This window comes from Python bivittatus, unplaced genomic scaffold (assembly GCF_059951505.1).
Source record: "Python bivittatus isolate LINGU-HERP-01145 unplaced genomic scaffold, Pbiv_v1 ctg000850_np1212, whole genome shotgun sequence".
Lineage (NCBI taxonomy): Eukaryota > Metazoa > Chordata > Lepidosauria > Squamata > Pythonidae > Python > Python bivittatus.
Window position 1 is genome coordinate 40,583,800 of NW_028277112.1, and position 519,256 is coordinate 41,103,055.

The 519,256-nt window shown below is 37.6% G+C and overlaps 7 protein-coding genes and 2 long non-coding RNA genes across 18 annotated transcripts; 6 read left to right on the forward strand and 3 right to left on the reverse strand.

Annotated features, from left to right (window-relative positions):
* The first annotated feature begins 10,007 nt into the window (after positions 1 to 10,007).
* On the forward strand, positions 10,008 to 88,412 carry LOC103054598 (transient receptor potential cation channel subfamily M member 3). The gene is made up of 16 exons (XM_088130197.1): positions 10,008 to 10,064; positions 12,627 to 12,699; positions 20,539 to 20,639; positions 22,288 to 22,422; positions 23,974 to 24,024; positions 29,121 to 29,261; positions 30,766 to 30,795; positions 32,248 to 32,537; positions 33,735 to 33,963; positions 34,344 to 34,511; positions 35,979 to 36,104; positions 50,983 to 51,126; positions 53,169 to 53,420; positions 60,198 to 60,408; positions 85,191 to 85,323; positions 86,966 to 88,412. The coding sequence occupies exons 1-16, from the start codon at positions 10,008 to 10,010 to the stop codon at positions 88,410 to 88,412; spliced, it is 3,588 nt and encodes a 1,195-aa protein (XP_087986323.1).
* Positions 88,413 to 141,461: 53,049 nt separating this feature from the next.
* On the forward strand, positions 141,462 to 176,881 carry KLF9 (KLF transcription factor 9). Of its 2 annotated transcripts, XM_088130534.1 has the most exons (3): positions 141,462 to 149,596; positions 149,977 to 150,466; positions 172,081 to 176,881. In XM_088130534.1, the coding sequence occupies exons 1-3, from the start codon at positions 149,210 to 149,212 to the stop codon at positions 172,308 to 172,310; spliced, it is 1,107 nt and encodes a 368-aa protein (XP_087986660.1). In that variant the 5' UTR covers positions 141,462 to 149,209; the 3' UTR covers positions 172,311 to 176,881. The 2 variants fall into 2 exon arrangements, with proteins under 2 accessions (XP_087986660.1, XP_087986661.1); XM_088130535.1 differs by having other exon boundaries at positions 149,456 to 150,466.
* A 5,834-nt stretch (positions 176,882 to 182,715) lies between these two features.
* SMC5 (structural maintenance of chromosomes 5) lies at positions 182,716 to 234,974 on the reverse strand. Of its 2 annotated transcripts, XM_088130477.1 has the most exons (24): positions 234,799 to 234,974; positions 232,890 to 233,031; positions 231,148 to 231,200; positions 230,823 to 230,985; positions 229,705 to 229,839; positions 226,502 to 226,642; positions 224,409 to 224,570; positions 223,290 to 223,361; positions 221,554 to 221,809; positions 220,726 to 220,880; positions 219,721 to 219,834; positions 217,847 to 217,941; positions 217,248 to 217,380; positions 216,822 to 216,995; positions 212,733 to 212,902; positions 209,902 to 210,025; positions 207,639 to 207,761; positions 198,445 to 198,570; positions 196,623 to 196,718; positions 195,789 to 195,893; positions 193,856 to 193,975; positions 185,887 to 186,066; positions 185,708 to 185,803; positions 182,716 to 183,680 (listed from the first exon to the last, which is right to left on the reverse strand). In XM_088130477.1, exons 1-24 carry the CDS (start codon positions 234,972 to 234,974, stop codon positions 183,552 to 183,554), a joined length of 3,240 nt encoding a protein of 1,079 aa, XP_087986603.1. In that variant the 3' UTR covers positions 182,716 to 183,551. The 2 variants fall into 2 exon arrangements, with proteins under 2 accessions (XP_087986603.1, XP_087986604.1); XM_088130478.1 differs by lacking the exon at positions 234,799 to 234,974 and having other exon boundaries at positions 182,717 to 183,680; positions 231,150 to 231,200; positions 232,890 to 232,975.
* LOC148213821 (uncharacterized) lies at positions 234,874 to 287,263 on the forward strand. Of its 2 annotated transcripts, none has more exons than XR_015793894.1 (3): positions 234,874 to 235,012; positions 285,808 to 285,861; positions 287,137 to 287,263. It is a non-coding gene; the product is annotated as an uncharacterized LOC148213821 (long non-coding RNA). The 2 variants fall into 2 exon arrangements; XR_015793893.1 differs by having other exon boundaries at positions 234,977 to 235,112.
* MAMDC2 (MAM domain containing 2) lies at positions 240,087 to 318,624 on the reverse strand. 4 transcript variants are annotated; one of them, XR_015793892.1, is made up of 15 exons: positions 318,492 to 318,624; positions 317,434 to 317,550; positions 290,193 to 290,464; positions 288,532 to 288,616; positions 287,120 to 287,257; positions 280,308 to 280,564; positions 279,359 to 279,452; positions 275,428 to 275,574; positions 273,990 to 274,255; positions 261,540 to 261,633; positions 260,072 to 260,224; positions 250,093 to 250,352; positions 248,045 to 248,129; positions 245,752 to 245,915; positions 240,087 to 240,744 (listed from the first exon to the last, which is right to left on the reverse strand). XR_015793892.1 is itself a non-coding variant. In XM_088130480.1 (14 exons), exons 1-14 carry the CDS (start codon positions 318,520 to 318,522, stop codon positions 245,908 to 245,910), a joined length of 2,007 nt encoding a protein of 668 aa, XP_087986606.1. In that variant the 5' UTR covers positions 318,523 to 318,624; the 3' UTR covers positions 244,056 to 245,907. The 4 variants fall into 4 exon arrangements, 3 of the variants coding, with proteins under 3 accessions (XP_087986606.1, XP_087986605.1, XP_087986607.1); XM_088130480.1 differs by lacking the exon at positions 240,087 to 240,744 and having other exon boundaries at positions 244,056 to 245,915; XM_088130479.1 differs by lacking the exons at positions 240,087 to 240,744; positions 245,752 to 245,915 and adding an exon at positions 245,925 to 247,678.
* Positions 318,625 to 318,731: 107 nt separating this feature from the next.
* On the forward strand, positions 318,732 to 361,069 carry LOC112543021 (uncharacterized). The gene is made up of 3 exons (XR_015793895.1): positions 318,732 to 318,832; positions 325,547 to 325,604; positions 358,673 to 361,069. It is a non-coding gene; the product is annotated as an uncharacterized LOC112543021 (long non-coding RNA).
* Positions 355,745 to 371,276, reverse strand: CFAP95 (cilia and flagella associated protein 95). Of its 2 annotated transcripts, none has more exons than XM_025171209.2 (6): positions 370,792 to 371,276; positions 368,219 to 368,327; positions 367,482 to 367,603; positions 366,834 to 366,902; positions 363,477 to 363,534; positions 355,745 to 356,209 (listed from the first exon to the last, which is right to left on the reverse strand). In XM_025171209.2, the coding sequence occupies exons 1-6, from the start codon at positions 370,848 to 370,850 to the stop codon at positions 356,012 to 356,014; spliced, it is 615 nt and encodes a 204-aa protein (XP_025026977.1). In that variant the 5' UTR covers positions 370,851 to 371,276; the 3' UTR covers positions 355,745 to 356,011. The 2 variants fall into 2 exon arrangements, with proteins under 2 accessions (XP_025026977.1, XP_087986608.1); XM_088130482.1 differs by lacking the exon at positions 370,792 to 371,276 and adding an exon at positions 368,717 to 368,904.
* A 58-nt stretch (positions 371,277 to 371,334) lies between these two features.
* Positions 371,335 to 408,222, forward strand: PTAR1 (protein prenyltransferase alpha subunit repeat containing 1). 2 transcript variants are annotated; one of them, XM_007435220.3, is made up of 7 exons: positions 371,335 to 371,499; positions 379,968 to 380,137; positions 386,271 to 386,337; positions 392,496 to 392,600; positions 393,658 to 393,871; positions 399,416 to 399,732; positions 400,161 to 408,222. In XM_007435220.3, the coding sequence occupies exons 1-7, from the start codon at positions 371,414 to 371,416 to the stop codon at positions 400,504 to 400,506; spliced, it is 1,305 nt and encodes a 434-aa protein (XP_007435282.1). In that variant the 5' UTR covers positions 371,335 to 371,413; the 3' UTR covers positions 400,507 to 408,222. The 2 variants fall into 2 exon arrangements, with proteins under 2 accessions (XP_007435282.1, XP_087986051.1); XM_088129925.1 differs by lacking the exon at positions 392,496 to 392,600.
* A 22,012-nt stretch (positions 408,223 to 430,234) lies between these two features.
* Positions 430,235 to 515,759, forward strand: APBA1 (amyloid beta precursor protein binding family A member 1). 2 transcript variants are annotated; one of them, XM_088129984.1, is made up of 13 exons: positions 430,235 to 430,475; positions 478,103 to 479,307; positions 488,679 to 488,780; positions 493,948 to 493,987; positions 498,468 to 498,613; positions 502,806 to 502,838; positions 504,343 to 504,429; positions 504,989 to 505,174; positions 506,083 to 506,262; positions 506,895 to 507,107; positions 509,535 to 509,654; positions 510,100 to 510,240; positions 512,359 to 515,759. In XM_088129984.1, the coding sequence occupies exons 2-13, from the start codon at positions 478,156 to 478,158 to the stop codon at positions 512,428 to 512,430; spliced, it is 2,472 nt and encodes an 823-aa protein (XP_087986110.1). In that variant the 5' UTR covers positions 430,235 to 430,475; positions 478,103 to 478,155; the 3' UTR covers positions 512,431 to 515,759. The 2 variants fall into 2 exon arrangements, with proteins under 2 accessions (XP_087986110.1, XP_087986111.1); XM_088129985.1 differs by lacking the exon at positions 502,806 to 502,838.
* Positions 515,760 to 519,256: the final 3,497 nt, after the last annotated feature.

The following is a 519,256-nucleotide window of genomic DNA, read 5'->3' on the forward strand; positions in this document are numbered from 1 at the left end:
CCACAACAGAGAAGGTAAGCTTCCTTGGTCCCATAATGTTTAATAGTGAGAACCTGGAGTGCACCCACTATGCCAGAATGTACTGGGTGGGCAGAAACTATTGAAGACAAGCAGTCCCTCAGATATCCAGGCCATGTGACATACAGGGATTTATAGGTAATAACCAACACCTTGAATTGCACTTAGAAGCTGACTGGCAGCCAGTACAACTCATGTAGCAGTGGCGACACATGGGCATATCAAAAGGCACCTGTTAGCTCATGCCACTGCATTTTGAACCAGCTGTAGCTTCCGAGTGGTCTTCAAGGGCAGCCTCATGTAGAACATATTGCAATAATCCAATCATGAGGTGACCAGGGCATGAGTAACTGTCTGAAGGGCCTCCCAATTGAGGAAAAGGCACAACTGGCATTCAAAATGAACCTGTACAAAGGCCCTCCTGGCCACAGATGCTACCCGCTCTTTGAGCAGTAGCTGCAAGTCCAGAAGGGCCCCCAAGTTGCACAACAATCTTGAATGGGGAAGTACATCCCCATCCAAGATCAATGAAGGTAACATCTCTGACCCTGGGTGTCCAAACAGCCACAGCCACTGAGTTTTGTCAAGATTGAGCCGAAGTCTATTCCACCCCATCCAGACCTGAACAGCTTCTAGACACTGGGTCAATACATCGACAGCCTCACCTGTGCAGCTCAGGGTTGAGATGTAGAGCCAAACCAGTGGATGACTTTGCCCAGTGGTTTCATGTAGATGTTGAACAGGAGAGGGGAGAACATCGAGCCTTGAGCAACCCCATGTAAGGGCCCATGGATGTGATCTCTCCCAACTGGAACTGAATGCTGATGGAGGTGAACCACTGGAGCATAGTGCTTTCCATTCCTAACCCCAGTCCAGAAGGATACAGTGGTCCACAGTTTCAAAAGCTGCTGAGAGATCAAGGAGCACTAGGATGGATGCGCCACCCCCATCCCAACTCCACCAAAGGTCATCAGCAAGTCTCTGTACTGTGCCTCAGACTGAAACCAGACTCAAATGGGTCCAGATAATCTGATTCCTCCAGGATCCTAAGTAACTGTCATCTAACCCCCATTTCCACAACCTTCCCTAAAAAGGGAAGATTGGAAACTGGCCAATAATCATCCAACAGGGAAGGATCCAGCAATGACTTCTTGAGGAGGGGGCACATCACCCCCTCTCTCAAAGAGGCTGACACCACTGCATGAACCCACCCTGTGGGCACCTCCCACCTGCCAGGATGTAACAAATAGATGGTTGAACTAACAGACAGAAGGACCTTGTCTACTTCCTCAGGTGTAACAGAATCAAAAAGTCCAGATAACACAAGACTTCTTATATTGATGACTCACTAGGACTTGCCCAGTCAGAATCCAACTCTGAGCGAATCTGAGCAATTTTGTCTGTCAGATAGCATGAATATTCTTCACCATGGCCCTGCAGATGATTCTATGGCCCAGCCCCCCAACCCTACCCTCAATAGGGAGCGGGTCACCCTAAATAGGGCCTCTGGATGGCTATTTACAGATGCAATAAGGGTGGAGAAATAACAAGGTTTTGCTTATCACCACAACGTAGGTCCAAATATGGGCTCTTACTCATGTTCAGTCAGATTTGCTTTGTCTTTCTCCAATGGCACTCCAGGAGTCGTTTCTAGCATTTCATCTCCCGGAACTCATCCAAAAACCAAGAGGGGATCCCTGGATCAGCACACAGAGAGGGGCTGCATAGGAGCAATCCAGTTCACAGCCTCAGTCACAGGCCTATTCCAGACTGCAGCCAAGGCCTCAGCAGAACTGCCTAACAGGTCTTCAGGAAAAGCCCCAAGCTCCCTCTGGAACTCAACAGGGTTCATCAGTCTTCTGGGGTGGGCCAAGCTAACAGGCCCTTCATACATATCATAAAATTTCATTCAGTGATTTTGTGAATCAAACAATTATCAGTTTTTCAAAACAGGCAGTCTTTCATTCAAGATGCAAAAAGTTCAGCAGAGGAACAAGGTCTTATGTTACACTTGGGCAAAATGCACTTGGGTACTTTCTGAACTTGCTAGTACAAAAACGCTATTTATCAGCAATCAGCCTCTGGTTCTTTCCATATCTTCATTTTCTCCTGTAACAGAACATTGTGAATCTCTCTTTGACTCATGTTTTTCTTTTATCACCCTCTGCTCTTTCTTCCTGTCCTTCACAATGACTCTATCAAGAAAGCTTATCTTGTTCAGATGTTTCCAGCGGATCAATAGATCAGATCTTATCATATGACAAGTACATTTTTGGTGAATAACTTTAATTCCTTGGCAAGTGAAATGTCATGCATAAATTAAATGGCAGGTCCTTGCTATAGGAAAGTGAATGTGTGCTCCAGGGTGTTTTTGCTTCAGTCTGATAAAACTATTTTGATTACTTCTTTTCTTTGGTAGGCAGGATGATAATGCTTTAATCTTCCAGATATTTTAAATATCAGTGTTAAAAGATTTGCAACGCGACTGTTTATTATCTATTTATTTATTATTGTTGAATTTATACCTGACCTTTCTCATTATTCCAACACTCAGAGCAGCTTGACTATTTTTATCAAGTTCAAGATACATTTTGAATTCAGGACAGGTTTTTGTCAAAATTGCACCCAAGTACTAAGGGAGATCCTTGCATTATAATGTCACCACATGTGTTTCATCATTTTGACCCTGTGGCTAGCTGTGGGTGTCGCTGTAAGCATGGGCACTGCAGAAGCTTGGTGCTTTCATCAAAATGACAAAAACAGCTTCATGGCACAAGCTCCACCCCTTTCATGATGTTGCATGATGTACCTGCAACATCATGACGTATGCACGGAAGGGGTGGGGCTTGCATTGCAATGGCATAACGCTGCCTTCCTTATTCTGACTCCCCTTCTTCCTCACAATGCAAACACCACTGTGAGCTGACTTTTAACACTATTGGAATGAGTCTGGATGGATTTGATGTTTCCATACTTGGAAAAGGACAAACTTCCCTTTTCACCTATCTATGGGTGTCTGTGTGTTTAAGCCAATATATTATAGTTAACTGGCTTAAGGAAACAAAGTAGCTTCAACCTGTGATTAAGTATCTCTAAAACATATTTAACACTAACACATCTAATTAATCAATGATTAATTAGTATGATATAAATCTAATACATGAATATTTATTTATTGTATTTTTAAAGCTACTAACTCCATAATGACTCTGGGTGGCTTACAAGAATAAAAACATTTTGAAAACAATGAAACAATGAAAGAGAAAGAGCAGTGCAGTGCTCTGAGAGAACAACAAAACATGCAGTCTAACATGCATAGTCCCATAAGAGGCCCACTATCCACTGAGCCCAAGGCTGGGGGAAAAGCCATATTTTTAAGGACTGTTTGAATAAGAGCAGGATAGGGGCCATACAAATCTTAGGGGTAGATGCTTTTCCAGAGGGCAGATGTTGCAACAGAGAAGCCCATTCCCTTGGTTTCATCAGATAGGATTGTTTAATTGATGGGACCTAGAGCATACCAACTCAATCCAATTGTACAGGAGGGGCAGAAGCTACTGGAGACAGGCTGTCCCTTAGATACCTAGGTCTTAGGTCATGAAAGGCTTTGTAGATGGTAAACCAGTATCTTGAATTGCATTCTGGATGCTAACTAGCAACCAGTGCAGCTCAGGAAGCAGAAATGTTACATGGGAATACCATTTAGCAAGTCCATAACAGCCCAGGCCACCTTATTCTGGACTAGCTGCAGCTTCTGAGTGGTCTTCAAGGGCATCCCCATGTTGATCAGATTGCAGTAGTCCACACACAATGCGACCAAAGCATGAATGACTGTCTGCATGGCCACCCAGTCCAGGAATGGATGCAACTGCTCATGAAATGAATTTGTGCAAAGGCTTTCCTGGCCATAGCTGCTACCTACAATTTGAGCAGGAGCTGTTGGTCCAGGAAAACCACCAATCCCAAGCAAGGCAGTACAACCCCATCCAGAACTAAAGCTTGAATTTATCTGGAATTGGGTGGTCCAAATGCCCACAATCAGTCTTCCTCCCCACCTAGATTCTCCCAGCCTCCTGACACTGGGATAAGACCATGACAGCATCACCTAGCATGGGGTCAAGACTGGGTATTTATTAGCATACTGATGATATCTGACCCCAGCCAATGGATGACCTCACCCAGTGGCTTCATGTAGATGTTAAACAGGAGGAGTGAGAGTATTGAACCCTATGGCACCCCACATGTGAGGGGCTTTGGGCTTGATCTCTCCCCTCCTGCCAACACCATTTAGAGCCAATTGCACAGAAAGGAGAACCACCACAACATCATGCTCCCCACTCTCAAACACTGTAGCCAGTCCTGAAAGATATCACGATCAATTATATTGAAAGCCACAGAGAGAACAAGGAGAATCAGGACCATTGCTCCACCCCTGTCCCAGTTCTGCCAGAAGCTATCAACAAGTGCAGTCAATATTGTATCAGTATTATGCCCCAGTGTGAAGCCCATATGAAAAGGGGCTAGAGCATAATCTGTTTCCTCCAGGGCCCTCTCCAACGAAAAGTGATTAGCATAATATCAATCTAGTTATAGAAATGAAGAAAGGTAAAACATTGTTTTTGGTTCCATTGTAATGGATAATTATGATTAGTTGAAAAAAGAAATTGCTTACGAATTCATCCTCACAACCATACTCAAGGAGGGAGTTAAGAAGAAAAGCATATGAACCAGAGATGCATGTAAACAATAAACCATAGGTATGATCCAGGCAATTGAATGAATATTATAATATTGCTTAACACTTGTTAACCTTGACTGTCAGTTACTTTTGCAAGCCTTGCATGTGTTTGCTTTCAGGTCAGTTTTTGATTCCTGTTGACTGCCTGGACAAGTTCCTGCAATTTCCTTGGCAAGGTTTTTTGGAAGTGGTTTGCCAATACCTGCTTCCTAGGGCTGAAAGGGAGTGACTGGCCCAAGGTCACCCAGCTGGCTTTGTGCCTAAGGGGCAACTAGAACTCACAGTCTCCCAGTTTCTAGCCTTGGTAGTCCTTGTTTAGCAACCACAATTGGGACCAGCAACTCTGTCATTAAGCAAAGCAGTCACTAAGTGAAACCATAACTGTGCTTATGATCTTCAGCTTTCCTTTGCTTTACAGACCTGCAAAGGCTGTAAGTGCAAGGACTGGTCACAAAGTTACTTTTTCACCACTGTTGTAACTGCAAACAGTTGCTAAATGAAGCAGTCGTTAAACAAGGACTACAGTTGGAAGCATAGAAATGTGTCCTGGAAAGAGGCACCTTTTCAATTCTGTCCCTTTCTCTTTCTCACACACACATAGAGGGATAGCTCAAGAAATCAATGTACAATTTCAACTTCACTGTGTGTTCATTTACGTTAAAGAAATCCTATATTATTCCACTGCTATTTTTCTGTTCCCTTGTAGAATTATATGAGAAAAATAATTCTCTTATTCTACTTTACTGCAAACTGTGATTCATCAATGTGTAGACAAATTAGAAGTTGGCTTGAAGTGAAATGGCTGTTTTCCTAGTATAACTAATGGTTTAAATAATCCCCACCTAATCAAATTTTGAGAAAGCTGAACACATATCAAAAAAGATAAATGAAAACCTAATTCAGGAGAGTTTATTTAAAATGTGCATCCCTTCATATAAAGTGGAATTTACATATATACAATTGATTTCTTGACTCAGTGCCAGAGTAGAGAATTTCTCCAGCCATTATTCATAAAAGCATGTTTAATATATTGGCCGCTCCTGAATTCAAAATTTCATTTATAGTTAATAATAGAGTGCTGTATAAATAAGAGTTTTATAACAAGGGAAAAGACTGTTACTCAGTGGTAGAGAAAATGTTTTCCATACAAAAGTTCTAGCAACTCTAGGGGGAGATGAGAAAGACATCTGTATAAAGCAGTTGTATACTGAAGAATATAAAGAAAATTATGTAAATTGAACTTTGTTTATTTTGTTAGATTTATAAGGCTTCTAAATGTATAGCAATTCTAGGCAATACAGTACAATAAAATAATTACTAAAATACAAATAAAAAACTTGTTTAGTGACCATTCAAAGTTACAATGGCACTGAATGAACAGTAGTTATGGGTGATCCTCAAAGTGAAGGACATTGCAGCCCCACCCTGCAGCCACATGACCAAAATTTGGGCACTTGGCAACCCACCCACATTTATGACCACAGCATGCACTTCAATTCCCCCACCCACCTATCTCCCCTTCCTTCTCTGCCCTTTTGGCTGCCCTGTACTCTGCCACCACTGCCTGCCGCTGCCACCCACCATTCCCCTCACGAAGGCCTTGCAAAGGGCCAGCAGCTGCCTTGGTCGGGAGCACCTCATCAGCAGCAGGAGGAAGAAGATGGTGAAGGTCAGCAGGGGTGGCAGGGGCAGTGGAGTGCAGGGTGGCCAAAAGAGCAGACATGGGGGGGGGAGATAGGCAGATGGGGGAGTTGGAGCAGAGGCAAGTGCAGCACGGCAGGAGAAGCGTGAGGTCCTCACCAAACGTCCAACAGGGACTACCAAAGCTGCCGTTGCTAAGCGGTACAGTCACATGATGTTTCACCTAACAGCCACTTTGCTTAGCGATGGAAATTCCGGTCCCAATTAGAGTCATTAAGCGAGGACTACCTGTAAGATACACAATAAATTATGCAGTACCTGCCATTCACCCTAAGCCAGAGCCTGAGAGAACAGCCAAGTGTTTAGCACTCTTTTAAACACAGGCAGCATTAGGGACAGGCACCTTTGGGAGTGGGGGTTACTGATGATACTGCTTAATGGAGGGGACCTGGAGCATGCCAACCCTGAAATGAAGTGATGAGAGATGCCAGCTACCTGAAAATAGAATTCCATATAATGTTTCCAGTCAAGCCATTCCATCCATATATCAGCTATAATGTCTATATGGAGCTTCTGCTTATACTTTCAGTGGGCAAACACAGAATTTTTTGTGGAACAGAAAGTTACAAAGCATAAAGTTAAAATTAGGAACACTGTCAAACAGTGTGACTGACGTAGGCATTCAAAACTAAAGGAGCTCTTTCACAAGAAAGTCAGAATCATGTAGTGGAATCCTCACTGTACTGTATTCCAAGAAAGCTTATTTCAGAAACCTAACAGGAGTTTCTCAACAAAAGGATTAGTAATTATAGACAAGTTTTCCCTGGCAGGCAGTTTGCTAAATACTTTATATTTGGGTTTAATACACATATAGCATTGATTAGTACAGTTGATTACAGTCAGCAGTTGCTGGGTCCAGTATAGCTGACTTACCACTTTAGCATGACATTTCTTAATGCTTGCGAAAGTGGGAAACAGCCCCGTAACTTCTGTATGTCTGTTATCAAAATGGCTTCGTATTACATTTTTCTTCTAAACAGCTCATTCATCCTCATTTAATTCTCTCTCCCAAGAGACAATTGTACCAAAATATTCAGGCAGGCATTTCCAACTCAATCATGATTGCTACTACATGCTAGAATAGAATTGCCATTCTAGTCTGAGAAACTTAAATGTATGAATAACTTTGGCTGCAAACAGAAGAGGCTATCCTAGTAGCATTTTCTATTGTTAAGCAAAGTAGTTCTGCATTTATAATTTACATCTGCAGCAGTTAAATAAACATGAATAATTATACTTTTAGGCCAAATATTTGTTTAGATTCCTGTTGCCTCCAAAGTGAAAAACTGAAACAGCAGCAAAATGCAGAGTGCTGATGCATTATCATTCTTTGTGCTTCCAATAAGACATTAGAATATAACTCAGCTTTTTCCTTTTATGTTCAGTAAGGCGGACATTATAACAAATTATTCTACTAAGCCACCCATGAGTCTTGGACACAAGCAGCATGCCCATATTGTAGCAACACCTGTGCTACAATATTAGAAGTCTTGGAATTTCATCTAAGGTAGAACATCTGGACAAAAGAAAAGATCTGGAACGTTTTAGTTTGTATGTACCTTTTGTGGGCATTACTGATAAATACAACACATTAAAAATGTGTTGCAGATGGCTTTTGTGAAGGGGGAATATTTATTGCCTGATCATAGATGTATAGCTTACCTTTTTCTTAAGCATGCTCATTTCTGACTAGGCTTAAACACTTCCCTCTATTCTGGATCCAATTATAATCCTCTACTCAAAGGAGAAAATAACGCTGGATTCATAGGCAACTTTCTTGCTTTCTGTCCATGAATTATTCATTAAAACTTAACAGGCAATGAATCCATTGTTCTATCTATATGGCCTTCAGTGAAATGGGAGACCATTGATAGGAGTCAAGTAACAAGAAGGAGAAGGCACATCTTAAACCATTTCCCCAACTTATGATGATGAATTCTTTTGACTGTGTTTTTTCATACATTCTTTGTTTGAATTCTATGGAAGCAAAAACTTATACTTCAGAGGAATATTCACAAACAAAGGCACAATTTGAAAATGATGTGAAACAAGGAGGTGTAGGAGGGAGTAAGAATGAATTTGACATAGAATTATGCAAAGATGACAAACACGTAATTGCAAGAATTTATAAATTGCTGTGATACAGATGTTGAACAAGTTAAAGAATGTAATATTAGATGGATGCTAAATTTTGGGCACAGTATTGACATGGATTTTTAGATAAAAATGTGGACTAAAAATACTAAATTTACTCTGTGCAATAATATAAGAAAAAAAATTATAAAATGATGTATAGATGGTATTTGACACCTGTGAAACTATCAAAAATATATAAGAATGTTTCGAGTAAATGTTGGAAAAGTAGAAAAGAGGATGGATCCTATTATTGTATGTGGTGGACTTGTGAAGTGGTCAAAAAAATTTGGTTGGTAATCCATAGGACACTGGTGAAAATAATAATCCCTTTTCAGATAAAACCAGTACTGTACTTACTAGGACTTATGGAAGAAGAACTGAGTAAAAAGCACAATATCTTATTGTTATATATAATTACAGTGGTAAGATTATTATACACACAGAAATGGAAAAATAAAGAAGCTCCAAACATTGAAGATTAGATATTTAAAATTATAGATTTGGTGGAGTTTGCAAAACTGTCATGTCTAATGAGAGAGAAATCTACAGAGGCTTTTATTAAAGACTAGAGTCCATTTATGGATTATATTACAAAATTAGAGACAAATAGCTTGATGATAAAGGGTTTTATAGATCAAATAAATGGAGATAACAGAAAATTTAAATAGTGACTACAGTGGTATACAAGAATAAGAAATGGTCAATGGATCCATGAGGAAAGTGAAGGGCAGAAGTGGATAACATGTTTTTTAAGTTAGACATTTAGTTTTGTATTTATAGGTTTATGTTTTAGTATATGCTTATGTATTGTGTTTTTTCTATGTTTATTTTATGTGTAGAATTTTAATAAAGTTTATATTTAAAAAAATAAAAATGTGGAATACTGGCCCCAAGACAGTTCCCTGCAGGACCCCTCTGATTAAGCTCCCCAACTCAATATAGGAGCATTAATACCGAATCTGTGAGTACGGTTAGCTAGGCAGTTAGTTATGGACTCGCCTTACTGTAGTGCCATCCAAACCACACTTAACAGCTTGTCATAAGAATGTCATTAACTTTTTAAAAAACATTCCCCTTGTCCACTAAAGTAGTTACCTTGTCAAAGAAGGAGACAAGATTTGTCTCACGTGATCTATTTTTGAGAATTTCTTTAACCTATTGTTGGCTCTTAGCAATCATAGCAATCATCTTCAAGATGCTTACAAAGGGACTACTTTTATTCTCTGCTCTAACTTTTTTCCAGGAATGCATGACAGGCTCACCAGTTGATAATTACTGGTATCCCCCTTTTTCCCATTTTTTGAAAAGAGAGACAACATTGCTCTTCTCCAGTTTTCAGCATCTCCCCAGTTCTCCAGGATTCCTCATATTTAATTAACAGAAGTTGCATTAGAGGTGGGAAGAGAAAAACACAATGCCTGCTGGAAACCTAAAAGGCCCAAACTATGTGGAGCGGGTCATCCAGGAGTGGGTATATCCTCCCATTCTTTTGAGAAGAAGAGCCTGACTCCAGTTCCACACCTACTGTATCTTGCTCCACATGCTGCAGAGAGACCTATGGCTGAGCTCCATTGTCTTATTTTATTTTTATTTTAGTTCTGTCCTCCTATAGGTTTATTTTAGTTCTGTCCTCCTCTATAGTTATTTTAGTTCTGTCCTCCTCCCGTAACTGGTAATTACATGGACAGCCTAACACTGTCCCTCAACAGATCAGAGAAACTATCTGACTGCTGGAGCCATGAGAGTCAGGGTTTCTGGACACTGTCCCCAGTGCCCAATCTGGTCAGCAGGAAACTATGGTCAAACTGTGCTTCATGTTTCCAGTTTCCTTCATGGATTATCCATAAGACAAAACTAAAGCAGTCTCAATTCTGAATTATAGCCCAAAACCCAAATGAAATGTGCCTTGTTTGTTTGTTTATAATCTAGATTTACCCTCAGAAGTGTCTAGAGTTGGCAGGTTAGCATCACCTCAGTCCCTTTCACCAGAAATTGTGCATTTAATAGCTATAATTACTGAGCTGTCCTGGGTTAAGAGGAAGTTTCTTTATATTTACTTTCTTTAAACAAGAGGGAACATGTCATACCTGAAAGATATTGATCATCTTAATCATGGCTAGTCCCACCAATGGGAGATATACCAGCTACAAAGGGCAAGGGTCGAGTTTCTTGCCTCTCTGGACACCATGTCCACGTCTTCAAAATCTGCAAGATGAAAGGATTCCAAGCTAACCAGACTAGCAATTGCTGACTGTGATGTCTCCTCAACCTGGAGTCAAAATTGAAGTGTATCCAACTGACTTTGTCAGTAAACTCTCCAGGGACTGTCTATCATCTTGAAAAAAGAGGTGAGGAAAAATATCAGTAGCCTCTTCATGGGTACTATGGTGTTAAATCATATTTAATTACATGCACAAAAATGAAGACTTGGAGGACCTCATCTAAGATATTTAGAAGTTTAACATGATGAAAACTCTCATTTTGTAAGTGAAAAACTATAGTTGTGCAGAATACTTAGTATTGTTATTTTTGGCCAAAAGTATTTTGTGAGGAGGGTCTGAAGGGGAATGGAAGATTTGAGAAAGAGAAAAGTTTGAGAACCAAAGCATATATGAAGCTATACATAAAATAAGCATGCCAGTTCATTTTTTAAAAAATAAAAGGTATTATTTTTAAAAATACATTAAAGAGTAAGCATAGAATCTTAGTAAGAGATTATACATTATTTCCACTGAGAATACACATAGCTTGGTTTCAGCCCTCCCAGCTATTTTCAAAGTTGCTGTATTGAATATGTGTAGAAAAAATTGGTATTCATTCCAGTCCCACTCAATTCTTTATCTGGCCCTGTTCACTTTATAGAATGCAGCCCCCAGCATATTACTCAAAGACCAAGTGCACCTCTAAGCCATAAAAGGTTATGTACTGCTGGTGTACATGATGCAGTTATTTGCATTGACTTTTCTATTCCCAGTTGCAGGCATTTACAAGCCTCATCTGAAAGTATCATTATTGGCAAGTGAATGTTGGCTTTCTTATTCTCCCCTCCCCTTTTTGCTACCTATTGATTCATTTGAGACTATATCATACTTCTTTTTTTAAGAGTTCCCTGCGTATTTGTTGATTGTTGCTCAGTCGTTCCTTAATGAAATCCTGTTGTCATTGTCCCTAGCACAAATACAGGCATCAGTGAAGAATGTGGTTTTGGAGGGCATACATTTGTGTATTTAGCACATCCCTTTGTAACTGTTGATTGCTACATTTCTGTTGTTTGCATACAAGAAAAAATACCCTCCTGGTTGCCATGGGAACCCCACTGATCCTATGTTAACAGGCTTGATACTAGGCGAATGTTACTATCCACAACAAAAGTTGATACTGGCGTATAATCTCTATATTTCACTTTTCTGGTTATTAGATTAGGTTTATCTACTTGCAGAGTTCTCTGATTCATCGTTAATGAGGATGCTGTGATTTACTTGTACAGGTATGGCATGGTTAGGGGACATTCTATCTGATTTCATTTGTGCTGCATGGATAGAAGAAACATCTGACAATTTTTCCATATGCACCACAGACTCAGATTTTAAAAGATGCTTGTACTGAATAAATCTGTATTACAGCATATCAGTGCTTTGAAATGGATGGACAGTGGTGACACGGTGCTACAGTGCCCTCAACCAATATAAATCGTGATGGTATCTTTGCTACGAAGTTTGACAACTGCTCTATTAATGGTTTTCTGCAACTTATGTGTTCTAATTACTTACCCTCAATAGTTGCCAAGGAGAAGGAATTATTATGACTTGTGCATAATATTTAATTCATATAGCAATTCTGAACACACAAGATGACTCTGGTTCTATTAAATCTTTAATATTTGCTATGTATTATGAATCTGTCTTCCTGTATTAATAGAAACCAGTTTTGTTTGCTCACAATATCTCTGAACAGACTCTCTGCAAATATTACATATTGTTTTAATAGCTTTCTGTTTATATTAGTGCCACATTTGCTTATTTTTGCATTTCAGATTACAGTATTTCGCATGGGATCAGAAGGACACCAGGATATTGATCTGGCTATCTTGACAGCTTTGTTAAAAGGTAATGGAATTTTTACCCCAACAAGTCTATAACAAATCTAGACAGTACACTCTTACGAATATGGTGTTACCCTCCAGCATAAACAATAGAATTTAGAATAGACTAAAACTCGTTTAATAGCAAAGCACCTATTTTGCAGGAGCTACTTTGATCGCCAGTAGGCTTCTGGGACTGATTCAAGGCGATGGTGATTACCTGTAAAGCTCTATAGGGCTTGGGCTCTGATTACCTTTAGGCCCATCTGCTGCAGATGGAATCTGCCCATTCAGTGCAGAGGGGCCTATTAGGACATCCTTCTCAGTAGCAGCCCCCTCACTTTGGAATACTCTGTCCCCCAAGATCAGAAAGGCTCCCATCTTTTTGTTATTCAGAAAACAAGTCCAAACTCAGGAGTGCATAGTAGTGCATATCAGCGTAGTCTGTTTTCTATTGATTTGAGTAGATGTATTCTGGTTTTACAGTTTCTAATTTTTTTACTATTTTCCGCCTGGAATCTAATATATAAATGCAACATTATAAAGAATCTAGGAATCCACATTTTGCTTTAAAAAAAAAATCACAGTCTTTTTAACTGTGTTAAACTTTTAAACACTCCTTTTTTACAAGTATACTATTCTTCAAAGAGAATGTTAATGGGAATAGGTTAAGGGCTGGATATCTTTGTTTGAAATCCAGTGAATGTTCGATAATGGACATGTTTGTTTATGGGAAATTTCTACAACATTCTGAATGAGTGTAATCCAGGAGAAATATATCCTTCTAGATGACATGAATAGATGATTTTGAACAAGATGAGAGTACAGAAAAAGTGACTGAGCCATTCAGACACCCAAGATGAGTGAGAATTATCATGGTTTGATATGTATCTGTTTGGAAAATATTCTGTTTATTTTCAGTAGTGCTTTAACCATAAGTATATTCATGCATACACATGGCAAAGGAGTGAATATAAATCTAAAATGATGATTTACTTGATGGCTTATGATAAATTGAAGAATTAGAAGAAAAGAGAATGTGGAAGCATCGAATAAAGTGAATTGTGTTACAGAATGCCACAGAAGTATGTAGAGTTATGTTAATGGGCTGCATGGAAAAGGATGCTTGGTGGAATGATGAAGTAAAACAGGCTTTGTATGAAAAAAAACACATATAAGAAAATGATTGCTGTAAAAATTCAGAATGTAAAAAAGATATCTAATGCATAAGGAGAAACAAGACACAGTTACAAAAAATGCAGTCAAGGGGACCAAGAAATAGTGAAGATGAGAAGAGGGAGAGAAAGTACATCACAATTTTGATAGAAATAAACAATTGTTTCAGTGGTGCGTAAGGGAGGCTAAACAAGGAGCCTTTACCCAAGTGAATAGAATTAAAATAAAATAATAAAATGATTTCATGCAAAGCTGAAGTAAGGAAGTGATGGAAGGAATCTTTAAAAATGTTATGGTAATGATAGTATAGGCAGTCCCTGGGTTAAGAACAAGCTCCGTTCCTTTAATTTGAATGTGTATGTAAGTCAGAACTTGTACAAATGAACAGGGTGCCTATTACTAAAAATGGTGGACAGCGTTCTCCTTCTTTGAGCTGACAAACTGCTGAAGCTGCGCAATGTTTTCATGAACCGCTGAGGCTGTGCATTTTTAATATACAGCCTGTTTTCAGTCATTTTCAACAGTTCATGAAAACATTGTGTGGCTTCAGGGGTTTGTCGGCTCGAGGAAGGAGAACACTGTATGCCATTTTTAGTAATAGGCAGCCCGTTCGTAAGTACAAGTTGTCTATAAATTGGATGTTCTTAATCCGGGGACTGCCTGTAATGTTTTGAAGAAAGGAACTGAAATGAATACTCTAAATATTAATGACCCAAAACTTTTTTTATTTTAATTTTAAAATACTGAAATACAAAAGAAAAAAATTATATCACCAATGGGGGGGGGGGAAGAAATACGGTGGTTATACAGTGAAAAAAGGAAACCTAGATATATTATTATGTGTAAAATAAACATGACAAAAGAAAAACATTAAACAGAAAAAAACATTCCTATAATAACTATACGTAACTATATAAAATTAATTAAATCCTTAAGCTTATCATTAAATCTGGATCATATATCAACTTATTGCATCATCTCATTTTTAGAACACAAAGACTTTTCAAAAATAAATAATGAACTCACATCCTGGATCTATTCCTGAAAATCAGGAGAGTAAGTTTCTTTCCAGTTACGTAGAATTAGCCTCTTCACTCTGCTCCTGGCTTGAAAGAGCCAAAGCTCTTGATGAGATGACGGACTCAGTATTTTAGGAATATAATTCAACATCATACTGAGATCCTTAACTAAAATATTTCTTCCCAAATTGTATTGTCATATGGACTGGTTTGAAACCAAAACAAGGCTACAGCTGGACAAGACCAAATCATATGAGGTAAAGAACCTACAAATTTCTTACAATGCCAACATAAAAAGCCCAGTTATAATCCCTTTTTAAATATTATTTCAATAAACATGAAACAATATTTGTTGATGAATTAATTTCATTTTAAATCATCACAAATATATTTCACACAAATATATTTCACACTTCATAACACCTGGACCTACTGATTCTCCAAAATTGGATATTCCAATTCTTCATCCTGCAACTGAGATATATAATTAATACTAACATTCATTTTACTTTTTAACGTATCATAAAATGTAATTATTGGTTTCTGTTCTATTGCTGCATTTCTTAAGGGACCTAAATTGCAGATACCTTGGGGGGCACATTATTTAGTTAGTACATGTTTCAATTATATTTATTGCCAAGCAAGTACTGTAAGTAAATCATAGTCAATATGCAATCTCTCAAAACATTTAAAACAACCATTAGAGATCAATTTAAAGTGTTAATCCCTTGTTCTGCCCAAGTATTCAATAAAACATCTTCCCCACTATTTTCACATTTAAATTGTTCTACAACTTCAATTTCTCATGTTATTCAGGATCAAAATGTAACTGCTTCCCTATTAATACTTAAAAGTGTCTGGCAACTTTCAAGTCAGGAAACAAAGATTCCTGTTTAGTATACCTGGACACTAAAACTTGCTAAGATTTCAAACTTATACACTTGCTCTCCAAATGGCCCCACAGAGGAGAAACATCATAAAATGTCCCATTCCCCAAAAATATAGATATTAAAATAAGTAGGTAGGTAGGTAGGTAGGTAGGTAGGTAGGTAGGTAGATAGATAGATAGATAGATAGATAGATAGATAGATAGATAGATAGATAGATAGATAGATAGATAGATAGATGAAAATGTCATAGGTTAAAACTGCCATATCATAATGGAGCTTCAGTTTAGTCAAGAATATCCTGGGGGCTTCAGCCTGTCATAAAAACTTTCTCATTAATTTATAATGTAAAACATATAGTAAGAATTGTAAAATATGCATTCGTTTTGATGTAATATTTATTTTGATAACATTAATATTGCCCTGAAGACTTAATGGAAGTTTTAACCATTGAATGCTATCTTCTGAAATTGCATCTATACATTTAGGCATACTGAATTCAACTTATTGATATATTTTGAGAAAGATATAAACCCAAATGTTTAATAGAGTCTGTATATCATTCCCAAGATAATTTTTAAAAACACAAAGATGTATATAAAGTTAGGGACTAAGTGATTTTAAGCTGGAAATGATCACATGTTGAGTCATACAGTTTATATCCACTGTTTTTCTGTTTGCAGTTGCAACTTGTTAAAACCTATTTTACCTTTAGAAACAACATAATTCCATTTATGGTGTAATTTGAGATTTTTTGATAATTTCAGAACCTCTGGGATTTCTGGAAAGAATGCAGAACACAGCTGTTTCACACGAAGTTTGTTGTTTTAGTTGCTGCTTTGTTTTTTGTTTTTTGTTTTTCCAATCTCCTCTTCAGTATGATTTGTAGGGCAGTCCAAATTCTTCTACTGTATGAAATGTTGGAAGAAGCGCATTGGATGATGTATGCTCATTTCCATAAGTGCTACCTCATCCATGTTGTGTTCATTGAAGCATATTGCTATGCTTACCTGACCCTGATGTCTCTGGTTTCTTCTAGCTTGTTAATGTATCATGACTCATGCTCACAAAGCATTTGTCCTGCGGCTCTGGAGCAACATTGCTTCTATTATCTAACCTGACGCATAGGGCAATGCATGTCAACCATGAAATGGTTATAATTTCATTTCATTTGATTTGAAACAAAAATGCAGGAGTAAGCTTAGTAACTTCTTGTATTGAGAGATGTGCAGTTTGTGAATGCCGTTTCTGTGCAAGATGTTTGGAGCAGCAAATGGGACATTCCCTGCCTCCCACATCTGAAAGAGACCAACCAGTAAACAGATTTGTTTAGGGACTCTTGAATATTTGCTTGCTTTGTTTTGAATTTAATTGACTTATTTTATCCATAGAATTTGGATTTCCAGAGGATAATGTGGGAGTCACTTTGTGTGAAATGGGCAGCTATATACATGTGACATATAAATAAATAAACCCACATGCATACTCATGCTACATACACGTCTGCTGCATATGCAAAGGCAAAGGCATTCATATGATCTAGCACTTTTAACATAATAATGAAAACCATTGTTGTACTGTAGTGATGCAAGCTCCTCCCTGTCATGATGCAGGCTCCAGCCCAATACAAATACAAAAGTGTTGAGGTTGTGTAACATTAACACAATGCTGCTTCCATCATTTGGCTTCTCTTGAAGGATGCTTCTGTGCACAGAAATAAATATATATTTTTGCTACGTATAGAATAGATTCTAGAGAAAAGTCCCTAAGCGTTTGCTATAATTGAGAAATTGTAAGTTTTATGATGATGTTTTCAAGTTTTTATCTGAACCAAAATAAATTTGAACCCAATGAATCTAAATAACAAGAATGTCCAGAATACTTTTCCCTTTTACTTTTGCAAAAAGCAGGCGTTTTTTATTATCATTTGTAGTCTTCCATCTAGTTAGAATGTCAGGACATTGTGGAATAAAGTAGAGATCAGTTTAACTATATCTATACAGTCTGGATATTTAATGGGAACATGCAGCAACAGAGATTTTGCTGTGCTCTGATATAACAGTAGCATGATGCAAATCCACAGGAGAATCACAAGACAGCTTTCTAACTCAGATAGACAAGAAGGGAGTATCCTAGCAACAACACAGAAACCACGTGATGAATCTCAGAACCATTTTTCTGCCTTGATCAGGTTTTATTCCCCTTGAAATCTAAGGGGACGTAAAACAGAGAATTCACCTCCTTCTCAACAGAGTTTGCAATGGATTGATTAATATACAGAGGAAAGTAATGTAGAAATGATATGGATAAAATCATGCTGCATCAACTATAACCCAGAAATCTTAAATCAGAGTGGTATATTCAAATTATATCAAGAAAAAAACCTGCTCCCTTCATTTTATTAATAAAAAGGTTCCAAGACTTCTTTTCAGAATTTAAACACCTAGGCAAGGGAGGAAAATAAGAAAAGAGAGGCTGATACTGCTACTTGATCCAGAGCTGTAGAAAATTGCTTCCAAGAATATAACTTGCGTATATTTGTATTCACACATTAAGCTAACCATTTGTTGTTGTTTTTTTGTTTTGGCTTGGCTTGATATACAAATCCAGCCATGAATTAATTAACTATGCTTTATGCTTTTCCAAAAAGCCATTACAGTATTTAAAAAACAGTGGTTTAGTACTATGTATGAAACCAGCAATAGTTTAGTGGTTTAATTCAGCTGATATTTTTCATTACACTTTCCTCTTTATATTAAAAATGATCAGATTCATTTTAGCATAAACTTCCATAGACAACATTAGATGCACCCAATATTATCCTCAGCAGGTTCGCATGCAAATACACACCGATACAGAGTTGATAAAATGATGGCAAATAGCCCAAAAATTTCACATAAAACATAAACATACATGACTGCTAATTTGTACAAGATAAGGTTTTTCAAGGTTAAAATTTATGTAGAATTGCCACATATTATACTATACTATTTTCTCCTTTCCTAATTATTTAGCTGCCTCAGACAAATCAGGCTACCACTTAAGATGTTTTCTTCCTCGTTTCAAGATCTGTTGATCTAATTTTTAAAAACGTGCTGTATATATTAAATGCAGTGTATTCATTCATTCACATGTTTTGTGGTGCAGCAATCTAATCTAAGCCTTTGATAAAGGCCATTGAAGAACTACAGTGGCATTGGAAATCTCATTGCAGTTCAGTGACTGATATCGTATCTGCATCAATACTCATGCCACTTTTCATTTCATTTTATTTTTGAATCTTTCACTGACCTGAAATAATATCATACATACAGGCTTCTCCTTCGTGAATTACAGAACAGCAGTTTGTTTTATTTTTTATGCAGACAGTGTCCAGTTACTCCTTTGTATGCATACACGTTAAGCTTCAAATACATATAGTACAGTGTATTAAATTAAAATAAATGAACATTGCCAGTTTTTCTGAGATAAATTCTGTAAGACAAGTTTTTTGCTTTGTTAACAAAATCCCAGTGAAGTGTCTTCCTAAAAAAATAATACAGGTAGTCCTCGTTTAGCGACTTCCTCATTTAGCAACCATTAGCAGTTCTGACAGTGATAAAAAAGTAAGTTTATTAACAATCCTCACATTTATGACCTTCACAGGTCTGTAAAGCAAAGGTAAGCTGAAGTAAGATTGTAAGCACAGTTGCAGTTTCACTTAGTGACCGCTTTGCTTAACGACTGAGTTCTTGGTCTCAGTTGTGGTCACTAAACAAGGACCACCTGTAATTGCATTCATTAAAAAAACAGATCTCTCATAGTGAAAGAAAAAAGGTTTTATAATGTCCAGAAAATGGTCCAGTCTCCACTGATTGCATATATCTTGGCTTTTAATTTTTAAAACAGAAGAAACTGTTTCCTTTAGCTATTTCTGGTTAGTTTTCTGTATTGTGCTTTAAAAAAGAATGGAATTGCTAGGAAAGTAGTTGGCAACATAGGAACCAGCAGTTCCAGGCTTGAGAGGACTGCCATGTCAGCATACTTAGCTGCCCCCGGTGGCCTTGAAGAGAGCAGTAAAAATGGCCATTGACTTGGAAGGGCAGAAGAAAATAGCCTAGAATTTAAACCTTTATGTAGGCTTTGATCTCTGTATACACAGTAGGCAATTTTTCTGTTGTATAAAATAACTAAACTAGCTAAGTTATGTCTGTGAGCCTCCCGCTGAGTAAGCAAACTCCTGAGTTCAGTGTCTGACAGCAATATACAAAAGGAGACCTTTGAGAGATTGTCTTTTAACTTTAGATTAATCTAGCAGGCAGAATTAATTATTATTAAAGCTTCTAGGCTATCTCTCCACAGTTCTGCTTCTGTTATCTTTCTTTGTGAGAAGGGATTCCAGATTTTTTCACAAATCTGCATATATAAACCCTAGCTTATCAAAGTTAGAAAGAAAATGGGGTTTGTTAGTCACTATTACTTTATTGCAGTGGGGCTTGTAATTCGTAATCTTAGTTTTCCAAAATATTTAGGCAAATGTTAGGCATCCTGATTTATTTAAATTTAAATATATATATTTTAATATATATTTTATATATATTAAATATATTATTTATATATTAAATATTATATATTTAAATTTCTTGAATTAGATTGCTAACTTCAGCAAGAAAATCATATAAAGATTATTGTAATACCAATCATTTGGACTACGTGTCTACTTTCTTCCCATTTCTCATGAGAATCTGTTTTACCACTGACTGTGTTGAATTAATTAAGTGTTCTTATTCTCAATTTCTACAGGAGCGAATGCCTCTGCTCCAGATCAACTGAGTCTAGCATTAGCTTGGAACAGGGTAGACATTGCTCGCAGCCAGATTTTTATTTATGGGCAACAGTGGCCGGTACAGTATCTATACACTATTAAATACCTTTTCAGTTGAGTGTGATTATTCTGATGATGGATGGATGGATGGATGGATGGATGGATAGATAGATAGACAGACAGACAGACAGACAGACAGACAGACAGACAGTCAGTCAGTCAGTCAGTCAGTCAGTCAGTCAGTTCTGGAACATAAACAGATTGTCACGTAATCATGAAAAAGATGTCTGTAATTTTTCTTGTAGGAAATGGTGTCACCTAGTGGAGCTGTATAACATAACCAATTGTTTTATCTTTTGTGAGAAAAAAAAATCTATTTAAGGACAAATACATTTATTGTAGCTTAAGCTTTCATACACCATAGTCTGCCTCCTGAGATGCCTGGAATATCATATTATGAACTTTTGCTCTCCCTCAAAATATATAGGTGGCCCTCATTGTTCATAGAGGCTCTGTTCCAGTTCAGCAACTGCAGATAACAAAACTTCCAATACTGAAGTTGAAAAAAACTATTTTGCACACCTGCCATTTTGCACATGTATAAAGATGCCATAGATATACAAAACTACAAGTAATGTAACTGCAGTTAATGAGGGCCACTGCCATAGAGATATGATTTAGATATAGACACAGAATCTTCAGTTATTCAGAGAATTCAACAATTTTCAGCTCAGCTTCTGTGTAAGAGAGATAAAGTTGAAATTTGGGAGGGACAAGTATAATTTCTGAGTGTTATGCAAAGGGAAATAAAATGATTCCGGAATAGGGAAATTGGCGGAAAGTTGTTGAATGGGTTGAGATAGATGAACCTGGAGGAGGATTAGTAGGGGGAAGAGAGCAATTGCCTTCAGTAGGAAGCCTAGCTCGACATGTGATCATTTCCACACAAGATGGAATTCAGATAATAATTCAGAGTTGCCCAAGTAGAAGCATTGTTCTTGCATATGAAGGCTCCCGGTCACAGACAATCATATTGTAACGTGGAGACCATAATTTCACTTATGTCACCAACACAACTAGGAAAGGGGAAGTGCTCTTAACTGCTTCTTCCATGTTTGATTGAACATGCTATGGTGAATCCTGAACAGGGTCACAGACAAACAAGTATTGTAGATAACAGCATGACTTCCAGAATGAAATGTTCTAACTCTTGAGAAGTTTTGATAACGTCCATGGTAAATCTTACATACTTGAATTTCAAAAAGCCTTCCACACAGTCTAACCAAAAGAATGATTCCTCTCACAACTGATAAAATTGAAGAACAATAAATGGAGGGCATTGAACAATTCTTTCAGTGGAGAAACGCAAGTTTCAGGAGTCCATCAATATTTTGTACTGGGATCAGTGATGTTTAATTTATATTTATAAGGATTATTATAAGGTAGGAATAAGCATAAAATAGTGAAATATGTGGGTGACACCATTTATTCAGACTGGTAAAAACTAAAGCTGACACTGAGGCTCTCCAGGAGATCTCTGCACCAAGAGGATAGAAGTAAAAAAACAGCTTACATCATCCCAAAATTGTATTGAAAAGTAATGCTATGCTGGAACCCACTTTTAAAATGCTAGGAAAAAATGTGAAATGTTTCCACAATCCTTTTCATTTGTATGATTTTTCCCCACTGATCACAAGGTCTCCCTGACTAGATTATTTCCTTTTTAGGTGGGTTCCCTTGAACAAGCAATGTTGGATGCCCTGGTATTAGACAGAGTGGATTTTGTGAAGTTACTCATAGAGAATGGAGTAAGCATGCATCGTTTTCTCACCATCTCCAGACTAGAGGAGCTGTACAATACGGTAGGGCCCCTATTTGTTCATTTAATTCCCTTCAAGCCTTAGCATGGTGCCCAGAAATTCATCCAATCTCTCCATTCATGAAATAATGCTTGCCTTAAAGTGTTCTTGTAATAAAATCTCATATGCTTTACCTGCTTAGTCTTCTATTATATGCTATTAAAACTATATAACATGCTTTAAAAAACAACAACACTGCATCTGTACCCTATTCTGTTAAAAATAATTTGCTCCAAAGATGAATTGCTTTTTTTAAAAAAAATGCCATTTTCAAACCACCACTGAATTGGCTAGGCTAAAGCAGACCATTTCAAAGTTAAAGTGTTCTATTTAGTTCCTGTTATTTCTCAGGGAACACCAGCTGCTTTGTCAAAATAATCAATCTTCCACGTACCGCCAGGTTGTAACTCATGTGTTTCACTACAAAGATGAGCAAAAATTAAATAGACAGCCCTTTTTCTCTTACAGTGAAAAAGGTAATGCTGCTTATTGAATTTCTGCCTACTTTTCATTTGATAATAGCAAAGAATAATAATGGTAATCTTAAGTCTATCTCAGGCTGCCTGGGTGGTGTAATATCAAGAACTGTTTTATCACACACATAAGGTGATTATGCAAACTCTCTACAGAGGTCACTTTACTTGTTTCCTGCCTCTGATCTCTTACCAATCTCCAACATTGAACTCCTTTTAAAAGATCAATAATTGCATGATTTGGTGATCTCTATATAAGGCATTACATAAGATATGATACTTGTGTGTCATGATATAGGGAAGGACTACCAGTACTATTTCTCCATGACTCGAAACTTTTCATCTAGTAGTAAATGCTTGAAGAACTACAGCTTAGTCCCTTTTGATCTACATTAACTCTATTTCTATCCCCACCCAAAAAGACCATTATTCATGGAGCATCTTTCAAAAATTAGTTGTGGAACATCTTCCAGCAGTATACTGCAAACATGTCTTTTTATATGGAAGGAGATAGTCATCACCATCATGGGGACCTATACTGAAAAAGAGTCTGGTTTCTTAATGCTTCACTTCAAGTCACAATGGCATGGTGTTTTCTGGACAAGGGCATTTTATTGCAAATGTTTAGTTCTGAATTTTGGAGTTAAAAGTTTAGGTACCTATTCAATTCCTGGTTAAGCTATCTGTATACAAAATGATACACTTGGAAAGATATGTTTGCATGAGCAATCTCTAGTACTTTGAATGAAATCAAATACTAAATGCCACAAAAATGCACAATTAGTTTAGTTGTAGAACTTTTTCAAAAAAAAAGTTTAAATGGTAGCTTCCTTGAATCTTGATCTCGGAAGGTAGAGTGCAGTGTTCATACTGATTTCATTACTCCAAATTAAACATGGAATTCTAAGACAAATTAAAGAATATTCAAGTTTTTTGTTAGATATTAAAAAAAACTATACAGTTGTCGCATTCAGTAATTTGAGTTTTATGAGTTAGACTCTTTGACACATCTGTCCTTTGATCCAAACAGCGTCTTCAGACACGTCAGAACTATTAAACTGTTTGTTGTGATCATTTTCAGAGACATGGGCCCTCCAACACTTTGTATCATCTTGTCAGAGATGTCAAAAAGGTAAGAGTCCACAGGTGGACAGTAGCGTGAAGGTAATGTTGTGGCTGCTTCTTGTCATTAGAGACAGCCTCTGTTTTGCATGGGCTACCAACAAAAGCTTTCTTCCACCTTCTGCCATTTCAGTTTGTTCAGTGTGTGTTTGTAATAATTCTCAGCCTTTGTGTACAATACAGTTAACTATTTAGTGGCTGCTAGTTATTTTAGATGCTTTAGGTATAGTGCTTCTGCTAGTGGACTGTAGGTGTTTTTCATGTGATGTGGATTTATGCAATAGATGTATTTTAATAGCCACCACTGTTTTGAATGCTGATTTCCATATTGTGGGCCAGTGTTGGACATTGCAATATATATTATTGTTGTGCTGGATCTTGAATCATTGCATTATTTTCAGCTTCATTAAGTGCTATTTTTTATAAAAACCCCTTATGTCCTTTTTTAAGTAGAAAGTTTTAAAAAATCAGTTTAGATATAACTCAGTTTGTGTGACTGAAGTTATCTTAAAGTAACTGGTGGAAACAGGCTATGCTTTTTCTAAAAACAATGTTTATCAGTAATGTATGTCTTGGACCCTTTTCAGTCACATCCGTTCTCTTGCACAATTAGCATCAAATGAAGAGGGGAGTGAGAATGAACTTGTTGGCCCTACACGTTTTGTTGCAATTCTTACAGCTTCTTCATGCTTGTATGTTGGGTGCTGATCTCCTGCACTGGAGATACAATTATATAGTTTAAACCCCAACAGAGGAGCTGTAAGAAAGTCTTATCTCTGTTTGCCCCCATCTCCCCATAATGGTAATTGTTGGAAGAACCAGAGCATAACGCTAGCTAAATAAAAACTCACCCCCCCCCCAAGTTTCTTTTCCCTGACAAAGCTATAAACTGATTATTTAGAAATTGGGGGGGGGGGAAGAGCTGCTAAAACAGGGGAACTTGATATCTAATGCCTACCTATGTACTTTATCACTGTCTTGTAATCATCTGGAACTTGAAATACATACATAAAATCCAGAGACCATCAGCCATAAATTCACATATTTCTAGATTTCAGTTTTAAGGTACTTTTGCCTTAAAACATAAAACTGAACAACAGAATGAGGAAAATATAGATTTAAAATGGGCTGCCCTTCAACTTTTGTAAAAAAAAAAATAAAAATCCACAGACACAGAGTTTCCAGCAAAATATCTAAAGAATTTAAAAACAGAAGTAACTCAGAGGTTTGGGAAAAAATGGAAATGTTTGAATATAGTTGGAGGGAAAAAACTTTTGAGAACTTATTTTACATTTATTACTTCATCTGTGAGGTAATGACTCATTTTGGAGAACCAGACCAAAATGTGTAACAGTTTTTCTATAATAGAGTTGTTCACAACAACAAAAAAATCCCATGAATATTCAGTACAATACTGGCTAAATCAAAATCAGGGATCAGTTTGCGCTTTCTGGTTCCCTGTTCTTTCTTTATTAGTTACTAGAAGTAGTTTTTGTATGAATAGTCATTTTTGTGCCATTGGCTATTTTGGAAATGTCACTTTCTGTATCACCCTCTTTTTTTAAGAACACCCCTTCCCCATTTTTTAATATCTACTCCTTAATTACGCTGTTGGCTAATAAATCAACTGCAGTGAAATTAAATTATAGTGCATTTTTTTATCAAATAGAATGGAAGAACATTTAAAAATATGCCAGGAGATAGATTTTTTTTAAAAAAAATATGTGTTTTATATGTATATTAAAATGGTAGAATAAACCCTGACAAAGATTACAGAACTATATTCATTTTCTTAATGAATTAATACAGTCCACTCTGTTGACCTCAACATGAAATCTGTTGCATTATAGAGCGATTTTTTCCCTCACTTTATAAATAATGAAGAAGTAAAATGTTATGCTACAAGGTATTAGATGGTTACTGCAGACTCATACCTGGGCAATAACATTCTCTTCAGTCAGTTTCTGAATCTATCAACAAATCTGACATCTATTTAAATGAAATGGCATTCTAGAAAATAACCTCTTAATGCAACATGTTATTTTGACAGTCCAATGGTTCCCGGTGCATGACAGAGACAGATGACTGTCTAAAGCAACTTATCTCATTCTGATGAATTTTGAATTCTGGTAGCTAAACCCCTTGGGATCAAATATATATTTGTTAAAATGAATCACCTTGAAACATTACTTACAGAAATAAATTATATTCACTTTATTCTGCTGAAGAGCAGTTAAATGTTAAGACTGAAAAATAATTTCAGTATGTAGATTCCTGGCATCTTGTGATAACTGAAAATTAAACAGCTAAATATAAAGCAAAATGTGACCCCATATAAACTTGCATTAAAAAAACTCCAAATATGTGTGTGTGTGTGTGTGTGTATATTTGTGGGTATTTAACAATCATAATGGATTTTTTTAAATAACAAAACCCAGTTTTTCTCAACACTATAAAAGTGCAGTGTGAGCAGAACCTAATATTGGGGATAGTCTTTGTCCCAATTATTTTAAGGAAAATCACTGCTCTCTAATTATAGAGGGTGAAGAGAGAATACCATTCAAGTAACCATAAAAATAACCTAAAGTCACTTGCATACAAGGAAAGGGAAGATTAGCCCTGGCAAAATTTCACACTTCTTCTTACATTAAAGGACTTTAAAAATGATAAAATGAAATGAACGATCCTGGATAACTCTTGAATTCCAGTTCTAAATGATGCATTCTATACTGAGTTTATGAGAAAGAATAACAATATAGCCTTTTGACCTCTTATTTAGTTAATAAAGGCCATTTTTCTTCTGTTTGAATATCAGTGCCCTCAAGTCATTAGTAAGGAAAGTGTCTGACCTACAATGACTATTTTTTGCCAAATTTGATGTTTAATGATTACTCAAATAAGAAAAGGAAACTATGTTGGGAGCTTTGATGGCTAAAGAGTGCCCTCTAATGTTCATATGGTAAACATTTCTACCCTTTTTTTCCTCTCTCTCTCTCTCTTACTATGTACGTGTTTAGGAAGATACCTTTCTGATTAATTCATGACAAGTAGGCTGTATCTATGCATTATGATTATGCTTAAAATTTAGCATCTGTAGAACAGGTGTCATTTTCTTCATTTCTAACAATTTATTCCTGAGTCCTAAGCATTTCAATTTAGAAAGAGAGTGATTTCAGTAGAAATTGCTTTTTAAATAAGTGTTCTTAGCTAATGAAATCTTATTAGAATCAGCATAATCAAGCAGTACTTTAAAAGGTTTTACAAGAAGGAACTATTCTTGGGTTTTTTAAAAAAATAAAAATAGAGTTTAACAAGCCTTACAGTCTCAGTCAAAATGTCATTACTGGCTGTCAGTGCAATAGAAACATTTCACTTTTATTGGATATTCAGACATTATTAGAATTGGTTTGGATACCTTCTAACCTAGAAAATATCTGAAGGATGGTTCTCAGTTTGTACCTTGTGCTAGCATATTAGTACCTGAATAGAATAAAGTTTAGTAAAAATACCAATAGTCTGTGTAACCATTTAAAATATTTGGAATCAAGAACTTTGTTTTATGTTCATTTTAATTGGTGATACACCAGATTTTATTAATCTGAATCATGCACACTTCCTTAGAACCACTAGGTAACTGATATAAAATTTAATGTGAGATACAGTCCTGAGAGTTGCCTAAAATTAATATTACCTCATTATGTAAATCCAAGACAGGTAATATATGCATGATTACAGCAATAGTCTCAAAATGATATTTTGTCTTTATTTATTAGGCATATAAAGCCTGGGGTACATCAGCTATAGTATCCCTCTTAAGGCAATATATTTATTTTAGAGAGGACAAATAAGCAAGTGCGAGATTTTGTATATACAGCAATGGGCCTATACTTTCTATACATTGGGCGGGGGGAGTTGTAAACTGTTTTTGCATTACAGTAATAACATAGAAACATGTCCTTTTTGATATTAGGAGAGTTGAAAGTCAGTGGAGCGAGATCTCAGAAATGGCTTATGAGGTAAATTCATTATTTGGCCCACTCAGTGCTATGTGATGAGGTAACAGATGGATTTTGGCACTAAGATAGATGGTGTATGAAAATAATTAAATATAATTTAAATCAACTGCTATTTAAATGAGAACACGTTTTAATCTCCAATAAGAGTCTGGGGAGAAATTCACTGTCATATAGATTTGTCTCTAAAAAGTGAAAATAAATCCCCCCCCCCTTTCCTAAATGTCAGATATTATTCCATTGTCATTACAGCCTTCTGAATATACTTCCTCCTTGGCAGATGAATGACCACATAGCAAAGAAAATCAATAACCAAAACTTCAAGTGAAAGGATTTTAATTCCTAGAGAGTTAGCATCTTTAGAAAAATATAAGCATTTTTTACTTTTTCATTGCCAGCCATGTGTATGAAGGTGTTTTTGGTTTTTTAGGAAACAAAAGTGAAAGTTTTAATTAGAGAACCGTAGGACGAAAATTTGTGGGACTTGGTTATGTAATCTGCTAAGTACACTATTCAGTAAAAGAGAAAAACTTGTGTTTAAAGCATTCAGCATCTGTTTATGCTAAAGTTGCCTTCCTGTTCCAGGATTAAGTTTGGAAAAGACATTCTTAGTGGCATGATAGAAGCAGGGAGACACACAACCCCAAGAAGTTTGCCAGGGCATACACATATTCCTCAGGAGATAAGACTGTTGTGTGACTGATTCAGGACATCCCCAGCATCCAGCAAATACATAGAGTTTTCTATAAAATGCTTTGCCTTCATGCTTTCCTTGTTCTGCAGTAGTGTATCCTGTTTTTCTTCTCAGAATAGCCTAAATCCTGTGTCCTGAAACTTATTATCTTCTGTTACTGCTATCTTTTAACACATTTTCTTACTTAATTTATGTCTTTTTTCCAAGCGTGAATATCCAGGTTTCGGTTGGATCTATTTTAAGGTGAATTAATTAATAAGCATCATAATATGTTTTCTTATTGTTTCATTTAAAACTCTCATAGTTACAGAAAAATGCACACAATAGACATAATAATCAGTTGTATCTTTCCCCCCTTCCCTTGTTTTGTGTGTCTTTTATTCTATTGGGAAAAAATAGGGAAACCTACCACCAGATTATAGGATAAGTCTAATTGATATTGGCCTGGTGATTGAGTACCTGATGGGAGGAGCTTACCGCTGTAATTATACTCGAAAACGCTTCCGAACACTCTACCACAACTTATTTGGCCCCAAGAGAGTAAGGATTGTTATTACTGAGTTTTTGAAAACTATTTCATAAAAAAGTAGATTTAAGGAGGTGGTTTGAGAGGTGATCAGGTCAAAAGTGAGTTGGTTAGATGGTTTAAAGGAGCCTCTGACATTATTGGGCTTTGGATATATCTGGAATGTTGAAAAAATGTTATGGCCACTGTCACAGAATGCTTCTGGGCTAACCCAGTTACTTCAGTACAAGAAAAAGGTGTGTTCTGAGCTCATTCCATGAACAAATCCATTCCTTTGAATACACTTACTCAAAGCTCATTCCTTTTCTAATTTAAAGTCATCTCCTACACTCCCTGCCTCAATCACATACACACTTAGATTATTTATTTCTGTTACACACCCTGTTTCACTCTGAACCTATAGTACATACCAAAAACACACGGCCTGTAACAAAAATACATCTCTTTCCTAACCATTCCTTTGCTTGATTGATTTATGTCCTTCCTTTCATTCAGGAACTCAAGGCAGCATACATATCACTTCCTTATGTGTTTTTCCCCACAACAACAACCCTGTGAAGTAGGTTGATCTGACATTCCAGTTCAGCTCCTCCCTCCTTCTTGTGTCATGTCAAGAAACCCCTCAACTTGTTCCTTGTCCCTGCTTCCTCTACTCTTTTCATTAAATAGCCGGTAGAGGAGTATGGAAACAGCCTTGAAGAAAATATGTAGCAGCTATTGTGAAAACATCAGCTTAGGCCTGGGAGGAATAAACTCTCAGGAATGGGAGGAGGGAGTGAGAAATAAACCCAAGGTTGGTCCACCTTGATTCTCTTGGGTGTAAGAGGGAGGGAAAGGAAAGGCTTTCAAGATTCTGCTATTATGCCCTGTAACAATAAAGAGAGTTATAGTCGTTCCTGTGGTGTCTGTTTCCTGCCCTGGGCTATCTGAAAGGGCTGACACAGCTTCATCCTTTACATTAGATGTATTACATGTGCATCCAACAACTTTAACATTGTTATAACATTGTTATAACATTGTTATAGCTCCACAATGCTGAAGAGATGCAAGAGGTTAAGCATTAGATGCAAGATACTGCTCTGTCTGAATCAAAGTGAAAAAGGATGCTGCTGACATCTCATTCAGTTCCTAACATGTAGGAAACTTAGAATATCCTTTCAGGCCTTTCTGGGGGTTGAGGGGGCAATGTCTGCAGTTCTTGCATAAAAGTTTAAAATGCTGGAATAAAGCTGGATGCCAGAAAAAATGTAGCAAAGTAGTCAAACATAAGAGTCCACATGCTTCTCAGTTGTTAAAGGAAAGTTTACTTTTCTTTAACTAACTTTGGAATCTTTGTGCATTTTTCCAAAGCAGTTATGGAAAAATGTGAAAACAGTTACACTAATAATATCAAGAGAATTGTAAAATGTGCATGTGGAATCAGAAAAATAACTGATGAATAGGGTAGGTTTTTAGTTAGTCCCTGCGCTTTATTGAAAAGTTATGTATAGCATTATTCTTTTCTCTTTTTACCAACAGCCCAAAGCCCTAAAACTTCTGGGAATGGAGGTAAGTGGCAGGTCACCCATTTTAATGACATTATATAAACCTTTACATCAGAACAAAATATACAGTGGTACCTCGGGTTACGAACGCCTCTGTTAACGAACTTTTCGGGTTACGACCAGCTCTGGCCGCAAAAATTTACCTCGGTTTGCGAACTCCGCCTCGGGGTATGAACAGGATACGCGGCCATTTTCCCTCTCATGACACGGTCCGCGGCCATTTTTCCGCCCCTGACACGTGGTCCGCGGCCATTTTCCACCCCTGACACATGGTCCACAGCCATTTTTCCGTCCCTTACACGTGGTCCGCAGCCATTTTTTTGCCCCTGACACGTGGTCCGCAGCCATTTTCTGCCCCTGACACGTGGTCGTAGGGAGGGGGACTCTCCCTCCAAGCAATAGCCGCCTCCCTGTCCTCCACACCAGAATGGATTAACGGTAATTACATTGAACCTTATGGAGAAATTTCCTTCGGGGTGCGACCAATTCGGGGTGCGACCAGAGTCACGGAACAAATTAAGTTCGTAAACCGAGGTTCCACTGTATTCAGGACGATGATTCACACATCACTTACATGAATCAAAAGAACCAGTAACTAGTTCTATGTACTCAAAGAGGCTTGTGATTTAAGATTTTGAGCAGAACTTCTTTCCCCACCATAGAGGAGGGAAGGAGGAGGAGAAAGACAAGGAAGGATGGAAATGAAATCAGATATCCCACTGGACATGCCTAGAATATCAGGCATACCTAAAATATCTCTAAATCCTGGCAGCAAAATAATACATGTTTACAAGATAGATCATAAAGAAAGTCAATTTTCATCTATGACACTGTGTATATTCGTATGTGTAATTATGGGAAAGCGGCAAAAAAGTTTATTTAAAGACTTCTTGTAAAATTTCATAGTTTTAGTGAATAATGCACTAATTATCTGTATTTGGAAACAACTATGGACATTAGAAGTATTAGATAAGAGTCAGCATAGAAAAATATAATGTTATTGCAAGCTTTCTTTAAAAAAAAACTCGTTGAAAAATTCTCAGAGAAGTAATTGTTAAATCAATATTATTAAAATTTCTATATTTAGATGAGAATGCACCAGGATCTTGAAAGTGATTTTCCCAGTGATATTAAATCAGCACTGGGCATACTAGACCAGTATTTTTGGTGTGCTTAATTGCTGTTTTGAAGTATATCTCTAAATTATTGCTGTGAAATAAATTAAAGGTAATTTATACAATTTCAAAAGCCATTAGGCATGATCATTGCAAGGAAATTTAGAGAGAGAGTGAGAGTGATTGATTGATCTGTATGAATGAGTAATTAGATCCCGGTAAACTAAAGGTTATAGGAAACATGTGCAGCTATAGCAAAGAATCAAGTTTAATGTCTTTTAAGAATGGCATTATATTGCTAAAGCTACTTTAGCCTAACAACATTTTTCTATGCTCATCAGGATGATGTTCCACTACGGAGGGGAAGAAAGACCACTAAGAAACGAGAAGAGGAAGTGGATATAGACCTAGATGATCCTGAGATTAACCATTTCCCTTTCCCATTTCATGAGCTGATGGTGTGGGCTGTGCTGATGAAACGCCAGAAGATGGCTCTTTTCTTTTGGCAACATGGAGAGGAAGCCATGGCTAAGGCTTTGGTAGCCTGTAAACTTTGCAAAGCAATGGCCCATGAAGCATCTGAAAATGATATGGTGGATGACATATCTCAGGAACTAAATCACAACTCCAGGTTGAGCCATTCATGAATGTTACTTTTATGTCATTTATTTTGTATTGCCCAGAATCTCGATAAAATAGCCTTACTTCTTTTTATTATTGGGCTGATTAAACCAGAAGTCTTATAATGCTTTTCAAATCCTAGGAGAAAACACTGGGCAGTGTGAACAGTGTTGGTATGAGGGCTCCCACTTGGAATGTCTGCAGACACTCTCATAGATGAGGGAAAGGCTTGCAAGAGAAATAAATATTTCACTTGAAGCCCAGTGCTCAGTGGGCTGGCCTTGTAGACCAGAATAATACTTCTAAGCCAAGCCATTTCAAATAGTCATTGAGAATATCTGCTTATAGGACTTTACTGCTAGAATTTGGTGCCTAGCCATGCAAAAGGGAAAACAATCATAACAAAGATTGTTGTTATGAACATGAGAAATCAATCTTCCAGTTATCCATAAAGAGTCAGGTTTTATTGGTCAAAAAATAATGCAAAGCTGATGCAAAGATGCTGGAACCCTGGTCTAAAGCCCAAATAGCCCTATCAGGGAGTTTCTATTACATGTTGGTCCATTGAAAAGCTGCCCTATATAGAGCATAGTTTAACCTTGATATTATAAAGTTATAAGTGGCAGCTGATGCCATTTATGGACTGATAAACCAAGGCATGCTGAATGGCTGTTATGAGTATTCTTACTACAGGCATGCACATATCTAAGTAATAAGTTCTGCCAAGACAAGCATATTTTATCATTATTGGAATCTTGTTTCATATGAAACTCAGTCTGTTCAGCCACATCCAATCCCTCATTATGTCCACAAATACCAGAGCATCAGACAGGAATTGGATTTTAAAAAAAGATGCAAAACTGAATTCCAGACATCCCTATAATCAGAAAGCTTGGTTAAATTACACTATACTTTCATTATTGGAAATGTGATTCTCTCACAGATATCTAATACAAACTAGATCAGAAGTAAGCAGATTAGTAACATGGAGAGGATAGTAGGCAACTGGAAGCTGCGGCTTCCTAACAAAATTGAAATCAAGAGATTTAACTATTGTAACTGAAGTACAGTGCCTGCAAGTGCTCTCAGGATCTTAGCCAAGTGTGCCAGTGTGCGATGCAATCTTTGCAGAAGTAGCTGTTAACAATTGTTTAGATTCCATGTACAGTAACAGATTCACAAGCCAATAAAAGGGCCTTTCTTGCAGGGATTTTGGCCAGCTGGCAGTGGAGCTGCTGGACCAATCCTACAAGCAGGATGAGCAGCTGGCTATGAAACTCCTAACATATGAGTTGAAGAACTGGAGCAATGCCACATGCCTGCAACTCGCAGTGGCAGCCAAGCATCGGGATTTCATTGCACACACGTGTAGCCAAATGCTACTCACAGACATGTGGATGGGGAGGCTCCGGATGCGTAAAAACTCAAGTCTAAAGGTCAGGATTGTTTTAAGTGTAAAACTTAAGGGGAAGTTTGTATGTTAAATTAGCATGTAAATATAATATAAAGTATTTACTGGGCTCTGTTCTGTTCCTAAAAATAGAGAACAGCTATATATCTTTGCACTTTAAAAAGGTGGGTGGCCAACTCATTTTAAAGCTTGAAGGACCTTGCTTTACAGGGTACTAAGCGGTCAGTTATTGATTTTATTCTTGCCATTGCCCACAAAATACCTACACTCTTTTGAAACTTACATGCCCAAATGTCTGATTCTTAGATGCCTAAAGAGCATGTGTAATAAGAAACAAAAAGAGCAACTGGCATAACCATAATCTGTTAATTGTGATGATCATTGTTATCGTTATTATTGATTTAGGTAATTCTAGGAATTCTACTTCCTCCTTCAATTCTCAGCTTGGAGTTCAAAAACAAAGATGATATGCCTTACATGTCTCAGGCTCAAGAGATCCATTTGCAAGAAAAAGAACCAGAAGAAGCAGAGAAAACAGTAAAAGAAAAAGAAGAGGAAGATATGGAACTCACAGTAAGGGGAAAACATTGCTGGAAGTGGTCTGCATAATTATTATTTTCTGGATATTGTCATCTGTGTTAAGGAGCACAATGCCATTAAGGAGTGTAACTTATTATACATTCATTTTGGTATCCATTTTTAAATAAACTTTAAAACTTTACCCAAGCTTTAACAGTAACCAGGGATAATTCCTAATTTGAATGTGTTATAGTATATCCATTATCTTATGAGAAGCCATGTTAAGATGAATAGCCAGGCTTCCCAAATTGTACGACTGGTTACATATTTTATACATTTCATTACTATCTTACAGTTGTTTATTGTACTTTTGTGAAGAACATTACTTAAGTGATTAGGTATAAAACTATAGGAGGTCCCCAATTATCCAAATGGAATAACAATTTTTGGCTATTACTACAAAACTTAAGTGAATTAACAAACTCAGAAAAATGTTGTTATTTAATCTTAGGTTTACATTCCAATAATATTTTAATGAAGAAAACTCATTCTAAACAAATGTCTATTAAACCTACTAGAATATAACAACAGCATCAACAATAACAATCCCTCTGCAAATAATTTAAACACATAAGTAAAAACATTTCTACTGATAGCTATGATGCTTATCATACAATTCCATATTCATTTATGTTATTATATTTTGTATCTATTTTCCATTTATGACTAGGAAAATAAACTCCAGAAATGTGTCTAAAATAAGATATTCAACATTTAACTCTGCCCATCAATCAGAATCCCCCTCCCCCAAAAAATCTTAAAATGTAAGAATCTTGAAATACTTTGAGAACATGCTTGTGCATGATTCAAGGAAGTTTTCTCAAATACTGTGTGGGTAGCTGCAAGATATCAAGGCAAAACACATCACTTTAGAATGATTCCAATTATAAAGGAATTGATAAAAATATTGAAAATATGCATAGCAAAGACAGTGGCTTCACAAACAGGTGAAGGGATCATTTGTTATAGAAAAGCTTTGGGTTTTGGTTAAAAACTGTAAAATAAGACCCTTGGAAACCATTTCATATTTGAGACTCTATGGAAAGTAATTTTCTTTTAAAAATCTCCATCTCTAAAGATTAATTCAAAAAATTATAGGTTGGCTTTTTCTTGATGCCACTGGTATCAATATTTTCCCTATGTTTTCATTCATTTTATTTTTCTGTTATTTTATTTACTTTTCTTTAAAGCATTATAAGCATACATTATACAGCACATTTATTATGACAAACACAGCCATGCCAATTTGAAGTGCTAATTCATATTAATATATTGTACATAAAACAGAGAATCAAAGCCTTTAGTATCAATTCATATATTCATAAGTTCACTGCTGGCATAAGATTTTATAAGCATTTATTTGTATTTTCACAGCTACTGACTTTCTTTCAGTGCCCTATTCAGTTTAGAGAAGCCATTAAAAACTGGATTACTTGTTAAAAATGAGGCTATTTTCTTCAGGCCATCAGCAAGCGCTGCCCCCAGGATCTTATATGCGGGCAAGCAGAAGGCATTGCCTACAAGAGCCACAATTCAGGGAAGGAGAAGAACGTAGGCACAAGATCAACCTACAGGACCCCTATGCAGGCAAGACCCCGGAACCTGGAAAAAGAGGAAAAGATCATAAGCCAGCATAAGATTGACAGGTTGCTTTCCTCTGATATGAGCTTATTCTGCTTTAATAGTAGTTAATTCTGCTGGCTTCTGATCAATAAATGAAGTGCTTATTCACATCCAATAAGCACAGATTGTTTCATGGGGCTACAATATAGTGAATAGTAATTGCTCTCTGTGACACTCCAGTCCTATGATTTCCTTCCACTACCATGTTTTCCTCTAGCAAATTCCTTGCATGCAAATACCAAAACAGATATAGCATGGTTTTCCATATTACCTCTCCCTCCTCTAATAGTGACTTTTATCCTTTACCTGTATTTTCCCCATGCCTATTATTAAACCAGTGAACCTATAGTATAATGTATATGGAATGATCATGAGCGTGATCAGATTTTCTGCAATCAACAGCAGCGTGGTTGATCTGAAGAAGTCTGATATTGTGCCTTCAAATGTGTAATTGTTAAAATGAACAACAAGTTCACATTGTTGGGCTGAACATTGTTAACAGGAAAAAAAGGAGAGATAGAAAGACTGCTGGATTGAGCAGTCATGAATATTAAACAAGTATGCCTAGAAAGGAAGCAGGACACAATAGTTTGAAAAATGGAAATGTATTAGCTTGGGCAGCAATGTTAGTAAGACATGGAGAATATCAAACATTATATTACATTATATCCAACTAACACTGATTAGAAGCACTATACCACATATTTTAAGAAACGCATGCTATCATTAGACCAGATAGTTAGATCCTTCCCTTGTTAAAGGACCGTAATATTTTCCTTATTGAAACTAAAGGGTAAGGGAATATTCTAAAAAACCTAATAGCCATAACAAACCATGATGACATCATCATGACTTAATGATATCATTTCACCAACACTGTAGTTATGAACTTGTCACGCATGCATCATTTGTCCCATATGCTTCCCCATAGTTGCTCATGTACCTCAACAGAATAGAAAATAAGCATGTACCTATCAGCTGGAAAACTGTCAGGAACCTTCTCCACTTTCATAGTAGTCACAATTTTCTGAGGACAAAGAATCAAAATGAGATTACTAATCAGGTCCTATGAGAACTGTGGTAGTCTCATTTTCAAAGAAAGGGGAAGGAAAGGGAAGGTCATACGATTTGTTCATGAGAGATAGGAACTATACAGTTCAGAGTATTTTTTTAAAAAAACAAGACCTAAATGCATGCATGCGTGTGTGTGTGTGTGTGTGTGTGTGTGTAAAAATTTAATGCATATACCAAGGTCTAGCCTTTAGCAATTGCAGATAACCAGTCCAGAGAGAATGAGAGCTACCAATATATATCTTCCTATGTCTATAATAATAAAATAGGCAATGTCATATTAACTTATTTAAGCTGAAAACCACTAACTTACTAGACTTCTTTTCCATTAGCATTGTCTGGTATAATATAATAAACATTTTGATTTAGTGACATGCAACTTACTAAATTCATTTTTAGCAGAGACCAGATTATTTCTCACTCAACAGGGATTGCCAGATTACTACTTCAATCCCAGGGGCTCTTTGGTTTTCTGAGGAGCTCTGGGGGATGAAATTTCAGTGGAGATGCCTAGAGCACTGTAGGAAGAAGATGAAGAATTAACCCAATTGAGTACATGTAGAAGCCAATATTAGGCATTACATTGTAGTGACAAGAACAGCAAAACATAATTATTTCCCTGCTCTTACTGTGTCTACTGAAAGCTGACCAGCAGCCCTTTTTCAGGTGACTCATTCCTTGGTCAGGCCTCAGGACCATCTTCTGAGTTGCTGTGAAGGATATTCTAAGCATTTAGTGAATAAAACCACTCAGAATTGGACTTTGACCAGACGTCTGGTTGAGGTGTCAAAGGCACAGTCTTGTTTGTTGGGACTAATTTGATCCATATAACCCCTGAGGAAGTGAACAGGATCCTGGCATGGTTAACCCAGCCACCTGTTTGTTAAATCATTGTCCTGCCTGGCTGGTGAAGGCTGCTTTGTCTTGAAGAAGGCAGTGAGGTGCCTTCTCCTCAAGTGGCCATCACTGGACCCAATTGTCCTGATGATGATGGTGATGATGATGATAGTGGTGGTGGTGGTGATGATGATGATGATGATGATTCATCCACTCTTCAATCTCTGGAGAAGGTTACTAGATTACAGTTGCAGAGGGCCCTGGAAGAAGCTCTATCTGGACCATTTTGTCAGGTGTGAGGCTTCCACATAGTACAGACATAGTACTGATTGCTTTTCAATGAGTTGTGGTGGATGGTAGTGATACATCAGTCCTGGCTATTCTTAATGCCTCAGTGGCCTTTGATATCATCGATCATGATATCCTTTTGGATAAGCTGTGGGGAGGGGAGGGGAGGGGAGGGGATAACATGATGTTACAATGGTTCTCCTCCTTTCTTTGCTGGTTTGCTTCCAGTCAGTGCTTGGAGGGGAGGTTTAGGTTGAGTCTGAAGACCTTAATTTGTGGGGTATCACAAAGCTTGACATGCCTTATTTAATATCTACATGGGAGAGATCATCTATTGGCTCAGTATCCAGATAATACTAAGTTGTTTGTTTGTTTGTTTGTTTGTTAAATTTATATCTCAATGCTTGGTTGACCAACTCATGCTGTCAAGGTCTTATCACAGCACTTGGAGGCTGTTGAAGTTTGGATGGGCTCAAGTTTAACTGTAGCAAGACCAAGTGGCTGTGGGTACTTTAACCTCCTGATTCTGGGGGTTTTCCAGCTTTGGTCCCCAATGGAGCATACTCCCCAATTCTGGGTTGGGGTGTAATCTGGGTGTATTCCTGCACAATGAGCAGGTAACAGCTATGGCCAGGAAGGCCTCTGCACAGGTTTGACTTGTCTGCCAGTCACACTCGTTCTTGGATGGAGAGGCTCTCCTTAGAGTCATTCATTGCTTGGCTATCTTGTGGGTAGACTATTGCAATATGCTCTACATGGGGCTGCCCTTGAAGACCAACTTGGAAGCTTCAGTTGGCCCATAATGTGGTGGCATGAGTAGTGATGGGCAGGCCTTGCTATGCCCACATAACACTTCGGCATCATGAGCTGCACTATTTACCAGTAAGCTTCTTAGTGCAATACAAGGTGCTGGTTATTATCTGTAAAGCCCTACATGACCTAGGTATCTTTCTGAAGGGCCATCTGCCTCTTGTAGGGTCAGAGGGAAAGTCAGCTTGTTTGGGTCCCATCAATTAAGCAATGTCATCTAGCAGGACTTAAGATAGTCAGATTTTTTTTTTCAGCTGTTGGAAATTATTTTATGTAAGGATTCCTGGACTTTCCCCAAATATTTGGAACAAATATATCTGGATTCCTCCTATTGGGCTATAAAATTTTGGGTGCAAAAATCTGGATGACCAGGAGATAGCAACCAAATTAAAGTTTTCTGTATCTCTTTCCTCTCATCTAGAGGTGATCTAGATTTTTGCAGCCCAGATCTGGTCATCCTACCTAATAAAATGTTGAAACTCACAAGTCAAAATTTTGTTGTAATAAAATACTTTCTACTTTGTTGGAACTCCTTAGTATAACATGGGAATAACTTAATCGGGGAGTTATTTCTTCATTCAATGATACCAATAGATCAGCTTTTTTCAGATATCATCCATCACGGCAGATCTGAGAAACTCTGCAATAAATGGCCAAAGTTTATCACTTGAGTGAAAGGAGAAGCAGAAATGCAATGGACTCTGAATATTTAGCTCCTAATCTCTTGGCAGAGCTAATACTTCACATAATTAGGTGGGAGGCGAAACCCTTTGACTGTGGTCACTCATTAACTGAAACAAAGACATCAGTAGATGATTGATAAAGGATTCTATTGCTATATACATACTGCCAAGGGGATTTACACTTCCCCCTTGACCATATGTAGCAGTTTTAAATTCAGAATTTTAGTGTCACTATTGTAACATGCTTTCCCATATTTCAATGTTTAACTTTTGATTAGGGACATACTTTTAGTTTTAAATTGTATTAGGATTTTAGCTTTTGGTGTATAACGTTAGTAGTAATATTGTTTTGTTAAACTATTACATATACATATCTAGGATGTCACCTGTGATGATGTTCTTTATTCATTGTTTATCTGACTGCCTCTGTTTTATGCTGGACATTGATCAAAATAAAGATTGACTGGTTGACTGATAATACTTCACATATTAACACTTTCATAAAGACAACCGATTTTGTTCTGGAATTCCTACCATACATAAACTGAACCAACAGGATGGAGATTTGAAGTCCATTATTTAGTCTTATGAGACTTTATTGAATCAGCTATAGATATATCAACAATCTTCCAGTGATGATGATGAGGATTAGATTTTTATCCCACCTTTTTTATATATTTTGGCCAACTCAAGGCAGTAAGCATATCTAATACTCTTGCCTCCTATTTTCCCCACAACAACAATCCTGTGAGATGAGAGAGAGTGACTGACCCAAAGTCACCCAGCCAGCTTTCATGCCTAAGACAGGACTAGACCTCAGAGTCTTCTGGTTTCTAGGCCAGCACAAACACTACCGTACAACAAATATTCTGTTGTCAGCTGAATCCAGTTTGATATTTAAAGTAATTTTAATATCTTTTATAACCTTTTTCATCTTTATATGGAAGGAGACCACATTTTTCTGTCTCTGTAGCTGTAGCCTTATGGGTAAGGAAGACGGTTGTGATACTTCCTTGGGGGGGCCATACAAACAATCAGCAAATAATCCCTCTCTGATAGCAAAACAAGATAATCACCTGTTGCTTCTTTCATTAATACTGTAATGATTAAACTGTTATCATACATTAAAACTCCAGGGACTTTGCTGATTCCCATCCAATAACAATACCATTTTGACTGAAAATCCAATTCTAAAAAAATACACAATCAAATTTAAGTTGCAGCAATTGCATCATAATATTTTATTATCGAGAAGAATATAATTACTGGTATACTATTTTGAAATGAAAAGAAAAAGAAATGTTATTGCCAAACAATATTAAATCTTCAGATTGAATCCTTGCTTTTTTCATCAGAATGTTCTTATCTTCTGCCCCAGATATTTTAAAATATAAAATATTTGGAAATTTGCTTCCATCTAGAGTTGTTCAATACAACTTTAGATGTATACTTCCTTACTTATAAGTAAATCCCTCAATGCAAGACTCATTTCTAGTTTAGAATGTAAAGAGCTGGTTGGATTTCTGGATCACTCTGGCCTAAGAGAAGGTAAAAATGCCACATAATCTGTACAGTTTCAGGCTAGTGATATAAACAGATGGATAGTAAACAGAATTTATTTTTCTTTGTACAAAGCTGCTTTTTTTCTTTTGGGCTTCATATTGACTTGGAAATATGTAAAACTGAAGTGTTTAAAAAAGCATGTTTTTTAAAGCAATGGTGTCCAAAGAAAGTAGCAAATGTTGTAGCCTTCATGACGCTTCCAGTTAATTAAGCAAATAAAGTTATTTGGCTGCCCCAGTATCACTGGCATCTGTAACACACTGTAATGGCATCAAAAACATGTGTATCTTGATGTCATCACACAAAGGATGCAACTTAGTACTTTCATGACCATATTTGTTGCATGTACATTAAGTCACAGTTGCATCCTGAAGTCATGACGCACATGTGGTTATTGTCTTCTTCTCTGTTAATTTTAGGCTTTCTTCACAGTAAACACTTTACATAAATATTAAAATTTAGGATTAGACAGAAAGAGAGTGAAACTTTATAGTACATAGCAAAATAAAATAGGACACTGATGGGACAATGTTTTTTGCAGCTACAGCTTTCCCTTTTGAATTTACATTGTTCAGTGGATACAGATAAAGGATCCATACAACTATTAGGACCCATGCAACTATTAGTACAGTAAATGATATATAACAGAGTTATAAGCATTAAATCTATAAAACTAATCTGAATAACTAAACCTAAAAGGGGTCTAGTTTCCTTAAATGCTATAACTGATGCTTATATTATACTATAAATGCTATAATGCTATAAATGATGCTTCATTAATCATGGCATGAGTGTGTAAAAGGGATATATATATATATATATATATATATATATATATATATATCCATATCTCCTGTAAAAGAATAAGATAATATTTTTCACTTAATTTAAAAAGGCTCAGTCATCTAACTTGGCAGACCACCCAGCAACATTCCATGATATAATCAAGAGAGATTGAAGGATGCCAAAAGTCAATCAGATTGTAAAGGGAGGGGGGTATTCATTATCTGACACTCTTCCTGGGCTCCTTCAACAGTCCCTAGACTAAGATTTATCAGAGGTCTAAGTGCAATGATAACTTATCAGAACTGTAAGACTTAAAACAACTTGAAATACAATCACTAAAGACAGAGATGGGCAGCACATCTCCCTTATTTGATATTTCAGCCCTTGGGACAGTAATAATTTGTACTTGGGCCTTGGTCAGAATGCTTAATAAGTTGAAAAATATCAGTTCTGAATTGAGAGGGTTATCATTTCCTTCCTGTATTTCAAATTTTAATACAAATCCAGTATAGACATTAGAAATATGTGCAGTATGATCAACTCCAATTGCTAAAGGCTGGTCATCTTTAGAACTTGGATCTAACTGAGCTTTCTTTTTTGTTTTCCATTCTGCTGTGTAATCCCAAATGTAATAGAGGAGGGTTTGATATATTACAATTGTTGCATCCAAGTAGGGAGGTGGAAGAGACTAAATCAGTGGTGCAAACCTCACAGAATTTGCAGTGTATTCTGATTTTGTCTAATCTCTTTATTATACTGTCCTGTTCTCCTCCTGGCAGAATTCCAAAGGAGTCAATTACAGTAGATGTACTTCCAGAGGTTCTTCAATAATCTTACCACCAGTCATTATCTGAGGCTGAGGGTTCACAGAGCTCACTCTCAAAAACATTGCTGGGACAATGTTTTTTGCAGCTACAGCTTTCCTTTTTGAATTTACTTTGTTCAATGGATACAGATTTGATTAATATTGAACTCCTTAGTAGTTAGGTCAATACCGTTCCTTTTGCATCAAGTAATTAATATAAGTTCTCACAATTTACTTAAGAAGTTTGAGAAAAGTTGAAATAATTTTCAACCCCTCATCACTGTTGTCCCATTTCTCAGTCATTTTTTAATCACAAGAATACGTTTATTTAATGCAAGAACTGGAACATACAAAACAGCGTTAGAAATCTGGTTAATGGTTGAAAACCTGTTACTAATGAAAATATTTTGCAAAAAGATTGGTCAGAAATTCCATCTTGGTTACCAAAAAAACCAATGCATTGGCTATCCATCAGCCAAACAAGTACCCTCAAAATATTCTCCAACTACCATCAACCAGTTTTTAAACCAGATAGTCCTGATTTCTTTATTTCAAGCAAGACATTATATTAAAAAAGCAAGGACTCAGTTATGCTAAGAATCACTATTGAAGAAAGGCTCACAATTATCTTTACTTATATAAATGTAATTCTGAGTAGAAATATTGAATATGAATCTTTAAAATGTATTTCTCCTCAAGATCACAGACACAGACTTTGATGGGGGAGAGTGTTACTCACGTTACTTACGTTTTTCTTTTTTATAATTTCATTTTTAAATTTTTTTATTTTGATGTTTTCTTAAAATAAAAAGTAATCAAAAATCCAAATATGATGCTGCAAAACCCTACAATGAATGATTTTTATAAATACTAATAGTTAAAGATAGAAATCAAATATAATTATACATTATAATACTTTGTTCAAATTTCTTAACTTAGGATAATGTACATTATTTAATGATACTTGCATTTTGTTTACTGTGGACAATTTGATCAGATATAAACAGTTTATTGATTTCCATCAGTTCTTTCATGTAATGTACAAAAGGAAAATTTCACTGCAGAAGTTTTTTCATTGAAGTTTTTTTTTTTCCTTATTTTTTGTATGTAAAATAATGGGGAAAAAACTTGAAATTTTAAGTATGAGGGAATGTCAAGAACATCCCTTTAAATATGAGATGAGGTGACCTCACATGGTTTGCAATCTTGAATTTATAACAAAAATACACAGGTATTCATTGCTTCTATTTTTAATTATTTAACCTAAGTAATATATTAATCAACTTACACATTACTATGCTGCCTTTCAAGTTCATACAAAACAAATCAAAACAATAATACCATTTAAAATACTAATTCCATAATTAGACACTAAAAGCAATTTACAACACTTTTTTTGTTGTTGTTTTTTACAACAAACACAAACAAACAAGAGCATAAAAAACATAAAAACCATCTTCCATTTTAAACCGTGTGTCAGCCAGTTACCAATCATTTGTGCCATCCTTTCATGGTCTTCACTCACCATTTATATAGAGTCTCATATTATCTATCCAACATATATTTATATATTTATCAGTTATCAATTATTATTCATTTGTTACTAGTCTATCTATAACACAAGCTTTCATTATAAGATTTGTATCATTTTTATCCATTGATTATATATATATATATATATATATATATATATATATATAGTAATTTATATCAATTTATCGAGTTTCTATTATATAATTTCCTAATCTATTTAATTACTATATCTTTTCGTCCAACCATTGATAAAACAAATCCCATATCATATAAAATTGTTTGTCTTCTTGCTCTCTAATTTCAAATGTCAATTTACTCATCTCAGCACATTCCATAATTTTCTTAATAACTTCCTCCTGCATAGGTACTTTTTCATTCTTCCAATTCTTAGCAAATACAATTCTAGCCGCTGTCAAAACATTTACAATCAGATATTTCAGTTCTTTACTATGTTTCCAGTATAATTCCCAGTAAAAATGTCTCTGGTTTAAAGTCTATATGTTGTTTTGTCATTTTTTCCAACCATGTGTGGATTTTAATCCAATATCTTTTGGCTTCTGGGCATGTCCACCACATATGGTAATATGAACCAGGTATCTGATGACACTTCCAACATTTATCGGACTTGTTCTTATACATTCTCACAATCCTCGCTGGGGGTAAATGGCACCTGTAAAACATCTTATACAAGTTTTCTTTATATGCAGTTGACATTGTCATTTTATAGTTTTGAGACCATAGTTTTTGCCACTTCTCTAAATCAATTCCATGTCCAAAATTTTTCCCCCATGCAATCATTGTTTCTTTGACCTGTTCTTCCTCCATTTTAAATTCTAGTAAATGTCCATAAAGTTTTTTAATCACCTTTTCATCAGTACCCATCAAAATTTTATCTAGAACAGTCAGCTCATCATAGATACCTTCTGCTTTAAAATCTTTATCAAATCTAGATTGTATTTGCAAATATGAAAACCAATTCATTTTTATACCTTGTTCTTCCAACGCTTGCATAGTTTTAAGTTCACCCTTTTCATTCAATATCTCAGTATATCTAACTGTTTGTTCCTTTTTATATGTTATTGGATAAGAGAAGGCTTCGATAGTGGATATCCATCGTGGAACTTTTAAATAATATTGTCTTCTTGTCTTCTCCCAGTTTAAAAACAATGCCTCTCGAATATAATGCCTTCTAAAATAGCCCTGTGTTTTCATTCCCTTATACCATAGGAAAGCATGCCAGCCCAACAACAGGTCATGTCCCTCTAAGGTCAGTAATCTGTTGTTTCTTAAAGTTATCCAATCCTTTACCCACATCAAATTTGTCGCCTGATAATATAATTCCCAGTTAGGCAAGGCAAACCCACCTCTTACTCTTGCGTCTTGTAGTAGTTTAAGCTTTATTCTTGCTTTTTTACCCTGCCAGATGTATTTCAATACGATTTTATTTAAATCATCAAAGAACTCTTTCCCTAGACGAATTGGAATTGTCTGGAATAAATATAATATCCTAGGCAATATATTCATCTTAATGGTGGATATTCTCCCAATCATTGATAATTGTAAGTTCTCCCATTTTGTCAAATCTGTTGCAATCTGTCGTTTAAGTTTAACATAATTATCCTCCTTCAATGTACTACATCTTGGTGTAATATATATCCCTAGGTATTTAACCCTGTTTGTGACCTGTATTTCTAAAACTTCTTCCAATTCTTTCTTTCGCCTTGCTAGCATATTCTTTGTTAATATCTTTGTTTTATCTTTATTTATTTTTAAACCTGCTACTTTTCCATATTCTTCTATCTTTTCAATTAATTTAGATGCTGTTTCCAATGGGTCCTCTAGTATAAATACTAGGTCATCTGCAAAGGCTTGCAGTTTGTACTCTTCCTTTTTGATCTTCATTCCTTTTATTTCTTTCTCTTCTCTTATATTCCTATTCAACACTTCTAATGTTAAAACAAACAACAGGGACGATAGTGGACAGCCTTGTCTCGTCCCTTTTGTTATGTCTATCTGTTCTGTTAAATCTCCGTTTATCATGATCTTTGCAGTCTGCTTATGATATATTGTTTCAATGGCTTGAGTAAATTTTTTGCCAAAGCCCATTTGTACCAATTGCAGTAACATAAATCGCCAATTCACGTTGTCAAAGGCTTTTTGTGCGTCTAAAAATATCAAGGCCATTTGCTTTTCAGGATGTGCCTCATAGTATTCCAGAGTGTCCAGAATTACTCTCATGTTGTCTTTAATTTGTCTCTTTGGCAGAAATCCGTTTTAATCAGCATGAATAAAATTATTTAAATATCTTTTCAGTCTCTCTGCCAAAATTGAAGCAAAAATTTTATAATCTGAATTTAGTAGAGATATAGGTCTATAATTTTTAACCTGTTACGGGTCAGTGTCCTCCTTCGGTATAAGTGTAATATATGCTTCAGTCCATGTTTTAGGTATCCTCTTCTTTGTCATAACTTCATTCATAACTTCCAATAGTTGGAGGCTCAATATGTCCTGGAAGGTTTTGTAGAATTCCACTGGCAGCCCATCTGGACCTGGAGCTTTCCCAACATTCTGCTTTTTTAAAGCTTCTGTTAGTTCCATCATAGTTATATTCCCCTCTAACATTATTTCAATGTCTTTAGGTATCTGAGGTAATTTCGCTTTCTGTAAATATTGTCTTACTTCTTCTTGTTGTACATTCTCTTGGTAATACAATTTTCCATAGTAATCTTGTATAATATTTTTCTTGTCCTCATTACCAAAGCAGATCTGTCCTTCTTCATTTATCAATTTATTAATCCTTTTTGATTCTCTCTCCTTTCTCAGTTTATAAACTAGCCATCTACCTGGTTTATTTGCATCTTCAAAGTAGTTCTGTTTAGCACTTCTGATTTTTTGTGCTAGTTCCTCCTTTTCCATTAATCCCATTTTATGTTTAATTAAATCCATTTTAGCTTTAATGTCTTTTTTTTGCGGAGATTTCTGTAACTCTTCTTCCAGTTTTTTATGGTCATCCTCCAATAATTTAAAGGTCTTTTTCTGCATTATGTTTCTTTTCCTTGTATAATCTATTATTAAACCTCTTGTATAAGCCTTCACTGTGTCCCAAAGATTCTGTAATGATGTATCCTCTTTTTTATTTTCATTGAAAAAGAAGGTAAGTTCTTTCTCTATTTTCTCTTTAAAATCTTTTTCTTTTAATATCCTATTATTTAAAGTCCATCTAGATCTCTCCCGTTGTCCTTTCCAAATAACTACCATTGCGTTGTGGTCGGCCCAAGTACTTGTTTGTATTTCAATTTCTCGAATGTTGGCAAATAAGTCCGCTGACATCCATACCATATCAATTCTAGACCAAGATGCATGTCTGTTTGAATAAAAAGTGTATTGTTTATTTGCTGGATTTCTTTCTCTCCATGCATCTTTCAAATCTATTTCTTCTATCATTCGAAGGAAGGATTTTGGCAGTGTCTTCCTAGTTCTCTTTTTCAATTTCTGTGTTTTGTAGTCCAATTGATCATTAATTATTCCATTGAAATCTCCCATCATACAGATATTAACATAGTCCAATTCAACTATTTTCATATGTAATTTCCTATAAAATTCTTCTTGGTTGTCATTGGGAGCATAAATTGCAATTAAAAGAGTTTTAACATTATTATCTATTATTTCAACCATCAGAATCCTTCCATCATCATCTGCATAAATTTGTTCTGCCAGCATTGTATCTCTAATATATAAGACCACACCTCTTTTTTTACGTTGTGTCAAAGAAGTGAATAATTTACCCATTTTTTTTTGCTGCAGCAAATATTCATGTTGTTTTTTGATGTGTACTTCTTGCAGACAAATTATATCAAACTTTAACTTCTCTAATTTATGAAATACTTTCCTTCTTTTAGTAGCTAAATTAAGTCCATTATTGATCGTAATCAATTTTCTTTCCTCCATGTTAGGCTTTGTACGAGGGTTTAATTGCTCTAGTAGATCTTACTTCTCGTTGCTCTCTGGGAACACCATCTCCCCCACTTTCTTCTTTTTCTTTTTCAACACATTCTTCTTGAAACTCAATTAACGATTCTTCCTTTTGTATGTCTTCTTCTTTTCCTCTGAAAAATTCTAAATAAAATAGCTCTGCTTTTTGGACTGTATCAACTCTTTGTCTTTGTTCTTGCCAGGTAAACTGGAGACCTTCTGGAATCAGCCATCTGTAGTTTACTCCTCTTTTGAGTAGCTCTTTAGTCAGGAATGCATATTGCCTTCTTATGTCTCTTACTCTTCTTGGCACCTGCTTCAGGACTACAATTTCTTTGTCTTTGTACTTTAGTGTTTTCTCTCTTGCCACCTGAAGTATCTGTGCCTTAATAGTTTTTTTGGTAAATCTTATATGTACTTCTCTTGGTAGTTTATTTCTCATTGCATATCTTGTATAAACACGAAAGATTTCATCCATCCCATCCGTCATCTTCTCTTTAGTTATCTCCAATGCTTCTGCCAATATTTCTGTCATTGTTTCCGCAAGATTTTCACCTTTTTCTTCCTCTATATTTTGAAATCTCAAATAGTATTCTGATTTATCAATTTCCCATCCTAGCAGTTCACTCCTGCCTTTTTCGACTTCACTCAGTCAGTTATCGATATCTCCAATTTTCTTATCTCTTTGTATGTCTTCATCTTCGATTTTCTTGAATCTCTCCTCATATTTTGTCATCATCTGTTGTATACTTTCATCTGTCTTTTCAATTCTATGCTCAATATTCTCCATCCTCTTTCCAATCTTCTGAATTTCTTGCATAATTGCCTGCAATGTCACTTCCTTCTCTTTTTCATATTGTATCATTGTCTGGATTGAGTGTTGTCTCCCAGGTGGTGAGGATACAACACTGTTTTAAAGAGATGTTCTGCCAACATTCATGAAAGCAGAGAGTTGGATACAATCTTAACTTCACCCCATTTCCATGTTGGTAAGTGAGGTTCTCTACAAACTGTCACGTCCTTTAAAAAGCCTCTTGCATCTTTACAGGAGAAAGTCAGCTCAAAAGAAGCTTAAAAAATGAATTGGCAGAATGATCTCTATTAAATGAATATGTAAAGAGTAAGACTGGAAAACTCTAAGCTTTCCTTTTAGGAAATATATTTAGCTGCAACCCAATCCATAACTGAGCATCTCCTCCCTCCTACAGATCAAACATTATCTTCCTGAACTGCCTCTATCCAGTTTGATAAATCATTCATTAACATTTATTATTAATCATATATATTATAATGATTATTCATGATTAAACAAATAATTTTAAAAGAACTTAATTTCATTTTACTTACTAAGGATCTAAATCAATGAAGGTAGCCAATAATATTATTTAGTGTTCTCTCTATTCTCTTGGTTTCTTTTGTTTCCTCATAGGTTACTCTCTTCACAGACTTTGAAGTCCCCTGTGAAATGTTAATGAATGTCACTCCATTATGCTTTTTATCAGAAAGTTAGGACTATATCCAATGTCATCTAATTAATTTAGGGCTACCATACCTGGTATATAAAAATAAGGATCACCACTAGACAATAGGAAATTGAGCTAGACTAAACTAACTAAATTTTCTTCATTCAAGTCTCTCTTCTATCCCTTTGAACATGCCCTAAATCTGTTTCAGGATATTCTCCCATCCATGGACTATTGTATCTGGATTGCAAAAATACAGGTGGACACTAGGTGGCAATAAAGAGATATTGAAAACTCTTAATTCCTTGCTGTCACCAAAAGGTCATCCAGATTTTTGCAGACCAGATATGATAGTCTTACACCATAACTTTTGAGCACATGTGAAACGGAGAGGTAGGATTGGTTCTTCTGGAACATGCTGTTCTTTCAGTTAACATCATTGGATCCAAACCTGAAGTAGGAAATAAGTATCTTTCACAACCACTCAGATCATGTTTTATGTTTTGTTGCTATTCTAACTTACAATTGTCAGTCCTGTGGTCCTTCCACTTACTGTTGTATGTTTTCATTCTACCTGATTCAAACACATTATTCAGGAAAATGACAAATCAACAAGCAAATAGAAGCAATCTTTCTGTGTATTCCAAGAATATACAGAAATGGAAGAAATTTGTGAATTACAGTTAGATTTTGTTTGTTGATAGGGTATTGGTTTACCATTTGAAAATGCAGTCGATATTTCAATACAGATTTTTTGCTCAGCTTTCTTATCGTAATATTGAATATCAAATTATATTTAAGGTTAAGGCTCCAGGCTAGAAACCAGGAAACTGTGAGTTCTAGTCCTGCTTTAGGCATGAAAACCAGCTGCATGACTTTGTGCAAGTCACTGTCCCTCAGCCCCCTGATGTCAACATTTGGTTGATCCAAAAAAAGCAGAACCTGCACATGCGGGAAAAACACTAACAAAAAAAATTATTCCCATTGAGCCTTTCTCTTATCCATTCATCCAATGTTTTCTTACTTTATAGGCGATGTTGGGGCGAAGCAATGGAGAGTCATCAGCACGGAAGAAGGAGGAGGATGAAGTTCAGAACAGACATAGATTGATCCCCTTTGGACGCAAAATCTATGAGTTCTACAATGCACCAATTGTTAAATTTTGGTTCTATACTGTAAGGAGCAACTATCATTTTATCATCTACCTCTAGTGACACTAATTTGTAAAGGCCTCATTCTTTAGTATGTTTACATTGTATAAGTAAAGTACTCTTCATAGATTTAGAGTGATGCAACTGGTAGTCTTTATGCCCTTATACTAAGTTTATAAAAATTCACTGAATTGGGTTTAAATAGTGACAAATTAAACTAATTTCAGTGTCAGAACCCCAGATGCATTGACAATGTTTTGGCATGAACTGATTTGCTTCTTACAATCATTTAAAGAGACTAGGCAATTATGTATTTGCTTCTGTTGCAAACAAGGAATTATACACTCTTTTTAAGTAAATTCATAAAGTCTAGCAATAGGTGTAGGATTCCATAGTATGCAGTGAAACTCTTTATTCATAAAGAATTCTTTAACTAAAAATTAGTCTTCTTGCAGGAGAGCAATTTTTTATTTCTAGAAATAATGTGATTTCAATAACAGATCAGCTGAACATTTATCCCATATATGCAGGTAAACTGACTTTCTCTCTTTACAGATGTCATACATTGGGTACCTGATGCTATTTAATTATATTGTTTTGGTGAAGATGGATCGTTGGCCTTCCATGCAAGAATGGATAGTTATCTCATACATATTTACAATGGGAATAGAAAAGATGAGAGAGGTAACATTATTCTAAAGACAACTGTTTCCTGTAGTTTTTACTATAGATCAATTTGTTGTTGTAAATTTATCACCAAAGTCTTGAATGCTAAGTTCTCTTCCATCACTCATAAGATACAGTCATCAACAGAAAAAGTAGGTTTTTTGCTGGCTTTTCTGTAGGTGCTCTAAAGGACTGAGATACTTAAAAATAATGGAAGTTACAGAGGGAAGGGGAAACAGGAAAAATGCATTCTTTCTATTTGCAAGAACCTCCAATGGAATAAAAGCCCGTGGAACTGACATTTGGAGTCCATCTTTCTTCCTCATTCTCTTTAGCAAACTATGCCCTTTAAGAATTTTCTGATATTCATGGGCAGCTATAGTTATTGTGATTGAATTGTATATGAAAAATGCTTTTATTTAACTGATTACTGATTGCTATTTTAGTTTCTACTTTCGTAAAACCAACACAAGTCATAAGATTTGGCAGTAGATCAATGAGTAAAATTTAATGGTAAACTTTCATGTGCTTATTCATAAAGCAGTAATTCTTTCCCCTGCATACCATCTGGATGTTTCCCAACAGGTAAAATTTGACATGCATATTTACTCAGGAAAATGCCTCAGGGTGGCACTTATTACATCCAGCCCCAGCACATTCAGAAGACACCAGATTGGGAGAAGCTGTAATAAAAGTAACGTTAGTGCATGTTGAGGAACTTACCAACTTTTGTATCTTTCAGTCAACAGAACTGCTAAACTATCCACACTTTTTAATTATGGCACTCACCTTGTACTACAAAGAGGAAATAGGACACTATAACTCCAGACACATTATCTGCTAAAGCTAGCTTGCAGGGACATAAATAGACAATTCTTGTCTTCATGCAATGGCCATTGCATGCTATGATTGATATTATGAAGTATTCAGTAGCCTTGGTTCTAGCTGCAAATTGTCTGGATTGCAAGGAGGTCTGGATACATCCAGGTTGCAAAGAAGGTCCTGAAACATTTTGTTTGCAATGGTGGCATCCAGGACACACAATATCAAAGTCAATACTAATGGTAGCGATAGACTTCAGGTTCAAATCATGTAAGTTGAATGATAAGGGGCAGGGAGATGGAGTCACAAGAATCCTGTGGCTTTCTATATCCTAAAACTCTGTTACTAAACCAAGGAGGCTATTACACATTGCCTTACTTAGCTTGCTCTGTTATGCCTATACTCCATAAGGCTTGATGTAGGCCTCTGCAATAGATTATAATTTGTGAAATTATAGACCAGGACGTAGCTGTCTATTTCTGTTTTTCAGCCTATATATACTGGATCATATTTAATATGTTATCAAATCATTCATCAGACTGTTTTTGACCCAAAAGTTATTCCTTTTCCACCCCTAGATATTAATGTCAGAACCTGGGAAGCTACTGCAGAAGGTGAAGGTGTGGCTCCAAGAGTACTGGAACGTTACCGATCTTATTGCCATCCTCTTATTCTCGGTGGGCATGGTACTTCGCCTCCAGGATCTGCCACTCAGGAGTGATGGTCGTGTCATATACTGTGTCAACATTATTTACTGGTATATCCGATTGTTAGACATCTTCGGGGTGAACAAATATTTGGGGCCATATGTAATGATGATTGGGAAAATGGTAAGAAAAAGTTACCCATCCTTCCTTTTTGTTCTGCATGTTATAAGTGAAAACAGTAAAAGGTGATACAGTACTAGTTTCATACAATCTTTGGGATGAATTCTGAGTGCATCTCTAAGTATTTCTCTGTGCTATGCATCTTACTTTTGTTATAGCATAGTGTTCAGTTTGGGAAAAGATATATTTTGATGGCAAGGCTTTTGCATTTTTTTCTTTTCCTTGTCAAAGTTGTTTATTTAAAGTTAGATTATTGATTCAAACAGAATTCTGTTAAAACAAAGGGCAGCATAGACAATAAATTTGGACTACAGTCTAAAATTCTTAGCAGCATTATACTCATATTTTTCTAGAAAACCCATACAGATACATAAAAAAGTCACCCAAACCATGAATATCTGGGAATCGGATAGAAATAGCCCTAATCTATTTTGCATACAGACAAGGAGGAAATACTCTCAAGGATTGTGGAGTAGTCGCAGTCCATAATGAAGTTACAGGGGAAGCTTAGGAAGAATTGCTTAGCTATGTGATACAGGTTTCACATTTTACTAGAATGATATGAATCTCAGAGATGGAGTGGGATAAAAATTAATTAAGATCATTCAAATCTGCCTTTGCTATTTAAGAGTGAAAGTTATGGAGTAGCTTAAATGGCAGGAAATGCCTTAACATCCTTATTCATTAGTTTGGAATCTCTTTATTTACCACAGAGTAAATCACAGTAAAAGGTGATACAGTACTAGTTTCATACAATCTTTGGGATGAATTCTGAGTGCATCTCTAAGTATTTCTCTGTGCTATGCATCTTACTTTTGTTATAGCATAGTGTTCAGTTTGGGAAAAGATATATTTTGATGGCAAGGCTTTTGCCTTCATTGCATGCCTAATACTGAATTATGTAGGAATAATACATTTCAGTAGGGTCTGTAACCTAGAGTAAGGCATTGAAATGTGAGGAAAAGCAAGAAATATAAAACTGGGCTATTTAAAGTGGTGGATTAGCGATGAAACCAGAGTCATGGATATAATAGTAAAAATAATAACAACAACAACAACACCCAGTGAGGCACTACCTTGACATGGTTATGGGGCTTGCATGCTCCGAGGAGGATGAGAGCTATGCCAGAGGTTCAACCATACTTGACAGGTTTATCAGAAGAGCCAAACGAAGAGTGCCTCTCCCATAAACAATATGGTGAGACATAATTTACAGAAAACTATACTGGATCGGTCATCACCCAAGTCAACAAGGACTGCGCTAGTTATTCTAGTTTCTGGACATCTGGTAACAGGTGGGCTACAGGACTCAGGACTGTTGGCTGAGCATCCACGACCAGCAGCTGCAGGACTACTGGAAGAAAAGTTGTTTACCTGTCGCAATTATACAAAGACTGAAACCAAAGAAATAATTATCTGCTATTACAAATCAAGTCCAACGAGAAGAGGATATCTGAAAAGAATGCACCTGTTCTGGAAAGAACAACATCCAGAATCAGAACTAACAGAACAGAGCCTAGGAGATCAACATCAATTTATAATACGAAATAAAGTATTCACAGAAGTAGAATTGGAAGAACTGCAAAGGTCTACCCAAGGGAAAGAAATCGAAGCCTTGCCATAAGTAGCTCAAACTGTAGAGGCAAACCAGGGGGAGTCAGCAGTAGAGGAAGCAAGCATAGCTATTGAATCATTTTCATTCCCAAACCAGGCATCCTCTCCTCTGCCTTCTCAGAAAGAACAAAGCCCTCTAACTAAAAAACTGAACAGGAACTGGAACAAAGAATAACTGAGCATCTAGAACAGCACAAAAAGAACAGAATAAGGTTGCCTGCATTGAAGCTTGTTACAAAGAAACAGCTACCACTAGTATTAAAAGATGCCAATATTGTAATATCAAATATAAGCACCAGCTTACTGCAAGAAACAAACCAACTAATGTACAGCATGGCTGCAGTTATAACTGAATACCTTGGATGCAAAATCAACAAACAAGAAAAATAAGCCAAACAGTGCACCAACAAAATGGAAGATCAGGCTGGAAAATAAGATCAGCATGCTAAGATCAGATGCAAGCAAGCTAGAACAGATGAAAGAAAAGAAACTGAAGAGCAAGACCAAAGAATATCTGATCATGAAATATCATCTAGAAACAAGGAAGATCAAAGAAGCACTGGAAATAATAAAGCAGCACATAACAGCCATAGCCAAAAAGATCAGCAGATATGAAGCTTGAATTGCACACTATAAGCAGAATCTCCAGTTTCAGTCAAATCAGAAACATTTCTACCAATCCATCAATGGAGAGACTGCAATGAACCAGTCAACACTTGACAAAGAAGAAACAATGCAGTTCTGGGCACAGCTATGGGACAACCCAAAGAACTACAACAAGAATGCAGCTTAGATAAAGGAGGTGGATAAGAATAAAAAAGAAGCTGAAATGACAGAACTTGTAATAACAGCAGAAATGATGGAGAAAAGGGCAAGGAAGATCAAGAATTGGTCAGCACCAGGTAAAGATGAACTGCATGGTTTTTGGTTGAAACATCTGACTGATCTGCACCCACTCATTGCTAAGCAGTTAACAGCATACTGCAAGGAGGTGAAATTGAAGATTGGTTAACATCTGGCAAAACCTACCTGATAATGAAAGATCCAACAAAAGCAGCAGCACCAGGCAACCTCAGGCCAATTATCTGCTTACCAACAACTTTCAAATTGCTAACTAGTGTGGTAGCTGATGCAGTCCAACAGCATCTAGTTGAAAACAAGCTCTTTCCATCTGAGCAGAAAGAAAACTGCCCAAACGGCAGAGGGACAAAAGATCAGCTCCTAATTGACAAGATGATTTTGGAAAACTGCAAGAGAAGGAAGACCAACTTGAATATAGCTTGGATTGATTACAAGAAGGCATTCAACTCCCTGCCACATGATTGAATAATCAAGTTTCTAAAAATAACTGGAGTCAGAAGAAACATCAGAAGCTTTGTGCAAAAATCAGTGGTTGACAGTTGCTGGTCAATGGTGATAGACTGGGAAAGGTTAATATCAAGAGAGGAATCTTTAAAGGAGACTCACTATTACCACTACTGTTTGTCATTGCATTGATTCCTCTGTCAACAATACTGAACAAGTCAGGCCATGGCTATCAAACCTCAAAAACATCTGCCAGGCTATCCCATCTCCTTTACATAGATGATCGGAAGCTGTATGGAAAAACACCATCTGAATAGAACACTGTCTGAATATACAGCCAAGATATTGCAATGGAGTTTGGACTGGACAAATGTGCCACCCTTACCATCAACAGGGAAAAAATAGTGAAAACTGAAGGAATCAAAATGCCCTATGGAAATAACATCAAGAGTCTGGATGAAGAAGATCACTATAAGTACTGGGCATCCTTCAAGCTGACAGCATCAAGCACACTGAAGTCAAGAAGGTTAGGAGTGAATACATCATGAGAGTGAAGACCTTAAAGTCCAAACTCAGTGGTGGAAATAACATCAAGACGATTAACACCTGGGCAATTCCAGTCATTAGATACACAGCTGGAATAGTGGACTGGTCTCAAGCAGAACTAGAAACCCTGGATAGGAAGACCAGAAGAATAATGACAATGAATCATACCCTTCATCCGTGCAGCAATGTTGAAAGTCTCTGCTTACCAAGGAGCATAGTTGGGCATGGAATGTTGCAAGTACACCACAAAACAGACAAAGTAATTGAAAATGAAGACGCTAAAGTGCTCTGGGACCTTAGAATTCAAACAGACAAAACATCTGCTACATAACACCCCAGACTTAACAATTGTTGATAAGAAAGACAAAAAAGTCTGGATAATGGACATTGCAATACCTGGAGACAGCAGAAGAGAAGAGAAAGAACTGGAGAAAATCACAAGATACAAAGACCTGCAAATAGAAATAGAACGACAACGGCAAAAGAAAGCACAGATAGTACCAATAGTTATAGGCACCTTAGCTACAATCCCAAAACATCTGAAGCACCACTTGAACACCATCAGCATTGACAAAATCACCATCAGTCAATTGCAAAAGGCATCTTTACTTGAAACAGCTTACATCCAATGACAATACCTTTAACACCATCAAACAACAACATCTGCCTATCCCAGGTCCTTGGGAAGGACTCAATAGGTGGATAAAAATGCTAAATCCAGTCTAAACTTGTAGGCAACAAACCATAATAATAATTTCTAGCTTGTTACAAATATACCATAGAGACTTTATAGATGTAGATAGCATTCAGATTGGCATAAATTGTAGGATACCCTGCCCGCTCTCAATATTCCAAAGTCAGCAGGAGTGAGGACAGTCTGATTTCAAAATGTTTCGGAGGGGTTGAGGGAGGAAAAATCATACTGTGTGGAAGTACCCTAAACATCAAGGTTGCCAAAATCTTCCCTTGATTAATCAATTCATTTGTTTCATTTATTTAGGACAGAAAAATCAAGCAAAGGCTACAAGAAAGATATTACATATTTTTTTGTTGTTGTTTTGCCCAAACATCTTGATATTCTGACTTTCCCTTTAAACATGCTAATGTTGACTTATTCCAACATCTACCAAAGCAACTTAACTAATTGACTCGTTTGATATAGTGTTTTTTTATAATATAGGCAATAGCCAAAATACAAATGTTTGAAAGTTAATCTGATAAAAAGAAAAGCACGTACAATTCAACTGCCCTGCCATACTGGCATGTTCAGTAAAATAGATGTAATAAATTTAGAATGATATCCCTGTAAAAGAAACAACATAAAAGAATCGATCCCATTCTGATATGGAGTCTGAAATCTAGTGATACCTTGTTAGATCCTTTTACATCCAAACTTTTGTTGGTGGTTGAAGTGTATGTGTATGTATTCTGTAAGTGCATGTAAGCATTCCTAATAGCAGGAAGCTGACTTGAGCAATGATTAGTGAAGCAGGCTTTGATGAGTATAATAGAAAGGAGATTTGTTTATAGGTAAGTATAGGCAAAGCCTAGCACCTGGCTTACTGCAACCTAGAAGAAGGAGAATCAAAGAGCATGTTTGACTATGTATGTGTGTAGTGGTGAGGGGCCAGGAAGAGAAAGACAACAGGAAGTGGCCTGAGATTAGCAGTCTCTTTAACTCTATCTACATCCCACTGCCCCTTTGTGGCCAATAGATTTTGGTTCTGAAGAGCTAGCATCACTGAACAATTTTTGAGTATAAAATAATAAAATCGGATTTGGATGGGAAAGAAAAACTAGAGGGAGGGGAGATGATGGTGGGGAAAGCTGAATGTGGAAAATGAACTTGTTGGAAGAGATAGAATAAAATGCAGGGTAACATAAGATGGACATTTACAGAAATGGATTCCTTTTTAAGAAATTGGTGAAGGGAAGGTGGGTTCCCCTAAGAAAAGTAGGGGAGGGACATCTGGAGTTTTACTAAGCTTGCCATGGATGAGGGGACTATAGAGTACAGAATCCAAAGGAGGTCCATGTACAAACTCTGGGTAAGTCACTACTATGTGACTGTGTTGTGCACCACTGTCACAGCTTTGGTGTAGAGCTTTCTCAGAATGGTTAGTTATAAGTGACCGGGTAAGAGACTAGTCAGGAGGAAGATTTCTACATATTCCAGAAATCCCACACCCATTGTACAGAAAGAAAAAAAATCTCCTTTTGTATGCATATCAAAAAAGGACAATCCATATGCATCTATTTTATTGTCATATATACCCAATCTTTTATTTAGTTTGCAAATAAAGCATTAAAACATTAAAGTATACTTGAAATGGAGTGAGATGAGTTCCTCAACAATACTTGGAAGTTATATCACACCACATTCTCATAGAAATCCATGGAATTTTACCAGAACTACTTACTTAAGTGATAGAAATATAAGGTTTGCAGGCTAGAGCATACCAGAGTGGACCTGTTCCAGTGATGAGACTTTAAAGTAAAATTTAGGGCTGATTTACATGTTCATGTGCATCAAGTAATTCCCCACAAAATAGGTGATGATTCATAATGGAATGTATGACCAGCCTCCACCCAAACACATTATGGATGAGGTGATGCAGTAAGAAAGTTCTAAAAGGCATTACCTGATTTGGCACTTGTTGAAAGTAAGGAGTACCTCAGTAATGATATGAGTGAAGTTTTAGACTGCATATATCTCTAATCCTAGAACAAAGAAACAAAAAGTTGTTATGCCTTTGGGGTAGTTTCCTCAATACTAAAACTGAAAGTCACATCATGTTTACACGTATATTCTGTATGTGTGTGTGCATGGATGGATGGATGGATAGATAGAGATAATAGATAGATGATAGATTGATTGATTGACTGACTGACTGACTGACTTCATTGATTCACTGGGAAATAAAGAGAAGCAGAAACAAACAATAATATGCCCAAGGTATCCACAGCATCTGTATTTATTTTGCAACTTGTATTGCTGCCTTTGGGTGACATATGGAAAGAAAACTTCTATACAATTTTAAAAGGTAATAATTTCTACATGAAAACCCTGGGTTGCAAGATTAAAAGATCTCCAACACCAACAGAACATAATATCCTAACAGCCAAAGATCCAGCACAAATACTTGAACAAGATTGCCATGGCAAGCCAAGCCATTGCAGCAAAAATAGAACGTTAGTACGAGGATGCTTAAATCATTTGACCATTATGCTTTACAAACAATTTGATCAATCCTCCAGGATAAAGTGGCTTTATTTCTCTCTCTGTCTCTTTTTTTCTCTTTTCTTTTCTTTCAGATGATAGACATGATGTATTTTGTCATTATTATGTTGGTGGTTCTGATGAGCTTTGGTGTTGCAAGGCAGGCAATTCTCTTCCCCAATGAAGAGCCTTCATGGAAACTGGCAAAAAATATTTTTTATATGCCATATTGGATGATCTATGGGGAAGTTTTTGCAGACCAGATAGACCGTAAGCAAGTTTATGATTCTCATACTCCAAAGTCAGGTATCAAATTTTGATCAGGTGATATCTTACAAGATTATTGTTACCACTCTCAATAAATGGCTCAAGATAGAGGATTCAAACATTACAGGAAAGTATGATATAATTAAAACTGTTAATTTCAGAAGGTAAAATCAACATTCTTATACTACCCAGGCTGCTCTTTTCACTTTTAATACTTATATATCATACTAAAACACACAATTTTATTATTTTAATTATTCGGGTTATCGGGAAAGGAATCCACATATTAAATGGAATATCGAAGACATAAGGTGTACCTATAAAAGAAACGTGCGCTTTGGTGTTCTACCATTTTAATTAATCATTGCCTTCCCCTAAGAATCACTGGTAGGGCTGAGAGGTCCCAAGTACTCCTCAAAGAGGTACATATTTGAGGAGTGATTGTTAACCAGTTTAAGTTTGTAGTGTAGATTATATCAGTTGCCATCCATTAGTTTAATGGTGGAATGTACAAACGCTGTTTGCTCATCGACTGTTCAATTCTAGAAGTTACTGCACAAGTAACTTCTAGTTTTTTACCCAGCACTGAAGTTACAGTGGCATTACACTGATTTATGCCATATTCTTTTGACCTGTTTCTGCCACTCTGTTCTGGTATATTAGTAAAATAATAGTTATTTTAAAGTATATGATACTTGTTGTCTATGTATTGAATAAGGAAAGTATGCCATTTGTACTTTATTTAGAATTGGTGGGGTATAGATGCTAAGGGATTAGGCTACAGTCTGTGAATTCCCTGGACCAAATTGCATTCCTTGCCATGAAATCTCTAGGTATCCTTAAGAAGCCACTCTCTCATTCTTAGTTTCCCTAACTACAATTTAGGGATAGTAATCCTGATTTACATTACAGGGCTGTTCCAAGAATTTCAGCTACATAATATCTGAAACATGCCTGAGAGCATTATACAAATGTTAAATTTCATTTTTGTGTTCCAAACCTGGAGTCTATTTCTATTTATGTTGTTATAAGAATTCATTTGCCTGGCCCTCTGCAAACATCAGTGTTCATTTTTAAGGTATCTTCCTGATGGCTATCCATGCAATGTGTCAGAACAGATCACTGTTCATATGAAATGTTGGAGCTGTAGGAATGAGCAAGAAGACCTTGTGGACATCCTTAACACAGGCAGGCATGTAGGAAGAATATAGTCAGCTCACCTCTGCTTGAATGCACAAGGATGGCGTTTAAAAGTTCAAATTCACTCTGAGGGTAGTTAAAAACTTTTTCAGCTATTCCACAGATCTATCATAATTATCAGATGCTTCTTTCAGGAATGAGCGTGCTTCTATATTGTAGCTCAAACTCATGCAGAATTCAGTTACGTGGAATATAAAAAAAAACGAAGCAGGTTGGTTTTCCCAGTTATTCAGATTTGGGTTAAAAAGAAATTGCTGCATTTTTACTTAACCTCTTCTTTATTTTATTTGCCCACCAGAAGGAAACATTTGCTGAAATACCTTTATGTATGCTCTTTACTTCCTACTATTTATAAAAGAAACCAATATCATTCTCAAAAGAGACAGAAAGGGCAATTATTTTTTCCTCTTGCAAATTATCCATCCTTTTTGTTCTCAGGTATAACATGGAATTCAAGTGAACAAAAAAACCTGCCATCCATAGTGTCCTTAATGACTTTAACTTTCTGCTTGACTCTGTATTTATTTTTTGTTCTGAATTTGGGGCTTAGGAAGGCCAAGAAATGGGAGAGAAATAGAATCCCAGACTGTGGGATTTCTTTTCATAAATGTCTGTTCCTCTACAAGTGGCCATTTATTGATGTCGTACTAAAAATCTTCTGGCATAGTGCAACATGTTCCACAGCAATTTGGCTGAGGAAAACATGCTTTTTCTTGTCGTGCGCTGATTCTAGTTTAGAACCCTGGAAATGGAGAATGGAAAGGACAGCAGAGCATGCCTGTGGTTCTCTTTGAACAGAGGAGCATATGCTTAGACCCCACATAGAGAACTATATACATCTGTTTTAAATATACACTGGTGACTGAACTTCTAATGAAGCTGCAGAAGTGATTATTTCAGCATGAAGTGCTTCATACTATCAAAAGTCAGATTGTGAAAGGCCATGCCTCACCCTCCTCTTGAAGACTTGATGATAGTTTATTGAGAATTAATGAATCCCGAGGCTGTTTTAACCTCAGCATCCAAATGGAGAAGGCAGAATTTGCCAGCGCTTGGGTAATGCAGTACTTGAAAAGACCTATTAAATCACTATGATTTTGGCTAATTGCTTGGCAAAATAGCCAGATGATAATGTTTGTTTCTAAGATAGATATCTACACAGAACACAAATCCAAAATGCATAAAGAGCAAATATTGTCTGACTGCATTTAAAGGATAATTTTGTTCAGTCAAGGTATGTAAAAGTTGGAATATGTCCCAAGATAGGAGAAACTGAGATCTGAGAGAAATTGAGATCTGAATAGATGCTATCTGCTAATCTAGGACTTAAAGTCCTTCTTTCTACTTCAGTATATTTTATTTTCAACCTATTTAATGTTTGTTAGATGTGTCATGGAAAAATATTTATCTGTGTATACAAAAAAGAGAGGGTAGTAAACCACATACTGTACTGTTATTTATAAATTTGGGGTACTATTTTCTCAATTTTTTGGAAAAGAAAATATATGACTACTTGTCTCCACACTGGCCTAAGCTAAATCAGCCACAATTTACTATGCAAATTACTATCTTTCTGAATTATCAGTCCATCTATCTTAGAGTTCAGTACCACTTATTTAAAAGTATGTGCTATATATGCATAGATTCAGGTTTTTCCTTTCCTTTTCTTGCATTGGTATTACTTCTTACTAATCACAAATTCTGGGTTCCTTTTAAAAACCCACATATCTCTCAGTATTTATATGAACTTAATTTTATAAAATATTTCACTGAATTTGAGAAACATACCAAGTATTATATAAGACTCTAAGATAGTTTTGGCTTTTTGTTTCATTCTTTTGTACTGGTACGTGAAGCATGAAATCTGGCTGACCAGGTTAACAATCAATGTCTCATCAACTGGCAGCCTCTCCATTCAATGAATGTGTTCTGTATTTGTCTTAACTTTTTTTAAAAAAACAAAGCATTTAATGGTTTCTGGGCTAATGCATGTTCCCTGTAATTGGGTTCTGCTGATGGGGTATCAATAAATGCCTGAATTCTTTTGGAATGGGAAAAACAGTATGTATGGGCATGCTGGATTGCACTGTTAAATTTTGAGCTTCATTTATAGAAATGGTGAATTCATAATTACTTAAAGTAAGAAGAATTTTATTAATTGAGACTCATGGAATCAGCTTTTTAGACTTCTCACTATGGATTTGGAAGAGAGCAAAGCTTAGTAATCACTTCATGTCTATAATTAAAAGGTTTTTAATACCGAAGTTAAGTTGGGGGGGAAATCCTGAATGACATTTTGAAGAACTGCTGTCTCTCAAGGTATAGTAGGTAATAGAGATACCCTATCATCTTGCCCAGACCATTTAACAGATGCATAGGATGAGAAAACTACCTATACAAATACCATAGGATGAGAAATCATGATGAGCTGCTGTTCTGTATTATTCCAATTGCTTGTTATTCCATCCAAAGGTGATTGATTGATTGACTGATTGATTGATTGATTGACTGATTGAGCTTTCGAGTCATGTTTGACATATAGCAACTGCCTGGACAAGTCCCTGTACTTTTCTTGGCAACATTTTTGGAAGTGGTTTGCCATCGCCTTCTTCCTAGGGCTGAGAAAGTGACAGGCCCAAAGTAACCCAGCAGGCTTCATGCCTAAGGCAGAACTAGAATTCTAGTCTTCTGGTCTCTAACGCACTGCCTTTAACCTCTACACCAAAGTGGCTGTCATCTAGAGACAGATAAACTAAAATCCATTCACATTTGCTTAGCATCTGCTCTACTAAAATTCAGCAATTAATTAGAAAGGCAGCAGGTCCTCAATAAATGTCCATCTTATCACTATGTTTTTTTCTGGGGCTTTCCTGATGTATATCTCTGTCCTGGCAGTTCTATTAGTCTTTATTAGTTACATTTATATGTTTGCTACAGCTGTGATACTTTTAAAATTTGATCATAGCATGGGAGAAAACTTTTGGCCTGAACTCTTTCTTATGTCTGAGAAGATCTGTTAGTACCACATGCAAGTGGTGTGAAAACAACAGCAAATTGTTTTATTCTCATCAACTTGGTGGAAAACCTTACAGAAGTGGAGCCATATTTATGAATACGTTTACATAAATATACCACAACACGTTTAATCTACAGATTCATACTCTATTTTTTTTCCCTCATGAATGCACTAGAATGAGAAACAGGAGAACAGGAAGACAAAGCAACTGGAATACACAGGACCTTTTTCCATTCATATCTTTATGAATGAATTTAAATCTCCTCTTCCCCACCATCTACTATACTTCTTAGCTGAGTAGAAGAAGAGGCTGTTCCTTTGGCAATCACCACTTAACAACACTCCAAGCATTGTTTCCTAGATGAAACACTTTTGCTCACCACTTAGCTTTCTTATTAGGTGAGCAATAATAAAGCAAAAGATCCATTATTTAATTTAAGATAGTGATGATGCTATTCTCCTGAAGCTATAGTTAGTGCTGGATTTCAACTGCAGAAGGTAGTAGAATGTTCAGGTCTAAGTCTAAAGGAACCTCTTTCCTTTGGCCATAATAGATTCTAGATCTTCAAGCAGAAATTCTGATAGAACGAGATCCTGTCACTTTAGAAATCTTGATAGATATCAGAAGCTATTATACAGTGGACCAAGCCTATAATGCAATGTACATGCAAGGGCATGAAGAAATCCATTTATATATAAGGAAAGTTATGCTCTTTTCCATACTATTAGCTCCATACTGTTTGCTGATTCTGCAAGATTGTCACATCTCATTTTCTCAAGCATCCATTCATTATACCTACCCCTGTTCCTAGACCCATTTCTCAGGGTTCCAGCTTTACAGTGCTAAGTTGCTGCTGAAGTGAAAGAACCAAAGATACTCATTAGATGTCAAGACTTTTGTTTTCAACAAAAAGGAGGTGGATCAGGTTTCATCACATAGATCCTACATTGAATTAACCTCTGGCTGTTACATATCCTCTGAGCACCTACATTCACTCTCTGAGCTGAATTAGAAACTAGTTGAAAATTCCCAGATGAAAGCCTATAAGGGGTGGGCGTTCTTACATTTTCTGTAAGAAAATTCTTACAAATTCTCCAGCTGCAGCTTCAAGATTGCAGGGCCTGGGGGAGAGTCAGGAAATTTGGGCTCTTCAGATTTCCTACAACACTTACACCACTCATTAGTATAGACAAAACTCTCTCCTTAGATTGTACAATCATTGGATTAGACAAGGAGACAAATATTCTTTAGTCTGTATAAACTGGTGGTAATCTATTTGGATGATATCTCATCCTTATGCTCAACCTGTCAGTGAGAGCATAAGACACCAGTGAAGTCATGTTGCAACGGCTATAAAAACAGACTTTGTATGCAGAACAGGAGAGATGTACTTTTGATCTAACTTCCATAGAATTTTGAACACATTATATTTATATTTCCCCAGACAGTACTAAAATGGACCTGACTCTCTCACAGGAACCTTTTTGGGGAAACAGCTCCAAAAGTACAATTACAATTCCTTAGTTTTATTGATTATAAGAGGCAGTACATCCAGTGTTTACATACATTGTACTGTATCTTCTCTTGAATCTCTTTTAAATCAGGACCCTGTTCCATTGGATTAACACAAGACAAGTTTCTACCACCTTGACCAATTTATTTACATCTAGTCCCAGCTTGCAATGCCCTGACCTCACATTTTTTTGAGATAGATACCCCCAACATAGATATAGGAGAGTTTCTTTTACAAATTTCTGGGAAGCAGGAGGTCTTACCCCACTGACTTTACCATTCCTATAAACTGAGTCCTACCAAAAAAAAAAATTATACCATATGAGAAAAAGAGCTGCTGGGAATTAAAGAAGTCTTTGAGACTTTAAGGAACCTCCTTGAAGGGGCTAAAAGAGCATGTGGAAGACTTTTATACATGGTGCAGTAAGGAAGAGCAAATGGCAGGGTTGAAAGATATGTCCACTGTAGTTATTACTGGGCGGACTTTTAAAGTTCTTGATACCCACACATTAGTGTTAGTGACAATATTCAGTACAGGAGCCAAGGGTAAGGAGCAGTATCTAATCACATACATATGTGGGTAGCTTAATATTCTTCACCTGAATCTGTGTAATACTGAATGGTGTTTCTTCAGCTAGCAGGTTGCCTGGTGGCAGAACAGTCAGAAGTCAAGAAACTAGTTCGGACACTGAAGTCAGGCCATGGGCATTGAGGAGGAGGAGGATGAACTACTACTACTACTACTACTACTACTACTACTATGAGCGAATTGGCTAGCAAGATTGGCTTGCAGTGAGCGATCTGGAAGAAGAAGCACAGAGTTTGGTGGAAGGATAGAAAGCAAATGGGAGTGGCACTGGTACTTATGATGTGGCTGGATTAAAGCCCAGAGGACATGCAACTACTGATAGGCTCAGAGGCAAAAAGGAAATTTCAGTGCTGCATATATATGTATACCATTGGTACATGGAATGTCAAACCCACGAACTTGATGTTGTCAGAGCAAAAATGTCAAGACTGACATTCTGGGAATCAACAAACTGAAATGGATTGGAATGAGTCTCTTCACATTGTTGGAGCATCAGACCTTTTACTTCGGGCAAGAAAACCATAGAAATGGATTAGCTGCCATTATTAACTAAGAAGTGGCAAAGTGAGTGCTCAGATACAACTTCCAAAATTAAAGAATAATCTCAATTTGTGGCCAAGATAAGCCTATCAATAAGTTTGTGCTCCAGCTATAGACCGAAGGAAGTAGACAGTGAATTGTTCTATGATTACTTGCAAAGTTTATTGACCCTACACCAAAAAAGACATCATACTAATTACAGGAGACTGGAATGTTAAAGCTAAAATAGCATCTGGAAAACAGGAATATTTGACCTCAATGTATGAAATGTAGCAGGAGACAAACTAATTGTCATGGCCAGCTAGGAGGAGGAGGAGACTTCAGATGACCCTGTAGAACAGCAGCCTGCCTCAGAGAGCACCTGGAGCTGATTTGGCGTCAGAGCCTGTGGAGCAGCCAGAAGCACCAGATGAGGGGTCTGATCCAGGACCTCCTCACACTCCTAAGGCGTGCAGGGCTGAGTGGAAGGCAGGAAAGAGGAGGTCTCAGTGGCATTCCCACTGGTGATTGCTTGCATCTGGTGGAGCTCTATTTTAGAGCCACTGCCAGCAAGCAATCCTTCATTGGAAAGAACCGCTCTGGTTATTAGAATCTCTGTTGTGCCCTGAACTCTTGCCTGTGAAAACTCTCTGCTTTTGAACCCAGACCAGCTGATGACCTGTGATGACTCGACAACTTCTGGATTGTGCCCAGATGATGCTTCTGCCTGCTGCTTGGAACTTTTGCTTACTGAGATCTTGCTTATTTCCAAGGAATTTGGAACTGTCTGAAATTGTGCATGCATCTGCATACATGCCCTGCCTGCCGCTTCTGTAATTACCCATTATAGCCTTTGAACTGTACTCCTTTGTGCGTGTATCTCTGTGTGTGTGAGGCCTGGGAAAGGACACTAAGATTCTACCAATAAAATTCAAAGTTTATAGCAAATATGTTTTTACAAAAACCTAAAAGATTATACTAAACATCATCAAAATCAAATTGACTACATACTGGATGGAAAAGCTCTGTTTAGTAAGCAGTCAGCAGACTATGAAGTCTGCTACATTGCCATCTTTTAAGTATTTAAGATCTAGATCCTTGGGCTCATCCGGAATAAGCCGTGCTGCTGCTGAGCAAATGGCAGCAGTCTGAGGGGAGGGGGTATCCTCTTGTAGAAATGAGGACAGATCTAGAAGCTGTTGGTTTTCCATCTCTCCCTGGAGATGCCATTCTAAAATGAGTGCTGCCTTTTCTTCCTCTTCCCCATGTTGACAGCACTCTTCTTCAGTCTAGTTTTTCTATGCATCAAATGGTTCAGGCAAGTAGTGGGAATTTTGAAAAATTAAGCTAAAAAGAACAATATAGCAATAGAGTAAAAACAAAAATAAAGCAAGATACTGGGGGTAAAGGGTGATAGGAGCCTCTCTGAGAGAGTTCATTACAGGAAGTGTTTTTTTTTTATCACCATCTTTCTTTCCCTTTGTTTAGTAAGCAAAAACAAGTCCTGGTGATGACTGCAGCTGAGGACATGAAATCCTCCTTCTAAAAGTAGAGTGACAAATAAAATCATCAGATCAACAAGGTACAAATTCAGCAATATTCCATATGGTTATGCAGGGAAGGTAAATAATTTTAATTAATTAGATTTTATGAATATCTAAAGGATTCTGGACTAAAAATGGTCATATCATTAAAGATGAAGCAAACAAAAATAACCCTGAAATGCAAAAAGCAAAAGAAGGCAAAATGGCTGTCATATGAAAATAGCTGAAGAAAGTGGGAAAGCAAAAGGCAACAAAGACAGGAGACAATTTATCTGAGTTCCAGAAAAGAGCAAGAAGAGACAAGTAGTTATGTCTGAATAAACCACGCAAAGAAATCAACCTGACAGTTGTATGGGAATGACAGGTTCTTTAGGAACATTAAAGAAATCAAGGGAAAATTTTATGCAAACATGAGCACAAGAGAAGACAAGGAAAAGATGTGTTGGAGAAAAAGATGTAAAAGATAGTGTGAGTGTACAGAACAGTACAAAACAGCTCCCCAAATTGACAGTACACATGTAGATTTGTTCACTTAACTACAGCCAAACATTCTGGAAAATGAAGTTAAAAGGCCCTAGAAAACATTGCTAACAACCAAGCTGCAGACATTACTGAAATAACTGCTTAAATTTTTATAAGATGATGCTTTGAAGTTCTACCTGCAAGAAGGTATGGAAAATACAGCAATGGCCAAGGAACTTTTATTTAATTAATTTATATACAGAATATATTATGAGAAATGCTGGACTAGACTTCTGGAAAAGGTATGGCAAACTGAAGACAGCTCTGTGAAACCGGAGCCAATGACTGCAGCAAAGACCAAGGAACCAGTGAGTAGACCAGTTCCTCAGAACCTCTCCAGATAAGGAGAGGACAGAAGATTGCTCACAAATGCTCTGAAAAGCTGTTCCTGGTGAGAAGACCATGGACAGCAATTTTCAATGGGTTTGAGCCAGGAGATTAAGGGATCAGCCATCTTGCTCACAAATACAGCAGAGCCTTTTAAAGGACACTAAGTTTGCAAACCTCAATTTCTAACACTTTTAGAAATTGACAATTTTCAAAAAAAGAACTTTATTAAATTTCAATAAAGAATAAAATATAGAAAAATCAAGGGAAAAAAAGGAAGATAGCAAAAGGAAGAAAACGCAGAAGAAAAGTAACTTCTGACTTTCTTTGGTACAGGTGTAGATATAAAATACATTCACCTCTTACTCTAATATTTAAAAAGCTACAGAATAAGTCTATATCAGCAAAAAAATATTTTAAAAGGTTAATACAAGGTATTTCTATAGTTATATAATAAATCAGTCATCAAATTCCAAAATCAAAATTTCATTCTTTTGAGTCTCAAGTAAAAAGTCCAAGAGTGGCTTCCAAATACAAAGCTAGACAATGTCTTTTCTTTAATCAAAGTAATCAATTTTGCCATCTCCACCAATTCCATTAGTTTCACTAACAATTCTTCAGCTGTAGATCTTTGTAAATCTTTCCATTTTTGTGCATATAACAGTCTCACTGCTGTTATATAAAGAAATAAATTCCCATGTTTTCTTTCCATCTGTTTGTCCATCATACCTAAAAGGAAAATCTCTGGTTTCAATTGCACATCCGTTTTTAAATTTTTTTGAATCAAAATACATATCATATCGCAGTATTTCTTTGCTTTCTCACAAGTCCACCAAAGATGATAAAAAGTACCTTCACATTGATTACATTTCTAACATTTGAAATTCCTTTGTACATCTTAGATAATTTATCCAGTGTCAAATACCAACCAGATGTTAATGAAGGAGTTACAGATGTGGAAAAAAAATTATCTGACGAGACAGAGAAACTACAGAATATAGAACTACAAATGACAGGCCAAGAGAATGATTTGGAAAAGGACACTTTGCTGGATATACAAAAGAAACTGGCTGAAGTTTTAAAAATTAAAAGGGAAATACAAATGATAAACCAAGAGAATGCCCTGAAAAATGTTCTCTTATTGGATCTACAAAAGAGGCTTGTTAAAGCCTTGAAGAAATCTGTGTGATGCAATGAAGAAGAATTTAAGAGAAATCAAACCCAATGACAATATTTGATTGAATTAAAGATTAAGACTGTTAAAAGTAAAAGAAGGGAATATAAAGTTGGTTTATTTGATCAAGGTTAAAATAAGACTTTTTGTGTGTGTGTGTGTGTGTGTGTAATGTTCTGGCAACCCTGTATGGACTTTTTGCTGACACCAGGACTGAAAAGTTGATGTTTTATGGATTTGCTTGTAGATAAGGGATGGGATATGGGACGAAGAGGTATCTGTTTAACCTTATAGTGGGTAAGAGTTACTAAATATGTTTATACTTGTCATGAAGGTTGGAAATCACTTCTTTGTATATTTTTTCTTTTTCTTTATTATATTCTTTCTTTTTCTTTTTTCTTTTTCTTTTTTCCTGCACTTTTTATTTTTTTCTCTTCTCTTTCTCTAAGTTCAGTTTATATTAGTTTTTCCTATTATAATTAAAATTCTTAATAAAAATTATATTTAAAAAAGAAATGCTGGACTAAAACAAATGGAAATTGGAATTAAAATCTCGGAGAGAAACTTCAACAATCAGATGTGCCGATGGCACCGTCTTCATGGCTGGAAATAAAAAGACTTCAGAATCTCTGGTTGAAGGTGAAAGAAAAGAATGCTGCCAATAAAAATGTGGTACCATCAACAGGTGAAGCCAACCCAATTAAAGTAGGCAGAGAAAAGGTGAAGTAATTACATACTGTATTTTCACAAAGGTACAAAAATTCATAGGAATGGTGATTGTAGCCGTGAAGTAAAAATACATTTGCCACGTAGGAGAAAGACTATGACAGGTTTAGATAAGTGCAGAGATATCACACTGACAACAAAGTATGCATTATCAAGGCTCTGTTTTTCCTAGTTGTAACATATGGCTGTGAACGCTGGATCACCAGAAAGGGTGGGCAAGAAAAAAATATGCCTTTGAACAAACCACTCAAAACTAAAGGAAGTAAAACCATTTTACTCTACGGAAGCCCGAATAGTGATGCTAAAGCTTAAATATTTCGGTCACATAATGCAAAGATAAGAATGACTGGAAAATACCCTGATGCTTGTGTCTGGTTTTATTCTATTTTTACTGTATTTTATATTGTTTTTATTGTATTTTAATATTTTTTGTTGTTTTATTGTGAACCGCCCAGAGTCACTTTTTTGTGAGATGAGCGGTACCTAAATTTGATTTTTATATATATATATATATATATATATATATATATATATATATGTATGAATGTATGTATGTATGTATGTATATAAATATTGAAGGCAATCAAAAAGGAGGAAGCAAAAGAAAGGTGATTGGATACTATCTACACTGAAGAGACACGCATGAGCTTACAAGTACTCAGTTACTGACAGACAGTCCTGGCAAAATTATATCTGCTGAGTCATGAAGAGTTAGAAGTGACTCAAAAACAACGTCATTGAGGAGAACATCAGAGTTCAATGCATTATCCTTAAATCTGAAGAAAAAAGTGTTGAAGCTGTTGCTTCAGTCAACACTGAACAGAGTTTTACTGTGCCCCAAGAGTGGGCTGATTCTACCTCTAATTCAGAACATTATTGTGCATAAGGTTATTTTATTTCCCCAGCCAACTATTCATACCAAGATTGACTTTCCTTTCTTCTTCTCTAAGCCAACTCATGTTCAGGAAAATATTTGACATTGAATAGCCTAGACATTGAAAATATTTGACATGAATAGCCTAATTGTTCAAGGTATTCCTGGCAAAGGATATTCTAGGAAATGTGAAAACTGCTTTTCTTTTTCAGGAAAGGAGAAGGATTCTAAGAATACTTTCTCTAAATGGCTCTGGGAGGCTTCAGGTCTTTGGGCAAGTTGCTTCCAGAAAGAGTTACACTTAAGCTCTGAGTTTCAACTGTGTTTGGGAGACGGCTGCCCTCAGTGACATTTGTCTTGGCATTTGTTCATTTATTAACACCAATAGTAATAATAGTAGTAGCTTTATTATTTGCTTATAATTTGCCATTGTAACATTTATGTCCCAGCATTGGAGTGATTCGTTCATAAAAAAATCTGTCATCCAGAATCCTCCCTTCCCTTAAGTGAAGAACCTTCAGATAACCTCTTTGCCATGGTGGGATGGGGAGAGAGGGACATTTCCTATCTTAAATCTTCCATTCCCAAGAGAGAAGGGAGGGCACGTGATTCATCCCAAACTTTTCTTACTTGAGATTCTCTCATATTACTAATTTGGGAGTGTTATTTACGATTCCTTGGGGTCTTCTCCTTTAGTGTTAAATTACTTTGGTTACAGAAAGGTTATCTGAAGATGTCCAAGTTGAATAAAGTTCTGTATAGCCTTGGGGGGCAAATTCCTGATTTACCACTTCTATCCAAGGAAATTGGAAATTGGATCCCAACAGAGGAATGAAATTTGCAAGATACCTATGCCTCCTGCTGAAGGGAAGCCTATTCTAAAAAATATTTAATTGATCTCCCTGGTTTCTCAAAATAGAAACATATTAATAATATTCTTGTTGATCTGCACTGGATATTATGTGGTATTTTAGAGACACAGAATAGAATTAAGCATATCATAGATTTTCTAATGTGTAATCTCAGAGGCTGGATTGCTCCAAGGGTCAATGAGGTTGATGGTTACAGAGTTAGATTAGGCCAAAAAGCCTTAGATTTAATTGCCTATAACTTAGCAGCTCATTTTTTAAAGCTTGGGTTAGTCACTCTAAAGACTCACAGAACTGTTTTAAGAATAAAAGTAGGAAAGTGGGGTGAAGGAGAGAAGAATCATACCATAATGCATATGAGATGTATAATAAATATCCAAAGCTTCCTTACTTCCGTATATTAGTCTGTCTTTGTTAATGGATGGATAAAAATCAGGGACTCTTTTTACTATAAGGGCTCAGTAATTAGAATGAGTAGTATAGGCCAATAACAAAAACATGATTTCAAAATCAGGATTATTTTTCACATAGTGCATTCAGAATGCTTTATTCTAACAGAGGTGCATCTTGAAAGGGACTACCTATTCTCAAATATTGTTAATGTTGTGAGTAGATGATAATAATGCCTCTGTTGCAGTCTTAACAAAAGAAAAACATAAACATTAATGACAGGTATTGTAATTTATCAATATAAAATAAAATCTTCCTTATAATCAATTTGTACTATCTGTTATTCATGATACTTCAGCGGACAGGTCACATCAATAGTTTCATAGTTTATTTAATTTATAATGAAACTAATCTTTACAACTCAGGAAAGCTAAAATAGGCTGCTAATTTAACAGCATGTAAATCAAATATTCTTGAAGAATTATCTTTTTTATTGGTACTCCACAGTGGAAATAATTCAGTCTTTTTGCAGTGCAGATTTCTATGCCTATTGCAGGAGGAAATTCATTTACTGATATCAGATGCCATTTTTAGAGAGATGGTTTATAAATAAATGTATCCATAATTAAGCACTGGTTGCATGTAGTCATGCGTTTGTTCATAAAGAAGATTCAATATCCACTCAGTTTGAGGATATTTGTTTCACACATTAACAAAATATCATATTTTATGAGTGCTGAAATGCAAGCAAATTGCTGATTAGAATATATGTTAGTGCCATACCCAATCCAAATGTGGCTAAAGCAAAACCCTTTATTAGGGAACATCATATTCTCATGGACATGTAAAATATCCAAGTTTTATAGTTCTGACTCCTGTGCCTGCATTTAAAAAACAACTATACAATGAGACAGGGCAAATAAATATTTGTACAAACCTTCATTTGGTTTCTGCAAATACAAAACTCCAAGTAATGTCTAACATTTTGATATTTATATTCCAGTGCAAAAGCGCTAAAAGTGCACAATTAATTGCAATTGGAGCATACTAAGTATTTGCCTCATGAGAAAGTAGCTTATTTAATCTTCCAATTCATTTCCGTATTTAATTATATTGTACGCAAGAAACACTTGTGATTCTATTCAATTATATCAATTCACATTTGGGAGTACATATTTTCAACTCTAATTTTGAACTCCTGATAAGCAGCTGTCCAAATCTGAAACAGATTTTTAGGGGGAAAAAACATATGGCAGCCTATGAACAACTGTCTGGTGCCAAGAATTCAGATTAGATGGTAGCAAGAACCACAGCTGACACCCATTCTTTTCTTTTTCTTTCTTTTTTATTTATTTAGTTAAAATAAGAGGAAAAGGAAGAGGAAAAATAGATTGCATTAAAGATCTACAAAAATATAAAAATTATAAAAAGAATTTACAAAATATTAAAAGAAAGAAACATTCCATTATTATTTTTACAAATCGTATTAGAGTGGAACAACTAGAAAAATAATCATATGGCAGTTTAGCACTTTAAGAACTAATCTTAAAATCAGATCAGAGGTTGACAAAAACAGCCAAAAATACTGAGAATTAACAAGAGTTTTTAAGTAACTTGAAGCAGTCCATCCTTAATTTATGGCCAGAAAAAATCTAGTATTGGAGAAAACCTGAATTTCAGATATAGCAGAATGCTATGTGGAAAATTATGCTTCATAAACACTTTCCAAATTAAAGTTAGCACCAGACTTGTTTTTTAGATATGAAGTTATTTTTGACATTGATGCATACTCCCAAAATTTAATCTGCCAATCCTTTAGTGAGAAGATGTACACTGGAGTGAGAAGCACAGAGCTTCTTAGCAGCAGTTATCATATATAAAACTAACTTGGTATACTTTGTAGGGATATAAAACTCAGTTAGTCTTAACAGAAAAATAACTGGTAGAAAAGTCAATATTTAACATTTATATCATTCTAAAGTGAATTATCTTCCAAAATAGCTTTGTGACATTACCATATGAAAGAACAATCCAACCTGATTATTGCAGGTTTTTGAATATGTATTATCTGTTTTGGTAATCAACACTGGAGTAATACACCAATAAAAACAACTTTTATTCCAGTTGTCTTTGAGTGTAATATTCACAATCTTGTCTTCCACTGCTGCATATCAATTGTCCTGCTTAAATTCAGTATCCATTTAATCATGCAATCTTTGACTTGTTCAGTTTTTTAATCATATTTCAGCAGCAAGCTCTAACAGATGTTCTGTGTTATAAGCATTTCAGATTCAGTCATATGTCTAAGTATGTCACTTTGTTTTAGTAGCATCTTTTGAACTAAACTTTTTATTTGAAGATATTTAAACCAATGAGGTATTTCTGACCATTCCAGGAGAGAGTCTTGAAAGATTTCATCTTTATTAAAGTTAAATATTGTCACCTGTATGGATTAACTAACCATTGATCAAATATTTTTAGGATATTTGCCTTCATAAAAATAAATATTTAATATTGAAGCAAGAAGGGATAGACCTGGGCTTATTCTACTTTATATTTGTCATATATTTTAAAAAGCTGTTTATAATTGAATCATCTCTTAGACACTTAACATTTCTATTTGTATCAGATATTCATACAGGCCTTCTGGAAGTCCTGCTCCTTCTAGAGAAATAATCCATCCATATGGAGCTATAATTTAATGTGTGATCCAAGTCAAACAACTAGCTTGATAATATACTGTAGGTTGATACAGTACAGCCAGTTCACCTCATTCTTTTGCTGACACCCATTCTAGAGGTCACTCATTACCCATAGAAACGATCTAATTAACATGACACAAAAAGACAAAGGATATGGGGGAAAAAAGAGGAATTGTCTAGAAACAAAATAAGTAAATAACCTTTTATTAACTTTTCAGAAACCAGGTTTCATGAACAAGCATCATGATACAAAGCTGACTACCAATATTCTGATGAAAACTATACAACAATTTGAATTTTACTTCTCTTCCTCTACACCTATTGGAACAATTCCTTTTTTTAAAAAAATTTTTATTAGGAGTCTAACAATACTAAAAGATAATACAAACTAATATCAAAAAGAAAATAGCAAATAGCAAATAGAAAGAAAAGAAATACAAAGTGCAAAAAGAAAAAGAAAATAGAGAAAGAAATAAAAAGAAGAAATAGAAAAAAGAATAAAGTGGTACCTCGGGTTACGAACGCTTCTGTTAACGAACTTTTTGGGTTACGATCAGCTCCGGCTGCAAAAAATTGCCTCGATGTGCAAACTTCGCCTTGGGGTACGGACAGGATACGCGGCCATTTTCCCTCCCGTGACACGTGGTCCGCGGCCATTTTCCGCCCTGACACGTGGTCCGTGGCCATTTTCCCTCCCGCGACACGTGGTCCGCGGCCATTTTTCCGCCCTGATACGTGGTCCATGGCCATTTTTACGCCTGTGACACGTGGTCTGCGGCCATTTTTATGCCCGTGACACCTGGTCCGTGGCCATTTTTACGCCCATGACACCTGGTCCGCAGCCATTTTTCCGCCCATGACACGTGGTCCGCGGCCATTTTCCGCCTCTGACACGTGGTCCGTGGCCATTTTTCCGCCCGTGACACGTGGTCGTAGGGAAGGGGACTCTCCCTCCAAGCAGTAGCCACCTCCCTGTCCTCCACGCCAGAACGGATTAACGGTAATTACATTGAACCTTATGGGAAAATTTGATTCGGGTTGCGACCAATTCGGGTTGCAACCAGAGTCATGGAATGAATTAAATTCGTAACCCGAGGTACCACTGTATTTAAGGAAGTGACTCCCAATCTTCTTTACAACAAGTACAAGCAAATTTAATATTTCCCTACCCCTTATAAAATTATAAACATCATCAACTTCTTCCCATAATCCCCCCCCTTTCCATTTACAAATCCAAAAATCATTGTCATTTCTGTCTAGGAATTGGCAAAAAGTCCATAAAGGGTTCCAGCATTTTATGGCAGTATTTTTTATTTTACCCTTGATCAAACAAGGCAACTTTATGTTCCTTTTTCTTTTTTCTTTTTTGGTTCTAACAGTCTTGATCTTTACTTTACTCAAGTTGCTGTTGTGGACTTGAATCTCCATTCAAACTTGCTTCTTCCCATCTCAAAAATTTCTTCAAAACTTTGGAAACCCTCTTTTGTAAATCCATTAATAAGATTTGTCCAGGTCATTTTTCATCTCTTGGCTTATCATATGTATTTCCACTTTAACTGTCATCTCTGTCTTATAATCCATGATTTATTTATTTTCCAATGTTTCTATATCATTTGGAATTTGTTTCACTTCTTCATTCTATTGTTCTGTAAATTCTTCCACATTACTCTTTTTTTCATCTTTTGTTTCCTTTTTAGGATCTTCTTCAAGGAATGCATTAGCAGGTGCTGTTATTATTGCTGCCAGTTTAACTATAAGTTTCTCTCCCAATTCTTCAAAGATTCTTTGAAATATCAAGTGTTATTCCTTTATCTGTAATTTTGTGAGCTTCACTACTTTTCTTTCAAATCCAAAATTAAAATAAAAAACAGGTTTCTCTCTTTCTCTCCTTCCTTCCTTCCTTCCTTCCTTCCTTCCTTCCTTCCTTCCTTCCTTCCTTCCTTCCTTCCTTCCTTTCTTCCTTCCTTCTTTTTTCCTGCCTGGAACTTTAGTCCCCTCTAGTGTCCAATTTCTATAGAATCTCAGCAATCATCTTTTTCCTGGTAGACAAAACAATTTAGGTTCCCATGAAAATATTGTTTTATTTATCTTATTATTTCAAAAACCTTAGCAAAAGTTATTTCAAAAATCTTAGCAAAAGTTCCAATAGTCCAAATTCTTCTGGTCCCTTAATCCATTTAAAACTTTCTTGAATTAAATTCTTATTTAGCTTTTTGCCCTTTATTTTATATTCTTTAAGTTCTTTAAACTGCTGTTTAATTTTTCTTCTATTTGGGGATGAAATTTTACTCACAAGGTAGTTTTTTTTTAATTTGTTGCTTGGAAGACCTCTTTTAACTTTGAAATAATTGTAAATCCAAAAGTGAGGTTGAAGAACCCAGTGTCCTTAAAAGCTTCACTGCAGTTGAGAAATGGATGGCTTTCTTTGTCTCCTGGCACTCAGGACCATGGGTTGACTACTGTGCTGCAATCTTCTTGTGAGAAGCAGCTATCTGGAGCACAAGTGGGTGATCTGTGATCCTCTCCTTATCCAGAGAGGTTTTGTTAGACCAGGCTTATCACTGGCCCTTTGGTCTTTACCAATGGCATCATCTCCGCTCCTCCGGAGACGTCTTCCTTTGCCACTGCCTCACTCAGAAGTCTTAGAACCTCTTAGAGCATTTCCATTGCATGAAATCTCTGTTGCTGGCTAGGCCCCAGTGGAGCTGCCTTCTCCCTTTCCTCTGCTTGCACCAGGCAGATTTTCCATCTGGGATCAAAAGTAATCTGACCTTCAGTATCTTTAATAATTTTGAGGAAAAATTTATTCTGTGAGCCTCCATTTATCTCACCCATTCTGTTATATGAAGTGAGTCTGCACCTGCCAACATTCTTTTACTTCTTCAACAGCTAAGAATTTACAATACTTTTCCTTGTACAAATTCTCATTATTCACTGCTACATTGGGAATGCATGACAAAATAATCAGGGGTAGGAGAGGAATAGCATTTCTAGCATCAGTGATACTGCCTAAAAGTAGCAAACTATTCTAGAATATTAGTGAGGAAATGTAGTTGATGTTTGGGTGACCAAAAATAACCAAAGTCATCCCAGATTAAAGCTTCAGTTAATTAACAAGAATATTAGACTATTGTGACAGATTTTCAGAGTACATGATCATGGGTATCTTTTGCAAAGTGTGGATGTCCAGAGATTTCTAAGCTTTTGAAATACAGTATGTTCTAAAATCATTCCTTGTTAAGATTCATTTTCACTCACTTCCTCTCCTGTTTCTTCCCAGCTCCTTGTGGTCAAAATGAAACAAGAGAGGATGGTAAAATAATTCAACTTCCTCCCTGCAAAACAGGAGCATGGATCGTTCCTGCCATAATGGCTTGCTATCTTTTGGTTGCAAACATCCTTCTGGTGAACTTGCTGATTGCAGTTTTTAAGTGAGTTGATAATATATTTTATATCTCTTTAGATATTAAGTTGATATTCAATGACTACAGGTAGTCCTCAGTTAACAACGATAATTGCCACCAGAATTTCTGTTGCTAAGCAATGCAGCCATAAAGCGTGATGTCATGTGACCACATCACTTAGCACCGTCAATCCTGGCAGTCCCCACTGCTGTCATTAAGTGAGGTTTGCAGGTTGTTAAGCAAGGACCTCCTTGCAACTTCCTCCCAGCTTCCAACAACCAAAGTCAGTGGGAAAGCTGGCAGGAAGTTACAAATCCCAGGCAGCTTGCAGGCAGGCTGGCAGGCAGGTAAGTGGCTGGTGTTGGGTGGGGGAGGGCGTGTGGGGGTGCACAGGTGGCCAGTGCTGCACGGCTTGAGCGCAGCAAGGCTTGGGGTGGCTGCTGCCGGGTGGGGGAGACTTGTGACCTTCCCTGCCAGTTTCCCCATTGACTTTGGGAAGCTGGCAAGGAAGGTCACAATGGCAATCACATGATTGTGGGATGCTGCAACTGTTGTAAGTGTGAGCCAATTGCCAAGCACCCAGATTGTGATCACATGACCATAGGGGTGCTGGGACAGTCAGAACTTTGAGGACCAGTTGTAAGTACCACTCATTCAGCACCATCATAACTTTGAATGGTCACTGAATGAGTGGTCGTTAACTGAGGAATACCTGTATTAGGGCTATGCAGTGCTTTGTCTCTGTTCCCAGGAAGGGTGTTTCAGACCACACAGATATAACCCATGTCTGCTATTTTTACATCAGCTGCATCTTTTCCTGAGATTCCGTAGCTACTTTCTATAGCCACCATGTAAGCCTAGACAAAGATATAGCCATTTTAAAGAGTTGCAGACGGGGCTACATTTGTGCAATCTAAAGAAAATTTGCCCAGTTCTACTACAAGAGAATGCCCAGTTATGGAAATAAACAAATGGTATAAAAGTTGTGATTGTGCTGGGGGCAAATTCATAGTAATTAAAAACTCAAATGTGTTACATGTTCAATCAAGTTGTAAATTTATAAACTGATAAAAATAGATGGAACCGTATTTTGCTTTAGAATAAGAAGAGTTTATACTTCTGGATAAAACCTAATTTCTTCCAGACTAGATATGATGTGGAAAGCAAATGAAGACTCCCAATTTATATTATTTTTAAATATATGCCTGAAGATAGCTTTAAATTTGATCAAAGCCGAAAAGTACTCAAAGGAAGTAATTAACCCTTGTTCCACAGTCATTTTTTTTCTAGTTTTTCTGGCTATTTCCAGCTGTGGAGAGAAGGTTGGAGTTCATTTGAAAAAAAATTACCTCTGTAGAATATTTCTTCCAACACCTCTGCACTGATCTACTAATATCAGAAAGTGTTACCTGCACTATTTCCCATCTTAGACTATTTTCTACCTGCAGAAGGAGTAGATATGGATTCATCAAGGAAATCTACTTCGTCTCTATCTGCTGTTTAACTAGAGGTGGACATTACAGGCTGATACACAGTTGAGCAATTTTGAGGCAGAGGTGCAGGGCAATATTACCATCCAGAATAGTTTGGTAGTTACCAGAACTGGCAGGGTCCACTAGTACTGCCAAGAGTTTCAATAACCCTGCAGAAGACGCATGATTTATCTGATCGAGACATGAAGCTACGTTAAAATACTGAATTGTATTCTCCAGTTATCTCAGTGGTAAGGAACAACATTCTTCCAGGTGCATCAAACAAGATAATCCCCCACAATTTTTTCCCCCAATCCAAATTTAACTCAGCATTTCAGTGCTTCTGGATGCACTTAGGGTGCTCTGGTTGTCTTAGTGAAGTGGGAAAGAATGGTGGTTGTGGTGGTGTTGCACCCATGCTACTGAGATAACCTAAGGGGATGGCCAGAGTTAATCAAAGGAACATCTTGGGAACTGGTTCTATAGCAGTTACATTTAAATAGCCATATGAATAGATAACTTCTTTTAGAGGTATATCCTAATATTTTCATGCAGAAATCAAATTTGTTGTATATGATTAAAATAAACAATATAACAATATAAACATAACAAATACTGTTATGAATAGTTCATCCATCAGAGTGCCAGAATTGATTGCAGATGCTAATTGCACATACAATCTAAAATTTGTTGTTTTTCAGTGTGTGGAATAGGTCTCAATGTTACATATACAAACTTAGAATTCACTGTTAATCAAAAGCCAATTTATTTTCTATTTCTATTTCAGCAACACATTTTTTGAAGTTAAGTCTATATCAAACCAGGTATGGAAGTTTCAGAGATATCAACTTATTATGACTTTCCATGAAAAACCAGTCTTACCTCCACCACTAATCATCTTCAGTCACATGACCATGATATTTCAACACATATGCTGTAGATGGCGGAAACATGACAGCGATCCAGATGAAGCAGATTATGGGCTGAGTAAGTGTCATAGGATTTGTGCAGAATTATTTGGACAGAGCTGTTATGCTTCATGGGGGCCCTGGCATCACTTAGATGCATTACCACCCATGAGCAGACAATAGTTTCAGCTGGGGAGATCTCAACCAGGAGATGCCTGTGTAGGTTTATAGTACGGTAGCCTACGGGGTATATTTGGAGCCATTCCTTAGTCATAGCATGCAGAGTAAGTCTTGGAAATCTAAGGCTGAAAAGCACTATAAAGTTATATAATAATTTTTACAGTATATACTCTACCTTTATATTTATCAGGATCCATAGGAAATTGCATACATGCATACCCATTATGCATACATATAAATCCATCATACTGTTATCTTTTGAGGTAAGCAACATTCTTCAAAGGATAGATAAAGAGTAAGATGTAGAAATTAAAAGCAAGATATAAGAGAAAGAAGGAATCTAATTAAATCTAGTTTACTCCATTGTTCACTATACTTTTCCATATCTTTATATCTTTGCAAACTATCCTTGCTTTCACCACATCCATTCACAAATTAATACACTGCCTTTTGTTATTTAAAATTCTCACCTTTGTCTTTTTGAGGATTCATCAACTCCATCCAGTCTCCTCATTTTTCCCTTCCTCTCAATACTTCTGGTTTTTTTAATATCATCATTTTGCAATTATTTACTTATTCATTCTTTCTGTGTGACCAAATCATTTGGATTCTTGACTAACAATATAGCATCATTTGCATATAAAAGTACACAAACACTCATGTCCCCAGCCAATACATTTCTAACATCACTACAACCTGTCCTTATATATTTATCCACAAATACATTAAACAACCAGGGAGCATCATGTATACTTATTTTGTCTCTGATCAGGCCTATTCACTTTATCATAAGCTTTCTCTATGAACAAATATACAATAAACTTTCTCACTTTCCTACATTTCTCAATGACTTGCTAAAGGGCAAATATCTGCTCTCTATACTTCTTGACCAATAGAAAACCACACTGCGCTTACCCAATTTTGCTCATTGCCCCCTTATGGCATCTCAGTCAGATTCTGCCACTTTTTCAAATATCCTTAACAAACTAATTCTTGTAGTTTTTGCATTCACTTTTGCCTCATTTCCCTATGTACAGGAGAACCATAAAAACATTCTTTCAGATATCAGACACAGAAGCATTTTTCACACATACACATTTAACAAACCACACAGTTACTCGATAAGCAAATTGCATCCCTATTTTAACATCTCTGCTGTTATATATATTCAGTGTTATCATTTTTCACAGCATTTATGATTTCCTTTTCATCAGTTGTTTCTTGGATACTAATATTAAAACAGTCATTTTAACACCACTCTATTGCCATACAGATCTCTCAAAGAGTCCATTCAGCATTCCCTCACTTCAGTTTTAGCCCAAATCATTTCATTACTTTTGATTATATTTAATTGCATATTTTGATAGACAAAATATGTAGCAAGACCCGACTCACTCATTATCAGCTTTGTGATCTTTTGCACTGAAGAGGACTGGGATTGAAGTTCATATCTTCTGTATGTAAAGCATGTGCATAGGTGGCTAAAGTAAATCAGGTTGCAAATCCTAGTCCTGATATAATTTCCAAATATTTTTCAAGGCAGCTACACATAGAATGGATGACATTTCCTTGACATCCCATGAGCACCTAAATGGTCTCTAGTTATCATGAAGAAGATGGTCTTCTTTAGGTTCATGCTCATACTTTGAAATTTCTTGTTTTCCTAATTTGGTCCACCTTCAGGTTTTTTTGGGGGGGTTGCCTTTTGTCATTATGCAGTCATTTCTATTTTGGCACATGTTTTCTAATTCAATTGAAATGTTACTTTAAAAAAAATATCCCAGACATTGTATCTTCAGATTTGCTTATTTCTTTTCTTTGCTATTTTTTATTTCATTGTATATTACTGTTTCATTACATTGCTACCAACACTGGTGTAGTAGTTAAGGAATTGGTATAGACTCACGAAGATCCAGGTTCCACCCTCAACTGTGCAAGCTCACTGGGTATCAAGGGAAGGACAGGAGGAAGAGCTGTTACCAAGACATCAGTCAGATAAGTGGGCTTTGAGCCCAGACCAAGAAACTAACTTGAGTAAATGTCTTAGACAAGCTCCTCCCTAGTTTACACAAAGATAAACAGAGGGAGGAGAAAGCACATTCAGACTTGCAAGATTCTGTTACTATAGCTGTTACAATAAAGATAGTCCTGACCTATATGGCATTGGTTTCTTAGTCTGGTCTACCTCGTAGGGCTGGCACTAGGTGACCTTGGGCCAGCCATTGTCTCTCAACCCATCTTACCTCACAAAATAGTTGAAGTGGGGAAAAATTGGAGGAGGGAATGCACTGTATGCTGCTTTGAGCACTTGGAGAAAAGATAGAATAGAAATTCAACCAATCCAAACATATACATCTAACTCTTATAATGAAAAACAGTGACAAACGGGGCTCTACAAAGATAAGAATGGCAATGAACACCAAGAAGTCCAGCCTACAGGCACTTTTGCTTGTCTAATAACTATCAGCCTGAAGCTCTGCCAGTACCTACAGATACATACTGCTCCCAGTGTCCTTAGTGATGGGACAACGTAGACATCTTCCTCTTTCAGTACCCCTGTCTGAGATCGTAGAGGGTCAAAAGGGGAAAAAGTAATAGGGTCAAATGTCACAGCTAGTGTTATCTGGATCTGAATAAGTCTGACATAAATTGAAAAAGTCACATCTGTCAGGTGAGATACCCTGGGCCATTCTGGGAGCTGCAGGTACCTTAAAGCACAGCTTTGGGAAAGCAGGGGTAGAACTACAAATCTGAGACTGATCAAAATGATCTGTGTATGAAGTTATGTATGGAAGGGGAAGATTCAGTTGTAAAAATTATAAAATAGGCAGCTCTATACTTACAACTAATTAGCTATTAACTGTTGTTTGTTGCCTTATATGTCTTCTACAGAACTTTTTATAACAGATGATGAATTGAAGAAGGTTCATGATTTTGAAGAACAATGCATAGAAGAATATTTCAGAGAGAAAGATGATAGATTTAACTCTTCCAATGATGAGAGAATCCGTGTAACTTCTGAAAGGTGCACAATTTTGGGTTTGGTTTTGTACATATTGTTCATTTTGAAAATTGTAATCTTAGAATCTCTCATTTTGTTGTTTTGAAATAAACAGTTTTTTAAATGTTCCTTAATGTTTTATTGGCTACAAATTAGCAGTAGTAAAAAGATGGTAAACCTATTTTGGAATTTTAAAAAAAATGATATTATATTGAAAAAAAAATATGAAACAAAGTATTTTCCAAGTAAAAATCCTTTAGTGCAATCCAGATTGGTTAATTTAGGCTAATATAGAGACCTCAATCATCAGAAGTATATAACATCTAAAAAATAAATGGAATACAATAGTAGAGATTCAGTTGCTATGTGTCAAGACTTTCTTTATCCAATTATAGTCAAATGGGCAGTGAGGATAAGGCATGAAGTACATGGGAGGAAAGGGCTGATTCTTTCTGACCCCAGTGCAATTGACACCCAAATCTCCTCCCCATATGCACAGCAGAATACTTCAGAAAAAAGTCTCTGTAGCGCAAAACTTGGTTCATTAGTGTTACAAGCTATGTATCAAGGAAGCATCTGATTGGACCTTTGGTTATCGAACTCTGACATGTCCTGTGCATATCCCACTTTTTCCCCCTTCCTCCTCTTCTTGCTGAACTGGAAATCATCCCTGAATCTTAGAGTAATTTTTTTTGGTCGGGGGGTAGAACATTGGGTTGTGTGGAGTCTGCTTTTATAAATGGAGCCTTAGAAACCATATTGCAAATCGAGGTCTTATTTCATAGTCCTTTAGATCAGGCAAGAGACTTACTGATGTAAACCTAGAGAAAAAATTGTGGAAGAGTTAATAAAGCATACACTAACTGTATGTAAAATAATTACATTTGAATATATTTCTAATATAACTGAGAGTTTAGGATGCCATGCCACCTCTAGAATTTATTTCTCCAGGGAACACTTGTTACTATCAAATTCATTTGACATGAATTAAGCACTTTTCCAAGTTCCTGGTAGCTTTCCAAAACCTGTTTAATTGTTAAGCACTTTGATAAATCAATTACTACCTTCCATAAATTTGGGAATTACTAAGGAATTTGTCACATATATCCCATAAAATGGGTATATTTATGTACCAGAAACCAGAATTTGTGTGTTTGTGTATGTGAGTTTGCACAGACGACACACACACACATCTGTAAATCTCATGTTTAAAAATGTAAAATCTATACATTTACAACAACATTCATAATGTATTGCATTTTATCAGTCATGTGTTATATTTTACATTTTTACAGAACTATAAAAGAATGTGATATTTTAAGATGTGTCATTTTTATTTTTTTAAACAGGACATTGATGCATCTCACATCTTTAATCAGGAGCAAAATGAAAATTCTTGTTTAAAGATGTGTTGATAAAATCATTTGGGGGGCAAGCAGTGAGTGGATTTATCATTCCAGTTATCCAGTAACCTCTTTTAATTGTTTATTTAAAAAAAAGAGAGAGGATGAATTTTCTTAGCATGCTTATCAGTATATTAATGGAATAATGTTTACATTATCATCAATTTTCCTGATCGAGTAAATCTATTTATAAATAATGAAGCTAACCTGCTTGCCCCATTGGATGTTAGCAAAACATTTTTTTCTCTCTATTTTTCCTGCAGGGTAGAGAATATGGCAATGCGATTAGAGGAAGTGAATGAACGAGAGCACTGCATGAAGGCCTCACTTCAGACTGTAGATATACGGCTTGCTCAGCTGGAAGATATGATTGGGCGAATGGCCACAGCATTAGACAAAATTACTGGCCTAGACAGAGGAGAGGCCAGTAAGATACGGTCTCGAACATCTTCTGACTGTACTGACACAGCTTACATTGTGAGGCAAAGTAGTTTCAACAGCCAGGAAGGGAACACTTACAAACTTCAAGAGAGTATTGATCCCACAGGGGAAGAATCAATGTCCCCCACCTCTCCAACATTAACACCTCGACTACGAAGTCACTCTTTCTATGCGGTGAATATGAAGGACAAGGGTGGGCTTGAGAAATTTGAAAGTATTTTGAAAGAGCGGTCTCTGAGCCTTCATCGTGCCACTAGCTCTCACTCAATCTCAAAAGAACCAAAAGTCTCTTTGGTGCCTGTAAGCACTTTGTCTATTGCCCCAGATTCTCGGAGGCCTTCCTCTTGCATTGATATTTATGTCTCTGCCATGGACGAGCTGCAGTCTGGAATAGAACCTCTGGACAGTTCAATGAACATCCTTGGGACTGGAGACCCCACACTTCAAGCTCAGATAGCTTCCAGTGTTCTCTCAAGTAGTGCTTATGTCAGTGGTACCTCTGGTGATAGGATATCAGGCAGAAGTATTGAGTATGAAGACCCCTCTTCAATGGAAACAAGGGTGTTTTCTTCAGATTATTCACAAATCACAGACAGCCAAAACCCCTGGGAACTGGATCCTCCCCTGTATCATACCTTAGAGCGTTCTAAAAGTAGTCGATACCTGGCTACAACCCCCTTTATTTTGGAAGAGGCACCTATAGTAAAATCTCACAGTTTTATGTTCTCTCCTTCCCGGAGCTATTTCAGCAGCCTTGGAGTACCAGTCAAAACAGCAGAGTACACTAGCATTACTGACTGCATAGACACAAGGTGTGTCAGTGCTCCTCAAACCATTGCAGAAAGGTCCAGTTTTCCTGGAATTCATGGAGATAAGATGGATGACTTGGGATGCTGCCATCCAGAGAGGGAAGCAGAACTAAGTCACCCAAGTTCTGACAATGAGGATACTGAAGCCAAAGACAAAAAAACAGTTTCCTTGTCACCTCAAGACAGCAATACATCTAGAACATTGTCTAACAATATTCCACTTCCTAAAATAGAGCGGGCCAATAGCTATTCTGCAGATGAATCCAACTTACTCTATGTTCACACACGGAAAAGCTACTCCATCAGTGACAAACTTGATAGGCAGCGCAATGCAGCTAGCCTTCGAAATACATTTCAGAGGAGCAAGTCATCCAAACCGGAAAGTAGGGGAGACACCTTGTCAATGAGAAGACTCTCTAGAACAGGTGCATTCCGTAGCTTTGAGAGCAAGTATTGCTAGAGATAGCATGCACAGAGAATTGTCTGCTCTGTGGTCTTTCTCTTGAGCAGAATGAAGTAACCTCAGATCATGATATGTCAGCAAACAGCTGGCTCCTGCCACCAGTCGAGTTAGCCCTCTTGTAATCTCAGTGTCAGGCACCGAGATTCTGCCTCTTGACCCAGTTGGCATTTGCACTTATAGGGGGTGGGAAGGGTGGGAGGGAAAATTTTAGAGACATTATTTTTAAAAAGCTTTATGACATCATGCATAAATGGGTAAATAGTTTGAGAAATCTGCCTTTCAAAATAGAAATAGATAGATTTTTTAAAAGACGCAAACTAACATGCATCTAAAGTGGGTATTTTAATTATGATTCTGTTGTTGTTTACATCAGTACATTTGTGATAACTTATGAAGAGGTATCTTGGAATTACACTGTAGAAGACAAACCTATCAATTCCCACTTTTTCACTCTCATGGTCCACATCTCTTTTTTTGTACTGACAACTTGTAGTGCCACAAATGTTAAATTTTCAAGAAGGGAAGAAAAGAGATGCCTTTTATACAGCAGCATGAGGGAAAGGGGAAAATTTATGTAATACATTACCATGTGGTTCTTGTATTAAACAGGCTTTTTAGCACAGTTGACCAAGCTCAGGAAGATTGTAATAAGTGGGATAGTAAATACTTATTTTTTTAATTACACCTATTAGTTTAGAAAGAATTTCATGGAGCCTCCTTAAAATGTTACATGAGAGGATGAAAAATAAGTCCAGAGGCAACATCATATTCTCACTGTTCTGTACAACATTTCTATCTGTTTTTTCAAGTATTTGCATTTCACTGGGTATATTTGCATTTTTTTTTTCACTGCATTGCTCTTCTAACTGTTCCACCATTTATTACTGGAGATATTGAACGATGTTCTTCTCTTACAAAATAATGAATTGAGAGGTTAGTTAAAAGGGCCTAATTAAGACTTCTGATCGTTTCAAAAGCTAGTCCTTTAAGTATGCTTCCATTGTCTAGAATGGCAAAGAGAAGGGATTTTATACCATGCAAGAGCAGAATGCGAGTGTCTCATTGTCCTCAGGTCTATTACTCAATAATGTTTGCAATAACCCTCCTGGATGGAAGAATTAAGTGTGGCTCCTATGAAAAAGAGGGTGATAAGCAGATGACACAGTTATAGAGATTCAATCTATGTATCACTCACTTTTTTGATAACATCTAAGTGAAATTGTAGAACAGGTTCTAAAATTTATTTTGAGCCGGCTGCCTAAATTCCTTTTTGCCATTTGAACCATTCAGACTAAATCTGTAAGTGGAAAGCAGTCTTCCAAAGCACCATAGACCAAGGATGGCCTCCAATGTTTTGAGATACAGCTCCTATTAACCCCCCAAAGCTTGACCAGAATCAAGGACTGTGGCTGTTCTCCAAAACTTTTGGAAGGTACCAGAATAAACACAGAACTCTGAAAGTTTCCATAGTCCTAATTCATCTGATAGTACCTGGAGCAACACAGAGCCACAGATCTCTTTGAATACAGCTGTCTGTTGATTTCAATTATAAAATGTAATGCAAGTTCCCTCACTCATCTGACCTTCATGCTACTCTCCATCTCCCTTATTATCCCAGCTATTATTCTATAGTTTGCCAAGTTGTTTGTAGTATGTGCTTTTCTGTGAGAATAATTTGTCAAAGATCAAGAAATATGCCAAGTTATCTGGATACATGGCAAGCAGGATACACTGATTATTAGGTTTTATTTTCTAGACTGCTTCTAAGATCCAACTTTAATTCAATTGTAAATAACTGCACAACACACAAACACTTTTATTAGAACTTTGATGTGTGTGTGTGTGTGTGTGTGTGTGTTAGAAAAACAACTTTTTTTACAGCAGAGAAATGTGGTATGGACGTAGACGTTTTAGTCATTATCCATTCTTTTTCAAATGTGTCTTCTGTCCCATAGAGGATTTCAGATATATCTCTACTGAAGCCAAATTTTCCATGTTGAAAAAGTACACAAAATGGTATCTAAGAAGGGTTGTTTTTTTCCCTGAATTCACTGCCTTTCTTCATACTACCACAATCATTCCAGATTAAGCATTGTAAGATATGAAATACCCTTGCATAGTTTTGAATACAGCCTCCAAAGATCATTCATCCAGAAGATATTTCAATGACCTCAGATGAATTGGGCCTGTTTTAAGTAAGTCAGAATATATTGCCATTCTTGCTCATTTCTGCTTTGGACAGAAGCCCAGACTGGATCAAAGTTATTCTCTTAAACTACAGAATTATTCAGTTTCATTTGAGCTGACTGTGTGAAAGAACTCTTAAAATGAATTCATAAAAATAATTCAAATCTTCTTTTGAATTTTCCTGTTTGCCTTCAGGGACAGCATTCTGACCTACATTAAGCGTATCTAAATAATGATAACAATACGGGCCCCTAATTTCTCAACAGATTAACAAATAGTACTCCTGGTACCCCTAATCCTAGTATGAGAAAAGTGATATTCTGGCAGGAGGGCCAGTGCTTATACTTATAACGCAAAAAATAGCCGTTTCTGTTAAAGCACAATCTTAAGGTTCACTTCTACTGCTTCCTGGGAACGGAATCTATTTTGAAATACTTGTAAACTGTACCGTCACTTGTGAACAAAATGTAGAGGCATATATTGTGGCTTTTGTTTAAAAAAAAGCATTTGATTGTGTATTTTTCATAAACTACCATGGGTGTTCTGCTGAAATCACAGAAGAAGAAACGTTGTTTAGTATTACAATTTTTTTTAGTTACTATAAAAATATTCTTTGCACACAGAAACAAGAAGGCAGGAATCCATGAGATCATTTGAATTAAAAAGAATAATTCTTAGGAATTATTCCTATTTTAAAATCACATTTTCCCATTTTACTTACAGTTATGATATATATAAAGATACAATGGACAAAAATTGAAATCTTTATATAATTTATAAAGCACACTTTAGCATTCCAAGTTAACATATATAAACACTTTAATCATCAGGATTGACAATGGATATTATAACATTTGACCTCCCATCTTCTTTATTAAAAAAGTGTATTCAGGACCAGTTAATAGCTGAGAGCTAGTTTTCTATAAGATATTCCAAATTGGGATGCTGAATAGAGCTTAGAATACAGCATTATTAAGCTAGAAGTTGTACTTTCAACATGCAAAGTTGGAAATCTTTCCATAAGCTATCAAACAGCAATAACTGAGCAGTAAAATGCTCACTTCTGCATAGTTCATGCTGCTAACTCAAGAATAAGTAAGCAAATGAAGCATTTTCCTGCTAAAATAAGCAACTTTTCTAGAACGTGGAAACAGATGTACCCTTATTTTCATTTTTGATAAAGATTGTACATATGTCAAGATAAATGCATTGCATTGAACAATGAAACCAGTTATGTGAATGAACAACAGTATTCTAGAAAATGTTCCCATTGTCTCTAAGCCATGATGCCTCTTTTGATACTCACTTGAATACTTCCTGTGTTTCAGGTTTTGTGTGCTCTGAATATCTATTTTTTTTTAGTATCCTGTATGGTCCACTGTATTAGCCCCTAAAGAAGAAGCAAGAAACCATGCAGTGTTTTAATTTATAATCTGAATGTTGTATTGTGTATAAAATACAAAGTTACTAATCCAAATAGCTATGGAATAGGAAAGACATACAATTTCAAGATGAATTCAACCCAGACTTAGTGCATTTACCTCTATATCATCATAACATCTGGATAAATGCTAATCAAACATTCAGAGTAACAGGAGGGCTACATTTACATGAAGTTGAACAAGAGACATCAGGATAATCCAATGTGTTTCTTTACATAATGGGGTACTGTAATGTGATTGTATTAGATCAACTTTTGGATTTAGCACTGTATCAGGGAGGATAACCTTTAGCAAGTCAAAGGCTACTCTCAACATTGGGAAAGTGGAGTTTGAGGGCCACAACATAAACAGGGCCAGATCTGGGTTTAGGCCTTGCACAACAGTATAGGTGCTTATTTTAGGCCTTGCACAACAGTTTTCATGTGTTTCCTACCTGAAGCTCTGCTGTCCATTTGCAGCAGTCATGTGCAAAAAGGGAAAACAGGCTATGTTAGGCTCTGGAGCCAAAGATTTTCCACCATTGCAGTGTATAGTTATATCTTTATACAACACATACAGTACAGTGTTCAATAATACAAGATAAATTCCACTGAACAATAGGGTCTTCTAGCTAACGTTCCAATATATCAGCAGTTCTTGGGCAAGGAATCAGAGGCTGTAGTTGTTGCTGTTAGGCTTCCATTTTTTTTCTGCAGAGCTCCACTATCAATTCTGCACAGCTTTTCTAGCCTGGACCTTACAAATGTGTTGGGACTTCTGACTGGGGTTCTTAGGAGTTAGAATCTCAAAACTTCTGAAGGGTGTCAGGTTGGAAAAGGCTGGTCTGTGAGCTGGCACATAGCCCTAATAAGCCACTATGAGCTGTGATAGGTGCATTATGACAATGTGAAAGAATAAACCTGGCGTGTTATGCAAAAGGTAAAAAAATAACCTCTTTAAAGTAATATTTTAAAACTCTGTTGAGTTAGCTGTTTGTTTACATATGCTGTGCAATCGAGGAAGCAGTGTACAGTATTTTTAAAATACTTTCTTATAGTAATCCATTCTGTTGTTTCCAGTTCAAGTGATGCTGTTCTATAGTTGGATATATCACCTGTCCTAGGTAGTGAATTATAGCACACCATTCTTTCACAATAATAATGTGATAATGATTGAAATAATTTCTTCTTCCTTAAATTACAGTCTTATTTTGTGCCTATGAAAATGCATGCATTGTTCCATTAATTCCTTTGGACTATTATGGGGTTTAACATTTCAATATTGCCTGCCTGTAACAATGAATCCAGTTAGAATGAGTTAACAGTTTTGGACTTTTACATTCTTTCCCAGTATGTTCATTTTAATGAAACTGATTTTAATAGCACTTTAATATTATATAAAATGACTTATAGACTAGTAGGGTCTTAAACCTACAGCATTTATGATTGAAATAATTATATATTTTGGAAACAAGGTACTTCATTGTTTGTTTTAGCATATGCCTGTTATAAAGTAGCAACAAACAGCAAATTACTGAAATTGTAATAATTGCCAGTAAGAAAATAAAACCCATAAATCCATAATGCAAAATCACTGAAGACTCTGAAAAGTAATCTTTCATATAACTTTTAATTTTTGAGGAAGATGAATGTTTGCATATAAAATAGGTCCCTTCTCAGGGTTTAGGTGGCTTAAGAGACATATAGGACAAGAGGCAGATAAGTATTTTAGGTCTTGAAACCTATGTGCAGGTCTTGAAAAATGTAGAAACGAAATACGTGCCACTTCGTAAGGCAGTGCTTATGTTGCAAAATGAGTATTTGCATTGCACAGAGCTTTACGGACCAATCCTAAAATATATGCTCCATCAGAAAAACCCAACTTTGTACTAAGATTGCAGGAAGAGGGGATTGGCTGCACAGGGAGGTTTGCCAATGCAAATGTTTAAAATAATGGCAAGAATGGAATCTTCAAGTCAGCTGCTTTAGAGAGGCCTCATTAAATGTCAGGGACATTTTCCAGAGGAAGGTGGACTCAAGATAAAATCCAAGCCCCTTCTCTCTCTCCAATTTAAATATTAGTAGTTTAGCATTGTGACAGAAGGAAGGATGGATAAAACATTTATTAGGAATTAACCCAAACTGTTAAGCAAAAATAGTTTTGTTGCTATTGTCAAGTGTTAAATTTCAAATATACAAATAAGAAAATTTTAGATGTGTTCTTGGATTCCGACAGTCAAGATATTACTGGTTGTATAGGAATAAGAATGCATGAATCTGTGGTTCACCCAATATTTAAAAACAAATGTAAACAGCAGAATATTTGCACAGGCATTCCCATTCCAGAAAGAATTACATATTTTCTGATGGTTACTTATATAAATATTAATTTACTCTACATGGAGATATAAAACACTTTTCTGATCTAGATTTTAATTGAAAGGACTGAAAGTTCCAAAGCATTACAGCCTATTAGGCTATTCCAAGAAATAATGCAAAGTTTCAAACTCAGTTTGTACTAATTTTATAATGTATTTTTTCCTGACAATCCTAATCCTACATTTCAGATGGAGCATGCACAGGACAATATGTTGTGTAGGTGAGTGTTAACTTATCCCGACACTGTCCTCTGCCTTAGGAATTAGGATGCCAAATGATTTGTACCTAAAATACATAATGTGTTTGGGTTCTAGTATTGTGACATTGTTTTATCTTATTAGCATTCTGAAAATCAATCTGTGCCCATCATTAGACTTACTTTTCATGTTATGAAAACAAAGATGCAGACTGCCCTTCTTTCATAAAAAAGGCACGCTTCCAATTTTCTACATAGAAAAGGGAGGAGAGTTTTGCTTCCATAAATTGCCCACATATAGGTATTGCAAATGAAGGTAGGGAACTTGCAGGAACTGTGTTTGACCCTTAACCTTCCTTCTAACACATACTATTAATCAGAGCTCTTACATTCTTGTTCCTTACCCTAACTGCTTCTAGTCCAGACTGCAAGGAGGGAAACCTGGTTGGAAGAGCTGCTTGTCATTTCTCTGAGTACAGGAGTCTTTTTAAGGTGTGAACCTGAAGCAAGACCATTGCCTTTAATGCTCTGATCTACAACTCCATGTTCATGTCTTAGTTGCCTCCATGCACATAAAAGGAAACTGTTGTCAGTGCAGAAGTTCTGTAAGTTCATCCAGAGCTCCTGCATTCAGAGCAGATTGTTTCTTTATGGGCAGTCATGTGGATGTGCCTCAGTAGAGCTGCAGATTCCTTCTGGATTTGACTGGCCTTTGTGTTGCCTTATCCATTTTTAAATTATGGGTAAAAGCTAGGTAACTTGAGATTTCAATCCATCCTGCACCCACATGAGTGCAAATTCCACTCAAAATGTCAGTAGGATTTCTCAGGAAATAAGCATAGAATCCCACTGCAAATCAGCACAAGTGACAAATGGAATAATTTATTATAGTGTTTCTCAACCTCAGCAACTTTAAGATGTTGAAATTGAACTCCCAGAATTTCCCAGAATGCAGGCTGGGGAGTTCTGGGAGTTCAACTCCACGCATCTTAAAGTTGCTGAGGTTAAGAAACACTGATCTATTAGATTGGACTATCCCAGACTTGGATATCCCGTACCTATTAAATAGAAAGCCCTTTCTTTCTGTGGGGTATCAGGTAGGAAAGAATTCTTATTCCTTTAGCAGTGCATCTTTCATATATTTCTACTCAGAAACAAACCCTAGGGAACTCAATGGTACTCACTACCAGGCAAGCATGCCTAGGATTACACCCTGCCTATCTGTGCAAAAGATGGAAACTAGTTGCAAAATGAGTACATACTATTTTATTTTGAACATAAACGATAATAGTGAAAGAATGAGGAGTGAGAGAGAGAGGAAGAATGACGATGAGATATTTAAAGGGAAGTGTCTTTTTGACAACTACAGCTGTCTAGAATGAAGCAAGTTTCTCTGCTAACTTGAAGGGTTTTGCAATTTACCCTAAAAGTTATAGAAGAACTATTAGCAGGATTTTCATTTGCAGCTATTACATATATTTAAATAAAAACAATTAAAATGTAATTTTTAAATCACTTCCTAGAAAAATTTGTTTAACTGAAAACATATATATCTAGGAGAATTGTCCTTTTAAAGTTCTACTGGATTCACAATGCACTTTTAGGTTGTATATTAGATATATAATAAAAAGAAGAACTTGACAGTTGCTACAGTAGAACTTTTGAAATTTCTGTAACAAATGTTTTGCAATAAAAATGGATGTAGTTGAAAATATTTCTGCAGTTCCCTGGTACTTCTGTTTATGGTCAATTCTTTTCCCTCAGTCCAACACTTAGCTAATTGCTGTGACTAACCAATTCCATGCATATATATGATTTACATTTACAATGTGTTGTAACTGATACTTTCTTTTTGATTCTCAGAGTTCCAAAAATGGTTGCTTCAAATTCTAATCACGAAGCAGTTTTGAGCCTTGATATAAACTGAATACCTGCCTGACAGGATGTTTTAAACAATACTCTTAAAATGGCTAAGTGAGAGTGTGATATTAAACTTCACTTGCCTTTAATCTCATGATATTACTACCTATTAAGAGCCGTTCAAAATACGAAAGCTGTGCTTTCTTTCAAGGCATATAATTCCACTTCACAGTGTGGGTTCAGTTGCAGACAAGGAAGATTATCCTATGGACAACAGTCAGTTCACACAATTCTATCAAAACACAATAAACAGACAAGTGGAAAACTTAAGGAATATCTTGCCAGTAGTTCACTTAGAAAAAGGAAATCGTCTAAGATTAAATGTCTGTTTAAAAACCACAGAAAAGGCTGCCAGGTCTAGGCTGCAAAAATCAAGGTTACTAACAGATGGCAGCAAAGAGATACAGATACTCTATCTCTCCTAGTGCCATGTGCTATATTTATTTATTTTATTTATTATTAAATTTGTATGCTGCCCATCTCCCCCCAACGGGTGACAAGGGAGCAACTGCTGTATGAAACCCTCCCATGATAGGGTTAAAAAAAAAATGGGCCAATTATATGAATTAAACTACAAGCAACAGTGGCAGATCTACATCTTTACACTTTGCTTTGCTCTACTTAGTGGGAGCTAGAAATGTAATTTAAGAGAAGGAAGGCTAAGCTAAATCTGCCATACATAGCAACGCCACAGTTGATTTACTCAGTTGAGATATATAAATGTGGAGAAAAGCAGTAGTGTCAATTATGAGCCCTTCCCTATAATACTTGAAATGCATATAGCTAAAAGTTCTGAGTTACCATGAGAGCGATTCATGGGTAATCCATTATGAATTATCAGCAGGAGTATCTACAGCATCTGATGCTTTCATCAAAATGAAAAAAAAAAAAGTATTGTGTCATCACAGCTCAAGCGCCATTACTTTTGAACATGCCTACAATGTCAATGCATGTACAAAGGGGGCAAAACCTGTATCGTGATGCTGTTTTCATCGTTGTCCTGTCCCTTGACCCTTCCTGCAGAGGCCTTAGATTATCAGGATGGTCTCTGAGTTAGTCTTCATAAAAGACGCCCCCAAAGATTAAAATACTTCTATTATTTATGTTATTGTTGCATTCAAATGTTAATCCAGAATTTTAAACATTGCTTGTTAAACAAGCCATAATGACCTTGTTCACAAATAATGTGAAGTCACAATGGGTGTGTTTGCACATGGCACAAATCCAAAAACAGACAAGTCACTTTATGACAGCATTCTGCACAAATCAAACCTGTAAAAAGTAAGAGATGATCTCAACCATCAATTTCACTATGGTGATAGTTTTGCTCATTTTCCTCCTTGTCTAGGCTGTACTTCATTCATTCATTCATTCATTTTATTTAAAGAACTAATTTGGCTGCCTATCTCATGAAGTGATCCCAGGAGGCTCACCACAGCCAATGAAAACAACAACCTAAAAACACAATGTACTCTTCTCACTAAGATACCAGAATCACCCATACTCTGACTCAACCCACCTTATTCCAATGCCTGAGGAAAGAGACAGGTCTTGTTGATCTTCTGGGAGACTGAAAGAGTAGGGGTGTCCCAAATCTCTGGTGAGAATCTATTCCAAAGGGCTGGGGTGGCAACAGATAAGGTGTACATCCAAGGTCCCACTTGACAACGTTTGAGGGAAAGGACTTGGAGTGGTCCCACCCCATCTAACTTAGTTGAATGGGTAGATACCCTCAGGGAGAGGTGGTCCTGCAAATAACCTGGCCCTGTGCCATGTAGGGCTTTAAAGGTGATAGCCAGCACCTGGAATTGCACACAGAAAGCAAATGGAACCCAATGCAGCTCATGCAACAGTGGCATAACACAGGCAAATTGCAGAGTACCCAGAATTGTGCACATCACCGCATTTGGGACCAGTTGCAACTTCCAGATGGTCTTCAAAGGCATCCCCATATAAAGTGTGTTGCAGTAATCCAAAACAATCATTTCTATTCTACCTATGTTTTCCTACTATATTACTCATTTCTTGTTTGTTACCTCCTCGCTATCCATCCATTAAGAGCGAGGCGTTTTACCTGGCCAGCAAGTAACATGTATTAGCATGCCCCTTCGGTGCAACAAAAAAAATTAATGATTTGATGCCTAGGGCAACAGACAGAGGACCACTGGTTCTAACTCTATGACAACTTGCACGTAAATAATTTGTAATTCAGAAAGAAAAACGAAATAAGTAACATCTTAAGAAAGCGATCTATTTAAAAGTTGCTTCTTTTAAAAATTAGAAGGCAAGTTAGCCTGTTTCCAAAATTCAAGGCGATAATGCAGCGCAACAAGAAAGGAAGCAACACGCCCAGCACGTTTAAGGCCTAGACCGAATGGCCAGCTTATTCAGTTTGTACGATACCAGAGAGAAACTACCGCACCACAGTCTATACATGCTAAGACACTTGTCAGCCTCTCCTCAACAATACACAGTTAATTTTATTGTTAAGTTTATTCGTGCATTGTCCGTAGGAAGATGAGCAATATAGTGAAAAAGAACTTTTGTTCAATTTTATGAGACTGTATAACAATAAATTCCAGTGTAATGGATTCAGTGCAATAGTTTATTCCTTTTTTCTTCTGTTGGCAGAACAAAAGCACTGGATTTCATGTTGATGCCATACAATCATGGTTTGTGAAAAAAGAAGAAGTATAAATTTTCTCAGTTTTCATGTAAAAAAAATATATGTTTTTCCTATAGAAAACAGTAACTATACCCACCCACAGTAAATATTTAAGTAATGTTATTGATTGAGGATCAATGTTATCTTTTCAAAATGAAAGCAGTCATATCAGCAAACCTGGGAAATCCAAAGTTGCTTTCTTGCTGTTGGTCTCAAATTAAAGTAACGTGGCTATGCTCGAATGTATTTCAGAACAGTGCATTTCAACCCCAAAACCTTAGTAAAGTCTTCAATATATGACATTTTAGTACATCCGAAGCTCCCCAAAGGCCCTATAATCTTAATAAGACACTACTGCCAATCAGGTTTCAAATGAGTACCATCAAAGGCCACTAAAAACAACTCAATTGATTCCAAGGTCAAAACCAAACATTGCTTGATACGTTTTGTGTAATTTAGGAAAATACAAAAGTAATTGAAACCAACCCTTGCAGTGGTTCTAACACAACAACAATTTATTAAATTTCTTTGCTGCCCGACTCTCAATGACATGTAAGGCTTGTGGCACAAGTTAGACAACTTTTGGCCTTGCAAATATGTTAAATCACAGTTTACCATGAGCCAGTAAATATGATCATTGGCTAGATATCATGCAAGGAATCATCCAAACCATACAGAGGGAGCATCAGGTCTCCTACCCTGCATCAATGTATTTTAATGCTGGAAAACTTTGCTTACTAGAAGTCATCCTAACAAGGATGTGGAGCGTTTTCTAGGACCAAAGCAACACTTTCAGTGGCCCAGCTGGGGACCATGCTTATCTATGGATTGATTGATTATGTGCCCAGGATAAAAACTATGTTTGATTTCATTTACATTTAATTAAAATTAAAAACAGAATATGATTTCTGCCCAATTGTGTCTTTCAAAGTTTTCCCCCATGTTAAAAAATGACAATTTAGTCATGAGTGTTGAAGTCCCTGGAGTCTGAATCCTGAAGGCTTTAGGGAGTACACAGGGTCTTGGGGCCTCAGGGCAGCCTCTTTGCCTCACAAATTGCCTCCCTAGATCTGTCTGCAAGTGGTAAATACAACTTACTATGAACTCACTTTGCTTAGATTCCTCTCAAATTACTTTTAAAACCTTTTCTATGTGTCTAAGTGTTATTATATAATTTTGACCACAGGATGTCACTATTTCCTCTGTGAAACTCAGCAGCAGGCAGATCTGTTCACCTGAGTCCCTTCCAAATAGGAGGTCATCTGACACATGCATGCATATATACACATCCACCTTTGCATAAAACAGGATTGCGTAATTCTTTCCAACTCTCAAATGTGGGGCAGACAATACAGTCCCATCTTCTAATTTCTCTGAATGCATTCCATGCAGTGGGAAATGAGATATGCAACTGACATCAATGAGCAGCCTTTCACATTTAAATGTGAAAATGGCTATGGGAAAATGGTTATTTCCCCACGTACATGCTTTAAAATAGAACCAAGTGAATCTTTGTACAAAAGGTAAACGAAAGAAACCTTTTAGGCTGGATCTCCAGTTACAGCATTTTTGCACTTATTGTTTACTCATTCCTTTTTCCATATACTTTTCTGCCAAGGAAGGTGCTGCTTTCCAGAAGCTTGCTTTCAGCTGCCTTAGCTGGTCTCTAATGCTAAATTCTTTCCTTTATTAATACTTTGGACTAAACATCTCTCTCCCACCTAGACAGCCACAACTTATCAGTTTCAGCTTATCAAGTAGGTCTCAGGCCAAGTTGCTGCAGGTGCTCTCTTGAGATACAGTCCTTTGGCCCAGCCAGGCTGGAACCCCTCTGCAGCCCTTTGAGAACCTGCACTGTGCTCCCCAGCCCAGCCCACTTAGAAAGCTAGCCTGTTCATGCTTCTGAGACATTCCTGGGAGGAAAAGTACTACTGTATTTGCTTGATGGTACTGGTATGCTGCTGTTTTTCTCCCACTCCCCTGCAGCACACAAGGTTTCTGAACAAACCATCTCCATTCAGGTAAGACCTAGACATGCAACTGCTTGGCTACAGTCAGGTGCTCCTTGTTCATCCCTTGAGTCTCATTTATCCATGGAAACTAGAACCATCCTAGTTACTTCTCAGTCTGTGCCTCTACACAACTAATGCAATTTTTCTCCCTGGGAGGGTAAACCTATGATCCCAAGACTGCCCATGCCCCCACCCCCCGATTCTTCTTTAGGCCCTTCTGACCCACTGTTGCTGGAAATCTTTTTTTAAAGAATGAAGAATGAAGGAAAATGCCAAAAACCTAGGGGAGGAGACAAAATTCCTCCTCCTCCCCATTATGTAACAAAGCCCTGCCCCTTGGTTTCACTGCCACCACTTCAAACCCAATGATATAGCTCCTGACCATTAGATGCCAGGCAAAAGGCAAAAACAGCACAACTTGGCACTAATGCACAAGCAAATAAAATTCCTTTGTAAACGGCTGTCTACAAAGCAATGATATGAAACGGAGGATGGGAAAATTCAAATAGGAACTGATCCAAGTAGGACCACAGGCATCACCAATTCACAACTCCACTGGGTGGACCAACTGGAATTTTGCTCCTTCTGTTCTGCCCAGCATATCCTCACCAGCTGGGAGAATCGGCTGCTTCCTTCCCTGTCACTGTGTCATTGCAGGAGGCTTCTTCCAGGACATAGGAAACCAAGTTCCAGCTATGAATACCAATAGTAGACCCTCCATTTCTGAGACTGGCACAAGGGAAATGTGTTTTAGAATATCCTCTCTTCTCCACCACTGCAATCTGAAAGGGGAAGGGAGGACTGCAATTACCTTTAACTGACAGACATATCGTGGGGGCCCAGACACAGCCCAGTGATGTCAATGGAGTGGCTGCAACTCTGTGGGTAAGTGCATTCTTTGCACACAAATGATCCCAAATTCAATCCACAGCATCATTAGGTAGAATTCGGGTCTGCCCATTGCATTAATCCATTGTTTGGTTCACCCATTGCACTTGACATGGTTTGCTTGAACAATGGTTTTCCGGGAAAAGGTCTTGGCGGTCTGAATTACACACAAAAACATAAACTATGATTTACAAACACAATGGCATGGTTTATACCTTACACAAATCCAGAAGTAAATAAAGTACTTTATGACAATGCAATGTGTAAACTGAGCAATATGGAACAATGATCCACTTTAGTAAAAAAAAATAACATGCTCCAAACATTAGGGGCAAATCAGTGAATGCCCATGTTACAATTTCCAGGTGATTGTTGGCCTGAAAGTGGAAGAAAAAGAATTCTATACTGCTGATGGGCTCAATGATGTTTATAAATAAAGAATAGCCACTCCTGCCTCCCAGCGCATTGCTACCTCAGATGACATCACAAAGTCCACCAGCAGAGATCAGGAAAACACACACACACACACACACATGCAGTCCATGTCTGCTAATAAATTGCCAGCTGAAATTTGGAAAAAGCCACTGAATTAGTAGGGATTCAGAAAGCAATCATGAAACTCATGTGGGAGAGAGCTTACCTGTGCCCCACTTACTGTCTTCCCAATAAAAAAGCTGTTTTGCCGCCAGTAGTAAATCATCAGTGGGTATAAACATTGGCTGCCTTTATGGACGACCCACTTGCTTTCAGCTTTCTTGTACTGCTGCCCCACCATCCACACCAACACATGGCAGTTCCTAATGGATGGACTGAAACTGAATTGTAACTAGGAAAGATGCATAAGCTGGGCAAAGTGGGGGGCGGGGGGAGAGAAAATTCTTTTTTTAAATATAGTCTAGGGAAAAATGCTTCTTAATTTCCATATGGAGACATAGTCCATCTAACCTCTGAGCTTTTTTCGATGAAATAAAAAAGTAGAAATCAGCTTAAAATAAACATGGAGATGGGATAAACGCATGCTTGTTTACCAGCCATGGTATGTTAACTTATTGATAAACAACACTCAGAAAAAACAGAGGACAGATTCTAGGCTGTTACTCAAATATGCATGAATTATATCCCTAGATCATAGAGATATCTGCATTAATTCTGTGTATGAAAAGCCTGCTCCTGTGCCCAAATGTGTAGAACCTGTAAAAAGTGAATGATGGAAAGCAATAATGCTTAGCTGTCAGAGGTGGTGGTGGTGGTGGTGGTGGTGGTGGTGGAGGAGGAGGAGGAGGAGGAGGAGGAGGAGGAGGAGGAGGAGGAGGAGGAGGAGGAGGAGTTGCTGTTGTTATTGTTGTTGTTTTATTATAGCTGTCCCATTCCAAAAGACTCTGCCAGTGATACCCCAAGAAGAAATTTGGTATCCTTGGACTTGCTGTCATGACTTTCTCTATTCCTGTATTCTATTAGAACCCTACATGGAAAAGAAGATGCCCAGATGTTCAAGCTGGCTTTAGAAAAGACCAGGAAACACTAAATATTATTCCTGATGCACACTGGATAATTGAGAAGGCAAAACAAAAAAACAAACCAAAAAAAACACCAAAAAGAAGTCACTATGTGCTTCATTGATTGTGTCAAAAGGCTTTTGATTGTGTCAATCATGTCAAGCTGTGGAATGTGCCCAGAAAAATGGGAATTCCAGAACATCTCATTGTCCTCATGAGAAATTTATATACAGGTCAGGAAGCCATGGTACAGACAGAACACGGTAAAACAGACTGGCTCCAGGTTGAAAAGGAGTGCAACAAGGGTGTATATTCTCCCCTTATTTATTCAACTGATATACAGAATATATATTGAGGGAAGCTGGATGGGAAGAAGATGAGGATGGTTTTCAAATTGGAGGAAGAAACATCTATAACCTGTGCTATGCTGATGACAGTATCCTGATAGCTGAAGATGCAAAGGATCTGCAAACTCTAGTAATAAAAGTTAAGGAGCAAAGTTAAAAAATGGGACTAATATTAAATATAAAGAAGACCAAACTAATGACAGCAGGTAGAACAACCAGCCTTAGAATTGGCAATGAAGATATAGAAGTGGTGGACAGCTTCTGCTTTTTAGGATCAACCATCAACAGTAAACAAGCAGTCAAGAAATACACAGACCAGCACTTGGTAGAGCAGCCATCAAGATCTTGGAAAAGATATTCAAATGCCATGATGTCTCTATACCTACAAAGATCAGACCTATTCAAGCCATGGTATTCCTTGTGACACTCTATAGAAGTGAAAGCAGGATAGGAAGAGTATTGATGGTTTTGAACTTTGGTGTTGGAGAAGACTCCTGAGAATATTGTGGACAGCCAAAAGATAAACCAGTAGTTCATTAAATAAATCAACCCAGGGTTCTCACTCAAGGCACAAATGACCAGGCTCAAATTATCCCACTTCGGACACATTATGTGAAGACCTAGCTCTCTCGAAAAGGCTCTAATGCTGGGAAAGATGGAAGGAAAGAGAAGAGGATTACCAGCATGAAGGTGGATGGACTCAGTTACAGTGGCATTGTGCATCATTGGAAGACCTGAAAGACCAGGTTAGGGATAAATCATCATGGGGATAAATCATAGGGATAAATCATCATTTTTCATATCCCTGATAAATCAGGAATAAATCATCATCATCTGTCTATGTGGTCGCTAGGAGCCGAAAGCAACTTAATGACACAGAATCAATCAATCAACCTCTGATTTCTGAAAATATTTTAAAAGCATAAGCCTTCATGAGCTCACTTCATCAATGCATAGAGAGGCTAGACTGATGTATGATTTAATTTGGGGTAAGGTGGGAGGAAAAGAAAGGAAGGAAAGGAAGGAAAGATAAATTGGTTATGCAGATGCAGGTTACATCTGAGACTGATTACAAGTGCTGTATCTTATCAATTAACAATTGTAATGTGTTAAGAACCCATTGTGTTTATTGAGACTTTCTGAGATTGTCTGAAACCTTTTGATGTATGTCAGTTTAATAATTTCTTGATGTTGGTGCTGTTGGTTCCGCTTTTCTGAAACAGTCACTTTGAGGTCTGCTATGGCATATCCTGGAAGGATCAAGTGCTCTGATACTACTTTGTCCTTGCTTTGAGTCCTAATATCAAAGTTTTGTCCACTAATTTTTTGTGCAAAGTTTGTCCTATGTAGAATGCAGAGGGGCATTGCTGGCAGATGGTGGCATCTATCATATGGGAGGAAGAACATGTGAGGACACCTCTAATCTTGTGTGTACTTGCTGTGACCTTTGGTGCTACTGTTGGTATAGATGTGGGGGAAAGCAGACATCGTGACATAATTTGCATAATTGTCCTGTTGTTGCTTGTTGCTTGTGAGAAACTGCTTCAGGTTGAGTGGTTGTCTGTATGCAAGTATGGGCCTACCAGTCAGTGCCTGAGAAAGTCAAGTGTCATTTTCCAGTACTGGCTGTAGCTTAATAATAATGCAGTTGAGTGGCTTAAGCTATGTGTTGTAGCTACTCACACATTATGAATAAGTTACTGCTAATTGGAGGTTGGAGGCATACTAATGCCATTTCCCTCAGTTTATATCAGCAAAAAACTTTGCCATCATGAATCTAGTTTCTGGATTGTCAACTTCTTCTTGGTTTTGTAGTGTCTGTAGTGGCTCAGTGTAAAATAGTAATGCTCCTCACTGACAAATCTGCGAATGCACCCAGCCTCCTTACCTCATCCCCCCTTTAGTGTTGTCACACTTCTCCTTTGTCAGCCTCATTTTCTGGCAGAAAAGATGCACAAATAAGAGGGCTGTCTCAAGGAAGAACAGGGTTTGTGACACAATGCAGCAGCTGAACACTTGCTGCTGTCCTGTCACGTCATCCTCCAAACATATGCTCTCTTCTGATATTCTGATAAAGTAGCTGGGAAAAAGAGGAGAATTTTTACACTTTCACACAGCAATTCTCATGAAGAGGGGACAGGAAGCTAAAATAGGCTCAGCTGGCTGGCAAATGGTGCCTGCAAACCATATTGGTCTAGGCAGGTTTGAAGCAGCTATAAGCTTGCTTGTTCCAGAGCAGACCTGAGACTGCTGAAGACCACAAAGAGATGGAGAGATAATCCACTGTGGGACCCTGTTCCAATGGAGATTGAAGAAGACAATGGCTTGCCGGCCTGAGGAATTGCCATTCATGCATAATTGACCCCCTTGCTTAATCCTAAATGGGGAGGGATTGTAGACAAAGTTGTATACACAGTTTGCTACATTCTTAAGCTAAACTCATGACAATCAGAGAAGGGTTAATCTAGAAATACTGACCCAGGGAACAATAAATCACTGCTACAGTCCCATCTCTTTAAAGCCAAAGAAGCAAGATAAGGGAGGAGGGGGAAATGCTTGTTTAATTACTTTAATTGGATACTCATAATTATCCTTACATGTCTGAAAACCCTTCAGCACCACACAAAAGCATCTCTTCTAGGGACAGGTGGCCCTGAGATACTGGGCTGTGGGTGAATGGCTGGAAGTTCAAGGGAAAGCAAAGGGGATGGGGGGAGGCAACAAGGCCTGTGTACAGTTAGAGCCTAACAGTTTGATTGTAAAAGGGGGGAAGACTAGGGAATATAACAAAGAGGGCAAAAGGCTAAAGAAAAAATGATACTGCAGGTGCTGGCAGAGGGAAAGTGGCATGGCCACTCCTCTGGATACAACCTTACCTGTGGAAATAGCCAATAATAGGTCACTTGACCGAGATGCCCTGAAAAAAAGCTGAGAAGCTGTGTAGAGGCAGAACTCTAAATGTTCTATTAATCTGTGACTGGAGCAGGGACAGTCAAGGCAGTGGCTGCAACCACACATAAAAAAAGACCAGGCCTTCAATCACATGATCGTGGCTGCCATTTTGACTTTGTTGCTACACCACCACCGCCCTGCTGTGGACACCCTTGCCTTGGACACAACAGGCTGGAAAACCCTGCCTAAGATAAAGCAGTAGTAAAGGACAGGAGGAAAAGGGTTGACCTGAGGCCCAAAGAAGTTTACATTTTTTTGTTTTGGAATTTGCTACTCAGTTAACTTTTACAGTGAATCACATTAACAAGAATATCAGCTATTAACAATTATAGAGATACCAGCTTATTATTGCCATAGCAACAATCAAAATGTAAGTACATTTTGATATAACTTACCTTGTAACGAGGAACAAGATCCAGCAAAGCAAAAACACTTGCATTTCCTTTCCAATGGCTTAAGTTGATGTGAAAGTGACAGAGTGCCCTGAATGGTGAAATGAGAGTGCAACATTTCCAGCTCCATTGACAGCATCCGTTATTTTCTCTTGTTTGGTGACATCAGTGGGAAATTGCATCGTGGGTAAAAATTAGGGAAACAAAACCAATAAAAGGCAGTGAAGTTTTTTTCTTCAATATAAAGCAGCCCTAGATGTTTCATAATTCAATCATTTGAAAGTGCATGTAATCGCTTGGCAAATTATAAGGCAATTTTTTAATATATACAGATGCTAAAAATCTATTCAGCTTCCTTTCAAAATGTGGTTCAGAACATTTTTAATTTAAGTAATAAACCTGATCAGATAGCATATAATCCCCAAAAGTTATTTCAGAATTTTGTGTCATATCCATTTGCATTTATTGGGCTAGTGACTTCCAGGGGCAATTTTTTTTTAAAAAAAGGTTATATTGACCAAAGATGCCGGTAAGGAGAAAATATGCTCTCAAATGAACATTCTGTTCATGGGTTTCTCAGCACCTTGAAAACAACTAGAGAAGAATGTTGCTTTAGAAGTGTTTTGTTTCACTGAAATCAAACAGAGTAATATATTCACACACAAACACACACACGATAAAAGGAAGCCATTTCAACATCTCAATGAACTTGACAATTTAAAAAAAAATAGTCAAAAGAATATCAATGGCCTAAAAACGAATATCAGGAAAACAGCTGCCGGATCTGGCCTGCAAAATTGCAGCCAAAAGGTACAGAAATGTCACCCTTTACAGCCATCTAGTGGTCATCTGGACTTTTGCAGCTGCAACTACGAAGGAGCTGACTGGTTATACTGAAATAAATGAAATTGACAAGGTAAATAGGATGTTCCACAAAAAGGAAGGAAGGAAGGAAGGAAGGAAGGAAGGAAGGAAGGAAGGAAGGAAGGAAGGAAGGAAGGAAGGAAGGAAGGAAGGAAGGAAGGAAGGAAGGAAGGAAGGAAGGAAGGAAGGAAGGAAGGAAGGAAGGAAGGATAGATATACAAGTGCCCTGAGGTAATGCTACATGTTTCTCCAAAAATACAGGGTTAAGCCCATTGCAAGGCACAGGCCTTCTTAGGCCTCCTAGTAAGTTCTCTTGAATTGCATGGGATTTGCCCCCCAGGTGAGTGTGTCTACAATGGCAGCCAAAGATGAACTTAGACCTATTCAAAACAATTGGGCCAGTTCAGTCTCCCTTTGTTTTAAGGGAATGGACTATGCAGTCCTACAAGACTTACTTAGAAGGGCATCCTATTCATTTCAGTGACTATTATTCCCAGTAAATAGGTCTAAGATTGCTGCCTGTACAACTAATTTAGTCTTGTGCCAACTCACTGGATTTTATGCCCATCACAACTTCTGTCAAATTATTTGTTTCCTGAATCAACCATGCATAAAATTAAATTTCATTTTAATTTATATATTCTCAATTCCTGGCCCTATATTCCAGGAGCAGATATGGTTGCTATAGTACTACACTTAAGCAGAGAAACTAGGGATCAAACTCTTGCTTGCCAGGAAGTGCCATAAGATGACCATTGAGTGTCGCCCTGACATCCCCCAGAGAGCAGCTGAGAGATCGATATGCTAGTCTCCAATCTTTGGAGCAATTGAAAATACTAATGCAATACATAATAAGAATTACACAATTTCTATCCTGTCCTTTTTCAGGTTTGCTTAAAGTTTCTCTATTGCTTCTTTCAGGTAAGATTTATATCAGCCATCCAGAAGAACGAAGATGTGTTTTTTGTAATTGTGAGTAAATTATTAGTGAGTTTGTGATTTTCATATGGGTCTATTGTGAGTAAATAGTATAAGTAGTGCGGATAATTTTTCAGATGTGTAAACCATACAGATTTACAGGTGAGTTATCAATGTGAATTATTTAGATATTTATGTGTACAGATATTTATGTTGGCAATGCAGCAATCTCAGGCACCATGTCACCTGCAGAACTTCCATGTGGCATCCTCAGAACCCCAAATGGCTGAAATCTCATGAAATTTGGCAGTCTCACTTGATTTAAGGTGACAAGGTTAAAATCCCATAAGATTTCAGACAGGAAGAAAAACATCTCACAAAATGTTAGGGGGAATAATTGAATCTTACAAGACCTAATGATCTCACAAGGTTTTGGCCATTTTAAAAATTGGGTACCCACACTTTCATGCTAAATAATGTGATGGCATCTGGTTCCTGAAAAAGGGACATGTGGCATTTCGGATCCAAAGCCAGAAGGGTTATTCAGAGCAAACAAGAACACAGTGTGGGGGCCTCCTTAACTCAAACCCGTATCTTCTTGGGATTGCATAGCTGCTACGCAGCTTCTTTAAGGAGATGCTGACAGGTACAATGTACTCTCCTATTCTTACTCTGAAGCACCTTTTTGGCTCTGTATCTGAAATATAGCACATGCCTGTTGGAAAGGTTGTTAAACTCTGGTGAACAGATTGCCAGGGAAATAATGTGTAACTAGAAAAATAAATAGAGATTCTATTTTCTAGCAGATTATGGATCAGTGTGCAATCATTCTGAAATGGGACGATACTGAATGGGGCAGCAGTAGGTTAGGCCAGGCGTACACATATACTCTGTCTCTCTTTCATTCATTCACACACAAGTTAGCATTTATTCTTATTATTGCAAAGTGGGTTTTATTGTTTACTTGTTTGCAGTAATGCTTTGCTACAGGATTCCCAGGAATGATTGAATATAGCGATGATAATTCAAGACTTCAGTTGGAGTCTTGAGTCTTCCAAGCAGCCGGTGTCAATGCTACTGATCATTGTGCAATTATTCAATTTTTTCCTCCTTAGTAGATTTTCTCTGGTTAAAAAAAAAAACTGTGGGGATGGTAGAAAACACAAGAGAGGTCAAAATGAAAGCCCATAATGACCTCTGGACTCCCTCTCACTTGATTAAGTGCTGTCAAGTTGGTGTCAACCCTTAGTGACCACATGATAGACTTTCTCCAATATGATTTGTTGTCAATCTGGCCTTTTACGTTTCTCAATGGTGCATTCATTGCTGTTATAATTGAGTCTGTATACCTTGCTGCTGGTTGTCATTTTCTTCTCTTTCTTTCCACTTTTCTCAGCATTATGGACTTCTCAAGGGATCTGGGTCTTCGTATAATGTGTTCAAATTAAGATAGTTTGACTTTGATATTTCTGCTTGGAGTAAGAACTCTGGAGTGATTTGTTCTATGATGCATTTGTTGGCTTTCCAGTCTATCCTTGGTATTCTGAAAATTCTTTTCCAGGACCATTGTTCAAATGTGCCAATACTCTTTCTATCTTGCTTCTTCAAAGTCCAGTTTCTGCATTCATAGTGTCACAGGGAAAATAATTGCATGGTTTTATATTCTTTATAGGTAGAGACACATCACAGCATCTGAATAACTTTTTCAAGGCCTTCATTGCTACCGTACTAAGTGCTAATTTATGGTGTATTTCTTGACTGCTGGCCCCTTTAATTGAACCCAATAAGCAGAAGCTATCCAACACTTCAGTGTCTTCACTGTCAGTTCTAATGCTGGTTATTGTACCTATAGTCATTAGTTTGATCTTCTTTATTTTTAATCATAGTCCTGTTTTTTCACTGTGCTCCTTGACTTTCCTTACTAGCACTTGCAGATCATCTGCATTCTCAGCCATCAGAGTAGTATCATCATCATAGCACAGGTTATTGTTTTTTATTCCTCTAGTTTAAAACCACACCCATCTTTTTCCAATCCAGCTTCCCTCAATACATATTCTACATAAATAAGGAGAAAGTTTATAGTCTTGTCTCACTCCTTTGCCAACCTTGAGCCAATCTTTTTCATCTGAACCATGGCTTCCTGCCCTCTGTATAGATTTTGCATGAGGACAATGAGATGTTCTGGGATTCCCATTTTCCTACAGCTTGATATGCTTGACACAATCAAAGGCCTTTTTATAGTCAATGAAACACATATTGACCTATTTTTGGTATTCTTTGGCTTTCTAAGTTATCTAGCATGCATCAGCAAAAATGTTTTGTATTCCTTGGCCTTTTATAAAAGCAGTTTGAACATCTGACATTTCCCCTTCCATGTAGGGGAATACAATAATCTGTATTGTATGGTTCTGAGCATTATTTTGCTAGCATGTGCAATTAAGGATATTGTATAATAGTTTGCACAATCTGCTAAGTCTCCTTTCTTTTGTACTGGTATATAGACAGACCTCTTCCAAACTGCTGGTCACTGTCATTCTCCAGATTCGTTGACACTGTTTGGTTAGAAGCTTTAATGATTCTTATTCTGTAGCTTGCAATATTTCTGCAGATATCCCACCAGTTCCTGTAATCTTCCAACTTGATGATGAAGTTCTGACCTAACTCTCTGCTAGTATTAGAGGTTTATATAAATAAGGGACATTCCTCCTGTACAGAATTTCATTATATTCCTTTCATCTTTGTTTGATTTTCTTTGAATTAGTTACTGTGTAACTGGCATCCTTTGGTATACTAATTTGAGATTGGAACCTCCTTTTGTCTGCAGATCTTTTAGAATATTTTCCTTATTTTTCTGTGTCTGTTTCCATCTTAAGTCTTTACAGATGTTGTTGTAATACTGCTCCTTGTCTCTTGTATCAGCTTCCTGAAATTCTTTAACTTCCTTCAATCTTTATCTTTCTTCGCTTTGGCTCCTCTTCTCTTCCTGGCAATTTCCACCATCTGTTCTTACATCCAGCTTGGTTTCTTCGTCTTTGGCAGTTTGTTTTCACATTCATCTTAACAACTTCTTTGATTTAATTCCACAATTCCTCTAATTCCCTATGAGTGAGATTCAGGACTTCATAGCAATTCCTGATGTTCTTGAAAATTGTTGGTATATGTTCAAGCTCACACCATGGAAAATGTTTTGTTTTGTTCTTCCACTTCAGCTTGACTTGGAATTTGCACATGAGCAGTTCATGATATATCCCACAATCAGCCCTTGGCTATGTCTTTGCCATTATAACTTAACTGTCCCATCTCCTTGTATCAATAGGATAGTCAATTTGATTTCCTTGTGCTTCATCTGGTGATTTCCATATATATAGGTATTGTTTTGGTTGTTTGAATAATGTGTTAGTAGTTAGTAGGAGAAATAATTGTATTGGCAGAAACTGATAATTTATTCTTCTGCTTCATTTCTCTTTCCTAGGCTATACAGTCCAACTATATTTTCCTCCTTACTATTTCCAACTTTGGCCTACCAATTTCCAACCATAGGCAACATGCCTTGCTTCATGTTCTGTTGATTTCAAATTGAACTTGACAATAAAACTCGACTTCCTCTTCTTCTGTATCAATGACTGGGACATAAACTTGAATAACTATTATTTTAAAGGGTTGTCTGCAGAATCTAATTCATATTACTCCATTATTGACTGCACTGTACCTAAGAACTGTTTTTACTTATACTTTCTGATTATGGAAACAACACCTCCTTTCTTTGTTTTCCATACCCTGAGTAGTAAACAGTGTGCTCTTCTGATTGAAAGTGTCCAATCTTAGTCCTTTTCAATTTGCTAATACCTAAGATGTCAGTGTGTAACTGATTCACATGCAATCTCTCACTATGTTGAGCTTTCCTATATTCAAGCTTCTAAGTTCCACGGTCCCACTATCTTTTTGTCTTTGCAGCTTTGGATTCTCTTTTCCTGTATGGTAACATCAGCAACAAGACATCCTGAAGGCTTTAAATTAGCTGTATCATAAACACCATTAGTACTCTGAAAGATTCTCAGTTTTTGCTCAGTAGCATGTTGAGTACCATCTGACCTGAGGGGTCCATCATATGGTACTACATTAAAAATCACTTTATCTTCTCCATCCGTGGTTTTCTCCATGCAATATGAAAGGCCTTTGTTGTTACTAAAATGATGATCCACCTCCAACATTTTCCTGCATTACTGCTGCCCAGTATAGGTACCTGCTTGCTTTAGCTGGGCAGGTGGGATGATTTTCATACATTGGGTGACCCTATTTGGAGTATATGCTCTAGGTGTTCATTCCTGGTATGCTTCATTCATCCCTCCCAGGATCACCTCCCCACCACAAAGAGGGAGCATAGGAAGATTAGGAGGGTGCCCTCCCACTTTCTACCCCTAAAATTCCATGGATGAATTAGAATAATTTCACCGTGAAAGATTTGTCTGATGAGCTCTCTACACAGTCACAGTTCTATGTCAGGGTTCTATCTAAGTCATCGTAAAAAAATGCAATATTGAGAGGCCTAGATGTACTTCCTAACATATGAACTGGCTGAATTGGTCAAAAATCTTACCCTAAAGGACTCTCAAGATGCAGCCATGTTAATTTGGGGGGATTATCTTTGTTGGTATTTTAGATAATAAATTTTATTTACAGCTTATATTATAAGATATTACTTCCTAAAATGCATGATTGGTTGCTCTCTGATAGATATACACATGTAAAGGTCAGTGGGAAATGAAATGCAAAGCAATGGTGACTGTAACAGATACATGAAAACCTAAATGTATGGGGAAAATACAGCAACAATAAAATGGTACTGATAATAGAAATATTCTTGGTAACTTAATGATGATCCTAAGGCATGGCAAATGCTTGTCAGGCAACTTATATGTCTTAAGAACATTTTCCCGAGTCATTCTAGAATTCTAGGTCAGCCTTCCCATTTAATGGTTGTGCTAGCTGTGGGCAATGGAGACTGTAATCCATACATCTTTATGCACTGTGGGGATAAATCATGTCCTAATGTTCAAATAATCTGCTAGTACAAAGATATGTTTGTTGAATTCATGTGTCAATAGATGCCAATATATGAGACAATACAGAAGTCAACAAACAGCAGAAAGAACAGACATATGGCAAAAAAGGGATGACAAAAATTGTGGGTGTCACATAAAAGTAAGCATTCTAGAAATCATAAGACTTTGATGGATAATCGCCCATCATCTGTTTTTTTAAGCATAAAGCATGCTTTGCTATTCCTTTCAGACTGATGTTACCCATTCTCAACCCGGCCTCTTCAGATGTGTTATAACTGCAATTTCCAGGAAGCCAAAAGCCAAAGAGAACACCAGGGTGGGACAAATCTAAACAGATCCAAAGATGGATGGTTAGATAGATCTTTACAGAGATTAGCATCTTCCATGCAAGTAACTATAACTTCAGTATAACAATAAGGAAAGCCAATAATGAAAAAACATTTATCAACACATTACAAAGAAGTACAATCAGAAGTATTAGACATAAGACTGGGAAGCCAAGTCCTTTATGTTAGTGCTCTGGTTAAATCACATTCATATACATTTTAACATACTTGAAGGTCACCAAGTTGGGAAAAGTGACTCTAATGCACAAATTTGGTAACCATGGAAATAAATGGCTGAAAGGCTTAATATCCGAGCATGTTGCAGAACTGAGTGTTTGAAAATCACAGCCTATGTGTTTAAATTAAAATGATAAATGACTGCTAAAAGGAAATACTAAAGATGTATTTAGGAAATACTCTTTATACCTTACATACCTACAAATATATATTCATGCAGTGAATATGGCACCTTAAATGTGATGCAGTTACTGAACCTTGAAATAGCAAAAAAGGGGCCAGAGAATAACATTTCCTATGATTCTTTAAAAAAAACAGGTAATGGCATCCAAGGGGGAGGGGTAATTCAAATTAGGAATACGGGCGTCATTCTTCCTCCCCATTCAAATGTCATGATTCAGCTGGCATGGAACTGATACTTTTTCCATGAGCAAAATCGTATACTGTAGTCATGTCAAATAATTTTAATGAAGAAGAAGGGCATGGGAGGGAAAGGGTTATGATGCCTTGCCATAGGCCTGATCTCACTCTGGCCTTCCTAGCATTCAACTATTTTTAGAGCGATGGGAGCTGGTGCAGCACCACCAAGGCTGGACCTACTTTCAGGCAAACATCAATCCCACAAGTGACTCTAGGTGGTTTACAGATGGAATTCTTTTTGCTGCTGTGCAGGTCAAGATGCCTCAGACAGGTTAATGTCCCCTCTTCCCATGTATGACTCATGAATGGAAGTTCATGTTGCGATCCCAGTTTTGACAAGGAGGTAAATGACGTGGGAGGAGAATGTGGCAGAGTAAAAGAAGTGACCATCTGATACTGGGAAAAGAAGTAAGGAGAACCACTCCTGGGCAGCAAGTAGATTATATTTACCATTTGCCCCTTAAAGCATATTTGCTTAGATTTCAAATGTGTGTTTTTATTGTAATGTAAATGAGAAAGGGATGGAAAGGTTCAAATGAATCCCCTTTTAAAAGGGATTGGTTTCATCTGAACCTAAAAGGTTCAGATGAAATCAATCCCCCTTTTTAAAAAAAATCCATCTCTTTCTTTTCCCCCTGTAACTGTGTGATTTCTGAGACCAAGTGGGCTGGAGAAGTTCAACCTCAGTTCACTGAAGAGAACATTCTGTTCCCTGAACAACAGGCAAAGCTGCTGTAAAACAAGATCAACAACGTGAGCTCAGTGGCAGCAGCCGCAACAACTCCACAATAGAGAAACTCTCAATCTGAATGAGTCAAAAGGTTGCTCCATCTACATCAGAAAAATACACACATGGGTGTGCATAGATGTAGGATCAAGGTTGGTGAATGAGCTGACTTTCTGCCTTGGGAGCTCATCTGTTATTCTCCACTTGAAAGGGTTTCCCCTCCACTTCTCCATTAATGTAAGTATAGTTAAGGCAACCCAGGGCAACAACACCCCTCCAATCACAACATATGTCCGTTTGGCAGAGGTACGTTGCTACGTTTGTCTTGCTGATCCCTGGTTTTCAAAAATCCGTTAGCTATCCTTTTCCCATTGATTTGCATCAGGCTGCAGTTCAACCCTGTGCTTTATTCAGCTCCTGTTTTGGATTAAAAATTGCAAGACCCTGCCATCTTTCATAACTGAGATGAGCTTATACATTTAAACCTGTGAGCTTCAACATTTTTACTTTTGTTATGTGGCATGATCAGTGATGAACTGCTCATGCATATTTGACTTTGCCAAAGGTAAGCAGCAGCATTAACCTCCTTAACATGCATCTTAAATTTGGTGGCCTTGGACACATTCACTGCAAGGATTGCATGACTGTTTATCCCACACTGTTACTCCAGATTCTGCACAACTCTGCTTGATCCTTCAGCATGAAAAAGGCATTATGGTAAACCCTTCTATGGGGAAAGGCTTAAAGATGCTACAGATCTCAAGGCACCACAAACCAGTTACCTCTAAGTGCGGTCTATGCAGGAGGCATCTTCAGGGGCAGTGAATAATGTCAAAATGGTGGGTGTGACCAAGTGATTGAAGCCCTGCTTCATCACATGGATTAAAATCTGGATGGCAAAAAGGAGTGGGGCTTTGATTGCTCAGTAGCACCTGTCATTTTAACATCATTGACCTCCCCTGCAGATGCCCCTGGGTCCAAGACAGAAAGTTTTTGCTATGCTTCTACAATACTTTGCAGCAACTGGCCACACTTTTAACAATGGGTATATCATGCATCCAGACAGCAAACAGCATGAGTATGTGGTCACTTTTTTATGTATAGAGATGGAGCTCCCTTTACTTATGTCTGGTAGTTGCTGGGAGGCACCAAGTGATTGGATTGGACTGGAGCTTTCATAACTGGATGGGACCTTTTTTGGAGGGGCTACCAAAAAGGAAAAAGATGCGGCTGTGGAGGAATATGTTTAGAAAAAGGAGCAGAAAAAGAACTGACAGCCTGGAGTGAAACCTGCCAGTGTAGGAACTAATGTATCTAAAATGCTCTATGTTCTGAGGAAAAATGGATTCATGAAGAAATGGTGCCCTCTGTTCAGTGACCTATTATTACAAGAAAAATATATTTCTTTAAATAAATTAAAATATATATATCCTGGCTTTAATTTACAACTTGGCATCCCGAACAGGATAAAATGGAAGAACTACAAAGAAGGTTGAGGAGCCTAGAAGAACACTGTTAGAACAAGAAGTCAAATATGGAGAACATAACACAATCTTGAACAATCAAATACAAAAATCAAGGCAAATGGCTAAAGCCATTGAGGCTCAAAGTTCCCTACCAACTGTACCAACATACATAATGAAAAAAGGAACATTCAGCAAGTTTTCAGGGTACTCGTTTAAGGAAGGAGAACCAGAAGTGGAAGGTTGATAGTATTAGCCAAGACAATGCTGTGAATATTACAATTCCCTGAGAATCAGGTGGGTATACTAAAAGAAAGTATCACTGGACAAGTCAAAACAAAATCAGATTTCACTTACCTGAGGAGACAAAGACACCCATGGGCATCTACAACATTTTATTGAAATCAGTGGCACAAAGTGCCAAGAGGGATCCAGTTACAGGAATTGTGTAAATGAAGGAAAGAGTCTGGGGAATCCTTGTAAAGTTTTGCCTGTGATCTTAAAAAGAAGATTCACCACAAAAAATTCTGTACATGGAACAACTACTTAAAGAACAACTAGTAGTGTGGAAAACATAGCCATTCACTGCAGGAAGGCCCAAAGGTAAGAGAGGGTTGCTGGGAAACAGCAGATGATTGGAACTTTCATGACTGGTGGAATCTTATTTTTAATGTAAAAAAAATGAGATGGGAGAATGGAAGTGATGTGAATGCAAGGTTAGCAATTCACATTTCCAGAAAGATTGGCATCAGCTAGGCAGGGAAGGGTAACGGTAGAGTGGGAGGCTGCTGTGGACCCCTCCCTGCAGAAGCTGTTTTGCCTTCTTTTTTTCTGCCAGCTCTGAGGGCACAACAACCATTGGGGCCAACTACTTGCTGTGCAGACCTCCATCTTCTGCTAATGAAGATAGTTTGATTCCCAACAGGAACTTTTCCATTGAGGCACTGATTCCCTTCCCTTGGTGAGAGCTGGTGAGGGGATTGCGGGGTTGGATGGGAATTGACAAAGAGCCCTGCCCTCCCTGGTGAGAGTGGCTGGCGATGGTGGTTGTGTTGCTGAGTGAGGGGGGAGGTGGTTGTTGGATTCCCTGATGGTGCTGAGAGTTAGGGCTGACGTGCCTCAGGGGATTCACCTTCCCCTCCCTGGGATGAATAGTATGGAGGATGGGACGAAATCCCCGCCCTTGGGGATCAGGAGGACTGCACTGGGGGCTATAGTTGCCTTGGGGGGTTCAGGGCAGGTCAGAACACTATGATGGTGACAGGCATGGGAAAGTATGATGGAAGACTGGGAGCAAGCTGCTCTTGGGGAACTCGAGACTGATGTCTTATACCGGTTTTGCATTCCAGCTCCTTGTACTCAACCGCAGTGCCCAGTCAGCAGACCTACAAAGGCCCTGGCTTTCAGCTGCTGCTATTGAATCCCAGGTCAGCCTGCAATAAGGCCTCCCTCATCTGTGATTTGATCACAGATGAGAGGGTCAACCTGGCATACATTACCAGATTGGGAATTGTCATCTGGGAGTCTCTTAAGGGTTTCAGAGGTGCTGCTTCTCAGGTTGCCGGACGTGAGCCTGTTCATCAAGCTGGGCTGTAGGAATCAGTAGGGACTGCTGCTACTGTACCAGCCTCCCTGCTGCATAGCAGCCTCCCTGTCTGAACTGCTTGACTCCATTTCTGGGTTGGCAGTAGAGTTCTCCAGACTTATGATCTTGGGGGACTTCAATTTGCCTTCTTTAGGAGTGGAGTCTGAGGTGGCTCAGGAGTTCATGGCTACCATGACAGCCATGGACTTATCCCAGGTCATCCAAGGCCCAACATGGGACACTGGTCACACACCTGATCTGGTTTTCCTGTTGGAGCAGTAGCAATGTGATCTGGATTTGGGGGAACTGTTGGTATCCCCCTTGTCATGGTCAGACCATGCCCTAATTATCATGGGGTTCTCTGGTGCCACTATCTGCTGCATGGAGGTGGGACCTATTAGATTGGTTAACCCTCAGTGATTTATAGACCCAGATGGGTTTCAGAGGGAGATGGAGGTTGTGCCTGCTGGTCTGCTGCATGGTCCATGTGAGGTCTTGGATACCACCTGGAATAGGAGGGCTGCTGAGGCCTTGGATCAGATTGCACCTATGCAACCTCTCCCTGCTCGTGGATCCTGTCATTCTCCATGGTTCATAGAAGAACTGAGGGAGATGAAACAGGAGAAGAGATGTCTAGAGCACTGCTGGGCTCAACGAGGACAAACTTGACTGAACACAGGTTACAGCTGCTATTAAGGCCTACCTCATGGCAGTAAGGGTGGCGAAGTGACAATACTTTGCCTTTTTTGCGTCCACAGATAGCCATCCTACAGTGCTGTTTCAGGTGTCACGTGCCCTCTTGGGTAGAAGGGGTGCAGAGATTCCCCTGCAGGGTAGTGCAGAAGAATTTGCTCAGCACCTATCAGATAAAGTCACTCAAATTCATTCTCAGCTGGATGCTGGCCTTGCTGCAGGTCCCAGGGAGGTATCCAGGGCAGAGCCTTGCTCTGTTATCTGGGAACAGTTTGAACCTCTTGGGCCTGAGGAAGTGGACAGGGTCATTATGGTGTGAGCTCAGCCACCTGCGCTTTAGATCCATGCCCCACCTGGCTAATTAAAGCTGCTTGTGAGAGTGTCATGTGAGTGGGTTCTGGTGGTGGTGAATTCCTCCTTAGGTGAGGGGTTGTTCCTCTGCCTTTTAAGGAGGATGGTCCCTTCCTCAAGAAACCATCGCTGGACCCCACAATACTGGACAATTTTCGTCCATTAACTAACCTCCTCTTTTTGGGGTAGGTGGTGGAGAAGGTGGTCACCCAGCAGCTTCAGAGGATCCTGGATTATCTGGATCCCTTTCAGTCAGGATTTAGGCCTCAGTATGGGATAGAAATAGCATTGGTCACACTTTTGGATGGTCTCTGGCGAGAGTGGGATGGGGGTTGTGCCTCCATCTTCACTCTGCTTGACCTCTCAGTGGTCTTCGATACCATCTACCATGGTATTCTTCTGGACCAGCTCCAGGGATAGTGTGGGTGGCACAGCATCGTGCTGGTTCTCCTCCTTTCTCTGGGGTTGATACCAGTTGGTGGTGACTGGGGGGAGAGATCCCGTCCTCGGCCCCTACTATGAGGGGTGCCACAGGATTCAGTGCTCTCTCTGGTCCTATTTAACATCTGCATGAAGCCATTGGATGAGCTCATCCATCACCATCACCAATTATATATCTCTGTCCCTGGCGAATTAAATGATCTCTATTGATGTCCTATCCTGGTACCTGGAGGCTATGGGGATCTGGATAGGGAATAATAGGCTTCAATTGAACCCTGGTAAGACTGAGTGGCTCTGGGTTCTGGGGCTTTCCGGTTCTGGCACTATACCATTTCTGGTACTAAATAGGGTTGCACTACCCCAGACAAACCTGGCATGCAACTTGGGGGTCCTCCTGGACTTACGACTCCTTATGACTCAAAGAGCAGGTGGCACTTGTGGCTAGGAGGGCCTTTGCACAGCTTCGTGTTGTGCACCAGTTGCACTCATTCCTGGATTGGGAGGCTCTATTCATGGTCACTCATGCCCCAGTCACCTCCTGGGTGGACTACCGTAATGCACTCTACATGGGGTTGCCCTTGAAGAGTATCCAGAAGCTTCAGTGATGCAAAATGCAGTGGCATAGACAGTTATGTGTGCCCCTAGAATGACACATGTTACACCTCTGCTCTGTGAGCTACATTAATTGCTAATTTGCTTCCAGGTCCAATTCAAGATGCTGGTTTTGACCTTTAAAGCCCTTCATAGCATGGGGCTGGGGTATCTGAGGGACCACCTCTTCCCAATTACTTCTGCCTGTCCCATCTGATCCGGCAGAAATAGTATACTCCAGGGCCCATCTGATAAGGAACTGTGCCTAGTGGGACCAAGGAGATGGGCCTTTTCTGCCATAGCACCCACCAAGTGGAACATCATCCCCCCAAGGTAAGACTAGCTCCATCCTTGATATCCTTTCGGAAGTCCCTTAAAACTTGATTATGTCAGCAGACTTGAGGGTCTCATGGAAATAGGGATTTAATGAGGTAGCTACATTGCATGTAACATCTAATACTCTCCCTAGCCCTTCTGTTTTTTTTTTATAATAATAATATTAATGTTTTAATTGCAGAGTGTTCTTGTAATTACTGTTTTCTATGGTTTTATTGTACTCTGCCCAGAGTCACATTTTTGTGAGATGGGGAGCATATAAATATGAGATAGATAGATAGATAGATAGATAGATAGATAGATAGATAGATAGATAGATAGATAGATAGATAGATAGGCAGGCAGGCAGGCAGGCAGGCAGGCAGGCAGGCAGGCAGACAGACAGACAGACAGACAGACAGACAGACAATAGATGAGAGAGAGAGAGAGACCTCAGCCCCTCCCAGTGAAGATCCAGAGGGCTTCTAGGAGGAGAGGTTTGAGATCTTCAGTTTCCCATCCTATGGACTCAGCTGTTCTGCTACAGAACAGTATGACTAGGAAGAAAAACAGAAAAAGTGCTGACTGCCTGGAACAAAGGTTGACAATGCGGGAACTGTAATGTATGCAAATTCCCCTAAGTGATATGTTTTGAGAAAAAGCAGGTCTGTTAGGCTACAGTTCAGACCAGACAATGTCTCTACTACTATTGGTCACTATATGGAGCAGCTAGAATGCCCCCTCTTTGCTGGTCACTAGTTGCTTCTCTCCACAACCATATTTGGGATGTCTGTGTCCATGGAGAACATGCCCACATAAAACCTGAACTCTGCTGTGCATTGTGAGGGAGGTACAGAGGCCATTTTTTGTTTGTTTGTTTGTTTGTATTTAGCACATATATATTTTATTATTGTATTTTCTTTTACCTGTTTATCCTTGTATTTTACCTTTATTTTATTTGATTTGATATAATCGTAAGACGAGTCAATCAATGAACTACTACTATTACTACTACAACTCAAATAAGTGGCACACTGAAGCACCAGTTCACCAGTCGCTATCCACATGAGCAATTGGTGTACCAATGGTTATGGCAAGCAATAGTCAGTCAGAGGGACTAAGTAAATACTAGAGTCTTCTCCCCTCACTCTCACCAATGAACTGGTGAAACGCTGGACTTTTTTTTAATAGGTTTATTGATGGACCAGTGAAACTATGGACCTACCTGCCTGCCAGTTTCCCCTTCTAGACCAAGTGACAGGAAGAATGGCAAAACTGTAAGGTATTTTTTTTTCTCACCAGTCCACGGATATAAGTATTGGGGCGTAGGAGTCCATGGTGAGGGAGGGCTCATACAAATGGTCCATCAATATAACTATATATCCTCAAAGACCCACTTTTGGAAAGAAAGTGACTGGCACATGCTGTCCCAGAATAGATGGGGGGAATAAAAAAGCAAAGGAATCCTTCAGTCAGGGCCCATAGCAACCACTGTCCAGACAGAACAACTGTCCAGCATTGTTACTAAAGCTGAAGAATGAACTGAAATCTGGATAGCAATTTCTTAAACTTACTTCATTTCCAGCCAATTTCACCTGGTTGGACAAGCACCTAAAAGCTACCATGTGGATGAACCCAATATCACCAGGAATGACACCCAAACCTGCAGGAAAGACTGAAAGGTTTAGCATATTGTCTTGCTTATTTCTATCTATCTTTCCTTTTCAAACTACGTGACAGGCACAGAACACATGTCATTCCTGCATGACATGACAGGACATTTTCTTGAACACCTCCATTAACTCCTCAAGGATTTCTCAGCAATATTTAATACTTCCCCACCCCATGTCCCCCCTCCCTCCCTGTTAGCTGACTCAGGCTCTTTCCATAAATCATATGGGCATTCTTCTTTCCTTCACTGACTTTATGGCACTTCCTAGTAACTTGTCTCCTGCCCCATTATTTTCTTTTTTAGACATACCAGTCTGCTTCAAGAGACACTACAATGACTAGACCACAAGAAGTAAGAAGCAGGCTAGATTAATAAAAGGTATTCTTGCCATCTCACTTAGCTCTAAGCAGGATCCCTTCAGCCTTTTGCTTATTCTTGATTCATATATGTTAAATACGATGAACTACTCTGGTAGATCAGGCCAAGATCCACCTTAGTCCAGCATTTTGTTTCTCACAATGCCCAACCAAATGCCTTCAGGCAGGTGATTTAATTGATTGATTAATCAATTCAATTTAAACTTTGCCTAAGCCAACTTCTAACAAACAGATTGCTGCTTCAATCCCACAGAAGGGAGTCTTCTATCACCACCACCCCTCATTTCTTCCTCTTCAGGGTGAAGGCAGGAATCTTTCCCTTTGCAGAGCCTATACAGTCTTCTTCCTCCAACTCTATGGCTTGTGGCAGCTGCTGTTCATCTAGTGCTCCAGAACCATCAGCAGTAGGGAAGTTCTGGAATCTCTTCTGAAACTCCAGAATATAAGAGCTCTTCTTGGCAAGCATGGGCCTTTGTGTGACATTCTTCCATGTAGCTGTACCCTTGGCTTTTCTTCTATCTTTTCTTTTTTCCACTGGGAGAGGCATGGGGGACAGAGCCATGAAGAAGCCCTGCTTCAAGTTCTTCCAACATTTGAAAGAAGCAACTCCAACAGGCATAGAAAAAGGAAAAAGAAGACATAGATTGGCAGTGCCCTGAGAGGGACTGTTTGTCAGAAGAACCATTGTCTGCAAAGGGAAAGGTGAGAAGGGGGCATTCCCCTCACACATCATTTTGCCTGATGAAAAGGGAAATGAGAAAATTACAGGGTGAGGCTGCAGTGAGGCAGAGCTTCAAGGAAGGACTGGGCCATCCATTAAAATTCTACAGACAGGAAGGAGAGGCTTGAGGATGACATTTGGCCATGAAGCACAAATTCCTCATTCCCAAAATTAAAAAAAAAATTAAGGACATGTGTCAAAGACAAAGGGACACATGGCTTTCATTACTTTAGTTGTGTGTGGACATTTACATGAGGGCTATGTGGATCTTCTAACCAATAAAGGCCCAAGGGAAGTACCTCCTTGAAGATGCTTTCTTAAGAAATGGGGTGTCTTAGTGCCTAATAGCACAGTGAAGAGCCCATGTTGTTCTGCTTTGCATCTCTACAAAGGCCTCCATATTTCCAATATTCAGAAGTTCCAATACTACACATGTGGGTGGGTGGGTGGGTTTGGCAACTGTAGCTATTCTCAAGACTTGGAAGCAATATGAACCGCCTAGTGAAAGAGAATCATGTTGTCGCTTTGCCTCAACAATAATAACTGTGTTGCCTCCACAGCATGAAACCTCATCACGGTAAAGGCAAATCAGCTTGTACTGTCTTAAATGAGTATTTTTGCCAACATTTGTCAGCTACTGCTGTTGCTGCTACTGTCACTTAGGAGAAAGACATTTTGTAATTTAAAAACAGGGATAATACACACCAAAGTAAAGAATACTTAATCCTTCCCCACCTTTCCTCCCTCAACAAGAATTAGAATTACTGAAAAAGGAGAGCAAACATACCAAAAATAGGCCAACGGTGCTGTAGAAAAAAAAGACAAGCCATTTCCCCCAAAATTGGATTCTTTTGAGGCTGTTAAGAATGGGATAAAATGGGTACTCGATGCTGTGAAAGCTGTTACGACTATATAGAGAAACTGAATGGTACCAAAAAAAAAAGGATGCTTCCAATTGCTTGGGATGATTGTTTAAAAATATATGTATTGGATTGCCTTAAATATGACCTCATAAAGCTGTGAAAGTTCAACAGAAAAAGATGCTGGAGTGGGAAGACAGTAATAAGTATCTATGGCTGAAAAACCTGAAAAATCACAGAAGGCAGAAAATCAGGATGTGTTAAGTTAAACATAAAAGCTAAATTTCTTTAAATTATACACAGTTTAAAATATATTTCTTATAGCAGTGTTTCTCAGCCTCAGCAACTTTAAGATGTGTGGACTTCAACTCCCAGAATTCCTCAACCAGCATGGGAATTGCAGTTTTACAAACACATTTCTTTTCATAGTTAAATCAGCCCTTTTAAACTCAGCCCCTGCCCAATGAAAATTCTTTTAAAAAGCACTGCAACAGATAACATGAGGCTACCCAGTCTGGGATACCCTTGGCAATGTCTCCCAACTCCAGGTTTCTATGTGGATACACATAATGACATTTATACACGCTGGAGAATTTGTGACTTCCAACATCAGAGAAAGTTTGATAAAATAGTGGACAAGAACTTTAGGAAATCCTGTTGAAATAACAGCACCTGATATAATTAAGGAGGATGAAACATATAGTAATTTATTTGTTCTGTCACTGGATCATCAATACAGTCCCCATAGCAGTGGCTTACACAAGCAGCCATTTTTATATATGACATGTCCTCATGATGTAGCTTTCACATCATTCCTAGCCCGTAGCTTAAGCAGTTTTTATCTATTACTCTTCTGGTTTTAAAATATTGTTGTCCCTCTTCTCCCACCAGTGTTGCCATGGGCATGGTCTAGCACCCTTAATCAATGATGTAATTGATTATGCATTTGGGCTGGGTTGCCCAGCTCCAGAGGCTACCTTTGGTGGCTGTTGGTATGCCTTTCCTCTCCAGTCACTAGATACTGACCTTCGTGGCAACATTCCCTTGGCCAGAGGAGAAACTGGGCATGGAGCTTCACCAAAGGCATCTGCTTTCCAGAGTACTTATCAAGTCTTAGGCACTCTTCTTATACACATAGGTTTAGCGCTCTTTTGAAAGAGCGCTAGCCTGTTTTTTAAATTCGCTTTTAAGAAAGCAGTAGTCCTGTACCATACAGAAGGTTTGTTTGAATTGGGTTTGCCAGATCTGTTGTTGGTTCTGTCACAGATGAATACATTACATTATTTTCTTCTGCAAATAAGGGATTTCATACCTTTTACTATTTTTATTACGTTGGTGAGTGGAGGCAGTACCATTTCCCTATTCCATAGGCTACTTCTGGCTGCTGCTGGCCATGGCTACTCACTGCTAGTGCTGTTGTTCCCTTGCAACCCTAGTCAAGAATAAAGCTTGCTCATTGCCAGTTGCTCCCTCCTGTTTCACCCAGTCCCCCCTCTACACTGGCTTGGCTGATACCTATTCCTGTTAATAGGTTTCTTTCTTTCTTTTTTATTGTGAGCCGCCCAGAGTCACCCGTGGGGGAGATGGGCGGCATACAAGCTGAATAAATAAATAAATAAATAAATAAATAAATAAATAAATAAATAAATAAATAGTTGGGCTATTTTCTTTCAAAAGAACATTCACACTTTGTTCCAAAATACAGTAGCCCAACGGGTCACAGGTCCAGAGCACTTCCATACCTCCTCCCTGTTAGTCAGGCAACTTGCCAGATGGCTAAGCCAGCCATTCAAAGTACCCAGATCCCCTGATCACCAGGAGAACAGCTGGTGTTTGTTTTTCCCATTGGCAGGCGATGCTTAGTGGGGGGGTGGGGATGAAACGAAGGGAATCCACTAGTTGCTCTCCTTAACTTCTCCCCGCATTCAAACCATAAGCACAGCATGCCCCACTGAGGCAGGATAGGGCTCAGCCATCAGGGCACCAAAGCGTATGCCACCATGCTTTTCTTTGGCTCAAGACTGGTGGAGTGTACTCTAAGGAAGGCATCTAGCTCTCCTTTCTATGGTATAGCCAGGAGGATACCATGGACAAAAGCAAGACTTGCTGAAATAATAGGAATAGAGTTGCAACTAAAGTTGCTAACATAGAGCTTTCTCAGACTAAAATTATAGTCTGAGAAGTAGATAATAACTAGCTGGTGAATCACACAATTGCAACCAACCCTACCCTTTACAGAATATAACAGTTCCCAACTGTTCTAGTTTCTTCCATATAGTCCGACCACTGAGATACCATCATACTGGCATTTGCTTCCCACTAATCTCTCCACATACCCACATGCACAAGTGCTGCTCTTCCCACAAAACATTAAAAATGGTTAAAAACGCCGGCGAGAGGAGTTAAGCTGTTCCCCAAAGAAACCAGCCAGTGCCTCATAATCTCCTGATCAAAACTTTCAGAAATAAGAAACTGCTCCTGAGCCACTTATAATGAAGCAGGAGATAGAGCTAAATTCCATTTTTCATGTAAGATAAGCACCCAGCAGAGGTAGACTTTTTGATATACCTTTTTAGCCTCATCATGACCAGTCCTCTTGCATTTTAGGGCTCTGACATATTTTGGTGCTAGTACAGCTAAATACAACAAAGCATTAGCTTTTGACACCACTCTCTCATACCCTTGATTTCTTACTGGAAAACAGAGGTTCAACAAATGACTTTTCAAGGAACCATTTCTATGATATTTCATTTTCTGGTGGCAACACATCCAGTGAGAATTGTCAAGAAGGCTTGCTGTTTGCCTGCCTGCCTGCCTTCTTAAATATGACTCCAATCCAAAAGGACTCTGACCAGGTTACATTCTCCTTTCAATTACAAGATTAAAAGAAAAAGAAAAAAATCGTATAACAAAAAGTTTTGGGGTTTGAATAACACTCCAACATCAAAACGTAATCCATAAAGGGTGGGGGGGAGCTTGCTGCTCAAATCATTTCCATTCCCAGGATTCTCTTTAAAAGCCATGTCTGAATAGCTTTCCTGAAACTCAAGAGGATGAAGCTAGTCCAACGTCAAGAAGTAAGCTATTCCAAAAGCTGCTACAACACTGGTGGAGGGTGTTACATGGGAGAATTTCACAGCCACTCATCAAGTACCTTTTCTATTAAGTAATGGGTGATCATAGGTCCCACTGGAAGGGTGTCTAAATAAAAAAGGACTCCTCGCATATTTAAGAGATGTCTAGCTCAGATGAGTTACAGGAATCAGCAATGGTACATTCTACCTGTTGTGTACACTTCTAACCAGAAACTTAACCCCCCAAAAGTCATTAAAATAATTTAGTTATTTACACATAAACCTGCTTCAAATCTCTGTAGCTTATTTAGTATAAATTCTTCCTTATTTTTATTTATTCATTGTAATTTTCATTTCTATTTACTATATTTTATAAAAAATGTCATCCTGAGTGTCATCTGCCTTCATTGGTTTTTGTACATTTGATCACTGGAAGATTGGAGGAGGAATTCTTCTCAGTCACATTCTATGGTCTCTTCTATTATAATGATATTAACTTTTTTGTTGTACTTTTTCACTTTTACATTAAAGCACTTCTATGTATTTTTTTCCTTTTTTTAATAAAAAAATTAATATAAAAAAATCTATGCTTTCTTCTTCAGGTGAATTCTTCAGGTGAATTCACTTTTGTAAGCATTCATAACCAACTATCCATAATTAAATTCTTTATATCCCATACCTAAGTACTTCAAAGAAAATCACTCAGAAGTGTATACCTCTCCAATTTTTATCATATACTCATAATACATAGCCCTCCTCCCAGTTTTAAAAATGCTTTCAGAAGCACAGGTTTTTCTCCTATGGTTGGTATGCTAGCAACAAACACATAACGTGATCCAGCCAACCTTAAGCATTAAATTCCACTTGTTTTGATAGGAGATGCTTAATCAATGGTAGTTATAACTGCTTAACCTAACTGGGCTATTTTCCACAATGAATATACAAAGACAATATTCTTTCTAAGACCACCCTGGATTGTCTAATTTTTTCCACACATAGACTTAAACAGGCCAATATTTACCCAGGCTTAATATAGATTTCTTTGTATCCTTTGTGAGTGTGAAGCAAAAGGAATTTGTCAGGAGCTTGACAAGATTTCAGAATTAACAGACACAGCCTAGACTGCAAGTTTCCAAAGATTGGCAAGTTATGTTGTAGGGGAAAATCAATTTGTATTTCCTCTGTTTTCCACACTCTTAATTCCAGCAATGCTGGAACAATTTATTCTGGTTACAAAAGGTAACATATTCTAAATATTGTTATGCCATTACTTAAAACTTAGACATCAATATTGTTCCATTAGAAACTGAAAGCTTTGAGATGAGTCACAAAAGGAAAAACGTAGAGTGTGGAGGGGTAAAAGAAAAAAGTTTCAAAACAGTCTGAAGGAAGTAACTAGGAAAAGATTAAAGATGCAACTGTATACAATGAAAGGCCTGAATATGCACAAATACGTAAGTGCTTGGAGCTGGTTTGTACAACAAATTAGACGGAGGAGGAGGAGGAGGCGGAGGAGGAGGAGAAAATATCACATATATCACTTAAATTCTGTTGGTAAACCATGCCCTCTTAATGGCTTACCTGCTATGTCACATTCACAATATCACATTCCAGCAGGTGTCTGCACATACAGTGCAGATATCTATAGTGAAGAGGCCTTCATGGCATTTGCACACACAGATATCTTGCACTACCAGGGTTCCTCCCATTGTGCAATTCAATGTGTTTACGCACAAAGTCCTCCTCAAGAAAAACATTGCACTGCAGTTGTTGTACCTGCATCAGCATTAGCAGAAATGCCTAATTCTGCCAAACTACATTCTTACTTGATATATGAAAGTGATTTTTTTATTAAAAGGGGGGGGGGAAAACCCATGAGCTAATATTAAAATACAGTATTGCTTACTTTGGCATAGGAGCACTTGCCATTTTTCTTGATTGACATAGATGTACTCCATGAAGAAACATAGTAATATTGAATCACAGATGCAAACAATAAGATTGCTCAAACCCTGAACCTTCCAACTTCCTGAGCATTGTTCCTAGCTGTTGACATAGGAACAGTCTTTGAGTTTGGTGGATTATCCTAGATAATCTAAAGAACAAGAACAATGATTTTTAGCATATTTGCTGTAAGGACTAGATGGAGTTTTCCACGTATAAATTGAATTTGAGCAAGTAGTATTTTTGTTATTTTTCCCAAGCAGGAAATTTTATTGTTTATGGAACCCAAAAATAAAATGATGCCATATGACTACTGCACACTGTTGGAAAATAGACTGATAATGGAAAATGGAATTCCTGGTATGTAAAACAATCTCTGCTGTACCTCCCTCCCTTAAAGCTATAAATCCCAACAGACAGCACTAAAAGGATCAAATCACAATCCAAACTTACCCTATCATCAGTTGACCATAGGCTGCACAATTCAAAGTTAAAATGCTCTTGAAAGATTCATTTTGAGTTTATTTTTATCCTAAGGGCTTTAGCAGAATTATTGTTTTGAATGTTTCACACAGACAAAAGGAGTTTGGAGGGGATTTTTTGCAGTAATAACACAGTCAAATGTTTCTAAAATTACTATTGCCTTTCTTCAACCTATTTTCCCACCCGCCCCAACCCAGAAATTGTTTTTCAAAAATGACGGAATTTAAAAACTATTCCCATATTCCTACTTCATGCCAGTTGCTCATTTGACTTAGAGGTTATTGGGTAAAACGTGTTGCAGCTATTATTCATCTCTTGCTATTAAAAACTAGCAGGACTTGAACTGTGTCGGTAAAAGGGTCAGAACAAGAGGCATACTAGGTAAAATTTCTGTGATGAATTAGGGAATTCTAATACTCTGACATGGCAGGAGTAGAAAAGAAATATTAGAGCCAAGTTAGATTTAAGATCATGATGTCATAAATATTTCCAAACCACAAGCATGTTATCTTGCAATTTTTTATTAGAAGTTTGTGTTAATTGTTCTTATTTGTTTCTTGGATATTGGAGACCAATCTGTTGGTTTGGAAATGTGGTTATTATTTTGTTATGGTTGTTTTATTATACTAGTTGCAAGCTGCTTAGTCTTAGACTGAAGTAACATATACATTGTGTAAATATATTTTAAAAAATACAGGCTCCATTGCCCAACTCTTTTTTTTTTTTTTTTTTTGCAACTCCAATGAAAAAGTATTTGGATTATGGCCATGGTGCACAACTGAGCTTAACTCCTTCCCATGACCGGCACTCCAAACTACTCCAAACTTTTTTCACTAACCAGAAATTTCTTGGGGCATATGCACTGAGGTGTGTGTGCTACTCCTGGATCAGTTCCACACCCTTACAATTTCACTTCCAGTGTAGCTATAGTGTAGGGGAGCTGCTGTGAATCTGGTTTTTAGCTGGAAATGGTAGCCCTCTTGCCTTGCTTTGAACTTTAGCTGTCCTAGGAGATCTTGCTACCTCGACAGCTTGCATCCCCATCTTTAGCTGTACAGCAATCCCTTAAGGGTGGATTATTATAGTTATCAACATTAACTGGGAAAAAAATTGAACAATATTTAATTTTTCTTCAGACAAAAGTAAAAAAAACTTTGGTGTTGGACAGAATACCATGGACAGCCAAGAAAACAAACAAATGAATCATCAAACAAATCAACCCAGAGTTCTCACTCAAGGCATAAATGACCAGACTTAAATTATCTTACGTTGGACACATTATGTGGAGATCTGGGGCCGGGATGAAGTGCCTAGCTCCAGGCAAGATCTATAATGCCACCATGTTCCTTCCCCACTAAACAGGTCAACATATTACATTTTAGCTATATTCCACATACACCTGACTTAAATCTTTTGTCAATATCACAAAGATGTTTATGTTGTTTACAGTGTATTTATAACTAGCGTTATATCCATTCAGGATTTATGCACTAGATAGACATCATGACAAGTTCCTCAAAGTCTTTAGCAAATCTTTTTGTGGAGTCAGATAGGCTTTCTCCTTTCCTACCCCCAGTCATAATTCTTTGCATTGCTTTTGAAGATTTCCCAAGCCAAAATTGGAAGTAGACTGTAGAATTTAGGGATTATTAGGCTGTGAAACAGAATCCACTGGGTACATTAGTAGTTTCCTGTATGGTTCTAATTGTAATCTGTATCCAAATAAATCTGGTTCTTCAGAGCTTTTTTGGCTGTGTACATGCACTGCATCCCATTCATCTTATGGGTGGCCAGCTCATATTATGCTGTAATAAGCTTTTTATGGAGAATTGTGCAAATTCATCATTCTTGGCTATTCCATATACATCAACGACATCTATGAAGGACCAATGTATGTGTGTATGTTATGTATTGCACATATGTATACACACACACACAGACACATACACACCTTCCTACCTACCTAACCTTTAAAATAGCAACATTCTATGAACATTCTATGAAAAGCAGCTATGTAAGAAGTACAGGTAGTCCTCTCTTAATGACCACAATTGGGACTGGCAACTCCATCACTAAGTGGTGTAGTCAATAATTGAAACATCACACGACCTTGCCAGACTTACAACATCAGTTCTGCTGCAGTCCTTAAGAGAACCACCCATGGTTGTTAAGTGTAACATCATGTGACTGTGACTTGCAACTTACTGTCAGCTTCTTCATTGACTTTGCTTGTTGGAAGCTGGCTGTGAAACTTGCAAATTAATACATATTTTTTCCTGTGGCAGCACTTACCCGCTCCCAGGTGTTTGCCCTAATGCAGATGGGACATCACTAATGCACACTGGTCTCGTAGCTGTAAAACCTAAATCAATTTGAATGAAGCTGAGTATTTTATTCTGTAACAAACCTGAATCCTGATTTCTTTTATTGGACAATTATTTATTTAACATAAACATTCAAAGATCTTGAAAGTAAAGACTATGAGTAGTATGCATCTAGCCAATCTTTGGATCTAATTCAGCATATTTGTGGAACAAAGCTCATGATGAAAAATTGAAATGCAGGTTCCAAACTTAGCTAAATGCCCTGTGGCTTTCTCACCAGAAACACATCCCTAAATAGTCAGGCTTTGCTAGGTTGAAGACAGCCTAGGACAGTACCCATTCTGAAATTCAGCTTTCCACAACTCCAGTTATTATCTTGAAACATATTGTTCATACTTGGCAGAACCTTTATTTTTAAAACTTACTCCAAGTTTTCTCAAACGATAAGGGAAATGAAAGATCAAATCAAATGTTAACTCTAAAAGTGTAGAAACCATATCATTCTTGTATGTCTGTATAAAGGACATATGAGAGGAGCTTGGCCTTCAAGGCTCCATTTATGGTCTTCCTAGGGCTCACCCCATCCACCCAGCTGTTTTGCTATACTTTCTTCCCATCCCAGAGCTGGGAAGAAATTGTGTTGGCACAAATCGCACTGCTCCCACAGTGGGTGCTTAAAGTGCACATGGGGACATCCTGTGCTGCTGTCCATGCAGCTCCACCATGTGACAATGTAAGAACAGCAATTGAAGTCCAATAATTTACCACAGGACTATTGACTTAATATGAGTTCACTATTCCAATCACAGCAAGAAATACATGAATGAAGCCATGTGCAATAGTCCTATGAAACATTTATATAGATGCCGCTATCTAGTGGTCATCCAGATTATTGCAGGGTGAAATTAGAAATCAGAATACAAAATTGTACTAATCTGGGTAACCTCTAAATGGCAGCATCTATTAAATTGTTTCATAGGAGTATCAGAATAGTCCTGTCAGAGAAAGAGGAAATCAATCTATGACAAATAACATACCCCCACATGCAAAAAAGAAGAGTCTGAGTGACCAGGTTGGACACTAGTAGAGGCAAAAATGAGTTGGTCTAGTCCATCAAGGCTTCTATGTTCTTATTACAGGCTTTACATTTTTGCTGTGGAATATTCAGAACAGAGGAACATAAGAGGTATTGCCACTGTCATTAAAAATAGCTAATGCAAAATTTACAGAGGGGAAAAGTCACTGTGTAAGCCACTAATAATAGTTGCACAAGGAGGAATTCTAGAACTTAAATTTTTTTATCTGCAATTATCTGCCAAATTCATGATGTCTTTTCTCAAATACTGAGAATTTTTAGTTCAATTTTATTTATTGTATTTCATGATATTTGCTACAAAACAAAAAGCCAATGCTAGAGATTTGGCTGTATTTCTTAGTATTTTTAAAAAGGGTGCTCAATGTTGAATTAATTAAGACTGTTCCACAATAGTGAGGTTTTAAATTCAAGTAAACATAGGAGGGCAAATGACATTTTGCCATTTCACTGTTGATTACTTAAGAGGGCACGATAGATTGCCTGTCTCATTGGATTTTGTTCCAGTTCTCCAAAAAGTAGAGCTAATTAATAACAATGTTCTAAGAGAAGAAGATGCTACAAAGTTGTCAAGTGAACAATACAGTATAAAATCCAGATGTGTCAAGTACAATACTTTGCTTCATTTTATGAGAAGCATGTCTTCCTGATGGCTGTCTGTAACCCAGATATGAATGGCATGTAGCCCCTTCACTTTCTTTGTGTGAACTATGATTAGAGCAAAAAAATCTCTAATTATCCATAGTTTCCCATTTTGTCCAAATGGGGAAATTTTGTTTGTAAGATGCATAACAAGACAGGATCTTCAACTATGAATGAAGGAATGAGGGATTTATGTATATGGACAAAATGTCAGTTCATAGCTTTGTTAAGACAAGATGTTCACTTGCCAGCTTTTTCACCCTTAACTTCTCAATCTTATCTGTTATCAAACAGTTTAGTGAGCCACATAGAATACTGATTAAAGGGCCATGCAGCAATAAAGGGTGCTAGCTTTCATTTGCCATCACTAGTCAGAAGTTCTGCTTTCCATTTCAGTGCAAGGAATTTAGGCCTATATTTGCACTAAAGCAACTTCATGAATGTACTCAGAGATGTCCACAATAGGGAGGGGATCCAAGATGGTTGAACTGACCCTGCATCAAAACCCCACCCATTTCTACATGTACATGTTGATGTATGTTCAAAGGGGGTAGGGATTTGATCATGCAGTTGCACCCATCATCTTGGTTGTCCTGAGCCTCCCCCCACCCCAACTCCTCATTGGATCCCTCTGAATGCAATGAAAATTCCTTTTATCATTCTTCCCCAACCTGGAACTCCTCTAGATTTGGGGACTCAATTCCCAGAATTCTCAGCAAAACTCACACTAGCTGGGGAATTTGGGGATTTGCCCACACACCTGGAGGGCATCTAAGGAAAACATCCTAAGACATAGGATGAATAATGGATTTGTGTATGTGACCCCACTGCAAAATCTCTTCTAAAATTAATGAGGGTAGTATGATTCCTAGATGAGTCTTTCTGGTCCCCTCCAGATGTACTAGGACCAGAACTCCCAGATTTCTCAGGTAGCTTCAGCTGGGAATTCTGGGAATTGCAGCCTCAATATACCTGGAGGGCACTGGTTTGATGAATTCTATTCTAGAGTATCCTGTAATTGATACCATTTATTTTTTGGCACATGTGTTTCTTTTATTTCTTCAAAAGATATCATGGGACCATATGCAGGAAGTCTATTTATCGCTTTAACCACTACAATGGAACTTATAACATTTTTTAGCATTCCCCATCTCTGACGTTATATAGAGCCTGTCCTCACATCCTCTAATATTGGGCCAATGAAGGCTGCATGACTTTAGAAGATGCTATGTTACTAGTGTAGATTGGGCCTACATATGAACAGACCTACATTAAGTAATAGTAATTTGCCAAAAACAACTCCATGAGCTCCAAAGCAGAGCTGGGATTTAAATCTGAGTTTTCTGCACCTAAGCCGAATAACGTATGTGAAGCAAGTACAGGTAGCCCTCGTTTAGTGACCACAAGTGGGACCAGCAACTCAGTCATTAAGCGAAGTGTATGCTAAATGAAAATCACATGACCACAACTGTGTTTATGACTTTACTTCATTTTTCCTTTGCTTCTTGCTACTTCTTTCAGATGAACTTGGATTCTTTCTCTTTGAGGACATCTTGGTATGGGGTAAATAAGCAAGTGAAAATAAGAGCAAAGAGATGCTACAAAGGTCATAAATGTGAAGACTGGTCATTAAGTTGTTTTTTAGCACTGTTATAACTTCAAATGGCCACTAAACAAGGCAGTCACTAAGTGAGGATTACCTGTAAAGCCATTGTGGTGTTGTGGTTAAGGGGTTGGATTAGAAGCTGAGAGAGACCAGCTCAAGACCCATCCTCAGCCATGGAAGCTCAGTCCCTGGGTAACTTTGGGCAAATCACTCTCGGTCCAATCTATTTTTATTATGGTGGAAACTGAAAATGGAAGTGCTCTGTATATGCTAGGAAATTTGAACAAATTATGAAAATGTTGCAAACCTTCTTTCAATTAGCATCTAAAGCTGACTACAATTAAGAAAGAATTAGAATATTTTGTTTGCAATGTTCTCCTTTTTACAAAAAAGTTGTTTTAGGTCTGAAGTAATCCTATCTCTGATCTCTCAGACTGTGGCTGGTGAAACTAAAAGGAAACAAACAAGACTGCTCCGAATGAAGAGGGATCACTGCATGCTAGCATACATCATCAGCACGCTGTTTTTAAAAAAATGAAGCAAAAATAACAGCAACAAAATAATAGCTTCACTTAAGCTTGAATTCCCGCCAGTCCTTTGAGTCGGTAAACAACCAAGGTAACCGAGGTATTTTTGCTGGAAGGTTATCTTGGCCAACGGCTCAGGATCGCCTCAGGATCGCCCCCTAGAAGACCAGCCGCTGTTGATGCACCCGCGGGGCGGCTGGCGGTAGCCGAGCGCTCGGCTGAATCTTTTTCGGAAATGTCAAAGATAAGGGACACTGGTGCTGAACAGCCTGTTCTGCGGAATGCTCGCTACGTGGCCGAGGTAGATTCCTTATGTTCTATGCAGCTTTGATGTGCTGGAACGAGGAACATTCCTTCCAGAGAAGGGGCGCCTGGCAGCCGCAAAGTGGGGCTCACTGCCCATCCCTTCTGGGGAGGGTCCCCAGCCGATAAGCTTAGGGGGGTTGTTTTCATTGGGCGCCTTCACTGCCTCGCGCGCGAGCGAGAGAGAAGCTGAGCAAAACAGCAGGAGCTGCGCGTGCGACTGAAGAAATTCCCACAAAAGCGGGCCCGTGTAATCTGAAACCACCACCCCCTCCGGATTTCACCCAGCTCTGGCGTAACCCTTCCCACGTAAAAAGTCCAACCGCGGCGACACCCTTTCCAGGGAAATCTCATGACTGCCGGCTGCGCATGTTTGGCGCTTGGGGCTGCCCAGCGAGGGAAGAGCGAAAGTAAACAGCAGAGTGACTGCAATGCCAGCCCAGCTTCGTGGAGGGAAGCAACAGCTCCCGCTCCCCTCCCTCTTGTCGCTCTGCTTTCGGAACAGGGTTGCTCCTGGTTGTATAGCGAGGGACAGAAAAACACGAGCGCGGAGACAGCCCCTTCGCCCGAACTGCCCTTGCGGCTGAGGGCTGAGCGTGGCGCCCCCGCCAGTGCCAAGTGCACGATTCCTTCGGCGGGGCGGCGGCCGGGGAGAAACGCCGCGCAGCGTGGGCTGACAAATGGGGGGCGGGCAGCGGAGGAGGAGGATGAGGAGGAGGTCCTGGCTTCAATAAGCCCTCGGCGTTCCCTCTCCTGACAAGCCCCCCCATCCCGCAGGGGCCGTCGACTTCGAGGGGTGCGGCAGGCTGCGGGCAAAGTCGAGCCGGCGAGCGCGCTCTTTCCGTGTGTACAACATGGAGGCATGCGGGAGCCTGCGAGGCGGAGGGAGGGAGGACGGCGAAGAGGGAACGGGGGGTTATTTGAGGTGAAATGGGGAGGAGACGGAGAGCGGCAGCGGGAGGGGCGAGAGCCGAGGAGAGGAAGGAGGTGACTGCCGCCGCCGCCGCGGCTGCTAGGCGGGAGCGGAGGGAACGGAGGGGGTGTGTGACAGGCGGCAAGGGATGTGGTGGGCGGCCGGGGAGGAAGCGAAACGGCGGGGGAGGAAGCGCGGGCAAGAGGGGGAGGAATGGAGGAGACAAATAGAGAAAGTGGAGGAACGGGGCGGCGGGGAAAGAGCGTTGATGTCACGCCGCGCAGGGGGAGATCTAAAATAATGTGAGGAGGGGGCGTGTGCCTCAAGTGTTGAGGCGAAGACTATCATTTGCCAGAACAGCCTGTTTCCTTCCAGAATCCGGTTTTCTCTACAGATATTTTCATTCTTGTCGCCGCTCCACAGATCTCCTTTCATCAAAGTCACCCCACCCACCGAGCCCCCAAACGCTCTTGCTTGAGCAAGGATCCCCGGGCGCGCCCGGACTCAGTTCCTGAAGGTCCCCTTTGGAAAGGGGCCAGTGGGCGTGGGTTGGTGTGTGCGCGAGCAGGTTGGATCGGACACGTTTTCGGTCACCTCCAGAAAGAAAAAGGGGCAACTAACAGAGGGCAACCACCCTGGATATTGCCGGACGGGAAATGGACGGAGCAGCTTTTATATATTTGAGCGAGAAGGGGAGGAGGAGGAAAGGCGAGAAAAGGAGGGAGGGATCGGGGCGGGGGAGGAGGGTGGAACACACTGTTAAAACACACACATACACAGCTTCAGGAAATGCATCAATCTGAGTCACAGGGAAAAGCTACGGGGGGGGGGGAAGCTCCACAGTATACAGATAGTTGCAAATGTGTCATTTGCGTACATGCATGGCACAATAGAAGGCGATGCAGGGGGCGGGTTTAAAAAAAAACAGAAGAACCCCTGGGGTTAAATACCTCTGTGTCTAATCGTTCTATTTATAAATATACACCAGTTTAGGTTCATTTACTTATTTTATTGAGCCGGCGTGCTTGGTGTGACAAAAAGTCTTCCACCACCACAAGGGTGTGCTTGCATGCATGTGCGTGCGTGTAAAAGGGTGGAGTTCGCTACCTCAAAATACCTTGTTGCACCAGAGGCTTTCCAAACATTTGCATTTCATATAAACTGCTATTACACTGAGAACGGGAAGGGCGCGGTGTAGGTGGCACTCTATTTACCTCACGCGAATATTACAGGCTGTCAACTCATATTTGCCACTGAAAAGAACAAGCACCAGTGCCAGTATCTATGAAGGGTCAGAGAGGATGTCTGAAAGGAGCCTCCTTCAGCCCCGAAGCGGAAAAGGGGAGAACATAATCCAGCATTTACACTGGATGACACCAGCATGGCTCCTGGCCAGAAGTCACGCAACTACCTTAGCTGTTACTTAGTTGCTCTTCTCTTTCCTCCCCATCCAAATCTCTCTTTTTTCTATCTGTTTCTGTCTGTCTTGGAGGTGTAGGTGCTAATTTCAGTGCAGCTCACGTGGGTCTGGACGCCCTGAGCTTCATGCACAAGCTGGGGGCGGGCTCACCAGCCCCCAATCTAGGGCAGTTTGTTCAACTGCAGTAAAGGGAGCTCGATGTTCCAGCAGCGAAGGGATTTCTGAGAACTGGGACTGTGTCCTCAGATGAACTCAACTCCTTCTCCTTCTCCTCCTCCCTCCTGCCGCCTGCAGAACAGCTTTAAAAGGGCAATGTCTGTACTTTTGCCTGAACAGCATGTGGCTCGGATGCACGTACATCTGCAGCCTGCAGTGCAGTCTATTGGTGCGGCCCCACCAGCGTTCGCTCTGCATTGAATAGTCGGAATTTGCTGCTGAACTTCTGTAAACAAAGTTATGTTCGGGGACACACCAGGAACTTCTGTGTGTTAGCTAGGAAGGTTATAAATGCAGCCATTTTCCTATCATGCAAGCAACAAAGCTTGCTTCCTTGCTTCTGTTCCAAAGGAGAATTGTTCTAACTGCATGACAGAGGACAACTTCAACTCTGCCCCATCATTACAGGATGTTCTGTTGTTTTGCAAATTTCCTGTGCAGGTACCTTTCTTGAAACATCTGCCTTTACAGGCACCCTACTAAATCCTGATGAAATAGCTTTCTTATCTGCTTTGCCTCACCAGTGACATTAGTATCAGTTCTCCCTAAGTCTCCCTCTCAAGGTATTCTTTTCTTCCCCACCCAATTGTTTTGGAATATTCTTCTGATAATTATGCGCCAGATCTTATCTATTTTCCCCCCTCATAACCTTTGTACATGAGGCCTTCCTCATATAGGAAGCAGTAACTCAGCAAACAAAAAGTAGAGAAGGGTTTGTCTTGCATTTCCAGATGCAGCTTTCGATCCTGTAAATAGATCAGATTAGTCTTTTTTTAAAGAAACAGTCTATCCCAGGGATGTCTTGGATACTAGTTTAGGACATTCTGGATGCACGTATTATTAAACAGCACAAACAAATAGCCTGTATATGCACTTTATATAATTATGAAATACATAGTTACAACTTTTAGCATCCTAGTTTTATCTTGTAATAAAATAGATAATTATGTGTGCAAATCACGCATCTACCTCAGTCTTCCCCAACCCCTAAACTTTCCAGTTATACTGTACTATAGTCAAACATCAGCCTGCATCTGGAGGGATGAATGAACAGACTACATAGGTAACAGGAAAATGAAATTAAAATTGGAACAGGAGTAACAAGCACACTTGTGTTGTTATTTTTTACCTCATTTGGGCCATTTCCTCCCTTATGCTTTATAGTATCTTGTAATATCTCATAGGTGTTTTAAAGCTGTCCTCATTTTTGTTATATAGGCACAGCAATGGTTGGATAATGCCATAAATTGCCAGTCAGGAAATGGCCTTGGTTAAGAGCTAGGCCAGAAAACTGTCTGCTCATGTGGCTAAGTACTGTTTCATTCACTTCCCTAATAGCATCTTGCCTACAAAACAACAGGCCAGCTTTATCAGCTTCACAAAATTATTCTAAATATGACCAAGATAACCACTGCAAAGCATTTTGCATATTAGCATCATTAAAAATATAATATAGGAACATTCGTAAGGCACATGCAAATGTGTGAAATACATACATAAGCAGATTGTAAAACTGCTTATAAATTTGTTTTGGTAAGTCACAATAGATTCTAAAAGACTCTGAAAGAAAGATAATTAACAGTGCATGTCAACTTGGAAGTAAAGCTTATTGATTTCAATTGAACTTACAGATAAGTGGTTATCAGGCCACAGTCTTCCAGAATAGATTTATCTACTCAGAAATGGCCCAGAGAATTCAATAGACCTCACTCCCACATAAGTGTGTACAGAATTATAATATACACACCTAGGGAGGAAGTAAGAAAGACTTGTTTTAAAATAAACATGTGCATATTAATCAATAAAGGCTTCAATTCTACAGTATTTTTTAAAGGTCTTTGTGCTCTAAAAATGTTACTGTATGGTCCAGATTTAATGATAAACTCAGTGACCAACTTAATTTTATATAGATAATTGTATTTATCATATGGATCTTCCCTTTTTGTTAATTGGTTTGGGGGGAGGGGGTTATCTTTCATTTAACCACTATAATATTTGGGGGGGGGGTGTTCTTCACTATATTATCATATTTAATGTAGACTTTTCTTTTGCGTGTCACCATTTTAACAATAAAAAAATATTTTTAAAAAACCCTAAGTCTTCAGTCCCAATAATTTGAATTATACAGTTAAGGAGGATTAAGTCAAACATGCCATAAACTAACTACACATGCTAAGCTTGCACAATGCCCTAGGATAAAATGTGGTTAGATAAATTATGATTGTTTCACGCATTATTCATAAGGCAAACAATTGTGGTTTAGTGTACTGTTACATTAAGGATATAAATATGCAATTAATTAACATGAGGATGTGAAAAATAATAAGAAGGAGATTTAACCTTTCTCTTCCCAACTGTAATGTTAATAAAAATATTTTTTTCCAATCTAATTGCTAGTTGCAATAGATGGAGAGAGCAGTGTTAATCAGAACCATGGCTGGACATAGAAAGGTTAAACCTGCCATCCCTCCACATTACAATCACAATAATAATGGAAACTCAGATTATTATTTTTAATTCACCTGATATGACTGCAAACACTATTAATATAATATGTATCCATACTTTAAAACAAGAGATCCATCTTCAAATTACCCCTTGGCCATGAAGCTTATTTGATGGATCAGTCACTATCTTTCAGCCTAATTTGTGGGACTGCAAGGCTAAGTGAAAGAAGAGTTCCCTGAGTTGGGTAGAACAGCTATGAGATTGACATGCTGTGTAAGCTGCTATAACAGAGGCAGGTGAATGAAGTGCTATTATAAATTTAGATTTAATATTTGATGCAATGTGGCCTAGCAGTCTCTGAATCATAAACATTCTGCCTACCAAGACCCATGGTTCCTTGTCTTACTTTCATTTAAATTATACCACAATATATCTGTTTGTGTGTGAGTGTGTGTCAGGGAGCATGAAGACAGGCATGAAACTTCTATAAGTTCCTATTAAGGGCACAGAGGCATTTTAAGTTACTGAGGGATCTTGATAGGCCATCAAGTTTTGGGATGTTTTGAAGGAAGTACATACTTCCTGTTCAAAATTTTCTTGTCATATATCTAGCAATAACATAGCTCTAACAACCCATGGAGTGCTTGAATGTTCAAACCATAGGTTCTTCTCCCTCTGTCAGTCCCTCTAAGATGTCTGAGGCTCCACCATTATCAATTTTCTTAAATAAATTTTGAAGAGTTTATAGTTTGTTAATGATTACCTATATATTCCTAATCCATGTTGGTGTTTGTACATAAATATTAAGAAATAGATGGTGATAGATAGATGTGTATTATTGTATTATTCACATTTTACTGTTTGCACATCAGCTTGTGACAATTTTAGGACTTGGACTTGAAATCAAGTTTAGGAATTTTCTAATAAATTATACAAGTTTACAATTATTTATTTGTCCACATTTGTATGCCACCTACTCATGTAATTCCAAGTGCTACACACGTGAAAAGATGGAATTTAAGACATGTCTGTGGGAAGGTAAAGCACAGGCAAAACCTTGAATATGGGACATTCCAATGGGGTTATTGTGGGAAGATTTCAAATAATTATTAACTCTCATCTTTAAAAACAAAAAGAAAGATATATAATGGTTATTGAGGAACACAGAATGATACATGAACCTCAACAGCAATCTCTTATCTATATTATCTGTGAATAAAGGAATGGGTACATAAAGATCTCAGATAGTGTAGTGTTGAGGGATTGGATGTTGTCAAGGATAACATGTAAGTCTTTTGACTGCTTCTGGGATGCTGATTTGCAAAATTGATTGTCATATAAGGATCTTTTTGTCACTCACACTATCCTAAAACCTTTCCATGAATGTCCAGACAGTAGCCCATCTTTTTGTGTACCTTGCTAATCCTACTGTGACTAGTTTAACAAATATTTGTAGATCATGGTTTCATGACTCACACAGAATTTCAAAAGACATCATTTGGGACCACCTCTAGAAGAAACTTAATTGCTAAATCTGTAGTCAGGCAGAGGTCTATATATATGATAAAAACTAAAAAATCTAAACAGTATCTAAAGAACAAAAGAATGGGACAGAGGAGGAACAATTAGGGGAAAAAAGTGCCAGTAGTCTAGGAAACATTAACTATGAATAAAAAAGACTTCCTGAGCTGCTATATAGTTCTTAAAAGTATGTTATTCTGGTTCCTAGGTTAGCATATTTAACATAACCCTGCTGGAATCATTAAACATGTTGTAAATTAGAATCACATGTGTCTAAAGTGCTATTTATATCTGAAGCTATCTTTATTTAAAGAAAAACATCCCAAGTTTTTATGGCTATGAAATCACTATTCCAATTCAGGGAAAATCCTTATCTCATAAAAATATAATGAAGTCTAAAGTACAAAAGGAATTGCCCACTGCCAGCTTATATTTACTTGCATGGCTAGACTGAGCTCAAGCAACCAGCAGCCAATGAAGACCGAGATGCACTTTCTCTAATAGGCAAAATATGTACATACAAGTACACTGCTTTTCACTCATTTGCTCACTTAGGAACAAACTGTAATCAGAATTGAATCATGTATAGTCTTATTTGTTTTCCTTTTCATATAATGCAGCTGTAGAGCAGAACTAGTCCACAGTATAGCATAAGATGCCTTTGGCCGAGTTAGCCAGGCAGGTTGCTTCAGATCTGCGCTGAAGAATCTTGGACAGTTCAAAGCAGAGATTTTTTTTTTTTGGTTTATTATGAGTCAAACTACAACTTGGAGATTCTATCCTTCCTTATTTATTTATTATTTAATTTCTTGTCCTGTCCAAGGTGGCTAATAACACTCAAAATTTAAAAACACACATCTAAATAACACGTAAAACGAACTAGTAAAAACAACACAGATCCTTTCAAATGGCAAGAGCAGCAGCTGAGAAAACATATCCACTTGACAGGTGAAAGGTCTCTCTCTCTCTCCCTCCCTCCCTCTCTTTTTCTCTCTGTAAAAAAGATTATTCCTGAGGGTAGAAGAACACCAGAAGGGAGGCTAAACAGATCTCTCTAGGCTTTTGGAAGAGCCTTCAAGGGGTATGCCGTTGTCATGAAACTGAACATCCATCACCTCCCAGTCAACTTTGGCTTTTTGCACTGTCTGCACTGGAAAGTCTGAGGCTATTGGAGACATCTGTCTTAGACATGTAATCTCCGGAGTGCCAAAGTTATGGGACTCTGGGTCAGTCAGATAGCTGGCTGTGCTAAGTGGGAACGATGGGTGTTGTAATTCAAAACACCAAGTGTTATCATAGGCAGTGTTTATGTCTCTTGGAAAGTATCAATGGGACGTGATGCACCTATCCTGTCCAATGACTTTTTAAAATAAACATGTAATAATGTAATATCTTGCATTAAAGTACATTATTACATTACTCATTTAAATATACTTGACATGAATTGACTAAACTTTTAGCTCCATGAGTCAATACTTTCAAAAAGATGTGTTTTCTTGTATTTATTTGGAGGAAAATCTTAACAATAAGTCCAACTGTAACAGAATTCACAAAAAGTAATTAGTGTGTAGACAAGGAATGGACTTATAAAATAGATCAAATCAATTTCTTTTGCATTATACTAGCCAGTTCGTTTCCCTCCCTTTGGCACTAGGTATAAAATAAAATTTTGTCAGAACATCTTAACCATCCCAGTACCATCTTGAAGAATTCTCTTATTTATATATTCTATATATCCTTTTTCTAAGTATCACCAAATTTAATTATTTTAAAGTAATGGAAGAAAACTTTGGGCAAGTTAAGCATCACTGCCTCTTAAGTGGAAGGCAATGTTGCAGAAGCTTTCTCTTGTCTCAAGCAATCTCTTCTTTGAATGAAACTACACAATGCCATATTTTCATAATGGTGAATGAAAGAAAGAAAAATACTTCCAGACAAAACTAGAGAGGTTAGATTACTTTGCTCAACTTATTTTCATTTATTGTTGTTCAAAATGTTTGCTATAAAGTCTACTATTTGATCAAGTATAGCAGCCATATATAGCTGTTATACCTGCTTAACCATTCAACAGTAGTGAATGTATAACTACTCCTTCCTAAATAAGAATACTTAATAAAAATACACACAAAAAGCAATTTTTGTCCCACATGCTCATCTACAAACATTATTTCAACCATGAAGAAGAATTGTATTCTAATTAAGAATTTGTTTTATTTTAAGAATTGCATTAATGCCTTTGAGTCAGTGTTGACTCCTAGTGACAATGTGGACTAGTCCCTGCAGTTTTCTTGGCAAGATTTAAGAAGGGGTTTGCTATTGCTTTCTTCCTAGGGCTGAGAGAGAGTGACTGGCCAAAGATCATCCAGCTGGCTTCATGCCTAAGGAAGGAAAAGAACTCGATCTCCCAGTTTCTAGCCTGGTGCCTTAACCACTACACCAAACTGTCATGTTTTTATTATTACAAATATTTATATCAGGAGGTACATACAATGAAGCTCCAGAGCCCTTGAAAGCTTTGACCAGACCTCAATGTTCCTTCAGAATTGGTGCTAAATTATTGTTTTTAATGTGAATGGAGGGAAACGTATTAAATAGTGGGGAGTAATCATACAGATACAAACTGGAGCTCTGGCAAGAAAATCCAATGTTTATAGCAAAAACTTTCTTCCAACAACCTAAAAAACAAGTCTACAATTTTGACATCACCAGATGTACAACCCTGAAATAAATAGACTATATATTCTCTAAGTAAAGATAGAGAAGTTCTATTCAATAAGCAAAAACAAGAACTGGGGTTGACTGCAGCTCAGACCACAAACTTCTTGCAAAATTACAACTAAAGGAAACAAAGCAAATCAGACCAACAAGACAAACCTCAGCAATATTCCACATGACTATGTGATAAAGGTAAATAACAGATTAAATGGGTTAGATTTTATAAATAGACTACCGGAAAAACTATGAACTGAAATTCATGACCTAATAAAAATAAAGCAGACAATACCGCACAATATAAAATGGAAAAGAAGGCTCTCTGCTGATAGGTTGAAAATAGCTGAAGAAACATGGAAAGCAGGGAGCAATAGAAACAGAAAAATCTGCCCAATTTATACACTGAGTTCCAGAGTACAGCAAGAAGAATCAAACATATCTAAGTAAGCAATGTAAAGAAACTGAAGGTAAGAACTGAATGGAAAGGATAAGAGATTTATTTAAGAAAATAATAAAACCAAAGAGTTCCTTTTATACATAAATGGCTACGATAAAAAACAAAGTAAAAGGCAAAAGGCAAAGATCTAAGAGTGAAAGAAGATATAAAGAAGAGATGGTGCAAATAGAAAGTGAAACCGCCCCTTCCCTAAGTCAAAAATCTATGACACATACAATCAGGACAGTCATTCTAGAAAGTGAAGTTAAATGGACCCTAAACAAGTTATGAGGAATAAAACTGCAGAAATTGATGATATATCAGTTGAACTGTTTAAAACATTGTAAGATAATGCAATAAAAGAAAGTGTGGAACACACAGCAATGGCCGAGGGCCTGGAAGAATCCATTTATATTCTAGTACCAAAAAGGCAGTGCTGAAGATTGCTTGCATTACCAAACAATTAAATCAGTCTCACATTTTGATAAGATAGTGGTCAAGATTTTGCAATCCAGGCAGATATATGAAACAAAAGCTTCTAGATGAATGAGCTGGATATAGAAAAGCAGAGGCACTCAAGTTCACATTGCTAATCAGCAGTGGATAATGGAAAAGGAAAGGAAGTTCCAAAAAGATATCAATTGTTACTTCGCTGATTATACGAAGGCTTTTGATTGTGTAGGCCACAACAAACAATGGATAGCCTTTAAAAACAGGGGTATATTCTTGGCCACCTTATTTGCATATTGAAGAATTTGTAAGATAACTAGGAAGCAACAGTTAAATTATATAGCAACTGAATGGTCCAGAAGAAAGAAAGATTGGCTCTCAGTTCAACACTCAGTTAAAACAGTCTCCTCCTGAAAGCACTGAAAGCTAAACTTAAACACTTTAGACATATAATGCAAGGGCCAGAGTAATTGGAGAAGACTCTGAAGCTTGTAAAAATCAAAGGCAACTGAAACAAGATGGTTAAATGTAGCCACTGAGTTGATGAGAAATCAAAGAAGCATTTACTAACAGATAATCCCAGAAATGTATGATGGCTGTTGGGTCACAGAGTCAGAAGTGACTCAATGAATAACAACAATCATATTAACTTAATTAATGGGCTTTTTTTCCAGTGAATTCCATCCTATATTTTTTGGTGTGTTGTTTGTTGATTGAAAGGGCAAAGGATAAAATTTCCCTTTTTAACTCTTTATGCTCACCTTACTTTTGATGCCACGGACTGTGACTAGTAGATATTTGCTATAATATGTGTAACGTTAAATGAGAGTGAACTTTTATTGCAATTGGATTTATTGTATAAGATTCGTAGCCAAATTATTCTTTATATTCTTACTCTTGCTGCAAAGTGTATGGGGGTACCTTTTACCTCCCTTTTTCTTTTTTGCAAAAATCCAGATGACCACTAGTTGACAAGGAAGCATTAAGAATGTTCTGTATCAAATTTTATAGCGCAAATTTCTCTGAGGCCTGAACTGTTCACTTATTCACAATAACAAGAGAAACAGCCATTAAGTTTCTCTTTCTTTGCTAAGCTTTTTTCCTCCCAGCTTCTAAATTTTTGCCCTACTTGTTGCATTAATATTAATATGTTTTTTCTTGGCAGCTTTCTCAAGGCAAGGGGTGTATATCTATTTATTGCCACACTGGTCATTCCATAGCACACAAAATATGCCATCTTGGAATCTTTTTGTTTTGAATCAGTGATTTGAAGATTCACACCCTATATTCAATTGTAAAATGTGTGTGTGAACTAAATATAGGGATATTACTGCGATTACACAATCTCTTTTCCCCGACCCCCTCTTCCTCTCCATCCCAAAGAATACTAAAGTTTTTATTTTACTTTCAAAACACTTTTTTCTAACTACAGTAGTGCTCAGACCTAAGTTTACAAGTGAAGCCTGCTTGGAATGTATTTTTCATTGGTGGAGCCAATGTTAGTGACATCAGCCAAAGCACTTTTGATTGGTCAGCTGGTTGCTGGGACTATAAGGGCTTTCAGTGAGCCAGTTAACCCGATTTCTGCCGGGAGCGCAAACTTGGAGTCCTGGCTAGCTGAGCGTGCGGCAGTTATCCCTGGAGAGAAAAGACGCGAGCGGGAGCGGGATCTGATGGGTCCTCGCACCCGGGATGGCCGACGCCCCGCCCAACGGGCCATTCAGAGGCAAAATGCACGCTGCTCCGTGCTTCCAAACCTCGGTGCCGCTGGAATAAACTCTCCCGCCTTTCCCTTAGTTGCCCTTTTAAGTGGGGGCTGCAAGGCGTCGGGAGTAGCACGAGGCACCGGGAGGAAACCTTAGGATTGGCCGAGGTCCCCGTCTGTAGACACACCTCTCATGCAAAAAGGGTCCTTCTGAGTGGAAGGAGGAGAAGGTAAACAGAGTTGAATCACTCTCCCGGCTGACCAATTGGGGGTGGAAGGGCGGAGGGGGGCTCGCTGGAAGAACCTTTTGCGTGATGGGCTTCTGCGAAATTGGTCCTGAGCAGGGCTGTGCTGGAACATTGAGGAGCCGTAGGCGAGGGGGGAGTGAGTCAGGCAGTGGGCAGATCCAGCCTCAGTCTGTGCTGCTGCTGCTGCTGCTGCGTAGAGTCCTCACGCTTGGGCTGATGTTTCAGCACCGCGCCTTCTGAGGACTGTGTGAATGCGCTGGAAAGCCTCGCGAAGCGGGGGCGGAGAAGCAAACGCGGCGGCGGCGGCGGCGGCGGCGGCGGCTTGGGTGCGCGGATTGCTGAGCTCTTCCCGTGCTCCTTTCGATTTTCTTCTTCTTTCCGTCCCCTCGCGGGGTGGGGAGGAGGAGGAGGAGGCGGAGGAGGCGGCGGCGAACAGGGAAAACTCCCTGCTGGTGCTACTTGGATTACTTGAAACCACCACTCGTGACCCTGTTTTCGGAAGAAGGGAGCCTCATCCTAGTCCAGCCTCAGAAGCGTGTCCGGGAGTGCATGACCCACGCGCAAAGCCTCACCGATTTGGAGTTCTCCGGCGTCCGTGGAGCGGGGGCGCGGGAAACGACGGCGACCGAGGTCAAAAGGTAGGCTAGCGGTGGTTCTCCTGGCTGGGAATTCCGGATGATCGTGGTTATGTAAACGCCGAGCCACGGCAGTGGATCCCTCCTGGCTGCAGCGGCATCCCACCCCACCCCACCTCCACCCGCGATCCGCAGCCTGAAGGCAAGGCGACAAGCCGCCTGGCGCTTGTAACACCGTCACCCCACCTACCCACCCTGCCCTTGGAGGGGGAGAGGGCGGCGGCGACAGGCAGGCAGCGCGGAAGAAGTTTTGCCCCGGGGCCCTCTTCCTTCTCCCCCGTCCTGCCCCTCCCCCTCTTAAATCTTTACCCCGGGCGGAAGGGGGGCTGACGGTCGCCTGCAAGATGTCAGCGGTGGCTTACATGGACTTCGTGGCTGCCCAGTGCTTGGTGTCCATTTCCAACCGCTCCGTGGCACAGTCAGACGTGACCCGAGAAGCCGAGGTCCTGAAGATGCCCGGGGAGGAAGCCGCCGCCGCCGCCGCCGCCGCCGTCGTGACCAAGGAAATGAACGACCCCCGGGACGCCTGGAAGGATTATTGCACGTTGGTGACCATCGCCAAAAGCTTGCTGGACTTGAACAAATACAGACCCCTCCCCGCCCCTTCCATCTGCAGTGACAGCGTGGAGAGCCCCGATGAGGATGTCGGGTCCGACAGCGACGTGACCACCGAGTCGGGGTCGAGCCCTTCCCACAGCCCGGCGGAGGGCCAGGAGGCTGGCCGCGGGCCGGGCGCCCTCGCGCTCCTGCACGGCGGAGGGCCGGCGAAAGGGAAGCTGGCCGCGGAAAAGAGACACAAGTGCCCCTACAGTGGCTGTGGCAAAGTGTACGGCAAGTCATCACACCTCAAAGCCCATTACCGAGTGCACACAGGTGAGCGGCACTTTCGCCCGGGGAGGGGGGTGCGGGCGGAGGGGAGGGTACGGCCGTGGCGAGGATCGCGGGGAGCCCAGGCGCCCGCGGCAGTCGGACCTGTTTGCGGAAAGATAAGGGCTCAGTTCTAGAAAGGGAAGCCGAGCTCCTCTCCCGCGGCGGCGGCTGCAACGACAGGCACTCGCTTTTCCTCCCCCTCCTTCAAGTATGTCGGTTGTCCTCATTTGAACCCTCTTTAAAATGCCGCGGTTGCCTTAGCTCTGCTCTTCTTGCCTGCCCATCTTCTCCCCTTCTAAGCCTTCTCTGAGTGCAGGCTGAATACATTTGGGTGCAGGAAGTTACTGCAAAGGACAAGTCCAAATGCTGTGGGTGGATGGAGGAGCTAAGGGTGTTTGAGTGGATGACACCCTACCGAATCTTTCATGCCCTCCCCTGTTCTGTAGATCGCTTACACTGAGCTGATCACACCAGTAGAGGAGCTGTTCAGTTCAGAAGCCTTCACTTGAGTCTGTAAAGGATGCTGGGGGAGGGGGCTGCGTGGGTCAAGTTTATAGGATTTTCTCCTGTTTTATAATTGCATGGTGGTCCTCCCCTTAACATTTCTCTTATCCATCGAAAGCTTCTCAGTACAGTGTTTGCATTTTTAGGAAATTCTAGACTGGGAGCCAACTTCATGTTTTCTTTGGCTGCCTCCTAAAGTAGCCTTTTTGATGCTATGCCTGGCTCAGCTCCTTTGGCACCTCTTGGTTCCATAAACTCTAACTGGGCGTGGCTGGGTTTGGTGGCTGTCGTGGACTGATGACGTATTTTTCAAATTCTCATGATTTATCGCACGTGGGCACTCGCTGGCTTTCAGTGCCTTGGGATGTAAGCGCAGGGGGTGGGGGGAAATAATGGCAGGAAAAGCAGAAGGCCCTGACACCCCAGTTTTTGGATAGTTTTGTTTAATGATGTCCAAATGCATGTAGTATGACACCATTTATCCTTTAAGAGAAACTCATTATTTTCATTCAGTCTTCAGTAACATGGCAGCTGTCTTCATTTGAGCCACTTGCATCATGTGCTGCCTAATTGCCTTCTTTTGTAGGCTTAGAAACTTGTTGAGTGCATCATCAGTAAGTTGCTTCTTCTAAGGGTATGTTTGCTTATTCTTGGTTTAAACCCCAGCAAGAAGTTATAATGGGTTATAATTCTGTGATTCTTAGTACATCTGGTACTGTCTTGCAGGCACAAGAAAGTGCATTCCTAGCACTTGGCGAATATGTTTAAAGATAAAAGCTGATTAGTATATTTAAAGAGAGCTTCTATGAAAGACCAAATGATTGGGGGAAATGAATGCCATCTTTTCCACCAAAGCACATTGTACCCAGTTGTTGTATGTGGGTGTGTTGGCAGCATCTGTGATCAAACATGAGGTGGTTAGTAAGCTTTGAAGATGACACATATGGCTACATATATTTATGGTACCTCATTGGCAAAACACACATCGGAACTTTAGCCTGATGCTTTGTTGGTTATGTGATTATAAAGTGGTAGACAAGGAGCTTGGTCTTGGGATGGTCGTATCTTCTGTTATCTGGTGCTTCCTTTGGTGGGGAAGAAAAAGAACCTAGGGGATAGTTGTAGTGTTCTGATAAATGGCCTGTTGAAGCAATGTGATGAGGAATTTCAATACCATCTTGGGAAATAAGTGACTTTCACTTGCTTTGTGAATATGTATTTTTCTGTGTGATATGTTCCCATTACTTGAAAACCAGACAAGAGTAGCAAGACTCAATGTTGCAAGTTGTTCCACAACCCAGATTATCTGTGAAACAGGCTATTTTATGTGCTAGTCTAGGTCATGTGAGTTAGGAGATGATGGAGAAGGTTAGTGTGATAGTATAGGAATGGGTCTGACTCCTTTCTTGTGATGAATATGTGATGCATATAATCTTAAAGTGCCTTGCATGGAGATGGGATAGTTGCTGCAGGGGCAAAACAGAAGCTCATAATCGTTAGCATTTTTCTAATAGATTACTTTCCTCAACATATATTAAAAGAAGTTGACTTGAAGAGAAGTAAATCTTCATTGTAGGAACCTAGTCATGATGCTACTGCTGTACACATTGGGTGCATTTTACTTTTGCCCAGGAGAGAGTGGCAAACTGGATTTTGGCTGAATTTCTATTATAGAGTCTTCCTGAATAATGTGTCACTTCTCTGGGAGAGAGTCTCAATGCTGTTTTCCTGTTCACGCAACTGGCATCATAAACTGTGCGGAATGGAAAATATACAGGAAAAGGAGTGTCGTGTGTCATTCAGCAGTGATTCCTGTGGTTAAAACCCATAACACAGGAAGGAAAGAGAATACGAGCATCAGCCTTTTTCTGTAGCATGGCAGAAATACCAAATAATTTGTAAAGACAGAGGTCAATTGTTGAGAATGCCCCACTAGTATCCTGAACTTAGGAAATACCAGTCCAGCACTAATCATTCTAATGAAGCAAGTCATTAAATTTTGTTATTTTCCAGCAACAGGAATTCAGAAAAGGAAAAGAAAGCAATATGGTGCAGTTCCCAGCTAACCTGAAGAACTGCACTATCAGAAATGCATTAAAAGTTCCCTTTTCCTACCTGGTTTATAGTCTCCTGATATCAACATCTGTACAGTGTTCTGAGAACTGTTGACTGACAATTACTATCTGCAAATTAGTAGTATTTGCATTATTTATTGACCTTCCACATTTTCTTATATTCACTTACAGTCGTGTGAAAAAGAAAGTACACCCTCTTTCAGTTCTATGGTTTTACGTATCAGGACATAATAAAAATCATCTGGTTCTTAGCAGTTCTCAAAAGTAGGTAAATAGAACCTCAGATGAACAACAACACATGACATATTGCACCATGCCATCATTTATTTTACAAAAATAAAGCCAAAATGGAGAAGCCATGTGTGAAAAACTAAGTACACCTTATGATTCAATAGCTTGTAGAACCACCTTTAGCAGCAATAACTTGAAGTAATTGTTTTTTGTATGACTTTATCAGGAGGAATTTTGGCCCACTGTTCTTTACAACATTGCTTCAGTTCATTGAGGTTTGCGGGCATTTCTTTATGCTCAGTTCTCTTGAGGTCCCGACACAGCATTTCAATCGGGTTGAGGTCTGGACTTTGACTGGGCCATTGCAACACCTTGATTCTTTTCTTTTTCAGCCATTCTGTTGTAGATTTGCTGGTGTGCTTGGGATCATTGTCCTGTTACATGACCCAGTGTCGGCCAAGCTTTAGCTGTCAGACAGATGGCCTCACATTTGACTCTAGAATACTTTGGTATACAGAGGAGTTCATGGTCAACTCAATGACTACAAGGTGCCCAGGTCCTGTGGCTGCAAAACAAGCTCAAATCATCACCCATCCACCACCGTGCTTGACGGTTGGTATGAGATGTTTGTGCTGATATGCTGTGTTTGGTTTTCGCCAAACGTGGCGCTATGCATTATGGCCAAACATCTCCCCATTGGTCTCATCTGTCCAAAGGACAGTGTTCCAGAAGTCTTGTGATTTGTTCAGATACAGCTTTGCAAACCTAAGCCGTGCTGCCATGTTCTTTTTATAGAGAAGAGGCTTTCTCCTGGCAACCCTTCCAAACAAACCATACTTGTTCAGTCTTTTTCTAATTGTACTGTCATGAACTTTAACATTTCACATGCTAACTGAGGCCTGTAGAGTCTGAGATGTAACTCTTGGATTTTTTGCAATTTCTGTGAGCATTGCACAGTCTGACCTTGGGGTGAATTTGCTGGGACGTCCACTCCTGGGAAGATTGGCAACTGTCTTGAATGTTTTCCACTTATGAATAATCTTCCTCACTGTAGAATGATGGACTTTAAATTGTTTGGAAATGGCCTTATAATCCTTCCCAGATTGATGAGCAGCAACAATTGCTTCTCTAAGATAATTGCTGTCTTTACTCTTTGGCATTGTGTTAACACATAGCTCAATGCTCGACCAGCAAACTCCTAAAACTTCGGCTGTTATAGAGGTAGTCACACTTGCTGATGATCAATTGATCAAGGACATTTGATTAGCAGTACCTGTCTGCTACTTAGCCGCTTCATACCTATGGAAGCAGTAAGGGTGTACTTAGTTTTTCACACATGGCTTCTCCATTTTGGCTTTCTTTTTGTAAAATAAATGATGACATCGTGTAATATGTCATGTGTTGTTGTTCATCTGAGGTTGTATTTACCTACTTTTGAGAACTGCTAAGGACCAGATGATTTTTATTATGTCCTGATACGTAAAACCATAGAACTGAAAGAGGGTGTACTTTCTTTTTCACACGACTGTATATTCTCCTTTAAATGTTGTGAATTCAAGGCTTTTCATCAAGAAGCTAGTTCAGAGAACAGCAAACAATCTACTATCAACTGGGCGGGGGGGGCTTGGGATGGAAATTAATAAATAGTATTCTCTATTTTGCTTTGAGGATGTGTTGTATCATTGAGTTATTTGCAGCAAATAGGTTTATAATTTGATTAGAAACTGCAGTGTTTAATATCTGAAATACTAATTTCCTTGGCTATCAAATTCCAATAGTCGCATGTAGGAATCAGAATTAATGTTACTTTTGGGAAAATATAACTCAGAGATATGCAGGTAGTCCTTGTTTAGCGACCACAATTGGGACTGGCAACTCGGTCATTAAGAGAAACCATGCCTGTGCTTATGATCTTACTTTAGCTTTCCTTTGCTTTCCAGACCTGTGAAGGTCGTAAATGTGAGGACTGGTCACAAAATTACTTTTTCATCATCATCATAACTGAATGGTCACTAAACGAGGCAGTTGCTAAACAAGAACTACCTGTAAATAGATAGATCACGGTGGTTGATCTCAACTAGTTGCTAACTTAAAATTCCCAGCATCCCTTACCATTGGCCCTGCTGACTGGAACTATAATAACCACATCTGAAGTGCCAGAGATTTCTCACTGCTCTTTTAGATCAAGATGTAGGATGACTATGGCCTAAGCAAATAAAACACTTGAATACAGCAAGCAGACTGAGAACCCACTTTTCACTTGTGCATTCCACATCTCCCTGGAGGCATTTCCTGACTGTTCTCTTCTGTCTTAGACTTTGTAACTGCTTTTAGTGTTTTCTTCATTTATATTATTAAACCCATATTTTCCCCAGTAAGGCTATAAGTAAGGCTATAGGTATATGTTGTACACTTTGATCCTGGGCATGGAAACACATTAACAAAATGGCCTTCACCAACCTGGCATGCTTCAGAGAAAGAAGGTGCCAGGTTGGGGATGGCTTAACTAAGTAATACGGAGATTATCGTGAAGTTTTGGCACTATCCATATGGACTCCAGAAGTGTGAAGGCTCTGAAATCATATTGCACCAATAATGCATGTGAGTTGTGCTGAATGTTTTCATGTAGGTTGTGGAAAATTTGGGTGAGGATGGGATGTGAAACTGAGAACAGACAGATGCTTTAGTTTCTAAGCCTGATCATGAAGAATTAAACATACTCTCAAGCTCTATTCTTCTTGCAGGGTTTTTATGGGCACATGTAGAAGGTATGCTTTTTAGAGGCCCATGGGGCCATTACAAGAAATAAAGGATGGTTTATCTTATGTGTATGGGAGTTTCCATATGGGGATTAAGTATTTAACAGTAATTTATTTACTTTAATTGCATCCTAGTCCTAACGCCATGATATTGTATTGTCCATATCACTGGTCCCAACTTTTTTACTCACACGGAGATATACATTATATTAATAGATGGATCATCAATATAATCTGGTAAACACAATGACTACATGAGATGACTAGCGTGTCAGTAAGCATTTCCTTTTGAAAAAAAATCTATTGCTAATGCAGGTATTATTAATCTGTGTGCCCTATTTCACTCTAGCTTTAATAGTGCATATATAAGTCCTGATTACAATTTACTATTTATGTAATCAATTTTTGTATTGCTTACTGCACTCAAAGTTTCCATAAAATGGACTGATATTTATTCACAACTAATGTTTTGAAGAGACAAATGTTCCTTCACATGAAATAGAGAACTAACACAGTCCAACCTAAGAAGGAAAATGTACATTGTGAAAGGAAGCAGTGAATGATAAGACCCATGCTTACCATCAGCTTCATCCTTTGACACCAAGGCTGGTAACTTTAATTGCTAGTCATGGACATTCTCCAGCTGCCAGAACTGTTGACATCTACCACATATGAGGAAAATCCTGCTTCTGCCATTGGGGCTTCTCCAGCTATGACAGCACATTGCAGGCAGCCAAATAATCAGCAACTCAGAAATCTCCTGGATTACAACATTAAGATTCTTATTATCTGACATTTCCATCTTGCCACCTACATGAAAATAGACACTTTGATCATATTTGGAAATATGAGGCTGCAAGAATGTTTGGAGCCAACCGATGTAACTTTTTTCCTGATGCAGGACATCAATCTTCAGCACACGTATTCTGTCCAATAAAAAAATTCTGGACCTGTTTCGTTCCTAGTCTGAAAACGAAATGAACAACTGGATCCGATTTCTCAATTCTAAAATCAGGAAAGCAAACAAAAGCAATATTCAGTATTTGAATAAATGTTTCCTGTATGGACAGATAAATATGTAGATGTTATCCAAACTGAGATAATCTTCAGATCTTATCTTCTATTCTTGCTGCTTAAATAGCCAACTTGTCCACAGAGAACTATGAAAAATGGAAAGCAACTTTGTTCTTTCTAAGTGAGATCTTTCCTGTTTGTTGCCTATGCTGACTGTATTTGCAAAAACTATATATCTAATATTTTTTTTATCATAGTGCTGTCCAAAAGAATATCAGCCATTGCTTCCATGCAGTGGTCATAGTCTGGTATATAGCAAATATTTTTCCTATGGAAATGGAAATTCACGCATCTTGGGTCTGAACCCATTTTTTTCCTTGACAGCATTGGTTCCTTTATGCTTTCCTGACTCTATATGTTTGTAGCAGACTGATTTTTTTTTAATCACTTACATGAAGGAAAAGGATGCCTTGCAGGTTGCTGCCAGCTGAGCATGGAGTATCCAGATGTTTGTGAATAGTGGTATTCCTAATTCTAAGATTAGGTCTTTGGAGTTAAGTGTTTGGGACAATTGATGCCAGAAGACAAATGTAAAAGTAGAATTGCTGTGAAAAACATGAATATAATGGTGGTTTTTCTGAAACATGAAAAAAAAAAAAGTCTGACAGAACATTGTTGATATTTTGCTCTAGTCCATAGAGACTTAATAGCTTCTGGATGATTCTGGGACATCCATGGCTTGAGAGGGGATGATGAAAAGTCAACAGCCAAATGCTAATACAAGACAGTGGATGAATGCCTGGACAATGCAGGATTTGCGGGGGAAATCATGAGTGACACCAGTTCTTTGGGAAATAAAGAAGATTGCAGTATATTTAGATAATAGTTAAAATGGTTTATGAGGGTTGAATTGTTAAGATTGTGGGGACAATCTTTATTACTCCATCTCAACCCCTGTATCTATTTATGGAGTCAATACTAGCTTAATAAAAGTCCATCTTTACAGTCTTGTTTTTTCAACTAGTTCCCACATTATCTGTTGAAAAAAGCTGCTACAATTTATAATCCCAAAATAAACAGCAACATAAAAATACCTCTGCAGAATCACACCACAGGTCCATTTAACTTACAATTCTGTTCCCAAACACAGAGATGCCCCAAGGGAATCCATAATAAGAGAGTGCCCCCATCACTTAAGGATTAGATGGTCTCAGAATGTGGATCTCTGTTGTGAATAATTGTTAAAGACACAAGATTTATCTTCTTCAAGTGGATCTCACCTTTTCTGAGCCTTTCAACTTAGTAGTATTCACTGCTTCCTGTTATCTAGTGGTGCCATAGGTTGAGTGTATGTTTTCTTTTTTTGTGTACTGTGAGAGATTGTGGGTAGGCTGAGAAAGGAATGGAAGGCAGAGTAGACAACAATCAATCAACAGACAAAGAGTGTTAGCAACTTATCTCATAAGTGGCAACTCAGCCCAGGTAATGAGAAAGTTGGGAAGAAGCTTTTCAAATAATTCAGAGATTCTCCCTTAGTGAAGTCAGTATAAATGAGGGTGGGAAATTCCTCTTAAAGTTTCCTAGATTTTGTGTTCATTCCAAGACTAGCATTAAAGATACCTTTCTGAAATATGTTTAGTTCTTGCTACCTTGACTGTGCCAGCAGCGTGGAGCTTGGCAAGAACATGTTGCCAGTTGTTGCCAGATGACAAGTTTGACTTCTAATTCAGTGAAGAAGGAGGATGGGATGGGGGTGGGGGTCTATATTTTCTTCATATCACTGACCAGGTCACCCTGATTAATTTTACATGACTTCTTACTGGCAGACAGAGTCTCTAAAGAGATATATGATGTTGCAAAATTCTGCCATTTGACAATGAAACATTGTTTCCTTAGGACCCAAATGAGCCATACATATCAGTGGGCTTAAGCCTTAACCATTATTGTTTTATTGTCTGTATCTCTGGCTGTGTTCTGGCCTAAGGCCAAATAAAGTATATTTGAATGTATTTGATTACCTTTAATATTTAAAATCACATACTCTTATTTTCATTTTCTTAACTAAAAATATCCAAGGCTTTAGCCTTCACTTGTTGAGCAACCAGATACAATCTAGATTCCAAACATAATTGTATTATAAGTTAGGGCTGTGCAAATCTTCGAAGGTAGCCTTTGATCTGACCAAGCTTTGATCAAATCACTCTATCAAAGCAGATTTGCAAAGTGAAACAGAGGCCCATTTTGATGCAGCAAAACAAATTAGGCAGCTGCAAAGCAGTTTGCAGCCTTGTGAATGTTTTGCAGATTCACCAGCTTTTTTTGCTGCTTCTGAAGTTGTTACAGATAATATTCAATGCTGCAATTTCACTGCCGTACATGGAAAATGTTGAGAAGGGGTTGAGTGGCATGATGGGCTCTCTGACACTGACATGTAGCTGACCAATGAGATTCATCCATTCATTGAATTCTCTACCACAGTACTTTTGGAATGGCAAAGCTAATTTTGCTTTGGTCATTATTCACTTTCTCAGCTCTCAACCTCTTGAATGTGGCCAGCCTTAAGTCTTAACTTTGTTCTTCCTTGCAGTAGTGGAATGTCACACTTCGGTGCTGATCTTGTCAACCCAGCTGGGGAGTTTAACTCAGCTCTCAGCAATCTGAACATTGGCTCAAAGCCCAGCATGCATTCTTGGGTCAAACCTTCCTTTTAAATTCTGTCTGATTGGAGTAGGTTTAAGTCTGCTCAGAGATGCATTACTTTTAAGAAGGGGGATCAAGACTCTAAATGATAGTTTCACTGTGCCCTTTCCCTTCTCTGTGATTTGCTTATTTCTGTGGCATTGTATGTTACCGTAGCAGCCTGCTGTAGCTCTGCTGAGTAATTAATATGCCATGTTGTTAGCAAACCAGGATGACACAAGTAAGTCAATGAGCATTTCTCCAAGACCTTCCCAGAAGAGGCTGGGTTTTACCAGGATGCTCTGCCCAGACAGATACCCTCTGATTCTGGTGGTGAGGAGTCCTTCACAGGAGGAGCCAAATGTGCCAATCACCTCTGCCACCCCTCCTGACATAAAACTCAGTGGAAGCAGGTCTACAGAACTGCCCAAAGCCAAGTCAGTTAGTGTTCTTCAGTGTCATTAAATTAGCAAGCAAAATAAGTCAGCAAATTAAAAATATTTGTTTTGTTGTATTTTATGTTATTTCCAATTCTTTTCCTTAACAACTCCTAACATGTATTTCATATCTCTATTTTTTCCCCCAGTGAGGGTAGAGTCATCCTGAGTCCTTGCGCCATAAGTCCAGACTTCAAAAAAGGAAGTTGTGTGTGTGTCCTTTTACTTGGGAAAGTATAAAAGAATTTAAAGATTTGAAACAGAAACTCTAGACCAGGGTTTTTAATTTTTTTTTAGGCTGCAGAACCTGTTTGTTAAAAAAGAATAGTTCCTGGAACTCCTGATCAAGAGAGTTGGGCTTGTGATAAACTCCACTTGTGAAAGTTGGTGACATAGCAAGTCTGAGGGGAAGAGCAGTATTGAAGCGAGATTGGATGACTGAGTCCATTCAAGGTGTCCCCCCCCCCCATTAGTTCCTTACAAAGAGTTCCCCCCCTTAATTCTGTGGAACCGAGATTAGAAAAAAAAACACTCTAAAATTTCTGAACTTAATAGCTTTCAAATGTGTTGGGAACAAAGCTCACAGAATTCCTAGCCATCATGGCCAATGCTCTACATTTTCCTTTTCAAAGTTTTTCTCTTGAGGGAAGTTCTCTTACAGTTTTTCAAATTCAAAGCTAGTCAGCAATCTGAGAATTGTAGTCTCAATACATCTGTTGAGGAAGATTGCTCTAGTTAGAGAAGTATAAGAACTTTTCTGAACCAAAACAAAGGCCTTCTGAATCCAGCATTCCCTTTTTCCAGAGGTGAGGGCGCAAAGCCTTTGTATTAGTATTGTTTCCCAGCAATTGGTGTCTGTGCTTCTGATTACTAGCAAGAGTAGTATATAGCTAAATCTAAGAGCCTTTGAGTAGGGCTACCAGGTCTAGGTTAGATAAATCTAGATGACAGCCATGTGCCCAAATATTCTGTATCTGCTGCATTTAGTGGCTGTTTGGACTTTTGCAGCCCAAATCTAGTAGCCCAGCGTGACATTGTAAATCCCTGGATTTGTCCTTGACTTAGGGTCTCTTGATATGGATATGGATCTGTGTTTTGTTTCAAGTGCTTAAGAATAAGCAAGGATGCTTCTTCATGCTTCAGGCCAGCCATTACCCAGCTCCACCCATTGCTACTGCCTTAATCACCTCTAGTAGTTTTCTGTCAATAATTGGGACTGAGAGAAGGTATGCTAGGCCATTTTTAGAAGTTGCTCTGGACCTACAGAATCTTTTCTCCTGCAGAAAACCAACTGCTAACGGTTAAAGTTTGGAAATTGATTATAATTAAAATTTCAGTGGTCGGTAAATAGGTTGATATTTCATTAATTTAGGTGGTTTAAAACTGGAGTTTATATTCCCTGTAATGTGTGAGGGTTACTGAGAAACAAAGGAAGTTCCGGCATGGTTTTGAATGCTGAGGAATGCTGAAGTACAAAATATGCTGTCTGTAAAAAAAACAGTCAAAGCACACCCATACAAAAGGTTCTGTTTTAAAAAATACGTGGAGGTGTGGAATGATTCATGGTTGTCAGCACTGAATAGGAATTCTGCAAAAGTGGGAATACCCTGTAACTTTCTATATATAACTTTGTTAAATATTTTTTAAAAGAATATAAAAATGAACACAAACTAATATAAAATAAGAAAAAGAAAAGAAAGAGAAAGAAATGAAAGAGAAGTGCAAGAAAGGAAAAAAAGAAAAAAATAGAAAAAGAAAAAGATGAAAAGAAGTAGCTTCTGATTTTCTTTATAGCAGTTATAAGTACATTTATAAGTATACCTCTTATTCTATGGTTACAGTATGCCTCTCTTCTTTCTATAATCTATTCTGTTTAATCATCAAAACTGTAAATCATAAGTTCATTTTTTCTGTTTCATGCAAAAAGTCCATAACGGATTTCCAGTCAGCAATAAATGTAGATATTGTCTTTTCTCTGATCAAAGAACTATCTCAGCATGTTCCATCGTCTTCACCAACCATTCCTTCATTGTGGATACTGCAGAATCTTTCCATCTTTGTGCATAGAATAATCTCACTTTGTACAAAAACAAAGTTCCATGACTTTTTTTCCAACTGTTTGTCCACCAGTCCCAAAAATCTCTCTGGTTTCAGCTGTATATTAATCTTTAAAATCCTCTGAATCTCTGTATGCATTTGAATCCAGATTTTTTTGGCTTTTTTACATGTCCACCAAACATGATAAAATGTCCCTTCTTGTTGTTCACATTTCCAACATAAATTTGAAGTGCCTTTATACATTCTAGACAATTTCTCTGGTGACAAATACCAACAGTACATCATTTTATAAAAATTCTCTTTAAGATTATAACATAATGTAAATTTCAATCCTTTCAGCCACGTATTTTCCCATTGTTCCATTTGTGTATTATAACCAAACTTTTTAGCCTACTTTATGATACAATATTTCATGTGTTCTTCTATTTCAAATTTCAATAAAAGTTTAAACGTTTTAGCAATTATATTTTCATCATTTGTACATAATCTATTTCCAACTCAGTCTTAGAATATTCAAAATCATAACTTTTTTGTCTACTTTAAATATTTCTAATAATTGTAAATAAGAGAACCATTGACAACTATATCCCTCTGCCACCAGTTCTTCTCTTGATTTTATTTTACATTCCCCTTGACAAAATTCTAATATCTCATGATAAGTTAGCCATTTGTGTTTGCCTATTATTTCTCATTTATAAAATGCTTCTTGTGCTGGGAGTCACAGAGGTATTTTTGGGCACAACCTGGGTTTGTATCTATTCCATATTCTCAATATGGCACGTCTAACATAAAGGTTTTTAAAATCTACATTGACCTTGATTTTGTCATACCACAAATACCCATGCCTCCCAAATCTCAGTTCATGTCCTTCTAACTCCAAAAGCCTTCTGTTTCTCAGCAGCACCCAGTCTTTCATCCAACCCAAACACCAAGCCGTAAAATACAATTTCAAATCAGGTAAATCCAGTCCTCCTCTTTCCTTTGCATCTTGTAGCACCTTATGTTTAACTTGTGTTTTTTCACCTGCCACGCAAATTTAGATATATCCTTTTGCCACTATTTAAATGGTGCATCAGTTGTTAAAACAGGTATTGTCTGAAATAAAAACATCATTCTAGGTAAGACATTCATTTTTATCACAGAAATTCTCCCTAACAACGACAATCGTAATTTCTCCCATCTTAACATAACTTTTTAAACTTCATTCCATATATTAATTATTTTGAAATAATGCACAGTTCATATTTGATACCAAAATGTTACCTTCTTCTCAATCTTAAAACCTGTTTTATTCATCAGTTCTGCTTGATCTTCTGTTTTCATATTTTTTGTTAACATCTTCGTCTTCTATTTATTAATCTTAAAACCTGCTAATGCACCAAATTCTTTTAATTTGCCCATTATATTTCAATTCCTTTTAAAAGATCTTCCAGAACCAACATCAAGTCATCTGCAAAAGCCCTTAATTTATAAGTTTCTTTTTTAATCTTTACTCCCACAACCCTCTCATCTTGTCTTGTATCTCTATTCAGTGTTTCCAAAGATAAAATAAGAGAGGGGACAGTGGACATCCCTGTCTTGTTCCTTTTTGTATCTTACAGGGTTTTGTTAAATCTCCATTAACAATTATTCATGCTTTCTGTGAAGTGTAGGTCGATCTTATCCATTTTATGAAGTTCTCTCAAATTCATATCTACCAGAACCTTAAACAAGAAAGCCCAGTTCAAATTGTCAAAGGCCTTTTCTGAATTTAAGAAGATCAATGCAGCTTGTTTTTCATTATGTTGCTCTAAGTATTCCAAAATGTCCAACACATTTCTGACATTGTCCTTTAACCATCTTTTAGGTAAAAACTTACATTGATCCTCATGAATAAATTCTTGTAAAATTATTTTTCAGTCTATCAGCTAGGATTGTTGTGAACAACTTGTAGTCATTCAATAATGATATTGGCCTATAATTTTTTGTTAAATTCAAATCTTGTCCCTCTTTGGGTATTAATGCCATATTGGCCTCTTTCCAACTCTCTGGCATCTTTCTTCCCTGTGGGATAGAGTTTATCATGTTTTGTAAGGATTGTGAAGGTTTATCCTCAAAACATTTACTGTATAATAAGAACCTAATCATCCATTTGGTCCAGGAACCTTTCCTAGTTTAATCTTTTTTATAACTTCAGAAATTTATTTTATTGTTATAGGGCCATACATAATCTGTCCCTGTACCTCTGTAATCCTTGGTAAATTTTGTTTCTTTAGATATTCATCCAATTTTTTCTACAGAGATGTCACTTCCTTTATACAAATTAGAATAATATTGATGAAATGCTTTTTGTATGGCCACATCGTCCATTAATACAGTATCTCCCTCTTGTAATTTTATTATCATTATCATTTTCTTTTCTTTTTCTTTTCGTAATTTATATGCTAGCCACTTCCCTGATTTATTTGGAAACTCAATTTTTTGTTGTTTTGCATAATTCATTTTTATTTCCATTTCTCTTACTGTTAACATAGATAATTGCCATTACAGAAGCTTACTGTGTTGAGAAATACTTATCTTCTCTGGAAAATTGTTTTAATTCTTCTTTTTTTCTCTTTATTTCATCCAAAATAGCTTGCGTTTTCTCTTGACTCTTCAAGTTCACTGTTATGTTGTATAAAATGACCTCTAATAATAGCTTTATTTGCATCCCAAACCATTCTTAAATCAGTGCCTTTACCTAAATTATTTTCAAAAAATTATTTTAGTTTCTTTTTACAATCCTCCAATCTTGCTTCTTTCCATAGCAACATTTCATTCAGTCTCCATCTAAAAGAATTAGATTTTCTTTTGTAAATCAAAATCACAGGATTATGATCCAAAAAAGTCCAAAAAGCTTCGCCTCCCACTTTTTCTTTATGCTCCTGTGCCTTCAATACTTTCGTCTCTAATGGCACTCCGTAGTTCCAATCAACATCACAATCCATATCTCCATAGCTACATCTCCGTAGCTACAGTCAGCATCACAGTCTTGCTTAAATTATCTTTATCTTTTGTTTTGCAAAATCTGCCAATTGTCTGCACTCTTTAATAGTAAACAGAAAACATTCCCATGAAGATTTGGTTCATTTGTCTAACTTAATTCCAATTTATTCAAAAGCACTTTCACCAAAAAAAATCTTTCAAAATAACTGTCCCCTTTATCTATTTTAAACTTTCTTAGATCAGCTCCTTGTTAAGCTTTTTGCCATAATTTTTAAGTCCTTAAAACCCCTTTCTTTCTTTATTCCTTTGTAATCCAGAAAGAATTATAACTCACCAAGTGGAGTCTTATCTTACTGCTTAGAAAAATCTCTCTTTAGCTTTAAATTAATTGCATCCAAAAGTGATTAAGAAATGAGGCAGCTGAACTTTGTGTCCATATAATAGGCTGCAATTATGGCTGTGAGCTTGATTGAATTCCCTCGACTCCCAGCTGCTCAACTCACGAGCCGACTGCAAAAACCTCAGATCCTGCATCTACTCACGAGTAGTGGCTGCCTGGAGTGCAAATGGGTGACCTCACGACTCTCCTTTATCTGGAAAGGCTTGTGCCAGCTGATCTCTGTTGATCTGGCTGCTATTCGGGGATGTCTAGTTCACCATGATCCTCACCAGAAGCTCTCGGCAATACCCTGTAACTTTCTATGATAAGTCTGCCAGTCTGCCTAGTAGAGCTCCTCTCAGTCAAGGTACAAATGACCAGGCTCAAATTAATCTGTTTTGGACACATTACACAAAAACCTAACTCTCTAGAAAAGGCTTTAATCCTGGGAAAGGGGGAAGGAAAGAGAAGCGGACAACCAGCACCAAAGTAGATGGACTCAGTTACAGTGGCAATTAGTGCATTATTGGAACACCTGAAACACCAGGTTAGGGATAGATCATCATGAAGAAAATCTATGTGATTGCTAGGAGTTGAAAATGACTTGATGGCACATAATAATTTCCCACCTTGAATTGATATTACATTACTACAAATGGATACCCAATATGTTTGTAAAAAGACTTTTGTGTGGAGAGAGAGTAAAAGCTTAAAATCTCCTTTTCAGTCTGATCTTCTCGGGAGCCCTCTCATTAAGCTTGTGTAACAAAACGCCTGCTATATAGGATGTTCCTGCTATTTGTTCACAGCTACATTTCATTTCTCCTCTTTACTTTGATTTTAGAGGCCTCCAGGATAAGTGTCACTAATCTATGAAGATCATTGCCAAGAGGATAGATTCAAAGCCAAACAGCAAGTGCAAGATAGTCAGTTTAAAGAAGCAATTGCTCTCTTTGGTCAGTGATTTTACCCACTCCCTGGAGTAATGTGGACATGACTAGTAATGGCAGCACTCAGCTATCACAGTTTGACTAATGCCCGTTTTTGCCTTGACCCTAAGAAATAAATATATTTTGGGCTTGGGCTTGGATGTGTTTCAGTCTTATTCAGAATCAAAATATGTACCTGTATTTTTTATTACCTTTTCTAGAGCCCTTAGTCAGAAGTTTCAATTTCCAGGGAAACACAATATATGTTTTTTCTATTTTTTTTTTCCTCATTAGATTTATTTTCTCTCAGTAGAAGCTGAACTACCAATGCAGCTAGAACTTTGTCCATCAGGCTGCTTGGGACATAAAGTAAAATAAAGTGAACTTGGGTTGATACGTTTTATTGAATTCCACGATACATCAAAAGTGTAACTGATAATCCCATTATCTGCATCTTGGGCATCTCTGGGAGATTGTGGGTGGGCATGGCTTCCATCTTACATTTTTTTACACACACCCAGGGGATGCCCCTAATAACATATATTTCTCCTGGGATACCTGGGGTAACAGTGATATTAGCATTGGTATCAGTCACAATGCAAAGTGGAAGTTAGATTTTAATGGACAGATACTTGGGAAGCTCAGGAGGAGGACTTTTTTTTTAATCTTCAGAGAACGTTACAAAGAACAGTTTGACATTATATTATATTCATGAACTTATCTAGGTAATTTTCATTTTTAATATTTGCTTGAAAGTAGAGTCAGGTGGTCTAGGCCTTGTTTTTATGGACTTGCAAATGCAATAATTATATGGATAGCCAGGTTAGGGTTAGGTTTCCCTCTACTTCCACACTGTCTGAATGCATATCAAGCCAATACGGATTAATTAATTCATTACTGTGTCCCTTTCTCCCATCAGAATGTTCTGTTGTTTCACTGGAATCATCATCCAGCAGAAAACTTACCACAAATCTCAAAAAGTAAACCAATCACTAATTGTCTCCAAGTTTTATAAGTTAATTGTACTTAGTTTGAGATCAAGCATCATGGTTGTTTCCTTGCAGCAGCTAATGAAAACTTAGTCTGCAGACAAGTGAAGTGCTGCAGAAGTGTTGATAACACTATCATAATAACACCATTGATAACACATGAAACCTCAGGGAAGGAACTGTTGAAGGATTTGGAGTTACAGCCTCTCTCTTGTTTTGGAACAGGTGATCCAAGACTTGGCTGAGCTTGTTCATGTTTTATCCAAAATTGACCTAGCAGGATTCTCTTCTCTCCCCAATTGTCTCAAACAATGCTGTGGACTCAGTTCCCGTTTTTGCTTCCCCCCCCCTTTTTTTTTTTTAGTTTAGCTCCCAAGTCCAGAACAAACATGGTCATTTTTCATCTCATTATGTTACTGTGGTTAAATCTGGGAGGAGAGAGCTTCAGCAACTTGACATTTTATGAGACATTCCTCTGTTTTGGAAGACTTCATTATTATGCTATTTGAGGACACGCACTCTTTCAGCTGGAACACTTCCTTCAGCCGCTTTATGGGATACTTCAGTTTTGCCAAATACTGAAGCTCCTTGGTGGTTTACAATAGTTTTGGTGGTTTAAATGGCACTATTAAATAATAGATAATTGGTGATAGCTATAGATTTATGAAAACCCCGCCACCCCTGCAAATAAGCTGCATATCCCACCAAGGCCCTAAATGTAGAGTTATGCATCTCCTTGCTCACTTTTTCAATTGAGTTAGGTTCTAGTCACCCAACCTGGCTTTGCATTCTTTATATGTAAGAGTGCTTGAGATCTTTCCCCAAGTTTAAAATTATTCATAATAATATACAAATACCAAACAGTTGTTTATCACAAAAGCTTCCTCATGACACAGCAGTTTCAGAAGTTTTAAATTTTCATTTAAGGATTGGATTGAAATAGTAAGATGTTATAGATTTATTAAAATGAGAGGGCTTTCCTGACTCCTTTGGGGAGAAAGTCCTCACATTTGGGAGCTGTTCACTACGGTTCACTCCCTTAAACTTACAGATAATAAGTTTATATCTCACCTGCTGCATTAGCTTATATGGCAAAATGGCTATTGCTTTGTGACTAGTTTAGTTTATGTATAAATGGTACGATATTCTTTTCTAGGTTCCATGCTCAAGCTTAATAAAACAACCTCTATTTTTCCCCCCAGTGAGTTTAAATGAGAACATTATTGGGATACTAGTGAGTCATTCTCAAGATTGAATAATTAGTATCTATATTTCCATTCACTACTTCATTCAAGAGTAAAAGCATCAATATCTATTTATAGTGACATGGTTGGCAACATTCTCCAATCAAGGACTGTACTTCCAGCTTGAAGACTGGTGCAATACTTAGATTTCTAATAGCCCCCTTTTGGCTTTTTTTTTTTTTTTTTTAAGGAAAATGAAGCTTCTAGGCCAAAGAATTTGAGAATATATGATCATCTGGATCCAGTGACATCTTAGGCTGCAGGGACTCTGAGCCACAAATGAAGCCCCTTCTACATCCCTAAGCTCATAAGAAGATGCAGCCATATTCAGAATTCCTTTTAAATAGATGCAGATCTGCCTTTCCATTACAGGTAATCCTCACTTACTGACCACTTTTGGGACCAACAACTCCATTGCTAAGCGACCCAGTCATAAAGTGAAATGGCATGTGACCACACTGATTTACAACTTCAGTTCCAGCTGCAGTCGTTAAGTGAATCACCATGGGTTGTTAAATGCAATGTCACATGACCGCAACTTGCAACTTCCTGCTGGCTTTCCCAATGACTTTGCTTGTCAGAAGCCAGCTGTGAAGGTTGTAGATGGCGATCACATGACCAGCATACATGTGCGCCAGTTGCCAAGTGCCTGAATTGCGATCATATGACTGCGGGGATGCTGCGACGGCTGCAACTTTGAGCACTGGTCATAAGTCTCCTATTTCAACACCGCTGTAACTTCAAATGTTCACTGAACGAACGGTTGGTAAGCGAGGACTACCTGTAATTAAATTAGAACACCAATACATGTTGAGGTTCAGTCTGTTTGCTGTTATAGCAGAGGGACTCTGGCAAAGCACAAACAGCTGCAGGCAGTTCTGCAGTTTCCTTATAAGCAACAATCCTGTAAATCCTCTTATGAAAGTCCTACATATGTCTGAATATTAGTTTCAGAGCACAAATACATTCATACATAGTTTAATTCATATCGCTCATATATACCTTGCTACAAATAAATCAACACCCTGCCTTGCTATCCAGATCAGACATTCCAGGCACAAAGCATCTGTGTCTTCTTTGTGTACATTCTGCTTGCTGCTTACTTTAGGACTTCCACTGAAATATTGTCCTCACAACCGGATTTGAAAAACTTGGAGAAAGCAAGTGTGTATGAATATCTGGGAGGTTATGTCATCTTTACAGATCCGTATCACAGATATTAGCATCTCTCTGAGAGAATCTGTAGGAGTAGAGAAGCTATGGTTGTTTGCTCAAGGTAAATGACTTTCTTAGCACATATAATTAGTTATATACATTGTTTGAGAATGTTGAGGATGGATTTTCAGTCACATTGGTCTCTTTTGATACATCGAAGGCGATTGGTGAGGAAGTAGAGTTGTGTGCTTTCTTCATCAAATCAGCTAGAGAAAAAGAGAGTAAATTTATTTTTCTCTATTTTGGGCTTTGGGCCCTTTTAAGAAAAAACAACTTTCTTCACAGTTACACTTTATTAAGATTGTCAAGCAAGAGATTTAGCACACATACAAAAATAATCACATCATACAAGCTGCTTTTGCACATGGAAAAGAAGAGGGGAAGAAAATTGGCATACACTTGTAGAGATGATTCATAGAAAACTAAGCTCTCCTTGTTTGCATTCCTGGATTCCTACCCACTTGCAAATGTTCAGATGAAATATTCTGAAAGTTTTACAATAAATAATGTTCTGACCCACATTCCATTCCTCTTCTAACAACAAAAACCATTCATCTTTGGCAGGGATTGGGGAAAATACATATCTGTTTGTATGAGCACTGAAATAATAAAAATCAGTAGTACGTGGAAGGATATGCATGGTAGATTTTGCTAGTAGCAATCACATCTGTGGGAATCAGATAACTATCACAATGGCCCATGCAAGCAGTGTTACAATAGGAGAGTTTCTGTTGGTCACCTTTAGGATGTCTACTAATAGGTTTACTTGTGAAAGCAATACTATCGTGCGTACTTCTGAACAGCAAATCCACTGTTAAATGAGGCTTGTTTAGCAGAGGGGTGTGTATAGAGTTATATGTATTTCCTTACATCAGCCACATACCAATGCATAATGATTCACATTTAATTTTTATTCAGTCAGTTTTCCTTTAGGAGATTGTAAATGGTCCAGACCTCTGTGCTAGATAGACCCATAAGTTGACTTCAGCAGCATTTCCTGAAACAGGTTATAAAGTTATAGCACACAGTCAACTGTATCATTTGGCTGGTCTTGAAGCAAGAATTCTCAAGTTTGCAAGCTGACCAGATTTTAATAGAATGTACAGTTTGTTAGAATATTGAAATATTTCTTATTCAGTCAGATGGAAGACATAGTTGTTTGGTAGTGCTTATAATCTTATGCAAAATCAGACAACTTATTTCTTTAGTGGACATTCTAGCAATACTTCATGTCAATAGGAGGTGTATCTCATCTCTGGAGAGTCCCAATACGCTGTTTAGTCATACTTCTTCTGAAGAACTGTTTCCGTATTTTGTGCTGCTGTCAGCCTGCTTTCATTTTCAAAAATAAGAATTTGAGGGGAGAAATTGCCTTTAGAACCAACTAAACAGTAAAAGAAAAACTTGGTAAGGGCAAGTTGTTTTACAGAAAACTATTACTCTCATACTCTAGAGCTCAGAACTATTGTGAAGATGCTATGGCTTACTATGATAATTTTCGGGCTTTCATCTCCTTGGATAATAAAATAATGAAATACCATAAATAGTATGGTTTAACAAAGTTCTTGACATCGTGTTCTTTCTCCTCTGCCAACTTAGTGCTGCTGCACATTTTTTTGGGGGGGGTTAGTTAAAAGGTGGCACCTGTATTCAAAGACATCACTTTTGGTATCACTTAATATCAGAAATGTATGTGTCACTTGACCATTGTTAAGGCTAAGGGCATGAATGATTGTGTTCTGTATCAATTAAAAGCAAGGGTCTAAATAGGGATGAGAAGGCAGTGCCTCGGTGATATAATTCATTCTTTTAATAACTGATAGAAATGCAGCTGTTCAGAATCTCTGACCGATGGTGCGGACAACTTTTCTGCATGAGGCTTCTAGATAACTGTGCTTGGAATGTATGATTAGAATTCGGGTATCAGGTATGTTGGATTCATGTCTCTAAACTGAGTTTTTATTGGTAGTAGTGGAATTGATTTTAGCATTGTGCAGACACTGAGCAATAATTTATGGGACACTGTTCTTTCTTTCATAGTATACCTTCCTTGAAATTCTGCCTGTGCTGAACTAGTTCCGTGTGTTTATTGGCCTTTGAATAAATCGCATCTCACTCATCTCACTTTTTGTTCCTTCAGGTGAACGACCATTTCCTTGTACTTGGCCAGAGTGCCTTAAAAAGTTTTCCCGCTCGGATGAGCTAACAAGGCACTATCGAACCCACACTGGGGAGAAGCAGTTTCGATGCCCACTTTGTGAGAAGCGGTTTATGAGGAGTGACCATCTGACAAAGCATGCCCGTCGCCATACTGAGTTCCACCCTAGCATGATCAAGCGATCTAAAAAGACCACCTCTGCCTCCTTTTGAACAAAAGACTACAACTGGGGTTAGGGTGGGAGATGGCCATCAATGAAAAAGGCAGAATTGGATCAGCACAAATATGTCCACCACTGTACAGTAAAATCCCCCTACTTGCATTTTTAAAGCACATGTAGCTGGAAATTAAAAGATTAACATTTTGTTCTGTCCACCCTGCTGTGCTACCAACCACAGTCTTAAACCAGTGGCTGCTGGGTGGGTGTGGGGAGTGGGGGGCCGTATGGGGATCAGCCGAAATAATGCAACTTTTTATAGTTTAAAGAATCAACACTGGTGTGTGGGTGCATGTGTGTGAACACAAACACACACACACACATATGTATATAAATATATGTGACTGGGTGATTTGACCTGTGACACCACAGTAGTGATTCCAAGCTCTTTGTGATTGCTGTGTCATGGACATGTTTTGTTGACTAATGTAATGCTGCTTGTATTTTAAAACAACAACAAAAACAAAAACAAACAGTTTAGTGAAACCACTTTCCAACTCACTTAAGTATTTTTCAAGTAAAACAAAACAAAAACATTGTAGCACATGATAGATGGAATTTCACTTTTATTTCTCAATGGTCCACCCTGTTCAAGACTGTTAAGGAAAAAAATGCATTGTTCACAGTGCCAGATTGGTGGAAGGAAACTGTACTTTTTACCAAGTTATCCTTTTTTGAGCTGCTCTTTTTTCCCAGTGGAAACATGCACAGAAACCAATTATGAAACCAAAAGGAAAACAAGAAATCAGCTGGCATCACACATCCGAGGCTATTCTTTGCCATGTAGCAAAGACACAATGCAGCCTAAATCGTACTAAAGAAATGTGGCAGAAGTTTGAGACTGAGTATTTTTCCTCCTTTAGCCGTTCCTAGACTTTCATCCGAAAAGCAACCATATACTGTACTGTACTATATAAATACCACTACCAGTGCTTTATTCTGCTGGGTTTTGTTGGAATGAATGCGTAACAGCAGCAACCATCTTGATAAGCTACCACTTTTGTAAAAGTTTTTTTCTCTTACGACTCTTTCTCAGTGGTGCATTTTCTTCACCTCTCGCCAGAACTGTGTGTCAGCCAACGGAACTATGCGCATTTAGGGTCATAGAGAACCTTTTCTTGTTTTGTTTTCTCCTACAGATCGTTCTCTATGTGGATGAAAACGACTAACACTAATTTTTTTAAACTACTTTTTAACAGTCTTCTTTTTCATAATTTGCAGCTGTTATACAGAGTCTGGGGAAACCAATAACAAGCAAACTAACTGCAAACTAACAACTGCAACTAATTCAGACTCCAATGCAGGAGGTGTGTCAAAATACCTTTCGTGACATAGCCTCGCCACTATGTACCTTGCAATCTTAATCCTCCGTATCAGGCTTGATACAGTTAATGATAATGGCAATATTTCATCTGTTTAAAATGCTACAGTTTGCTCTTCAGAACAGAGGCAACAACATCATTGGAGGAAAGCTCTTGCATCTAACCAAGCTGTCATCTTCGTTAATGTTGAAAGCATGAACCTGATGAAGGTTGTAATCCATGGACGTTCCCTCCCCCATCTCTCATAATGGTGGAGAATCATGTTTACAGACTTCCCCAGCCCTTGACTCTTCTTTCTCATGAAGGAAGGAGTGGTGCAACTGTCCTCCGTAGGGCTAAATTTGTTGGCGAGGAAATCACATTGTAGCCAGAGGGATTATACCAGGATCAGTTTGCCCAACTTTGTAAAGAATCTGTACATACAACTCTTGTAAAGTATACCTGCTATGACAGTATCTTGTTCTTGTTTCATCTGATAGAAAGCTAGCTTCCTAGAAAAAATAAAATAAAACATCTCAGAGAGTAGAGTATTCTACAATTGTCTGTGGCTTCCAGCACTAGAACTCAATATGCATCAAGCATTTTTACCTATGTGGTTCATTATAAAACCTGTCTATGCGAAGAGAACAGCTTTTAAATAAAGGTGTTGGGGCAATGAACAACTTACGGCATTTTAGAAGCAAAAAGGGATGAGTGTTCTTCAGTGAAGACATGTCAGGAAACCAAGCACACTTTCTACCTCCGTTTCAACTTCTTGAAACGTTTGTTTTATGATAAACCAAAATTAATTTCTGGTGTCCAAAATAAATTGTAGGGATGTTTGTTCTTCCTTATAAAAATAGGTAGCCTGGCTCTTTCTACTGCTCTAGTGTTAAAAAAAAAAAGTATTCTGCTTTATCAGTACTGTTAATGCTGCCTTGTTTAATAAGGGTGAGGACTGTGTGGTAGGTCAGCAGCTCACAATGTGATAGTATTCCAGTCGTCCTCCCTTTCTATATGAAACCAATCCTCCAGAGCCTAAGCTCTAGTCTGAGTCCTACTAAACAGTTTGCCAGATCTTTACTGTTGCTTTGGTGTAGGACAAGTGCAGTTTTAGCAAAAGAGAGCCCAAAAGCTGAATGCTGTTATTTCACCTTTTGTACAAAGCAAGCCACAGGTACTTAAGTGGCACCTCCTTATCAGGTCACAAAGGCACATGAGAATAATCAGGTTTGGTGAGATTGTGGCTAGGGCACTTGCCTATTTCCTGACAGCTGTGGGCTTGTTTCTTGATCTCATACTATGTGACCACCTCCAGTCCACCTGAAGGTTCTAAGTTGGTCCCTTGGGCTGGAAAGTCCTAGACGGCCAAATGGTGCTAATCCATGTTGCTCCCTTGTGGACTTCAGGTCAGGGTATAGAAATGGCTTTGCCTTCATCACACCAGCCAAACAATTTGGCATAATAGTTTGCCGTGACCTAATTGGCAGCATATATTATTTGAAAACAAATCATAGGAACTGCTCCTCTCATTCCTAAAAGGATTCTTATGGGCAAATCCAACCATAGGATATATAAAACAATGACTAGGTTGATTTTCTTAACAGCTCTTCCAGCTATAAAAAATAGTGATTCCCAAACACATTTGGGATTCACATTTGTGATATTCTGGTCATTATAATGAGGTGTGCACGATCCTGCTTTCATAGATAATTGGCAGTGTGTTATTTCTAGTATTGGAGTGGCCACTGGTTTGTGGCGAGTAGGTTGTCTGACATGTAGGTAAACCCGTTATATGCTACTGCAGATGTCTCCACTAATGTGTACTGAGAGATGATAAACGTTCTAGATTGGTAACCATTAAACATGTCAGATCACCGACTTTTGGCAAATAGCCACAAAGTTCTCCAGCTATGGTGCAGGGAAAGCAGCTGCCATGATAAGCTTTTAATTGGGGCCATCATGCATACCAAGTTAGGCTACCAAATGACATTGGCCTGCTTCCTATATGTTTTAGACAATGTGTGCATAACCAGGTCTTAAAAGGGCTGGTCTGGCATTTGAAAGCAAACAGCGTTGAGAATCTTGGACACAATTTGTCTGCTGCATAAGTCATGTAAGACAGTTGATTTGCAGGGGAGAAAGGAAAAATGAGGTGCTTAATTCTTTCTTACTCACAACTTTCTTCTCAAACAGATCTCTTCCTCAGGCTAAATCAGTTGGCAATTTGAGGGGAAATTGGGCAGGATTAAGCATGTATAGTACCAATGCTTGTGCCAGCAAACTGTTTTCACTTTGCAGCAGAAGCAAGGATTTCTTCAACCATGCTTGCTGACAAGCCCACCCAGGTCCACTATATTTGTTAAAATGTTTTATGTGGGAAATGTAACTCTCATGCCTGTGCCCTAGAAAAGAGATACATGGTTCAAGCATCCAGGATTTCCATGAGGTTACTCTCAGAAGCAGAAGACTGTTTCTTTGGTTGTTAATCTCAGCATGCTTTCTTGAAAGTAACGTTCCTTCAAATTAATGAAACTCGCTTTCAAATAAATCTGGTAAGCAATGGGATGTAAAATATGCTTTTTAGGAGTCTTCCAAAAGTAACATCAGAAATTACCCAAAGTTTATTAACCACTAACAAAACAATAAAATAGGACAAGTTTGTCACCTTTGGTGTAAGAGTAAGCAGTGAATTTCACTTGCAAATTTGACAGTGCAGTGAAGTAAGTTGCAATCTTTTAACAAATAGGAATTTGAGAAGAGGCTACAGCAGGTGTTGACAAGAATGAAAAATCAAGTTCTCGGTGAACATATTTGCCATGCCACTCTGGAAATTCTTGAAGAGTGCTGACGTGAAAGCGGCTCCTCTCCTCTGTTCAGAAAGACCTTCCTAGAGAAGCCATGGCTTTAAACTATAGCTATACAACATCTTTTGTGAACAATTTTGATGACTTCTATACAGGTCTCTCCTCTGTTTGTTGACGGACTTAGCCCAGTATGCACCAGACATACTTTTCAAATGCTGTTTTATTGCAGGTTAACAAATCTGTAACACTGTAAAATACCAATCTTTACAACTTTAATCCATTTTATTTTTGTACAGTATTCGTATCCTTTCTAAGTTATTTTGCTGTCCTGTTTTGTAAATCATATGAAATTGTAAAAAAAGAAAAAGAAAAAGAAAAAGTAGGAGTAGGTGTTTTTGTACATATGTATATAAAATGTCCAAATACTTAAAAAAAATAAAATGAAACAAAATGGAAAAGTTGTTTGGGATGATTTGTATCAGAGTGTGATTACTCAAAATTGGATAGTAATTTAGCTACTACAGAAAACTATGAGAGGAAATATCTCTCTGTTATCAATGGAGATGAATCACTTTCCCCATTTTGATTCTTCCAGATCAGCAAGACAACTCCTTAATCTTCCAGTCACTTAGGCCTTTGGAATTGAAATTCAATATATAGCGAGGTCATTAGGTTGGACAAGGCTGATTTAGATAGATAAAAGTAAAACAAGCAATTAAAATGGCAGAACTATAAGATGGATAACTTTTTTAAAAGGTAAAAAAAAGCAGGAGAAAAACAAAAATCAGAGAAGCTAGCAGTTAAAACCAACCAGTGTTTTAAAAGGTCAGAACAAAAGAAAAAAAGATATGTTCTAGCCAGGGTTTGGGAAAGTAAGGACCCTCTAGATGTTTGGAGTATAATTCTTACCATCCTTGAGGAATTTATAGGTTTGGAAATCAACATCTGGAAGGCCCAAGGTTCTCCATCCTTGCTCTTAGTCCCTAGCTCTTGCTAAGAAGCCTGCAAGAGAAGACTTTGATAAATCTATCCCACAATCTGGGCAGTGCCAGTAAAAAGGCTCTTTCTGCAATTGCCCCATCTCAACTATGGATGTGTAGGACACTTAGGGAAGAGCCCTTGATACAGCTCTTAATTCTCAAAGAGATTCCATAGCCCTCTGAATGATACTGGGCTTTCAAGATTAGTATTTTGAATTGCACTAAAAAAACAATGGTGCCTGGAAGGCAGCAGCCTTGTTTTGACTCTGATAGAATGTGGTTCTGGTAGTTTCACCCAATAGCCCAAGGAACAGTATTCACATATTTTGAAGACTTTGCATAAGCTTTAAAGGCCCTTCCACATGCCACACATACCTTATCCAAGACCCTCAGTTGGTCAAAATATCTTACTGATAAAGCAGCATCTGTTACCAAAGTCAAGGTAGGTACAAGGGCAACACCTTGACACAACCCTCCACTCCCCAGCATCTGCTCCCACATAACCGATCCTTAAGGTAGAGCAACTAATCCAGAATCAACCCTCACTTCAGAGTTGTATTTGTAAAATTCAGCATGCACTTTGTGTTAAATATGAAATGGTGTTGGTTTGTTCCTTCCCATCTTCTCTGATGTGCTGGCTGTTCTGTCTGACACAAAAAAAGGAATGTGTGCCAAGATGAGTCATTTATTTTTTAGTCTTGATTCAGGAGTTCTTATTTTTCAGGGGTTCCTCATGCAAGTTGCAACAACAGGAGGCGGTTTCAATAGGACAGATATTGCCACAGTTGCACTTCGAATGTCAAGGCCAGATTTAAGAACAATCCTCTCCCCACAACCACAACCTGATCTTTAATAAAAGGTACAACATTTGTCTCCTGTATCATCATCCTGTGCTATTTTATTTTCAACCTGTTGTCCACTTTGAGTTTCCTATGGGTACAAAGGCAAGGTATATATTGGAGAAATAACCAAGTTAAGCAATAATTCTTTATTCCACGTATGTAAAGAGCTATTGTGACACACCGTGATTTGATTATATTACTTTCCATCTGCATGTGCCAAGAGAAATTGCAAAGTCAACGCTCCAAGTCTACGCCTTCCAGAAGAGTTAGCCCAACTCCCACAGTTCCCTAGTTAAGCAAGCAGCATGACCTTTGGGAGATACCAGACATGGCCATGGTGGGTGGCAGAGAGGAGGAGGGAAGAGCAGGAGCTTTCGGGTGATCCTGTATTATTATTAAACTAGGGACACTTTTTTTTTGCCCCTGTTTTGGCATTTATTTTGGGTTAGAATTAAGGACAAGAATATGTTTTGCCTTAGGCTAAGAGCACCCATTCTCTTCTTATTTATGCTAAACATCACAGCATTCAAATTGGTCCTATGTGGTTACAGATTATGGGAAGTGAAATCTAACGTATCCGGCAAATGCTAGGTTGGGAAAGATAGTTGCAAAGCAATGAAAAACTTCATTTGGAGAACTGTCTGAAGACTGGGGCTTTGCTTTACAAGCACAGCTAGAGGAAGACAGCCACATTACAGAAGAATGATTCAAACTGGACATGATAGGCTCTTTTGTTTAAGTTCTGTTTTACTATACCCTTAGCCTTCTCAAAATGTTGGGTAAGAATTCTGTATATTTTTAAAGTACACATACTTATGATCAAAGCTCAAACACAAAAGAGCAAAGTCATAGCAAATTCATCCAATCTACCTGGGCACTTAACTCAAACCTTAATATTCTGTGGTACCCGATTCATTCTGGTATTCGGTATCTTTAACTCTTTGCAAGGGAATCTGATTAGCCTGGTCATATCCTAGAGAGGTAAAGAACTCTGAATAGCCCATAAGATAACAACTTCTTATCAACTGCCACTTTCCACTTCGATAAGTCACTTTGATAAGTGTTTGTCTACCAAAACGAACGAGATTAAGCCTCAAGGAAAAAAGTGGATATTAAGCCAATAGACTTTTAAAGTCAATATTATATTACTTAACTTTGTAGAATCTGTTTTCAGTACTAGCAACACCTGAACATTCATCCTAGTTTAATATTTTAAACATCGCTATAATGTTCTCTTCGTATTTTTGATAAAGTATATTTTCTACACAACAGCATCGCAAATTTTTTATCAGTCTTTTTCCAACATTTCCCTACAGATCTCAGATCGTACCTTCAAATGCATATTCATTTTTTAATTTGTTTCTAAGCCTTCTAGCTTTACTTGCAAGACAGCTTGTAAGTCAGAGAACATTAAGTCCATGAAGATTGCCATAAAAACGTAACATTAAAAATAATCCTAGCCACAAATAAAAGAAGAGCAAGAATCTTAACACTTTAGCAGCTAGAAAGTCAACAGGAAAATATGCAAAAGACAGCACCCTTCTGAGCCTTACAGTAATCCTGTGGATATTTACTCAGAAGTAAGCTCTATTGAATTAAATGAATCTACTCACATGTAACTCTTTATAATATCCTCAATTATATTTATTTAAAGAATTTCTATGGCCTCCCAACTTGAACACTGCAACTTCAGACAATGTACAAAGGTTCTAGATGAGACCAATTTGCCCACCCCTAAAATCTAGCTTATTTAATTCATATATATGTATTCCATATATATGTTTATTAATATATTAGTATAATTTGAAATGTAAACTTGTGTGTATTAAGACTGTAACAAGAACTCCTTGATTTTTGGGTACAGGTGCATTGAGCCAGAATAACTTTTTGTTTACAATTGCAAGACAACAGGGATGCAAAGGTTTGCTGGGGAAAACACAGAAAATGATTGTACAAGAGGATGTAACTTTATGGCAATCTTTCATAACTTCAGCTCCTCCAAATATGTTCGACTTGTTAGCTGATAATTATTGTTGCATATGAAGTTGGGAATGACTCTATGTACTAAATAGACCATCACAGGAAATCATAAGCTTGGGCCATGCAAACTTTGGTACTGTCTGGATGGTGCTAAACTCCAACTCCCTGCAATTCCAGCCAGCATGCTCAATGGTAAAGGATTATAGGAATTATACTTCAACAACAACTGGATGGCAAAATGTTGCCCAACATTGCAAAGGCTAATAGGGTTATTTTTATAGATATCCTGAATCCCTGTTACCTGCAATCCTATCTGCAACTCCCCCCATCCAAACGGCCAAAACTCCATTCTTTCTTTAAGTTCAGTCCAGTCATTATTTAGCTATTTCAAGCAGAAAGATAACTCTGTCTTTCCAATAGGTTCAAAGTGTTGACGGAAGCCAGCTTCTCTCTTATCTGCAATTTAGCAATCCCTCATGACATTACTATCTCCACAGGACCAGTGTTTGCTTCCTTTTTTTTTCTTTTTCTTTCCTGGCTCAGATTTCCAGAGGTGACCACCATCAGTGTAACTTTTCTACATTCACCACAGTTGACAGAAACTTGCTGTAGAGAAGAGCAGTCCAAAATAGTTTTCAGTTGGAAAAGAGACCTTCCTTTCATTCTGAAAGTCGAGGGTATTGATCCCCTCTTCCTTCTAGCTTCCAAGCCCACATGGCAAAACAGGTATCTGGCAGTTGGTATTAGAGTGACCTCTGGTGGTCATCTAGAGTCAGTTTGATATTAAAGAAAACCCATGCATTTAGAATTCAAAAATTCTGAGTGTAGCAGTTTGTTTTGAGTAACAGAACTGAAATGAACCTAATTCAAATTCCCCCCTGCCCACCAAAAAACTACTCTTGGTTGCTCTAAGCATTCTTAATTTTTGCAATATACATTAAAATGAACATGAGGTTCCTTATTGCAGTTATAAACAAATGGTTCAGTACTCCTTGTTGATCTAACTATCCTGACTTGCACTCTTACAGTTAACACTACCTTCTATCCACTCGTTAGGTAACATGGCTGGAGTTTCATTCTCCTTCTTAACTCCTCCCAACAGATACCTTATTTAGCTGCATGATGAAAGAACAATGTAGCTAATCCATGTTGCAATGGCACACATTGTGTTACACAAAGAGACATTGTGTCTCTGTATAAAGATGGGAGTAATAATCTCTAGAGTTCCAGGAAAAGGAAGTGATGAAAGCAAACAGAAAAGTTCTCAGCGTCAGAAGACAATGGAGAAAAGAATGAGCTCTACATCTGCCCAAAATTAAGCTGTTTGATTGCTATAATGAAAATCAACTGACTAGAAAGGGCTATATTTGTTATTTAACTCTTCAGGAGAGAAGGGATAGTTTTCCCCCTTCATTTCCAATAAAGAGTTAGTTATCTTATTTTTGTCTCTATATCTACTTGTATAATACCTTTAACAGTTGCATAAAACCACAGTTAAATAAATGAGGAACATTAACAGTCCCTGTGCTCCTAGCACTGCAGCATGGAATTACTGCACTAATCATAGAGGTATAATAAAAAGGGCTTCTTTTACTATTCACATCATTATTTTTTTCTTCTTAATAGGAGAGAACTGTTTAAGACTTCTCAGCCCATACTTAATGGCCACAATCAGAACTAAAGCCCTGCACGCTGATGCCAGCCTACAAGAAAAATAAAAGATAAAAATCACAGAAGAGCAGCTAAGGTTCATGCTTAACAAATTTTGTGGTGTAGTTGCAAACTTCATGGCTTAAAATGTAAGCTTTTAAGGAGGAATCACATGTACCGTGGTGTGCTGGAGCCAGCTTGCAAGAGCTGACTGTTAAATTTTCTGGAAGCTGGGTAGCCGGTTGAGAGCAGAGCTGAGCCAATACACTTATTAGCGTGCCAATCAGCTGTTCTGCAGCTAGTGGCATAGCACAGCAGTGGCAACAGGGCAGGCAGAGCCAGCTCTTAATCATTTGCCTGCACACCACTGCATATATATAAAAGTAAGGAAGTCACTTGAGAAATAACTAACTAAACCCAATAAAGCAGGGTTCCTTAACCTTGGCAACTTGAAGATGTGCGGACTTCAATTCCCAGAATTCCTATTGAGGAACCCTGAAATAAAGTATTTACTTCTGAATACTCCCATCCTCTGCACTTATTGCATTCTTGCATTAAACATTCAAATTACAACAAACATTGTATGTACTGTACTCAGAATTAAATAATCGTGGTGTCCTATGGGACCTAGTCTCTCATACTTTTTTTCAAATGCAGTTTAAACAATTATTATGGAAATTACCAATTTCTTCCATTCCTCCATAATATTCTCTACTATAGACAAGTTTTGCTCCTTAAGTTCACGAAGATAAATTTAATGTCTCATGTTAACCAAAACAATCCCAAAGCCTTTATGCTGGAAATGTTCTTTGTTTCATAAATGATTTGAAGTCTGAGATACTTAGTGGATTTTTTAATTATTATTATTGGAAGTATCTAAAAACTGAGTCAGTTTCTATTGCCATCATTAATAGGGGTTAAAGAACTGAAAAATAAAATGTTATTTCCAATATACATTTATTATATAAAAAGAGATTTGGCATTTTCCCTTATAAAAAAGACAAAAATATGGAAATATGGAGTAAGTCTCATGTTGTAAGAATGGTACCTTGTATAAAATTACCAGTCAAGCAAATGGTTGCATCTTAAGATTAAGATAAAAAGACACTGCATATTTTATATATTTCAGAAATGCCTGAAATTATTTTAGTCTTCTGGAACACAATTAAGATTATAATTTAGCAGCATTTGGGAAGACTACTTTTCATAGTCCAGTATCCCATAGTTATGCAGAACACATTTAAACAGCTGAGTTCACAACTGGGAACAGTGACAACTGTTAAACTTCCTTGCTGAACTGGTAAAACCTTTACCAGTTTACCAGTTAATCCAAAAGCTATATTATAACATTTATAAGACATATTAAAACAAATGTAATTATATCAAAGCTTCCAAGTTGTGAACAACTGGAAGAACATTTCTTTCTCAAATTCACTTAAAACAACTGATCACTGATAAGAAAATATATTCTTTCAATTTATCCAAACTGATATCTACAGTTCTTCAGAGAAAAATGAGCATAAAAGAAAAAGTTAATATTTTAATCTTATAAAACACTGGCTATCAATCACTTTTACAAGAGAGTAATTGTGCTTTTAAGAAATAAATTCATTCTTGACTTTTCTCCAATTACATTTCTTTTCAATTTCAAAAAGGAAAACATATTTGCTGCTGAGTCATGGTTGAAATCTCTGTCTCCTTCTACAGAAAGCTTTTAAGTCCCACTTGCTTGATTCTAGCATAGATGATCCATTGTAAACCAATAATATGGTCATTTTTTCTCCATAACTGAGGTTCTGCAACAACTGTTAGGAGCAAAGGGAAAGTATCTTATTAAACAGTCTTATTATTTATTCTTTACCAAGCACATTTGGTTATTAGTTGATATACACTGAATGCTTCCCACAGCAGCTACATTCTATTTTTTTTTTTTTTTTTGTATTGCTATTCTATTTGGTTCAACAATATCGACAATTTTGCTAGCTAGGTAAGACAATATATGCAGAATAAATTGTGAACAGATTGTCTATTGTTACTATTAATCTCTTTCAATTCCAGGGCTGGATCAATTACCTAAACACTACTTTATTAAGGATATTAACAGCTACAGTCAAGAGATTTTTGCTGTTGGCAGAATATATAAAATGAGAAAGAAAGAAAAAAAGCATATATGCACAAGCAAAGATTAATAAAGTAAAAGCAAAGCTAGGAAGAGGTAGATACTATTAGATTTTTTAAAAAGAAATTGGAGTAATACCAGTAAATACGTTTCCTAAAATTCTTGCTAGAAAACAAAGAAGCTTCAAAATAGTTTGAAATCAATATTACTGTAAGGAAACATTCATAAGACTATCAGTAGAATGAGCACTAGATTTGGCCAGATGTTGATGGAGAGTGTGGATTCCCCCAAGATAATTTGTTTCTGTTTATATATCTCCTCCCCACAATATGTTATGAATTAATATGTTCATGGGGCAGAACTGCAAGGGTATACAAGTAGTCCTCACTTAACGATCACAATTGGGAACAGCAACATGTGACTGCAACTGCAGTTTTACTGCTGGCTTCTCCATTGACTCTGTTTGTTGGAAGCCAGCTGTGAAACGTGCAAATGGCAATCACGTGGCCATGGGATGCTGCGACAGTCATAAATAGCTGCCAGTTGTGAAGTACTTGAATCTTGATCATGTGGGAATGCTGCAACAGTTGTAAGTGAAAGGACTGCTCATAAAGTTACTTTTTCAGTGCTGTCATAACTTTAAATGGTTGCTAAACAGGGCAGTTGTTAAGTGAGGACTACCTGTACATAGTTACCTGGGAGCTAATTTTGTTGCATTCAGTGATGGTTACTTCTGATTGCTTATATTTAGTTTGTAAAATACCTGGAGCTTTAACAAACATTTTCAGTGAGCAGCCCATGGGCATCTCTTGGGTGGGTGGGTGGGTGGGGGGAATGATGTAAAGTGCATGGTGATACCATCACATAAATGTTGTAACTTATCCATTTGGGTCAGAAAGGTTTTGCATTTACAGGATGTCACTCCTGTGAATGCCACTGAAGCTCCCAAGCTACCTTTAGGTTTTAAAAATGTAAATAATTCTGCAAAGAAGTGTTGCCCCAAACAGGTAGCATGAAATAGAATGTCATCAAAGAAAAGGAAAGAATGGTTCAGACTATGCTTGCCAATTTCTCATTCTCTGACTTCCTTTCTTCTAATCTGCCACTAAGGATAAATTCTGGAAGCCTCATTATTATTTGCCAAAGCAATAAGAGACCATCAAGTATCCTGCCAATCTGGCAGATAACATTATTCCTTGTGCTATGAAAGCAAATTTCAGACCCGTGCTCCCTCCATCATTGCCATGACTATTTAAAACTAAGTTTTATATGTTTTTGGCAAAGTAAATTAGATTGTTATCAATATTACTTATTTTCTAATAAGGAATCCAAATTTAGAATCAGGAATGGGGATAATTTTCACTGGTCTGTAGTTTTTAACAAAGTGATCTAATTGATTACTGGACTAATACATAGTATTATGTATTAATATTAATATTAAGGTGGGATAAAATAATAATAATAAACATATGCATTTCTACAAATTAAAGTGGCTCAGTTCCAGCTTAAAAATTGCATACAAAAATATTTAAAGGAAAGATTAAACATAAAAAATTAGGTTAAAGGTGAGTATGAATGTTCATACTTTTTAAGCAGCTACAGATAGAATAAAACAGAGTTATAATTTGATACATGCAAAATTGACAAAGATAAGCTATAGACTGGTTTGTCTGTATAACATCTACATAAGATACACAGTTTTCAGCCACAAACCTTTGGTGTAATAAAGAAGTATTGGGAGGTGCTCTTTTGGCAGGCAGTTTCTACTACCACATCAAAGACTCTCCTTTCATTAACTGGATCCATTCCCTATAAAAGAAATAAACAGCAATATTTCTTCTGCTACTGAATACAGTGAAGGAAGCTCTTGTTTCCAATACCAGCATATATACCTGATTTATTTCATCTACTACTCTGAAAGGGCATCTGTTGAGTTCTTGCAAAGCCATTAAATATAACATTGTTGAAACACTTCTCTCCCCTCCGCTCTGATGGTACTGAGTCAGTTCATGAAGTTGGGTGCTGCTACGGAATTTGACTCTAATCCGAATCCCATACTTGTCATATTCTTCCTGTCAAAATAGGACAACTATGTTTAGAGATCTGCAAATTTACACAATCCATGACAATAAGTTAAAAAGTTTTTTTTTACATAAACCTTTGGTCACATAAAACCAAGGTTTGCACTAACCCTACTTTAGAAGCCAGATCAAGCATTAAGCTTCCAAATATACAGCAAGCAAGCCGTGATATGAACCTCTACTTTGATTCCATTTTAATTCCTGATACTGAGCTTCCTGATGAATCTGCCTCTGCAGGCACAGAAAGAAACATAACTATGGTTCACTATTCAGACCCTGCTGACATGATTTCAAAATCTTGTTACTGGTAGCAAATCATGGTTTATCAGTTCTGATATCACAGTTAAGCCATAGTTAAGCTTCCACTAAATTCCAGTTCAGGCATTCAACCTGGGCAGGGTATTGAAATGTGTAAACAGCACTGAGCCACACACAACATCATTGTCTTTCCCCGTGCCATTCCCTAGTCTCTATGCTGCGCTAAGCGGCAATCCTAAAGGAAAATTTCATTCATGTGAATGTGAATTAAGAACCAGATTGGGGAATCGGGTGATAAAGCCAATGTACCCTTTACACCCATTACTGAGTAGGGCTTATATCAATGGAATGGAATGACTGGAGATCCATATTGAAGTTGCTTTAAATTCCTATGGGAAAAAAAGGATATAAACGCAATTAAGATATAATTGATAATGCAATATTATCAACACGTAAAATAAACATGTATTTTACATATTGTTCAAATGTTTCATCAAACCAATCTTTAAAATCTTTCTGAACAATAAAATGATTTCCGTAACTATTTTGCGTATTTTTCAGAATAAGTACTCCCTTTATTTTTCTCTAAGTTGGTGCCTTAAGTTGTTGCTGGGGCAACAGAACAGGGGAAGTGCTGGCACTGTTGCTAGTGTTTTCTTCACCTGCTGGAGAAGAAAATCCAGCATGGAAAAATAATTCACCTTGCTTGTTATCAAAGCCAGATATCTCACTGGGTATTTTCAAACAAGCCTTACGTCAGATGGTTTGTAAATTTCCTCCAGTAAAATAAATGAAAATTATGTCAAAATACGTTATTTTTCTTTAGAAGAACAGATTGCTTATTTCCAACTGTGGTTTTCTGAATTATCATCTGTGCATTCACACATATGGATTTTTCCTTGTGTGTAACCCTACATAGGCATCTATTATAGCTGAAGTGAACTTTTTAACTGGAGGCAGGTTCTTGCTACATATGTATGGAGTGCTGTTCTTGCCTCAGTCCCCTTAAGGCAGTGTTATCCAGACTTGGCCACTTTAAGATGAGTGGACTTCAACTCCCAGAACCATGGCTGGCTGGGGAATTCTGGGAGTTGAAGTCCGCTCATCTTAAAGTGGCCAAGTTTGGACAACACTGCCTTAAGGCCACTGCAAAGGCAACTGTAGGGTAATAGCATGCTCCCATAGTACTTGAGTGGGGAAGGAAGATGGTTTTATCAATGCACAGATTATTACTTGAAGAGCCAGTAGTCTGTACATTTTCATGGTCTGTGTACATCATATGTATGTATGGATAGAAAGTTTATCTAGTGACTAAGGGCAAGAAACAATTAGTTTAATACTGTTCCTTTGACCAATAAGCTTCTCACTCCTTCAGGGTAGGCCAGGTCAGAAAACAGTCACAAGAACTACTGAAACTCTATAAAATAACAGCAAAATCTTGAAAGCCTCACAGAGTTTTTCTTTGCTTCTCTTATAACAAAGAGAACCAAGGTAAAGTTATCTTGAGTTTCTTTCTCACCCCTTTCTCTTTCTCAAGGCTAAGCAGATGTTTACTTAATCACCCTTGCATTCCTTCTTCAAGGCCATCTCCATACTCCTCTACACAGCCATAGGAAATATCCCAATCACGTGGTCACTAGTACTTAATAAAGTTGGTACGTTGAGACCATGAACAAAAGCTGGTTGTCTCAGAAGCATGTCATAATTTGAATGAGTTCTGATGCCTACAAGTGGCAATTCCTTCAACAATTGATAAGCTAGGCAGATGGTTTTGACTATTCAACCGACAAATTACCATGATGATACCTCTTCAACTTATACTCTTCCTAAGAAGCAGAGGTGCTGTAATAGAAAGAACTGGGCCATGTAATGTACCCCAGTACACCAGTTACATTGGACATCTAAAGATTGCAAAATTCTTTCCAGTAGTATAGTTGGTGACAGGAAGAATGTTACCAAGAAGATTAAGTCAGAAAGAATTCAGCATCATAGGTAAAAGACAGTCAGATATCTGGATTATTCAGGTATAGGGATGAGCATGAAAAGTTCAGCATTCCCAACAATAGCGACTTCATGGTGGGTTTCTGATGGTGAAAATATACTGTGGCAGTTTCAAAAAAATATGTGACAGAGTTGTAAGAATAAGAGACAGACTTTAGGGTGATGCCAATGGAGGTTAAAGTGGGTTGAGGTTGGAAAAATCCTTGATAAAACATTTTGTGTCAGATATGAAAACACCAACAAATTCTGCATGGAGAAATGGCTGGAGTAAATGGCCATGAGATAAACTTTCACACACAACAGGACCAAGTTTCAGTACTTTTAGGAGAGCAGAAAACAGAAAATTAAGTCAAGCTGACAGAACTTTGGCTGTCTGTCACTGATCATGGCAAAAGAGACTCATTCTAAGACCAGTGTGATGTCTGCAGCAAAACAAGAACAGAGGAATCACGTTGTGTGATAGAGGGATCGGAGATTGGGTGATAAGAACTTCCTTTTGTTCTGAAGCACAAAATCTGGCCTATTGGGTAAATGGGTGAATGTTCTAAAAGACAGATGGAGCAGGACTGATAATCTCAATCATCATAATGTTATCAGGATATTAGCAAAGCCACCTGGTGGAGATAGTGGCAAGGGGGACTGGTAGAAAAGCACTGAAGGTGGAAAGGCAAGGAGGAATTATGGAAAATCTTACATACAGAAAGATGTCCTAGTCTTTATGTCAGAGACAAGCATCTTGTAGAGATAAAGGACCACACCCTGCTAGCAATGATGACAGCTGAGTCAGTTCTGTTTCAAAGCATGGAACACCTCAGGCATAACATCATTTAAGATGCACTAAGGCTAAAAGAGAACAGTAGGTAGAGGAAGGCATGAGATAAACAGTAGGTAGAGAAGGGGTGGCTGAAGTAGTGATGGTCCTGATATCTTGGGGAAAGTCATGTGTTAATGCTTTTGTGATATTTGTGATATCCAGGTGAGGAGGAATTGAGAAGGTGGATATAAAAGAGATATAAATTATTTCTTTCCCTTTTTTAAGGCAGATTTAGACATCCAACAGGAGCCCCTTAATCTTGTGTTTCTTTGGTCCTCACAGTGCTTCAATCAATCAACCCAATGAATGGAAGTGCAATGGTTAGGCCAACACAATGGATGATATCAAAGCTACGTGCCACGCAGATAATGACTGCTTTAGACCAAAAACACTGCGCCCAGAGGATCTGAAGAAACAGGCATTACAGCTAAGAAGGCTTTTTTCCCAGAGAAGCACCATGATCACAGAAGGGTGATTGTGGTGCACCTGCTTAGTACATTTTTGCCACTGATGGCCATAGAATGGCACATGAGGCAAAGAGACTGGCTGTCTACTAGTTAGGAGCTGACCTTTGCAAGCTAGGCATAAGTGGAATGCAGCCCACAAGGCCACAAGATTTCATTCAGCTTGAATGAACAACTGAAGCAGCTTGAGAAGATCCAAAATTAGAGTCCATATGATGATAAATGCCATAAGAAAAAAGTGAATGAAACACCCAGTTTTGTACAAAGTATACAGAAGAACCCTTCTGATATTGCTACTGTAGTGCTCCAATAGACACTATAGAGCAGGCAACTTCTAGTATATGCTTTCTTCCAAGACTTCATCTCAACTATAGTAGATTAAGATTCCGTGCTGGCGCATGTCCCATATATGTGATATGGAGAGAGTATGAACATTTCCAGATTTTTTTGGAGTCTCCAGGCTTTGATCAACACCACAGTCTGCACTACATTTTATTTTCAAGTAATTCAGAAAATTTGCTATGACAAATGAACAACTTTATTTTGCTCCCAAAATGAAATGCTTGTTAATATGACAGGTAGAAGATAGCAAATGGCAGTAAGCAATCCTTCATATGTATACTCAAAGTATTTCTGTGAGTAGTTATGGATTCTCCCAAGGGCTTCTTATTGCTGGAACTGGGGCTGGGGCTAAGAAATGTTCCTGGTGGAACACAGGTTTTGACTTGATAGGCATGTCAAAGCATCTCACTTACACCTGTTTATTTATTCATTGTATTCTAACATTTCTCTGTCACTCAGGGTGGCATACAGTGGGGCAAAAAAGTATTTAGTCAGCCACCAATTGTGCAAGTTCTCCCACTTAAAAAGATGAGAGAGGCCTGTAATTTTCATCATAGGTATACCTCAACTATGAGAGACAAAATGGGGGGAAAAATCCAGAAAATCACATTCTCTGATTTTTAAAGAATTTATTTGCAAATCATGGTGGAAAATAAGTATTTGGTCAATATCAAAAGTTCATCTCAATGTTGTTGTTGTTTAGTCGTTAAGTCGTGTCCGACTCTTCGTGACCCCATGAACCATATTTCGCCAGGCCTTCCTGTCCTTCACTGCCTCCCTGAGTTTGGTCAGTTTCATGCTCATTGCTTCAGTGATGCTATCTAACCATCTCATCCTCTGCCGTCCTCTTCTCCTTTTGCCTTCAATCTTTCCCATCATCAGGGTCTTCTCCAAAGAGATCTCTCTTCGCATTAGGTGGCCAAAATATCTGAGCTTGAGCTTCATTATCGATCCTTCCAATGAGCAATCAGGGTTGATTTCCTTTAAGATTGACTGGTTTGACCTCCTAGCAGTCCAGGGAACTCTTAAGAGTCTTCTCCAGCACCACAGTTCAAAGGCATCAATTCTTCGGCGCTCGGCCTTTTTTATGGTCCAGCTCTCACAGCCATACATTACTACTGGAAAAACCATAGCTTTGACTATGCGGATCTTTGTCGGCAAGGTGACGTCTCTGCTTTTTAATATGCTATCTAGGTTTGCCATAGCTTTCCTCCCAAGGAGCAAGCGTCTTTTAATTTCATGGCTGCAGTCTCCGTCTGCGGTGATCTTGGAGCCCAAATAAATGAAGTCTGTTACTGCTTCCATTTCTACCCCTTCTATTTGCCAGGAATTGATGGGTCCAGATGCCATGATCTTAGTTTTTTTAATGTTGAGTTTCAAGCCAGCTTTTGCACTCTCCTCTTTCACCCTCATCAAGAGGCTCTTTAGTTCTTCTTCACTTTCTGCCATTAGGGTGGTATCGTCCGCATATCTGAGGTTGTTGATGATTCTCCCTGCAATCTTAATTCCGGCTTGTGATTCTTCCAGCCTGGCATTTCTCATGATGTACTCTGCATATAGGTTAAATAAGCAGGGTGACAGTATACAGCCTTGTCGTACACCTTTCCCTATTTTGAACCAATCGGTTGTTCCATGACCGGTTCTAACTGTTGCTTCTTGGCCCGCATACAGATTTCTCAGGAGACAGGTAAGGTGGTCTGGTATTCCCATCTCTTTAAGAATTTGCCACAGTTTGTTGTGATCCACACAATCAAAGGCTTTTGCATAGTCAATGACTATATATGACTATAGTCATAGTCATCTCAATACTTTGTTATATATCCTTTGTTGGCAATGACAGAGGTCAAACGTTTTCTGTAAGTCTTCACAAGGTTTTCACACACTGTTGCTGGTATTTTGGCCCATTCCTCCATGCAGATCTCCTCTAGAGCAGTGATGTTTTGGGGCTGTGGCTGGGCAACACAGACTTTCAACTCCCTCCAAAGGTTTTCCATGGGGTTGAGATCTGGAGACTGGCTAGGCCACTCCAGGACCTTGAAATGCTTCTTATGAAGCCACTCCTTCGTTGCCCGGGCAGTGTGTTTGGGATCATTGTCATGCTGAAAGACCCAGCCATGTTTCATCTTCAATGCCCTTGCTGATGGAAGGAGGTGTTCACTCAAAATCTCACGATACATGGCGCCATTCATTCTTTCCTTTACACCGATCAGTCATCCTGGTCCCTTTGCAGAAAAACAGCCCCAAAGCATGATGTTTCCACCCCCATGCTTCACAGTAGGTATGGTGTTCTTTGGATGCAACTCAGCATTCTCTCTCCTCCAAACACGACAAGTTGAGTTTAGACCAAAACATTCTACTTTGGTCTCATCTGACCATATGACATTCTCCCAATCCTCTTCTGGATCATCCAAATGCTCTCTAGCAAACTTCAGACGGGCCCAGACATGTACTGGCTTAAGCAGGGGGACACATCTGGCATTGCAGGATTTGAGTCCCTGGCAGCGTAGTGGGTTACTGATGGTAGCCTTTGTTACTTTGGTCCCAGCTCTCTGCAGGTCAACCCCGTGTAGTTCTGGGATTTTTGCTCACCATTTCTGTGATTATTTTGACCCCACGGGGTGAGATCTTGCGTAGAGCCCCAGATCGAGGGAGATTATCAGTGGTCTTGTATGTCTTCCATTTTCTAATTATTGCTTCCACAGTTGATTTCTTCACACCAAGCTGCTTGCCTATTGCAGATTCAGTCTTCCCAGCCTGGTGCAGGTCTACAATTTTGTTTCTGGTGTCCTTTGACAGCTCTTTGGTCTTGGCCATAGTGGAGTTTGGAGTGTGACTGTTTGAGGTTGTGGACAGGTGTCTTTTATACTGATAACAAGGTCAAACAGGTGCCATTACTACAGGTAACGAGTGGAAGACAGAGGAGCCTCTTCAAGAAGTAGTTACAGGTCTGTGAGAGCCAGACATCTTGCTTGTTTGTAGGTGACCAAATACTTATTTTCCACCATGTTTTGCAAATAAATTCTTTAAAAATCAGAGAATGTGATTTTCTGGATTTTTTTCCCATTTTGTCTCTCATAGTTGAGGTATACCTATGATGGAAATTACAGGCCTCTCCCATCTTTTTAAGTGGGAGAACTTGCACAATTGGTGGCTGACTAAATACTTTTTTGCCCCACTGTATATGAACAATTCTCTAATTTATCACAACCACAGTAATACAACAACTCTGTAAGAGAAGTTGGGTTGACTCAGAGTCATGCAGTAAGCATTGCAATCCAGCCCTCTAGTGGCTAAAAGCATATGTGACAGCCATTCATTAATAGAGAAGAAGGGAGGTACAATCAGGGACACCACTGAGGATAAACCTGCCCTCTTTGACTCCTATATTTGGGTTGACAGTGAGAGTTTTCTCTTAGCTATATTCTAGACATACAAGACTATGTATGCTTCCTCAGAAGTAAGCTTCATTGTGCTTTGGGTACTAAACCCAGGTACATGTGTACATAGGATTATAGCTGCATCTATTTTGCTCAACAGCTCAATCAGAGAAAGTGGGCCAGACTATATTTGGATTACCCTACTCCTTTCAGTTTCATAAGTATGCTCTATGTACCATTACTTACAGTAAAAGCAGCTCACTGATGCTCCACAGATGTTTTGGAATACAATTTGCATCAATCCTGCCAATATGGCTAGTGGGAAAGGATTGTGGAAAATATAGCCCAAAACATCTGTCCCTGACTTAATGTGCTACTAGATAGGGCTCTGTCAGTTTTTAATGTAGAGTATTTAGTGCTACACTTGAACCACTGTTAAAATTGCATTAATTGAAAAGCCATAATTTATGCATTTGGAAGGGATTTTCTCTCTATAAAGGAATACATCACTTTTATAATCATACCTCATTTTCTGTATGAAGATCTACCTCTCCTGCACATTGCATAGAGCTAAAAAAGCTGCTGAACTTTTCGTTTATTTGGTCAACCATCTGCTTCAAAGGGTTTAGCCATCTTTCCTTAACCTTAAAAAAAAGATTGATCATAAGAGGAGTGACAATAAAGATTCCATCTCTAGTACTACAGAAAATGTCACAATGAAGTATTCAATATATTACTAATTAATAGTGGTCTTAATTACCTACCTGCCTGCATACTGGTCAAAAACTACAGATGTATCCAGGCTCTGAATTACTTCCAATTTGGGGAAGAAAGCAAACTAATTCATGCATTAACATTGCTCCATGGAAAACAGACATAGGCTGTGTTGCACCATGTTGATACTACACCTTCACATCGCATTTTGGCAATCTTCATGGGCATACCATCATCAGGTTAAGTTGGTTATCAGTGGCTACTATGTAGGTGAAACTCCCATCCCATCTTTGCTTAGGTTATTGATGTACACAAAGCCATACTGCTCAAGTTTGCTGTTCAAATGGCTGCCATAATTTCCAATCCTCAGGCTACCTAGTATGCATGAATGCTAGGGTTGCGACATTGTGGCTGGAGTGGGCTGCAGTCCCACACAAATCTGGATCCTGTTTTATAGTTGATTATCCTAGCCTATGAATGTATATATAGTCCTTGTTATTGCTGCTGAATTGGTTTCTGGGCTGTATTTATTTATTTATTTATTTATTTATGACATTTATATACCACCTCAATCCGGTCAGTTTATAGGTGACTTACAAGGATATATAATAAAATATAATAAGACAAAACAATATAATAGAAAATATAATATCATATAACAATACAATCAAACTAATTTTGGACTCAATGGCTTTGCAATCAATCCCTAAAAGCCCTCCAGAAGAGTCAGGTCTTAGCAGCTTTCCAAAAGGCACTAAAAATGGAAGCCATCCTTGCTTCAGGAGGCAAGCTGTTCTAAAAAAAGGAGGCCCTACAGAGAATGCTTGCCATCAAGCCTACTCTCACTGCACTTCCTGGTAAATGAGGACACTTGTAGGTGCTCTTTGGCCAACCAAATCCATAGGCAGCATTTATTTATGAAAGGCAATCTCTTAGACACCCAGGCCTTGAGCCATATAGGGCTTTAAAGTTAGTGACCAGTTCCTTCACTTGAACTTGGAGACACACTGGTAACTAATGCAGCTTCTGTAGCAGCAACCTAACATGGCATTATTGAGACTGACCAGTAAGGATGCCAACTGCTGCATTTTGGACCAGATGAGGTTTCCAGGTGATCTTCAAGGTCAACCCCAAGTAGAACAAATTATAATAATGTAGGTGAGAGATGACAAAGCATGAGTGACTATCTTCAGTTCATCCTGTTTCAAATAAGGCCACAACTGGCACCAGTCAAAGCAGGACAAAAAGGCCTTCCCAGATGTTCCTCTAGCAGAAACCATGAGTCCAGGATCATCCCCAGACTTCAAGCCTGCTGAGTCTTGGGGAACACAACCTCACAGAGAGACAAAGACGGTATAGTTCTGGAATCAGTAAGCTTCTGAATTAGCACCATTCCATCTTTGGTTGAATTTGAGCCTGTTTTTCTTCATTTAGATCCTGACAGCCTCCAGGTATCATGTCAGGACTTCTACTACATCTCCCATAAGTCCTGGGGTGCAGATGTACAACTGGGATTCTATTCATCCAGCTTCCAACTTGGAGTGAATACAAGAGATTTTATCCATGAAATGCTTGGCTAAACAATTGCAACTTACACTACTTGATTCTTTTGGCCCATTTTTTCCTATTTTTTTTATTCTACAGTCAATAATCATTTATGCTGCATCTTACAGTATAACTCCTTAATGGATATTTATTTCAGGACAAAATACTAGTGAAAGTAATAGCAGTAATAATCAGTACCTGTGAAATATTTTGCCTATAGCTGTCCAGCTCCTTTTTCTTTTCCTCCAGTTCTATTGTCACCTGTGCTATTTCTTTTACTCTTTTATTATATTCTTCAACAACCTGGGAGGAAAAAACTTGTCTGGTTAAAAGGCATTATCTTTTGAACTGACGATGCAAAAATTTTACTATCCAAATCTGAAGTAAGAATACAAAAATACTGATTGCTTCCTCACACACAAAAATTATACTGAACTTGGTAGCTTGCTTGGCTATTATCTCAAGCAAGAATCATCCAAGGCTGTTTTATGAGAGTCTACAACTATACATAATATTGACATGTATGTTCTCCACATGATTTGATCTGATCAAATACAACATGGTTGCAGCAACAGATTATGATTTTTTGAGCAAAAAGGAATGTATGGTTCAAAAACTAACCCTACCCCCATCTCTTTAGTTCTCTACAGTATCTCATAATCAAGTACTGTTTGTTTTCTTCAATAATGGAAAGATGTCTGTCACTCAAATATGATTGGGGAAGGCACTATGAAGAGGTAACTTGCTTTAAAGTAAAACTGGTATCAAATAAATATATTGCTGCCATCACTCTAAAGTAAACTAGAGCTCTTTTTCCCCACTTTCTCTCCTGTTTTCTTTTTCATTTTTAAAGGAAAAGCAGCATAGAACATATTGGACCTTGGGAAAAAAAAACTATTTAGAATTCTAATGGCATTTACAACACACTGTTCCTCCTGCTTAGCTGATGATGATGATGACGACAAAAACAATGATTATTAATTTCTACATAATATACATAATGTAGTATAATGTAATACTGGGTGTACATACTGAAGCAGTGAGACCTGTGAAACATGAAGCTCTTGTTCTCTCCTCATTCAGTAGAGCATCAATTTCATCCACTGTATTTGGAAGGTCCCGGAATGCCTAAAAATATTGCATTACATTTGTGTAAAATAAGATAATTGCTTTGCAAAAGCATCTATTGATGTTTGCCTGGACATAGTATGTTCCTTCGTACATGCGTGGGCTTTTTGTTAGCAAGGTCTAGCTGCTTACTTCTAGTTTGTGTTTCCCAAGCTCCCTCCCTTGATATAGATAACCTTTCATAAACATGAGGTGGCAGAAGGGAACAACTGTAACAGATTTTCACTACCCACTTCAAGCAAGAAAAGGGAGCAGATTATTTATTGTAGCATTCCATTACCAAAATAGTAACTTCAAACTTCAAGCTTCCTCTATTGCTTGAAGTGGAAAGATGGAGCTTTCCCATAATTGTGTTGTGTTTCCATCCAATACAACTTTAGCAACATGCCATTATCCAGTTGCAAGCTGGAGAAGAAAGTTGTGATGCTTCTTATCAAGCTCTTTAGAGAATAACGGAACATACTAGTGAGCATGGAAAGTGACATTGCGGATTTCTGATAAGCTATTGATTATATACCTTTTTGCACAAGTTATGCTGCCAGCTAAATGTTTTTGGACTCCAGCTACATATACAAAAATACAATTACCCCATAGGATCATGATTAACAGAAAAATAAATAGGCATTTATGCAAAGTTCAAGAGAAAATAGAAAAATAAAAGGGCATTTGTGCAAGATGCAAAGGAAAATACAATTTTAGGACACAATAGCTCTTCTGTAATAATGCCTAATGTTTCAAGGAAATCTTCAGTAGTAGACAAGGAATAAAATGTATTAAACCAAGATGAAATTTTGTCCAAAAACTAAATTTGTGGTTCCAGTGACAAATTCCATTTAATAAGGACAAGGACAGAGAAAGGTTTATGCATCGTAAGTTGGGTTTTTCACTTCATTCTTAAGAAGGACATACTACCTTATTAAAATCTACTCATCCACTGGAGGCTCTATGGGCAACAAGTGCAAGGATTTGAGTGCAATTTGAAGAAATAATAACGGAGAACAATTTTTAGAAACTTTTAAAATCTGATGGCATCAAGTTCTATTTCTCTTTGACTTCTCAGTCAGATAAAGTTGTAAAAGTATTGAATTGATAACTGGAAACATTAATGATTTGAAAAACAGTCTCAAGTAGCCTTTGTGATCCAGAGAGCATTATGGCAGCTACAGCTAGTCTACAAGCTGTAGCATTCCTTTGGATTATTCATGTTCTTCAATAAGAAAAGGGTCTTTGGAAACTGTGCACAAATGACAATTCAAAATATTATATTGTGACTAGGAGCCAGATGTTGAAGACACACCTACTGGGTATTTCTGGGGCTTCATGGGTTTTAATCTATATCTGAGCACTATCCAAATGGCTAAGTCTTAACGTTTAAAATCCTATACAGCCTGTTCTCTGAACCTGTCTATGCAAGAATATAATCTTTTGAGGTTTCCCCCTCATATTCTTGTCATCTGAAGTAACACAGATTAGGAAAAAAGGCATTCTTGAGTGTAAGCCTTCTAGTGCCTATTTTATTTAATTTTTAGGCTTTTACATTCAATTGTTTCTAATAGTTTTTGTTTTGTTTTAATTGGTTTATTCTGGATGTTTCATTGATTTCAGGGCAATTTTGTATTTTGAGCTTATTTTATTACTTATGTAGGTTTCTCTGGAAACAAGGTTGAAGAGTATTGTGCATATGTGTGTTTGCCTATATACATCATCTCTTTACTATTATATTTACCTCGCAGACATCTTCTGGAAGGTTTTGATCAAGACCAATGTTACAAACTTGTTTAGCTGTTCTCAGTAAACCTTTACACTTTTCCAAAAGCAAATGCTTCTTTCCTTCCAGTGCTGAAACTTGTTGCTGGAATAAACAGAAGATATTAAAACAAAAGGCTGGACTGTTTTTATGAAAGCTTTACTGGCTTCAAGAAAACTCAGTCAAACATTTATCAGAGCTAAGCCTTCAGAATGTGCAATACACCCACTAATAGAGTCCAGCAGTCAAATCTGATGGCTATCCAAGTCAGTTTGCTGTCTATCTGAGACTCCAGCAGTCATGGATGACAAGCACTTGACAAGCTACAATACCCATGATACAAGAGAAGCATTTGATAAAATGGCTTATACATATTTCATTCAGGCTATTCCTTAAGGTTAGCATTTAGAGATGAAGTTGTCTCAAGCCAGGGCAGGCTATTTGTTCACCTAGCCCAATATTTATCTATTGGCAGTGGTTCTCTGGGGTTATCTTGTTGCCTCTGTAGATAACAAGCCAGTGGTACTTTTTAAGATGTCCCATTCTCTGCTAGGAAAAGATGGACCACAAAAACATCTAAAGGCTGTTGTGAAGAATTTTCTTGGCATCTGACAGATAGTCACTTGAATCTATTAGGAGCTGGACTCTAATTGGGCATGCCTAGTTAACATGAATGAATCACAGTACTCTCAGTTATTTGGGAAGAGTTAGATCCTGTAACTCCTGAGGAAGTAGACAGGATCCTTGGGTCTGTTAACCTGGTCACCTGATTGTTAGATCCATGTCACCTCCTGGTTGGTAAAGGCTTCCCAGGTTCATATGATGCTGGCTTCCTCTCTGAGGAAAGGGTTGGCTTCATCTGTCTTAAAGGAGATGGTGATAGGCCGCTTTTCAAGAAACCATTCCTAGACCAAACAGCCCTGGACAACTTTTGTCCAGTCTCCAAGCTATGCTTTCTAGGGAAAGTAGATGAGCAGACGGTCAGGCTGCAGCTTCAAAGGGCCCTGAAAGAGATGGATTACCTGGATCTTTTCAGTCAGGTTTCAGGACAGGGCATAGCACTGAGATGACACTGATCACATTTCCATCTAGCATAGCTGGGATGGAAGTGGTGCAAGTATCCTGGCTCTCCTTGATCTCTCAGTGGCCTTGGATACCATCAATTATGGTGTGCTTCTAGACTGACTATAGGGATTGGGAATAGAAGGTACAGTGTTGTGGTGGTTCTTCTTCTTTCTCCATGGCTGATTTCAATTGATGCTGACAGGAAGAGAAAGATCAAGTCTGAAAACTCTGACCTGTGAAGTACCTCAGGGCTTGATGCTCTCCTCCATCTTAACATCTACATAAATCCACACGGTCAGGTATCATCAGCATGCTCTATGAATTTCAACTCCTGGCCAACCAAATGGTGTGTCACAGTCTTGTCCCAGTGCCTGGAGCTATGGGATTCTGGATAGGGAGGGGCAGACTTAGGCTCAACCCTAGCATGATTGAGTGGCTGTGGGTACATGAATCCAGATCTGAGGGCTTTCCACTTCTAGTCCTGAATGGGTTTGCACTGGCTCAGATGGAACCAATGCACAAGCTGGGGGGTCTTCCTGGATCCTCAGCTCCTACTCAAGAGACAGGTGGCAACTGTAGCCAGGAGGGCCTTTGCACAAATTCATCTTGTACGCCAATTGCACCCATTCTTGGACTAAGAGATCTTTCTCACATGCCTTGGGTGCCTTGTGTGTGGACTATTGCAATGCACTGTAGGTGGAGTTGCCCTCAAAGACCACTCGGCTGGTCCAGAATATGATGATGTGTGAGCAGTTATGAGCATGCCACAGTATGTCCATGTCAGCTCTGCTTCATGAATTACATTAGTTACCAATAGGCTTCCAGATGCAATTCAAAGTGCCGGTTTTCACCTACAAAGCCCTTCATAGCATAGGGCCTAGTCATTTAAGGGATCATCTCTCTCCTGTTCTTTTTGTTCTCTCTCCTGTAAAATGAGACAGAGTAGAATGCTCTGGCTCCCATCCATTGAACAATGTCATTTGAAGTATGGTTCTCTTACATGGTTCTGCCCTCTGGAGATTTGAACTGCCACAAACCTGCTCTCTTTCAAATGAGTCTTAAAGACCTAGCTCTTTCCTCATGCTTTGGGCTAAGGTGGATTATGGGCTCTTTTTGGGAGGTATTCTCATATCTGTTCCAATGGGATGACGATCTTCCTTTTCTGTTGACTGATATTGTTCTATTTCTTGGGTTTTCAATCTGTACACCACCCAGAGTTGTTGAGCAAGTGGACAGCTTTAGAAATATGAAATATAAACAATATTCCAAGAAATAGGTTCTGTGGAATTATATGGCATTACCAACTAAATTCTGAATACCAGTGCCAAAGCTAAGTCTCTTCTTGTGAATGTAAAATATCCACCAATTCAAGTCAATCTGTTGAAATCAGAGAGAACTCAATTTAACAAGTCTGGTCAGATAAAATTACTTATAGGACTAGTTGTGTGTGTGTATGTGTGTATCTGTAGCCTAAAAGCTACAGATGCATTCATTAAAAGTAGAAGCACAATCTAAATTTTCTGCCTTTCCTTACTTTAGCTCTTATTTGTATGGGCTAGCTCATACCCAGCTTTCATACAAAATAGACAATCCATTAAAGTTTTTTTGGCTGGGATGAGTTTTATGAAAAACCAATATGGGAAACTATAGGCCATTCAATATTTTAAAAATAGATTATACTGTAGCATATGATTTTTTCAGGCTTCAAGGAGATAAAGATGATGATTAACTGATTATTAAATCAATTTTTAGGCAACTTTCAAGACCACAGTCTTCCTCAAATACATAACAGGAAATACACATTAATTTCATTTATTATACTTTATCCTACCCGCTGTACAAGAAACTCAGGACAGCATGTATGGCGCCTTCCTACCTGTTCCCCTGTATCTTTACCTCCTGACAACAAAGCAAAGATGCTGGGCCACGAAAGTTCTTAGTATAATGTCACCTAGTGGTATTAATTTAACTTTTATTCTACAATTCTAACATTTACACTGGCACTATCCCCCCTCTGAGTAACCAACAGCACTCAGAAGCACTCTCTCTTTCCTTTGTGTATGTTAGATATATGATGACTGTCTCTCATACAAATACACACACACACGCACAGGAGATCTGGTATTTGACCTGTAGTACACTCCCAGCTACCAACTCCACTCTAATTATAGGCACGGAAGCTCTTAGATAAAAAATCTAGGAGACAGGCTAAATAAACTGGAGCTGCAGGTAGCAAATTGTCAGGAGAATTTAGTCTATCAGGAAGTATGGAAGCTATGGCAGAAATGGAATAGAGGGTCAGAGCTTAAGTTTCCTAAGATTCCACAAGAGCATCCAAACCTGAATTAAATATAAATGATAAGCACTTGGAATCACATTATTATTATTATTATTATTATTATTATTATCATTATCATTATCATTATCATTATCATTTATTATTTATTTAAATTTATTGGCCGCCCAACTCCAGTAGATTCTGTGTGTCATACAAAACTAGAGAAAATATAAAAACAGCTAAAATCATCTGGAGGATATACCACAACACTGCAGGTGATCTATAAATCTGCAGACTGCTCAATCAGATTTTGATTCCAGAGACAATCTTAGAATAGATTATGAAAGAAATTGCCATGGAAGCATTTTCATAACAAGGCACTGAGTAGTATAATAAAGCAATTATTTGTCAAGAATAAATCCTGTCAGACTAGCTCTATTTCTTGCCTTCGCTGGGCTATTCAGACAGTTCCTCATGGGGCTTCTGATGAGGATTCATGGTGGACTAGACATCCCTGAAGCAGCAGGGATCGCATTGCGGCAGAGATTGATGGCCAGACGGTGAATTCTGACCAACACAGTCTCTCCGGATAAAGGAGAGATTGTGAGATTGCTCACTTGCATTCCAGACAGCTGCTCCTCATGAGTAGACTGCAGGAACTGAAGTTTTTGCAGTCCACTCATAAATTGAACGGCTAGGAGTTGAAGGATTTCAACCAAGCTCACAGCCATAATGCAACCTATATGGACACAAAGTTCATGTGAGCCTCATTTCTTAAATACTTTTGGATGTAACTAATTTACAGCTAAAGATAGATTTTCTGAGCAGCAGGATAAGAAAATTCCACTTGGTGAGTCAACATTCTTTCTGGATTACAAAGGAAAAAAAGGTTTTAAAGATTTAAAAACTTTTGGCAGAAAGCTTAATAAGGAGTGGATGTAAGAAAGTTTAAAAATGGATAAAGGGGATAGTTATTTTGAAAGATTATTTTTGGTGAAAGTGCTTTTGAACAAACTGGAATTAAAACAAGAAAAAGAACTGGACTTTTGTGGGAATGTTTTTTGTTTATTATTATTAATGTTTTGGATTTTACAAAACAAAAGATAAAGGTAACATGAACTAGACTGTGATGCTGACTATAACTATGGAGATGCTGACTGTGATACTAACTGTAACTGTGGAGTGCCATTTGAGATTAAAGTATTAAGGGCACAAGAAGACAACATAGAAAAAGAAAGGGAAGCTTGCCTTTTCTCTTTTCCTTGTGATAAGATACAAAGGAAAAGGAGGATTAGGTCTACCTGATTTGAAATTGTATTTTGCAGCTTGCTGTTTGGTTTGGATGAAAGAATGGGTGCTGCTGAGAAAAAGAAGGCTCTTGGAGACAGAAGGACACAACCTGAGATTTGGCTGGCATGGATATTTGTGGTACAACAAAGTCAAGGTTAATGTGGATTTTAAAAATCATTATGTTAGACATGCCATATTAAGAATATGGAATAGATACAAACCCAGATTGTGCCCAAAAACACCTTTGTGGCTCCCAGCACAAGAAGCATTTTATAAATGAGAAATAATAGGCAAACACAAATGGCTAACTTATTGTGAGATATTAGAATTCTGTCAAGGGGAATGTTAAATAAAATCAAGAGATGAACTGGTGACAGAGGGATATAGTTGTCAATGTTTTTCTTATTTACAGTTATTAGAAAGATTTAAAGTAGACAAAAGAATTTATGGTTTTGAACATGCTAAGACTGAGTTGGAAATAGAATTGTGTACAAATGATGAACATGTAATTGCTAAAATGTATAAACTTTTATTGAAATTTGAAACAGAAGAACAAGTGAAAGAAGATATGATAAAGTGGGCTAAAATTTTTGGTTATAGTGTACAGATGGAACAATGGAAAAATATGCGGCTGAAAGGATTGAAATTATCACTATGTTATAATCTTAAAAAGAATTTTTACAAAATGATGTACCATTGGTATATGTCACCAGAGAAATTGTCTAGAATGTATAAAGGCACTTCAAATTTATGCTGGAAATGTGAACAAGAAGAAGGGACATGTTATCATGTTTAGTGGACATGTAAAAAACCAAAAATTCTGGATTCAAATGCATACAGTGATTCAGAGGATTTTAAAGATTAATATACAGTTGAAAGAAAACAGAGTTTTCTTTTGGGACTGGTGGAAAAACAATTGGAAAAAGTCATGGAACTTTGTTTTTCTATATGTTAACTGCAGCAAGATTATTGTATGCACAAAGATGGAAAGATTCTGCACTACCCACAATGGAGGAATGATGGGTGAAAATGAGGAAACATGTTGAGATGGCTACATTGACTTCTTTGATCAGAGAAAAGACAATATCTATGTTTATTGCTGACTGGAAAGCCCTTATGGACTTTTTGGGTAAAACAGCAAAAAATGAACTTATAAACTGTGGTTTTGTCAACTAGACAGAATAGATTATAGAAAGAAGAGAGTTACGTTGTAACCATAGAGTAAGAGGTAAATTTATAATTGTACTTATAACTGCTGTAAAGAAGATTGGAAGCCACTTCTTTGTATCTTTTTTCTTTCTTTTCTATTTTTCTTTTACTTTTTTCCCTTTCTTGCAATTTTAGCTTTCTCTTTGCTTTCCTTCTTTTTCTTTTCTTTTTCTTACTTTATATTAGTTTGTAATAGTTTTTATCTTCCTTTTAAATTTTTTTAATAAAACTATATTAAAAAAAAGACAGTTCCTCATAATATTTTAGCTGGGATATTGATTAATTGTGAACAAGATGACAATACCATCAGAACGAACATCTATATAGATGTTCCTCAATGAACTAGAGAGAAATTTCAAATGAGTTGCCAGACTTGTTTTTCCCTGCTCAGTAGTCCTCAACATTTACCAGTGACTTAGATGAAATGGGAAAGGTATCAGATTTGCAGATGATACAAAACTAGATAAAAATAAATTTCAAACAACTGTGATAAATAGAAAACTATACTATCTAACTTAAAACAAACTAATTAATGCAAGATTATTTTTTAATTTGGGGGTTAGCAAATTCTAATTCACACATAAAAGAATACTTGCCTGGCAGCAGTGCATGTGAAAAAGATACTGAGATTTTAAAAGTGCAAGCCAGCAAAGCAATGCAATTGCAAACTGCTAATGCAATTTTAGAACAAATCAATTCTGAGGTCTCACTTGAGGCACAAGTGACCAGACTCAAATTATCATATTTTGGACACATTATGTGAAGACCTAACTCTTGAGAAGTCTATAATGCTGCCAAGGTGAAAGGAAAGAAAAGAAGAGGACAACCAGCAACAAGGTGGATGGAATCGATTACAGCAGTAATGGATGAACCACTGGAAGACCTGAAGGGTCAGGTTGGGGACAAATCATCCTGGAGAAGGTCTATGTAGTTGCTAAAAGCTGACACTGACTTGACAACACACAATCAAAATCAAATCCACAGAAAGTCACCGGAACAAACAATTTTGTTTTTGCCATACTAATCAGATATTCCCCTGAGCATCTTGTCCAATTCTGGGTACCATATTTTAAGAAGGGTGTGTGAATAAACTGGTATAGATTAAGAGGATAACAATAAAGACAGTCTACTCAACAGAAAAATAAAGTCATGAAACAAAGTGTAGCTTGGCAATGATGTGACTAAGGGGAAACACTAGTACACTTCAAATACCAAGCAGCTGTCTCACAGATGTGTTCTTCGCCAGCACAGAGCAAAAGGCTTGATTTAAGAGCTTATATTACAAGCAGTCAGACTTTGGATGAACATTAGTTCTTAACAGAACAAACAGTCTGACATTGGAACTAATACTCTGAAAGAATTTTGAGCTCTAGTGCTAATAGTCTTCATACGGCTGATACGTTCTAGCTCTGGATTTCATGAATCAAGTAAATTCTGACAAACTTTCATTGCCTAGTACAAATAGGAGCCCTCTAGTGGCAAAAGGCTTGTTTGGTTATCTATTACCAATAGATAAACCAATAAACCAAAAGTATGATTTATCTATTACCAGGCCAATCTATCTGAATCTATTACAAAGAGCTGCCAATAATAACAATTTTAAAATTTTAAATGCCTCTATAGATGAGGATGCCAAATAATTTATTTTCAGCTCAGTTTAGGTTAGTATAGATGTAGCAAAACATTATTTAACACTACATTAATATATTGTAACAAGACTCTTTTTCTATGTGTAAGGAGAAAAACCTGAAGTACAGGTCTTGAATTTTAATCGAGTAGCTGTATCCCCAAATAGATGGGTACCTGTGCTTTGCTCAAATCACAGTATGGTCTTGGATTGTTCTCATTTATTAAACTTTAAATATACTATTCCTGAGTACGGAAGTCACAGAGAATTTTAACTTACTTAAAACTGGAAGCAAAAGTTTCCATTTGCCTCCTCAGGGATACCAAAGATAGGGTAGTTGGAAATTGAAGCAAGTAAGCCTTAGATAAATTGTAACTTTTCTGTACAGCAGAAAATCATGTTTTTACATGATTTCTGAATAGTAACATAGAAAATTTAAAAATTATCCTAATCTACAAAGGCCCAATGCTCTTATACCAACACTCATGATAGCAAAGTAATATATACATACTCTGTATGTGTATTCAGTTTATAAATGAGATTCATTAATCTAAAGAAGAGAATGAGCCTGATTTTTCTGTATCTGACACAAGCAAAGATAACATAAAGAACATATGGGAATCCCATAAACTATAACGTTTTTGGATAATCCTGAAATATTTTGAAATGCTATTCAACCCACATTTCACTCTCCAGTAATAGTTGTGTTACTCAGACCATAAACATAATTCTGATATTGACATTTTCTTCCACAGTAAGAACATGGTGCCATTTACCCTGGGAGCATGTACTGAAAAGAAAAACTGTGGTTCCCCATGAGAATGATATGAACAATGTATAGAGAAGAAAATAGTACTGACATGTTCTTAAAATAAATACTGTGATATCTATTCCAAATAATATTTGGTAGAATTTATGTCCCAAACATGCATCAATAACATCAGTAAGATTAAATCCATGGAAGCAAGAGAATTAAAAAGTTACTCTCAAAACAACTGTCATACCCAAAGGTGATGGTGCCAATTCTCTGATGAGCATATGGGGAAACAATTCTTATTATTCTGTATGAGGTAGAAGCATGCATTTGCTGCACAGATTCATTAAGATAATAGGTAAAAATCAAATGAGAATTTATGACTTAAAGTGCCACATTGAACAAACCAGAGATAGGAGGGCTGCTAATGCTCATGTGATATTTTTACATCGTGTGTATATGTTAGCATGCACTTCTATGCATAATTCATGCTAAAGTCAATACATTTCTTGGCTGACCAGCTTGCAGAAGGCATGCAAGAAGGCATTTGACCCCCACAGACAGACTCACTGAATTTTGCCAAAATCTGTAGACAGCATTTTTCAGCATAGAACATTAATAAAAATACTATCATAATATGAGTCATATTAAAAGCTGTGGAATTTCAGTTGATACTGAGCCTTCTGATGAACCTAAAATTAACTGCTGCTATTCAGATTACCTGAATCCATAGTTCTTGGGGTGCAAAGATGGGATTCCTTAAGCAAGCAAAGGAAACCATTATAGAAATTGTTTTTATTTTCATATTTTTGTCCATTAAAAGGAAATGAAATGCTAACCTAGTCTTATCTACAGCTGTAATCTATGTCAGCACCTTTCCTATAAATAACTCTGTGTATATTAGGTGTATTTTCAGGTTCATTTGTCAAGTAGCAAAATGGAAGCCTGACCTCTATAGTTCGTAGTTGTACAGTTGCAGCTTTATATTCAGCATCAAGCCTGTTCTTGTGAAAAGCAGCTGTTGTGTTCTGTAGGACCAAATTTGTTTTGTCTTCATTAAGGGTCATACAATTCTGTAGAAAATAAATGTATATTGTTTAGAAGAGTTTGCAAATGTTTCAAGCTTTGGAAAATTAGATATTCCTGTTATGTTACTCTATTTCATATGAAATTTGATCTAATGTAGGCTTATCTGTATTAGGTATTCATGATTGTCTATCAACTAGAACCTACCATATCACTGAAACAAACATAACTTTTGCTTTTTTTCTTCTCTCATCGGAAAATGCCCGACCCACTTAATACTTCTTTAAAAGTAAAGCATTCTCCCCCTCATGAATGCATCTGAATACTCATTTTTTTCCTCCAAAATCAATGACCTACAAATCAAAGAATCTTTTTCATTTCCCAATCCCATCTCACAGCTCTTTAGAAATTACACTTCTCAAGAGTACAGATAACAGAAAGAAGAGAATCAGGTCCAGGAAGAAAACATCCAGGAAGAATACTCATGGGAGTATGAGTTTTTTGGGTTTTTTGTTTTGTGCCTTGGAGTCAGTGTCAACTCTTGGCAACTGCCTGGACTAGTCCCTGCAGTTTTCTTGGCAAGGTTTTTTGGAAGTGGTTTGCCATTGCCTCCTTCCTAGGGCTGAGAGAGAATGACTGACTCAAGGTCACCCAGCTGACTTTGTGCCTAAGGTGAGACTCACAGTCTCCCGGTTTCTAGCCTGATGCCTTAACCACTACACCAAACTCTCAGTTTGTATGTAGTATGAGTTACAGCAGATCCAATGTGCATTCTCTGGCAAATCTAGAAAGCTAAGGCCTCTCTTTCTACTGAATTTGGACTAGTGTACCTTTTGGACACATTTCTAAAAGAACAAATTACATTTATCAGGAAATGGAGGTCTAAAAATTTCCTACAAATTTAGGAACCCTTCCCTCCTCTTTATAAATCATAAGAAGAAACCATTCTTTTTATTTATCATGCTAATAGTACACTGTTCTTACATTGTCTTCACCTGGCATACCTGAGCCCATTTTGTTTTCCTTTTTCCCCTTGCCATCCAATGAAACATGTTACATTAGGGAAAGGAGAGAGCAGCTGAGGTTATAAAGTCTGTGGTTCATTAAAAAAAAAATCAATAAACTTTTAAGAGGTTTGAAAAAGAGGCAGGAAGGCTCATTCTCTCTACAACAATATTCGACACTGCAAGTTGTAAGAGAGAGCCACAGTACTAGAGTACACTGAGCTTGGTTGTTTTCTTGCAAACGTTTCATTACCCAGCTAGGTAACATCTTCAGTGCTAGAATGGAATGGGGTTTGCTCTCTGTTTATATACAGTGGCGTGCCCTGCCAGTGTTGGTGGGGGTGTGGGTTTTATTTTTTCCCCCTCTGGTGGTTCCTTGATTAAAGCAGTAAACAATACCCTAATCAAGGAACTACCAGAGCCAAAATAAATAAACCAAAATAAATTTACCAAAATAAAACAAAACAACCCCCCCCACCCCCACCAACTATAAAAACTATAGCCTGCAATCAGGGAGAATGGCTGTTAGAAAGTAGAGCCGATATTGGGCTAAATGGATTAAATGGTCTGGCTCATTATAAGGCAGCTTCCTATAATTTTATCACAGCACTTGTGCTGGGCTGAAATCAGTGTTAAGAACAGAACATTATTTTATTTGTCGAAGATATTCAGTTTGACAGCTACTTAGACTTTTGGCCAGGCAAAGTAATTCTCTCTTTCCAATTTGCAAAACCATTCAAACATTACCTTGTGATATAGGTCTCAATGGGCAAATTAATTAAATTTTGGGAATATCTCAACTGTTGTAATCCAAATACTGGAGTTCAGATCAACAACAGGACTTATTAATTTGAAGTTAATTCACCTAATGCTTATCACATGGCAACTAATATCATGATGAACCACATGTTGAAAGTCCATTATTAATCAAAAGCATTTGAGTGCCACTCTATGTAATACTTCTAAAGGGAAAGCAGTAAGTGGCAAGAAATTAAGAGATGAAATAATAACTGTTAATATTAACAGTTAAATATTACACATGATCAATGCTTGTGCCAATTACCACATAAAATAGCAAATTTTGTGGCAGAGGAATGAAAAAGAGTAATTCATAATTTGAATGTTTTTATAATATATAATTGCATTAACAGTAGTCTCTTCTTTTAAAAAAAACAGTATTTACCTTTATTAGTTGCATAAAATCGGTTACAAGTTTTACTTTCTGGGTGTTAAGTTTTATTATTTTAGCATTTGCTTGCTCAGATTCTTCTTCCAGATTGATGGCATCTTGTTCCATCTGTTTTAAACTGTATAAAAAAGATTTATGAGCAATGCTTTGAGAATAAGTATTACATTCTCAGTTCAATACTGCAGAAGTATGTTTCAGGGATAGTTTGGAAAACTAGAAAGGAGGATTTCTACTTTGAAAGTAGAAAATCATCATCAGAATATGCTGTACAGGTGATCCTAGAAACCCACAAAGATTAGTTTAACACAATCTAGAGATTGCACTACACTAATCTAAATCTCAATAGTGCCTTTAACAGATCTATTTTATCACTGTTCCATCAACAGCTCTATCCTATCACTGTTCTATCATGTGAGACTTGTTTAAAACTAATAGCACAGGTTTTTCCACCTAGACAACACAATAGCGTAAAACATCCTTGTCTCAATTCCTCAAATTGTATTCAGTGAACTTTTATACATGTTTCAGCTCAGGATAACTATCACAGCAAAGACATTTCTAAAAAATAAAATTACATACTATATTAGCTACCAAGAAGGTTAATTATCCTGTCAGTTAAAATCCCAAGGATCCTTGCTATAAAGCAGTGGTTCTTAGACCCAAATACCCCTTTTCCTTGTCTCAAATATTACCATTACCCCCACAAAAAAAACCCCAGATCCTGTTGTTTGACACAAGTGTCTTGGCAGCAGCAGCTCCTTAATTCACAAACAAGCAGTTACAAAGTACTCTGTCACCCCTAGGATATGCCCAAATTATTCACTTGGGGTAATTACTGCCCGTTTAAGAATCACTGTCTTTATAGTATAAAGATATACAAGTGGAATACTTTCTCCCCATTTGAGAAGGACTTTTGGAGAATAAGAAAAATCCCACTAAGAGCACAAAGTTATAGAAGGGGCTATGGAGAAAATTTGATGGAAACTAAAGACATTTATCATGTATAAACAGAATATCTTACTTAAGTGGGAATGATTGAAGCAACTACCTACGTATAACAACTTTAAAATAACTGAAAATATGGAAGTACTTAAATTTAGCTGATTTCTGTCCATGTATTTTTTTCCCAACATATTTTAAAACCAATAGACATATAAGTTGATAAATACCAGGGTTGTGGAGGAGCTGTTACAGAGAAACAAAATGCTGAAATGGATTTTTAACACAACCATTTTATTACCATCTACTAATCCCGTCTTTAGGCTTCCCTCCCTTATCAGATTAGCTGCAATATAAGAAGCTGGTGCAGGAAAGAGTGGGAGGCTGGATTTTCCCTGGAATAATGCATTTTCCCAAGCTATCTCTCTTATGGGCAGTTGTTGGGCTTCAGGGTTTAGTGTCCATGGTCCAGACAACAGAACTCCTGACATTTCTCCAACTGTGACTAGCACCTTCTAAACCCTAAAACCCAACACTGCCCAAAAGATACCAGCTGTGAAAGCCTACACCAGTATGTCTCTGTTACCGTGCAAAGCATTTTGAGGTGGCTTACTCCCTTAACAAGGATTGAGAACCATAAGACCTGCCATTTACAGACATGGAAATGGCTGTACTATGTTCTTTTCTTTTTTATATGATCTTCCTGACCAATGCAAAAGAACAGCTGGCTCATATACTCCCTTATATATACTCCCTTCTCGTAGCCTACTGGGCTATCTTCTCATTATTTCTTTTCTACCATGTGAGAAATTGTATGTTTTATTTGACTGCTGTTTTAGTGTAAAGAATAAAGAAGACACTACGTTTCTGTTTGAGTTTTCTATCAAGAATTTATTACATGTTATATTCACTTATCTAGTCTTGCAATTTCTGTGATGCTGTCTTAAATTATCTGAAAATTATCTTACTTCCACAATCCACAACTACTTCACAATCCATTATAAACAGTTCAAAGTGAACAATTACTGGCCCAAGGTCACCCAGCAGCTATGCTTCAAGACATATACCTCAGAGCAAAACTGGCAGTAACCTCTGAAACCAGTATTATTTGCCTACTACAAATTCAGCGATCACTGGCAGTGTCCTGTACCATCTTTTTGCCAGTTGGGACTCTTGTCCAACTAGACCAGATTCATAAGTCACATACTGTATCTGGATCAATGGACCAGGGATGTGAAGCAATACATTAACCACTATACTGACTTTTTCCATTTTTATTCTATCACAGCCAGCTGATGATAATAAATTATTATGCTATGTGCATTGTTCTTTGGGGCTGAGATGTATAGATGTATATAGAATGTTACAAATAAATATTTGTGGTGTATACATTTGCTGATTAAATTTATAACCTCCATTTCCTCCTGGATGACAAACAGCCTTCACTTTATCCCCACAATAAACACCTTGTGGGGAAGGTTGGGCAAAGAGAGAAAGACAGACCCAAAGCTACCCACTGTTCCCATGGAAGAAAGTGCTTTAGCAAAAACAAGAGCCAAACAGTGTGAATGCTGCTGAAGGGAAGAAGCAATCAAGGAAAAATAATTGAAGGGAATCAAGAAATTAAAGGGAAAATGTAAATATAACCTAACTTAGTAATATTTGTATTTCAATTTTAAGTCTTCTTGTAAGATTTTGTTTTCCAATAAAGGAAACAGAACTACTGTTCTATCAATTCATTATCATAAAGTTGTGTCAGTCAACTCTTTTCCTGGAAGGCATTTTGTATGGGGATAAGAACTGGATGATGTTTTGGTTTGGTTTTCTAAATTCTACTTTTTTACCTAGATTTTTAAATAAATTTATATAATATTTAAAATGCATACCTATCATGTTTCATACTAATTTTTGATTCTAATTGTCTCCTTTTGTTTTTTCGTTCCAAAAGTTCCTTTTTCTGTTGACGGAGTTGGTTATCTCTGCATCCCAGGCATTTCTGCTTTTCAGAGAGTAATGCCATTTGAGAATCCAATGATTGCAACTGCCTGTTAATTTCCTGAAATAAATGGCATAAAAGAAAAATTCCATTTTACAGTGCAATCTTACTAAGGATGTTTCCACTGACTGTTTTAAATTATAAATATTCTACTCTCATGTTCAATAAAGTAACAATTTACCATTTGGTTCAAGTCAATCTGTTCTTTACATTAACAATTAGGTATATATATATTGGACAGAGGCTTTTCTTTTCTAACAATACAACTGTGTAGTTAATCAAAATTAAATCCCACTCAGTTCAATACTCTGTAGGACTTGCTCCTAAGTAAGATATATAGAAGCACAACCTTAGTCTATTAACTTATTGACCTACTGCATTACGTACCTGCATCAATCACCTTTTGGGACATACGTGTTACTTAAAAGTCAGCTGCCCACCAAAAAAAGTTATCCTACATATTATCTTACTATCAATAAGATAGATCATTCTTCAATTATTACTTATTCTTGGTAATCTAAGATTTTTAGCAAGCTATTTAGTTGTGAGCCTTGGTGCTCTCTGAGCTTGGTTTGCTTGCAGGCATTTCATTAACCAATTAGGTAACATCATCAACCCTGAGATACATATCTCTTCTACTGGAATCTATTTAGTTATTTTACTATCAGACTACCCTCATGTGTTGTTTTTAAAAAGTAGCACTAACTTTATAATGGATATACACATAGTATCTCCTCTATCTCTAGGCTCCAAGATACTTCCAGAAGTGAAGTTCTACCCTGGCTACCATAAATAATCTCTTAGAAATGTACAAATTGCTATACAATAATGAGTTACAACGAGGATCAACAAAATGGATTTAAAATCTAAAATTTATAACCCAGACAAAATTGATAGTATATTTTCAAAACAATAGTGACTACTAGAAGCCATTAGGTTTTAATTATTTTTATTCATAGTAAGGAGAAAGAGGTATTGCTAGTAACTGAATGAAAGAAGAGTCAAGTATGACAGCACTTTTCCAAAGCTAAGTGTGAAAACAGAGAGAAGGGAAATAGATTAGCACATTTATTTATTTATGAAGGAGTGATATTTGAACCTGGACAGTTTGTCAGGTCTCTCATTGCTATTTACAAGACAAAGGCATGACTGAAAAGGCATGAAAAATAAGCTAGTTTAAAGTTACCCTATTGTTGAAAATATTCTGCCCTATTAGAATAGAATTTGTATGTTGTATCTGTCTTATTGTTCTTCATTGTAACACATGATTATATCATCATTAGTACTAATTATAATAGATTTTTTACATCTCTCCTGTGGTTTGTCATTCTGTGTCATTATATATTGAATATGTGCTTTTTCTTGCTGTGTCTATTCTGGATATGCCACCATTTTCAGAAGCAAGGTATGCATGGCTTTTTCCATAGTGGCACATTTTCTGGAACTCTGCTTAGAGAAACTGTAGGCTCAGCTAATGTATGAAAAGATTAAACATTTTCCATTCAGGAAGAAAATTAACTAATACTGTGCTATTATTTATTTTTGCTATTTTTATCAGTGATTTTCACATGAATACTGAAACTGTGAGCTGCCCTGAAAGGAGTAAAAAAATAAATGAATATGACTCACTCAACCACATAAGTTCCTAATATATTAATGTAATATTTTAGGGAATTACATCTGGGAACCTATGAATCTCAAATTCTTTCCATAAGCAAACAAAAGTATTTATATGCTGAGAGTTTTCCACAATCATTTTTTTTAAAGGTAGGAAAATAATTTAAGACAGCGTTTGTTTAAAACAGTGCATAGCACCTTAACATCTAATGTAAACATTCTTACATCTGGATTCTAAATATATTTATTGGGCAATATAAATATATTTAGAGAGAAATTTTTGCTGCCTTGGATCCTGCTTCAGATCCTGAGAATTGGTTGGATCACCTCTCTGAGGTCAGAGTTCCAAACTTGAGAGGGGAAGTCCAATACTGGATTCCAATTCAGATCTCTCCTGCCATTTTTACAACTGGCTTTTTCCAAGCTCATGAAATCTCTGCAATGAAATGGCTAAAAAGGGGCATGATGTATGTTGGACAGGGGATTGAGTAGGGCTCATAGACACCCTCATCAATGTGAAAAACATCGGTAATTTCTAAATCCATCTATTAATATTCCTCCCATTACTTGAAAAATACAAAAAACGAGCAGCAGTGGAAGGAATGGCAGTGAATGTTGTGGCTTCCTAGATTTCTGTCCTGTTGCTGGCAATCCGTGGAAACTTCAGAGTGCTCCAAAAGAGGCTTAGGCTTGCTATGCCTAAACTATAGTCTTATTATGGGAAATGCTGCATAATGACTTGAGGGAAGAAATGGCAAACTGAAGACGGCTCTGCTAAAAGCAGAGCTGACGACCATGGCGGAATGAAGAGCCGCGAGTAGACCAGATCTTCATAATTCCTCTGGACAAGGAGAGGACTTGAGGTCATCCACAAGTGCTCCAGACAGATGCTCCTTGTGAGGAGACTGCAAGAGAGCAGTCTCCAGTGGGTTTTGAACTCTGGGAGATGAGGAATAGCCATCTTGCTCAAACCACAGTCAGAGCCTTCAAAAGGACACTGGGTTCGCATACTTCTTTTTCTAATCACGTTTGGAAATTGCTTGTTAACTGCTTTTCAGCTATTAGGAACCTTTGGATTGACAGGTTTTACAGCAGCGGGTGAGTTTCCTTCAATCCTTAGCGAAAGTTTTAAATACAAGTTTAAGGACTTTTTTTTTTTTTTTTTGGAATAACAGCAAAAGGGTGATTAATACTTTGATTTTAGAAAGTTACAAACAGACTAAGGGCCCAGATAAATTTGAAATAAGATTTTGGAATTAATTATAAGAATCCTTACCATGGGAAAATGCTTTTTTTTTAATTCTTTTAAAAAAAAAACATGATAGGACTTTGAAGGTTGGATTCTAGAAGGAACTAAAGATTACAATTAAAGGACAAGAACTCTTAAATTTGATTTACTAATACAGAATGAAGCAAAATATTTTAATATTGGACATACTGAAGGATCTTTTTGAACAATGGACCCAGAAGTTAATTTTAAGAGCGTCTGTCTCTATAGATAGACTGTGTTTAAAAGATGTTATGAAAGAGGAACAAGTTTTCCCTGACAAGATTGAGACTGATCTGAATGTGGATTTGAAAATGACTGGCTACAAGAATGATATGGAAAAAGATGCTACACTGGACATACAAAAGAAACTGGATGATGTCTTAATAATTAAAAGGGCTATACAAATAACAATATAGGAAAACTATCCAGAGTGTGACCTGGATAGTTTTCCTATATTGGATTTACAAAAAAGGCTTGTTAAAGCCTTGAAGAATTTTCTAGAAGGGACAAAGAAAAAATGAAAAGAAATCAAGTTTTAGGACATTATTTGAAGGGACTAAAGATCAAGATTGTTAAAAGTAAAAGGAAGGAATGTAAAGTTGGTTTATTTGACCAAGGTTAAAATAGATATGTTGTTATCTCTGGTACCCATTAATGAACTTTTGCTGATTAGGACTGAAATGATGAGGTTTTAAGAGACGGGATAGGGGAAGAAGGGATCATTCGTAATATTTCAAGAGAAGGTGATAAATTACTAAAATTGTTTATACTTGTGATGAAGGGGGAAGCCATTTCTTTATATATTTCTTTTCTTTTTCTTTACTATATTCTTATTTTTGCTTTCTTTTCTATTTTTTTCTATTTCTTTTCTGCATCTTCTATTTTTTCTTTCTTTTTTTAGTTTGTATTAATTTTTTATCATTGTAGTTGTAATTTTTAATAAAATTACTATTAAAAAAAGGAAATGCTGCATAACATAGATATTAAAAAACAAGGAATTGTTAGTCAAAGATATTTTAGAATTAAAAACTTCCAAAATTTCAAATAAAAATAGAATCTTGCTTTTCTGAAGCATCACATAAATTAACTCACACTTTTTTTATCTTCTAACTGTCTTCTTTTATCAGCATCCACTGTAACAGTAAGAAACTGTGCTGGCCTTAGTGATGTGTTGGTGGAAACAGTTTGATTTGTGTAACTGGATATTTTTACTACGTACTTTTCTTCTGCTGTGTAGATTTGTCTAAGTTTTGTTTCCTTTATCACCTGTACATGAAAAAAAGTAAAAAAGTGAACACTACAGGAAGTAGAAAAGTCATTTGCAGCTCCAGGGAGTCTATCTGCAGCAACCTGAAAGGTGGTGGATGATATATCTTTCTTTCTTTGTTACTCTATTAATATTTAGTCAATAAAATCTTTTTTGGCATTTAGGCCCATGGTTTGAGCCTATTGTTTTTTAATCCTAAAGAACCCATTGTCTCCCAGATGGCCACACATTTATTCAGGAACACGTCTCACCCTTTCAATCATATTCCTAGTCTTCTCTGTTCCTACAGGGACCTCATGAATATGATACTGATGACACAGGTAACTCATCACAGGGTAGGGAGCATCAAATAACTCTCGTAAGTAAGAGAAAAATCCATACCGGCTGAAAAAAGAAAGAGAAGCAGCTAAATAGCTTTTTTGTCACCATGAATACACACATTCTCTAAGCAATGAGGCTGAGATGGAAATGTGGACAGGAGGTATATTATATTTACTGAAATAAAAAAAATAAGTTTATACAGTGCAAAAACAAAGTGGTGTAAAGTTTATCAGAATTATAATTATACCATAGCCAATTGTGTTGATTTGCTAATCAAATAAGTTGATTTTATTTACAAGTTAGAAAGTATGTTATCAAGTAAAAAAACATCCTTTAATTTCAAAAGAGAACAACAGTAGAAAGGAAGGTGTAGTGCCATCTTGGAATATTTACAGTGAATAAGCAAGTAGAAATAATAAAAGCTATAAAAAAGAAAACCATCAAGTTAAACACCATATGATTGCTTTTACATAGTAACTTGTGTTAATTTATACAATGTGTGATTTTAACATAGGGCTATAATACTTACTGCAGTTCTTCAATTGATTTTGAAGGTCTTTTTTCAGCACATGATTCACTAGGTGCACATACAGCATTCACTCTTAGTTTGCGATTATCACGCATCTAAATTAGGTTGCACCAATAAAGAAGACATGAATTAATTTATCTTAAAATAATAAACATTTGATTATTACAGTGTACTGTATGATATTATTGCCTTCTGAATCTAAAAATATATTCTTTCCACATTGCCACTGTATACAGGTAGTCCTCGCTTACCTACTTCTGTTTAGCGACTGTTTGAAGTTACAATGTTGTAAAAAAACCAGCTTTGTGACTGATCCTTGCATTTACGACTGTCACTGCATCCCATAGTCATGTGATCACCATTTGGGCATTTCACAACCGGGGTACATTTACAACCGTCACTGCATCCCGTAGTCACATGATTGCCATTCGCGTGCTTCACAACTGGCTTCCGACAAGCAGAGTTAATGGAGAACATGGAAGTAAAATTTCAAGTCGTGGTCATGTGATGGCTCACTTAACAACCATGGGGATCCACTTAAGGACGGAAGCAGAAGTGAGGTCATAAGCATGTTGTGGTCACGTTTCGTTTAGCGACCGCGGCAGTGATAGAGTTGCCAGTCCCAATTGCGGTCGTTAAGCGAGGACTACCTGTATAAAATAATTAAGTTGCTAAATTCTATGCATCTTTTTGCTTTCTTTTCAACAGGTAGGATTATTAACCCAAAACATGGTTCACAAATATTTGAGAATGACTATTAACTGTACATCAGAAAGAGCATTTTTATATCTATTAAGGAGAGAGTTCTATTAAGAATGGAGACCTACCTTAGAACAATATTCATAAAATGGCCTATATCCATTTAAATATCCATTTTAAAAAGCTACTGCAATCTTAAAATTAGTAAAAGCATAGCCCATCAGAATATAGGAAATAGGTTCTACTTTATTCTGTGTTAAATGAGACATATGTCAAAAAATGCATCCAGTTCTGAATGCAAACATTTTAAGAACAGTATCCTCTTGTGTGACAAAGCTGGAAACAAGCAATGTAAAAAGTAGTTGAGAAGAGCTGAAAGACTGAAATGCAGAAGGTGGAGGAGAGTTATTCTATGCTGTTGCAGAAGGCAAGACCAGAACTCAAGAGCTGGAATTGCAAAACAAAGTTTGAGTAAACATTAGAAGAAACGTCCTGACAGTAAGAGTTGTAGAGCAATGAAATAGGTTACCTCTGGAGACAGTGGACTCTGCTATGTAACAGTATTAAAGGAGAGGCTACATCTTGTACTGAGCAAGAATTTGTATTAGAATAAAATTGGTGAATGGCTGCCTTCTATATATTGCTGAACTTCAACTCCAAGTGTCTCTCATTACTGGCCACCTGGCTGGAGATTCTGGTAAGGTCTAACTTATATTCTTTGAAATATTTATGGGCCACTCCAAGCAAGATGATTATTCTAAACAAGAAATTGGTATATTAACCAACTAACTCAGTATGAGAGTAAGGAAATTGAGAATGAAACTCTATCTTTTATTTGTGTGTGTGTACGTGTGTGTGTGTGTGTGTGTATCCTTAGAAGCAAGACTCACTGTATTCAGTGATATAATTAGGAATAAAGCCTGAAGCCTCAAATATTCATCTTTATTGCTAAACAGAATAGATATCCTCCATCCTACTTGTTCAACAAGGTAATTTCTAAAAAATATTATTATATCATGCACCTCTCTTGGCTGATAGGTGGATATGCTATTTAATTAGGCATTCTTAGTGCTATTATAATGACAGTAATAACATACAGTGCTGGCTGCTGTACAGCCTACTTCTTATTAAGTCTGCTACACCACCAGTTTTTAATCATATGACTAGGTCTTTACCTCTTTTAAAAACATTTCCATATCTTCCTTCATTTCAAAGACAAAGGCCCTCATATCTTTAGCAGAAATGTGATTTTCTATGTATTTAGCATGTTTATTATCTTTCATATTGATCTGCATAAGAAGAAACTACAATTACAAAAGGAAATGCATTTAAAAAATCCAAAACCCCTAGAGTTTTGAATAATGTACACCATTCCCTCCACATAAGATGTTCGTGCAGAACAATAATTAGTTATCGTACAGGACTACATGAATACCAACACAGCTTTGCCTGTACAGAGCAGAAAGTCAACTTGGAGGGCCCTCCTAAAACAGTGGAACCTCTTCTCCAACAATAGTACCCATTAAGGAAAATTGTTATATTTCATATACATCACAACCATGAATGCAATGAATTCACCCCTGAAGCACTCAAAAGGTGAAGATATGTGAGCATATTATTATTACCTTGACTTAATAAGCATTATATAACCTCAACAATAAATAATTAAAAATGTTAATATATCACACTTTTGACATTCTGAAAAAGAGAAACCCCCACTTAAAATAACTGATTAATTTCATCTCTGACCCAGAATTAGCTGTAGAAACAAAGGTACTTAAGAGGTCACAAATTGTGTTTACATTTTTGAAACAGCTTTCATTTCAGCCCAAGAGGCAATACTTTTCTGGAAGGCCCTTAAACCTCAGTGATGGGCACAAACAAATGAAAAATAATTCTGCAACTGGAGGAGCCCACAAAAGAGAATTTTTGTGTATATCTCTTATTCACAGGCATATAATAAAGCATCAGAATAAAAATCTTTGGTATTAAATATTCTATATTTCTTGTACTTAAGTTCCATGAGACAAATTATATCCACACAGCTAACCTAAGATGCCAAAATATATGTATCCCAGTTCACATTAAAATAATGGATTCTTTAGAAAAGGTTTAAAAATAAGATTACAATAGAAGTAACTATTAAATTTTAATAATAATACTGAAGTGAGTCAGCTTACTGAAAGCAACATAGGGTCACAGACACTTCTTGTAAATCGGTCTCTGTTCTGTCTTAACCACATAAGAGCATCGTGTGTGTCTTGGAATCTCCCTTTAAGCTTCTCTTCCTTCATATTCATCAGATTTTCAAATTGAGCAATGCGGTCTGCTGTGCCTGCAATTTTAATAATCCCTGAACTATTTACTGTAATTTATGATCACAAATATAGGCAGCAATTTTACTAACAGTCTGAAAAGATGGATACTTAATTAGATACTTTTCTTCTCTTCCAACAGAGGCTAATATTTTTGCAAGAACTTAATGGAGACTTATGAACAGTTCCTGTGAGATGATCCACAAGAGTTCCTGAATCTCCACCAGAAAACAAACCAAATGTATAATGACTGCTATTCACAAGATGTCTAAGAAGCTAGCTCTCATCGCAATAACCACCCTTTTAATAACCAATAACCAATCTTTCTGGTAGTATAAATTATAACTAGAGAATTAGACAAAATTCAAAGATGCGTTTACATGCTTAGAAGGGCTTTAAAACCCCTTCCCCAAAGCTATTCCCCAACACCTGGAAAGTCTTAGAATAGGAATATACTATAAAGAGCTATAATGTGAAAAATTAAATGTTAAAGTAATTCTGGTAGAAATGCTTGGTTGATGCCAGGATCCAAAGTTTAGCAATGAAACTGCTTGCATCTTGCCATGGAACAAATAAGAGGAACATCACATCTTCCATCTGAACAGAGTAGGCAAGTAGTTAGTTATTAGTATCAGTTTATTTCTTTGGAACTCAGGTTGCATAAACAGCAAAAATAAACTTTAGCATGTTTACCTTTCCTTTCTTTTAGCAAGTTCTCCCTTTCTCTTTGCAGATCATTTAATTCACCATCAATATTTGCCTTCTTTTCCTCCAACTGTCTAAGGTCAGCAATAACAGAATCCATTAGAGGCTGAATGTTTTCAACATTCTCTGTGTTTTTAAGCTCATTGGTCCAGTCTTCTATCATCTTACGAGTGTTATGTATTCTCTTCTGCCGATCCATTTCTGCCTCCCTTTTCATCCTTAAAGCTAGTTTAATATCTTCAATCTAAGAAAATGCATAGAAACATTCTCAAGATATGCCAATAAAAAAAGTAAGTTCTCATCATAAAATAGCAAGGAAAAAAGGCAAAGACTTGTTAATATTTTAGTTAATCATGTAACACAAATGAAAGTTGTTGCATGTCAAATAAATCACAATTCCAAAATATCTAATATGGATGATCCCAAACCTATTATTTTGCAAAACAGAAGAACACCAAATGAAATTGGCTAGCATATATGATTATGGGAAACAATATAGCCAAGCATTCAAAGGAAATATATGTGTTTTATAATTCCAAGGTGCCTACCTCATCTAAAATGTATTTTTTAAAGAAGTCAATACACAATAGATACTGTGTGTATAATTAAAATGATTGTTAAAAATCACCTAATTTGAAGATTCTCAGATTGTGAGCTGTGATCACCCAAGGGGTCACAAACAACTGGGGGGTCAGTCTTTTTTAGACTGATCAAGCTTAAATTGGCAAAGGAGAAGTACTGTCAAAACTCACTCCAACTTTGCCTGGTTCAGCCACATTGGGCTTACCCAGGGAAGCAGGAACTCAAAGTGTTGTCAGAACTGTGCCTGGACAAGCCCACAGTAAGCTTGCCCAGACAAGGGGAAATAAACCCTAGAGGAAGTTTCGACAGAATTAGAAAGCACTTTGCCTGGGTGTTATACATAAACTCATCTATCATTTTAGGGGGCTGTTGTATTACAAAGTTTGAGGACCCCTGAAGTAAGTAATTGTCAAAGTAAAATTTGCCAGGGCCTATTATCACACTATAATACAACATTTATACCCCTGAATGCTGTGACAAAACCGAATGACTATCACAAAGTTAATACTGCAGACTGTCATTCATATAATGAGACTCCTCTTTTTCCCACCCCACTGCCCATACCCCAAATGTGCTTTGGAGGGTTCCCTAAACCTCAGGTTCAAGTTTGGGTGGTAGATGAGATGGAACAAGAACCTATTTTGTCAGGTCTGTCAGGAGAACTATGCTACTACAGGTAATCCTCATCTAAGGACTACTTGTTCAGCGATTGTTCGAAGTTACAACAGCACTGAATGAGGGGGCCTTATGACCGTTCCTCATAGTTGCAGCTGTCACAGCGTCCCTGCAGTCATGTGATTGTAGTTCAGGTACTTGGCAACCAACTCACAATTATGACGGCTGAAGCATCCCGCAGTCACATGATCGCCATTTGCAACCTTCAATGCCAGCTTCTGACAAGCAAAGTCAATGGGGGAGCCAACAGGTCACAAATGGTGATCATATGACCACAGGAAACTGCGACCGTGCAGATTCATCCAATGATGGCTACTGGGATGGCCATGGTAAACCAGCATGGTCACATGACATTACGCTTTACAATTTCATTGCTTAGCGACAGAGTTGCCAGTCCCAATTACCACTGTTAAGCAAGGACTACCTGTAAATACAAGTGAAAGATTTTAAGGGAGAAAAAAACTTACTTGCTTGTCTTTTTTCTCCAAAGCATCCTGTTGCAGTTTACATTTCTGAGATGCTGCTTTGATAGCTGTATTCTATATAAGGGAATTTTTAAAGTTAGCAGTCTGTTCTAGTTAACGAATTTACCAACTAATATAGCATCAGAGAGCATGAGCATGCAACTTTTCTACTGTGAATAGACTGAACTGCATATAGTTTGTTTTTTATAACTATTTATGGAGAACAATTGCGACTTGATATAAAAGTATAAACTATTATTGTAGAGTTTATCGTCTGCAATTTGAACAGCTGAAGTCTTGTAGAATCATTTTAAGGATTCAACATAAACTGGATATATTTATTAAGAAGAGGGTTTCTATTTTGGTAACAGTTATGGCCACCAGACTGACACCAAATTTTTGTTTTCTTCACATTCAATACTGCACTGAAATATCATAACTTCCACAAGTAGAAAAAGAACACTGAATGCCTTAAAAATAATAGTTGGCAGAAGTTTACATGTACTGGCTCAAGGTTCTAGGGTTTCAACTAACACTCTAATACTAAAAATTGGACTCAGTGAACTGACCTAGGTTATATTTGCTTCAGATATAGAATGGAACAAGGACACTGGTAAGGAACAGGAAATTTATGCCCTGGGATAAGGCTTCTGCCTTGCCTATTTTTAAGAGCAGAACTTTCAGTTTGCTAAACTAGAGATTAGTTTTCTACTCAATCCTATGACGTCAGAGTCCCAGGGCTGTAGAACACATCTGGTGATTTAAATTCTGATAAAGCTAGTTATGGCTTTATCCTAGCAATTTCCAACTACTGTAAATAATTAGGGATTGTAAATTGTCATTCAGTGGAGGTGAGATTAATCTCTGATCCAGGAACCCTTCCAAAAGGGCATTAGTCTTGAACTGGAGGCTGGTTAAAAAGCTAAACTGCATGGAACTTTTTATTCTATGATTTTAATCCAAAGACTTCTGAAAGTTTTAATAAACAGTTTCAATGTTACATTTCATGACTACAGACTACATTCCTATAACTTTTGTATATACATTAATTATTTTGACTTCTATAAGGAAGTCTTATACTTTACTATGAGGAAAGTGATACAATGAATCTAAAACACATGCCTTTTCCTCAATTTTGGCTTCCAGGCTTGCACATTCCTTCTCAACTTCTCTGATCTGATGAGTCATGGGAGCCTGTGCCTGTTTCAGTGCTCTTAATTCTTCTTTCTGCCTATTTCGGCTTTTTTTTACCTCTTCATGCTGCTCACGTACTTCTTCATATATCTAAAAAGCAATGCATGCAAAGTAATTAACCATAGGATGACGCTATCTGACACTGCTACACTTTGTTCACTTTTCAACTCCTCTGGACACTGAAAAAGGTCATATTTACATAATTACTGTACATTAGTTGGAAGCAGAATAGCCTAGCTAGATATTACTTAGCAAAGGGAAAACTACACAACCAACATACTAGGGGGTTACCAGGTTGAGGAATGCTGCTTTACACTGCACTGTTAATTAAGTTTATACCTGACATCAAATTACAACATACAATATGTTTATACCTTAAGTATTAAGTTTTAGATGCCTGAACAATTTTACAGTGAGATTGCTGTTTGGAATACTACCATAATTGTTTTCTTTTTAACAAATATGACCCATTTGTTGCTCTTTATACTCCTCAACAATTATGGGTTCCATTATCCTGTAAAGTTTCCCTTTTTCCATGTTTTTAAAAAACCAGTTTATTCCTGTCAAGATGAACAATGCATTATATATCAAGGAACTTCTCAAACAGGATAAAGAAAACAATGTAGCATTTTGAAAGATCATGCATTTAATTTGGGGTTATCATTTCAAAGATATTTTTCCTACTTTTTAAAAGAACAGCAGATTAAAATCATATTCAAGGGTTAAATTTTGTGTAGCTAATCACAGGTTCTAGGCTCTCTTTCAGACTCACATGTATGTGTACTATTCAACAGTGTTTTCTTAAATAAGCATATCTCAATTTGTGAATCATAGAAGCAGTCAAGTTTTAAACTATTAAAACAAAGTCAAAAACTCTGTGGATTTAAAATCATATTCAGAATATTTAAAGTGGGATCAGTGTAATGTTTTTCTTGAATTCAAAAAACAACCTAATACAATCAGAATTCAAGCAGATGGTGATTTAATCTGTTTTGGCTTGCCACAATAGAGAATCATCTCACTTTTGCAACATATGACTCTATAGAAGACAACTGAGAATCAGCATTAGCAACCCTGAAAGAACATTGTGAATCTAAATCAACAGATTTCACAAAAAAGGGAACTCTCCCTGTCTGTGTTCAGCGAGGAACATAGACTGTTTATCTCTACTCTTACAATTCACTATCATGAAATAGACTGAAAAAAGATCCTTATATGAGAGTAGATGAGTTTCCAAAACAATTAACCCCACTATCCTGAATGTGGTCCTGGGTTATTGTTCCCCCTCCCCCCATAACTGTTATTTTTATAGTTCTTAACTGACCTTGCCTGCACTTGGAAGCTAAGTAAAATAAGGCCTGGTTTATACTTGGATGGGAATCCCCAAAGATTATCAGGGCTATAGGCTAGACTATGCAGCCAAAAATCATCGGAGAAGGCAGTAGCCAAACACTTCCATAAATTACCATTATAGAATTACATGGTTGTGTCCGTGAAGTTATTAAAAGTTGAGCTTAACTTTATCTTTGTATGATTTATTAAACAATTTGAATTTTTTTCCTACTTTGTCCTAAAATGCTCAAATCAAGTTGCAGGTTGAAAACAAAATCTAAACTAAATTCCAAGAAAATAAGAATTTTAAGAACTGCATATGAGATAGAAATTAGGGGGAAAAAAGAAAAAAGTGAGTTTTTCATAATTTCATTTTGAAAATATTACTATATTTATAATTCATTCTGGATTTGATAGTCATGGAGATCAGCAAAGTACATTTAAAATTCTTACCAACAGCTAGCAATCTCCCTACCTTGTTACTTTAGGCAGTACTGCCTAAATATAAGCAATATATGTAATTTGTTAGACCAAATACAGATTGCATCATACTGACATTTGATCAGCTTCCCCACTTCACTCCAATACTTTCTTCTTATATTAGCCTTGCTTTTGTGCATGTGTATGTCTCTGAGTATATGTGTTTAAAGGTACATTTTCAAATCAGCTTTTAAAAATTAAGAACTTACCACCCATGGCCTTTTTTTCTCAAGTATTGCAATTGAATCTAGATGGTGCTGACGTTCATGATATCGCTCCATATCTTGCTTATATCTTTCATTCTTTTTCTTCATTTTTTCTAAGTTGCTATTTTTTTCCATGCATGAATTCTGTCAGCACATATGTTTTAAATTATTTACATGATTAAATTAACAAAATGTTGTTGTTCATGTTATTGTTGTTCTACCAAGTACTTCATTCAATTAAGTATATCAGAAAAATAGAATATTAATGCAAATAGAAATTGTATCTCTGAAAATAGATCTGATTCTGCTGTGAAACAGAAAAGGAAATGGAATCGTAGTCACAGAAATTATCACTAGAGTGTAGTCAATTATCTGCTCTCAATTTTGTAGAAAGTTCTTTGACCTATCTGATGCTTCCACCTGCCGAACGGGAGAGGCAATTTTTGCCAGTTTTCCCTTCATCTGGACTCTTTGGCGTCCTCCATTTCCTACTGCCATTGATGGAAACCTTTGTGGATCAATGAACATTCAGCAGAGGGACCCACTAGATACAACTCACTTGAAACAACTAATTTAATACATACAAATTCTTCATAATTAGAATTTCTGTTCTTTGCTTTTAATCAGTTCAGATCCTTGTAAATGAGTTAACAGAAGGGACACATTTATTGAATGAAAACATTCAACCAACAATATTATATATCTTTTTTACTTATTAATGGACATTCACATCTCCTATTTTATTTTCCCATTACAGGTAGTCCTCACTTCATTTAGTGACTGTTCGAAGTTACACTGGTGCTGAACAAAGGGACTTACAACCAGTCCTCACACTTACAACTGTCGCAGCATCCCCATAGTCATGTGATTGCAATCCAGGCACTTGGCAACCAGCTCGCACTTACAATGGTTGCAGCATCCTGGGGTCATGTAATCACCATTTGCGACCTTCTCAACCAGCTTCCAGCAAGCAAAATCAATGGGGAACCATGTGATTCATTTAACAACCACCATGATTAATAGCCATGGTGATTTGCTTAGTGACTGTTGCAAAAACAGTCGTAAAATCAGATGTGACTTGCTTAACAATTTTCCAGTCCCTAATGTGGTTGTTAAGTGAGGACTACCTATATGGAAATTATCATAATTCTTAATTCTGTAGCTTAATCATTCATAACTGTATTAACAAGATATCCCTCCCCAAACCAAATCCTCATTCCCTACTTTAACTGTGTTTAAACACTGTATCAACAGTTATGTTAACATAATTGAGCTTCTACTTGGCCAGGATTGCTAATCAGAATTGTGATTGATTTTTTAAAAAATGGTATATTTTATCTCATTTCAGCTTTATTTTTTCCTTAAGAAATGGGTAAAATGACTAACCTTTTTTTAATCTACTAAATAAATAAACAAAATGGCTTCTGTAAGGCTCCCAGAATCTGTTAGAGTGGGCAGCTATAACAAATTTAAATAAATACAATTTCTATATGGGTAATAAAATATTTGTTTAAAATATATCAAGCAATTTAATACATTATCAAAATAATATTTCAATAAAATAAATAAAATAAAATAGTGGTAACTAATATCATAGTTTAACCATATAAAAGAATAAAAGAATAAAAGGACACAGAAAGTTCAAAATAAGCCTGCTTAAATACACCATACGCTCCTTTGCTGTGATGGAACGGAATTATGAAGGCCAAGCTCAGGGAGATAAGCATTTTCTTGACTGATGTCAGGCCTAGCCCAAGGAACTCCAAGAGACCATGCAAATTCAGTCCAGCTATTAGCTACAACCTCTAGCAAGAATCTTCCCAGACTAAAACCCCAGTTCCCAAAGTCCTCCAGCCACAACAGTATGAATTCCTCAGGGAGGTGTCAGTCTCATCCATTTGTTCCTCCCACGCGGTTCCGGTGAGCTAAGAAAATGCTTACCTCCCTGAGCTTGGCCTTTATAATTCCATTCCATCACATTTACAAAGTTTATGCACTCCCTTCATCAAACTTCAATTAGTCATAATCATTAGTAGTAAACCAGCTTCCCAAACAATTGATGCAAGCCATATAATAGACTGATCCATATACAGGTAGTCCTCACTTAACTACCACAATAGGGACCAGAAAATTTGTCGTTAAGTGGGGTAGTCGTTAAGCTAAGCATCACGTGACTGCACCCAATTTTACAACCTTTTTTGCAGCAGTCTTTAAGCGAATCATGCTGTTCCCCATTGATTTTGCTTGCTGGAAGCTAACTGGGAAGGTAGCAAACGGCAATCACATGACCCTGGGACACTGCAACCACTGTAAGTACAAGGTGGTTGCCAAGCGCCCAGATTGCAATCATGTGACCTTGGAGGCGCTACGATGTCATACCTTTGGGCATCGGTTGTAAGTAGCTTTTTCAGCACCACCTTAACTTTGGACAGTTGCTAAATGAATGGTCGTTAAGCAAGGACTACTTGTATATTGACAGTTGAAACGAATTTCATAGCTTTGCTGTACTGCAAACCATTTTGAAAGCATTGATTTTAAATACTGTAAGACAAAGCAAAAACATTTTTTTTCTCTATTTGATAATAATACAGATTACAAGCTATTTTTTCTAAACTAGTTATTTCTACTCATTATATCATTAGATGTTTGGTATTGAGTTTTTTGGAGGGGTTACATTCTTTGTCTTGTTTAGTTATTGTCTTTAGTATTTCAGTTCTTTTGTATTTTTATTTTTTGTAATTTTATTATAAAACACAATAAAGGGAAAAAAAGAGAGTTAAACCTATTTTTCCATTCTAGCTACATGCATTTCTGGTTGCAATAGGAGGGTTTAACATAGCCAATTCTAAAGATAACTAGAGTTCCTTGTTAGTGATTCCATTGTTCTGAGGAGCAAGGACAGAACCAGAAAGCATTAAAGCAATTTCAGTTGTTCTGATTCTTTTATCTAAGATAGTTAAAAAGAAAACTTATAGGAGCCAGAAAGAAGATCCACAATAAGCCAAGAATAAATGAAAGCTACAAGAAACAAAGCCAATAAGCCAAGATAACACCATGCCTGCTCTTCTGAGTAAAGTCATAAAATATTCTGTTTCTCTCTCTAATGAAGGAAATTTCTCTTGTACATGATGCTTTTAGAACTGAAAAAAACCCTGATATTTATTTTTAAAATTATAAAGCTAACACAATATACATCAGACTCTTACTTCAAGTTCTCGCTCCCTCTGCCTGAAATTTTTGAGATCACAGTGAAATCTGTACATCTCTGGTGGACCAATTGATTTCTCTGTAGCTTCAAGCAACTCAGTTTTGGACAATTTTGCAAATTCTCCAACTTTATCCTGCAAAGCAGATGACAAAATACATGCAGTATTTTATGCATGTAAATGCATTTAATTATATAACAAAAGACATGAGGTTTGAACTAATGTAAATATCCAGCAGACAATTTTTAACCTTTCCCAAGTGGTAGCCATCACAGAGCATCTATATGTTAACACACTACAACCAAGCAAGGCTTTTGAACAACAAACGAGCTGCTTCTCCATGTTATCAGCAGAATGTACTCTATTGCCAGCTCCTTCCCATACAGCTTTGGAATGCTGGAAGCAGAGAAAAACCAGCAAAAGGGTATGGCCAGAACAGTTTCAGCTGCTACAGATTGTCCTATGGTTTTCAGTGCGAGACAGCAGCAGTGTATTTCACATAGATGCAAGTCACTCAACTGAGTTAAATAGCAGTATGCACTGTGAATAATTTCACATTTCTAACAGAGCACCAGATTGTACCCAAGAAATAACTACTGCAGAATTTCATTATGAAAGAAATGTTCTATGTGCGGTAGTACCAGTCAGAGAAAGTACTCTAATGATGCTAATATAAATGAGAAAAATCTAATAAATCAAAGAACCATAAAGCTGAAAGGGGCCATTTAGGCTATTAAGTCCAATCCCCTACTGATGCAAGGATCCAAATTAAAGCAATTAAAAAAGATGGCTATCCAATTTCAGCTCATCCAGTGAAGGGAGGTAACTGGTTTCACTGTCAAATTGCTCTTACATTAGGATTTTTTTCCCTAATAGTTAGTCAGAACCCACTTTCCTGTAATTTAAACCCATTATTCTGTGTCATACACACTGGAATGATAGAGGTGGTACTATTAAGTTGATTGTTTTCATAACTTCTCCTATTGTATCTAATACCTAATTTCAAGTCATAAGCATTTCTCTTACACTGGATTTCTCATATCATTACATCCCTTTAGCATTTCCTTTATTGAAACTGCTAATATTTATATTTTCTTAAAAATGAAAATTATTCATACCTGTGGAAGAAACTGGCACAGATTACCCACTTGAATATTTAAGGCCAAGACTTGTTCCTCTACCATTTTGAGAGTGCAGGGGGTATCATTAAGAAACCAAGTTGATTGGTTGTTTGTTACAAAAATTTCTCGTTTGATAATAACATTGTTCGGCTTCTTATGCCTAATAAACAGAAAATAATTGTTATATTTTACCTTAGGCTATAACGTATGTACTATTAAAATAAAACATGTTCATCTCAACATATTTTCTCAACATATTTTCAATAAATTATTCAAGTACACTTGTAAAAAACAGACATATGAACAAGTCTCATTTACTCACACCTCAATTTCAACTGTTCCTTTGCTGCAACCCCGCTTCACATAATGACCAACCTGAGCAAAAGGAAAAGATATAGATATAGATATACATACAATCTTAATTTATAAGTATTGCATATCACTTATGAAGTGTATGAACTGTAAAGCTGTTTAATACAAGTTGGGGCAGAATGCCAGTGAAACAAAAATGGAATGCAGAGGAGAGTAAGCATAATGAAGTACCATTTTTTGGTTACCTAAACTCAACACACAACCTAGCAGCAGCACTTAGCTCTCTAACTCATGACAGAAAGCACAACTGTCAGTACAACTTCTATGTACAGCAAAATATGCATTTTAGTAAGGAGCACGAAGCAAATGGCATAAAAGTAAAAACAGCATAATGTGACATTTAGTCGCCTTTGAAACCATTACAGTTAAAACAATCCAGCAGATTAAGGAGTAGCACCAATAGAACAAATTATACTGAAGGACAACAAAACATTCCAGAGGTAGTTGGGATTTTAAAGACTTCATCTCTTAATGTAGATTCAGATGTCCAGATTCTCTGATACAGTCTTCATAGAATGCAACCTCAGACTACAATTTAAATTAACTTCTCTTTTTTATTACTTTTTTAGGTATACATTACTTTTTTAGGTATACATAATTTGTGATCCAGTTTTTTCCCAATAAATAAGTCTTATTTATTCAGTTCTTTCAAAAGTTGTCACTCCAATCAAAAAATGAATCAAAGCATCTTACAAAAATCGATATACTATACAATAAATTATTCTCTCTCTCTCTATATATATATATATATACACACACACACACACGCACACACACATAAAGTAGACAGATATCAGCAATAAAATAAAATCACAATAACTATAACATTATTAGCTGTGCCCAGTTACATACATCTTAGGAACATTCATCATCTATATCAAGACATTAAAAACAATAGCATGCGCCCTTAACTATTTTTCTAAACTATGTAATGTCTTATGTCATGTTGTAAATTATAGCATCTTTTCTAATTCAGTAGTTATTTCTTTTTATTTGCTAGTGTTAGATTAACTCAACTGCAGTCTTTTGAAAAAGTCATCTGAAAATCACCAGCAGCTTTTCTTCTGAGCTCTAGCCAGATATTCCCTATGTCCTTTAAGTTTTACACCGGATTATACATAACATTAACAAGTAATTTTGTACATTTTCTAGGGTGCTTAGCCACTGGTATATAGCTTTGGGGTGAAAGTTATTTAGAAAAAGAAGTACACAAATAATTAAATCAGGCTCGCTCCTGGTTCTGTTAATCAAGTAATATCTTCTAGCAGGAACTAGAAAGCAGACCTTCTCCGTCATGGCAACTGCCTCTGGAATAGCCTCCCCTTGGAGATTTACATGACTCCCACTTTACTGAGCTGTAAAAGAGCATTAAAAACATGGCTCTTCCACCAGACCTTGGGTTAGAGTGATTGGGAACCCTTTTTGTCTGTTTTTATTTCTGCTGGTGGCAGAGAGAGTTGGTTGCTTTACACTTCAATGATGCTATATTTTGGGTTAGAAATCTGATTAATAAATGAAGATGAAAATCAACTATGAAACATAGTGCATTAAGCTTATTTTACAAAAGATCAGCATTTATTTGCAATTTATTATATGGAAATGATTTTATACAATTTAAGCATATGTACCCTAACAGATATCACTGGAATCCAGTATCATATAATTCCAAACAGAACCAGACCAAATCCTCACCTTGTCAGCTCGTCCTATAAAGGAAGGTTTTCCTGCCAATCCAAGGCATATTGCGCATACAATGCTTGATTTACCTGTCCCATTAGCTCCCACTATCATGTTTAGATGAGGACCTGGAAACACCACACAGTTATCATAGGTTCTGAAAAGCAATTAAAAAAAAAAGTTTATAAGCAGGTTATTTGTGAAGATAAATAAAGCAGAATTTATGCCATCAATAAATCAGATTTTTTGCAATTTTTGCCCTAATGTTTTGAGTGCTCACCAAAGTAGAAAGGCAGGATATAAAGCAAGAAAGAAGCTAACAAGTAGATAATATATTTAAGATAATCTGACTTTAAATTTTGATTCAGAAACAGAGAAAAATAAAATCCTATGCCACAAAGTTTATTAAACAACAAAGAAATTAACATATCCTAACAGAAACAAGAATCCTATCTAAAGCTAATCTTTCAATGCCAGATCTGTTAACCATCAAAAGTTTGCAGCAACTCCCTACAAGGAATAGATATATCTGGGTCTCTTAGGAAAAAAGGCAAATGTAGGGGGATATAATACTTATGGTGTAGAGAAAGTGAATGAGAAGTTTTTCACTGCCAGTCATAATAGCATTAAAAATCAAGTTAATCTAATAGAACCAAACTGTGAGACATTCAGACAAAAGCATACAGTTAATTTGTCAATTCATTCTCACACAATATAACATTGGGCACACACTTGGACAGCTTTAAGAAAGGTTGTCAGTCAATCATTATGGCTAAATTATCAGCTCCAGTACCAAAGGCAATATGCCTCTCACTACCAGTTACAGAAGTAGAAAAATGTTGTTATATTCAGGCTTTTGAATACAGACTGCCAGTGCATACTTGGTTGGCCAGTCTTGGATGAAAATGTTTAACTAAGTGGACCTTTGACCTGATCCAGCAGTGCTCTTACCTTTCATGAATATTTGCAAATTGAGGCATTAGTGACCAAGTGATAAACATCACTATAGCAACAGTCCAGCTTTATTTAATATAGTAACTGTGCAACTGCCCCAATGTATTCAATAGGATTTACCACCAAACACACGGCATTGGATTTCAGCTTTCCAGCTGATTGTGTACATGTTTATTTAGAGACCCCACCAAAGCTAACAGACCATATGTCTATGTAAATTTGCACAGGAATATCAATCCTGTGCTCACTTACATGAAAGCCCATCTTTTTGAACTTTGAAGTCTGCATTCCCCAATCTTCTCCCTTTTGGATATAATGGATTAAAACTGCTTTCACCTCCATCCCATACAACTGACCATACTGCTTCCGTGTGAAAGAAATTATAATCAGCAATCATCAGATAGATGTTCGACTGGAAAAGGCTGTTTTAAGTAAAGGGTCAGAGAGACCCGTTCCTCCATTCCTCAGGAAGTTGAGAGTCCCCAACTGTACAGATGGCCAGTAGGGCATTACTGTACAGAGGGCAAGGAGAAATCAGAAACAGTGGGATACACACTACTCTACAGACCTCTATTCGACTTGAAGCAATTACTCCCTTCCCTTTTAGGTGCAACAGAAGGTCTAGAATTCTCTATCTTAGGATCTGAGGCAACATGTGTGAAGACGAAAGCCTGGTTTTATGGTGGGGCAACTAGTGCTGGTGATAAAAGACGACATTAAGGCTGCCTTGGATTTAGGGTAATCAAGCTTGAAAGTGCCTGTGCAAAACACTACCCGGAGCTACCCCTGAAGAACGCTGCGAACCCACGACCACTACGAGCTCTCTGACAGCGGGAAGAACGTTTCCTGAGGAAACAGGAAACCCCGCCTCTCGGCCTTGCGAGAGGCCACGCCCACTGCGCCTCATTTTTCTCCCCCCGCAGTTATTGGGCAGCTGTACAGCGCCTTCCCGTGTGCCTCGCGTACTCACAGGAAGTTCTCCATGGAGATCCTCCTGATAGCGCCCTCAACGAAGGGTGAATTTGCCTCTTGTCGGTCACCCGCTCGCGGCTGGGTTTCCTCCAAGGTCCGTTTATTGCGGCGATTGTTGCCACCGCTCCTCCCCGCCTCAGTTTCCTCAGATTTACGCTTGGCAGGGGCCGCCATCTTTGCCGCTTCCCGCAACGACTAGTACGAGTTCTAAGGTGGGTTAGGAAACCGGCAGTGCGCGCTCGTCTCCCATTGGTTGCCTTGATATCGTCAGGCTGCGGGCGTATGTCATTGGTTACAACAATCCTCAGTCTCGTGAGTATTTCCGTTGGAAGAAAACAGCACCATTTCCTCTTGTTCGGTCGCATAATCAGCCAGGGAGGGAGCTCAGTAGATCTCAATGCCTATTGGCTGTGGAGAAAAAAAAGGCGGGAACGAGCATTTTCACTGGGCGCGAAAGTCAATGGGGTGGTGTGTTTCCTTGCGAAATCGTGAGCTGTTTTGGAAGCTGCTGCATAAATCTATCTTTACTCTTTAATAATTTGCAGTAGACTTTTTAAATACATTATAAATTAGGACTAGTAGATTTGGGCTGCAGAAATGTGGACTACCACTAGATGGCAGTAGACAGCTCTCCTGCTACCTAGTGGTCGCCCCAATTTATGCAGTGGAGAACTTGTGGCCCTCTTAGAGAAGGTCTCTCTGATGCAACTATGGGTGGTTGCTGGTGATTAGGAAAGGAGGTAGGGTGTATAGTTAAGGGTAGAAAAATGAGTATTCTGTGCAAAACTGGCCAAGAATAGTGTTGATTGCTTCCCTATCAACAGAAAATGCTTTCCTGCCTCCTCACTCCCAGTGTCAGTGTAGGATGGGATTACAAATCCCAGTTATCAATGAGTGTTACCGAAGTGACTGTGGCAGCGATTTTGGTTGAACATGAGCATCACATTATATATATGTGATCCTTACTCATCTAAGGACTTCATTGCTTTTTTTATTCTCTCAGGCTAGAATAAGTTAAGGCATCTCAGCTTTCCATGGGATAGTCTTTTGTGTCCAATGTTTTTTCCCAGCTTCATGTTCTCCAGATCTGTAGCTATTCTGGCCCTGGTTAATTGGGCTCATATTCTAAAATATCTAGATAATACCAGTTTGTAGAAAGCACATAATAAGCATTGGTAAAAGCAGAACTGCTAGTCTGTTGCATTAAAACTGGCTATGAGGTGTTATTTGCAATGTAAAAACTCTAAGATTTCTTTTAATGGGAAACAGTATAAAAATGTTTCTTTTTCAATAAGTTGTGCTACAAAGCTGCTTCTTTTAGGCACTCTTTATTATGTTGTGCCCAGCCACTAGTACTTATTGATATGTTCTATTGGATTATTTCACTCCACTATAGTACTTAATATTATTGTATAAACAAGCAGCATGAAATATTTAAAACACATAGTTTTGTTTTACAATTGTCCTCATCCTATTAAGATTTGTAGTGAATAATCCTATGTACACAAGTAGGTGCATGTCACTGGACTTAATAAAATTTCCATTTACATTCTTATTCTGCTGTTCCTCAAAGAAGTCCAAGGCTGCCCTCAACTTCCATTCTGTCCTCATTACACTGTGTAATGTGTGTGAGGGATTGGCAATTACATAATGAACTTGTTATCTGTTGAGGATTTGAACTTGGCTTTCCCGAATCCTATGACTGCAATATAACTTGTCACATAATTGTTTAAGAATAAGTCTTGCCAAAATACTTTCATTTTTCAATCAAGTAACATCTGTAGAAAAGGAAGCTTCTTTCTTTTTCATGTACCTGAGGGGGTATCACAGAAAAGGTTGACATCTGTTTGTCATCCACATGCAGGATGTGGAATAATAGGTTTAAATTACAGAAAGGCAGTTTTTGATTGAACGTTAGAAAAAAAATCCTAAGGAAGCAGTTCAACAGAAGAACCATTATCCAGGAGATCTTATTTATTTACAGTCTTTGTATGCAGTTGCTGAACTCCCTTCACAGGATGGGTTCAGGTGGAAACTATACAGTCACTTGGCAGGGAAGTTTTCATTTGGTTTCCTGTAGTAGGTGGGTCAGACTCATTGGCTCAACTAGGTCTTTCCAATTTTAGTATTCTAATCTGTAAGTTAGTATTATCCTTATAGGCCAAAGTTGGGGAATTTCTGACACATCTGACTTTTATACAGTGCATTCAGAAAGTATTCAGACCCCCTTCACTTTTTTCAAGTTTGTTATGTTGCAGCCTGATACTACAGTTGTTCAAATTCATTTTTTTTCATTAACCTACACTCAGTACCCCATAATGACAAAGTGAAAACAGAATTTTAGAAATGTCTAAATTTATTAAAAAGAAAAAAATTAAATATCACATGTACTTAAGTATGCAGACCCTTTACTCAATACTTTGTTGAAGCACCTTTGGCAGCAATTACAGTCTTTTTTGGTATGACGCGACAAGTTTTGCACACCTGGATTAGGGGATTTTCTGCCATTCTTTTTTGCAAATCCTCTCAAGCTCAATCAGGTTGGATGGGGACTGTCGGTGGACAGCCATTTTCAGGTCTCTCCAGAGATACTCAATAGGGTTCAAGTCAGGGCTCTGGCTGGGCCACTCTAGGACATTCACAGAGTTGTCCCTAAGCCATTCCTGTGTTGTCTTGGCTGCATGCTTAGGATTGTTGTCATGTTGGAAGGTGACCATTTCGCCCAGTCTGAGGTCCTGAGCGCTGTGGAACAGGTTTTCATTGAGGATATCTCTGTCCTTTGCTCCATTCAGCTTTCCCTCAACCCTGACCAGTCTCCCAGTCCCTGCTGCTGAAAAACACCCCCACAGCATGATGCTGCCACCACCATGCTTCACTGTTGGGATGGTATTGGGCAGATGATGAGTGGTGCCTGGTTTCTTCCAGACATAATGTTTAGAATTGAGACCAAACAGTTCAATCTTGGTTTCATCAGACCAAAGAATCTTGTTCCTCACAGTCTGAGAGTCCTTCAGGTGCTTTTTTGCAAACTTCAAGTGAGCTTTCATGTGTTTTGCACTGAGGAGAGGCTTTCGTCTAGCCACTCTGCCATAAAGCCCAGATCGGTGGAGGGCTGCAGTGATGGTTGTCCTTCTGGAACTTTGTCCCATCTCCACACGGGATCTCTGGAGCTCAGTCAGAGTGATCATCGGGTTCTTGGTCACCTCTTTCACTAAGGCTCTTCTCCCCCGATTGCTCAATTTGGCCGAGCGACCAGCTCTTGGAAGAGTCCTGGTTGTACCAGACTTCTTCCATTTGAGAATTATGGAGGCCACTGTGCTCTTGGGAACCTTCAGTGCAGCAGAAATTTTTTTGTAGCCTTCCCCAGATCTGTGCCTTGCAATAATCCTGTCTCTGAGCTCTGCAGGCAGTTCCTTTGACCTCATGGCTTTTGCTCTGATACAGTATGCATTGTCAGCTGTGAGGCCTTCTATAGAGAGGTGTGTCCCTTTCCAAATCATGTCCAATCAATTTAATTTACCACAGGTGGACTCTAATCAAGGTGTAGAAACAGCTCAGCAACAATCAAGAGAAATGGGAGGCACCTGATCTAAATTTCAAGTGTTGTTGCAAAGGGTCTGAATACTTATGCCAATGTGATATTTCAGTTTTTCCTTTTTAATAAATTTACAGACATTTCTAAAGTTCTGTTTTCACTTTGTCATTATGGGGTACTGAGTGTAGATTAATGAGAAAAAAAATGAATTTGAACGATTGTATCAGGCTGCAACATAACAAAATTGAAAAAAGTGAAGGTCCTGTCACTGAATATTTTCTGACTGTACTGTATGTATAAATGCTTTCTCTTCGTTTTAACTCTTTTATTATAAAAATAAATTTAAGACTCAAAATAATGGAAAAAAGTCAATAGAAAAAGGACTAATAAATAGCTTCCATAAAGACCCTCTTTCATATACTGCCCCAATACAGTTTTTAGAAAACGTTTATGTAACATGTTCTCCATAACAGCAGGTAAGCAAAAAGCCATTTTTTCTACCATCTTTTTTTATCCCCTCTCCTTTTTTTCCCCATCAAAAGGTTCCTTTTGACCTCCCTTATCTTCTTACATGTGATCTTATCTAATTCTGAAATGGAGGTTGCATTTTGTGATTAAAACAGTTTTTCAAGTGCTGTCATGCTTAGATTCTAATGAGCATAATAACAAGGCCTTGATGTAGCTAGACTTTTAGCCTCATAAGCGTGTTAAAGGAAAAGGGGATGAAAAGTATTAGTATAATCCCATGTTCATAATGGAGTTTATTTCACTTCCATCTCTGCCCGTTTCTGTTTGAGGCAATGAGGTTATCTCTACCTGGATTTAATGGGTTCCACAGTAAGATACTGGAAATCTCCAATGATTAATGATAAAAGTGAATTATTATTTTTTTTGGCATATATCTTATATACCTTGTTTATAAATCACCTAATTCTACCCATCACTGCTTTCCATTATTTCAGCACTGTACCCACCTTTATTGGTGTGCCGCAAGAGGAAAGCACCACTGAGAAAAAGGCAGAGAAAATCTAGCTCTTATAAATTCATTTAATTAGTTGAATTTTGAGTCCACCTGATTCCAGACAACTCTAGATGTATTACATAATAAAAGGAGTAAGAACAAAAAGAATTTTATAAGAATTCCTCAATATCTGAAAGGAGGAAACAACACCCAAAAAACACCCCAAAGAAGAAACAGGGGCTCAACAGCCATCCTACCTCCAGACCTGGGAGCAAAGCCAAATTTTCAATGACTTTCAGAACACCATCATGATAAGTTATATAGATCTCTGTTCTAAATGGCAGATTCTACAACAGAGGTGAGTTTCTAGGTCTTGATAGATAGATCACATTGATTAATTGAAGGGACCCAGAGCACATCCACTCTGCCCAATCTAGGATCAGGCAGAATGGGCATGATCTAGGTCACTTCAGTTAAATGTGTCATCTAATGTGTCCTAAGAAGTGTGCTTTTTCTGTTACAGTGCCTCAGGATAAATATAGATTCTCAAACACCCATATGTAGCATTGAGCATGTGGAATTTTAGAACAGGAAATTCACTGAGACCAATGGTACAGCAGAGGTGTCAAAATGGGCAAGATGGCAGATATAGCACTGTGATGCAAACTCTGCCTTTTTAAATGTGTGTTAATGTCAAAAGGGGTGAGGCTTGTGTTGGCCACAAAAGAGTGGCAGGTTTGTCTACGCGGCACACAAGGTCCAATCAACACACCAAGCCAGGGAATCCTTTTATTCTTTTTATTGAAGCACTTCAGCAAAAAGAGTCCTGTCTCTCCAAGGAGAGGAACCTTGAGTAAAGTTTTACATCAAACTTTATACTATTCAAAAATAGGGAAGTAGGTATGGAAAAACATGATTGGTTACATTGTTGCACAGACACACTTGATTCCATGTTACATACTAACATCACATAATAAGCTTAACATGTTCTATGTTTTCTAAAATTTCTACCTTAGGGGTGTGTTTTGCTATGTTAATTAGCTTTAGATTACACTAGGGTAGCAGGTGGTCTCATAACAAGGTCACTCAGTGGTTTCTGGATATCTCAAAACCCAGTCCTTTTCCCCTTCTCAAAGTACAACTTTCCATCTACTGTCAGACACCTGTCGCACAACCCACTTCCTCTTGAAACTTAACTGCAAGCTGTTTATTAGTATGCTCTAGTAAATAAGCACTAAACAATATTCTGCCATGTGGCCCTCAGTTGTATGGCACTGATCCATATATATAAGTATACTTTATCTGCCCTGCACTCTAACCTGATAACAACAGGCATTGCACACTTGATATTCTTTTGAAAACTCAGAAAATACAGGATTTTTGCAATTTCCAAGTTATAAAACTGGAGCGTGTTATTCTTGAAGTCTCCATTAGATGACAGGAGAATACTACAAGCAAGAAAGAAATATATCAACCATTAAGCCATTTACTTCTCATTTTTGACAAAAAAAGCATAGACACAATGAATGATGTAGAAAATGTAATTCTATTTAAATATGTTCAATAAATAAAATAATTAGAAACACCAATTACTGAAAGGTAGTAGCAAAACTACTAACAATATTTTATGGAACAAAATAATAATTAATGAGTAAATGGATACAGTGGGGCAAAAAAGTATTTAGTCAGCCACCAATTGTGCAAGTTCTCCCACTTAAAAAGATGAGAGAGGCCTGTAATTTTCATCATAGGTATACCTCAACTATGAGAGACAAAATGGGGAAAAAAATCCAGAAAATCACATTCTCTGATTTTTAAAGAATTTATTTGCAAATCATGGTGGAAAATAAGTATTTGGTCAATATCAAAAGTTCATCTCAATACTTTGTTATATATCCTTTGTTGGCAATGACAGAGGTCAAACGTTTTCTGTAAGTCTTCACAAGGTTTTCACACACTGTTGCTGGTATTTTGGCCCATTCCTCCATGCAGATCTCCTCTAGAGCAGTGATGTTTTGGGGCTGTGGCTGGGCAACACGGACTTTCAACTCCCTCCAAAGGTTTTCCATGGGGTTGAGATCTGAAGACTGGCTAGGCCACTCCAGGACCTTGAAATGCTTCTTACGAAGCCACTCCTTCGTTGCCCGGGCAGTGTGTTTGGGATCATTGTCATGCTGAAAGACCCAGCCATGTTTCATCTTCAATGCCCTTGCTGATAGAAGGAGGTGTTCACTCAAAATCTCACCATACATGGCCCCATTCATTCTTTCCTTTACACGGATCAGTCATCTTGGTCCCTTTGCAGAAAGACAGCCCCAAAGCATGATGTTTCCACCCCCATGCTTCACAGTAGGTATGGTGTTCTTTGGATGCAACTCAGCATTCTCTCTCCTCCAAACACGACGAGTTGAGTTTAGACCAAAACATTCTACTTTGGTTTCATCTGACCATATGACATTCTCCCAATCCTCTTCTGGATCATCCAAATGCTCTCTAGCAAACTTCAGACGGGCCCAGACATGTACTGGCTTAAGCAGGGGGACACATCTGGCACTGTAGGATTTGAGTCCCTGGCAGTGTAGTGTGTTATTGATGGTAGCCTTTGTTACTTTGGTCCCAGCTCTCTGCAGGTCATTCACTAGGTCCCCCCGTGTGGTTCTGGGATTTTTGCTCACCATTCTTGTGATCATTTTGACCCCACGGGGTGAGATCTTGCATGGAGCCCCAGATCAAGGGAGATTATCAGTGGTCTTGTATTTCTTCCATTTTCTAATTATTGCTCCCACAGTTGATTTCTTCACACCAAGCTGCTTGCCTATTGCAGATTCAGTCTTCCCAGCCTGGTGCAGGTCTACAATTTTGTTTCTGGTGTCCTTTGACAGCTCTTTCATCTTGGCCATAGTGGACTTTGGAGTGTGACTGTTTGAGGTTGTGGACAGGTGTCGTTTATACTGATAACAAGGTCAAACAGGTGCCGTTACTACAGGTAATGAGTGGAGGACAGAGGAGCCTCTTAAAGAAGTAGTTACAGGTCTGTGAGAGCCAGACATCTTGCTTGTTTGTAGGTGACCAAATACTTATTTTCCACCATGATTTGCAAATAAATTCTTTAAAAATCAGACAATGTGATTTTCTGGATTTTTTTTCTCATTTTGTCTCTCATAGTTGAGGTATACCTATGATGAAAATTACAGGCCTTTCTCATCTTTTTAAGTGGGAGAACTTGCACAATTGGTGGCTGACTAAATACTTTTTTGCCCCACTGTATCTATCAAACTGGATATAAAATACCTAGATTTTCCATCCAGTAATGTTAATTCACTGCTTGGTTGCATGGTACAGGCAAACTGTATTCTTTCCTGTGCAGTCTCCAAATCTGCTCCAGAGAATTGTGGGAGATTCTAGAACACATTTTGGAAATGCTGGGAAAATGTTAAATGTTAGTGTAATCCCAGTACTTGACATGAAGCTTGTCCGATGGCACAACTGAGCACATAGTTCAAGCAGGCTTACTTTCCTAGCAAGCTGTTATATAGATAACATACATAAAATATAAAAATATTTACAAGTTTCTCACTCTCCTCTGCTTTAAATTAAAATACCATAACCTTAATTCACAAGTAGCAAAAATTTGATCTGCAGGAGGATGTTATTAAATTATAAACTGATTTCATGCATATTGTTGTAAGTTACCATTTGGTGCTTGGTTCTCTGAATTCTTCTAGACTCTTTGGTTTAGAGAGTAAAAGAGAAATCATATCTTCAACTGTTGCTGAAATGTGATCCAAGTTGCCATCTGGAACCAGTGGCTTTATGAATGAAGAGCAGCTTATGCCAGGGGACAAATGCCTTAATTTCCTAAACAGAAAACTAACAGCCCAAATTGAAGTCTGCTGGTGTATTATGAGGAAATGGATCGTGTTGTTTTAATGTTTTAAGCTATAAACTGCTTTGCATGCCTTGGTAGAATGGCAGTGTACAAATGTTTCACAACCTTTCAATACATCTGACAGCAAGGCGAGTGGCAAATGAAGCAACAACAGGGCCAAAGACAGTAAAGGGCTGCTGAGGCATCAACTTCATGAGGTGCTCAAGAATGCTACCCCACTATGGATGAATGTTTGTCAGAAATAAGAATTCATCAACATAGGGTTAGCATTCAGTGGATGGCAGGGAAAGTAAATATTTGGAATCTAGCGGCATATTCTGAGGTTTGTTTTAAAAAAAGAGTTACATGTTTTGCAAATTCTGTTTGGGGCAGGAGAAGATACAGCCAAGCACACCCCTTCCTGTATCAATTATCCAAATTCATATATAGTACTGGTTCCCAGACTAATAAAGGTTATGAAGACCATTATGCAGCCAGTGCTAGATGACCAGAAGGCTGTAGGAAGATAAGAAAATCTCTGCCCTAATGTACAAAATGATATATTGGGTCTAAACTGAAAAAAGTTCAGTCACTGGGATTTTTGTAACCCTACCTGTTCAATCTCAGTAAATCTTGCTAAACAAGAACCTTATGAAAATCTTGCTTGGATCTGCCCCAAAGCCTGACATCTTTATTGCCATAGCTATACATGCAGCTTCCTTCCTTCCTTATTTCCTTATCATTCTCTTAAGTTTATATAGGGTCTTTGATAGTAATACTTTATATACATACTACTGTAAGTAACCATGAAAAGTAAGACAATATGAATTTATTATTTCCTAACAATCATCATCTCCATGCCCATTTGTACAGGAGTAGAAAATGGGGTGGGAAATAAGGCTACCAACTACACAGCTAAAATAATTTTAATAACTTATATTTTTGCTGTAAATCAGTTTCTCAACCTTGGCAATTTTAGATGTGTGGACTACAAGTCCAAGAATTCCCCAGAGAAACACTGCTCTAGATTAAAAGAAATACCTCCTTGATAGTCTCAGAAAATATTGTGTGCGCTCTCAGAAAATAGTTGCTACAGCAAACTAGTGAGACTAGAAGAACCTAAATTCAAGATTCTGAGTCTCATTTGCTTTTTTAAACCCATCGTTCTCTGTCTCTTTCAAGATTATCTCACATTCTACAGATCTAAGATGAGGAAAAAATAAAGGGTATGAAAATGTAATGAGTATCAGAAAATAAAAAAGGACACATATATGTAGTGGAAACTGGACTGGTAACAAGGAAAAGTATACAAAAATAGCCGAGAACTAGAAAAAAAGTATCAGGAAAGCAAAAGCTCAGAATGAGCTGAAGTGAGCAAAGGAAGGTAAGAACAATAAAAAAAGGTTTCTTTAGATAGGCCTGAAAATAAAACAAAACAAAGCAGCTGTTCCCTAAGGATAGCAAAATGCTAATAGGTAAAAAGAAAAAGCAATGATACCCAGTTTTTTATTTTGGCTCAAACTTTAACTGAAGGGTATGTATTCCACCAAGCGCTTCTGAAGTGCATTATTAAGAGACAGGAATGATGCTTGAGATTGATGGAAAAATAATAAGGGAATACTTGTTTACTCAGAGTAAGTTGTTCTTCATCAAACTGCAATGAGGCATCAAGAGGAATACCAGAGATTCAGCCCTGGGTACTGTACTCTTTTTATGAATGATGATAAAGGGATGGTGGCAGTACTTGTTAGATTTGCAGGTGAAACAAGATTAATTGGGATAGCTAACACTGTAGCTTGGAAGACAAAAATGAGCAAAATTGATTTTTACAGCGATAAATACAAAGTTCTTCATATAGAAAAGAGAAATCAAATGTAAAGTTATATAATATATGATAAATGGCTTGATAACAGTTGTTGTGAAAAAGATCTTGGAATTGACTGCAAACCGAGCATAAGTCAGCTGTTACATTGGATACAAACAAAAAATGCAATTTTAAGCTATGTCAACAGAAGTATAGTGAAAGTAATAGTTCCCCTCATGTGCATCAGATTTCACATTATGTCTTCTTCCAAAAACGAATCTTTAGCAAGGATTTAGACAACCTGACACAGGTACAGAGAATGGCCAGAAGGATAATAAGGGGATTAGAAACTAGGTCCCACAACGAGAGATTGAAAGAACTGGGAATATTTAGCCTCAAGAACAGAAGATTGAGGATAAATGTATTCTTTTAGTACCTAAAAAAAATTAGAAGGCAGCAAAGACCTGCTCTCTGTCACTGAAGCATCCAGGATCTGGAATAATGAATTCAAATTGCAAGAAGGCAGATTCTAACTGAATGTTAGAAAAATCTTCTTAACACTAAGAGCAGTTTGGCAGTGGAGCTAATTATCCAGAGAGTTGATGATGTTCTCTTCCCTGGATATGTTCAGATATTAGATGTACACTTGTTGGAAATTTGGATTTCTGCACTGAACAGGTTGTTAGACTTGTTTACCTAAATGGATTTTTCCAACTCTGATTCTGTAACATCTATTTATCCTAGTCACTTATTTATCTCATACACACTCATTTACTCACTCACATATGCAGCATTGGCTTTCTCATTTTCTAGGTCACTCCTGCTGCCATTCCAAGAGGTTTGGGCAGGTGGCTGATTGCCCAATTATTAATCTCTAACTGCTCCAACATCTTTTCTTCACTGAAGAATCCTTTTCTATCTGTGTAGATCCTAAAGGCTTTATGTGACTAAATAGAAATAAATAAAATGTGGAAAGGAAAAGGAAACAGTAAGGCAGCTAAAGCCAGCGCTCTGCTCTCTACTCAGTAAAAACAAACCATTGGGGAAGCAAATAATGTCAGTGGGCACCAAGGGAGAGTAGGGGTACCATGTTGTTTGTTAAGGATTTTTTTCTGGAAAAAGAAATGTTTCTCTTTTAACATTTAAAATATTTGCAACCCATATATTTACCAAAAAGTGTATATCCTTTCAAAATCTCTTTCCAATAATAAAAAATATTAAATAGCTAGGTATTTATTAAATGTGCAGAATGCCAATGACTTTCTATAGCCATATATTCTCTTTTTTGAAAGGTATTTTTAAACAAAATTGTTTTTATTTACCAGCAATGAAAATCTCAGATGGGAATAATATGATGGTAATTTCTTTAGATGTACTGTTCCCAGTTCTTTTAAGTGTTAATAGTCTGAATTTCATACTCATGGCAATTGAAAGCCGGGTACATATTATTAACAGAATTGTTCGTTACAGCAATTGGCAATTTATGTTACATTACAGACCATCTGCTTTTTCTAAATATATTTACATAGTTAGCTAATTGAAGCAGCCTGGTCTGGCAGTTTCCACTGTATGGATGACTGTGGAAAAAACATCAATTTTACTGAAAATAATTGGTACATTTCTGGCCACAGGTGGAGTTAAAGTGAATTAAAATCATATTTTATTAGATCAGTTAAAATTACAGAAAAAGCATTTGTACACACATAAACATATATGAAATGCACATCTCTTTATCACATACTCAGCACTCAAATGTGTATCATTTGTTTCAAACAGGAATATTTTGTGGTTAACTGTAATTTAAAAGTCATTCTGGACAAGTCTCTCAAACCACTAATATATTAAAAAATAAAACTGCATTCCAAACAGTTTCCTCTAATGTATGCTGCTCAGTATTGATGTATTGCATTATATTTTATAGAACACTTACAGAGGTTTATTTGTTGGTTGTAGCCTGGATAAATGGATTCATTACAATAATCATTAGCAAAGAACAGTAAAATAATAATTAAAACATCTTATTGGTGAGACCCTTATATTGCAAACCTATGCACATCACCTGGGAGTTGCTGTCATTGAGATCAATGTCATGCATTTCTGAGTAGACATGCATAGGATTCCATAATTAATTTGGCACAACCAAAGGGTTCCAACAGATACTGGTTTTCCTGAACAATATCAGAAACGTTTTCAAAAAATGTATAAAATGTTAATAGTGTTTGTAATATTTCTTTGCTATTTCAGAATTCTTAAACCAAATCCATTATTTGCCAACAAGACATTCACTGAATGCAGATTTTATTAACACAATGACAGATTGTGTCCATTTTATTTTCTATAATTGTATGCCTGAAAATTTTTCTAAAAAAAATAATCTATATTACTGCACATTTGATGCAAATTCAAAAGCTCTTTAGAATAACTGATGTCACATATGCAAAGTAAAATGCATAAAAACAAAGTGAGGGAAACCCTGAGTCAGCAACTTCATAAGCAAGGCACTAAATCTTTCCTCAGTTATTCCTATGCCTTTGTGTCCTTAATAAAATAATCCAGTAGTTATTTTTAAATTTGATAGTACAGACAAGTTTGTGCAGTTTCTACTGTATAGAAGGCATTGGGTGTTCCATCTGCTTCTGCAGAGTTCAGTACTCTATTTCATTAAAATCAGCAGAATATCCAGATGACTGTAGTGTAGTTTCTTCCATTTCTAAGATGACAGAAAAAAATATTGGAAACATCTGCATATTACTTTACAGTTAAAAGTCATTTTGAGCTGTGCTAAGTAGAGGTCTGAAGTAGATGGTCTGAAGCCTAGTTGTCTTTTCTTTCTTGAGTATGACAATAGAAATGATGAAACTGCTTTATAGCTCAAGAATGGCTTTGTGGGATTTCCAATAAGGGTAACAATATCTCTTTAGATCTACGTAGAAACAGTTGCCACTAACAGCTGTCTTTTATTGTTTTAAAAATTTATACTGTATTTATATAATATATATATATTTATATTACAAGAGGCTTTCAAGAAGCAAATGTTATTCAAATTCTAGGGCAAATTCAATCAAATTAAATTTACCTTTACAGGGTCCTCTCTGAAATGAAATGTCATCTATAGCAATGTCACTTCTTATTGATATTCCACGCATTGCTTCAAATATAATCTGCATTTTTAAAAAAACATAATTTATTAATACACTTTGAATGTACAGTATAGAATATAAAACAGCTTTTTTATGAGCACTGTGCATGCAAGATGGTAATTTCCATACATTCTTGCTATCTCTGTAGAAATAATAGCAAACTATCATGGCTTGATTATAACTAATTGAAGCCGTAGAAAGCTCTATTAAATGAATATCTCCCCTAGCCCTCTCTACAGCCATTCTGGAGAGTTTGAGGATCCTTAGGAATAGAAAGAGATGAGACATAAAAGTGTGGAATTGTTCAAAATTGGCCAGAAGCATTACAACACTAAATTTGCTCCATTAATATTCGTATTATTTTGGCCTGTTTCCTCCTCTCTCAAGATCCCCTGAGAAGTCATACTTTTCAAGAAGGCTAACCAATCTTTCAGATAAACTTTGGGGCCAAGAAAATCCTACTGAATAAGTTTCCTTCCAGTTTTACTATTTAGATTCTGCCATCCCCCCGCCCCAAGGAACTATTATCCATCTTTCTTCTCAATGAGAGGGCCTTTAAAAAAAATCAATGTAATGTTTCTTCTCATATATTTTGATTTTTTTTAATTAGAAGAAAAAGGGAAAGGGAAAATCGTTCCTTTTTATCCTCTCTGGCAGGCCAGGTGATAGCAGAGGCAAGGGTTTCAGGGCAGAAGCACCATCTTAGACACCAAAGCAATAGTCTTCCACATTCTTTGTACTCTCTGCCATATTCAGCAAAGAGTAATTTTACTGGAAGAGCCTCTACCTTTGCCTTCATTAGCTGGATGTAGAAGCTCCACCAGCCTCATCTAAGCTAAGGTCAGAAGTCTGCTACTCCAAACTCAAAGCAATCCTGTACATATTTTTTTAGAAGAACTTACTTTTAGAAGCCAGAATTTTGATTGCATCAAAATGAATTCTTCCCCTAGCAGAAAAACTTGCCTTTCCTCCTTTGTGTCCTTAAAATCTATTCTGGAGATTTGAAGGACAGTTCATGAGCACAGATCTGTGCACACCTTGGACTGAACCATGTTCAGCTGTTTTCTCACATAAATGTACACAAGAACTGACACTTTGACATTTATATGCTGTATCTCTTTTTACTATTGTATATAGCTGAAATCCAAACTGTACAACATTAGATCTACACATTTAAATTATCTAAAACTGGATAGACAGAAGTATAGTTAGTATACTATACTAACAATATACTATATATTATATATAGTTAGTATACTAGAAACATTTGCCATTTGAAATTGTCCACTAAATTTGTGAAGAGGAAAGGATAGATGATTTATCTAATTTCTCCAGAATGAGAAATCCTTTAACAGTTACTCAAGAGCAGGGCTGTCCCTTAGTCACTGCCCCCTTATGTAGTACTGGGAAAAAACCCAAATCCAAAAGTTCCTTCATTATGCTTTTTCTTATAATTTAATTAAAGTTTTGAAAGCTAGGGAGTTTGTAAACTGCTGGAAAAATGGTTATACAATGAAAGATGGAGCATTCACAAACCTCCCCTTGACTACCTCCTTCCTAAGGGCAAAAACATCACACAGTACCCATGAGAATATTTTCAAAATTCTCTTTAAAATAATTTCTAAAGCAAATTCTCCATCAAATTAAATAAGAACCTTTAGGAAAAAATGCAGGAGAATTTCTGTGCATCACATCTGATACAGTAATCATCTTTAATGGCAGAAAGGCTTATTTGGGTTGCTTATACAATCAGTTTAGACAGATTCAAGATTATCCAATGCTATTTTGAATTGGCATGGCTCAATCACGTTTTTTTCCATACAGTTCTTGAGTAATTTGTACCTGTTACTGGCATTTAACAAACTTGTCAACAGGAAAATTCACCCCCCCCAAATGTTTATTTCACTGTCTGGGCCATAAGGCATTAGATATTAATTATATATCTGTTCCTATAAAGGGATTGATTGTTACATTGTTAACTTACCTGGTGAGATTTATCACATGTATATTCTATTAGGCCCCTTAACCATGAGATGCTTTGTTCACCACGTCTTCTCCAGATGAGGGTCTCCTTTTTTGCACCATGTTTTTTCAAATAAACATTTAACAGTCCTGTCCCACTTCCATACATATGATAAAAAAATATAAGGCACTGATGTCCAAATGTCTTTCGTAATAACCTTGAAATAAGTTGTGCTTTCTGTCCATAGATCATATTAGAAGCCTCTATGTACATGTAATATCCTTCAAAAAGAAAATATGTGAAAGTATATCTTACAAGATTTTAAAATTCATATAGAGTGATTAAATGTCTGAGTTTTACCAGAAACATCAAGGGCACACACAGTCCAAACCAGGAAAATGTCTCAGTTTCTAGCAGATGTCCCAGTGGGCTAGCAATAGCATTGTGAGCAACAGGAGGCTCACACAATAGCAGTGGGACAAACAGCTTCTTCATTTGCCACTCATAGTATCTGCACAAGTTCTTGAGGTAGGACTACATATTTGTAAAAATCCAGACAACCACTAGATTATTTTATTTAATTAATATCACCACCCACCTCATATATATGATTTTGGGCAACTAAAAATTAAAACACAATCAAAACAATCAAAGTTTGATACAACATAAATAGCATAAAATAGCAGCCAAGAACACTTATACCACTCAAAATAACAATGAAACAGGCTCACCCATACTATCAAGGTCCCAGGCTTGATGGCAAAATGAGGTTATTAGTACCTTGCGAAAGGCCAGCAGGGTCAGGGAAAATCTGATCTCTGGGGGGATGATGTTCCAGAGGGCAGGCAGAGATACAAAAAAACTTTGCTAGATTTCTAGTGGTTGTCTGGCTTTTTGCAAATATGGTTCTAGCAAAGAGTTAGTTTTCACTATCTCTCTGCTATAATCTGGTGGTTGTCTGAATTTTTGCAGCCAAGATGTGCTAGCCCTAAGTAGAACAGGCAGTAGCAGTGCAGAAAGCAATAGTCATAAAAATGAATCCAGTAACAGACTCTTAAAATTACTGAGTTTGCTTTCATTCATCAAGTTTGGGGATACCTCCTGGTGGAATAGGATATGGTGGTAGAAAATTTCTACTCTGTTCTCCATTTCCCAACATACAGAAATGTATTGCTTCTTAGTCATACATTAACTTACATTAGTCATACATTAAGTTAGTCATACATTAACATTTTACCTGAAAATCATTTCCACACAACATAATAATACAATAGAGACAAGAAATGTTTGGAATAATTGAACGTGGTTTTGTTATAGAGAAGCCCTTTCAAATACTAGCTTCCAGACTTTTTATTTTTTTATTTTTATCTGCAACTCTTGGGAAATTGAGTTATCAAATAAACTTTAATAAATATGTAAATTTAATCATTAAGGACTTGCTGTTTTCACTTTTGTAAATCTGGTCATCCTTATCAGAAGTACTGCCAAAGGACCTGGTAACTGTTCAGTAAAAACAAAATGGTAACTTCCACATGAAAGCTTTTAAAGGTTTGCAGCACTATTCTGTAATTAGGTAGAAGCAAGTCAAAACAACACAGCAATGACGTGATCTCTTTATTAAAAAGCATTCCAAGATCCTTCAGAAAGAGAGCTCTAACATTTTTTACCATTGGGCATATGTGGAATTCTGAGAGCATGAGTCCCATGGGGGGATAGTATGCCAGTTCACAAAATGGCTGCCATAATGGCATAATCACTCACAAACCAATAAAATCAGGTGGAGCATGAAATACAGAGGGTGCCAAGATAAAGGACTGTAAACATATTGGTGTTCACAGATACCACATTGAGGGACATTCTACAACGTTTACCCATCAGTAAGCCATATTCATCAAAGGTTTCCTTGCAAATTAATTCTGTAAAACATGGCTGGATGAGTATCCCTAACAGGTTGAAGCTGCAGGCAGAAAGCTTTTGATTAAACACAAATTACAGCACTCAAATTCCGATAATTCTGAGTGGCTTGCAGTATTAATATAACATGAAACAAATCAATCAATATAATAAATCTGATGTGACATCATGATATTACTTATTTCCAATGCTTTTCTGAAGACCCAAGTTTTTATAGCTCTCCAAAAATTCAGCAAGGAGGGAATGATCTGGGTATCTGAGGGTAAGCAGTTCCAAAGGAGAGGAGATATCGCTGAAAGGCTCAAGCCTAAGGTCTCCAAATATGGTATTCCTTCAGTAGTGGGATCCTCAGCAATCCCACCGTCCATCATTTTACTGGATTGCCAGATTCAACTCTGAGAAAGCGGTCACTGAGATATCCAGGCCTTATGTCATGTACACTGCGTGCACAATTATTAGGCAAGTTGTATTTTTGAGGATGAATTTCATTATTGAACAACTACAGTGCTCTCGGTCAATCCAAAATGTTAATAAACCTCAAACCTGAATATTTAAGAAAGTTAAAGTGAGGTTTTGGCTTTCTTAGGAGCATATCTATCTGTGCACAACTGGGCAACTATTAGTGTGCAGAATTATTATGCAACTAAATGAAAAACGAAAATTCCCCCATCTCACTCATTTATTTTCATCTGTTAAAGTGAGAATAATAAACAACTCAAAATTTACAAATAAACATTTCTGACATTTCAAACAAAAAATCAGTGACCAATATAGCCACCCTTCTTTGCAATAACAGTCATAAGCCTTCCATTCATGGAGTCTGTCAGTTTCTTGATCTGTTGATGATCAACTCTTTATGCAGCAGCAACCACAGCCTCCCAGACACTGTTCAGAGAGGTGTACTGTTTTCCTTCACCATAAATCTCCTGTTTGAGAAGGGCCCACAAGTTCTCAGTAGGGTTTAGGTCAGGTGAGGAAGGGGGCCATGTCATTATTCTTTCATCTTTGAGGCCTTTACTGGCTAGCCACGCAGTGGAGTACTTCAATGCATGTGATGGAGCATTGTCCTGCATAAACATCATGGTCTTCTTGAAAGATAGAGACTTTTTCCTGTACCACTCCTTGAAGAAAGTGTCCTCTAAAAACTGGCAGTAGGTTTGGGAGTTGATTTTGAGTCCATCTTCAACCCAAAAAGGTCCAACTAGCTCATCTGTAATAATACCAGCCCATACCAGTACTCCACCTCCACCTTGCTGGCGTCTGAGTCGAAGTGGAGCTCTCTGCCTGTTACTGATCCAGCCACGGGCCCATCCATCTGGTCCATCAAGAGTCACTCTCTCATCAGTCCATAAAACCTTTGAAAAATCTGTCTTCAGATATTTCTTGGCCCAGTCTTGCCGTTTCAACTTATGTGTCTTGGTGGTTGAGTTTCAGCCTTCCTTACCTTGGCCATGTCTCTCAGGACTGAACACCTTGTACTTCTGGGCACTCCAGGTAGGTTGCAGTTCTGGAATATGACGGCACTGGAGGATAATGGGTTCCTGGTAGCTTCACATTTGATTCTTCTCAAATCTTTGGAGTTAATTTGCATCTTTTTTTCTCAACACGTTTCTTGCGACCCTGTTGACTATTTGCAACAAAACGTTTCATGGTTCTGTGGTCACACCCCAATTTCAAGAGTGCTGCATCCCTCTGAAAGACTTTTTACAAGTTTTGACTTTTCAGAGCCAGTTAAATCTCTTTTTTGCCCCATTTTGCCTGAGGAAAAGAAGCTGCCTAATAATTATGCATACCTTGCTATAGGGTGTTGATCTCCTTAGGCCACACCCTCCCTCATTACACAAATGCACATCACCTGATATGCTCATATCCAATAAGCATTCAGGTTTATACAGTTTGGAGATGGAAAATATGCATAAAAATGATATGGTCAAAATACTCACTTGCCTAATAATTGTGCACACAATGTAGGCCTTTAAAGGCAACAACCAGCACTTTGAATTGCACCTGGAAACTTATTGGCAACAAATGCATCTCCTGTAGTAGTGGTGTTTCATGGGTAAACCACAAAGAGCCCATAACTAGCTGGACGGTCTTCAAGGATAGCTTCATGGACACAACTGATTGTGAGTAAAGCCTTTTGATCCAGGAAAGGCTACAAAGTTACAAGATGTAATTGTGGAAAGGCCCTGACTCTCACCTGTCATTCAGAAGCTGTGAGTTCAGGACAACCCCTGGGGAACCGCTACTCCTTATAAACTCATATGTGACAGCGTTAAATCTCTCCCAGCAGTTTAATGTAATTGTTAAACATTGGGGGGGGGGGTGTTGAGGCCTGAGGCCTGCAGCAGTATATAATGAGGAGCCAAGGGCTCAACCTGTCCCTACTAACCACCACTGACTAGAACTGGCCAGAACCACTGAAGAACAGTACCCTCCACTCCCAACTATTGCAGCCAGTCTAGCAGAATATACCAGCCGCAGTCAATGGTACTGAAGTCCTCTTGGGAGGTCCAGGAGGACCAGCATAGTTACATTCCCTCTACCACATTCTTAAATGCACGAATTGTGATTCAAAGGATACAAATAAAGGTAGTCCTCGACTTACGACCAAAATTGGGACTGGAATTTCTATCGCTGAGCGATACAGTCATAAAGCAAGATGTCACGTGACCACATCGCTTAGTGACCACAGTACCCACCTCAATCCAATCCATTCTTCTCTTGATCCCTCCCAGCCCCAAGCCTCAGTAAGGTAAGGGACTACCTCCAAATCCCCCCACCTGCCTATCTCCCTCCTATCTCTGTCCTTCTGGCTGCCCTGCATCCTGCCTTGCAGGGCAGCAAGCAGCCCCAGAACGGCATAGTTCTTCCGTTTGCCAAGCCTCAGGGAACCACAGGCACGCCAGCCACAGTTGCCCTTGCCACCGTGTACTCAGACTTCTGCCGCCCTGCACTCTGCCATCCCAGCTGACCGCCGTCTTCTTGCTCCAAAAAGCTCCTTTGCAAAAAGCTCCTAGAGCATGGCGCACCAAAACACCCCTTTGCAAAAACTCCTGGGCAGTGCTGGGCTGGGCTGGGCTTTTGCTTCATACCACAAGGGGAAAAAAAGCCAAAAGCCCAACCCAGCCTCACCCAGGAGCTTTTTGCAAAGGGGCATTTTGGCACACTGCTGCTTTTGGCTTTTGTGTTTTTGGCAATGCGCCAAAAATCTTTAGCTCGAGGGCTAATGCTGACCCAGTCTACCCAGTGGCCAGAAGCAGGACCAGTCCACCCACCTTCCCAAGAAGGAGGACTGATCTATGTGGAGTAAATGGAAGGGAGAGAGTCAAAGGGAGCTGCAACATCCTGGTCTATCCACCTATCACAGCCAGAAGACCAAAGTTCCTTGGGGCAGGCTGATCTACCCTTGGGGGATGAAAAAAAAAAAAAAAAGGAAAGAATGGGGCATTGCTTTTAGTTTTGCTTCGTGCTGTGAAAAAAAAAAGCACCCCTTCTTCCAAACTTTTTTTTTTTTTTTTGCAGCACAGAGCAAAAGCCCTGCCCCGCCCCGCAGCTTTTTGTAAAGGGGTCTTTTGGCACATCGTGCTCCAGGAGCTTTTTCCAAAGGGTCCTTTTGCAAAGAGGCTTTTTGGAGCAAGATGTGATAGAATGTGTCTACAAAGGGGAAGGTGATGTGATGGACTACAATAACGCAGCAGGCTCTCTGGAAGGAGGGAGCACATTCCAAGAAGGCGGCCAGATAAGAGACAACACAGTCCAGAGCTGGATCGTAGGAAGAGGAAGAGATTAAGGATAGCCACTCCCTAGAATCTCCCAGAGTACATCCACTAGGTTAGAGTAATACAGATTTAGTCTGGCAAGATTCTGTCTATATAGTATAAGCAATAAAAGAACTGAACTTGATTGGACTGGACTGTTTCTGTCATTCTTGGGCCTGACACAAGAAGACAGCGAAGGTCAGCTGGGGTGGCAGAGCACAAGGCAGTAGGGGGAGATAGGCGGAGGGAGTTGAAGTGCTCCTGCGGTCGTAAGTGCAGGCAAGCTGCCAAGTGCCCAAATTTTGATCATGTGACTGTGGGGGCACTGCAACAGCTGTAGCTTCAGGCATTGGTTGTAAGTCACTTTTTTCAGCATGTTCGTAACTTCAAATGGTCACTGAACGAATGGTCTTAAGTTGAGGACTACTTGTAATCTGTTTTTTTTACATTCACTTTTCAGTAGAGCCTCCTGTGCTGAAGAATCAGCTAGGCCATTTCAATTATATGCATGCCACTGAATTCTCCCACAGTGGAGGATTTAATTATTTATCAAAATTAGATATCTGTCATGACCAGCTCAGACTCGGACAAGGAAACCAACAATAAGCAGCCAGTTCCCGAGCTCCCAGACAAGCTACTGCCTGCGGAGATGCAGGCAGAGGAGGCTGCACCACCTGGTAATCCGGGGACACAGCTGCTGCCGGTTTCGGAAGATGAGAAGTCTGAGCTGCCACCCCCTCCCAGTGCAAAGGCTCATTGTGTGGAGAGGAGAGCAGAGCAGAGCAAAGGCGCTCTGCAAGGCTCCTTGCAAGAAATGAACCTCGCCTTCCAAATGAGCAACATTGGGGTTGCTTCTATTTAAGAAGAGCAGTTAGCTCAAGCCTCTGTTGGCAACAGCTGTTTGTTGACCTAGATTCCATGTCCCTTGACTCCTGACTTGAATTCTTGTGTTTGTGTCTCTGGACCTGGACTGGCTGATGACCCTGGTATGACGTTTGGACCCTTGGACTTTGCCTGACCACTCTTGTGCCTGCTGTTTTGGATTTGGACTCTCTCTCAAGGCAAGCTCGCTGAACTTGATTTCTCGTGTGGGTGTGCATGTTTGCACACACATTTCCTTTGTGGTTTGTTTATTTACTTGAAAACTTTCTAGCAAAGTTTGCAAACCTCTCTGCATGTTTGTGAGTGTGTGGTCTGAGACAGGACAGTATCATTAAAATCTCAACAGTACTACTTGTCCTTATTGGAGACACTATTACTATAACTTATTTCTTTATTAGACAGTTAATCAGCTTTCTGTCAGGAACTTAAGATGTTATATATAGTATTCTCTCCTCCCACTTTTTTCCCCCAGCAACATTCCTGTGAGGTAGATTGGGCTGAACGATATAAGAGAAAAACCTGAGATGCTGAAATCTGTCAGTGTTATTGTCCATATATTTTGTTTCATGGTTTTATGGAAATCCCACCGAAACAAGTTAGGGTGGATAGGTATACAACATACAATCATTCCTACTGTGGCTTCTTTTAGAAGACTTAACTAAGAGTATTCAACTTCTGTTGTCACACAAAGCTAGTTTATAAACCAAGTAATAAGTTATTTGATTCTCCGGGTTTTGTTATATATCTTTGAACAGATTTTGCACTGTTGCTCAAGATAAGTTTCAACTTACTTCCATTTCATGATTTTTCAGCTAAAACTTCTAAAAAGCTTTGGTTTAGATGTTAGGTCTGATTATTAGCTTGTATTCAAAACTAATTAAATCATGTAGCTAAAAGAACAAGTTTATGCTGGGAAAGTGCTGGCATCAACTCATCTTGGCTGCTACTAGATGAACTTAAGTAAAGTCAGGTTTAGCTCCAATAAGTCAACTAACAAACACTAAAGGGAAAACGTTCTTTCAAATAGTTTCAAATCCTAAAAAACCTCCCTGACTAAATAAATATTGTGTAGCATTTGTTGTTTTAATATTTTCCCCTTTTTAATTGATAGAATCTGACATAATCTATTCTGAGACTACCGCAGATAGTTTTAACAGTAGATGGAATGGATTCAGAAAAAAAAAAGTCATCAGGAAAAAATATTAATCAATAGTAGCTATTACCCATGAAAGGTGGTTCAGATATATTAATATTTTTATCAGTACCTTTAAAAAAAATATTTATTAATCTTTTAAGAGTGATTGAGCAAGCAAAAGGAGAAAAGAAAAAAAGTTGATACAAAAATATAACATCAGTAAGTGGACAAAGAAATTATTGAGATTGTACAGTTAGTGCTCAGTATATCGCTGAGAAATTAACCATAAAAAAACAAAATACATTAAATTATTTTAACAATGTGAAGGAGTATTTGAATCTCTGAGCTAAGTCCAAAATCTCCACTATTTGTTATATAAAAAAGAAGAAAAACTATTAAAAACATTATAGATAATACTAGTTTCTAACTTTGTTGTATTCCAACTAATGTACAGATAGTCCCCACTTACCAACCACTCATTCAGCGACTGTTGGAAGTTATCACAGTGCTGAAAAATGAGACTTACAACTGGTCCTTGAAGTTACAGCTGTCACAGCATCCCCGCGGTCACATGATAACCATTTGTGACCTTCACAGCCAGCTTTCAACAAGCAAAGTAAATGGGGAAGCCAGCAGGAAGTCGCAAGTCAGAGTCACATGACATGAGTCATACTTAACAACCCACAGTGATTCACTTAACAACTGCAGCTGGAACTGACAGAACTGACGTCATAAGTCAGTGTGGTCATGTGACATCTTGCTTAACAACCATGCCGCTTAGTGCAGAGTTGCTGGCCTCTATTGTGGTTAGTGAGTGAGGATTACAGCACTACGGCACATAGGCAGGTTGGCTAATGGAAGCTATGGAGCATGGGCAGGTGGATGCCATGGGCAGGCATGACAGAGTGGGGTGGACAGGTATGTGCTACAGAGCACAGGTAGGCAGGGGAAAAAGCAGCAAGGGCGACTTGCAGGAACAACCTGCAACCTCCTGCTGGCTTCCGCAATGACTTTGCTTGTGGGAAGCCAGCAGGGAAGGTCACGAATGGTGATCACATGACTGTGGGACACTGCAACCATTGTAATTGCGAGCTGGTTGCCAAGCGCCCAAATCGCAATCACGCAACGATGGGGACACTGCGACAACCACAAATTCAAGGACCAGTCGTAAGTCCCCTTTGTTCAGCACCTTCATAACTTTGAACAGATGCTGAACAAGTGGTCGTAACCCAAGGACTACCTGTAGTATGTATGGAAGCTATTCTTGCTTAAATTTGATTAAGTTTCTGTTGTGAATATATGCTGTTAATTTTGCCATTACTACGTATTCTCCGAGTTTAAGCTCCCAGTCTGATATCTTCAGTAACATATCTCCTTTATAACATTGTGCTAAATTTATACTTGCAGTCATAAATATGTATCTTAGTAAATTGTGATTTTTTTTTTGTTAGTATGTTTTGGAATTATGTCTAGTAAAAATAATTGTGCTTTCATTTCAAATTTAATTTCTAAAATTCTCTGAGTAGTGCTGTGTATTTCTTTCCACTGCTTTTGAGTTTTTTTACATGTCCATCACATATGCTAAAATGTTCCTTCTGTCTCATGGCATTTCCAGCATTTATTACTATATAATTTGTTTAACTTGGCAATCATTGATGGAGTTGTATACCATCTATAAAACATTTTATACCAGTTTTCCCTTAAGTTATAACTTGGGGTAGATTTCATAGATTTGTTCTGTAATTCTTCCAATTGCTGTGTTACGACTGTTTATATAAGTATTTAATTAACTCTCAAACTGTATTTTCAGAGAACATACACAATTCAGTGTCAACAATGCAAGATTTATTAACTCATCTTTTATAGCTAACATCTATATATTTTCTTCTCTCTTTGCTCATGAGCTTTTTATTGTCAGTTAAGAAACCTACAAAATGTTAAAATGTATTCTTCTTTCAATGCCATATTTTCCTGTACTAATAATCTTTTCTAATATGAATTAACTTTTCTCAAATCTCACCCAAACCTATTGGAGAGGCCTGGAAATAGAACTATAACAATTGTCTTATTTATTGAAGAAATGTCTAGGATAAGATTTTGTTATTAGCATAATTTTTTTAAAAAATGAGGGAATAGTTTTGTCAATTTTTAAGCATGGAAGTCCTGATTTGTATGTTTAATAGAAAAGAATAAGCATCAAGTGTCCTCCTTTAGGTTACAAATCTATCTTGGAATAAAAACTATTCTTATTATTTGATATTTCATATTATTGTCAGGGTTGTCTATCACCATTTAAACTATAACTTACCTACCCCAGTAGTGTGGTCTCCTCTTGGACCAGTGTAAGATGTAGGGGTTGAACTTCTTCTCCTATGCCAGCCATGCCGATTTCTTGTTTGCTGAGTAAATGCACACTCATTTTTTTCAAAGGTACATTCTCCAGGAAAATCAGGCGGTATATCTATCAAACACACATAGTAAAATGCAGTTATGTTTTAAGTATATTTTAATATGTCTAATTGGCCTGTGTAAAAATCATGGTATGGATGAGGCTATCATTTTTACTTGTTAACTGCACATATAGAAACTGCTTATCTATCTGAATTTGTTGATTTGATGTTCCTCTACTCCTCATTACTTAAAAAAAACCTGTTATATCATTACATTTCTGCTCTCTAAAAATTTCAAGCAGATATGATTTTTCATTCTTTTTTCATTCATTCATAGACTTTATAGGTAAATGTAACACTTAGATGTACATTTTACAATTACATTATAATTTGCCTTGATATTGCTAAGAATTAGTAACTAATAAAAAACCATATAATGATGCATAATATTAACAGTGTAGTTAGTTCAGATTTCACTCCAATCCCTTAACCTTTACTCATGATTTATTACATTTATATCTTGCCACAATCAAATGTGACTCTTAGCAATTTACAAGGTATATAGAAAATAACTGAACCATCCATTGTAAGCCTAATTTAAAATGTCTTAAACCAATTAAACCACATAACAACGAAACATAATGGAACAAAAACATGGGCCATCATGTTGAATCAATATATGCATCAATGGCTAATTCTAGATTATACAGCTCAGTTTTCAGCATTTTTCTAAAGCAAGTCAGAGAGGGGGCTAGTCTGATTTCCACTGGAAGGCTGTTCTAAAGGGCTAGCACTACTATGAAGAACACCTTCTGGACCCTGTTACTTACAGAAATGGGGAACATTTAATTGTTTCTCCCAAAATGTCTTATCATTCAGGCCAATTCCTAGAGTGGGCAGGGTTTTTATTTTATATATATGGAAAGAGACAGACAGACATAATGGACATTTGTGCTAATGAAAGGTACCAATTTCCCCCATATCTGAAGCCCAGTTTAAATACAGATCAGCCCAGTTTTTGTTTTTGTTTTCTAAGAACAAGTAGGAGTGTTTTGGAATTTGGTGGAAAAAACCATCTGCAGGAATATCTTTGGCATACTGAACACTCTATCTGTACTCTTATTAATTCCAATGCATGTGTCTCTACTCACGCATGATAGTAAACTTGTATAAAATCTGCCTCCACACACCATTAAAATGAAGAAAGACATAGTTTTTAAACTTAAATCTGTATCTCCATACAATATGGAATGTTGTATGATATCCTGAGACAAAAATATGGTTATATTAGGGAAATGTTATACAGAACAGATAATTAATATCAGGAAGTATACATCAATAGCAATAAACATATATACTACAAACTTGAAATATAATTAATCTTACCAGCACTATGACAGCTTCCTAAATTCACTGATACATCATCTAGTGCCACTATTCCACAATCCCAAAAGTTTCTACACCAGCTTATAAACACAACCTGAAATTTGCACAAAAAATAGTCAATCGTCTTACTTTTTCAAGCCTTTATTTTCAAAATACTGTTCTAATCAGTTAAACAGTGCAAAGCATTTGAAAGAGATGCTTCAGAAAGCATATTAAATATATACACACATCCCTTGACATGCTAAAGCATCCTTTAAAAGACTTGCACAGTTGCTTCAAAGGATGTCAGTACATATGGGCATGCACTCACTTTACTCATGATCCCAATGTCAATTCATGTACATATCACAGACAGCCAGGGACAACTTTGAAGCAAATGTGTAAGTCTTCCAACATTCCTGAGAGAAGCATTTTGCTTGCTATAACACAGTTTGTGAATAATCTTTCTAATGCTTTGAATACACCTAGCAATCAACTTATTTTTCTTGCATTTTGTCAGTTATCTATAATGAAAATATAGTATAAAAAGAATGCTAATTCACTGTATTTCTAGTACACTCCCATCTCAGCACAAATCTGAATTAAACAGCAATTTGGCTTATCCAGATTTCTAATTAATGAAACAGCTAGCAATTCCTAGCTAGTTCTATTATAAGAAGTTGAAACAGATATATATTAGTAAATATTCATCAGATCACCTGAATGAAAATAAATAGTACCTTACAAAAGCATATAATTCAGCAGTGAATATTTATATTTGAGGTTATTGTTTTAAATTATTTTTGTTCTGCACTTCAAATAAGTATACAAACAATTGAAGCAGAAATACTATTCAGACATTTGATGCTTTCTTCAAACGAAGAGAGCAATGAGCTTCATTTATTCATACAAGATATAGCCTTGTAATATGGAAAGAGATTGGTGAAATTGAGCAAACCCGCTAGGAAAAATAAAAAAGATTCTTAAAATCGTTGATAAAGTGAATGCATAAAAAACTCATGCAAATCTACTATGTTCATAGAACAGGGTTGTGAAATACAGAAAAATATGGCTGCTATGGATACCTAAAAATAAGGGTACAGGTTGTTCAATGTCTTTGTTAATGAGTGAGTTTGATATTTTCCAAGATGGTGGTCATTTGTTTTTTTAATAGAGACCCCTCCATGCAGTGAACCATTCTGCTCTGTAGCATTAATACAAGGTTCGTTTTTTAGTTCTTGTAAATTGGTTGTCATCTGGAATGAGCCACTGTACACATATGGCTTGTGATATGGAGCATCAGAAATAATTTAGAGTAACCTTCACCCAGTAGGAGTTCTTGAATACTATAGCTTCTAAGATAAGTTAATGTATTTGAAAATATGTTTATATTTGAAAAGAGGTTCCCCTATACTGAGGGAAGCATGTATTACATTATACCACATTAACAAAAGACCATTTGATGGCCTCTTTTACATAAGAATGTATTATCCTTCTCTTCTAAAAAAATAATTAAGAGCAGAATCAGTGCATAAAGGCCAAAACTCTGTTAGGTCTCTTGCAATTCACTAAGATTCCATTGTGGGGTACAATTTTTTCCACTGCTGCTTGGGTTATGTTTAAAACTAGAAGTTCTTTTCTTTTCTTTTTTCCAAATGGCAGCCAACGCAATTTATGTAGGTAGTTTTCTGGGTACTGCCAGAAAGATCTTTTCAGTTACTTTTTCAGTTTGGCTATGAGGAGATGGAATTTAGAACCCTATACAGTACACACTTTGTCAAAGCCTGGATGAAAACTGTTCAAAATATGCTTTTCACATTTTCCACTTTGCAATTTCACTTGACTAATAACATGCAGATAACCTGTTAGCATGAGTTGTACCAGAAGGTTTTTTCCGTTATTTTTCACATTTAAGATTGGCATCCAACTATTTCTTAGAAACCTCACAAAAATTACAGAATGTTGCTAAATGTTAACTTGGGGATTGACAAGGTGATTCTTCCAATAATACTTGCAAAAAAAGGTCCCCAGTAAACAACTGAATTAGATTACAAATTCTCCAAAGGTCTGAATCTCAATATTCTCCTGTTAATCTACATGACAGCTATCAATATATCACATTCTCAGATCAAATACATTGTCACTTTGCTTTTTACAATATCTTTAATATTATATCAAAAGCAATTACAACCAACGTTATTGAAGTTAAGAAGTTTTCCACTATCTGCTGCTTTGGAACTAATATCTTGGTTATTAGTTAACTCTGTTTTTAAATTTTTGTTTTAGTATCTGAAATGTATAATGTAGGTTTTTTCTGAGCTGACTTAAAAAAAAATCAATGCAGTTATTACAAATTTCTCATAATAACCAATAACTTATACTGTTTCCTGGTTATATGCATTCCTGAGCATGAGAGCATATTATGTATAGTTTTCAACAAAGCATATTTGCATATCCTATCCAATTCTTTCAAAAAACAAATTTAGCAGCAGTGTTTCAACATCTGTCATGTTCTTACCACCTAACACAGAGGATATATTAAATTATTTGTGCTGACTGTATACGTTTGCAGTTTCCCAGGATAAGACAGAGAGTAATTGGATGTATTCTGAAGTTTTCTGCAAAAGAAGAGTGTAGGAAAATTGAACTTTGATCTTTCAAAAAAAAAAACGCTCAAAGGATTTTGAAGGTGAATCTTGAAACACTGGGAGTTCTGATTCAAATAAGGAAATGAGAAAATTCATCTGGATCTCAGTGTGTTCAAATATCCAGAAAGATTCATTTACATTCAGAATAAGTTTGGGTTTCTTTCCTTTTGATTTTGAAACAATCATGACAGCAGTGAAGGATATTTTCACAATCTTTATCTGCAAAGTTTGGATTCAGTTTAAAGCCTAAATGATACTACATTTATTGATTAGATTCAAACCAAGATTTGCTCTTAAGTGTTAAGAAAAAGCAGGAAAATGAGACAAATTTGAGGAGACGGGGATAGTTTTCAGATTATAGCAACTATTCCACATTTTCTGACTTCATATCCAGCCTCAAAGGCTAACACAATTCCATTCAAAATGACTGAGGGGAAATTTTCATTTGTATAATTTAATACTGTATGTAAACCAATATACAGAGCTCCCATTTTTATTTTTATTCAAACTAATATATAATTATAAGTAAATAAAATGAGATATTTTAAAACAGAATAACTGTATAATCCTAAGCATGTTTCCTTCAGAAGATAATCTTACTAAATTCAGGAAGATTCCCTTCAACCAGAATGGATGTATTTTTATATAATTTGTTATGTTTACAATCCATCCTTCCTTCCAGCAAATCAGTTTGCTGTACATAGTTCTTGCTACTCTTTAATTTTCACAGTGAAACAAACTGAGGTAGGCTAGATACAAAATCTGGTTTGTCCCCTCACCCAATTAATTTCATGCTGGACAAGGAGTTGAACCTGGTCTTAGTATAAGATTAACTAGTTCATGTATCTGAAAAGCACCCCAACCTGTAAAATTATTCAAGATTTTGAACCCAATTTTTAGTTTTTATTACAGAAAAACAGAAAATCAATATTGCTTAATAATGAGGCAGTTTATTTTTTATTTTAAATGTTAACATAGATATTACTTTGAATGTAACTTAAGCATGATATAGTGGGAAGTGCTACACAACTATAATTCTATGATGTTACCCTGGTGTAAAAAACAATAATCTGGAAATGGAAAAAGCTGTGCAGAATTTCTTTTACATCCCTAGAGAGGGTGGCTACTAATGCTTTGACAAACACTTTCATGTGAAGAAACATGTTTTTAAAAAATAGTATTATAGCAATGAAGAGTGAAGGGGGGGAAACCGGGAGAGAATACAGACAAATCTTACCCCTTCTGTCTTCAATCAGTTACACAGTGCAGCAAAGAGGTTGTCTGAACAGGAAAGTAAACAGGGCTAATAAGTCCATAGTATATGATTACACTTTTGATATTTATATTGCAATCCTATTTCTCCAGCCCTCTGATTTTGTTTTATAATAAAGACACTTTTTGTCCTCAAGTAAAAGTTTGTTTATTTACTTTACAATATTTGTAAACTGTCCCAATTAATTAGGACTATGGAAGGAAGATTGCATATAAAGATATGGAAGATGCAATATAAAGTTATGGAAGATTACTTTCCATTTATGTCTGTTGGAGAATATGGCTGTGAAAGGTTGGAAAAGAGCACCCTTTCTCTCCCCCTTTTGTTTTTGTTTGTAAGTCAGTGAAAAGATTCTGGACTACAGAAGTCCTTTCTCCTGCAGTAAGCTACACATATACCTATTTATTCATTAAGTGTATGTGGCCACCCATCTCAAATACTTGACTCTGGTCAGCTAAAATGAATAAAATCAGGATATAAACATCAGAGCAAAATAATAATATGTATACTAGAAGCATCATGAATTTCTGTCTTTTCTCCACCTCGCCCAGCCAGCTAAGTGATAAAAGGAGCTCCAAAAGAAGCTGAGGTCAGGGAGCTGCTGCTGCTGTGTGTATGTGTGTGTGTGTTTGGATGCTACGGTTTAGGGTTTGGGTAGAAAGAATCAAGTCTGCTGGACCAGGCAGAAGAATACATGTGGCAGCTACAAGCAGCCTTATAGTTGTAAAGCAAAGAGAAAAGCAACAGATTTGCAGTTTGCAACCAAGCACATCATTAGCAGACATACCCAGAAAAGCAATTTGTTGGGACAGAAGCAGATGGACAGTAACACCCTGATAGGGAGAAGAATCTGTGGAAAAAGGAGTAAGTTGAAAGTGAAAGTTAATAGACTGGCAGTATAGTGAATTCAGCAACATTAAAAAGTGACCAATTTTGCATGTTGTATAACAGCTTATTTCAAAGGCTGATTATTATGTTCTCTTAACTGCAAGCTGGGAAAGGGAGGAGAAGTAAGAGACTCAGCAGAGAATGTTAAAGAAAATATATTTGAGCCTATGTGAATAAATGAGTAATATATTTAGAATTAAGCCTGGGGCTACAAAGTATTGGAGTAGGATAAAGATAGGTGAAGATTTTATTTTTGTAAGAACAAAGCTTTACTTGTGTTACTGTTCAGCAATAAAAATATGCTTGTGTGGGTAAAAAACTATCTTGCTTGCCTTCCTACTTCTGACCACCAACAAAGCTGTGATGAAGACCCTGGGCGATGAACAAAGCAAAAATTTTAAAAAGCAGAATATCAAAGTGATCAAAAATAAAATACAATGTGAATTACACAGATGCTTACGATCAATTAAAGCCAAAGGCACATGGAAAAATATGATTTTAATAACCCTGTGAAATACTAGAAGGGAAAAGGATCCAAAGATATCTCTAGGAGAGCATGGGGGATATCACTGAGAAGGTCTGTCATCCAGCCCATATCACAGGCACTTCTCATGGAGAGGGGGATTCTCAACAGGTCCCCTTTAATTGTTTAGACCAAGCAAATTATTTTGGCTTTATAAATAATATGTACCCCTTTGAATTGGGCCTGGATCCCTGCTGACAAGCAGTGCAGCAACCTTAAAATTGCTGTTTTTCTTCACCATCAGGCTTATCCCATCAGCAGCCTGGCCACAACTCCAAAGACAGCACCATGTAAAGTATGTTATAGTAGTCCATCCACATAGTGATCAAGGCATGAGTTATTGTCACTAGTGTTTCCTGATCTAGGAACAATAGTAACTGGCACACCACCAGCTGAACTTCTACAGAGATCCTCCTGGCCATAACTTCCACCTACTGTTTAAGCCGGAATTTCAAATTCACAAGGATCACCAAATCATGAACCATTAGCATAACCCCATCCAGTGTAACTACCAATACGGATGTTACCAAATTGCCCAGATGTTTATTGATGAACAGCAACTCCGTCTCAGTAGGGTATAATCTGAGCTTGTTTCACCCATCCAGTTCCTAACAGCCTGTTTATGTTTTCCACAGCATCTTTGGCTCAGCCTGGGGTGCCAAATGCATAACAGGGTGTCATCAGCATAATGATGACAACCTAATCCCAAATCAATGGATGACCTCTCTCATAGGCTTCATATCAATCTTAAATAATATAGAAGAAAGCACCAAGCCCTGTGGAACCCCACAACAGAATACTTAAGAATTCAAGTGCTGCCCCCTGCATAACTAATGGAAGGAGTAGAATCAATTTAAACAGTGCCTCAATTTTCACCTCTTGTGGGCAGTACAGAACGACTTAACAGTTAATAGTATTGAATTCTATAATTAGGACCAAGAAAGGTTTATTCCCCACCATATAGGTCCCAATAAAGACCTTCAACCAGAGTAACCAATGCCATTTCCATCCCATGACCAGGTCAGAATCCTTACTGGTGGGGGTCTAGATAATCTACTTCCTCTAAGGAAGGGCTTATTCAGGAAATGATTGCACTCAGAGCAGATGACACTTAGATTTACCTCTTCTCTGTCTATCTCTCTCAAACCCAAACTTACAAAGAAATGTCTAAATAACTTGCCATGAAAACACGACTGAAAGCAATTACAATAACAAATTTATCCCATTAAAAGCATTATGGAAACAAATTGGTTTCCAGTCAGAACTGCATATAAAAAGGATATTAAAGCCCCCAAAATTTGTAAAATTATTTCACTATTTCATTGGGATTATATTATTGTTTCTGCAAAAAGCAACACTGTCCGCACACAGCTGAAATTACATAGGAAACACATAGTATGAAAACCTCCAGTATTTCAGTGATTTAATGTCCCTTTTTATGCTTGGTTTCTAGAAAAAGCACATAATAGCAAGCAGCATGTTCTTTTACACTAAGCATTAAGATCTTGTTACAGACAACATGAGAAATCTAATAAAAATAATATAAAAATTAATAATAATATAAATAATATAAATTCTCTTTTTAAGTTGTTTTAATTTGATTTAAATGTTAAGTTTTAACATTTGATTTAATCATACAAAGCAAATGTTCTGAAATGGTATTTGTCAAGTAGCTCATTAATATTAGTGACCAGTTTCCTCTATATAAAATAGTCCAGTGCCAGTAATTGGTTTAGAGAGCTAAATTCAAATAGATACTACAAAAATGTATTCATTCTGGGAAATCAAGTCTTCCATTATTCTGCTTTACAACTTTTCCAGCTGAAAGAACAAAGACTCAACTAATTTTTTTTTAAATATTCACTATTTTTTATTTGAATAAAAATGCAGAATAAAATACATTATCAAAAACCATGTTAGAGTTTCCAATGGCTGAGATTTTTTAAGTGGAAAAGCTCTACAAGGAAGCAATAGAAAGATCTGATTCTCTTATGCTGTTTGACACTCAAGGTTGGCCAAGACAGCTTGGCTGCTGAGGGTGTTTACTGTTTCCATAGACACTTGGGGAGGAAAAATCAAAGTTGCATAAAATCAGCTGCAGGACAGATGAAGTAAGTGCTAGTCATGGTCTACTAACACTATGCTGTTCAGTGACTGAAATAAAGATTCTACACTTCGAATCTTTTGATCCACAGTATATACTCCTATACGGTATAAGATAAATACTCCAATATAACATAACAAATGAACAAATGTTACATTGGCAGCTAGGACAATAGCCATTCATTTTTACTGTCTATGCGTAGACAGCACATTTTTAATAATAATGTCAGGATTGGCATTCATATTTTAAACCTGCTTTTTATTTGAGTCAAAATTATTAAAACAAGCTGAAAAAACTTCATACTGATACAATTTAAAAGTTTCATAAACCTACTAATGTCTTCAGTATGAATGGCATACTTGCACATAAACTGAACTTCAGGTGCAGTAAGTGTGATACGGGGCTATATGAGGTTACCTTTGGATTTTCCAGCTGGTGTACAAATACCCGGACCCAATTAGTTACAGCCTTGTTAGTCAACAATTGTTTGAAATATACTTGGTTATGAATAGGTAGGCAATGCATATCACAGAAAATAATCATAATGTGACTGTTTTGTTGTTGTTCAGTCGTCCGACTCTTTGTGACCCCATGAACCATATCGCGCCAGGCCTTCCTGTCCTTCACTGCCTCCCTGAGTTTGCTCAGTTTCATGCTCATTGCTTCAGTGATGCTATCTAACCATCTCATCCTCTGCTGTCCTCTTCTCCTTTTGCCTTCAATCTTTCTCAGCATCAGGATCTTTTCCAAACAGTCCTCTCTTCGCATTAGGTGACCAAAGTATCTGAGCTTCAGCTTCATTATCAATCCTTCCAATGAGCAATCAGGGTTGATTTCCTTTAAGATTGACTGGTTTGACCTCCTAGCAGTCTAGGGGACTCTTAAGAGTCTTCTCCAGCACCACAGTTCAAAGGCATCAATTCTTCAGCGCTCAGCCTTCTTTATGGTCCAGCTCTCACAGTCATACATTACTACTGGAAAAACCATAGCTTTGACTATGCGGATCTTTGTCGGCAAGGTGACGTCTCTGCTTTTTGATATGCTATCTAGGTTTGCCATAGCTTTCCTCCCAAGGAGCAAGTGTCTTTTAATTTCATGGCTGCAGTCTCCGTCTGCAGTGATCTTGGAGCCCAAATAAATGAAGTCTGTTACTGCTTCCATTTCTACCCCTTCTATTTGGCAGGAATTGATGGGTCCAGATGCCATGATCTTAGTTTTTTTAATGTTGAGTTTCAAGCCAGCTTTCGCACTCTCCTCTTTCACCCTCATCAAGAGGCTCTTTAGTTCTTCACTTTCTGCCATTAGGGTGCTATCATCTGCATATCTGAGGTTGTTGATGTTTCTCTCTGCAATCCTAATTCCGGCTTGTGATTCTTCCAGCCTGGCATTTCTCATGATGTACTCTGCATATAGGGTAAAAAAGCAGGGTGACAGTATACAGCCTTGTCGTACTCCTTTCCCTACTTTGAACCAATCGGTTGTTCCATGACTGGTTCTAACTGTTGCTTCTTGGCCCACATACAGATTTCTCAGGAGACAGGTAAGATGGTCTGGTACCCCCATCTCTTTAAGAATTTGCCACAGTTTGTTGTGATCCACACAATCAAAGGCTTTTGCATAGTCAATGAAGCAGAAGTAGATGTTTTTCTGGAACTCTCGTGCTTTCTCCATGATCCAGCAAATGTTGGCAATTTGATCTCTAGTTCCTCTGCCTCTTCGAAACCCAGCTTGAACATCTGGTAGTTCTCGGTTCACATACTGGTGAAGCCCAGCTTGTAGGATTTTGAGCATAACCTTGCTAACATGTGAAATGAGTGCAATTGTGCAATAGTTTGAGCATTCTTTGGCATTGCCCTTCTTTGGAATTGGAACGTAAACTGACCTTTTCCAATCCTGTGGCCACTATTGCGTTTTCCAAACTTGCTGGCATATTGAGTGCAGCACTTTAACAGCATCATCTTTTAATATTTTAAATAACTCAGCTGGAATACTGTCATCTCCACTAGCTTTGTTGTTAGTAATGCTTCCTAAGGCCCACTTGACTTCACTCTCTAGGATGTCTGGCTCAAGGTCAGTGACCACACCAGCATGGACCTCAGGGACATTAAGATCTTTCTTGTATAGTTCTTCTGTGTATTCTTGCCATCTCTTCTTAATCTCTTCTGCTTCTGTTAGGTCCCTGCCTTTTTTGTCCTTTATCATGCCCATCTTTGCACTAAACGTTCCTTTGATATCTCCAATTTTCTTGAAGAAATCTCTAGTCTTCCCCATTCTATTGTTTTCCTCGATTTCTTTGCATTGTTCATTTAAGAAGGCCTTCTTATATCTCCTTGCTATTCTCTGGAAATCTGCATTCAGTTGCTTATCTCTTTCCCTTTCACCCTTGCTTTTCGCATTCCTTCTTTCCACAGCTATTTGTAAAGCCTCATCAAACAGCCATTTTGCTTTCTTGCATTTCTTTTTCTTTGGGATGGTTTTAGTTGCTGCCTCCTGTACAATGTTACGGACCTCCGTCCATAGTTCTTCAGGCACTCTGTCTACCAAATCTAATCCTCTAAATCTATTCATCACCTTCACTGTGTACTCACAAGGAATATGATCTAAGTCATACCTGAGTGGTCTAGTGGTTTTCCCTACGTTCTTCAATTTAAGCCTAAATTTTGCAATAAGAAGCTCATGATCTGAGCCACAGTCAACTCCTGGTCTTGTTTCTGCTGTCTGTATAGAGCTTCTCCATCTTTGGCTGCAAAGTATATAATCAATCTGGTTTCGGTATTGACCATCTGGTGATGTCCATGTGTAGAGTTGTCTCTTGTGTTGTTGGAAAAGAGTGTTTGCTATGACTAGCTTGTTCTCTTGACAGAACTCTATTAGCCTTTGCCCTGCTTCATTTTTTACTTCAAGGCCAAACTTGCCTGTTATTCCGGTTACTCCTTGACTTCCTACTTTAGCATTCCAATCCCCTATGATGAAAAGGACATCTTTTTTTGGAGCTAGTTCTAGAAGGTATTCTAGGTCTTCATAGAACCGGTCAACTTCAGCTTCTTCGGCATCAGTGGTTGGGGCGTAGACTTGGATTACTGAGATGTTGAATGGTTGGCCTTGGATACGCACTGAGATCATTCTGTCGTTTTTGAGGTTGTACCCCATTACTGCCTTTCCCACTCTCTTATTGACTATGAGTGCAACTCCATTTCTTCTAAGGGTTTCTTGCCCACAGTAGTAGATATAATGGTCACCCGAATTAAATTCACCCATTCCCGTCCATTTCAGTTTGCTGATTCCCAAGATGTCGATGTTCAATCTTGTCATCTCATGTTTGACCACATCCAGCTTGCCTTGGTTCATAGATCTTACATTCCAGGTACCTATACAATATTGTTCTTTACAGCATCGGACCTTCTTTTCGCTTCCAGATACATCCGCAGCTGAACATCCTTTCGGCTCTGGCCCAGCCGCTTCACTCTTTCTGGAGCTACTTGGAATTGCCCTCTGCTCTTCCCCAGTAGCATATTGGACACCTTCCAACCTAAGGGGCTCATCTTCCGGCGTCATATCTTTTAGCCTTTTAACATTGTCCATGGGGTTTTCTTGGCAAGGATACTGGAGTGGGTTGCCATTTCCTTCTCCAGTGGACCACATTTTGTCAGAACTCTCTGTCATGACCTGTCCGTCTTGGGTGGCCCTGCACGGTATAGCCTCATGGCTTCACTGAGTTATGCAAGCCCCTTCGCCACGACAAGGCAGTGATCCATGAAGGGGAATGTGACTTTAGTATTACATATTATTCAGTAATTGAATGCAGCATTTCCATTTATATTTTTGTCATACAAACTGCAGGAATCAATGTGATGATCTTGCAGTAATGTATTCTTTTTGAAAAAGCCGGCTGAAATATGCAAAAGGAGAAGGAAAGGACATGGAGAGTAATGCTGAACCATATAATGTCTGTCTCATATGGTTTTCATAATTAGAAGCCAGCACATATGCAGAGGGGAAACAGTCATAGTTATTATTGCTGTGTAGCACTTTGGATTTGAAGGCAAAAAGGTGCGGGGGGGGGGGCGATTGAATGTGATAACTATCTGCAACTCCTTAAAGCAGCTATGCCTTTTTCCAGGATTGTCCATCTACCCTCTGCAGCTGCCATATGAGCGTTGCAAAAGACATTTGGTTTTAAAAGTTGAAGAAAGGTTCTACATTCACAATCTTTCACATTTTTTCCATCTGAATCCAAAGCTTACAGCCTGAATAATTACATAGAGATAAAATATTTCTTGTCTCGTATATGCAGTATACTTGTACCACAATAAATAACAATCATTATTCTTCTAATCAGTGGTTGTGGTTACCACTGCTTGTCATAAAACATGCTTCTGCAACTATGAATCCTTTCAGTTGTCTTTCAGGGAAAAAAATCCTCAATGCTGGGTTGTTTACAACTATGGGTATTGCTATTACAGTCCTTTAAACTCTTCCATGAAAAAGCCAGCTTGCAGCTAATTGCAGGTGTATCCTCACTCTATCATGGAGATTCATTTTGGTGGGAATCCTGCAAAGCCAAGAAATTCCACAAATATTTAATTTCAGTGCTCTTTCTTAGTCTTGTGAGGTACCAAATACAGGCTGTTGTATGAGTGGCCTAAAGTATCTTATCCATTATGAATTTTTGCTTTTTTGTTCTCATCTGTAATGTTAGTAGGATTCAAGCTCTAATTTAACTAAATGAATCTAAGCAAATAATGGCTAGAACCCTTCTTTCCAGAACAGATGAGTATAATACCATCCAAATAAAAACTTGCATTTTTATTTGATTAACTGCTTTTTTTTTTTCCTGTACAACCTCCTGCCACGCAAACCATATAGTGACTGCACTTCTGTTTGTGGTCACATTCCCATCCGTCATGATAATTTTACTGGAAAATACAGAAGATGAACAAATCCCTTTGCCTTTTTTTTCATAGAGGAGTCATTATGACTCATTTAAGAGAAACTGAAAATAACAATATCTGAGACAGAAAACATTGGTTGTTACCTTGCAAGGCATGGGCTTTCTGAAGGTGATTTCAGCTTGAATCCAGATTCCTCTGGAGGTTTCTGAGACAGACCAGATTTTTTCTTGAACGATATGGTTCTCTTCAAATATATAAACAGCCAGAGAATCTCTCATTTTGAAAAAGCCATACAGAGCATAATAAAATCTCAGACAATATTGTAAGTTTTCTGGCAGAGTGGGACTGTATAAGCGGCCAATATATCCAGGTTGTGATGTAAACTTTGTATTTGCCAGCAAATAGAAACCTGTAATGCAATACAATGTTTAAATCATTCCAAGCAATTTGCTTCTCTTAGGATGTTTCTAGGCATTTTATTGGAATTTCCACTGGCAAGTCTGCAAGCTAGGGCTGCTATATAAGACCATGTCTCTAAAGATCTATTTCATATAAAAATATTTTAAATAATACAAATTTATTATTTGTATTATTTTAGTTGCACTTTGCCAATTTCTAGTTGTTACTAGAGATTAATACATGTTATCTTTACAGTGAAAATACTTTTTTTCCAGCCTGAAAGACTGATTTTGTTCCGAAGCCATCTTTCCCTAACTACAGGAATGATGCTAGGTCACATAATTTAATTTTCCTCCCCCAGTTTTTCAGTGGGCAGACCATTAAAAGCAAACAAACAAAAGTCTCTTGTCTGAAACACACTCTTAGATCTTCAGACATACACAGCAATTTTGCTCAGAACATATTATAACATACAATTAGACATCAATATATGTATATGGGTCTGCCTGAACTTGTTTCATATAATGTTGCTATGTTATTTATCATATTAATTATTAATTATTAATGACTTAGATTGGAAATGAGCAATTTGCCACAATTGTATTTTTAATAGAAAAGCTATTTTGGAGATGAACCAGAACCTCAAACGTTGAAGCTTGGCTAGCAGCTGTTCTCTCATATAGCAGGCTCAAATCATTTTTGCCTCCTCCCTATTTTGTCAGCATCTGATCACTGCTAATGGGGGTGGGGGGGAGACCCTATGTGTGAAAACTTTTTAAAATGAGATCTTATTTTTGACATTTCTGAAATAATACTTCATCTAAATTTATGTGAAGCTGGGAATAGGTGATCCAGGTTTCTTAATGTAAGCACAGTTACATGTATCACTGCAGTTCTTTGTATAATCTGAAGTCACCTGTAATTCTTTCTCATAACAAAGCAGAACAACTGGATGAATCCAAGATTCCTGCTTCACTTAAGTATTTTGTTTAAGGCTCTTTCTTTAAGACTCTCATAACAAGATTTTTTTTCACAGCTGCAGTGGCTTGAGCCTGTCAAAAAAACCACTGGAACTTCCAGATTTCCCCAAAACTTTGTGGGATTAGGGTTGAATTCAGCAACATTGAAAACGTTAATTTGCCCATTCTACACATCTTCCAATAAAAAAGAATTTTAACTTACCCATGCCAGTAGTGTGATCACCCAGTCTATATGCATTAGGCTTCACTTTTACCCTGCTCCAGCCAGGGCCATCCTTGTGATCTTGATAAAAATGGCAAAAATCCTCTTCAAAAGTACAAGTTGCCTGTATGGAACTGAAGGAAATGCCTGAGGAATACAGATCAATAGAAGAAAAATGAATCTGCATACTTGCAAGAGAAGGCTGATAAATATTAGCAAAACCAGTAGGATGGAATCAAACTGTTTGTCCATTAATAGCAGTTATGGGTAGTAACACTGAATAAGACATATCAAAAAAAGGATTAAAGATTCCCACAGAGCCAAAAGATTTCCTTCCCACCTACATGTTCACACATAAATACAAGGCCAGGAAAGGAAATATCTCTGATAATCCTATTTTCAGTGAAAATAACTTGCATTCTTGAGTGGAAGTAATTTGTATCAAATAAAAAAGAAGGTTGGATAATATAACCATGGAGAATGTATAATCAGTCTTTATTCAGTATCTGTTATTATCTCAGGTTTCCACCAGTAATGTTCAGTTGTTTAAAAAAGCAGTACAATATCAAATTGTTTTCAAATGCATCTTTCCTTTACATATGCATTTGGTGCACAACTTGTTCATTTATTTTTGTACTCAACATTCATAATTTGTGAGGTGAAAAATAGTTTGTTCATAATTTCTGAGCTGAAAACACTTTATGAATTATATATCTGTTTATCCTGTGACGGGTTCTACTTTGTGAATTGCATCATTTTGCTTTAAAAGATACCCGTGACAGATTTCTTCAACATCTTAGCTCAATTACAGTAAGAAGATGGGGCAGAGCAGAGCTCCCTTAAACCTATGACAATCTACATATACAATGGTACCTCTAGTTATGAACGCCCCTCCTTACGAATTTTTCGAGATACAACCAGCTCCGGCCCCAAAATTTACCTCAACTTGCGAACTCGCCTCGACTTACGAACCGGATCCGCGGCCATTTTCCGCCCGTTCCACGTGGTCTGCGGCCATTTTTCCGCCCGTGCCACGTGGTCCGCGGCCATTTTCCGCCCGTGACACGTGGTCCGCAGCCATTTTCCCGCCCGTGACACGTGGTCCGCAGCCATTTTTCCGCCCCTGACACGTGGTCCGCGGCCAATTTTCCACCCTGCCGCATGGTCTGCGGCCGTTTTTCCGCCCCTGACATGTGGTCCGAGGATGCCAGAATGGATTAACGGTAATTACAGTGAACCTTATGGGAAAATTTGCCTCATGTTGCAACCAATTCGAGTTGCAACCAGAGTCATGGAACGGATTAAATTCGTAACTCGAGGTTCCACTGTATATGCCAAAACAGAATTGTAGACTGGGAAGAAGACTGTAACATACAAATGGCTAGAGATGCAGTTATGAATGGCCACATCCATTCAAAAAGTTCACTGAGAATTTGTCAGATAAAGTGTGTATTGTGTAATTGTCCTTCATTATTCATAGGATCTTGTTTTCTTATGGATCCCTCCTGTGTTTTTCTACCAGTAATGGGAGAAATATGAAATGTGTGCAGAATATCTTTTTATTAATATAGCTCCTATATGCAGGCAGAACTCTTTTTACTCAATAATAATTGGTGTCCTAATATTATAACATATGAGACAGATTACCAATGTTTGTTAATGCCGAAGAAATGTTGGGTTGTCTTTATTTATTTATTTATATTTAAACTTTAGCCATCCCCCATCTCACTCAAAGAGCGACCCTGGGCGATTTACAATAAAACGAATGAGTATTAATTAAAATACAATAAAACAGTGTTCTTAAATAATATATTCCATGGAATAGATGGTAAATGAAAAATTATTAGTCTACGGGAGCCTCTTCAGGGTGCTAACCACCCACAGGGTTGGTTACCCCTCCTCCTGCCCCACGCGAGTTGGCAGAGCCAGGTCTTTGCCCCTTTCCAGAAGGCCAGGAGAGTGGGGACCTACCTCACTTCTGGGGGGAGAGTGTTCCATAGGGCAGGGGCAATGGCAGAGAAGGCTCCCTTCCTGGGCCCCACCAGTCGACATTCTTTTGTGGATGGGGTTCGCAACATACCTTTCTCTGCCTGACCAGGTGGGAAGGGTCAATATAATAGGGATGAGACGGTCCCTCAGGTAACCTGGTTCCATGTCATGTAGGGCTTTAAAGGTAATGACCAACACCTTGAATTGGACCTGGAGGCAAACTGGCACCCAATGCAGCTCCCGCAGCAAACGTGTTATATGTGCCATCCTTGGGGCACCCAAAATTGCCCACACATTCTGAACCAGCTGTAGCTTCTGGATACTCTTCAAGGGTAGCCCCATGTAAAGCGCATTGCAATAGTCTATACGGGAGATGTCTACGGCACAAGTGATTGACTGGAGGGCTTCCCGATCCAGAAAGGGGCGTAACTGGCACACAACATGGAAGTTGAACAAAGGGCCTCCTGGCCATGACTGCCACCTGCTCCTTAAGCAGGAGTCATGAGTCCAGGAGGACCCCCAGATTACGCACCAAGTCTGTCTGGGGTAGTATGACCCCATCCAGAACCAAAGATGGTAAACTCCCAGGTACAGAGGAGCCCACAGTCACTCTGTCTTACCAGGGTTCAGCTGCAGCCTGTTGTTCCCCATCCAGACCCCCACAACCTCCAGGCACCGTGAAAGGGTGGTCACATCATCACTTAAATCATCCAGGATGGAGATGTATAACTGAGTATCAACTGCATATTGATGATACCTCATCCCATGGTGGCAGATGATCTCACCCAGTGGTTTCATATAAATGTTAAAAAGGAGCAGAGAGAGTACCGAACTCTGTGGCACCCCACAAAGGAGGGACCACAGGCTGGAACTCTTGCTCCCTATCAACACTGATTGAGACCAGCCTTGGATGAAGGAGGTGAACCAGCACAAAACTGTGCCGCCCACCTCCAACTCCCAAGCTGACCCAAAAGGATAATGTCAGAATCCTCGCAATCAATTAACCACATTATTTGTCAACTTGCTTGCTTGCTTTGGCTCTGCCATTAAGAGACATGGGGGGTTGCTGGAAGGATCTGGAAAGATGGATGGAAGAAATGACCGTTAGAGGCAGATGGGCTGTTATCAAAGACTGAGGAATGCTCAAGGTTGTACCAATGAGCGGGTGTGAGAAGACGGGGAGGTTAGGGGGGTGCAGGGGGGAAAGGGAAAAAAGGTAAAAGCAAATTTTGGCGCACACAGGCTCAGTCTTAGCAATGCCTTGGAACTGACCATTTGTTCTCAATAAATGAACTTTCTTTTGAACCATTACTGGTTGCAAGGAGAGTTACTGAAGCTGGGAGTTGTGAGTGGCAGATTGTTATAGTTACCATGGTCAATGGTATCGAAAGCCACCGAGAGATCAAGAAGAGTAAGGATGGATGCACTACCCCCATCCCGCTCCCGCCAGAGATCATCTAAAAGTGTGACCAATGCTGTTTCTGTCCCATATCTGGGCCTGAAACCCAACTGAAAAAGGTCCAGATAATCCATTTCATCCAGGATCCTCTGGAGCTGCAACGCCACCCCTTTCTCAACCATCTTCCCAGAAAGAGGAGGTGGGAGACTGGACTAAAATATGGTAGGATCCAACAATGGTTTCTTGAGGACCATTTCTTTGAAGGCGGCCAGAAACACTCCCTCCCTCAAGGATGAATTCACCATCTCCTGGACCCACCCATACATCACCTCCTGAGCTGCTCAACCAGCCAGGACAGACATGGATCTAACTGACAAGTTGTGACATTTACAGTCCAGAGGACCCTGTCCACTTCCTCAGACCCAACAGGATCAAACTGTTCCTAGATAATACCAATTAAATTACTATTTGACAAAGGAAAATGTATATTGCGCAACATATTCAAGTTCATTTAAAATATAAATTAAGGTGAGAAACCTGCACCTGTTTGATTGCTGCAGAAAACTGGGGAGAAAGAAATGTCATCAAGAGCCAAATATCCTCCTTTGGCACTGTTGAAAGCAACTTCAAAAATAACCTGCAAAAATACCCAAGCATAGTTAGGTTATAGCTATACCAACAGTTTATTTCAGTGGTCAGATGTTTGGAAGAAACAAACTCAACCATTCACAGCTAACCCTTATTTATATACTGTACATTGGAAGAAAAAATTGAAATATTTTCCTCAAATCATTTACTGTTTATGACTCAAATAAATCATAATAATTTGGTTAAAATTAAAATATGACCAAAATATGGGGGGGGGGAAGAATCAAAATATTATATATAAGATTAAAATTGCAAGCATACACTCACTTACCTGGGAGGATCATACCAAGGGTCTTAAAGAGGAAACTTTATAACATCTCCACTGTTACTTGTTCTTATTTTCCCAGAAACTTGGGACACGCAGAAACAAAATTACAACCCTTATTGTTCACTTTCTGAACTAAAAGCTTCATTCACACACACAAACATACACATTCATATTTTCATACCAAACTCAAAGTCTACCTGGCCAGGCTAGGTTTGAGTTCCAAAAGAACCATATATCTATTTTCCACTATCTAGAAAGAGGAAGCAGTGATTGGCCACACATATTTGTATTTGTCAAAGAAATATGCACCTGCCTCACATGCCATTTTCCTACATCTGATTTGTTTTAAAGGAATGGCATCTTATAAGAATCATCAAGGGAGTTTAATTTAAGGAATTAACACTTCATAAGGAGAAAAATCATTATTTCATGCCCATTCTTAAAATGAAAATTTAAAATTAAGCCTCTATGGTTTTAAAATATAGTTACACTATACTGAAGAGAAAGCATTAGTATAACAACATTACAAATTCTATAATATGCAAAGATACAGGTCAGTTATTTTCATACCCTTACCTCCATTGGATATGGAGCACTGAAGTCAACTTCACCTAACAGCCAATCATTGCTCATTGGGCTATCTGCTTTCCAAAGCTCCTCATAAAAGCCATTTACTTCTCTTGTATAGATAGTAAAAACAATGCCATTTTCCTGCTGTATTTGATAATAAAAGGATAAACAGCCTGACATTGGAGTTAGTGTCTTAGGTGAGACCAGTTGAGCTACTTCCTGAAAGTGCTTGACGTAGAGAGAATCCACATACATGTAATGACCTACAAGAGAAATCTGCCTGTGAAAATGGCATAGTTGTGCATTGTTTCATCAAATTTCATACAAAGACATGACACAGTGAACACCTCAGAAGCAATATTCTCAGAATATTTGCTAACCTGATTTAATACTTCAGAATTAGTTTTTCTGCAACCCTCACCACTTTGACCATCAGCTTTGCCAGTATTGCTTGATATGAACATATCACAGTATATTAAAAGTAGTCCCTCTCTAACTTATATCCTTAGGACTAGCTTACTCAAAGAAAGGAAAATGGAAGATAAATGTCCCTCCATTTAACACCTGGAAATCTAGCTAGGCAGTTTATCAATTCTCTAGGCACCATCAAGAATCCTATTCTAAGATATAAGAGGAACTTTAGAACTTTTTTCTAAAATTTTTAATAAATAAATGTAAAGTTTTGAAATTACAGTATCTAAAAAATGTTTTAGCCAAAGTTACGCAATATGTTCCAGATAAAAGGGGTCGCAAAAAATATGTTTACTGTATATTCAATTTACCATTAAAGGGTATATCAGTCAGTTATATAGGACTTAATCCCAAATAAATGAATATAATATTGAAAACTAAATTTATAATTACATGAAACATATGCAGAGCTAGGTACAAATGTTAATTCTAATTCACATTTAATGTTTTATTATAGCCAACTCAATACTGAGACTACATGTCAGATATCTTGCAGATTGCAGTGTATGTAAGGAGGACTCTATATTTTGCAACTCAAGCAGAATAAAATACTAAACAATCTTGAGTCAGTCTGACATAAGTACAGATGAAGAGGAAAAAAAGGTCAAAATACATATTAAAAAAGTGTATGACAGAATACTAAGCAAGATAATGCTTCTTTGTTTTTGTGTTGGTTTGTAATGTTTGATCCCAAGCAGAAGTTCCATAATAGTAACAAGAAGTAAGTGGCTGATGTTTTTCAAACCGTTAACTTCACTTATTGGTCTTTTCCCATTTGGATTATGAAAAAGAATTGGCTTGACATCTGATGCCTCTTTCATGGTTCTGGCAAATTTCTGATTTTCTATGAACTTCCAGCACAGATTTTATGTTCACTGTAATTTATTCAGTGCATTTTTGTTTTCTTCTTTTAGAACTAGCAATTAGTAAAACCCAAGTGAAATTATATGGGACAACATATATGCTAACCCTCATCTGAGGTTAGCCAAAAGAATATTTAGAAATTTCTAGATTCTGAATATGCAGAACTAAAAAAGTATACTAAAGGTCATAAAAGCTGAAAGCAATTTATGCAAGTTATATAAATTTTTTAAAACAATGAGTTTGCTTGTTTTATTGCTGAATTTCATTTCAATAAGTTGCTAGTTGGGTGAACCTGTGTTATGTGGACTGATCATCTCATTAAAGGACTGATTGTCTCATTAAACCCAAATAAAAATTGGGAACGTGTTCTTATATATTCTGGAAACAGCATAAAATTACCAATATAATTATAGACTACTAAAACTCTCATGTCTGTAACATTCAACTGGGTGAAACGGTGCATCATAGGGCAACAATTTTTTAACCAAGGTACTTCAAATGGGCTAACTTACAGAATGTGTCCAAAAGCCAGGGCCCAGTGAAATTTGGGAAATTTGTGGCTGCTTGAGCACTGCTGTGCTGTTGCACCACCATGGTCAGCCCAGGTCATGTGATCATCACAGGCACATCCCCAACCTCTTTCCCACCTCCCTCTGTCCCCTGCACCCAGTCAGCTGGCAGCAAAGCCCAAAAGGCAAATAGCAATTGGCTGCTTTGGAAACAAGGCAGACATCTGAAATCTCTTAATGACTGTGAGCTTTGGATGGCTGCTGGCAAGGTACGACTGTCTGGGGGGTGCTGGTGGTTGATGGGTGAGCCCTCTTCCTCCCTTGAGGGACACACCAGAATGGGGAGTGGAGGTTCAGTTTTCCTCATGGTCTGCAGCTCCCTTTGTTTCACCTCCCCCCAGCAAAGTGGCAGGCAGTTCTGCTGGTCAGCTGAGGAGGAGGCGGCAGCTTCACCAGGGCTTTCCTGAGGGTTGTGAGGAGAGGCAAATGGTGCAAGCCTATATGTATGAAGGGAGGGAGGGAGATTTCTGATGTTCCCTGCCAGCTTCCCACAAGCAAAGTCAATGGGAAGCCGGGAGCAAGTCATTTACACTCCCACTGCTTTTTTGTCCTTAGTAATTCTGTTTCTCTGTTTAGGTAAGGAAATATCTCTGAAACATTGACCCAATGGGTTACAGGTTGTCTAGTATAACATAAAAAACTGAGAAAATGAAGTTCGGGCATGGACAGTACCATGAATTAATTGGTGTAGCAACTGAAATTTACTGAAATACTGTATACTGCTGATGAGAATTACTCTTTATTGCAAAACTATGCAGCAAAAATCAGTAAGAAACTAAGACTTGCTTTGCATAAAATATGATTATGGTCCTTTCTTTTACATTGCCAAATACAAATCATCATCATACTGAACCAGCTTGTAGAAGTGGTTACTTCTACTCTTACTCTTTCAACTCCATCTTATCTTTAAAAGACACATCAGAAAGAGCAACCTTTTGAGCAGGATATGGAGGAAAGCACCCCAGTTCAAACCATTCTTCCTTTATAACTGATGCAGTATATAGGTATTTTATACTTAGCTCTTTCAACATGAGGACAAAATCTAAAAAATCTATCAATTCTGGGATTGTTCTAGTTATTTTTGAGCTGAATGCTGAAAAAGGATGCCCTCCACAGCTAATGCTCTGTATAGAAAAAATAGCAGATGTTATTAATTGGAGAGGTACTGTTATAGATCAGTAAATCAGCACTCACCCTGCTATGGTCATTAAAAAATACATGAAGAATAGATTCATAATTTTAAATGGTTTTCCAATTTGTAGCATATCATTAATTTTACACTGTTTCATAGCAGAATACTTTTTTTTGGTTTGACAAAGATATAGCTACATCACATGATAATTATGTTGTAATATTTTAATTTTTTTCTCTGCCTGTTTTATGTCTTGTTCATCTGATAATGTTCCTGCAGTTGAATATTTCATCTGTTTTGTAGGTGCCCCCACTAGTTCTTCCAGTATCACAAAACAAGCTTCCTTTAAATCTCAGTTATTTCATATACTTCCGGTTTTAAGGGGTACATTACAATACCACTTTGTGTCCCCTTTCATCTGTTATAACTGTAAAAAGGCCACACCTGTCATTTTTTCACAATGAGTACACGCAGTAATACATTTCAGTGTGCTGTAGTGTACATAAGCTGAAAAACACATTCATGCACCAGCATCTGTAGAGAGGTGCTAGGGAGCTCCGACTGATGCCGGGAGCATTGTGATGCAAGCCTTCTCCTTTTCCAGATGAATCACAGTATCACATGCACACCCAAAGGAGAGAACTTGCAACGCAACAGTGTAACTTTGCTTTTGTCAATTCATTCATATCAAAAGTTATGTTTGCTTGTAGAACTGGAACTAGGCTTCAGTTCTGGAAGTAAAGCATACTTTTCTCTTTGTTTCAGAGATCAAACTCCACTGTACTAGTGTGAATAGCTATGAGACTTAAGAGGTAAATGAGTATGATTCCCAGAGTAAGAGGAAATGGTTTTAATATCAAGGTTCCAAAGCCATAATAGGTTCAGATACCAAGTAACACGGTACAATATATTACTAATTGGAATCTACTCAAATTAGGAATAGAAGTTATTAAACCTTTATTTCCAATGGATAACTGGAAAAAGTTCAGGGAAATGGACCTTGTTTTAATGATATATAATTATACATGTTATAATCTATCAGTTGTGTTTGTCTATTTGATCCTTTGAAAGTATTTCAGAAGCTGTGAATATTTCCATATCAGACTTTTCCATGTTATTTTGTGAGCTATTCTCAGTAAATTAATTCCAGTAATGCAGAAGTAAATGTGATGGAATGGTTTGATGAAGGCTGTGCTCGGGGAGATAAGCATTTCCTTAGCCCCCAACAGGAGCGTGGGAAGGTTAAGAAGATGAGACTGGCACCACCCTAAGGAATTCCAGTGTTTTGGCTTGCTAGTTTCGGAAGTTTAGATTCAGTCTGGAGAGTTTGATGTCAGGTTCAGCCCAAAGAACTCCACGAGACAGTAGAAATACAGTTCTGTTGCGTTTATTAGCTTCCAGATCTCTCCAGACTGAATCTAAACTTCCCAAACCAGCAAGCCAAAACACTGTGAATTCCTTAGGGTGGTGCCAGTCTCATCTTCTTAACCTTCCCACGCTCCTGTTGGGGGCTAAGGAAATGCTTATCTCCCTGAGCGCGGCCTTCATCAAAGCATTCCATCACAGTAAATAAATGCATTTGTAGAGCTTTTTATTGACCTCTTCTTCCTCACTCCCTTGGCTCTTACCAGTTCTTATTAATATAGTTATTCTAAGATGGTACAGAGTTTTTGCTTGTTTTAAAAATGTTCCCAAAACCTACGGTACACACACTGGGTCTTGACGTCTCCAATTTTTCAGAAAAAAAAAGTAATCTGAAACATGGCTGGTGTGGGTCTTCCGGCCGTGAAAGCCTTCGACAATACATTAATCTGAAACAATTTAATATAAGGTGGAACTGCCTTTTTCATCAAACTCAAAAGACCACATGGAATGAGCAATATCTGCTGAATAAGCAAAATTAATCCTTGCATTGCACATCTGCTCTATTTTTAGAGGCAAATGCATCTGTTGCACTCAACTTTTCCAGTGCACAAATATAACACTTTGTGGTTTAATATCTTCCAAAAGGTCTCTAATTTAAAAGTTAAGAACTCAACTCATCCAGTTTGCAAAAAAACAAAAAACAAAACAAAAACTAAGCTGAGTTTTTACCAGCAACATAATTTCTTTGTCGTTCAAAAGCTTTCTTTCATTCCTTTCCTGAGCATTTGTTTCTAGTTTGGGACATTCTTACATCAGAACATCTCCATGTTTCATACAATTCTAAGATAGCTTTTCCAACTTATTTGTAGTCTAATATCCTCGGATATTACCAGATTGGGGAACGTTTTATGCACGTTGTATCAGTGTATTTCAATCACTATTGTGATCTTTGTTTAGTACCCCAAAACTCTATGATGAAAACATGTATTGTTTTAGTACTTCTAGGAAGAAACTAAATGAGTTAGATTTATTTTTACTTCACTGAAACAATTAATTCTATCATTTCTTTCTTTTATTACATGTTTTATCACATATCTGGATCTAGATGTATCCTTCATGGAAAGAACTCACATCCTCTGAAAGCTCATTAAAAAAAAAGGTAAGGGAATATGCTTTTTAACTATTTTTCTCCTGCAGCCACCTCTGCTCTCTCAATCTTCTCCAGAAGGTATTCTAATGCTCCAAAATGGTGTCTGAACGTAGTTCTGGGAAATGAATGAATTCATGAATAACGTTTTTCCCTTTCAGCATTGGAAAGTTATTCAAAGAAAGTTTGGGTCAAGACCTCAGAGCTATTTATTTATCTCATATCTCACCAAATAAGGAACAACTCCTGGCAGATGACAATTTTATTTTAAAGTTTTTTATCAGTTAAATTGAAGATTTGCCAGGGCCACTCAAAAAAATTCATAATCAAACTTGGCTTTGGAAAAACTCACATCTCTGACATTTAGACTGGATGAAGAGAATTGTATGTTAAAAAAGAAGAAAAAACGTATTTCTGATTTCCACAGGACTCAAAAAGATCATTCAAATGTATTTATTAAGCCAATTACCAGATATGAAACTTCTCTAACAATCCTACTTATTAAGAATATAGTATTTCAACAAATGCCAGAACAGATGTGATTCAGCTCATTTGAACTATTTTATAAAACATTTTTTCTATAAAAATAGTGGATTTGAAAGAATAATTTAATGTTCTGAGTAATGTGCTTAGAGAATGTAGTTACTTTAAGATAACAAGGTAAAATTGTTTACTAGTTCAATAATTAGGATGTTGAAGAACTAGTATGAAGTCAGTTTTATTAATTTCTTTCTCTGGATTTTCTATGTGTGCGTAGCTGAGAAAATTACACAGAAATTATTCTTGGAACAATGCCTGGATAATTCACACCATATAAATGTATTCAAAACTGAATACTATGAATGAAATATAAAAGCAGACCTGAAAACACTTAGTGCAAAAATATAGGTCATAATTTGTTTTGACCAAAACATGGTTGTGCTTTAGATGGGAAAAGAGTTATGGAATGCTAAACTTCTGTGTTTTCAGACTCCCCCCCCCCCACACACACACACACAAAGAATGCTACATTTATGTCAAAACTTCTATTTATGTCAAAACCAAATTCAGTTTGCAGTTTTCCCTCCCATCTATTTTTAAAACATGCATTTTTCAAAACTCTGTATTACACAATTTTAAAACATTCATTAATGGTACTCTTGTATTCTAATGAGAATTTGGAGCACGGGCAAATGAATGAATGAATGAATAATTATTTATTTGTAATTAAAAGTTACAGATATCTTCTCTCCCTGCTCTCTTTCAAAATAAATGATCCTTTCTTGCTTACCAAATTCATTCCTAAAGGTATGATCTCTTGGAAGAACTGACTGTGAATTTCCTATGTTTCCTCCACCAACAAACCAATTAACATTTGGATTCCAGCGGTTCATAAAACCACACAGATGATTTTCTTCAAAATCACATTCTGCAGTTGAAAAGAATATCAAAGCACATAAATATTCATGGTTTTGCACCCATGACTCTCTATGTCTCAATTATAATCAGTTCAGTGTCCTATTTAAAATGTACTGTGCATGTTAATAAATCTTCAGAATAATATAAGCTTCAGTCCTATCCTATGTGTTACCATCATCAGTGAGCCAGCCATTAGCAGAACAGGGAAGGGAAGGTCACACTTTCATGATAGTTAAGTTGCAAGCTTTTATTAATGCAAATGTTACTCTGTTTCTTTCCTACAAACTCTGTGCCTATCAAGCCAGCCGTTAGGCTTATTTACAAGTATATGATCTGATGATAGAATGCATACATCTTGCAGATAGAACTAGTAATTAAAATACACATAACCTTCAATGATTACATCCAGTTAAAATAGTACTCATCCACATAAGCAAAGATCAGTAAATTCTTCTGTAGATATTAAAGTACACCTCCTGGTGCACAAATCAATCATCTCACAGATCATATCAGCAAGTGCATCATATTTAGAGATTCAGCTTCTCTTTCGGCTCTTCTGCAACTAATATAATGCTTTTAGACCTTCATTAATTCCCAGGCTCTATGCTAGCTTTCTCAAAATTGGTGCCCTGCAGAAGAACTATGGCTTCTAGAAATTGGTATTAAAATCCAACACAAGTGGAATGTCCTTGGCTGGAATGTCATCACTCTAAATCTGTAAGTCAAGCAGAAGTGGTTGCAGGATGATAGTCTTGCTTTCTATGATTATCCCAAGTACATTCTTCAACACCTGACTTCATATCTGATTTCTGAACCCCAAGCATGTAGCTTTGTCTTTGGACCTTTCTGAGGACCAATAATGTCCTGCAAACTCTGGGCTTTTCTTGGCTAAATCCTCACGGTCTTAAATTTAGAAGATATTAACAGCTGTACAAGTGATGTTACAGAACCTAAAAGCTCATTTCCAATGTTAATTCATTTTAATCTGTGAATTGCTGCAAGCCAGTGCTGAGGCAACATGTTCTTCAAACTGTTGTAGTATGGCTGCTTTTTGTCTTAAGTTCTGACTCAGCAATGAAGATTTCCAAAGATCTGGAAACTGGGCAGCATATTATATAATTAGTTTATTATAGTTATTCACAAATACACCACTTAAGTTAATAAAATATAGTATTTCAGTGTTATATTGAACTGCTCTGAACTAATATTCTTATGACAATAGGTTCCCAATTAAATACCACATTTTCATGCTACCTATAGGCAGTTATTACAATAGCTACTTACCTATGCAGTAACCAGTTGAAATTTTGATTTCAAAAATTGCTATACTGGCAACTGTTTCTGTTCCTAATATACCTTCCAGTATAATCTGTAAAATAAGCATAAAAGTAGAATAAAATTAAGCACTGTGATTTTAATAACTTTTTTTAGAAAATGAAAAGCTTAAATAATTGGGATATGAATCACTAGATTTGGGTTAACTTCCTATTATCCTTCATATAGTATTCTCTTGAACAACAGTCTTCCAGAGCAGTGCTTAATGTCTGTGTTAGTAGAAAAAGTCCCTAAATATATGTTCAGTTTGAGAGAGAAAAAGTACCTGCTCACTGCATAATTCTGTGCACTAAATGTGTCAAGCATTTCACACCATAGTGTACCATATCTTCAACCAGAAGCTGGCTTTATTGTTTGTTGATTTATTCACATAAGAAAGTGAACAGGGTTGAATTATGGAAGATTTTGAGTGAATAAGGAGTTGAAGGTTGATTTCTGAATACAATATATGAGTAGTATATGGAAGTAATGTATGCATGAGAATAAATGGGATGCTTTGTACATGAATCATCACTGAGCTAGGAGTAAAAACTGCAAAACTTTAAAATTCTGGTAGAAAAGTAGTGGATAATACATGGTCTGTTGCAAAGACTGAATGTTTGTCAAAATAAGCAAAAAACTCAGTGTAAAATTTTGCTTCTGCCTACTTTGTTATACAGAAGTAAGGATATGTAATACAGAAGTAAGGATCATGAATGTATGGCTGTGAATGAATGTGGACTGAGTACAAAAGTGACCAATAGAAAAGAAGTTAATTGACATGATTTGGTCATATAGAGAGAATGAATGCAGATCAAATCACAAAACAAATATATGAAGGCAGCATGAATGAATTGAGAGGAAGGAGAAAATTAAGAAAGTAATGACTGGACAAAATTAATGAGATACTCAAAAAAAGACATGAGAAGTTTAAATATTTTTAAAAACTGTATTTGTATTACTGAAGTGTTATATGGATACATTGGAAGCAAGGATGATTTGCATTAAAAGGTATAAATATGTGGATTTGGTGCAAACTTGAATCAGCTATATTTGCTTTTCCCTTATCTTAATTTTTCATTACTTTTGTCTTTTTCTTTTTTCCACTTTCAATAACATTGCTGTTTTCAAAAGGGAATAGGGTGATGGATATGTATACATATCAGTTTACAAAACTATATGGAGAAAGATCAAAGTGGAAATGAACATTGTATTCTAGAGAATAAACTATTTTCCATTATTTTTTTCTTTAAAGACTTCTGCAATTTCCTGTTTCTGCTAAGAAAAGCCTAAAATACAGAGCAGTGATCTTTTCTGTTTTGTGGTAGAATTAACCCATAAGAAGAACAGGTTCCACCCTAATTTACATATTAATTAGAACATCTGGATATAATGTACAAGTGAATGTGTGGATGTTCAATATCCCCTCACAAATACTAAAAAGGCTATAGTCATTCCAAATATTTATGTTTCATGATAAAAGAGATAAACATAAATGAAAAGTTCTACAGTTCTTTGTACTCATCTACAGTTGTACATGTAACTAGACCAAAAATATTGCTAGACCAAAAAAGTTTGAATACAGTCTGCATGACTGGGAATGAATGCAATGACTTGTTTCAAATGCTTACCTTGAATCTGTCTGTCCTGTTTCTTACATCTAGACTGGCTATGAGCCAGCTCTCTGAGTGTTCTGTGCTTGTCCAAAGCAAATGATCAAAGCTTTCACCTTCCACTCTTATATATAGGTTTAGGGCAATAGAACCTAGTGGCAATTCTGAAGCTGTTGCAATCTGATATATAAGTCGAATACAGCTCCACTCTCCTGTATACAGTTCAGGGCTGAGCAGTATAGCTGTGTCACCACTTGTTCCTTGTGAGGTATCCACAGAAATGTAATGACCTGAAAACATACAATGAAGATTGGATTTGAATAAAGAAACATATCTTCCTGAAGCTTAGGACTCTAAGTGCAATCAACCTCACCCAACATGGTCAATAGTTGAGGTTATAGAAATTGCTTCTTGGGCTTTTCGTTCAGATCAAGTGTGTGTAGAAATCCAAAATATCTGGAAATTACACATTACAGAAAAGTGGATGATTGAAATATAGGCTGCAATACCTCCCTCTTTTCTATATAACTCAACAGATTTATAAGCTGCTTTTTAAGGATAATTTATTTTAAATAATTAAATATGATTTAAAGAAACAACAATGGTATTTTGTATTTAATAAACAAACCTGTAGTATTAAAATTGCTTATATGGGTAGTCCCCAGTTTAAGAACAAGTTCCATTCCCAAGATCTGTCCTTAAGTAGAATTTGCATGTAAGCTGGAACATATTATTGTATAATGTTGTATAAGTAGTATTGTGTAATTAATTGAACCATTGTGCATTCAACTCAAATCATTGTGTACTTAACTCGAATTTTGTTATAATAGGCTCCGTTCTTAACTATGGGTCATCCTTAAACCAGGCATTCTTAACTCAGGGACTACCTGTACATTTATCATGTATCATAAATTTAATTAACGTTTATAAATTTTAAAGTAAATTATTTTACAGCTTTTGGATATATGAGTAATATTTAGGGTTTATTTCATAGAACTAGGTACTGAGGATCTGTTTGTATAATACTGAAGTTTTTTTTTATTCTGGAGTACAATTTGGATTTTGATAATATCATCTTTTTTTGTTATTAACATCAGTGTATGCACGACATGAAAGTATCTCATGACTGCTATGATTTAATTATAATGGCAAACAGGAAGTTCTTAGTCTCCAGACCAAACCTTTCCAAAGCAGTACCCAATAAACCTAAAACCACAAACGATGAGAACAATGACACAAAAGAACAGTGACACAAATGCATGCTTTCCTCTCGAATAGCATTGCTCAGCACAATATAACTATCTACAACATCCCAGCAATTTTTCCTGCTTCTACAAAACGTAGGTAGAACACAGAAATGCGTGCACATATCTTTATTTCATGATGTTAGTATCTTAAGATGTGCTTGTGACATTAGAGGTGTGCTGGTTGAGGATGTGAACATGCCTGTACTTTTGTATTAAGACAATGCTATGTTCTTGGTGGAGAACCTAAATGATTGCAGCAAGTATCAAATAGAATGTATGATGCAATAAGGGAACAAGGAATATGGATCTAAAAGTTAATGTATCAAGACCAAAGTAGTTCCAGTTGACTAGAAAAATTGCGTGAATGACTGAAAATTATGTATAAATGGCAAAAAAAAAAAAAAAAGGAGAGAGAACACATATTTTCCAAAGAGGGAAAAATAGATGGATAAATTTTAAAATGTGCAAAGACTGGTAGAAAGGTATCGGATAGAATGTGCAAAGACTAAATGTTGAATCAAAAGAAGCAGAAATGGCAATGTAAGATTGTGCTTCTTATTTTGTTATATGAAAGTGAGAGTTAAGAGAAACAAATGTTAAGTTGAATGCAGTGGGAATAAGTTATTTGAGAAGTGCAGTGAAACAAAACAAGATAGGATCATGAATGAACGGGTACTAAATGAATGTGAACTAAATACAAAAGTGAGAGACCAGGGCAAAACAAGAATGTTGAGGTGATTTGGTCATACAAAGAGAATGAATGAGGATCGTCTCATGAAACAAATATATGAAGGGTGCATAGATTGAGAGGAAGAAGGAGACAGTCACAGTTAAATGGAATTGATCAGGCCCTAAAACAAAGAGAGTTAAGATATTTAAAGGATAAAGGCAATATATGAAGCAGTATATGAACATATTTCAAGGAAATCTGTAAGGATAGAAAAATATGGAGAATAAATGGTTGGGTAAAGTATATTTCCTTTTCTTTTTATTATTTCATGCCTTAATTTCTTTGGCTTACTGTTTCTTATTCTCCAAAACGGAAGTTTGATTGATCTTTATATATGCATTTTTTAAAATTGTGATAACAGCGGTTATCCAATTCAACAAACTGTCAAATATATTAATTCCAAAGAGTAACTAGAAATAGATTCTGAAAATGCAATTTTTACAAGCTCTTAAAACATAATTAAATTACAGCTTATTCTCAATTGCCAGTGATTGTGTGGTTTTTCAAATGGGAAAAAAAAACCCCCAGTGTATTGCAGTCTATTTCTGGGAAAGCTACTGAGGGCAAAAATTCTGGTTGTCTTCAAAATAAATCACTGTGATAATATAAATTTGCAGGAGTAAATCAAGATCTAGCCTTGTATCTGACCTGAAACAAATGATATAAACTGAAACAAACATCTTACATAATATGGGAGTGAAAGGGAGAGTTTGCACTTTATACAAAAAGTACATACTCACAACTTGTGTTTTCCCATGCATTTTTTGCCCACCTGTTTTTAAATATTCTTTAAATTAATACAATTAAATAGAGGGAACACTTGACTGAAGAAGTGGAAATAGGAACATTAGTGGAGAAGTGATGATGTTGGAGAACCAGATTTTAAGAAAAAGAGTCTAGTCAAACTTCAAAGAAGGCGATTATAATAAACCTAAAGTAATGATAAGTAGGGTGCCATAGCAGACGCACCTAATCAGAAAAGCAGCTCAGGACTGGTATGAGTTCCTACAGGAAATACCAAAAATGAAATTCCAAACAATTCCAGTGAGGAAAAAAATGGAGAAGAAAAAAAGACACCAGCATGGCCACACAAAAGGCTTAGGGAAGAGATGAAAATCAAAAAAAGGACGCATACAGAAAATGAAAAGAGGACCAAGTTACAAAGGAAGAGTACAGACAGATGGCCCAGAATTGTAGAGATGATGACTGGAAACAAAATCTCAGACTGAAGTTAGCAAAGGATGATAAGGGCTTCTTTAGATAAGTTCAGTCCAGAAGAAAAAGAAGCAGTATACCAGCTGCTCAATGAAGATGGCGAAGAGCTAACAGGAAACAAAAGGGAAAGCTATTCAACTCCTCCTGTGGTTTAGTTTCTTCTAGCAAAAACTGTGAAGAGCAGGATGAAGGAGCCAGATTGAAGCTTAAGACCTCTTTACTCTGAATGTGTTTAAATCTCCAGAGCTAGGTTAAATATATTCTACTAGCTAATAGTCTGGCTCCATCCTTATGTATCGTCTTTGAGAAATCCTAGAAAAGTCCCTGATAACTTCAGTTTCTGGATGGAATTCAAATGCTGGTCATCATATACAACCCATCATGGCACAGGGCTTGGTTATGTGCAGGACCATCCCTCTCTTGTTATGTTTCACCATTTAGTGAAATGGGCATGCTCCAGATCCCATCATTAAAATTTGTGGGACCTTGATACATGCTTTTTCTGCGGCCGCAGCTGCCTTGTGAAACAGCATTCCCTCCCCCAAATTCCACATGGTGCTGACCCCCCTAGTTGTTTAAGAAACCCCTTTAAATGTTGCTTTTTCAACAGATCCTGGTGCATGGTGCTTTGTGGCCTTACACCAGGGATGTCCACAGGATATGGTAAAAAAAAAAGTCAAGATGGTGACCACAATGGTGTGCTCAAAGTTCCATCTGTTTTTTGTATGTGGCACACATAAAAAACATGCAGTTTCAATCATAGAATCATGGCTGTTATCCTGACTTTTTTTTTATAATACTCTACAGAAACTCCCACACCAGTGTCTCTCAACTTTAGCAACTTTAAGACATGAGGACTTCAACTCCCAGAATTCCCCAGCCAGCATGTTAAATTTGTTGAGGTTGGAAAACACTGCCCTACGCTGATGATATTGAGCTTTTATACCTTGGTGTTTCATTCTGGTGTTTCATTCATTTTTTATTAACACACACACACAAATAGAAATGTAAACACACACACACACACAGAATTTATTACTGTTTTCTATTTGTATTTTTATTTCTATTTCTAAATGGGCCAGTTTGGTGTAATGGTTAAGGCACCAGGCTGGAAACCGGGAGACCGTGAGTTCTAGTCTTGCCTTAGGCACAAAATCACTGGGGGACCTTGGGCCAGTCCCTCTCTCTCAGCCCTAGGAAGGAGGCAATGGCAAACCACTTCTGAAATCCTGCCAAGAAAACTGCAGAGACTTGTCCAGGGAATTGCCAGGAGTCAACACTGACTCAAAGGCAGAAAAATAAATGAATAAATAAATGTGCGTTATTGTTTTAATACATTCTACACTGCCTGGAGTCATTTGGATAATTGAGGTGGCTTATAAATTGACCAAATAAAAATGGAGGAAAGCATACATTTCTGTCTTCAAAAAGGGGCAAATTACAGACCAGGCAGTTTGACACAATACTTGGAAAAAATTGCAGATTATAAAGACACCAATCTTGAAAACAATGTACTAATTATCACAAACTCAGCAATGATTTGTCAAAAACAAGTATTGCCAGACTAACCTTATCTCATTTTATGACTTTCTTCTTAGACTGTATTAAGATTTCAACAACACATTTAACACAGTACTCCATGCCATGTTAATTAGCAACCTAGTTAAGTGGATGCTGGATGGCATGACAATTAAATGGATTCAAAACTGGCTGAAAAATCACATTCTAAGAATGCCTATCAGTGGTTCCTCATCAGACTGAAGAGAGATACCAAGTTGGACAGCACAAGGATCAGGTCCTGGTTCTGTACTCTTCAATAATTTTATTAATGGCTTGGAGGAAAAGGAGGAGAAAATGTTTGTGTCTTTGCAGCAATACTTTTGGGGTCCACTAAGATGATAAATGGGTTTTGTTATTTGCCATGCCACTATGACAGTCATGTTGTGAATAGACAAGGCTCCAGTCATACTCATTTTGTGAATTCATTCACCACATACTCTCAAAATTCCAACTGTTCTCCCAACTCCTAAAGGTTACCTATCACTTTACTTATAATCTACTATCAAAAACTATTCATTTAAATATCATTAAACTTGTTTTCTGTTAATGGCTGGCTTTCTACTATCTATCTCAGAGGCTCTGAATCACAGTATCTTGTGCTCCTACTATAATTTTATTAAGCAGGTTCCTGCAAATGGTGGAAGATATTTCTAATAAACATACTGGTAGATACAGTCAGAAGAGAACATGAGTACAAGAAGAACTATGAAAGACTAAGCTGAAGACCTGTTTAGTTCAGCAGTTTTTTCCCACAGTGGCCACAAACAGAATGCCCAGAGACAGGATAAGAGAGTAAATCATGCTGCCCACTCATGTTCTCCAGTAACTGGCATTCACTTCTGCTAGAAGAGGAAATTTATACCCAACAATCTATCTAATGCTGTTTTAAAATAACAAGTTGGTGGCCATAATTATATTTTGTGGTAACAAATTCTACAGTTTTAACTTTACATTGTGTAATATTTGTCTTGAATCTCCACCATTCAACTTAATTGGATGGTGCTGGACTGTAGTATTTAGCAAAATCAACAAATTTCTCTATCCAATTGCTCCACCTGCATAATTATTTCCCCTTACTTGCCTTTTTACCAAACTAAATGGAAGCACTGGTATCTTTTCCTCATAGGAGAGGCTATGCACCCAACTAATCACATTGGCTGCTCTTTTTTGCATCTGTTCCAGTTATGCAATATCCTTTTTGAGGTTCAATTAACTGTACACAACATTATAAGCATGGTCATACCATAAAGTTGTGTAATAGCATTATAGAATTGACAGTTTTACTTTCAATGCTTTCATAATTCCTATGGAATTAGCCATTTTTACAGTAGTCATACACTAGATTGATCTCTTTCTTGGTCAAGAAATGCTATTAGAGTATTATGTATGTCCTAAGTTGTATCTTTACTCTTGAACATATCCATGTCTTTTCCCTTCTTGTTTGAAGAAATCCATTACTCCACTGTCTGAACAGTCCATGTCAGATTTCATGTAGGCTCATTTTGATTCATGACTGTTCAGCTACTCTTCCAACCTCACACTAGCTAAGAGCAGAACCTTCAAGAGCTCAGCGCAAGTAGATTAAAGTTTCACTGCAAATTAGAATAAGGCAGAAGTTGAACTACTACAGAATTAGGAATCCAACCATATAAAGATGCCTGTGTGTCAGATTCAAGGTTTAATCTTAGATCTCTTTCTCCCACCATTTTTGGATAATGGATTTTTTGCTGCTTTCTTTCTACATTGGAATTCAGAGGGCATCTGTACCATGTTTATATAAGAGGCTTATTTGGTCTGAGGTTCTTTATTCTCATCTTGCCCCTTCAGCCTTCACAGCTCAACAGGAATCAGAGATCTTGAAAAACAAGATACTAACAGCACAGTTACAAACAAACTTCATGAGAAGAAAAAAATAGGAAAAATTAGAAAACTTCTAAGAGGCTTCTATGGACACACAACAAGCTTGCTGAATAACAGAATGGAGATGTCTAGGATGTAGAAGCAATGGCCAAAGAGGTAATGTACTGGGATGGAAGGAAGGCCTAATAATTAAGGAGGAGTACAGACTGTAGCTTGAGCCTATAGGAATAGAGTCAGGAAGGCAAAACTCAGAATGAATGGAGGCTGGCGAGGAATGCAAAATTAAATGAGAAAGAGGTTTTGCAGTATGCCCAAAAAGTAGAAGATGGAGAAATACGATAATAGGGAGAAGGCTTAACACCTTTGTGACTGTGTTCCCTCAGAAGAAGAGAAAGCTCTTAGCATGAATCAGAAAAGGAGAAAATGCACCTGAGGATTGATAAAGATATAGAAGCCATCTTGCTATCTTGAATTAATTTACAGGCAGTCTCTGAGTTAAGAATGAGTTCCATTCCTAAGTCTGTCTTTAACTTGAATTTGTATGTAAGTCAGAACTCATACTTACAAACAGGCTACCTATTACTAAAAATGGCAGATGGTATTCTCCTTCCTTGAGCCAACGAAGTGCTGAAGCTGCGTAATATTTTCATGAACTGCTGAAGCCGCACATTTTTAATATACAGCCTGTTTTCAGTGGTTCATGAAAATTTTGCATAGCTTCAGCAGTTTGTTGGCTTGAGAAAGGAAAATGCCATCTGTAATTTTTAGTAACAGGCAGACCATCTGTAAGTATGAGTTGTCTGTAAGTCAGAAGTTCTTAACCGAGGACTGCCTGTAAGTCTTCATTGCCAGATGAACTCCATCCAAAAATGTTCAAGGATGTGGTAGAATTGATCTTGGCACCATTGGCAGTAATTACAAAAAAGAACTTCCTATAGAACTGGTGAGCTGCCTGAGACTGTAGAAGAACAAAAATACTCCCAATATTCAAAAATGAGGAGGCGGCCCCGAGAATCTATCAACCAGTTAGTTCACTGTCTATTCAGTGAAGTATTATAATTAATCCATTTATTAATCTAATAGTATGTATTAATAGAATAATCTTATCTTTTTATGACAGAGTGACTATTTTAGTCACTTTCCAAGATTGGGAAAAAAGCTTTTGACCAATACTTTCACAATATCCTTGGGTGGACAAGGTGGATAAATATGGACTAGAATGTACCACTGTTGGGTGAATTTGCACATAAATTATTCTGCTATATTGCTCATAAACTATTCTGTATCAACCTGGAGGGAAGTATCAAATGAATTACTGTAAGATCTGTTTTTGGCTCTGCACTATTCAACATCTTTATAGAAAACCTTGAGAATGGAATGGAAAACTGGTGTTTCTTAATTTTCCAGATGAGACCAAGCTAGGACGATAAGCTTAATATTTAGAGGACACAATCACAATTTGAAATGATCTTCTACAACTTTGAACATTGTATCAAATCCAGCACGATAATATTTTGGGGTAAAATTGTACAAAAATATCAAATGTACAGGCTTGGGGAAACCTGGCATGTGTGGTTCTTGGGGTCCTCCATCATTACAGGGTAGCAAGTATTCATACACTGTATTGCATTTAGAGGACAGTAGGCTCATTCTCCTAAACAATCCCTAAAATTCTGTCTTAAGGTCCTTCTTTTAAATGCACTAGTACAGTGGTACCTCTAGTTACGAACTTAATCTGTTCCATGACTCTGGTTGCAACTCGAGTTGGTCTCAAGTCGAGGTAAAGTTTCTCATAAGGTTCAATGTAAATACGGTTAATCCGTTCCGGCCTCCGAATTTGGTCACACCACGAGGCAAATTTCCCCATAAGGTTCAATGTAAATACAGCTAATCCGCCCTCCGAATTTGGTCACACCCCGAGGTAAATTTCCCCCATAAGATTCAATGTAAATACGGCTAAACAGTTCTGAAACATATGCATTTTATTTTTAAACCTCAAAAACCTTCCAAACGCCACAAAAACCTTCCAAACACCACAAAACACACCACAACCCTCACCGAATGTCTCCTTGCTACCGCGATCTCGCCCACAGGAAGCCGCGACCGCATGGCAGCAGGGAAAATGGCCACGGATCCGGTTCGTAAGTAGAGGCAGAGTTCGTAAGTAGAGGTAAATTTTGGGGGCCGGAGCTGGTCGTATCTTGAAAAATTTGTAAGGAGGGGCGTTCGTAACTAGAGGTACCACTGTATTGGCAAATTTGAAATTCTTGCTATTTTGTGATATTTTAGTTGGTCCTAATAACAGTATAAGCGATCAGAGCAATTTCCCCTGTGGTCGGAGGAGAGCTCCCACACATTTTCATATAGCGACAGAAGTCTTGTATCCAAGAAAGTGCCTTAAAGAACTCTTCTGAATGTTCTGCAAAATATTAAAAACTTCAGAAATGATTGTCTCCATATACTTGCTGTAATGTTTTCATCAATCCTAAACAGACTATGGTAATTACATAATTCTTACTTCTTATAAACTGCTTGATTTGCATTGAATCCTAATTCTGGAGGGTCCTAATCATTTCATAGCAGTAGAGTTTCAAACTCTCCTCTTGTTCTTTGGCATATGTTTACTGGCTCTGCCATGATTTTTCACACACAATTTCACATTAGAACAATTACATTATTTTTAGCTACAGATGGAATGGATAAAATCAACTTTCTAAAACACTTTGCTTACTTAAAGTGATGAGTTCATGATAAAATAGTGAAAATGTTTTTGTAATTGTATGAAAATTATGATTAAATGAATTTTCCATTTAAACCACCATAGCTTTGTATAAACCAGCTTAAACTCAATTATTTAAATCCAGTTAAATCAACTGATGGATGGCACTGTAAAATAAGGGATTTAAAATAATAGCTGTTGTTCCACCATTATTTTAATGGGAATGCTGGAATTTATCTCTGCATATATTAGGCAGGGTCAGAATTTATCTTAAGTAAAGTGTATATGCTTCCTAAGTGGAAACATAAGAGTGCTTGAAGAAAATAAAAGTTACAGATTGTTACTTAATATAGTTACTTTAGCGTTTACTTTATATACCAAGTGTTAAGTCAGAATTGTTATGATAGCAACTTCCATTTTAAAAAGGACTTTTTATTACAATTGTCTTATATGGTCATGATGAGAAGAGTAGCATTACTGTATGGTTGGAAATTATATAAAAATAGTCTGTTTTCAAAGTTTTTTCTTACTAACAGCTTATTTATAATTTTGCATGTGTTCATATATAGGTGGCAGAATGTCTAATGCAGTGTTCCTCAACCTTAACAACTTTAAGATGTCTGGACTTCAACTCCCAGAATTCCCTAGCTAGTAGAGGCTGGCTGGGGAATTCTGGGAGTTGAAGTCCAGACATCTTAAAGTTGCTAAGGTTGAGAAACGCTGGTATAATGTTAGAGTTTTCAGCTTTTCTTTCCTAATAACCGTCTGCCATGAAAGAAGCTCCTGCGCTTTTGCTAAGAAGCCATGTACCCTACAGCATAATTTTTAAAAAATGCTGAGAAGAAAAAGGGTTAGTTACAGGATTCAGGGGAAAAACATAGACACACAGATTAATAAAATATCTGAGGTGTTATCTTTCTAATGCTGCTTTCTAAGTGCTCTTTTTCACTTGTCACTAACCATGGCATGAACATGCCAGGATAACCAAGGTGGTAGAGTTGTCAAGGTATTACACTGGGACTAGTAATACCCAGGTTCTAGTCCACAGATAGTCACTGGAAAGCTTTGGGCCAGTCACTCTCTCTCACCCCAACCCACCTCATAGGGCAGTTGTGGGGCAAAAAAAGGAGAGAGCACAATGTGTTCTTGTATGAAAGGTAGGATGTAAATCTAAATAAATAAAGACCTTTCTTCCCCGCCACTATGTTCTTATTTTATTCCCAGCCTATATCTCAGGTACTTCAAGTCATCCTTAACTATGCTGGTTGCCCTCTACTTGTGACACAGTGTTTGCTATGAATATGTTAACACTCCATTGACCACCTGGTGCTAACACAGTGAGGAGTTGGATCTGCCTACCTCCTATTGGTCACTTTAGGCTTCTGTGGGCATGCTCCTTGCTTCTGGTCACAGAGCACCACCCTCCATGGCCACTTTGGCTTGAAAGATCTGCCCTACTCATAACAAAAGTCTTACAGGTTCAAAGTACATAGGTTTACTTCGGTGAACAAGTGGTTAGGCTATATAATCTTGGAAACTGGCTATGTGTGCCTTGGCCCTCATTGTTGTGCATGTTAAGGCAGGACCTCCCTACTACCTTTGATGTATTTTCTTACCAAGTCTTGGTTTAAGGGAAGAATACGATTTATTTGATACAGTGGTACCTCTACTTACGAACGCCCCTACTTACGAATTTTTCGAGATACGACCAGCTCCGGCCCCAAAAATTTACCTCTACTTACGAACTCGCCTCGACTTACGAACCGGATCCGTGGCCATTTTCCACCTGTGCCACGTGGTCCGCGGCCATTTTCCCGCCCGTTCCACGTGGTCCGCGGCCGTTTTTCTGCCGTCCGCGTGGTCTGCGGCCATTTTCCGACCGTTCCACATGGTCTGCAGTCATTTTTCCGCCCCTGCCACGTGGTCCGTGGCCGTTTTTATGCCGTCCGCGTGGTCTGCGGCCATTTTCCGACCGTTCCACATGGTCCGCAGTCATTTTTCCGCCCCTGCCACGTGGTCCGCGGCCATTTTTCCACCCTGCCACGTGGTCCGTGGCCGTTTTTCCGCCCCTGACGCATGTTCTGCGGACGCTGGAACGGATTAACGGTAATTACATTGAACCTTATGGGAAAATTTACCTCAACTTGTGACCAACTCGACTTGCGATCAGAGTCACAGAACGGATTAAGTTCGTAAGTAGAGGTACCACTGTACCACAAAAATGTCTATCTTTCCTTGATCTGCAATTTTTTGGAAACACCCAAATTTCATTCCCAGACTCAGAGACCAGCCCAAGTGGGTAGACCAGCCCAAGAAATCAATTCCACCAGATGGCTAAAACAACTTTTATTGATACTGGTTGAAATAAAGGAATCTTGCAAGTCTGATTTGTCCTATACCTCCTCCCCCTTCTTATACTTCAGTGAATTAGGAAGATGTCTGACCACTTACAAATACTATCTGTCTCTGGAGGACTTAAAATATTTTTCACCCCTCATTGCCCTTGTAACAGATCTTGCATATCTCCATCAATGTCATTTTCCTTACTCTCTACAGAGAATTCCATCATAAGGCTGGGACACTCGGCTTCTGCAGAGGCATCTGCCTGCACACTGTCTAAATAGCCCTTCCCAAGTGCTTCTCATGTCTTATGCAGGCTCCCTGGTAGACACAAGGTTGTACCTGTTTTTGAAACACAGATTTAGTATTCTATCAAAAGACCCTTAGATGCATGTTCAGAAATTGCCCAACTGATGTATTACAGGTGTGGAGGAGCAGCACAGGTTAAAGTGGGAAGGACCACCCAAATACTTATGCCACACACATCCCTTCCTTGCAGTCTGTCAGCTGACCTATCTTTGGCCATGGATTTCACATTCTTTCAGAAGAGCACTAGACCCATGTTCAGAAATAGCCAAATTGACAGGTTACGCAAAGAAGGGGTTGCAGGGAATATCATGAGTGCTCCCTCCTGCTTCACCCTATGGACCCCTCCATACTGGCAACTTATTAGTCAGGCAAGTCAGGGGTAACTAAGCCCGCTACTCTAACTATCTGCCTATACTCACCCACCCCACCCCAAGTTTGATTGATAGTCCACCAGCAGGAAAAGCTTAGTTGGAATGGTAATAAAGCCAGGGGATTCCACCAATCCCTTTCCTTAATTTGGCCCACAATGGATAAGTAAGGACAGCATCTTTTGATAACCTTATTACAGTTGCAGAACATGAATCAGCAATGGGGGCAGCACAATTTATGCCACCACATATTTCTGCTCATTGAAGAACTGGTAAACAGCACTTTAACACAGCAGTGAGGAAGAACTCTAAGAAAACACTGTCTGTAACTATGTTGAACGACTTTTTATAGTAGCTTTGCTTAAAAGAGAACAAACTACCTTGGAAACAATGAGATTTACTTTAATTAAATATGCCTAAGAAAAAAGTTCAAATTTTGCATTTTTTTTTTAAAAAGGATGCACATAGTTTTTCTAGTAACATATATTGTTACTTCTACATTATAGTGCTTTTAGCATAACTGCAACATTGGAATTAGCTGGTAATGAATTGCAATGAAGGCATCACATAGCACACAAATCAGGTTTTGTAAATAGCTAGGTAGGGTAACAGAAACAATGGATTTCAGTGAATTGACAATGTTGTCATCTTAATAGTTTGTAAAAAATGAAGGAACAAATGTACATTTTCTAAAGAAAAGGAGTTGTGTGAGAACATCTACGAGTCACTGAAGTTGCACGTTAATGCAGAGCAGCAAATCTGTACACACTTGCTTAGGAGTAATCCCCAGTGAAGTCCATCAGATTTATTTCTAAGTAAACATACACAGAATTTAATTTATGAACTCCATAGATATAGTTATGAATTCATAGGTAAGTGTTTATGTATCTTATGCATATAGAACTCTGGGAACAGTTTACACGTTGCTGCTGGCACTCCAGGTAGAAGTTCTGAGCACTGCTGATACTACAGATACACTGTAGCATATTGCACTAAGCTATATTCTGTTTAGTTTCAGCTTAGAGTATGGTATAAGCCTACTATTGTGGCTTGTAACCTATGAGTCCTAATTTAACCTGATATATGAGTAGAGCCACTTGTGTATAGGTTTAGGATCCAGATCTGACACATCTTACTGAGGCAAAATATAATATGGCATTCCCCTCCAATCATTTACAGAAGCCAATGGGACTGGTAATTATATCTCACTTCAACAGTGGTCAAAGAATGGAACATTCCATTGCATCTGCAGGCAGAGCATTGGTGGAAAATACAGGCCAGGCTACATTATACATATTGCACAGCTCTTTCCTCCAGAAAAGGAGAATGGCTGTATAGAGACTTGGGAGAAATGATTAGGGAGCTACCTCCAACATCTGCTATTTGAGGCAGTTGTTTCACTCTGCCTAATGATATTTATTTTATTAGAATTATAATGGCACCCTTCTGTTTGGAAACAACATTAAAGTCAGCTTACATTAACAACTGCACCCAGAGACACAATGTAAAAGTGTATACAAAATAAAGAATACATGAACAGGCAAATTAAATCATAAATACAATTATAGCACTTTAAAGGCCCACTTAAATATATACTGTGGCTGCTTTTCAAAGGCAAAGAGAGGGGGTGCAAGCAGAACTCCCAAGGGAGACATTCCATAGCCTGGAAGCCACACACGAGAAGAGTTTCTCCTCCCACCTCCTCAGACAAACGAGCCTATTACAGGGGGAGCATCTTCAGAAGAGCCCTCCTAAGATCTTAATGCCAACAGAGGTTCATTATTGGGGGAGGTCCCCCAAATAGTCCTAGGGTCAGCCTCAGTTAAATTTGTCTCTTAAGTACATTTTATTTAACTCCAGTATTAAAGATTTGAGAGAGGATGGTAAGTTTTGTAACAGAATTCAAAATACACAAATAGAGATATTTTTGTGATTCTTTAACCTTCACAAATTGTATTGCTTGTGGAAGCAGGGAGGAGAAAACCACATTTGAAATTTATCTTCCATTCTGGAAAACTCTCATAGTGCTGCCAAACAGAATGAAGGACAGAAGGCAGCTGGAGATTCGTAAACTCTATTCTTATCCTGGAGTATTAAAAGTGTAGAGGAAAAAAGAAGAGAAAGAATCTTTTTGAATATTGATGAGGAAAACTATTCAGTTAGAATAATTATAGTGATTAATTTTTTGTTAACACTTCCAGATCTAGGAATTATGTCCAGCAATAATGACAGGGATTAAGGCAACTTTTAATGTGCAGATATTCCAACCATTAAAAGATCGTATATCTAACTGAATTCTTTTTTCAGAGTACACACAGAAATATCTGGTGTTATGCAAATATATTCAATAGGTAATTGTTAAATTACTTGCTTCCAAATGGCTCAGTCAAGGAGAATATACTTTATCATCCTACCAGCTTTGTCTCTTGAAATAAAACCTTGGAGTAATCTATTTAAACACTGAAGTTTGGGAAGAAAAGTATTTCCATCATAATTTAATATTCGTAAATATTTTCTTGTTCCTAAGCATCTGGCAAGGAAAGCAAGAACATTCTCAATGTGCTTATCAAGCCTATCACGCACTGGCCTCAAAGAATATACATAACATTTCTTCTGGAATTGTTTTGTTTTTCTGGTTTTATTATAAAATGTTTCCCAACATCTAACTTCTATTGCACTCCTTCCAATTCTGGGATCCTTTCAATTAGTGATCTTGTCTACTGGAACTAATTTTGATGCTAGTAAGGATCTTTTAATTTTCATATACAGAAATAAATATCCCCTGATAAGTACTCTTATATGCTGATTTGGCCATTTGGCTATAAATACTTAGATTAAAATAGATACATTAGAAGAAAGAAGGCGATATTGTTTTCTACTTGCATTTGCATATATTAGAATGTTCTACAATGAATCAATATAAATTCTTAAATTAATAAGAACAGTATTCCATGACTAATTTGATTATTTTAAGAAAGCTATGACACAATTACCGCCATATCAGGAATAACAAACATCCTAAAAAGTTCACATGGCAAGGAAAATCATCCTCTGCATCTGTGTGATAATAGCCAAGCAAAAAGAAAAATTCTTCTATGAAAGTATGTAAACACTAATACCACAACTGAATAGTCCAGGTTTTATTTCCATCTGAAGATGAGAGGATTTCCCTTTTGCTGGAAAACAAATTTTAGCGAAATATTGTTTTTTACTAGTTGGTAGTCCTGTCAGCATTTACTGCACTAGCTTAAAGTCAAAACTGAATTGTACCTTTTCCTTGTTTTGATCTGTATTTCTGTTTGCAGTTGCCATGTCTGGTTTGCCATTATAGTGACCTGGTTTAGCGTTTGCGCCAAGACTATTATCTAGCCAATTTAGTCTGGTTCATATGAACTGGTTGTCAATTTTTTCCTACAGAACTTGCCAAAACTGGATCAGGGACAGCAGTTGGGAAATTCCTTTCCAAGTTTTTTTCTCCTCTTATCTTCATCTGCCAGGAGGGTAGACTTAGCATAAAATGACAGGTTCAAAGTCTTGGCAATGTGAGCTACATTATTTTTATTATATAGGTAGTCCCTAGTTTAAGAGGAGTTCTCCCAAGGTCTGTCCTTAAGTCAAATTTGTATGTAAGCCAGAACAGTATTATTATATAATACAGTGGTACCTCGGTTCACGAACGGTTCTGTTCACGAACAATTTGGTTCGCGACCAGCACCGTTCGCAAAATTTTGCTTCCGTTCACGAACTCCACATTGGGTGACGAACATGACCTGTGGCCATTTTCCCTGCTGTGGTCGTGGCTTCCTGTAGGCGAGATCGCAGTCGCAGACAGACACTGGCTGTGAAGCTTTTTGGTGTGCTTTTTAGCATGGCTCCAAAGAAAGTGTAGAGCAAGCATGGTGGTAAAAAGAAAGTACAGAGCAAGAATGGTAAGAATAAGGTTTTGAAGAAAATAACCATTGAACTGAAGAAGGAAATTGTAGAAAAGCATGAGCGTGGTATTCGTGTGACTGATCTGGGCTCAGAGTACAAGATGGCGAAGTCGACAATCTCGACTATTTTGAAGAATAAAGATGCCATCAAAGGAGCTGATATGGCAAAAGAGTAACGATGTTAACCAAGCAGAGGACACAAGTGCTGGAAGAGGTGGAAAAACTTTTGTTAGTGTGGTTCAATGAGAAACAGCTGGCAGGTGATAGCGTTAGGGAAGCTATGATCTGTGAAAAAGCCAGGAAATTGCACAGTGATTTACTGCAAAAAAAAAACCCTCTACAAGCACAACAAGTGAAGAATTTAAAGCCAGCAGAGGCTGGTTTGGTAAATTCTGCAAGAGAAGTGGCATCCACAGTGTGACAAGACATGGTGAGGCTTCCAGTTCTGACAAGGCTGCTGCAGAAACCTACAAGAAAGAATTCACGAAATTCATGAAGGCGGAAGGATACGTTGCTCAACAACTGTGATGAAACAGGGCTCTTCTGGAGGGTTATGCAGCGCAGGAAAAAACAAGTGACATTAGACAGATTTTTCGCCAAAACTCAGCCTGCAGCTAAGAGACAAAAAAGAGAGGAAACCCCTGAAGGAGACTTCCCCAATGTCCTTTTGGAGGGGGACTCTCCCTCCAAACAATAACCGCCTCCCCACCCGCCTTCCTGTCCTCCATGCCAGAAGTCGCCTCAAGCAAGGTTAGTGTTCTCTCTCTTCATACTGTACTTTGTTTCATATTTTTGTGGTTTAAAAAAAAATACATATGGTTCAGAACGGATTAACCGTATTTACATTGAACCTTATGGAAAAATTTGATTCGGTTCACGACCAATTCGGTTCGCGACCAGAGTCATGGAATGAATTAGGTTTGTGAACTGAGGTACCACTGTACTGTATAAGTAGTGTAACAATTATTTTTATGACTATTATTTATTTATTTATATATCAAATTTATATCACCGCCCAACTCCCCCACAAGGAGGGACTCTGGGCAGTTCACAACAAAAAAATTTAAAATCAATAAAAACAAATAATACAGTATAAAATACAATTATTAAATATAACAAAATCCAAGCGATGGTGATATTATTTCAGCCTGTGACCAGATAATATCAGTCAAAGGTAAGACTAGGGAACCAGCCACCCCCAAAACTATTCCCATCCCTACCCCATGCATGATGACAAAAGCAGGTCTTTCAGCAAGTCTAAAAGGGAGGGGGCCAACCTCACTTCTGGGGGAAGAGTGTTCCAAAGGCTGCTGCAGAGAAGGCTCACCTCCTGGACCCCATCAGATGAAAATTCTCTTGCAGACGGGGTCCGTAGCATGCCCTCTCTGCATAACCGGGTGGGATGGGTTGATGGAACAGGGATGAGATGGTCCTTCAGGTACCCTGGACCCATGCCATATAGGGCTTTAAAGGTGATAACCAACACCTTGAATTGGACCTGGAAGCAAACTGGCATCCAATCCAGCTCATGGAGCAAAGGTGTTATATGTGATCTTGATGCACCTAACATCGTCCGTGTGGCCTCATTCTGGACCAGTTGAAGCTTCGAGATACTCTTCAAGGATAGCCCCATGTAGAGCACATTACAATGGTCTATATGGGAGATGACTAGGGCATGAGTGACTGTTCGAAGGGCCTCTCGGTCCAGGAAAGAGCATAACTAGCAGACAACACGAAGTTGCACAAAGGCCCTCCTGGCCACAACTGCTACCTGCTCTTCGAGCAGGAGTCGTGAGTCCAAGAGGACCCCCAAGTTACGCACTGGGTCTGTCTGGGGCAGAGCCACCCCATCCAGAACGAAAGATGGCAAATTCCTAGGGACCAAGGGGCCATTAACCCACAGCCACTCCGTCTTGCCAGGGTTCAGCTGAAGCCTGTTGTTTCCCATCCAGACCCCCACAGCCTCCATTATGTAAGTAAAATACAGTGGTACCTCGGGATACGAACTTAATGCATTCCGTGACTCTGGGCGTATCCCGAGTTGGTTGTAACCCGACGCAAATTTCCCCATAGGGTTCGATGTAAATCCGGTTAATCCGTTCTGCCCTCCGAATTTGGTCGCACCCCGAAGCAAATTTTCCCATAAGGTTCAATGTAATTACCGTTAATCCGTTCTGGCGTCCACGGACCATGTGTCAGGGGCGGAAGAACGGCTGGGCACCGCACGGCGCGGTGGGAAAAAGGCTGGGTGCCGTGCAGCAGGAGAAAGGCTGGGTGCCGTGCGGCGGGAGAAAGGCCGGGTGCGGCGCGGCGGGATAACGGCCGGGCGCGGCGCAGCAGGAGAACGGTCGCAGACATGTCAGGGGCAGAAAAATGGCCGCAGACCACGTGTCAGGGAGGAAAAATGACCGTACCCCGAGGCAGAGTTCGCATATCAAGGTAAATTTTTGCGGCCGGAGCTGGTCGTAACCCAAAAAGTTCATTAGTAGAAGCGTTCGTATCCCGAGGTACCACTGTAGTTCATTGTGTAATGAACTCAAATCACTGTGTATTTAACTCGAATTTTGCTACAATAGGCTCTGTTCTTAACTATGGGTTGTCCATAAACTAGACATTCTTAAACCAGGGACGACCTGTATTGCCTTCCCAATCTAATTCTATTGCCTGGATTCAATTTAAAAATACGAAAAGTTGCTAGTCAGGTAGTTCCTTTGGTAGGAGCCCTAAAACTGAGGAGATGCTTTCTTCTGAAATAGGCTGAAATCAATTCTGCTTCTTGGAACAAAGTAAAATAAAGCCATTATTCTCCCTTCAAATGCTCCATCAGCAGGGTCATGCTGTTTTCCTGTTCTCATCATACATTCATAAATTTCTAAAGCAAGAATCCCAGCTAAACATTGCCCTTCCAGCAGAATTATAACCAGACATAATAATGTAATGGTTTTCTGTTCACTGAAAATATCACAGCTAAAATATCACAACTAAAAACCAGCTGTATAATGCAGTGTCCTCATCTTTTCTACCATAGTTAACACCTTATGGAAATTGTGTGATGCACAAATATGGATTTTTTTTGCCCCAGTTTTTTCTTTCAGTACTTTAGAATATTTTTATTAAAAAGAAAACAGTATATTCCAAAATATTCCTAAAGAAACTAAAGGGAACACTCAAGTTGCCTTTATTTTAACAATACAGTAACTATAAATGTTAAAGAACCATTAGTTTTTACTAAACTGTTACAAATGGAAATCAAAACTTTATGATTTATGGATTTTCTGATATTCCAAATCACAAGTTTCTCAATACTGACAGAAGATCAAAGGTTATATTTTATATAAATATTTGTCAGCATAAGGCAACAAGTGAGGTGAAACAAGGCAGTTGCTTTGCCTCCAAAGCAATCCATCTGTGCCACTCTAGTCTACATTTGCCAAATTAAACATGTCAAAAAATAGTTGCACACTCCTGAAGAAAAACATTTTTAAAACACTGACAGTATGCATACATGGTAAGAGAGGCAAATAGTGAAGGGTTCCAGAGGCAAAGTTATAATACATGAGAATTTCCCTTTTCAACTAGGTCATATTGCTTTCTACAAAGGTTGGCCTAAAGTATGTGTTAAGATTTCCGAACAGATATTTAATCTTGCACTGAGCTCATGAAAATAGGCTGACTCCAAAGTAAGATTACAAATGTAGGGCCAATTTTGTTAGACTGTCTGGGCAATTTCCTTTGACTCAACACAAATCTGACACAGCTCTCAACACCAAACATGTTAAAAGAAGCACAACACAGCAAAAAGGACTACTCTGATAGCTTGACTTAGGAACCTGTCATACAACTCTAAAGTTGAGACATTTTGGCCCTCCCATTCCCTCTCTCCACATGCCTTCCCCCTCAACTGAACAGGGGTGCTGTAGCCTATTCCCTTCAACCATCAGGGGCATTTCTTTCCATCAGCCATTTATGGAGTATCTGTTCCATTAACTTACAGGTAAGCAATCTGGTGTCTTTCAGATGTCTTGAAATACAACTTCCACAATCCTTTGCCACTGGCTAGGGTTTCAAAGTTGTTCCATGCTTGTTTTCCTGGCTTCTAAGTCCTTCTCCCCCCATTAATACAAGCTATGTAGATTCCAGTTCAATAATCTACATAGTTTACTTCTTATTTACGTAGTTAAATAAGAAGTAAAGAGTATAAAGTAAATATACCTCCTGCTAGACTCGCATTATTCATTTGGTTTATGTTTTAATTTTACCTGTTTAATCAAGGAATGGAATATAAATCATTTAAAATGTATTATTTAAACCGTAATTAAAAATAACCTTATCAAATAATTTAAAATTATTTTCAAAAGAGAGAAAACATTATTCCACCTTAAAACCTTTCAGGACCAAGACCGGCCCAGCAAATACAAGGATTCTAAGCATTAGTGCACTTATTTATCACTGGAAAAATATTTGCCTAGGAGCATCTATATTCTATAAATTAACTTCAAACTAACTGAAAAACCACATGTTCATTTTAAAAAGCTGATCAAAATAATTCTGTGTATGCAAACATGATACTAATATTTCTCCCCAAATAACGAATTAAGTCTCTTTTTTAGAAATATTTCAAAGGCATAATTTTAATATATATTGCAGCACTATTTTTATCTTATTAAATTGTTTATCCTGTATTTGTTTGTTTTGCACACTGCCTAAAGTATATTGCCAAATAGAACTATAAATTAATGGCAGAAGAGGTGGCATAATAACTTCCTAAAGCATTTCACTACTTCCTAAACTTTTAAGAAATAAATATGGCCACAAAGTCCATTCTGCAGCAGTTACTTAGCATCTTATTGCTAGATCAGATTGGCATCTCCCAAATTAAACTTCTACCTAAAAAGGAAAACAGAACAAAGCTGTATAAACTGAGCCAAACTGCACTCTGACCTAATGCAGTGCAGGTTTAAACAATACTAGAAGAGATAATTCCGTTCAGTATAGGAACACATTGTGAAGGAAAAAGGCTTTCAAATATATTGTACATGTTTACTGGCTAAATATGACACAGGTAAATTACTGATCAATCAAAAAACTGCCTGTAATTGATTTAGGATTGAATCCAACTTCCTCTGGTGCAATGGCCAGTATTCTGCACACGAATTAGAGGCAATTTAGATACTGTATTATTTGGCATAGTGCCCTATTATTGAAAAATTAAAATAGAAAGGAAATTGCTACCCTTGTTACAGGCTTTGATTGCTTCTTTGAAAGACAAAAGGCTGTATTACAAGATTTTAGAAATGCTTCAGAATCTTATGAAAGCGGCATTCCTACTGTGCAACTCCTAAGTGTTTTTATTGTATTTATGAACTCCAGTAGATGTCCAGGGTGACACAAGATTCTTTCATTGACCTGAAAAATAAGTTTTCCATGTATTCAGCTCAGAAGATAAACATCCTCCTCAAAATGATTTTGCATCTAAAGACAATCTGGTTCAAATGTTTTCAAGAATTCTTGAGCAAATAGTTAGCAAGGAACAATTTATGGCAGTTCCGACTATGAAAAACAATGGTTATAATAGGAAATACTGACAGTTCTTACTTATTAAATGAATTAGTAAGCTAACTGTCCTATCAAAGTCTGGCTAATAAGCCAATTCTAAGAGTTTCCCAAGAAAATTCTGAATGACAGAAGCTTAACTGTACCAAGTCAAAACAGCAACCTATGTTAATACAAAAAATACTGCAACACAAAATAATATTCAAAAGAACAGAACACTTTTATTTTCTCAAAACAAAAATATACTTAGTGCTCTGTCATGTTGATGTAACCAGATTATTGTATCCTTCACCACATACTATACAGCTACTCTATGATTCATTGATGGTATTCAGGCACAGAGCTTCAGGTCAATCACTAGAATAGCAGCAATAAATCAAACCGTGTAACCAAAGATATTACTAAACTGGCGGTATCATATAGTTTCTAGAAAAATAAACAAGTTTTTCATTCCCTTGCTTCATGTCCAGAAATTTGTTTTTAAATGAGTGAACTCAAAGTTGAAATGAGTAGCTACTCATATTTCTAGAAAAACATATCTCTAAATTACCTTACACATAAAATATCACTACATTCCAATGGATACATGTTAAGTTTTGGGCCATCTGCACACAGGCACATATCAGTAATGGTGAGAGACTCACTTCAGCTATATGAACTGCAAACCTCATTGGATTGCTGCTAACAATACTACCAAAATTATCTTTTCTCCATCACCCAGCTGAAGCTGATCTTCTGAGTGACTGGGGAAAAGGAGCAGGCCTTCTTGCATTCAGTAAGCTCCACGGAGAACAGATGAACACAACTTTCAGCACGTTGCTCACACGTGCTACACGTTATAGAGCAATTATAGACACTATGTAGCCAGAAGTATTATTTTATGGCATAGTATAATATAGACATATAGCAGCCATCCCCAACAGATATGTGGACCAATGCCTGGAATTCCACAGCCAGTATGATTATTGCTGTGAATTCAAAGAGTTGAAGTCCACACAGTCTGGGGAGTTCCCTGGCAGAGAATCAGATTATACAATTCTGAAGCACATTGAAGTCATCAAGAGCCAATTCTTCAAGCACATTAAAAACACCCCCATCTTAATCAGTTTAAATTAAAACTCCGTCAAATATAGAATCCTGTTTCCAACAGTGGCCCATGAGATGCTCCCAGATAACAAGGAGTTACCCTACACTGTTTAAAAGACAAAACATTTTAGCCTGTCATTAAATGGGGGAATATGCGACCCATACTTTATAGTTTTATGACTTTTAAAACATCCAATTTTTAATAAATTAAGTGTTGAGAGATTGAGTTGTGTGTATAAATTACCAGATTTACAGCAGGGGCAATTACCTTCTTCAATACTCTATGGCCCTCTAAATTCAAAAGATCAGATTCTCTAAACATTTGTTTCTGCCAACTTTTCTGAACTTGCCTCTAAGTATAATTAAAGAAAATGCTCATACAACTAATTTATTTGCAAGGCAACTTGCATTTCTGGAAAGGAAAGTAGCAGCTCCTTAATATATAGATTAAAATTTAATATTATCCCATTTTCAAATGTGAACAGTAAAATAATATCTTACTTTCAAATATTAGGTATGTTCTTTTATGTATTTCTTTATCCGAGATTTGAATCCTTTTTGGAATCTAGATTATCATCTATTTGGAGTGAGGCTTTTCTCAGGAGCCCTGGTATTTTAGAATACCATTCCACGGAATGCCAAGTAATGTTCTTAGAAAGCTTTCAGAAACAAGCAAAAAGCTTTCCTACTCCATCCAGCCTTTTCCAGATTAATCCTCTTCTGCAAATGTTTCGCCACTTTTATCTGACTTTAGTTTTTCCATTTATTTTGTAGAATATTTCAACCGACTTTAATTTATATAATTATAAATCATCCTTAATTTTATAAACCAGAATAAAAACATGCACATTAGCTGCATCCTTAGTGATCTGTAACTGATATCAAATAAGCTTCCACATAATATGCATGTAGGGCTCCTTTCATGTGCATGAGAACAATAAATTATATTAGCCTTCGAATCTCATCCCTATGGAAGGAGCCATATGTACTCATTCCATGTGAGCACTGGGCCCTGTTCACACTAACTGCACATTAGCCAGGGGCATGGGCTGTAAAATATCAGAACATCCAAAAAGGCTTTTTACAGTTTAGGAAAGGAAGTATATGAATATTGTAAATCAAATAAATAAGGAATGTGCAATACTAGTAGCTGGCTTCTAAATACAGACACACTGGAGGCTGCCAGTAATAAGACAACTTCCTGTTGAATATTAAGTGATTTTAACCATAAGATCAATTCAATAGTAGAACTGATTACCAAAGGAGCAGTGAACTAGATGTGTGTAAGCAGAGGGGGCTGGACATCATCTGTCATGGATGCTTTGGATTGCTGCATAAATCACAGGATTGAATTCAATGGTCTAACGCCCCTGCCAACCAGTGGCTTCCACAGGGGGATGGTCAAAATCAGAAGGATGGACAGAGCATCACAATACAAGACCCATCATTTTTTTTAAAATTATTTAATCAGTTTGTATAGCTGACCAAGAGATCATGGCCACCATGACAACCAATTTATTACAAAACTGACATGTTGGGGTGGGGGGAGTCACACACTGGTTGTTGTCTTAGAGTGGTAATGATGTGGAGTTGGGGATATTACTATCAGTCCCTTTTCATGGACAGATCACTGTTGACCCTAGTTTACCACACCACCCCCCTCTACAGGGAGGCCAGATCTATTCAATGGTCCCTCTGCGCCCCCAGGCACCTCTTGGACCCAACTGGGTTTTGAAAGAAACAGGGATTGTCCCTGAGGCTGATGCCTTGGTTGCTGCTTGGAACAAGGCAGTGATGGAGGCTTTAGATTGGATTACACCTATCCAGAATCTTGCTGCATGCAGACCCCAGTGCGCCCTTGGTTTACTGAGGCACTCTGCAGGATAAAGTGGCAGAAGAGATGCCTAGAAAGCCACTTGAGGAAAACTAGGAGCAAGTCAGAGCATAAACAGGTAAAGGCCTTCATTAAAGCCTACTTTGTGGCAATAAGAGTGGTAAAATATGTCTGTTTCTCTGATGTGGCCACCTTTGCTTTTGATCCATGCTTCTCCTGGTTTGTCAAGCCTCCAGGTCTGTGTCTGAGTTTCCGGTGGCAATCTATGAAAGAGGTGGTGGTCTGTCCCCTCCTCAAGAAACCATATTTGGATCATGCAGATCTGGACTATTTTCATCTAGTCTCCAACCTTCCTTCCTTGGGGAATTTTTTTTTTGAGAAGGTGGTTGGCCTACAGCTCCGAAGAGTCCTGGAGGAAGCAGATTATTTGGACCCCTTCCAGTCAGGTTTCAGACCAGGATATGGTACCAAGGCAGCTTTGACTGTGCTTGACTACCTCTGGCAGGCTCGGGATGGAGGAAGTGCATCCATCCCGGCCTTCCTTGACCTCTCAGCAATATTTAATAACATTGACTATAGTATCCTTCTGGACTGGCTGAGGGGCTTGGGGAGCTCTTTTGCAGTGGTTGTTCTCCTTCCTCCAGGGCTGATTCCAGCTGCTGATGGTGGGAAGGGGAAGGGTCTACTCCTAGACCCCTACTTTGTGGGATGCCTCAGGCCTCTCCCCTCTCCTTTTTAACATACATGGCTGGGAGAAGTCATCTGTCAGCATGGGATACAGCAATTGTATTACACTAACTGGATAAATAGACTAACCTAGCAAATAAAAACCTGTGCTTTAAAAAAGGATTCAAACCATGTCAACATGCAGGGTGAATAGATAGTATTGAAATAGATGGATAAATGGTAGTCCTACATTGGGCGATTTAGACTCAACTTGCTGAAGAACTTTGAAATATGATTCCCTTAACCAAAACAGAGAGGCAACACAATGTTCCTCAATGACTTTATGTCTTCTTTAAGCTTCCCAGTGTCTCCTACCTTGACAAAGGTATATTGCTTGTACAGAAGCATCTTCTGGCTTTGGTAAATACTAGAGAACACCAAAAGGAGAGTGTGGCTTTTTCCAGTAGCATTTGCAAAAACTAGAAGAGATTTCTATGGAGTGCTGCACACGGAGAAAAACCTTCAGCTTTTGCAAGTATAGGTGATGTTGAGGAGGGCCTCTGAAAAGGAAAGCAATGTGGTTGCTCTCGGGCCCTGCATCCACTCCACTAAAAAAAAAAAGTAACCTTCCCTTTACATTTTGATTCTGCCAGTTCCCCTGAACTTATTTAAAACATTTAGATGGCCACCCAACTCTTAACAATCTGACTCTGGGTGGCATACAAAATCATTAAATAATGTGTAAAAAAAATCACTAAAGCAAATTAAAATAAGGGGATCAGGACTAAAATATATTATATCTCACCAATGGAAACTCTATTCATCTTGACCTCTGTGCCCAGGGAACAAACCAGGTCTTAACTGTCTTCCTAAAGGCTTGCAAGGTCAGGGCCAACCTTATACTGGAGGTGGAGGAGATTGTTCCAAAGAATAGAGGTCACCATTGAGAAGATATATATGGGACTTATAAGGTTTCAGAGAAGGGATCTAAAATGTGCCCTCCCTGTCAGAATGCGTGGGAAACGCAGATATCTTTGAGAGAAGGTGGTTCCACAGTAACCTGGTCCTATGCCATGTAGGGCTTTATAGATGATAACCAGGACCTTGAATTGCACTGGAGGCCTATAAGGAGCAGGTCTAGCTTGCTGAGTAAAAGTATCACATAGGTGTAACAAGGAGCACCCATAACTACTCATGCCATTGAATTCTGGACCAGTTGAAGCTTCTGGATGGTAGTCAAGGGCAGCCCCATGTAGAGTAAGTTGCAGTAATCCAATTAGGAGGTGATTAAGATGTGAGTGACCATGAGCAGGTCCCCTGATCCAGGAACTGATATAACTGGCACATGAGATAAAGTCATGCAAAGGCTGGTCTTTTCAAGCAGGAGCAGTGAGTCAAGGAGCACCTCCAAGTTACAAGCACCTCCAAGTAGTGTTTCTAGGACCGGTAGGGAACATTCTACATTCACAGATATTCTTTATCAGAGAGCTATAAAACATCCTCTCTATTAAATACACATCAGCTTCTCTGCTTGAGACACTGGTAAAATACTTATGTACTTATGGACAGACCCCACAGAATTTCTGGAATATTTTAAATCCAAGCAAGTCAATAAGTAAGTATACGCATGTTTGTGTGTGGCAAAATGCTACTGAGACATATTTTTAATTTGGCTTGCAACTAACTTTGTAGATGGAAATTCAGCCTTTTAAACATCTAAAAACTGAGCAAAAGATAACAGTGTTAATATGCTACTACTATGAAAACATGTGGTTTTAAGAAAACAAGCTTAGAGTGACCTTAGAAAAAACTCTGAACCTCAACTGAAGAGCTTTCTTACCTTCCTCGTTCAAAATCCATGGCAGGGCTGAGCTGTCTGTTTCATAGCCGCAAGTGCTGCCTTCAAAGGCACAAGAGCCAGCAGAGAGTGGGTCTAGCGTTCTGGCTAACTGCAAAACTAAAGAGGACAAAGCTGGCTTAGTTTGCAACATACAGAGAGTGGACCAGCTATGAAAGAGAGTCTGTGAGAAATACGCTTTTCAGGAAAGCAAGTACAGGGCAGCCTTTGGCTTAACTGAATGGAAATCAACTGTGCACTTCTGCAGCAGAAGCAATAAAAGCACTGCAGTAGCAGTCTAACAATTACCAAAAGACTGCCTCCTGCTGATACAGATTCAATATGTAACCCATCCCTACAGCAGACTCCAATACTAATTCTATCCAATTTTTCACTCTAAAAGTCTATTACATGACTTAGTAACAGCATGGTTTATACACCTGCTCTTCTGCCAATGTCTTATATGCCTTTATCAGCCATGCCCCACTGCATGTTCTATTGGAAAAACTATCCCATCCCAAAGAAAACAGAAGATGAACACAAATTTTATCTCAGAAATGCAATATCCAAAAATAAGTTCAACTTCCTAGTGCATCGCTCAGAGACCTCTCAAGATGCTTATCCTTGAACAAAGAAATCACGAATAGAGACTTCATTACAGAATTAATTAGGAAACGTAACACTATTTCTCATGGATTCAACAGAGACCAGGTTATCAGACACTTGAGACGTATGCGGACACTGTATTTCTATGACACACCCAACTTTTTGAGAATGGTCCCTATCTATATATAATTATCACTTTCTCCACCGCACATATCTCTCTAGACCTTTCCTTCTAGTAATCCCCTCCCAAACAATGAATGCGTTCATACTATTCCCTCAGAATAATTTTCTGTGCATCTCTCGGACTGCAGTTCATAAAGCTTATGCTTTACTACATTTGCCCCCAGGGCTCTTTATCGTTTTCGCTGCAAAAACAATACTCCACCGGAAGCTGTTCCATCTGCACGAGGTGCAAGAACTGAGTTGCCTCCTCATCTTTTCCCACCACGCCTTACCTTGCACGGTGAGAAGGCACCGCAAGATCATAGTAGCACGGGGACTGAGGAGAACAAAGCAGCTCCGTGCCGGGGTGATCGTGAACCCAATCTGCCGCCTCGAGGAACTGAAGGTGCTTGCAACGAAGCGCGTGCAACGCCAATTAAAGACTTAGAAGTCCAGACCAGCGAAGGAGAAGCGCAGCAGCAGCACGGGGCGGGGGGGGAAGGGGCTGAGCTTGGACTGCCTAGAGGCAGCCCGCCAGCCAGCTGGTCCCAGGCTCTAGGGGAAGGAGGGAGGGGCTGCTCAAAACAACAGAAGGATAAGATCCGTGAGGGAAGCCCCGCAGTCTCCAAACAGAGTAAGTCTTCTCCTCCTCCCTCAGCCATTGGCAACAGCTCCCAGGGAAGCGCGGGCGGGAATCCACTCGGCTCGAAGAATATGCGACCCGCCAAACTCCCCAGTTGCTAAGGCAATCTCCAGGCGGCAGCAGCTGGTAGCATTTTCCATCTGCGGAGCTACGTTGTGTCGCCGCCTTCCGCGTTCTGCACCAGGGGGGCGGAGCGGACAGGGGTATTTCTTATCAAATCCGAAGAAGCGGTGTTGCTACTGGGTGTAAAGTACGGAGGCTAGTTTCCTCGAACATTACAAGCCACAGTGTGCTGATAGCAGACGAAGGAACCAAGCCTTGCGTGAGACCCGGATGCCAACTCAACCGCCCCCCACACCCTGGAACTCTGGCAGTACCATTGGCAAGGCTTGGTGTGTCCCTTCCTCTTATCAGGACACGCAGTTTGACAACTGGCCTATGCAAAAAAAGAAAAAAGGGGAGGAGGGTGTAAATCTAGAGTCTGAAGTGGCAATGTCCAAAATCCAAGATGGGGCATTTCAACCTTCCCAGGACACTGTATCTCAGGGTCGCAATTACTGAGAAAAGGAATTTAGACCGTTTAAACTGTAAAACAGCTGAGCTAAATTCCTTCCGTTTAATACAATCTCTCAGGAATTTATTTTTCTTAAAGTACGGACTTATAACCATACCAGCAAGTACGTTAATGAGCAATATAGGTGATACTTTTATGGTTCCTGTCAATTTTCAGCTTTCCATTCCTCCCTCCTCCAAACAGATAAAAATTTGTGCGTGTGCATAGAATACTTCTCCATACATACCATGAGTGATGAACCAGACTGTGTCTCACAAAAACTTATTACTACAATGACACATGCCCTCACTGCCATCTACCTGGACTACTGCAACTTGCTCTACATGGGACTGTCCTTAAAGATTGGAAACTTCAGGTGGGCCAAAGTGTGGTGGCCCATGTTGCTATCCAACACTTGCCAGCAGGAGCGCATTACACCAGCATGGCGGGCCCTATGCTGGCTTCTGGGTGCAATGTAAAAAGCTAGTCTTCAACTATAGTTGGCTTGGCAACAACTTACTTTCAGGACCACATTTGTCCACTAGAATTGGTTGGCCCAACCAATTCAGTCTTGCTGGAGTAAAGCAGCTCCTAGTTTCCCATGGAGGGGGGAGATGGGACAAGGCTCAGAGACGCTGTGTCTCAGTAGCAGCGCCAGCCCCTCTGGAATGGCCTCCCGTTAGAGATAAGGTTATCTCCCACTTTAACTGCCTTCTGGAAGCAGCTGAAAGTAAAAATGTTTTTGTTGTTGTATTCCTGTAAATTGCTGAGGGTCCTGCAGGATTATGGCATGGTATAAATATAAATAAATATATTTGTTATTGGTAATCCCCATACTCTGAGATACACATGTATGCAGTACTATCTGGTGCTTTGATTTGTTTCTATATTCAATTTTTTTTCCCTCAAGGTTGCACTTAACAAATGCAGTAGTACAGCACTCATGTATTAGTTTAATCCTATTATTTAATGTTTTCCCTCTCTTAAAGTTGTTTTCTTCAGGGTGGACCATACATGCCTCCCCTCTTTATTTTAAGTAATAAACAGGATTAAGAAACGTTCCCTCCCAGCCCCATCCACACAAAAGTATATTTGCTTCCAGCAAGTCTATACCCATCCATTATGTGGAATGGCATAGAACAGGATAAATATTGGATTACTAAATAAAACCCAACCCAAAATACTTTAAGAATAGTGGTTATTTAAAAAAAAAAAAAAAAAAGTGGTTTGCCATGTGCTTTCTCCCAATCTCCACTGAGAAACAAAGTACACTCCACTACAACAACCCCTTTATGGAGGGTGAAATTATAATCTAGGGTTTGCAATGTTTTCTTACTTTGTTTTGTTTTCAGATTTTATTTTATTTTAAAACCCAATTGCAGCAATGTGCTATTAAACATTTTCAAGGCTCTTAATGCCTTTTAATTAAGATATTTTGATGTTATTAATTTATTGTTTCCTGTTGATCTGAAAAAGTAGTCAAGCATAGCATGTGAACTGGCATTTCTGATTTGCTGCGTCATCATTTTCTGTTTTCACATGAGGAGAGGAAGGTTTAAATACTGATTTCCTCAGAGTTCATCAGAATCCATTCTCCTGAACAGATTTCTTCTGTTTAAAAAAGAGAGAGAGAGAGAGAGAGAGAGAGAGAGAAATCAATAAAATAACTCTCCAGTAGATGACAACTGCATTAAAACAATTTAAAGAACTATTCAAGAAGAATTACAATTCTCCCTATTGCTAATTGCCTAGCCTGGAATTAAAAAGTTGTAATAAAGCAGTTAAAAGCTGCAAACAATAAATTTTTAATTGTGAATAAACAATGAGTCAAGTAAATATTATAGGAAGTCCTTAACTATGGGGAGCTAACTTTGGGAAATCATATAACACTATACTATAGTGTGATATGGAATTTCTGTTTGAATTCTGTTTTCAGATGCTTTGATGAAAGCAACTATAGCGCTATCCAGACAACAACAGTCTAAGCAAATGCCATAGTGTAAAGGATCTACTCCCAATATGGTTCCCCCACCAGATGTTTCAGATCTTACTGCAAGAAAAAAAAACAAATATACCTCAAGTTCTTATTCTCCAAGATGCCCTAATAGAAAAGAATGAAATCAATTGTGCAGAATGCATTCTGTAACCACAATTGTCTTAATTACTTTTGGAGAACCATTGTGTGTGCTGTGATGATTGGAAGTACTGTTTTCCAGAAGTAAAGGCATACTAAAGATCAGTTCATCAAAATAACTGGCAATTTTGAAATTCCTAAGTTACATCCCAATTTCTATCTATAGCTAGAAAGTCTCAGATTTTTTACTTAATTAGAGCTAGAAGTTTGTTATCTTGCAGCTGGCAAGAGTAAATAGGAAGAACTAGCTTGTCTAAGCAGCCTCTCTTCCAGGTGTTAATTGAAAACTGCAGGTCAATCACAGGACGAGAGTGTTAAGCTAGAACAAAAGGGGGATGGTGCAAAACCCAGAAGCAAATACAGGTGAAATTTGAAAAATTAGAATATCGTGCAAATGTTCATTTATGTCAGTAAGGCAACTCAAAAGGTGAAACCAATATATGAGATAGACGCATTACATGCAAAGCGAGATATGTCAAGCCTTACTTTGGTATAATTGTGATGATTATGGCGTACAGCTTATGAAAACCCCAAATTCACAATCTCAGAAAATTAGAATATTACATGACGTCAATAACACAAGGATTGGAAATAGAACAATATCGGACCTCTGCAAAGTATAATCATGCATATGTACTCAGTACTTGGTTTGGGCCCCTTTTGCAGCAATGACTGCCGCAATGCGGCATGGCATGGATGCTATCAGCCTGTGGCACTGCTGAGGTGTTATGGAAGACCAGGATGCTTCAATAGCGGCCTTCAGCTCCGCTGCATTGTTCGGTCTCATGTCCCTCATCTTTCTCTTGGCAATGCCCCATAGATTCAGGTCAGGCGAGTTTGCTGGCCAATCAAGCACAGTAATCCCATGGTCATTGAACCAGGTTTTGGTACTTTTGGCAGTGTGGGCAGGTGCCAAGTCCTGCTGGAAAATGAAGTCAGCATCCCCATAAAGCTCATCTGCAGAAGGAAGCATGAACTGCTCCAAAATCTCCTGTTAGACGGCTGCATTGACCGTGGACTTAATGAAGCACAGTGGACCAACACCAGCAGATGACATGGCTCCCCAAATTAACACAGACTGTGGAAACTTCACACTGGACTTCAAGCATTGTGCATTGTGTGCCTCTCCATTCTTCCTCCAGACTCTGGGTCCTTGGTTCCCAAATGAGATGCAAAAGTTGCTCTCATCAGAAAAGAGGACTTTGGACCACTGGGCAACAGACTAGTTCTTTTTTTCTGTAGCCCAGGTAAGACGCTTCTGACGTTGTTTGTTGTTCAGGAGCGGCTTGACAAGAGGAATACGACATTTGAAGCCCATGTCCAGGATCCGTCTGTGTGTGGTGGCTCTTGATGCACTAATTCCAGCCTCAGTCCATTCCTTGTGAAAGTCCCCAACACTTTTGAATGGCCTTTTCCTGACAATCCTCTCCAGACTGCGGTCATCCCTGCTGCTTGTGCACCTTTTTCTACCACACTTTTCCCTTCCACATAACCTTCTATTGATGTGCTTTGATACAGCACTTTGGGAACATCCAACTTCTTTTGCAATTACCTTTTGGGGGTTTCCCTCCTTATGGAGGGTGTCAATGATGGTTTTCTCCACAACTGTCAGGTCAGCAGTCTTCCCATGCTTGTGATTCCTACTGAACCAGCCTGAGAGACCATTTAAAGGCTCAGGAACCCTTTGCAGGTGTTATGGATTCATTAGCTGATTAGAGTGGGACACTTTGAGCCTAGAATATTGAACCTTTTCACACTATTCTAATTTTCTGAGATTGTGAATTTGGGGTTTTCATAAGCTGTACGCCATAATCATCACAATTATACCAAAGTAAGGCTTGACATATCTCGCTTTGCATGTAATGCGTCTATCTCATATATTGGTTTCACCTTTTGAGTTGCCTTACTGACATAAATGAACATTTGCACGATATTCTAATTTTTCGAGTTTCACCTGTATGTAGCCAAGGAATGAGGCCAAGAAAGCAGAATACGGAAGGAGAGGCAGAAGAACAGGATAGGGATTCAGAGTTTCTCAGGACACAACAACAGAGGCACAGGTAGATGGTATTCAAAACCTCAAATTTATAAGCAGTCTATTAAAACATTGCTTTCTATACCAATGCACAGAATATGGGAATTATACAGATCCTAATTCAGGAACACAAATATGATATGGTAAGCATCACTGAAACTTGGTGGGATGCTGTTCTTGATTGGTAGACATCACTGGAAGGCTTCAGTTTATTCAAAAGGAACAGATTCAAGACAAGGGATAGGGTGTTGCGATGTTTATAATGAAACACATACTTACACAGAAATTCAGGTATGAGTGCATGTAAATCCTTTTGAAAATATTTGGTTAAGAATCTGATTCACCTTTCTGCATCATATGACTACTCTTTCAAAGAAGCATGAAAAAGTGATAATGGGTGATTTCAGTTATCCTGACATCTGCTGGGACTGTAACTCTGCCAAGAGTCAAGAGTCCCAACAAATTCCCTTGTCCTCACTTGCTGACAACTTCATTTGTCAGCAAGTGGAAGAAAGAACAAGGGATCTGCTAATCTGGACTTAGTTCTCACCATCAGAGAATAAACAGTTGAAGAAGTGAAGCTGATTGGCACTTTGGGGAAAGTGACTGTGTTACCCTTCAAATTGTGATATTCAGAGCAGAAAGAATGGAGAAGAGTCCTGGATCCTGGATTTCAGAAAAATGGATTCTGATGAACTCTAATGGAAGGTAGACCAAATCCAGTGGCTTGAAATCTTGAAGAAGAAAAGTATCTAGGAATTATGGGCATTTTATGAAATGAGACACTGAAGGCACAATTGCAAAAGGGAAAAAAGGGAGAAATCTAAAGAAGCCAGCGTGGATATATGCTGAGTTCTTTAAAATGCTGAAGAAAAAAAAGGACACTGTTTGGAAATGGACAATGGGAACACAGATCAGGAAGAATACAAAGTCATCTCCTGATACTATAGGAACTCTTTATTATTTTATTATTAAAATTATTATTAGAAATAATTTTGCACCTGTCTTCTCTCAGAAGAGAAATAGTTATGGCACTAGGGGAAGGAAGGAACTGCAACTTAAGATAGACAAAGAGAGGGTAAGAGAGAACTTAGCAATTTTGCTGGAAAAGACAGTACAGAGAAGAATTATCCTGTTGTGCTTGGCACAGTCATGCTTCCAAGAGCTGCCAAACTGCTGTTTTTGGTCTCTTAGGCATGTAGTTTAAATAGAAGGCAGTGTGTGGGAAAATGCATCCTTGTGCACTGTCTTCCCCATTTAAATTATACTGTACATCTCTCCCTCTGCTAATAGAGAGATAAGCAAGCTTAGCTTGCAAAGAGAAGAGATTTAAACTGTCTGTTCATAGACATGGAGACGATGGTGGGAGTATATGTACATGTATGATATATTCCTCCTCCTCCTCCTCCTCCTCCTGGAGTCCAGAGTACAAATAAAATAAAAACAATCTTTATAAAAATAATTTGATAAGAGCAATCAGCAATATAGCAATCAGCAATATAACCAATCTCCATAAAATGGGGCAAAGTATACAGTATGAATACATTTCTGAGTCACAAAAGGTTCATGGGACAGCTGTGTGTATTTATGTGTACATTTGTCTGTATGTGATATATGTGCAGATACAGCCTTCAAACCATTTTTCATTGTTGTATATGTCTTGAGAGAGCCAGTTTGGTGTAGTGGTTAAGGCATCAAGTTAGAAACCAGGAGACTGAGTTCTGGTGCTGCCTTATCCACAAAGCCAGCTGGGTATTTCAGGCCAGTCACTCTCTCTCACCCCTAGAAGGAGGTAGTGGCAAACCGTTCTCCCAAAATGTAGCCAATAAAAGTACATGGACCATCTATGTAGTTGCCATGAAGCAAGACCAACTCAAAGGCACACCAAAAAAAGTGTCCTAAAGAGATTGTCTACTCCTGCAGTAGACTGCATGGCCTCATATTACAGGCAGCTGCATAGAAAATAATATTCTTTTATTCTAGGAAAACTTCCTCCTTCTGCCTTGCTTGATGGAATGGATGACACAGCCTTGGCATTATGGTATCACAAAGTGGATAAGGTTAAAATGTTTGGATTGTTTTGTATTTGGTCATTTATGGAGACTCAAATGTCTAAATAGATGCATTCAGCCTTGCAGAAGCAAAAGACATACCCATTTTCACTCCTAAGCTACTCCATGGGAAAAAAACTGCCCTGGGTTTTGGGGAGAGCAAATGGATTGCTATGGATGCAAGGCTTAATGCATTTATTTTGCATCTTAACCCCAAATAACACCTATCCCCCAAAACTGCTCTACTTTGGCCAGATTAAATTGGTATTTGGGGAGCTCCAAGTTCAGATTCCACAAACCTTAAAATGTATGCATATTCAGTGCTCTACAACAGTGTCCTTTTCTCACATCCATTCTCAGTATTTAAAACTGATTTTCAAAACTCAGCCACTGCGCTCTGCATTGCTCAGATTTTAAAGATAATGCATGGTGCTGATCTTTCTGTTGCATTTCCCACTTACCCAGTTTTTGGTCAGGACAAAATAAAGCAAACATTAAACCTATCAAATCTGAGCTGCAAACATCTGGACAACCACTAGATGGCAGCAAAGACCTACAGAAAACTCTTGTAACTCTCTGCTCCAACTGCTGTTTATCAGGATTTTTGAGCCAGATGTGGTAGCTCTAAGGCATCAGCTTCACATGTATACAGGGTTTTTTTTTCCTGAACTGTACTTCTGCCAACTTGGTGGAAATTGGATACAAATTACAGTATAATGTGAACTTGCTTGATGAATATGCTGAATCCTCTGCAATAAGTCAGGGCTAAAGGTCACATAAGTAACTACAAAGAAGGATGAATAAAAGTTTCCCTGTTTTGGGATGATAAAAGAAGTTAATTTTCCATGAAATAAAGCTGCCTCCAAAAGATATGGTGTACCAGTATTAAACAGTTGAATTACAAATGGAAATGAAAAACATGCACAGGGAATTTCATTATGAAGTTCTGCCATGTGATAACCCATCTGACCTGCAACTAATTCCAAAAGCACTGTAAACCCAATCTCCTTTGCAACCACATTGTCCTTACTTACTGCAGATTGCAGACTTTCATCTTGCTTTCATCTGTACACCTGCAAGTCTGCCTCTTGCAGATCCCATCTTCATCCACTCACTCCACATCCTAAATTAGCTAATATTTGAGTGCAGAGAACTGCCACCCAAATTATCTGAAAATGTCAGCCAGAGAATAGTCTCTGCCTCAAGCATAAGTGTTTACTGCTTCCCACCTGATTCTAGCAATCCATGAAATCATAATCAGCCAAAAGAGAAGCAGAAACTTAGCAGCAATTAATTCAATTCCTTATCTGTATACATATAATCCATGCATTTGCACCCATGTGTTTTTGTGGATTTCTCTGTTGGTATTCAGAGAATAATTAGCCTCATGGGTGGTTGCAGTTGACAGCTTGCTTTTGGAAATTACAGATTCTTCCCTTATGATGGCATTGCTATATCACTGTTGCTGGTACTGGAGGTTTGCTGGCCTTCAAGTTAGGGTTTACACCATTAAGTGGGGGCACTGTGGGGGAAACATGAGAGGCAGTTCAAGAAGCATGCAGCCTATCCTATCAAAAAATACTGTTATGTGTCCACAGACAAGAATGCGCATTTGGCCTTACTAGAAGCAAGAGGGGTTTTAAAAAACTTATTTCCAAGGAGAACTGAAATATTTCAGAATCTGCACCATGTTCCAACTCTTTTGTAGCCAGAGATGTGTGTTCACGTGAAAAGTGTGAAGTTGCAGAAGCATGATATTCTAAGTGATAGCCTTTATTAACAGAACAAAGCATATTCAGAATAATCATTCTTCCCTGAGATTATCCTCCAATCTCTTATAAAGAAGTACAGCTTGTATACAGACATATGCCTTCTACTTGACACCACAGAAGCATGAGCTGAACTAAGCAGACAGAGGCTTTTCCAGCACCTTTCTGCAAATAATAAAAAGCCTTCTTTGTCTCTCATCATCTTATGTAGCATTGGAACAGATTCAAATATGATCTAACATGTAAGAAGGCCAAAAATGAATCAGTTGCAAATTGAAATCTAAACTACAAAGCAACAAAAAAGACCAGAATCATTCAATTCTAACCTAGCATACAGTATATCCAGCAGGAATTCAGCTAGAATCAAAGAAAGGACATAAGTATTAGATAACCAAGTGAGATCAAAATTCCAACTCTTATAAGCAGACAGCAAATGAAAACCATATAATTAAAAGTCATATTTATTTTAATGACACAACCTTAATTATTCTAGCACTATACTTTCAAAAGTAGTGTAATCTCTAAATAACCAGCATGTTAGCCCTTTTGGAACTGAAGTGTCTGCACATAACTCTGTCCCTAAGGAAACTGGTTTCATTTCATGGGATCTTGCAATTTCTAGGTATACTTTGTGACATACTTAAAATCCTGTTTCCACTAAATTAACTATTGAATAGCTGTATTATTCTCTATAGTTACATGTTGTTTATTAGGGCTATAAAGACAATAAATGCATGGCAATCACATTATGAGCTTTAATCCTGTGCATGTTTGTTTTTTTTTACTGGAAGAAGCATTGTATTTCCTCAGGGACAAAATGTTAGAAATTGAGGGTGGGAAGAAAAAAATATAGCAGTATTAATGCCTAGTCTCGAAGAAGAAAAATAATGACTGCATGACAGATGCAAAACAAAACATGTTTGACATGCTCTGGAGAAGCAAGAACAGGGTGTTTTCTAGCAGTCAGGCAGCTTGGGAGACTGTCTAGATCATTCCAAATGAAGGAATCAAACAGATGTCAGACACAAAAGGCAGAAAAGCAGCATAGTATTGAATCTAAGCAGCAAACAAGAGGTCCTTCACTGTACAAAATATTATAGCAAGAATTGTAATGCCACCACAGAAGAGATGGTGAGGAGATGCAGTGGTGTGGTCAACCATTCTTCTCTTCAAGGTAGATTCTCCATGCCCACACTTAGAGAGAGTTATTTGTCAAGCTTTACAGGTTGTATCTTACTATTGTGTAATCACTTTCACTTTTGAGCCTTTTATTTATATTTTAACTTGTAACAAGATAAAAAGAACAGCACCTATTTCCTACTTCAACACCTAAAGAGAGGAGGAGCTAGAGATGATGTGGAAAGTAAAGGCCAAAGTGGTCCCAGTGGTGGTAGGAGCACTTGGGGCTGTGACTCGTAAGCTGGGAGAGTGGCTCCAACAGATCCCAAGAACAACATCAGAGCTCTCTGTCCAGAAGAGTGTAATGCTAGGAACAGCTAAGATACTGCGAAGAACCCTCAAACTCCCAGGCCTCTGGTACAGGACCTGAGATTGAGGAGGACACATACCACCCATAAGGATGAGAGGGGACCTTTCTTTATATATATATGATTTTTATTGAAACTTTTAAAAAGTTAAAAACTAATTCAAACTAATATAAAGTAAGGAAGAAAAAAGAAAGAGAAAGCAAAGAGAAAGCAAAAAGTGCAAGAAAAGAAAAAAAAAGTTGAAAAATAGAAAAGAAAGAAAAAATATTCTTTCTGAAATTCTGATATTCTTCACAGCAGTTATAAGTACAATTATATTTTAAGCTTTCTCTCTAAAGTTACATGATAATACAGGTAGTCCCCAGTTTAAGAACAAGTTCCGTTCCCAAGGTCTGTCCTTAAGTCGAATTGTATGCAAGCCAGAACAATATTATTGTATAATACTGTATAAGTAGTATTGTGTAATGAACTCGAGCCATTGTGTATTTAACTCAAACCATTGTGTATTTAACTCGAAGTTTGTTACAATAGGCTCTGTTCTTAACTATGGGTCATCTATAACCCAGGCATTCTTAACTTGGGGACTACCTGCACTCTTCTTTCTATAATCTATCCTGCTTAATCAAAGCCATAAATCACAAGTTCATTTTTTTCATTTTTATGCAAAAAGTCCATAAGGGGTTTCCAGTCACCAATAAATGTAGATAGTGTCTTTTCTCTAATCGAAAAAGTTAATTTACCCATCTCAGCAAGATCTATCAATTTCACCAACCATTCCTCCATAGTGGGTAGTGTTGAATCTTTCCATCTTTATGCATATAATAATCTCACTGCAGTAATCATATATTGAAATAATCTTCCATGTCTTTTTTCTATTTTATCCATTAATCCTAAAAGGAAAAGTTCTGGCTTCAACTGAATATTAATCTTTAAAATCCTCTGTATCAAAGTATGTATTTGAATCCAAATTTTTTTAGCTTTTTTACATGTCCACCAAGCATGGTAAAATGTCCCTTCCTAATTTAGAAGCTTTTCTTGTGGTTGCCATTGTGAGAAAGTTAAAGTATGTCAATTACTTTGGTGAAAGTAAAAGGCAGGATTCTCCTTTTTTTTTTTTCTGTTTTGCTTTTCTCTATCTTTAGCACTTTAATCCCAATTAACTCTCCATAGTTACAGTCTCACAATTTAGCTCATATTATCTTCTTGTTTTGTAAAATCCACCAATTATATACTGTCCTTCAAAATAAGCAATCAGCATTCCCACAAACGTCTGGTCTGTTAGTCTAATCATTTTACTATTTTCAAAGGCATTTTCATCAGAAAAAAATATTTCTTCTGGGTTTTTTAAAATCATTTATCTGTTTCCTTTATCTGTTTATCCTTTATCTGTTTAGAACTTTCTTGGATCATGATCTTGTTAAGCTTTTTATTTTTAACTTAATATCCTTTAAAATAGCAGTTTTCCCCCCTCTTCTTAATTTCAAAAAGAAGGCACTCACCGAGATTTTTTGATCTTCATTACCATTTGGAATATCTCTCTTAGGTTGTAAAGTAATTAAGTCCAAATGTGTTTAAGAAAGTAAGGCTTTTGCGAGTTGCAGTAGTTGCTTGCAGTAGTTACGGGCACATTGTAAATCCCTCAGCTCCCAAGCCACTCAACTCGCAATCGACTACAAGAAACTCAATTCTTGTGGTCTCTTTGCAAGGAGCAGCTCTTTCAGAGCACAAGTGGGCAATCCCAAAGATCTCTCCTTATTTCCAGAGAGATTTTCATCAGCCAGAAACTAGCTTCTGGCTGGCGATTCAACCACAGTGCTGTCTCCACTTGTGTTGCTGCTCACAGGGACATCTAACCCACCGTCAGTCCTCACCTGGAAGCCAGTAACTCTCTATCTTCAAATCCCAAAACCTATTGGCTACAAGCTGGACAATGGTACAAACACAAGAAAGATGTATACAGGTCCATTGCACATTTTGAGAATAACTTTTTGTAGTGGTTAAGGTGCTAGGCTAGAAACCAGGAGATTGTGAGCTCTAGTCCGGCCTTAGGCAAGAAGCCAGCTGAGTGACCTTGGGCCAGTCATTGTCTCTCAGCCCTAGGAAGAAGGCAATGGCAAACCACTTCCAAAAACGTTGCCAAGAAAACTGCAGGGACTAGCTCAAGCAGTTGCCAGGAGTCAAGATTAACCTATAGACGCACACACACAAGTACATCAATGGAAACCATTGATGAAGCTACTTGGAACTCTAAAGATCACTGTAGCTCAGAAAAGTAAAACCCTTTAAAGCTTCATCTTTAAAATAATCCACTGTTGGTGGTCTGGATACTGAGGTACAGTATGTCAAGTGTGAATAATCTATTACTTCAGACATACCCAGATATTACACAAGGCTGCAGGCACCATAGTTGGGGTATATGGCAAAAAAAAAAAACCCACCCTTTTTCCTCTAAGACAACCAGGTTCTCACAGCTGAATCAGGCACAGATGGGATTTGTTTCCTGCAATGCCATCCAGTTTCTCTGAGGATATCTACCACACCCTCCTGGCTCCCAGCTCATGTTTCATTCAACATGAGAAAAAATTCTGCCTGCATACTATCTGCAAAAATCACAGGAACTGCTGTGTATGTCTCTGGGAAAGAGGGTAGTTGCTTTTTTGGCTGTTTCTATGAAGGACCAGGAAGAATAGCCAGTTTAATAATAAGTGCTGGAAATTCTGGAGGAGGAAGGAACCAAAATTCAATAGCTGGTAAATTTGTATTCTCATGCCTCAGGCAGTGGCTAGTCAAGTTGACTACTAATTAGCAAAAGGTATTAAGTCCAGGTGGATGCAGTTTTCAGCCTCCTTCAGAAATATGGGGACATTGTGAGTACCTTCTGACCCACTGATGCTCATGTGGTTTGAAAGAGGTCCATTTGTTGGGTGGAGTTTTGTCAATATTCTTTACAGTTGATTGATACAAGTTTGTTGTGCTAGTTCTCTCTGTGTTGCTTCAGTTCTTTGCACTACAAGACAGCAAGCAGAAGAACTAAGGGTTTGGTCTGGAGTGTATTGGGAATGAGTTGAAAATCAAATGAATCATTGTGTGGTAGAATTCACTACTGCATAAAAAACTGAACTGTCAACCTAGATAAAGATAGGATCCTACTAAGACATAAACCCCAATCAAACACAAAAACTTATTTCTGAGCAACCATGCATAGGATCAATATTTAAGTGGGACTAGACAGCTTTTCATGGCATTATGAAGATCAGTTCACATGGTCAAATCTATTCTTAGATTACTCCCAGATGGTAGGAGGATTCAGACTTTATGAAATATTTTTAGAGAAGCTTTTTAGACAGCTGGACTGATTGACTTTCTCTAGACTGCCATATAGCAAATTGAATTGTTCCAGAAGAAATCTACCAGGAATTTACAAGGGCGGATTTACACGTTAAGCATTTGGCAATATTTGTTTATCAAACAACTGGATATACACTTGCTTCCAAAAATATATTTGCCATCTCACTGAGATAGCAATAGCTATTTTTCAATATACAGTGTCATAACCACCATCACCACTGGCTACAGCAAATTACAGACCAAGTCTGATGACTTAACAATGAGGTTACATATTTGCAAATATTTCCTAAATAGAAGCTGAAGGTAAAAAGCTCCAGTCTGTAATTTTGAGCTCATCTCCTAACATTCCAGTAAATAAATGTTTTGTAACTATGGTAGCCATCTTGTGGACTCACAGAGCTCCATCATAGCAGCATTTTGTGACAAACTCTGTGACATTTTTGTTAAAACCCTTAATGTGATTATAGATCCAACAAGGTTATCTATTCCTGATTTACCATTATTCATATGAGGCTTAATCACCCCCCACCCCATGCATGGCTCAGAAACTTTCATTTTTACTTCTACTCAACTGTGTTTTATTGTTTTGTGCAAATCCACACCTAACTATACTTTAGGGTGAGATAAGCAATATGTTGCACTCCAAATGCTTTTGATCTCGACTCCCAGCAGCATGACCCATGGCAAGGGATTGTGCAGCATCCTAAAGTGACCAATAGGAGCTGGGCAGATCTTAGTTTTTGTCTAGATCATCAATCACATTATTGGTGAAATATGCTAGATTGGTCCAAAGCAAATATTGTGTTGTTAGAAGTGGTGAACTAACACTACTTTAAAGACAACTAAACTGCCTCAGCTGTGGACTGGAGATGAGATGAAATAAATTTAAGGAGGACATGAGTTGCCAAAATGGGACACTGGGACACTATTGTGCAGCAGTTAGAAGGAACTGAGAATGAGCCCTGAGGAAGCAGATTCAAGAACCTGAGGGAAGCAGAAACCTCTCTGGACTGTCTAAAGCAGTGTTTCTCAACCTTGGCAACTTTAAGACATGTGGACTTCAACTCCAAGAATTCTGGGAGTTGAAGTCCACACATGTTAAAGTTGCCAAGGTTGAGAAACATTGGTCTAAAGTAATGTAGCTGACTGCCTGAAATTGTTTTCCAATTTTGTGTGGACTTTCATGAATTTCACAGTTTCCACTAGATGAAAAACATTCAAAATTACATCTTTGAAAGACTTGCATATATTTATGTACCTGTGTCAGAACTGAGATATAAGGACATAATTTTGGCAAGGAAAGGGTGTGGGAATTATCTAGGTAGAAAATAAATAATTTGGTCTTTCTTGTGGATAATAGTCATCTGAAACCAACAAGACTGTTTGGTAAAATCAGTATTTTAATTTAATTTACTGATAAGGAATATATCCATGTTACACCAGCTTTATTTTCTTGTCCATGTGTTTGTAATATTTATTTAGAATATATTTACCACCTTTTGGAGAGAAAACATTTAAATTTTCAAGTGAAGGACCTTGTTTGTCCAAAATAGCATTTTATTTCCAAATTCTGCTTAGTGCTGATGGGTCTTACTTATCAACAACAACATTTATTTCTAAAATCTTATTATTTCACTATCAAGGGACAGCATTATGAACCTACATTCAGTTCCTTATATTTTGTGAAGGGCAGGGGTTTTATAAAGCCATCCAGAAAAGGAAACATACCTGCCTTTTGTGACATAGGTGTTTGTGACTTTTCAATACCCCATAGTGCAATTTATGATGGTAAGGGACATAAACTCAAAACAGTTTAAAATTCCCCGGAGCACTGAGGAACCCTGAATCCAATCCATGACAGAGCAATGAACATAAAACTACTTTAAAAAAAAAAAATTCTGAAATACAATGTGAGTGACAGTTTTAGTAAAGTGATATAAGATATTTATGCTTAAAAGAAATAAAACCAAGAATAGAAGCTCCCTAAGGAAGTGAATGGATAGACACTGTTGCTGCAGCATATACATAATACAGAAGTAATAGAAATATTTTCTCTCTGGTAATAACATTCAAAATCAGTATATTTAAGAAATTGTACTACATTGTATATAATTGTAGTAAAAGGTTAACTTACCACTGAGCCGCCTGCAAAGCAAAATCTGGTATATGTGGACATTGACAAGGAAAGAATCTTCTCAAGAATTTAGGTGAACTGGTCAATGATGAAATCTGTTTCAGCCCTTTCCTTCCTTCCTTCCTTCAATCCATCTCCGAGGAACTTACACAAAAATAAAATAGAAATAATTAAAAGAAAAAAATCAAACCCCAAACCACAATAACTATCAGCTTCCTGGCCACTGACACACCAGGGAACAATCACATACTGAGGACCCACCTTACTATCAATCCCCAAAGGCTTTTCAGAAGAACAAGCTTCTGAAGTGGCTTTCCTGAATGTCAACAGGGTTGGTGCTGACCTGAACTTAGGTGGAACACTATTCCAAAGGAAGAGGCAGCTACAGGAATAAGTTGTATCTTTGTGGTCCCTGATGATGGCACCCCCTAAAAGATGGGACTTGAAGGATCCTTTCCTTATTAGATCTTATTGGATGGGCAGAAACTGCTAGGAGAAAATGGTCCTGCATATAACCAGATCCTAAGCTACATTGAGCTTTAAAATGACACCCAGCACCTTGAACTGTGCCCAGAAGCTAACTATCAACCAGTGCAGCACTCAAAGTAATGGTATTACTCAGGCAAACTGGTAGGTATCCTTAAATATCCCAAGCCACTGCATTCTGGAGAAGCTGTACCTTCTGGATGATTTTCAAAGAGAGCCCCATGTAGAACAAATTGCAGTAGTCCAGTTGAGACATGACTAAGGCATGAGTATTTGTGAGCAGGGCCTTCTGATCAAAGAATTATTGTAATTGGTGCCCAGGGTGGGCTTATGCAAATGCCCTCCTAGCCATAACTGCCCCTTGCTCCTTGAGCAGAAATTGTAAGTCCAGGAGTACCCTAGGCTACAAACCAGTTCAGTCCAAGGAAGCATGATCCCATCCAAAACTAAATATGAAATATAATTGATCTCAGTTGGTTTCCAAACCCACATCTACTCTGGTTTTGAGGAACTGAGGTTATTTTTCCTCACTCAGATCCTCACAGCTTCCAGGCACTGGGATAGCATCTTTGGCCGAGGGCTGAAATATACAACTGAGTACAGTCAGAAAATTTATTATACCCAACTCCATGTCAGCAGATGTCCTCCTCAAGTGGTTTCATATAAATGGTGGAGGAAGGAGGAAAACTATGCACCCCACTCCAAACCCCCAGAGGCAGTCCAGAAAGACATCATGATTGATAGTATCAAAGGCAGCTGAGAGGTCAAGCAGGATCAGGAGGACCATGTTCCACCATCCAGGTCCTACCATAGATTATCCATAAGAGTGATTAGTATGGCTTTAGTACCATACCCCAACCTGAATGTAGACTGGAATGCGTCTAGATAATCTGCTCCTGTAGTTGCAGATCCACCTCAACAACCTTCCTCAAAAAGGGGAATGGGTCAATAATTATTCAATGTACCTGGGTTGAGCAATGGCTTCTTGAGGGGGAGTCGCACCACTCTTCTTTCACAGACAGCAATACCACCCCATCTCCCAAGAATGGGAGCATCTTGTTAAATGTTATTTCAGACCCATCTTCCCTAAAAAACCTAAAAACAGTTACTGGGCAACAATCTGAGCATGCAATAAGAGCAAAGAAATATTGACATTTTGCTGCTGTTATTGCCATACGCTGTTCCCATAGAGGATTACAATTTTGCCTTTCAGGGTCTATAGAATCTGAAAAATAATTTTGGCTACTTGATAGACTTCAGATACTTTGTTTCAGGTCAAATGCATATCTCTGAACTACTTTTAGACAGAGAGAGAGAATGAGTGAGAACAGGTGAGCAGAGCAAGAGGATGCAAGACCGTGAGAGATCATGAGAGAAACAGACCAAGTGAATGAGGAGGTGTGCAAGAGAGCAGTAGGATAAATGATACAGTGAGAGAGAATGGAACAGAGGTGAGTGACAGAGTGAGCAAGAGAGAGCTTGTGAGACAGAGCAAGAGAAATGGAGAGAAAAACTGAGCAAGGGCGAACAACAAGGAAGCAAGCGAAAGCACAAGAGGCATTGAGAGAGTAGAAGACTGCACAAATGAGAAAGAATGCAAGTGTAGAAAATAAGGAAGATGACCTTGACAGAGATATGCAGAAGCTGTGGCCTAGAAAAAAGGGGCTAAAGCATTTTTTAAAGTCCAGAACAGCCAGATAACATTTGGAAACATTTGGAATCAGGCACCTCCCTAATTCACTGAACTATAAGAAGGTGGAGGAGGTACAGCAAATTCAAGTAAGAGATAATCTGTGAATGGGACCTGATCTGTGGGGTGAGCTGACAGTTTCCCAGTAAAGCTGGAGAGGCAGAAGGCCCCCCTTGGCCCTGCAGATCAGGTTCTGACAGACGGAAAATTCCATGAGGCTTGCCATCTGCAGGAACTTGCCCCCTTTCCCAGCCCCTGCTCCACCTCACTTAAGAAAGAGCAACTAAGGGGTGTTTTCCCTACCAGCACAAAATCCACCAATCACTTTCCTTAACTTGCTCCATATTAAAGTTGTCAGGGCAGCACCACACACTGGCTTTATTATCAAGATAGAATAGAGATTGGCTTTTGGGACAAATTATGCTGGCATACTTTTTTACTATCTCATGGACCAGAGAAAAGTATGTTAAACCAGCTGTTGGATATGCTTTCAGACTTGCACAATATGTGGTTACCAAGCACATAGTAGCCATATATTGCGGCTTTCAAAGTTTACAAACTTTATAGCAAACTTCAGTAAGGATTTGATGTGGAAACCTGAAGAAGCTAAATAATTGTTTGTTTATTATGTATGAACGACACACCTCATCAGTCCAAGTTATTTTTTTCTGGTCTGTTTCTAATCCCAATGTCAACAATTATATCATAAAGCTTTTATTTTCCCACCACTAAACTAGCAGAGAAAATCCAACACAAAAAGATACCCAGTGTAACAGGTACCTTCAGTATACCATCCTCTCATGCATGCTTTCAGAATTACACAGTGAAATATATGTGAATATTAGAACTCAAAACCAGATGCCTAGAGAAACTAATGTTTCCTGACAACTCCCTCTAGGATTCATGCCACACTAGGTTCAAGTTGCGTTGGTTTTGTGGCTAATGATACCACCATGTCATCCATTTTATGAATGGGTAAATCTCCCTGCTTGGAGACCTATAATATGCTCTCAAAATTCTGAATCTGTCTGAATGTTGGGAGGCTATTGGTGGAGACCATTCTAGGAGTCTTGAGGAAACAGTACTTCTGAGAAAAGTTCAGAAGATTCCAATAAATTCTGCAAAATCCAGAACATTCCAGGAAGTTTGTAAAAAATGAATCCATTTACATAACGTTACAAAATTTTCTTCAACCATTCTGTTTTCCCAGCAAAGTAATCCTTACCAAAAATCAGAGAATCCTGACTTGTCCCCTAGCAGCTGAGTATGTGCATTTGGCATTATGACTCGAGTATCATCATTATGCTTGCTTCATATAGCAGAATGAGATTGTTTGTCCTCACATACTAATAAATGCACACAGTGATTACCCAATCATTATGGCAAAGATATATGCTACTGTTAGAAGAAGAAAATTAATTCTGTCAGATGTCACAATGATCATATTCACTGGAAAGTCACTGACATACATTTGCCAGAATGGGCTTATGAGAACTGTTTCTGTGCCTGATGAGAATATTTGGCACTGAGAAAATTTCCGTACAAAGTGCTTCAAAATTTCTGTTTTTGGCTGCAAAGTAGAAAACCAACCTATAACAGCCAACAATAGATTTCCTACTTACCATGCTACACCTTTGAGGCACATAGTTTATACTTAATGGTCAGTAGAATGACAAGATTGCTCTAGCTATGGCACCTTCACAAGGCATTTGATGCTTGGCAATGCCAAATTTCACCACCTGATTATGGATTAGATATGCTAATATATGTTACCTAATTTATTGGCAGAAACACTAACTTATCTAAAGTGAAAATGTTCAGCTAGTGTTTAAGCTATAGTTAGTGTTCATGTAACAACTTTGATTTCTTCCATGGCAGGAAGGTGAATTCTTCCCCCAAAACAAGGGAGAACTTAGAAATATTGTTCTGGTTTTCAAGTGAACAGAGTTGATTTAGATCTTTCAAAATAAATCTCATCACATAAAAACCAAAGTTATCCCTGATACTGTGCACATACATTTAAAAGAAACAACTATTGTGATCAGTGATAATTAATTTCAACCAAACTATTGTAAGACACTGTATTGCACATCAACCCTCAGTGAGTCCTATTGAGTTCACTAAAATCTGCTCCCAATATGGATTTGTATCTGATTGCAGTTGAAATGTGGTAGATTTTATCCACAAGCCATATCACAGTGAATTCCAGAGTGACTGGAACTTTCTGTCTGTTAGAGAAAATACATTTTCCACTCCTCCATTTTAAAGGTTTTTGTAGCAGACTAGATGATCAGGATATAGCTATGCAAATGTGTATTTTGACCCTTAGAATCTCCTCTATATCATTTTCTGTTCATATACGTACACGGCTAGAAATTCCAAGTCTTAATATGGCTAGAATAAAAACTCAACACAAAGAAATCATTATTTGAGTTTCCTATTTCTTATAATGGGTAGCCACGAGAATAGCTTGCTTCCTCTAGCTATTTTTATTTAGACTAAAATCAACACTATATTTTCATCCTTGGTTTGCAGTGTCAACTCACTTCCATGATGGTTGAAAATTATGATTTACCCATCCTCTGGGTAACTCAAAGCTGGTCTTAATTTTAGCCCTTTAAACAACTGTCACTGCCTCCAGCATTTGGGGGATTACTTTTTTAAATGTATATTTTCCTTCTGATACATAAGAAACTGATATAAGTTTTCTGGAAAATGACTGTCACTTCCTAGAAATAGAAAAAAAGAGAAGGGGAGTGGTCAAGTGTGGCATGTACCAATGATAAGGTTCGGAAGAGGAAAAGATTGATTATGTAAGACAACAAATGTAAGAGACAACCACATTAAAGGAATTGATAGAGTCAGCAAAGCCGCATCAACACATCAGTATATAAGTAGACTTATTTCAGTGTGGTTTTAGTTGGTCTTAGTAGACAGGAAATACATTTTTTCTTCATTAACTATCTTTTTCTCATTTCATGAGGTCAATCCTAAACAGTAGCTGAATTAACAGGGGTGGGGAGGGTGGGGGGATTTTAATAATCTCTGGTGTTAACATAACAAAATTAAACAAAACAGACCTTTTATTAGTAACACGATTAATAAGATTATTGAATCTTACAGTGTAATTTTTGTTGTTATATTCTTATTCCATGTTATGAATGGACAAATATTTGCACTTTGGAGAATGCAGTAATATAAACCTGGCCCTATATTCTTCAACCAAAATGGGGGTGAAGGGATAGCAATAGTTTTCCAAGAGAAAAGACAACAGACATTTGGACTTTGCTATCATAGTTTGACATATCTGTGAAACAAATAAGCAGTATTGTTATTGGCTCAGAGAAGGAGTGTCTCTATCCAGGAGTAAACAGCATCAGGTTGAATTCCTATTTTGTATTTATTTACTTTGTACTGGTTTCCCATGATCCCTATGGGACATAAACCACAAAGACATGGATTTAATGATATTTGATCTCTAGATTAAATAATATTTCACTTTTGTTTATCGTTCATGGGAACATATGGAAAAGTGTCCTCTTATTCCCTAATATAAAAGCATTTGAGAGCCAGTGTGATGATTAAGGTACTAGACTAGGAGCATACAAACTCAGCTTCTAGTCCTCTATTACACACTGAAGCTAGCTAGGTGACATTGGGCCAGTTGTTCTATATTAGCCATGGACTAAGAAGTTGAAAAACATCCATCTACCAACACATATTGGACCAGTGTAGTAGATTATGATCCATAACCTTAGTAAAGAGGCTTTCATCCTGCAGTGGATAGTTTTAAGATGCTGTTGCTGTTACTGGTGGTGATGATGATTATACACAACACAAGTTCAGTAAAACAGGAAAGATCTACCAATTTAATAAAGAAAGAGCTTGTATTCTAGTAAGATGGGTGGTGACCAAATTTGAAATATAAATAAAATAAATGCCCATAATTTTCTGGAGACCAAAAATTAAGGTACCTAGGTAAAGACCAGTATCTAGAAGTGAAGCTACCATTACAGCCTAGTAATCCCTGATTTTTTGGGGAAGAGAGTCCAATAATTTCTTAAATTTAGCTTGCAGCCATCTAAAAAAAGCCTATCTACCTGCTAAAGTAATCAACCATTTTAAAAATAGCAGTTGTTACTGAGGGTGGGTAAGAATGTCCACAAGTGGTTTTGTTAGCCACTGAACTCTAAACAACCACCACCACCCAAAATCAATAACCAAACCTATTTTTTCTTGGGTAGTTGAGAATTTTGTCTTCTACTATTTGCAGAACATCCATAATTCCCACCAGGGAGAATGTTTTCTCTCTCAGTCCCTTTCATCTTCCCTTTCTTCTCATGCTCTTCCATTTTCACTTCTAACTGAATGAATACTAAGTCTAAGTTTGAATGAAATACAATCTTAGATTTAAAAAAAAATACATTGCAGGAGGCTAGGCATTTTCTCTTTCTAAGGATTTCCACAAACATTTTTCTTGGCTTTCAGTTTTATGTGCTTTCTGAATTTCAGCACTGGAAGCATTTGGAGTCTCCAGCTGAGTAGAAATAACAAATTTTTTACTCCCTATTTGGAAAACAAAATGCAAGATCACCAGCTTTACAGAGAGAATTCAGGAAAATGGGAAATCAATACAAACTTGCGAACAAACAAGGCTCACATTCCTGTGTTGCTCCTCTGCTTTTTTTTATTTATTTGTTTGTTTGTTTGTTTGTTTATGTCCCTTTCTGCTCAAACAGGTGCTCAAAACAAAATTGAAAAACACATTTCAAAATATTAAAAATAAAACAAATGCTAAAATCAATTAATATTAAAATAAACTATTAACCATTACATGAACAATTAACTATTCAAAAGCCTAGGAAAAGAGAGGCATCTTTACTGATTTTCTAAATCCTGAGAGAGTGAGAACCAAATGAGGGGATATCGAGGGGATGTGTTACATAGCCTACTGCTGTGACAGTCATGAAAACATCATGAATTCATTTATTTATATGATTTCTAAGGCCACCCATCTCACACAAATGACTCTGGGATGTTTACAGAATTAAAACACACAAACCGACCAGACATAACCGCCTGATGCGCAAAGATAAACAGTGACACCACTCACCATCACTATTTATGATGTAATAGGGTACGTTTCAGCTGAACTAAGAAAAACCTCTTACTGGTCAGAGGAGGCTGCTAATAAAATTAGTTATGGAAGATGAGAACTCCTTTTTTGTTGGAGGTATTCATTCAGAGGCTGGATGGTAGTGTCAATTTTAGACCCTGCACTTGTGTAATATGTGTGTGTGAGTGCATAGATAGAGGTTTTCTAGATGGCCACATATATTGCTATTTCAGTTGTGAACCGTACAACATGTCTCTTTTCCTATCCTGAATATTTCATGGTTTCCGACTGCTTCTATATGCCAGATGTGAGATCAAATAAGCAAACAAACGGAGTTCTTGTCATGCAAATAAACATCATTATAGCAGTGTATAATTCCCTGTACAGCCAGAAATAGCACACAATATACTTCTCAGCCCTGAGATCCAGTTATAGATGCCAAGAGCACAATGGTTGGGGGAGCAGGAATCTTAACTATCTACTAGGAAAAGAGCCAAGAACACAATTATATCGAGCCAAAGTTGACCCAACAAATCAACTGCATGGAGTAATTATCTGGCTCTTACCCACCCCTCCTCCTATTAACCCAAAACCCTTCTTATTTTGCCCAGGTGTTCAACCATGCCAAATAGCTACCCAACTCAGCAGATCTCACTGTCCTACTCTATTGCTCTGTTTTTCCTCATACAAGAGTACCCATCCGACTTGTATACCTTGAGAGATCTGACATCTCCCTCTACAGAGACTTCAAAATAGTAGTCAGTGAAGGTATCATAAATTACCTCAGCAAGCCTGTCCCCCACTGAAATTCTGTTCTGAAGTTAGCTGAAGCCAGCTTATTCTAGAGTTTGGGAAAAGGGCCCCAGACTCTACCATTTCCTACCAACAAGGAAAATTAGGCGTGATCACCCACACTTTACCCCATGGTGGTAGTCTCAGCAGTGGCAGCTGTACAACATACTGAGCTCACCTAGAATTAACCACGATTAGATTTTTGCTGGTTCAGCATATTATGCCAACCTAATTCCTGTGGCTAGTTTATGGCTGGATGTATTTTATGAACATAAAGAATGGATTAATTCAGTCAATTCTTTGATTGTTGTGAGCTGCTCAAGGAGTGGAGAGTCAGGTGATTTAATACAAGTGTAACAGATGATGATGATGATCCATGGTAAATGAATGAATGAATGAATGAATGAATGAATGAATGAATGAATGAATGATAAAATTTAATTTTGAATCAAGGATATCTGACATGAAGGAGGTCCTGAAAGGAAAGAATCCCGTAGGGTTGCTATCCTGGCACTTAAGCAAGGTCTTGTGTCTTGGACAGTGGCCCAAAAGATAGCAGAATGTTTGTCTTGTGTTCCTCCTGGCATCGCCCCCATAGTCTCACAGTACCTTCCCTCAGGACCTAAAAGGAATATAGTGTGAGACAGATCTTGGACTTGTAATTGAGCAGTCTGTAGGAAGCAATGAGAGAATAACCACAGAATAACCAGCACAAATCAGCAACTGGAGCATGTAATTCCTCAGCCTGAAGATGCAGTGTTGTTGCTAGGGCATGGGACTGAAGGCACTAGGGGCAAGTTTATAAGCTAAACAAATGTTTAGTATGGAAATTATTTATCTAAGGAAATACAGCAATACTTTGTAAACGAAATATGAGATTGCTTAAATGTACATCTTATTTCCAATACATAATACATAAGCAAGAATGACCACCACCACCCCATTAGCAAACAATTGTCCCGACACACAGCCACTTCAGGTGAAAAAGCTGAATTCCCAAGACCAGCTAATTTTTATTTTTACTTTTTTGGGAAGGAGGAAAATTCAACCAAACTTCTCTCATCCTAGACAGTAAAAATGTAATTGTAAGAAATTCTACTATCTGAAGTGCTGCCTCCTTTTGCTTAATGCTAGGGCTGAGCCAAAGATTCTTCCCAAGCTAAATACCCTTGATATCTTTTCCCCTCAAGTCAGATTTCACAGCTCACCGCTAGGAGGAACAAATGTATGCCACAAGACTCCCATTCTCATTGGTCAAACCCTGTGAAAAGCTATATTTCTGCTCCTGTTCTAGGCTCCTGGACCTCCCATCAGAATTCTCATCTGAGAGATTTTCAGCTGAGTAAAGGGCAACACTTTCTATCTTGGTATAGAAGTAACATGGAACTTCATTGACAAACAATATAAAAGAATAGTTTAAAAAAACAAATAGGATGTCTTCATCAGGGAATGTACAGAATGAATACTCTACTTTTTAGCACCTACTTTTTCATCAGTGATAAGTGGACAAAAGTGACAAATGCTTACCCTCTGTGCAACAATTGTATTAATGTGTTAAGGCTGGAATTTAAACCATTGTTTCCCCATTCTGTCTTTCTAACCTCTGAGCCACACTGACTTTTCAGCTTCTCCCAATCCCTTGATCCATTGAATTCAAGAATGGGTTGCTGAAATTAGTTTGAATGTCAACATGATCATTAACCACGTTTGTATGTGTGAGTGAAATGGGGGGAAAAAAACTAACAAAGAACCCAGATTTCTGGTGCATAGCTCACATCAAAGGCCTACCTATCATTGGTCTGGAGAGGTTAGGAACCAATAACAGGAAGAAGAACACTCAAGCAGGAGGTCTTGAAACTCATGTACGTAGAATGTTTATGCTTCAAAGCATATGAACTGAATTATCATTTTTTTAAAGAAACATCAATACAGGAAATGGCTCCCTGGGTATTACAAGCCAATCCACTCTTGTTATTAAAAGCATCCAACTCAAGCAAAGCAACAACATAAAACAGGAGAGAAATTCCCAGTTGCTTCTGCCTTCCTGTGTTTTATAGAAGAAGCCAAATAGGAACTGATTACATGCTGTGTTACACCAATATATCTGTGCTATATCTTCCCTAATACACCCTAAAACCCCATGAAGCTCAAACAAAAATAAAACAAAAATCCCTTTCTTTCATTTGCAACTTAGCAAAAACACTCACAGGGTCAAGATGAGAACAATGGACTCAGATAAGGTGGATAAAACTTCACTGAAATAGGACTTCACTGGAATGGAATTTTGACTGTCAATGTTGAATGTGGGGCACCATGTGTATTGCTTTCAGTGACTTGCCAATGTTCTCTTGAGAAAATGAACACATTTCTACTATCAGCCACGCAAAGAAACCAAATGTTAGCCACTTCTATGGAAAGGAAGGAACTTTTCTGCAGCTTTGGCTAATTTCTCTTGTAAAATGCATTGTTGAGTACAAAGCTTGCAAAAGTCTTTCCTCTTTTAGCTAAATATGTTTGCATCCTGCATTTATATTGGTTGACTTAGACTGCATTTTCCAGCTCATAACTTTTTGGATCACTGTACATTTTGTTTAATGGGTGCATGTCAAATAACACATATCTCTCTAAGGCACAGGTCTGCATCTGGCTTCTTTTTCTCTGCCCTTGAGCAAAGAAATCTCCATCCTTAGGAAAGATGGACCTCTAACCGTACCACCCTATTGTCAGTTGTTAGAAAAGCTGAGATGTGATGAGATGAGATGAGATGTAGTGCAGGAACAGCCTTAATGTCCTATAGAGAATTAAGAGTCTGCAGAGGGAATGCTATTGCTTTGTGTCCTAATGTAACCAAATTTTCCAATATTATTTAAACTGCCATGGGGATCTATCTGAATTGAAAGGTTGGTTAGACATCACATAAAGAAATCCACTCTGCGTTGCACTTCTGAGCATGGGTGTCTGTAGGAGCTTCCTGTTTTTACAAAATGACAGTATCATGCTGTTGTAATGCAAATTCTACCCCTTTCATACCTGCATGCATATGATGCCACAGTGCACGTACAAAAGAGATGGGGCTTATGTTACTATAGTGTGTCACTGCTTTCATCATTTTGCCCCTCTTTCTGAGAAATATGATAGCCCTGATTTGTGGAATGTTTGTACATACAGGTAGTGCTCTCTTGTTCACTGTGGTTCACTGTTCACATAAAACCAGAAAACCCAGTATCATCCAAATTTCCATGCTGCAAATGCAGATTATATTAGTTAGATGTAAATCCCAGTAGAAATACATGAAGTCATATGTATGTCATATATGAGGAACAAGGCAAATTGGACCAAGCAACATATAAATGGGGCTTCAAACTCTAGGTCTCTGTTGTTTGATGAAAGAGGCTAATAGGTACTTTAACTAGATGTAAATATCTGAGCAACACTGCACAACTGATTTGTGAACCCATTGGAATATGTATGTGATTGAAATTGTGTCTTCCTGTGTACAGGGTTTTTTTTCCTTGAAATTATGATGCATTTTCAACTACCTTTGTATAGTACCTTGAGTCATTTTGCAACTGGGCGGTGCTAGAAACTGAACAGATAAATAAATAAATAGATTCTATGGGAAGGAAAACATATGTGTAGGGCCTGACTAAAACAAAATGTTACTGCAGAACATTGTTTTCATGAAATGCATTTTTGGCAGTACCACTTCCTCTCACATCAACCTTTCCATGTCCTAAGATGTAATTGAGAGGTCTTCTTCTAGGCTACAGTTGTGAGAGGTTTACTTTGATAGGTTTTTCTCAATAGCTACATCTAAATTATGAAACTTATGGATAGGTTTGAACCTTCTTTAGTTGCTTTTCATCATTTGGTAAAGATATTTTCATTTCAGAAGAGTATTTGATTTACAGGAAATATTAAATTCTATTTTCTGCCTTATTTTAGCTACTGAATCTACCTGCTTTTACTGTATACTAGTGTTGAGCAGAGAATTTGTCCTGCATTTCCCCTATTAGTTCTCATTCAGTTTGATAAAAGAGAATTTGCTACCTGTAGCACCCCCAGTGTTAGATGCCGTTGATGCCTACCACCAAGAGGTTGAGACATGCCCTGTTCTACAGCTAGAATCTCTTTTTATAATACAATACAGTATGTTGCCCTCTCCAGGGCAACCAGCAAATGTATTTATATTTAGATCCTAGGGAGAATTTCTATCTGGATTCAGCATTAGAGGCTTTGTGGGTTTTCAAAACTATCACTAGTGTAATGTTTTGCGTTTTTATTAGGGAGCATCAGCACACCACTGTGGATTGTTTCATAAGCACCAGGAAAAGACCAAAGAAATCCAAGTTCTGCCAAAAAATAAGTAGATTAAATCAAACAGATGTTAAATATTTATACAAAGGACATCTAGATTCATCATTTTATTTTTAACTTTAACAGATTATAAAACAGCAAAAGAGCACATAATGTAACAATGAAACTAATACTATATCTGCCAAAAAGTATGTTTTTGTACCAAAACACTTGCATTAATATACTTTCCTAATCCCATGTCTGTCCTGATTAGTGTCTTATTTTATGGCTTCTGTGTATTTCAGTTGATTCAGTCAATATTATTCTAAACAATCAGTTATTTCCTAAATAAAGCATTTGCTAACATCCTCATTCAAAACTTCCATAGAGTACTGTATATAATCTGAAATGAGATAGTACATTCCCCCATCTGTTCCCCTAAATGTCTTGGACTTCAAATTTCATCCAACAGCTTGGAGATAGTTGTGCCTGTATGGTCTCATTCATATTAGTAGTTACAAAGCAAGTAGTGCTTGGTAGAGTACAGACTGTCAATACAGATAGCAGCTGTTCCTACAGATTGGTAGCAATTCCCATTAACAAGATGATGAGACATAGGATTTTGTAAGAAATACTCAGGGATAACAAGTGCTAGGTTAGCTAAACCACTAGTAACTAGATGCTGAGTACTGATTCATCTGTGATGACCAAAGATGAAGATAAAACACATTAACAAATGCATAAAATAACATAGTACAGCTTTCCTTCACTACTTCCCTCCAAAAGTGTCGTGCTGGTTGAGAATTAGAAGTTGAAATTTAACAACTCCAGAGGGAGGATGATTTCAGTAAATAAGGGTTGGTTTTAAGCTTACTAATTTTCTTCAGTGACTTGCTTCCTAAGATCTCTTCAGTTTTCTTGTTATCTTCTGGTTTAAAGCACATTCATCCCAGGCACCCCTAGTCTTAGAGGCCTAGCCATAACAACATATTCCCTATGTGAAACAGCTGTTTTTCAGGACATTTCTGTCTCTGGTGTCAGCTCACCAAAGAATTCAGCTGCCATGACAGATATTTTCCCAGCTTCCTATTTTTGTCAGAGAGAACAAAAGGGTGGTTTATGAGATACGATTTCTTGGAAATTATTCCGGCATGTACAGACAGTAAGCAGTTATGTGGTAAAATATATCATCAGGAAGTCACTACAAAGTCCAAAAAATGTGCTAAACACTCAAAGTAGTCGCTGAGGTAAATATTTCTAATCCTATTTCAAAGCAGCTTTCTCTTTACTGCAGCATGGCCAAATTAAAAGTATATTTTATGCACATAAACACACATATATATGTATACACAAATAATACACACACACACACGTATATAATTTTTATTAAAGAAACTTTTAAAATAATAAAAATAATACGAAGTTCAAAAGAGAAAAATAAGGAAAGTAAAGTAATAAGTAAATGAAAAAAAGTACAAAGAAAGAAATAGAAGAAATAAAAAGAAGCAGCTTCCAGTCTTCTTAACATCAGTTACAAGTTCATTTATAATTTACCCTCTGTCTCTAAGGTTACAGCATAAACAAATAATACCTTTAAAAACTTTTGTAACTGCAAAACCAAGATAATAAATGCATATAAAATTAAGGCACAGCTTGATATTTTATGGGCTGATATTTGAACAAGGAGTAGTTTAAGATTAAAAAATTTGATGGTGATGTACCAGATGTACTCCCTTCAGAATCTGCATTTGTCCAGAGATGCTAATTTTAAAAGCCGCCAAAAACAACGTTTGAGAAAGTTTTGATGTATTTATTTTCAGAATGAGAATCAGAGGCAATAGTTCTTCAATTGTTCAATGGGTCTTTGAGGTGGGATAAAACTGGTGTTTGTTTGAGAAGATTTTTCTGCTTTGACAAATTATTTCCTTTCAAAAAGAGCAAATAACTTGGGTTAGTATTAATTCCACCCAATGAAATTATGAGAATATTTAAAAATGGGAGTATGTCATAGTATCTGAGGGGAGAATTCCATTTCTCTCAATTGTCCCTTTTCTCATCTAGTTCAGTTATCAAAGAGTTCATATTTACATTTTCTGATTTGATATAAGAATTTTATGTATTATTATTAATTTAGATTCTATTTTTGTGTTATGTTTTGTTTCTAATTCTTTGTGCACTGTCCAAAATCACTCTTGTGAGATAGACAGTTATATAAATCTTATAAATAAATGAATACACAAACAAAAAAATATATAAAATAGGGTTAGAGAGGTCCTTTTCCTCTTCATTTTGGGTAAGGAGGTTGAACAAGATGTTGATGGCCATTTTGACCTCACAGTAACAGAGGAAAGTGGGTGCCAGGATGCACAACTAGAACAATTGTACAACATGATGATAAATGCCTGAGTGAGGGCAGAAAGGGATTTCGGTGGGTAAACATTCAAGCAGCTTTGGCAGGAAGAAATCTTGGCATATTTCCAGACCTTTGGTGCAAATTGACTGTGCTGCCACAAATGGCATCATAGCAATTTTTTTTTCACATCAAGTGAATTCTTAGATGAAAACTACCAATGGCATATTAAGAAATGCACTGTTTCTGAGAAAAAAAATATATAAAAGTATATATGTCCAGGAAGGCCTGTCCATAGGAAGGAAAGTGATTAGCCATTATGTTCCTGAGACAGAAAAGTGGAAGGACACAGTAGCAGGTGAATTATTGACATGGTAGCCTACAGTCCGGGCAGAAAACTTTGCAAGCTGTTGCCAAAGCCTCTCTGTCCACACAGGGTTTTCTTAAGCCAGTTTAGAAGCAAGTTGGCATGAGTAGGCATAGCTTAAATGAGTTGCTGTTCAAGTGAGAAAAAAAAAAGACAAAAAGTTGAGAAGCTGAGAAAGCCACCAACTTCCCTTCCAACAGAGTTCGTGCATTCTGCTGCAACAAGGGTATTAGTGGGGCTGAATTGGGTTGGCCTCAAAATCCCAACATTTAACTATTACTGCCACTAGACTGCATTTATTGAAAGTTGATATCCAAGCTGGGAGCAAATGGCTTGTAGCAAGGAAGATGAAGAGTCCTAGAACAAAAGAATGTTTAGTTCCCTCCACCCATTCTGGTTTATTATGGGTATTTCCCCTCTTCTCAGTGGAGCAATCATACTCAAAGAAGGCTGAGATGGGGACATTTCTTAAAAAGTAACTCTCTCTGCTGTGCTGCTATGTACCTATCAGTTCCTCACTGCTGGCAGCAAGAAGTCATTTTAATAAGGGGATACAGCAGCACTATCAGTGTTGTTTAATGTTATAGACTTAATGTTGGCATCATAGTAAAGGTTTTTTTTTATTATTACTATTATTCCTAAGAGGCAATGTCAGCTGTGTAGAAAAAACATGGCTGTGTTTGTACAACCTGCTAACCCATGGTGTACTGAACTTTAGTTGACTGAATTCACTCAATTGTTTGTATTCAAACATACTGGTACATTAACCTATCACACTGGCTAGATTAACACACCATATCTTGTGCTACAAATTAGTTAACCATTTTAGTCTTGTATGCTATGCAAACTGTCCAATGTCTGTTTTTAGTATCCATTGAAAGAGAACTGAGGGCAGAATATACTAGCACTCAGTTTTTGAACTCAGTTATATATACATATTCAGAGGATGAAGAACTTGTCAGTTTCAGCCAGTATCCCAGAAACATGATGCTGTAGGCAGTGGCCTCTTAGTGGACTTAATGGCCAGTGAAATGGCTGAGTAATGAGTCAGTTAAACAGCTGGGTCTCACAGTGATGCTACAAATCAGCTAGAACTGGTTGGAGAGAAAATTGAAAAGAGCTAGAAGAAAGTAGCAGTCCATCATGAATGTGCCCCAAGTGACCAATTAGCTGAAGATTTCAAAGAAAGTAAAGCTTACAAGTGGAAAAAGTGCCAAAGAAAAAGAAAGAAAGTCACTGACATTATCAGGAGCCAGTGGAAAACAGTGTAGCTGGGGACAGGTAAAGTTTCATCACATTAGTGAGGAGACAGCCTGGAGGTCCCTAGCCCATACCAGAGGCAGTCTTAAATCATCCTTTGCTTTCTGGTTTAAAAGTAATGGTTTCCCTGTTATCCTTTACGGACCCAATTTTTGCCATGGATACAATACACATGCTTCCTTAGACATGCTGTTGTTGACTCAGTCAGGTGATTCCTAGGGGGTTAAGATCAGCCCAGGCAGGTTCTGTTGGCTACTTTAAGCTGGTGTGAGCATCAACCGTCCAGTCCGTGGGAACTCTCCTCCCAGACTGTTTTGGTTTGGGGAGCAGGACAGTCTGGTTCTTTCAGGGTGAGTTCTCTCTGTATAACTACCAAGTCTCTAAGCTGATCCCCAGCTTGGATTAGCTGACTAGCAGCTGACCAACAGCAGCAGGAGGGAAGCAGAAGAGGGAGGGCTGTTTCTCTGCCACTTCATGTTGCAACCCTCCTTTCATCTATCAGCTGTTATTGAGATATATTTGGACAGAAGTTTAGTCGTCTTCTAGAATAATGTTAAACTCAATGGAAGAACACTGAACCTGTCCAACTATTAGCTGATACCAACTGATATCAGGTTCCCTCTGAATACACCTATGTGAAACACTTGTACACAACCAGATTGAATTTTGACAGATGGTTAAACTTGCCAGTTTAGCCATCTGTCAAAACTTGTATCCTTCCTATCCTTCCTATCAAGCTCCAGCCCTATCCCACATTAAGGAGAGTGGTTGGTGGATGTTTTTGTTTTTTATCTCCTCAGGGTTACCTGGGAGTGCAAATGAAAAAGAAAGGGAAAAAATAAGGTCCCACTGATTGTACTACTGTGGATTCCCTCCCTTCAGTTTGTGGGGAGGGAGGCAGGATGTGCCCAGCCTCCTTCAGAGCACTAGAGAGATCTAGATCATGGCTGCTCCCTGGTTGACTTGGTCATCAGCAATCATGTGCTGCTGGTACATGGGGGGTGAATCAGTTAATTGGTGCAATAGCTAATTTGATCATGTGACCATAGCCATGGCCAATCAGCAAAACACATTCCAAAATAAAGCCAATTAAAGTTTGTCTCCCTTCCCACCCAGCCTTCAAAGGCAAGACATGGTACACAGGCAATTCCTCATTTCATATTGACTCCCCAACCCCCCTCCCCTTAGATGGCCCTAGAGACTGTTGCTTCATCTGGAAGCCTCCCAATTAAAATGCTAGAGAGTGTGTCCATAGGCACAACAGTGCTCAGAGTCACTACATAAGAGACCACAGTATTAAGTCTGTTTATCCTATATATAACTAAAAGAATGTAAACTCCATGGAGTGATTACTCTCGGGTCATTGTACTTAGGGTTGCAACATTAAAGTAACATGCCACCGGTTAAAAGAAAGCAACCCTATCAAACAGAAAAGTCTATACTGCTGAGTATATAACAGCAATTCATATATTTTTTAAGTGAACCATATTAACTGAATTCTTATTTAAATGAAAATGTCACAAGCAGTTAAATAATTGTAAAAATATCAGTTGTATGTTGTCTTGGAATTTCTGGGAATTTTAAATAAATACTGAATAACATTGTGGATTCCATTAGCAGTGTTTTGACTAACTCAGCTCTCAGCTTCACTTCCTTATGCAAACCAGAAATATATACAACAGTGGCAGATTCCAAATGTCATCCTGCAGTGCTTAAAACAAATCACTTGGCTTTTCTTTAGCATTTATTTTTGAGCCCAGCGCTATGAATAGCAAAACATTTATATGTAACATTTTTCCATTCTCCTCCTTAATAACAAATGGCCTAGTAGAGCAAATGGGATTGTCATAAAGCTGGCCTTTTTTTCTGTAACCATCTTTCCAAAAAAGTGACAAGCCTGTTTGGAGAAGGGCAAGTCTATGAGGCTTTGAAGCCATTATACTTTGAAAGGAAAGATGCAATTCAGGGTGGCCTTCCCATATTATTTACACAATAATTAAAAAATATTTTATTTCCAACTGACAATGCAAAGAGAAATAAGAATTGCACACAAAGTAGAAGCAAGGAAACTGAGAAAGGTTTGAAACTGATCAAATTAATGGTAACAATAGGCCTTGCTATGGTAACAAATACTGTTCCCAATTCTAAAACCTGCATAACTTATTTCCCAGACTGATGCCATCAAGCTGTGAATTTTCCGTTTCTGTTTCTGTGCCTGGTATTAGTTACAGAAATATGCAGGTTGATGGGGAATTTTTATCATCATATCATGATCCTGAGAAATATGCTTAGTGTTTTAATTTAACACATGAGAAAAGGGGATTGATTAACACAAGGTAATTTTGAGATGAGAAATAATTCTCCTACAGCCTTATTTTATTACAGTTGCAATGTTAGATAGCACTGAGTTTGGGCAAGAGCTGTACATTTCTAATGATTTGATAATTGTGAAAGTAATTCTAGTGCATTGTGATTAAGTTTAATTCCCACTAAGCAGTAGTTGAGAGTAGCACTCTATGTAAAAGCCCATAAATGTAGATGCCAGACACTATTCTTCCACATTTGAAAAGCATGGAAATGTTCATGCAAATCCAGCTGGTGCATAGCTGCCACTTGAACTGAGAATTCATTTTATGAGCTTCTCTGCTTTTTTCATCTTCACCTGCAAGCAGAAATTTCTACTTTATGTTCAGGAATGTCTGCAGGGAGGGTCCAAAAAGTCAAGTGGTGGCCACAACCATACAATTGAAGCCCCACCTTTTTTTAACATGTGTTGCAATGCACATAGAAAAGGGGCAGGGCTTTGGTTCTTGACTTTTTGGATCCCTGGTGACACTCCTGTTTAGGGTTGTTAACTCTGTCAAAATTAAAGGGCAAAGATGCCCTTTAGCTAAACTGAATTCTTGGTAACTTCATAGACATGTCCATGTAGTTTTCTGGCACAGTATGAACATAGTATTAATGGAAGAGAATATATGTAGCTCAGGAAATATAGTTTTCCAGGATGCTTTTTCAACTTCAAACTTTAGCTTCCTTTAAAAATTATCATTATTTGCTGTGCCTTGGCTTTTCATAAATCCTGTTTTACCTGTATCCTACAGTTAATACAGGCACATAATGATTACAACTAATATGTCATTTCCAAGTGTTATACTTGGTAACCCTATCCAAATAGAAAAAGTCATCTAGTCTCAAGTCCTAATTATAGCAGATGTGATTGGACACTGCTTAGTTGTAAAGCAGTGACAGGGTGATTTAAAGAGGAGTTGTAGCAAATGGAAGAAGAAAGAAGCATTATTTGGTCTATTCTTCTTTTCTTCATTATGGCACCAATACTATTAAATACAGCAAGATACATACTGTGATCATTTATAGAAGAAAGAGTTAAATTCGACATGACTGTGCCTATGAAATGACAAGAAAACAATATATATTTTTTAGAATTACAGCTCAATAAGGCTCAATTAAGCACAGTATATGAACCCAGCCTATCCACTAGAAAGAGTTGAGTTTGGGAGTAAAAGTGCTGGGCAGAAAGCATCATGCTTTAATTCCACTGTATACTGTTCTTTAATTATACTGTCAGAAGTATATAATAAACACAGTGTAGTACCACATAATGCAAATACAGAGATCAGAGGGGATAGTTGCTAAGGAAATAGGCACAAACAACACTTAAGAATAGTTTGTTCCACACTTAACATATTCTTCTTCATCATCATCATCATCATTTTGGCTAAAAGCACACACAAAATATTTTTAGTATAACACTCCTTATCATAAAGCTTATTTATGTACACTGTGTATGAGGGTGTAATCCTTTGGCCCAAGCTTATTTATGACTGAAGAAATTGCTTTGTCAAACTTCAGTGATGTATTGCCTTGGTAATTTATAAAATTTTAATCAGAAAATACCAAATGTTCTTTCCTATATTAGCACCAATAGACAGATGTGAACAGGCAGCAGTAATCTGAACTAAATCTGTGATTAGAAGTTGCCACATATCATATACATTACTGAGGTGACATGGAACTAAAGCAATACTCACTTTAAAATACAGAATGTTTTCTCTCACTTTTCTCTAACTGAATAATTATACAAAATTTGTTCTCAAGCATTGAAGATTTGTTTTCTGACTTAATTATCTTCAGTAACAACACATTTGAAGTTACTGAACTTATTTTGAACACAACCACATATTCCCCTAACTCTACCTTGAAGATCTGTCACTACATATCCTTTAAAGGCATAGCCTACTGACACAGCCTTCATCTTACCCACAGCCCATAACTGAGATCATTGAACTTAGTTTGCAGCTGGTGCTTTCCATCTTCTCCCAACACAAGACTTGCTGTATGCATACATTGGGGTGCTTCAGTGATGACCACAGAAATGAAACAGTTGGAGGCTGGAATCTGCCCAGTTCCTGTTGGCCTTTTTTGGATCCCTAAAATCAGTACTTGGAATTAATGGAAAAAACACTATAAATCTCTTAAAAATACAGTATAATTTTACCTACATTTGAGATTATTATAAAGTATTCTTCAGCTGGTCAAGTTCTTCAATGCACTGATGCAGTAATTTTAGATAGTGTGAGATAAATTAGCACTGGCCTTTCATTAGAGAAGCATGTTGGCTATATTTTTGTTTTGTGAAAAAGATCTCATACACTCCAGTAGCATCAGTGATTTATTTAAGAAGGCTAAAAAATGCTGCATTAATAGATTTTGGATCAACATCAAAAGGAATCTTTCAAAAAGAATTACAGTGCTTTCTTGAAATCATTTGTAATATAGTCTTTGCTTAAACTTTTATTTCTGAGTCAGCTGATTAGTAATTAGGTTCTTTCAGGCACTGCAAGCCTGAAGTCTAAGCCTGTGCATACCAAGGCTTACTTTTGTAAATAATTCATGCAACTTTTTAAACTGTGTAACTACTGTAATGTCAAAGCAGTTGTCAAAGAAGACCACAAATACTTATGCTGAAAATAAAACTGTTTATATCCTTGCACACAAAATAGGAAAGAACTACTGCTCTGTGTCATGTGCTGAAAAGTCCCATATCTCATCCAGTACTGGTACCAGTTATAAAGAATTAAGTTGTTGGTATTTGGAGTATTTTTAAAATCAAGTAGCAGGCAAAAGTAACACAGTTCCAATTTAAGATTCCTTTGTACAAACTTACAGATTGGTGCTCAAACTAAATATTATAAAAGCCGCAGTGCTATTTAAGGGAATAATTCCATTAACAAAAATTAATATATATGAATAGATTTTAATTTTGTAGAGTCACTATTAATGCTTAAGAATTAGCTTCTTCCACATTTATTGGTATAGGATTAGTTACAGGAAATACTTTCTGCTTTAGATCTGCGTTAGCATATACTCCACTTTCATCTTGCCATGTGTTGATCCCATGTCTTCTGTAATCTGCTGTGTCAGTAAACTGAGAATGACATTTTCTATGTACTACAGAGTATCCACCTGTATCAGGTATAACCTAAGCAAAAGATATTAGCATATGTTATTACTCAAAAGAAAGTTCTGAGGAGCAAACTTTAACAAAGGCAGTACTGTATACCAAAAATAAATTTAATCAGTTGATACATTTCTCTTCCAATAACACTTTATTAAATCACTTGGCTCAAATTCAGAAATGTGCATGCGAAAAGCTATGTGTGTGGCAACATTTTTAAACAGATTTTCCCAGAACAGCAAATCTGTACTCATGTCTAATGCATATGATTTTCAGTGTCTAAAAGAACAGATTATAATATTACATAATACAACCCTGTTTGCCAAATCTTTGCTTCCTATGAAGAATACAGGGTTCTCTTAGTCATGGCCTCTATCTATCATTAAGATGATAGATATATCATACTAGATACTTATAAGATCTCATAAGATATATTATGTAACATTTAATAAAAGTGACTATAGTTTAAGAGCCAATTTTAATAATCACAAAAATAGACTTCACACAAGGATTAAGTGGATCTTTAGTGCTGCCAATACCCTCCATTCCAAACTAGATCCTTGTTATGGGTCTGTCCTCTACACTGCTGCCACCCCTTGTATTCCCTCTTGCCCTGGGAAGTGTTGCAGTTGCCAAGGCAGGTAGTCCTCAACTTAATTCGTTCAGCGACTGGTCAAAGTTGTGGCAGTGCTGAACGAAGGGACTTATGACCGGTCCCCAAAGTTATGGCTGTTGCAGCACCCTCACACTCATGAGATCAAAGTTCAGGCACTTGGCAGCCTGCCCACACTTACAACCACAGGGGCACTTCAACTCCCCCACCTACCTATCTTCCCCCCTCGATGCCCTTTTGGCCCCTGCATTCCGTGGCCCCTGCTGCCCTGTCAAGCATACCTAGCCTGGTCTTTTGTGAGGCAGCTACTGGCCACACAGGACTTTCTTCCCCAGGTTGCATATGGCCGTTTCCTCATGAGACCTGGGGAAGATGGCCTCATGTGGCCAGCAGCTGCCTCACAAAAGGCCAGGCCAGGCACACCTCATCATCAGCAGGAGCAAGAAGATGGTGAAGGTCAGCTGGGAGGGTGGAGCGCAGGGCGGCAGGGTCCTCAGAGTGCAGGGTTGCAAGGGTGACTGCAGCTGGGACTAGGCTGGGGCAGCTGCAACTTCGCACCACACTGCTGGGCCAGGTTGGGGATGGGCTTCATGCTGCGAAGGACTCTGCATTGTGATGTAGCTCAGGGGCTTCTTGGAGCCCCAGAGACATAGCGCGCCAAGAAGCCCCTTTGCGCTGTGAGATTAAGGAGTTTTCATCATGTCTTCCAATTGCTAGTTGGTGTTCATGGATGCACTCTGCTAGTCTTCCGCCTGTCTGTCCTACATAGTGGTTGTTACACTCCTTAATCTCACAACACATGGACAGACTCTACCATAGTTTCAACTGGGAAGCTGTGAACATCCTAGACCAAGCTAAATCTTAAAATGCTAGGGATATAAACAGGGAGCAAACCCCACATTCACCAGCACTGATGATGTTACCTAGTCGGGTAATGAAACATCTAGAAGCAAACAACCAAGCTCAGAAAGCACCAAGGACTCCACAGTTCAACTTCGAGCTACATATATTCTCTTCTATTGAATCGTCTATGGAAGCAGATGGGCCCCAGCATAGCTGGGAAATCATAATTCCAAGCATTGATACCAGGTTTAATTCAGAAGATCCATTAATTTGCTGATACTAGTTTGGTGTAGTAGTTAAGGCACCAGGCTAGAAACCCAGAGACCATGAGTTTCAGTCCTGCCTTAGGCATGAAACCAGCTGGGTGACTAGGGCCAATCACTCTCTCTCTGAGTCCTAGAAAGGAGGGAATGGCAAACCACTTCTGAAACCTTGCCAAAAAAAAACTGCAGGGACTTGTCCAGGCAATTGCCAGGAGTCAAAAACTGACTCGAAGGCACCAAAAAAAAAAAAAAAAACACCCCTAAATGTTGCAAAGCAGCTGCTGGAAAGGGAAATTTTTAAAGTTTCCATTCCAATGAAAACCCTTATATATTCAAAGTCCTAGGGATCTGAAACATTACAGCTGCAGAGAGTGCCTTCAGATGGAAATATTGTTATACTGCTGTTTCCCATAGACACACAAAAGGCTTTCAATTTGCATGGAAACAGCATCTTATATATCTTGAAGTTTTTATGGAAAAAAATCAGTACTAGCTAACAAGCACGTATCACATTATCACATTATTTCAGTAGGCATGCACTTGAAAAGAAAAGGAAAAATGACCCTATATGCAATTGTTGCTGAAGAGAAATGCTTGAACCAGTTAATCTGAACATTATTTAAGTTAAACAGTTACATCAGTAGAATAGCTATTATTTCATAGCAGGTGAAGGGTTGAGATCAGGTGGTTCGGGCTGTAGAATAAAATGAAAGTTTTTTTTTAAAGTTGGCGAAAAAGGATCAAGTTTAGTGTGCATGTAAATTTCAGAAAGAAAAATCGCTGTATCTTTCACATGATCGATCCCATCTGCATGTCATTTGGCTCAGCATGAAAACAGCCCCCTAATGTTTCTCAAGGACATGAGTGCACTGTGTCATCATCAAACACCCTCAGCCCACAGTGAATGAAGCCTTTACTTTCGTGCTGTGCTTCAAGACTGGGGTTTTCTAACTTCTGGAACACCGCTTCCTGGAACAAGCAGGGCTACCCACTCCATCTGCACTGCTTCGTTTCCTCAGTGATTGAAGCCCATGTTATTTTGGCGCTCTTAACTTTCAGGTAAGCATGCTAAGAACTGAACTCTTATTTTCAGGTTCAGTTTATACTTTCATTACAAGTTACTTATTTTGGGAAAATGATCTGGTAGTGCCTATGTTTGTCTGACCAGTAAATTAAAAGAGAAGAATTTTTATAGAACATAAAATGTATTATTCTTGCTTAGGACTTAAGTGATGCACAGACCAAATTTTTTTTTTAAATGCCACAATTATTGGAAAAAATATTCACAAAATTTTCATTTCTTATAAATTATATAAGAAAAATATTATTTCATAGTAAATAAGTGGCCTTTTTGAAAGCTTCATTATTTTTCTATAAGAATGTATGTATCCTGTTTAAAATAGAAAAGGGGAATTCTAAATACTAGTAACATAGTGATTCTGCTATTTAGGTAAATAGTTTTCTAAATGTTTTAATTTGTATAGTTAAAGCCTCTAAAATCAGTAAAAGATAAAATTTCCTCAATCAATAACAATTAAGGGGGAAAACTCTAACCAATGGCAAATAGAAAGCAAACTTTCCTTAAATCATAGGTGAATGGATTAATAAGAGTTCTGTAGTTTCCTGCCAAGGCTTTAAAGAAGCAGGATAGAAAGAGTATTGACGCTTTTGTACTTGGTGCTGGAGAAGACTCCTGAGAATACTGTAAACTGCCAAGAAAACAAACTGATGGATCATTGAACAAATCAACCCAGAGTATTCACTCAAGGCCCAAATGACCAGGCTCAAAGTACTTTGGACTCTGCAAAGACCTACATCTCTGGAAAAGTATATAATGCTGGGAAAAGTGGGAGGAAATAGAAGATGACCAGCAGCAAGCTGCATGGACTCAGTTACAGTGGCAATGGATGCACCATTGGAAGCCCTGAAGGAACAGGTTGGAGACATCCTCCTGGAGAAAATCCATCATGTGGTTGCTAAGAGTTGATAGTGACTTGATGCAACATAATAATAATAATTAAAAAATTCCTGCCACACACAGCTACAAATTCTGCAATATAACATCCACACATGTAACTACCAATAGTAGGGATTGTCAGGAGTTTCTCATGGGAAGAGATTCATCCCGTTATCTGTACAACAATATTATGGCTACATGGATTATGAAAAAGCTTGTTATTGTGTGTTGTGCACGTATACTGCTAATTACTGCCACCTATTGGCGTGGGTATGCTAGTTACCCAGTGGGGGGGTATGGAGTGGCAATATAACTGGAGCATTGTATGCCCAGCCTCGCAGTTGTTTTAGCGTTAGCCACCATGCAGTTAAGTAGTTTTATGGGTTATGTAGTTGTAACTAATAACCAAGTAGTGTACCTCTTCTCTGAGAGTTTTTGACTAGAGACTTTATGTTTGTAGATAAGTCTTGGATGCTGAATTTATGAGAAGATGTGTTTTTTCCTATATTTTGTATACAACTTGTATTTTATGTAGTTTTGTATTTTTATCAATAAACAACCAGATAGTATATATTTTCTGGCTGAGTTTCTTTGGAGACCAAGATATGGACATTGCCAAGTTAATAAATAATTATTGATAATAATTACTGGTGGTAGCTATTGAAAGATAGATCATGTACTTGAATCTTCAAAGCTCAATTAGCAAAATGACTCTTGGTAGTATTGTGATGGCAACTATAGAGGGATTATCTCAGCTGGGGCCTGTAGGAACAAAATGGGAGGTCCCTGTTTTATCCCTGGTGTCTCCACATAGAACTGAAAAGGCTGAATCAGTTGGCAGCTCTTGCTGCTTTCATAAGAATGGCAACAAGAGGATTGAAGTGTTGCACAATCAGCTCTGCCCCGTTGGGTATTCATGCAATGTTACCACCCATGTGAAAAGCAGCAGAGCTTACATTGTGACCTCCTGATGCCCTGCATCCCACTGTAGATATATTGAATGACATGGATCTACAGTCTAGTTCATTCAGAAAGCTTCCTGACCTAGCTCTTGAAAGACATTGTACTGCACTAACCTAGGTAATTTTATATTGTTTATTGATTTGTTTTATTGTGTCCTGATTTAGATTTAGTTCTAATGAAAGAGAAATCAAAGCTGATATAAGCAAATTAAACAATGTGATCTAGGACTCAAAGCACCCCTTCTCTGTTGCATTGTGCCTGGCCTCTTGCATGGCTCCCACTCTACAAGGGGAGACTGGGGGGGGGGGTGATTTTGTCTGAACATGTACGTCATTTTCTCTTTTTTACCATTTCTTTTTATTCTTAATTTCTGTTTTATGTCGTTTTCTCTTTTTACTGTTTCTTTTTATTCTTAGTTTCTGTTTTTTCCTTTTTTAACTATGTAAGTTGCTCAGACTCATTTTGGAGTTGAGCAGCCTTCTAAAACCTAATTAAATAAATAAATAAAACCAGATCCAATACAAAACTGGAAGAGTCAGCTGTAACATTCACCATTCATGAGAAAAGCAGGTTTTGCAAAAAGAATTGCAAAGGGCTTAGGGGCAGATGGGTCTTTTTTCTTTGGCTAGAAGGGATGGCAGAAAGGCTTGGGTAATGGAAGAGCATAGAGGTTGAGGAGGCTGGGAGGCGACATGAAAGTACATCCAGGAGTTCAAGGAAGCAAGGTATCCAATGTCTAGGAGACTCAGGAGGCAAGTAGCTAAAGGAAAATGAAAAATAGAAGCAGTGGATTAAGAAGTAAGAATGTATAGGGACAAAAATTATGAAATAGTGAATTACCTAATTCACTGGAATTAGGCTGGAAAAAGACAGAGGCTGCCCAACCAAAGGACTACTAAAAGACACGTCAGGAAAGCAAAAGATGGGAAATACTTTTTTATACATTACCTTAAAAGAAATACATTTACAGTTCGGGGAAGCTAATGTTCCTGTGTTTAATAAGAACAAAATGTTCCAAGGATGTGTGAGTGAAGGAGATCTTCTATCAGAAGAGCTAAAGTTTGTATGTGCAGATGTATTTTTCTTTTTGGGTTGCCATGGTTACAAAAAATATGGCCACATTCTTACCCTGTTAGATCCCTAATTTATAAAACAAGGAATCCAGGCTGAATCATCATGCAACAATATGCTTCCCTCCTCATTTACTGGCTTTGTGTAGTATGAAATGTTCCGTTTTTTAAAAGATCATACATATACACAGAGAAACACAACAATGTTCTCCTGATGTTTTTAATTGTAGGAGTTTTATTATATAATTAACATTTTTCAGAATCATAAAAGTAAATGCCAATAAACAGTACAATGCAATTTTGTAATCCAAATAAGAATCACTGTCATAGGTTTGATTTTGAGATATACCAGACAGAGACAAGGAAATACATTCTTTTACAAATGGTACTAGAAAAATAATGCAAACCAAAGCTTTTTAACAGCAAACGGTTTCCATTATTCTTTTATTTCTACTTTACTATTTTGCTTTTTAATTTCCATCTTCTACCTTATATTCTATCTTATCTATCATTTATAGTCATATATAGCTTATCTATGGTTTCTAGTACAGTCCATAGTCCTGTAGCTTTGAGTTTGTATAGTTCTATTCTGCTTTATTTGTACTTTGATTTCTCCTTAATGTAACTCTTTGGTCCTTCTGGGTCTTCAGGCCTATCCCTGGTCCTCCCCAGCTCTCTTGTCCCATAATCACCTGTGTGGCTTGTTGGGTGCTAAGATATTCCAAACTCCAGATCCTCAGCTTCACTCCTTGAAGCTGTCTTGATCATGGAGGCTGATCCCCTCTGGATATTTAAGGGTTGGGGATGGCAGGGGTGCTTCTGACGCTGCTCTGCTATTTCCCATGTTTTATGTTTAGGATGGAAGTACATCCAGGAGGAAGTACATCCAGGAAGTACATCCATGTTCCCATGTTTAGGGCACTCTATCTGCTGGCCCCAGGCTGCCCAGTCCCCAGCCCAGTTTCCTGATGTCTCTTCAAGGTGCTATGCTGCAGCTGTTCTTCCCTGCAGCTGCCTCATTTCCATTACCAAGGCTCTCCTCTACACTCAGCTCTTTTCATTTGGTTCTTTTTCTTCTTTTTGCCATTCTTCTTTCTTTTCCAGCTTTTTTTTTTTTTCATTCTTTCTCCAAATACTGCCATGATTTTTGCTGCACCTGAGCCCTCTTTCAAAATGGAAGGGCAAGGCCCTTAAAGAGAGCGAGGAAAGGAGGGGCGCAGACATTCTGGTCACTGCACAATCAGTTGTGAAGACAATAATGGAAATGTATTCACTTTTTTTTTTTTTTTAGAAAACACCAAATGGCCCCAAAATCCATCTTTTGTACAATACTGGAAAACATAGCAGGGCAACACTTAGACTAACATGCCCATAAGATAAGCCAATTCAAATATTGTACTACATATTTTGAACATCGCTTAACTGTTTTCAAAATAAAATCTCCTAATTATAGAGCTCCAACTGATATCTCAGTGTCAATTGCCACAATAGTCGCCAAGTAGAAGCTGCTTATTAAAATCATGTTTTGCATGACATGCCATACCTTTGTATTCCCATATTCTTTCTATTCCCATATACTTACATATGGTCCATAGTCATATGGTGGAACATAGTCTATTCGGTATGTTGTATCCAGAAACCTGTAAAACATAAACCATGTAGTAAGACTAGCTCTACACTATTTTTTTTACTATTTTTACAAGCTCATTAAAAATAATTGAAAATATAGATAATCTGTTCCTTAGAAATCAAAACCAAAGTAATTTTCCACAAGTGTATCCAAAGCAATTAAAATATCCTCCGGCCACTGTTATCTCCCTGTTATAAATTATTTCTATATAGGTCAGCTTTTCTTATTTTATTTGGAGAAAACATGCTATAGGATTTGAATATATAAAATATAAATATTTTCAAACATCTAATTGATTAATTAAAATAACACACAATGACAGATTGGAGTATTCCTAGATGGTTGTGAATGTTTCTGAATAAGAAAACTATGTATATATATATGAGAAGTCCCACTATTTACATTGAATTAAATATTTCTATATCTTCAGCCTGAAAGTTCTCACTAGGACTTACAAGGAAACAGAATATATGTTCTACTCCCCCTACAGTAAGACAAGATGAAAATTATGCCAAGTTCTTCAGATCTATAGGACAACTACCACAATGCAAGGATTTATGAAGTTGTATTTGAGATATGTTTAAAGTTTTCATAGGTCTGCGTACCAAAAGAATATGTATCAGACAAATTTTCATCTCATCTCTCTTTACTCTCTTCCTTCACCTGCTCTCAGTTCAATTCTAGTATTAGAAAATAGCTAGGGAAAGATGTGCAACGTTATAAAGCATAAGAAGGTAAAATACTGGAGAGTTTGTCTTCTTTGGTCACATACTACTCATTCTGATGTAGGAATTAGATCTCACAGTACTCTACTTGATATATGAAAGAAGGAAACATGAGTACAATAAATGTGGCTTCTCACATCACTTCTAGTTAGGCCCTGTGATAAAACCTTTAGTGGTTACTAGTACATGTTTTGCAAGAGACCATGCCAATGCATAAAACAAAACGTATCCTTATCATCTTGTAATAAGATCATTTTGTACCACCTTTTCTTTGAAAGATGACTTCACTTAGATTCAGTTCCAAGACAGTGACTAAGTTTTTGAAACAAGTTCAAAGTTACAATCAAGGCAGATGATCCATCTCTTGCAGGCATTATAAAACCTAGCTTTCAAGAGCTGGGAAAGGAGCTTATGGCAGCTGGACTTGTCTCAGCTTTCTATTTCTTTTCTTCCTCTGATCTGTTTATTATTATTCCTAGAGCAAATACAACTATATCATACTTCCATCTACTTCGGAAGCAGAATGGGTCAACAATTCCAGCCCAACTTACAAACATTACTCACTTACTGGAGAAAATAATGTCAGTGATGTTGAAAAAGGGGGGGGGCTGTTCTGTGCTCCAGCAGCCCACCATGGCTTCAAAAATCTAGTTATTGTTCTTTCTACTGCTAGGAGATCTGGACTTCAAAAATCCAGACAACTACCAGATTGCAATAAAGATTGCTGCCATCTGGTGGATATCTCAATTTCTGCACCCAGGTTCTGGTAGCTCTACTTTTGGGGACAAGGTGCTGTACTACAGAAAGTTAGGCTGACCAACTTTAGGCACTCTTAGAAGATGACTTTCTTGATTCAGCCTGGCTTCAAGCCCACCTTATTATTTCTAACAGCAGGACAGAGATATGGAATCCTATTAATTCCCTTGTTAGCAGTGACCTTTAATACTATAACATATATTTCTGTAGCATCTTTGTGGATTAGTACAGAACCAATGGGTTCTATTCTTATTTTCAGAACTGGTTTTAAAAAATTGAGAAGTACAGTGGTACCTCGGTTCATGAACTTAATTCGTTCCGCGACTCTGGTCGCGACCCAAATTGGTCGCGATCCGAATAAAATTTTCCCATAAGGTTCAATGTAAATACGGTTAATCCGTTCTAACCCCTCCGAATTTGGTCGTGACCCGATTTTGGTTGTGTCCCGAATCAAATTTTCCCATAAGGTTCAATGTAATTATGGTTAATCCGTTCTGAACCATATGTTTTTTTAAAAAAAACCCGCAAAAATATGAAACAAAATACAGTACGAAGAGAGAGAACGCTATCCTTGCTCAAGGCGACTTCTGGCGTGGAGGACAGGAAGGTGGGTGGGGAGGCGGTTATTGCTTGGAGGGAGAGTCCCCCTCCCTGCAGGAAGCCACAACCACGTGTCACGGGAGGGAAAATGGCCGCGGATCCTGTTCGTCACCTGATCCGGCGTTTGCGAACGGAAACAAAATTTTGCGAACGGAGCTGTTCGTGACCTGAATTGGTCGTGAACAGAAGCGTTCGTGACCCGAGGTACCACTGTACTTGGTTCCTTAGAATTGTTTCAAGGGTTCTTATACTGCTTATTTGGTTTCCCATTTTATAGAATAGTAAATTAGTCATTATGCTGTTAGTAATCAAAAGCTTTCAACACTATCATAGTGTTGAAACAAATGTGCAAACAAAAAATACTTTGACACTTAGAGGTGTGCACTGATTATAAATTTTTGTTTTCACCTAATTTAGTAACAGGCAAAAAGAGGTCACTATGACCAAATCAAGGGAAGCCCTGAGTTTGCAAAAGAATGTGCTTCCAGCATTCCTGCCACAACACCAAATGCAAAGTAGCAGCAGCTCACTGTAAAAAGCCAAACATCCCAGTAGCGTTTTTTTGTTGAGTGGAGCAGCTGCAAGCAAGCAGCCCAGCAAATGAAAACCTCCCAAGGGAGCTGTGGGAAAAATCAGCATACAGAATTTTGCCTTCATTTCTGATCCTTCTTTCCATTCCCTCCCATCTTTCTCCAAAACACTGAATGTGTTTGCAAGTAAGTTCAACCAGAGACATGTGAAACTTGAGTTTACAGCATGTTGGCTTTGTAGTACAAATCCAGTGGGCTGTTGTGGGCAAAGCTCCCTAAGAACAGAATCTCCTAAGTGTTTAAGAAAATGTCAAGGCATTGTTTAATTATTAGTAGCAAGACAAGTAAATGAGAAATCATGAGGTCTGCATGAAAATGCTCTCCTTACATTGACTGAAAATAAGGGAGATACTATCAGTTTTCTAATGCAAAATAAAAACACTAAAACAATTAAAACAGAAGTTTGAGTGCTCTGGTAACGCCAAGAATAAAATTATCAGATACTTTTAAGTACCAAGATAATGTTATCAGATATAAATATAGGAATTTTGATCATGTTACAGGTCTCAGCAAGCATCAACATGAAGGCACAATAAAATCTGAACTTAATAGTAGAACTTAACTAATTACTAATAAATTGATATAATAATAATAATAATAATAATAATAATAATAATAATAATAATAATACAACAAACATTTTAAACTTCTCTGGAGGGTGACGTGGCAATACAGCACCAAAACCTGTTTCAGGTAGTCCTGTCTCCCTGAGGGAAAAAAAGAGACAGCTTTCAGACTGAAAGAAAAATTAAAAGAAAATGTAAGCTTTATCTTAGATCCAATTGGCAATGCAAAATGGATGGATGGACGGACAGACAGGCGTAAGTCAAAATTAGTTCATTGGGATTTACAAAGGAAAAAGTGTATGGGAGTGCAACCTTAGCGAAAACTATTATATCTTTTATGTAAATCATTTTTTTAACATACAGAGGTTTTACATTTCTTTACATTGCATTGCTGTACTGCCCTCTACTGGATGAAATGTGCCAAACTGTTTCAAACAGTAAAAAAATCATATTAACTTCGTAGTTGTTTTCAGGATAAATATAATGACTAATGTCAGTTTTTGTTTTCCCTTTTTATTTAATGCTTTGTGAACTTTTATAAACTGTAAGCTACATCAGAGATTAGATGAATTAATTCTTAAAATACAGGATTAATTGCTCTCAATGTTTTTGAAAACAGGTAGGAAGAAATAAGAGGAGAAAAAAGATATTCATGATATATTTTATATGATATTCAGTATTATTTGATTATTATTATAGATGCAAAAATATCAGAAATACCTGTCAACAATAATTGTGTGAAAACCATCTTCATCCAGCAGAGGTTTCCAAATCTCTTGTTCCCTGTATTCTTTTTTGCTACAGGGAGAAGACAGATGATCTTGATATGTGGTTATCCATTTCTAAGAGTAAATATATGAGCAAGGAATCATTAAAGAGTTCCAGCACAGTGCAAAAATAAAACTTTAAAAAGTACTTTAATAATCAACACTTGATTTCTGTTGGAACCCTGGATGTATGTCTTTACTCCTAAAATTTATGCATTTCTAATCCAATCAATATTTTTTAAGCCAGTTGGTATGTATCACAAAAATACATTATTCTTTCTATTATAACATCAAATTTTTGGCTGCCCAGTAGTAAATCAAATAATATATAAAAGAAGGAGTTGATTATTCTCTCTTCATAAATAAAGCATCCCAAAGCTCTCTTTTCATGACTGAAAATAAACATTGCAACTAAACTATAATAAAATATCTACCAAATCACACAATCCAGGTTTTGGGGGTACTCTTGTGCCAGTTGATATTAATGTAGGTGGTTTTAATACCAATCCTGAGTTCTCTAAAACCTTTACACAATATTTATTAACTTAAAAACAATATATGGGTGTCTTCCATGAATCCCTACGCTGCATGGTGGTATATTGATAAAGTAAATAAATAAATATAAATACTACATACCAAAATATCAAACAAATATGCTGGGCGAAAATTACAGACAAGTAGCTATCTTACTTGATCCATGGTTCCAAGTCTCCAGTAAGTAGATTGACATAAGTTTTTAGAACCCAAATTAATTTCATGTATATCATAATCCTTAGGTTCAGTCTCTCTGTTGTAGAACCTTTAAATCATAAGAAATAATATAGTAATAAAAATTTTATTTTAAAAATTACTAATATGTACACTACTGAGATAATGTACAATAATCAAACCCAAATGAATATGTATGCAGAGCTGATCACATTTCTATTTCAAGCTAAGTCCCATGCAAGAGAACTTTTCAGAAAGTTTTAAAGTCTCTAAATGAATCTGAAATCAGAAAGAAAATAAAAACAAAAATTTGAAAAAGAGATTCAGCTTCAAACAATATTACTAACAGAACTGTTAAGCTTCATATTGAAAATAGACAAAGTAAACGACACTTTTGTGGCTTAGTTGCATCTGGTGGTTTAAAAAAAAAAAGAATGATTTTAAATCACATCAGATCTATCAATAATACTTTTTTCTTACCAGCGATGCACAAGAGTGGGTCTCCCATAATATGCTGAATTGGAGCGCAAAGTCAATGCTCCTTTGCGTTCCATCACATCTGGAGGGCCTAATTCCATCTTCAAATGATTCTGGATTTTCACTACTTCTACGGGACCACTGTATCTGAAATTACCCTGTATTATTTCTCCTATTGCAGGGCACTTCACAGCAGAATATTCACACTCACTCCAGATCAGTGTATTATTACTAATAACAGCTTAATCCTGAGACCAACACTTTACTCCTTCTATACTACTTCTCAGAGCTCCAAGCTTTCCCTAGCTTATTCTCTCAATAAAAGAAATGAACAGCAGGCAAGCAGCCTTTGCAGCCTTCATTCTTTGCTAGCCACATTAGTCTCCATGGTGACCACTGATGCTATAGAGGAAGATAACAAACCTCAAAATCATTCCACCAAGGGGCCGGAACTACTTTTTGATCTGTTCATTGTAAGTGAAGGGGAAAGATAATAATTCCCATGATGTAATACTATGGAAATGTCCAGAATGTGAGATACAACCACCACATTTGCAATGAAGCCTTATTGAGCTGGAATTGTGAAAAACTTATATTGTTTTCTCATCATTTCATGGGCACAGTCATGTTGAATTCAACCCTTTCTTCTATAAATAATCAAAGTATGTAGCTTGCAGAACTTAATTTATAAAATGGAAAGCACCAGAATTCTGATTTGCCTGAAAAGCAAACCCACAGCTTTAAAATTTAGGGCTCCCAAATCTGGGCTGCAAAAATCTGGAGGACCACTGGGGGAAACAAATAATAGGATTTTCGGTATTGCTTTGCCATCTAATGGTCATCTAAAGTATTGCAGCCCTATTTTAGAAGTTAACCACCACCATGGTAGTAATTTTTTTTTTTTTTAATCTGCGCTCAGTCGTTACCGACTCTGCAGTGACTGCTTGGACGAGTCCTTGCAGTTTTCAAGGCAATTGTTTCGGAAGTGGTTTGCCAGAGCCTCCTTCCTAGAGCAGAGCCCAGCTGGCGAGCACAGGAGGCGGGGTTTCCGTTCCTTTGCACCCTTTTCGGGTGCGCGCAGTTTCGCGCTTACCGGCAACTGCTCCCGACTCCTTTTGCAAGGCGCCACCGGCATTTTTCCTCCCACCGGAGTGAGAGTCCCCATTTATCTACTCACGTGAGTTTTCGAACTGTTGGGTTGACAGGAACTGGGGAGGAAACAGGAGCTCACCCTGTTAACGTGAAGGCTGGACTCGAACCGCTGAAGCGTCGACCATTTCTGGCCGGCAACTTTCAGCGTCATTAAGCCGCTGCGCCACCACGTCCCCCTGTGGTAGTAATACTCCTTGGCAAACAAAGTTCACGCTGAATGTGCTTATATTGTTCTCTTAAAAGGAACAATATAAACTTTTGAATTTTATTTCATGATTGCTCTATGATATAGGAGACCCATTATTTTTATGGCATGGTATATTATTAATGGTATGATCTATAGTTTCAGTTGGATCCTACATAAACAATATTATGATTTGAAAGAACCGTATCTCAGATCCAGGGTTTTGCTTCATACTTTCTCTGATTTAGTCTTGGAGGAAGATATCTTCTAAGATTTTATAATAGTTGCTGGTGCATTCCACAGGATGATCATGAGAATTCATGCAGATTTGTCACTTACGCCCATTTTTAAATATAACTCTGGCACCAAAACATCTGCTCTAATTGCTATAATATAGTCTGTGAACACAGATGTGATCTGATGTTTTATGTGGATCCCGTATAAAAATAACCAGGAGGATTAACATTTTTGCACCATGGTGTCACAAAAAATTGCTGGATGGGGATCTTTTTTTTTCCATGATCATAATTGGAAATTTCAGGTGGATTCAATATAAAACTAATATTAATTCAAGAGGCCCTTATTTCGGTTTCATGGAGCCAACTTTTACTTTTTTCCTTGCAGATTTTCAATGGATGTCATCTCCAAGACTACAATCTAAACTACACATGCATCTCAATGCAGTACTGTGCCTGCTTACTCAAAAAAAAAAAAAAAAAACGCCATTTCTATGCATACTTACCTGAAAGTAAGCCTCACTGAACTCAGTGGGATTTGTTGCCAAGTAAATACCGTAAGCATTGATACTAACTACTGAGTGAAAGTGAATACTTTCACTTCCCAATGATTGCAGTCCATTCATATCCATTCAATTTACTTTTAAAGAAAGGCGCTCAGGATAAGACCCTAGAAATGTTGGTTGTGTCAGGGCTCTATAATTATATCGTTTTATACTTTATGAAGTCGCCCTCGATTACTTTTAAACAAGAATAAGTAACTTAAAATGTCTCCAGGGATTTCCTACACGCAAGCAAACTCGTGAAGAAAGTATAGCGGAGTGTGGATGGAAAGCGGGATGGTGGACAGAATCGTTTTTGTTCCCCTGCTTGAGTACTAGCAATCTACCCTTCAGAGCTTTCTTTTCCTCATATTTTCCCTCGGTTGTCCTGCTCCTCCGGGCAGGGTCAAGCGAAAGGAGGAGGCGGTCCTTCTCCGTCAGTTTACTCGCTTCTCCAGGCTCCGTGCTCCGCCTTGAGGAGGCCTCTGACCCGGATGCGCTTTCCGCTTTGCTTTCCTCGGCCTTCCTATGCGGGACGGCGGCGGCGCTGCTACCGGTCGTAAGCTGCGGTAGCAGCAGCCCGAAGATGGCTGAGTCCCCGGAGGAGGTGGCCGTGCTCGTGCAGCGGGTAGTGAAGGACATAAACAGCGCTTTCAAGCGCAACCCTCACATGTGAGTGAATGAGCGCGTGCGCGCGGAACGCGGAGCGGCGCGATCTTGCCCGGGGTTGTCTTCGCTTTGCTTCGTCTTGCTGGAAACAGCGGCAGCCGACCTTCCTCTCCTAGGCAGGAGGGCAAGCGAGGCTCGGCTGAGTTGTCTGGACTGCAGCAAAGTTACGGAGTCTCTTTCCTGTTAAGAAGGAGATGATGCCGGTTCCCTTCCCCCCACTCTTTTCCTCTCTTGTTTCTCTCTTCGAGAGGCAGCAGGTCAGGCACGTCAGAGAGGTCAGTGTTGAACTTCTGCCACTGGACGAGAGAGTAACTTCAGAGTCAGGCTGGAGGGGAAAGCCCTGGGAATTCTATCCCTTTGCGGAATAGAACCCGCTGTTTTGCAATTGGTTAGTTAACGTGATGTATTATGACATGAGTTGTAACAGAACGATGTGGAGACGTCAGGTCTGCTGAAGAGAAGAGTTAAACGTTGTGAATTTGTTGCTGGCTAACTTTCAAAGTTTGCGTGTGTGGTAGTGAGGGAAAATACAGACTTTTTGATTTTAAGAGTGGATGGTAAGCTTTCCATTCCAAGCCTTTCATCTGAACATAATGTTCTCAGCTGAATTCAAAAGATTAATCCTTGTCTTGTTTATTACAGTATCTTCAGTGATGCTCCATAGGTTAATAGTCACTATAATATCTATTTTTAACATTGCTGGGCCAACCTAGTTTTGCAGTAGCCCATTCTAAACATGATTTGATATTTGCTCAGCACATTCATATAATCACTCTGTCAGAAAATTGAAGAAATTAAGAGAGATTATAATGAAGGTGAAGATGAAGAAGCTGGGTAAATAGTTCAGAATTTCCCCAGGAATGGGATGTTCCAAAATGTTCCAGGTCTGTGGGTGGTTCATGCATTTCTAGGAACATGTGTTCCAGAACAGGATGTGATTTGTGTCCATAACAATAAGGCTATCATCCTGTTTCAGAACATACATGTCTGGAAATGCACCTACTGCCTCTGAAATACTCAGATTGACCTGTGCCAGGGGAAAAATTCTCTATTCAGGTAACAAAGAGCTCTGTTTTGTATATGCTTAAAATAATAATGTATAATTAGTGAAAATATCTTGTTGACATGTGTGCTACTTCACAGATCAAAAATTTTAAAGATTGTATTCATTTTTTCCTCTTTTTGCTGCCTTTGAGTTGGTCTTGACTCCTGGCAACTGCCTGGACAAGCAGTTTTCTTGGCAACATTTTTTGGAAATAGTTTGCCATTGCCTGCTTCCTAGGGCTGAAAGAGAATGACTGGGCCAAAATAACCTATCTGGGTTTGTATCTAAAGTGGAACTAGAACTCACGGTCTCTTGGTTTCTAGCCCTGTGATGGATGTCTCTCACTTAATTTAGGTAACCTATAAACATATATATTTTAAAAAATCTAAAATCAGGATGCTGTTAAAAAGAGTTAAGCATATTTTCTCCACTTAAAAAAAATGTAAAGGCTACAAAAGTCTGTCACTCATTAAAATAGATGACCTTGTGGATTATTCAGCTGTAAGTCCATGTACCAGTACAGCAAGAAGAAGGGAGTTGCATGATTTAAAGTAGGTGCTAAACTTCATAGAGCTTGGCTGGCATATTGCATAAAGCATATATACCTTGTTTCCATCTCTGTAGACAGTATATATTCAGTATTTATTCTTAATATGTGGACATTTTGGTTTTATTTTCTGCTTTAGGGAAATTTTAGATAGTTGCCACCAGGTCAGGCCCTATCCCTGCTGACTGTATGGACAAATGCCCACCATCTTGATTTGTCCCATGTAATAATTTGTAGCTCTTCAACTGATGTTCTGGTGATCTTGTTGCCATCCATCCCAGTTATATTTTGCCTTCCCCTTCTTCCACATTCCTTAATGTTGCTAAACATAGTAGATGTTCTAGTCCTTTCTCTACTTGCAACAAATGCCCAAAGTAAATTAATTTCTTCTCCTTTATACACTTGCTAAGTTTACCATTGCTGCCTTCTCTAGAATTACTCTTTTCTTCAGGACACTATTCAATTTTATCTCTTCCGGAAAAAAGAAAACAAAACAATTGTCTTCACTTCTTCACTGTCAACTGTGAGTTCACTAAGCATGGTAGTTGACATTACCTTTGGCTTTTTAATATTAACACAGATTTTTCACTTCCATTTTTGTTTCATAATGTGCTACTCTAAGCTCTTTCCCATAGCTCTTCTTTACTTTCAGCTAACATTGCCTGCATATTTCCTATTGTTAAATGGTAAAAAACCACAGTTTCTCCAGGCTTGCTTTTTACAATACTGTAGCATCCTGTTTGTTATAAATGTACTTCTGAAGAATGTGTTCTGGTACTTTCATTAGCCTTAACACATTCATTTTCTAGCATGAACTGGACAAAGGCCTTGCTGTAGTCAGTGAAGCCAAGGTCAATCTCCTTAAATTATTTTTCCCTCTCCATTAACCATGGTTTATTTATTAGAGTTTATATGCCACTTCAATAAAAAAAAGATCTGTGCATTTATTTATATACCTCTACAATAAGAAAGTTAAACAATTACAGTCTTTTGTTTCCCTCTGCCTTTTCTGAAACCTTTCTGTTCCTTTGGCATTTCTCTGCATGCATAGCTGTTGTATATTCTTCTTTAACCAATTTTTGTTTGCATGAGAAATTAATGTAATATTTTGATAATTAGTTTTCTTCTGTATCCCATTTCTTTAATATAGGTTTATGTTAAACCCATATTTTCCAGGCTCTGAGCTCACATAGTTTTATTCCATGCTTGTTGACATAGACATTTTAATTGCCTCTTCACTTGCAACCTAAAACAATTAAGCAGGAATTTCATCTCCAGTCAAGTGCTTTTCCGTTTAACAACTAGTGTTCTGCATGTTGTGTATCTAAAGTAGTTGACTCTTGAGCATATTCTCTTTTTACAAATGTTTCTATCATTGTACAGTGCTGTTTGTACAGGATTTTGGTTTAGTTTTCCCATTCTCCATCTGCCCATTGTTATAATTATTTTGTTTTTCCTGCTTCAGTTTTCACAATGTCTTTATACCTTCCCTATAGCTCTTCAGGTTCTCTTTCACATAGTAAAGTATACTGAATACGTTCCTCACATTGAGCTTATATTCTGACTGTCCACTAGTTTCAGCCATATCAATATCGTTTTCTGTACAATACTAGAGACCTGATGCATTCTGTTTCTTTCTTTTTTTCTCTATACTGTTTGTTTTTGATTTTAGAGTTCCTTCTCCTAAATGAGTTGGCTCCCCTTATGCCTGTAGAGTCCCACTGGCCTTCACCCCCACCATGGAATCCCTTAGCTTCTTCTCTCACCTTTCAACATTACTGGTGTGGGTGACATTATCAGGAATTCATAGTTCCATTTCTGACTAAAATAGAATAAAATTACTTTGGCTTGTTATATTATGTTTATTGCCCCTAAGCCTGTCAGAGATATTTTGAATCCTTTTCATAAAATATGTTACGGAGTGATGAGATTGCTATATACATAATAATTAAGTATATATGTTTAAATTAAATATTATATCCAGTGGAGTTTCTCATTGGAAAGAAAAACAAAGATGTTTCCAGTCCTTGAAGCACTGGAAATACTTACCTTTTTCTGTTCAGTCACTGCCCTATGTGTTTGCTAATTGCTTCTGCAGAACTATATTAATTCTTGTGTTAAGAGAGCTAAATAAGCTTCATTGTGTGGAATATATATGTGTGTATGGAACTTTTGGGGCGTACATACATACCCATCACACTGTTCCCAATCAGAATATGTAGTAGAGAAACAGTAAGAAATAGCATACCAGAAAATTAAAGGCATGAGATAAGAAAAAGGAGCATAATTTAGTTTATACCAACCTCTCCATACTTTTCTGTCCTGGCAAATCATCCTTGTTTCTGGCATGTTTGCACATTGCCTTTTGTACTTTAAAGAACAGCTCTCTCTTTTTCATCAAATTCACTTAGCCATAATTTTGTTAGCCTTCCCCTTCCTCTTAACATATTCAGTCTTCCTTAATATATTCATATATTCATTCCTTCTTTATGTGCTATATATGACTAAACCACCTCAACATATTTCTTTTCATGCCAGTTACTCAGTATTGTATTCAGTTCATATTCATTCAACTTCCATTTGCCCAGTCTCTTCCAGCTTCTTTAGTGACCTATTCCTTCTGTATTCAGTTGTCTTTTATGTTTCTTCTGATATAGGTAATCCTTTTCCTTGTTTAAGTAGGCTGAAGCATGCAATCATTTTCACTTGTTTCAACATGCATTTCTTTAGTAAACTTTCTACCAAAGTACACAAATTTCCTCCCTCTATAAGCAAACCACATCTACCTTTCTTCATTTGCATCATACAGAAAGTCCTACAGAAAACGATTGCTTTAAGTTATTGCTGCTAAAGGTGGTTCTATAAGCTATTGAATCATAAGGCATACTTAGTTTTTCACACATGGCTTCTCCATTTTGGCTTTATTTTTGTAAAATAAATGATGACATGGTGTAATATGCCATGTGTTGTTGTTCATCTGAGGTTGTATTTACCTGTTTTTGAGAACTGCTAAGGACTAGATGATTTTTATTATGTCCTGATACATAAAACCATAGAACTCAAAGAGGGTGTACTTTCTTTTTCACACGACAGTATATACTTGCAGCCTTACAGTTGTTCAGTGTTCTCATGATACTTACGAGTTTTCAGCATTTTTTCTTGCATCCTAACTTTTCTAGCATTTGCTTTGTATACTCTTACACATATCACTGTCATTCCTATGCAAATAACTACAATACTCTTGTTATTTTTTCACTTTAATTTCATCCCAAATCATTTCATCATTTCATCATTTTTATTATTTTATTTTTTATTTTATTCCATTCTCTCTGCTGGCAGTGCCTTGTTTAGACCATTTCACCCACTTTTAAAACAAAATTGCTTTGCATTTTTACTGCCTCTTTTAATCTTAACTGTTGCTTACGCTCTCTGACTACATTCTTAGTAAATATCTTTTTCTCTATGTGCACATTATACAATATCTTTCAACATTTTTGCAGCAATCATTCTCCATTTCATCATTCCACCAAACATTTCTTCACATACCTCCCATTAGCATTGTCCCCTCACTTCTATGGCATAGTGTGTTATTTAATATCTTTTGGTCCTTTTTAAATGGTATTCTGCTATTTCAAAATATGATCTTTGGTCAAAATGAATCTCAGTTCTCTACATTTTAATATCAGTTAACAGTATTTTGTGTGTGGTGTGAGTGTAAATGCTTAATGGTATAACTGCTATCATTTCAGTTTTATTTTATGGACCTTTCATTTAGAAAAAGAGCCCAAATGAATGTTTACATTTCTTCTGAAATCAGTTTCCAGACATTAATACATTTATGAATGCAAAGTATTTTTTGTGCACTTGAGTTTCTGTGCTGCCATTTATAAGATGTTTCAGTGGCTCCTTGTGGTAATTTGTGGACTTGCCACTCATTCATAGACTCAGTACTTTCTTCCACATCACCGTTATTCTCAGAAAGATGCAGCTGATGTGTATTTTGGGGAGAGGGTCATCAATAACTAAAATGGAATATGCTGCAACAATATTATTTCAGTATTGCTAAACAGTATTACTGTACTACTGCTGTACAGTAGTAAGTTCTTCAACTCTTCTCATTTGTTTTACAATAACACTATTGTGGTTTGGAAGAAACAATATAGTATCGTAGCTAGGAAAGTAGGAAAAAATCCTGCCTTTTGGAACATCATCCCCTGGAGATTAGATTGGTCCTGATACTACTGGCTTTCCGTAAGGCCTTGAAAACCTGGTTTTGCTGTCGGCCATCAGGACCTGGATGTGTGGTAGGGCCTGAACAGCTGCTGTGTTGATGATTGTTGATGGGTTTTCATATACTTCAGCTGTGGATTGTGTTGTACAGTATGTTTTTTTGTATGGTTTTTTCTATTGTTTGGTTTTTATACTGTTTTTTAATTGCTATGAGCTGCCCAAAGTCACATATTTGAGAAGGACAGCTATATAAATTGAAATAATGAATACATGTACAGTATACTCGTGGATAAGCTGACCCTTGAATTTTTAACCAAAATACCATGAAAAATGTGCTGCCTGCAGATAAGCCGACTCTTGAAATTTTCGTATGTTTTAATTTTCACAATTGGGTTATCTGTGGGTTGCACATTTTTCATGGTATTTTGGTTAAAAATGTGTGGGTTGGCTTATCCACAGATGGGCTTATACAAGATATATGGGTACTTTAAAAAAACTGAGGGAAAAACCTACTGTATACAGGTAGTCCTCGACTTATGATCACAGTTGGGACTGGAATTTCCATCTCTATGTGATGCAGTTGTAAAGCAAGATGTCACATGACCACGTCACTTAGCGACTGCAGTTCTGGCAGTCCCCGTTGCTGTTGTTAACTGAGAATTGAGGGTTAAGCAAGTACCACCCCAATCCAAGCCATTCTGGGCTTGGTCACTCCCAGCCCCAAGCCTCAGTAAGGTAAAGGACTGCCTCCAACTCCCCCCACTGACCTATCTCCCCTAATCTCTGCCCTTCTGGCAACCCTGCACCCTGACTTGTGGGGCTGCAAGCAGCCCCAGAACCACATAGCTTTGGGGCTGCTTGCCACACTCCAGGAAGCCGCAGCCGCTCCAGCCCAGTCCCAATAGTAGTTGCCCCTGCCGCCCTGCACTCTGACTCCTGCTCCCCTGTGCTCCGTTGCCCCAGCTGATCTTTGCTGTCTTCTTGCTCCAAAGCTTCTAGAGCATGGTGTGCCAAAATGCCCCTTTACAAAAAGCCCCTGGGTGGGGCTGGTCTGGGCTTTTGCTTTGCGCTACAAAAAGAAGTACCCCCTTCTTCCCTCCCTTTCCTTTTTTTTTTCCTTCCCCTGTGGGTAGACCAGGCCTTTGTGGCCCTCTGATCCTGTCCCTTCCATTTTCCATGTGTAGACCAGTCCTCCTTCTCAGGAAGACAAGTTAGACCAGTCCTGCTTTCAGTGACCAGGTAGACTAGGCCAGCCTTAGCCCTCCAGAGCTAAAGCTTTTTGGTGCACCACCAAAAAAAAAAAAAAAAAGCCAAAAGCAGCACCTGAGCAACAGCATGCCAAAACACCCCTTTGCAGAAACCTCCTGGGCGGGGAGGGGCTGGACTTTTTCTTTTTTTTTTGCAGCACAAAGCAAAGCCCAGCTCAGTCCCACCCAGGAACTTTTTGCGAGGGAGTGTTTTGGTGTGCTGTACTCCAGGAGCTTTTTGCAAAGGGGCTTTTTGGAGCAAGAAGATGGCGAAGGTCAGCTGGGGTGGCAGAATGCAAGGTGACAGGAGGCCAAGAGGGCATAGATGGAGAAGATAGGCAGGTGGGGGGAGTGGAAGTGGCCCTGCAGTCGTAAGTGCGGGCAGGCTGCCGAGTGCCCAGATTTTGATCATGTGACCATGGGGGTACTGCAGCGGCTGTAACTTCAGGCAGCAGTAGTAAGTCACTTTTTTCAGTGTATTTGTAACTTTGAACAGTCGCTGAACGAACGGTTGTAAGTCAGGGACTACCTGTGTACTTGCAGATAAGCTTATCCATAGATAAGTCAAACCCAATTTTTGGGGTGTATTTTGGCACCTAAAATTCTTGGCTTATCCACAAGTATATACAGTAAATAAAAATTCAGATTCCCTGTTGCCAATTTATTGAGTGGGTCTCAGCAAATACAGAGGTACCTCGGGTTACGAATGCCTCTCCTTACGAACTTTTCGGGTTGCGACCAGCTCCGGCCGCAAAAATTTACCTCGGTTTGCGAACTCCGCCTCAGGGTACGAACCGGATCCGCGGCCATTTTCCGCTGTGACACGTGGTCCGCAGCCATTTTCCGCCCGTGCCACGTGGTCCGCGGCCATTTTCCGCCTGTGCCACATGGTCCGTGGCCATTTTTCTGCCCGTGCCACATGGTCCGCGGGTGTTTTTCTGCCCTGCCGCGCAGTCCGCGGCCATTTTTCCGCTCGTGCCATGTGGTCCGCAGCCGTTTTTCCGCCCTGCCACGCGGTCCGCAGCCGTTTTTCCGCCCTGCCGCATGGTCCGCAGCCGTTTTTCTGCCCTTGACGCGTGGTCCGCGGACGTCGGAACGGATTAACGGTAATTACATTGAACCTTATGGGAAAATTTGCTTCGGGTTGCGAACAAATCAGGTTGCGACCAGAGTCATGGAACGGATTAAATTCGTAACCCGAGGTACCACTGTACCTGTCTCTTTGTCATAAGGAGAATCTGAGGATAAAATGAGTTAGAAATTATAAATGCCAGGTTATAGTGAGTAGATTCATGGGTTGGGTGGAGAATGAAAAAGTTTGATTCATGGAGAAAACAGCAGATTTAGCATCTGATGAAAGGAGGATATAGTTATCTAATTTTTTTATTGTTATTATTTTAAGAGATGAAATTGGATTAATCCCTTGCCCTGAAGCCAGATATAATCGAAGCCCGATAGTTCTGGTTGAAAACAAACTTGGAGTGGAAAGCTGGTGTGTCAAATTTCTTTTGCCATATGTCCATAACAAGCTCCTTCACTACAAACAAAGAAAGCAATGGCTCAACAAAGAAGGTAAGTCACTCCATAAAGTACAAAATATTGCTGTCATAAAAGCTTTTTCCAGTTCATAGATGTTCTTTCGCCCATAAATTCTGTAAAGATAAGCTAATCTTTCCCAGCTATCCTCAGAGGAATCTTTCTGAACTGTCTTCCTCTCAAGATACCCCAAATGGGTAAATACTTTCTGCTAAGCTAGCTGAAGTTAGATAATGTATGAATCCAGCGAATAGATTGATTTAGCTTCATTAAAATGAGTGACAAATTTATCTTGAGTTGTTGTGGTATATGATGCCCTTCTGAGCAACTTTTCATACTAAGGTTTTTGCCTGCTAGCTCACCCTCGATATAAACTAACTAATTTATAGAAGAATTTTCTGTGTGTCTTGATTACTACTGTAATGCCAAATCAGTAGTGCCAGAAAAAGTAGGGACAATGTGGCGGAGACAATAATTAATCTACTCACTACATGGACATCCAGCACATGTGGAGCATAAAAAGGTATGTGATTGGATGTGCATCTTGAGCATAACATGCCCACTCACTGGGGTTCATACATACTTAGTGTTTAGAGTTATGGGGGGAAAGTCTTTTCAAAATTATTACACTTAGTGCTTTGCTTTGCAAATATCTACCTTGGAATACCCTTGATATTTGCATCTTTTTTTAAAGAAGAAAACAAGGTCTACTTCTGTACTATTATTACAGTAGAACATCTTAAAGTACTGAGGCATTTTTAAAGGCTAAGGGCCCAATTCAAGATGTATTTAAATTAAACTGCTCTTAAAAATAAAGTGATGGCTAAATGTAGAAATGTAGGTCCCTAAAACTAAAGATGCTCTTAAGTCACATTCCACTCCTGGAGACTAAATCCGTGCAGTTTTCCTGACAATGTTCTTCTAGGAAGTTTGGGGATTTTTTTCTTTTATGTTATTTTCTCAATTCAGTCAACAGCCTTGGAATTTCTATATGGTCTCCCACTAAAATACTGACCAGGGCTTTTATCTTCCTTAGCTTCCAAGATCATCTAAGGTCATCCAGGTATTGCTGTTTGCTTAGGCACCTCCCCCTCCATAAAAATGGAATTCTTATTTTTGCTTCAGTGTGACAGACAGTACAGTGTTTTGGAGATGGAAAGGAAATGTGCTTCTCTAGGATGAAATGTAAAAATCATGTAGTGCAAGCTTGTTTTTCATAGATAAGCAGCGTGCTACACCCTGATTTAGAACTAGCCACAACTAGCAAAAGAAGTAACTTTTATTCCATTACCGTGTACTGCCTTTCTAATTCTGCAGTATATGCAGTATGCTATATGAGGTATAGTACATAGATGTGTTTGCACACTGTTTATATTTACATTCGTTTCCATAGGATCTTATTTTGACAGTGCAGATATGGGAAATGGGTCCTGTTGTAGGTGAAAGGCTCAAGCCCTCTGCCCTCTCCATCCAGATCCCATTCCACATTAAGGTGATTCTACTGGCATTTGGTAAAAAGCAAACACATTTGCAATAGAAAACATGATTACATGATTAATGTTACACACAGTTAAACCCTTTTTATACACTGAAATGAGTCAGTGGAATAATCTGGAGACCTTTTAGCATTTGATTGGCTCATCAGTACTCCAGGTCATACCTTGTGTAGATGATTGCTGGAAACAGTGCTGCATCTGAAGAAATAACAGTAATGATCTCATAAGTCACCTAGAATTTTAGCATTAAAAAGAGTTTGGTAAATGGGGTGGGGGGGCAGGAACCCAAAGCATTTGCTATGGACTAGCTATTAATTTATAAATAATTTTAAATACCTTGAAAATAAGATCCACTAGAATTTCCTTCTGCTACATGTGAAGATGCAGTCAGCTTCTTGAGTTTTTTGCAAAAGATCATTGAGAATATTTCTGAAAACATGTATTCATGTTACTCGGTTGGGGTATAATTGGGTACCATTAGCATATTAGTGATACCATATTAATGAAATTGATGGATGACCTCACCTAGTGATTTCATATAGTTGTTAAACAAAAGAGGAGAGGGAATTGAGCCCTGTGGCACCCACAAGTAATGAGCCAAGGGCACAATCTCTCACCCTGTTAACACCATTGAAACTGGCAACAGCAAAAGGAGGAAAACCACTGCAAAACAATGCCTTCCACTCCCAACTCCTGAAGGATACTGGGATCCACAGTACCATGAGGGAGTTGGGAGTCCTGTTGGGAGTTGGGAGTACCTATTGGGCTTGGGAGTCATCAATACCATGAGACTCCCAACTCCCAGTAGGATACTGTGATCCACAGTATCAAAAGTCACTGAGAGATCAAGGACCATTAGGATAGACACACTACCCTATCCCAGCTCTGCCACAGTCATCAACAACCACAGCGTCTCCATACTAAACTCCAGCCTGAACCCTGACTGAAAAGGGGCTAAATTTGCTTCCTTCAGGGTCTTCTGGAGCTGAAGCCTAACTACACTCTCCACCACTGGATGGAAATTGTACAGGATGATTGGGTCCAGCAATAGTCTCTTGAGGAGAGGCTGCACCACAGCCTCCTTCATGGCTGACAGAACCACCCCTCCCGTAGAGAAGCAGACACCACCACATGGGTCCAACCACAAATCACCTCCTGGGCAGCCTGAACCATCCATGTCTTCCTATTTTAATGGGTTTAATGTATTTGACTAGCCTTTTCAAGAGACAGATAATACATTTGTTGGAATTCTAGTTCCTTTTAGGATTTCATGTCAAGATGTATTGAATATACTCTTTTTTTTACTCAGCCAGAATAAAATAACAGTCCTTTGTTTAAACAGTTCTTCATTCAAGCCATTTCTCAAGAGCACAAGATAATACTGATCATACCGTTTCTAGGCCAGTCCCAAGTGAAAGGGATCTAATCAAGCTTTTTCCTTGAGATGAGGAAGATCACTTACCCAGAGAGGGAGAGAGTTGGAAGTGAGTGGGTGCTTGCCAAAAGAACTTCAATTGATTTTTATGAACCACTCATAGCAGTAGAGGAGCAAAAACAGGTTAATATATTTTGCACACCGAACAGGGCATTATGCTTTATGTAAACAACCACCCTCTCTCAAGTGTCTTTTTCTACCAAGTTGAAATATGGTAATCTAGAGAATAGAAATTTGGGAATGACCACTGTAGTGATGACTAGCAGGTGAAGATAAACTTAGAAATTCCAACCTGCCCATTTCAAGGAGAAGAAAATAAGCTGCTGACTATCTATTTCTTGTTTTAGTTTCTACTGTCAACAAGAAAGTGATAATGATGATGTCTGAGAGACTTGCTTTTTAATGCCTAATTTGTTGCTCTGAAACATTTGTCCCTGTTGGCAAGACTGTAGAAGCCTTGGCTAATAAAGAATAAAGAAGTGGCCCAAATGATACTCTCTCCTAAATTCCCTCTTCCCCTTCACAGAACCACCATCAAATTTAATGGGGAACACAGCTACAGAGAGGAAGGAATATTTCTTTCTCTCTAATGCAAATCGAGGAAATCAAGACCTGTCTTTTCAGCCTGGCTTTTAATAACATTTAATAGTTTAAATAGATTTAATTTTATATTGATTTTAATCTATGTTTAATTTAAATAGGAATGGTGGTAAATAAATTTATATATATATATATATATATATGTGTGTGTGTGTGTGTGTGTGTGTGTGTGTGTATGTATGTATGTATGTATGTATTGCTTTTTGCATGTTATTTTGATCATGCTGTTTAAACTAAAAGTGTGATATATATCACATCTTGTACTGAAAGGTAACATGCTGTTACAGGTAGTCCTTGACTTATGACCATTCATTTAGCAACCATTTGAAGTTACAACGGCACTGAAAAAAGTGACTTATGACCAGTCCTCGCACTTATGACCATCACAGCATCCCCACAGTCATATGATCAAAATTTGGGTGCTTGGCAACTGTCATTACGATGGTTGCAGCATCCATGTGATCGCCACTGGGACCTTCCCAGCTGGTTTCCAACAAGCAAAATCTATGGGGAACTGCATGCTTCACATAACGATGAATTTTCCAGTCCCTATTGTGGTCGTAAGTCAAAGACTACTTGTACTGCTGTGATATACAGGGCGTATCAAAAGTCAGGCCCCTTAGGCCAATTGAAATATGTTTTATTGGTTTTTTTCAGAGAAATTGTTACTGTACTTAGGAATGTTCAAAGGTCGCGGATCAAATGAGTAAGGAACTGTTTAGAAGAAAATCGCAACCATTTTGAACATTTAATTTATATAATAAATTTTCTAAGGGGCCTGACTTTTGGTATACCCTGTATATTTATTGCTGAGATATATATTTATTGCACCAAATAATCATTGTACAAATTGCATACGTTAATATAAAATCAGAATGGATGCTGTATTTCTCCCAGTACAGGTAGTCCTCAACTTATGACAATAGGGACAGGCAAATTCATTGTTAAGCAGTGCAGTTAAGCGAGGCATCACGTGATCATACCTGATTTTACAACATTTTTTGCAGTAGCTGTTAAGCAAATCACCATGGTTATTAAGCGAATCACCAGAGTCATTAAGTGAATCACATGGTTGTTAAGTGAATCACACAGATCCCCATTGAGTTTGCTTGTCAGAAGCTGGCTGGGAAGGTCACAAATGGCGATCACATGACCCTGGGATGCTGCAATCATCGTAAATACATGCCAGTTGCCAAGCGCCCAAATTTTGATCACATGACTGCAAGGATTCTATGACAGTCATAAGTGTGAGGACCGGTTGTTAGTCACTTTTTTCAGCGTTGTTGTAACTTCAGATGAGTAGCTAAACGAATGGTCGAGGACTACCTGTACAATAAAATTGCTTGCTGACATATGTAATAAAATCTAAATTAAAACATAAAGACTTCTTCCAGTTGAGCTCAAACCTTGTATGACTGCAGGGACACATCCATCTAACTTTCTTTAAAAATCTAAGAGTGAACCTAAAATAGACCAGTGAAGGTTATACTTGGAGCTCTGACTGACTGACTCTTGGGAAGATGGAATGGAATGGAAATGCTTTATTGAAGAATTAATCTGCAGAAATTTGTTTTGCGTAAATTTCCTTTTGCTGCGTGTCTACTGATAAGAAAAGTCATTTATTTGAAATCATCTGCTACAATTTTATTTCAGATCTATAGATTGTTTTCATACTGGCTCTCACCCAATTGCAAATTGTAATGAAGCCACAGTTATATTTGAAATTACTCAAAAGGCCATTTTTTACATTTTTATTAACTCAAGAGGGCAGCATTAATGTGCTACCTGCAGAGCAGTATTTTTTCCATTATAAAATAAAACCTGCTTTCTTTTTAACACATTTCTCTCTCTTGTTTTTGCCATTGCATCTCATAACACACCCTGTATTTCTCCATAACATGTAACCTAAACTGCATTCTGTTTGTTTTTTCCTTTTGTCACTTTCTATACCCCATAGCGTCCTTCTCTTGTCTGTTTCCGTGGCCTGCATTCTGGTCTCTCTGTTACTGTTTCCAAAGGTCTTTATGCAGTGCCATCTGTTTCCCATGCTGTGTTTTCCTTTTTCCTCCTCTTTGCTCATTTCATTCATTCTTTTTTAATTTGTTTTTAGTTTGTTGTTTCCATAGTGCACTTGCACCCCAAAGTCATTGAGTTATATAATACAAGAAAAGCTGTTCACATGGTGGGGGAATTTTAAGTTTCAACTGGACAAGAAAATAATTTTCCTTCTTCCCTTTTTAATGTGATTTTGATGAACTTTAGGCCGTTTTCATGTGAAACCAATTCTCTAATTGCAGTATTTATTATATTGCTAACATAATACCAGAAGTTTCTGCCTACGTCTAGAATGTAGAACCTTTAATCCTTCAAATATTACTGAACTCTAACTCCCAGTATCATTAACCATTTCAGATTTACTGATGCAAAATTCATGGTGCATAATTTTGGATACATTTTTCACATATCACACAACTTCACAGGGTTTGGAAGAAGGGATAAGAATCTCACCGACATTGCACAAACATAAATAACAGAGCAAGTATCACACATTAAGTATAATGCTAAAAAAACACACCATAAATGTGTTTTATCAAAATGCCTTTTGATAAAATGTTTATTCCTCTTTCTCTCCATTTAGAGTTGATAGATATCACCTGTACTTTACTGTTGCTGAACCCAGATTTCACCACTGCATGGAATGTAAGGTAAGGTTAGCCAATACAGATAGCCTAATATTTTAGGCTATGATTTCATGGACTCCTTTCTTCTCTTAAGTTCACACAAGGCTACTTACCCATATATATTATATATTGCTAACCGTATATATTATATATTAGAGTATCTTATTTCATATAAAATGAATTTTAAATAAAGTGGTGTACCCGTTCAACTGGGTGTAATAAAATGTGCATTCATATATGGCTAGTTGTGCAGTATTATATTTTATTTAGCAAACATTTTTAAAGTGCCTTTTGAACATAAAACTCTCAAAGCAATATGCAAAACAAATTGTCAGCCCTGCTAGATAGACCAGACCAGGAAATCAACTCCACACAAAGGTTAAAACTACTTTTATTGAGATTGGCTATAATAACAGAATCTTGCAAGTCTGATTGTGCTGTACCTTCTCTTCCTCCTTATACTTCAGTGAATATGAAAGGCGTCTGGCTGAGCCACTTCCAAATGTTCCTCATTGTTCTCATACATATACAAATATATGGATGCTTATCCTTTTTAGAAATTGTTATGTAAAACTGATGTTACTCAACTGTACATTGACATCCCAGATCAAACTAGATATGATTTGGAAGTGGTAGTCCTGGGACTAAAAGTCTGGATGAGTAGAAACAAGCTCAGGCCTAATCCTAGCAAGTTGGAGTTACTGTTGGTTAAACATTTTCTTGGTTCTGAGATGGTGCTAGCATTGGGATTGCTATCCCTCTGCAAGAGCAGGTCTATAACTTGGGGGTTCTCTTGGACTCATGCCTCCTACAATAGCAGGTTGAAGCTGTGACTTGGAAGCCTTGGTCCAGCTGAGGCTGGTGTGCCAGTTGTTGCCCTTTTTGGACCAGGGTGTCTTGAGGTCAGTGATTTTTGTCCTTATGACCACAAGCTTAAATTATCATTAACATGCTGTACATGGGGCTTCTTTTTGAAAATGAGTTTGGAAGCTACTGATAGTACAAAATGCAGCAGCCAAGTTGCTATTTGGTGAGAACCACTATAGTAATATGCCTATTTTCAGATAACTACATTTATTGTCAATAGCTTTCCAAGGTGATAGGTAGGTAGATGGATGGATGGACGGACGGACACATATAATCTTAAAAAGAAAATGTAAAAAAATTAAAAGTACAAACTAAAAATACAAAATAAGAAGGAAAAAAAGAAAAAAATCTTATATTTGATACTTAGTCACCGGTTTGCCAATGAATTCACTACTATAATATGAACAATACAAGATATTATTGTAAGACGTCATAGAATCTCTGCCATAGTAACACGTATTGCTGCATCCTTTGATTAGTAAAAAATGTTGCCTTTTCCAGAACAGATAGATCACACATTTCCAATAACCATTCCTTGACATCTGGAATAATGTCACTTTTCCATTTTCTTAATATAATTCTTTTAGCCACTCCCCATGTTTGATACAATTGTAATTCCTGAATCAAATTCCAAAGCTTTGGTATATAATTCAACATTACATTAACATCCTTAACATTTAAAGATTATGGGTCAGTGATCCCTCAAATTTTTTACATCTCCAGCATAAAAAATCTGATATCTGTCCTTTCAAATACATTCTTTGGGGAGTCCAATACACCCTAATTTTCTTTTTTTTATGAATCAACCTTAATATCAAATTTGTAGATACCATTTTAACGTTTTTAAGGACCTGAAGCCATTGATGGGGCTTTACTGGAAATCCCAGTTCTTTAGTCCATGTTTGAAGTATCCCAGAAATGTCCACTTTAAAAATATTCTTGAGCTTTTGATAGAGATATGTTAAAGATAAGGAGGGGATTTTCAGTAACCTGCCCGTATGAAAAGTGAACTTGGACATGAAAGCAGAACACATTAGGAACCTATTGCCCCCAGAGGTGCACCTGGTACCCTGCCTATTCTCTTTCTACATGACAATACTATTTTGTGGTCAAGATATCTCCCCTGCCAGAAAAACCATCAGGACTGCTATTTTGCTTGGCGATTTAAAAATACTTGTGAATCAATATATAAATAAATGAATGAAAAGATTGAATCTGAGTCCTGCAATGCTGACTTTTGCTAAGATACTTGTAATCAAATAACTAAATAATGGATTAAATAAATGCTTTCTCAGTGAGTCTTCAGGTTTTGATCTGTAATCTCTACTTTAAATTCTGATTGTCACTGTGAAGACAGATTCTGCATTTTCCTTTCACCTTCTGAGAGGTTATTAAGATTCATTTCTTGCTGTATTATATTTTATTTTCAGATGCAAATTATAACTAATGCAAGAGTAAAATAGTGTTTTAAGGGGTAATCATTTTTACTGAGAAATGGAGGAAATCAATGAAGACTTCCATATTATAAATCATATCTCAGTTTCATTTTCTACAGAAGTAGACTGATAGAATATATTGTACAAATGTCATTTTTTACATCTTTGTTTAATTTTAGTTTTGTAATTTTGAATGTCAGTTTTTAAATAATTTGCAAATAGTGATTAATATTATTTGTATAAGGAATAAATTATTTAACAGGAACTCTTCAACTAGCAGAAGAATTGCACAAAGGCACATCAGAAATCTTCTCTAAGTTGGGAAAGCATTTAGGAGGTTATATGACAACACTGCCAATTGTTAGTGTACATGAATCCTCTTGCTGTGTATACCTACTGCATGTAGATATTAAATAGCTGCGACTTGCCTGTTTTTTGTGGACCTGTGGCCAGATACATTCATTTCCTCATATTTATACATGGAATAGTATAGAAAATAATGATGTCTGAAGCAGCTCTAATTGGGAAAGCAGTGATTAGTTGAAAGAACAAGAGAACATTAAGAGTTCAATGAAAAAGATTTCCATTAATTTAATTTATTCTATTAGCTTATATCTAGAGTTGACATTGCCTTGCTATACAGTAGGTACCACCATACCTGCAGGCACCTCCCTTGGTGTCTCCACCTCCTCTTGTTTTGTAACTTGATTGATTTTTTTTAATTCATTCTAATGCTGCACAATTAAATGTCATCTGGGTACAAGAGGATTGTAAGAAAAGATTGTGCATGCTGTGTGTGTATTGCCTTTGAGAGGATTCTGTTACCTGCTTGGATATAACACGGTGTTTGATCTGATTTTTGGGGCCTAGTAAAAGTAAGGAATCCCTTTTGCACCCTTGTGGTAGATGACAGGGTTTCATATTGCAACAGCAAATGATAGGGTTTCCACATTTGAGGCCACTTATGCTACTTGACGAAGGAGGATGCAGATAACCTTTGCACCATGTTGTCCTGAACAACGAAAATGTTGCGTATAGGACAAAGTAAGAAGCATTGCTCCCTTCCCCATCCTTCGCTGGGTGTTTTACCCAGCATGTACCTCCCTCTGGAAGTAAATCACATTCCAGAAGAACTGGGGGGAGATAGCCCATTCTTCTTCTGATTAGGGTACTTATAGGGAAGCTCTCAATGAATTTGCTACCTTTCCTTATCAAAGAGGAAGGATGACATAAAGATAAAGTGCTGGGGTGCAGCTCGCAGTGCTGAGGAGGGGGCATGGCCACGGGCAGAAAAGTCCCCGTTGCTGGTATAAGGCATTTTACCTGATTTGTATTTGTGCTTGCAGTGATGGGAGATATATTATCTAGACTTTAGAGGAATGGTTGGTGCAATGAGTGTTTATTACTTGTTTGTCTTTGAGCCTCATCAGTTTACCAACTGAAACTACAACAACAAACATAATAATTTATTAATCAGTATTGGAGCAGAAAACTGAGGTTCAAAAGAACCCCACTTAGACCCCACTTCCGTTCTACTGCAGGTTTACTTCTGAGAAATAAATGTTTTATGACCAAACACACTCATCATAATAGTTACTTTGTCAGTTAGCAAGTTATCTACATTCTACCACAAAACAACCACAATACAATTTCAAAATTCTAAATGTCTTCACCAGATCAAAAAATACTTGAATACATGCTTCCCAATAGAAGGCTCACAGTCCTTAATGCTTTTTTGTGGAAAGAATTGAATAACCAAAGAGGATTATAAATGGAAGATATGTTCATCTTTAACCCCTATAGATAATGGAAACATAATTGCAAGATATTTGTACATTTGGAAGCCCTGGTGCTTTTTCTCAAAATTAAGATATATGTACTGAAAGACTAGGTTTGATGCAATTTGCTTACAAAAGCTGGGGAGAACTTGTCAGTTTTATTTTGCTACAAGAAAAGGAGATCAGGATTACATTTATCATTGTACATCTCCAGTAGTCTTTTGTATTTCTTTTGGGAACAAGTGTCCTTGCCAAACACTTGTTTTCTTAAAGAACAAAAACAAAAAGATCACTATCTGCACAGCATAACCTATGTTATGATAGATTTTAGTGGACAACTGTGGGTCACTGCCTGGATGTATGGTTGATTAGCCTCACCACAAGTAACTGTGAATCATATCACAAGGGCCTGCACATCCCTTCAACTGATCCAGGATCTGAGAAGAGTTGGAGCTGTGCCTAATTTGATGGGGGGGTTGGAAGGAGGGAAGGAGGGAGGGAGAGTTGAAATAGCCCTGTGGATTATTTAAATGATCTCAACAACTGAAAAATGGGTGAAGGAAAGCAGAAGATGGAATATAAAGAAACAGTTGGCTGGACAAAGTATTATGAAAAGGAAAATTCAGGAAGCCAAAGATGAAAGTGAAATAAAGGGGTCAAAGAAAATGGAAGAGTAAGGAAGGGGAGGGGAGGTTAAGGGTAAGAGGCATAGGTAGGCACTTATTTGCCCAATAAAGAGGTTCTAAAACAGAAATGCTGAATTCAGTGTGGATTCATTCAATGAGGCATGTCAGACTTCTCTATCCTAAAAAAATGAATTTCATTAGTGGTAGAAAAAGCCTGGTCGGTGACCAATAGCATTTATCTGAAATGGGAGCCAAATTAACCAAAGAAACACACGAAGGAGATGGCTTTCTTCTTGTGAGTTCCCCCTTCCTACTTGCATTCTTAACAGTTAGTCGTTGTCAAATGTCTTCATTGTAGACCCTGAATAAAATATTGTATCAAGTACACATTTTGGCTCTGGGTTTAAGAGTGAAAAAGATTTTGATGTACCTTTCCTGTAGAGGGAGCTCTTTGTCCAGCACAGATATCCATTTCATCGCTAGCAGTTGTTAATTGATGGTTTATTTTTATTGTATTGTTGTGAAGCACTTCTTGCATATTAATTGCAATTTTCATTTCGAAATCTGCCAAGTTTATTAATTTATAAATACATAACTTATTATTTAGAAATACATAACTTTTAACAAAGCATGTAAAAAGATGTTTTGATTGTATGGGCAGGAAAGCCTAATCGGCATGAAAATGTATGGATCAATATTAGCAGCAATTCTTGCTGTGAAGACAGTGCAGTCGTCTTGCAATGTAATTGAATTCTGTGCTTTGGCTACATCTGGCGTAGTTCAAAGCAATAATGCTTAGTGTCAGGACTACCTAAATGGCATCTCAAACGCATGAAGTCATGCATTCTGTTCAAGTTTCATACACACACAAAGCAGACTTAATGGAGTACAGTGTCAAAAGAAGCAGATAGGGAGGGAAGTATGAAATGAGCCAGGTCAATCCAATAAGGTTTTTCAGCTAGGATTTCTGTGAATGGGAAATCAGAAATGTAGACAGGTTTAACAACTTTATTAAAGACAGGTTTCATCCTGAATACCATCAGCCCGAGCACAGCTGGCCCCGATGAAGCCTCTCTTCAGGTTATTCATGGGTAGCCCTTCCTGTTCCAGCTGTCTCTTGGCATAACAGAGCACTTCTATGCCTCTTTCTCTTTGGATACTCTCTCTTTAGATCCCCACATTCTTGAGGGCTGGGTAGAGGGGACTTCTGTTCTGGGTCAGCATCTGCTGAGTCCAGGGTTGGAACAGTGACCCTGGCTGCTGGCTTGGCTTCTGCTTCTGGAGATGCATCTTCCTCATCTGATAAAGACTCTTGAGGCCAGCTCTCTTAGTTTTGCGGCTCTAATATTATAAATCGGATGCTTTTTATTAATGTTTAAATATGTATGCAGTGGGTACCATGTATCGTTAATTTTATTAGGAAGCAAGTGCTCTGCAGATTATCTTTAGTAGCTATGTCTTGATTTTTGTTTCAGGAAAGAATTGATATTGTCTGGCACTTTAAACCCAATTAAAGACTTACATCTTGGAAAATTGGCACTAACCAAGTTTCCAAAAAGTCCAGAAACATGGATTCATAGGTTTGTGGTTTTACTTCTTATACTGAAATACACATTTGTGTTATCTCTGTGAGATCGGAGGCAGATGTCACCTGAAAACAAAGGGAAGAATCAGGCAGGTCTTTGCTGTAGGGTATTTGTGTGTGTGCATGTATGTGAGTGTGTACGTGAGTGTGTACGCATACACATACTTCCAGTATGTATGTATCTCTGAGTTGTCTGCAACTACCCAGTAAACTAATCTTGTAATCATAGCTCTTATCAAAAACAAATTCTGAATTTTGAAGTAGGAAAAAAGAAGAAAATTAAAGACAGGAAATTATTAAGGAAGTAGTTAGCAAGATCATAAAATGTCATAATACTGTTAAGTTAATCCAAGGAATGGCCACACTTAGATTACATTATATGATTCTCATCTCCAATCTCAAAAAATATACCCTGGATATTGAAATGGTACAGAAAAGGGTTAACAAGTTTGGTGATTTTTTTATTTAGCTAAAGAAAGAACATAATAAGTTCACGTCAGTTTGTTTAATAGTGTGGAAAAAAAATGGATGGACAATATACCTTAGGTCAGAGATTTAGATTCTGGTTTATTTCCATTATATACAAGAACTGTTAACCTGTAAACAGCTCCTGTGAAATAAATCAGGAAGCCATAGTTACCCATCATAGCTCAACCAAGAACAAGCCAGCATTTGGTATTTAGTTTTAAATAAATATTTGCTTTGCTACTCATATGAAGTAAGTTTGAAACAAAGGAGTTATACTTCTGTACATGGCTTGTTCAGTCATGACATCCTAAGCTAGGGACTGAGTATGTGCATGGCCAGCATTCAAGACCTATTCCAGTGTAGTTTTTTTAAAGGATTTGTTGTCATAAAATAGGAGCTATTGATTGAAACAATTACCAGAAGCATTTCACTATCTTAAGTAGTATTTTAGAGTATAAGTGAACTTCTCTTCAAATATCCTTATATGCTGCTTTGAGAACTAATTTAATGATATAATGAATAAAAATGTTTTCATTTTCTTAAATTGGATTTTGCACTTTTAATTCTCTGTACTACATAACCAGACGATGGGTACTGCAACATGTAATCCAGGAAAACTCCTTGCCCACTCTTGTGACTAAAGGGAACTTAGAAGCATTACCCACAGAAAAAACACAGCAGCTGGTGAAAGAAGAAATGGATGTTTGCTGTGATGCTGCTGGACGATATCCAAGTAATTATAATGCCTGGTCCCATCGTATCTGGGTGTTACAGAACGTGGCAAAGCTTAATACAAAGGTATGGTTCAATAGAAATTCTACATTTGTTTGTTGGAACACTTTTTAAAAATATTTGGAACTGAATTCTGTTAATTGTGACTAGCAAGTGTTTGGGGAGGTAAGAAAATAATAAAAAGAATTGTATTGAGCTGACTCAGAAAAATAGACTAAAGCTGAAATCACCTACAGTACTAAACACCCTTGACAGAAATAAGTAGAAAAGCAAGGTGATGAAGATGAAAGTTCCTATTAAAATAAATATGAGGTGGCAGAGCCTCACCATTCTTGTTTGAGGTTGGAAGTTAAACAAGGCTGGGCCTAGCTAATCCTAGAACAGGAGACCCTTAGGAAATTCCAGGGCTTTAGGCTAAACTGGGAAGTTGAAAAACTTCCTGGAAGAAACCACTTCTGTACATAATGTTGCTGACAAAATGGCATAGATATGTCAATGAAGTAACTAGGAGTCAAGCTCGACACAAGGGTATCTTTTTTGTTCAACAGATATTTAAATGCCATTTCTTATTCTACTGTCTGTGGTCTTAAATTTAAATATGAGAGCCAGTTTGGCTCTGGGAAACCAGCCTTAACCTGGTTAAGGCACCAGGTTAGAAACCAAAAGACTGTGAGTTCCACTCCCACCTTAGGCACAAAGCCAACTGGGTGACCTTGGGCAGCCATTCCCTCTTAAACCACTTCCGAAAATCATGCCAAGAAACCTGCAGGGACTAGTCCAGGCATCCGCCAGGAATCAACACTGACTCAAAGGCACAAAAAGTGAGAGGAAAGGTATTTAAAAACAATGTGCATTGTAAAAAGAGCCAATTTAGTGTAGTGGTGTTGGCCTAGAAACCAGGAGACTGGGAGTTCTAGTACCGCCTTAGGCATGAAAACCGGCTGGGTGACTTTGGGCCAGTCACTCTCTCTCAGCCCAACCCACCTTACAGGGTTGTTGTGGGGAAAATAGGAGGAGCACTATGTATGTTTGGCACCTTGAGTTACTTATAAAGTAATAAAGGTGGGATAAAAAATCTAAAAAAATTATCAGTATAGTTTCAAAGAGGTCATGCAATTTAGAAACACTGTAGTGTTATTTATGAGTCCCTTCAGATTATCTAAGCTTATCCTGGTTTAATGGATTAGCATGACATTAAACAACTGGAATCTTGCTCACAACTTTTCAAAATCTGTTATCAACAAAAACAGAGAAGCCTATTTACAAAACAGCTGGTTCCACCCCTTTGGGAGATATTCAAGGAGTGTCCTCTTTGTCCCACTCTCTTTGGGAGATATTCAAGGAGTGTTAACAAGTGAATTCTGTTAACAAGCTGAAAGCTGTCACATCCAGCTTAAAATCTAAAAGGACAATATTCTTATGATATTTATTATTGTTAGTCACGTAGTTAGCCAGGTGTTTAGACTGGATTTGGCAACCTACCAAGTCCTGGATTTGGCAACCTATTGAGTCCTTCCCAAGGACCTGGGATAGGCAGATGTTGTTGTCTGATGGTGTTAAGGGTATCATCGCAGGATATAAGCTGTTCCAAGTAAAGCTGCCTTTTGCAATTGACTGATGGTGATTTTGTCAATGCCAGTGGTGTTCAAGTAATGCTCGCTCCAGATGTTTTGGGATTGCACCTAAGGCATCTATAACTATTGGTACTATCTTTGCTTTCTTTTGCCATGGTCGTTCTACTTCTATTTGCAAGTTTTTGTATGTTGTGATTTTCTCCAATTCTTTCTCTTCTATTCTGCTGTCTCCAGGTATTACAATGTCCACTATCCAGACTTTTTTGTCTGTCTTATCAACAGTTGTTAAGTCTGGGGTGTTATGTGGCAGGTGCTTGTCTGTTTGAATTCTAAAGTCCCAGAGCACTTTAGCGTCTTCATTTCAATTACTTTGTTTTGTGGTCCCACCAGTTCTTGCTTGCAGGCAAATGGTATTTCTTGCAGATATTCCAATGTACCATTGTTGCTACTTTGTCATGCCATTGTTTGTAGTCAGTCTGTGCGATCTTCTTGCAGCAGCTAACTAGGTGGTCCACTGTTTCTTCAGGTTCTTTGCAGAGCGGCATTTGCTGTCTGTTACTGTCTTCTAAATTCTGGCTTTGTTTACATTTGTTCTTAAGACTTGGTCTTGTGCAGCCAGAATTAGCCCCTCCATATCATCATCATCATCATCATCATCATCATTATTATTATTATTATTTATTTGTATGCTACTGGACTCTCAAGAGCTCTGGGTGGTTCCCAACAAAGAAATTACAATAAAATCAATAAAACATAAAAGATAAAGGTAACAAATAGCAAGCACGATGAAGTGAGGGGTCTCACTGTCCCTTGTGGAAGGCCTGGCTGAAGATCCAGGTTTTCATGGCTTTTCTAAACAACAGCAGAGTGGGAACTATCCAGATCTCAGGAATCTCGTTCTAGGGGGCAGGCGCTGCTACAGGGTCCTAATAGGTGACATTCTTTAATCTTTAATTTTATATTGTGGAGTTGTTTTGATGGAATGGAATTTTGAAAAGAGATTACGTAAAGAGCTCAGGCTTCTCTGTCTACCAACAAGACAACTCTCCAAAGTTAGGGCAGAATGGGAACAAATTTGGTAGGGAAGGAAAAGCCAACAAGAAAGTTAGAAATGGGGTACTTCTGGCCAGGTGCTGTGGAGAAAAATGCCATAGAAAAAAAATCCCCAATGGCTAAAGAACAGAACATTGCTGTTTCATTCTAAGCCCTCCTCTTTTCTGGTCACAAGCTCCAAAGTAGAACTGCTATAAAGAGGTTGAAAAGAATTCTAGAAGCTGTACTTTGCATGCTTTATTTTTGCAGACTTACTGAACTTCCGCAAAATTATTAATTTTGCATTCTGTCATCTCTAACATCATTCACTATCCTCTTTGAGCACACCAAAGAGAAGGGTGTCGAGTGTACAAAAGCTCTATTCAGTTCTTCATATGGAAATTATTTAGGGCGCACCTTCTTCACCTGCTGATATCTCCATTTTGTTATCTGAGAATCTTCTAGTGTCACAAGGTCATAAACTGAAAAACATGTCACAAGACCTAAGAATGAGACAATCTGCCTAAGACAGCCATCCTGGGTTTTAACCAAGGTCACAATGAATGTTGTAGCTTAAATTATAATACTTTGCAATATCTCAGGACGTTAATATATAATTTCCGAACAGGAGACTCACTACACATGCTTCTATGCCACTGATGAAGTGAGGCTATCCATACACAAGCATAGCAATCAGTCCTTGCAATTAAATACCAAATTTTAAAATATATTTAGTGATTTTTTTTAATTTAAAGGTTATTGTTTGTAGCATGGCTGTGAAGCAAGCAAGTATGATTCAACTATAAAGATTCAAATCTTTTTTCCCTAGCATTCAAATAACATTATTTTTATCCATTTTCAGGGATGTAGATTCCTAAGCTTATGTCTGGAAATACTAGCCTTAGAAAAACAGATTTCAGATCATTTTTGCATGATATATGTTTTTTATATGGAAGTGCCATGGCAAACTTGGTTCAGTGGCAATAAAGGTTGCAATAAAATAGAGAAGGGGATTTGGCCCACAGCTAGCTGTTTCCTCTGTGTGGCAAACAAATAGTATCCAGTGATTTGTTTGCCTGGTCTCTCTCTCATGCTCTTCTGCATACTAAGTGTTGCCATGAGGAAAATGAGAGGGAAGAGGGGACAGTGACTGGAGCAAACCTGAAAGTCTATTCATGGAGTGCAAAATCTAGCACAGTGTTTCTCAACCTCAGTGACTTTAAGATGTGTGAACTTCAACTCCCAGAATTTCTCAGCCAGCATGGCTGGCTGGGGAATTCTGGGAGTTGAAGTACACACATCTTCAAGTCACTGAGGTTGAGAAACACTGGTCTAGATAGTAGTTACTGTGGGTGATATGGGACAAAGATGTGAGAAAACAAAAATGAGAGACCCTACCCAGTGGCACTACATAGCCCCTGATCATTTCTCTCCAGTGGAGTGCAGCATCCTCATAAAGGTGGTTCCTAAACCTTTCAGGTATAAAGGTCCCTTTTTTACATCAAAATATTTTGCAGGAACCCTGATGATGACAGTCCATTTAAGACCACTGTTGACTGAAATAAAACCTAATGACAAAAAACTACTATAAATTCAGTAATCATCAGTAATGTTTTTAAATGAAATTGTGTTTTAATCATCACAAGAGCATGTGCTTATAATTGGAATATAGTATTACATATAGAAAGAGCCAGTTTGGTGCAGTGGTTAAGGCACCAGGCTAGAAACTGGGAGGCCATGAGTTTTAATCCCACCTTAGTCAAAAAGCCAGCTGGGTGACCTTGGGCCAGTCACTCCCTCTCAGCCCTAGGAACGAGGCAATGGCAAACCTCTTCTGAAAAACCTTGCCAAGAAAACTGCAGGGACTAATCTAGGCAGTCACCAGGAGTCAACAATGACTCAAAGGCTCATACGCACACATTAATATATATATATGTGTGTGTGTGTGCGTGTTTGTTCAACAGAAGGGTTATCAAGGGAGGAAACCCTTTGACAACCCACTAAATTGGTCCAAAGGGGTGGTGATATTTTTACCTTTCCACTCAATTCCTCCACCCCAACGCTTTCAAAAAATAATAAATAAAAACTAAAATCTAACTAGACTGTTTTTTTAAAGACCAAGCCTTCCACCCCACCCCCCCGTACCTTTATTTGGATGAGAGAGCCCTTGTACATCCATAAGAAGCAATCGCATCTCTCCTGTTTTGCCACCAGGAGGTGGTGGAGTACAATAGGGGATGCCAGGGCTCTTGTGGAGCCTAGAAGGGCCTCCATGGCTAACATTTAAACACTAGCGTGTATGTGCATGGTAATAGAAATACTGGTGGCTGGCTGAAGGAGACCATGCAGGTGCCTCCTCCCACTTCTTGAGTGTGAACTTTATCGCTTAGACCCACTAGTGCCAAAAAGGGCCAAGATAAGCTGCTGGTGCAGCCTCAGAGCTTGAGTGGGACGGGTGTAAAATTTCATGGAAGAAGTAATATGTAAGTGTGGCTATAACAGGTGGGATGCTATATGGGGTCAAGGAGAGTAGGATAGGGACACATATATGGGAGTAGTGCTGGTTATGGATTGAGTGCATATATGTGCAACTTCTAGGAATCATTGCCAGTCATGATGCAGGAATATGACAGTGGTGGGAAACCACGTTTTGTCTATGCTGGGGAGAGAGAAATACCAGCACTGGTTAGGAAGAAGGAAGTAGGAACCAACCCACATGAATTGGTGCTGTTCCTTCCAGACTTCCTCCTAGGGCAGTTCAGATTTCTCATTGTTCACCTTTCCCAGGCAATGAAGTATGCTTTGTTTAGCATCTCTGTAAGCAGATGTTTTGCTGTGTTTTGTTTTCCATGTTTAGTATGTATCATAGGCTCCTTGCAATAACTCCACAGCTCTCCAGAGGTCCATGGTTTGGGGGACATTGTCATAAAGGATAATTTGAAGATGAAAGCTGATTATTGTGTTTATATTGAATGCTTCATTTTATTATGTTCTTAATTCTCAGATTCTTCTTGATGAACTTTCTTCCACTAAACACTGGGTTTCCATGCATGTTTCAGACCATAGTGGATTCCACTACCGTCAGTTTTTATTAAAATCTTTGATTGTCAAAACTGGGACTGATTGTACTATAAAGATATATGATCACCCAACCAATCAGCAAACATCCAATTTTCCAAAAGATGAAGGAGATGATGATGCAGAAGCTTTCTGCATGGAAAAGCAACAGCCAGATCACCCACTATATCTGAAAGAGGAAATAGAGCTCTGCACTGATTTAATTAATACTTACCCAGGGCATGAAACGTTATGGTGTCACAGGTGAGAAAATTTATTTAAGAATATGGGGTTGAAAGGGACAGTTACCTCATTCAAATCCAGTGCCTTTTTCCAAGTCAGCTTCCTTTATCTGGTATCTTGTGATATGTTGAGTTCCTCCTCTAAATGCCCAGGCCTCTAAACAGGTTTGGTGGGGGTGCATGAGGGGTACAATTGTAATGATCCATCAGCAAGGTAAATTCTGCTGGCAGATGGACAAAATTATGCAATATTATTTTATTGCCTTTTCATGGAATTAATAGTATGTGTAGCTATTGTATTCAGCTATTGTATTGTATTCATTTACAGAAGGTAGGTTATGTTAAATTGGAGCTTAGTCTTTCAAACTTTCTTTTATACTCAATATTTAGAAGAAGGTCATGTTAAAAGACATAAAAGTTTGATTTCTGTATGTTTTTTGTTCTTTAAAGACGTCATGTGTTCTACCTTCAACACCGCTTAAAGAAGAAATGTCCACTTCCAAGCATCTGGTCATCCACTTCAAACAGTAGTGATGGGACAGTTAATAATTCACATCCTAATGTTACAGCTGGTCATACAACACAAGCCATGGATGTTGACAGCTTAACTGAATGCAACAAACAAAGCTACAGTCAAGAAACCAAACGCCTGAAACGTGCTCCTGTGCAGGACTATATCAACATGGAAGAAGAATACAAGTTCATTGATCACATTTTGTCAACATGTAGGGAGGCGGACCAGGCAAGGTTTGCAGGTTCATACAAAAAATGGCTAGTTTCTTTTCTAGGTCAGTGAAGTTCTTTTAGAACTCTTTAGGGTCTTTGTTTAGTGCAATATCTTATTTTCAGACAGGTGTACTTATGGCCCCTGGCACTTTTCACCCCTTTGTTGTTCCTGTCAGTGCTAAACTTCATATGCTGATGTTGGGTTTAGTTTCATTTATATTTTTAAAAGCAGCCTTGTGTTAATTTTTATGGATCTTTGTAGGATAACCCCATATAAAAAAGAATTGTTTAATGTTAATATAAATTAAATGCAAATTTGAAAGTAATAATATAACTGGAGTAATAGGAAAACAGAAAGGTAGAGAGAAGAAATGAAAAATTTCATTTCTAAATACCTCGTCCATAATAAATGCACCTAAGTCATTGGTCAGTGAAAACAGTGGAAAATCATTCAGCATGGCAGTGTTAGAATGGTTTTGAGTACAAGTCTTCATTTTATAATTGCATTGCATCACTGCTCTTCTGACCTCTTTTCATTTCACATTTGAATTGTTCCAATAATCTTACAGTCCTATGACTTTTTTATTATAGTGAAAGTGGGATATAGCTTTGTGAAATTGGATAGTAATATAAAAAAGGTCTACTAAACTAAAACTAATCTCTCCAAATAAGAACAGTGGTGTTTAGGGGTTTCTCTGGCTTTCATGAATTTGGAGGTTGGAAGATACGGAAGTACAAGAAGATGACCAAGGAACAAAACTATCTAAGCTTATTCCTCCCTGTTATTTTCTTGGCACATGCAGATTCTCCATTTCCCAAACATATGAAACTTTTCACACCTGGACTTTTATTGTATGTGATGATGTATATGATAGGTATAGGGTGTAATAGACAATGCTGACCGTATGTGTTATCTTTGTAAAGATGCTTCACTTAATGCACAGTCTACCATGCACTGGGACTGATTCATCTTCCATTTATTGCAATAGGACCATATATTGTTCCTTTGCAAGACCCACTTAAATCACTTGAGGAAGTGCAATGCACCACAAAAAAGATTTGCTTCATTTGTTTCAGTTTTCTTCAGGTTATCCATGTAAATGCACACAGGAGAGAAGAACATGGGGATGCAAGAAAAAGAAGGTTGTTCATGATGGGGAGATAATTCCTTCTGTGCTTGAGCTGGACTGATTTTATGAAGGCTTTCAAAGAAACTAGTGAAATATGACTTGAAATCCATTTTTGCTTTCTTTTTTTATTTTTAAGCTGAAATTCAAGTTAGATTTGCTGCAGTCACATAGAGGCAACTGTAGTTATTTAATTTGGTTGCCCTTCCATTATAGATGTAAGGTCAAATTCTATCTTTCAGTTTGCATTTGTACCTCCCAGGGAAAGCACTTGGGATTTTATATGCAATAAAACCAAATTCCAAGTCTGGAATTCAATTGCAGAGTATTCCTGTATTTTAACCTTTGCTTATAGCTTGCAAAATTCAGGGGATATGTTTCCAGGGTTTACAGGAACATAACCGGAATGACTGAAAGAAAGTATAATTTTAAGATTCAGAGAAATAAGGATGAACAGTGCCATTATAAATGGAAGACCAAATAAAAACCTGCCTTTTACAGCTGTGACTGCATAGTATAAGAGACCTGTTGCAAGCAAACTGGAAGTTAGATAAATGAGCATGGTTCATAGCAAAAGTCTCTTCTGAAATGTGAGGTTGTCTAGAAACACAAATTGGAACAACTATTTTAAAATGACAGGTATCTATAAAAGCTATACAAGATCTTTACTTAGAATATAGATAAAAACTTGTGAAGTTGTATTAATTGAGAATCCATTTTGTGAACACTAATTTCATTGGTTCCTTTGAAGTCTCAGAATGGAAATAAAATGCACACAAGAGTCACATTTATTTAACTATGCCTCTGGGCGCTAGTGATTATTACCATACATTAAAGGCACCTAGCACAACTCTGCAGTACTAAGTAGCAATATATTAAGCATTTAGCATGTCAGAAGTCAAAATACTCAGACCTAATGACTGAACCAGGACACTACTGAGTAAACACCTAATCACCTTATCCAATACCAAGTGTTTCTTCATAAAATCTGTTAAATTTGTTAATACAAGCACAGCATAAGGATCAAGCAGTAAAGTTCATGGGTATTCTTAAGGATCCAGGAAGTATTACAATGCAATCCTAATTCGAAAATGTGCTGATTGGAGGCTCTGAGAATGAGGCACAAAGTGCCTCCACGGGGGGTTGCATTAATTTATTTTATTCATTCTACATCTCAAGTTTTGTTCCTCTGCAAGCAAACCAGCAAACTCCAAACAACTAATCTAAGTCTTCCTCTTACATACATTTAAAGGTTGCCACTTCTCCCCCCCCCCCGCCCCCATGACTGATGTTAGGATACACACAGTTTAACCAGCCTCTCTTCAGCTTAGTTGGCTATTTTGCTCACTTGACTGCTCATCTGCTGTTTGCTGTATTGCGTCATTACATTTGAACAGCTACATTTTATTTTTTTTATTTAAGAAAAACATTTATTTAAGATGTTATGGTATCTTTTTGCTAAATATAAACTGCAAATGTTTGTGGATATCATGGGGTACTTCAAAAATTAAAATCCCTTTAAAGAACATTAAATTAGGAGATCAACATAAGCAAACCATTAAGTAAAGAATGCATCATTATTTATGTATTGATCTAGAAATTAACTCTTCATCTCAGATACCTACTCAGATATAATTGCTAGTATCTTCAGGATGGCAGTTATAGCCCAGGTACTAATGAAATACTTGAACTTCTACTAGCCTTTTATATCATTTTTTTAAATTTAAGCCCTGCCTTGATAATGATTGCATCATAGTAACAACCTATTAAACATTTTTTTTTTTAATTTTGTATTGTTAAAACAGTGGGGAATGCCTACTATGAGTATTTCTCAGTATGCTTGTCATTATTAATGAAGAAGTATAGATTGGATGGTTTGACAATCTCTTTGAAGAGCTTTCTTGATAGTTACATTACTGGGTTTCCCCCCCTTATTGTTCTATCTCTTTGTCTTATATAGAATATTATTTGCATAATATGATTGGCTTTTCCTTAGCTTATCTGTTTAATAATGCAGTTTTTAACTGTTCTAAGTAAATAAAATCTGCCAGTATTAGGAAATGACTGGCTGTTAGCTGTACAGTTAAATCTAATAGGCTGGTTTTGAAAGGTGCCCAGTGTCCATTGAAAATAGTAGCATTTTTGGATAACAACAACAACAAAAATTGTATTTTAGTTCCATTCCAAGCTACAATGCATTTTTGCAGAGCATACAAGTGAACCTGAATTTTACAACCTTTTCTAATGCCAAAAATTAGACTGTCAGCTTATATTTGTTCTAGGTGTTTCAAGTGAAAGATGGATGTGACTTATACAAGCACCTAGACACATTCCCTCAAATGACAGCATTTCTTTTGGATGTTAAACACTTTTTGATAAAAAGCGGGGGGACCCAGTACTCTGAAATGTTTCAAAGGCAGCTTTCATTAGAAAACAAAGCCAGTACATGTTGATGAGACATTTTTCTCTTTTGCTGTGTTTAATTTGTAGTGTCCTAAATTGTTTCCTTCTCAAAGAGTGTGGTGTTACAGTGGGGAAAGTGGTCTCTTATAGGTAACACTTGACTACCTCCCAGAAACAGGGATAAGGCCATCTCTTTAGATGAGTTTCTTTTTAGGTAGAACCCCAATCTTGAGGTTCAGAAAGCAAGAACTATAGGAAGCCCATCTGATCTCTTAGGAAACACTTGTTTCAAATAGTTTTCTAAGTCAAAAAGCTTCAGTGCCTAGACTTCATTTTTCCATTTCCATCATCTGAGTACTATGCTGTTGTCAAATGAAGGAAATGGGCACATGTGGTCAGTTAATGCTTTCATTACATAGCAGAGTCAGTAGTGAAAATGGACTCTTCCCTGTGATTTCTACTTCATAATGCTATTTTACTCAGGGCATAGATTAACTAGTGCATTAGATACTTTTTACCATTATGGGATCTACTGTTGTAAATACTTAAATGCCTAAAAATGGTATTTTATCAGTCTAGCTTTCTACCTAATGTAACTGGTTAATAGCTTTTTTAAAAAACTTGTTGCTCTTGTTCTGAATACATAGAGTTTACTTTGCAGTTGAAACAACTTATTTTGTGTTTTAAATCAAAATAGCTGTGGGCCCCATCAGAGGTTAAGTACAATCTCTTCGAACTGGAGGGTTCCTGAAAGGAAGAGCTGGGATTATGTCCTACTTAACAGCACAAATTATTAATTTCTTCTGCTGCTCCTCATAACATCATAACTGAGCATGTCTTCTGATACCAAGGATATCAATCCCATGCAGATTCAATATTATGAGGCTGGAGATATTATACTCTTCTTGCTAGGTAGATATTTGTGTGTATTTAATACAACTAATTATTAGGAACATACTTTTTAATAGAGGGCATAACCTAGTAAACTTAAGCATATCATACAACCATTAATATTTACTCAGATGTAAATCACACTGTGTTCGATGAGTTTACTCCCAGATAAATATACATAGAATTGCAGCCTAGGACACATTTAAGTCCCATTAATTACTGTACTCTCTAAAAGTAAGACTTTAAGAGTGCTAAATGTTCACACTCAGAAATAAATCTCATTGAGTTCTACCAGACTACCATGTCTGTGAGTATAGAATAGTATCGTATAACATTTTAAATTGGCTAGATTTACATTTTGAAATGAGTGGAAAATGTTCAGACATAAGCGTGGAATTAAAACAGACGTAAGTGCGGAATTAAACACAGTAATGTATGGCTATGTGCTTTTAAAAAGCATGTTTATTTCCACTACGTATAAACTGAATGTAGCTTACATAAGTAACATTAAACACTAGTGGATTAAATGTTTTTTCATTCATTTCTTCAAAGGTTTAGAGCTTTTTCCTGCATTATTTTGTTGGATTTTTTTTAACTTTGTGAAAGACCCTGTTTCCTGTCTTAGTGCCATTTTAGCATAAATTTTCCAACAAAACTGTTTTCAGTTTACATGTTCTGTTGCTCCAAAGTAATCAAGTTGATTAATACTAATAGGAGAGCTCTTCATATGAAAAAGCCAGAACAAAGCAAAACTGTAGCCCAAATAAAAAGAAACCATTGTTTCCCACTATGTAAAATTCAGTTGTGATGAACCATGAATTTGCTTACAAACTCTTCTTCTTTCATGAGGTTGGAAGCTTTCTCTTTTGATTTCAAATAAACCACAGTTCTCCACAATGTTCAGGTTCATGTATTCTGATCCTGGCTTTTTACTAACTCTAATTTAAGCACGTTGCAGCTGTGCTAGTCTCCTCCTCTGGCAGTGAGAGGCAAGGAGGCAGTCAAAAGTCAGGGCCCCCTTGTGCTTTTTGATGTCTCATGAAATACATTGTTTCCAATTACTTCTGAATCAGGCCTTTTAAATCTTCAGTAGTGATGTGGGAATGCATTCTGCTGCTTTATCTAAATAATAAATTTTTCATTCACTGGAAAAAAGTGACCAAATGAAATTGTGTGCAGAGCACCAAAAATAAAAGTCTAAATGGCTAAATTGTCATTGTTCTGTGGTTCAGATGTAAAGAAGGAATTAATCTTCTAGCTTTTGCATTTTATTACAATAAGTGGTAATGAATTGTTAGTAAATTACTTGCAGCGTGATCATTTCAATTTGGTTAAAAACACTACAGTTTGACGCTCTGAACTTGTTTACATTACACCAGTAATTAATAAATAATTTATAATCTTTCCATTCCAATACAGTGTAAAGCTACATCAATGCAGGTTATTGATTTAACTATGGTTCAGATGTTCTTATTGATACTAATTTGTGAATGGCTGTTACATGATTCTAAGATTTGCCAAATTTACATTTTGCAGAAATGTAAGTGAAAATTACAATTCACTCTTAGAGTCACTGTCTACAGTTGCGTTCTTATTCTGGTGGGGTAGGGTTTGTGTATGCATTCATTTAATTTTATGATACCTTTCAAAATATTGTATACTGCCCTAAAACTGTTGGATAGTACAGAGAATAAATTAAGCAATTATTAATTAGCTTACTTCCCTACTGTAGATTCCATATATTCTGGAATTCCACTGGTCTGCCATTAAGGAAAGATAATATCTGTGAGTAAAGAGCAGAGTGGTAGCTAAAATGTTAATTTGAGTTATAGTTCCCTATCCAACCAGCCACTTGTGATTTTCTCTGGATGGCCTCAAACAAATTATGTTTTCCATCCAGAAGAAAAAGGAAGAGGAAGCATGTTAAAAAAAAAAAAATTGCAACAACTCATTTTAAGGTTTAGATCAGCTGACACACGCATGCTTGCTCAGTGTTTCCTGCTGGTAATTGTGCTAGCTTTATGATACTTGATCAGTCTGAATAGTTGACTAAGAGCAGCTTGCAATCTTTGCAGGCTAATGATTAAGCCACATTATAAAAAAAAATAGAAGATATATTCTTGACGAACAAATCCTTACAGTTTTGAGGCCATGAAGAATGTATCTGGTCAGGCATGGGCTCTTCTTTCTATGCTGCACTTCATTTGCAGTAACTATTGATCAGCCATATTTATATGTTTCTAAATAGCACTACTTGCTACTTAAAATACTGACACAGGATTTAGGATGCTAATAGCTTGAAAAGGATTTTCTTTAAAAAAAATTGTACAGTTTAAAATGAAGTTGTTTCTTTTAGGATGAGTCACTAAACAAATAGATTGAACAGTTTGAACAAACTACAGAAGCAATTTGAGTTCAGCTTTTTGATCTTATCTCCAACTTGTAAGTTTTTGTCATCATTTCCTGCAGAAAAATATAGGCAAATATGCCAAATTGTTTCACAGAAGGATCCATTTCTGATGCTAAAATATGGTTAAGATTACTGTTGGCATCAGTATTAAATCAAACACAGTGATGCTATGATGACATGACACAGTACAAATGTAAACCCTTTTTATGCTACAGTATTGCTTAGTAGAAGCCATTGTGATACTTTTCACAAGTGTGCAATTTCTTTGATTTTGCCATTTTGAAAATACATGGTACATATTTTGGTGCAATAAAAATATCCTTTTATATCTGCTCTCATTGTTTTTATTGCTGCTATAATTTAGATTTAAATTACTGTACTGTAAATACCTAGGAATGCCTAGTATTTTCCGTACTCGTCATTTTATCCCAGCTTCTTTATAGATTTGGCATCTTTTAGTTTGCAAATTGATGCTTAATTTTGTGATTTTATTAAATTCTGTGTGTACCTGGAGAAGAGTGGAAACTTCATTCTGCTGAAAAGGTTGCGGTAGCTGGGTTGTTATAGTAAAAGTAGATGACAACTACTGGTGTCCCATGTGTGCCCACAATATAAGGGTTTGGATTTCTGTATGTTAAATTAATTTTTTTACTTTTTCCTGATTACATCAAACTGCATTACAGACTGGCGCTTGGAGTTCTTTCCATCCCTAAGCAAATGTCTTCCAAATGTAATAAGCAAAATTACAGTAGTGACAAAGGCATTGAGCAGCAAAGTGAATTTTCCACTTATTTATCAGTACATTTGGGTGTTTATGGGGATTTTGTATGTGTTTATATAGAATGTTCAAGTACTAAGCACAGTGATAAGTTATTGTATTAGTGTATAAAAAGAAAAATAGTGTACTTTTTTTGGTTAAATATAGACAGTTTTTAAATAAATTTTTCTCCTAGAATCTCAGTCTTCCTCTTTCATTTTCATTCAATTCACTTTAAATTGTTTGAGATTCTCACTTGCTGTTCATATCTTTAGATATTAAAATTTACTGCTAACACTTAACATTGGCTAATGGGAATGACAACGATAAGTAATAGATATTAAGAATGGATATTAAGAATGATATTGTAGCTACAATCCTGTAGAAATCCATTTGAATGAAAACCGTAGAAACAAACATATGGTGCAGTGAGATAATTGCTCTTGCATATATTACAAAGTACAGAGGATTGTATTATATTCCACGTGCCAGTCCCCTAACAGCTGTCACTTAGAAGAGTTTGAAGTACCAGGAGATTTCAGTGTTGAAGGCTCCATGCTTCTGGCAGCTGTCATATCAGATAGGAATTTGGACACTTTAGCACTCTATTGTTGTTATTACTATTGAATCCAGTCCATTTCAAATGTCACTCAGCCCTAAGAAACTGACAGGAAATAACTGCCTAAGGGAGCCAGCATGATTGACAAGAAATCAGAAGTGGGTCATTTTTAACCATGAATTTTAAGGAGAAACTCTTACAGCACAGGAATTACTATAATCTTGCCATCAATAGTGTGTTTATTTATTATAAGCACCTTTATGCCTCCAATCAGAAAGTAAATCTAAATGCATTACAAAAGTTACATTAATTAAATTACATAGATTTCATTCATTATCATTAAAAAGAAAAAAGTATAATCATAATACCATGAGTAGTGCCTATTTGCATACTATATACATTGTCTGTATCCATCCCCAGTTACCTGCTTAAATAACCAAGTCTTTACTGTTCTTTTAAAAATTAACAACAAGGATGCTGATTTTATTTCTGAGATGAGACAATTCCATAGAAAGGGACTGTTCACTTAGAAATCCCCACCTGCTGCATCACATGGGGTTTGGACTTCTTACCATGACTTCCTACTAGCACACCTTAATTTTTAATTTGTGCTTGCAGTTCCTGTTTTATTTTTTTTTAATAAACAAAGGAACTTAGGAACATACTAGACAATTCTCAATAAGATTTATTCAATTATTTTATTCTATGTTTACAGAGTGCATCTGAAAATCCATCTTATGAGATTTGAAGCTGTACTGTGTATATACGCTTATTACCACTACTCCTCTTCCTGGTCAGTGATGCATACTTGTATCATATAAGATATAAGAAGAGTACTCAATTAAGCTCTTGACAGATGTATTTGTTGGTTTTATTAATCACAAATCTTTGATAGGTGTTTAACCTTTCCCAGCTATGTTCTGCTTGTACATCACATCCAGAACTGCTTTTCCTCTTAAACATTCAAGTAGTTGCATATTAATTTTTTAAATAATCAAATGCAACTCTAATATCTATCCTTATTAATATCTAATATCTAGCGATTCATAAAAACAAACAATAAACATGAGGTAGGCAGAATAAAAACAAAACTTAATTAAATATTATGTGCCATCATGTTGGTATTGACTCTTAGCACTACATAGATAGATTTTTCTCCTGGACAATTTGTCCCCAGACTCATCCTTCAAGTCTTCCAGCAGTTCCCCCATCACCGCTGTAACTGGGTCCATCCACCTTGATCAACCTATTCTCTTTCGTTTCACCTTTCCCAGCATTATAGACTTGTCCAGAGAGCTAGGTCTTCATATAATGTATCCAAAGTATAAACAGCCTTGTCATTTGTGCCTCAATTGAGAACTCTGGGTTGATCTATTATCATTTGTTTTCATGGTTATAATAAAATACAACATGATTATTTTAAAAGGCCCAGGAGAATTAAAAATAGGTATTTTCCTGGCATTCAAAGGACATCAAGAAGGTTCATGGAAATGAAAAGACAAGCCATCACATCAAGAAGCACTTGTCATGGTCATAACATATCACAGCTCAAAAAGCAGGGAAACCTGGAAAAGGGCTTCCAAAGATGTCCATATAAGAATAGCTTCATAAGGATCTTTGTCAACAAAAAACCTGGAATTACTGTGAAAGAGAAGACAGCTGGCGGGATTTTCAACAACAAAAATGAGTGATAGGGTAAGGAACAGATTTTTAATTAAACTAATGAGGCATTATTTCCTATATGTAGATGTAACATGTTCTTTCTCCTCTATTGTATAGTAGTAATGAGTTAGCCAGTGAAATAGATGTTCATGACAAATTAATCATATGAATGAATGTTTTATTACAGCAAAAGGCCAACAACTTAAAATAGCCTACAAGTATTGAAATGCCTAGCCATTAAACAACACAACACTGTGACAGAATGGTGCAGCTGTTGAGAGAAGCACATTTCCACGTTTGTTACCTGCTGGTGCACCCCACAAGCTGCAGTATAAAATTTTACTACTAGGTTGTAACAGGCTGCAATTTATCTGGATGGTCAGGGATTTTCTAAAGGTATGAAATATTATCCCCAGATATTTAAAGCATATAATTGACAGCATTGCACTGAGTGTTCCAATTGTTTATCTTGGGATTTTTGCAAATGACAATTTTTGCATTTGTTCATTAATCAGATGATATTGTATCTGGTCTGTATAGGTAAACTTGAAATCAAAGGTGAGCAATACGTAGAAATGGCCTACTCATAGGTTATTGGATAACTTGCAGAAGATCACCAAGCATTTCCTGTTCTGTTATTTAATAACAGATGGTTTCCATCTCTGCCTAAATTATATTCATCAAATGAAAACATCCTAGGTTAATTCCAAGCAGGACAGTAAATTTCATTTAGTTTCAATACTAAAAATCGTGAATTTTGTGTTTTAAATGGTATGCATATATATGTGTGTATTTACACACACACAGAGGTATATTTCCATATACGTGTCAATGTGTCATAGAGGAAAAATGAAGTAGATCCTGTAAGCCTGAATAGTGCCTGTTCCTAGCTTAAAAGAACTATCACACAGAGGTGTTGAATAGTCACTTGGAGCATGGAGCTCTATCTAAAAAGAAGAGATTAAAAAACAAAAAATCCCGTACTTCTAATTTTTTAAAAATTAAAACTTAAGTGGTTTATTTGCACAATGACCTATAGGAAGTAGAGTACCAATAAAAGGCAGATGGAGGCCAAACCATCACAATCATGCATGACTGCTGTACTGCCTGATGCACAACTTTTTCCCCCAGCAATAGTGATGTCTAGGAAATGCATTCAACTGAGTATAAATTATTATTTTTAACTAATTTACTGCTAAAATAAAGCACTGCCCAGCATAACTTTCTGTGTGTACAGTATGTTTGGAGGAGAGAAGACAAACTAGATATTACTGGGGGGGGGAGGTATTCCATATATATAGAACATAATGTTTTTTTGCAAAGTATTGTTAATTCTCCACCATTCCTTCAAGTGACTGGAAATTATGGCAAGGCCCAAGGAGAACACATTGCTTGGTTCCAGCTCATGTCCTTTGGGCAGCTTTTCAATTTTGTAGTGTTTGACTTGAATGAACAAAAATTAAAACATGGTAGCAAAACTCATTCATCTGTAGTGACACTGACCTAAAGTATTAGAAAAGTTGAAGGAAGAGAAAATTTCCTAGTGTTTGAAGCAAAATATGAAACCATATTAAAACACACTGTATATGTCTTTTGTGTCTTCATTTAGATGTATGTCAGCAGTATGGATGCAAAGTCCTCTATTACCTGACCTAAATATGTTTGTGTTGTTTTTATGTTGGTTTTGCACCACCTTTTGTGGTTTCAGGGAAATTATTAGGAACCTTTCAATGCCTGCCTGTTGAAAAGCAAAAGTAAGAGAAATCATGAAATGAATCTCAATTTGTATATATGACAGCCTCCTTCCCTAACATGATGCCCTTCAGATATGATGGCATTGGCAGGTACCAGAATTCCCAGTCTGCGCTGGTCAATATTTTAAGGGCACCAGGCTGAGAAAGTTTAAAATGATAAATGGGATGGAAAATTAGGAAATAATCTTTCTACTTTACTCACTTCGGTCACCCAACAATCACATTACTATCAATAATAATTTTATCACAGTTAAATTTCTATATTATTGAAAAATTTGGGGTTTAAAAAATGAGTGGACTCTACATGTCTCTAAACTCTGAAATTTTAACATATCCAAAAGTTGCCCCACACCGAGCTAGCAATCAAAAACAAATGGATACTTTTCCTTTAGAAAATATATAGAAATATGTGAGAATTTTAGAATGTTCACATTTCAGTGAAAATTTTCCTATAACTCATAGTGTCTTTTTATCTATACATAGAAGGGATGGACAGTACAGAGATAAGGAACAACGTTTTGAATAAATCTTGTGCTTTGTTAAGTGCTCTATTATCACATTTGGCTTTGTCAGGTGAGCAGACATTTTTTCCAATGTATATTAGCTTGTGTGTTTCACAAAAGTTTTCAGGACACCAACTTATTTGCTTTTTACTGTCAAATTATATTTATTTTACTTGTCTAAGAAAATAAAGCTTCCTATTCATAAGAATTACAAGATAAGAATAGTGGGGTTTTTAAAGATATTAGATTTAAAATAAGGGAGTTCTTTAAAGGTTTTTGGTTTTTTTTTTTACTTTTTATATATGTATGAATTAATAGTTGTACTGATTCTGAAATAATGTTTCGCTAGGTCCTTTTTGAACTGTCTCCATCTATGTAATAGTTCCCAAACCACTAGAAACCAGAGATTAAAGTTTTATGAAAGTCAGAAGCTGGAAGTCTAAGTTTTTACTGTAAATGATATAAACCTTTATTTCACTCTCTTGACAATTACTAAGTTTTCTGAACTAAGTATTCTTCACTTTTTTTTTTTTTTTTTAAGTAGAGTCTTGAAGGTGAAAGGGGACATTTAGGCCATGAAGTCCAGTCCCTCTCAGTGTAGGAATCCAAATTAAAATGCTCCCCAAAGCTGGTTGTTTAATACAATTTAGCAAGAGTGAGCCTACTGCCTCTCTGGGTAGTTGGGGTCACAGTTGAACTATAAGTATTTTTTTTTCTAACATTCAGTTGAAATCTACCTTTCCTCTACTTTTAAATTCATTATTCCTTGTACTACATTTCTGAACAAGAGATCTTGACTTTCCTTTGTGTGACATACTTTCAAGGATTTGAAGAATGCTATAGAATCATTCCTTGGCCTTCTCTTCTCAAGGCTAAACTTTTTCAGTTCCTTCAATCTTTCTTCATAGGATAGTTTCTAGTCCCCTGATCATCCTTGTTGACTTTCTCTGAATCTGCTCCAGCTAGTCAGAAGCCTTGTTAAAGTGTGGTGCTCAGAACTGGACACAATACTCAAGGTGGAATTTGACCAATGCAAAATAAAATGGAACTATTATGTCCCAAGGAGTAGAAAATGTTGATGCAGTCTAACATTCCTTTTGCAACATTTGTTTGCTGATTATTATTCAGTTCATAATAAGCTACTCCAAGTAAAGTTACCAAGCTGAGTGTCCCCACCCCATCCAATACCTGTAGTTTGATGACTGCTTCCTATGTGAAGTTTACATTTGTTTCTGCTAAGTTTTATTCTGCTATTTTCAGTCCATTTTTCTAACCTATCAAGACCATTTTGAATGTATGTTTGTCTTCTAGAGCATTAGCTATGCCGTCCAATTTTCTGCCATCTGCAAATCTAACAAGTGTACTTCCATATCTTTGCACAAATCATTAATGAAAAAGATTAATGAAGTACAGGACACAGGACCAAATTTTATGGCAACCTAGATAAATCAGTTTGATGAGGGCCTATGGATAACACACTGAATACAATTTTAAATAACCTTTTTGTCAGTTTCATTATCATGCTAACCATCTCACACTTAAATAGCTTGCTAATAAGATTGTCATGACATGTTTTGTCATATATTTTGCTGGAATCAAGATATTTCCACAATCAAAATTATCCAATCAAAACTTGAGAATGCTTCCTTCTCAGCATTTTTTTATTGGACACTAACCTTTATAGTATTAATTTCAATTTCACTCTTCAACATATTACTGTCTCTCCAAACAAATCTCTAAAATACTCCTACCATTCCATCCTGTCATTTTCATCCCAAATAATTTCATTGCTTTTATTTTTAATTCCATTCATTCTGTTTGAGACTCCTTTGCAACAATAATTTTCTTACATGCAATTTTTTCATCCACAGATTTTTTTTCCACTTCATTCCACAAGCATCCATTTTCATACTACCCATTAGCATAACTCCACATATTTTTTTGCTATTCTAAACAAGTTCCACATCATTTTCTTCATGTCTATTTTATTTTAATTTATTATTATTTCACTACAATTTTGTATAGGCCACTGTAGTCCAAAATGACTCCAGATGGTTTTCATTCTATTGACAATAATTATCTTTTTTTTTTTAAAGAATACGGGACTTGCTCTCTCTCTTCCTGCAGGTCATTCTACAGTACTTTCACTCTAGTTTCTTTCTTTTCTTCCATGTTTTTTTTTCCTAAGAACCACTTCTGATGCTACCAAAAAATTATTCCACATTCAAAGCTTCTCACCATTTTTGTATCCTTCACTAATTCTCCAAGTTCATAACATTCAAAACAGAATTATGCTTTTCTGTCTTTGCACTTTAATAGACTTGTGCTTAAACCACATATTCAAAAGAGATAGATAGTTTTCTAAGACAATACTAACAAGCAATCACTATTCCCATTCATGGCTCTCTGAATGTCGTTACTTTTTATCTACCCTCTCATCTCATTCCATTAATTTTATTTTGCAGAATATTTTTTTCCCTGAGTTACATTAATTCAGAATATTGGAAAATTGTCCTCAAAACTCACATCCGGTTCTTCCATGATTACCACTGACTGGAGTGTAACATCCAGCTATCGCTAATGTATTACATCTTTCCCCTTTCTCTTAGCTTCACAGATACACAATATATATTCTTTTATTTCATTTATTTCATCTGTTCATTCATGTTCTTCACCATTTACTTCCCTTATATTCCAATCTTCCATATGCCATAGTCATCACTGGGTGGGTTCATGCAAATTATCATGGCTTTATTCAATCAAGGTTTTTATATAACACTTTTTGGTATGACAGAGAATGTGTAAGCTATATTAACAATTTTAGTTGTACCTGAAGCATTCCCGGCTAACAATAAGGACAACATCAGTTCAGCCAGTTTTAGCACATTTTGGTTAGTATGCCACAAACACAGGCAAAGCCTAGTTATTACTCCAAATATCTCATGCTTGTCCATGCACACTAGGATCTTTAATTTAGAGACTACTTTGCGAGCCAACATACTGTTGTTCGCATCTCATCAGCTGGGAAATATGCAAAGTACTGACAGTTATCAGGATTAAAATGTTGCATGAGGTGTCAGAGAATGCTGATACTCCCCAGACTACAAGGATATATTGATTGAAAGGCCATGAAGTCAAGGATAGTTGATCTTGTGCATTCTTCCACACACTGAAAGAGAAATCTGTCAGCAAGGCAAGTCAGGAATTTCCTGACTGCTTGGCAGAATTTATCTCCCAACAAATGTCAAATAAATTAAAGTCTGTCACTACCATTTCACTGAAAGATTAAAGATTTCAATTTGCTTGTGGAAAGTACCACCTACCATTTCTCCTTCATTTTGCAGGTATTAGAAGACATCAAGGTTTTATTTCCCTCTACCCCCACACATTTATTTTAGCCCAGATATTCTCTACAATATCACCAGGTTCCTTCATTTGGATTTCTAAGGAAGTGTGGATACTATTAATTTATAGTTCAACTTTTTCTCCTGCTCTATTGATTCTCTTTCTTTTGAACAAGCTGCTGCATTCAAATAATGGGAGTTATCCTAAAAGGCATCTGTTATACCTATTTAATCATATTTGCCTTCCTATACTAATAATTCATGTTATTTCTTATACTGTAAGCATTAGTATTTAGGCAATGTAAGCCACCAATTTATAAGTTAATGTTTTTCCTGATTTTTTCCCTGAGTGGCTTAATAGGCCCCATTGCAACAACCCTTCTTGTTCACTTTACAGTGCATAAATTTTTATTCAGCATCCTTATTTGGTTCCCCCCCCCCTCCAACTTTCACAGGATTCAGTTTGAAGTCCACTTGGTCAAGAACACCAAATCTAGCCTAACTCATTTTTACCAACCCTTGTGAGGTACATGCAACTCATTTTGTGCCAGCTGCCCATCTTCCAGTTAATTAAGACCATAGTCCCTGAGATTTGACAAACATTTGAAGGATTGGCAAAGAACAATTAACAGATTTATATAGAACAGAAAAAAAATCAAGGGCAAGTTTAGAGCAAGTTATCTGTTATGGATAAAAGAATGGATAAAATTTTCTAACTGCAGAATATCAACTATAGAAAAAGCAAGCTTAACCAATGGACTTCAGAAATATCTAAGGTATAGAGAAACAAAAGAAGACCAGAATCTGAAGAGACGTATTATAAGATAAAATTTGTTACACATTTGGAATTTCTTGAAAACAAGGATAAATCCAATAATTGTGCCACTAGCATCACTGTCAGATGCTTTTTGGTTCAAGGACAATTATAGTAAAAAAGATCTGATCATATATGCCAAGACTCAAGAAATAGACTAAAGACAGAACAAGAATTGCTTAATGAAGGTAGGAGTCAACCATGATTAATGTATTTGCAAATAACTGGAAAAATAAAAAGCAATCTCAGAGAAGAGGAACCCTGAGAAAGGTAACAGAATTTGAAAACTTATTCAGAATCAAGATCATACATACTGTATCTATGAATTGTTATTGAAATACAACATGGAGACAGAACAAATCAAAAATCGTGTGATAAAATGGATGCACAACTTTAAAGAAGTAATTACAGTAAACAATGAGAAGATTTGCAGGGGGGGAAATCAATAAAATTTACACCAAGCTACAGTCTGAGGGAAAATTGGTATTAAATGTTTTATTGATTATTGATTGTGTGCCATCAAGTCAATGTCAACTCTTAGCGATCACATAAACAGATTTTCTCCAAGACAATCTGTCATTAGCCTGGTCTTTCAGGTCTCCCAACAGTGCATCCATTGCTGCTGTAATTGAGACCATACATCTTGCTGCTGGTCATCCTCTTCTCTTTCCTTCCACCTTTCGCAGCATTAGAGCCTTCTTCAGAGAGGTAGGTCTTCACATAATGTGTCTGAAGTATGATAATTTGAGCATGGTCATTTGTGCCTTAAATGTGAAACTGTTTAAGAAATAATTACAGCAATTTAAATAGATATGAACAATAATCACAGAAGTTTAAAGTATATTATAAAAATATTTAAGTAGCAGCGATCAGGGGGAAAAAAGGAGGAAAAAAAGAACCAAAGAGAGAGGGCCAGTTGAATGTTTTTTTTCCTCTAGACACAACTTTTTTTGTTTTTTGTTTTAATCACTATATCAAATATATTTTAAATTTTCACTTCAACTTTCACTTTAGTGTAAAACTTATGCAACAGCAAAAGTAATATTAACAGCAACAATGAAGAAAAATAACAATACCAATTAGTTAGGGAGTATAATGTTATGTATGTATTTATATGTCTGTACTGTTCCTTTCCCTTTTTTTTGTTTTTTCTGTTGCAAAACCATATCTCTTCTGTTGACACCACTTGCATAGCCAGTCATCTACTTGTAGTATTTCTTTTGTCCCTTTTATTCTCCTTCTGTGGACAAGGATGGATGAGAAGACCACCAAAAACTTTTGATTCTTTAGTTTCTTTCCTAGACCTTCAGTATCTGTATCTATCAGTCATTTATCCTGAATGTTTCTATAGTGCTGCAATAATTTTGTCTCTAAACATTTATCCCCACTAGAATTATCAGGAAGGGCACTCATAAATCTGAAACTTGTTCTGTGATTTGTGCTGCTGGCAGGCAGCACATGGCATAAGCTGATGGGTCTGGCTGGCACACAATTGTTTTGGTTCTTTTTCATAATAGTCACCAGCTAGTTTGATTCTTCTCTTTGTATTCTTGCAGGGTGCAGCTATATCCCCCAGCACTTGAGGATCCACCTTCCTGTCTTCTGCTCCACAGTGTCTCTTTTTCTTCCTCTGATGGCTCAGAGTCTGATTCTTCTCCGGATGTCTGAAAACTGTTTCTGAGCCTCAGTGTGTGAAAGAATGTAGACCTGGCCTTGGGAATGGGAAAGGAATGAGTGACCTGTTAATGGGAGAGTTTCAGAAGAGGTTGCTCAGTCCTAAGAACGAAGAAAGCATGAGAAAGAAACTCAAAATAATCTCACCTTGATTTTGTTTGGTATAAGAGATATATATATAGAGAGAAATTCTGACAGGTTTTCAAGATTTTATTATTCTACAATAATAGAGAGCGTACCTGGAATCCGTGCTGTTTCTGTTTCTTGACTTTTCCTGTCCTGAAAGGCTGACACAGCAGTGCAGACTATGACCGCTGTCTCTAGCTCGGCTTAAATTGTCTGCTGGCCTTGCTTCTTTGTTGCTTCCTCAGTCAGCTAGGATATAGTATCTCCTTTCTTTATTTGATAAATCTTCAACTCTCATCAGCCAAAGTGTAGCTACTTGCTGTTCCAGTACTTTTTGTCAAGCACCACTACAAGTGTGCAATTGTTGTAAATTTATGCCAGGTTATTTTCAGGCAGGAATACACATATAAACTTAGCACCAACATTGTAGAGTTTTCTCTGCTCATCCGAGCTTTTATGTCTTCAGACAGAACCAGTGGAAAACTTTTATTTCTTCTTGTTCCCTTTTTAGGCTCTCAGTTTAGCCAAGTACACACTACTGACATAGAAGGAAAATCTGTGTCAAAATCCCCCTTTGTTAAGCCCCACATAGTAGGCAAAGCAAAGAAGCAAGTATTACACAGATTTCAGAAAGGCAACTTTAATGTTAGTCAAGGATAACAGCATAATCTTAAAAACTGTAAGAGTAAATTCCCAGGCAGACTAATAATGAGTCAATTAAGGTGGAGACTCTTTGAAACACTTCCATCCCACAGCGGCCCCCACATCTGGGCTGGGTTCTCGTCTCAAATGAACTGAACTCTTCCTCCCCTGCCTCCTCCCCACAGTATCTCACACTTTTAAACTCTCCTGCCAAACAACTGTTAGATCTCCCTGTTCAGGGTATGGGAACAGGGAACAATGGGAAAATATGTGGAATAAAGGCCAGAAGTTCACTCTTAATTATAACTTAAAAGAAAACGTTTACAAAATGATGTACTATTGGTATTTGACACCAGATAAATTAGCTAAGATGTATAAAGGAATTTCAAATGTATGTTGGAAATGTAATCAGTGTGAAGGTACTTTTTATCAACTTTGGTGGACCTGTGAGAAAGCTAAGAAATATTGGAATATGATATGTATTTTGATTCAAAAAAATTTAAAAATAGATATACAACTGAAACCAGAGATTTTCCTTTTAGGTATGATGAATAAACAGATGGAAAGAAAACATGGCAATTTATTTCTTTATATGATAACAGCAGCAAGACTTCTACATGTGCAAAAATGGAAAGATTTTCAAATACTTAGAGCAGAAAAATGGATATTGAAACTAATGGAACTGGCAGAAATGATGAAATTGACTGTTTTGATCAAAGAAAAGACATTGGCTACCTTTGTTTCTACTTCAAAACCACTCTTGGACTTTTCACTTGAGACTCAAAAAAATGAAATATTGATTTTGGGGTTTGATGACTGATTTATAATCAGATACTTTGTATTAATCTGTTTTTTTTATTATTATTTGTTGATATAGATGTGTATTGTAGTCTTTTAAATATTAGAGTAAGAGGTGAATGTATTTCATATCTACGCCTGTACCAAAGAAAGTCAGAAGTTACTTTCTTTACTTTTTTCCTTCTGTATATATATTTTTTCTTTTGTTATTTTCTTTTTTCTTCTTGTCTTTTTACCCTTTACTGAAATGTAATAAAGTTCTTTTTAAAAAGACCTTAGACCATTTCTCAAAGATCTGCTCTGCACCTGTATTATGCTAAAGCTGCTGATAATCTAATGTGGTAGCTCTCTGAAGTATTATTTTTTGTCATAAACTGAAATCTGGGTTAATTGGTAATGTGCAAATACTTCTGGAGGACTATTTTCATCTGTGACCTCCTCCAAACGACATCTATAGATTGTAAGGCCTTCAGTGGTGCTTCTTCATACCCAATAATAATTTTATCATTATCCTAAATTAAAAAGAAGCACATGTATGTTTTAGGAACTGTTCATTTAAATGAAAGAAGGTCTCCTGACTGGAATATCTTTTAAGCCCTGATGTGGAAAAATTTAATTGCACTTAAGTGCAAAGCTACATTAAACATACATTTGAAATGGAATGTTTAACATTGCCACGTTTATGTTGAAAATAAGTAGCCCAGTACTGAGAAGAAAGAGTAAATAGCACTTTCCCCATTCCCCTTCTCTGCAGCAGAGCTAGAAAAGCATCAGTTCCTTGAAGTTCTGCCATTTTGTAGGGAAGCAGAGAAGAATGGAAGGTTGAGAAGGCAACTCTCTTAGTCATTCACTCGGATGCTGTTTGGAGGATTGACGCTACTTTTCTCTGTATTATTATCCCCTCTCCATTAGGTAGGGCAGAATAGTTGTTCAGGCCAGAACTGAAATGCTCCAGGCTTCTTTCCTTATGCAGGGCTTGTATACCAGTCCTATTAGTCTGTGTTCTTCTTTTTTCTTCTAATTCTTCATTTTCACCAACTGCTGAAGAAGCAGTAGCTAAAATAGAAGCTCCGTGTACAATGCCCTTCAGTCCCTTCCTTCCTTTATGGGTCTGTTCTTCCTTTTCTGGCATTCATGACTAAGCTGGTTAATAGTTTTTTTGATGGCAGGTATTTTCCAGAATCTCTAAAGCATGCTTATCTTCAGCCTCTTTTTAGAAAAACAATTTGAAGATTATTGATCAAGTTGTTCTCCTTCCTTGTCAGCAAATAATTTTGCAGAACTTTTCAGTTAGAGTTTTGTGCGGACCATTCTAGCAAGATGGCACCAGGTTGAGTTGTCCACAGATTGCTGGTGGCTAATACAAATGATCAATCATCAGTATTAGTGTTGCTGGAGTGATCTGCAGCATTTGACACCCTTGATCATACAATATTATCTCCTCTGAGTTCAGCCATCCATGATCCAGTTTCTTGTTTCAGTCCTTTATTTCCCATCATACATTTTAGTTAAGTGGAAGAATCTTTGCTCTCAGCCATTCCTCTTGTCAGTGGGAGACCCTCAGGTTCAGTCTTAGGTCCACTCTTGTTGACTTTGTAGACATTGTTGTTAGGTTCTTTGATTTCTCCCTTTCATTTAGCTATTATATACAAACCAATGATATCCAGGCTAATTCTTCTCAGACTTAGATGATGTAGTGTGGTCTTTCTTCTGTAACTGCCCAACTGTGATGTCCGGTTTAATGAGTTCTCACTGCCTTAAATTAAATCTGGAAAGGACCGTGCTTATTGCTTTTCATCTTGAACATCTTTTGCTCTTACCTTTTGTTCATTTTGCTTTTCAGGACTGTCATTTGAAGGTGTCTTCTGTAATATAGGATTTTTAATTTTTACTGATGAAAAACTTACTTTAAAGCCCTTTAGTACAAGAACTTGCCATTTTTACCTTCTGAATATCTGGACAAGCAACTAGTTCATACCTAGTATTACAGTAATCCAGTAAACCTGCCTGGATTACTGGAGTTGTAGGCAGGCCTTCCTACCTCTGCTCTCTGCCTACTGGTTTGTGCCCAGAATAATAAAGTTCACATGATCCTAGATCTCTGCAGATGCACCCTCATTTCTTCTTTTCATCAGTCCCTAAAATGGTTGGGTCTCTGTGAACACTAGCAGTTTAAATTGCTGGTGCTGAGTTTCTGGCCTGTGTATACAGGAATACTTGGTTATTTGAATAACATCATTACAATTCATATGCCTGTGCAATCAAGGTCAGTTTTTTTCTCATGTTAAAATGCCCCATTCAGTTTTGAGGATTTTTCCCATTTAACCCTTACTTTTTAGAACTGATTTCCCCTTGAATTACATCTGAAGTCTGATCTCTTGAAGTTAAAATGGTCTCTAAAGCACTTCTTCTTGGAGGACCTTTAGGAAGCTGGAAGAAACTTATTCCTCTTTATTCAGTACAGATTTATAAAACCATTGTGCCAATATCAGGAAAAGTTTTACAGTATATTGATTATTATACTAGGAAATTATATTGTTTTATTGCTGATATTACTTATATTGTACAATATTTTTAATCTGGCCTGCACTTAGATATAAGCACAGAATAAATAAAATTACTACTACTGCTATGTTGAAAGAGTAGTGTAAATATTACAAATGGCTTAAGAGTTTAAAAAACTAAGCCCACCTCAACCCCAATGAAAAGTTAGCTCCACCAATTCTGCATCATTGTCCACTGTGGCTGTTGGGCTCCCAAAAATATTAAGTTGCCAAAAGGGTAACCCCATCTCCAGCAGACCCTGCAATCTCCTGATCCCCTGCACTTTCAAGAGTGGTATGGTGATGCGTATTATACCCAATTAGCCCAATTCTTCACGTCACACAATGAGAGAAGATAACTGAGCAATGCTGGCGCCACCTCCTCTAAAGGGTAGCCTCCTTTTTTTCTTATTCCCTCTGTCCACACATTGAGCCCTTCTAGGCATCTTTTTTAGCCTGTTGGCAGAATGCCCCATTTACTGGGTGATCTAGAATATCACAGCTGTCAGTTTCTAATCCAATATTACTTTAGCCTTCTCTCCATATTGATTATCAAAGAAAAGTCTTTTTTTATTTGAATGCTATGATATTATTGACATTTTTCTATTAAGAATCTCCAGAGCTCTCCTTTTTCCACAGAAAAATTCTTTGCCACAACCCTTCTTTTCTGGCACCTACGTGCAGCTCCTTTTTTTAAAAAAAAGACAGATGTAGCTGCAGATTCTTCCCCGATCCCAGCCCCATAAAGATCTAGCAGTTCATTCATGGAGCTACCCTGGTGTTTGTGTAAATCTTTTCAGGATGACTGATCTTCCTTCACCATCATTCCATTTTGAAAGGCTTATAAATGCAGGTTTATTGGTGTATCACCACAAGGCTACAATGTCCAGAGGCATTTTTTCATGTTTTACAATTGATCTTCCCTTATCACGGTTTGTCAAAAAAAATTTTTTTGCAAAAACCACAAGAAAAATGTATGTAGACAAATTGATTGACTAGTTGGTTGGTTATGTGCCATCAAGTAATTAGTGACCATACAGATAGATTTTCTCCATGATGCTCTGTCTCTAATCTGGTCTTTCAGGACTTCCAATGGTGCACTTATTGCCACTGTAACTGTGTCCATCCGCCTTGCATGTAGACAAATACTTGTAAATAAATGAAGGGGGGAGGCTGAGAGGACACTAGTAAGTATTTGGATTTTGTGGGGAGGAGGGAAATGAATGTATTTTTGTTAACTCACTACTTAATGCCTTATTAATACCTTATTAATAAGGTATAATTATAATTAATACCTTATTAATGCCATAATAAGGCAGAGCACCTGTGGCAAGCTCAAAGAAACTTCAGGTAATGTGTAGCTTGGAGACAGCTAGGACAAGCATTGATTTGTGAGCCTGGACTCATAATAATATATAGTTAGTCCTCAGTTAACGACAGTAATCAGGACTGGGATCTCTGTTGCTAAGCAATGCATTTCTAAAATGCAATGTCACGTGACTGTGCCAACTTATGATGGCAGTTCCAGTTGCAGTCATTAGGCACAATATCACACGATCACCATTTGTGATCACATGATCACCATTCCTGCTGGCTTCCCCATTGACTTTGCTTGTCAGAAGCTGCCAGTGAAGATCACAAACGGCAATCACATGACCGCAGGATGCTGTGACTGTCATAATTGTAAGCTGGTTGCCAAGAACCTGAATCACGATCATGTGATTGCGAGGATGCTGCGATAGCCGCACCTTCAAAGACTGGCTGTAAGTCTCCTTGTTCAGTGATGTTATAAACACTGATTTGTAAGCCTTGTAACTTCAAACAGTTGCTGAACAAATGGTTGTTAACTGAGGACTATCTGTAAATACATTTTTCATTATACTCCTATGAAAATCCACATAGGTCTGAAAATGGTAAAGGCAACTCATAAGTATCTGAAATACACTTAAATATTTATTATAAGAGCTTGAAGAATTGATAGACTTCAGTGAGAATTTTACTTATTTATTTGTACAATTTATCCACTACCTCAATCCTAATGGACTCAAAGCATTTTACAGATAATACACAAAATAATAAGTAATACAATCACTTTAATAATTAAACCTAATAAAGCAGAGCTTCCATTGAGCACGATGGCGAACTGATGTCCCTGGAAGAAGGGGCATAATTTTGGCTGAAACAGCATCTGGATGCTGGATCCAGACCACCAAAATCTTTCTGGAGAAACGAGAGATCTCAGGATTAATCAGATGTACTCCAGACACCTGGTGTTTTGTGACCGGGTGGCAGGAATCAATGTTTTTGCAATTGGGTTGCAAACAGCTGGGAGTCACGGGATTCCATCAAACTTATAGCTGTTAATGTACCCTATAAGGACTCAGGTTTGAACTGAGGCTCACCTCTTAATCACTTTGGATTTAATTTTTTTTACTGCTTTTTAAAGATTGAGAAACTTCAGAATGGCAAATTTCATTGAATTCACTGGGTGAGTTTTCTTCAGCCCTTTAAGAAAGAGGTTTTAGCGATGAGTTTCAAGATTTGCGGGGAAAAAAATGGGGGGAGGGAATATACAGCAAAAGGGTGATTAGAGTGTTGATTTTAGAAAGTTTTAAACAGATTAAGGGCTCAGAAGGACTTGAATTAAGACTTTGAGGTTAATTAAAAGAATCCTTCCCATGGGAAGCTGGCTATATTTATATTTGGAAACAACAGATAAGAAATGATTATGACTTTGAAGGAAATAAATGCATCAATAGATGCATTAAGAGAGTATGAACAGTAGACTGAGAATGTAATTACAAAGTTATCTGCTATTATTGATATGAATGATGTTATGGAAGGGGAACAAGTTTCATTGGAAAAGACTGAAATTGATCTGAATGGGAATTTAAAAATGGCAGGCTATAAGGAGATGGAAAAAGATGAAATATTGGATATACAAAAAAGATGAAATACTGGATATACAAATGAAATCTGCTGGAAAAGACATACTAAATCAGAAGAGCAACATGGATAACCTTTTTATATTGGATTTACAATAGGGATGTTAAAGTTCTTAATGATTTTGTGAGAAGAGATAAAGAGAATATGAAAAGAAAGCAGATGTTAGGACATTATCTGAAGAGATTAAAGACTGTGGGGAGAAAGAGGAAAGAATATAAAGTTGGTTTATTTGATCAAGGTTAAAATAGATGGGTTGTTATCTCTGGTATTTTTAATGGATTTTTGCTGAATCAGACTGGATGACAATGTTTTACAGGTTTTGTTTATAAAAGATGAGATGTGGGAGAGTTCATATGTTGCATTTTAAGTCTATTTGTTTAAGACCAATATAGTGTTAAAATAATGCTGTTATTTCTGGTAATTTTTATTTGATATTTTAAGGACCAGGTTTGAATGATAAAGATAGAAAGTAAGATATGAATGTAAAAGCAAGGATTTTAAGTGGGTTTATTAGATTTAGTTTGTAATAGATACGTTATTTCTAATAACCCTTATGGACTTTTGCCAATTAGGATGGATTGATGAGGCTTTAAAAAATTGTTTATAGAGAATGGGGTGGGATATGAGCAGAAGAGATGGTTGCTGTATTTTAAGAGATGGTGCTAAGTTGTTAAAGATATCTATACTTGCTGCTGCTTTGTCTTTTTTCTCTTTTCTTTTTCTGTACTTTTTTATTTTCTTTTTTTATATTTTTATCTTTTGTAGTTTGTATTAGTTTTACTCGTATCAAATAATATTTGATAAAAAATTAAAAAATAATTAAACCTAATAGAGCACATATTAGTAAGTAAATTAACAGGCCCCCATGTCCTTTTCCTTCTTTTTTCCTGTTAAGCAGTGGCATTTTCATGGTCAGAGGGGCCTTGGATCAAGATGTTGTATGCTCTGCACTTTGCTTTTTTTCCCACTTCTCCAGCTGCATTTGTCCTTCCTGGTTCCCTTTTTCCTGCAGCATGGTCTCTCAGCCCCTACCCATCTAACTCCCCACAGAACGGAAGCTCTTTAACAAAGAAATTTTAAAGGAAAAGTATGTGGTAACTGAATTTGGAGCTTTCCATGCTGCAGCATCCTGGCCTAGTGCTGGGAGATCCTGGCAACACCACTGCTGCTAAACCCACCCTTCCTGCTGCTTTCCAGAGAGACAGAATGAGTGTTGCTATGAGCTGCTTCCTCTCACCCTCTCTGAGCTGCACAGCAGGAAATATTTTATGCACTAGGCAGAATCCTCACTCCTGTTGCTGCCCAAAGAAAAATTGCAAGTGAGTAAATGAGATGAAGTAGCTGCTCCTTCAATCTTCTGTGTGCATTACTAAGGGAAGGCAGAGAATGAGCCAAAAGAGGCATCTACTTACCCTTTCTAGGCCGCTCTGTGGTCTCAGCATCTCCTCCTGTGGCTTCCATAGATAGTAAGCAAGGAAAGTAAAAGCACTTCTCTGACTTCTACACTTCCTTGCTATAATTGTTGAAGGAGCAATGAACCAAGAAAAGTCTTGTATTATTGACTGTTTATTGTTTGCCTTATTCACTCGATCAACTTCACATTTAAAGTGGCAGCATTAAGTCAGATATATAAATTCACTTTTAGGTAGGCTGTTAAGTCACTTTTTTGTTTTCAGAGCAGGTCTTTGGAATCTGAAGAGAGATGACAACAATTGACCTCAATTAGATCTTTGTAAAGGTATATTTCCTTTCAGGCTTTGAACACATACTGTTTGGAAAAGTGGGAAGGGGTTGGTATATAATCAAGCAGGAGCTTCAGCTGAAGTGTTTAATTCTATCTCCCACAGAAATGTTATTTTGATGTTACAGAACTTAATCAGAGTTATGGCTTTGTTCACAAGACAAAGAAAGCCATTTTCCTGTTGGAAGAAATGGACATACTGCATATATTTTGGTATAATCCAATACAATCTTACTGTACTGCCTTCTAGATGAGTTGGGGCTACAGTTCTCAAAATTCCCAGAGAAAATGTGGGAAAACCTTATGGCAGGGTTTCTCAATGTGGGGGCTGCAAAGGCAAAGCTTGGACAAGTACCAGAAAGTGCCTTTCTTTTCCCAAGGTTTATCAGTTTACAGGGATGTAGTTGGGGCAGGTTGGGGGGTAGGGAGTATTAAAAAAGGAGCAGCTGCAACTGTATACTCAAAGCTGTGCCCCTTTTTACATGTACCATGTGTGCCACATATGAAATGGAATGGGGCTTCAATGGGACAGCCACAGCTGCCAACATGGCTTTTTAACACTTCCCCCGCCAGTTGATACAAAATATGCAGAATGCAAAGCAACCCAAGGGTTCCTGAGCACTTTATGAAGCCTGTTATTTTTGCTTTTTTAAAAAACAACAACACGGAGTATGCCTTTCAAAGGAGGATTAATCATGCCTGGAGGGCACAAGGCTTCTTGCAAAGCTCTGAGTATCTGCCCTGTTGCTGTTTCCACCCTGTTCCACCATTTCTAGGATAGAAAATGAAAAGAAGACAGGCTACAAGATGATGGGGCGGGGGGGGGGTGATGTACAAATAACAAGCACCAGACTGGAATAGAAAAAAGATGGGCTGCTGGTTGTCTTACTGTGGTTTTATTGGGAAAGACAGCCAAAAGCAACTTATAGCCAACCAGTGTTTTCCAAGCTGCAGCAACTCTAAAGCAATTTAAGAGAAGTAAGTTTAGGCAAGGAAAAGCCTTTTTTTTTTTCTTTTGTCTCCTCATTTTGATTAATGAAAATGAAACCCAGATTTCAGGAATTATGCAAATTCATCCTTTCCCTTTAGAAAATACAGTGGTACCTCTAGTTACAAACTTAATCCGTTCCGTGACTCTGGTTGCAACTCGAGTTGGTTGCAAGTCGAGGTAAAGTTTCCCATAAGGTTCAATGTAAATACGGTTAATCCGTTCTGCCCTCCGAATTTGGTCGCACAATGAGGCAAATTTCCCCATAAGGTTCAATGTTAATACGGCTAATCCGCCCTCCGAATTTGGTCACACCCCGAGGTAAATTTCCCCCATAAGGTTCAATGTAAATACGGCTAAACAGTTCTGAAACATATGCATTTTATTTTTAAACCTCAAAAACATGAAAAAAGTACAGTACAGCAGAGTTTGAAGAGGGAGAATGGGGTGGGGAGGCAGTTATTGTTTGGAGGGAGCGTCCCCCTCCAAAGGGACATCGGAGAGATCTCCTTCAGGGGTTTCCTCTCTTCTTTGCCTCTTAGCTGCAGGCTCAGTTCTAAAGTCAGTTGCCAGCCTGCTCTGCATTTTCTTTGGAGCCATGCTGACAAGCACACCAAAAACCTTCCAAACGCCACAAAACACACCACAAGCCTCACCGAACGTCTCCTTGCTACCGCGATCTCGCCCACAGGAAGCTGCGACCATGTGGCAGCAGGGAAAATGGCCGCGGATCTGGTTCGTAACTCGAGGCGGAGTTCGCAAGTCGAGGTAAATTTTTGGGGCCGGAGCTGGTCGTATCTCAAAAAATTTGTAAGGAGGGGTGTTCGTAACTAGAGGCACCACTGTAATTTTAAATTTTATTGTAATTGTTTTTGCTTATTTCCAATACAGTAAAACACTTTTAAGTTAAATTGTCAGGCTGCTTTATATATATTTAATTTATATATAAATTAAAATTTAGTTATTAAGAGTGAGTGGTATTTTTATTTCCCGTCCAACTCTAACTCTAATGAGATGCTTTATTCAAAAGGGGTTATTGCACACATTCTATTTATCATTTTACGGGCTCCCAGTACTGCAAAGTGTGAGGTTCTCTGTGGTATCAGCTTTATTGTACAGCCTGATTTTCTTGAAAGGATCTGTTTTGGTAACAAAGTGCACATCCAACACCCACCTTGCCTTGCTGTCTGGAGACAGAATAATGGGGAAGGGAATCAGAATACTGTATAGGCCGGTGCCCCTAAATTGAATAATACCTGGGCCCTTTGTTTTAATATTACAAGCGCTTTTCATTATTTTCTATAACTTCTTGAATTAGGTACAAGTCTTTGCCGATTCATATTATACCTTTCTTCCAGTGAGGCTCAGAGTAACTTATCCGGTTAGGATGTGATCCAAGTACTGTAAGGCTATCAAGATAGCAACTGCCAATACATAGAACTGAAAATTTGCATGAACTATTTGGGAAATAAAAGCAGTTTTGTAACTCAAATAAACCTCCATTAAGAACAGAGGCAGAAAAATCAGATGCCTGCTCAACTGCCAGAAAACCTGGAAGTAGCAGGGTCTGGAACCAGGCTACTCCTGTGTGCAAAGTATATTTTTTTGCACAGCTGAGCTACGGCAGCACAGTAACCCTGTAACCTTAGTGTAGTTGGTGGTTTACTCAGGGATACCAGAAGTGCCCTCTGTACATTCTCAAAGAAACTCGTTACTTCAGACCTATCCAGAATTGCAACACAGCAAACAAAGCGACGGCTTCAACCACAATTAAGGGAACTGCTTCCTTTTCAAGGCCCGAGGAGAGATCCACGGGTCAGAGCTGTCTTTGCTCCCGTGGGCATTCAAGTCAGGAGACTGGCCCTTTTGCTTCTGACAGCTCCCTTCGCTCTGCAGATAAGGCCGGGATGCTGTCGCCTCGGCGAGAGAGGGCAAAAATGCCACCTCCGCAGCTTGAAGAGAGGGGCAGCTCAAGCCGGTCCTCCGTTCCGGCGATGCCAGTCCGAGAAAAGCGACCGCCGGTGGAGCTCCGGGCCTCGTCGCCACACCGGAGTCACGGGGGAACCTCGGAGGCGGGTTGAAGGAGGCGCGGGAGGCGGGGGCAGAAAGAGGAGCCGCCGCGGATGGCTGCCGGGCTGAGCCGAGGAGGAGCGAGAAGAGGCGGAGGAAGATGGTGGAGCGGGAGGCCGGACTAGCGGTTGAAGGGAAAGCTGCTTCCCAGGTTTCCTGCCTGCCACTGCGTTGCTGCTGCTGCCGCCGCCGCCACCGCCGCCGCTCCCGCCATCCGCATCCGAGCCAGACCCGCTGCGGCTGCTGTGCGTCGCGACTGGCTTTGGCGCAAAGGCGCGGAAAGAAAGGTAAGGAAAAGGCGGTGGCTTCTCTCCGTGGGGGATGGGATGGGATGCCGAGGGCTCTCTGAAGCCGAGGAGGGTCGGAGGCGGCAGAAAAATAACCCTGCAAGGTTTGCTAAAGCCGGCGGCCGAGCGCGAAGGACGAAAGACTCGCCCAGATCCGCCACGACTTGTCGAGCGGGAGGGCCTGGGCTGTGTGGATGAGGTGCACGCGCGACACCGCGTGTCATCTAACCTGTGTGAACGGGGTAGAGCAGCTTTTCACAGCCCCCCCCCCCCTTCCTCTGTGGAGCCACAGGCTCGGTCTTCCCTTCCTTCCCAACTTGATGCGACATAGAAGGGGGGATACGGGCGGCCGCCACCAGACTCGACAGTCGGGCAGTCCCGGGCGGGCGCTTGGAACTTGTGAGGGAGGCAGCGGTGGGATTGAGGCGGGCAGTGGGGGGGGGGGGCTGGGAGCGGGGCGTTGTGAGGCATTGGGGTGAGGGAAGGAGCTGTGGAGAGACGTGCCTCGGATGGCGATGCGATGCTAGGCAAGGGGCGAATTCGCGCAAGGCTAGGCGCCTGCCTGTAGTCAGAAGACGAAGCGATGAATGATGCGTGTGTTTATTGGGAAAGGTTATCAAGACGAAGCCCGTTCGATAGGTGGAAGGTGCCTGGGATTGCTTGGATTTCTACGTGTAGGGAGAGACGTGGGGAGTGGCAAATCGCAACAGGGTACACATGGCAAATGGGGAGGAGGTCCTGAGGGGTATTTTTTTTCTGAAGGGGGCGCTCCTGGTTCTCCTTCTTGATCTCCTGTTTCCTGGAGGGCCCCCTTCCTCCTCTTCTTGCCGTCTGCTTGGGTTCTTGATAATATTTTATCACTATCGATATGCTGGCTTGGGGAGAGTGCCGCTGACATTTGCCACTTCCAGGGGACAGAAGTGCCTTGGCCTACCTGTATTTCTTAAAAACAGCATCTGACCACATCGTAGTGCAGTCCAGTACTGCTTTTTTAATTAAACGTTATGCTGTCACAGTTTGTTTTTTAACCTATTTCCCGTGGAGGTGGCTGTGACTGGGTATTTGACCATTTATTTTACTGCTGAGGTGATAAATTGAGTACCTGGGATATAACTAGAAGATTCATTTAGTGCCTTCCCATTTTTCTTGAAGGCTTATTGAGAAGATTAATTTATCTAGTGAAAGTTAAGATTTTTGAAGTGCCTGGAAGGTGTATGAGCTCCAACATAATGCGAAGAATTAACAAAAAGCTTGGCTTAACCCTTTGCTCTACTGATCTTGCAAATTAGGTATAAATAAATACAAAGGTGTTGAGTAGATCAAATAAGTGGCATAAACCTCTAACCTTGAGGGATGCTCCTTATTATTGAGATATGCTTCAAAGTATATGTGTGCTTGTCCATTAGTAAGCTTTTGGATATATCTTTGTTTATATATTTCATAAACTCCTTTAACATCAACTATATGTAGCCTTTTTCATGGTACTTTAATATTCTATTGCACTGCTGTCAAAATGGGAAACCTTTTTCAGTGTTTGCACCTTTTGCTGCTCACGTTGTAAAGGCATACTTTACATATATATATATATATATATATATATATATATACACACACACACACACACACACACACACATACGTACATACATATACATACCACACTGTCATACTTATGTGAGATTGAGAAACAGAAAAAATGATATTAAACATGTTTTAGTGGTATGATTTTATCCTTTTGGTACCAACCCAGATTTTTATGATGTGCTTGCTTCTTCATTCCTAGACATAGGAATATAGAGCTGAAACACTATACATACTTTCCTGGGACTAAACCCCATTGAACCTAGCACTACTTATTTTTGAATAAAGATGTATAGACTTGTGCTGAATAGCTGCAATGCTAAGCACATCTACTTACAGTAAGTTCTGGTAAACGCAGAAGGATTTACTTTTGAGTAAATGTGCATATGGATAAAGGTTCAGTAAGATCCTATGGATTACTTTCATTATGACTGACCTTATTTGAGGTCTGCAGTCTTATTCAAGGTTTAATTGTGTTTTAATCTTAAAATATGTTTTAGGTTTTACTATTAGTGTATCAGAACTCTTTATCATAACTGTTTTAAAAGAGTTGTCAGCCAATGGTATCCTGAAAATGAGTGCAACCCAATAATATTTACAGTTTTATTGTGTTTGTACATACAGTATTTACACATGCTTCTATCTCATTCAATCTATCCTTCACATATCAGGATTTAGATATTTTGTGAATTAGAAGACTAGCATTCCTCAGCTGGTGCTCTCCAGGTATGTTGGAGCAAATCCTACAATTCTCCAGCTGCTATGACCAATCCAGAGGTCACAGAATTAAAGAATTCAAGAGAAAGCAGTTAGCAAGCTTATTAGCTTATTTTGTCTTGCTTGAGCTTGCCTTCACTAGCAGAAATCCAGCAAATTAAAGTCTTCATGAAAATACCATATTTGAGGGAGCTTCAACTACTATGTTTCTGTTTATTACTCAACCATAAAATAGTCTGTAATTTTACCAGGAAAAACCAGATAATTTTAAAAAGTAATTTTTGTTTCTTAAATATATGGAAAAGAGGAACAAAATAGAAGAAATAACAAGAACATATTGTCTTGCAAACGAGAAATCATTAACCTAGTTTTAAAACACATAATTAAATCCTGACTGCAGAAAATAATATTGATCAGTCTTTCCATTATGTCAATACACAGCCAACTCATAAATAGAAAGTAAACACCTATAGTGATCCAAGATAGTAAATTTGGAGTTGTGCTCTTCTCAATATTAAAGAGTGATCTTTTTTACTCTCCTCCCCATGTTCAGTTCCATCATTATTCATATAATGTTAAGCTCCAAATTTTTGGTATATAATTCAAAGGTACATTCACATCTTAATAAATTGCATTGATTTTAGTAACACAATATTTACAAACTTATTTATATCAAACTAAATCCAGACAATATTTTATTCATTTATTTAACAGTTTTTATAGCCCATCCAAATCAAAAGACCCTAAGCAGTTTGCAATACATTAAAATGATAAAAGCAGCAATAATAAATCAGATTATAAGCACAGGTAATATAACAACTAGTAACAAATCAACTAGTAAGAAATTAAATAATAAATCAACCATTCCCCAAGAGGTGTTATACTTAACTAGGGTTGAAGGCTCAGTGAAATGAAACTGCCTTTAAAGATCTTCTAGAAAGTATGAGGGAGGGAGCTTTATGGACCTCTGGGGATAAAGAGTTCTAAAGTGTGGGGCCCACCACAGAGAAGACCTGTTATCCTGTCCACATTGCTCTCACTTCAGCTGAAGATGGAACTCTTAACAGGTCTTGCCAAGATATTTTCACCAGATGAGCAGATTCAGTTCTGGCAAGGTGGTGCCTGCTTTAAGCTGGTGTTACACCATACAGAGCTTTAGTGATTGCTACCAGCAGTTCAAATTTGGCCTGGAAGTTTATTAATAATCACTATAGTGACTTCAGGAGAAGTGTTACACTACAATGGCTGGATTGACCAGCCAGCAATCTCACTGCTGTATTCTGGACTAGTTGTTGTTTCCAGATTGTCTTGAAAGGCTGCCCCATATAGAGCACATTACAATAATCCAACATTAAAGTGTCCTGGGTCAGGTATAGTCATAATTGGTGCAATTGGTGCAAGTCAGAATTGAGCAAAAGTCCCCCAGCCAAAACTGAGAAAAGGTCCTCCACTGTTGTTTAAGCAGTAGCAGCAGTCTAGGAAAATCCCCAAGTCATTTACCAACTCTTAGGGGGACCACAACCCCCAGCACTGATGTTCCTAGATGCCTACTGATGTACAGCAATTCAGTCTTGGAGAGGTTTAATTTGAGTTTATTTTGCCCCATACAGAGCCTGATAGCCTTCAGGCAACAGTAGCACAAGCCCATATAATTTGAGAAAGTGTCCCTCCACACATTAACATAATAAAGTTAATAACCAGATATTTTTAAACATACCCTGAGGTATACAGTAAACATGAAAAAAATGTCTTGTTGAATTAGCTGCTTCTTAAGATAATAAGAAATATACTTGATATTCAAGCTTTCAGTTAGTAATTGCTCAGTGAACAGCTTAAATTGCTTACCTGGTTTGAATGATCCACTATACCATATTGTTGTTGCACTAGGATGTCAGTGGAATTGAAATAATGGATGAGACTGTATTTATGGCAATCTATAGCCTGGCTTGTTTTGAGCTTATCTGATATTGTTACAGCATCATCACCATCATCATGTAAACCTAGCTAGCTCATGGTTAAGTAACCATAAGTCTGCCAGAAAGCGAAATGAGACGCAAGACTGACTGCAGGGGCATATCTACCCCTTCAACAGTGTCTCTGGTGCTTTTGAGTTTTTAGTATCCCCCCGCTTTTTTGGGGGGGGGTAGATTCTGGGAGTTGAGAAAGAGAGAAATTACAGTAGCTGATCTGTTAGTCTGTCAGTCTATGCCTCTCTTTTCATTTTATTAAAAAGACAAAAATCATGGCTACTGGAAAAAAAAGGTTCCTGTACCAGCTGGGGAGAAAGGGAAGCTGGAAAATGATGGCTGGTACCGCCATGTTGTGACTTCCATGGTAGTTTTTTTTACACATGAGTCTTTGTTATGCACTAACATTCCCACTGTCTCAAGTCAAGTGCTGCAAATGATGTTTATAGCTATAAATTGTTATAGTTATAAATTGATAAAAAACATTGAAGTGAAAGGCTTACTCAAACATCACTATTATGTTGGCTATAAAATGGCTGTATATAGGTTGCAGTATTTGAGTTAAAAGGAGACATGAGGTCTGGAATTCAAATGGCTGCTAAGTAAGAATAGTAGAACTACATATGTGTCCTATAATTCATAGAGGCATAGTAATATTCTAGCTTGCAGCTACATTTTTGTTTAGCCCTAATGGATTCGGCTTAATTTAAGAGTAATGTCTTTTGACTGTTGTTTTGCCTTCTGTCATATACGAAGCTAGCATTTTCAAGAAGTAGTGAAAGAAACATATTCATAGGTTGACCAGGTGGATATAAACTGAAAGATTGCCAGGAGGAGGCAACTCTAAGAAAAAGACTGCTTCTTTGAGAAGCAGATACATTTTTTTTCATATTGCCTACCATATTGCCCATTTTTTCTGTTAATGATACTGCTTCATTTTAGGCTTTAATGTCTGTTGACTCTGATCTCTCTAGATTGTGGGTGCATGCACTCATAAGCATAAGCATCCATAATAGACAAAAATCATATGAGAAATATATATGATGAAGGGCTCCAGGGAACTAGTCCAAAATAAATTCTTTCATTACCTAGCTTTGTTAATGAAATAATAAGAAAAATAAACACTTATTTAAGAAGTAAGGTGGACTTCCTAACTCAGGATTCTGCCTATGGGAGAAAGAGAAATACAATACTGTAGGAAAAAAGTGTCTATGAGAAATAGGTGGCTAGTGCTTTCTACATTTCCTTAATGAAGCTTTCCTACTTTGTGAATACTGGACATAATAAGATCCCCTGTGGAAAAATATATTGTCTCCTTTGAATAATTGGCTTTAGCTTGGTTTGGCTTTTTTAAAACCTTCCTGAGGTGGACCCAGACAGAAATGTAACTTTTTAGTTGGGAATTTCTAAATCAGCAATTTTAAATACTACTATGAACAATTTGCAAAGTTATTATAGCTGTCTTCAACCTGTGTGTTGCTTTTTCTTGGAACCAGGTCAAGTTTATTTTATTTATTCTTTATTTACTTATTGGATTCATACCCACCAGAATCAATCAACTCTTGGCAGCTTACAGTGAATATAGCAAAATGACAATTTAAACAGCTACATAAAATGCCAACATAAATGACAATAAATAAAAGAGAATGAAATAATAAAAATGGTGCAATAAATTAAGTCAACAAATCATGAAAATGCTTTCTGAAATAATTCGGATTTTAATAACTTCCTAAAGGCCAGTAGGGAGGAGGTGAGTCTGATTTCCAATGGGAGGCCATTCCGAGCAAAGATGCTACTACTGTACAGGGAAGCTGCGCTGCCTGGCTTTGGCTGTTCTTACTTCCTGGGAATGTGGAACCATTAGCAGATGTTCCCTCAAGATCAAATGGTCAGACCAATGTAGTGGAATTAGACAGTCCTGTAGATACCCAGGTGCCAAGTGAAGGGCCTTATAGGTCAATACTTGCATCTTAAATTGTACTCTGAAATGTATCAGTAACCAGCGCAGGGCTCCATGAAAAAAAATACATCTAGCAGCTCAGTCCTAAGAAAGTGGAAAGTGTGAGAAAGAAACTCAGAATAACCCTGCCTTGATTTTGTTTAGTAAAGGGACACTGACAGGCTTTCAAGATTCTCTTATGGTACTCTACAGTAATAAAGAACATTCCTAGAACCCTAGCCGTTGTTTCCAAATGGTCCAAATGTACTCTCTACATGATGAACTCTAACAATGTAGCAGAAAAATCAGTGCCACAAGCTGACGCTGCCACTGTTCTAGACAGAAGAAAGCATGCATGCACCAGATCATGCTGAAGAGCTAATTAGAATTTGCCTGAGATTGAACTATCCAACGGAGGTGTTCAACTACTCATGTCAATTCTCTCCAACAGCTAGGCAACTGAACATAGATAGATCGCTCTACACTGCTCATATAATCTGTTCATGTGGAGGGGTGATTGCACACATATTATGCTCCAGTTGGGTGAAGGACATAAGCACACAGCACACACACGGGGAGTGCACAGTCTGTGCACAGATACACAAACAGAATTCAAGTCATTTTATTTTCTACTATTTCAGTTTCTTTACCTTGTGCATCTCAAAAGGCTTACAGGCCCACAGAATTGGTGTTATATATTCTTAAGGTTTGGGAATTGATAAGTATGTGGAAACTCTGCAAGTGCTCACTAGATGTGGATCCATTAGGCACCTGGGGCAGATTAGCGAAGGTCACTGGTGGCTGGTAGGTAGATCAGGAATGATCTGGCCATGGCAATGAGGTGGTAGAAACTCCTTGCTTCTCTGGATCAATAGATAACTGCTCTGTGACAAAAACAAGGTCCAATTGCCAATATGGGTTGGGCCTAAGGTCACTTTAAACATGCCCAAGATCACCATGGAGGACATGAATTCCTGAGCTTAACAAAAGCTGCCCTCCAGGGTAGGCAAATTAAAATCCCCTAGTACTAAAAGTTGAGGTTTTCCACCATTAATCCAGAAAGCAGCTTTCAATAGTACATTAGCAGAATCCCAAGTGTGCTCTGCAGCCCAGTCTAACATAAAGGCACTCACACCATTCCTGACTTCTGGTAAGATATCTCTTAACAATCAGAGTCACCACCACTCCCTCCCTGGCCCAGGCATCAAGGCTGCTGAACTACCTGAAAACCAGCAGGATGAATCTCTAACGGGGTGAAACTGTCACTCTTAATCTGGTCTCAGTAATACATACTAGGTTTGTTGCTTCCTCCCACACCAAATCATGGGTGAAGGTGGTCTTATTGCAAACAGACCTGGCATTAGTCATCAGCATCCTGAGGCCAAGGGCAGTCCTCTGGCCAGCTGGTCCACACGATGGAGCAACTGGGTTGAAAGTTGAGTTTGCCACAAGTTTGGAGGTCTCACTTCCAAGCCTAAGTCCCACCCATCATATCTGTCTGTACCTAACGATATAGGAATACAGCCACTACTTCTACCCTCTTGCCAGGAGCAACTCACCGTTCCCTCACCATGAACATTGAGAAAGTACATGCCTCAACTGACCAAAATAGTAAAATAGTAATAAAATAACAAAACAACCAATACCCAAGGCCCAAGGCCCACTATTGGAAGGCCACTCAGCTGGGCTTTACCCTCAACACCCTCAACTCACTCACCCAAATCAGTCAAGACACACATTCCACAATTAGGTCATATACATCTTCCTCTGTAAACAGTACAAATCCAGACTCCTCACATGTCCTCTCACCTCAGGCTGGGCCTCCAATCTTCTCCCACCCACTATGGTCATGGAGAATTGGATTAGCTACACCAGTGGGGGAAGTTGACCTCCCAGTAGCCCTGAGCACTCAGACTCATTGACTACCATCTCTGGCTAGGCAGGACAGCCAGAGATCTTTATTTCTGAGCCCACCCAGTCCTCTCTTAGTGGCAGTCTGGCTCAATGTCCAAAGGTTTAACTAGAAAGGTGGACAGGATCTGACTGAAGCTGTAATTTAGCTATAATGGACAAGTTCAGTTGCCCATTCATAGAAAGAAAGGAATGTTTCCTTATGCAGATGAATAAACTGGGGATTATAAAATGTATCAGGGATAAGCCAGGCTTTCTAACTTCTAACAATTTGACCATAGTAAATAAAAGCATGATCTGCAATGATTTAAATTTTATCTTCCATGACTAAGCTAGTCCTATGGTAATCTCTTACATTTACAATTGAAATGTTATGCTGTCTTTGTCCAGGTTTGCTAGTTATCTTTAGCTTTAGAATCTTTGAGTAGGCAATTATTTTCTCATCCTTTTCTACTATTTTGCATTGTGTTCTTTGCCCCAACCACTATTTTGCCCTTGATAAGAGCTGTAGATTTCAGGAGTTATTTATTTGTTGGAAATTTTTCCTCTCTATATTATGCTATCCATTTTTAGGAAAATAATGAAACATCCCTGCTCTTTTAAATGCATTGTGCATTATATCTTTACAGCAGCTGAAGATTTCACGCTTCCCAGGATTAGGAAGTGAATCTCATCATTTACACTTAAAAGTAGCAGAATACAGATTTTATGGTGGTGGTGAAAAATGGATTTATGTTGTTATGGACAGCAAAAAAAGTATAAAAGGCCTTTTCCTTTGAATAGCCATTGGAAAGAAATACTCTCATTCAATGACAGATGTCTTGGATCCCCAATGTAGATCCCCTGGAGTCAATAATATACAAAGCACCAGTCTGTACCGTCATCTTTATTTCCAAGACATCTATAGTCTTCAAATAATCTCAGAGGAGTGGCAGCATTCTGGGAAATTGGTGCTTTGTTATATCTGGCACGAGAGCTATAGCATTTTGTGAATGTTCAAGATTTCCTCAGCAGCGATTTTTGGCCTAGAACACATTCTCAAAATTTCTAGTATGACCACCAGTTGAAAAAGGGGGGAACCTATGTGCTATATATTGTCAATGGATTCTACAAATGTATGTATGCATGCATGCATGCATGCATGTATAAATGTATGTATAGTATAATGTTTCAGACTGTCTTATTGCCAGCACACACATTATGTATTTTAGGACAGAACAAGTATTTATTTTAGAGAGGAGTGGAACTTCAACTCTTCTTCAGAATTATTTTAAGATACAGTGAACATATTATGCCTTGATTGGATTATCAAATGCATGCATTTTTTGCCTATGAGAGAAGCCCTTTCTCTGCTCTTCATCCAGAATTTGAAGTTGTTTTAAAAATTTTGGTTGATTCTGAATTTGATAATTACTGTCCCCAGCTTTAGGTGAAATAGGAAATTAGGTTTACTAGTACATTTCCAGGTTTAGTTGCTATGTTCCATAAAGGGCATAATGAAGTGGCTCATATTATGAGGTATGATATCCAACTACTACCATTTTTCTCTTATTAATTGCCACATTTAAGTATAATTTTGTGAAATTTTAATTTTTGAATGATCGCCTTACAGCTGCCTAGTGTATATGATGTTTTTATTTTGCATTTTGTTGTGTATGTTTTATTCAGACTGTATTTTTAGTGTGTTTTGTTGTAAACTGCCCAGAGAGCTTCAGCTATTAAATTTTTTAATAAAGATAGATAGATAGATAGATAGATAGATAGATAGATAGATAGATAGATAGATAGATAGAGATATCCATAGATACTTTACATAGGTTTGAGAAACGCAAATATATTTTGAAGAAAAAATGAACTTGCACATGAAGATGTCTTCCAAAATAGAATAAAGCATGAAAATAACTGCTAGATTAGAGTATAAAAATATACAAGTGTTGTATTGCAAATATGCCATATACATTTGTTTTTCTCCATGTCCTGTTAAAGGAGAACATTGTACAACTAATTTTTGCTTTTAAATGCAAACTGGGGATATGATGAATGTAGTTCATTCAGATGCATCTGTGGATATTTATAGGAAAAGAGGGTGGATGCTAGTTCATCATATGAAATGGGCTACCACATCATACCGACTGAAGCATTTACTCAGAGATCTCACATAGCTTTTCTGGGGAATGTGATGCTTTTCAAATATGGAATATTTCATTATTTTCTGCTTTTTTGGTCACCTTGGAAAATATATATTTTTTTACCTGATTATTAGCAACTGCTTTTATTTTGTTCAGTTTGTTTTCTCTGCTTTTATTCTGTGACATTATTCTCCTGCATTTAAAATAATGTTCTCCAAATCTGAACAGCCCTCATGAGCAATGATGGAGGATGATAGTAATTCAAGATATATTTTGTTAAGTTTACTTCTAAAGTACATATCCAACCCTTATTATTTTTCTCCATGTAGAAGCTTTTCTTCTAAAAACAGAAACAATACAGTATAGAGGAAATAAAATTAGAAAAATATTATTAGTTATAATAAAATAGATGATGCTATGCAACAGAATGTACAGAAGCATTCAAGACATAAGAACATGGATGAGATCTTAACTAGGTAGGAGTAAAAGATGTTATCCAACTTTTTTTTTTTTAATTGGTACCAAGGCAAACAAAAGATAGTAGAGGCATACTGTAGTTACTTTGTGGATTTTTTTTCTTTAACTTCTTAGTCAAATCTACAGCCTGAGATTTCCTGATGGACCTTTTCAAGTACTAACAGGTCCAGCCCAGCATAGCTTTTTCTGAGATTGGCTCAGTTTGGCTACATTCTACTACTTACTCTGCCTCTTCTTGCCTCTTTTTAATATCTTACATTCCAACAGTTAGAGGTACTCTGACTTGCTTAAGAAAATGACAGCTGGTACTCTTTCAAAGGGGAGACCTAGGCAACTTTGGAATATACATATGTAACACCTGTGGTTGGATGGACAGCATTAGGAACTAAATATACTAAAACTCTAATATCTCTGGAAACAATTTTGTCAGTTAGAAAGCTATGGAGTGTGATGTCTAATAAAAAAAAAGATTTGACCCTTTTTCCCATGCCAAATTGACTTTATGGGAAACCCAACTTTAAAAATTGGGAAAAAGATGGTGATATGGAAAAATTGGATAGAAGCAGGGATATTGACTTTGGACTGATAGATGATGAAGATGAATTTTTAACATACTCTGTGTTAAGAGAGGAATATCATCTATCAGATGTAACCCAGTGGCAATATTTACAGTTACAACATTTGTTAACAACATTGTTCGGACTAGCAACCTTTTCAGCTTCTGAGACATCTGAGATATTAAAGCAACTTGTTAAACTGTTGTACGCTGCCCAGAGTCACTTTGTGTGAGATGGGCAGCTATATAAATACGATAAATAAAATAAATAAATCCTTTAAAACTAAAAAACCTACTATTAGGTTGTATAGATATTTGTTATCAGTAAATCAATTTAATATGCAGATGGGTGAGGGATGAGTGGAATAAAGAATTAGAGGTTTCTACACAGGTAGTCCTTGCTATCTGATCATTTGTTCAGTGACTGTTCAAAATTACGAAGGTGCTGAAAAAATGGACTTACAACCCATGCCCAAAGATACTGCCATTGCAGCGCCCCTGCAGTCACATGATCAAAATCCGGGTGATTGGCAGCCTACCTGCACTTACAACCACAGGGGTGCTGCAACTCCCCACCTGCCTGTCTCCCCCCCATCTATGCCCTTTTGGCTGCCCTGTACTCTTTGGTGCAGTGCCAGGGCTGGGGCTGAAATAGAGGCCCAAGACCTTCAGCAGTCTCAGCTAGCTGCCACCACCCCCAGGCCTTGACTTCAGCCCCAGAGCCACTGCTGCCACTGAGACATGCTGCCTCACACCTTACACTACTGCCTTCCACCATTCCCCAAGCCACATCTCTTTTTCCTTCCCTGGAACCTGTGTCCCATCCTCCCATTCCATCCTTAAACCTGGCCTCTCCTTCCTTCCTTAAACCTGACATCCTGCCCTCCCATTGCTTTCCAAAGCCATGCTTCCCATACCTTCTGCAAGCCACGCCTCTCCTTCCTTCTCTGGAGCTGGCATCCCATTCTTGCGAGACCTGGAGAAGACCAGAAGGTTTCCGAAGTATCACAAGAATGAAGTCCCACATATAGGGGAGATGGGTGGGGGAGGTTGCAGCCCCCTGCAGTCGCAAGCACTGCTGGGGCGTCTGAGGCTTCCAGAGGTGGCTGCAGCTTTGTGCCACACTGCAGCATCCCTCCAACTTGCACGTGGCCTGTGCCGGGCCTCCCAAGGCCTCCCCCACCCGCTGAGGCCTCCCTGCACTCCTTATCTCGGACTCCGTCTGTTTAACAACCTGCAATTCTTGCTAAACAACAGCAACCAGGAGTGCTGGGATTGCAGCTGCTAAGCGAAGCAGTCATGTGATAATTCACTTAACAACCACATTTCTTAGTGACCTAAATTCTGATCCCAACTGTGGTCTGATAGTGAGGACTACCTATATTGCCTAGACAATGGGAGAGTGGCCTTCTATAGCAAGAATGTCAGTGGACCTTAAACTACGACTTATAGAACAAAAAATAATATTTAGAATTTATTGAACTCTACTATGTCTGTATAGAAAAGGATTGTCAAAATAGCATTTGGTTGGAGATATAATAAGACAACACCTCTTTAAAGCATATGTTTCTACAATGTCCTATACTTACTAAGTTTTGGGAGAAAATATTGGACTATATAAATATGATTGTGTGACAAAAGCGAAAATTTTCAGAGGATAGCATTCTTTTGAACTATATACGTAGTACATGGAATTTGACATCTGGACAACGTAAATGGATTCTCTGTCCCCTTACTATGGCCAAAAGACTGATATTGCAGCATTGGAAAGATAAATGTATGGCCCCATTTATTGAATGGATTGAAGACCTGATTGCACTTGCCGCTTATGAGTGGATTGCCTATAGACATAGACTTTGTATGGACAAGTATAATGAAATATGGGACTCATTTATACAAAATACAGTAGGTTAAAAAAAACATGATAGTCATATAAATCTATTAGAAATACACACACACATATGAATAATATTTGTATTAGATAAGCGTATATAGAATTGTAATTGTTTATTGTTACAATACATTAACATTTTTTTTCTGCTGTACTTTTTCTCACTTTTTTGTTAAAGCACTTTTATGTACTTTTCTTCTTCTTTTTGTAATCAAAAATTAAAAATGGGGGGGGGGAGTCCTTATACTTCACAGTGACATTATTCACTGAAATATTCTGGTTTAGGGATGTGTATGTAGCTTATGTAGTTTGTTTCTGTTTACCTTTCCACTAATTGCTTTCTGTAGGCAGTTTCAGTGAGATGCCCCACAAGCCTAGAATGCATTAGCATTTCAAGGGTAATGAATGGGCAAGCGGTAAGAAGCATTACAGAACCTTTGAATAGCAGCTGAGCTGGTGCTTTTAAGCAATGACATCCAGGTCACTGAAGTGGAAACTAGTAAAGGAAAGGGCATTAATTTGTTTTATGCAGTTCTCTTCCTGATACCATCTGCCAAGTGATTACAAACACAGACATTGAGCAAATGATCTGTAGTTTTAGTATTTAGAAATATTGTTAGGTGGTGTAGCCTTCTTGGAATTATATACATATAAACATGCACATTTAGGAAAATTATATTCATTGCAGAAACATGGGAAATTATACTTAGCTTAACACTTCATTTTTATATGCCTAGAAAGTTTGCTTTAGTAGATCAGTAAAATAGGCAAAGTAGCGGGGTGAGTTTTTTTCAGATGTTTGATCTGATAACAGTATGCGGTAAGACATATTGAAGGTAAAACTGAGCATTACTCCATTACTTCAGATATTTCTTGAACAAAAATATGTAACAGTTGCTTGATGTACCCAGTGGTGCAATTGATATATAACTAGATACAGTCTAGGTTGTATGTTCATTAATATCTTAAAATTGTGAATTATGTTAAAATTGAATACTATAGAAAATAATAGAAAAATTGAATAATTTATTTAACCTTCAGCTTTTTTTTATAGGCTTCATTTAGGTAGCAAGTAGGCAGTTGGTAAAGTACTATATAGGCTGTCATTTATTTCAAATCCATTTATATTTGCTAGTATCTCTGCTTTTTTATGCACTTATCCAAGTGTTTAGACCAAGGTGTTTTTTACTTGCATAAACAACGCTGTTTTAATTTGCATAAACAACAAGAATTTTACAGAAGTAGGAGTGAATGTATTTTGGGCATAAAATTTTTTTTTTTCTTAAAGAGGGGAAGTAAATGTTTATACATTTGATTGATGAGTAGAAAACTAAATATAAATATTTTGAAAACTGAACAGTTGTGCTTAGGCAAGTAGAGATTATCCTGTTCATATCCAGATGCAGAATCCTAATATGTACTATTAATTTGTCAGTCTGTTGTTTACAGCAAGCAGCCTGTGCTTATATTTGGAAGTGGATCATCTACAACATGCACGATCTTGGGCCCATTTTCATCTTAGCCTTCGTAGTGGTCTGACCTGATTTCTGCTTTGCTTTGACATTTGATTACTTTGAAAAACATAGTTGATGACTATTTTAAACTAATGACACATAGTCCAATTCAAAAATAAATTTTATTTTAAAAAATAACAATGGTAACTAAAAAAGGTAAGTCTTCTTCAAGTTGAGCTTGACTCCTAGTGACTTCATGGAGATTTCCATGTAATTTTCTTGGCAATAGTATGGATGTGCTTAACATTGGCTTCTTCTGGGATTTTTTCTTCAACTTTCCAATTTCCTTTGTAGCTCTGGTAGTCCCTGAAGGTCTCTCATCCAAGTAGTAACCAGCTTTCTTTCCCAGCCAAGACGAGGTCAGAAAGACACTGCCATCTACTGAGACTGGGGTTGTCTTTGGATATAGAGGCTTTAGGCTAAGAGCCCATGTAATCCAGCACCAAATAGTGGCCCAAGAACTATATTTGGGAAGTTCATAAGTGGGGTCAGCCTTCTTCTAGAGTTGTCATTCCCCAACAGATAGTACTTACTAAGATCCTGCAAACTCTCAATTTAATGGACCTCAGTTAGCAGAATTTGGATTTAACTGACAACTTCTGCTAGATCCAGAGGGTTCAGCTGATGCTGCCCAGCTCCCAGTCCTCTGGAAGCTTCTCTGCTCTTGGGTCAGCCCAGTCTGTAAAACTCTATGATTGTTCTGATTGTAGTGCTCCAGGCTCTGGTACTTATCCTCATCTCAGCTGCAGCTTGTTTTTGGCATGCCAGTCCACCACACTTGTAGTTGCCAGAGTTGATCAAATGTTCATTGCTTGCACTTGCTCCTTAGCTTCAGCTCAGTTTTTGGGTTTTGTGGAGAGGGTAGTTGTGCAAGTGTTTTATCAAGGGTTTACTGTCTGCTGAATGTGATTCATGTGCTAGTATATACTAATCAAGATTTGTCTAGTCTGTTTAATTGGATAGGTGTCACTGAATTGAGGTTAACTCCTGGTAGCTGTATGGACAATTCTTGGCAATTTGTCTTAACTTTAGAACTGTAATAACCTATAGGTCTTCTAAGGACTTTCCAGTAATTTCTATTATTAGTATTAGTATTATAAATATAATCAGAAAAAGAAGCACAAAAAGAAAAGAAAAACAAGTTATAAATAGGAGGTTTACAAGGACTGTAAAAATAAGAAAAAATAAATATATATGTGTGTGTGTGTGTGTGTTAAACAGTGTAAATCAGTATTTTAAAAATCACTATTAGAATCAGATTTAATTTGGCAAATTTAAAAAAAGGAAAAAGAAAAGAGTAAATATTATAATGTTATGTTAGGAAAACCATAACTTTTGATGTTGTACAAACCTGTTTGTAAAGTTATAATCCAAAAACGGTCTCCACGTTGAATTAATTCTGTATCTGATTTGTTTTTTAAATATGAAGTTAGTTTTGATATTGATGTATATACCCATAGCTTAATTTGGCATTTTCTATGGAAGTCATTATTCATACTTTCCAATAAGAAGCATTCTGGTAATTTCTTTAATCCTATCTGCTATCTTTGCTTTCTTCTTCTTTCAAAATTGTTGAATATAATAATTTGTAGTCCACTATTCACTTGCATCACATGCCCAGAGTATATGATCTTCTATGTATTGCCTCAAAGGATTAATCTGTCTTTAGGACTGATTTTTCTTGCACTCTGTGATATTCTTAGTAACCATCTCAGAATCTATCATTTAAAAACCTCTGACTTGTTTTCTTATTCTTTTTCAGTGTCCAGCTTTCACAATCATATCTTACTACTGAAAACCCCCATTGCTTAACTGTGCAGATTTTGATCATTATTTAAAGTTTGTTTCCTTATGAAGAGCATAAGGAAGTATCCTGTTAACTGAATTGTTCTTCTCCATCTGCATTGTGTAGTCTATTTGATTTTGATGTTGTCTGTTCATATGTGGAATTTGTATTTTTGCTGCTTGAGACAGGCATTGGCCATGAACAAAATGTTTTCTTCACAAAACTTTATTAAACACTCTTCTGTATGTATGATTATGTTCATCTAGTTCATATCTTCTTGTGATTCCCAGTTTCTCCATTCTTCCATTCTTTTGTATTCAATCACCCATTAGTGTTGTTGTTGTTGTTCAGTCGTTAAGTCGTGTCCGACTCTTCGTGACCGCATGAACCATATCGCGCCAGGCCTTCCTGTCCTTCACTGCCTCCCTGAGTTTGCTCAGTTTCATGCTCATTGCATCAGTGATGCTATCTAACCATCTCATCCTCTGCCGTCCTTTTCTCCTTTTCCTTCAATCTTTCTCAGCATCAGGGTCTTTTCCAAAGAGTCCTCTCTTCGCATTAGGTGACCAAAGTATCTGAGCTTGAGCTTCATTATCAATCCTTCTAATGAGCAATCAGGGTTGATTTCCTTTAAGATTGACTGGTTTGACCTTCTAGCAGTTCAGGGGACTCTTAAGAGTCTTCTCCAGCACCACAGTTCAGAGGCATCAATTCTTCGGCGCTCAGCCTTCTTTATGGTCCAGCTCTCACAGCCATACATTACTACTGGAAAAACCATAGCTTTGACTATGCGGATCTTTGTCGGCAAGGTGACGTCTCTGCTTTTTAATATGCTATCTAGGCTTGCCATAGCTTTCCTCCCAAGGAGCAAGCGTCTTTTAATTTCATGGCTGCAGTCTCCGTCTGCGGTGATCTTGGAGCCCAAATAAATGAAGTCTGTTACTGCTTCCATTTCTACCCCTTCTATTTGCCAGGAATTGATGGGTCCAGATGCCATGATCTTAGTTTTTTTAATGTTGAGTTTCAAGCCAGCTTTTGCACTCTCCTCTTTCACCCTCATCAAGAGGCTCTTTAGTTCTTCTTCACTTTCTGCCATTAGGGTGGTATCGTCTGCATATCTGAGGTTGTTGATGTTTCTCCCTGCAATCTTAATTCTGGCTTGTGATTCTTCCAGCCTGGCATTTCTCATGATGTACTCTGCATATAGGTTAAATAAGCAGGGTGACAGTATACAGCCTTGTTGTACTCCTTTCCCTATTTTGAACCAATCGGTTGTTCCATGACCGGTTCTAACTGTTGCTTCTTGGACCGCATACAGATTTCTCAGGAGACAGGTAAGATGGTCTGGTACCGCCATCTCTTTAAGAATTTGCCACAGTAACTCATTATCACCCATTAGTGATACAACAATATTTCTTGATGTTGCATTTAATCTCATAGTTCGCAATAGGATTCTTCAGCGTCTTCCTCCATTGTGTCTGTAGGAGGTACATATACTTGTGACATTGATGTTTACTAGATATCAACTAATTCTAATAGATATGACCTTGTCATTTATTGAGTCATAGCATAAGCTTAGTAAACTCCTTTTTGAGTGTCATTACCATGCCATACCTCCATATGGATTTACACCACATTCATTTAATAATTTGAATTAAAATTACCCAGTGGACTTAAATTGACTTTAAGCATCCAATTTGGTACATTTCATTTCCACTTTGACAATTTCAAGTTTTCCTTGGTTTGTGCTTCTTGCATCCCACAGTTCTGATTCTATGTATGTCTTTGCAAAGCAAGGAATTTATCTTTCAATGCAGTAGTGACATTACCAGTGACAAGGCTTTCTTTTGGCTCTGGAATAGTCACATCATCACTTCCACAACTACTCATGGAAATTTTGTATTCTTCTCCAGTATTCCAAGGAGCACTTTCCAACCTTGGGGTTTCAACAAAATAGGTGGCAATACTTAGCTGTGTCAGCTTGTAGAAAATCAGTTCAGCATACAGTAATTTCTGTGAATGTTATGAATTTTGCATCATTGCAATCAACATTAGAAAATATTATGTCTGATTTATATATAGTCTCAACTGTTTTCTGATATGTATATTGGTTATGGAGTTTGACTGTATGTCTTTTATTTTTTAAAACAATATACGGTATAGTCCTTTTTAATTTATGTTATTTTTGGTGTATGGTTATTCAACAAATAAATAACTTGCTATGTCTTGTGTATAATAGTACACAATTTCATTATGACTTTCAGTATTTAGAAAAATGTTCTACTTTTACATTTTTAAAAACATTTGGGCAATGATAGATTCACCATATTCGAAAGAAACCATATAAAAAGGCCATATAAATCAGTTGTCCATCAAATTTCCTTTAAGAAACATGGTTGAAAATCACACTGCCTACTTTGAATGAGGTAGTTTAAGCATTCAGTATTGGAGAGGATAGTATATACTAACCAAACAGAGTAGTCTTCCCCCAACTGTGCTTTCTAGTACTATTGAGTTACACATGCCATTATCTAAACCAGCAGGTTTTTAAGTATTGGCTGGGGAGAATAAGAGCGTATTTTAATGACTTGAGGTCACTAGTTTTGAGAAAGCTGAAACAGAGTGCCCTTTGGTTTTCTGGAATTGTATTTCATTTCTGCAATGTAAAGTTAAACTTGTATACATTTGGATATCCAGCAAAATATATAGAAAGAGTTTAAAATTATTGCTTACATAAACAGTATTCAATCTGCCACTTTAAATGCTAATTGTTAACTTGTCCTTTTTAGCAGTTCTCACTTTGAAAAACACTTCTATTTTTATAGTTGAGCTGCTAAGGCTTAAAAAGGTGATAAGAAACATTTAAAGACTACAGTTCTTTAAAATGAAATTTCTTGGGTACAATCAAGTCCACTGCATCTTTAGCTCCCCTACTTGGCTCTCCTTTTCCTCAGGGTATCTGAACACAAGTGTGCTGAACACCAGATCATTACAGGTAGTCCTCATTTAGCAACTGCTTTGTTTAGCAACCGTTTGCAGTTATGATGGTGATGAAAAAGTAACTTTACAACCAATCCTCACATTTATGACCTTTGCAGATCTTTAAAGCAAAGGAAAGCTGAAGTGAGAATATAAGCACTGTTGCCATTTCACTTAGCAATCGCTTTAATGATTGAGTTGCCGGTCCCAATTGTGGTTGTAAATGAGGACTACTTGTACACATAATGGATGTATAATATCTATACATATCTAATGTAGGGTTAGACAAATTTGTCAGGTTCCATGTTCTCTCTCATTTTTTAAAAAATTGCAAGCATACATATTTTTGAAAAATTACATATAATTTGGAATTATTAAATTGTCTAAAGCATTTTAAATTTTAAAGAGAAACAATTTTATAGAAAAACATTGTGTATGAATCAGCTTTTGGTATGCTTACTCATTCAGGTTGATATGCATGTGTTAAAATCAGTTTTTTTCCTTACACTACAGTAAAAGAAATCTGGAAATAGAATAGAAATTATACCACATTTTTATCTGTGAAATTCTTGGATCAGCTTTATTTCCAAGAATGCCTCTGAGATTGAAATGAGCATATTACCTTACATAAAAAATGAAAAACTGCAGTCCAGTGCTTAGTTTGGAAATGTTCTCTGACTAGTGGAAGAACAAAGAAAGCAGAAATATTAGGGAATATCTTGCAGGAAAGGGGATAGAAGATGTTGCAAATACTATTCTGGTAAATTTGTAAATGGTCAAGCTCCCTTTTGCAGCCATTTTACAAGAGCACCCACAAATGTTCTTAAAATTTCCATTGTATCCACCAGATAAAAAGTTGGGGACCTGGCTTGAAACCCTGACAAAGTATATAGGATGTAGTAATAACATCACAAAAATGTTTTGTTTTGTTTCATTTCGGATCTGATCCAAGCTATTGATGGCCTGACTCACTGGAGGGGTCATACCCTATATCTGTTTTTTGTCTTAGGGCAATGACATGATCTGGCATTGGGAGACATTACATCAATCCCTTGCCATGGACAGATCATGCCATGTTAACCTTGGAGTTCATTTTAGCTGTTCCTGCCATAGGGAGGAAGGGCCTACTCAATCTCCCCTTGCAGCTGAAAGACCCAGTTGGATTATAGAGGGAATTTGTGATTGCTTCTGAAGCTCTGATGCATGGTTTGACTGAGGCCTTGATTGTTGCTCAGAATGAGCAGATGGCAAATGCCTTGGATTACACTGCACGTGGGTAGACTCTGTTCATGGATCCCAGAGGCCCCCCTGATTTTGGCTCCTCAAGAACCATTGGTGGATTCAACAGACCTGGACATTTTTCCTCCAGCCTTCCTTTTTTGGGAAAAGTCATTGAGAGAGTGGTAGGTTTGCAGTTCCAAAACTCCACAGAGGAAGAAGATACTTAGATCCTTTTCAGTTGGGTTTCAGGCCAAGTTACAGTACTGAGATGGCACTGGTCATGCCAGTGGATGACCTTGGGCAGGCTTGGGATGGGGGTATTGCATCCATCCTGGTTCTCTTTGATCTCTCAGTGGTTTTCAGTACAGTCAATCATAGTATCCTTCTGGACTGGCTCAGAGGGTTGGGAGTAGGGAGTACTGTTTTATGGTGGTTCTTATTTCATCTGAGGCCAGTTCCATTCAGTGTTGATAGAGGGGCAGAGATTCAGCCCTAGACCCCTTCATTGTGGGGTACCTCAGGGCTTGACTTTCTCTCCACTCCTATTTAATATCTACCTGAAGTTGTTGGGTGAAGTCACTCATCAGTACAGGTCTAAGTACAATCAGTACACTGATGATACTTATACATTTCTGGCTTCCCAAATGATGCCATCATGGTTCTTTCTTGGTGCCTGGAGGCTATGGGACTGGCTGAGGATGACTAGGGTCTAATTCAATCCTAGCAAGACCAAGTGGCTGTGGGTTTTAGCACCCCCCCGGCCCAATTCTGGAGATTTTTCATTTGTGACTCTGGATGGGGTAGCACTCCTTCATACAGATTTGGTATGTAGTTTGGAGGTCCTTCTGAGGGGTGGCAACTGTGGCCAGCAGGACCTTTGCACAAATCCATCTTGAGCATCAGTTGCGTCAGTTTCTGTAACTGGAGATTCTGCTCACAATCACTCATGCTTTAGTTACCTCCCAGTTGAACTATTGCAATACACTCTACATGAGATTGCAATTGAGGAGCATTTGGAAGCTGCAGCTGGCCGTCAAGCTGGTGTTGACTCTTAGCAACCACATAGATAGATTTTCTCCATGATGTTCTGTCCCTAACCTACAAGCTAGAGCTCTATTATTAAATCCCTTTTCAGAGAAAACAGTCCCATTTTGTGCATAAATAATGTTTCTATATGTCTGTGTTTTGGGAGGAAGAAAAGAACTTCATTCTTTAATACATATTAATGTATTAAATATATATATAAATACATCTTATATTGGGCCTATTGTAAATAAACAATCAGCACTGAATTGTATGTAAGCTTAAGTATTTTTCATTGATTTTGGCTGATTTTAATTTGCATAGGCTGTCCAAATTAAGAATGAGTACTAGTGACTGAGATGTCTGCTTATCCAATTGTAATAGATGAGATTCATCTTGTTTGGCCTGAGGATATGGGCAAACTACTTGGAAAGACAAAAGCTATCATTCATTTATTGGATGCTTGACCATCCTGGTGTCAGACTTCACACCAGCCATGGCAATAAATTTTAACAGTCCAAATAGTCAAGTGTTTAGGAATTTGCTGACAGGAAAAGCTTTACAGATATGACATGGCTTTATGAATAAGTTGCTTTACTGTGGACAACAAAGAAGTCATACTGTATATGTGCAGAAGATTTCATATATGCAGAACACAAAAATTGAGCACTCTTTCTCTCTTTTTCTCTCTCTGTCTGACTGAGACTGATCAATCTAGGCCCTTCCCTCTTGCCCTTTCAAGTCAACTGACTTATTTCTGTCTGGTCTGAGAATAATTGATTCTTGCCTCACCAGCTTCAGCTCTCATACCTGGCTAATAAAAGCTGCTCAAACTGATCAACTTAGTTTTGGAGCAAAGTCCTCCCTTAGAGCAAGTTTGTTCTCATTTTTGTTTTAAAAAAAAGTTGCAGGACCATTGTTAAAAATGTCATTGTTAGATAGGGTTAGGATTAGATTTGGCAAGCTTTACTTGGCAAGTAAAAAGAAAAGACAAGGATAAGATGGATAAAATAATCTCTAGTTTTATTACTAAATTATTACTAGAAATAGTTTGTGGTGCTGATTGTTGACCACATAGTTACCAGGAGGTGGACCTGGCTTGGTTGTACTTAACTAACCTAATTAATTTAATGAAGATGTCTTGGAGTCTGAACAATATGCCTTATGTTTGTATTGGTTTGAATCTGATTGCAGATAAGGGAAAGATGACATGGTTATCACGCAATCAGATAATTTTTTCCTTTCCAAGTCCAACATAGCAAACTTAATCAATTTTAACATTTACTGCTTATCAGTTAATATGCCAAAATTGTAATTAACAACATAATTTCCTAGATTCATATTTACAAATATGTTGCATTAAATTTACTCCTCATATTCCAAATTCATTTGCAAGACTTTAGATCAGGATCAGGATCCATTTCTGAGTACAACTTACTTTGTTAATGTTATCTTTGGAGTATTGCTTTAAAAATTTAAAACCCTGTGTTTTGTCAGAGTACAAAAAGATAAATTCCTAATAGGCAAGATTCCACAGTATTTCAAGGTTGAATTTGCTAAAATTCCAATCTCTTGGAAATATATTGAAGAAAAGGTTTGACAATTATATGTTACAGTACAACACACACCCTCTAGGACCTTTGGAGATTTCATAAGTCAAAAATCTTAATTGTGCTGCTGATAGCTGAGAGGCAAACCAGCCATTATATGCATATTTTCAAAGAACATTTGCTGTAAGCAGTCTTCTATATGTATTATTGATCAATTAGACTGTATGCCCTTTTAATTCCCCCCACCCTTACATTTAAAAAAGTAACTGGTTGACTTGTATTTCACATATGTGTTTTGTCTTTGACTTTTTATATTATTATTAAATTTATGTCCTGACTTTATTTTGTACAACTCATGGTGGTATACATAATACTCCCACCTCCTATTTTCACCATAACAACAATCCTTTTTGACAAGAATTTATTTGCAGTTATGCTTCTTAAACAAAATTTACAGGTTGGCATTCATTCTTTATTAGACTCATCAGAAATTTTGTGATCCTAGTAATCAGTTAACTATTATGCTGTGGCTACTTGCTCATGCTCAGTTCATATTTTAGAAGCACTGGATTTAACATTTGTGCACAATTATGCATTACTGAGAATGATTCAATATTCTGGGTGAATTGTGTATGTACTATATATCAGGCGAACAGAAGACAACAAGTTTCAGCTGATCATAATAGGGAGAACTATATTAAATCCTCAGTTTAACAGACCTTGTTTTAGTAGACTTCAGATGCAGCGGACAAAATTTGTCCATCTCTTGTATGCTTCTGTCCATGCATAAAATCCTAGTTGCCATTTTATGCATGAATAAAATAAGGGGAATACATTAAATATATATCCCTAAAATCCATCTACAGTTAATGGGAAGTGAATGGAGTGAGGTGATTGGGACCAACTGGGGAGCTGTTTGGGCTTCCCCCCTTGGTAAGAGCTGGGGAAGGAAGGGGCAACATCCCTTACCTTCACTTCTAAGATAGTGAGAAATCTGCAATGCTGGTAGATAAGTGGGAGCAAACTGGGAATTAGAGTGTATTGCATATATGCAGGTAGATGTGGGTTTATAGAAAGGGTGGTTTAGTCAGTTGGGGTGCCACGTGCCAAGAACAGAAGTGTCCCATTGGCTTTGATCACCTTCCCTGTTGGTGAATGGGTCCGAATATGGTAAGGAGGGGATCTTCTGCCTGAGGCACAGATTGGCAGATGGTTGGGATAGAAAGGGTATTGGGTGGATTGAAGCTAGGCAGGAATATCTGTGAAGTGATGGATAAAAGGAGATGGGGTAGGAGGCGGAGGGCAGGTAGCTCTTGGGGAACACAGCCCTGGAATGTGATACCAGTGCCATGTTCTGGCCTCTTGTGTTCTATCCCAATTTCCGGTCATCAGACTTTCAGAGGCCTGGGCTTTTGGCTGCTGCTACTAAACAACTGGTCAACCTGTAATAAGGCCTTGCTCATTTGTGATGTAATCACGGAAGAGAAAGCTGATCTGGTGTGTATTACTGAGATATGGTTGGGCATGAGGTGAGGTTGTCCTCTTCGAGATGTGCCCATTGGAGTTTGAGTTATGGTATCAGCCAAGATCCCAGGATAGGGGCAGTGGAGTAGCTATAGATTGCACTTGTGGATGACCTCTAATGGGAGGAAGGCGGAGATAACACATTCTTACTTTACTATTCTTGATCTCTCAGCGGCCTTCAATACCATTGATCAAGGTATCCTTTTGGACTGCCTCTGGGGGTTGGGAGTTGGGGGTGCAGTCTTATGATGTTTCTCCTCCTTCTCCCAGGATTGTTTTCAGTCAGTGTTGATGGGTGGGAGAGGTCAAGCCCATACCTTTTCCTCTGTGGGGTGCCACAGGGTTTGGTGCTCTCCCCATTCCTGTTTAACATCTGCATGAAACCACTGGGTGAGGTCATTTGATGGTATGGGGCAAGATATCAGTATGCTGATGATACTCAGCTGTAATCTGAGTCATTACAGTCAAGTGATGCTCTGGTGGCCGTGTTCTGGTGTCTGGGGCTGTGGGGGTCTGGATGGGGAAGAACAGACTTCAGCTGAATTATAGCAAGTGGGTTTTAATGCCCCCTGGATCCAGTGATTTTTCATCCTTATTTCTGAATGGGATTGCACTACCCCAGACAGATCCAGTGTGCAATGTAGGGGGACCTCCTGAACTCATGGCTCCTGCTTGAGGAGCAGGTGGTAGCCATGGTCAGGAGGGCTTTTGCACAACTTCAGGTTGCATCCCTTCTTGGATTGGGGAGCACTGTGGACAATCACTCATGCTTTATTTACCTCCTGAGAGTATCTGGAAGCTGCAATTGGTCCAGAATGCAGTGGCACAAGCAATTATGAGCTTGCCTAGATATGCCCATGTTACAACCTTGCTTCATGACCGCACTGATTCCCAATAGGTTTCTGGGTGCAATTCAAGGTGGTGATTGTCACCTCTAAAGCCCTACAGGGCACAGGGTCAAGATATTTAAGAGACTGCCTTACTTCAGTTGTCTCTACTTACCCCATCAGATCTGGCAGGAGAGGTGTGCTCTGGGTCCCAACTATTAGAGAATGTCATCCAGTGAGACCCAGGAAGTATGCCTTTTCTGCCACTGTGCCTATCTTCTAGAACACCATCTACCCCTGACCCCCCATTTTCCCAGACATGAGGGTCAGGAGGTTAGGTAAGCCTGTGAGATATGTTTAGTTATTGCTGACAGTTACTTCCAGCTACCATTTTTTTTGTTTCTTCTTGAGTATATTCTTATTTTTATTTTATAGTATTATATTGATGATTTTTAAATTGTGTTCGCCACCCAGAATTGCTTATGTGAGATGGGCAGCCTTATAAATTGAATTAAATAAGTAATAAATAAAATTCAATTTGGATTTAACAAATCCTGCTTTAATGGGCATCCCATTAGTTAAATCAAGGACTTACTTTACTATCAATTACTGCTTATTAGCATCAGCTCAGATATAATTCTTAAACAAAGGAACTCAAAGATAGATTCCAGTGTGAAAACTAACACAGAGTTTTAATTCTGTGTCTGAAAAGGAGCAAATGATTTGGTTCCATATATTAATCAGTTCATCAGTGCATGAGTATCTATTATAAGCCTACAACTGTTTCATGAACAATTACTATTAATAAGATCATTGTTACTGCTTGTACTTTATGCATTTCAATTCCTTATCCTACCTTGAAAACTATGAGCATTTGAATGCTTCTAATTTACAGTGACACTTCATACATCTGATAAAATCGAGTATATTCCACAGAAGCTTATGTCTTAATACACTTGCAAATGTTTAAAATGTCATCATACTCTTGGTTCTTATATCACTAGTGATATCACCAGAAGTTTCTGTTGGAGTTGAAACTTGCTGCTGCTGTATTGTTGCTGAATAAAATCCAAGATAAAATTGAGAGTCAAGTCTGCTTATAGGAGACATATGTGCATATTGCCAGATTTCTGTATTTAGTGGAGTTTTTATACTTGGTATATTTTTAATCTTAGCATTCTAGATATTTGGAAATATTTGTGAGAGACTGGCAATTTTTTTTTAATCCACATTATCATTTGCAGACAATAGTGAGTTGGGATGCACTGTCATAAAATAAAAAAAATATACAGGAAACAATAATCTATTCTTTCTTTCTGTAGAGTTGGGTATGAAGCTACCCATGGAACTGAACTTTTAACTTAACCATGGTTTTCTCAATTAATTTAATTTTCTGGGTTCATGTAACACATTAAGCATTAACGAATCACAACATGTGGGTTTGCATTTATGTTGCGTGAATCCAGCCAATATATGGCTTGGGCTGCAGATATCTACGGTAGACTTTTTAGATTTATAGAATCTCTAAAATGCTTTTTAAAATAAATTAATTTTAGTTTTAATGAATTTAAAATGAAACCCCTCTCTTGTACCCTTTTTTGAACTCTAAAAAGTACTGAAAAAGAAATCCATATTGGGAACAAACTATCTTATATTTCTTACCCAAACTGGTGCCATCCCAATGTGTTGGCCATGCTGACTGGGAATTCTGAGAATTATAAGTTGAACACACATGGAGGGCACCAGACTGGGAAAGGCTGGGATATATCCTCTTTCACAGAATCTCCCTTTCAAACTTTAGTGCAGATTCTCACAGAGTATCTTCTACAGCAGGGTTCCTCAACCTTGGCGACTTGAAGATGTGTGGACTTCAACTCCCAGAATTCCCTGCTGGCTGGGGAAGTCCACACATCTTCAACTCGCCACGGTTAAGGAACCCTGCTCTACAGGAATGAAGTTTCTTATTCCTATAATTATTACGGTTATGCGATGCTCCAACTTAATCTCCAAAAAGGGCTACAAAGTGCAACTGTAGGACATAAGAAGCAGCCATATCTTAAAAGGATAAAAAAGCTTCCCATAGGTAATATATTTTCAGACTTGATATTTTTCTATTTATTGTTCCTTCCCCTTCTAATTACGAGCAAATGATTGCTTAAAACCTTCTCTTACCTTTTCATCACTCTTTTGTACTTCAGAAGCAGTCTCCTCAGTAAAAGTGTTTTATATGTACTTCCATTTGTCCTCTCTATGTACCTTTTGGGGCCAAGCTAGAGATAGCACCATTCACATACAGTTGAAGTTGGGGGAATTTGCAAGGAGATTTGGTTTTAACTTTGGATACCCAAGTCAACTTCAGTAGCAGTCCAGCAAAGCAGAGTTAACTCTGATGTGAATATGGTCATAATTAATTTTTAAACAGATATATAAACCTAATCCTTTTAAAGTTGAATCTGATACTTGTTTCCTTGTCCATTAAATACGGTCACTAAGTAATTACAAAGTACCACCAGAAAAAAAAAATCACCAATATTTGCTAGAAATGTCTGGTACTGAGTCCAAGAAACGAGTATCTCTAGAACTAGAGTTTCTGTGATAGATGCCTTTTTACCTGCTAGGCATTCCATCCAGTGATAAAGCAGCCATGGCGATTAAGCTTGTATTAGTATTCCATATCTCTCTATAAGCTTTTAAAGTTTCTAAAGGTAACTTCTGATCATGCAACAAAAACTTTGGATCTAACAGTTCTTAAAGTGTTTTACAAATTGCAGCCAAGTTTAATTCCACTTGAAAATGAAACATTGTTTAATTCCCCCCCTTTTATTTATTTTTCATTTTTCTAATTAAAGTTTCTTTTTATTCATAGTGGCTTTCATTGGTGCTGAAATATAATACAGTATAACTTGCTTGAATGACACCCAACTTCAGAAATAACCAGCAAAGAAAACATGTCCCTGCTTTATGTATTTGTGGGAGAAACATCTTCTGCGGGAGCTAATCCTATTAGAATTTACGTGTTGCTACATTTTTTTCCAAACTGAAACATCTTTTCTAGCCTGCAGCATGTTTTGTTCAGAAATGCCCATTGTGCAGAATACAGAGAATGTTGGCCAGCCTTTTATTTATTGTTCAGATTCGTATATCTTAAGGAAACAGGTGGTTTTTCTTTTATATGAAATGAATTGTTCCCAGCTCTGGCTCAACATAATATCATCTCTTCTTGGATATTTAAAGATTTACTGTGTATTTACCAAAGTAGGGAAATTTGGAAAATCATGCCAATCTCTTTTATAAACTAGGAGTTTTGTATTTGTGTGTGTGCGCGCGCGTGTGTGTGTAAACTGGCTTTATACAAGGAAGGAGTTTTTCCTACTGATATGTAACTAATAACCAAAGATTGGAAACCTTTTCCGGTCTTGAGTGCCATTTTGTGATGGTCCAAGCACCATATTTAGTTCAGTTTCTTTTGGGGACCGAGATGTGTTTATTATGGATCTGCCAGTCACCTTGCTGTCCACAAGCTCTGCCTTGCCAGCTATTGTGATAAAGTATGATCTTAATGACAAGAATATTGTTGCATCCCGCATCCTTTCTCCCTGTAGAAAAGATAATTTGGGCCTGCAAGAGCGGGGTATATGTGTATTGATATTCTTCATACAGTGTGCATGGGGCTCAGGTTACAGCTATATATGCCTAAGATCAGGCTTTGCTTTAGCACACACAGTTCACAAAGTCCAATAAATGGGCAGCAAATACAATTTTGCATTGGACTAGGAATAGTTCACTCTTGATATCCATTTCAGATTGATATTGAACTTAAAGGAGGTTGATACAGATTGAAAATCCAGGCACAACTCTTGGTTTAGTACCTCTAAAATCTGTGGCTAGTCCGATTTCTCTGAAGGACAAACATATAGGTGAATAGGCTTACAGGATTCCTGAGCAGCTCTGGATTATTAATTGATTTGATTTATTTTCTGAATTTCAATCCTAAATCCTTAGTAGGATGGCTACAAAAATCCTTTTTTTTTTCTTCTGCATTTAACTAAGAGGATATTAGTTCCAAAACCTGAGGGGAATTTGGTAGCTCAACATAACTGAGCTACAAACACACTGCATGATGGCTGAACATAGCCAGGGATACACATAACTGCTTTTGCTGCAGCATGCAGCCAGCAGAGGGAGTGAAAGTTAACAAACTTCCCCTCTTAGAACAATTTGCCTGATAAATTAATGTTAATTGGACATATTAACAAGCAAGAAACTCAGGAAGCTATAGTGAAATAATGGCAAATTGAGAAATTAATGTGTTAAGTAAGTTTGGTGCCTATGGCTGAATGAAGTTGTTCCTGGACGCTTAGCATGATATTTGCTTTTTTTGCCTATTAGAATGATGTAACAGTAATAACTACATAATGGTGTTTTTAGTCAGATTCCCAGACTCCCAGATTCCCAAAGATCATGTTAGATGGAAATTTTGGGAGTTATAATACCAAAATGTCTGGAGGGTATTGATTAGGAAATCATAAAAAAATAATTTGCTATATTGTTCTGCTTCATCCCAAGCAAATATACAAATTGATTATTTTTCTTTATCCTGTTCTTAGTTCTTCTTTGGTCTGCCTATTACAGTGGTTACTTGAATCTCCTTCTTTTCTCTGCCTAGTCCTGACAGAGTCTTCTTATGAGCTTAAACCAGGGCATACAATCTGGACCTGTGCCCTCTCCAAATTTGTCAAATTGTAATTTTATAATTTAATGGAAAGAGGGGATTATTAAATACGTGGGAAATAACTATACAAGCTTTATTTAATTGAATTTAATTCTTGTTTTAGCCCTGACCACTTTTTACAATGTGACATCCAACATACCATTCGAAGACTAAGTAGCTTTCAGCCTGAAAAAAAGCTGATACAGCCTTTCTTTAAACTCTAAAGATGAGCAATTCTTATTTTTTAATAATTTTTTTCCTGGAAAGACAGAGTAGTGTCTAAACCTTCTGGCATATTCCCATATAGTTATTGGCCATGCCCTCTTTATAGCTTTGAATCAAGGAGAAGAAGCTATTATTTTGTGTTAGCTGCAAGTTATATTTTCCATTATATCCTTCAAGTGTTAATATTAAAGTTTTATGTTAAACTATAAGGTTTTCTGGGGCAGTTTTCATAAAGCCCTCTTAAATGACTCTCTTGTGAATTTTAAACAGTTTTGAAATGGAAGAGCATGATTGTTAATTTTATTAGACAATTTAAAATATAAATACATGAAATTTTGTTTCTCTCTGCCCCCCCCCAACTCTATTGTCCAACAATCCTGATTACAAAGCAGTTTCTGAAGTTGTCCTTGAGCTATCATGAGTTATTTATAGGAAAAATCAGTATCTTTGCATGGATTCAGCTTTGAAAAAGGGCAAAGAATGGCTCTTCTTGTCAGTGAAATGCACCTGAAAAGAGATTTAATTTGTTCAGCACTGGATTTAAATTTATAGCCTGGATAAAAATAAGAATTATCTTTCAGCTGAAAAAGAAACAGTTATATTTTAAAGTGCTGCCAGTTGCCCATAATATAGGCTTACAATATCTTCTTGACTAAATTTTATGAAATCCTATTAAATAACTTCTTTTAGCTGAATGTAATAAATGTTCACAGACACTTACATATACTGTATACAGAATGAGTTGAACCAATCCTTCGTGTGCTGGGAGTTGTCAAATCTTTCATTCTCTATTCCTTTGAAACAATGGAGAGGAACTTTAGCCCATCAGCTCCAGGTTGGTGTTGTTGAGAGGTTGAACCTGAAGTCTCTTGTGGGAGTGGAGGGGCTCTGGATTCAGTGCTTTCAGTGGATACATAGCTGCTTCTACCAGTCCTATGGTTTTTGGGGGGGGGGGGTGTCTTTGAGTCAGTGTTGACTCCTGGCAACTGCCTGGACAAGTCACTACATTTTTTTTGGCAAGATTTCGGAAGTGGTTTGCCATTGCCTCTTTCCTAGGGTTGAGAGAGAGAGACTGGTTCAAGGTCACCCAGCTGGGTTCATGCCTAAAGTGGGATTAGAACTCATGGTCTTCCAGTTTCTAGCTGGATGCCTTCTAATGCCTCCTCTTAGAACAGTTTTAAAAAGCTAGTAGCTAAAGCCTGCCTGACTGCAGAGTTATTTTACCTGGCTCTACCCACTGCTAATAGATCTGGGGGCTGTAATTGTTCTGTATGTTATGTTGTTCATAAATAATTATAATCCAATTGTCTATTAAGGAAAGCTAAAATTTGTCAAAAAAGTAAATATAAAATTCTGCCTTCGTAGTTATTCCAAATGGGGGTAATTTGGTAATTTTGCATCTTGGATTTCTTTCTTTGTAATATTCAGCAATTTTTCTTTTGTGGGGAGGTGGAGGCCAAGATCTATCCAGTTTAATGCCATAACTTCAAAACTATACAGCAGATCTTGTAGCAGCCATGGTCAGATTATAAAGACGATAGAGAGGATCAGGCCCCTTAATTTTTTTGACAGCTTCCTTTGCTACTGTTTTTAGGAGAGATGGGAAAACCTGATTTGCCTAAATTGGGAACAACAGGTTGTGGATTTTATAAAAGACTTTTCTATTGCAGCAAATGGGAATAAACCACAGAAATAAATTCTGTGCTGCTGGGGTAACACAAGAATTGGCTTGCTCTTTCTTCCTTCACTCACTCATGAAAGTGTTGTTTAGGCATTCTAGTAAGTTCCTTTTCTTGACTAGAGAGAAAAGAAACAAACATATTTTAAGTGTATTTTCATTTTTTTCCCCTAAGCTGCTACTTTTAATTGTCTATTATGTTGCTAATTTGGTTAGCATCTAATAAAACTTTCCGTTTGCATCGACTGCTCTTCCATCCTTCTGGGTATAATCAATATATATTTGAAATGGGGAAAATGACCATGTCTCTGTATAGGAGCTCTTGTCCCAGTTTGGTCATGGCCTGTTTAGAAATTCATCGTTCTTTCTGTTTTGAAATGTAAATCCAGAGTGCCATTCTTCATTAAGGTTTTAATTGTATTTAGGAAACAAGCAGACTGTGTACTCAGCTGTCTCTGATGAGTTAATTCAACCAATAGAAAACCACTCACTGTTTGAATTAAATTGGAAGGTGACTTCAAGGTAAATCTGATGTGGCATGATGGATCAAATTAACCATTTCAAGCCTTGTTCAGTGAGAAATGTTCATAAAAGCACATATTTGCCACCAGATTACAAGGTAGCTTGAACATAGTATGCTCAGTTTCCTTATAACTGCAGGAAAAGAAAATAATTATTGTGACATGTTCTCCTCTGTGAAATAACTCCTTTTTGCTCCGTTTTGAAAATAAACATCACAATATTGTTTATTGTTATAGAATGAGAATCTCATTGCATGCTGGCTGCGTTGGGATTGTCATACCTCAGTTTAATCAACCAAGATATGAATGAGTCCAAACCTATGTAAGGAGGTACACTCCTCCTGCAAGCAATCATATTAAATCTTTAATTTTATCTGGGCTTGTTCTGAATTGGCAAATCTGTTTTCTGGTTACCATAAAATGAAGAATGAATAATTGGGGTTTCTTCTAGACTCACAGCTTCTGCTAGATGAGCAGGTGGAAGCCATTGCCAAAGAGGCTTTTGCCCAACTCCAGTTGACATGCCTCTTGCTGCTTTACATGGGGCAGGAGAAATTGGCAACAGTTACTCATGTCCTTATCACCATTCATCTAGACTACTGTAATGTGCTCTATTTGGGCTTGCCCTTAAAGAATATTTGGAAACTGCAGTTGGTTCAAAATGCAGTTACCCATGTACTTTCAGGCTCTCAACGTTTGCAGCACATCCCAGTTTTGCAGATCCTGCAATGATTGCCAGCTGGTTTGTGGGTCCAGTTTAAGGTTCTGATTTTGATCTGTAAAGCCCTTCATGTCTTGGCACATGGAGTTGCCTTCTCCAGCCAACTTCAACCTGCCAGATTGGATCTAGCAGGGAGAAACTGCTGCAAGTTCTACACTTTGGGGAGGTTCAGAGGGCTTTTCTATTGCAGCACTGATATTGTCGAATAGCCTCCCTAGTAATTTACATACTTTCACTTTATCATAATAGCAACCACAAGAAAAGCAGCAAAAATAGGAGAAGGAAGGAGAGGTTCACGAGAACAACTTACAGATAAAAGCATCATGCCAAATTTTATTGCAGAAAATGTTTGAAGAATTTGGCAAGAAGATGACTGCAACAGTTGCCAATTCTTTGGATGGTTTTAAAAAGGAAATGGAAGAAGGATTTGCAGGGATAAAAAAGGATATGAAAGAAGACGTTCAGAAGATTGAAGAATCTGTAGGACAATTGGCTGGATATGTAAAACAAATTAATGACAAAGTGGAAGTTTTGGAAAGTAAGAAAGAAAGTATTAATAGAGAGATGGAGAAAGATTTGGACAACTTGGCGTTAGTGGAACTGAGAGAAAAAGAATTTTGTTTAAGATTTAGAGAATTCCAGATGACCTTGGAGAAGATATTAGAGAAACTATTGTTAAGTCTCTGTCTAACTTTTTGGATTGGAAAGAAGATAACACAGAGACAGACTGATAAGGGTTATAAGATCAATACAGAATTTTCAAAATTACAAAATGTTCCAAGGGATGTCCTTGTGCACTTTGTCAGGGAGAAGACTAGAGATCAAGTTTTGCAGATTGAGGATTGATAATACAGATGTAATTGTACTTAAGGTAATTCCAATTAGAATATTACCTAAGAGAAAAGAGTATTTTTTTCTGACAGACAAACGTAAACAGAAGAATATTCCATTTAGATGGGATAAGTTGGAAGGGGTGATTTTTACTTTTAAACAGCAGAGATTCAAACTGAACTCTGTGCAGAAAGCAAAAGATTTCTTGGGAAAATTCAAAGAAGAATTGGAGGAAATGCAAATGGAAGTGACAGTGACAGATGTGACTAAACAAATGCCACAACAGATACAACAGGATACAAAAGATGATACCACAATGAGCGCTACAGGTATTGACTTTTCTAAAATCTTGGCGTAACTAATGATTATAATTGCTTAATTGGAATATAAATGGAGCAAATGCTCCTCAAAAGAGAAAAAAAATTATTGTTTGAAAAAGTTAAAGCAAGATGTGATTTGCTTACAAGAAATGCATGTTAGGAAAAAAGATATAAAATATTTGAGTCACAAAAATTTGGGTGAAGAATTAATTTCAACAGGAATGAAAAAAGAAATTGAGTTGTTTTGTATATAAATTCTCAACTATATCCAAAACTTATATTGACTGATGACTATGGCAGATATGTTGGAATGGAAGTTAATCTACAGGGAGCTAAGACTTTGATATTGGGAATCTATGCCACAAAAGAAGATAAAACAGCACTTATAAAGGACTTATGGATAAACTTTTAGACTTTCTGTATGAAAATTGGTGTCTCCTTGGAGATTGGAATGGGGTGGTTTCCCCATAAAAAGATAGAACTGAGAAAAATATTTAAAATACACAAGGCAATCTGCCAAAGGTTTTCTTTGACTTTAACTTTTAAAAGGAAAAATGGCTCTTTTAGATGGAGGGTGAATGGGGTTGTTGCAAAAGGAAATAGTAGTGGAGGATTGCAAAAAAGAAATTAAAGAAAAATTTTGAGAATAATCTTAATAAAGGCACAGAAGTAAGAACAGTTTGGGATGCAAGTAAAACTTTTGTAAGAGGGTATCTTATACAACCTAACAGTGAATTTAAAAAGAAAAAGCAAGAGAAAATACAAGTGATTCTGGATGAGATAAAAAAGAAAGAAGAGTTTTAAAAAATCCCCAAAGAGGACAACTATTACCCACCAAATTAAGCTTCGACAGAGGCAATTATCTATGTTAACAGTGATAGAGATGGAAATAAAGATGAATTATGCAAAACAAAGAAATTTTGAATTTGCAAATAAACTAAGGAAATGGTTAGCATATAAGTTCTGAAAAGAAAAAGAAAAGAAAGTGAAACAAGTTACAAGAAGGAAATATTGTAATAATAGATAATACAAATATGTGAAAAGTGCTTCACCAGTATTATTCTACTTTATATAAAGGTCAGGAAATTTCCTTGGAAAAAGTGGATGAATATTTACATAAACAGAATTTACCAAAGATCACAGAGAATCAGAGACAAATTTTGAATGGACCTATAACAATAAGGGAAGTTTGTGAAGCTATTAAAAAGACTAAAATAGGAAAGACACCTGCTCCAGTTGGTCTGCCAGTCTCTTACTATAAATGTTTTTAGGATGAACTTTTACAACCTTTACAACAAACAATGAATATTATTTTACAGAATGGAAAGATTCTTGACAGCTGGAAAGACGCTAATATAGCACTAATACCTAAAGAGGCCCAGGACCTGACTTTAACAAGAAATTATCAACCAATATCTTTATTGAATAATGACTGTAAGTTGTTTACCAGAATTTTAGCTGAAAGGTTGAAAATAGTTTTACAGGACTTTATTCATGAAGATCAATGTGGGTTTTTACCTAAAAGACAATTACAAGATAATATTAGAAATGTGTTGGATATTCTGGAGTATTTGGAATAACACAATGAAAAACAAACTGCATTGATCTTCTTAGATGCAGAGAAGGCCTTTAATAATTTGATCTGGATTTTCTTGTTTAGAGTTCTGGAACATATGAACCCTGGAAGATAATTTTATTAAATGGGTAAGATTGATTTATACTTCACAGAAAGCACAAATAATTGTTGATGGAAAACTAACAAAACCTTGTGAGATTCAAAAAGGGTCAAGACAAGGATGCCCACTGTCTCCACTCTTGTTCATTTTAGTTCATGAAGTATTGAAAAGAGACATAAGACAAGATGAGAGAATTGTGGGAGTTAAGATTAAAAAAGAAATGTATAAGTTAAGGGGATTTGTGGATGACCTGGGGATAGTTTTGGAGGATCCGTTAGCGGGAGTAGAAACATTAATGGGAAAATTAAAGGACTTTAGTATGCTAGCAGATTTTAAGATTAATAATCAGAAGACAAAGATGTTAACAAAAAATATGAAAATAGAAGATTGAATAGAACTGTTGGAGAACACTGGCTTTAAGATTGAGAAAAAAGTAAAATACTTGGGCACTATTATAATGAATATGAATTGCATGTTATTTCACAATAATTATGTTAAGACATAGAATGAAATTAAGAAGGATGTGTTAAGATGGGAGAAATTAAAATTGTAACTGTTAGGGAGAATTTCTGTGATAAAAATGAATGTTTTGCCTAGAATGATGTTTTTCGTTTCAGACAATACCTATTTTAACAACTGATGTACCATTTAAGCCATGACAAAAAGTTATATCTAAATTGTATGGCAATGGAAAAAAACACACGTTAAAAATAAAGTGCCACAAGATGCAAAGGAAAGAGAAGGATTGGGTTTACCAGATTGCATTTTGCAGCTTCTTGTTTGGTTTGGAAAATCACCAAGAGGAATATAAAATTAAATCAAGAGAACAACTAATGGCAGGACATACAGTAGTTGTCAGTGGTTTTCCCATTTACAGTTATCTGAAAGATTTAAAATTGATAAAAAGACTTATGGTATGGAGCAAAGTAAGACAGAATTTGAAGTGCAATTGTGTACCTGTGATGAACATGTAATTGTTAAAATGTATAAACTTTTGTTGAAATTTGAAATAGAGGAAGAACAGATTAAAGAATGCATGATAAAGTGGGCTAAGACTTTTGGTTATAATATACAGATGGATCAATGGGAAAATATGTGGTTAAAATGGTTGAAATTTACATTATGTTATGATCTTAAAGAGAATTTTTGTAAAATGTTGTATTATTGGTACATGATGCCAGAGAAATTATCTAGAATGTATAAAGGTATTTCAAATATATGTCGGAAATGTGAACAACATGAAGTGACATTTTATCATGGTTGGTGTAAAAAAGCTAAAAAAATTTGGATTCAAATACATACTTTGATACAGAGGATTTTAAAGATCAATATTCAATTGAAACCAGAACTTTTCCTTTTAGGACTGATGGATAAACAGTTAGAAAAGAGCCACGGAAGATTATTTCAATACAGTATATGATTACTGCGGTGAGATTACTATATGCACAAAGATGGAAGGATTCCACACTATCTACCATGAGGGAATGGTTAGTGAAATTGACAGAACTTGCTGAAATGGACAAATTGACTTCTTTGATTAGAGAAAGATTATTATTGACATTTATCAATGACTCGAAACCCCTTATGGACTTTTTGCGTAAGAAAGAAAATGATTTTGCAACTTATGGTTTTGATTATTAGAAAGAATAGGTTATAGAAAGAAGGGAAATATGATGAAATCTTAGGATTGATTAGAATTGTATGTATAGCTGCCTAGAGGAAGATCAGCATCTCTCTCTCTCTCTCTCTCTCTGCTTTCTGTTATTTTATTTTTTCTATCTTCTTTTCTCTTTGTCTTTTCTTTTTCACATTTTCTTTACTATATTTTTTTCTTTTTTTGAATGTATTTCTTATTATCTATGTAAAATCTTTTAATAAAAACTATTTAAAAAATAATAATAGCCTCCCTGTGGAGATCAGGCTGGCTCTGTATTTGTTGGTTTTCTGCAAGATTCTAAAGACTGAACTTTTTGGAGGGCCTTCCCCTGATTTCAATTGTTGTTGCCATCTTTTATTCTCTTTCTATTTTTGTAGTGTTATTGTATTTTTAATTTTTATATGAAGTTTGCTTTACAGCATATTGTATTAATTATGTGAGCTACTGGGAGTCATTTTTTATTGCTATAGCATGCAAATATATTTAATAAATAATAAATAAATGGGAATTTCCTGTTTTGATGACCTGAGAAGTGAAAACAAGTATGCATATATAAAAGTTACTTTAGCTCAGTAATCAAGATCTAATTGAGCTATGCTTGGTTTTTTTTTAGCAGGTATGTATTTATAGGTTATGTTACTTCCTTATGTAATGGTGTGCTGGCAGTGTAGGAAGAGATATCTCTCTCTCTCTTTCTCTCTCTCTCTCTCCCCCCCCCCCCCCATGGGTGGTATGTGTCTTCCTCAATCTCAGGTCCTCTACCGGAGGCCTGGGAGTTTGAGGGTTCTGCTCAGTATCTTAGCTGTTCCTAGCACTGCACTCTTCTGGACAGAGAGCTCTGATGTTGTTCCTGAGATCTGTTGGATCCCAGCTTAGGAGTCACAGCCCCAAGGGCTCCTACCACCACTGGGATCACGTTGGCCTTTACTTTCCATATCCTCTCTAATTCCTCCTTCAGGCCTTGGCACTTCTCCAGCTTCTCACTCTCCTTCCTGATGTTGCTGTCACTTGGCACCTCTACACCTATCACCACAGCTGTCTTTTGGTCCTTGTCTACTACCATGATGTCTGGTTGATTCTGGTTGAGTCTGCCTGTCCATCTGGATTAGAAGTCTCACAGGATCTTAGCCCTGTTATTCTCCACAACCTTCTGTGCAATTTCCCATCTGGACTTGGGAGGGTCTTGCCCATGCACTGTGCAGATGTTCCTGTACACAATGCCAGCTACTTGGTTGTGCCGTTCAGTGTATGCTGTCCCTGCCTGCATCTTATACCCTGCCACTATGTGTTGGGCTGTCTCTGAGGTCTCTCTGCACAGTCTGCACCTTGGGTCCTATCTAGTGTGGTAGACCCCTGCTTCTATGGATCTGGTGCTTAGTGCCTATTCTCGTGCTGCTATGATCAGTGCCTCAGTGCTGTCTTTTAGTCCAGCCCTTTCCAGCCACTGGTAGGATTTCCCAATGTCAGCCACCTCAGCTATCTGTTGATGGTACATCCCATGCAGGGGCTTGTCTTGCCATGGCAGTTTCTCTGCTTGAACTTCCTCCCATGTCTGCTGCTGCCTCAGGCATTCTCTCAGCAACTCATCTTTGGGTGCCATCTTACTGATGTACTCCTGGATGTTCCGGGTTTCATCCAGGACAGTGGCTTTGACACTCACCAGACCCTGCCCGCCTTCTTTCTGCCTGGTGTACAATCTCTGGGTATTGGACTTGGGGTGGAAACCACTGTACATTCTAAGGAGCTTTCAGGTCTTCACATCAGCAGCCTCTATGTCCTCCTTTGGCCAGCTCACTATACCGGCAGGGTATCTGATGACTGGCAGGGCATACATGTTGATGGTGTGGATCTTCCCACTGAGCTGGCTCCTCAGGACCTGTCTTATCCTTTGGTGGTACTTGGATGTTGCTGTCTTCCTTGCCTCCTCATCGTGGTTCCCATGTGACTGTGGGATACATTTAGATGGTCTGTATGTTTGCTATGTGGCCCACTGGTAGTTCCATCCCATCAGTCTTAATTACTTTCCCTCTGTTTACTATCATCCGGCCACACTTCTCCAGTCCCAGTAACATCCCAATGTCCTCACTGTAGATCCATGTCAGGTGAATCAGCGAATCAATGTCTTGTTCATTCTTAGCATACAGCTTGATGTCATCCATGTAGAGGAGGTGGCTGTGGTAGTTCCATTCTTGAACTTGTATCTGTATCCACTCCTTGTGATTACCTGGTTGAGGGGGTTCAAGACTATGCAGAACAGCCCCGGGGACAGTGCATCATCTTGGTATATGCCGCACGTGATGGTCACTTGTGCAAACTACCTTGAGTTGACTTCCACTGTTGTCTTCCACAGTTTCATTGAGTTCTTGAAGAAGGTCCTTAGTGTCCTGTTGATTTTATGTAGTGCCAGGCATTCACAAATCCATGTGTGTGGCATTGAATTGTTGCCTTTCCTGTAGTCAATCTAGGCTGTGCTCAGATTGTAGACCTTGAGTCTGGGGCAGCTGCTCTATCTATGAGCAACTGGTGTTTTGAGCTTCTGGTGTTGTTCCCAGTGCCCTTCTGAGCTGTCCTCATGTATTGGCCCATACAGTCCTGTAACTTGGTGGCTATGATTCCTGACAGGACTTTCCATGTTGTGGGGAGGCAGATTATTGGCTGATAGTTGGATGGTGCTGTTCCCTTGTGGGAGTCTTTCATGATCAGCATTGCCCTTCCTTGTGTTAGTCAGTCTGGGTGAGAGCCTGCTGCTAGCAGCTGGTTCATCTGTGCTTCAGGCGTTCATGCACTGCTGTTAGTTTCTTTAGCCAGTAGGTGTGGATCATGTCCGGGTCTGGTGCTGTCCAGCTCTTCATGTTTTCGACCTGCTGTTAGATGTCTGCTACTGTGATGGTGATTAGTTCATGTTCTGGGAGATTGCTGTGGTCTTCTTTCAGGTCCTGCAGCCTTCCTCTTCACTATGTTGAAGCGTTGTGTAACTAGCTGTTTTTCAGTTAGTGTAGATGTAGGTCTTCTGTCCATCCAGAGTTCCCTCATACATTTCATATATCCTTTCTCATTAGGTCTACTGTTGTAGTAGCATTTCATCAATTCCAGGTTCTCTTGTCTCATCCATGTATGGTTTGCTCAAAACACTGGAAGAGTCACAGTTAACTTTTCTTATATTAATGTTAAGGTTAACATTTTTCGCCCCCTCTGCCCCCAGTTACTGTTTCCCAGATGTTAATCAGATAATTACTTAATCCAGCCTAGACTGCTTCCTATCTAAAATTAAATTCCAAGATACAACGTTCAAAACCCAATAAAAAAAAGAAAGACAAATGCTGCTTGGCTTTTTAAGATCCAGTAGCGTAGTTTATTTTATTCCCTAGCTCAATCTGAATAAGTGTTAACTCCCCACTCCTGCCTCTGCCACTAGCAATCCTGATAAAAAAACTGGAAGAGTAAAGGTTAATAAAATAATAAAATTCAGCACCCAGAGAAAATTACCTTTCTTTAGTCATAAAGGCTACAGGTCAAGAAAGGTCAGAAAATTTACTGCTCCTTTATGGCTCCTATTAACTACAGACTAACTCTTCTTGTTTCTTCTTCTTCATGTTTTCCAACTCATTTTAGGTTTTGGAAAATGCAGGTGGTTGTAATTGGCAAAAGCCAGTATTGGGAGTCAGTATTGTTGGCCATCTGCCAAGATCTGTGACACGTTGGGAGAATCACTGCCTGTCCTGGAGTTACACTGCTCTATTTCTTGCTGTTCCCAGTTCAAAATCAAGTAAACAGTAGCAAAAAATGATAGGCTAACATCCTTGGTTTGTCTTCCATTCTTCCTTTGAGAAGCCAAATATTGTTCATGATCTAAAGTGAGCAACAGAGGAGGACCATTTCCTAGAAAAAGAGACTCCTATGGATATCTTGCCTAAGTGTGTTCCCAAACTTACACTGGGAATGGAAGACATTTTCCATGACTGATATATCTATATCTATATCTATATCCAGATCTAGATCTATATCTAATCTTCTTAATTTCTGTGATCATTCTGTTTACAAAAAGGACATTTGCTTCATGTAGAAATTGAGTAGATTTTAATCAAAAACTGGGATTTTCTTTGACAAACCATACATGTAGTCATGATTATTATTTTTAATATTTAGTTATATATTTTAATTATTCAGTGAATGAACAAGTCCAAATGGTTAATTAAAAGAAGTTTCAGGCGTGACAAACTACCATATTACTATACAGAAAGCTTTTGCTGTATAAAATATATTCGTACACAATTGCTAATATACCCTTAATATGTATTAATCCAGTATGTAGATTTCTAGTTATGCAGATGTTGTATACTTTTGCAGACATGTTGTTGAAGTGTCTGATATCTGGGCAAGTTTCTGTACTTAAGAGGTATGCATTGCCCATTTGAAAGAAGTTTGTGGGGATGATGTCAGGCTGAACTGTCAGGCTGAAGTTCTTAAATAGTGTAATGCAATATGCCTTGCAGCAAACTCCTGATGGAAGGAGATGTGGGAGAATTCTTTGTACCCACAGCAGTACATCTGTTCTTAGTAGGGACTGTGAAGCACTTGCAGCTCCATTTGGTGTGCTCATAGTTAAGTTCAATTCATTAATAGGAAGGAAAAAGTTGATTCTTACCTGCTTTACAACTTTGACTAAACTGTGGTCATGTTGGCTGTTCCTATTTCTTTTCTTGCTTCTGTTTTTCATGGTTGGATTTTGCATCATTTCTGCTAAAGTACTTCTGCTTTAAGGGGGAAAAGTCATCCCAGAGATGGGAAATGCTCTCAGACCCTGAACCTGATTTTAAGGGAGATGCTCAGGAGGAGAGCTCTACTTTGTTACCATCATGGTCTTCAGCAGGATAGTTTTTAAAGCATGTTAGCATAAAACCAAAACACCTCTCCTTGATGTTTTAAATCAAACTTGTCCTTTGGAAAGTTCTTGGAAGAAGAATGTTTCTGCCTATCTGTTCATGCATCTGTATGCACAGCTGTTTCAATGGTGGTCCCAGCAGAAGTATTGTCTGGGCATAAATGTGCATATTAATGCAGTATATTGTGAAACTCAATATACTCCATGTCCATTCATCAGCTTCATGCTGTTATAGAACAAGAAGGGAGAAAAAAAAATAAAGTAGGGGAAAGGGACTTCTTGAAAGTACCCTCAGAATAAATAATATAGTTGTCTGGATCATGTTTAATCAATTTATAGTGTAATGGATGAGTTTTCTTTTCTGTTCAGGAAGAGATGCTGACAGGTAAATTAAAAATACACTAGCTGCTTACTCAGCTCAGAGTAAATAAGTTGGTCAAGGTCCCTGTTTTCTTTCCATGAACTGGAAAATTGCAAATTGGTACCCAAATACACCGAAGAGGAGCTATTATCTTGCATGGCATGCTGTTCTTGTGTGACGTAGTTCCTATGGGAATGTTGCTCATGGAAAGTCAATTTTTGTAAAACTCAACCACCTATACATTGTTGGGATATCTCATAATGCATAAATCTTCAGAGCTGCCCTGTTTTGTTTATTTTGGTGGAGGTACCACTCTCTTTGGCACTCAAAAGAATATATTTTTCCCTACAAAACTGCACATATTTTTTCAGTGCATTTAATTGCTAAGATTGCTTTGGGAATCTTGGTCCTATGAGTAACAAAGCACATGTTTGCTATAATTTGTGATAAGAACACTCATGGCTGGGATTTATAATATGAACACATCTAGAAGACACTTTGAGAAGTGGAGACAGTCTGTGTGTCTATGTACATATGTGTTGTTCAAGGGAATATCGAAGTTTATTTTGTTTTTGTTTTTTGTTTTAATTAGATTGTACTATAGTGGATATGTCCTGGGGAATTTACACGTTTCTACCAGTGGAATAAACAGAGACTGATTTCAGGCATTAATGATATATAAAGACAGATTATTATTATTATTATTATTATTATTATTATTTAAATTGCTATACAAGTTTGTTTTTTCTCTAATATAAAGATGCATGCTAGAAACAAAAATCAGTCCTCTTGGCTGACAGTTACTTTACAATGAATTGCATATGTGTAATTCCTTTTGTTGTTGTTGTTGTTGTTATTGCCCAGGACTGAGAAATTTATCCTATATTTATTCTAATAAAGTAACAATTCTCTTCTGGGATATCATCTTACTCTATAATCCTAGGCATTGTTACTTAAGAGGTAGGTGCTCAGAAATCACTAAGACTTGTTTTACATTATGCCTTTTATTAGTTTGAAGTATTATCTTTTAATAAAAGATTTAGGAATCTCACATATTTTCTTCAGATTGCTTCTTCATTCACAATTGGATGAAACAGCTCCTTACATTAAAAAGTTTACTGCCCAAAATTTCTAGCTACCTATGTCTGCTGTTCCTTATAGATTCTTCCATCATTGTTTTGATTTTCCAACCCATTTCTTTAGAATACAGACAAGCCAGTCATTTTTATACATTTTCTTCCCTGTTCATTGGCTTAAGATTCTACAAAACCTCCAGTCTGCAATTTGGAAATCACAACTATGCTGTGGGGTGGTGGATTCTGCAATTTCTTCTCCAGTCTTGTGCCAATTTCTTTCGGCTTTCTTGGTTTATGTGTATCCTAATTTGGTATGATGCAACAATGGACAGCCTGTAGTTGAGTTTATCAAGAATTGCCTCCAAGTATGCTAACCATAGTTTGGAGGGAGGTCTAGTGAATGCTTGTCTAATTTGGATGTACTGATAGACCAGGGATTGGCAACTTTTTCAACATCCAGGCACTGTCATATGATAATCTAGATGCCCATTTCTCCATTGTCAAAATCTTGCCAAGAATTTGAATTTTTTATGGCTTGCTGACCCATAGATTTCATGCTCATATTTGCAGGAATGGAAGATTAATAGCTAGGATGATCTTAGAGAGGTGGTAGGTTGCAAGTCTTTTTATATTGGTTTTGAAATGAGCAATTAAAAAACATTTTAAATTAATTATTAGACTTATTTTTATTAACTATTTTTGTGCAGATCTTCTAAAGCAACTAAGCAACTGAAGATCTTCTCACTGAAGATTTTAGCAGTCAAAACGTTTGGGAAGTGATTCTTATCATTGAAGAAAAATGTATATTGCAATTCTGCTCGAACAACTTCACTCCTGTTTTGAAACTTAATTCTTACTGATAGACCAAAATCAAAAAATGAATAAGGAATGCATGCTTCAGAAAGAGGGGTTAGGAACCAGTTTCTGTGGCATGTGGACCATGTTACATTTTGAATTCATACACTTCTAGTCTATTTATCTGCTATATCTAGTGACGTTGCAAGAAATTTGAGGGCAATTTAACTCATAAAGGATTGGATTTTATAGATGTGTGATGTAGCAATTTTGGGGAAATTATTCTGTCAATCAGAAAATATCACGTTATCTCTTCCTTTGGAAAAAGATTAATGGACAGGCTTGGTGAATACTGAAAGCTTAGTTTCCTCTTTCAAAGATTTAAAAAATCAGATGAACTTGGAATATACAATGGTTACTGTAACTTGCTCTCCATGAGCCATATTCGAAAACAAACTGGAAACTTCAGTTGGTACAAATGAGGCTGCCAGCATTTAAGGAAAAACTTCTTGTATCCTGAGAAGACATCAGGCTAATACATAGTTTAAACTTCACAAGAATTACTGTAGCTGTGTACAATGCAGATGGGAATTACAGTATCTTCAAACTGCCTATTTATATGCTTTTCTCTACTAAACCCTTGCCTCTTATAGTCCTGGTAGAGATAACACTCCTGCTTGATTAACTTGTTCCTCCATTGGAATGAATAGCCGGCTTCTGGGATGGTTTGGACCCCTCTGTTGACAAGATTTGTGTGATGTGTGCCCCAAGGGCCATCTTGCTACCATAAACGTGTGAAGTTCCCAGAAGTTGAATGGATGTGAGCTTATCATGTTCCTTCTTCAATTCTAGAGCTGCATGACTCCATTTTGAATCCACCTAGAAAGTTGAATCCATCTAGAATCCATCTTTGAAAGTTGACAGTGGGGAGGGGGAGAGGAAGGGGGGAGGGGAAGGGGAGAGGAAGGGTTGGGGTCCCTCCCATCCCCATTACAAGAATGTTTAATTAAGTTTAGTTATCTTTAATTCTCCTGGCCACTGCTTAGAGATAGTTATGGATAATTACCATCTCTTGATTTAGCAATGAAGACTTAAAATAATGCATGCAAGCAATTCCAGTAATGAATAGTAATGAAATTGTCTCCCAAGTACTGCAATCAGTGGGCTTAGTGGAAATGGTAACATGTTATTTATACCACTCGTTAGTTGGAGAGATTTGTGGTTTTGTGTCAGTTCTATGTGTTATATATTTATTAGCATGATACATTTCAAATTATAAATACTCCTGTTTGGTAAACAACTTTTTTTGAAATTGCAGTAAACCATGAATACAATTTATATTTTATTTGAGTGCATGGTTTGATGACAGTTCATGCTCTAGAGCTGTCCTTATTTATAATGTCGCATTTCAAACCTTACATTGAGCTTTGCAGAATAAAAACATATTTCAACCACATATAACACCTGCCTGCAGGTCCTTAAACCAAACGTCTTTTCCTGGGATCAAACAGAAGGTGTGATTTCCCCCCCTGAAATTAACTGTGAATTGGGGGAGGGGGTTATCTTACATTCAGCTGTATTGTATTGTATTGTAATCAAGAATACAAGATGCTGTTAAAAACAACGGAATGGGGACAAGCTAAAATTAGACTGAAAAGCATGGAGAAAAGTGGTTGTCTTTGACATTTTGCTATCACTTGCAGGGGTTGCTTGCCTGCCGATTGATTGATTGATTGATTGATTGATTGATTGATTGATTTTCATGGCTAAACAGGACTTCTCTCTCTTTTCCCTTCTGTCTGGTTACCTCTTTCCCTTGCTTTATCTCTATTCATTTTTATTCTGCCCCCTTTCCTTTCCCTTCTCACTGCTTATCTCCATTCTGGATTTTTTCTTCATTTTTTTTTTCTGACTCTGCTGGGAGGGGAGTATGATGTGCACACTTGCACATTCTGTGGGTAAAAGTGGTTTGCATTTGTAAAAAAAAAAAAGTTGGTACATGCAGGTACAGGGCTAAGTAATTTTATGAATAGGTTACTTTATTTTACAAGCAATTTATTTTAATCAGTTATTAATTAAATGAATATTGATTCATTTTTGTGTTGTCCCTGCCTGTTTTTTGAAGTGTGGCTTGTGGCAGGAATATCTAAATAGTTACATACATGCAGAGACAAGTATTTCACCTGCACACATTTTATATTCTCTTTTTTTCATGTAGTTATTTATACTCTCTGTATCCTCTCCTCTTTCATTCCCATTTCTAATATATTTTATTAGGTGCAAATTTCTTTTGTTGAATATTTCTCATCCTGTTTGTCTAATCAATCTGCCTATTCTGTTCTGTTAGTCACTTAGTCATCCTATTCCATTCATTCTCTCAACTGTTGCTAGTGGTTTCTGCTTATGGTAACACTTCTGATTTTTGTCTTTCCAGTTGTAGAGAATTCTTATTTATGAGACATTTTTTGTGAAAGTAGAAATGCCAACTGACTGCATATTTTTTATTATTGCTGTAATGGGCTTTAAAATATCTTTTTCTTTTTTGTATGTAATAAGGTGTTCTTTTTGTAACTTCTTTACAGCCTCAACACACAAAATGTCAATAGAATAGGTGAAATATCTAGTAGAACCTGCCATGAACCATTTTGAAGGACCGCCTGAAGGAGAGATCAGTGATGAACTAGGAAGTAGAGAAGTGAATGAATCTGTAGAGGCAGACCTAGAACATTCTGAAGTAGAAGAGGAACAACAACAATATGCCATTCATTACCCAAGATGTGCCAATGGCAGCCATGAACGACCTTCTAGACAGGAAGAGGAAAGCACATTAGCACGGTCAGCTAGCACTGAGAGTGGCTTCCATTATCATACTGACACTGCTGAAGGAGATGTCATAGCCACAGCAGAGGACAGCTATGAAGGTGACAGAGTACTAGAGAATGAGGATGAGAGTGCCTATGCAGTGCAGTACCGACCTGAAGCAGAGGAGTACACTGAAAATGCTGAGGCAGAGCATGCTGAAACAATTCATAACCGAACTCTTCCCAACCACTTGCACTTTCATTCCATTGAGCATGAGGAAGCCATGAATGCAGCATATTCTGGGTATGTGTACACTCACAGGCTCTTTCATCGAGGGGAAGATGAACAGTATGCTGAGCCTTATGCTGATTATGGGCTGCAGGAACATGTATATGAAGAGATAGGTGACACACCTGACCTTGATGTCCAGGAAGGTCTTAGACTGTATCAGCAAGAGAGAGAAGAAGCTGACAACTATCGAAAGGAGGCTTTGGGTGCACGCCTCCACCACTATGATGAGCGCTCTGATGGAGAGTCTGACAGTCCTGAGAAGGAGGCAGAATTTGCCCCGTATCCACGTATGGACAGTTATGAACAAGAGGAAGATATAGACCAAATTGTAGCTGAAGTCAAACAAAGCATGAGTTCTCAGAGCCTAGACAAAGATGCTGAAGACATGCCAGAAGCAGAACAAAATGTGGACACTAACATTCCTGCTAACGTGCGCCATGAAAGCAGCAATCAGGTTTCGATCAGCTCTAGAGTACCTGTTAATGCAGGTGAATTGGTGCAAAGATATAGCAAAGAAAAAAGGGATGCCATATCACTTGCAATTAAAGACATTAAGGAAGCTATTGAGGAAGTGAAAACAAGGACTATTCGTTCTCCATATACTCCTGATGAACCCAAAGAACCCATCTGGGTGATGAGACAGGACATCAGCCCAACCAGGGATGGTGAGGATCAAAGACCACTAGAGGGAGATGTGAGTATCCCAACTTTTGAATTGCATTTTGATAACAAATATATCAGAACTTTCATTAAATTATTATTTTATATCTTTGGTGGGTTGATTGTAGGTTTTTAACTGCTTTGGAAACATCACATTACATAAAATAAAGATGTCTGCTGTTTTTTAAATGTGCTTTAAAATTATAATTATTAAACAATTTCTTCTTGGCTACCTTTTGATCTTTGTTGTGTATCAAACAAAAGGGAAGGAAAAAAAATAAAACATTTTTTAAGATGGCTCGCATAGAACATGAACCTTATGACAAAAATTCTAAGCACTTGTGCTAATAAATTTGTTTTTGTCATCAATAGTATATTGCTGTGCAGAAACAGAATATCACCCTAAGCTATTGATAACACTTTTGAAATATGTGACCTTTTAAATCATCCATATAGCAGATCTTCTTTCCTACCATTATCCACATAACACTGCTCCATACCTTCTTTTGGCAGTATTTATTTTTTACAAAATTTTCTTGCTTTCAGTACAGTATCCCTAATTCTCACTGTGGTGTTTATATGCTTGGCATACCAAAGTGCCAGTGGCTGCATTTCTATAGGAATTTAATTCCGGAAAAGGGTACATAATAGATTTGGAAGATTATTTATTTATTTATTTGTTGGCTGCCCAACTCCAATGGACTCTGGGCGGTGTATAAAACTAGGGAAAACATAAAAACAGCTAAAAACATTGACTCAAACAGACAGCCCAGACTAAAATAATCTAATGGACAGCAAAAACAACAAAACCAAAGAAGGGCCATTGAACAAATAATATCATCAAGCCCAGGCTTGGGACCAAAGCCAGGTTTTCAAAGCTTTCCGGAACCCCAGGGGAGAGGGTGCCATCTTTGGGAGAATGCTGTTCCAGAGGGTGAGGGCCACAAAAGAGAAGGCATGCTTCTTAGGTCCCACAAGATGGCAGTGTTTAATGGAGGGACCTGGAGTGCATCCACTCTGCTGGAATGTAAAAAACAGTTGGAGAGAAGCAGTCCCTCAGATATCCAGGCCCTATGCCATACAGGGCTTTATAGGTAATAACCAGCACCTTGGAAACCAACTGGCAACCAGTGCAGCTCACATAGCAGTGGTGACACATGGGCACACCGAGAGGTGCCCATTACTGCTCATGCTGCTGCATTTTGAACCAGCTGTAGCTTCTGAGTGGTCTTCAAGGGCAGCCTCCTGTAGAGCGCATTGCAATAATCCAATCATGAGGTTACCAGGGCATGAGTGACTGTCTGAAGGGCCTCCCAATCAAGGAAAAGGTGCAATCAGTGCACAAGATGAACCTGTGCAAAGGTCCTCCTGGCCACAGCTGCTACCTGCGCTTTGAGCAGTGGCTGTGAGTCCAGAAGGACCCCCAAGTTGCGCATAGTCTTGACTAGGGAAGTGCAGCCCCATCCAAGACCAAAGATGGTGACATCACCAACCCAGGGGGTCCAAACAGATATACCCATTCAGTCTTGTAGGATTGAACCAAAGTCTGTTCTGCCCCATCCAGACCTGAACAGCCTCCAGACACTAGGTCAGTGCATTAACAGCTTCACCTGTGCAAATTTGGGTATAAATCAGCATATATAAATTTGGGTATAAATCAGCATATAAATTTGGGTATCATCAGCATATTCATCATACCACACCCCAAACTGGTGGATGACCTCACCAAGTGGTTTCATGTAGATGTTGAACAGGAGAGGGGAGAGCATCGAGCCCTGAGGTACCCCACACATGAGAGGTGCGGACACAGTCTCTCCCCACCTGTCAACACCGACTTGAACTAACCATTGAGGAAGGAGATGAACCACTGGAGCACAGTGCCCCTCACTCCTAACCCCTGCAGGCGATCCAGAAGGATACTGTGGTCGACAGTATTGAAAGCTGCTGAGAGATCAAGGAGCACTAGGATGGATGAACCACCCCCATCCTGGCTCTGCCAAGGGTCATCAGTAAGTACATCCAATGCTGTCTCTGTACTGTACCTTGGCCTGAAGCCAGACTGAAATAGGTCCAGATAATCTGTGTCCTCCAAGATCCTCTGTAGCTGTTGCCCAACCACCCTTTCCACAATCTTCGCCGGAAAGGGAAGGTTGGAAACTGGCCAATAATTCTCCAACAAACAAGGGTCCAGTGATGACTTCTTGAGGAGGGAGTGTACCACTGTCTCCTTCAAGACTAGTGGGACTACCCCCTCTCTCAAAGAGGCTGAAACTGCCACATGAACCTATCCCTCCCAGGCTGCTTTGATAACCCAGTAGGGGCCAGGATCTAACAAAGAGATGGCTGGTCTAACGGACAAAAGGGTTTTGTCCACTTCCTCGGGCATAACAGAATCAAACTCAGTCCAGATAACATCACAAGACTGTTCCCTGAGCAACTTATTAGGACTTCCACAGTCAGAGTTCAACTCTGAGCAAATCTGAGCAACTTTGCCTGCCAGATACCATGCATATTCCTCACCATGGTCCTGGAGATGTTCCTGTGGCCCAAGACCTCCCAATAGGAAGCAGCTTACCCTAAACAGGGCCACTGGGCGGCTATTGGCAGGTGCAATAAGGGTGCAGAAATAATATTTCACCCTCTTATCGCCACAATGTAGGCCTGAATATGGGCTTTTACTCATGTTCGGTCGGATTTGCTCTTTGTCTTTCTCCAGCGGTGCTCTAGGCGTCGCTTCTGGTGTTTCATCTTTGGAAAACCAAGGAGCACCCCAAGATCAGCACACAGAAGGAGGCCGCGTAGGAGCAATCCAGTCCAAGGCCTCCATCACATGCCCATTCCAGGCTGCAGCCATGGCCTTGGCCGAAGTGCCTGACAGGTCCTTGGGAAAAAATCATCATTGATTTAGATTTGTAGGTTTCTTACGTGAATTGAATGTATTCTTTTGTCTATTAATCTGCTAGGATTATTTACAGTATGTCATAAAATATTTTAGAATACAGATCAAGGCTGCTACGCTTTGTGTTTTAGACTGTTTTTTAAAAGATGTACTGATAAAGCTCAGAGAGAAGTAATGTACATCAAGAAATCACATACAAGCCAAAAACGGGATCTCAGCTCTAAATGCTGTATTGCATATTTGCTTGTTCCCACAAAGCACGTGATACCCATTTTATAGAACACAAATCAGAGATACACACAGAAATATACATCCAGGCAAAACACTCATTCCGTATGCCCGCATATTAAAATATAATAAAGAACAAGCAAAATGTATTCATACTACACAAGCAAAAGCAAACATCCTAGGAAAATACAGACATGTGTACAAGTATAAATGCAGGCAAAATGCAGGAAAAATCCAGTATTTTTCTTTCCTAAGGCTATATTTGAGGCCCAAAAGCATTATTCAAAATAAAAATAATGCTGAAGATTTAGCACTTTATTTTACTATATGTTGGTCTTCCAGTTAAAAAGCAATGAAATTTTTAACATCGGAAGGGAGGGTCGGGAGCTGTGCAGGTCTCAAGGAATGGGTTCTTGGGCTCCCTGGTGACTACAGATTGGGAATTTCAGGCCTGTGGACTCCAGGCTCTACTCCTCAAAAGTAAGTGGCTGGATCATTTGTGAAATAGATCTATAACAGATTGTACAGATAATGGCATTTTGGACCCTCACAATTTTTCTGATCAGAGGCAGATTTCCTTTAATAAGTATCTAGAAACCACTAGCTTTTAATATAGTTTTCTTTGGAAGAAGTGTGTTAAAAGACTTGCATTTTATTCACTTACATATTTATTTAATAAAAGTATTCCTTACTAAGTTTGCACATTCTCTCCTTTGGGACCAATGGAGCAACAGCTTTATACAGTGACTACCTCTCAGCCATGTGGAAGAACAGTTGGTGACAGCCTTTGCTTGACTTCCAAGCCTTAGACAGGACAGATTTGTTTTAATGATGTTTTAAAAATTATACATGTGGGTAATCTGGTTTGATTAAGTGAAATTTTAACATTTTTGAAGGTATGTCTCTCTCCCTCTCTGTTGAGGTAATATACATTCTATTTTTAACTTAGTTCTCAATCTGATGCTATAGTTATTTTGTAGAGCTTCTGTTTTTTTTCCCCCCTACAGCAGGGACAATCTATTATTAATAAAGGGAATAGAAAAGGTTGCACTGAATAATTGAGTAGGTTTCAGGTGTTGCAAGGGTCTAAAGGATTGTGACCAGCAATATGGATGTGATGAAGTACTCAGCATTTGCTAAAAAAAAGGTTTTGGAGTTGCACTTCAGAACACAGTTGGAAGGGCCTTCTATTTATGCTAATGCCTAAAATTATGCAATGAGGCAAAAAAAAATTGCACACTTTAAGTGTTGTAATTGCCAGACCATTGCTAACTTACTAACTGCCCCCTCCTCCCAGATCTAGAATTATCAAAGCTTCCTTGAAAGACTAGGTTCAGTTTCTATTATTTTACAAGTAAATAATACAAAAAAGATACAGACAAGCATTTTGGTTTGAAAAATATATCAGCCACAAGGAGACAGTAATTGTGTCATATCACTTTTGGCTTTTTTAATTCAGGTTTTTATATAGATATGACAAAATTCAGTTTTTCAAGAGAATTTACTTTTGTTACATGTCATGAGCCTTGGTAGCAAAGCAGGCATATATCTTTTTAAATAAATAGCACTCTTCAATCTTTATATGTTAGAATGTGTCCACTGCTCTTTTTTGGGAGGGCTATTGTAGAGGGTATTGAGAATCACAGTTACAATCTCTATTACATAGTTTATACTTTTTCTATAGAGTTGGGGTGAATTCTTTGCAGAGCATGTATGTTATCCTATGTTCAAACTGGATTTGCAAATATTTCAGAATTTCAATAGCAATTTCAAGTCATACATTGCATTCATACATATATTACCATCACACACTTCAATTTTGGGTCAGTAACATTACACTGAGTGCAGAAAGGGAGTAAGAAACACTAAGCCAAAGAAATAAAAGGCATGAGATAAGAAAATAGAGTTAAATCTAGTTTACATAATATTATTCAGTACTGTATGTCTTCATATCTTTATATTCTTGCGAACCATCATCAGTTTTTTTCTTGGACTTCAACATTTATAGTATTAATTTCATTTCCATTCGTTGACATACCACTGTAATTCCCATTTTTCCTTTCAACATCATTCACTTGAATTTCATCTAAATAATTTCATCATTTTCATTTTTAATTGCATTGACTCTTCTGCGTCTATCCCTCTATACCAAATTCCAATCCAATTTTTAAGTTCTATCAAAATTACTCTCCAGTTTTTCTGGTTCTTCTAACCATTCCATGTTTTCTTTGACTACATGCTTTTCAGCTATCTATTTTTCTATATACAGGTAGTCCTCGCTTAACAACCGTTTGTTTAATGACAGTTGAAAGTTACAGTGGCCTCGGAAAAAGTGCTTTACAACCTCTACTCAGACTTATGACTGTCACAAACCACACCATCTCCCACAGTCATGTGATCGCAATTTGGGGGCTTGGCAACTGGCTCGCATTTACGACCAGTTGCAGCATCCTGTGGTCACGTGATTATGATTTGCAACCCTTTTTGCTGGTTTCTGGCAAAAAACATCCATTGGGGAAGCTGGATTCGCTTAATGACCATGTGATTTGCTTGATGAACACAGTGATTCACTTTACAGCCATCATAAAAATGGTCATAAAATTGGGTCTGGTCATGTGGTGACTCGCTTAACCACACCACTTAACAACCAGTTTTCCAGTCCCTATTGTGGTTGTTAAGCAAGGACTACCTGTACATGTTACACAGTTGTTTTCTCTTATCCTATTTTTTTTTCAGGAATAAGTTTTGTTCTCATCAATGGTATTTGTCATTTTATAATTCCACCAAGCATCCTTTTTCATACTTTCCATCAGTGTAACTTCACACACTTTTGTACTTGGATTGCAGTATTGCATCCAAGTATGTAAAGAGTAGAATTTGCATTGTGACATAACAATGTCTTGTCTCTTGTTCCCCTCCCCATTGGTGTTTCTGTGATACTCTGTAATAAAATTATTTTTCCTCTGTTCTAAGCAGCTCCCACATCTTCCTTCTTTACATCTTCTTTTCATTAATTTTGTTGTGATATTACTTTATTTTATACTTTTTCATACAGGTAGTTTAATGACCACTCGTTCAGCGACCATTTGAACTTGTGACAGTGCTGAACAAGTGGTACTTACAACTGGTCCTCAAAGTTCTGGCCATCACAGCACCCCCATGGTCATGTGATTGTGATCTGGGCACTTGGCAACTGGTCCGGATTTCCAACCATTGCAGTGCCCAGTCGTCACATGGTCACAATTTATGACCTTCCTTGCCAGCTTCCCACAAAGTCAGTGGGGAAGCCAGCAGGAAGTTGAAAGTCATGGTCACTTGAGGTCCTTGCTTACTGACTCCCGGTGATTCACTTAACAACAATAACCAGGATCTGCCGGAACTGCCGTCAATAAGCAGTGTGGTTACATGACGTCGCGCTTTATCACTGTATTGTTTAGCAATGGAAATTCTGGTCCCAATTACCGTCATTAAGCAAGGACTACCTGTATAGGAATCATTCTTTCTCTTCCTGCATTCATTCTACTTTCATATCATTTTTTTTACTTCTTGTTCCTGGTCTGTTTTTTCCAAGATTGGAAATTATCTTGATACAATACCACTAAAAATGGTATGTCTCACATTCAGAACCTCTCATTCACTCAATCTTTTATCATAAACAATTAGATCAATCATACTTTTTGATTTGTTCCTTTTCCATGTATACATACAGACTAATGTTTAAATCATGTATTTGAAATGAAACATTTTTAAAAGCAATTTTTGCAAAACAGTTACCATTCTCGTTCATCTTGGGTTTCCGAAAGGCCCAGTTCACCACCATTACTTTTTTACTACTGCAGCTATATAGTATGGCCTAATTCTTAAGTCACAATGAAGAAGCCACTGCATTTGAAATAACCCATTGCCCTCTGTGCCTGGTCATTGAGTATTTCCCAAATTCCTTTGGGCTGCTGGATTTTTGCTGGTTTTGAGATACAAAAATGGAGCTCTGTCTCCCACAGTGAAATCTTGCTTTTGAGCACTCTGAAGTCCAGGAAGAGTGCATTTGCTGAATGTGGTAAATCCTTTTTTATCCATTCCTAAGGTCTTTACAAAAATGTATGTGCTATGTTATATAAATACCTAAAGACAACATTAGGTTTACTTTACATTTTATATAGTACAATTTCATTTTATTGATTAAAGCAAAAATGTCATTCATGCTGGTATCTATTTAATTCTACATTGTTCACAATGTTTTAAAAGATATCTGGTAGAATGATTTCCAAATTCATCACTGGTTTTTAAAAGAATTATGGAGAAAATCTATCTATATGGTTGCTAAGAGTTGACAATGACCTGATGGCATATAATCAATCAATTTAAAATAAACTAAATAACCTAAATGCTTTTTCTATTTCACATTTTGATAATAGTATTTGCTACTGTTTTGCTATTATTTGGAAGCTACTAGTAGGATTAAATGCTAATACATATAGGCAATAAATAAAAGCAATAAATAAAAAGAATAGACAACTGACAGCCTTTTATGGAGCAGGAGCTATCTGCTATAGTAGAATGACCTCCTTACAGCTATTAAATAACAGAGAAGGTTAATCTACATAGGTAGTACAGCAACATCTCCTATTACTGGCTTCATTTTCAAGTATGAGTATATAACACCACTGGAAAAAGTCATTTTCTGCCATCTGCTAGCAGATTATTTTCTTGCTGAAGAAACATAACAGCAACATCAAAATGGAGAATTTCTGGATGTACCGCACTGAGTATCTTAGGAACATGGTAGGTAAATTATAGAAATAGAACAAATAATGATAAATGTTGCTGCCCTATGCATGCTTACTCAGGACTAAATCCTGTTGATTTAATTAAGGCTCAGCCCCACATTAGTGGGTACAGGTAATACCTATTGAAGGGATTTCATCAACACAATCCCAAATTGTTACTAAGATTGCATTATAATAAAAGTGAATTTGACATGTATAGATAAAGTAGAAACATCTAATTTTACTGGATATTTTATCCTGAGACTTTGCTCTGCCTAATATATGACATGATAATTTAAATTTAAGTTCTGAAAAAAGAATTGCATATTGTAAGCAGCGTTAATATTTGTGCTGGCATTTTTTGTTGGATGAAAATACGTCAATCATAACGTAAAGTCTTGCAAGAAGGACACAGTTTCCAACAAAGGCAATTGCTTATTGGTCTGATGTAACAGTGCTAATGGTTCAGAGCAAACTGTCTGTATTTCCTATATGGATCTGATCTTGGCAACTGAGCTTCAGCAACAGAATTGCATTGAGACCATTATTTAGTCTTCTGGTACATGAACTGTATAGTATGTAAGAAAAGCAATCATCATGGAACAGGGAAGATAAGCAGAATGAAGATGGGAGTTACATCCTTACTGTACTGTCAAATGTATCTGAAAATGGATTGGCCACCATTTGGAGCTATGTATGATGAATGAAACAAGAATAATGGGGTAGGTTGTTTATGTCAGTGTTTTATGTATTTTGAAAACCTGGCGGTTTCCAGAACTATCTTGGGTAAACATAGCTAGGACTGAATCCAGTTGTTGAAGAGAAAAATTTACTTTCTTACATAGATTTAAAGAATGCCTGATTCCCAACAACTCTGGACACTTTATGTTATAACAAAGCCAGAACAATAAAATAAAAGAACAAAGAGATGTTCATCAGGATAAGAGAACCATTCAAAACAGAATCAAGTCTTACAGGGGCACACTACTATCCTACCCCAAGTCCTGGGAAAATACCCAGGTTTTCAATGTCTCCCACAGCATCAAGGTAGGAGTCATATAGATTGGGGGGTACTTTGGCATACTCCTGAACTTTTGCTTCTTACCTGTCAGCAACTGCTTAAAACAAATATGGCTTTTATTGGGATTGCACTATAGCTGTGGAGGGCCATCATGCATTCCTGGAGAAGAAGATGCAATTTCTTTAAGAGTTTGCCAGAAGCAAAGCATCAGCACTCCTGCATGCTTTGAAGTGCCCTTTTCCTTTAAATTTGAAGTACTGCTCAAGCCCAATATCCCAGTTTGTGATTCTCAATTTTATTTCTTTCCAAGTAAATAGAAATCTGAAGATAGTTTTGTGAAATTCAATTAAATTGGTGAACTTATGCATGTTATGGTTTCTAGAGTTTAATATTTTTCTGGAGCCCTCAACCCAATTCTGAATCTTGAGACCAAAATAGTAAAATATTGTATGTTACTTGCTCAGGATTTTATTTTATTGTATATCCTGTAGTCTCCATCTCCTGATCCATCTTCACCTCAAGGTGCTGAATCATCAAGTATACAACATCATCAAGATGTCTGTGGTACAGCAGAAACCCCCACCAATAAGGAGGTACAGTACAATATTCTTTTTTGTTTGTTTGTTTTAATAAATTTTTTATTCTTAAAAAACAATCTTATCAAACATCGAGCAGCGAGTCAAAACGGGTTACAAATACAAATATGCATAATCATATTATCATATTACCGATATATCCAAATACATATGTATCATCAATAAAAGTAAAACATCACATATTATCTAATTAAACTCCTTAACTTTTTCTATTACTCTTTTTCATATTTACTCTCTAGCCAGGCATAAAATACCTGCCATATTTTATAATATTCAGTATCTTCCTTATCTCTAATCTCCAGAGTCATCCTATTCATTTCTGCACAGTCTAATATCTTCCTTATTATATTTTCATCATTTAGTATCTTTTCCCCTTTCCAATTCTGAGCAAATGCCATTCTAGCTGCAGTCAAAACATGGATGATCAAATATATATCTTCTTTACTATAATTTTCTGGTATCATTCCTAATAGGAATATCTCTGGCTTCATTTCTATGTATTGAAGTGTCATTCTTTCTAGCCATTCACGTATTTTCATCCAATATTTTTTAGCTTCTGGGCAAGTCCACCACATATGGTAATAGGATCCTAATTCTTGATGACACTTCCAACATTTAGTAGATTTTTTCTTAAACATCTTTGCTAATCTTGAAGGGGGAAAATGCCATCTATAGAACATTTTATAAAGATTCTCTTTGTATGCTGTTGACATTGTCAAAGTATAGTTTTTCTCCCATAAATTCTCCCATTTTTCCAAATCTATTGAGTGTCCAAAATTCTTTGCCCATGCAATCATAGTTCCTTTAACTTGTTCTTCCGCCATCTTAAATGTTAATAAATAGTCATATAGTTTTTTAATCATTTTCTCATCTTTCCCTATCAATATCTCATCCAATTCTGTTAATTTCCCATAAAGTCCATATTGTTTAACATCCTTCTCATATCTTGATTGTATTTGCCATTGTACATACCAAGTCATATCAATTCCCTGCTCCACCAACTCATGTTTTTTTTTTAGCTCCCCCTTATCATTTAATATATCTTTATATCTAATCACATTCTCCGTTTCTATCAGATTTGGATGTGTGAGTGTTTCTATTGCTGAAACCCACACCGGAATTTTCCCATATTGTTGTTTTTTGATTTTCTCCCAAATTATTAGTAAAGCATTCCTTATATAGTGTGTCTTGAAATAACTATGGGTTTTACCTCCTTCATACCACAAAAAGGTATGCCAACCAGTCTGTAAATCGTGTCCTTCCAATGTTAATAGTCTCATGTTCCTTAATTCTATCCATTCTTTTATCCAAACTAGTCCTGTTGCTTGATAGTATAATTCCCAGTTCGGCTGGCCAACCCCCCCCCTACTTCGTGCATCTTGTAGCATTTTCAAGTTTATTCTTGCCTTTTTTCCCTGCCAAACAAATTTTAACACAATTTTATGATCCTCAAAGAATTTCTTCTCTAATTTTATCGGTATTGTTTGAAATAAAAATAACAACCTTGGCAGTATATTCATCTTAATTGTGGCTATTCTTCCTACCAATGAAAGTTGCAGGTGTTTCCATTTTTCCAGGTCACTCGTAATTTGTTTCATCAGTCTGTCATAGTTATCATTCCTATCTGTTACACATCTTGCTGTTAAACATATCCCCAGATATTTAATTTTCTTCGTAATTTGCATACCTAATTCCTCTATCAATTCTTTTTTCTGCTTTTCTGTAAGGTTTTTCACAATTAACTTAGTTTTTTCTTTATTAACTTTCAACCCTGCAACCTTGCCGTATTCTTCTATTCTTTCCAACAATCTTTTCCCTGATTTCCTGGGTTCTTCCAAAATAAAAACCAAATCGTCTGCAAATGCCTGTAATTTATATTCTTCCTTTTTAATTTTCAAGCCTTTTATTTCCTTATCTTATCTTTCTATTCAAGACCTCCAATGTTAACACGAATAACAATGGTCAGTACAATATTCTTAAAAGCAGTGGATTTAACTAGAAATGTTTCCAGGTTTAATTTTATGTTTTGCATTAAATAAACTGGAAATGTGGCTATTTTAAATGTGTATCACTCTTTGAAAAATGCTTCTTTAGAGATTTCATCAGAAGCCTGCAATGCCAGTAAATTTAATACATGTTAATAAGCAGGCAGGTTTATAAACTCAGCATTTACATTCTTCAGGGGGGTCATGTTTTATAGATTGAATCTCTGTTGTGTACCCAACTGATATTATTTGTCCATTTTGGACTTCAACTCCCAGAATTCTGAGCCAAAATTCCTATGACCAAAATATTTTAATCTTAGAGTTAATGTTTGGCACATCTGGAAGACATTGGAAAGCAGAGTAGAATAATTGGTGCTATTTATTTTGAGTATAGAACTGTATATGTACTACATATTTGGAAAAAATAGTTCATCAAATAATCCTCAAAGAGTGTTAGACTTATTCTCTTATAAAATATCTTCCATAAAGAACAAGTGGAAATCATATTTTCATGTAACTCTACTTCCTAATTTTTTTCCCGATAAAGCAATATTTTTGTAGCTTTATACTCTACTGGCAAAAGACATAGCCATTGCTTTGCTTTTCTCAAGTTTTACATGTATAGATTAACAGTTGCTTTCTTTGTTATTTTTATAGTATTTGTTGTGATGGGAGAGATTAGATATTTTCTCCAAACAATGAGTAAAAATGAGTCCTCTCCTTTGTTCTTTAAATGCAGCAGAGATTCTGATTCTTTGGGATCATTCTGTGTGCTAGGTGTGAGAGAGCACAAAACTAATCAGCTGAAACCAGATTCATTAAGTCATTTCTACTTCACCTGCTTAGATGTTGAATACTGCTACAAAATATGTACTATAGAAGAGTCAGAAAAGATTTCTGGTTGACCAAAAGGATGAAAATCCAAATAATCAAACACAATAAATGAGGCTTTAAAACAATGATGCTGCAATAGGAACAATATTATTAATGATGGGTGTATGCATGTACACATTTCCTATTATGCTTATGGCATATTATCAGGAAAAAGGCTATTAAATTACTTTTTGCTAGAGTAATAATTGAAAATTTTGAATATAGCACTGAAATCTAGTAGAAAGTGTTTGATTTTCTAAAGTATAGAAGACTTGCTTCTCCAAATTCTTAAATATTTGAAAAAAAAAATGGCTTTTTACCCAATATCAAAAAATTAACCTAGTAGCTACATCTGAAGATCATTCTGAAAAGCAACTGTCACAGTTCTATAATTACTTGTGGAGTTCCTCAGAGTTAGTATATTAACATTCATTTTGACGTTAATGCATATTCCAATATGAACCTGTTCTCTGATGCTTCCAGTCAAGTTTTTCTTTATCACCACCATTTCTTCTTTCTTTTTTTCCCATGATATTTATTGTGAAAGGGAGAAAAAAACAGAATAGCTGCCTAGGAACTTTAATTGGTAGCTGTTGGAACAATGTGTTAGGAAGCACCCAGAATCTCATGTGTGAGTTATTTTCACCCAGACAACCTGCTGGGTTAAGGTCAGGAGTGGATAACCTTTCTGCTGATAGCTGCATTTCTTCAGAGTAATCTGTCAGGGGCCATATTGGGGGACCGGTTAAAGCAAGCAATGAGTGAGGTCAGAGCCAAAAGTTGAGACACATTTTATCTCAGAGACCCTCCCTCTTTTCTCTTTTTCTCTTCATCCACTTCTGTAGAAAACACTGTGGGGAGAAGAATAGCACCGTATGATTATTTTTGTACAAAACCAAATGCTTAAATTAAGGCAAGATTAATCAGAATATTGCACAAACATATTTGTTACAAAGAGTAAAAGCTTCACCCTTTCTTTCACCATACACTTTCTATTTCAGAAGGAATCTATAGTAATAACAGTAGCCAGAATGAGTCTAACCTTTTCTATCAGTTAATTTAAGTTTGTGTATATCATAGCAAGCTTTTCTCAGAAACTCTATTTCTAATTATGCTGCTTTATTATCTCTATTGGATGCAGTAGATAATGGACTATAATCTGCTCACTGCAATTGGATGAATTATTGAAAAGGTTTACCAGAGCAAGAGTATCAAAAATAGAGGCATGTAATGGATCAGATGATGATCACAGTAGCAGTTTCTTCTGTGAAAATAGATGTCACAATTTCACCTAATGCTTCATTTTCAGAAACTGCCTTGTTAGCAGGCTATCTTATGTTATTTGGTAGTTAAACTTTTTTTTCTCACTTGGATCTGCTGTTTTCTTATCCCAAGCTATTGCAGCATTGACAAACCTATTTACTTTCAAATGAACCTTTATCATATCACAAAAAGTTATGTAAGTAATAATAACAAAACTAATAAACCATATAATTTGATTGACTTGCTCATAAGATCCTTGTGATGAGGAAGCCAATAATACAGATCCTCTTCATTCATTTTCAGTTAGAAGCAGTTTACTCCAGCAGATGTTCTCCAATTCTGTACTACAGATTTAAGAATTAACTATTGCTTGATCTTTAGAAGTAAAACTACTGCTGAAACTTAAAACTACAAGTACATCCCAACTACAAGTAAAAGCCCATTGAGAAGTAGGTTGTTTCTCAGAATTAAATTCCAGACTGCCTGATTTAGTCATAATACTAAACCATAATTTATTTTGTTTGTTTTTGTTTAGCATAAAGTTCAAACTCATACAATATGATTGATAAATCATGGTTTCTTCATTGGGATGGGTTCACATATTGTGCTAAACCCAGCAAATTCTAAAATATATTATATTTTAGGATTCAGGGTTTATATGTTTAGCAGCCCGAATCCACTAAAGGCCAGTTAAAAGCTTTTATCACACTTCTGGATATATAAATCCTTGAGATCTTTGCATTATTTTTGTTAATGACACCTTGTGTGTTAGAATTATTAACATTTACAAAACCTACTGTTTGTACTCATCAAAATCTGGAAAGTCCTAATTAATGCTAATGGTATACATTCCAGAATAACTTATTAATAAAGAACTGATACTTTGAAACCTGTGTAAGTATTTCTTAATAGGCCATCTACAGAGATTGAGTAACAGTTGTCATTGTGTGATGAATAACTTTGCCAGGTCTGCATGAAAGGCTTTTTAATGCAAACCTCAGCATGCTTAGCTTGGTTTGATATCCTGTTTGTCTTAATTACAGTCAAGGAAGAGCTTGGCTTCTTTCCCGACCTATGTTGAAGGTAAGCTGTCAACTTATCTTTTGTTTAAGTTTCCAATTGGTCCATACAGATATATAAAGTGGGGTGTATTATTAGACTTAAAAATGTTCAGATTCACCTGAATGCTTTCTGAGATCTGTATTGACACATAAAGAATAGAATAACGTCTGAGAAGAAAGTGGGCCGTATCTTTTTAGATTGCAGAGGAAGAGGTGCCATCACTGAATGATTTATCTATTTAAAAGAGTAACGACTTTCAAGAATTGTGGATTTTTAGGAAGAGGAATTGGCTAAAAGAAGTACACTGGAAGGAGAACGATACACCTGATTAGAACAGTGGATTGTTCATCTGTTTTGTCTGTCAGGATTTGAATTAGGGTTTTATTCAACAAAAGTCCAAGGAAGAATTTCAAGTAATATGGTCACTATTTTGGAATTGTTGTTTATAACTTCATTTCCATTTTCTTTACTCCCCTTTATGATGATGATTAAGTTTGAAGTTACTACTGTTTTACTAAGTTTGAAGTTAGTACTGTTTTACTGACACAATTTATTAATATTGTTACATAAATTTGTGTAGTTTTGTTTATTGATTTAACACAATACAATTATTGTAAGAAGGTTTAGTGGTTGATTTTTAATGAGATTCTAGCCCAACCACATGTTTTTGCAACTACCTGAATCTTCTACTTTGTCTCCTCAATGATGCTCCTCTCAGAGAAAATATCCCTCTAGAGTCAATAGAGCATTTATCCCAATTCAGGTAGCCACTTTAGGGGATCCTGCATGAGGCTGAATTGGTGGTAAAAGTAGCATCTATCACTTTGCTGATTTCCCCATACCTGCTATTTAACAGAGAAAAAAGAAGCACGACATCTCACATCGCCTCTGTTTTGGCGTATGTAAACTTACTTCATATCTAGTATAGGATTGAACATAATGATTTTCCTAGCCAAACTCAGGAGAAATCTCCTAGATCCCACCACGACTATCACATTTTTCTCTTCTGCATATCTGTTCAGTCACGTGCTCCTATTACTAATCCAAAAGGGTCTGTGGTGTTAGTAGTAAGTGGCTAGTGAGAAATCAAGGGGTGTTGACTTTAAATTGGCATGCAAGCTAGGGTTTGTCAACTAAAGGATTAGTACCTAGGCTTTTTATATTAACTCATGTGATCATTTTAATTTAAATGTGACTTAAAAGACATATAGATTTTTAGATTCAAATCATATTTATCTGTAATTCAAGTCATACCTGCAAATGCTACTCTTTTTTTAAAAAATGGTTACATGATACATGTGTTTTTCAATCAGATATTAGGGGACATACATGTATCAGTAATTCAGTATGGCTAATTTGCCTGTACAATAGATCAGAAGTGGACTGAGCTTTAAAGTAAACACACTTCAAAGCAGTTTTTTGTGCATGCTTATATTTAGCATTGATAGCAACAATAAGGAATAATAATTTTGCATGCCTCTGGCTGTACACTAAATTATGTTCAAACATATTATGTATGGACATTTGTGTTTTTTAAAGAAACTCAGACTAACATCACCTGAAAACTGAATAATCAGGAACTGAGTTGAAATAGCTAGTTAAATGATACCTTGACTTATTTTTCCTTTGGTTTATACATTCATAGACTTTGTTGGATGGATTGATAATGTTTTATTTTACTCCTTATGCCCTAATAACCCTCCCTCCATGGATATCTATGAAGGAATGAGTAACAAAATGTGTGTTGTGACATTCAATGCAAACTGCACTCCTTTTAGCTCTGGATTCAGCAGATGCCTCTGCTTCCCCTGTTTTTTCAACATGACAAACCCATGAGATAATTGTACTTGAGGCATAATGACACAGTGCAAGGATGAGTAAGGATTTAAACCAGGATCCTGCAGCCCTACTCTGAAACTTTTACTACTGCAGCAACACTAGGTCTTGTTCTGAACATTCTACAGAATTATTCTAGGGTCTGTATATAACATCTAACTAATTTGTATTGCAATCCAGAACATTAAAAGTCAACTGTAAATTAGGCTGGTTGCAATCCTATGTATTCTTGGAGAATGAATTGCATTCAACTTATTGGGATTTGCTTCTTCAAAATATGCATAATAGTTTCTTCTAGTTATTAGGCAGCTACTGTACATTTTAATTACATGGATGCAAACTTCAAGTGGCTTTTTGATAATTATGCTAGCATTTATAGTTTGATTCTAACTTAGTTGCAATTTTGGTTGAATATTAATTTTATATTACATTTTCATAATTAATCTTGGGCCATGTGATTTTTTATTTGAACCAAAGGAGTCAGTTCCATCATTTAATTATTACATGCTTGGCCTTTTAATTCATCTGAGTAAATTTGCTTTAATCATCCAAAAATGTAAATATATTTAGATGACAATTTACATTTCTTAATGATCCTAGCAACAGCTAATTAAAAATTAACAGCTAATTAAATATTTATAGATGTTTTAATTTAATTCTATCTTTATATGACTTTTACCCCAACATTTGCTATCCTAAACTTTATTAGCAATCAGTACCTGCCTTTTTTTTAAGTTCACAAAAAGTACAATAAACTTTGAATTACTCAACTTCATTGGATGTATGTTCTTAGAAAGTGTTATTTTATTAAGCAAGGTTATGGCACAGGTGTATATGGAGGAGCTGTATGAATTGCTAGAGTCTGTTTTCTCAACCACAAATTCCATGGCTGAAGAAGCAAACATTTTCAACTGAAGATGAGGAGAGAATTAATGCAGAATTCCAGCAATGCATGGTGCTCTTTCACACATACATAGATGTTCTTTGTACCCTGGCCATATCCGAGAATGCCACCTTTTCATCTCTGACCCCTTCCACTGTGGACAATAGAAAAGTCAAATTACTTCTCAAATCAAGCTATATGCTATCTCAGCCAGAGTTTTTTTTTCCCCCAATATCTTTTCTCATATCAGCAGGACTGAAATTCTGTTTGTCTCAAAGAGAAGTGCATTATATTTTCTTATATTAGCAAGCCAGATAATTCACTTATTGACAAAATAAGTTATCTAATAGTAGTAAAATATTTTAGAAGAGTTCCATCATTTTATGTCATTGGGACTGAAACATGATTTAGGAAGTAGTGCTTTATAAATTTATGGATTCTATACAACAGTCAAGGTAAGTTTTTTCCCAGGATTGCATCTAAGTATATGTGCGAGTTTCATTGTTTAGAAGCACAAGTGAATTGTTGGGAAAGCCAGTTTGGTGTAGTGTTTAAGGCACTGGGCTAAAAACTGGGAGACCATGAATTCTATTTGCCCCTTACGCACAAAGACAGCTGGGTGACCTTGGGCCAGTCATTCTCTCTCAGCCCTAGGAAGGAGGCAATGACAAACCACTTCCAAAATCTTGCTAAGTAAACTGCAGGGACCTGTCCAGACAGTCGCCAGGAATCAACACCCACCCACCCACACACACCCAGAGTGAATTGTTGGCATTTTGAAAATCCAAAATCTTGCCCTTGTTTGGCCAAGGACGTTTCAAAATCTGTGGGTAATCTGGAAAAAGGATACATTATACTCAATGAAAGTTAGGAGAAGCTTTTCCTTGGTCAGGGCACAAGGTTTCAGGGGTCTTCATAATGCCTTAGTAATGGTCCAACCTATCCTGTTGTGTAAACATTTCAGACTAAACCAAGCAAAACTGGTGTTTTCATCCTCCTCTCTGCCCTTTTCGAGTTACTGCACACATTTCAAAAGAAACATTTGTATTACTATGTCAGATCCATAATTAGGATAGATGTATGTGTCAGAGTCACCTTACACTGACACATTATTTTATTTTATTCATTTAAATTATTCATATGCCCTCCCCCCACCCCATCTCACAGTGGGGGTGACATCACAGCAGTGATTCTGGGTGGCTACAAAATTAAAAGAGCAAAAATCCCACAATCTAAACAACAGTGTCTGAGGTTAAAACAATCTCAATTTATAAAAAAACAATTTTAACCAACAGAGCTTACCCAACCCTTTGGCCCAAATGCTTGAGGGAAACAGCCAGGTCTTCAGTGCCTAGAGAACTAACATCAGTATCTACTTCCAGCTACCTACAATCCTCCACAGGTTATATTTTCTGCTGAATAACCAAGACTAAAGAATAATGGGCATTGCTAGGGCAGAGGCATGAATGTGTTTTGTGCCTTTCTGAGATGGGAAGAGACAAAAAAATCCATTCAGATTGTTTTGCTTAAGGGGCACTTCTGTCCTGACAGAACAAACAAATGTCAGAATAAATTAGATTATCAAGTGCTGTCTCTGTGATAGAGAGGATAGTCCTTCTGTGTCTTTAATGATTGTATCAAACCTTTTTTGGAATGACAAATTTCAGCCACACCAGAATTGCATTTGTAGCCTTCACTTGCTGGTACCGATAATGATATATTTCACCCTTTTCCTGTTAGTAACATAATTTTGCCCAATAATTCAATTTTTATATACTGTAGTTCCAGGACCTTGTGATCCTGAAGATTTAATTGATGGAATCATATTTGCTGCCAATTATCTTGGTTCTACTCAACTCCTTTCGGACAAAACTCCATCCAAGAATGTGAGAATGATGCAGGCTCAGGAAGCAGTGAGCCGAATCAAGGTGAAAATCAGTCTCTCTTTTTCTCTCGATGTTTCAGAGTTGCAACCATGAATGATCCATGCTTTCTCTCTATATTGAAACATACTCGAGAAGTAGTTCTATGATTATTTTTACATGTTTGTTATTCTTATGCACAGTCTGCTTTCATAATTTGTAGATTAACTTGTATAACTTTGTTACAATTGAGTCCACTGGGCAGCTAATAAATTTAAGTAAATAAGTAAATAAATAAATAATCTGTGGATAAAAGAGGGATCTGGGAAAAATTCATTATCTTTGCACTTCTTTTAAGCGCTTCATTCATTGGGATTTGCAGTGTCCTAAGAGAACAGGGTGACTTTGGATCTTTTGAGAAACATGTTTTTGAGTTGCATCAGAAAAGGAAAAAAAAAAAGGAATAGTCTGAACCAGCTGAAGATCTGCTCCTACGTATTAATGACCTAGTAAAGGAGCAATGTTAAGATGAACATCATGAGGAGGGTTAATTTGGAATCTTACCCTTGAAGATGCAGTCAATGAATTGGATGTCTGGTAGGGAGGGCCTGCTGAACCAGACCAATCCCAACTTGTCCCTCTTCCTTTTGCAGTTTTTTCAACTTTGGATTCTGGGCCTTTTAATGTTTGTAAGGCTAACTCAGCACTAACTGCTGCAGGCCTGTCTCTTGGGCTCAGCATTTAACAACTTGCTTAAAATTGGTGGCTGAGGCTTCTTAAGAAGCTGATGGCACTCCTGGAATTAAGGATTGTTTGCCATGCTGAGTAGCCATAATAAGAGCAGCGAACAGGTTTTAGATGGAGCTTTGATGGCAAGTGGAGTTGCTACGTCAGTAGCAATCAAAAGCTGTTCCAGAGAGACCTGAAGGTGCATGGACATGTTCTTTAATTAAGGCCTGACAATGAAGATAGGCCCCTGTGGTTGCCCTTTATCCAGACACAAAGAGTGCTCATCTGAAAGGCGAATCTTGTTTCTACAGTTGTCGGCTTGTTAACAGCGGCTGGGCTCAGAAGGTCAAAATTGCCAAAACACATTGAGCAACTTCTCAGAAACAGTAGGATTACAATAAGCCAAGACATTACTGATGTGGCAGTTAAAAGAGGACTGAGGCATCTGATAAGGAGCGGCTTCCTTCCCATGTAACATGTGGAAGTAGGGCAGGACCTGCCAAAATCTCACACTTTGGAATATTCCAACCTAAATTATTATACAAATGCAGAATCATATGTGAATCACAGATACCATGAAGAACCATGTATTACAGGGAAAGAAGAGATACAATTCAGAAGAGGTTTCAGATTGGATTAATTTACATTCAATAGGACCTCTTACACAATGCATCTGGGTCTTTAGATAATTCTTAAATTATGGCACTGAGCATGTTAATATGCTAATTAAAATATAATACAACAAAGACTACTGCATCAAATCAGCAGAGTACTCTGTAGCTGCAGAGTAAAAAATGTATAAAATATATGAAAATAAAGGCACTGTTTGGTTTCTAAAAAAATGCTTTTAACCATGACATGAAATTTGAGCTCTTCAGGTCATCCATTAGTAACTATAAAATGCAAGTTGAATTAATAACAGCATGCAAAATTCCATTCCATTTTATCTTATATTGTGTTTTGCTTTGCGTGTCACGTATTCAAAGCTCATTAGCAGTCAAAGAATTAATTAATTAATTAACTCTAGTGAGATTAAGATTCTTTGAAACTTTGAAACTCCAAAACTAGTTTTGGAGATTAATCTGTCTTTTTTTTTTTAAGTAAAGTTAGCAAATGTTGTTGATATTGCTCAATCCAGTAAGACTTCCTTAAATCTCATTGATTCTTTTAGGCTTAAAATGAATGAAAGGTTAAGGGTGGTTAATTTGGGCTGGAGTTTGGGCCATACAACAAATACTGAAATACGTTGCAAGTTAAAGACAGTACTTACTTCTAAGTTGAATTGTTTCATGTTGTCAAAAGCAGCATGAGGCTAAAATTTCATAGACATTACTTCAAATAGTTGCTAACAGAAATAAGTCATACTTTGTTTTGCATAGTTTTATATGACAATTGTCTGTCATGGTTCTGTTAGGCTTGTAGGTTCTCGATGAAAAAAAAATGAAATACTGGTAAATATTGACTTCTTTTGAAATCAGAATCATCTTTGTTCATATTGTTTTGCTGCAAGTTCTTCATCAACCACCATACAACAGATGAGACATTATAAATAATGTATTGACTTCACACTCAAGCTAAATTGCAAGATGACTTGTTTCTTAATGTTCGATGCATAATCAGTCTATTGAGAAAAAGATAATCTAATCTACTGTTCTCATTCTGTTGGATTTCAGTAAGCAACTCCATGAACATAAAAATATGAAAATCTGCTCCTTTTTAATGTGAATTTTCTTGTTTATGTGGAAAGTGGGAGCATAAACTCCTGTGCACAATAGGAGCAGATGGGGATAGCAGTGTATCATCAATTAAAACTCCATCTCTAAAATACCTCCATTCATACCTGCATCTTCCTCAGCAAATTCCATACAGTCAGTCAGCTTGGCCTATGCTTTGTTTTTATACTCTAGCCTTACTTAATAGTTAAACCTATTTCGCTAGTTAAATGAGCCTCCTGGTGATCAAAAATTTAGCATAAGCAGGATCTGGAATTTCATTGCATGATGAGCAACAGTGCTGGATGAAATTTTTGGCCTACGTTTATAGAAATTATGTCACCTATAATAGCATTTGCAAGGATATGTGTAGTGGTTCAGGTGTTGGACAAGAGTGGGGAGACCCAGATTCTAGTCCACCCTTAACAGCAGAAGCTCAGCTTTGGGTCAGTCATTCTCTCTCAGCCCAACCCATCTCAGAGGCTGTTACTGTGGGGGAAAAGAGGAGGAAGGAGCTCTCTGTGTGCTTCCTTGAGCTTGCAAGACAGGATATAAATCAAATAAATAAGGGTAAATAAGTTATTTTATTAAAACTGAGGAAACATTTAAATCCTCATGTCTAGAATTTTATCAAAATAAACTTTATTTTTTTGTTTAATATATAATTTATATTAAGAAGAATTGCTTAATCTCACATTGTGACATGAAAACATAACGAAAGCAGACCAAAGGTGTTTTATTTGCTTAATTATTTGGTTTGCACCAATATCCTCATTTTGAAAATAGTCTCATGGATGACATTTACTGAACTCTGCTCTATAAGGAGGCCACAGTCCTTAAGAAGTAAGTTTAAACTAATAAGATTCTCCTTTCAATGAGAAGGGGATCAACATCCACCTGAGTTTATTTCAGATAGCCTCAGGGGAAATAAAGTCCATTGATTTTTGCTGAACTTATTTCCTAGTACTAGTATATTTAGAATAGGATTTGTTTTCAATATGGCTAGATTGCTGTTTCCCTCCTACTAAGTTTACATATGATGTTTCATTTATCTGCAGTATAACACTAGTTAAATTCATCCTTCAGCATAATTATTTTGACATCAGTATCTTCTTTACACCAAGATAGCTAATATTTAAAACAAAAACAAAAATACTCATTAATGGGCAAAGTGTTTTTTGTTTCTCCAGTTATGTATCTGTGGAGGTTTACTTTATCATTTTTTTTAAAATTTCCATAGAATAATCATGCTAGTCTGACATAAAAAGATGACAGACTTTTGTGGTTAAAGTCTAACAGATTTATTTTCACATAAAGTTTTGTGGAATATAAAATCTCAAAATGTTAAAACAGAATACATTTATTAATCCACTAGAATCTTTGTTTTGCACTCAGGTCTTGTTTTGTAAACAACTCTTTTTTCAATCTAGATTTCTCTAGATCATTGTTTCTCAACAGTGGCAACTTTAAGATGTGTGGACTTCATCTTCAACATGCTTTCTAGGGAATTCTGGGAGTTGAAGATCACACATCTTAAAGTTGCCACAGTTGAAAAACGCTGATATAGATGTATTGTACTGCAAACACCATAATTCCTAATCAACGTGGCCAAGAACCACGCTGGTTGAAATGTATAAAAGTTATAATGTAACACATCTGGCAGACTGTAGGTTGGGATGGCTGTTCTAATATACTGCATATACAGTTTGAGTAGGTGATAGTCACAGTTGTACTGTTGTAGATCCCTGGTTGACATAGAATCTCTGCAAGCTGTTAGCTAACCATTCTCCTTTCTCTGTTTATTTCATGCTAAGCAGATGGCCCAGAAATTAGCCAAAAGCAGAAAGAAGGTGCAGTACAATTTCATCAGCTTGATGTGTTGTCTAGGTTTTGTTATTTCATTTTACTTTTTTTGCATCTCTGTCACATTTTTTTAAAAAATCTGTATCCAGCAAGCATTCTTCATTAAATGTTTGAAACATCATGTAAATTGACGCATCTCAGATAACCAGTTGCCCAGTTTGCTCATCGTTCTGCTTGTTATTGGCCATTTCATTTTAAGACTATAATAGGTTAATTATTATTATTAACCAGATGAAAACCCACTACTGCCAGAAGTACATCCCAAATATAGAGCAGATGAATATTTGCTTTAATTTTATAAATTAAATCTTTCTTTCCAAAAAAGATAAATTATATTTTACTTTATATTTAAATTTCATTTCACTTGGTTAATGGACATATCAAAATTGCTGGATGCAACAAAGGGTTTGCTTTTCTTATATAAAGTTTACAATCTGTTTATTACATGTATAAATTATATCATCTAGAATATTTATAGGAGCTTCTTTAGAAACATAATATTAATGCACACATAGTTTAGCAATGGGCAGCAAAGTGCAGTAACATGACATTTTAGGGCATTGTTCAGGACCAACATTTTCAGCATTTACAATCATTTTTTTTTCAACAAATAGATGTGTTATGTCAGTCAAGGTCTTAATGAACCTATATTTTATTTATTTTGCTCTCTCAGTTATAGAAAATAATGCCACTATTATTTGGTGATTGGCTGGTGAGTTTTGTACCAGAATAATTGGTGGGGAGGCATTAGGGACCACAAAAAAGTGTGATGTGTAGCATGTATTGTTCATCTGTCATGAGTAACCCATGTTAGCATAATAATAGGCAAATTCTATTTGTCTAGCTATAGCAAGTTCTGCACCAGATCTGTATTAATTTTTTCGTCATTCCCAGCAACCAAATTATTTGTAATGGGAGTTGGGAGTGGGATTATTTTACTATTTTTGCAGTTCTTATGACTAACTGTTCTTAAGCTGGTCATGCTGCAACATAAAATGTCTATTACACTTGGAAACCTGTTTTTATGACCATGTTTTTACTTTAGTGAGAGAGGGGAATGAATAGTGAGCATATGTTAAGCATTGGTTCATCTTTCTTCCCTCTCCTGTAGCAGAAACAGGACAGTGCCACATCTTCATGTCTACCTAACTGTGCCTTGAGCCCATTAACAGTAATTAATGAAAGAGGGGGATGGTGAATAGATTTAAGAGAACCCAGGGACAGCCCTGAAAGCTTCAGTACTTGTAGGAAAGAGGACAGAAGAGAATGTGTTTTCATATCAGGAAAAAATATTACATGGATAAAGAGTTGGGAGGAAATTAACCATTTTGTCCATAACTCATATTTCATAATATTTATGCTTATCATTAACTTCCACAGTCTAATAGTATATTTTGTAAACTTTATTTTATTTATATCTAACACAACTTTTTAAAATTATGGCTTCTCTTCAAATACATGTTTCCTAACTAAAAGTGACTTCAACTGCAGGTTCCTGAAGGTGAATCTCAGCCCATGACTGAAGTTGATCTTTTCATTTCAACACAGAGAATAAAAGTGCTGAATGCAGACACTCAGGTACAGCAAACTCTAACCAATTTTACAAGAATTGGAAATATATCATTGAGCCATCTCTTGTTTATTTCCATTTGTTTCTTGCCTTACTATGAAGAAAATGTATTTTAGAACTTTTGTAAGAGGATGAAATAATTAACTACTTTCCAAATTTGTTTACATTAAAAAGCTCATTCCTTATTTTAAACATACTTTTGCAATAACTTCTTATTGGCTTGGTCAAGAATGCCAGCAAGCAACAGTTTCAAGAAAAAAAATATAATGCTAGATTTTTAAATGTTTAAACATGCATATTATATCACTATCAGTCATAATCCATGTATAGTGACTAAGTTGTTCCTGCCCCAAAATAAGGTACATGTTATGGCCCTATTAAGTACTTGTGCAAAAGAGTCTTGAGATCTGGCAGGTGGGAACTCTTATTCTTCCTTGCTTTTTAGAGGAGGTGATGATGATTTCCTTTAATTTGGAAAACATGTTTGTATGTATATAATGCCAGTGTTCTTAAATGATTGCGTGTTAATGATAAAGAACACTAATTCAAGGGTCTGCTTTTTTTTAGGAAACTATGATGGATCATCCTTTGAGGACCATTTCCTACATTGCAGATATTGGAAATATAGTTGTATTGATGGCTCGAAGGCGAATGCCAAGATCAAATTCTCAAGATAATGTGGAGGCATCTCATCCTTCTCAGGATGGGAAGAGGCAGTATAAAATGATCTGCCATGTTTTTGAATCTGAAGATGTAAGGAGATTTGTTATTTCTGCATTAGAAATGAACATAGAATTCTCCTCTTTCTGAAATGCAGCTGTTAGGCTGTTTGTTGCAGTCAGTAGGGCATGAAGGTATGCAGCTTCTGCTGATCTTGATAGGAAGGAACCTATCAGTAAGAGAGAGAGTTGTCAGCTACCTTGTCTGCCAGTCATTATGACAGCTGGATTTTAAAACCAAACTAAGATTAATCTGGTGACAGTGTTTGTTGCAGGGAAATGGGTACAGAAAGAACAAGAAAGTTGGGAGTGTGCTTCGTTAATTCTGGGTGCTAGCCTGAGACTTGCTGAGAGAAGAATAAAGATTTAAAACAGAATACCAAGAGAAAATGATTAAAAACCTACACCATCATGTTTTTCTTTAACCCACTAAGTCATGAATGATGGCTGCAAGATTACTATGAGTAGACCAAGCCAAGAACTTGCATAGAAGGGAAAAACTGCTCTGTGAATACAGTTTTCTCTGTTTATTTTAGGGGTGTACCTGTTCCTGTAAACATATTAAGGGAAAAATCTTAGAAGGTGCAAAAGAGCATTTAATACTTGAGCTAGTAGAGATTCTGAATAATAAAATCACTTCCACGTGCTTGCTGTTCCATAAAGCGCTACATCCATGGAGTTATTGAGGCTGATAATCTGAAACATCTTTTCACATTCAGGGCCCAAATAACATTATAGGGTTCTGTCTCCTACCCCCAGGCTATTTATGAGCCCTGGGTCTCACTGGCCATCATGCAAGGAGCAGTTTGATATACTACAGTTACTCTACATTTCACCACCCAGCTTATGGTGGGTTTGAAAACCCCTTTTTAAAACTGCTCTGATCCTATTGGATATCCTTAACTATTTTATTATGGTTTTTTCCTTTCACAACTGCTATAGGCACAATTAATTGCACAGTCCATTGGCCAGGCATTCAGCGTGGCATACCAGGAATTTTTGAGGGCAAATGGGATAAATCCTGAAGACCTGAGTCAGAAGGAATACAGTGACCTCCTCAACACCCAGGATATGTACAACGATGATCTTATCCACTTCTCTAAGTCTGAAAACTGCAAAGATGTATGCACCCCTTTATTTGTAATGCTGTTGAGCTAAGAATCCTCCCTTCATCTAATTTTCCCTTCCCTTCCCTTCCCTTCCCTTCCCTTCCCTTCCCTTCCCTTCCCTTCCCTTCCCTTCCCTTCCCTTCTCTCCTCTTTTCATTTTTTAAAAATATACACACCTTGGATTAACGTGCTATGCACTCTGTTGAAGAGACAACTTTCCAATATTTGGCATGCTGGACATCACTGCAGTGTGTCAGTAGGGAAAAAAACAGTTAATGCAATCAGCAATTTCTCTCCTGTTGACATACAGTATTTGTAAGAAAAGTTATTTAAAATACTCCATACAGCTACAGCTGGTTTTATAAAGTTCTAAACTCTATATGTAGAAGAATAGCTACAGTGCATCTGTAATTTGGAGATATTTATACCCAGTTAAAATCCTAATATGTTTACTTGCTTTATCTCCACTCAGTGATTGAACACATCATTGCTTTATATACTTTTTATTAAAGTAAATTTTTGAAATGCTTGTATTCATACTACAGTGTAGGGGTAAGGCAAAAGTGATGCCCATTTGGGCAACTTTGCAGGATTTGTACATTTCATAAAGGAAAATTATTTCTAATTTTTGTTCTCTCTATTCAGGTTTTCATTGAGAAGCAAAAGGGTGAAATTCTGGGCGTAGTGATTGTAGAATCTGGGTGGGGATCCATCTTGCCTACAGTTATCATTGCCAATATGATGCATGGGGGACCAGCAGAGAAATCTGGAAAGCTGAACATTGGAGACCAGATCATGTCTATCAATGGTACTAGTTTAGTTGGCCTACCACTCTCTACGTGCCAGAGTATCATAAAGGTACAGAAAATGAATTTTGTTTATTTAAAGCAGGATCCTGACCATACCTAGCCAACAGGAGTTTTGTTCTTAAGCTCTGAATATAAAGAACTGGGGATAATAAAACGTATTGATAGAAATATTACTGTGTATTCCCTTTATAAATTAAAACAATAACCTACAATGAAAAAAGGCGTAGGTGATTGCTGCTAGCTAAGATAACATCAAAATGATGGCATGTATATTGAAGGGAGCACAGAAGCACCATCTTTTCACATATACACTGTGACATTATACACATGTAAATAGCAGAGTTTGTATCATAAGACTGCAACACACATTTCATTAGTTGCTCTCCTTGGACACCTATGATTCCATCATACAGTTCAGGTCATAAAGGTAAGGGAAAGAGGACCTGGCAAGCTTAAAGAAAATGGATTTATTGTTCCTGAGAACAATGCTTGAAAATACAGTGGTAGATTCATTCCATATGCTTCTGAATGACAAAGGATTTCTAGATTTGTTGATCGTCTAAGATGAAAAGAATAAAAGGGGAATGTGACAATTTTCTTAGACCTTTTAGCAGCAACATACGTATAGGAAAATCAATTAAACCAGCCTTGAGATATGGATGTCATTATCATTATCATTAATAGGGTCATCAGAGAGATCGCCTCCCATGCTCATCTGCCTATCCAATTAGATCAAATAGTTCAACTGCTTTCATGTCCTATCTATATGAGATTTTCATCTGACAGGACCTTGGAAGTGGGCACTTTTGATTGCTGCTTTGCGGTTTGTTTATCGCAGAGATCTGATCTGTTCCTTCCCTCCTTTAATGGAGATCCTTTAAGACCATCTAGCACAAGAGAAGAGCATGTTGTGAATGAATATTGGGATCTGGTGTACACCTAACCTTTTATATTTTCTGTTTTATTATGCTGATTTTGTTGTTCTGTTTATTTAATAGGTGGGTTTATTATTTTTGAAGGAGTTGATTTTTATTTTATGCTGATCTTGATTTTTAGTTGTCCTGAGTCTTCAAGAATGGGTGGAATACAAATAAAGTAAATGAATAAAATAAATTGTCAGAATTGGAGAACTCACAACCTCCACAGACTGTTGTACAGATCTTACTGTCAGGATGGAAGTTTTTCCTTAAACAAAATCTAGTTGCAGCTTAGCCCCCTTATTTCTGATCCTAGTTTCTGTGACAATGGAAAATACACCTGAGCATCTTCCCTGTAGCATCCTGGTATGTACCTGAACACTGATATCATGTCACCCCAGTCTTTTCTCCAATCTTATCCCAGATTTCTTCAACCTATCCTCATAGGGCATGACCTCAAGACCCTGTAGTATTGTTGTTGCTGTCCTCTGAATCTCTTCTAATCTGTCACAATCCTACTGGAAATGTCTTGCCCAGAATCATACATAGCACTCCAGATGTGGTCTTGTAAGTGCAGAGTAGAGGTGATTAAGGACATCACGTGTCTTTGATACAGAACTTCTGATGCAGCCCGATGCAGGTTAACCTTTCTAGCAGCTGTCTCACACTGCTGTCTTATGTTTAGCTTTAGCTATGACCAAACCCAAATCCTTCTCTGATGTAGTGCTTCCAAGCCACAAACTTCCCCATCTTGTATGTGTGCCCTATGTTTTTCTTTCCTAAATATAAGTAATAACTTATATTTCTTCCTGCTGAAGAACATTGTCGTCCTCTCAACCCAGTCGTCCAACCTGTCCAGGTTGGGCTGCAATCTCATTCTACATCCTGGGTGTCAGCCAGATCTCCAAATTTTGTGTCATCAGAAAATGTGATATCAGCCCATCAATCCCTTTACCCAGGCCATCAATAAAAATATTGAATAATATTGGCTTCAAAACTGATCCCTGTGGGACCCCATTGGTTTCTGCTCTCTAACTCAGTGTAAAGGCATTAATTAATAGGCATTAATATTAGGTTCAGTGATCAATAATTTTGGGATCCTTTCCTTTCCTTTCCTTTCCTTTCCTTTCCTTTCCTTTCCTTTCCTTTCCTTTCCTTTCCTTTCCTTTCCTTTCCTTTCCTTTCCTTTCCTTTCCTTGTCTTCTATTACTTCCCCAATTTTCCAAGTCTTGTCAAAGACAATTTATAGAGGTTCCAACATCTCTTCAGCTAGTTCCTTCAATATTCTGTTATCACTGCAGAGCCTAGAGACTTCAGATTAGCAAGAAGAACCTGTACCGTATTCTTAATAATCTGTACCCATCCTTGTGTTCATTCTGAAGCATAAATTTAGCTGATGCAGATCTTATAATTATTTATTTCCATATACCTTGTTTTTATGTTAAGAACAAATTAAATGTAATGCCACCCAAATGCTCTATTAAAGCATATTTGCCATTTTAAGATCCAATGCAGATTTCAAAAGAATAATGCAAAAATTCTGCTATATTGTATTCAAGGGTTTAAAAACACAAGCCAGGGTTAAACTGAACATAGTGAGATGTCCTCCAGTAACTACTGTCCTTATTAGAAGACCAGACCTCAGATACCAACTAGGCTTCAGTGTACAGAATGGCATTGTAAGTAATATTCAACATCCATCCTTATTATCCTACTTTTTGCAAATATTTCTTTTAAATGCCTCCAGTTAAAGCATTCTCAAGTAATGAGAATACTGAGTATGATAACATCAGCATCGTTGTTGTTGTTGTTATGTTTTTATCTATTCATTCAACTCAAGGCAACAAACATACCTAATATTCCTTCCTCCTCCTATTTTCCCCACACCAACAACCCTGTTAGGTGGGTTGGGCTGAGAGAAAGGGACTGCCCAAGGTCAACCAGCCGGCTTTCATGCCTAAGGCAGGACTAGAACTCACAGTCTCCTGGTTTCTAGGCCAGCACCTTAACCACTGCACCAAATTGGTAATCATGCATGTGCAAATTGATCCTTGGCCTTATTGAACAATCTGCCATTGTACATTTTCGATGCTTGTGTGATGTTAGTTCCATATGTCTTTCCAGATCTGTAGTCTTATGAGAGGAGGGATTGCAGAACGAGGAGGAGTCCGAGTGGGTCACCGAATTATTGAAATAAATGGACAAAGTGTTGTAGCAACACCTCATGAAAAGATTGTTCATGTTCTCTCAAATGCTGTTGGTGAGGTAAGAGCTGGCATCCATCAGTCTCCAATGGCTTGGCTGCATTATTGTTGCCACACATTAAAATGCTGGTCAGCATAAGTAGGACACTCTTTAATACAGACAGTAGTGTTGTAATTTTGACTGAGGCTGTCGTATTCTTCACAGCTGTGTTGCTGGATACAAACAAAGATTATATCACTTTCTTCCAAGCTGCTTAGCTCTTCTACACATCTCAGAGTCCTGAAGTACCATATATACTCGTGGATAAGCCAAGAATTTTAGGTGCCAAAATGCACCCAGAAAATTGGGTTCTGCTTATCCACAGGTGAACTTATCTGTAAGTATATATGATAATACTTTTTATCCCCAGATGGGCTTATCCACGAATATATATGGTAATTCTAGCTGAGTGATAAGGTAACCAAATGAAAATTCTGACTAGGAATTTCAGCCTAATTAGTCTAATATGCCCGTCACTACACCAGTAAGTCTTCAGCCTATCTGGATTACACCTAAATTTAAAGTGAGTTACACTAGTGCAACTGCCATTTTCTATTTCAGTCGTTTATGAACTAGAAGAGGGCATGAAAGGTGAAGGAAACAAATGGATTATTCTTAAATATTTTTTTTAAAATTAGACCCATAATGCAATGGGTCTTACAGTGGTGCTTGAAAGTTTGTGAACCCTTTTGAACAAGTATGATGTTTTTGACTCATTTGTTTAATTATGTTCTCTTTATCTAGTTTTAGGACTTGTGTGGAGAACAGATCATGTTTTAGATCATACTGGTGGTCCTTGTTTAATGGCCACTCATTCAGAGACCATTCAAACTTATGATGGCTCTGAACGATTCGTAGTTACAACTAGACCTTGTATGTATGGCTGTCACAGTATCCCAAAGTCATCACAATTTACGACTTTCTATGCAGGCTTCCCACAAGCAAAGTCAATGGGAAAGTCATCAGGAAGTTGGAAGTTGCGGTCACATGAGGTCCTCACTTAATGACCACAGTCCTTGCTTAATGATGGCAACTGGGACTGCAGGAACTGCCGTCCCTAAATAATGCAGTCACATGGTTTTTCAACTTACAACTGCACCGCTTAACAACAGAGTTTCCAGTCCCTATTAGTATCATTAAACAAGGACTACCTGTATTTATGCAGAAATATTGAAAATTCGAAAGAGTTCACAAACTTTTAAGCACCACTATTCCAAGTCTGAAGAGAGTAATGACAGCTGTAACTAAGATGCTGACTCCTCCATATTGCATATCAGCATTAGTTGATACTCTGGGCATCCCTATCATTTGTAGGCTTATTTGGAAGGAAGACCTACTTAGCCTAGTGGTGGCTTATACTAACAATGTAGCATTTACACTTGTGTGAACTTCCAAACAACATACCCTTCTGTCATACACATCTGCCTAGTTTTTCTTCTTTCTTTGAACATTTCATTTGTGGATGAAAATAAAATACTGGATTCTGAATTCCTATGAATAGAACTCATGGAAGATACTGCTGGAAGAAAGGGGGACCAATTCCTCTTTCCCCTGAAGTTCCCAGTGGGACAATGGGTGCTAGAAGGGTGAGGGGGAATTAATACTGACTTCCTCTCCTCTCCTCTCCCCCCAGCCCCTCCTCCCCACAAATATGCAATGGTAGCTTCAATTAGGCCATGGTCACTTTGGAAAAGTTCTATAAAATTGGAATAACAGCTTTCATTATATAGAGGGAAAGATGAAGCCCCCTCTCCCCCCAGAGCATATTGTTTAGCTATGATTTGTTATTTTCTCATTTAACTTTACATCCAATGATTTAATATGCTGACTTCTGAAATGGGCATATAAACAGTGTATTTTGGACTAAAGTGTGAGTTGCTGTTTAATATCCCATTTTAACATATATTCACATATTTAGCATTAATCTAAATATTGAATGGAACTTTTATTTATAGGCTTATACTAGCATGCTAGCTAACAGATGATATTGTACATTGTATATTGCTATCAAATGTATATATCATCCTCTTTTGGATGGAAAATACTGGCGCTATTGTACTCTTGACCCAACCCAAATTGCCCAGCCCCTTTGATTATTCTGGATGGAACACCCGCTGAATAGTCCTTTCTTTCTTCCAGATTCACATGAAGACCATGCCAGCTGCCATGTACAGACTCTTGACTGCACAGGAACAACCAGTTTACATCTAAAGCTGACTCTTCCAGCGTGCATGGAAGATACTCCTTCTCATTAGTGGTGGTGTTTTCTTGTGCTGCATTTTGATGTCTGCAGCAGCATATCTCTTGCTCTTTTCTTACCTTTTATCATTCTGTTGGGTATAAGATGGCATTTTTGGTTGCACCTTTTTACAACTAGTTTTATGTAACTAAGAATCTCTAATATACATGCATGCACTTATTCAAGCTATGTCATTTATGTTTTGTGGCTCTTACAATAGAAAACACAAGTATCTTAAATAAAAATAAAGTAGAAAACTCTTTTCACCAAACAAGACAGACTGCAGGGTAAAATTCTCCATTTATGGCAATAGACAGGATGTTGATCTATTTCTCCTATAAAGTTGCTGTGCCAAAGGTAGGAAAGCAACATTATAATTTTACCGTAAGTAAATAGTTCAATATGGTTTGAAGTAAACACTGATTCCCTTAGGTAGTTAAATATCCATATAATGGAAAACTATTACTAAAAGATGGTGTTTAGCGTATGCTGATAAACCTCTAGACTGAAATGTGTACTGTCTATGGGAGATATTTTACAATTTTGCTCCTTGAGTTCAAAAACTTCCCCATATTTCTGAAATGTCATTTATTTTTTAGATATAGCACAATTTTTTTTCAAAGTGGCTTTTCTAATTCCTACTTTCTTTCCAGGGTTGAATGATACAATTCTAAATATCCAATAAAAACAGTATGGGTATATGGGGGAAGGATTTTGCCAGACTTAACTTTCTATTTTTTTTTTCATTGTGGGCATACATGGGTTAATAGGTTGTCACATTTTAAAAGTGCTTGATACAAGAATTTTAACAAGTCTGCATATAGCACTACTTCGTTTTGTTCTGAGCCAGTTTTAATTTTAACATACCTTGGCATAAAAATCTTGTATTTATTTATTTTTATGACCTCTTTAATTCTGGACCATAATTATGTAAGAAAAAACTTAATTTATTTTGTTATATACATACATATATATATATATATAGATATATATATATATAAAAATAGATGAAAAGTTATCCTTACCCCATGTGATGCTAAAAAAAGTTGTGTTCAGTTAATTACTGTAGACACTTGTGAAATGAAAGAATATTGCAAAAAGTTTGGTTATGATAGTTAAAATCAAGGCCAGTAGACTGTAATGTTTGTAGTAAACTAGTGAGAACACAAAAGTTTAGGTCCTGTGGCAGCTTACACAATTATAAATTTACCACAGTATTTTTGAGTAGCGCACATAAATGTTTATTCACAATACGTATCTTGATCTTTAAAGTGACCTAGAATTGTTTGCTTTGAAATGACAAACAAACATGTTTTATCTTTCTGAAATATGTTTGATATTTGTGTGGGATATAGGAAAGAAAATAGGAAATAGGGGAAATGTGGCAGCCCAGTTTTGCATCCACAGCAACACAAGTGTGCCAAGGGAAGGAGCTGGGTGTTTGCATGTTGCATGGATGTGCACTGTGCACACATTTGCAAAGATATGTAATGATAGGGTCTTTGGGATTCAGTGCCCTGCATGGGTGTTAGATGTAAATGCATGTAGATCCCACCCCCTTCCAGAAATATAAAAGCAATGGGAAGTTGAGAGTTTGATAGAACATTGAGTGATTTAACAAGGAACCTGTTGCCTACCAGGCATCATGTTATTACAGTTCTGAATGCCCTGATCGCACACATTGGAAGAAGCGATTATGCCACAGAGGTGTAGTGACAAGACAAGACCTTTCTTCATTTGCAAAAGAATTGTACACCATCACATTATATTGCCTTTGTAGTATTACTGGAAAGATATACAATAATAAAGAAAAGTCCAAGTCTGCAATCCAGTCCTATCGGTTGAAGTACATTTTAACTCACTGAAATCAGTGGCCAACTGTGCATAAGACTGAGATGCAAATTTGGGGTCAATGAACTACTTAATACTATTGCTTTACTGAAATGAAATGGCTATAGCTCAGGTCAACAAACTAGATGTGAGACCACTAAGTGCTGCATAAAAAGTACAAGATATATGCATAAAGCTGTAATTTTTCAAAGCAAAGCAAAATAAAATATATTACATTCCGCTTTTGGACTTTGGACATTTAACTAAGTTCACTACTTATTGTATTTATTTAGCTGCGGAAAGAAAATGCATATATATATATGCATATATAATGTTTCAATTGGCCTAAAACTGGATTTTTTCATGTTTCTGTTTTGCTTTTTTCCACCTGGGGTAAATTTTTCACTTTTGAAATAGAGGGATGCAGCAGGAAAGAAACACCAAGTTGTATGGATTAGGAGAAAAATGGCATGTATTACATAAAGCCCAAGTAAAAATGTATTCAGTGTAATAATTCTGTAGAATTACGTTGTTATGGAACAGGCATTCCAAGCTGTGGAATCATCAGCTTTCCAATATATATTACAGGTTAATATATGTAGACTGTCTTTGTGTGAGACATCCTCCATTCAAAGAACAAGCAAGTAGAACTTTTCTGATGGTGAACTGCTTTACAAAAGATTGTAATTATTTGTAAGGCCTGTAAACATGTATTATTGTGATCAGCATAGGAACAGTAACATAGATTTCACCATTGCCATCTACAACTTAAAAGTTACAAAGGACTTAAAAATTATTTTCTCCATTAGGGAAAGACCATGCTTTCTTTTCTTCCTGATCTCTACAATCAAGAAAACTGGATCCACTGACCTCCAGTCTAGGTTAAAAAGACCAAAATCTTTTCTTCAAACCCTAATTCTCAGCAACATTGGCTCTTAGATTTATTCTATTTCAGGTATATCCAAGAACCTTCTTAATAAGACATATTAAAAAAGTAAGGTATGAGTAGGATCGATGTGTTTTTAAAAGTAAAATAAATGCTTGTGTAAGCTTCAACATGTCCTTAACTTGAACTCCCAGTATGTTTTTCAAGGATAGCCAGACATAATCCAGTTCAAAAGTGCAGTGTGAGAGCTTCCTTTCTCTTTTCTTTCATTTTGTAATCAACTGCAGAACCTCTGAGGTATATTTTGAGAATAATGTGGACTGGAAGTTAAGAATGCATTGAATACTGTTGTTTTTAATAGTTGATATGGGAAGAATTCTGTGGGATCAAAGGGACTATTTATTTTATATCATTTCCAGTCTGCAAAAATCCAGGAAAATGTAGTAACAAACTTTAATTCCACCAGGTTTACAATAAAGTTTAGGTTGCCTCTTAAATTTACCATTTTTTCCTATGTGCATCTGAATAATTTAAGGTAGAGAGTAATTTATTTTTTATTCTAGGAATAAAAGAAATGTGTTTAAACATGAGAAATATGCATGTGTGTGTGTAATTTCTGAACCACCTGTGAAGCTTAGAAATTGGAGCCATCATTTTAGTTAGTTCTGCTGTTGAATGGGTGAGTTAAGTTGGTGATAGTAGTGGGTGAATCGGTTGGGCCTACAGGCTTTGTTATTGGGTGCCAGAGGGTTGTTTTTTTCTCCTGACCTACTCTATTTAACTTTTAATGAAACTGTTGGGAGTTAGCTCTCATTTTGAGGTGAGATATAAATATGCTGATACTCAGTTGTACATCTCCATCTTTAGCCAGCTGAGACATGTGGTTGAAGTCCTGACTCAGTTGTGGTTTAGATGAGGAAAAACAGACTCAGTCCAAGCAGCATGGAATGGCCATTAATTCAGCAGTTTACTGATTCCAGGATTGTATCCCCTTTGACTTTTGTTGCGGTTGTGCTATTGGGGAATCTCTGGGACTCTCAGCTTTTTCTGAAGGAGCAAGTGGAAACCATGGCCAGGAGGGCTTTTGCCCACTTTGGCTGGGGCACCTGTGTGCAACCTTACCTGGAATAGGAATAGGTTAGTCAGGCCCTTATCTCTGTTACATTAGTGTAGTTTGCTCTACATGGGGTTGTCCTGGATTATCACCTTCAAGCTGATCCAGAAGGCAGCAGCCTACAAGCTTGCTAGATAAATATGACGCTGCCACATTACATTATTGATGTGGGAGCTTACTGATGTGTTTTTAAGCACAATTCAAAGGTCTTGTTCACTACCTTGAAAGGCTTATTTCGCTCAAGATCTGGGTATCTAAGAAAATACGTGACCTGAATAGTCAAAGAGTACTTGCTGAGGGTTGCCAATGACCAGGAGGTGCAGTGGGAGAGGGCTCAGATTCAGGCACTCTTGGAGCTCCCCTCCTATGGGGAGAACAGGCTGCCCCCTGAAGTAAAGATGGCTCCTATTCTTGTGGCCTTCTATAAGCAAGTAAAAGCTGGCTTCTCTGAGAGGCCTTGGAGCCTTCAGTGCTTAGTTAATGTATTATAATTATTACTGTTGTAAATTACTATTTATTATTGTTTTATTATCTGTAAATTGCCTAAGATCCTCCTGATTGAGGTGGGGATAAATCATATAAGTAAACAAACAAGAAAGAGAGCACAGTATGCAAACACACACACTTCTGTAGGCCTTGAATGTTGATATTGTACCGTTGATTGAATGGAAGTTTTGGGATTTTTGTCACAGGTCTTTTGTTCCCTTTCTCTACAAATGCAGTTGTAGTGATTTGGGGGATTTTTTAAAAAACCTTAATTTTTTCCCCTTGGTTTCTTTTATGATGATATATTTGCATGTGCTACATTCTTTTATTTAAAGGAGTGCAAATATCTGTAAGATTGATTCCACCCCACCCCACCCCACCCCCCAGACATCATATGCCACCAAAACTTTGTTCAACTTAATACCTGGTAGCAAAAGAGGTAGTAGTTTCCTAAATTAACAGATTTCCATCTCCACAAATTCCAAAATTATAAATTTTTACACCCATATTAGTGAAGAGCTGCTTAAATTATTTAGCAATTTCCTCTAGCAATCTCTTAGCAAATTTTACTCAAGCCATCCTAGAATCAAGGTGATAATACAGTAACAGCATCAGCATATTTTCGTGACACTTCTGAAGAAACAAAATTGGAATAAGTTTAGGTTCACTTTAGTGTAAACTGCTGAAATTATTTGCAGCCACACTGATCATTATCAGTGGCTGTTTATAGGAGTTCCACACTAAATTATCTTCATATGCACTGGTAAAGCTGACATTGATTTATTACTTTTATACTTACCTTTTAAGATTTTAAAGTTTCTACATAATTTCATGTATCTTCAGAATACTCAGCCAAATTCTTTTCAGTGGGCTATCTGCATAAGCTTTGTATTGGATCTGAGACGGACTTGCAATAATTCAGAACAGACTTTCATTTATCCAGGACTGAGCAAACAGATGTGAACTTGTTCAATTCCACATCTGGGATTCAGTTACTCCAGTCTATTTCCAAAGCTCCAGTGAGGTGCAAATGAGAGTACTACAGCAGCCATATCAAAAATAAAAGAAAGTAAAAAGCCATGAGTGGGGAGACATTTGATTCAGTGATCAACAGGCCTGCCCTCAAAATCACAGTAACTCTTCTTGCTAGTTTACAATATTGCACCATTAATCTACCTCTCTCCATTGACTGCAAGGTGGTATTATCAGGCGGTGGGGGAGAGGGATGTTTTGACACCACCCTGTCTTGTGCTTAATGTATCTGTTTTGCATTAGCTAACTGACACGATAAAGCAGCAACTGGAAAAAAACAGGAAGTACATTCCATATACTTCTATCGCAAGTCTCTAAAAAAACATTCAGGAACAGGCATTATCCCTTACAACTTTCTATAACAGTATGTCTTTCCAGGTATCCAGTTGCAATTTGGCAAGGATGTTCTCATCAGAAAAATCAATGTTATCACATTCTATCTTAAAACAGTACTGGCACTTAAAAAAAAGGGAATACCACTCAAAAATTCCCTCTACCAATTTCTATGAAATCTAGCGTGCTTCATCCTTTAGAGTTTGGTTGTACATTTCAATCTCTTCTGCTCAAAAATATGAGTGTTGAATGAAAAGGGAAGTCTCCAGTATTTTAAGTCACTGACAGCTGGCAATATTGGTGCATTAGAAGCTCCGTTATGTTCTTCAGCAATCCATAGATCATCATATGCTTTCACCAAACCCCACCCCCAAATCAAAACCTATGCTTTGGCAGGAATACTCATGATTATAATTTTTGGGGAATGCAGATAGATTTCCTTGATCCTAGCACTACTATCAACTCTACATCACAACACTCAAAACTTTGAAACGATTATGCAAAATTCAGAAATGTAAACTTTTGCTGCAACATGACACTAGGCATCATGAATTATCCAAGAGGCAATTGTGAGGTTGGATCTCACCACCACTCCATCTTCCATAAAGTCCAAATATGGCACCATGTGACTTCCACCTTTCCCCAAAATTGAAGGAATACCTTTGTGGGCATCTGTTTGACTCAGAGGTGGAAACGACTATCAGGGCCTGCTTTAAGAGATAAAGTATGGAGCTTTTTTGTGACACCTTTTAAGAAGCTTGTCCATCATTGGCAGAAATGTGTTGTAAATAGTGGTGATTATGTGCATGAGTAAATATTGGCAACAAAAGAGCTCATTTCAAGGATTATTTTTCTGTTTCATTTATTAAAGTATCCCTATTTAGAGTCATGGAAGTCAAGCATTACTTTTCATTCAACCCTCACCAAAAAAATTACAGCCATGGTTTCCCTGTGTTAGCTAACTGAACAACAGGCAATTGTTTTCCTAAATCATGCTGCAGATGGGGATATCAAGTTCAATGAGACTAACTCAAAGAGGTCTGGGCCACTTGTGAAGATTTTAATCCCTGAGTGACACTTAGGGAACAAATTTGAATAGTTAATATGTGGTGCCAAG

Excerpts from the sequence above, each read along its gene's own strand:
- LOC103054598 (XM_088130197.1), top strand. The coding sequence starts at position 10,008 with ATGCCTGCTGGAAACCTAAAAGGCCCAAACTATGTGGAGCGGGTCATC. Across the intron at positions 20,640-22,287 it reads TTTATGGGCAACAGTGGCCG|GTGGGTTCCCTTGAACAAGC; the intron begins GTACAGTATCTA and ends TTTCCTTTTTAG. Across the intron at positions 34,512-35,978 it reads AGGAAGATATGGAACTCACA|GCCATCAGCAAGCGCTGCCC; the intron begins GTAAGGGGAAAA and ends TATTTTCTTCAG.
- KLF9 (XM_088130534.1), top strand. The coding sequence starts at position 149,210 with ATGCGCTGGAAAGCCTCGCGAAGCGGGGGCGGAGAAGCAAACGCGGCG. Across the intron at positions 149,597-149,976 it reads ACGGCGACCGAGGTCAAAAG|TGCTTGGTGTCCATTTCCAA; the intron begins GTAGGCTAGCGG and ends GTGGCTGCCCAG. Across the intron at positions 150,467-172,080 it reads CCATTACCGAGTGCACACAG|GTGAACGACCATTTCCTTGT; the intron begins GTGAGCGGCACT and ends TTGTTCCTTCAG.
- SMC5 (XM_088130477.1), bottom strand. The coding sequence starts at position 234,974 with ATGGCGGCCCCTGCCAAGCGTAAATCTGAGGAAACTGAGGCGGGGAGG. Across the intron at positions 230,986-231,147 it reads GGAACAGTTGAAATTGAGGT|GCATAAGAAGCCGAACAATG; the intron begins GTGAGTAAATGA and ends TCTGTTTATTAG. Across the intron at positions 207,762-209,901 it reads ATTTTATGCAACTAATAAAG|AATTGTATGACCCTTAATGA; the intron begins GTAAATACTGTT and ends TATTTTCTACAG.
- MAMDC2 (XM_088130479.1), bottom strand. The coding sequence starts at position 318,522 with ATGATCTTGCGGTGCCTTCTCACCGTGCAAG. Across the intron at positions 287,258-288,531 it reads TTCAACTGGTTACTGCATAG|AATGTGATTTTGAAGAAAAT; the intron begins GTAAGTAGCTAT and ends TTTCAACTGCAG. Across the intron at positions 261,634-273,989 it reads GAAAGCCCATGCCTTGCAAG|GTTGTGTTTATAAGCTGGTG; the intron begins GTAACAACCAAT and ends TGCAAATTTCAG.
- CFAP95 (XM_088130482.1), bottom strand. The coding sequence starts at position 368,814 with ATGGAATTAGGCCCTCCAGATGTGATGGAACGCAAAGGAGCATTGACT. Across the intron at positions 367,604-368,218 it reads GACTTGGAACCATGGATCAA|AAATGGATAACCACATATCA; the intron begins GTAAGATAGCTA and ends ATTTACTCTTAG. Across the intron at positions 356,210-363,476 it reads CATATGACTATGGACCATAT|GTTATACCTGATACAGGTGG; the intron begins GTAAGTATATGG and ends TCTTTTGCTTAG.
- PTAR1 (XM_007435220.3), top strand. The coding sequence starts at position 371,414 with ATGGCTGAGTCCCCGGAGGAGGTGGCCGTGCTCGTGCAGCGGGTAGTG. Across the intron at positions 371,500-379,967 it reads TTCAAGCGCAACCCTCACAT|AGATGAAATTGGATTAATCC; the intron begins GTGAGTGAATGA and ends TATTATTTTAAG. Across the intron at positions 392,601-393,657 it reads CCAGAAACATGGATTCATAG|ACGATGGGTACTGCAACATG; the intron begins GTTTGTGGTTTT and ends CTACATAACCAG.
- APBA1 (XM_088129984.1), top strand. The coding sequence starts at position 478,156 with ATGAACCATTTTGAAGGACCGCCTGAAGGAGAGATCAGTGATGAACTA. Across the intron at positions 479,308-488,678 it reads AAAGACCACTAGAGGGAGAT|TCTCCATCTCCTGATCCATC; the intron begins GTGAGTATCCCA and ends TATATCCTGTAG. Across the intron at positions 504,430-504,988 it reads TGCTGAATGCAGACACTCAG|GAAACTATGATGGATCATCC; the intron begins GTACAGCAAACT and ends GCTTTTTTTTAG.